This window comes from Bos javanicus, chromosome 16 (genome assembly GCF_032452875.1).
Source record: "Bos javanicus breed banteng chromosome 16, ARS-OSU_banteng_1.0, whole genome shotgun sequence".
Classification (NCBI taxonomy): Eukaryota; Metazoa; Chordata; class Mammalia; order Artiodactyla; family Bovidae; genus Bos; species Bos javanicus.
The window spans coordinates 43,464,360-43,921,648 of NC_083883.1; the positions used below are offsets into that span (position 1 = coordinate 43,464,360).

The following is a 457,289-nucleotide window of genomic DNA, read 5'->3' on the forward strand; positions in this document are numbered from 1 at the left end:
CATCTACCTAATGAGAACACCAAAGGGGTCTTTCAGGCCCCTGAGCTGGGCATTTGAAGCCTGGACATCCTCATGTATAGTATAAAACCTTGACCTTTTATCTGCTGTCAGGACATCTGTGCATCAGAATAGAGACATCTCCCTACTCAGAATGCAGAAAACTATGATTGAAATATGGATACTATTCATGGTAGCTAAAAGGTGGCAACAACCCAAATATCCATCAACGAATGATGGATAAACAAAATGCACTCTATCCACAAAATGGAATACTATATTGCTGTAACATGGGATGAAGCACTGGTAGAAATGGCAACCCACTCCAGTATTGTTACCCGGAAAATTCCATGGACAGAGGACCATACCAGGCTACAGTCCATGGGGTTGCAAAGAGTTGGGCATGACTGAGTACATACAGACTATGCACTACATGCCACAACATTGAATGAACCTTGAAAACATGATGCTAAATAAAAGAAGGCAGATACAGGAAGCTAGATGGTGTGTGGTTCCATTTATATGCAGAACCTGGAAGAGACAAATTCATAGACACAAAAGTAGATCAGTGGTTACCAGGGGCTGGGAGGAGGGGAAACAGGAGCTGGTGTCTAATGGATACAAAAAAGGCAAGTCCATAGAGACAGAAGGGCTTCCCAGGTGGCTCGGTGGTAAAGAATCCGCCTGCCAAGCAGGAGACAAAGATTCAACCCCTGAGCCAAGAAGATTCCCTGGAGAAGGCAATGGTAACCCACTCCAGTATTCTTGCCTGGGAAAGCCCATGGGCAGGGGAGCCTGGTGGGCTACAGTCCATGGGGTCACAAAAGAGTTGGACATGACTTGGCAATTAAACAGCAACGGCAAATAGAGACAGGAGGCAGATTAGTGGTTGCCAGGGGATGGGAAAATGGAGAGTGACTGCTTCACAGGTAGGCAGTTTCTTTTGGGGTGATGAGAAATTTCTGGAACTAGACAGCTGCATAACATTGTGAATGTAGTTGATACCACTGAATTGCACACTTCAAAAGGCTTACGATGTTAAGTTTTGTGTTCTGTGTATTTTATCACAATAAAATTTTTTTTTACTGTCTGTGCACCCTGGGTCCAGTCCCGTGGACTGAGACCCACTCATGCTCCACGCAGGGCACCAGGCAGCGGCTGTCCCACCCAGCACATTAGAAGCCTGGGACTACAGGGAACTGATGAGCAGCCTCGCTCCCCGTGTCATTACCATTAATAATAAACAACAATAGAGTGTATTTTTAAAACTTTCCCTAATGGAGATTCCCAAGCAGCAATCAGAACACTCAGATTACCCACTGGTCCCCTAAAGATACTGACGCACAGAAGCCATGCAGGCTACAGAGAGTGGGGCGCAGAGGATGGTTCCTGGCATCTGGGAGACGCCCTTCACTCATCCTCTTCACCACCAGCCCCGGCCCCTGGCTTTGCCCAGGTGCCAGGGACAAAGGCTAGACAAGGGTCTCCCGCATCCTCCGCGTCCTTGCCAGGACCTTGGCCCTTCGACTCAGTTTCCCCCACAGGCTCCTGTTTCTGCCTGTCTCCTCGGAGGCTGTGCTTAGGGGTGTTGGGAGGGACATTAGGCAGTAGTGAGTGCAGTGCAGGGTCTTAGAAAAGGCTGCAGAGACCATCAGTCCTTTCTGATATATTTCAGGGGGTCCTGAGGCCCTGATTGCACAGGGAACAGACTCAATGGCCTCCCAGGAAAGGAACTGTAGAGCAGGGGCTTTAAGTCCTGGCGGCTGATCCACTCTTAATTTTTCCACTTCATTCTCAGCAAAGGCAGAGCAGTTACTGACTCAGACTCTGGAGGAAGAGAGACCTTCCCCCAGAGACCAACAGGCCAGGCAAGTCCTGGACTTCCCCGGCCTCAGTTTCCTCATCTGTGAAGGAGGCAAAGACAGCACCTCTTCATGACCTGGGAGAATTACTGAGATGACACATGTGATGTCTCAGCACTGCTGAGTAAATGGTGACCATCATTCCAAACACAAGGCCAAACATCAGGCCTGTGTGGCCTCCCCTTCTCCCAGCCTCCCTGGGTCCACCTGGACCCAGGCCACAACCGCCAGAGCCCTCTCCCCACTAAGCTCTGATGTGATGAGACCCATCCTAGAACTGGGTATTCACATGCTTTCAAATAATCTTTCCCGCAGCCCTGGGAGAGAGAGACTGCTGTTCCATTTTACAGATGAAGAGACTGAGGTTCAGAGAGGCAGAGAGCTTGCTGGATGTGGGATTTAAAAGTGGTAACTTCTGATCCAAGAGTCATTGCTTTTATTTATTTATTTTTGGCTGTGCTGGGTCTTTGTTGTTGCACAGGCCTTCTTTCTCTAGTTGCAGTGAGTGGGGGCTACTCACTAGCTGCATGTTTTTCATTGACGTGGCTTCTCTTGTTGTGGAGCTCAGGCTCTAGGAGAGTGAGCTTCAGTAATTGTGGTTCCCAGGCTCTAGAGCACAGGCTCCATAGTTGTGGCACACAGGCTTAGCTGCTCTGAGGCATGTGGGATCTTCCCCGACCAGGGATCGAACCCATGGCTCCTGCATTAGCAGGCAGGTTCTTTACCTGTGAGCCACCAGGGAAGCCCACCATTGCTTTTAAACACTATACTGTGACTGAATGGGGGTTGCTATGGTGTAGAACATCTTAAGGTCCCTACAATCTTGTAATCACTGGGTAAATTTTTCTGCAGGGAGGGCGCATAGCTCATCCCATTCTCAAAGGGATTATAGACCGATTTCTGTTTAGGTCTCAACTCCTCCACTTGCTGACTCTGTGGCCTTGGGCATGCCACTTTCTTCTCGGTACCTCAGTTTCTCCATTTTTCAAATGAGGGGTTTGACTGGGAAAATCCCTAAGGCTCCTCCAGGCACGGGCATTTGCTTATTCCTGGAGCCGCCCGGTAGATCCTCTCTTCCCTCCACCACCCACCTCCTTCCTCACCCTAGTCTTGGCCTCCCTGGTGCAGCCTTGCCAAGAGCTAGAGGCCCAGGCCAGCCGCTGGGTCAGGGGCCCGAGGAGAACCCCTCCCCGCCTTGGGGAGGTCAGGGAGACAGCAGCTGACACCCAAGAGCCTGGGGCTGGGCCTCCTCTGCCTCCTTCTCCAGCATTCCTGAATCCCAGTCCCCCTCTGTGGTCAACAAGGGCCCCAGCTATACCCTGTCCAGAGGCCCCAGATCCCCTTGATGACCCCTGAGCCAGCCACAGCCCACCCATCCGGTGAGATTTAATTGGCTTCAACTGACAACCATAACAAGAAAGCTCTTTTAGGAAACTTCGGAAATGGAAGGGAGGCCATTAGGAAATTTACATTTGTGAATATGATGTTTAATTAGCAATACCAATAAATTAATAGGAGAATCTTGCTGCGGTTCTGGGTTCATAAAACACCAGCCTCAGTCAGCAGGAGAAGGCAGCAGCCAGGGGCTGCCTGAGGGGAGAGGAGGGGGCCCTTGACTTGTGGGGGGTATCCAGTGCCAGCCATGCTGGCACCCCCTCAGCCCCCAACACATCCCTTAGTGAGAAGGGTAGGGAAGGAGGAAGCCCACATGGACCAGGGAAGCGGAAGGCTCTGAGTTCATATCCTGGCTTAGCCACTTATTCCTGGGAGAAGTCACTCAGCTTCTGAGCCTCCATGTCCTTATCTGTCAAATGGGGATAATGCTACTAATATCCACCTCCGTGGGTTGTTGTGAAGATTAAAGGAATTAATACGGGTAAAAGCACATTGAACAGAAAGGAGCTGGCACAAAATAAGTATTACTTATTACTGCTGCTGCTGCTCCTACGATTGTTATTATTAATGGGGTAACAAATGGAAGCACCTGGCATGGAGGAAGGACTTGATAAATACTAGGTGTTACTAGCTTTTAATTTTTCTTTCCTAAGCTTAACCCCCTCTTCTGGGCTCCTGGGTATCTACATGGTTACCCCGGTGACACTTTTACCACCAGAGTCAGCGGTCTGCCTGGGTGGAGGACATATCTTGCTTGTCACCGCATCCCTGGCCCTGAGCAGGCATTTGGACACATCTGTAGATAAGCATGGATACTCAGCTCTGACCAGGGCCCGCCCAGCCTCAGACCGCCCAGGGCTCCTCATCACATCCAGGATCTTGCCCGGGCTCCTTGGTGCCATCCCTGCAGGCCTCTGTGATCCAGCCTCCTGTCTCCCACTGCCTAGGACTTTTTCTTCTTCTTTTTTTTAAATTTGTTTTTGGCTGCATTGGATCTTTGTTGCTGTGCACAGGCTTTCTCTAGTTGCAGCGAGCAGGAGCAACTCTCTAGTTGTGGTGCGTGGGCTTCTCACTGCAGTGGCTTCCCTTGTTACGGACTGGCTCTAGAGCACGTGGGCTCAGTAGTTGCCGCACAGAGGCTTAGTTACTCCATGGCATGTGGAAACTTCCCAGGCCAGGAATTGAACCCATGTGCCCTGCACTGGCAGGCAAATTCTTAACCACTGGACCACCAGGGAAGTCCAAGGCTCCACCTTCTGCCATGAAGCCAGGCTTCCCTCTAAGCATGCCAGCTCCCTCCCACCCGTAGTTCTGTGCATGTGCGGGGTTCACTTGGAGTTTTCTTCTCTGGCTGATAAACTTCTGTTTCTTCACCAAGACCCCAACCTTATCCAGTTCCCTTTGATTCCAAGTCCTGGGGCAGCGGGCTGGGAACCAGGAGATCTTAGTCACCAGATCCCTTCTCCCCCTCTCTCTCCAAGTCACTACTGTGCCCAGCACTTGTAACAGCTACTTGCCAGTCCATCCTGTCAGAAGAGCTGTGCATGGTCCTTGAGCCTATCCCCTGGAGGCTCAGATTACTCACCTTCTATGGGTCCTAGAAGACTTGTTCCAGGTCTCCTCCCAAGCAAAAACCTTCGTGGCTGTCTCTTCGGCTTCAGTGCTCCCACTGTTTCTACCTTCACCACCGTGTTGCCTGGTATGTTGCAATACTTTGGCCACCAGTTGTCTCTCCCCGTGGGTCTTGGCTCAGAATGGGGCCTTCTATCTCTTGTTCTATCCAGGAATACAGCCTGCTCTGCTTGAATGGATGAATAAACAAGTGAGTAAAACAGGGAATGTGTTTAAATGTTGCCTCCTCCAAGAAGTCCTCCCTGGCCGTCCTGGCTCAATTTGTATTCTCTGCATGTATTTATTGTCTGTCTACCCCTCCAGATTGTCAGCTCTTAAAAGGCAGGGACCTTCTCGTTTTATTTATCGTGACCTTCCTGGCACCTCTCCTGGAGCCTGTCATGTGGCTTAGCTAATGCATATTTACCAGATAAATGAATGAATGAATGAATAAATGAATACCTGAATGAATGTGGGGTCGAGTGAATGAATCAATGACAAACTGGCTGGAGAATGAATGAACAAACGCGTGAAAGAATGAATGGATGTGACCATGAATGACAGGTGGAAAGTGCTTCCCAGGGCCGGGGACAGAGCCCAGCTTTCCCGAGCCCTGGACCCCAAGAAGATTTTGTTTCCCCAACTGTTCATTAAATTGTGTTAAGCGCATAGAAAACACGACAATAATTAAAGCAGACACAACAACAGGTAATTAATTGTATTTCCAAAATTTGATCCATGCATATGAATGAGTGGGAGGTCACAGATTCAGTCACAGAGGAACCCCCATGCTTCCCCAGCTCTCCAGGGAACAGAGGTGGCGCGTCTCTGTGGGGTGGAGTTTGCAGAGGTAGAGAGGACGTCCCTCCGAAGACTGTCTCCTCTGCCTCTCCCCCTTTCCTTGGCAATGCAGATCCAGGGTGGGGGGGATGATTAAGGAGAGATGACAAAGGGAGCTATGTGGGAGGGATGTTCCCAGGAGCTCATGGTGGCCACAGGAAGTCTGTGGTGGGCCAGGGGAGGTAACCATGAGCTCAGTGCAGAGCAGGAGATGGGTCCCCAACCCAAGTCCGCTAGTAGCATCGGGAGGCCCCGGGGTACTTGCTTGAAAATGCAGAAGTATTCTAGCCTGAATACTCTGAGTCGGGAGGTCTGAATGAAACCTGTATCCAAATTTGCAGCAAGCTCTCCAGTCATTCAGGAAGCTTTGGGAACTTCCTGGTGGCTAACCTCAGACAGTCCCTCAGGTCCTAAGCCCGGAACTGCTCTTTCTCATCACTGACTGCTGCCTAGACCCTCCACCCCCACCCAGCAGCACCAGGGGTGGGACAAAGTCAGATTGGAGGACAGCTGTCCTGGTGTCCAGGATGATGAAGCGGCAGAGTTACCAGCCCCTCCCAGCAATTCAATATTAGCTACCACAGCCGGAAGGAACTTTGGACAGTGAGGGTGAGGTCCCTCTAGGCCCCAGGACAGAGAAGAGAGTCTCTGGCTCAAAGTTCTGCTAGAAAGTGTCCCCTCCTCCAGGAAGCCTTCTCAGCCCCAGAAGTTGAATACTCTGCCTCTGGGCTCCGAGAAAGGCCAGAAGACTCTCTCAACATTCATTCTCTGGAAAACTGGGCTTTCTCCCACCCCCTTGACAAGCTTGCAGCTGAATCTGGCTGGTCTCTGACTCCAGAGCCTGGTGTGGCCCAGAGTGGGCACCGATATTGGCAGGAGCAGCTGTTGAAGAGGAGGGAAGAGGGGTGGGCACTGGCCCATTCTTTGTCCTTCCACCTGCCCCCAAAGGCACCTGCAGCTTCTACAGAGGGCTACCATCACTCTGACTTCAGCACCCCAAGGACATCTCTCTGGTCTTTAGGTGCAAGCTCCACCTCCTGTGACTCTCATTCAACCAATCAACCAATGACAGATGGGAGTTGGTGGATAAATTGCACCCTGCCCCGCCCCCACCCCCACCAACACACACACCTTGGGACAGTCCTGAACTGTGCTCTAGTCTCTGCAGGACTCATGAGCCCTGTGGCAATTGCTCAGTGACACATCTTCCTCCTCCTGCCTCCCCACCCCCTCACTGTTCTCCTGTGGGATCCCTCTCAAATGGCACACACCCAGATCCCTGGTCTGCTTTTGGGGAAACCCAAACTAAAAGAGCCACCAATGAGGACCCCAACTTACTAACAAGAATTATCTTGGCAGGACCCTGGGTTGCCCTACAAAATCCTGCACATCCCTCCACTCGCCTGGTCCATGTAACCCCCTGTGATATGGGTACTGTTTTTATCCCCAGTTTACAGATGAAGAAACAGAGGCTCAGAGAGGTCAGACTTGTTGGGTGAGGCAACAGAGCAAAGCAAAGTCAGACAGGGTCTGGAACCTGGGCCTCACTTGAAGGAGCAAGATTCCAGGGTGAAGGTTGCTAATAGGTTGTCAATCATTGCCCTGAACTGTTGTTTTCGTAAGACCCAAAGCTATTTGGGAAACTAATGGGGGACCATAGATTTCCCATGTGTGGTGATGCCTACCAGTCCCCAGGACACTTAAGTTTGCAACCCATTTGTAGTCATCTAGACCAAGTGTTGCCCCAAGATTCCACCAGGAGCACTGTGATCCAGCTTGGGATTCAAGTCTGACCTCTTAGCGGAGTGTGGGGTCCAGGCCACAAGAGGACAATCTGGGCAGAGGGCTAGAGTTCCTCCTCCCTGCCCCAGGCCTTTCGCCTCAGGCTCTGCAGAGTGTACGTCTGAGTTCAAATCTGAACTGGGTGGTCTTGGGCCCATGACTGTACCTCTCTGAGCCTCAGTTTCTTCATCGGTAGTGTGGGGCTCACAGTCTGCCTTCCCAGGGCATTGTTGGGCCTAGAGACCCTAACATGTGCCAGTCTTTCAGCAGATGCCCGAGAGATAGGAGCCCCTTCTGAGAGGTTGGAGTTTCCAGCCTCTGGAAGGGTCGCCCCTCCTTAAGGCTGGACAGTAGATCAGGCTACAGGAGGAATGACTGGGAGCCTGGGGAGTGTCAATAGAGTCTATTCTCAATGAGGAGAGCCCCTGCTCCCCAGGGCCTGCATGACCGGGAGGAAAGCAGCTGCTTGCTCAAGGGAGATCTCTGGCTCCCTTTTCATCACCTGCCTGTTAGGATGCGGTGGGCCTGGGGAACAAGCAATCCTGGCAGTGGAACCCGAGATCACAGCCACTGGGGATCACTCCAGGCCTTGGGGGGATCAGATTATCAACCTTGACCTGTGCCCTCTGCCACCTGGCATTTCCTGGTTGAAGGCAGCCAAGAAGGTCCATTCCTCCCAGAAAGGAGGCTCCCAGGAAGACATTTTATTCTAAAATGACAGATGATCACACATATATAGTGGGCTTTCCCATATTTTAAATTAAAAAAAAAAAGGGCATCTCAATGTTCTAAATGTTCTACAGAAACTTGGAAACACTTGTGATACTGTTGGCACTAATTTTTTGATAACATTAACTTAATCAGATAATTATATATTTAGATATTTACCATGAGCTATAGAGACCAAAATGTCACCAAATAATTTGTACTAATTTTTATAAGCGGATTAAGCCGTGTTCTCTGCTCTCCCCCACCTTCCAGCAGGTCCTTTTTGGAGGCCACACACTGCCCTCTCAGCTCAAATCCTGGTACAGAAGCCGTGGGGTGAGAGGGAGGTGGGCTTCCTCATCCCACTCCCCACTCCTGGGATCAGAATCCCTAGAGGCTTGTCCCAGCTTTGTGCAGCCGCCCCCACCGCCCCAAACGACCTTAAAGCAATGCTCCCCACACAGAAGGAGGGAGGGTAGCCCGGAAACGGCAAGGGCTTGACGGCTGGATCTAGGAGGGATGACAGGGGCGGGAAGTTTCCTCCTTGGACCTGGGCGGGGCAGTGAGACCGGGCCTGTCCACCTGGTCCCTGCGAGGTCCGGGGCGCGGCGGGGCCGTGTCCCCGCGGAGCCCGCGACCGCCGGTAGGGGGCGCCTTGGTCATGCATTATTCATCGCCGAGCAGCCAGCCCGCCGCCTCCCTTGCTTTCCCCGCGCGGGCTGCGGGCTGCGCGGAGGAGCGGGAGCGCGGAGCCTTCACAATATTGTGGCAGCTCCGCGAGTGACGGCTCAGGAGAGGCGGGGGTGCGCAGCCTTGGCGGCAGGCGGCGGGTGGCAGCGGGAGCTGGGGCGGGGAGGGGTCGGGGGGTGGGGGCGATGCTGGGTCACGCGGCTCAAAGGGGGCTCAGACTAGGAGAGGGTGGTGCACGTAAGGGCAGAGCCTTTAGCATCCATCCATCCATTTATTCATCCTTCCATCAAGTCAACTAACGCCTAGAAGCGTCTGCTGTGTGCCTGGTGTAGGGGATATAAAGGTGAATGCATTAGACAAGGTCCCTGACCTTAAAAACTTAATCTCCAAGTGAGGGGAAGAGAGATAAAAAGCATGTACACGCAAATTAAGATAATCCCAGTTACTGACAAGTGCTCTACTTAAAACAAAACACGCAGGCGTGATGGGGAGTATGTGTCAGTGTCTGTCTAGGTGGCCAGGGAGGGCTTCTGTGAGAAGGTGACATTTGTGCAGAGATCTGAAGAATGGCAAAGATGCACCTGACCTTGGCCAGTCCCAGGGCCTCTGGGGCCTCCCCTTGTCCTGCCCCTGGCCTTCTGGGGGTGCTGTAAGGCCCCACCCCATGCACTCCCAAGAAGCAAGGAGGAAGGTAGGCTCCTATTCGGGCTTAAGACTAAGCCAGGGGAGCATTCCTGCTCAGTCTGCATCTGGGCTGCAGGTACCAGCCAACGGGGAGGCAGGAGGCCAGGCAGCCAGCCCTGGAGCCGTAGCTGCTGAAAGGAGCAGCCTTCCACTTGGAATCACAGGGCCTCAGCATCTCAGCCTTCTACAGGGTCTCACCACCGCACACCCCTTCCCCCAGGCCTCCCAGGTCTCCGCTCCAGGCGGGCAGGGGGCTTGGAGGGCGTGTGCTTGGGGTCATCACCAGCATCGGATTTCCTTTCACTTGTGCAAAGACTCGTTGACGCCTGAGCACATCAATATCCTTAATGACAGTGAGAGGAACTGGGACTCCAGACGGCCTGCGCCCCCCTTCCCCTCTTGCCCCTCCCCTCCCCACTCACTCTCCCCCCTCCTTTCTGCCCTCCCTTGACTCCCCTCCCCTCCTTCCTTTTTCACTCATGCCTGTGTCCCCTCTTGCTCCCCCTTCTCACCCTCCCCTCCTTTCTCCTTCTCTCCTCTCCTTTCTCTCTCCCCTCCCAGGACCCCACAGCTCTTGTGCATTCACAAACTTTCACCCCACAGCTCCGGGGGGGGGGCCCAGCTGGGCCAGCCCCTCTGTCTGTCTGTCCATCCCCAGCTGGGCCCCGATGCCTTCCGGAGCCTGGAGGCAGGGCCCACGCAGTGGGGCCCAGGGAGAGGCGGCTCAGTCCTGCAACAACTGCCCCAGAGGCACACACTCAAGCTTTTGCCATGTGCCCAGAGGCACACGGGCTTCCATGGCCCACGCCACACTGAGAAATTACAAAGTCAAGTTTGGGTGTGGGATGCCACGGGAGAGGGGCGAGTTTTGGGGAGGATTTTCTGTTTTGTATTTTTTATGACCATATATAATTTCGCATTTCTCCCCTCAGCCCCTGCCTCCTTGGCTCCCAGATGTGTCCCACATTGAAGAATTATCTCTCCTCCCTAGAGTGAAATAAATGCAATCAATATGAGTATTGCTCTCAGGGCCTTGAAATATTACATTAATGTTCCATGTGGTGACATTTTAGCTGGAATTTTCAAATACATTATGATGGTTCAAATTAATATTTATCAGATCAGCTTTTATATTTTGCAAAAGAGAGAGAGAGAGGGAGAGAGGGAGAGAGAGAAAAGGAAAGACAGAGAGAGAGCATTATTAAAATACAAAATGCAGATCAAGTCTAAAATCGATGGTCCATTTTCCCAGCACTTTCCAGGGGCTGTCTTTAGCTTTCTGGGTTTGTTTTTAAATTTATTGGTGTTTCAGGCAAATCTATTGGGCTCCCTTGGCCCCCTGGTCGGCCTCCCCTCCTCACTGCCTCTCGCAGGCTACGGGCCCTTCCTTTGCTGTCTTTCTCTCTTTATTATCCTGAAATGTAAATTACGACATTAGCTCGGTCCTTATTTTTTTTTAAACTCTCCGATGATTAAATCTGCTACACGACATCCTTGTCCTTTCTATAAATTAAATCATCTTGGCTTTGCACCTCCAGCTCAGGGTGGCCGTTGCCCCGGCATCACAGCACTGGGAAGCTGCGGCTAAGGGCTGGGGTCTTCGTCCCCCTCTGGAGCGGACACTGGGCCTTTGTGGGGGACAGGGAGGCCTCCTTCCTGGCTCCCTGATTTTTCGAAAATAAGAAACACGGACTAAAGGGAGGAGGTGGTGGCAGTCGTGGCTTCCACTTTATTTCAGTCACTTCCAAACTGATTACTCTGTGAAGTGGAAAAATCTGGGCAGATTAATGGTTTAATTCCCTTTCTCTTTGGCTTTTTTTCCCCTCCGCCTCCAGTTTTGTTTTGTTTAGTTTTGTTTCTCCCTTTTTCTATTTGCATCTTTCTCCCCTCGGAGGAGTTGTATTCTTAAAAAGACTCAGATGCTTTGGTGAGGTGCAAGCGTGAAAAGCCAGTTGGGAGACCTTCCCAGTCTTCCCAGCCCAGATTCTGCCTGGGAGCTGCACGGGTTAACGATGCCCACTCCTGCCCTCAAATTTTTCTCTTTGATGATTTTCTGTTTCCACCCTCCTCAAGTTCTGGGTGAGAGTTTGAACACAAAGGTACACACACACACTTATACACTCACACCACCCCCCACTCAATCGCAGATTGCTCGTGTGGACGAGCGAGCACACGCACACAGAGACCCAGCGATAGAGACCTCTGAGAGGATCTACATAAGAGAACTCCCCTCCTGGTTTCTCTCCGCTGCTGATCTGGCCAAAAAGAACGACAGGAAACTTAAAAAAGAAAAGGAGGAGGGATCGATTATTCGACCTGTACTTGAACCCGACTGAAAGAGATAAAGCGGAATTTTCAATAGGTCCCCTGCCCTTTTCACCAGGAGGGAAAGAGGAGAAGAAAAACAGGAGATATTTATATGACAGCAGCTGCTGAAAATAGCATTTCAGAGCCATAAAAAAAGGCAAAAAGAAATTCAATGGTAGAAAAGGCAAGAAACTCCTGTCTGCTCCCCAAAAGGCCAGGCAGGCAGCGAGTGTCTGCGGCTGGAAATGCACGCATGCCTTCTATAGATCTGTTTGAAATTATACTTGTCATTGAGGGGGAATTTATGCTTCTATTGATCTGCAAAAGGAAAATATTAAATGGTTTGGTTTTGATCTTTCGGTGACCCCAAGGTCAAGGGTAGTAGCGGATTAGTATTCATAGAATTCATCACGGAATTGCAGCCTGCATCCACTTTATGCAAACATGCTCCAAACACGCCTGGTGAAGCAGGCAGCAAATGGCCAATGACAAGAAAAGAGTCAACGGTGCCCCCTCCCACCCCCTAGGGCTCGTCTCCTTCCCATCCCTCGGGGAGAAAAAGGAAGCACTGGGATTGGAGATGCTTTCCGGATGGAAGAATGAAGGCACCCCAAGACTTAGGGGTTTGTGCAAGAGACGGGGTTCCCCTTTGGAAATTCAGATGATCACCCGCAGTTAGGGGTTATGGTGTGGGTCTGAGAGACATAGGAACACGGTGGGTGGGGGGGCCCAGGTGGATAGGAGAGGGCACCCATACCTGGAGTGGGACACCACCCAGAAGGTGATGACCGGACATGACACGCATGCGCACACACACAGCCCGTGGAAGCCCCGGTCTTTCCTGAAGGGAGGAACACAGCATGCTGGCCAGTGAGCCGAGAGCTCCACTCCTCTCCAAGGGTGACATTGCTTCTCGTTCCACGCCGAGGAGCGTCCTTAGTGAGAGGCACCCACGTGCCCAGCTGGGAAGGAGAGAAAGTTCAGGCGTGCATGCTGCCTGGCTCCACCCAGGCCTTCTGCTTTTTGCCAACGGCTGCAGAAACTGTGTCCAAATGTGTTTGCAACGGGGACACACGTGGAGCCCCCGGGGACGGGCCGCAAACACCCCTCCCCACCCTGGGCTCAGCACACAAGTGCCCTCTTAGCAGAGTTTGTCCCCAGTGGTGGGAACATTTGGTCAGTAACAGTCACTTGCCAACAAACTAAAAATAGCCCACCCAGCGTATCCTGCAATGGCAGGAATTCTGGCTGGCCCTTGTTCTGCCGGCTGATTGGGTGGCCAGAGGGGGCTACAGATACCGACTCCCATGGGGGCCCAAGGAGCAGACCTCTGGGGGCCACCTACCTGTGCTCCGTCTTTATGGGGGTGCTGGCTACTTCTGTGCATTACCTGCGGTATCATCTCATTGGTCACTCACAACAACCCTACAAGGCAAGGGGTTGTTACTATCCCATTGTATAGATGAGGAAACTGAGGCTCAGAGAGGCTAAGCCATCTCCTCAAGGGCTTGGCTCTGTCCTCATGCCAAAGTCCATGCTCTCAACTGCTCTGCTCTCATGGCCTGGCATCGTTTGGGCAAATTCTAAGGTTGGTCCACATTTGAGGTTCAGGGAGAGGGGAGTTTGAAATGAGGACAGACAGGGGTGTGGAGGCTTTGGGGGTTCTGGGGAGCTGTGGGGAGGGAGAGGGAGAGTCGCCCCAGCCCTGCCTCCCCCCATCCCTGAGAAGGAAGACAGCGTTTTGCCTATTAATCATGTTTCATTTATATTAGCTTGACTCGATCTACTGTATATTTGAAATGGATTTAATTTTAGATCACGCACTATGGAAGGGGGCCAGTTTGGTGTAAGGAGCATTATGAATATTTTCCATAAGCTGGATATACATTATCCAGGGACAGATATACGAGCAGAGGCCCAGGGCTCCTGGCTGGGGGAAGGGCCCGCTCTTGCCTGCTTCTCCACCGCTCCCCTGCAGCCCAGGGTCACAGGGCTTCAGAGGGAGTCCTCTCTGCCTGCTGTCCCCGCGGTGCGAGGTGGGGGTATCTCAGCCCCATCTTCCCCTTGCCCATGAGCTCATCCCCACTGACCTTGAAGCCTCTGCTTCTTCTTGGCTCTCGGCTGAGTTGCCAGCCTGGGAGGTGTGTGGAAGAGGGGGGGGATGCCAGAGCCGTGGGGCGTGCAGGGCCCAGCTCAGGGTACAGGAGAGGAGTGAGAGTAGAAGGGAGGGGCCTCGGACTCTCACCTTCAACCCCAAGCTCCAATGGAGACAGAGAAAGCCCGGGTCCTGGCTGCACAGCTGGTGTGAGGGCCAGTCCGAGCTGACCTTCAGCAAAGCCCCCCTGAGCCTGGGCTGAGATCCCCTTTTCCTGGGAGCGGGTCCTGGGCTTTGCCCTTTTCCAAGAGCACCAGAGCCAGGGGGTCCCCCTTGAGGATGAGAACTCGAGCTAGTCCGGGGACAAGCCCAGGGACACACAGCAGGGGAGCAACAGAACGGGGTGACAGCCTCCTACCCTGCAGTGCTGGGTGCTGTCTCTCCACCCAACCCTGAGTCCCCTCCATTAGCCCCACCTGGACAAGTGGAGTCACAACTCACACCTTCTAGGTCATTTCTGCATTCCTCATGCCCTCACCCCCACCCCAGGCTCCCACCCCTGCAAGCTCTGACCTTCTCACGTGGGATCCAGGCATTGCACTGAGCTTTAGAGTTGGAGGAAACTGTGGCTCAGGGGGGTTGTGATATCCATACCCAAACCTAAATCTTTTCTCTCCCTCCACCTTCCAACTGCCCCTCCACCTCACTCCCACCTAGGCTCCCCAAGCTGCACACACTCCCCATATAACATGCTCATCCCCACCATGACCACTGTGATCCATCCCATTACAAGTACCACTCAGGGTGGTCCCCTTCTCTCCCTCGCCCCTGTCCCTCTAGTCCAAGTGGCCACTGTGTTGCTCCAGGAGCACTGCGTGGGGCCTCCTGGAGGGTCCCCAGAGCCGCCGCCAACTCCAGTTTTTCTCTGCACGGTGGCCACAGAGACCTTGTTTAACGCAGCACGGTTATACTGTACACACCTCCCGCAGCCCTGCCATCAAATCCCAAGTTGTATGCTGGCCAACACGGCGTGTCAGGGAGTGGACCCTGCTGACTTCCCCAGGGTCACCCGCTTGTCTACAGCTCCATTTCCGGTCTCCACCATCTTTCTAGCTCTTTACCTGCCTTGTGCAGTGGTTTCTCCCACACAGGACCTTGGCACAAACCAGTCCCAATGCCTAGATCATGCCCTCCCCACTTCACCTGGATAACTTCTCTCTCTCTCTTTTTTGGGCTGCACTGCTTGGCATATGGGATCTTAGTTCCGCAACTAGGAATCAAACCCATACACGTGGAAGCTTGAAGTCTTAACCACTGGATGGCCAAAGGGTCCCACGCTAACTTCACTTTAATGTTCAGGCTCTACTTCAAGTTCCCTAGGAAGACTGATCACACATCCCTGCCTCCCCATCACAATCTGGATCAAGCCCTACTTTTGCCTTTTGCAAATCCTATAGTCATAGGGGATATTTGGGGATCTGACCATTCACACCCAGCCCGTGAGACTCTGGGCAGCCCCAGGCCTTGTTATGGAGGGCACCAGCCAAGTTCCTGCCTCGCTACCATTCCCACATCTGTCAGCTCCTCCATCCTCTTGGTGTATAACACACCCGTCACCCACCCCAGCCTGGCTGGCAGCCTTTCAGAAGTGGCATGCGACGCTTCCCTTATTCAATTCTTAATTTAAGGTTTTGTGAGTTGTAATAACCCCCCTTTCCCCCAAATCACTGGGGATGGGGCCTCCACGTCAGCCCAGGACCAGGAGAGCTGAAGGGTAATTGCATTGCACGTATGCTAATGGTTGTCTGGAGAAGACAATGGCAACTGGAAGCTGGGGTGGGGCCTTACTCCACCCAGAGTGCCTGCAGAGTAGGGGGGCCCTGATGATTTGAGGGGCTGGAGTCAGGAGCCTGCTAGGAGCATTCTGTGGGGCCCACAGTCCATGGTAGAGGAGAAGAAAGGGACTAGAGTCCCAGTCTAGAGGGCCTGATGGGGAACAGATAGGCTGGGAAGGGAAGCGGAGCCCTCTTCTTCCCCCAGTTTCTCCTGCCCCACCTGTTCCCTCTTTTCTGGGGCCAAAATGGCTCCCAAGCAGGAGGAGAATCTAGGAGCGTGGACATGGGGGAGGTAGAGGTCACACAAATCTTGCTCCTGTTTTCCCACAAGCTGTGTGACATCAAAGAAGCCACGTAACCTCTCCGAGCCTCAGTTTTCTCATCTTTAAGAGTCTCCTCCACTCTGATTTTTTCTATTTATTTTATTTTTTAATTGTAGTATAATTGCTTTGCAATGTCGTGTTAGTTTCTGCTGTACAACAATGTGAATCAGCTATATGTATACATCTATCTCAAAAGTCTTTTATGAGTATCTCCCTAGAGCTTGTTCTGTGCATTAAAAGAGATCATGAAAATGAAAGTGTTAATCGATCAGTCATGTCCAACTCTTTACGACCCCATGGACTGTAGCCCACCAGGCTCCTCTGTCCATGGAATTCTCCAGGCAAGAATACTGGAGTGGGTTAGCCTTCTCCAGGGGATCTTCCCCACCCAGGGATCAAACCTGAGTCTCCCGCATTACGGGCAGATTCTTTACCATCTGAGCCACCAGGGAAGCCCAAAAGAGATCATACAGAGGAAAATTGCAGAGTGCTTGGCATTCATAGGCCCTTAACAAGTTAACTTACAGCTGAAGCTTTTACAACTATTAATCCACTATGGGTCTGCCCACTCTTAGTAATGAGGTAGAGTATGAAATCCTGGCTTCCTACCTGGAGAGGAGGTTACCTCCAGGATGGAAGGAGCGTCTTGAGGTTCAAAGCCCACCTCCTCAGAGAGGCCTCTGCCCCCTCCCTCTGCGGAGCCTTCCTTTTCATGTCCACAGTGGCATGATCTTGCCTCCTTTGCTGAGCTTATTCCAGATGTAACTACATACTTGCTTTTCTGTTAATTGTCTGTCCCTCTCTCTAGACTGTGGGCCTATCAGGGTACCTGGAACAGTGCCTGACACACAGTAGGTGCTCAGTGAATATTTGCCAAATGAACATGTAATCAAATGAATCCCAGGCAGAAAAGTGGGAGGCAAAGGGTGTGTGGGTGTGGGAGGGTTCAGGCATGGTGGGGTGGTCTCCTGGGCCCACCTTACCTCTATCTTTGGCCTCAGGAGCAAGCCCTGCCCTGCCAAGATCCCTTCCTGTTATGTTACTGAAATAGACCTTGCCTACTTCCCTGCGGATTCAGGAGCTGGTGAGAAGGGCAGGAGGGAAGCTAGGATGCTCTCTAGGCATGAAGCAGGGTGGAGGGCCTTTCTAAGGCTGGACGCCTCTAGTGTTCCTCCTCAGGCTCTTCTGCCTGCCTTAGACCAGCAAGTTGTCTGGGGCCCCTCACGTCCCTGACTCCTGAGGCTGAGGCATGCTCAGGGCAGCTCAGTTGTCCCTCCTCAGGGGGCTTCCCTGGTGGCTCCGATGGTAAAGAATCTTCCTGCACTGTGGGAGACCCAGGTTCAATTCTTGAGTCTGGAAGATCCCCTGTAGAAAGGAATGGCAAACCATTCCAGTATTCTGGCCTGGAGAACCCCATGGACAGAGGAGCCTGGTGGGCTATAGTCCATGGGGTCACAAAGAGTTGGGCACGACTGAGCGAAACACACACAAGGTCTTAACAGAGGTCTGACATCCATCCCTTCCCTGGGGAGGCAGCAGCCCTTAAATGGAGAGGCAGGATCCAGGATCTTGAACAGTTTTCACAGGGTTCTGGGCACGCCTGGGGGACTCATTATAGTAGCCAAGGATGGTGGTGAATAAACTTTGGCAGTGCCCCCTCCCACAAGCCCAGCCCCACTGCCATGGCCCACTGGTTGACAAGATATCCAGATCTCACATCCAAGACCTCCCCAACTCTACCAAAGAGAGGTGCGAGGCCAGCAGCCCACTCCTAGCCTGAGCCAAGAGATGTCTGAGCCAGGCCAGTCTCTGCCCCTGCCCCCTGCCCTGGGGTGAGGGGCCTGTGGGTTGTCCGTGGGCCACGAGGACACCAGTGACCCCAGAAGGGCCCATGCCAAGGCCCGGCTGAAGTGCAGCTCCTCTCAGAAATTCTGAGTAGTGGGACTTGCCTGGCAGTCCAGTGGTTAAGGCTCTGTGGTTCTGCTGCAGGGGGCATGAGTTCGATCCCTGGTTGGGGAACTAAGATCTCGCATGCTGCATGGTGTGGCCAGAAAAAAAAAAAAAAACACACACAGAAATTTTGAGTAGTGAGGCTGAGGGAGAAAATAGATCTGACGATGATGACTTTGGAGGGTGTGCTGTAAGGGTGGGGATTCTGTGCCAGAGAGAGAGCCGGAGAGAGTGGGGAGAGATAGGAGGGGAGAGAGGGCAAGAGAGAGACACAGAGGCAGATTTATCTAGAACAGGAGAGGGAGGGAGAGAGCAAAGAGAGAACCAGGAGAACAGAGACAGACTCAGAGATGGTAGAGAGGAAGGAGAGAGATGAGAGGTCACTCAGAGACAGAGAGACACACACCTGGGGAAACTGAGGCAAAGAGCTGGAAGGAGAGGCTGGTGGGGAGCCCTGTGTGTGCAAGGCAGGCTGAGAGGTGGAGCGAGTGTGGGGCCTAGTGTGTCTGGGGCTGGGCATGTTGGGTCTAGGACTGAGCACCCTGCCAGGCACAGAGTCATTTGTCTGACCCTTGCTGAATTTGATGGAAAATAGAGAGGTAAGGGAGGCAGGTGTTTTTGCATCCAAGAGAACACATGTCCTCCTCCTGTGACCGTTCCTGAGTGTCTGTGATCACACATGTGATGTGTGCACGCATGTAAGTGGGTGATGGTACGCAGGAGGGCAGGGTGTCACCCCCTCAGCTACCCTTATGCCCCCTTGCTGAGGAATCTGTGTATTGACCGCCCCATCTGGTGGGCTGCAGGGTCAGGATGGGTGGGCAGCCTGATACACACCCTCACAGGGGGTGGGGTGGGGGTGGGGGAGGCCAGGTCGCTGTCAGCAGCCAAGAACCGGGCAGGCAGCGAAAGTGAGCCATAAAAGGGCCACTTCTCCCGGCCGCTGTTCACTTGACACTCTCTAACCCAGAAGCCACCTGTTCAGCCATCAGTCACGCAAAGAAAACACAGCTTTCCTGAAACTGGGAATTGGACAAGACAGTCCTGGGAGGGGTGAGCATGGGAGAAATATCCGCCCCCTGCCACTTCCAGGGGGCTCCCAGCCTCACCCCGAGGTAGGGCGGGGGCAGGCTGGAAGGCTGCAGCCAGCCTCAGAGAGCCAAAAATAAAAAACACCCCACCACTCTCAATTTGGCACCACAAGACACATTTGAGGGGCACAGGGAAGGTGGGGGCCCAGAAGTGCTCACGGTGGGCTGATGAGGATATGGCCTTTGCTAGGGTGGCTTAGCAAAGGGCTGCACCCCAGAGTTGCTGCCACATGGGCTGTGGGACGGGGCAACGGTGGGTGTGGGGTGGGGGTGGCATGGAGGGAGGCCAGACCTTGGGGGGCGGGCAGGGCTGCTGGAGCAGAGGAGGGACCTGGCTTGTAGGCAGGCCTGGGGCTCTGGCCAGCAGCGGTGCCCGGCCAGCGGAGGCCCCATCGTGCCCCGCCATGCCCCGCCTCGGGTAGCTTGTTAATTTCATCGTTTAGCCCGTTTATGGTGTTCCCAGTTGCTGTTGCTTTTATAAACAAGCATTTTGGTGACCTTCCCCTCCGGACATCAGCTCTGCAAGAATCCCGGGCCCTGAACATTTATAAATAAGCCTTCTCTCAAGTTCCACAACAGGTGTGACCTCCCCCCGCCCCCCTCCTCTGTCCTGTCCGAAAACTGAACAGTTTCAACAAGCAAAGGGAGGCCGCCGGGGCTGTCTTAAAGGGGTCGAGTGGAGGCCACGGTGTGCGTGGCTGCAAGGGGGGCTGCCCTGCCTCCTCCTCCTCCGCCTCCTCCAGGCTGAGGGTCCTCAAGGAGAGGGACAGGCTGGTGGCCAATTGAACCCCTGACCCCACTTCTCCAGACACCCAACTGGAGACTATGGTCTGAGAAGGCTTCTCAGCTGATGGAGTATATCTGAGTCAGGTCTCCCCCTACCCAGCAAGTTTTACCAAACCCCCCTAAACTCTCCTCCCCAGTCTGATCCCCCTTTTACTCCCTTCCTTGGAGGAGCATAGTACATCTCCCCCTCTTCTTTCCTGCCAAAAGCTCTCTGATTCATGATTTGCAACATTTCATACATTTATTTAACAAGCATTCATCTATTCAACAAATATTTCCTGAGCACCCACTCTGAGCCAGGCTCAGCGCCAGGAATATAAAGCTGCAGAAGACATGGCCCTGCCCCCAAGGAGTGCACCATCAAGGGGCAAACAGAAGAGCCGTGAGACCAGGGGATCAGGGCTTGCCAAGGCTCCTGATCTTAGGGAGCAGAGAAGGGGATCCTAACCCAAACTTGAGGGTGAAATGCTTCCTGGAGAGGGGGTTGATTCTTAAGTCATTACCATGGAGGCGTCAAGGGGAAAAGCATTCCATGCAAAGAAAACTGGCAGAGCAGGGGCACAGAGGTGAACAAGCCTGGAGTGAGGATGGCAATGGTGGTAATCATGGTGGTCAAAGGTGGTGGTCCTGTGGATGGTTGTCATGGTGATGTCGGAATAAAACCACAAGGAGTATTTCCCTCCGTGTGGACCAAGTCAGGAAGGTGGGAGATCCAAATCATACCTGTGAGGGGCCATCAAGGTCACAGTTATTTCTGTGTGTCAAGAGTGATGATCAAGGTAGGGGTGGAAACATAGCAAGAAGCAAAATTCCTGGAACCAAGAGGACCGAGTGCTGGACTAGGCTGGAACTAGAGGGCACTAGGGCCCAGATACAAGTATGTCAACGAGGGGCTTGGTGGGCATTGTCTTTTGCCTAGCACCTGGCATGGTCCAGGGTGGGCCTGGTGACCTAGGAACTCCTGCAGGGCCTGGACTCTAGGGGTGAATAATATCAAGAACCATGGCGATGTGGGTCCTGGGTGTACCCAAGGACACAGGCCTGGGGAGGTTCTCATGGGGAAACCTGGGGACCTCAGACCCCTGTCTATATAGGTGACTAAGGAATAATTCCTTCAATGTGTCCTGTGAGTCCCAGTTTAAAAGACGTTTCCCCTTCCTTCTTGTAAAACACGACATGCTTTGAGATGCATGTTGTTACCATTTTATAGACCAGGGTCTCCTCTCCCTGGAAGCTTCTTTCTCTTCCTCTTACCCTGAGTTACTCCACTTGTTCTTTTGGCCAGCACAGTGGGCACGTCCTCCGGGAGCTTCCCTGACCAGCCTTAACTGATTGGCCATGTCCTCTGCGATGACCACACCACGTTGCAGTGGTCTGGTCTTCTGTCTCCCTTCACAATTAGACTGATTATTGGCTCATTGAGGGCAGCGACTTGCCTTTTACCTCCAACCTTGGGCACCCAGCATAGGGCCTGTCTCAGAGCGTGCTTAGGGAAGGCAAGATTGATCGACCTTGGTCCCCAGCTGACTCAAGGCCCCTCTGCTGCCCCCGGGGCTCCCCAGAGTTGGCATCCCCACTCAACTCTCACACAGGCACCTGCTGGGCCTCAGGAGGGAGTAGAGAACGTGGGTGGGCCTGGTTCAGCTGCCAGTTCAGGGCCTGGGGACTGAGGATTTGGGGCTGGAAATGCAACAGCCGGGTGGCTCCTGTGGGCTGAGCCTCTTTTTAATGCTCTGTCTGTCCTGAGGGGCTGGCTAATGGCTAATTGGGCACCATGAATTCAACTGTGTCAGACTCAAACCAGCCATGACTGCACTTGACTTGTCCCTGCCCCCAGAGACTGGGGGCCCCACCAGGGCCTGCCTTAGAAGAATCAGTCAAGCCCTGAGGTGCTTGGGCTGGATTTTGGCCAGTAGACCAGAGGAGAAAGGGCTCCTTGGGCCCTGTGGGTGGCTGGGTGGGTCTAGTGGGGCCATGGCCGTGAACCTTAGGACAGACGAATGGCCTCACCTCTCCAGGTCCTGGAAGATCAAAGAGGCTCCACCCTGCTTTCCTCTCTCTCGGAGTTGCTTGTCAATGTGGATGGATTTTTTAAATATGGATTTACTTTTATTGATTTATTGGCTGTGCCAAGTCTTCATTGCGGCATGTAGGATCTTAGTTCCTCAACCAAGGATTGGGCGCACACAGTCTTAACCACTGGATCACCAGAGAAATTCCCACGGTGGATACATTTAAATCATCCTATTCATGGGCTTCCCAGGTGGCACTAGTGGTAAAGAATCTGCCTGCCAATGCAAGAGACACATGAGACACATGTTCAATCCCTGGGTTGGGAAGATCCCCTGAAAAGGGAAATGGCAACCTGCTTCAGTATTTTTGCTGGAAGAACCCCAAGGACAGAGGAGCCTGGTGGGCTACAGTCCATGGGGTCTCAAAGAGTTGGACACAGAGTCGTTGTCACATTTGCACCTTAGCAAGACCCTGAGAGTAGATGGGGAAACAATGATAGTAATAGTAACCCCTCCCCTGGCTGCAGCACTGGCAGAAGGCTTTATCCTGACACTTGGGGTCTTCTGAGGCTCAGACACTCTCCTCTTGCAGGTCTCCTGCTCAGTGGCTCTGAAGAGGTCATCCCCACTATCTCCCAGCCTCAGCTAACTGGAGCTGGTTGCTCTGTCCTGCATTCAGGCCACCAGAACAAAACCCATTGTTCTGATGTGGAAACTGAGGCTGGGAAACAAGTCTGGGGTTCACGCCCTGCTCTGCCTTAAACTCTTTGGCAAGTTCCTCACCTCTGTGGTCCTCAGTCCCCCACCCCCCGCCCCCACATCTGTTCAATGAAGGGAAGGTGGGGCACTTGACTGAATGATCATTGAGGGTTCTTTGACTTCATCCAGTTTACAGTGTCTTCTGAGCACCCAGAGTCTGCCGGGCACTGTCCTAGGTGCTGGAGACCCAGTGATGGATGAGACCCACATGAGTGCTGCCTTCATTGAAGTTACAGTCTGGAGGGAAGACATGAGGCAATGAGGAAAAGGAAACCAGATAGTCATGCCCTGGTAGTCATGGCCCTGAAAGACCAACAGGACAAGGGTCAGTGACAGTAACTGGGGCTTCCGTGGGGGTGTGGCCAGGGCTTTCTGAGAGGTGACATTAGCCTGAATGACAAGAACAAAAGAGTCCTGCCTATAGGCAGCTTCAGCCACCTGAGAACCATCTGAGATCATGTGGCCAGGAAGTGACAATGGTAAGACTTGAACCTGTGTATTGGGACTCCCATTGCTTTCAGGGAGCCATTGGGCCAAAGCTGGCTGGGCCCTGGGGGAAGCGGATCAGCATGCTGGTTAAGACTGAGGTTTGGTTTTGAATCCTGGCTCCCCTGCTTATGAGTTTTTTCCTTCCTTGTGCTGCAGCCTGGAAACTCTCCAGGCAGTCAGCTGGGGCAGTTGTAGGGCCCAGCTTATTTGTCTTCTCTTTGGGATCACTGTCCAGTCAAAGGGTGTGACCTATTCAGGGTTTCAAGGGAGGCAGTGATACAGTCAGAACTGGAACTTGGGGCTCTAGATTCCTGGCATGGTGCTCCTTCCTCTGCCCATGTCCCTGTGGCAAATAGGAGTGATGGGGTCCCTTTGCTCTGGGCTCAGCTGTAGGAAGTCCAAGGCCTCTTGGGGCAGAGGTGATAGACATGGGATGGGAAGGCCAGGTCCCTGGCTTCACAGAGCCAACCCAGGAGCTACTCCATGGCAGAGCTTCTGTCTCTTTCCAATAAAATGACAGCCTGTAACTCAGCATCAGGACAAGTCAGGCACACTCCATGTGCCATCTCATCAATCCTACACCTTCTGATGAAATGCCTCCCACTTCACAGATGAGGAATCTAAGACTCAGAGGTGAAGGAGCTTTCCCCAGGTTCCACTGTGGGAAGGTGGGTGAGCTGGAATTCAAACCCAGTTCTGCTCATCTCTCTCTCTCTCTCTCTCACACACACACATACACACAAACGTATTTGACTAAGCACAGCTCAGCACCAGGCAGGGACACAGTCTTGGCTCTCAAGGAGTTCAGTCTGGTCAGGTGGCAGATGCTAGACTGATAGCAAATAAAGCTCTCTTGCTTACTGTAAACACCAGGCAGCTCATTCTCACACTTTCTTTAGATTTTGACACAAAAGTCACCTTCTCAGTGAGACTCACCTGGACAGACATCTTATCTAAGCCTTCATCTGCCTCCCCCTTTCGTCTTTGTTGTTGTTTTTCTCCTTGGCACTTATCTAAAATACCATATTCTTAACTTGTCTTGATTGCTTTCCATCTCTTGCACTGGATCAGAGGTTGGCAAACTATGGCCCATCAAATCTGGTCCACCACCTTTTTATGATTGGCTGGTGAACTAAGAATGATTTTTACATGCTTAAATGATTTAAAAAAATTTTTATGTATTTCATGATATGTGAGGGCTTCCCATCCAAGGAGCAGCGGCTGCACGGGCACAGGAGAGCTGAGAGGAGCTACTCCACATTCAAGGTCAGGAGGAGCGACCTCGTCCAAGGTAAGGAGCAGTGGCTGCACTTTGCTGGAGCAGCCGTGAAGAGATACCCCACATCCAAGGTAAGAGAAACCCAAGTGAGACAGTAGGTGTTGCGAGAGGGCATCAGAGGGCAGACACACTGAAACCACAATCACAGAAAACTAGCCAATCTGATCACATGGACCACAGCCTTATCTAACTCAATGAAACTAAGCCATACCGTGTGGGGCCACCCAAGATGGACAGGTCATGGTGGAGAGGTCTGACAGATTGTGGTCCACTGGAGAAGGGAATGGCAAACCACTTCAGTATTCTTGCCTTGAGAACACCATGAACAGTATGAAAAGGTAAAATGATAGGATACTGAAAGAGGAACTCCCCAGGTCAGTAGGTGCCCAATATGCTACAGGAGATCAGTGGAGAAATAACTCCAGAAAGAATGAAGGGATGGAGCCAAAGCAAAAACAATACCCAGTTGTGGATGTGACTAGTGGTAGAAGCAAGGTCCAATTCTGTAAAGAGCAATATTGTATAGGAACCTGGAATGTTAGGTCCACAAATCAAGGCAAATTGGAAGTGGTCAAACAGCAGATGGCAAGAGTAAATTCGACATTCTAGGAATCAGCGAACTAAAATGGACTGGAATGGGTGAATTTAACTCAGATGACCATTATATCTACTACTGTGGGCAGGAATCCCTTAGAAGAAATGGAGTAGCCATCATGGTCAACAAAAGAGTCTGAAATGCAGTACTTGAATGCAATCTCAAAAACGACAGAATGATCTCTGTTTCCAAAGCAAACCATTCAATATCATGGTAATCTAAATCTATGCCCCAACCAGTAACACTGAAGAAGCTGAAGTTGAACAGTTCTATGAAGACCTACAAGACCTTTTAGAACTAACACCCAAAAAAGATGTCCTTTCATTATAGGGGACTGGAATGCAAAAGTAAGAAGTCAAGAAACACCTGGAGTAACAGGCAAATTTGGCCTTGGAGTATGGAATGAAGCAAGGCAAAGGCGAATAGAATTTTGCCAAGAGAATGCACTGGTCATAGCAAACACCCTCTTCCAACAACATAAGAGAAGACTCTACACATGGACATCACCAGATGGTCAACACCGAAATCAGATTGATTACATTCTTTGCAGCCAAAGATGGAGAAGCTCTATACAGTCAACAAAAACAAGACCGGGCTGACTGTGGCTCAGATCATGAACTCCTTATTACCAAACTCAGACTTAAATTGAAGAAAATAGGGAAAACCACTAAACCATTCAGGTATGACCTAAATCAAATTCCTTATGATTATATAGTGGAAGTGAGAAATAGATTTAAGGGACTAGATCTGATAGATAGAGTGCCTGATGAACTATGGACGGAGGTTCGTGACATTGTACAGGAGACAGGGATCAAGACCATCCCCATGAAAAGAAATGCAAAAAAGCAAAATGGCTATCTGAGGAGGGTTTACAAATAGCTGTGAAAAGAAGAGAAGTGAAAAGCAAAGGAGAAAAGGAAAGATATAAGCATCTGAATGTAGAGTTCCCAAGAATAGCAAGGAGAGATAAGAAAGCCTTCCTCAATGATCAATGCAAAGAAATAGAGGAAAACAACAGGATGGGAAAGACTAGAGATCTCTTCAAGAAAATTAGAGATACCAAGGGAACATTTCATGCAAAGACGAGCTCGATAAAGGACAGAAATGGTATGGACCTAACAGAAGCAGAAGATATTAAGAGGTGGCAAGAATACACAGAAGAACTGTACAAAAAAGATCTTCATGACCCAGATAATCACGATGGTGTGATCACTGACCTAGAGCCAGACATCCTGGAATATGAAGTCAAGTGGGTCTTAGAAAGCATCACTACAAACAAAGCTAGTGGAGGTGATGGAATTCCAGTTGAGCTATTCCAAATCCTGAAAGATGATGCTGTGAAAGTGCTGCACTCAATATGCCAGCAAATTTGGAAAACTCAGCAGTGGCCACAGGACTGGAAAAGGTCAGTTTTCATTCCAATCCCAAAGAAAGGCAATGCCAAAGAATGCTTAAACTACCGCACAAGTGCACTCATCTCACACACTAGTAAAGTAATGCTCAAAATTCTCCAAGCCAGGCTTCAGCAATACATGAACCATGAACTTCCTGATGTTCAAGCTGGTTTTAGGAAAGGCAGAGGAGCCAGGGATCAAATTGCCAACATGAACTGGATCATGGAAAAAGCAAGAGAGTTCCAGAAAAACATCTATTTCTGCTTTATTGACTATGCCAAAGCCTTTGACTGTGTGGATCACGATAAACTGTGGAAAATTCTGAAAGAGATGGGAATACCAGACCACCTGACCTGCCTATTGAGAAACCTATATGCAGGTCAGGAAGCAACAGTTAAAACTGGACATGGAACAACAGACTGGCTCCAAATAGGAAAAGGAGTTTGTCAAGGCTGTATATTGTCACCCTGCTTATTTAACTTATATGCAGAGTACATCATGAGAAATGCGGGGCTGGAAGAAGCACAAGCTGGAATCAAGATTGCCAGGAGAAATATCAATAACCTCAAATATGGAGATGACACCACCCTTATGGAAGAAAGTGAAGAGGAACTAAAAAGCCTCTTGATGAAAGTGAAAGAAAAGAGTGAAAAAGTTGGCTTAAAGTTCAACATTCAGAAAACTTAGATCATGGCACCTGGTCCCATCACTTCATGGGAAATAGATGGGGAAACAGTGGAAACAGTGTCAGACTTTATTTTGGGGGGCTCCAAAATCACTGCAGATGGTGACTGCAGCCATGAAATTAAAAGACGCTTACTCCTTGGAAGGAAAGTTATGACCAACCTAGATAGCCTATTAAAAAGCAGAGACATTACTTTGCCAACAAAGGTCCGTCTAGTCAAGGCTATGTTTTTCCAGTGGTCATGTATGGATGTGAGAGTTGGACTTTGAAGAAAGCTGAGTGCCAAAGAATTGATGCTTTTGAACTGTGGTGTTGGGGAAGACTCTTGAGAGTCCCTTGGACTGCAAGGAGATCCAACCAGTCCATTCTGAAAGAGATCAGCCCTGGGTGTTCTTTGGAAGGAATGTTGCTAAAGCTGAAACTCCAGTACTTTGGCCACCTCATGCGAAGAGTTGACTCATTGGAAAAGACTCTGATGCTGGGAGGGATTAGGGGCAGGAGGAGAAGGGGACGACAGAGGATGAGATGGCTGGATGGCATCACCAACTCGATGGATGTGAGTTTGAGTGAAGTCCAGGAGATGGTGATGGACAGGGAGGCCTGGCGTGCTGCAATTCATGGAGTCACAAAGAGTTGGACACTACTGAGCGACTGAACTGAACTGAGATAGCACATTAAAAAGCAGAGATATTACTTTGCCAAGAAAGGTCCATCTAGTCAAGGCTATGGTTTTTCCAGTAGTCATGTATGGATGTGAGAGTTGGACTGTGAAGAAAGCTGAGCGCCAAAGAATTGATGCTTTTGAACTGTGGTGCTGGAGAAGACTCTTTAGAGTCTCTTGGACTGCAAGGAGATCCAATCAGTCCATCCTAAAGGAGATCAGTCCTGGGTGTTCATTGGAAGGACTGATGCTGAGGCTGAAACTCCAATACTTTGGCCACCTCATGCGAAGAGTTGACTCATTGGAAAAGACCCTGATGCTGGGAGGGACTGCGGACAGGAAGAGAAGGGGATGATAGAGGATGAGATGGCTGGATGGCATCACCGACTCGATGGACGTGAATTTGAGTGAACTCTGGGAGTTGGTGATGGACAGGGAGGCCTGGCGTGCTGCGATTCATAGGGTCACAAAGAGTCGGACATGACTGAGCGACTGAACTGAACTGAACTGAGGTCTTCCCTAGTGGCTCAGATGGTAAAGAATCTGCCTGCAATGTGGGAGACCAAGGTTCAGCCCCTGAGTTGAGAAGATATCCTGGAGAAGGGAATGGCAACCCACTCCAGTGTTCTTACCTGGAGAATTCCATGGACAGAGGAGCCTGACAGGCCACAGTTCATGGGGTCACAAAGAGTTGCACATAACTGAGTGACTAAGACACACACACCAGACCCAGGACGTGAGAATGATATGAAATCCAAATTTCAATGTCTAAATAAAGTTTTATTGGAATGCAGCCATGCTTGTTCACTTACATGTGTCCATGCTGCTTTCACACTGTAAGGGCAGAGTTGAGCAGTGGACACAGAGACTGTATGCTGTTATTGCAGCCCACTCCTTCTGCCCACTTTACTGCAGTGGTGGTGATGTGGTTACAACTTGACTTTGCCTCTTGGTCCACAAAGCCTAAATATTTACTACCTAGCCTTTGACAGACATTTACTGACCTGTGCATTAAAATGCAAGCTTCAAGGATAGGGGCTTTTGGTCTACTTACTCCCTACAGTGTCCCTGGCATCGATTTTTTAAAATGTTTGTTTATTTATTTGGCTGCACTGGTCTTAGTTGTAACACATGGAATCTTTAGTTGCGACATGTGAAGCCTTAGCTGAAGCTTGTGGGATCCAGTTTCCTGATCTGGGATGGAACCCAGGCCTGCTATATTGGGAGCGTGGAGTTTGAGCCACTGGACCACCAGGGAAATCCCGCCCCCTGCATCTAGAACAGTGCTTGGACTTCTGTTCCTAGACATGATGGAGCAACAAGACCAGTCCTCACTGTAAAGGGCTAGAAAACTGAAAAAAGGCTGTGAAACGATGGTTTTCTATGTTGGGTGACAGGACAGCAATCTCTAAGAGAAAAAAAGCACAAGGTGAGTCCTATGATTGTCCCAGCTTGTCATTTAGAGAGAGAAGTACCAGGCCAGAGCATAGGGAAGGCAAAGAGGAGCATACGGAAGGCAAATGGAGGCTAGTGGTCTCACTGAATTGAGGAGAAACAGTCGAAGTTCAGGGAGGCCAAGGGACCAGAATCTGTGGGAGCAAAATACTGAATAGGAAGTTATTGCACAGAGAGTACATGCAGAGATGTGAGAAGGGGGCCCCTCTCACAGCAGACAGAGCTGAAAAGACTTCCTTCCCATTAGGTAGAGGCCTTGGAAAGGCATTGCCTTAGCAGAAGGACCAAGTGAGCCCCAGATTAAGGCTGCACTTAACTAAGGCTGAAAGTAAAAGTCACTCAGTTGTGTACAACTCTTTGTGACCCCATGGACTATACTGTCCACGGAATTCTCCAGGCCAGAATACTGGAGTGGGTAGCCTATCCCTTCTCCAGTGGATCTTCCCGACCCAGGAATTGAACCAAGGTCTCCTGCATTGCAGGCAGATTCTTTACCAACTGAGCTATCAGGAAAGCCGTTAACTAAGGCTAACAAAGTTAAAAACCAAGCATTCCTCCATGATATCAAGCCAACCCCATGTAACATAGTAACATTAAGCTAGTAATATTTAAAGGAATACAACCAAATCCAGTCTGCAACAGTGTACAGTTTTAAATATTGGTTGAACAAATAAATGCATGGATGGTAGATGGTGGGAGCCACTTTTCTTGTGATTGGAGAAGGAGGTTATAGATAAGCAAGGATGGGAAGTTAGAATGAACTCTGTGGGTTAGAGTTGGAGACATCCCTATCAAGTAATGTAGATACAGATGGATAGATGCGGAACCAATTACAGACATGCGTGTATGCATGGTTATGTCTGCTGTGAGGACCTAGAAATAATGGTATGTTAGTAGCAACAACCATACCCAGTCAGATCTTGGTTTTTAATACCATTATCAATATGATAAGGAAAGTGAAAGTGAAAGTTTCTCACTGGTGTCCAACTCTTTGTGACCCCATGGACTGTATTGTCCATGGAATTCTCCAGGCCAGAATACTGGAGTGGGTAGCCTTTCCCTTCTCCAGGGGATCTTCCCAACCCAGGAATCGAACCAGGATCTGTTGCATTGCAGGCAGATTCTTTACCAACTGAGCTAACATGGAAGCCCATGGTAAGGAAGACAATAATTAAATTCAATGTGATACTCTGGATCAGATCCTGGAAGAGAAAGAGGACATTAATGAAAAAACTGGTGAACCTGAAATGCAGTCTGAAATTTAGTTAATAGTAATATGCCAATATCAGTTTCTTAGGTTTTGTAAATATACCATGGTAATGAAAGATGTTGACAATGGTAGACACTGAGTATGGGGTGTATGAGAACTCTGTACCACCTTTGAACCTTTTTTGATAAATCTAAAATTATTCCAGAATTTAAAGTTTATTTTTAAAATGTCCATCTCATAAAAATTAACAGGCAACAAAGAAGGAGAAAATTATGACTCATAACCAGGAGAAAAATCAGTCAATAGACATAGACCCAGATGATACAACTGGTTGAAAAGGGCTTTAGACCAATGAATATTAATATACTCCTTATGTTTAAGAAGGTAGAGGAAAACATATACCCAATGAGAGAAAAAAAAAATAAGAAGTGATCAAATTTCTATTGATAAAAAATACAACATCTGAAGTAGAAAATATACTGGATGAGATTAACAGCAGTTTAGACGTGGCTGAAGAAAATATCAGTGACCTTAAAATCATAGCAGTAGAAATAATCCAAAATGAAATATAGAGGGAAAAAAAGAACAGGTGGAGGAAACCTAACAGAACCTCAGTGACCTGCAGGACAACATCAAGAGGTCTATGTAAAATTGAGTTCTAGGAGATGTGAGGATGGAAAAGATATTTAAAGAAATAGTGTCTACATTTTCCCAAAATTTGATGAAAACCATAAACCCACAAATCCAGAAACTTCATGAACCTAGAAGAAACTTGAAGAAAACCACTCCTAGGAACATCACACTCAACTTTGCGAGAACCAGTGAGGAAAGAAGAGCAGAACAGAGTAGAAGAGAAGAGAATAGAGGGGAATACACAAATATTCCATAGATACTTGTCATTATTGAAATGAATGAAAATAACAAATACAAAGAATGTCAAATAAAGGCTATGAAGCATAATTGTTGCTGCTGTTCAGTCGCTCAGTTGTGTCTGACTCTTTGTGACCCCATGAACTGCAGCACACCAGGCTTCTCTGTCCTTCACCATTTCCTGGACTTTGCTCAAACCCATGTCCATTGAGTTGGTGATGCCATCCAACCATCTCATCCTCTGCTTCCCTGTTCTCCTCTTGCCCTCCATCTTTCCCAGTAAAAACCCAAAGGGAAATGATGGTGATTCAGACTGGGAAGCACTATGCAGATGGTGAGAAGTGGTCAGAGTCTGGATCCCTTTTGCAGGTAGAGACATCAGGATTTGCCAAGGGGTTGGATGTGGGATAGAGAGAAAGGGAAGTAAAAGAAGACCATAAAGTGTTTGACCTGGGTGACTTAGAGGAATTGTGTTGCCATTTATAAGGGAAGACTTGGTGATGAGCAGGTTTGGAGTAGGATGAGGATCAGGGACAGCATATAGACAACCCTCTCTACCTGTCACAGTGGCAAACATCACTGATGGATCACCTCACTCTTTTTCACAGATCTTCTCAGCACCGTGCATGAAGTAGGCCCTTAGTAGGTCGCTTAGGAGGTATCAGGTGTAGTCATTAAGAGTTTAAGCTTGGGGGCCTGATTCAAAGCCTGGATCCACCACTGAATAGCTGATGACTTTGGGCAAGTTGCTTCACTACTCTGAGCCTTGGTTTCCTTATTTGTTAGATATTTCTGAATTTCCTAGTGTGAGTATAATTAAGTGGGTAATATTTGGCACTGATCTCATTCAATTTTTGTGATGGTTCATTGAGAGAATGCATAAAAATCCCTACACACAGTGCCTGGAACAGAGTAAGGGCCCCCTAAGAGGTGGCTGGCCTAGACCAGTATGGTTATCTGCTCATTCATTTGTACTTTGCCTGAGCAGGGGCCCCAGGAAAGGGTGAGACCAAGACTCAGGACCAGTTCTGGAGAACTCCATGTGGGCCCAGATGAAAACTCTCCCAATTTTGGACAGAGTGGGCTGTCGTTGAAATATGAGAAGTCCCTGTTGAAAAATGTCCCTGCTGTGAGCACTGCTGGGTGGATTAGCTGGCATTCCTTCTCCTCCATTGAGCAGAGTCGCAAGCTAATAAATATTTCAGAATTGGCTGTATTCAATCCAGCCCTCGTCCCGTTTGACGTCTGTTCTCTCAGCTTTCAGAAGGAGACAGGTGCAGAAGGATGAAAAGGGATTTAATTACTAAACATCCCCAACTCCCTATGTGCAAACACATGCTGTCCTGTGCACACGCCTCCTGCACACGGTCACGCAGACCCCTTGTGCTTTCACATGTGTGTGGGCACAGCCCTGGGCACACATGTCCCCTGGGGACCCTCAGCACACCCATGTCTAGGGGTCTGCCAGTGTGGTGCTGAGTTCACACATCGTGCCTGCACACGCAGGAGCCACATATAAGCACACGGGCAAACAGGACATATGGACAAGCATGGGTCAGACACGGATGCAGGAGCTGGGGGTGCTAACAGCAGCGGGTTTACAGTCGATGTGCATGGATGTTCATGGACACATGCATGTATAACGTGTTCACACCTATCTAATAATATAGTCACACACATATAAGTATCTACAGGCGTCCCATGTGACGCTAGTGGTAAACAATCCACCTGCCAATTCAGGAGACAGAAGAGACACGGGTTCGATCCCTGGGTCAGGAAGATCCCCTGGAGGAGGGCATGGCAACCCACTCCAGTACTCCTGCCTGGAGAATCTCACGGACAGAAGAACTTGGCAGGCCATGGTCCCTAGGGTTTCAGAGTCCACTGAAGCTATTTAGCATGCACGTACACATGTGTCCACACATACATGTGTGTGAAGGGTTTCTGCTGAAAGGAGAATTCGAAGGCTGTATCATTGTCAAGCCATCCTGTTCACTGAGGGGAAGTGAGGTACTTTCAATGAAAAGACAAAGGGAAGGGGGCATACGGACCTTTCACACTGAAAACTTCTATTTTCTTGACACATCATTGAGCACATGCACACAACACACAAACACACACCTGTGCACACGGACCTACAAGCCCACGTCCATTTTGGAGACTATATTATGCACACTCACAGTGGTGAACGGCACACACACGCACACACACACACACACACACTCTCCTTGGCTGGGTATCTCAATTCTTCTCTTGTCTCTGAGAACTCTTGTCCGCCTCTTGCTCCCTGCCCTTTGAGCTGCTGGGAGACCTGGGGAAACAGGAGCACTGCCAGAAACGCTTGACCAGGCATTTGGACCTGTTGTGGATAGAGGGGGTCATGCCTCTGGATCCCATTTTAGTTGTGGGGGGCAGAGGGGTGGTGCGGGGGTGAGGCAAAGCTGGAGATAGGATTCTGACTAGCAGCTTTTAGATAACCTGACATCCATCCTCAGGGCTGCCCGCCATGGCCCAGGGGACCAGGCCCCACCTCAGGAGTTCTGGGGACCCCATGGCTAAGAACTCACTTGAAGATTTGAGAAACCCAGGTAGCTAGCACCTGCTTTACCCCCATCTACAACTTTGCTATTTCATTGATGCAACAGCCCATAAGCACCTGCACGAAGTGAGAAGTGAGACTTGAAGAATGTTATTTGCTCTGTGCTAGTGAGCAACGCTTAAGGGCCAGGATCTCAGTGGGCACCCAGTCCCACCCAGGCCAGGCCTGTGGGGAGCTTAGCTTCCACCTGGGTCAAGCCGAGCCAGGTGAGGCTATTGCAAGCTGACAGGGGTTGGGGGCGCTTTCAAATAACCAATCAGTGGGTCCTATGGAAATGTATGCAAATGAAAGATGCAAATCACCTCAGAGTCTTTTTGCATCTGCAACCAGCTCCACCTGCCCTAGGTGAGCACTTCCTTCCCTTTGACAGGAAGGATGGGCGCTCTAGTCGCAGCAGGAAGCAGGCCTCCGGCTGGAGGTCTGAGGTCCTGGCCTGCTGGCCTGGGGGCCATCCTTCTCCCCCCACCTCCTCACCACTGCCAGGCCCAGCTGGCTCCCCAGCTTGGGAGTGGGGGTCCCCCCCTTCTCCTGCCCCAGCTTCTGGTGATCCTGTCCACACTCAGTCATACCCTCTCACACTACACTTGTTTTTAGTCCAACACAAACTTAGACATGCACAAATACTCATTTGTGTATCTATATCTGTACACACCTAGACACTCATGTATGTGACCACTTGTGTTACCGACTCACATATATGCTCACAGACTTACCATACACACCTTTGCACATTCTCACTCACACTGTCATATAGGCACACACGCATTTGTATCTTTGTGTTCGTACGTTCTTATGCACTTAGACCTCAGCACACTGCTCACACATGTGCACATCACTTACATGTGTTAACATACACCCTTGCATATGCCTGCACACACCTGTCCTTGACCTTCATGAGAGACTGTGGACCTGGGTCCCATCCAAGTCAAGAGTCCAGAATCCGGGGATAGGCAGTGGGTAGGGCCATGGGGCAGGCAGAGTGTTCCCACTGGAGGGCCCACTTCCTGAAGGCAAGGTCAGGCCCAGCCTGGCCCCTTGGAGGCTCCCCTGAATGGATGGGGACCCCTACCATAAACACCCCAGAGTCCCTGGGACAGGCAGGAGAGCAGGCTTTCCCGGGATAATGCCTCCCTTGGGAAGCGGTAATTGCGGGGTAGAGAATTAGATAATCAGCACCGCCAGGAAGTGGGGCTGCGCCGCTCTGCCTTTGTTCCTAGAATGAGTGAGTGGGGGATGGGAGGGAAGGAACCCAGCCAAGGTCGTGGGTGGCTGGAAGGGGGAGCAGGGCGCTCTTATCCCTCATCGGCTGCCTGGTAGGCACCTCTATGAGGAGTAAGGCAGCACTGGTAGGCCCCGAACACAGCGGGGGTGTCAGGAGAGCCGTCTGGGCCCTGAAGGGGCCTGGGAACCAACTCACTGCACCTAAGCTAAGTCACCCATTCCTGACTCCCCTGGGCCTTCCCCTCCACCACTGTGCATCAGAGACAGCTCAGAAACAAGGTGGAACTGAGTTCAAATCCTGACTATAACTTATTAGCTCTGTAATTTTTTAAACAGTTTTTATTTTATTTTTAAAAACATTTAATCTGGCTACATTGGGACTTAGTTGTGGCACTCAGGCTTAGTTGCCCCATGACATTTGGAATCCTAGGCCCCCAATCAGGGATCAAACCTGCGCCCCGCTACGTTGGAAGGCAGATTCTTAACCACTGGACCACAGGGAAGTCCCTGAGCTGTGTGGCCTGGGTGAGTTCCTATACTCTTCAAGCCTTGGCTGCTTCCACTGCCTTGCTCTAAGGGCCAGCACCGCAGGTACGGTGCTCCTTTCCAGCTCACTAGGAAGCCCACACCCAGCACTGACCCTGTGCTCAGACTGTGAGGGGGGCCTTGCATGCAGTTTCACTGAATCCTCCTCTAAACCCCACGAAGCTAGCACCCATTCTACAGATGAGGAAACCGAGGCATGGGGAGGTCCTGTGAATGTCGGGGGTTGTACACTTGTTAAGTGGCAGAGCCTAGGCTTGAGCCCAGGCACCTGTAACTCCAGGGCCCACAAGTTCCTCCTCCAGCAGGCTGTCACCTCCTCCTTTTTAAAATTTTTATTTATTTATTTGTTGGTCACATTACATGGCACATGCGATCTTAATTCCCTGACCAAGGATCGAAGCCACACCCCATGCAGTAGAAGTGGAAAGTTTTAAGTGCTGGACTGTCAGGGAAGTCCCAGGCTGTCACCCTCGTCTGCCTGCAGCTCCCCTCTTGGTCCCGGGAAGGGCCCCACAGGCTTCTTGACACCAGTCCAGGGAGACTTTGCTTGAAGAGCATCATCCAAGGAAACTAGGCAATCACAGTGGAATTTAAGAGTGGGCGGGCCACCTTTTCAGCCTCTCCTTCATCCCCATCTGCATCCCTGCCAGGTGCACTGCCGTTTGCCTCCACGCCTGCTGCACGTGCCCTCAGACACTTGCCAGTGTTGCCTTGCTCTAAGGGCCCTTCTGTGTGTGCCAGCGTCCATAGCAGGTCCCTTTGGGAGAGTCTTCCCACTTGATCTCTCAGGCTGCCCCTTCCTGGCCTAGGATGGAGGGAACACCTCCCACCCCTTGGGCAACTGGCCTTTTATATCCATTATAGCCCCAGCCCCATTGTACAGATGCAATCACTGAGGTTGGGGATGCATAAAGGCTTTTCCAAAGGCAGTCTCTGGGCCTTGCTTTCTGCTTCTGTAACATGAGGGGTTTGGACTTCTCAGAGCCTCCTGTCTTCACCCACATGGGCATCAGGTGACTCAAAGCCAAATTCAAAGTGACAAGGAAGGTTTCCCAAAGCACAGGGATGTTAAACCCACCTCCACCCACACTCTGTGAAGATGGGTTGAGCATGTACTTAGTGTGGGGCATTTGCTCCTTCTCTGACTTCACCATCTTATCCTCCACCTGTTTGGTGTCAAACAGGCAGAGCACTGGGGCAGAAGTCCCAGCCTGATGGTGTCCTGACTGTACCATGTGTCACCTCTGACTTGGGACAGGAGAGCTTAGCATCCAGCACACAAGACGTGACTTATTTCCTGCCCCTTCTCACGCCTCAGTGTTCTCATGGGTAAAATGGGGATAATGATGCTACCTTTCAGGAGCTCACAGGCTACAGGGTAGATAAACCAGCACAGAAACTTGCTGAGGGCCATTGTCAGCACTGCTCTTGGTGCATCCTTTGTGAGTCCAGACCATGGGCCTATCCCTGTTCTGAGTCTTCCACCTGCCCCTCCTTCAGCCCCATAAAAATTCTTCAGGGCAGGTACTCTTAACATCCACCTGCTGTTCCCTCTGCTTGGAATGCTTTTCCCTGACTTCTGTCTAGCCAATAACCTCTTTTGGAGATTTTAAAAAATATTTATTTATTTATTTGGCTGCATCAAGTCTCAGCACGCAGGTTCAGTAATGGTGGCATGGCACGTGGGCTAGGTTGCCCTACCACATGTGGGATGTTAGTTCCTTAACCAAGGATCAAACCAGAGTCCCCTGAATTGCAAGGCAGATTCATAACCACTGGACCACCAGGGAAACTCCCCTCTTCTGGTGATTGACCTCTCATCTCGTGTTGTAACCCCCTTGCCCACTTCCTCTACTTCCCTCCTTATCTGTCTAAGTATTTAATTCTCTTGCCTTTTAAAAAAGAGAGTTGAGAGTCCCTTAAATAGCAAGGAGATCAAACCAGTCAATTCTAAAGGAAGTGAAAGTAAAAGTCACTCAGTAATGGCCGACTCTTTGCAACCCCATGGACTATACAGTTCATGAAATTCTCCAGGCCAGAATACTGGAGTGGGTAGCCTTTCCCTTTTCCAGGGGATCTTCCCAACCCAGGGATCAAACCCGGGTCTCCTGCATTGCAGGTGAATTCTTTACCAGCTGAACCACAAAGGAAGCCCGTCCTAAAGGAAATCAACTCTGAATATTCATTGGTAGGACTGATGCTGAAGCTGAAGCTCCAATATTTCGGCCATCTAATGCCAAGAGTTGATTCATTGGAAAAGACTCTGATGCTGGGAAAGATTGAGGGCAGGAAGAGAAGGGGACGGCAGAGGATGAGATGGTTGGATGGCATCACCGACTCAATGGATGTGAGTTTGAAATTCTGGGAGACAGTGAAGGACAGAGAAGCCTGGCATTCTGCAGTTCATGGGGTCGCAAAGAGTCGGACACAACTTAGCAACTGAACAACAGCAATAATTTATTTATTATTATTATTTTTAATTACTTTGCTGTGGTGGGTCTTCATTGCTGTCCACAGGCTCTCTCTAGTTATGGCAAGTGGGGGCTATTCTTCATTGCACTGCAAGGGCTTCTCATTGCAGTGGATTCTCTTCTTACAGAGCACGGGTTCTAGGCACCAGGGCTTCAGTAGTTACAGCTTGTGTGTTCAGTAGTTATGGCACATGGGCTTAGCTGCTCCTTGGCATGTGGCATCTTCCCCGGACCAGGGATCAAACAGGTGTCCCTTACATTGCATGGCGGATTCTTAACCACTGGACCACCAGGGAAGCCTTAATTCTCTTGATTGTTGTCTGGCTCTTACACTAAGATGTGAACTCTATGGTGCAGGGGTTTGCATCTCTTTTGTTCACTCCTGCTTTTCTGGCACCCAGAGCAGTGCTCAGCACATAGCAATGGCTCAGTAAATATTTAGCAATTAGACACCCATTTTACAGATGAGGAAACTGAGGCCCAGAGAGGTTCTATGAGCTGCTCCAATAGGTAGTAAGACTTGAGTGCAGTCTTCTCAGGGTTCCCCAGCCCCATGAGACACCCACCGCCCCAGTCCTGGCCTGGTAACTGTTTCCTCTCCATGCTTCTCTAGGTCGCAGTGGTGGTGGGCAGACAGTCTCCTCCGTCCTCCACCCTGTCCCTCCCACCTTCCTTCAGGGAACAGAGGCTGGGAGGGGTCATGAGGGGTTGAGAAGGCGCCTGATCCCTCCCCTTCCCCATCCAGGGCTGTCTGCACCCGCCACCCCAGGCTAGAAATCTGACACCCGAGGCACATCTGCTGCCCTGCTGTCCTCCCGCCCCTGGAGGCCGCTGGGCTGGCGGCTGTGAAGCAGTGATTGTTTGGGGCTGAATGGGCAGGCCTGGTGCCCACGCCAGGTGCGCCATTGTGAAGGCTCTGACACCTGCCTGGCGGGGCGCAGGCCCTGCCCCATGGACCCTCACCCAGCTGAGACGAGCCACCCACCCGCCTCCCAGGATGGGGCTAGTGGCCAGGCTCCTGCTGCTCCCCCAGGGGTAGAGAACCCATGACACGCTGAGTCCTTACTCTGCTCGTGTCCGTTTCCAAACTCCTCCACCTCTCTACTGCTCTCTTGGCCTCTTAGCCACTTGGGAGCACGTCCTGGGGGTCAGTGATGCTACCGCTTACTGTCTGTAATGGGCAAGAGACACAAGTTCTCTGAGCCTCAGTTTCTCTCATCTGTAGAATGGGGATAATCAGAACCCATCACATAGAAGCATTAGGAAGATCATAGACTGTAGTCCATGGGCCGTGCTGAACTCATTGAGGGTGACAGAGAAAGGCGATTATTGTTACTAAGATCTAGCAGTGTGCAGATGGGGACCCAGAGGAGCTGGTCTCAGCCCCCAGCAGGCCCAACCCAGGGAGCCCCCAGCCCGCCGCCCCCCTACCCCCGCCTGCCTCCCCTTGCCTGGCCTCCCGCCCGCTCTATGAAAATTTAATGCTGGGTAATGACAGTCTGGGCTAATGAAAGAGCCTTCTCTTCTGGCAAAAAGAGAAAAACAAACAAAAATCAACAACCTGCAAGGGGGCATTAACTTTTCATGAGATGCTCTCCCCACTGACACCCCACCCCCCTGCCCTGGATCACCCGGGCAGCGCCAAGTCCCCTCCTTCTGTCCTTCCCTCTAAGCTGGGCAGCCTGGGGTGGGGGTGGGGCCTGGCTCTTTGGTAGGGGGGACATCTTCCCCAGAGCTCCTCTACAAGGCATCTGCCAGCTCCGGGGATGGGAGGGGAGCCCCTGAGGGTCTTTGGGAGCCCACGGAGGGCTCTGGGATCGGGGCTCCAGTCCAAAGAACCGTCTCTGGGCAGTGGAGGTTGGGGAGAGATGACACTCAGATGGGTGGGAGAGAAGAGGAAGGGCTCAGGGCACCCCCCCACCCCATCTGCCAACAGCCTCCTGTTCAGCGAGAGGCTTCCCCAGCTCGCTGCGTCTGCTGCCAGCCAGGCTGGAAGTGGTTAGACGAAAGGGCATGCCGCGTCTCTTGCTCTCTTTCCCCCTCTTTGTGGTATCCTGGTGAGGCATTGGCTGTTGCCTGTGATATCCTGAGAGATGCGACAATTAATTTTCTTTTAATCAAGGTCGGATGAAGTAAATTGGTGTGGTTCTGCAGCCCTTCATTTTCTGTTTTTGCAGTGATGCAAAACAAATATGATCAAATTATGCTCCTTCTCACCTTATTGAATTAGGAAGCATGACTGATCAGAGGGAGTGGAAATGTTCTATACCGTGTAGCCCCCACCTTGCTCCCTCCCCGCCCTAGCCTCAGTCTCCCTGGCTTCACCTTCCCCAGGGACCCCAGGGCTTTGGAGGACAGAAGCCAGCATAGTGTGTGCTCAGCGAATGAGGGATTAAATGAATGAATGAATGAATGAACAAGTGAGCCATGGATAGATATCATTAGATACAGCCAGATTAAGCAAAGAGAAGGACTCACGTTGGTGAAGCCCAGCGACACAGCTTCTCATGCTCTCTCTAGAATATTACCTTGCTGGCTTCTTCCAACGATTGTCACCATCTGAAATTATCTTGTTCACATGTCTGTCAACACATATATTGTTTCTCTCCCCCTCTCGGATGTGTCCTCCATAAGCTCAGGACCTCATCTGTCTCACATACTGTGAGTCCTGGCACACAGTGAAGTGAAAGCGTTAGTCACTAGGTCATGTCCAGCTCTTTGTGACCCCATGGATCATAACCCACCTGGCTCCTCTGTCCATGGAATTCTCTAGGGAAGAATCGTGGAGTGGGTAGCCATTCCCTTCTCCAGGGGAATCTTCCTGAAGGAAGATTCAGAATTGAACCCAGGTCTCCTACATTGCTGGCAAATTCTTCACCATTTGAGTGCACATAGTAGGTATTCATCAAGTATCAGTTGACTTGGTCAATGATTCTAATACATCCCAACTGAGTGGCTGAACTTCCGATTCAGCAAGCATGACAGGTATTGACAGTTTCAATGGCCATGATGTTGGTGTCACACAGAGATCCGAATGCAGGGCCACCTGAACTAACTCCCTGTGGGTCATCGAGGGGGTGACATTAAAGCTGGGTCTGAAAAGGTACATGGGCTTGGACCCAAAGACAAAGAGAGGGAGAACTTTGGGGCAGGAGAATTTTGTATGTAGAGGCTGGTGGTCTGCAATGGCGGGGCTGGTTAGCTTGCCTCGCAGGAGAGATCGCCATTAATGGGCCATTTGGAAGGAATGATGCTAAAGCTGAAACTCCAGTACTTTGGCCACCTCATGCGAAGAGTTGACTCATTGGAAAAGACTCTGATGCTGGGAGGGATTGGGGGAAGGAGGAGAAGGGGAAGACAGAGGATGAGATGGCTGGATGGCATCACTGACTCGATGGACGTGAGTCTGGGTGAACTCCGGGAGTTGGTGATGGACAGGGAGGCTTGGCGTGCTGTGATTCATGGGGTCTCAAAGAGTCGGACACAACTGAGCGACTGAACTGAACTGAACTGAACTGCAGCTCCCTGGTTAGGGCTGTGCCCTGGGGCACCAGTTAACCTGGACTCAAGTCCCTCCTTCTTTCTGGGAAATTTCAGATTTTCCCCATTGTCCTCTTTACCCTGAGGATGACCTTTGACATGCCATCTCAGAGTCATCCGAGGAATGAATGAAGTGATAATTATATCAGGTGTCCTCAGGCAGTAGGTGCAGGAAAATGGCAATCACCATCATCACCACTGGTTTTGTTTCTTTGTGTTTGTTTTTTAACCATAGCTTTTATTTCTATTATGAAAGGCAGGTCAGAGCTAGATTGAGAAAGGCCTTGAATGCCATGCCAAAGAGGAGGACAGCACAGATAGGTATGTGGGCTTCTCACACTGCCGGTGGACCCAGCCTACTATGCTCACATCAGTGCAGGCAAGTTGGATCTCTATGTGCTTAGTTGTTCAGTGGTGTCTGACTCTTTGCAACCCCATGGACTGAAGTCCGCCAAGCTCCTCTGTCCATGGGGATTCTCCAGGCAAGAATACTGGAGTGGGTTGCCATACCCTCCTCCAGGGGTGGATCTTTATGGGCAAATTTATTTTTTAGGACCAGGAAAGCTGGATGTTTGAGGGATCCTGCTGAACATCTTTTCTTAAGCAAAGACTTTCTGTAAAGTAAATGATCCCTTGGGCATCAGATTAGTTAGAGTCCAGGGGCTAAGACCCCACGTACCCAATGTAGGGCCTGGGTTCGATCCTTGGTCAGGGAACTAGATCTCACATGCCGCAGCTAAGAGTTCACATGCTGCAACCAAACAACCAAAGACTATATGTATGCCTCAACCAAGATTCAGTGCAGCTAAATAAGTAAATAAGCAAAAATAAATATTAACAAAAGTTACTTTTGTTTACAGCGAGACTTGAGCTGGACTGGAAGCCTCTGACCCTCCACTGTGGAAAGTAGTGGGGAGGTGGGGATAGAGGGCTGTGGTGATGTAGTTACCACCTTGAGGAGCTTGGCGCCTTGCTGAGGGACAAGACATGCACACATGTGATAAATGTCATGAAGTAACAAACGAAGGGATACACACACATACACACACTCTGAAGAGAAAGACAAAGCACACTGGAGAAGTTAACCAGCTGCCCAGAGTCAGGCATGCTGATTCCAGGGCACTGGGGTGGAGGGCCAGATGGCATAGGGGGCAGGAGTATGCTGGAGGAGGCTGGAAAGCTTTAAGTAGGGGTGCAGGCAAAGTATTCCCAGTGGAAGGAGAGGTGTTTGGGGAGGCTCAGGAATGAGTCCCTGCAGGTAAGTGAACAAGTGGGATTGTCCATCTCTCACTCCTGGGGGCGAGGCCTACTGTGAAAATCTCCCACAAATCTGGTCCTTGGGAGCCTTGGGGAAGCCCCCCTGAGCACCCAGGCCCTCAGAACCCCTCCTTGTGAGTATTCCAGAGTTTGGAGCTTTAGGAAAAGCCTTGAGCCTCACAGCTGCACCATCTCCAGCCAGACTCAACTGTCATGGGCCAGCTTTAGACTTTCATCTCTATCATGTCTGAGCTGTGCAACCTTGTGCAAGTGACCTAACCTCTCTGTGTTTGGATGAGATGAACCGCACAAGACTTGAAATGAACCAGACTTTCTGTGTGTGTGGCTCAAGCAAATTCCTTGATCTCGTTGGGTCTGCCCTGCCTCGGAGGAGTCAGTTAGCTGGTTCTGAGTCCTCAGCCTGGGCTGAGTTGTAAAGAGGCCAGGGGGTGCCTGAGCCATTGAGCTGATGAGTGACTGAGCATTGCTCCACGGGACTTCCCAGCGTGTATTTGCTGTGCCCGTGGGCCTGGGCTGCAGCCTGTGGGACCAGTCTCTGGGTGGGGATGTCTCACCAGTTGAATCATCACTCCCGGGGTGCAGCTGGTGACCCAGATGGGGCAAGATCATGACATATCTTTATCTCTGCTATCTCCCCTTCCCCTTTCTCTTCCTGTTCCCACCCCCTTGTCTAGTCATTGGGTGGTCAGACTGAGTCTGTGACTTAGCCCCAAATCTTTCCGACACTGGACAAGATCTGTGGTCCTCCTAGGCCTACTGTCTCTTATCTAAGTTCAAGGACAATAGTAATAGATGAGTACGTAGCAATTATATAGCGTTTTGGATGCATTAAATCTAATCCCTCTATTTGGTGAACTTATTACTATTATCCCCATTTTACAGATGATGAAAAGGAGGCTTAGAGAAGTTGAGTGGCTGGCTTACGGCCACAGAGCTAGAAATGGCCAGGCTGGGGTTTTAAGTGGGTGCTGTGATGTCAGAGTTCATGATCCTTCTATGATGCTTTGTGCAATTTGTCTTTATTGCATCTCTTCTAACTCTCTAGTGGTCCTCCCTCCTCTCAGAGTCCTAGGAGCTCTCAACTGATTCCCTTGAAATCAGCTTGTCCCAATCCAAGCCCACCAGGGCTCTGTATTCCCAGCAGCTGATCCAGTCACTCCATCTAGCCACTTTCATGGGTCACCTCCCCCAGGAACTTGCTAACTCTATCAGAGGAGACCTCTGGAGATGTTGCCTGAGTCCAAAGCCATGAGGCCAGTGCAGGGGCATCTCCAGCAGGCCCCTCAATCTGCTCCAGCAGTGGCTGGGGTGGAGGGCACCTGGGGCCTTGTCCCCAGATGGGAATGCAGGCCTAGGATGCAGGTTGGAGGTGATGAGAGGGAAGGGGCGGTGCCAGCATTGCGGTGGGGGGGGCACCCAGGTGGTGAGCGGTGATCCTTCTTATCCAGGCATCAGCGCATCGCTGCTTTTCCAGGCTGAAGTTTCAGATCTCATTTTCACTTTGGCCTTTGATCATACCCAGAGTGGGTGGCAAGTGGGCCAGGGAGGGGTGGGGGTAGGGGCCTTGAACGGTGAGGGGGAGAATGGTGTCCAAGGCAACACCTCCTCCCTGGGCATGTACCAGTATCTGCCATCAGAAGTGATGCTCTGAGGATAAATGACAAGGGTGACCTGAAGCGCTCCAACAGTGAGGTCCCAATCTGGGCATCGCCTCTGGCCCACTCTTGGGAACTGCTCATTTTGTTTTCCAAATGATAATAGCTTTGCTAGTTCCCCCTCCTCTGATAATTAAAGTCACTTATGTTTGCTCTAGGAGGCTCAGACAATATGGAAGAGAAGACCCCAAATGGTCCCTCCCCATCACAGACATTGAGGGAAAAATTCAGCTTTCAATGCATGTGTCCACACAAAGGTCTTTCTCCACTAGGAAAAGCAGGATGCTGTGCATCAAACTGTTTTGGAAACTGCCTTTTCCACTTCCGACGTCTTTTGAACATTTCTCCATGTCAGAATATATCGAAAGCTATGATCACTGATTCCATAAGGTTCCTACTCTGTGCTCTATTTAACCAATTCCTTCACGCTGGATGTTGAAATTGTTTCTGATGTTAGGCCCTCCCTGGGCCGACCCAGGCAATGGGTACGGTTTGATGTACCGAAAGGAACATGAGTGTGAATTCAAGGGACCTGAGTTCAAACATCACTCTGGTTTATCTGAACCACGAGGACAGGAATAAGCTCCTTATTTCTATGAACCTCAATCTTCCAATCCAAAAAATGGAGGAAGTAATAAACTCACATGGCAGAGTTGATGAGAGGAATGCCTGAGCTTATGAGTGTGGCGTGCTCATTCCTGGGCTGGGGCACGTGCTGGGGGCTCAGCAGAGAAGAGGGGGTTTGTGCAGTGGTGCAGAGGTGGCCTGAGCCAAGGTGTGGAGGGACCCTGAGGCCCTTACTCCTTCACCCTCTTACCCACCAGTTGCCTCATTTTTAGCCTTCACTTTTAAGAAATCACACACACTTGCTCATTGTGGAGAAATCAGACAACACATAAAGATTCTAAGAAGCAAATGTAAATCCTTTGCCATTTGAGCCCTGTGAATTAACTCCTGAGAACATTTTCTGGTTATGGATTTGAAAGGCAGAGCCCTTCTGTTCCCCATGGGTCTTCCACTACAGAACCAGGAAGCTGGACTTGGTTCACGGCAGATGGAATTTAGGGCCGATTCGGGAGGCACTGTCCCAGCTGAGGGGGTCAGCATCCCTGAGCCAGGTGATGGAGAACAGACAGGGACTGGCTGCTGCGGGGCCAGATGCTGCGGGAGTCCCTGCCTGGGGTCCTTGGAAGTGGCATCCTTGGGGGTGCTGAAACTTGAGAGTGGAAGAAGGGCCAGTAGCATTTTGGAGGACAGACTCTTACAGAGGGGAGGATGGGGGAGGAGAAAAGGAAGGGGGCAGGGAGGGACCGTTTGCAGCCAGAAACCTGTGTCTGTGAGGGGGGCTGGTGGAATGAAAGATGGTGGTGGGCTCTGAAAATGTGTGTGTCAGCAGTGGGCAGACCCCGCCAACACTTAGAGCTGCCAGGCAGGGAGGCACTTTCAGGGCGAGTGGAGAAAGGGCCAAATAGCCGGGTCGAGCGATAAATCTCATCAGAACCTACTCACACACCGAGAACCCCATCTCCTCCAGCCATCCCAGAGGGCTGGGGATCTGGGGTCCCTTCGGTCATCCTTCACCATCCCCCTGCCATGGCTGTCTCCCCAGGAACGTCCTTCATCCGGCCCGCAGGGTTCATGTCACCCCATGGAGCGCGGGCTCCGTGCCACTGTACACTTCGGAGAATCATTAGCAGAAATCATTAGCTAGAATACAGCCTCCCCCATAAATCTCCCCTGCACCTGGATCGTTTGTCCGTGCCTAATTTCCATCTCCCGAACTTTATGATTTGTCCCTCGTTTGATGAGCGCTTCTCCCATCAATTGTGCCGTAAGTGCTTGCAGAGAAAGACCCCCTGCACTGACCCCATCTCAGATGGACGGGCTTGGGCTTCTCGTCCTGCATGTTGGGTAGAGATACACCCCCCGCCCCCTCCTCAGTTCGTCCCTCAAAGGGCAGCTTAAAGACGATGCTGTGCCCGCACCCTCCCACAGTGATGCGAGGCAGAGCTGGTCCCAGGGTGTGGCTGGGACAATGTGAGGAGGAGGGAAGTAGGAAGGGCCTGTGGCTGGCTGGGATCTGGCGGGGAAGAGTCCTGGGATGGGGGTCAAGGGGCTTGTGTTTTCATCTCTGCCCTCAGCTCACTGGGTGACCTCAAGCCTGTTGTGTTCCCTCTCTGAGCCTCACTTTCTTCATATGACACTCAAGGAAAGTGCTGTCCATCTTTTACAGTTATAGGGAGGGTGGAGATCATTCATTCACTCACTTGTGCTTTCACACATTCGAACATCCCTGGGAACCGTTCATCTACTTTGGAAGCACTCATGGGACACCTGCTCTAAGCGCAGACTGAATCAGCAGGAGCCTCGCAAGCTGGCGCAGCTGGAAGGAACCTTTTTGGTTAAAAGCCAGGGCCTTTGTGTCCAGGAGATGTGGGTTTTGAATCCTGGCTCTAACGCTGATGAGCTCTGTGACCTTGGGCAGGTCCCTGGACCTGTCTTAGTCTCAATTCCTTCATCTATAAAAAGAGGGGGAGATGAGTAATTGTACGGAGAGCACCTAACACACAGCACATGCTTGACACACAACGTCCACTGCCGTGGCTGTTTTGTCATTGTGAGGACACAGAGGGAGGCAGTGGCTTTCCTAAGGTGCATAAGGAGTCGGGAAATGTGAGTAAGAGGATTTGGAGAAATGTGAAGAGGGGAACAGAAGCACAGGGCCAAAGGCTTCAGCCTGGGAGGGACTATTTTTCCAGCCTGGCCTCACTGGCCAGCTGACACATTTAGAAATATCAGATGAACCCCAGGAAAGGGGCAGAGAGGAGGTTACGTGGAACTCAAAAAAATTTTTTCAAGATATTTTATTTTTTGGTCACCCCGTGGCGTGCAGGCTCTTAGAACCAGGGATCGGACTTGTGCCCCTTGCAGTCTTAGCCACTGGGCCGCCAGGGAAGTCCCTGGAACTTAAATTTTTGGACCTTACAAAGGAAGGGTGATCTCAGGGACTGTTCTCAGGAGGCCTTGGGGTCCCAAGGAAGTGCCTGTTCCCCAGGCTGGGGCGAAGACGTGGAGTTTAGGAAATTGGGAAACCCAGCTGGCAGGTCCTTCCCCAGGCAGAATTACAGATCTGAAAGGCTTCCCGGCTGTGACGTGTGTACCTGTGAGCTTTGGGACACTGAGTTCAACCCTGTCCAACCCACGGCAGGGGCAGGCCCCTTGGAGACCAAGCTGGGGAAGGGGAACACCTAGTTTAATGCTCAGGACTGACCCCCACCTGGAAGAAAATGGAGGGTTCAGCCAGCACAGTGATCGCTGTGCCTGGCATTCACAGGATGTCCTTAGCTCCCACTGTGGGAGGCCAGGGAGCCTGGTGGTTGGTCATGTAAGTCATGGGGCCTCTGGCGAGTTACTTAACCTCTCTGAGTCTCAGTTTCCTCTTTAAAAAAGGCAGGGTTTGGGAGGGTCTAAGGCTTCATAAGATGGTTAGAAGGTTATAAACCTCTTAATCTGGCCTCTGGCACATAGTAGGTGCTCAGTATGATGGTTGTTGTCATCATCCCATGCTATGACACACCCTTTCACTTTATTGTTTGTTGTTGTTGTTTAATTCCTAAGACGTATCTGTCTCTTTGAAACCCCAGGAACTGTAGTCTGCCAGGCTCCTCTGTCCATGGGATTTCCCAGGCAAGAATACTAGAGTGGGTTGCCATTTCCTTCTCCAGGGGATCTTCCCAATCCAGGGATCGAACCTGGGTCTCCTACATTGGCAAGCAGATTCTTGACTGCTGAGCCATCAGGGAAGCCCTTTATTACTATTACCTTCTTGCAATATGACAAAGGGCAAGATTTTTCGCTTCCATTTTAAAGGTAGAGAAACTGAGGCCTAAAGCAGCTCAGAACTTACACGGTTTCAAGCAGCTGGTCAGTGGTGACGCTGGAACTAGAACCCAGGCTTCTAGGGCACAGGGTGTCTGCCCCAGTGTGTGAATTCCCAGGAGCTGAAAACAAAGAGCCGGGATTCAGACTCATCAACACACTCCCACGGGGGTGACTCACCTGGGAGAGGAGAGCCAGGATCTGCCCTGGCACATTTCCGCCCCCTGGCCTGGCAGCAGCAACCCTGCTGACCCAAGGGCCGGGGCAAAGGGGGTGCAGAGGAGGAGGGGGAGGAAGAGGCCCTCACTATCACCACCCACTCTGGCAGACCCTGGGGGCTTGGGGCTGGCCACCTCTCTCAGCCCGAGGGTCCCCAGTGGTTTGACAGCCTGAGCCCCGTGGGACCGCCAGGGTAGCAGACTGGGCCCGAGGGCAGGAGAGTGGAGGTGGGAGTGGGGCGTGGGGCCCAGGCGCCACTGGTTGGGAAGCAGCTTGCAGATTTTACAGGTCACATTATCTTTTATGGGCATCCTAAAAAGAATGTCAGGCACTAGAGGGGTTTTTTCCCCCCTCCTCTCTCTCTTTCTCTCTCTCTCCTTCTTTCTCTTTGACTCTGACCACTGCAGTCACCACTGCGGGATTTTATTGCGGGCCTGGCCCCCCGAGATGCTGGGCAGCCCACCGGGATCAGCTGAGCTCTGGGTCCAGGGGAAAGTTGGTTATTTCTTCCTGAAGTAGGTAGAGTGGCGTGGCTGGTGGTAGCAGCATGCCCCCTCCCGCTTCAGACTAGAAAGGGCCCATGCCTCCCCCATCTAGCTAGGGTATCAACTAGACTTCCAAGTAGTCTTTCCCCTGCTTCTCACCACGTGTTTCTGCCCACGAGAGGATTCAGTCCACAGTGGGGATGAAGTCACTTTCAGCATCAACTCTATGACTCTGCTTGTCTGGGATTTGGGGGTTGGGGGTTTCCCCAGCCAGACCCTGACTGTCCTCACCCTTTCCCAGATGGCTCAGTTTCCCCTTGGTCCCATCATTCATTGATCTTGATCCCTGAAAGAGGCCCAGCCCTTGAGGTCTCCAGATACCAGCTTTGGGGCCCAGAAGTCCTGCCTGGGCAGCCCCACTTCCCTCGTCTTTAAAATGAGTTCAATCTTTCCCACTTCACTACCCCCAAGGGCATTGTGTTTGGGGCTTTGGCTCCTTAACCTTGAGGAAAAAAATGCTATTCTGGAACTGACAGAGAAAGTTCTAGAAGACAAAGGTGTGTTGCGGGTGGGGGGGTGTGGGGGCAGGGGGGAGGTGGTAGGTGTGCGTTTAGCCAGGAGAAGCTTTAATATTTTGGCCACCTGATGCAAAGAGTTGACTCATTGGAAAAGACCCTGATGCTGGGCAAGATTGAAGGCAAAAGGAGAAGGGGGCGGCAGAGGATGAGATGGTTAGATTGCATCACTGACTCAATGGACATGAATTTAAGCAAACTCCAAGAGACAGAAAAGGAGAGGGAAGTCTGGCATGCTGCAGCGGGGTCACAAAGAGTCGGACATGACTTAGCAACTGAACAACAAATAACAAAGGGCATTCATAGGCTCTTTGAGTTCATATGGAAAAGTGTTTAGAGACATTGATTTTGGGGTCCCGGTTTCACCACCTGCTATCTCTGAGCCACGATTCCTCTATCTTAAAATGGGAGTGATAATAGTCCACACCTCAAGAAGGTTGCAGGGGGAAGTTACTGAGTTCACAGGGCCTGGAACTTAGTAAGTTCTCAGTAAATGCTAATGGTCATAATTAGCGCTTATTAATGAAGTCTGAGCTGCCACTCTCTGTGCCTGGGGACTCCAGAAAAAGGGGACGTGGGCCGACACGGCAGAAAGAGGCATCGAGGTGACACAGCAGGAAGAACTGCAGGCCACGATACCAGCAGTGAGGGGGACGGGGCGTGACGGCTCTTTCCTCCAAAATGGTTAAGAAAGAGGAAAGACTTGCCAAGACAGCAAGTGCCGCCCAGGAAAATTAGGCAGCAGGCCTAATGAAAACCAGGCAGCGGGCCAAGCAAGAAATGTGACCTTCCTCCTGCCTCTCCTTTTTCTTCCCTCTGAGTCTGGGTGTGGGGTGGGGCAGGGTCTTTGCCTTCAGCTGGGTCTCGGGCAGAAGGTACCACTTGGGCGCATACTGAGAGTAGGGGTGGGTAGTGGGGAGAGGCAAGACCATGGGAAGATGGGACGGGATCAGAGGAAGCAGGTTGACAACATCTGGCCTTAGGGTCCGACAGGTTTTTCGGGCCTGCTGGGACCCTAGAGAGGCTCTAGAACAAGCCCATCATTTTACCAACAAGGAAACGACGACCCAGATTGGTGAGGAGGTGGGCAGAGCCAACAGGATGAAAGCCTGCCTCGAACTTGGGCTCTTGGCTTCTATCTCCTTCTGGCCTCCCTGGCTCTGAACTTGGCCAGAGGAGATTAGCCCCAGTCCTTTGGACACCTGGCTTTCTCAGGTTGGGTCAGCCCCATTGTCAGGGCACAAAGTCTCAAACCTTCTCCCCCAAAGTGCCACTAAGGGCAGCTCCTTACCAGAATGGCCTGGTGCTATCCTATAATGCGGGTGTCTCCAGCCTCTGGGGTCTAATGCCTGATGATTTGAGGTGGAGCTGATGCAATAATAATAGAAATAAAGCGCACACTAAATGTAAATGCACTCGAATCATCCCCAAACCACTACCCCCCTCCCTCACTGGTCCAGGGAAAAACTGTCTTTCATGAAACCAGTCCCTGGTGCCAAAAAGGCTGGGGACTACTGCTATCATGGATCCGTGTTGCTTAGATAACGTTCCTCCCAGCCCCTCCCCCCAAATTTAAGTAAGACATTGACATACTGAGACGATGTGCTAGGTTTATCTCCTGGCTTCATCTCCCCCCACCTCCAACACAGGGCGATGTCTCCCCCAGCTAGAGGAGCTCAGGGTTCACTGATCTACCAGCCCCTCGAGGACAGATGATTTTGTCACTTCTTTTCACTGCTGTGTCGTCAGCACCCAGAACAGTGTTTGGCACCTAGTAGCTGCTCAATAAATATGTGTCGACAGAATGAATAAGCAAGATTGTCTGGGGAGGCCTGCCGGAGGAAGTGACACTCCAGCTGAAATCTGAGGGGTGAGGAGGTGGAAAGAGAAGAGACAAGCCCCTGGGTCAGAGGGCACAGCAGGTGTGAAGGTCTGCAGCAGAGAGCCCAGAGTGTTTGAAGAGCAGAGATGATACACCTGGAGCTGGAGTGTGCTGCGTGGGGCGGCCTGAGGTGGGGGCTGTTCAGCCCAGTCCCTCTCCTTTCTGGCTGTGACCTTGCACAAGCTATTGAGTCTCAGTTCCCTGGTCTGTCAAATAGGATTTAAAAAAAAGAGCTACCTCATCGGGACTTGGGAGGACGAGGGGGTCAATGCACAGAGCCAGCCTATGGCCACGGCTGAATATTCAGTGGCTCTAATAATATTAGCTTAAAATTAAATTGGGCTTCCTAGGTGGCTCAGTGGTAAAGAATCCACCTGCCAATGCAGGTGACACAGGAGACTCGGATTCAATCCCTGGGTCGGGAAGATCCCCTGGAGAAGGAAACGGCAACCCACTCCTGTGTTCTTGCCTGGGAAATCCCATGACCAGAGGAGCACGGAGGGCTACAGTCCACGGGGTCACAAAGAGTCGGACACAACAGCATGCACACATGCATGTACAATTAAATTAATAATTAAGGGACTTCCCTGGTTGTCCAGCTTTGTGCTTCCACTGTAGGGGACCCAGCTTCAATCCCTGGTCAGGCAACTAAGATCCCACATGCCACTCGAGACAGCCAAAAAAAATTTTCCTTTGATGATAAAGAATAAAAGAAACAAGATGAATAAAAACTAGAAACAGAAAAATAAAAATGACTTAAAAATAAATTAATGATTAATAACAACTACTAAATAATAATTCCAATTACCATCTAGAAGCTCTATTTTTCATTTTGCACCATGCTCCATGCCCCATCTCAAACTCAAGCCAAGCTACAGCCTGGAGGTGCCCCCTTCCCTCTTGTGCCCCGCCTGAAGGTCAGGCCTTCCCAAGGTTATCTCTTGTTTTTCTCTGGATTCTGTGAAGTCGCACAGGTCACACTCTGGGGCTGAAAAGTGTTGCTTTTTATAGCCTTCCCTGATGGCAAGGAATGCCTGTGGGGCCCATCGTGGGGAGTCCTGGCCCTGGGCAGAGATACCTAGGGGGCTGGGGGCCCCGCAGCCACACTAACCTGACACCCCAGCCCTCTGAAACCCTTCTAGGCCAAGCTGCCACCCCTGCTAGGTATCACAGGACTGAGGATGCTGGCCAAGAAGGTGGAAGTGCCCTGAACAGAAAGCCAGGACTCCCTGATTCCAAATCCAGTCTTGGGCAGGCCACTATCCCGCTCTAGACTTTACTTTCCCATCTGTAAAATGGGACTACAGGCCTTGTGTGCCTCCCATGGAGGTGAAGGGCCTGGAAGCTTTGGGGAGAACTGGGCAGAGGGTCAGCAGGTCCCAGGGCCAGGTCCCTGTGATGGCAGGAGGGAGAGGGACCAGGTATAAGGCAGGCACAACAGTGACGGTTTCAAAGAACCTGGCAGAGGGAGGGAAGAGTGATTCAGTGTGGCAGGCCCTCCGCCTCCTTCACCTCTTGGAATCCTGAACCTTGGAGGAGGCAGAGCGATCAGCATCACTGACCGGAAAAGCAAGGCTGGAGAGCTGAAGTCATTGCCCAGGGTCACCTGCCTTGTAAGTGGCGGAGCTGGACTCGCACTCAGATGTGTCCCTCATTTTGGTCACTTCAGCAGGCAGCCCCTGGTGACAGCTGACTGCCAAGAAGACCAGCTGGGGGACCGTGTCCCCTTGCAGGAGCCCTCAACTCACAGAGTTCCCACCCCTCGCTCCACCAGGCAGGTGCCTGCAGCTCCTCTCCCTTCTCTGCATCCCCGCCTCTCCCAGGCCCCTCACCCCCATCCCCAGGAAGAGGCCTGGCTTGTGGGGTCCTGGCCAGACTCTAGCCAGGGCCTCAAGAGCAGCTGAGGGCTTGCTCAGCATGACGGCGCTGCCCTTTGCTTCTCCCCCACCCCTTTACCCCCACCTGTGCCTCCCCCTCCCTCCTTTTAATCTGGTTCTTATCAAGGATGATAACATTCAGCAATAATAAAACCCGGGTCCACTTTCTAACAGCTGATTGCCCCCACGCCCTGATGCAGCGATAGGGAACCTGGGTCTCGTGCTGACCTGAGGAAGGCTCCGTGCAGCCCCCACCCCATGGGGTGTCTCCAGGGGCCCTGGATCACTCCCACCCCTGGCTGACTCCCTGGGGAACCTCTGGAGAGAGGTTACAACCTCTCTTCTCCCCAAGAATCTCAAAGCTGCTTCCTTTTTGCCAGGAACTGCAGGAAGGGCCCACGACCAACCTGTGCTATCCAACTGTCCATCCTTCTCTCCACAGCACAACACGCAACAGTTATCCCTTTGGGCACCGACTTTGTGCCATTAATAGGTTCTTTGGTAGTGTTTTCAGGCATTTTCTTAAGGAATCATGAATAATACATGTTGCCCGTAACCCCGTTTTACTCAGCTATGAGCAAACTGAAGCTCAGAGAGGTCAAATCACTTGCCCAAGCTCACATAGTGGGTAGGGGCTGAGTTAAGATTCAAATTTAAGGGACTGCCCCGGTGGTCCAGTGGTTAAGATCCTGCACTTCCACTGTAGCGGCTTGAGTTCAATCCCTGGTTGGGGAACTAAGTTCTCACATGCTACTCGGTATGGCCAAAAAAATTAAATTAAAAAAAAACAAACAATATGCCTTTGTTGTTATTGTTTAGTCACTAAGTCATGTCCAACTCTTTTGAGACCCCATGGACTGTAGCCCACCAGGCTCCTCTGTCCATGGGATTTCCCAGGCAAGAATACTAGAGTGGGCTGCTATTTCCTTCTCCAGGGGATCTTCTCCACCCAGAGATCAAATTGGCATCACTTACATCTCCTGCAGTGGCAGGCTGATTCTTTAGCACTGAGCCACCAGGGAAGCCCAACATGATTTTAAGGAATACCTATATAATGAAATGATATTAAAATGTTTTTGAATTTAAGACTGCTAGGCTCCAGAATCCATGCTACTGAGTGTCTTGTCTCCCACCTCCTGCCTGTGCCCTGCCAAGTGGGAAGCACCTGCTGTTGCTGCATCCTGTCCTCACATAATGGGGGGTCCTGCCCCAAGGAAGGGAGACCTGGGACCCTGCTTCTTCCATCTCTTCCCTGAGGTCTGAGCTGGCAGGGCTGAGAGTTGGGGTTCCTGCAGCAGCCCAAGCCTGGGCTGGCTGCCAGGGCTGAGCTGGGGTGCCTGCACCCCATGAGGACCTTTGTCCCTTTAATAGGCCCTCCTTGGTACAGGATGTCCCAGGGCGGAGGGTGCAGTCTGAATGCCAGGCCTGGGCAAGCCCTGCCCAGGGCACTCCCCATGTTCTGGGGCTGGGGGCAGGGCACCCATGTCTTTGACAAACAGGCATTGGTTGCCCTGTGCACAAGAACTGGGGCTCCCAGTCACCCCCAGCCAGAGCAAGACTTAGGGGGTCCCTAAGATGGGCAGATGGGCAGTCTGGATCTTTCCCAAATGAAATTCACAGACAGGACCATCTGTGTTTATGCAGATGCCCCATCTGCCCCCACCTTGCTTTCAACTTCACAGCCCTGTTCCTCCCATCTCTATCCTAGCCCCTACCATGCCTGGAAAATATCTACCCTCCTCCCTGCCAACTTTTGAGCCTCTACGGTCCTCAAGGCCCTGCTCCTGACACCTCCTCCAGGAAGTCCTCTCTGACTGCTGCCGCTCACAGTAATCTCCCTTCCCCACCTGGAACTCACAAAACCCTAATGTAGAACACAAAGCACCCAACAGGGCTCCTCAGCCTGCTCTGATGGAGCCTCTATGGTATGCCAAGCACTGTGCTGAACTTGACGGAGTGGAGGAAGAGAAAAAATTATTAACACACGGTCCTGGCCCTGGGAGTGCCCTCAAGCCTGTGGGGGTATAGATCACATCACACATTCCTGTAGCACTTTTCTAAATAATATGACCCCCCCGCCCCCACCTGTGCCCCCCAGGACCCCAGATCTCTAGTCCCCAGGGGTGCAGGCACCTCAGGCTCAGCCCTGAGGCTAGCCCTCTCTGGGTAGTGGCCCATAGAGATGCCCAATAAATACTGGTTGGATGAAGAATGAATTGAATGAATGAATGACTTGTGGGTTTCCCTCATTTCCTCCCCTGGAGGCTGAGCTGCGTGAGGGCAGGGACCAGGTGATCTTACGCTCAGGAGAAACAAGGGTTTCTGGGAGCTTGGAGGAGGGTCACGTCCAAGACTAGGGCAGGTGGCCGGGAGACCTGACAACAAAGCAGTAGGGGCAGGGACCGATCAAGAAAGCCTGGTCCTGTGAAAACGCCGTGCTACGGGCAAAGGCCAGGGCCCAGACCACAGGGTGCTTTGGCGGGAAAGCAGAAAGCCATGTGTCCAGGCAGGGGGAGCCAAAGAGGAGGGAGGAGAGGGTGGCAGGGTCACACCAAGCGGGACCTTGGGAGTCACAGGAAGGAATCGGGACCTTTGATGGCCTCAAATCCACTGCTGCGTGACAGCAGGTGGGCAGGGCCAGCCTGGGGCCCCTGTCCTTTCAGGAGGCAGTTGCAGAATTTCAGGACAGCCTGAGCGTGTCTGGATTTACTGTTCCTCCTTCCTCATCTAGGAGAGTCTGGGGTCCCAGATCTTAGCCTCTGGGGACCTTTGGGGCTCATTCAGTCTTGCTTTCAGATGCAAGATGGGAGCAGTAAGGCCCAGAGCTGGGAAGAATCTTACCTGATTTTAAGAGCAAGTTGGGGGTGAGAATCCAGGGCCGAGGAGGTCTCAGCCAGGGAGGCCCCTCCCCATCATGGAGCAGGCAAAGGTGGAGCACCTTGGTGGGCAGGGGTCCATAGGGAGCCACTCGTTTGGGTCACAGGCAGACAGTCTTGAGTGGCCCTGGCAAGACCAGGGCATTTAGAATGGCCCAGTACTGGGGGTTGAGGCTGAAAGAGTCTGTCTGAGCAACAGGGGTTGGGAGCAGTTGGAGGACCAGGCTTAAGTTTGATACAGGGTCCTGAACCCACAGAGCCCCCAGTCCTGGGGGCACCCCTGCCAGCCTTGCTGCTTTCAAACAGGCTGCCTGAGTCACAAAGTAATATGATTATTACTCTAACTACAGGCAGTGATAGCAATGGTCACCCTCTATCAAGCACCTCCTAGGTGCCCAGCATTACTTCACTGGGCCCTCATGATAACCCAGAAGGAGGTTGTGTTATTGCCCCATCTTACAGATGAAGAAACAGAGGCACAGACCAGTGATGTCATTTATATGGCAGCTGTGAGTGAGAGAGTAAAGATTTGAGTCTGAGAGGCCTGACCCCAGAACCATCTCTTAACATCAGAGGGCCAACCCTGGTTATGCCAAGTTGAGAGTCGGGACAGGGTTCAAGTCTGCTTTTAAGTAACCATGAGCCAGTGAATTTCTGAGCCTCAATTTCCTTCCTTCTCTTCCTAGAATCTGAGAATGTGGACGAGTAGACTTCAAGGAGTTGCTGTGAGAACACAGGAAGTGGTGCATTTAAACTGCCTGGAACACAGAAGGGGCTTGAGGAGCACCGGCTCTGGCCCTGCCAGGCCTCTGATGGCTTTCGACACCTCTCCCGGGGCACATTCAGTCTCCACCCCACGCCCATCTGCATGCCAAGCTGCCAGCCTTGGCAGGTGAGCCAGGCCTGCCTCCTGCCCTCCCCTTCCTGTGCATGATCGGGCCCCCCCTCTGGTGGGGCTACCCTGGTTGGGGCTGGGCACAGGGTCCTCTCCAGGCTGGGCTCTTCCTGGGCGGGATTGGGGGAAAGTTGGTACTCGTACAAGGGCGGCCAGACTCTCTGAGGGCTCAAGAGTTCTGGAGAAAGGGGCAAAGCCCCCCGCCCTCATTTCTCCAGCTCACTTCCTCCATCCTTGATAAAGGTGTTTAATGAGCAAACACACGTTTGAAGAGAAGGCCCATTTCTGGGAAGAATCTGGCTCGCCTGAGGTGCCAAATCAAAATTTCCTCTCTCACCTCCTCTGATTGACTTTGGTTTTGATGTTGGTTTGGGTGAGTGCTCTGAGCCTCAACTTCCTCATCTGCAAAATGGGGATGAGACTTTTCTGGAGAGCTGGAGGGGGGGGCTTCAATAAAACACTTAAGGTGATACTATTTTAGCCTAACCAAATATTCTCCTGCCTCATTCAATTCCCAGTGCAAAGTTGCCTCTCTTGGGCACCTGGAGAAACTGAGGAATTATACCCCAAGTCCCAGGGGTAGAAGTGGGAACAGAAGCCCGGTGTCCAGTGTCCCAGCTCTGGGTTCTGCCTGGCCTCGAGGTGGCGGTGCCGAGATACCGTCTCCAATCCCAAGGGCCCAGAGGAATTTGGACGCCAAAGAAAAACAACAAGTCCCAGCCCAATGTTTTTCATTTTTGTCCTGAACAATGCCGTTTCTGGGCTGATTGTTAAGCAAATATTGCAGGAGGTGGGCCCCAGAGCTGACGCAGGTTGGAATATCATCAAAGCTACAGCCCCAGGGCCCTGCCACCCACAGATTCTGTCTCAGACTCCAGGGGCCACTTGTGGCCCTTCCTGAGTCTGGCCACCTTGGAGGAGGGAGCTTCAGGTTCTGGGGTCCCAGGGAGTCCTGACTAGAGAGAAGGCATTGTGGAGAACACTTCTGTCCAGCACTGCTGGGTCTCCCCTCCCCCTCCATCCTCTTTAGGGCACAGGGGGTTTGGCTGACTATCCCTGTTTGCTCTGCACTGTAGGGTTTCTTGTGACAGGGAACTTTCAGTGCTAAAATTGGGATAGTCTTGATGAACTGGCTTCCGCAGTGGCTCAGATGGTAAAGAACCCGGATGCAATGATGGAGACCCGAGTTTGATCCCTGGGTTGGGAAGATCCCCTGGAGGAGGGCATGGCAACCCACTCCAGTATTCTTGCCTGGAGAATGCCCATGGACAGAGGAGCCTGGCGGGCTACAGTCCATGGTGTTGCAAAGAGTCAGACATGACTGAACAACTTAGCACACACACATAGCATGGCACACTTGAGTCAACCAGGATGGTTGTCACCCTATAGGGTCAGAGAATTGAGAGTCAAGTGCAACAATTCCTTAGATGATTATAATGATAACATCTACAATTATGACTCCCACCATTTATTGAGTGATTACTATGTGCCTGGCACCCCACATAAGGGGCTTGACATGTATCACCTCACATATCCCCATGAACAGACCCGTGAGTCCCATTATACAGCTAAGAAAACTGAGGCTCAGAAACTGACTTGCATTGAGGTCATGCACGTGGCTAGGAAATGGGAGAAAAGAGAGTCAAACCCAGCCTGATTCCAAAGACCTAGATTCCAGTTACCCTCTGCCCTGTGAGGGAGATTGACCTTGGCCAGCAATAGATGGTAAGACCAAGGTCAAGACAGTGGGAAGAGCTCAACTCCAAGCTGGTGCTCCCTCAGTGAAGCTGGCTTTAGGACACCCCTGCCCATCAGTATTGGGAGGCCCCATTGCCCCTTGGTCTAGCCTCTGAGAAACACATCCCCGTTGACTGGGGGTAATAAGATGCTTCTGTCTGGTCTTAAGGTGTTGCAGGAAGGGGGACCCTTCCAGGGCCTGAAAGGGGGCTCTTGTCTAACACTCAGAAATTAATTGTCCAAAGAGACATGCGTGTGACAAAGCAAGAGACTTTATTGGGAGGCTCCCAACCGGGAAACCAGGAGGACTGCTCTGCCACGTGGCTCAAAACCTTGGGTTTTATGGTGATGGATAATTTTCTTGGTTTTTTTTTTGGCCAATCATTCTGACTCAGGACTCTTTCTGGTGGCACATGCATTGCTCAGCCAAGATGGATGCCAGCGAGGAGGATTTTGGGAGGTGGTTGGACACGTGGCATCTCCTTTTGATCTTTCACAAACTCTCGCAGTTGGTGGTGGCTTATTAGTTCTGTGTTCCTTACTAAGACCTCCTGTCATAAAATAACTCAGGCAAATAGTTACTATGGTGCCCGGCCAGGGAGGGCAGTTTCAGTCAGTGTGTTGCCCCCAAGAAGGGCTCCAGAAACTGTCCAGAAACTATGGGAGGTCAGTGGAGCCTCTGGAATCCAGCCTTGTCTTGAGAGCCTGTGGCCTCATTGGACAAACCCAGGCTGAACAGTCTCTTCCAGAGCCCTGGGCAAGGCAGGGTCCCAGGACTCCAGCCCCCACTGGTTTCTGAGTCCTGGAAGGCAGTGGTCAGAGCTGGTCTGGACTCTGTTCTCACCAGAGGCTGGGCCTGGGGCTTCCCAGGCAGCCCCCTCCTCTCTGCTCCCCTGCTTTGCTTGGCTGCTGGTGCTTTGGCCTCAGGCCTCTGTGACGGTGAGGGCACTGACGCTCTGGGGGTCTGTTTGAGGTTTCCTCCAGCGGCTGGTGGCGGCGGGTACAGCTCACTAATTAATTAGCGCTTAAGTACTTAGCATCCTCCTGCATCGTGTCAAACGAGGATTTGAGTCTTAATTCCCTGTGTAGGTAACGGTGGGAATGTGCCGGGGAGGGCGGTCAGGACTTAGAGAAAATGCTTCCCCCCTACTTGGATGCTGCTAGAAACACTGCTGGTGCAGAGGCGGAAGGACACCCACGGGGGCAGAGCTCCTGGACGCCCCTCATGCCCTCCTCCCCACCCCCATCACCATTTGCTTATCCTCCGTGGCACAGAGGGATAATACCCATAGGTCCCGCAGCCCCACTGCCTGCGTTCATTTCCTAGCTGCCCCCACCTGCTCTGTGTGTGCCCATGAGGGACTGACTTAATCTCCTTGAATCTTGGTTTGCATGTATATAGGTGATGAAGATGGTATCTACCCATAGGATTGCTGCAGAGAGTAAACAGCTACTGAAATTTTAGAGAACATGGCTGGCACGTGGTACCTCCCCTTCCTCCTCACACTGATTAATAGGAGCTGCTTTCTTTCATTTATTCACTCTCTTGGTCATGTTTCTATTTCTCTCACAAGCATTTATCAAGCGTCTACTATGTACCTGCTGGGCACAAGCCCAGGTGCTGGGAGCACACAGCTAAGGATTTCCACCTCTTTAAGTCTTAGTCTGACCATCCATGACATGGGAATGATGACAGCCTCTGTCTATGAGGTTCAATGAGATACTGAAAGTCAAAGGCTGAGCCCCATTGACCTCTGGCTATTAGTGGGGGGAGGAGGAGCAGCAGTTCCAGCAGAACTGAACTAGGGGCTGCAGGGCAGACAGGATGGCCCTCTCTCCCTGGCTCATGGCCCAGTATCCCTCAGAGGACCCACCTGGAAAGATGGTTCCATCCCTTGGTTTCCCGGGTTGTACCTGAATGAGAAGCTGCCTATTCAGTTCCCGGACTCAGGGACAATGAGTGAAGGTCTGAATGGGTCATTGAAGGGAGAGCCACAGGGTGGGTACCTGCTAAGTTGCTTCAGTCATGTCTGACTCTTTGTGACCCCATGGACTGTAGCCCACCAGGCTCCTCTGTCCACGGCATTCTCCAGGTGAGAATACTGGAGTGGGTTGCCGTGCCCTCCTCCAGGGGATCGTCCCAACCCAGAGATCGAACCCATTTCTCTTTTATCTCCTGCTTTGGCAGGCGGGTTCTTAAAGACCAAATCTGATCCTTCTTTTTCTAACACATTTGACCTGTTCACACTCCATCAGCATCACCTGGAAAAGCTTGGTCACAGAAATGGGTGGTTTCCACTGTTGCTGTCACAGAAGTGGCACCTGTGGGGTCTCTAGTGTAAGCCTCTTCTGACAGTGAAACTGCATGGGGTGTCTCAGCCCCATAGAGTGCCAGGTGACCAGTCAAGGGTGCTGGAGAAGGCTACATCTGTTGTAAGTAAAAGTTATCATCAAGAGGTGGGGAGAAAGGAGTGGAGGGGGGTGAGACAGAGGAGGGGAATGGTAGAGGAAAGTGCTGGAAATTGAGTCTGAGGTTCTTGGATTAGCCACATGCCTCTGCTCTGTGACCTAAAGAAAGCCACACAACCTCTCTGAGTTTTAATTTTCTCACGTGAAATGAGGATATCAATCCTGCAAGAGACAGCGTCTCCAGCTGAGTACTCTGTGAATTGACAACGTGTCATAAAACTTCAGGGATTGCGTTATTTAGGTACCAAAATGGACTAACGATTCTACAGAAGACTTTTTCCACTACAGGAAGTTTTACAGAGACTCAAATTCAGCTGCACATTCTAGGGTTCTAACACTGAGTTCTGCCTGCAATAAAAATAGACACCATTTCTGCAGGGCCTACTAAGTGCCAGGAACCATGCTAAGTGCAGGGCATTCCTTAAGTCTTATCAACTCCTCACAACAGGCCCATGAACTGAGCACTCTTAGCCCCTCTTACAGATGAGGTATCTGAGGATCAACTGGGTTAAGGCATTTTTCTAAGTTCTCCCAGCTAGTCAGGATTCCAACCCAGGTTAGCTGCACTTGACAGTCAGCAAACACTTGCTGAGTGAGTATGCGAACAAATGCATGCATGATTACAGGAAAATAGTTGCTTAGGGGACAGTGAGTAGGGTCTTCCTTTTTAGGGAAGCTAGAAAAGCAGGGGCAGCAAGGAAAGAGTACTCCAAGGCTTTTGTCTGTCTTGAGCTACCTACAATCGCATAGAGCCCCAGAAGTTTAAAAGAGACGGAAAATATAATCCTAGTCCAGAAGGAAGAATGGACAATTCAGGTACTCACTGGTCTCTGTGGTGTGGCAGCCACATGCCAGATACTTGGATAGGATCCACAATGTAGCCCTGGATGGACTAGACATCATCCTGCCCTCGTGATGCTTACGACAACTGGCAATGGAGCCAGACTTGAAGCACAATGGCCATGTAGAAGGTAACACTTTGGGGATGGCAGACGAGAGGCTTGGGACCAACCAGCTCTCAGTCTGTTTCTATGCCTATGCTCTTACACAAAAGGAAGAGCTTGAGAACTAGGGTGTTGTCTAATCACATCGCCTCTCTTACATATTCAGACCCAGAGCCTGAAAGAAATTAGATGGAGACAATAAGGGGCAGGAGGTTGGAAGAATGAAAGTCATACTAAAGCCTACAATCTGCTCCTTGACCAAAATGAGAGCTCACGTCCAATGAGCACCCACTATGAGCTGGAAACTGTGCTAAGACCTTCACCTATGTTATCTCACTCGATCCTTACAATAACACGTGATAATTGAAATGCTGAGGCTTAGAGAGGTCACCTTGCCCAAGGTCAAACTTGCTAGCGAGTGGCAGAGTTGGGATTCAGACTTCAGGATGTATGACTGCAGACAGTGAACTGTCAGTGTGAGCTTTGCTCCCTGGATGAGCCTATTCTTTGGGTGGCAAAAGCTCCCTGCAGTCTGACTTCATAGAGCATGATGGGCTGGGATGAGTAGGGAGAGGGCAGGGGAAATTCCAAGACTGGTAGCTGGTCTCCAACAAGCAAAGCTGCTTTAGCACATGTGGCCCCAACCTCAAGGCAACTGGGGGGAAGAAGAGGGGCTGAAATAGAAGAGCTTGTGAAATTCACTGTGCTCTGAGTTAACGACAGCTTGGAAAACCTCTCTGAAGGTTCCTGGCAATGTCCCTGTGGGAGCCAGCTCATGTATTTTAAGAAAAAAAAAATCATTAAGGAACTTAGGACTATGGAGAGGCTGTAAATGTAAAATATTGGTGGTTCGACAGTATATCCTTAGCAGCTTCAAGCAGAGTTCATCTTGACGAGCCAGAACCGTGTCCAAGAAATAAATCACTCTGTTTTCTCCCAGATGGCTCCCACCTCAATCCATCTAGGATGTCTGCTCACCTAGTTTGGGACCGACCAAGACTATGACCGCACCTCACCAGAAAAGGATGGAGTATTGGCAGGATTACAGAGGGAACTGAGCCCCACTCGGTAGGTGGAATGAGAGAGAGCCCAAGCAATGAAGCCCTACATCTGCCCTTACTTTGGCTGTCAGTAGTTATAACTATATACCAAAAGCACTTCATTTACTTACAGACATTCTGGTCGTAAGGCTGTTACTGTGGCACCTGCTAGTACTGGTGGCTCAGTTGGTAAAGAATCCACCTGCATTGCAGGAGACCTGGGTTTGATTCCTGGGTTGGGAAGATGCCCTGGAGAAGGGAATGGCTACCCACTCCAGTATTCTGGCCTGGAGAATTCCATGGTCAGAGGAGCCTGGCAGGCTACAGTGCATGGGGTTGCAAAGAGTTGGACACAACTTTCAGTTTCAGACATTCAATACTGCTTGTTGGTGCCGGGAAGAAGTCAATGGTTTGGGTCACAGCCATAGCACCTGCTTGTCCCTTGTCTCGTGGGTGTTTTGTTCCCTTCCCTCTGCCCTGTTTCCCCACAGGAAAGAAGGTGCCATCACCCAGTCAATCTTTTATTCCACTTCCTCTTTCCTTTAGTGAGCTAAAGAGAAGGTTGGGAATGAGTGGATTTAAAAGTGTTGGGGACCACCCCTGCCCCCAGCCCCATCAGCCCGGGCCTGGATCCGGCCCAGACAGAGGATCTGAGGCTGGAAGGAAGATTACCAAGGTCCCACTGTAGCCTTCGGCCCCCATATCCAGGGTGACTTCTAACAAACCACCTGACCCCTCCCCACCTCCCCCTTCCCAGCTGGGAGACAGGGAGGGTGACATTGAGCGCCGGCTCTGGGGCGTCCTAAGGGTTAACTAATTAATGGTCGGAAAGTGCTTTGAAAAAATAAAGTGCTGGATAATGGGAAGGGCAATTATGTTGGGAGAAACTCCTAATTTGGCTGGAATTGATGTTAATGATAAAGTATCTGAAACATGTAGCAAGCAAGCGTGATTGTATTTTATATGACAGAGAGAGACACTCACACGCAGGGGACATGGAGAGTAGTTAATTTGGTTAAATAAAGTGAAAGATAAAAGGAACGCAGACGCCACGGACCTCGCTGTTTATCTGGACTTGGAGTAACACTTTGGAATTGGAGTGGGCCCTCTGACTCCTATTTATTTGTTTGTGATTGAAATAAATGGGGAAGTGCCAGGCTTACGTTTCAAAAAGAGCCCATGGAAAGCAGACTCTGATAGAAGGCCCCAGGTAGCTACAGCCAGCATTCCGGGAAAGAGCCAAGGTCTTTGAGAGAGTCAAGGTGGGTGAGGATTGTCCCCATGGTACCCTGTCCTGCACACAGAAGCCTCGCCCATCAAACCTGGAGGGAGCTTAGAGGACAGCTAGTGTACCTCTCTCATCTTCCAGAGGAAGAAACTGAAGCATGGAAGAAGAAAGAGTACTAATCAGTATTGTTGTTCAGTCGCTAAGTCATGTCTGACTCTTTGAGACCCCATGGACTCCAGCACTCCAGGCTTCCCTGTCCTTCACCATCTCCCAGAGTTTGATATATTAATTGGTATAGGAGCGAACATTTATGGAGCACTTCTGTTTGCCAGGCCTGGTGATAAGATATTATGGTGGTAGTGGCTGGTGGTTTAGTGGCTAAGTCATGTCTGATTCTTGCAACTCCATGGACTGTAGCCCACCAGGCTCCTCTGCCCTTGGAATTTCCCAGGAAAGAATAACTGGAGTGGGTTGCCATTTCCTCCTCCAGGGGATATTACTGACTCAGGGATTGAACTCGGTTTCCTGAATTGCAGGTAGACTCTTTACCACCTGAGCCATTATGATCCCATTTAATCCCCAAAGAGACCCTATGAGGTGGGTACCATTTTCATCCCCATTTTACAGAGGAAAAAACAGAAGCTCAGAGAAGCAAAGCTACGTGTTCAAGGTCACAGAGCCAAGAAACAGCAGAGTAGGAAGGCGCAGGCAGCCCCATCCTGGGAGTTAAGCTCTGTGATCATGACTTTTGGATTAATCAAGTGCACTCCATATTCACAGGCCTCCCAGGTGGCTCAGTGGTAAAGAATCCGCCTGCCAATGCAGGAGACATGGGTTCGATCGCTGGGTGGGGAATATCCCCTGGAGGAGGGCATGGCAACCCATTCCAGTATTCTTGCCTGAAGAATCCCATGGACAGAGGAGCCTGATGGACTACAGTCCATGGGGCTGCAAAGAGTCGGACACTCCTGAGCAACTGAACATACACGCAGTCCATATTCACAGCTTTGTTCTCCTTGACTTGATCTACTGAAGTAGGGAACAGGACAAGGAAGTGGGGAAACTTCTATCTCTGTCCAGTGAGCACTCAGTGATGGGGTCTTCTGGCCGAGGACCCTCTCAGGAGGGTTTGAGCCATAGTTTTGGGCCTGATGAGAGAGTGTGAGGTTGCCCCAGGGAAGAGCAGGCGCCTTGGTTTCTGGAAGGTCTGTGAGGTCCCTGCAGGTCCAGATTAGTATTCAGTATTTATAATATTTCCATAATGGTAAAACAAAAGAAAACAAGCAGAGAGAATGCATTTTTAATCACCAATCATTTCTCTTTGTTTGTTGTGAATGAACAGCGAGGTGAAATAGTATTTCATAATCACCCCATTCGAATTTTCCTCCCCACAAAGCACTGAGAAATCTCTAAATAAAATAAATAAACAAGCTAAGACCTTAAAATAAATTCCAGAGGGCAGAGTGCTACGTGTGGGTTATCACAGCTGTGGGAGACAGGAGCTCAGAGGTGGGGAAGGGAGGACAAAGGGACAGGGGCCTTGTCAGTTACCTGGAATCAGAGATCCAGGTCTAGGTGACCCACAGTAGGTTAAGAAAAGCAGATCAATGCTTTGAAGATCTACACAGTGGAGTGGAGCTGGGGCGGACTCCCCATCCTTCATCTCCTCATTCTTATTCTTCCAGCATCTTCTGTCCTCATCCTGTCAGTGTAAACCAAGGGAGCTCCTGTCCCCTGGCCCCTTGGAGCTTTACAACTTCCCAGCATTTAGGAAATCTTACCTACATGGTGTCCACCAGCCCTCTGAGCTAGTCTGACTCTCTCAATTGTTAAACAAAGAAACCATAGCAAGGAGAGAAGGGACATATCCAAGACCTTGCAGCAAGCTAGTGACAGGGCTAGACCTGGAACTCTAGGGGCTTGACTCCCTGTTTGGTCACCTCATCTACCTGCACTTATCTCTAAGTGTCTTTGAGAAGTCTCCTTTGCCATGAAAATTTTCTTCATAGGCTGTTCCCAATATTTTGTTTTATTCATCTCAGCATCTCCAGACCCTCAGGTTCTAGCAAGGTGCCTGGTGCATGGGGGCACTCATTCAGAGGTTTGTTGGATGTATGGATGGATGAGTGGATGGTTGGGTAGGTGGATGGATGAGTGGACATATGGATGGATAAAGAGATGGATGGATGGAAGGATGGATGAGTGAATGAATGGATGGATCAACAGATGGATGGATGGATCAATGGATGGATAGATGGATGGATGAGTTGATGGATGGATAGATGGATGGATGGATGGATGGATGGAAAGTTGGATGGGTGGATGGAAGTTTGGATAGATTGACAGAAGTTTGGAGGGATGAATGATTGGATGGATGAATGGATTGATAGATGAAAAAATAAGAGGCTAGAGCTGATTTGGTCCCTTCACTGGTCATTAGCTCTCAGTAGACAGATAATGCTCATCATACTGGGTTAGTCACTAAGTCGAGTCCGATCCTTTTGCAACCTTTTGCAATGGACTGTAAACTGTCAAGCTCCTCTGTCCATGGAATTCTCCAATCAAGAATACTTGGAGTAGGTTGCCATGCCCTTCTCCATACAGTCTAGTTAATATACAGGGTCCTGATGCCTTGAAATTATGTCTCCAAGCATCCTCTGAAAGACCCTGGGGGAAAAAATCATCTTCTAGCAAGTCAGAGCCCTTTAAGGTAGAAATTTGAAGCAAAGCTCTAGGGCCAGGCAGACCCCCATTTTCAAGTGAGACATGTGGTGGTAAAGAGCATTTTCCTGGGGTTAAGGGACCTGGGCTCTGCTCCCACTCTACCATTAACTTGCTGTGTGGTCATAGGTGAGTAAGTGACTTCCTCTCTCTGGGCCTCAGTTTCCCACTCTGAAGTGTCCTCTGTTAAATGTTCTGGGCTCTGAATCCAGTCCCTCCTGTGTGGACAACTCAGCCAGAATGTGGAAGAACTACCTCTGGAGCACCTGTTTTATAGGCTGGGCAGCCCTCTCCCTCAATCTCTAAGCCCTTCCATGTTTAGGAGCACTGCTCAGCCCTCTCCAGCCTTTTCCCTGGTGGGGCAGTTGGAATGGGATAGCTCAAAGCAACGGGGTATTCTCAAAGCCCGGCTGAATGTTCTAGCCATGGCCAAGGCCCACACTCCCTCTGAATCCTATTGAAAAAATAATAAAAAGGTAATTACTTTGTCATTACCGAACACTGATTTGTCTTTTTTTTTTCTTTCTTAAGGCATGACCATAAATAACCAGCCCATTACCCTTCCGAGTGGACACACACATCTACAGACCCCGCCTCCCTGTACAGGCTGGTTCTCCCCTCATACCACCACCCTGGTATATACCACACATCCACACACACATGCCCATCACACACAGAGATGCTGCTCCTTCACCTGACATTTTCTAAGCATTCTGCCAGATGCTGGGAATAATCATAACAATGGCCATTATGCGTGAATCCAGGCTAAGTGCTTTGTGTAAATGATCTCAGTTAATTTTTCCCTGTGAGGTAGATATGTATTTGTTGCCATTTTAGAGAGGGAGACACTGAGGCTGAGGAAGGTCAGGAACTTGCCCAAGGTCGTACTGCTAGTGAGTACCAGAGCTGGGACTTGAACCCATGTGACCCAATTAGAAATCCAGACTCCAACAGACCAGTTGATTAAACATGGATTTAACACACACTCCCCTCCACACACACAGTCTACCAAGATAATTATAACCCAGTGTGATTAGTGCTGCAACAGAGGAGTCAAGAGGGCTGTGGGAGCCCACATGGAGGCATCTAACCCGGTTTGGAGCAGAAGGACTTCAGGGAAGGCTCCCCAGAGGAGGTGACACTTGCTTAGGCTTCCCAGGTGACTCAGTGGGAAAGAATTTGCCTGCCAATGCAGGAGACACAAGTTTGACCCCTGGGTCAGGAAGACTCCCCCAGAGAAGGAAATGGCAACCCACTCCAGTATTCTTGCCTAGAGAATCCCATGGACAGAGGAGCCTGGCAGGCTACAGTCCATGGGGTTGCAAAAGAATTGGACACGACTGAGTGGCTAAACAACAACACAGAAATAAAGAAGGGGAGGTGAGGCCTTCTGGGAACAGCCTGGATGAAGGCCTGGAGGGGAGACCCAAGCAGGTATGTTTGGAGCCCTGAGCAGCTCTGTGTGGCTGGGGCAGAGGGTGTGCAAAGGTGTGACAGAGTGTTGAGAGGTAAGGCTGGAGAGGCAGGCAGGGCTCACATCCGGGCCAGGCTGGCACAGCGGGGAGCCCTCCTCCACCCACAGTCAGCTACCTGGCACTCCTGTCCATGTGACACGAGGGCACCTCATCAGCAAAACAGCTCTTTCCTGCCTCCCCAGCCAGCCCCGCCCTCCGTGAGACACAGTGCCATGGGCAGCAGCCAGCACCTGTACAGGTGCCAGTCGGGAGCCAGCATGGCCACTTCCGGAGATTGATGGCGGCTTCCTCTTGCCCGTGGTGTGGCCACACCAACCTCAGGCAGGTTGCCTCCTGGGACAGAGCAGCACAGCCATGACTAGTCCGTTTGGCTCCTGCCCTCAGAGATATGTGCTGATTTCAGATCTGAGAGAGGGGGAGGAAGAAGCAAGGGCCTGGGGCTGAGAGATGGGTCCATGTGGTACATGGCAGGAACCACCAGACCCCGGGAGTGTGGCTGGTGCTTTAAGGACAGGTGGCCCCTTCAACTTCTCCATCACTTGGTTTCCCTTGGTCAGTAGGGTTCTGGTGGCAGGCGTGCCCTTCCCTGGCAGGCATGGGAGGGGGTAGGTGTCACCCATGGATTTATTTTTTAAGAGATGATGTCACAAGTCAGCCCTGCCCCTCACCTGGCTGTACTTTTCTGTATTCAGGTGTCTGCTGACAGCATGAACACAATCTTTCAGTGTGCAAATAGAGCGAGGTCTACCTGCATAGACCCAAGCCCTCCTTTAAAGGGATACGTGTCCCACAAATGTATGTGCATGTGCGCACGTGCACACACACACCCACTCGCCCATACAGATAAAATCAGACACATACCTCATTGCTTGGCATGAAAGACACTCCTATCCACACACACATCCCAAAAGTCTGCCGAGGTGGGCTCAAAAAGATATAACTGGTGGATTTCACTTAAATTCATTCTTTTAATTTTTAAAGTCCAGTTCACACCCCAATACAGGGCTCTCAGACTGTGGGTGTTTTGAAATTTTCTGCATTCTGTTTATATTTGTATTTTTCTGAACTGTTAGTATTGAATGTGAGTTAATCTTTTTACCCCAGAAATTTAAAGCTATTAAAAAAAAAAAAAAGAGGATATCAAAGCTGAAAAGGATCAGAGAGATCAGACTGGGATTAGGGTACATTTCCTAAAAGGAAAAAATTAGTCACCTTCAATTCTTCTTGTTTCCAGGTAGGGGTAAACATAAATACCAAAAAAGTAAATTAGTTAGAACCAACTAGAAAAAGAAAAAGTTGAATCAGAGAGCAAAACAGTCTGTCCGTTGACTAGGGCTGAGTGATAGCTCAGGCGGGGAAATGAAAGCAGGTACAAAGTGTGGATGCTGAGCTTGAAAAACAGGTAGTATTTATGGCATAGAAATCCCTAAGGCTTCTCTGTCGAGAGAGGTGTCTGCAAGGTGTGGGCGGAGAGGTAGGAGGAAGCAGGAGCTCATTTCTGTTGAGACTGACAGACCCCACCCCTCTGCCCCCAAGAGTTGAGCACATGCCCAAGAAGCCTGGGCTCAGGTAGACAGTCTAGAAGCTCCCCCAGAACCTGTAAGAGATCTCTGCTCTCCCCTCCAACTACCCACTACTAAGCATTTGTTTTTCTCATCTCTGCCCGAAGCTGTGGGTCTGAACAAGGCCGCTCAAACCTTGAAACAGCCCCTGCTTGTGGCCAGCACGGTTCTAATAAGGATTCATTACTAGAATCACAGACTCTTTCACCCATTAAATTAACAGGGGTTTAAAAAAAAAAAAAAAAAAAGAGTGAGAATACCAAAAGCTGGAGAGCATTTGGAGAGATGGGACTTGCTCACAGGCTGCTGGCTGGAGGGCAAGTTCATACAGCCTAATGGGGAGGGGGCACTGGCAACTGGGAATCAAAGCTCTGAAATGCGTGCACACTCTTTGACTCAACAATTCCACTTGAAGGAATGTGCACTATCATTTATGGACAAGGATATTCATTAGCATTATTTGTAGTAATGAAATGAATTGGGAACGAATTTGATGTCCAAAGTTTCCAATAGTGGGGCACTGGTTAAGTAAATCATGATCAAGCTCTGCTATGGGTCTACACAACATCGTGTTGTGGAATAGCATTTAATGATGGGAGAAAATGTTCATGTCACATACACATGTGTTGGTATGTGCTCAGTCATGTCTGACTCTTTGTGACCCCATGTACTGGAGCTCTACAGGCTCCTCTGTCCATGAAGTTACCCTAGCAAGAATACTGGAGCAGGTTGCCATTTTCTTCTCCAGGGGATCTTCCTGACCCAGGAATCGAACCAGAGTTTCTTGCATCTCCTGCGTTGGCAGGCGAGTTCTTTACCACTGAGCCACCTGGGAAACCCTACATACACATAGCAGACTTAAAAAAAACCTGGAATGTTCAGTGTGCTGATTGTATAAAACAAAACAAAGCAAAAACAAAAAACAAACAAAAACCCTAGACTGGCGGGAAATACACTGAAACATCAGCAGTGAATTATTCATGGGTGGTGGGATTACAGACAATTAACTTTTTCTTCCTGTTTATCTGTACTTTCTGAATTTTCTACAATAAATACATTATATATATATATATATATATATATATATAGTCAGAAACAAATAACACGTGCTTTACAAAAAGGAATGAGGGAATTTGGGGGTGGAAAGGCTTGGCAAGTTGGTCAACTTGGATGAGATTTGAGAACCAAGCTTAGCATTTGGGAAGAAGCCCCTCTCTCCCCTCCTCCCACTCATGGACTCCCAAGAGAGACATTCGTAAAAAAAAAAAAATGCACTCAGCTTTTTTTATTTTTAATTACAACTTGCCCAGTAATCACCATAATCACTTATCTCGGGCATTTGTTTAATTATTCAGTCACTAAGTGTCTATTGAGCACCCACTGTGATGCCAGAACCAAACGAGACCCAGTGAACCCAAAAGACACAGACCTCACCCAAGGGGAACCTCAAACTTAAGGCAGCTTAGGAAAAAGGGAAACAAGCATGTAGTCTGTAATTTTTACATTTAAAAATAGCGATTCTTTGCCAATACTTACTGAGTGCTTCACGTGTATAAAATCTGGTGTTTGGTCCTCTGATTTCTTTGATTCTTTTTGTCTTTTACTGGACTGAAATAAGATTTTATGGTTAAAAGAACAGATTTGTTCAACTTCTCTTCCTCCTCTTCTCTCAATGCACTCACATTCCAATTTCATCTTTCTATGAAGAGTAAAGATGTAAACGCTTGTTGCACTGGGGTAAGTCATGGAGTGAGCCTTTGGTCACCTCCCCATTCCTGCAGCTGGTCTTGGCGGTAAAAGGCATCAGCTCTGGAGTCAGGTAGCACAGCCTCAGCCTTGGGAAAGTCATTCACTGTGCCTCAGTTTCCTCATCCGTATAATGGGCATATTCCTAACAGTAACTGCTTGGTACAGCTGTTGTGAGGACAACACATACAAGTGCTTAGTGTGCTGCTGGCACATTATAACCGCTCGGTAAATAACAGCTATTGACGCACAATTAGGTCTTGCTTTCCATCACCACAGAGGACCAGAAACCAAAAAACTGTGACCAGGAAGCTGAGCTGTGATTACTTTCAAGGCTGTGCCAATTACACAAACAGAGACAGACTTAAATTTACTTGTTCAACAATCAGTCATTGAGAGCCTCCTGGGCGGCACCATACTTGGCTCCTCAGCTTCTGTGACAAAAGCACAGACCCTACCACGGGGAAACTCACAGTCTAGTGGGGAGGGTCTTCCCAGGAGATTTAAAAATGGGAGAGGCTCTTGATCATGGGCAGCCTGCCCAGAAGCAGGGGGCTAGAAGGATGGCTTCCATAGGGTCCTTAGTTGACCCCACTTCCCCTCCTGCCTATGCAGCCTCTTCTGTTGAGGCTTGGGTCACCAGAGCCATCTGCTTCCCCACTATTGACCCCTGGCCAAAAGCCAGAGACTGGAAAACTTGGCAAAGGCACAGATCCAACTTGGCAACTCCTGGCAACCCTCAGGTTGTACCAGTTCCTCCTCCCTCCCCCAAACTTTGTCCTGGGCACTTTCTAGTCGTTCTTCTGCAGATATGTCCCTCAAGGGCAGGGGACCATACAGGCTTATCTCCATTCACCCCAAAGAGTAAGGACCTACTAGGTACCAGGCTGAGGTGTTGAACACATAAGGGGGCACACCTCCAAGGAGGTGCCTCCCTGCCTCCAAGGAGCTCCCACTGTAGCAGGGGCAGCTGGACAGGAAATACAGAAACAAATGAATAAGCAAAATCTCTGAAGACACTCAAACAGAGTAAAATGAGAGAGAAAGGCTGGGAGCTGCTTTAGGGAGAAAGCCTCCCTGAGGAGGTGACATGTGAGCAGAATGATGCAAGGAAGCAGCCAAAAGAAGGGCATTTTGGGCAGAGGGGACAAGTGCAAAGGCCCTGAGGTAGCGACAAGCTTGGTGATTTCCAGGGCAGCAAGAGGCTAGTGTGTTGGGACAATGTGACCAAGGATAGGGTGGAAGGAGGTGAGGTCCAAGGGCAGGCAGTGGCCAGATCTTGCCAACCATGGGAAAGAGTTTGTATTTTATTTTAGGGAAAGCTCAGGAAATGCTAAGATGAAGCAAATGAGGAAAAGAGCATCTGATTTCAGTCCCTGTGAAAGGAACAGGGGTGGTGGGGGGAGAAGGTACTAGAGGCTTTCAAGATGAGGGTTACTTTTTGGGTGGAGTGCTTTTTCCTGATCCCTCAGTTTGTTTGTTTGTTTGTTTGTTTTTTCAGTTGGGTTGGTGGGAAAGGAAGAGGGAGCTCTCCCTTTTCACCTCATCCCAATGTCCACCTCCCTCCTCCCAGGCTTGCCACTGTTTCCAGCTTCCACCACCCCAGATGAGGTTCCTTCAGAGGAGATAGAAAGACATCTTGGGGGATGGGAGAGTTGTGAAGCATCCGAGGAAAAAAATGGAGGGAAGAATATATGTTTTAATAAAGGTTTGGTGGTGACTGTGGCTGTTGGGGAGTATGTGGAGGGGGGCAGTTGAGCCTTATAGTGGGAAAAGAGGGAGGGGAGAGACAAGCAAACTCCTCAATCAGTTCCTCAGAGGCAAAGCCTCTTAGTTCATTTTTATCTCCCTGGCCTTGGGAAGGATGCACTCTTCACTGGGGCTCGGCAAATGCCTGCTGAACAAATGACTGAGCGCAGGACTCTTGTGGGAGAAGAAAGGACAGAGGAGGAGAAGGGAGGGAGAGAGGACAGGAAGAAATAAGAAGAGAGGGAACACTGGATGTCCAGGGAGCAATGACAATTACTGGCATTGATCGATCACTGCCTTGGCCGAGTCACTTTTCCTGCATTAACTCATTTTAGCCTCTCAACCCGCCCTGGCAATAGTACTATTATTATCCCCATTTTACTGTTGAGGAAACTGAGGCACAGAGGGGTCAAATATCTTACTCAAAGTCGCCCAGCTGGTGAGAGACTGAGGTCTGACCCCAAAGTCCAAGCTGCCTACCACGTATTTACACTGTCCTAGGAGTGGAATGAGCCCAAATCAAAAGTTGGAATACCTACCTCCCACTTCTCAGGTCATCACTGCTCCCTAGTCCCGAGAGGCTTTGCTGAGACCTTGCAGATGATGCCCCGAAGTCTACCAAGCCACAAAGGTGTTGACCAGCTGGTAGCACTTCCTCCTTCGAGACTAGCCTGGTGTGGCCACCTCAAACCACCTAGGAGGTGGGCAAGTTGGGCAAAGGGACAAAAGGGGGGTTGATCTCCAATGGAGTATGAAGGTTTCCCCTCAAAGAGGCCTTCTTTATTGCCTGGGCAGGGGAAATTAGCTCTCCCAAGATACTGTTTACCTTACTACCTTGTTTTATTTTCCTCAAGATCCTTTCACTCTCTGAAATAATATTATTCATTTGTTTTAATGTACATTATCTGCAACTCTCTCCCGCCCTTCGCCCGGGCCCCAGGTTCATTTTTCACGACCTATCTTGTTCACTTAGGGATTTATTTCTTGCACAATGGACTGAATGAAAAACTCCCTGGCAAAGAATAAGTGCAAAGCAGGTATCAAACAGTGAGAACATCACATCCTTTTGGGTTCAGCAATTCTAACATCCTAACTTGCAGACATGAGCTAGTTCTTCAGTGGAAAAGTGGGAAGCAGACTGGCTCACAAGGTTCAGAACAGGTGGAAAGTAACCCACTCCTGTCCCTCCTCTCTTGTCCCCCGGCCTCTACTCCACTCAGTCTGGGGTGGAGAAGGCTTCTCCACCCGCAAAAGGGAGTCTTGAGCTCACATGCTGCTCTGCAGGCCGGGTCTAACCGCGCGTGCCAGCAGAGCTCAGCCGGGGCGATGGGTGGGAAGAAACCGGGAGGGGAAGGTCTGGGGGTGTGAGGGTGGAGCAGAGCCCGGCCCCGCGATCCGGCCCGGGTTTTGCATGCCACCCACTCGCCCGCTCTGCCGCGGAGAATTCCATAATCACAGCGGGCGAGAGCGGAGACTGGGAGCGAAAAATCCGGGATCCGGCAACTTTGGGCAGCGCATGCGCGCCCGCGGCGCTCCATCCCAAACACACACACATTTTTCCCCCGGACTTGGAAAGTCACCCAAAGCCGCCCCAAGTGCAGGTAAGAGACTCGGCGCTCCCTCCGCCGCGCCCCCCTCGACCCCCTCAGTTCCGCAGCCCTCCCGGGGTGCTTCCTCGCCTCGCCCCCTGTCAGGGTGCAGTCCCCCACTCCCGGGGCTGCCGCTTGCAGCCGGGAGCGGGCGAGCGAGCGAGCGATCGAGAGAGCCAGCCAGCCAGCCAGCCAGCCTGCGCGCGGCGGCTGCCACCCAACTCCGGCCGTGCGGGAGGCAGGGGACACGGAGGGCTGGCACCCGGGCGCAGGGCGGCGCGTCGCCCGCCGCGGCCAGGGAATGCCCAGCGCGCGATTCCGGGGAAGGAGAGGGCTGCTGCTCCTGGGGTCACTTACTCCAACTGAGGGGGCGGCGGGGTAGCGGAGAAGAGGGGGAGGCGCCAGGCGCGAGTGCAGGACTTTGCAAATAGGGTGGGGGCGCCCCCCGCGGTGGGGGCTCGGGCGGGGGGCAGGTGCTCGCGAATACCCTGTAATCACTCCTTCCCCCTACGCTCCCCCCAGCCCCCCGAGCTGCAGGGGTTCGTGCGCTCTCCAGGGCAGAGAAGGAGGCAGGGGTGAGGGGCGCCTGGGGTGACTTTGCAAGACTTTGTTCAAGGGAGGGGGTGGGTGGGGAGCCCCTCCAACCGACTCTTGTGCCCCAATACTGGGGTGTAAATGCTACCGGCAGAGGTAGGCAGTGTTCACTGTGGGGTGCCAAGGGGTGCCTCCTGGTTGGAAAACGAAGGCGAGAGGTTGCTTGGCTGGGGGGAACGGCGCCCCCGTTTTCATTTGTGCCTGGGAAGTTTGTCTCAAGTGCGCTGCTCCGGGCGAGGCAAGTGGCGCTCCTCACTGCCCCCCACCCCCACCCCAGCCTCCCCGGGCGCAGGGCTGGCATGGCTGGGCACAGGGAGCTGGGGCGCCGGCTCAGGGCCGTGTAACTGTCGGCCGGAGCCCGCCTGGGTCCCGGGAAAAGTTCGGGGGAGTTGCCGCGGTTGTCGTGTGCGCTGGAAGAGAAGTTGCGTCCGGAGACTTGGGACGCCGGGCTGGCGGGCCGGTGGGCGGGTGGAGCCGTGAACTCCTAGGAGGCTCGGCCGAGGTGGGCGAGGGTCTGGTGGGGTCTGTACCCTCCAAAGTGGGCTGATAGTGACCTCGGGGCTCAACAGTTGGGGAAGGGGAGCCCTGAATCCAGGGACGCACGGTTGAAATAGGCACCAGGAGGAGGACCGAGAATGGTAGCTTGTGGGAATACAGGGGGGCACCCAAGGGGAGAGGCCCGGGCCGCCTGGCCACTTGGGGTCGAGTTTCAGGGCAAAGGAGCGCGCGGTGGCAGGCGGAGGAGTGTCGGGGAGCGGGGCTCCAGGGGGCGCATCGGAATGGGGGATCCGGCCGGACCGACAGTCCCGGGGCAGGGGGCTGAGTCGTGCGCTCAGGGTGAGCCGGCCGGGCGGAGCGGCGGCCGGTTTATTTTTACTCGGTGGCATTTGCAGAATGTGCAGCTGATGGCCGTCGGCCGCCAGGAAGTTTTGCTTTCTGTTCTTTCTCTCTTTCCTAAGCCAGCGCGGCCGGGAGCGGGCGGGCTGGGGAGCCGGGCCTGGGAGGGGAGGGGGCGGCCGCTGGGGTGGCAAGGTACGAGGCAGGGGTGCACTGGGGCGGCGGGCGGGGGCTGGCCGGGCGAGGGTGGCGGGCGGGTTCTGGGCCGCTGCAGAGCTTTGGGGTGAATGTCTGTCCCCAGCGTTGGAAGCTCCTCGGCGAGGGGAACAGGTGTATGCGCCGTCAATCACGGCGGGAGGGATACTTTGGGGGCGTAGATTAAGATAATAATAATAGATTTTTCTCCAGGGGGTGGGCGCAGATTCTTCTTCCAAGCCATCCCCGACCCGGGTCCGGAGTTGGGGGAGGAAAGGAGTGCCGAGGGAGTCAGGGGGCCGCTTCACCCTTCCACACAAGTTCCTCCTGACCAGCCTCAGCTTGGGAAGTGGGCCCTGGGTGCGGCCAGGACCTCCTTCCAGTCACGCTGGGGAGGGTGCGGGCGCATGTACGGTGTGTATGACTTGTCCACCAGCGAAGCAGCAACAACACCCCTCCAACGAGCCTGGAGCTCCCCCAGACCCGGCTGGACCAAGGGGTGACTCCGGGTTATGCGTCGCTGCCCCGGCGGAGTCTGAGGCCACGACCCTTAGAGTGTGTGGTTGTCCCGCCAACATCCCGTACACTCAGACATAGGGACGGCGAGGGGGGAAAGGCCAGGGTAGTCGTAGGGTAAAGTTGGTAAATTTAGGGCGCTTCTAAGCTGGTACAGACGCGCGATGAGAGCGCGCGAGGGGACTGGAAAACGGATCGCTGGGCAAATTGGTGCGCCACCCCCCCGCCCACCCCACGGCGCGCGCGCGCGCGCACACACACACACACACACACACACACACACACACACGTCGCCGTCCTAAAGGGAGCTGTCCGGGCTGAGCAGGAGCAGCTGCGCCGGGCGTGGTGAGGGGGGTAGTTGGTCCCCGGGGGCTGCGCCCGGGCTGCGCTCCACGTGCCCAGAGGGGGCGCTGGGCCATTCGGCGCCCGAGCGCAAAGCTCTGGGTTTGCGCCCTGGTGGCGGCGAGGCTGTGCGTCCCGGGCGGGCGTCGCGTCCCGCGCCATCTCCGGCGATTCGCACTGCCTCCGCTGACGCCCAGCCTCTTTCCCACTTCCCAAACTTCGGCATTCTGGCTTTCACCTCACTGGAGCTCTGAGACTCTCTCCAGGGCAAGGTGGGAAACTTTTCCCTTCCGGGCAGCGGCCACCGTCTCTCTCCCCGGAATCCGGCGAATTGGAGAGATTGACACCACCACCCCCATCTTGTTAGCCACCTTAGAGGCGGTTAACGAGAGTTTATGGGGAATATTGTTGAACTTCAGTAATCAGGTTTCCAGCGATCTTATGCCTCCTGTTTAATTTATTAGACTAGTTATTTATTCTGTTGATGATAATCTGTTGCTGGTTTCTATGGAGATGTTAAACTGATCTCTTTCAGAAATCAAACTCCATATGCACTAAAACGTTTAAAGGGGCAGTGCCTCCCTCCTTTTTCCGCCCCCCCTGCCTTTTTTTGTTTTGTTTTTTAGACTTTGCACCTTGCAGACACTTCGCGTCTTTCTCTGAGTCTCGGTGCGTTTTATTTCCTTCTTACGAAGGAGAGGAGCCCGGAGACTCACGCTTTGTGGCAAGTACTGCTTATTATGGCTAGAAGAAAGCCAAGGCTTTGATCCCTAAGTTGCATCATCATTTAAAACAGATCATTTCACCACCACCCTCTTCTCCCCATAATATAAGAGCAAAATTCTTTCAAGATCAAAGAATCCAATCTTAAAAAAAAAAAAAAACACTATTGTTAAAAAAAAATAGGAAGTCAGTCAAATGTGAACCTCTCCTATATATCTGCTCTCCTTGTGTTTAAAGAATTTTTTAATAAGAAAAACAAAACTTGTAGCTCAGCTAATTTTTTATACTTATTAATAGTTTATCTTGCCCCCCCCCACACACTTTTTTTTAATTTAAAAAGAAGTTCAAAGTTAGATTTCTCTGCCTGTGGGGGTTGAGGTATATTTGCTTCTCATTTAGATCCTGACCATCTGTTTTTGGAAAACTAGCCTCTGGGAAGAGGGGGAAAGGAGTTTTTAGTCAAACTTAATGGAGTACTTAAAAAAAAAAATACTCACCCAAATATTTTAAAGTCTTCATTTTTCCACTTTTTAGGAGAATATCAGTAACCTCTGTCTGGTGTGTGAAAGCATATCAACTTTCCCCCCCTTTTCCTTTTCTCTTCTCCTCAGGTATTTTTCTGTAGACTTCTGACTTTGAAGGGAGTGGGTGCAGTGAATTAAGAAAGTAAGGCAGAAAAAAATTATCTTGGTTTGTGACACTCTGAAGAATTGCAAACCCACTCTGAACTCAGATATTTATCATGCTGACAGATATGATACAAAGCGATTGCATTTCCTAATGATCCTCTGGGACTAAGTTGTAGGTAAAACCATTTAATGCATTTTTAATATTAAAGTAAGGCCTGGGTTCCATCTTCTTGAAGGTGAGGGGAGTGGATGTCCTTCTCTGGAGCTGATGCTTTCAGAGTATACTGTTTTGCTTTTTCAACTCGAGCCCCCCACCTCCACTCCTTGATATCTCCACTTACTTTGGGGAGAGTTGAGCCTCACACAGGGCATTTGGCTTTATAAATAAATTTATATCTGGCCAGAAAGTCCAATGCTAAATAAGAGCACACTTTTGAAAAAAAGAAGAAAAAACAAACCTCAGACTCCACCCCTGCTATAGGAAATAAAACAGAGGCAATACTTTTTTTTTTCTCCTTCTACCATCCTGGTTCTCTTTTATATTATTTTATTTTGGAAGAGGGTGGAGTGGTTGTTACTTCTTAGCTCAGAGGAGAGAGGAGTCATTCCTGTTATTTCCCTCTTTGCTATATTTTAAAAATTTGTTTGATTTGGATTGCAAACAGAACAGGCTTACGGGTAGAAAAGAGCACTGTGGCTTTAAACTCACGAGTTTGCATATTCTCCTTGTATCTTTCCCCTTTGCTAATTATTGTGTTGTTTTCAGAGCAAATATGTCATATCCATGGCGACCGGGCAGGTTTATTGTCTTTCTGAAGCAATAGCTCACATAAGTAATTAATGACTTTCTTTTTTTTCCTCTGGCTTAGGTTAAACAGATCATTCAAGGAAAGTCATATCTCTCTTCTCTCTCTCTCTTTCTCCCGCTCTCTTTTTTAGCCCAGTGACATAAGAACATGAGTTAGAACAAGAAGATACTTTAACCAAGAAGTCAACAGCTTATTTTCCTCCATTTCTTTTAAAAGCTAAAGTGTCAGCTTTCAGACATATGAGGCTGTCATTCTTGCAGCCGAGAGCAGTGCAGTCCATGCCTGGGTTGGAAATTCATCTGAAGGTTGTACAGCAGGGGAAGTCTTGGCATGGGGGGAGTAACCTGAAGGAATTTGCTTTTGAGCTGGGGGGAGGCACTCCAAAATGAGTATTTCTCCTGTATTTAGCAGAATTTAATTACATTGTTTACAGGAAAGAATTAATGAGTTGGTAGTAATGTGCAGGCCCCCCTCACCCCCGCCCCCTTTTCCCAGTCTGGTTAATTGGAAAGACAAAGTTTTTCTTTTTGATTCACCTTGAACTTCAGCTTTCTCCAGTCTTTGTCTCAACTGCTTTTTCCTGGAAAAGTACCTTTTGGAATCCCCTTTAGTTAGTATTTCCAGAATAATAGCGGGGGGTTATTTTTGTTTTTTATCCCTTAGACCTACATGCAACTCGAAGCTGGTTTCTGCGTCTCAGGAATCGACAGCTATGGTGATTGACTATGACTTGGATTTTTAAACTTTTTTTTCCTTTTTTGAGGGGGCAGCTTTTGAGGATGTAAAATGATAGAGACAGCACATCCCCTTTCCGTAGCTAGTAGCTAGTAATAGTATCGGGGAGGGTAGAGGCAATGTTTTCCTTTTTTTTTTTAAAAAAAAAAAAAGGAAATCACCATTTATGTTCCACCTTTTTCAAATGGACCTTTTGCTAATAAGAAGCTTTATGATGTCACCCCGTAACTTTAGAAATATACTAAGTGTCCAACTGATATTCTCCAGCAGCCCCCGCAATAGATAGACACTAATTAGGCACATTTATATGCTGCTGCCCCTCTTTTTGAAATTTCACATATAGCCAAGGGTTTGTGTGTGTCCTTAAGAAAAGGGAATGAGATAAAGAGAAAAGCATTTATGTTATACTTCTACTTGGACACAATTAAAAAGGATAGTTCCCGCATCTGAAGTAAGTTAAAAAAGGCTGTGACTCAACTGAATGAATCTTGAGGCTTTTGGCATTCACAATAAAAATAAAAAGAAAAAAGAAAGATTTATTTGGGATCTGGTTTCTGAAGAGGAGAAGAGAAGGCCAGGCAAGTCTGATGCTAAGACTCCAGCGGAGTTGTAATTGAGCCCGTAACCTCTTGATGTCTATATCAGAAAAACAGACACGAGCAGAGGGAACGGAGGAGAGGCAAACAAGCCTTGTAGAGGAGGGAGTGCAGGGGGAGATTCACAGAGAGAGAGATTTAATTTATAGACATTTTAAAAACCGTAATTTCATTAGGATCTGTTCTTCCCCTTCTCTGAAGGGCAGCCCGGCAGACCGATAAGGCCGGTCCCTCTGCCGGGATGCATGGTGTGGCTGGGTGGGCAGGAACGTGGGCATCCTTGTCAGTTTTGAGGGAGCATTGTTTCCCCTCTGCCCACTTTCTGCTGGCCTCCTTATTTTGGAATTTAAAAGTCCCACATGGCCAAAAGTTAGCTGTGGCTGGCTTCTGGCTGTCTGGTTATCTCCCCTGTGGGTGCCACGCCACTCTGTGAGTGGGTCTGTCTCCTGCTTGGCCTTTGGCATCAACGATGCGTCTTCCTTCTGTCGCCAGGCAGCCCGTGGTTCCAGCCATGCGAGACCACTGGAAAGGGGGGCACCCCTGTCTCTGCCCCCCTCAAGTTCACCAAGTTAAGTTGCTGTTGTTCGGAGGCCATGGTGTCGGGGTGGGGGGGGGGTGGGCAGGATGCTAAAGCCCGTCGTAAATTCTGCAAAAATTAATCAACCGTTTAAGAGCTGCACGTTAAGAAGGGTGTGTGGGCAAGCTGGGCCCTTCTCCTGCTCCCCCTGTTCAAAGTCCAGCAGAGCGAGGGGTGGCCTGGACGGTGGGAAGGGAAGGGGGAATTGTGTGTGTGTGTTTTTAATCTGAATAATTGAGAACAACTAGAGAGAGGGAAGAAGAGAGAGGGATTTGTTGAATATAAATCCTCAAGTGCCCTTGTTCCATATTGTTGGAATTTTTTTTTTTTTCCCTTTTGGTCTGGATTTGTCCTGTGTGTCTTTGGTGGAAAAGACACGTAGAGAAAGAGAGCAGAGGGGGATAGGGGTGGGGAGAGAGAGAGAGAGAGAGGGAAGGATGGAGAAGAGAGAGAGAGAGGGAGACGTGTGGCTCCTTCGAAACTCATTATCATTCTTAATAAGTCTTAAGGAATAAAGGAGAGCATTGAGTGTAAATGCTGGGTAATCCTAACACTTCTCAAGGTGAGAGGAGTCTTGAGGACACAGAGAAAAGAGAGAGCAGAGGAGGGGGTGGGAGGGGCCCGAGCAGCTCTGGGGGAGTGGCAGGCCCAGAGTCTGGGGGACTCTGCAGGGGGCCTGGAGGCTGGGGTGGGGGATACCTGGAGGAACCCAGAGGAGACAGTTGTCCAAGACGACCCTGGGGATCTGCAGGAGACGGTGACTGCCTGGGACAAGGAGCAGGGGTGTTGGGAACATCTTCCCGGGGTCAGCCCTGCTGTTGGCTTAGGGCCTTTGCACCTTCCTGGGCACTATCTCCCCAGGCAGCTCGGCCCCCGCTACCCCCCCCCCCCCCCCCCCCCGCTTCAGGTTCCTGGAGAAGGCCCTGGGCTCCTGCTCTGGCTCCGGTGCATTGTCCGCTCTGGGAGGCGGGAGAGAGAGCCACTGCCAGAGCTCAGCTCTGGACACTAGGTGGCTTAGAGCATCTGTGAGGTTTTCCAAGACCAGCCGCCGCTGGCTTCCTCTCTTCTCCTGGATGGTGGGCTCCCCTGTGCCTGTCCTCTGCTGGGTCTGCGGGCAGCCCTGGCTGACAGGCAGGAGGGGCAGTGGGCACAGGCCCAGGGGGCATGGCACGGCTCCCAGGGCCAGCGATCCCAGTGAGCAGCTTCCAGGCGAGGCGAGGAGGAGGCCAGGGGCAGCTCCCATGGGAGGAAGGCCGCAGGTCAGGTCACTTACAGGAGGGCCAGTTGGAGCCCAGCCCTGTGTTCTCTGCCACTTGGGCCTGAGGCACTGCTGAGTCCCTGATGGGGGTGGGGTTGGTGGGGGGGCGTGTCTTGGCTTCTTCCTCTTTTGAGTTCATGTGCGCCCCTTTGAGAATGTTCTTAATAAAAAAATCTCATCAGCACAAATACTGCTTATACTTTGAAGGATTTCACAGATCTTGTAAAGCCAACTAAGGACCCTCTAGGGTCCCTAGCTCTGGTGGGCTTCTTTCTCATGCTCCAGGACTGTAGGGAGGAAGTGGGCAGTGAGGAGGGCAGTTCTCACAGCCACTCCCACCCCTGCTGGCCTCAGTACCTGGAGAGCAGAGCCATGTCAAGCTGTGACACCAGGCCCCCGCAGGTGGATGGGTGCCAGTACTCAGGCTCCCATCTGAAGAGCCACACCTGCTTAGGTAGTTTTCCTCCTCCAGGCCAAAGGCTGGCTCCCCCTCATCCGACTGGCATTGTCCAGGATTCCTAGGGTGTTTGAGAAAGGGTCTTAGCCAAGGTGACATCAGAACCATGGATTGTTTTCTCTGGGGACAGAGGTGGGCAGGAAGACACAATTCAGGTTTGACTTACTGTAGTCAGGTTTTGTGTGTGTGTGTGTGTGTTTAAAACTCTGTTTCTTTTGGAAAGCAACTTCTGGGGAGCATGCAAAAGGGGGTGCGTGGGAGTTAGAGATGAAGGCTGATGACTGAGCTGGTGTGAAGCCCGGAGGGGGAGCAGGACGGGTTAATGGCGGGTGGATTCTGCTTTTCTGTGGTTTAAAAGCAGTAATGACCAAATTGCATGCCCTGCGTGTGCCTTGCTGACGAGATTTACCGAAAGGAAGCTGCACTGCCTCTCTGCTGCTGGTCTCGGGGTGGGTAAGCGTGTGTGTATGTGTGTGTATGTGTGTGTGTAAATGAGAAGACGGGGTGGGGGAATTAGCTCTGCCAGGCTGGCACCCTTCCCCAGCACTAATTGCTGGCAGAGTACCCACGGGGGCTGTGCCAGCGTCTCCAGCTCCACCCGCCCCCCTCGCCCCCGGGGAGCTCAGCTGTGCAGCTCGCTATGTGAGGGCCATTTCCGGGCCCACTAGTCCCGGAGGCTCCTTTGGGAATTTCAGGGAAATCTGATCCTTGGTTAGGGGTGGGGGGGGGGGTAGGGCGGGGCTGGACCATGGGCCAAGCCCCAGCACCCCTGATCTGGGATGAGGGGACAAGGTAAGTCTTGGGTGGTCCAGAGCTCTGCTGAGGTCTAGTTGCAGGCATCAGGAGACCCCCATTCCAGTTTTGATTCTGTAGTAAATCACTGTGTGGCCTTGGGCAAGTCATTTGACCTCTCTGAGCCTCAGTTTCCTCTCTTATCAAATGGCCTCTGACACTCTTGCCCTTACAGGGTTCCCCTGATTGTCGGCTGCACTTGTAGCTGTGAAAGTCCTTTGAAATAATTAAGCGTAATGAAGAATTTATCATGGTTGTGTTGTCAAGTGCAGGGTGCCCACAATGTCAGGGGAGCCGGTTTTATATAACATGGTATTAGTCTCAAAGGGGACCCCTGTGAATTCCATTCCAGAAAGCCTCGAGCCTGGATATTGTGTGGTGCTGGGCTTTCATTTCTGTATCAGGTTGTGATGTGGTTCTTTTTTTGAGGGGGAGGGTAGATAAGTTGTGTAATTCAGTTTTTAGAAAATGAACAACTAATAAAAAAAAGAAAGAAACTAAACAGTTAAACGTATCAATCTGAATGAATCTCAAAAACAATATTAAGACCAAAAAAACAAGTTATCAAAATCACTGTGAGCTTGGGGCTGAGTTGGAGGGTGGTGTTGCTTTTCAGGCAGTATAGGGGAGCCCATTCTGGATGTGTGGTGTGCTTAACTGTGTGGATATGTGGATTCATTGAGGAGCTGTGTATACTGTAGAGGATGCATTCTGGAGCACGCTAGCTGGGGGCCAAAATCGTGCCCTTACATTGCTTACTTAATTAGCCTGTGCCTCAGTTTTCTCATTTGTAAAATGGGGGTAACAATCCCTACCTTGTGGGGTTGATGTGAGGATTAGATAAGCTAAAATGCATGAAGTGTTTAGAACAGGCCTGCGTATTCTAGACTCACGTCAGGGTGAGTGTGCACGCATTTGCTGCACACCAGGGAGTAGATGTGAGGGTTGGGGGAGGTAGCCCTCTATGTATCTGGGGGCGGGGGCCCTGCTAGGAGTGGGTTACTATGGGATCAGTTGGAAATTCTGAATTTTGTGTTTTATCTATGGACTGCCTTGGAGTCCTCCTGATATTTTTTTTGGTGATGAATCAGAAGGGGATGAGAAGTAAGACTGTGCCCACATTCAGAGTTAGATGCCCCTAGTCGGGGAGGGGTCATTGGTCTCTCTTTTCTGTTGTTGTCAGACTGACTGTTCCTGGAGCTGAGGGGGTGGGATGGGGGGAGGTCCATCACAGAAGCCGTTGGACATGGGAGGCAAGGGGGTTGGATGGGGAGCAGATCCTGGGAACTCACTCCGGGTGTCAGTGGCCTCTGTCTGTGTTTTCGCGGCCCAGGAGCCAAATGCTGAGTGCCGAGGGGTGGAGGGGCTGGGGGGTCTGCGCGTGCGCAGAGGCTCTGCTGTGGTGGAGACGTGTGGCTGGCAGAGGGTCAAAAGCTGCTGTTGGAGTTGGGCTGAGCCCCGTGTGAACTGTGTTTCTGTCAGCTGGGCGGATGAATTCCTCTAATTCTTTGTTTCCACGTCTGTAAAATGGGAATTCCTACCTTGTGAGAATTAGGTGAGAGGAGAGTGATCGTAGCTACTGCGCGCTAAGGATTGACGTCCAGTACCCTTTCACGGACCGGGCTTTGCCCAGCTAGCAGCATACAGTAGGGACCGTGGGCTCAGGATCAGGTGATTGACAGGCCAGCCCCTGGCCAAGCCTAAGGTGGGCCCCTGGATGACCCGAAGCTGGCTGGGGTGCAAGAGGGCCTAGCCAGGGGAGCTAGGGCAGGGGCATGATGTGGGTGGAGCCAAGGTTTCCCCCTCTCCCCTTCCATGATCCTGCCTGGAGCCGGGATTGGGGGGAGCACTCCCCACGCCTGGGCCAAGGTGAGGAAGGAAGGGCCCAGAGCAGAAATAGAGGAGGCCCCGCAGCATGACCTAAGGAGGCAAGGGCATGGGGGCTGTGAAGTGGGGAGCACTGGAGGGTCGAGGGGCACTTATGGAAGATGAAGTGTATGAAACTCCATCGGCCTCTCCCATTTCACTGTGCTATGCCAAAACACCCCGGTTCTTGTTTCACTATCTGAGATCTGGGAGCAGGTTAATTTCCATGACGAACTCCAGGCCACGTGCTCTGAGGATTTATCTAATTAAATTGATGCTTTTTTCTAAGAAAGAAAGAAAGGAGGGGAGGGAGGGAGAAAAAGATAGGGACAGAGGGAGGGAAGGAAGGAGGGAGGAAAAAGAAATAGAGGAACTGAAAGAAGGAAGGAATGAGAGGGAGGGGAGAAAGGCAAGAAGGAAGAAAAGAAAGATAAAAAAAAAGAAGGAAGGAAAAGAGGAAGGGAGACAGATAAGCTGGAAGCAGACCAGTGATTTCTGAAAGGCTGTGACAGAGTGGAGGAGATGCCTGGTGGTTGGGGCCAGGACGGGCTTGGGGGTGGGGTGGGGGTGGGGGGCTTACTAATGGGCCATGTTTCTGTCTTTGGTTACTTTTTGTATATTTCTAACATAGCTCTTGGGTTCAGAGGGAAAGGGGTAGCTGGAGGGATTCTATTCAACACAGTAGCCACCAGCCCATGTGGCAACTTAGATTAAGTTCATCAATGAACTTGCCACATTTTTAAGTACTCTGTAGCAGGCAGTGGCTACTTTGTTAGGCAGCACAGAGAAAGAACACTTGGATTATATAAAATTCTGTTGGACTTTGCTGCTGCTGCTGCTAAGTCGCTTCAGTCGTGTCTGACTCTGTGCGACCCCACAGACGGCAGCCCACCAGGCTCCCCGTCCCTGGGATTCTCCAGGCAAGACCACTGGAGTGGGTTGCCATTTCCTTCTCCAATGCATGAAAGCGAAAAGTGAAAGTGAAGTCGCTCAGTCGTGTCCGACTCCCGACCCCATGAACTGCAGCCTACCAGGCTCCTCCATCCATGGGATTTTCCAGGCAAGAGTACTGGAGTCGGTTGCCATTTCCTTCTCCATGTTGGACTTTAGGAGGGTACTTAAAGTACCCTTACATACCCTTACATGTAAGTACTTACATCTGAGGAAGAGGGATACTCCCCTCAGAGCCTGGGCTAAAGGGATGAACCTTCAAGGGACAGTGATGGAGATAGGGGATAGGTGGCAGGGATGTTCCCACAAGTCAAAGGGGCCTCCCTGTCTGGAGCCAAGGCCTCCATGGTGCTGGGGCTGTCCTCTCTATAGATCCCACGCGTGTTTCCTCTCTCTCTGTCCGGGCAGGTGGGGCTAGCATTCAGCAGAGCAGGGTTAAACTCCTCCTCCCATGTACTGTCTTTGTGACCTGGGCAGGGGTCTCAACTCTCTGAGTCTGTGGAATTGGGCTGACAGTGGACAATGCCTGCCTGCCTGGGTCTTTGTGATAGTTAACTGAGCTGATGAGTACCCATACTTAACGTCTGGTGCTGGGCAGATAGCGAGCAAGCACTTGAGAAATGGGGACCACTGTTATTATAATCACTATAATTATAAATGTTGATATTATTTTCACAATGATTATTGAAGAGCTTTTGTGCTGCTAAGTTGTTAGGGACACTCCCTGACTAAATGCTGATTTCTTTTTAATCAACACTTTAACAGAATCCTCCCAGACTTCTTTCTTCTGGGACCCTAATATGAATTCCTTCTTTCCCTCTCTCCTCATCCCTCCTTTTTTCAGGCAAAAGGAAGAACTGGAACTGCCCCAGAATTAATTCTTGCAGGCCTTTGTAATTTTGAGTTAGTCACCACCCCCCACCACATCCAACACACATATAAATATGCTTATATATGTACACACACACACACACACACACACACACACACATTCTTCTCCATGGGTCAAACTACATTTTAAAAAAAGTTTTGGGGGCAAAGCTGGAGGAGTAGATGTGGCCCTGGCAGGGCTGGCTGGGTTGTTTGGGGGTGGAGGTGGGGTCGGCGGCCTCTGGGAGGGACGTGTGTGTTTATTCCTGGACATTGCCCAGTGCCCTGTGTGCTAATGTGGAGCTGAAAAGTCCCCTGCATTGTGCAGGCTCCTTTCCCCGTGAAAAGGCAATTGAGTCAGTGAGTTCCGAATGGATTGGAGCTGACAGTAAATGAGAATTTGGCAGTGGGTAGAAAACAAGCTCCCTCACCCCTACCCCCCACCTAACACACACTCACTCTCAGCCCTCCCTCAACTCCCAGTGCATGTCTGGTTTTGAGAGGGGGTTTGAAAAGAATTGTGGTTCCTTTCCCTGTGTACCAACATTATCAGTAGGGGTTCTGCCCCAGCCTCCTGCCCCATCCCCAGGAACAGACTAACCGCCTCCTCCAGGTTGGTGTAACCCCACCCCTCACCCCACTCCCCGTCGCCTCCGTGGCTCCGCCAGTGATCCCGAACGAGTTAAGGGCTGAATCAACTCTAGACCCAGCTGTACATTTGACTCTGGGTTCCTGAATGAAGCGATGTGCTGTGCTCAGCACGATTGGAGACTGTCTGCCCCGGGTGGCCCACCCGGCCCCCACCCTGCGGGGCTCCACCGCCTTCCATGGGACCTGCGTACTGGCGGCTGGAGAGCTGGTAGCCCATGCTTCAGGGACCTAGTTTGGTGCCTTCCCCAAGGCCAGCCTCCCATCAGGGACGTGTTGTGCTGCCACCATTTGGAGCTGGCACCATCCCCGCTTTTACAAGGGAGGCATGCGATTTTGAGGGTCTGTATGTGCCGCAGGCCCCCTGTCCCATGTTTTCCCTCTCCACCTTGTCCACACCAGTAAATCAGCCAGTGGATATTTACTTGAACCTGGCTCTTGCCCATGGTCCCAGGTCCCTGGAGAGGCAGGGAAGGAAATACCACCATCTTGCAGACTCTCCTGCAGTCACCCCATGTTTGTAAAATGGCTTCCTGACTGTCCTCTCTCGGTGGAGCTGTGGTGTCTCTCCTCTTCCTGAGGGGGCAAGAAGGCACTCATTCTGGCAGAATTCCAGCCAGCTCTTTGGAGGTATGTGTCTCCCGGTGGCTGGGGAAGCCTCCCAGGGGCCCCTTTCTGGAAGAGGCCTGGTGGAGTGTGGCTGCTTGAGCAGCTGAGGTGGGAGAGTGGCCCCCATGCAGAGATACAGGTTCAGATCTCTACTCCCTCGTGTATCAGTACTGTTACTTTAGGCTCTTCCCTAACCCTGTGAGCCTCAGTTTCCCCATTTGTAAAATGGGAATAGTGCCACCGCCTATAGTACGGGGCTGCTGTGATGCGGTGACAAAAGGGAGCTATTATTGCTCCTCTTACTCTTACGATCCATCCTTCCCATGTATCATCAGGAAGGCAGGAAGGCAGAGGGCTCAGGCCTGTCCCTGTGTCCGGGCTCCAGGACACCCAAGGTCAGGCTGGAGCCCCGGCTCAGAGGCCATGGCCACTGGAGTTTTGCTGAAGCATACGCGCCAAACCAGCAGAGCAAACACGTTGGCCCAGTATGGAGCCCTGGAGGTAGCAGGGAGGAGACTTGCCATGGCCAGGGCTGGACTCTTGGACACCCCTGAGGTAGCAGGCCCTGGGCTGGGCTGGCCTGGCCTGCCTGGCCTGGGGAGGAGCCGCCTCCCAGATGCTGTCGCCATCTTGCTTCTCTCTTGGCCTCTCCTCTGGGTTGGGAGCGTGGCCCTTGCCCTCCCCCAGGAGCAGGTGGCCTTTGCAGCCTGGCACCTGTCCCTGGAGGGTGGCTGCCAGCAAGGTGCAAACCTGGGGATCTCCCTGAGTGTCCTCTGGGTCCTCGCACAAGGCCTGTTTGCTCCTGGAGGGGCTCGCCTGGGCCTATCCTGGTGGAGGGCCTCAGAGAGGGGCTCGTCCTCTCTTCCCAGAGCACCCCCCCCACCCTGCAACTCTCACCCGCCAGGTGAGTCACGGGAGAGTCAGGACTACCATCCTGAGGTTTGTGTGCTGGAGCCTCGCTGGTAGGGGGCGAGGGGAGATGGCTTACAGGATTACTGGAGGAAATCGAGGAAGGGGCAGGTAAAGCATCCTGCTTTTATCTCCCAGGGGCACCAAGCAAGCTGAGTTCGTCTTATTATTTTTTTAATTTTATTTTCTATTTATTTATTTTTTGCCAAGTTGGTCTTACATTTTCATTTCATTACAAGAGGAAGGAAATAGGCATTTACCGAGTGCCAACTATGTGTCAGATGCTGTGACTTTTGTGGGACTGAAGGACACAGACAGGTAGTGGTCTGACTCCCAGGGCGCCAATCAGGAAATAAGGCCCAGAGAAGCTTGGCAATTTACCTGAGTTCACCCGGCTGGTAAAAGGAGAGTCAGAGTTTGAATGCACGTTGATGGGACTCTAACACAGAGGTTCTTCTCCATATGCTGGGAAAATAGAACCATATTTAAAATGCTTTTTGAAAATGCATAAAAGGAGAAAAATCCACCTGTAACTGAACTATCGTTAACACCACCTCGTTTAGTATTTAGTATATTTCCTTGTGTTTTTTTTTCCCCTTTGCTGACTATGTATATATGTAATATACATTTTACATAATTATAATCATAGGAGAATATGGTTTGGGTTGAGACCCAGGACGAGGTGGTAGGGTCTCCTGAGCTGGGGCCGCTGGGTAGTGATTGATTCTCAGCAAAATGGAAACCTGGTTTTGGCCCAGAGCCATCTTTTTGGTAATGAGGTTCCTGAAGTTGTGTTGGTGAAAGCGGACTGGGTGAACAGGGCGGCAAAAAAGACCCTTGCCTTCCCTCCTGGGTTGGTTTTTACTCAGTTAAGTGGTAGAATTTTCCTTTTAACTCACTTCCTTCTTGCTTTTGACAAATGGGAATATTTGTACCATTTTCCCGAATGACCTCCTCTCCTTGGGGTAATGAGAAAATGAAAGTCCTTGCTAAGTGCTTTGAGATATTCAGATATAAAAATGGAGAGCTGAGTGTTGTCATGGGCCTTTTTGCTGCCAGGGCGCTTTATAAAGAGGAAGTGCAGTTTGTAGGGGTGAAGGTCAGCGTGGGGATGAAGGCCATTGCTGGAAGCAGCGTCTCTCCTGGCACCAGGGCAGGGGTGCCTGTGGCCTCGCACAGGATGGGCAAGGTTTCAGTAGAGCCCTCCTCCTCAACTAGGTACACACTCCAAGTCCAAATTCCCGTGGTCAAGGTGATCCGGATCACTCAGGCAAAGCCCCCACCTTGGTTAGAATCAGGTGGGTAAATGATTCAATTCAAGGAGAGGTCTCCCCCAGCGCCCTTCTCCCCTTCTCGCCTGGTAGCATCGGCCCGAGAATAACACGCGGAAGAAATACTGTCACCTAGGCACATAATAATCCTCCAGATGATTTCGAAACATGGAAAAAATGCTTATTATGTGAGTGGAAAAACAAAACAACATGCTGAGGGCCGAGGGTGGCAAACGCCAGGGTAAAAACCATATAAAAATCACAGATGCATATGGACAAAGGTGATCCTCTAAAATGAAGATGAGAGCGTGAGGGTGATGGGATGACGGCGATTTGTTTTTTATTTCACAATATTTTCTTTAAATGCCCCCCTATCATTAAAAACCGACGAAGCCAACGTGTCGGCCCAGTAGGGAGCCCTGGGGAGGGGGTGGGGGCGGGGCAGCGCCAGGCGAGAGGGCGCCTGCACCCACGGCCCCCGCAGGGTGCTGAGCTCATGGCTGTGCCAGCCACAGAAACCTATGAGATCTCCAGAAGCCGAGGCGTATCGGTGACTCAGACCTTCGTGTTATGCTGTTCAACAATAGCTTTTGTCCTTTGCCCAAAACCCTAGGCCAGTGTGTTTAAAAAAATTATAAAATTATGAGATAGTTTGTACTTTCCTTACCAGCCTGTGCCAGCTTCGGGTGCTTTATTTATCCAAGGTGGGGAGGCAAGGAAGGCGGGGTGGGGGTGAGGGGCAGACAGAAAGGAAAAGAAAAACAAGGTAGAACTCGGACAAGGCCCAAGAAACGTTTGAGCCTCAACAACAAACTTTCTTTTGTTTTCCCAGTGGGGAGAAAAAAAATAAGGAGGAAAATATGTGGAGGACCAGTTTGAACCAAATTAAACGACTCACGTTTTGGGGTGTGGGGTTGCCTCTTGCAGGGGTTTTGCCTTTTGTTTGTGGAACGTGAAAGCTACTTCATGACGCTCATCTCTGGGGTGGGAGTGGTGGGATCCAGGCAGAAAGGGCCGGAGCAAGGACAGCCAGGTTGGCCTCTGGTGAACATTTCATTGACGGTTCCGGCCAGTACTGCCAGCAGCCTTTGCCCTCACTTCCGGTTGGGTTTAAAGAAGGTTCCCACTTCCTGATGTCCCAGAAGCGACTGTGTGGTAGTGGGACTCAGAATTTCATGTAAGTCTGGGGTGAAGACAAATTTGCCTGGTACCAGTTTGGACTAGCATGTTCCTCCCAGTGTTTACTGGAAGACATTTTGGGAATAAGATTTAGGAGAGAAAGACCTTGGGAGGGGAGGGTTGGAAACGGTAGGGAAGTGTGTAGTTGTGTGTGTGAGAGTGTGTGAGTGATTGTATATGTGTGAATGATTCTATGTGTATATTGTTGTATGAATGATTGTGTGTGCCTGTATATGAGAGATTGATTGTGTGTGAGAGATACTGAATGGTTGTATAACTGATTATATGTGTGGTTGTGATTATGATTGTGCATAATTGTGACTGTGTATACAAGTGTCCCCTTTAGTCTTAATCACTTTTTCCCCTGGTTCTAATAGCTAGGCCAAGTAAAATATGTGGGGGCTTACAACAATTTTTTTCCCTTATTACCTTTTCCTTCTACCCCAAACCATCTCTCCTAATGAACCTGTTAGATGGCCTGGACCCTGGGCTGATTGGCAATTCCTTCTTCAAAATTAGTTCAGAGGATTTTGTAGGAATAATCTGGGGCCTTTGGTAGCAGTAAGAGAAGGAGGCTTGTGGGTTAAAAAAAAGTTATAGGGTGGTCCAGTGGTTAAGACTTTGCACTTCCACTTTAGGGGCATGGGTTCAATCCCTGGTCAGGGAACTAAGATCCCACCTGCCTTGAAGCACTGCCCCTGCCCCCCCCCTCCCCCACAAAAAAAGAAGTCATGGAGGTCTGAGGTGGCCTGGCCTGAAACTCAAGATACTGAGGTCTGAGACCCTGATGAGCATCCCAGCCCTGTTGGCCTCATTTTGGGACTCCTACCAGCCTTCGCAGAGACCATCTCAGAAACGGATTTGCTGTCAAACTTCTGAGGCTCCATGGGCTTGAATGTGACTTCCTGATCTTTCAGTCACGGGGACCATTCTCAAGAAGGGAGCACAGGGATGGTTGCGCTTGTTCTCCAGATGAAAAAACTGAGGCCCAGGGAGGGGAGGTACCTTGTCTAAGATCACACAGCTAGTCAGTGATAGATTTGGAACCAGGACTTTGTGCCGCTTGGAAACATGGTCATCTCTGTTGATGACTCACAGCAGGGCTGACCAGTCCTCAAGGACAAGGAGTCCTGCTTTTGTCCGCTTACAGGAAACAAAGGGGCCCTCCTGGTGGTTCAGACACTTTGTGGCTGTGTTGGGGTGACTATCTGTTAGGGAAAATGCTGGATGGTAAGACAGGATGAGGGTGTTCTAGGCTCACCTCTGTCACCCACAAGCAGCCACTTCCTAAGCCCTCAGCTCTACTGTCTGTGGATTGAGTAAGAACCTGGACCCTGTGGTTTCCTTGTCCCTTTCTACTTCTGGACGGCTGAGCTTCCTGCCACAATCCAGAGGCCCCAGCTGCGCCATGCAGCAAACCGTCCCCCACAACCTGTCAAACCAGAGATGCCAGTTTTCCCAGGGCTCCCAGGAACTCTCTGCCTGCCCCTTTCTTGTGCCAGGGGCAGTCTTCAGACGCTCATGAAGTGATGCCCCCAACCCCATGCCCCGTGCACCTGCTTATTGATAACTGCATGTCTGAATGTGCCTCGTGTCAGAGCCCTTTGCTTTGAGTGCTCAGAGGCTGAGATGTGAGAAAATTAAGAGCAGGGGTGAGAAGTGGTACCCTGTGACGAGAGGCAGCTGTGGTGAAAGGGGCAGGCGCCGTGCCCGGGGTGAGCGCCATATGGGCAGGAGGCCTGGCTTCCAGCTGTGGGGGCTCCGGAAGGGCAGAGCCTGGGAGGAATGATTTTGAAGCCACTACTATGGAGATTAAGGGGATGAGAATGTAAATCTCAAGTAAAAAGGTAATTGAATGTAATAGCAAACACTGCTCGCTCTATGTTAATTTTAGCTCTTCCCCTGGATACAAGGCGCTGTATTAGTGTTTTATTACCATTTTGTTTGCACTAATAAAATAGTAAAATTTATTTCAAGGAAGTTGAAGGATGGTTTTACAATGCAAATTTGAAGAAATTGGACTTTTCATTTATGCCTCTGCTATTTTAAACCCTGACGGGTGTAAATTAGCCACAGGGACGGAGCAGACCCCACCAACGGGGACTTGGGAAGCAGGAACCGTGGCAGAGGTTCCAAACTAGCTTAGTGCATAGAGCAGAGAAGCTGGGGGGACACAAGGGCCTAATTGGGTGGGACAGGGTAGTGGGTGAGGGTGTGTCAATCACGAATGACTCTGGTTATAGGCAGGCACGTCATACACCAAGCCTGCAGGGAGATACACGTGGCCAATCCTCAGAGCTGTGTCTTTCTTCTCTGCCCTTTGGCCTCCTTCTTGTCTTGACATTGAGCCTCAATTAACCTGCCAAACCCCCAAGGGAAACTGAGCAACTTTTTCCTCTGTTACTCAAAAAAGAGGGGTAGACCAGATGTCCAGTCCACACACCACCCCTTATAAAGGGGCTGCAGGTCTAGGGGGACCATAGGAGCATGGAAGAAAGACCCTGAACCTAAAAAAGAGCAGGGGGGGAAGACTCAGGCCAGCCTGGCAAGAGGCTCCCTGACACAGTCCCCTTCTCCATTTTTCCTTCTGACTCGAGCATATTTGAGAAACTGGACAAAAAATGTTTTCAATAAGCCAGTATTTCTTTGAGTACCAAGTGGTGATGTCCATGAACAAAAAAGGCTAGAAGACTGAATTAAAAAAAAAAAAATCGAGTTGTTTGAATTTTAGGAAACTGGATAAATGGCACAGGAAGGTAGAGAAGGGAAGGAAAGGGGTGATGGGAGAGTTTCATTTTGAGTTTTGGGTAAAGAATTCAGGTTGGTTCTTGTTTTATCCAAACCGGTTTGTTTATCTCTGAAAAATTATCAGCAGCAGTGGCCCGAAGCGCTGCACTGGGGGACCAGCTTCCAAAGTGTAGGGACCCGAACAAGTGTTCTAATGTCTGGCGAGGTCCACAGCTTGTATTGCCCTGGGTTCTCTGGCTGCCTGCCTGCTGTGGGGGAAACGGTGAGCTGCTGACACTGGCTTCCAGCCCCAACCCTAGGTCTTGTGGGGTTTTTCTCTATGCGTTTTCACTCCCTGTTGGGGAGTGGTGCATCTGTCTGTGTGTGTGTGTTTAATGCAACAATTCAAACTGTTGATACAGGCAAGGCCAGAGTTGAAAACCTGGGGCAGAAATGGTGGCGGAAGATGCTTGAGACTTCCCTTGACTGCAGACCTGTGAGCTCTGGGTCTTAGCATTCTGCTCTGGGGCTGCAGAGAACTTGGCACCACGGCAGGCAAGGGTGGGCACAGGCTCCCAGCCTCCCCTGATGGCTCCTCTCGGGCCCACAGAATCATGTTTGGAGTGGAGGGGTCTGGGTTCCATGTGGTTATGGTTGGAGGAGGAAGGTTTTCCATCTGGGGCTTTTGGATCAAGTGGCCTTGGATGGAATTTCTTGGGATCCTGAGGCTTAGACAATGTGCAAAAGGCAGGGGACCCCAAGCCCAGACCCACAGCAGTCCAGGAAACCTCTTTCTTCCCCTTGCTGGGAACACAGGAGATCCTGTGGTTCTGAGGGGGCAGAGAGAGAAGACCAGTGCTGACCAAGGTAGCCAGGGCAGCTTTGAGAGTGTGGCTGGAAGAAGCCAGCTGATGAAAACATTTAAAAGGGGTGCGCCTTTTAGCTTTGGAAATGGTTTCCGATTCTCTGAGAGCAGGGAGAGTGCATCAGGGTTACACTTTGGGTGGATTGCAATCCAAAACTGTAATTACATCTAGGAGCAGACGGAAATGGGAAAAGAGAATTAGTCATGTGGCCTGCTTGGGCCTGGTGGTGGAGGTGGCAGGCCTGACCTCTGTGCTTGGATCGTAGCAAAGGTGGTTCACCCAGGAACACCCCAAGGACCAGCCTGGGCCCCCCTTTTCTTCTAGTCTACTCTTCACTCACCCTGAGCCATCTCTGGAGGGCCGAGTCCCCTCTGAGTCACTCAGGGCTGCCCCCTACCCTCCCAGCTTCTTCTGTCAGCTCTAGCCTAGAGTAGAAGAAAGCTCCATTGTGATTGATTTGACAATCTTTTTGGCACGGGGTATATGGGTGAACTCCGGGAGTTGGTGATGGACAGGGAGGCCTGGCATGCATCGATTCATGGGGTCGCAAAGAGTCGGACACGACTGAGCAACTGAACTGAACTGAACTGAACTGATACGCGTATGTGGGCTTCCGCGGTGGCTCAATAGTAAAGAATCCTTCTGCTAATGCAGGAGATGTGGGTTCAATCTTTGTGTCGGAACGATCCCTTGGAGAAGGAAATAACAATCCACTCCAGTATTCTTGCCTGGAAAATTCCACGGACAGAGGAGCCTGTTGGGCTACAAGTCCATGGGGTTGAAAAAGAGTCAGACACAACTGAGCAGCTCAACAATCCAAGCCAATCTGTGTATGTGTGTTTCTGAGAGGTGACCCTAAAGGATACCAGCAGATTGTGCTCATAGGTGGCCAGTAAGCTCTGGAAGCTAGCCCCACCAGCTTCTTGGTCCTGGTTGGTTTGGAGGAGTGCAAGGCCTGGATTTCTCCTTTAACTGGGAGAAAGGGCAGCCAGGACTCTTAGGTCTTTGGCCCGCAAGCCTCTGACGCTTTCTCTCATCCCACTCAGCTCCCCTGGGGTGTGACGGTGATATCCCTAAGTATTCTGAACCCCCAGCTCACCTTTCTGTTCTCCCTGCCCCCCTTCCTTGCACCTGTCAGCTGTTTCATTGACTGTCTGGCTTGGCTGCCACCCATCCTATCCTTCCAGGCCAGCTCCTCCCTCCCCCCTCCCCCAGGCCTATACTTCCCCCCCTTTCCTGTCTCTGCCCACGTCTGCCTCTACCTGCCCGTCGCCAGCACACCTGAGGATCCGAGGCTGCCTAACGGAGTGTGGGGCTGGTTCAGGGTGTTTACCAGACAGCTGGGATAAGGTATTAAATCCTGTTGCTGTCTTCCCAGGGCCGGGTTCCTCAGATGGTTTTCCAAATTCCTAATCTCGGTGCCCACATCCCTGCCTGGCCCCTGTTTGATGAGTGCCTTCCTTTCCGATTGAAGCTGAACCGAGCAGGATCTGTCGTGAGGTTGGGTCTGGGTTCCCACCGGTGCGTGATGACATGGAGGTCCAGCCCCTTCCTCCCTGGAGGAAGGAGGTTCTTCCTTCCTCTCTTCCTTCCTTTCTTCGGGAATCTCAGGGAGCAGGGGCCAGGATTCTGCCTCCAGGTGTTCCAGAGCCTTCTTGAGTGCCCACCTCCCCCACCAGTGTGGTCATGAGGCAGGGGCAGGTAAATGACAACCTTTCCTAAGCCCAGCATTGCAGTTCTTCCTGTTCAGAATAAAAAATGGCCAGGGTGGAGTTTTGCCCATGGTACTGAATACCCTGGATTGCCCCAGAAGAGCGTTTCTCCACAGTGTCTCTGCACTGTTTTTGGAGCACTGAGTAGGAGGCATGCATCTGTCTGGTGTTCAGGTGGACACCTATGCTTAATAAGCTGGCCTAGCCTCTGGGATGACAGGAGGGCTTAGATGAGTCCCTGTGAACACGGACACGGAGGCCATAGCAGCTTCCAGGGGTCTTCCCTTGGCTGGGACATCTGAGTCTTGTCTGTCCTTCCTGGGATGGCAGGATTGAACAGAGAACTAGGGGGCTCTTTCCCCATCCTCAGCCTTCTGTCCCAGAAACTAGGCTAAAAGGGGCAGATTAGTTGACTTTCCTGTCCCCTATCCCCTGAGCTGTGAACTCTCTTAGTTCCTAGACTGGGGATTAAACCTACATCCTCTGCCTTGGAAGTGTGGTGTCTTAACCACCAGGGAAGTTCAGAGCTGTGAGCTTTCTACAAGGGGAAGACCAGGACTCTACACCCGTGATGGCAGTCTGGATCTACCCTCAGGAGGTGCCTGGGACTCACAGATGTGGGCTTTCTCTGTGCGGCCACACGACCTGGACAGACCTTGCTGGTTTCAACTTCTATTCTCTGGCTCTGTGTTCCCTCTTCCCCTTCCCTCCTGTGCCCTCTCTCTAACTTCCTCCAGGCAACCAGAGGTCTCTTGGGTTTCACAACATTCGGAGCTTCCCATCTCTTCACCTTGTATCTGTTCAGGCTGCAGGTGGCCTGAGACTCCACCCTCTTCCTGTTGCCTTGGCACTCTGTGCTGCACTGGGCTTTCTTCTCTCTCCAGGAGCAGAGGGATATCTCTGGGACTGAGCACAGAGGGGTTTGGCCTCAGTGAAACAGGGCTGGGGACAGAGCAATGGGCACAGTGGCAGCTGCACACTGGGTCTTCAGCCAGAACCCTCACATCAAGGTTTCTTCCATGGTCATATATATAGGGAAGGGCTCCTGTAAGAGTCCTCGGTGCCAGGATGCCTGACTTTTTTTATTTCAGGGGCTTCCCTGGTGGATCAGATGGTAGAGAATCTGCCTATAGTGCAAGAGACCCGGAGTCAATCCCTGAGTCAGAAAGATCCCCTGAAGAAGGGAATGGCAATCCACTCCAGTATTCTTGCCTGGAGAATTCCGTGGATAGAGTAGCCTGGCGGCCGACAGTCCATGGGGTCACAAAGAGTCGGACACGACTGAGTGACTAACACACATCCTTTTTCTAATATGTGTTGGGCAAGAAGTAAAAAGTGGAATAGAAAAAAAAAAGAGGGCAAAAAAAAATCTGGAAGATGACATTGCCATGAGGAGGAGGAGGGAAGAGGTGAAATTGATTCATTAGAAAAACTTGTTGACTGGCTTTACTTAGGCGCCTCCATTTTAAAAGTCTACATTTACAATAAGTTGCTAATTAAAATACAAAATTAAGCAACAGCTATGTTTTTTTTTCCTCTTACACTTTAATTGCATGATTTTTTGTGATGTAATTTCTGGAAACACCCAGTGTACCTCACAGGGCTGATTGTTTGATAAACTAGGAGCACCTGAAACCAACCCCCCAAAATAAATATATAAATCCAAGGGGAACATAAGGTAGATTGGAAATGACAGAGAACTGCAGACAGCACAGAACCAAAAATCCATAATAATAATAATAATAAAAAACTTCTAAGTAAGGACATTTATCCTGCCTACCCTGAAACCTGAACAATCTGTGCATCTCAGTGGATAAAAAAAACACGTTGAATGGAAACCAGATCAAGTGGGGATAATTGCTCCCTGTCTCCCACCCTTCAGGTTGGTGCTATGGAAAAAAAGCAAAAACAACTCAAAATCCAATCCTTCCTGATTCCATTTCTAGCCGGGTTCAGTACTTGCTGGGCCTTTTTCCTTCATCACAGATTTTTCAAAGGGAATTTCTTCATCCCCCTGTTCTGAACCTAATTGCAGTCCCAAGAGTGGGTGAACGAGGCCAATGACAGTCCCCCGCTGGGAGAACAACCCTCTCCATGCCCACAGAGGGCAGATAGCATATCCCAGGCTTGGGCTGCTGGCCCAGAGCTCTTGGCTCTTCTAGAAGGTAGTAACGTGGGGCTTCCCTGGTGGCTCAGTGGTAAAGAATCCGCCTGCCAATGCAGGAGACGCCAGTTCAATCCCTGGGTCAGGAAGATCCCCTGGAGAAGGAAATGGCAACCCCCTTCAGTATTCTTGCCTAGGAAATCCCCTGGACAGAGGAGCCTGCCAGGCTAAGTCCATGGGGTTGCAAAAGAATCAGACACAACTGAGCGACTAAACAACAGCAGTAACAACTAGAAGGTGGTGGGACAGGGGTGGTCTGTGATAAGAACGGCGTGTGCTGCCTTTTGCAGACAGCCCCGTGGCCTGCTGCCTTCTTTAAGACGCAGACCTGGGTGATGATTGCAAAACTGCTGAGAAACCTGTTAGGAACTGACTCCAGGGTGGGGCTGGGAGGAAACTGGATCCTACTGGCAGCCTGGCTGCTGGAGGATCCTCAGCCCACCATCGTCCGTCCTGAGGCCTCCTAAGCACCAGGCATCTGGCAGTAGGAGCAGCAGGGACAGAGGGGACCTGCAGCCACACTGCCTTCTCTTTTCTCCATTCAAAAACTGGAGGCCCAGTTGGCCAGGGGCCCCAGTAATCTCTCCACAAACGTCCCTCCTGGGGAAAAATAATTTGCCTCTTTTTGGTCTTTTTAAAAAAGACATGTTCTTCCTGATTACAAGTCATGTTCATGGCTCATTGGAAAATACAAACAAACAAACAAACAAACAAAAACCTGTGAAGAGAATAGTTTAAAAATACATAGTGTAGTTAAAAGTACAGATCAGGTCAACAGAGAGACCTGGGTCTGAGACCCATCTTTGCCGCCCAGCGCTGTTACTTTGGGTAAGTTACTTCTTATTGCTGAACCTCAATTTCCTCATCTATAAAGTGGGGATAATGCTCATATGTATCTTGGAGGACAGTGACAATTCAGTGTGATGATCTGCTTGAACTATTGACCACGGAGCCTGACACATGGCGTAAACATTAATACTTTCTATTGTTATAGTTAATAATGATTATTCTACTGCCTTGAGATAACAGGTTTTAAATCTTTTATTAAGAATTTTTTTTTACATTTAAGAAAATCTTTCTTTAAACCTGTGCTGTCCAATACAGTAGCCTTTAGGCATGTGTGGTCACTTAAACTAAAATTTAATAAAATTAAAAATTTAGCTCCACAGTCACACTTGCCACGTTTCCAGTGTTCGGTAGCTGCACCTGGCCAGTGGCTGCCATACTGAACAGTACTGAGAGTTCTACTGGACAGCCTTCTAAATGGTAGAATCATATGAATTTTGTCTCTTAACAATGTCCTGCTTTCTGTAAATGTCTGTTGATGACTGTAGTGGTCCATACTATGGCTGGATCACACTTCTTATTGGTTTCGGTCCTTGTTCCTGCGATGTTGGAGCATTCTCTGGGCTCTGATTGGGCCCCCTGGGTCACCCATCCCAGAACTGGTGAAGTGGTGCTCTCTGATTGGTGCCAAGCGGCAAAGAGTTCTGGGAGGAGCCTGGCCTCACCTGTTGTTTGGCTCCCACTAGTGGTGCCAGGGAAAGGGGTGGGACTCTGCTTTTCTTTCAGTGAGTCCTGTCGGAGCAGAAGGGGATGTCCCCCTCAGCCCACCGTGAATCCCCTCAGACTGGCTCATCCACACCCTTCACCTCACAGGGCAGAGACCAAGAAGAGGAGGAATGTGCTCGAGGTGGTAATAATGAGCAATCATTATTTCCCTCCACTGACCAGAGGGTCCTAGGTGTTCCTCAGGAACCGCCCCCACCCCGGGAGTCCCCAAAGAGTGGATGGCCTTTCTTGGTGGGGAGCAAAAGCCACGGTGGGAGCTGGCCTGGCTCCTTGAGGCCTGCCCAGGCCTCCAGGTCCTAGTGAGGGTCTTCTGGCTTCTGGAAGGGCCCTGACTGAAGATGGTTGTAATATTCCAGGGTGTGGGGGGTGGGGGTGGTGGTCGTGCCAGGGTGCTGGCGGGGGTGGGGGGATGGGGGACAGCTTCAGAAAGACTCAGAAAGACACTAGCAATGGTGGGTGACCATCCTGTGACTGGGGTTGGTGGAGTGAGCATCAGGGTGATGCCAGGGTGGTGGCCTGAGTCTCTTTACCAGCTGGGCAGTCCACGCCTTCCTGGGTGGCCAAGGGCAGAGCTCTGGGTGGGGGGCTGTGGGCAGGGCTGGCTGGGTAAGTAATCCCCGGGGCAGTGGGTAAGACAGATAGGGAGCACCGAAACTGGACCTGCTGATGTGGCCCTTTCTGCTCGCAGCAGATCATAAAATATGGCTCAGATTTTCATTACGGGCTCTATCGATTATCTTCTGGGACGGATGAATTATAGAGAACATTAAATTTTTTTAAAAAAGCAAGTGAGAAAGGAAATAATCTGAATGAGTTTGGGTGGTCGATGGCAGAAAGGGCTGAGCCACCAAGCCTGTGTGGCCTCCGTCTCCGAGCAGGGTAAGAACCAGACCGTTCAGGGTGGGCAGCCTCTGACTCCAGCTCTCAGCCTCCCAGGCCTCCTGCGCATCCCTGGGCCTGACCTGGCAACATGGGAGGCCTATGTTCTCCTTTTCTGTGCCCTGTCCCCTCCAGGAATCTGCCTGGGTTCTTAGAAGGCAGACACTTGGGTTCTTCCCAGGATCTTTCCCAGGCGTTGGGCCCTCATGGATGGGAGGTGGACCCACTAACTCTGCTGCCTCCCTTCCAGGGACCTCTTGATTCTGGAGAGCATCTTTTGTCTCCTGGGATCAGGATTGGAACAGGACCTCCTGAGGAATGTGGATACCTGAGCCTGTTGACCATCTCAGCTTTCCTCTACTTATTCCTCCCATCGGTGGTCACTGGTTCAGTGGATTTCCGTTTTCCTTTGTAAGCTTGGAAAAAAACACATCTGGATTGCACTGCTGTGCATCTAAGTCCCGTCTGGAAAGAGAACCTCCTGGAAGCTCATCCATCCCTCTCTTGCTTCCTCCCCACCCGCTTCCCTCTCGTTCTCCTTGCCAAGCAGCGTGTTGTGTAGGTGTCAGACAGGCATGGGTTCAAATCTTTTCCTGGTATGTGACCTTGGGTGGGTCACATCCTTCTCTGAGTCTTCGTTCCTCAGCTATCCAGTTAGGATAATAACCTGCCTCACTGGCTTCTTGTGATGGTTATTTGTATTAATGTATTAAGGTCCTCAGCACATAGTCCTTAATAAACATGAACTATCATTCTTTTCCTCCTCAACTAGGGCAGAAGCTAGAAACCATTCCTCCTTTCTTTTCATTTAGCCCTTTTGACTGATTTAATTTCTCAAGTACTTTTAGCACCTACTGTGTGCCAGCTACTTTTCTTAGCATGTTACACATAATACAGTGTTTAATCCTCATAACCATATGCAGGAAGGGCATTATTATTTTCATTTTATTGATGGAGAGACTGAGACACAGAGAAGTCAAAGGAGTTTGTTTGCCCAGGGTCACACAGCTTGTAAATGGCAGCTCAAACCTGGCAGTCTGACTCCGAAGCTTGTACATGAAATTACTATGGCCTCCTGTCCCAGTGATCTGGTGAGGTGGTGTGTGTGTGCACACAAGCATGTGTGTGTGCACTCGAGTTCCAACAGCCCTGCCCTGGTGGTGGTCTCCGGCTGACCCCACTTCCTGACCCTCCCCAGGAGACGTGCCTCCCTCAGGTCATCAGCGATCCCAGCATTTTCTGGGGCCCTGTTCTGGGTGGAGCCCCCCCCCACCCCCCTCCCCCGGCTTTACCTAGGCTACTGAGAAAAGGTGGCGGTTTCCATGGATATCCGTCTCCCTCTGGCGACACGCCCTATTTTGTATAACTCTGTTCCCTAGAGTTGATTGTTTTTGGCACACAGCTCTGTAAACTCATCCAACAATTAAAAGGGGGGAGGGGTGGAGCAAACAGGAGACAGATAGTAACTGTAGGGTAAGTGACACACAGGAGGGGCCTTTGGGGTGTGCGTTCCCTCTCCGGCCTCTGTCGATGGCGGGACAGCACCGTCAGTGGAGAAAGCCACACAGCCAGCTGGCCTGCAGTTCCGCTGGTTCAGAGTGCTCAGAACTCCACGTTTCTTTCCACTGGAGCTTGTTCTTGCCCCATTTATTCCTCCCTCAGGAATCTAAGGGGGGCCCATGCTTGGAGCCAGTGTAGCCATCTCCAGAGGCCACCTGAAACCATGCGATGTCAGCTCGGACCAACCTGAATCTTTGCTGCCCTTGTTTTGGTTCATTGTATGTATGTTTGCCCTGTTTATGTACCATCAGATACCTCCTGCGTTGGGCGTACCCGTCGTAGGCTGTGTGAGATCACAGATGAAAAATGCAATGAAAAACATTTTCGTGCCACAACACATCGTGTAGGATTTTTGTATTAAGATGTGGATTTTTTTATTGTTTTTTTTTCCCCTTTTCCATACAGCCCTGAAGTTGGGCAATGTGCACGTCTGTGTTTTTGTTTTCACTCCAGGTGGTTTATGAAATCTGCTCATTAGGGCTGTGTCCTCTCCCCACCTGGCCTGATCTTTCACCTCTTTATCCTCTGGGATTTGGATCTTTCCCTGCCACACCTCCCGTGACTTCTCACCACTGGGGAGATGCTAGGTGACCCCTGCCTGAACTGCACATTCACCCGGTGAGGGTCAGGGGGTCTTGTGGCCCTGCTTTTCAGCCCTGCATCTCTGAAGCAGGTGTTCATTGCATCAGGAGGTATTGATGTGGGGAAGGAGGCCGAAATCTCTGTGTACCCACCCACCCACCCTGGGATAAAGCCTCTTGGCTTACTCTGGGTCTGGAGAGAAGACTTAGAGGTTGTCCCATGCCCAGAGGGCCTCCTGACTCAGAGTGGCCCTTTCCTGGGTGGCTGCCTCGTCCTTATCCCATCATGTGACAGCGTCGGGTGGCTCAACCTCTTTCTTCTCCAGGAGGTCATACCCACAGCTGGGACCCTGTTGACCAGGTGGATCCAGGGGTTCCTCCTGCTCGCCAGGTGCATCACCATAGGCCTCACCTCCTTCCAACCTAAGCCTGGACTTTGCCTTCCCTCTGGGCTGTGATCTCTGAATGCTTTCGGGTGACTCTGAGGATTTGATGGAGACCTGTTTGGAGGGCAGGAGAACTGAGATTCAGGAGGGGAAAAAACATTAGGTGTGGGTGGGGACTGAAGTCATGGGTAGGGACGAGGGGAACTTTTAAGTGAGTTGGGCCTAGGAGCCTGTCAGCCTGACTCCAGGCCTTGCTCCAGCACTTGTGAGCTATATGATCTTTGGAAAGTCACTTGGTATGTATCTCTGTGCCTGCCTTCTCCAGTCTACCCATGGGGATCATAATCCTTCCTACTTCATGTTGTAAAGATTCAATGAGGTCATACATACACAAGCACTCGGCACGCTGCTTGGTGAATAGAAGGCGTCTGGAAAATTAATATAATTTCTTCTCACATAGGCCTCTTGGCAGAGGGTGTGCCCTCCACTCCCACCATGTTCCCTGCACATAGTAGGTGCTCAATCACCTCTCACCAGAATCAGCTGGAGGAGGGTCATGTAACCAAGCTGCCTCATTGAACCTGAAAGTTATGAATTCATGGTGTTGATGGAGGAGCTGGGAGAGACCAGGACACAGGTTAGGGCTTAGAGGAACGAAACAGAAGCCAGCATGAAAGTAGGTGATAAAATTTCCTGTCGGAGGAGGGGGATGAAGCTGCGCCAGGCCCATCTGATTCTGACATGAAATCAGGGACTAGTTCAATCTCACAAACACTTGTGCTGCCCACAGCGGGCCAGCTGTTGTGCTAAATGCTGGGGACGCAATGATAATTAAGACCTGGTCTCTGCTCTTGAGTTAAAAATCAACGATGGAGACAGACTCGTGCACAAATGACTTTAGTCCAGTTTAAATGCCACAGGGAAGGTTTCACGAGGAAGGGAGTGGAGGAGCATATGGGCCTGCTTGAGGTAGATTCTGAAAAGTTACCTTGAAGAGACTTGCAAGAAGAGGGTGCTGGGAGTCAAGAGCGTTTCTAGAACGCTCTGAAGGCCTTTCACGTCCTTGCTGGTCCTCCGCGTCTGCTAGGTAGGCGGGAAGAAGGCGTCACCGTCGTTGGCCCAGGAAGTTTCGGGCCCTGGGGAGAGTACGTCACTTGTCCAAGGGCCCACAGTGAGTTAAGTGGCAGAACTGGGACTCAGACCCGTCTTCTGAGTCTCAGCCCAGCGTTATTTCTGTGCCTGCACTTGACTTCTCACCCCTTCACTTGCTGGCCAGAGAGCTTGGTCCTTTGGGCTCTGAACCTACTGACCAAGATTCCTGCTGCTGCCATGGCCCTAGGGCCTGTGCTGTGGGAGGGCCCTGACCATGGCAGGCCCTGGGGCCTGTGCCCTGGTTTGGTAAATGGGTCAGGCCAGTTGGTTGGGGACGGTCCTGGGGCATGGCCGCACCCTGGCAGGGCTGGAGGATGCAGGAATGGGGAGGAGGAGGAGAAGGCCTGGCCACACCCTTTATTCGGTTGTTCTTACTGCCAAAGCTGAGAAGGTCCCTCTGCCCAGCACCGGCCCCTCTCTCAGCTGGAGGAGGCCAAAGTCCCCACCAGGGTCTGGAAGACCCCCTTCCCCTGTAACTGGAAAACCCCTTCTGAACTAGGATGTAAGACCCTGGTTTTATTCATGTTCACCTTTTGTGTGTGGTCAGACTCAGGTTTTTCTAGCTCTTTGCCAGGAGCCAGGGAGGAACCCTACCCTTCGTGTCTCTTGACCTTTTCTCTGGGGAAACGTGTGTGCCTGGAAGCAGGGAAGTATCCTCCAGCTGTGTAAGCAGCTGGCTTTCAGGTGGGGCAGCAGTCCTTCTGATGGGATATCTGAGTACAGCCCCCCCAGAAGAAGCGTGATCTGGGGGTAGGGAGTGGTAGGTGATGGCTGGCACCCCATCTTCCAGCTCAGAGATGCTTGGTCAGTGGGTGAGCTGCCCCAGGCTTTGGGGGGTTCTGAACCAACAGTGAGAGGCGTGTCAGAGCCTAGAGGAGTGTCTCTCAGTGGCCCTGAAGTTCCCATTAAAGTGTTTTTTCCTCTTTTTTAAAGAAAAAAATATTCCCAAACTGGAAAACAAAGGAAATTCACTTCCCCCAAATCACACGAAACTCACATTAGGGGCCTGGCGGGAATCCATGGAAACCAGGAAACCCGCTGTTAACCCTGCCGAAGGGTGGGGTGGGAGCTGGGCTGCTCCAAGCCCAGGACCACTGTTGCAGGGCCATCCCGAAGCTTCTCCGGGGAGCTGGGCTCGGTGGCATTGCCCAGAGCAGAGGTGGGGTGGAACTGGTGCTGGAAACTCTGGCCTTCAGAGTACCGACTACCCCCTTCCATTCATGGCCCAACCTTGGGAAGCAGGAGAGGAGGGGTTCATGCACTCCAGGGAGGCCCCAGGGGATCCAGGGGCTGGGCCAAGTGGGAGAACCTGCTAAGCAGCTGCCCACACCATGCCACACTGTGGAGTCAGGGCCGAGCCCACTCACAGGCTTTAGGAATACACAGGCCAGGCGCCGCGGGTGCTGCAGTGACCCGGCAAGGGGGAAGGGAAGGACCGGCCTTTTAGGCTCCACCCTCCCTGATGCCAGCCCTGTGTGTGCCAGGTGGGTGTGAGACCAGAGAGACAGCCCCCTCGGGGTTCCTGCACCCCACTCTCACATCTGTGAGGCTGGAACTCCAGGCCCGGGAGGCTGTGTGTCGGTGGTGGTGTGTCTGTGTTTGCACGCACATGGGCTAATTTTTCTAAAACGGCTGAAAATATTTACAGGTTTGGAGTTGAAACGCAAACAGGAAAAGCCCTTTAAAAAGTGAGTGTAGTGGATATTCAAAACAGGAATCACCATGGAAACACCACAATATTTGCTTAAATTGACACAAAGGTTGCCGGTAGCAGGGCAAACCTCCCAAGTTTCTTTGGCCACTTTTTTCTGGCCCAACACCTATATCACAAATGATATGCCCCCCTTTTGGGGGGCATGTGTGTGTACCCTCTTTTCTTTTTTTTATGAGATGTAAGGGCACAGAGCCAGCATGGGGAGGGGGAAAGAAAGAGAAGCCAAACTCACCATCGTAGTAGCTGTAGAGACACCTGCTTATTCCATTTTTAGAGACTCCCATAAGGCCACTGTGGGGGTCAGGGGAGCAGGTGGGAGCCGGTCAAGGGGAAGTCTGGAGGGCACAGGAGGCTGGAGAGGCCAAGGGTTGGTTTGGTTGTGTGGGTCTGATCTGGTTTCCAATGTCAGCTTGATTCATTGTCAGCCTGACCTTTCACCCCCGGTGCCGAGTCTAGGGTGTGGTCACTCTGTTGTTACCTGGGGTGGCACCTGATTGGCTTATTTTTGTTTCTACCCATTTGATTCTTTCTTTAGGTGGGACAACCTTGTAGCAGCTGGCTAATAATCGTGCAAAGGGTACATTGGTTATAGGGTCAGGCATGGCATGCACCACGGTGATGCCAGCTGCCGATTGCTAGGTAAGGCCTGAGAATCTCTTACCTTGTTGGCCAGTTGCCGGGCAAGGTGTCTGAACCTTACCCTCTATTGTCTTTCTCTCTGAGTAGCTCTGTAGGTCTCAACAATAGCCAAATAAATCTGTTTTCCTTTCTCCTTTTGGTAGGCAAACAGACCTCACTGAGTGAAGGTGAAGACCATCCATCTTACCTGCCTTTCCTGCTGCCTCGGCCCTTCCTATAGAAGGGGGTCCTGCTGCTCCCGTGGTGTGTGTGGGAATGGACTTCGGACCCCAGGTTCTTGGGATGCAAAGGTAACCACTCCCAAGATTCCCAAGATGTCACTGAGAAATGTGGGTGGGACTGTCGTTGGCCAGCCAGGGTTTCCTTCTTAGGGGAGAGACTGTATTGGCCTTTCTCAGCGGTGGTAGCTTAACTCCCCTAAGCAAAACCGAGAATATGCAGGTTTGAGAAAAGAGCCAGGGCCTAGGAACCTGCATTTTGGCCCTGGCTCTACTTCATCGCACTGCTTTTTCCCCTCTGGACCTCTGTTTCCCCACAAGTGAAATAAAGAGGTGGGACTCACTGACCTTGAAGAATCCTCCCGGCCTCACCACTGTATGACATCGGGTGGTGCTGGCAGCGTGTAGGTACTCCAGGTGAGGCCTGTGGCAAACATGCCTCTTGGAGCCACCTGACGGGTCACTTCTGAACATCATCTCTGGGAACGGTACAACCCATCTATGTATCCAGCAACTCTGGCTCTGCTCTGAGCTCAGGTGTGACTTGTTGGGGCTCTCTTGGTGGCCCTCCAGCCCAGGCAGGACCCACCTTAGAGAAGAGGACACAGGTATTTTTGACCCCGGCTCGGAAGTTAGCCCCATGCTTAAGACAGGTACTTACACCTGGGATGGGTAGCCTATGGGGCTGGTACTGTCAGATATTTGCCTGCAGGTGTCAAATGTGGCAGATCATAAGGTAGATGTATGTGCGTGTGCTCAGTCACGTCCGACTCTTTGCAACCCCATGGACTGCCAGGCTCCTCTGTCCATGGAATTTCCCAGGCAAGAATACTGAAATGGGTTGCCATTTCCTGCTCCAGGGGCTCTTCCTGACCCGGGAATCAAACCCGTGTCTCTTGCGTCTTCTGTATTGGCGGGCGGATTCTTTACCACTACACCACCTGGGATGCCCATGGCGGGAGGGTTGATACAAAGCAGGTAACTTACTACATGCTTATCATTAGCCAGTATTGTCTTACGACCTGAAGGGACCAGCCCAGAGGGCTTGGGTTGATAAAGTTGATGGACAGCATCTTAGGGTGGGGGGCTGAATCTGAGGCCCTGGAGTGTGGCTGGGAAGGCAGGCCTGGGGGCTGCTTCTCCTGTGTGTGCCAGACTGGAGGCGGCAGCCCGGACTCACCCACCTGTGCTCTGGTTGTAGGGTCAGGCATGGCAGGCACCACAGGCGCCAAGGGCAGGCGTGTCCCGCCCCTTCCTCCAGTGGTCAAGTGCTGCAACTCTAGACTTTGAACTTGCAGGGAGGAGGTACTTGCAGACATGGGTGCCTTGGTGCTCCTTGAGGTTTGAGTGGTCCCCAGAGCTGCAGGCCTGGCCATTTTGGGGCATGCCACCTTGGGAACCAGCAGAAGTCATGGATCAGGGCTAGAGATTTGCAGATCAGCTGTAAGCATGGCCTTTGGTTGCTGTGGTGGAGTAACTGTGTGGCTGAGACTTGTCTTCCCAGTGTCTAGGAACTGGTCCATCCACATTGAGGATGTGCAGCTGTTTTTCCCTGATGGCAATGGGTCTGTACAGACTGGTGGCTGTGCAGTCGTCCAGTTGGGTCAGCACCAACTCCTGTACGTCCCTGCTCCTTTCCTGGGCTTTTCTTGTCCAAGTCTGCTTCCTTGATGATCATGGGTCTTGGGATGACAAGCCCAGGCACCCTCAAGCCTCTGGATGGTCTCCCCAGCTGCCTGTGCCCTGAATGTGAACAAGTTGCCAGAGTGTCTGTGGAGCCCCTTTTCCAGGGGGCAGTGTTTGGTGGTTCTGTCCTCAGTGGCAGGCTTTTTGTTTTCTTCTTTCCTTCGGCAAAACATGCCCATTAGTTTTTCCCTTTCTGAAGTTTCCACTCACTGTTGACTCCCAGGGGCCACGCCAGCTGGGATTTGTACCAGGCATAGGGTATGGGCTCTGGGAGTCCTCGGGGACTCCTATATCCCGGCATCGGCCGTCTTGGCCCTGGTAATGAAGCTTGGGAACTCAGAGGGCTCCTAGCGGGAATGTCATGGCCGAGCCCCTCCTTACTCACCTGGCCCTTTGGCCACAGCCTGGGGTCCTCTGTAGTCTGAGTGACCCGAGGTCTCAGAGGTGTCCTGCCTCACCACACAAGAGTGTGGGCTTGGGGAAAGTCTGTGCTCAGGTCTGGTCTGCAGACCTGGTCCTGTCTGACTCAGATTCTCCCCACTTCTGGCTGTGCCACAGAAGATCTGGTTATGTTTATTCAATGCTTATGGAGGGCCTGGTGTCTTCTGATCATTAGGGATAAAGTGACAAGACAGTCCAGCTCTTGTGGAGTTCTGGTTGGGTAAGCAGACAACAGATAAACCCACACCAAAAGAATGACAAGGAAATCTTCAGTGCAGAATGGAAATAGGATGAGGTGGTAGGAAGTGACTGGGCAGTACAGGGGCCTCCTTTGAGGAGATGACAGTTGGCTGAGATGGAGGAATTGAAAGTGGAAACCCATCCTAAGAGGGGTGGAATATTTTCAGCAGGAGAGAAATAGTCTACAGGAACTGAGGCTGAGAGCTCAAGGTGCTTGGTGGACAGAAAGAGTCCCCAGTGCTGGGAGTGGACAGGGCTAGGCCAGGGTTTGTAGGCTTGTGTTGTGCCAGGGGAAGTTGGGGCTTTATTGTTTGGGTGATGGGGGAGTTGCTAGAGGGTTTAAAGCAGGGAGGTGAAGTGATCTGATCTTGTTTTAAAAAGAAGGCTGGGGCTGCCATGATGAACATGGATTGAGGGGGCAAGGGCAGAAACCAGGAGACGAGGCTGCTGCAGCCACTGGAGTGAGAAGCTGATTCAGCCAACCAGGTTACATTCTGGGAGGCGGCTTTTGGTGATTTTAGGAACCAAGTGGAACCTTTCTCTTTCCCCTGGGAACATCCCACAGACAGATTTTATTGTTGTTCTTATTCCTTTCCTCCGTTTGACATCAGTTGCAAGTGACTGAGACAGAAGGGGGAAATGGAGAAAAGAGGGCAGAGGCCCTGTGTGTTTACAGGGAGAGTGAACTGGCCTTGCTGGTGGATTGATCAGGGACAGAAGAGACAAGATCCCAGGTTGACTCTGGCATTCCAGGCCCCTGATATGTAGCCCTACATCTCCTCTCTCTCATGTCCCCCCTGACAGTGCCAAGGGGAGAAGCACCACTCTGGGCACTGGGCTGTTTGCTAAGAAAGCTTGGTGGAGTGCATTAGCACCCCTGGGTCATCTGTGGAGAGAAGGCCTGAGGCCTGCTTATATCCGGTGCCAATTTCAGCAGAGATTTCCCAGCTCATTGTCCTTGTGGCTTTAAGATTTTGCATGGAAGCCTGTTTTGTGCCTTTGCTCCATGGATTCTTTGCTGGGTCTGAGGTTGTGCCTAGAAGCTTGTATAAGTTCTCTCACTGTGGCTTTAAATGTTATTTCTGCACCTGGATACAAAGAACCTCAGTTGATCAGCTTTGAGAGCTGAGAAATGGGTTTGTCTAAGACTCCCTCATTTCCAGAAATGGCCAGTTTAGTCTCCAGACCCAGCTCATGGATAGAGATCCTAGCTGTCTTTCCACACAGAAAGTCTTTCCACAATTCACAGTGTGAATTGCCGTAGATCCGTCCTTAGGCTTGACCTAGACCATTGTGCTTTTCCAGGGTCCTTGACGTGAGGCCCCGCTCTCCTGGGCCTGGAATCATCTGCTTGGGCCAGGACAGAACAGGCAGTCCCAGCAGTGATACTGTAATAGCCAAACCATCTACAAGCCCCCCCAAGTGGTCACTGTGTAGCCCAGAGAGCAGCCAGAGGCCTGGCTGGAGCGAGTGTGAAACTGTCACAGCCAACCGCGGGGGCCCCAGTGAGGACTCGCCCGCCCGTGCTGGCAACATATTCCCAGCCATATGGGCTGGCTCAGCCCTCCAGGAACGCTCTGGAGGCCTGACCTCCAGGGGGAGTGACAGTAGAGAGCAGAAGGGCGGGCTGGCGACGCCGCCTTGCAGCGGGTGATGGGGATGTCCCAGGCGTGCAGCTGGTGCCTCAGGCTCCAAGGGGGTGTCAGCCAGTCTTCCTGGGTGTGTCTGCCGACATCAAAACACCGGGCTGAGCCCTGGGGGCGAGTGCGTCTGGGTGGGCAGCCGTGTGTGTCTGTGCATGTGTGGGAGGCTCTTCTGCTTTCTGCCTCCGTGGCCTGCACTAGATCCATGGCCTTCACTCATAACTGGACTGGACAGTTCTAACTCCGTTCTCCAGGGCTTTGATCTGATGTGGGGCCGGCCGCTCCAGAGCCTGCAGCTGGGGTGGGAGTGTGGAGGGGCGGGATTGGGAGAGGGAGGTGCTGGCTGAGGGGAGTGGGGGCCTATGTCCTCCACCTGTCCCCCCCATCCCCAGGTGGCAGCCTGGATGAGTGGACTCCGTGGTCACAACACCGTGGAGCTGGGCAGAGACGTGATGGGGAGATGGTTTAGGAAGAGTTACTGAGTGTTCTGGCTTCTAATCTGTGCTAGGATTCTGCTCGGTGTTGCCAACACCCCCATCTTGCGCCTCCTTCCCAAGTTCTCCCTCCTAGCAGGGTTGGAAGCCCCTGGGGTCCACCAGGCACTGACCCAAAGGGAAAGGGATCAGGCAGGGCCGGCAAGGCCGGACTGCCAGGACCTACCCAGAGTGATCTGCTCACTCCAAAAGGGACAGAGAGTGGCCCATGGTTTGGGGGGTTGATGTCTTGTGGATGAGAGGAGGACACTTCCACCCTGCCTCTGTCCTGTCACCTTGGAGCCTCCACTGGGAGAACACACTGGCATTGGAGAAGCAACAGTGGGTTTTGCACCCAAGGGGAGTCCCAATGGCTGCAATCACATCGTCTTCTCTTGCAGATCTTCAGGCTCCCCAATTTCATCTTCTCCCAGCTTCTCCCAGCTTCCTGGGACTCTCTGATTCTAGAATGCACCCAGGTATAGTCCTAGTCCTTGTGGAAGTCCTTCAGCCCAGTGGACACCATGCTGAAGCCGTAAGAGGACCCTTGGATGGGCCCACCTGGGCCTCCCCACACCATCAGCTGCTTGCTCTGTTAAATCAGCCCCCAGGATGGTCTCCACTTTCAGCTCACCATCCAGTCTGGTTTGGTTTCTTAGCCCTTCATAAGTATGAGACTTTTCTGATCCTGAGTCTTCAGATGGTAGCCTGGTGTCGGGACCTCTGCGGCACGGGTGGTTGAAGGGAGGGAAGGTGTAATTAATCACTAGTTTCTTCTCCAGAAATGCTAATCGGAAAAAGCAATTAAAAGCAACTTTTTTCCCTTAGTAATCTGTGTTGAGAGCTGGTAATGAAGTTTAGGGCCGCTGTGACTCAATATTTCAGCTTCACCGACTCAAGTCAAAACAGTCCAGGCCCAAGAGTTTGCTGGCATCAGAGCTGGGCCTGGGGAAGCAGCTGGGAGTCCTGGTGTCCCCCACTCTTTGCTGTCATCACCCTGTTCTGTTTCCAGGGCAGAGAGAGTAACAATCCCTTCTGGTAGCGGAGGGTCGGGTGGCAAGGAGATGGGTGCCCCAGGACATCCCTGGGAGACCCTGAACCTAGAAATGCATCCACAGGGAAATGCTAGGACTGTGGTACAAGTAGCACCTAGTGTGATGCAGAGCCGGGAAGGGCGGGCTCCAAAAGAGTGGCGGAGGAGGGACGGGGGACTGGGGAGCCCCCCAGGGTTGGCCAGGACGCAGCCACATAGAACTCAGAGCTAGCAGAGGTGGAGGTCCAGATTCTGACCTTTAACCTCTGGCCATTCATGTTTCTTTTTCATCCATTCCTCAAGCATTACTGATGCTTGATGACGCTACAGACTGGACTGGAAGTGCATCAGTGAACCAACAAGGCAAGAATTCCTGTGCTTGTGGCATTTGCATCTTTGTGGAGGGACGCAAATGATAAATGCAGTAAAGAAATAGAGTAGATATTGGATGGCGATGTGTGTCTGGGAGAAAAGTGAAGCAGGTTTGGAGGACAGAATAGGGAGTGTGTGTGGCAGGAGGAGGTGGGCAGATGGTTTGTCATTTTAGGTGTGGCGTCTGGGGAAGGCATCAGTGGGATAATTGACTTTTGGGTAAGAACAGAAAGGAGCTTCCCTAGTGGCTCAGTGGTAAAGAATCTGCCTGCAGTGTGGGTAGACCTGGGTTCAATTCCTGGGTCGGGATCCCCTGGAGGAGGAAATGGCAACCCCCTCCAGTATTTTTGCCTGGGAAATCCCATGGACAGAGGAGCCTGGCAGGCTACAGTCCATGGGGTCTCAAAAGAGTCAGGCACGACTCAGTGTCTAAACAACAACAAGGACAGAAGGAAATGAGTGAGCGAGCTTCCCAGAGGCAAGAGCTCCCCTGGAATGTTGGAGGACAGCAGGGAGGCATGGTGTGGCTGGAGTTGGGGAGATGCCCTGTGTGGTCAAGGGAGTTGAACGGGGGTCCCCCAGCTCCTGCAGGCCTTGAAGCCATTGTGAGAACTGAGGCTCTTGCCCCGAGTGGAATAAGAAGCTTTTTGAAGAGTTCTGAGTGACATGATCTGCTTAGGCACAAGCTCTTTAAAAGCAAGACCCACTCTGGCTGGCTTCTCCTCTCATGGGCTGTCTGCGCCTGGATACAGGTGCATCCACACACACCTGCTCCAAGATGCTCTCCTGAGTGGACAGAGGAGTGAGGTGGGGCGGAGGGTCTGTCAGCAATCACCCTGCCCTGGCCCTGCCTGCCAGCCCAACCCCACCTCGGGGAGCAGTTCAGAAACGGAGTCTTGTCACTTTAAGCCGCCCCCCGCCTGGCTTCCCTGGCCTGCTTTATCTGAAGTCCAAGCGCATGTCGTTCCAGGACCAATCCGCTTTAGCTAATTAATAATCTGACAGGAGCCACCCAGGGGATTAGCCGCTGAACTGAGCTCCACCAGGCCCCAGCAAATGAGCCCTGTACTCCTTGGGGACATGGAGGTGACTTTGGGGGGTGCGGGGAGAGGGGACCCCCTACAAGTGAGCCATGGCGTTGGGCAGTGCAGTAGTAACCAGTGAGGGGAAAGGGTGGGCAGGGGACAGTTACAACCAGAGCTCCTTGAAAGGAGACGGCTGTCCTGAGACAGCAGGGGTCTCCTGTCCCTTGACGCCCCCTTCCTCCAGTCCCCCCTTCCACCAGAGACCCTCCCCACTGGCCAGGTGTTACCTGCTGAGGGGTGAGGTGCAGGCACATATGCACGCTCAGTCCGACTGTTTGCAACCGTATGATAGCCTTGCCCAGTTTAGCCAGCAAAAATACAGGATGAAAAAAAAAAATACAGGATGCCCAGTGAAATTGGAATTTCAGATAAATAGCAAATAATTTTCAGTGTGTGTATGTTCTATGCAATATTTGGGACATACACTGAAACAGTATTCGCTGTTTATCTGAAATTCAAATCTTGCTGATTGTCCTGCATTTCCCCAGGCAACCCTGAGCATGGGGGGCCAGAGCTTTCAGAGCTCCCTCCCTGAAACAGCCTGGAGCTCCCTCGGGAAGAGGCAGCACCCTTGGGGGGCTGCTTGGGAGCTTGGCAAGCAGAGTGGAGCTGTGGCACAATGACCTCCACTGCCTTGGTACCGGGACAGGAGGATGGAGCTAAGGGCAGCCACCAGCCGGAGTCTCCAGCCGCTCTTTGGGCCCAGGTGGCCCTTGATGAGTGGAGTCCACGTTTCTTCCAAAGGCACCAGGGTCCCTGGGCTGGGGAACAAGTCCCAGGGCCGCTTCTTCCAGATGAGGCTGCCTCTGGGAGCAGTCTGTGGCCTCACCTGAGAGCGAGACCCGGAGTTCTAGGGTTTGCTGGGTGAGGCAGTCATCTGCTAAGGGCGTCTGCTCTGAGCCCAGAAAGAGGCCAGAGGGATGGCCCCTGTGTGGGAAGGAGGCCAGCCCAGGTCAGGCCCGAGATCAGGAACAACAGCCTGCCCTGCAGGGCCACCTCTGAGTTGCACGGCCTCTGGGCACTGACCAGAAATATCCATCCATCTACCCATCTCTCTGAGCTTACCTGGAGGTGGCCAAGTAGCCCCTGGCCAGCTTCTTAGGGAGGGGGTACCATCCAGGGGGGCTGGGCTACCTGGAATGTCAGTCCAGGAGTGGGGAGGGGTGGTCTTTATTGGCAAACGTGATGGAGTCCTAATGCTCCCTCTCATGACCCCTCTCACCGGGGCTCCCTTCCCTGGGGTCAGAGAACTCAGGGCAGCGAGAGGGGCCTGCTGCCAGCTGGTGGTAGTCCAGCCTCCCGCAGCCAAGGGGCCTGATGCCAGGGCACTGCCCCCGAGGTGGGAGCCCTCACTCTGCCTTGTCCTCCAGGAGTTAACAGCATCCTGAGCCTCCCCCGGCCCTGGACAGCCCTCCTCCCAGCCTTTCCCGGCACAGCCAGCTGGGGAGTCTTGCGGTGGGAGCAGAAGGGGGCTGGGGGTGCCGAGCTGAGGGGAACCTCTTCCGCTTCCCGAGCGCTCAGCCTCTTCCCCAGCGTGCCCAGCGGTTTGGCCCTGTTTCGCGAGCTGTCTGCTGCCCGTGCTGCCTCTGACCGACATCGTTAGCGTGGGTATTTATATTTCATTAACGACATTAAGCCCAAATGGCATTAAAAGCAAAGCTGGTGATAAATAGCTTATTAATAAACAGGGAGTGCTCCATGTTGCCTGGCCTCTCCCAGCCCCGCGTTAACTCTTGCAGCCCCAGGTAAAGATTTTTCACCCCAAAGACCATCCCCTACTAAGATGGGCCCGGAGGAGCCTGTCACGTGTCTATGTTCTCCCAGTAGCTGTGGGGTCAGTGCCTCTTAGATCCCGGGCGGGCCAGCCCTGGGTTACTCAGGCTCAAGGAAACCAAACCAAACCCCTCCTAGCTTCCGATCAAATCAGTATTACACTTAGTTTTCATTCTGGGCATAAAAAATTCAGGAAATGTGGCTTTCCTGGGCTGTAAGCTCAGATCTTCCCCATGACTTTGTAACTCTGTCTGAAAGGAGGTTCCTAGAATATTTGGAATCAAAGAGTGATGCTTATGAAAATGAGAAAAGTCATGATCCCAGCGAACGTGTCCTGAACGCAACTGTGAGCAGGCCTTCGGCCCTGTCACGCCACATGCACCAGCTCCTGGCCACCCGAGGGATCATCCAGCTCAGGCTCATTTTTTAAGTGGGAAAACTGATGTCCAGAAAAGTGAAGCAGGGTCACCAGCTAGAGACCATGTCACATAGCTGTTGGCACCAGGGCTCGGGCTGCCGAGTGATGCTGGGCTCTGGTCATCGCGCAGTCTCCCCCAGAGCAGGACCTGTTGCAGAGGGCCGTCCATCCCGGCTCCTAGGCCTTGGATCTTCTAGGGCTTCTTAGCTGTGGCTCCTTACCTTTGGGACCACACAGCTCTGTTATTCAGCACAACTGTGTGGGCCAGTATCCCTGTACAGGCTGGCCGCCTAGAACGCACAGCTGTGCCCTTTGCAAGCCACACCCCTCCAAGGATCTGGAGGTGCCAACAGACAGCCAACGGGATGTCCGTGGTACTGAAGAGGCCCTAACAGGCTTCTGCTTCTGCTTGTGTTGTAGTTGTTCAGTTGCTCAGTCATGTCCAACCCTTTGCAACCCCACGGACTGCAGCATGCCTGGCTTTTCTGTCCTTCACCATCTCCCAGAGTTTGCTTAAATTCATGTCCACTGAGTCCATGATGCTATCCAACCATCTCATCCTCCGTCTGTAGCTTCTACGTGGTACCCTCCTGCGGGAGGAGGGGGTACCAGCCAGGCCTTGTTTGTTTGGGGTTTTAGTATTTTTTTTAACTTTTATTTTGCATTGCGTGCTAAGTTGCTCCAGTTGTGTCTGACTCTTTGCGACCCCATACACTCTAGTCTTCTAGGCTCCTCTGTCCATGGGATTCCCCAGGACAGAGATATTGGGGTATAGCCAATTAACAACGTCGTGATAGTTTCACGTGAACAGCGAAGGGACTCAGCCATACATATACTTGTATCCATTCTCCTGTTTGGGGTTATAAGTTGGAGTTTCTTGGATGTAGGACCATCTCTTAAATCTTCCAAGGAATAAGGGCAGACTCAGCCCTGGGTCCACCTCCCACCTCCACCACGCCCACCCCAGCTCCCTGACTGAACTGTCTGGAGGCAGGAAGAGAAACTGCAACCTGCCTGAACTTTGGCCCCACCTAGAACTCAGACCTGCAAACCTAAACCAGGGTTGTCATTGTCCTCCCTGCCCTTTTGGGGCTGTCTAGGCCCAGGCCTGGCAGAGATGGAGAAGGAGGGACTCTCTTGGGGTTTACAAGGGAAAGATGCAGGGGGGGTGGCGGGGAGAGGGGCATGAGGGGAAGATGCCGTGTGCTTCCAAGGGGAGGGTGGCAGGAGAGGGCGCATCGCGGGGACCATCTGGTTGTGTCTGGTGAGCACTTGAGGAGGATGGAAGGCTAATTAATTAGCAGGACTCCTGCTGCCTCTGCCAGGGGCCTGGGCTGCTGCTCTCAACCCATTCCCAAGCTGGGGAGGAAGTTGTGGAGCAGTAACCCTGGCCCTCCTCATCCAAGAGGAATTCCACTTCTCATCCTTATGGATAGAAGCCTGACCACCCCCACCCCACCCCACCCCACCCTCATGGAGGAAAGAAAGCAGGAGGGAGCCAGCAGGGAAGCCTCTTCTAACTGCCATGGTGATCTGGGGACTACCTCGGATTCACACCTGCTTCTCCTCCTGGGAAGACCTTCCAGCTTGCTCTGGCCGTGCAGGCCTCGGCCATCGCAACAGGGCATGGTGGGTGGCTGGGAATGGGGTCATGTTTGTTACCTTCATCACACTTTGCAGGCATTAAACCGGCGACCTGTACAGGAGATAAGAGGCAGGAAGAGGTCAGCCAGGCCTCTCCTGCTTAGATGTTGTGCTCAGATGGGAGAACTAGCTGGGAGAAAGGTATGATGGACAGAAACAGACTTTGGAACCAGGCCGAACTGAGCTGCAGTCCTGCTCACCGTCCTGTACATTTGCAGCCATCACTTCGCCACACTTAGCCTCAGCCTCCTCCTCTGTAAAATGGGCACAGTAGTACCTTCTTTGCAAGAACGCTATGTCTCAAGTGCCTATGACAGGGCCTGGGACCGTCAGATGCTGAATGATGGGTTGTTGTTTAATCTCTCAGTCGTGTTCCACTCTTTTGAGACCCCATAAACTGTAGCCTGCCAGGCTCCTCTGTCCATGGGATTTCTCATGCAAGAATACTGGACTGGGTTGCCATTTCCTTCTTCAGGGGATCTTCCCAACCCTGTGTCTCCTATATCACATGCAGATTCTTTAACTACTGAACCACCAGGGTAGCCCACTGTGTGAGGGGTATCTGCCCCCTTATGGCTAGTAGACCTACTCTTCATCTGTGGTTGCTAAAGTGCTATCCCAGAAACAGGAAAGGAAACAGGTAAAGAATATGGTGTAGGCAGCAGGGCATGGCCTGCCACTCTGGCTGGGAGGCCAGTCCACTTGAGCGAGGGGGCCAGAGGGGCTGGAGCACGTCCTCCTGCCCTCGGCTTAGCAAGAGCAGGAGCAGAGGAGAGTCAGTTCTGGAAGGGGAGTCGAGTGGGACAGCTCTGGTTCTGGGCAGCTATGGGGAGCAGGATGGGGGTCTTAAGAGTGGTTGCCCCTGCTGTCACTGATGCCAGCTGTGGTCAGGCATGATTTCCCTCTCCCCTGCTGGGACGTGCCCACTTGTAGTGCGCTGGGCTTTGTTTATGAGTCCACCTCACCATCCTGCCACCATGAGAAGGCACTCTGTGAGAAAGGACCAGTACAGCAGCTCCCACTCCATCCTTTGCATGGGCTGGGCCATGTTCCACCCCTGAGCCCTTCCCCCTGCTGTGGGGGCAATGCCCGCCTTATGTCGTTAGGACCTGATCATTGTTTTAACATCGCTGGAGGCCACTGCCTCCATCATGTCTGGCATGTGCTTCTCGGCACCTGGCAAGTTCCCCTCACCTGTGGCATTTGATTGGCCCACTGGGTTGTCCCGTTGGTATGAGAGTATGGACATCTACCGTCTGCAGGCCCCCACCTTACCAAGCACAGCTTATCCTTTTATTCCCAGCATCACCCTTTGTCCCAGGTCGCCTGTGTTTTCCCAAGGCCAGAGGTTGGACAGGGGCTGGGGAGAGGATCATGGAGCAGCCTTCAGATCCCTGAAGGGCCTGTGTGAGCTTTCCTTGTCTTGGCAAGATGGAACAGTGGCTGGGGGTTTTCCGTCACGTGACACTTGTCACCCAGAGGATTTCTGAGTGTGTCCTAGTGAGGGGGTGTCCCTGAGGGGAAAAACCTGCTTTGCAGGATCTCAGAGCCACCCAATTCCACATGGGCCCAGGAGAGGGGTTGGAGACAGCTCCAGGTATGGGGACATGCTAAGCAGAAATATTGGTCAGTGGCCAAAGAGATGGGCCTTGTGGCCAGATGGGCAGACCTTTGAGTGGGTCAGAGGCCACTCCAGACCTAAAGCTTTCTCCTTTCCGGGCTCCCTCAATTTCTGGGCTGGTAGAAACAGCTCACCTTCCGCTTGACCCATGGCGCTCCAACCCCAGGCCAGCCTCCGCTGGCTGTGGTGTAGGGAAGTCCTGGGAGAAGGACCCAGGACCAGGGCTGCCCTCGCCCAGGCTGTGCACTGCTGCCTTGGCTCCGTGCCTGTCCCCGCAGTGGGCAGCGCCTGCCTGTTCAGGAGGTGCTCTGATGCCTGCCATAGGCAAGAGTAGCCTTCATGCGAAGCCACTGGACTTGGGATCGGGGGACCACATGCCTGTTCCTCAGGGAGCCTTCGCCTACTTTCATTTTCTTTTCGCCACTATTTTTTCCTGGGGTCTAATTAAAGACTTGGAGCCATTTACAGCCTGTGGTTGGCTTTTTATTTGGGTCCTTGGCAATTACCTCCTGCCCTAAAATAAGTTTCGATGGAACAAGGGTAGGATTTTTCCTTTTAGCCAAGTTCTCAGCTTTAATTTTGCCGTCTGTATGTGTATATGTGTGTGCGCATGCATGCATGTGTGTGTGTGTGTGATGTAGTGTAAAAAGGTCTTTCCTTCCTCTTTCCCAAATCCTGCCGTCTACTCTTCCTTCTTACTGTCCGCATCTCAAGTGTCCCGTGACCAAGGCCACTGGACAGTGGGAACAGTATGTCCTCTGCGTGTCTCTGCCCAAGGCAGCTTTGTGACAACAGGCAGATCAGCTGTCCCAGTTTCTTCACCTGTGAATGGGGCCAGCCAGGTCAGGCCTGCCAGAGGCCTCCCTGCCACACTGCTCTGGAAGGAGACCTCTTACCACATGGAGTAGGTCATTCTTGGGTGGGGAAAGCCACCACCAACGCAAACAGGCCTCACTTCCCCCGCTGGTCAGCACACCATGCATTTGAATAGGAACCTGTAATTGTGTTCCCAAAGCTCTCTCCCCACTTTACTTCTCCTGGTCCTCCCGGCCACCCCAAGAGTGGTGTGATCACCCCACTTTATAGATGAGGCTCCCTGCAGCCAGAGATAATTAGTGGCTTTTCTGATGTCACTCAACTTATGGGGAATAGAGCCTTGGGCTTGAATCCCAGGTCCTCTGATCTTCTAAAGCCCACACCCAAGACCAGCTTCATAATTAGGGAGGGGGAAACCTTGTTCAAAATGAAAATACAGGACCCCTCATTCTAAATTTATTAAGAGGACTTCCCTGGTGGTGCAGTGGGTAGGAATCCACCTGCCAACATGGGGGACATGGGTTTGATCCCTAGTTTGGGAAAATCCCACATGCCACGGAGCAACTAAGCCTGTGCGCCAAAACTGCTGAGCCTGTGCTCTAGAGCCCGCAAGCCGCAATTACCGAGCCTGCACGCTGCGACTACCAAAGCCCATGCATCTAGAGCTTGTGCTCCACAAGAGAAGCCTCCACAATGAGAAGCCCAAGCACTGCAAGGAGGAGTAGTCCCGACTCAATGCAATTAAAGAAAGCCCACGCACAGCAACAAAGACCCAGCACAGCCAAAATAATAATAATAATAAAATTATTAAGGATTGTATAATGGCGACTGCAGGCAGGACATTGAACCCCCATGCGCTTCTGAGCATGGGGCCCTGTGTGACCGCACCCCCTTGAATCTCCTCCCTCTGTTTGCCTCTTTTCCCACCCGTGTGGGAAGTTAGATAGGAGGCACCTGTGCTGTGTCCCTGGCCACTGGAGTTTTTCCCTGTGAACAGAGGCTCGGGTCCTCCCCAGTCTTGGCCTGTCCAGCCCACCCCTCATCTTATGAGAAAGCACTCACAGTGCCTTAGCATGCCATGAGCTTTCTGGGGTTCCCTAAGCCTCTTAGGGGGCTTCCCTGGTGGCTCAGCAGTAAAGAATCCATCTGCCAATGCAGAAGACGTGGGTTTGATCCCTGGGTCAGACAGGTCCCCCTGGAGGAGGAAATGGCAACCCACTCCAGTATTCTTGCCTGGGAAATCCCATGGACAGGAGTCTGTCTGGCTATAGTCCATGAAGTCGCAAAGAGGCAGATACGATGTAGCAACTAAAAGACAACAGTACCAAACTTCTTAGGGTCCAGGCCTATTGAAGACTACCTGAGGTTTTAGGTCAATCAAAGGTGAAGAAATTTTTTTTTTAGTGGACAAAGAGGATTTGACAAGCACTCTCTTTCTTTGGGTGGAGTGTGCAGCTTTGGGGAGATCAGTCCCATACAGTGTCATTCATGAGCTCTACAAGGTCAAGGTGAACTGAGTGGTGACCTGCTGAAGTATGCAGGTCTTGCAGGACTCTGATGGTTGCACTTGGGGTGGCAGGTCAGGCAGCCATCCGTGGTCTAATCTGGGAACTTCTAGCTGGCTGCTGGGGACTTAGAGTAGCCTCAGAATCTTGTGGGGTTCACAGAGGTTTCCCAGGAATGGGTGGGTTGATGGAGCACATGGCTGGGCATGTGTCCACGTGTACACAGGTGTGTGTCTGCATCCTGGTGAGGTTTCAGCTCTGTGTGTTGGGCGGCTATTTAAAAAGAGCTGTCAGGCTCTCACTGGCTCCCCTGCAAGGAGCAGCCTTTGCCTGCCTGTCTTGGGACCACGGACCTTGTCAGTACATGCCTGCCCGGCGCCCTTTGTCTCTCCCGCTGAGAAGGAGAAGCCTGGGTACCCAAGTCCTGGAGCTCACACCCCACCCTCGGCGCCTCCTGCTAAGAGTGGAAACCTACTTCTTAGGGAACCTTCTGGATTCTGGACCTCGGGTGAACTTCAGGATGAGATGTGTCCTAAAAGCCACAGCAGCTGTGTTGATGGGGGGGATCGGCTTTCTGTAAGATGGGGGGACAGGCTGGGGGTGAGAATCCCAGAGGCGGAAGTTGTGCGGCGGTCTGATCACAGGAGGGAGCGAGGGCCCGAGTTTCCAAGGACTGATTAGATGGCATGCCAAGTGTATTAAATTTTGCAGACATTTTAACAGCAATATGCTAGATAGTTGGGTGTCCCCTGAGGCGGCTGGATTTTTTATATCCTTCACAGAAGGTCGGAACCCTCTTCTGCCTGCCCCCCCCCCACTCCCTCCACCCCAGGCTCCGTGATTCTCTCTCTTTCACCCTCCCTTTCTTCAACAATTTTCCTTGCTTCTTGCTCTCTGCTCATAGAGAAACTGAATGACACCTCTAGTCCCTGCCCGACAGAAGGCATTCTCTCCCTCCTGCCCTCTTGTCCAAAGATCAAAGATCTCCAGGACCAGGTGGGGGGTATGAATTGGGGGGAGGGCTTCTGATTTCTATTTTTTTTCCCCTCTGCCCCTGCTTCCCATCATTTTGGAGATTGTCATAAGACCTACTCCCTCCCTCCCTCCTTATTTTTATAGGAAAAAAAAAGGCAGGAAAAGAATCCATCTGGCATATGAATAATTGAAATGGCTCAACTCTGTTCCTGTTGCCGCTGTTTGTTCTCAGCTCCCCCAGCCCCCAGCCCATCCCCCTGAGTGCGGGTCTCTGAGCAGAGGATGTGTGGGCATTCTTAGGAGCTTCTCGGCAGAGGCCCAGGGCCCTCCTTCATCTCTAGCCCTGGCTTCCTGTGAATCTGTAGGTCTGAGTCGGGGGCGTTTGGAGATGTGGTGGGTTTTCCTTCTGCCGCGGGCAGCCACCCCCTGGCTAAAGTCTCCCCAGGTATCAGTCTAACTAGAGTCCTTCAACCCTCAGACCTCACTGGACAGCTTCCCTGGATCCAGATTCCCACCCCCCAAAGTGTTTCCCTTGGATTCTCTGGTTCCAAACTCCTCTCCCCCAGCCCCCAGCCCTGTGTCCTCGGCTTCAGCGGCCTGGGGGCTCCTGTTTGGGGAACACTGACCTTTGCTGTGCTCACTGCATGCCCCTGTTAGCACTCCTCTAGGGGGCTGCTGCCAGCCCCAACCCACAGCCCGCACCCAAACATCTTGCTCAGAGATCTTCAAGTCCTCGCACACCCGCTCCTCTTCTCCTGCCCTTCATCCTGCCTAGCCAAGGGCTTTGGAGTTCTTCACTCTGTATAACAGCCTTTGGGTCAGAGGCCCTGAAAGCCAGAGACTTTTAAACTTCTTTTCATGGAGAGTAATTGGGAGAAAACACAGTGGCAGCAGTTTAGGGCCGGGGCAGGAATGGGATGATAATGCACTCTGCTTGGCTAGAATTGGCCACCCATTCCCTTCCCGGAAGCTGGACCAGCTGTACACTGAGCCCCCCATGTCCGGGCCGAGAATCCACCATCTCTTTAAAACCATTTAGAGGAAAAACAGAACTTTAGTGCATTAATTCTAGATGAAGATGGGTCTCCAGATGACAGGCTGATCCACATTATTCCCCATAAGACAACTTCCCCTCCGTCCTCTTCCCCCTCCCCCCTTCCTGCCCCTCTGCCCAGCACTCTGTTGTCATCCACAGCTTGTGGATGGAAGGCTGACACACGAGATGTGTGCTTTACGTTCGAAAAGTCAATACTTCTGTTTGTCTGCTTGGGACCTCATGTTTGTGTCATGTGTGAGGTATTGACTTGCAGCCGTGGGTCCTGTGGTTGTAAAGTGCTGTGAGCAAGTGAGTGTGCACTGCCGAAGTGCCCAGTGGCCATGGGGGGCAGAAGGAAGGACGTGTGGGTCACGGCAAAGTGGTGCGGGGGTCTCTTTCCCGGAGCTTTCTAGGTCAGGCATGTCAGGGCTCATAAAATGCCCCCTTCACAGAGAAAGTGTGAGCAGCACTGAAAACATTCTAGCTTTTCTGGATTTGTTAAAAAAAAAAAAAACTACCCACTAAGCAAAAAATAATCCCGATGAAATTCAAATCAGGTTTGTTAATATATAACTATATACGTGTGTGTGTATATATGTGTGTATATGTCATTTATAAAGACTCCTACACATGTTATAAAAGCTGCAAAATGTCTGGCATTCCAGGGCCTGCTACGAATAATTAGATATTTATATCCAATAAAACTGGTTTGATGGGGAAATCGCTTGCCTCTGTGTGGATTCTCAGTTGAGGACGAGTTTCGGTGGTTGGGTTTGTTTTCTCCCCCGACAATAAAACCAGGAGTTTGGCACCAACAAATGTTATTTGCCGTAAATATCTAAATCTCTTTTTTCCACCGTGGCTCTGCTCAACGGGCCCCATCATGCCAGCCCAGCACCGCTCCCCTCTCCTGCCTTTGCATTTTCGCTGGAGAAACATGTACACAAAGCCCCCTCCATCACCCCAAGCCCTCCTGTCTGCCCTGTTCACCCTCCTCCCACTCCCAGCCTCGGGACCCACGCCAGCCAGTCTTCTCTCTCTTCTTGTCTTTGCTTTTTCCTTTGAGCACTCCGCTGGAATGGGGCTTCTGCTCTCAGTCCTCAAAACCCAGTCTAAGTACTTTTCTGATTTCGTTAAGCACCTCCTATCCCCAGTTTTCAATTTCTCTCCCCACCTTCCTGAGCTCTGCCTGACCTCCTGGCCACTGCCCGCAGGGCCTCTAACACAGTGTGGGGCAGCCCTGGGGAGCCAGTCTGCCTCCCTGCCCGGCTGGGGGACACCCCCACCCCACCCTTGTTTCTCTTCCATCTGTTACACAGTCGGGAACAGATGGAGCCAGAAGGAACCATAGATGGCTGTGCCCGCCCTCTCCCATTCTACGGATGGGGAGCTGAAGCCCCCAGTGGGGCATCGGGGTTCCTCACGCGCTGGGGGTGTGTGAACTGGGGTGGGAGGCACAGCCTCCAAACTTCCAGCTGGTTCTGGGAGCAAGAATGGCACACCGGCTTCACTCTGCCTCTCGCCAACAGTTTCTGTGAGACCTGGATCAGGTGGCCTCACCTCTCTGAGCCTTGCTTCTCCCTATTTGTAATCTGGAATGGGTCATTCTTGTCTATGCGGTCGCTGAAAAGAGTGACTGAGCCAACACGTGACCAGCTTTGGCCCTTCCCCGGGATTTGGCGGTAGGCGTTGTTTCCCTTGACTGTAAAAGGGCTACTCACTGGGACCCGGGGCCAAGCCTGGCCCACGAAGGTGGCACCCACTTGACCTTTGCTCCTTTCTCTCAGTGAGAGGCTGTCACCTTTCGGGAGGAACCCGGCTGGGCTCAGAGAATGTTGCAGTTTCCCGGAGGTCAGGCCCTGAGCCAGGAAGGAGAGGAACAGCGAAATTGTTGGCAAAACTCACGTGCTGGAGTACTGATTTCTCATCAGGAACTGGAACCCCAGAAACAGGGCCTGAAGAAGGGAAGGGTGGACTGTAACGAGGTTTGGGGGTTGATGCCCTTGTTCTGACAGAGGCCCTTCGGATCCCAGATCTGAAATCTCCTGAAGGATGCTTGGATGGACAGAGTGGCCCAGAAGGCTGGAAAAAGGTGGAATGGGTCCAGTGGGAGTGAGGGGCGCTCTGGGAAATGTCTGGTAGCCCAAGTGGAAGCAGTAAGTTTAATTACAGAGCAGCGAATGGAGTGAAAATAGACAGCCCTCCGTGTGCAGCTGGGGCTACTGAGCTGGGCCACGCCAGCCACGCCCCCTCCCTTCCCCTGCCCCTGCCCCTCCCCATGCTCCCCTCCCCTCCCCCCTCCCCCCTCCCTTCCCTCTCCCCCCTCCCCCCATGCCCTCCTGTCCTCCTGCATCCTCACCAAAGGCACTGCCCTCCCAAGTGGTCCAGGCCCCTGGGATGATGTTCCCGCCAGTAGCACACACAGAATGGCACTGCAAGTTTTATCTGACCAGCTCCAGAGAGCAGAAGTGACCACAAACACCCCCAACCAGATTGCGGGCCCACACAGCTCCCGCAGCTATGGGTTTAACACACTTTACACAGAGGAGGATTGGTGCCCGGCCTGAAAACAGACGCACCCTTCAAAAGACTCTTGGGTGTCTTGTTGTTTTTTTTTCTTTTTCTGTCCTTCTTTCCTACACCCCTTCCAAATTAAAACAGAAAAGAAAAAGAAAAACTCAGGAGAAGCAGAGCCCAGGCTTCCTATGACTGTCTCTCAGAGAAGCCAGTCAAATCTCCCCTTGTTGAGAACATTTTGACAGCATAAAATTGCTGCCGGAATGTGACTTTAGCGAAAAGTAAAAAAAAAAAAAAAAAAATCCTTCCTTCATGCATATGGAGTTTTTTGGAAAAAAAAATGGTATTTTAATGCTTTCTATTAAATTGGGACTAAAAGTGGTGTCTTAATTTGCATGCATTAGCATATTTGCATATAGATCACTGAAATGGTGGAAGAGAGAAGAGCCTTTAAATGAAAATTCTTTTAAAGGCACAGGCCTGCCTCCCTCTTCATCTCCCTCTGGGATTTGTGCCTGATCTTTTCCCCTCACCTCGCACCCCACCTTTTGTGTCCTCACTGGGAATGGACAGGGACCAGAGAGTCAAGGCTCTTGTCTCTGGAGCTGGCTCAGGTGGAGTCAAGGGGCTGAAGACAGCCTGACCCTTGGTCACCCCACAACCCTGCAGCTCCCATGCAGGCAGGACCCATGCAGGCCTGGCCGGCCTCCCTTCTGTCCTGGTGGTGGCTCTGGATGAGGGCCTGTATTCACAGCCAGCAGGCAGGTGGCCTCGAGCCCTTGGTCCTCTGCCAGCCATTGTCCTTCCTCCCCTCCTACCCCTCCCCGGCCCATGCTGATGCTCTACCAGCCTGCCAGCCGCTGGCCTAAGCCTTTGGCCACCTGGCACCAAAGGAAGGGGTCTGTGGGTGCTCCTTCTGGCATCTGCCCCTGTGTCAACCAACTCCCGGGCCTGAGACCTTTCCCACCCGCCTTCCTACCTTCCTTAACCAGAAGGCCCAGTTGCCGTGTTCCCTTTAATCATTCACTGTATCTCTGGTTCAAATGTCACCTCCTCAGAGGTAGCTGCAGTCGCCCTACCTGTCCCCTCTGTCACTCTCTATTAAGTCCCTTGTTTTATCCTCCTCTAAACTCGTTAATTGTTTACTGAATTATTTGTCGGCCCCCACCTCCCACCCCCATCTCACCCCCACCCCCACCAAGGCTAAACCTCATGAAGGCAGGGATTTGGGTCTGTCTCATTCACAGCTGTAACCCTGGGACAATGTCTGGCACACTGTGGAGTTTGGGAACTGTTTGTGGAATGAGTGAGTGGGGGAAGAGTTGGTAGCAGGACCCTTCAGGGCTGAGACTGCCCCTGGGGTCAGTGGCTGGCTGGACACAGTGCCCCCAGGTGCTGAGCCCCAGCCTGCTGGAGGAGCAGGGGCCAGGAATTGGCTGGCACCTTCCAGTCTGATCTGAGGCCCTAAAAGAGAGCGCAGCAGCCCACTTTTATTCTTTTGGATGGTAAGTTGGAGCCAGGCTCAGGATGGCTCGGGAGGACAGGAGGCCAGGGTGGCCCGTGTGTAACTTCCAGCCCAGAGGAACAAGGGTCCCCTTGTGGTAGCCTCAGGAACCCAACTCTATAGCCAATGGAACTCCTTCTCAGACTTCCCCGAGATGTAAGGCATTGGAGGCGCCCCAGAAGTTTCAGGATGAGCAAAAGAGAGCCTCAGCTTTCTATCACCACGTCACCTTCGCTGGAGTCCTCAGGAAACCCCACCACCCTCTGTGCTGCACAACGGGGCCAGCCCGTGAAGTGAAGTCTGGCCGCGGGGGCCCTGCACCTCCCTGCTCTCCCGCTCCGGTGGGTTGGGCTCTCTGAAAGGCCCCTCCAGGCTGACGGCTGCCTTGGGCTCCACGCCCAGCCCAAGGAGGGAGGGCAGAGGAGGGTGAGGGGGACGCCCAGGCTTGCAGCGGGGCTGTGCCTCCACCGCTAATGAAAATCGGAAACCAATTGAGCAGGACAAGGTGCCCAGCCAGCAGGTTGTGGGAACAAGGGGCCTAATGGATGTGGCTGGGGGGTGGAGGGGGAGGAGGGGAGCGGATGCCTCATTGATCGCCCCATGGCTATATTTATCCACCTTGGGTCCGTGGCCCCAGCAGCTGGGTGGTGCAGGGATAAATAAATGGCCACTAAAATATTCATGAGTTGTACATGCACATCCGTGGTCAGGGGGACCGCCAAGGGCCTTCTCTTCCTTCCTTTGCCCCATCTCTCTGCAGAAGCCTTTCAGGAAATTCCTCCCACCTGGGCCAGGTGAAGTGTGGCTCAGCCCTACTGGGCATGCAGCCGGCTTGGGGACCCTGAGGGAGCGCCTCCTCCCCTGGGCTGGCTGACGGGGTACATTCGCCCCTGCCTTCCCTTTGTCCTCACCTTGGCTCCCATGCCCACATCCCTGTCCCTTAGTGATGGATTGGACATGTTTGGCCTTGCTTTTTGCTTGCCCCTCTGTGTCCCCACTAGGCTGTGTACTCCTTGGGAACAAGTTTATGGTTCACTGGTCCCTATTTCCCATGTGGCCTGGCAGGGTGCCTGACACAGCCTTGAGGGGGGCATTGCATGGGATGGGGAACACCTCAGAGGTAGCTTTGAATCTCAGCTCTGGTCTGTTTTCAAAAGTGATTTAACCTCACTGGGACTCAATTTCTTCATCTGCACAATGGGGCTAATAACGGTGTTGCTGGTGCTTCCTAATTGGGGGACTTACGGGGACTGCCAGCCTCAGATTCCCTTGTGGAGCAGGTTGTTGTTTAGTCACTCAATTGTGTCTGACTCTGCGACCCCATGGACTGCAGCATGCCAGGCTTCCCTGTCCTTCACCATCTCCCAGAGTTTGCTCAAATTCATGTCCATTGAGTCGGTGATGCCATCCAACCATCTCATCCTCTGTCACCCCCTCCTCCTTTTGGTTTCAATCTTTCCCAGCATCAGGGTCTTTTGCTCTTTGCATCAGGTGGCTAAAGCATTGGAGTTTCAGCTTCAGCATCAGTCTTTCCAATGAGTGGTAGTGGAGCAGGTTAAGAATCCAGAATCAGAACCTCTGAAGCAGGGGCCTGAGGACCTAACGGGTTTAATGAGCTTCTCCGGTGATTCACTGCTCATGAAAGTTTGTAACTCCTGGTGTATTGCCTCATGATACCTGTGTCCAGGTAGCAAATGGAGTTCTCCTCTGTGTTCTCCAGAACCCAAGAAACAAGGCCAGGCACAGGAGGAGAGAAGCATGCTTCTTGAGCGTCTGTGGACCCAGTATTGTGGGAAAGCTGCCTGGTCTGACCAAGCAGAACTTGGTCCAGCAGTGCCTGATGTCAGGGCCTAGAAGTGCTGCCCATCAGCGACAGGTGGGTGGGACCCAGGCGTGGGCATTTGGGCTCCTTCCACTTTCCATAGGGCTTCCCAGATAAAAAGCCCGCCTGCCAGTGCTAGAGGTGTAAGAGATGCAGTTTCGATCCCTGGGTCAGGAAGATCCTTGGGTGGCAACCCACTCCAGTATTCTAGGCCTGGAGAATCCCACGGACAGAGGAGCCTGGTGTGCCACAGTCTATAGGGTTGCTTGCACAGAGCCGGACACGACTGAAACAATTTAGCATTCACATACCACTTTCCAGCCCCAGCCTCTTTGGTGTTCCCACAACTTGGGCAGGATGGTGCCAGTCAGGGTACCAGGGGACCCAGACACGGTGCTCTGTGGGGTCTCCTCTGCCTTTGACTCTCAGCCATTCTTCCCCGTCCAAGGAAGGCAGGGTCAAGCTGCCTCACCCTGGGGTATGAGCAAGTGGCGTGGGGTTGGGAGCATAGTTGCCTAATCAGAGCTGGCCAGCCGGTAAAGCACTTTCTGCAGCCAGATGTACCTGCCGCCGCCCGAGACCACAGGCTGCTGCCCCTGGCTGCCCCAGGCACCTGCAAAGCACACTGCCCAGCTGGTGCAGCCCTGACCATGCGCATTTGCGTGTCGGGTGGCACCAGGCCTGTCCCCTGGTAGGCAGATGCTGGTGGCTCAGAAACCGTTTGACCCTGTTTAACTGAAGAGAGCGGGGTTAAGCCGCCATCTGTGGTGAATTCTCTGAGGGCTCGGGGCACAGAAACTGGGAGCCAGTGGGGTCGGGTGAAGGTACAACCTCTGTCCCTGGCACTCAGCTGAGAGGCACCAGCCAGCCCTGCTTCTTGCCTGGCCTCCCCCGCCCCCATCCGAAGTTTGATCCAAACAGAAGCAAACTTTGGGGACAGCCCTGGCGCTTCGAGGAGCCAGCTGAGCCTGCGAGTGGCAGGGAGAGCAGAGGGAGGCAGCCCCCAGCAGCCCTGGCGCCTGACTCCACCGGTCCCCCGTCCCCTCCAAGAGCTCCCCATACGCGCCCGCGCTTGCAGGCGCCTCGCTCGTCAGCTCAGAATGCAGCTTGGGACCCGTGGCGGCTCAACCTTTCCCTCTCCCAGAGCCCCGGTCTAATCAACCCCTATAATTTATGCAGAAAATATGATTTATATTTAATTTCACCACACTTGCATTGTTAATTTGAGATGTAATTAACCCGTCGCCATGACAACTAATTTTGTGATGCCGTAAATTACCGCCGTCTTTTCATCAAAATTCAGTTACTTTGGCTCCTGTGTGCAATGTACTGATGCAATTAGGTTGCTAAGGGCAACTCAAAAGTGTTCAATTTCTTTTGTGCAACTGCAATGGGGTAGAAGCTCCCTTGTGTCCTCCCAGGGTCCCGTTGGCCGTGGGGCGGGGAGTTGGGGGTATGTGGCCCGCCCTGGAGGAATGCCGTTGGAAAGCCGGACTGGGTGGGCGCCTGCTGCCCCGTCTTCTCCCTCTCCCACCCTCTTCTCTCCAGTAATTATTTTTCAAGAGTGACCCCTGGACACATGCTCCCCGTGCCCCCCACGGGACCCCAGGGCAGGCAAAGGGACTCCCCTCCAAGCCCCCGACCCTCTCTCTTACACTTTCCTGTCCCAAGCATGCTGGTGCTCCAGTTAGAAAGGAGAGAGAACCACCTCGCCTTTCTTGTCTCCTGGTGTCTAACTTGTTTATATAGATCTTCCCCTCTCCCTCTCTCTCTCTCTCTCCTTTTTTCTTTATTTAAAACAAAAACCCTCTGTGTTGCTTTTGTCACGTTAATTCCCATTTTGCCAACACCAGGGGCCCAGGCAGACGAGTTACCAAGGAACACAAAATTTTAATTAGTGTATTTTAATCATTCAGGCTTTCCGAGCTAATCCACATGCCCTAGAGAATTCCCGAGATGCAGCTCTGCCCTGCTTTACCATTTATTGTTGAGTCTATTATAATTACTGTTAGCAGGTGGGGACTGGGAGATGTTTATTATGAGTTTTTCATCTTTAGTATAATTACCGAAAAAAACAAAATAAAAAGATGTCGTTGTATTTTGTTTCCTAGAATTTTTTTTTTTCCAGGGGAGGGCATGGCCGTGGGATTTTTTTTTTTTTTTTCCTGCTTCTTCCCAGGCAGGTGACTTGGAGTTTCTGGGCTGGAAGATAGTCCTGAAGATCAGCAGAGTTGTGCTCAGTACCCCTCAGGCTCAGGAGAGGTGGGCAGTGCCATCTCTGCCTATCACCCGCTGGACCAGGCTCCAGGGGTGTCCCTCCTCCGCTTCCTTGTATATATGGAAAGGGTCAGAGGTTGAGGCTGAGAGGGTCAGGGGTCTATCAGTTCTGCTCTGGGCTGGCAGCTCCCCCTGGTATGGGCTGGTCTGGGGCTCTAACCAGGGTGGGCCCGTCAGGAGTGAGAACAGAGCTTTGCATGGTTATAAATACAACAGTTAACTCAACCCTGAATATTCACTGGAAGGACTGATGCTGAAGCTGAAGCTCCAATACTTTGACCACCTGAGGAGGAGAGCCGACTCTTTGGAAAAGACTCTGATGGTGGGAAAGATGGAGGGCAGGAGGAGAAGGGGGTGACGGAGGATGAGATGGTTGGGTGGCATCACTGACTCAATGAATATGAATTTGAGCAAACTCTGGGAGATAGTGAAGGACAGGGAAGCCTGGTGTGCTGCAGTTCATAGGGTTGCAAAGAGCTGGACATGACTTAGCAACTGCACAACAACTTGTATTGAGTTCTTAGTACATGCTAGGCCCTGTGTCATACTCTTTTACCTGCATTATTTTACTTAATCCCTCAGCAACCCTATGAGGCAGGTACTAATAACATCTCTGATTTATAGAGGAGGGGGCCATCACTTGGGATCACAGAGTTAAGAAGTAGGATTCAAACCCAGGTGTGTCCTCTGTAGCCCAGGCTCCTACTACCTACACTGTACTGTCTCTTCTTCTGGGTCCTCCAGATGCCACCTCCTCCCAAAAGCCTTCCCAGATTACTCAAGACTAAGTTAGGGTTTTCTTTCTGTTTTCCCTCCTCTTCACAGTCTGTGTGCCTGTCCCACTAAGTTGTAGTTGTCCTGTTACTTCTCTAAGAACAGAGACCTGTGAGGGTGGAGGGCTTTCTGCCATTGCCCCTGAGGACCCCTAGCATGTAGTGCGGTGCCTGTACAAAGCCAGCTCTTGGTGCAATCTGTAGGGTGGGTTGGCCTGCAAGTGTGTCTGTTAGGGTACTTCCCCCTGAGCCTCCACTTAGGGTGTCAGATGGTAAGGACTCAAGGTAGACATTCAGCAGGTTGAATGTCCAGAGATGCCCTCTTAGGTGCCACACTCAGCAGAAGCCATAGGGCCTGGGGATCCCTGAGCTTCAAGTCTCAAGAGGAGGGGATGACCTGGGGCCCAGGTCAAGTTTGAGTACTGTTCTGAGGACTCTGTGTGTGAGATGAAAACACACAGCTACAGCTTTCGCTTCCCTAGCCCCGGGGTCCTAGGCAAAAGCCTGGTGTGCCCTTTCATTTCTTTCTCCTCTTCAAGGTAGTTTTCAAATGCCTTCTCCTCTCAGTGATGATTTTGAAGTTTTCCTGGAAAATTCCACATCTCTGCACCAGAGCCAAGCTCAGGGCTGAGGACCACTGGTTTTCCCAGGCAGAGCAGAGTGAAGTGAGCTGGAGCTGACTTTTGCTCATTTCCAGCCTGGTTGCCCACGGGACCAGTGGGGGAAGATAATTAACACGTCCCTGGGAAGGGGCCCAGAGCATTCTGTGAATTGCACACAGGTGGCAAGAATCCCTGCTCCGCTCTAAATTCTTGGGCACCCCCTCCAACAATTCCTCTTTACATTCTGATGGGGCAGTGGGGCTCAGGCCCTACATTATTAGAGGCCACCTTGCCCACATCCCTCGACTATCGCCCCACCGGGCTAGACCCTGCTCAAGCCCAGGGCAAAAGTGGCCGCCTCCTTTCACTCTCCCTTTTCCCCTCCAGGACCTGAGTTGTTTTTTCAATACCTGCTGGTACCATCTTCTTCAGTCACCAGGCTGCCCAATGCTGTATCTTTCGCCCTCGGATGGGATGTGGAATTCTCAAATGCCCTGGCAGTGCTGAGCATGCAGCCCTCACCCAGTTCAAGGCCAGCTGCGGGGGCAGAGGCTGATCCCAGCTGAGCCCCACTCCACAGAGCCCAACAACATCATATTCTTTGCTCCTTTTTCTCTCTGTCCCACTGTCCCAAGCCAGTGGTTCTCAAACTGCTGGTCAAGCACCTATTTACACTCGTAAAAAGTATTGAGGATCCCAAAGAGCTTTGGCTGATGTGAGTTACAGCGATCAATAGTCTCCATATTATAAATTAAAACACAGAAATTTTTAAAAACATATTTATGAATTCATTCAAGATAGCCATGAAACACCAAGGACCTACTACTGTATAGCATGGGGAATTATATTCAGTGTCTTGGAATAACCTATAATGGGAAAGAATCTGAACAAGCTGAATCACTTTGCTGTACACCTGAAGCTAACACAGCATTGTAAATTAACTATACTTGAATTTTTTTAATGGGGGGAAAGAGAACAATGATAAACCCATTATATGCTAACATTAAGAGCATATTTTTATGAGAATATCTGTATTTTCCAAAACAAAATTTTAGTGAGAAGAGTAGCATTGCTTTTTATTTTTGCAAGTTTCTTTAATATCCAACTTAGCAAGAGTAGCCGGATTCTCAGATGCACTTCTGCATCCAGTCCTTGCTGATGTGTTGTTTAGTGAAGTGAAACTGTTAGTTGCTCTGTTGTGTCCGACTCTTTGGGACCCCACGGACTTGTGGCCTGCCAGGCTTCTCTGTCCATGGGATTCTCCAGGCAAGAATACTGGCGTGGACTGCCATTCCCTTCTCCAGGGATCTTTGCAACCCAGGGATCGAACCTGGGTCTCCCGCATTGCAGGCAGATTCTACTACGTTAGTCTATGAAGAAAACCAGTTTCCCACAGATGTGTAGTTAGAGAAGAGAGGACAGTTTTAATAACCTTTGCAGATAATGGTGGCTATTCTCCTTTGATACTACACTAAAACTTGCCGAGTGGTGGTTTCTCAAAGGTAGGCTGCAGTGTGGACTCTGAAACTACATCGGTGAACCTTATGAACTCTTCTTACATGAAAACCCTTTGGTCTGTCTTGCACTGTGAATGAATCATCCCCCTGAGTATGACTTTGGTCACGTAGGGGTCATTTGGGGAATACGGGTCGCACTGAGGAACAGAGATCTGCTGTGTGTGACACATTGCACTACACGACGTGTGAAAGAAAATGACTCTCGTTAGTATCATCACCTGTCTCATCAGAAAAGCTGTTAAGTTTTAGGACACTGTCAGAGTCACGGTGGCAGATATTTTCCCCAAAGTCTGGTTCCCAGACTAGGAAACTCTTCAAAGCTCAGATTTTACCATTGGCAACAAATATTGCCAGTTTTTCTTCCCCCGCAAAGTGACAGTCTGACTTTGTTCACTTTTGAGAAAATGTCTGCCAAATCCTCAGATCTGAAAAACCAGAGTGTATCTGTCAGTCAGTCGCTCCTTCAAGTTCAGAGAGGGCTCTGTGAAAACAGCAGCTGGCTCAGCGTCAGCGCAGTCACCTGGGCACTTTCCCGGGGTGAACTTCAGACCGTGGGGTGCAGCACAGTGCTTCACGAGTACTTCCCCCTCCATCCTTCAGAATATTAAAAACACATGTACTCAGGGCTCAAGAGTTCGTAAAAATTAACACTTTTTATAGCTTTGTCAAGCACATTCTTAAGTGAATATGGCTCTTTCTTTTAACTGAAGTGCATGGCACTGAAGAACACAGTAGTTGCCAGTCCCACACTGTGGTCTGTGCCAAGGCATCAGCCCTTTTACCCACCATTGCTTTTGTACCATCAATGCCAATGTCACCACAGCAGGGGAAAAAAAAAGGCAAATTGCATTTTAGTACTATCATGAAAGGGTCTCAGGAATCCCAGAGGCCTGCAGACCACACTTTGAGAACCGCCACCCCTGTCTCTGTCTCTCTTTCTCTATCAGAGCCCACAAAAAGTATTTCACTCTGGCACTTGCTTTCTGTCCTCAGAAAGGGCTAAGTTCTTGGGCTGATCCAGCACCACTTCCTGGCTCTTCTGGCCTCTGTCTGGAGCTGCCGTGTGGCGATGTGACTGTGGGGTCCTCGTGGGCAGCCTGGGAGAAGGGCAGGAACTGCCTTGCAGCCTGTGTTTGTGGATGCCAACATCCTCTGGGCCCGCGGCCCAAGTCTCCCCTGCAGAACCTTGTCCTCCCCCAGCAGACCCTCCCGCAGCCTCTGACTCCGTCAGGGCTCAGGCCTGTCCTGAGCTGGGGCTCCAGCTGCCCCGCCGCACACGGCCCAGTTTCCCATCGGCCACCTGCCTTCACGCTGAGGGCCATGGGGGGGGCCGGAGCCAGAGGCGGGCCTCCGCCTCCCTCTGCTTCCCCTCTCCGCTTCCCCCAGCTGTCCCCCAGCCGCCTCCCCCTGCACGGCAGCCTGTCCGAGACACTGGGTTTTGTCCCCTCGATCCCGGCACCCTGAGAGTGAGAGAAAATAGCTGTCCGGTGAGCGGTGGGGGAAAGCCTCTTGTTTTCACCTCTCAGCGGCTGGTTTCCCAACTTTCCCATCCCAGCTCCTGAGGAACAAAGGGCCTCTGGCCCCCGTGTGCTGGGCCGGGCCCAGCGAGGGGACTCACCAGCAACTCTTTATTGAGTCTTCAAGCGCCGGCCAGGCACTCCATTAAAAAGCCATTCCCCTTTGTGCTGCCCGGCCCCCAGCTGTCCCCCCTCTCATGTGACGGTCGGTCACAGTTGTAAAACAACAACACACAGAGTTGGCAACTAACGAGGCTTTTTTTCAAGCCAGGGTCTCCATGGCAACCCCCGTCAATCACCCCTCAGGAGTGCTTTAACCTGACTGAGAGGGGGAAATAAAAAATAAAATAATAATAATAATAATAATAAAAAGCCAAGAAAGACTTGGAAAGAGAGCGAGAGGCCAGTAGACAACTGGGGAGGGAAACAATTCAGAAAGTTTCTGGAGTTTGCTCCGTCAGTTGGAACACAAATGAAACTTAAGTCTGTTGGATGGGAGTGTCCCACTGACCTGAGGGGAAGGATGTTCATTGTAATTTTTACATATAGTTTGCAGGTTGCAACTCATTTTGTGAAGGCTTCCGGCATTTTCCCGTGGTCCATGAAATGATGGAACATGGTTGTCTGTGGGCAGCCTGGGAAGGAGGGCAGTCCTATGGGCTGTTAGAGAGAAGATATGGTGCCATGGGCCCAAACCCAGAGATGCCCAGTTTATGGCCTCAAGCCAGCAGGGAGAGCCATTCGGAGCCTGGCTGGAGTCCAGCAGAGTGTCTGAGTCCTTCCATGCGAGGCCCGGTGCCAGTGGGGATGGCCCACGGTATGTGGTGGGCGTGGCGCCAAGGGGACATTGGAGGGCCCCACGCGCCATGCCACACGGGGCTAGAGTGGACCTACCCCCGTGACGTGTCAGGGGGAGCCAAGGGTGACAGGCGATGCTGGGACCCCTCATTCCTCCTACGATGCCGTGCCAGCAGATGCCCACTCCCTGGGCACGTGGCATCCCGCCAGGGGTGAGTTCAACCTTCCACGTGTTGGCGTGGTGCCGGGGGCATGGTAAGCCTGAGTCCACCCCCCCAACCCCACCCCGGCACTCATACATGCTGTCTGGCTGCTAGCCAGGGGCTCCACAGGTTCCGAGGTCTGCACGGTCTGGGCACGGGCACGGTCTGGGCATGGCAGCGGGCAGCCTGGCAGCCACTGCCAGGCCCTCCTGAGAGCTCAGATCAGGAAGGAAGAGAAGGCCAGTGTCTTGGCCCAACCCTCATTTCTCAGCTGCGGACACCTGAAATTGAGAGCTCAGGCTCCTTTTCTCCATGAAAGTGTTGAAAGGCCAAGAGTTCCTCGCGGGTTCTCTGCACCTTGGGGGAGGTTTTACTCATTTGTGGAGTCTAGGAATCTGACTGGAGGCCTGAGGGGAGTAAGGAAGGGAGCCCTGGGGCAGAACCTTTCAGAGAACAGGCACAGGGTTCCCGCCATCCCGGGCGCTATGGGGCTGTGCGGTGTCCCCAGGTCCTGGGGATAAAGAGGCTGAAATTCTTGAATCTGTGGGTTTCTGGGAGGCTGGATTTTTTTTTTTTTTTCCCTGGACTTCCAAGGCCTCGTATGAACCTGGCACCCAGAATAGCAAACCCAGAACAGGCAGATTGTTGTAAATGGATAGATAGACAGATGACTGAGGCAGAGCAGGCGTTCCTTGGGCCACTTCCTGTTCTGAGGGCTGCAAGCCGGGCTGGAGAGACACGGGGTCACCGGCTTGCTCCCGCCGCTCTACCTTACACCCAGGTAGCCCGGCTTTGGCTGGCTTGACGCTGCTGCTCGACGCTGCTCCAGCCCTTCCTCCCTGACCATCTCTCTGCCCGTGCTCCTTCCACTCTGGCTCTGCCCTCCCTCACAGGCTGCAGGCCTGACATTGGCTCCCCAGGTGCCCCCTCTGCCCTCACTCAGTCCTCAGTCCTTCTTGCACACATGCTCAGGGGCTCTGTTCACTTCCAGAGCGAAGTCGGTGAAAACCTTTCCGGTGGCGCTGCAGTACCCCCCCAGCAGTTGGCCCTCCTTTGTCCCAGCTTCGACAGCGGGAAGCTGGCCCCAGGCCCCATACAGCACTGTTTACATGACATCTCAGTGGGTCAGGCAGGGACTGACTCAGCCTGGGAACACTTTTCCCCCAAGACAAGAAGGTCAAGGACAGCCCCTGCTTTCAGGCAGCCCTGTCCAGTGGCTCTCTGGCCTCTGGATCCCTCTGCTGGAGAGAGGACCCTCTAGGGACTGGGACAGCCTTGGCCAGGGCCCCATCTCTGCTTCTCCTTTCCTGGGTGCCCTGGGAAGCTCCTGCAGGAAAGGAATGCTAACACTCTACTGGTGTAGTAAGCTGGCACTGTACCCAGGCAGGGGCCGCTGAGTGCCAGAGCCTAGTAAAGACGTTGGCGAGGCCTCCACTCCCCACGCCCAGAGTTTCCTCTGTCCGGATTGGCTTGCAGCCTTCAGCCGAGCCCCAGGCAGCACGGGGAGGGGGTGGCCTGCTCTGCAGGCCCCGGCCCAGCCAGCCCAGAAGACCAGAACTCCTCCCCACTTCCCTTCACCTGTAGCCAGAAGGACCAGGGACAATTATGGCAATACATATTTTGTTGTTGCTCAGTCGCTAAGTCATGTCCGACAATTTGCAACTCCATGGACTGCAGCACGCCAACCTTCCCTGTCCTTTACAATCTCCGAGAGTTTGCTCAGACTCATGTCCATTGAGTCGGTGATGTCATCCAACCATCTCATCCTCTGTCACCCGCTTCTCCTCCTGCCTTCCAACTTTCCCAGCATCAGGGTCTTTTCCAATAAGTAGGCTCTTCTCCTCAGGTGGGGCCAAAGTTTTGGAGCTTCAACTTCAGCATCAGTCCTTCTAATGAATATTCGGGATTGATTTCCTTTAGGATTGACTGGTTTGATCTCCTTGCAGTCCAAGGGACTCTCAAGAGTCTCCAGCACCACAGTTCAAAAGCATCAATTCTTTGGCACTCAGCCTTCTTTACAGTCCAACTCTCAGGTCCATACATGACTACTGGAAAGTATTTTGTAGCATTTTTGTGAAAGGAGAAGCAAGGTGTGGGGTGAGCCAGGGCAGACGGGATCCTAGTAGCAGCCAAATTGTGAGACCTGACTTCACCTCTCTAAGCCTCAGTTCCTCCTCGGTAAAGTGAAGCTATGAATAGTATTCCATTACCACTTAATGTCTGGGTTGGGGAAAGCCCTCCATAAATGTTAACAATGAATGTGATTAGCGGTAGTGGTCATGATGATAGTGGCTCCCCCATAGTTTGGAGGTGTCAGTGAGATGATGTGTGTAAAGCATGTCAGTGTAAAGCATTGCTATGCAGTGAGTGCTCAGCAAACGTTAGCTGTCATCATTATTATTGTTATTGTTACTATTTTCTGGTGCGCTGAGGTAGAGCCTCACGCATGCCCTGAGCCTTGCTCTTGCTCCTGGGAGGCCTGGGGTTGCTGCCTGCTGATGAGTCCAGCAGGTCCTTTTAGAATGCTCCACAGCTCCATCTTCCCCCTCCCATTTACTCTGAAGCACCCGCCCTGCTGTCTTACAGGCCCCTTACTGTCCTCTCCCTGTCCCAATGTCACTGTCACTCTCCCATCCAGGATTCCCCAGGCGCCACCCCTTTGGGGGTTTCCTGGGAGAATGGGGTCCCCAGAACCCTGTTTCTGCCTCTTACCCCAGCCTGGCCTCCCCCAGGCCTGGAATCTGACTGGGTATTGTAACATAGTAGCTGAATGAACTCCAGTTTCAAAGGTTAATATCAAAATCTGGAGTGGATTACCTAAAAATTACTTACAACACCATTAAAATTCTGAACTCTTTTTGTTGTGGCTGTAAATTAATTTAAAATGTCAGGTTTTTTGAGAAATCCAATAAGAAATTGAGCCAACAGAGCAATCTGCAAACTGTCTGGCAAAGAGGAAAGTGTGTCTCTTCAATCGACAAGGAAAAATATGGAGCTTAACTGGAACCATATGGCTTAGTACTTGAGAGAAATCTGCTGAAGAGGGAGGGCGGCTAGGGGGGAGAAGGGAGGTAGGAGCTCAGCTGACAGCCACACACATGCAGTGCGAGGCCAGAGGGGAGCAGGGCCAGCGCGGCAGCCTTGGCGCGGCCGAGGGGCCTGGCAGGCGCCTGGCACATGGCCTACTTGGCTGCCCCCTGTCCGCGGTCACCAGGAGGCCCCAGGCGGCAACTTGGTCCGTCCACCGTCTTAACACATTCTCGCTGTGTCCATCCAGCACTTCCCGGCCAGTTTGGGAATCCTCCCGGCTCCCCTGGGGGAGCCCAAGCCCCCCCCCCCAAATCTGCCTCCTTCCAGGGGAGCATGGGCATGAGTGTCCCAGCCTGGGACGGCCACCTGCCTGTCTTGTGAAGGCCACCTCCTCCCCTCAGCCCTCTTTGAGCTTCCTCCAGCCAACATGTGGTCCCCATTACTCCTGAATTCCCCCAGATTTACAACACATTAAGTAATTTGTAGGTTATTTCAACTTCAATCTGCTAAAGTTGAGAAAATCAAAATTAAATTCAAACCACAAGGGAACTTCAAAGAAAGAGGAGGAAGAGGACGAGAAGAACCCTCGAGTGCGTTCTCCTCTTCAGTCGCATGTGTCCCCTGATGTCATCCTCAGTGGCGGGCGGCCCGCTCTGCCTGCCTTCCTCTGTGCCTCCCCTCTCCCTCCTGCAGACCCCCACCTCTGGACAGGACAGTGTCCCGGGTGTCCCCTCTGAGTGAGGATGCAGAAGCCCAGGGGCACCCTGGGGTCTTGTGCGGGCCCCGTGGTCTGGGTTGCGGGTGAAGGCCCTCTAACTTGTAACACTCTCCCCACTCCCGCTGCCCAAGCCCTCACTCTGCCCCAGCTGGTTAGGGTATTCTGGAGCTCCAAGGCCTGTCTGTTTCATTTTTCCGACCCATTTTGAGGGGAATCTCCATCAATGGCTGTTCTAGCTCCCCACGCGCCTGGGACAGCTGACAGCTGGTAGGTACCACCTGGCCCCCTCAGTTTAATAGCTCAGGTTACCTTATTTTGCTTTCTACCCTTTAAAGCAGCCTTGTAAATAAGCAAACACTCGGTGCCAAGCACCTTCGGCACCTCGCCAGGCTGGTAAATATTTTAGTAGTGACTTGGTAACAGTTGTGTTCACTTTGATTTCCTCAGAAAGGTTCTTGGTGCTGGGGAGGGGGCTGGCTCTGGGAAGCGATTTGCTGGTTATTTATAGTCCAGCTCTGGCCACATGGCCTTTGCTCTAACCCTGCAGATTGTATGCTGGGGTATTTTAAAGCTGGTGTGGCCTGACTTACACCCCTTTCTACAAAGATGTGGGGGGCATTCTTCTATCTCTCTGAAAGTGCCCCATGAAGAAAGAGCTCCAAGGTCCTGGATTTGGGAAACAGAGTCTAGATTTGTCCCCACCCAGAACTAGAATGAACTGAGAGACTCGGGCAGATCCTATGTTGGGTGTGAGTTAGGGACTAACCCCTGCTGATGTGGTTTGAACTTAGGGAGAAGCCCAGGATCTGGGGAAGGGATGTCCTTGGGCTTGGGGTGTGTGACACTGAAGCAGCGCCACCTGAGATGGCCAGAATCAAGCTGACCATGAGAGCAGCCAGGTTTCAGGAGGGAAGTAGGTGGAAATGCATCCATGGGATGTGTTGTCTTGGCATCTGGTTCTTAGAGGAGTAGTACCACAGGGAAGGAGAGCCAAGGTAGACGAAGCAGGGTAGGGAGCCTGGAATATGATACCCCGGGGTCCAGGTATTCCCTCTAAGCCAAGGGTCCCCAACCTTTTGGGCACCAGGGACCAGTTTTGTGGAAGACAATTTTTCCACGGACCCTTCAGAGTGGTTTTGGGATGATTCGGGTGGATTACATGTATTGTGCACTTTCTTTTTTCCTTTTTTAAACAATTTTATCTCTTTATTTTTGGCTGTGCTAGGTCTTCTTGCTGCTCAGACTTTTTCTCTAGTTGCAGCGAGTGGGGAACCACTCTCTAGTTGTGGTGTGCTGGCCCCTCATTGTGGTGGCTACTCTTGTTGCGGAGCACGGGCTTTAGGGCATGAGGGCTTTGGTAGTTGCAGCTGCCGGGCTCTAGAGCACAGGCTCAGTAGTTGTGGTCCCTGAGCTTAGTTGCTCCTCGGGTGTGATCTTCCTGGATCAGGGATCCAACCCCTGCCTGCTGCATTAGCAGGTGGATTCTTTACTACTGAGCCACCAGGGAAGCCCTGTGCACTTAGTCTAATGCTGCCGGTGATCTGCCAGGAGGCACTGGTCTGTGGCCAGGAGGTTGGGGACCCCTCCTCTTAGCCATGAAGGGGCCCCGACAAGTGCAGGGCCTCTCTGCCCAGTGCTAGGAAGCTGGTCTCACCCAACCAGACCTTGCTTATCCCGCCTTCCATAGCCTGGGTCACCATGTGCTGCTCCCAGGCTAAGTGAGAGGCCATGGGGTAGGGGGTGGGCATCTTTAATAAATAGACTGCTCACAGTCTCTTTTGTTTTATTAGAGGTTTCTGTGCAGATGGGTTGGTTTTAAAGGGGTTCAGACTCAGCACAGTGAGGCCATATCAATGGCCTAGTGCCCCAGGATGTGCTTGTGAGTGTCCGCAAATGGACCCAAGCTAAGCAGGAGCAAGGCTTGTCTGCTCTCATTGGCTAGTGGTGGTGGGGAAGGCTGGGGAACATGGGTGCTTCTGGGCCACCTAAGACAGGATCAGTGTTCCCTGAGGACCCTTCTTTGGGTCCCTGCCTGGGGGTGGGGCCTTCACACCTGGCGCTTACAGCTGAGCTCTGTTCAGCTGACCAGCCAACCTGCTGCCACTCCCCAGCCGCCCGCCCTTCCCCCCTGGGCCCCTGGCGCCATGATGCTTGCCTCCCGTCTGCACCCACGCACATCCCATTGGTGCTCAGCTGTCGTGGGCGCGAGTCAGGTGAGCGGCAGACCAAGTGGCAGACCGGCTCACCTCCTTTCCTGCGGGACTGGTGCCAGGGCTGTGCTCTTCCCGGAAGGCTTCCAGGCTCCCCTGCATGGCATCCTGTTGAGCCTGTTCCCGGGGTGTGGGGGCAGGCCTTTTGGGGGGAGAGCGTCTGCGCCGTGCTGCCCTGGCGCCAGCTCTCCCTGGAGGCCCTGGTGGAGTTGCCAGAGGGAAGCGGCTGGGCCAGGGCAGGAGATGGGGACAGCTGAGATGGGGGTCATTGGGAGGCGGCCACCTTCTTGCCACCACCGTGGCCCTGTTGGGAGTGACCTCTGACCCCTGTGCTGGTGTGCATTGGTGTTCACTAGATCACTGTTGCTTCACTGACCTCCACTGACTTTTCCTGAAAGATACAGAGCCCTCACTGTACCCTCAGCTGGGCCCAGCACCCGCAGAAGGTCTCTGGGAGGACCCCCATGGCTCCTTGGCCTTGTCACACTTGTTCCCCAGTCCCCAGGTTTCAGTGTCCTCAGAATCTCTGGGGAGTCCCACAGGGAAGACGGGAAGGTACAGAGGCCTTCTTTGAGTGCCCAGAATGTTTATGCTTGAGGGCTCAGCGATCAGCCTTCTAAGCTATTGGAGCTCAGAGTCTTGCCTTCTAGTCTTCACTTGTCCGCTGGCCCCTATGTGGGAAAGAAGCTGCTTTAGCGAATCTTCTTCTGCCCCTTGGCCTCGAGTGTGGACTCTCTGGCACCCAGAACCCTGTTGTCCTTTACCCGATAACTTAAGCAAAACGTGTCTTTTCCAGTCCCCCTCTGTGGCCTTTGGAAACAAGGATATCCATCAACAGTCATTCCCCTCCCTGGTCTCCCTAAAGGAGGCCTCATAGTCCTACTGAGGGGTCAGAGCTGCTCAGGGGAGATGAGGCTGTGACAGCTGACCCTTCAGTGCAGTCAGGGGAGAAGGGGTGACATGATACCCAGTTGCAGTGGGTCCCTTGTTGTTCAGTCATGTCTGACTCTTTGCGACCCCATGGGCTGCAGCACGCCAGACTTCCCTGTCTTCCATCACTATCTCCCGGCGTTTGCTCAACCGTGTCCATGTGGCATATTAAGAAGAAGATGCCACACCATGTGTCAGTTTCCCCAGGTGATTTCTCTCCACAAGTGCTGTGAGGACCTCAAGGTGAAAGAGCATTAGAAGCAAGAGAAGAGGCAGTGAAGGGCGGTAACCAACAGGACCCTAATAGGCTTTCTCTCCTTGGAACACTGGCCGGCCTCCACCTCACCTTCAAGAGGGTAGGAGCAGATGGCAAAAAAGCAGTTGACCTGGAGCAGGGCAGGAAGGTATATGGGCTGAGGCCTCCCCCTGCCTATCAGATCCAGTGGAGATCAGGCCTCTTCTCTTCCAGTCTGAACATCAGCATCTAAGTGGCAAAGTGCACTGCAGGAAGGAAGATGAACCAGCAAGTTCTGTAGAAGGTCGGGACTGCCCTCATGGGGCCAGAACTAATTGGAGCCTCCACCCTCGTTGGCCCCAGACACAGTTCTGGTGGGAGGGGCCTCGCCCACAGGTAGCCGGTTGCCCTGTTTCTCCTTGATGCCTCATGGATGAGTCCTGGTTTCAAGCTCCCTGAGAGCTGGGAATGGAGGAGATCCTATGAAAATGATGATATGTGACAATCAGTCACAGCAATTAGTGTTTTGGTTAACAGGCCTTTTTTGTTTTCTCTCACCCAGACAGAATGTCACAAATAAATCCTCTCCTGCATTTGCATATTAATTGGATCGGAGACGTCAAGCATCTTTCATTAAAGAAAATGATCTGCATATTTGGAGACATAAAATAGTTATTTTGATGGGTTTTTTTCCTAAGATCAGGGGGTGGGGGAGGTAGGTGATGGGAGCAGTAGAAATTGAGGTAGAGTGAAGGCAAAGCCAGCCAGCCCCTCCTCTGGAGTTAACCCTGTGCAGCCTGGAAGTTGATGGGCCCCGCTTGGACAGAAGATCATTTATATGTGAATAAACTCAAGATTCAGGGGCCCTCCCAGGCCTTGAGTGGTTGTCCAGGGGCCCAGCTTGACCCCTGAATAGAAGGGGTCTCCACTGGCGTTTTGGCGAGGAGACAGGCTGCAGGCCCCACTGCCATCCTGCTGGGAGGGGTCTGGCGCCCACCTGTGTCTTGGCGCTCTGGCTGGCTTTGCCCAGCTCTCTGTCCTTCCCCTCTCACCTTGACCCCTCCACTCTTCCAGCCTCCTGCTCTTCCTCTCCCCTTGGGTTGCCCGTCTGTGCCCACTTTCTGCATCCTCTCTGACCTTCGGCTTCTCTGTGCCCTTCTCATTCTCTGCCAGCTGTCATCCCTCTCCCCAGATGGAAAAGTTGTCTGGGGGCAGCAGACACAAAGCCTGGAGTCATTATCACACACACTCGAAATAACCCAGAAAGCTGCTGGACCCATATTAGGGCATGAGTCCCCATGGAAAGCTGTGTGAATGTAGGGTTTTGATAGGCAAGTGTGACCACCACGGGTCATCCTGTTTCTCCTCCTGCCTTAAACCCTAGGTCCTCGTTGGCTGCAGTAGCCGAGGGTGATGGGCAAGACCTCTCCTAGACATGTCTGAGCCCCCCGGGCTCTCTGCCATCTCAGCTCCAAAGGCACAAACCCAAGTGCTGTACTCTGAATAGAGAGGTGTTTAGGTGATGACGACGATGATGACAATTGCCATCACTTTTTGCACATATAAAATGTGTAGAGGCTTTGTAAGAGCTTTGTGCTCATCGTATCCCAGAATCCCCACCACAGCCCTCTGAGAGCAGCACTGTGAGTGAGTGAGTGGTGCTCAGTCATGTCTGACTCTTTGCGACCCCATGGACTGTACCCCACCACTCTCCTCTCTCCATGGAATTTCCCAGGCAAGAGTATTAGAGTAGGTTGCCATTTCTTACTCCAGAGGATCTTCCCGACCCAGCAATTGAACCCGAGTCTCTTGCATCTCATGCATTGGCAGGAAGATTCTCTCTGAGAAGGGCACACATTTCATGAATCAGGAAACTCAACCTCAGAGAAGCCAGATAACATGCCCTTCAATACCCACTGGGGTTCAGAACTCGTGGCCAGAGCCAAGCTCTTCACACTGGGCTTGGAGAGGGGGGCCTCTGGGCCATGGGCACCAGTGGGAGTCTGTTTCCTGGATTGGTGGCAGCCAGCTGTAATTCCTGGGCATGAAGTCAGAGGACTGGTGTGGAGACTCTGTCTCTGCACTGCTGCCTCCTGTCACCCCACCAGGAAGCCCTGCCCATGTTCCCAAGATTCGCCTTCCTTTGAGGGGTACAGAGGGCTTCCCTGGTGGCCCTTGGTAAAGAATCTGCCTGCAATGCAGGAGACGCAGGTTTGATCCCTGATCAGGAAGATCTCCTGGAGGAGGAAATGGCAACCCACTCCAGTATTCTGGCCTGGAAAATCCCATGAACAAAGGAACCTGGTGGGGTACAAGTCCATGGGGTCGCAAAAGAGTCAGACATAGCTTAGCGACTAAACAACAGTGAGAGGCAGAAAGCTGACTCCAGTGTGTTCTGTGGGCCTTGGGACCCTGGAGGTGCCTGTTCCAGGCCTGCTAGAATCACTCATGCTTTTTGTGCGTCAAGTTGGGCCAAGAAATTTGGCTCTAATGCTGGGTCTTGCCTTGTAGTGCGCAGGCTCCTGGATGCACAGGGGTTGGGCTATGCCCCAGTGCATAGCCTAGCTCCCTGGCTGAGTGGTACATCTGCTCACCTGTGTACCATCCCCTACCTGTGCCCTTCAGGTGGGCCAGCCCCTCTTCATGCCCTGGTGTGGGCTTGGGCACCTAGTGGGAACCAATTGGTTTCATGCTGCTGCTGCCCCACAGGGCCATCACCTTGAACTTCAGGTCCTCTCTCTCTTCTGCCATCTTCTTCCACTGGCCATGGCACTTGGGCAAGAGCACTGCTCCCAGATTAAGGAGAAGGCAGAGTTCTTGTCGAGTGAGGGTTTTTCATCTAAAAGAAGGAATCAGTTTGGATTCTGGCCTGGCTGTATTCATGAGCTATGCACCCCGGGAAGATCACCTCTCTTCTGTGAATATCAGTTTCTTCCCTTGCAAAAAGTGGGCCATCATTCCTCCTGTGGGCAGGGGCTGAGGAGCAGTCTGGTTCCTCTCTGTTGAGTGCCCCAATGCAGGCCTGAGACATAATTATATTCAAAAATTCAAATAGCAGTGCTCAGTCACGTCCAACTCTTTGCAACCCCTTAGACTGTCAGCAGGCACCTCTGTCCATGGGATTTCCCAGCCAAGAATAATGGAGAGGGTTGCCATTTCCTTCTCCAGGAGATCTTTCTGATCCAGGGATTGAACCCACATCTCTTGCATCTCCTGCATTGGCAGGATTCTTACCACTAGTGATAATAGCCCCCGCAAATGCCAGCTGAGGGGTTTGTGACTCCCCAGTGGGTCAAGACTCTGGAAGGGTCTCCGGGCTGAGGGATGGAGGTGACTATTTCCCAAAGCACCTGGCAGCTCAGCCCCAGCATGTTCCTTTTCCATTCTCTGGCCCTCAGCATCTTTGCGTGTGCTTCTAGCCGGGCACGGGGGAGGCCTGGTGGTCTTCAAATTCGGGGTCCTTGGAGAAGGGCCCCTGGGTGCCCTCCTTGGGGAGCACACGGACAGCCTGGGCATTTTATAGAATGTGGGGGAGTCCGGCGGCAGCTGTATCTGTTCAATGCCAAGAAGCCAAGTTGGTTTAATATGATTGTAGCTGCTGCTTTGATAAATCAAAATAATTAAAAATAATAAATTTGATTCCTCAACCAACAGGCTGTGTGTGGGCGCAGGGCCTGGGCTGACAAGCTAGGGCCAGGGAGGTGGAAGGGGGGCACTGGGACACAGGAAGGCCTGTCTTGGTGGGATCGTAAATGGGGAGGTGGGCGTGAACTCTGCAAATCGATTAAGTGAAGAGTCTTTCGTTCCGCAGAGCTGTTGGCCAGCCTCAGCTAGAGCTGCAGCTGGGCTTGCCGCTGACTCTGAGGCCTCAGGCCAGCCTCGATTTCCTCATCTATCAAATGGGGTGATAGTTCTGCCAGCTTCCCTGGTGGCTCAGATAGTAAAGAATCTGCCTGTAATGCAGGAGACCTGGGTTCTATCCCTGGGTCAGGAAGATTCCCTGGAGAAGGGAATGGCAACCCACTCCAGTATTCTTGCCAAGGAGAACTCCATGGACAGAGGAGTGTGGCGGGCTACAGCGCGTGGTGTCACAAAGAGTCGGGCACAACTGAGCGAGTAATACCCAAATGGGGTGATAGTTCCACCACCTTGCAGGGCTGTGTAAGGAATCAGGGCTTTGCTGAACCCGTGGTCAAGCCTGACAGGAACATGGTCAGCCCTGTGTTTCATGTGTATCGTTGACCCCTCTTGGCCCCGTCCTTGTACTCTGCTTGGGTACCGTAGTGGCTCAGGCCACCTGATGTGTGCGCAGTGGCCGAGCAGCCTGGTGGGCCCGGCAGTTTACTGGGGGTTCTTCTAGCAGCTGCTGGGTATTGTCCTAGCACAGGACTACACTGTCATGAAGTCACCCCCCTCTCACCACCCCCACCCACCCGTTGCAGGGCGTGTCTATTGATTGCTCCCTCTGGCTCCAGAGCTGGGACAGGAAGCACAAGCCACTCCCTGTGGACCTGAGTCCCTGGTCAGGGTGCTGGCCGCTCTGACACAGGTGGGTGGGAGTTGGAGCGGGCAGCCCTCCCGCCCCTTGGTTTCCCCCACCCCCCACATCCTCCCGGAGGAGCCGTATTTGGTGTCTGATCCACAAGAGCCTGAGCTGCTGGAAATCTGAACTGAGTGGAGGGGGCAGGGGCTGGTGGGAAGGGAGGGACAGGGTGTCTGTCTCTTTAAATGCACTTTGTGTCAGTGTGATAAGGAATTTGATGGCTTTATCAGAAATACCAAAGCTTTATTTAGCAGGGTGAGGCTCACACCACTCAGCTCCACACAATCTGCTGATAAATTGCAAAAAAGAAAAAAAAACCCCACCGTCTCACCAACACCCAGCACAGCAAGAAAGGGAGGACGCGGCAGAAGGAAAGGCTGAAAAGCAAAGTTGGGAGTTTTGGGGGGCTGTGATGTTGTCAGGGGTGGGGGCCGTGGGACTGCAGAGACTTCCTTGAAAGAGCTGATGGATGGGCCTTCTTCCACTGTCCTTCATTTGGATAGATTTTTCTGTTATTAAGTAAAAAATACAGTAATTATTTTTGCTCTTCCAGAGAAAGGGCTGGCTATAGAGATGTGTTACCTAATTCTTGCTTCTGTTACTCCATCAGCCTGGCTCACCCCGGGCTCTCAGGGAATCCGCCAGGTTACGCACTGGTTGTGCTGGTGAGGGCAGGACCAGCCTCGGGATGGGGATGTTGGACAGGATGCAGGACAGACTGCCAGAGAGTGAGGAGCCACCCCTAGTCTAGCCATCCCCACTCCGTAGAGTGTGGCTGTGGCCGAGGAAGCCGGGCAGGGGAGGGTGTGAGACAGCCTGCATGGGACGGGACTCCACGCCAGGGTGAGGTCTCCACCCAGGTCACAGGGGAAGCCGAGGAGCCTGGAGTGACCCTGCCTGCCTGCCACATCCCAGCACTTTCCGTGCTCCCCGTGGGTTGGGTGGCTCTGGGGGAGTACCCCCGGCCATTCTAGATCTCTTATGCCTCCAGAGGGTCAAAGAGCAGAGCGACATTTCCATGCCTGTTTTCCACTGTGAGCCTTCTCCTTGTGCCCCGTGTGTGTCTTCCTGTCCCTGCTTTGTCCAGGAGAGCCCTGTGCCCGGATCCTCGAGTTAGCACACAGATCGAGTGCAGCCGCCCGTGCTCTTCCCCTTGACTGTCCACAATGCTCCTGGTGCCCTCTGTTCCCCAGAAGTCTTCTGATGTGAGCAGACTAGATTCAATCTCATGGTCCCTACCGATGCCTCTCCATAAGGCTTTGTCTCCTCTGACCAGCCTGTGTGTGTGATTTTCCCTGGAAATCGAGGCAGGTATCAGAGCTCTGTGTCCACACCAGAGCTGTGAAAAAGGGAAGTTGGGTACTGGGCATGGTGGGTGACAGAGAAGGAGACATCTCTGCGTCCCTGGCGTCTTGGGGGGCTGTCCTCTGTCTGGCTGCACAAGGGGGCTTCTTCCGGCCCAGCTCCCCCGCTCCTCACCCCTTTCTGATGGCGCTGGGGGCTCTCACTGCATGCCCTGCCCATCCCAGTTTCACTTTCCACCACCCAGCGTTCCTCTTGGTGGCTTACAGACTTCGCTGTGGGGAGGTCTCTCCCTACAGAGGGGCCCCCAAGCATGGCTAAAGGGCCAAAGCTTTCCAGAGCCCACAGGCTGCCCCCTCAGACAGGATGGAGGCTTTGTTGTTGTTCAGCCGTTGTGTCCGACTTTTTGTGATTCCATGGACTACAGCATACCTGTCCTTCACTGTCTGCCAGAGTTTGCTCAAATTCATGTCCATTGAATCGGTGGATAGAGGCTGGGCAAGGTCAAAGGATGCCTCAGGGGCAGTAAAGTCAGACTGACCGCAGGCAAGGTTCAGCGGAGTTTGAGAATAACTTTGCACTGAGGACCCTCTCCCGAGCCAAGGAGGGCCGAGCCTATGCCCTCCCTAGAGGCGGTGAACCAGAGGGACCCCAGGCAAGGTGAGGCCAGCAGGCCTAGAAAGCCCTGAGCGACAGGTCAGTCTCAGAGGAATTCCTCGCTTTAGATAGTGGAGCAACAGGATTAGCCCAGCTGCTCAGAGAGGGGAAGTGCAGGGCGGAGAAACAGGGGAGCTTGGAGGAGAGGGCGGGGGCTGATCTGGCCAGGGAAGGGCAGAGGGTGGAGGAAGCTGCAGAAAGGCCGCGGCTGGGAGACAGACAGGAGGAGTAAATGGAAGTGACAGGGTCAGACCAGACCTTTGTCCTGAAGCCTGATTAGAGAGTCTGCCCTGGATTTCTGAAACTTTGGGATGTTGTCGGACAAACTGGAGCTTAATTCTGTCAGAGCACTGGGGAGATTAGAATTGACATCCTGGGAGCACATTCCTGGCTGGGCAGAAATCCAGCCCCTGCTGGGAAAAACCTGTGAAAGCATGGCCAGCCCAGTGGTGGTGGCAGGGGGTGCCCAGCGGCCTGAGTAGCCACTCCAGGCTTGTGGGTTGGAGCCAGGACGTTTTGGAAGGCCAGGCCGTGTCATTAGACAGCTATGGACTAGGGGAAAGAATGGAGGCCCAGCAGGGTCACTTCTGAGTCCAAATCCTGGTTCTGGGCCTAGCTGTGTTGCCTTGGGAAGAGAGCTTTGGTTTGTTGAACCTCAATTTTCTTGTCTATAAAATGGGCCCACTAAGTCTGCCTTCTGGGCCCACTAACTTTTCTTTCCTTTGAAGTGGGAGGCATAACCTTGGGAAGCTGAGAGGAATGGATCAGACTTCTTTGTTTTAAATTTTTTTCCTCTTTTTGACCATGCTGCACAGCTTGTGGAATCCTAGTTGCCTGACTGGGGATTGAATGTGGGCCCACAGCAATGAAAACACTGAGTCCCAACCACTGGCCCACAGGGGATTCCCAAGTCAGACTTTTCTGCACTCTCAGCTGCAGCAGAGCCAGGGCTTGCTGGTGCACAAGGACGGTTTCCCTCATTGAGCACCCTGACGTTCAGCATTTGTTCACTGGTCAGGCGAACCTTGGCAGTGTCACCCCGACAGAGTGCTCCAGCCTCTTGCCTCTGCACCAAGGGGGTCCTTTCCAGTAGCCAGGCTCCTCAGCCACAAGCAGCCCACAGGAACCCCTGGAGATGGCCGCCTCACTCTCTAAGAGCTCCAGGGAATCCCCTGCTCAAACTGAGTGAGCTGAGCAAGCCAGACCCCCACTCCAGGAGATGGGCGTGGAGGACCAGAGTGAGGACCCAGCCCTGCAGCTGCAGAGCAGGCTGTTTCTAGAAGAACAGAGCGGTCCCTCCCCACTTCTCTCCTGATCCTAATGACTTTCAAATATTGGTAAATATTTTGGCTAATGCAGGCTCTCATGGCAGAGAGCAAAGCTGTGTGCAGTTCAGGACCTACAAATTATTTATTAAAGATCGGAGATGCGGTGCAATTATGTGGAAAGAACCCCAAAAATTAAATAAATAAGTAACAAAATAAATAAATAACAGCCACACTGGCCTCTTGAAGGCTTGGGGAGCTGCATACATGATTGCCGTCTTGATGAAATCCCCTCGGATGTAATGAGCTGATTTTCTGCTGTTAATATTGCATCTGCTGATGAAGGATTCGTTAGGATAATGGAACGAAGCTAAAATATAAATGACTCCCTGTCAAGAAGCAGCTTTTGTTTGTTGATCTCCTGACAGTTCCCGGGCCAAGACAGGGGTTTCTGTGTGCACACGCATTCGGGAGCAGCCAGGAGGGTGGGCTGAGGGCTGGTGGGGGCGAGAGAGACTGTCCCGAGGGCCCGGCTCCCTGGTTATCCTTGGCTTTTCCTGCAAGGTGGAACTCCTGGTCCTCGGGGAGCCTTGGAGTCCTGAGCAGTGGGGAAGCCGTTGACTCAGACCCTTTTTCCCCCATGTGGAGGGCAGCGTATTGCGCTAAGATGCTGGGCAGCAGCAAGTGTTATCTGGGGAGCCTGGCAGAGAGATGGGTGGAGTGGGCTGTGTGCGCTGAGATCCGCATGTGAGAGGAGCCGGACCACGTGTGTGCAAACGGTTGGCAGTGCTAGAGAGACTGGACCGTAGGCTCTTGAGTGACATGTTCTCCAATCTCTGGAGCCACCCTAACCTTCTCATGTTATTTATTCCATCAGCGCACATGTGAGGCCTAGGAACACCTGGGGCAGGAGTGCACGATGTCCTTGAGGACAAGAGGGAGAGGGGACCTATCTGAAAGAAGGCTAATTCACCTTCCGCCCCCTCGCTTGGCTTGTCTAATATCCATGCCGAGCCACCACGCGGGAATAGCCTTCTTCTCCTAGATGGAGCTCCCTCTTTTCTTTTTTTAAAAAATGTATTTAGTTTTTCTTTGAGCCACACCACACGGCGTAGGGAACGTTAGTTCCCTAACCAAGGATAGAACCTGTGCCCCCTGCAGTGGAAGTGCAGGGTCCTAACCATTGGACCGCCAGGGAAGTCCCTCCTTCGTCTCTTCCTCCTCCTCCTTCCTCAGCTATAGCATTTCTCTGTGTTGTGGTAAAATGCACATAGTGTAAAATTTACTGTTGTAACCCTTTTAAACTGTACAATTCAGTGGCATTCCATCATCTACAGTGTTGTGGAACCATGACCAATATCTGGTTCCAGAAGGTTTTCATCACCCCAAACAGAAACTCTACACTCGTTAGAAGTCCCTCCCTGTTTCCCTCTTCCCTCTGCCCCTGACAACCACTAATCTGTTTTCTGTCTCTATGGATTTGCCTATTCTGAATATTTCATGTAAAAGGAACCATATAGTGTGCGGTGTTCTGTGTCTGCCTTCTTTCACTTAGCATAATGTTTTCAAGGTTCATTCTTTGTAATGGCCTGTATGAGAACTGCATTCCTTTTCATGGCTGAATAATATTCCATTGTGTGGGTCACTCCATGTTGCTTATCCACTCATCTGCTGATGGACATCTGTGTTGTGTTCACCTTTTGGCTATTGTGAATGGATCCTCTATGACCATTGGCGTACCAGTTTTTGTTTGAGTCCCTGTTTTCCATTCTTTCAAGTACATACCTAGGAGTGAAATTCCTAGACCTTTCCCCTGCTTCTTAAAGGCAGGACTTCTGAAAGCTAATAACAGGTAATATTTGTTGAGCATGTACTATGTGCCAGACCATGGTGCAGTGTGTTATTTCACAGAAAGAACCATAGAACGGGAGCTCTATGAGGACTGTCTTTGGTTACCAGTGTTCTCCAGGTCTAGGGGAGTACTCAACATATGGTAGGTGCTCAAGAAATATTACTGAATGAACTGTGTTTGAGGTGGGGGTTCATACCCTCTGCCTCTTTGGTTGAAGAAGCTGAGGCCATGAGAGCTTAAGCAGTCTGCCTGCCCCAGCAGACACCACGGAGGGTAACAGAATCAGGACTCAGAATCGGGTCTTACCTACTCTGCTGTTGCTCACGGAAGCAGTGTATTTTACCTTCCTGAGGCCTAGCACAGTGTCATGAGCACAGGACATACTCAGTGAATATCTGATCATCATTGTGAAGTAGGGACGGGAAGAGATCTAAGTCAATGCCCTAGAGGAGGGCTGGGCAGGGCCCAGAGCAGGTGTTGTCCGTCTGTGCATCTGTCTGGTAGAATGCACCGTCTGTCCAAGAAGGCACCGCCTCGCCCACAGCGAGCCCTGAGCTACATAGACCACATTGGACACTGCTGAGCGCCCCTCCCAGCGCCTGGCTTCTTGCTGACAGCTTTGCCAGATCCATTCTTCACCTTGACCTTCGAGGCCCTCAGACAGGGCAAAAGCCCAGCCACTCACCTGGGCCGCTCTTCTTGGGGAGAGCATGGATGCCAGGAAGATCTGAGCCACCTCTGCCTGGAGTGATCAGGCGGGGCCTCTGAGGGCTCGGGAGGAGCAGGGAGGCTGGCCCTTTTCCTGCAGCCCTAGGGAGAAGCCTGTGGCGGGGCCTGTCTTGGCTTCTGAGACAGGAAGAGGGAGGGTGAGCCTGCTGGGAGGACCACAGAGGGCAGCATCAAGCCAAGGAGCCAGGGGCCTGGGCAGGGAAGGCGTGCGACCCAGAAGGCAGGGGAGGGGTGCTGAAGCTGCAGAGGCATCAGCCCCTGCAGGACGGGTGGGTCAGCTGGGTACCTACTGAGCCAGGATTTTCTCGAGAACAAGGTGGGAAAATCCCTTCCCAGCTCCAGACTCCTAGACCCTTCCTCTTGACTCAGTGCAGAGTTTTCAGGATTCTGGCCAAATCCCAGCCCAGGCTGTTTGCAAACCCCACTCTCCTCCAGAGCCAATCCAGAGGCCTGGCGCTGACCCCCACCTGCCTCGGGCCAGCCTTGGAGTGCAGGGCCCCAGCCACCGCCTCATCTGGGTCCGGCACCTGCTGGACTGTGCGGGCCCTTGGCCCCCCCAGTGTCCTGCTAACCACTGTGTAAAAGCTTGGGGCTTCCTTTGACCTTTCCGCTCTGCCTGGTTATGTGGCGGCCATCCCGCTGACATGCCTGCCCAGGCGTCATGGCCGGGCAACTGCTCAGGCCCTGCCCATGGCCTGCGCCCAGCAGCTTTGCCATCCGCTTTCTCTCCTTCCCCCTGGTTCCTCGCTCTCCCTCTTGTTCTTTCTCCTTCTCCCTCTCTCTCTTTTTCACTCTTTTAACATGGTTTTCCTAAAAAGTTTTTTAATCAATCAAATTTGAGGCAGAAAATAGGTTTTGTCACGCCTGGTCCCGGGGTGGTGTGGCTCTCACTCAGGCTCCTGACAGCTCCTCAATGCAGGAAGGAGGCCAAACAGAATATTTCTTGGGGAAAGTGCCCGTTTCCATGACACTGCCCCTTGTTGTCTGCGCTGCCCCCCTCCTCAAGCTGCCGCTGACACGGCCTCAGCCCTGTGAAAGGGCCTGGCCGGGGAGGGGGCTGTGTGCGGGTGGGGGAGGGGGCAGGAGGCAGCATGGGGATTTGGGGGGGCGGGTAGATGGGGGGGCGGGTAGATGGGCCGACAGCTGCCCCGGGCCGCCCCTTGTGGCCTGAGAGGGCTGGGGAGCAGGTAGGGGCGGCAGGGCCGGGAGCCTGGCCCTGTGCTGCGTAATCAGCTGAGCCTCATAAATATGAAGCCAGGGAACTGGGGGTGAGATGCTCCGAAGCCAAGTCCCAGAGGGTCGGCGGCTCCAGCCAGAGGGGACTGACTGCAGGCGAATGAGGCCTCTTCGGGTCCTGGTACGCTGGTCACTGCAGCTTCTTCACCCTTCCCTCCCTGCCCCCCTGCTCTCCAGCCTTCCCTTCCACCCCTGGCCTGTGGCAGCCCCCTCCCCACCATCTCTGACTCCCTGCCTGCCCTCCCTCTGCTCCAGCGCAGCCTGGGCCTCTGGTCCCTTCTGTCTCCCAGGCCGGCAGTCCCGCGGCGAGCTCCTGCAGGCACTCTGCGCCTTGTCTGTCCACCCCGCTTGCCCTCGCCTCCTTCCCACCTCACTCTTTTACCCTCTCCCCTCTCTTCTACTCTTCTTGCTCTCTTTTATAATTAATGATTAGTTTTAATTGGTTTGCTTAGGCAGCCTGACAGCAAATTAACAGAAGCCAGCTCAGGGCTGCCAGGCTTGGGCGAGAGACCACTGCACTTCCCAACTGGTCAGGGGAGGGCAAGGGCGAGGCTGACCTCCAGACTCTGCCTGGGCCTGCGGGCTGGCCAGGCGGGCTCTCAGCGGATGAGAGAGGCCACACCTGGTCTGGCGCGGGGGCCAATGGGAAGAAGGCAAGAGGATCCTCGCATACAATCCAGGCTCACTTTTGTCATCTTTCTCTGTGAGCTTTTGTTCTCTTTCTCCTCCTCATGTCCCCTTCCATATTCTCATTCATGTTAGGCATCGTCCACATCTTCTGAGATTAAGGTCAGGTAAAAGGAGGGCAGGGGCCCTGTCTTTAGACAGGGACAGGGCTTCATTCTGATCCTTCCCTGTAGCTTTATGGGGTTAGAAGCTTGATGGGTCTGGGCCAAGATCTTGCTCTTTCACATGGACAGGAGGGAGCAGGTAACAAGGCTTGTTGTCATTGTTAGCTCAGCTGCTGGTCTACAGTCAGCTACCGCAGCCCAGAAACCAAACAGATCCGGTTCTGTTTCTGATTTGCCCTGTACCTACCTCTGCACAGAGCTCAACCTCTTGATCCTCAGTTTTCTGGTCAGAATACTTAAACATTAAATGAATGCATGGATGGGTGGATGGGTGGATGGATAGGTGGATGGGTGAATGAATAGCGGGCAGAGAAAGTGGCCAGCATCCCTGAGCATGGTACTTCTCTTGCTTAGCTTAGAAGGGTTGCACTTATTCAACCTTCCTAAGTGTGGGGGCTCCTCTTCCACTGTGTTTTCCTACTCTGTACCTCCCCCCGGCCTTGCAGAATCCTGCCTTAACTATAGCAGCTTTCTGATTCTCCACCAAGCCCAGGGTGTGCCCAGTCACTCACTCACACAAGCCAGAACCAAACTTCAGCAGCAGTGAGAGGCAGAGAGAGACAGGAGAAGATGCCCAGGCAGGACAGAGAGATAAAGTTGAACTTCTCAGGTCCCCTCCTCCGGGGTTCCAGGATCCACCGAGTGTCCCAGATCCCACCCAGAGACAGCCTCCATGCTCCAGTCAGCCAGGCCCTTGCCCCAGGGGCAGGGGAGGGACAGGACCCCAGTTCTCGTCGTAGTCCCCGCATGGTAAGTGTCTCGGCCCCTCCCCATCTCTCCGCCACCCCCAACCAACTCCTGGAAAGTTTCCTCCCCGATTGTTCTGTGTGATCAGATCTGTGAGTTGCTCTCTAAGCTTCTTGTCACATTTTGACTTAATGAAGTGCAACTGCTGAGGGATTTGGGTTCAGCGCTCCGGTCTCCCGCGCTCCCTTGTTGTCAGAAAACAGGGGTGGTTGGGGACGGCAACACTGCGCTGCAAGTCGTTATCATTCCGGTCAGTCTGTTTAACACAAAATTAAACAAAGAACTAATTAGTGCCTCATGAATTAATAAATGCACAGTTGCCGGGGAGGATGGGAGGGGAGAAAAAGGTGGTAGAAGGGAGATACTGGAGTTGTGGAGTTGGGGGGCTTTGGGGGTTCAAGGGAGGCTGGCCGGGGTGCCTTGAGAGATCTCAAGCAGTCGGGTGTGGGATGGACTGGACAACGACGACGCCCCGCCAGGTCCCTGGCTGGCTGGCTGGGATGTGAGCTCTGACAGCCAAGCCCGCCCGTTGCTTCTCAGCAGAGGCTCAAGGTCTCCATCCTTTGCCCTGCGGCCCAGTCCCGCTTGGCCTCCACTTCATCCAGCTCTCCTCTCCGACTGCTTCTTTTTTCCACTCTGCCGACCTCTGCCCTGTCTTCCATCTCAGCAGGGCTCCCCTTTCCTCTCTGCTGCCCCCTATCTCCGTCAGCCCAGCTCTATGCAAAATCCTAGCTTCTCACCATCTTGGTCAGAAGGGCTTCCGCAGTCTGTGAGCAACACCCCCCACCGCCGCCCCAACTGCTCACAGCCCACCAGAAAGCCCTGTGTCCAGCAGGGTAGGCTCCGCCCCAGTGGACATCCTCCGCCCAGGCAGCCCAGCAAAGGCAGCGAAAGCTGGCTGAGGACCCAGCCCTCCTTAGGAGGACGAGTCAAGTACAATTAGCATTATCTATCTAAATATGTCCTGGGAACTCGAGGGCGGGCGGCGGGACTGGGTGGCATTCCGAGAGCCGGGTACAAGGTCACCTCACCTCTCGCAATCCCCCCAATCTGATTTGGGGATTACACAGCCTAAGGAAATTGGTGTTATTCCTCTTACATCATTGATAAGCCACAAGTAAGGGAGTGGGGAGAAAAAAAACAACAACTAGTAAACAGAAAAACAGTGTGGGTGGAGTCCTGAAGGCCATGGGGATGGGAGTGGGGGCTGGGAGTGGGGGTGGGGATGCAGGGCCTGGCTCAGGCAAGGGCAGGTGGGCAGGTGGGCACAGGTCAGTGGGCAAAAAGCTCCTTGGGTTTTCTGTCCACACGAGGAGTCGGTCCCATTTGAACCTGGCTCCCCAAATTCACACTCTGGGCAGGAGGGACTGGGCCTGGCAAACTGGGCTGAGTTGTGTGTTGGCTAAAGACCACCTATCCTGTTGGACCATCTTCCCTCTCCCTGCGTGGGCCCCTAGCATGGGTTGGGACTTATCAGTGGGACCGCAGGGTGGAAGGTGCTGTTTGCAGCCTATCTCTGGGAGCTGAGGCTCCTTGGTCCCCTGGCCCCTGGTCCGCCCTGGCCCCTCTGTCACCCACCTGCTGTAGTGAGCAGCTTGGCATCTGTCGTTTTTATTTTCCGGGGCCAGGGGAAGAGAGTGAAGGAATGAGTACTGCTGAGTCCTGTTACTCTCCCCAGGCCCACTTGCTCAGCCGCTGGAGCTCCAGGGGAGCACCCAACCCTTACGCACGCATCTCTGCTTCCACAGACATGCGTCCAGTGCAGCTTGACTTCTCTATCTTTGGTTAGGGAAGCCCCGAGGACCATATTTTCCACTGTGATCAGCTTCTGCTGCTTTCTGAATTTTTTCAAATTTTGGTTTGGCATGTACTTCAGTGGTCCAAAATCAGTGCCCACTCCAGGTATCTGAATTTTTGACACCCTTGACCAACCTGGAGCATCAGTCCCTTGGCCCTGGGGGTGGTGGTGACACACTCTGGGGAATTGTATGGGTCCTGCCTTGAAAGGCTAAGAGGCTCTTTCTTCTCTGTCCTTCCTCAGGATGAAGTGACAACCCCACCGCAAGAGAGGAGCCTCTAGGACCCACGACAAGGTAAGGCCTGAGCCCTTCTGGATCCTTGCGTCCTTCCCCCTGCTGGAGACCATGCACCTGGTATATGGTCTGAGCTGGGCCCAGTCCTGCTGAGCACCCAGGGTGGGTCTGGAAGATGGAGATAAGGAATCGGAGGCACACTCTCCATTTGAACCTGGCAGGAAAAGATAACCCTGGTAGAAGTGTCTCAGATTGATAGGCTGGAAATGGGCTGGGGACCTGTGGATCACTGACTGTGGGCATGAAATCTGTTCAAGGCAACATCAGGCTAAGGTGTCAGGTGCCTGGCAGGACCATGCACAGCTCTCCATAGTGCTGCCACCCCCTCTGGCTGCTGCCTCTCTCCCTGGAGGCTCTGCTTGCAGCTTGTGCTTGGGAACCACACGGACTTGAAAGCCCTAGAAGTCCAGTCCTGCCTCTCCTGGGAGCTGCCGCTCCACCCCCTGGCCTCCTCCTCCCTCCATGGGACGCTGGCAGGGAAGAGGCCCCAGACTCTGAGCCCAGAGCAGGCTGCTGTCCTTCCTTCCCCTGGCCTGGCTGGGCCTTCACAGACTGTCCCAGTCCTCCAGTGGCTGGAGGAACCTCGGGGGCCACTGGGCCTCGGCCCCAGGCAGTGCCGTGTCAGAGGTGACCGGTGGAACGCCAGTGTTATGTAAATAGCGGGGCCTGCCCGGCGGGCGAGCTAGCTGGCTGCAGCCATCCATCATCCATGCGCGGCGGGGCGGGGGACAGACACAGCACCGTGCGCCTGGCTCCAAACCTGTTTGTTTTCCCTTTGTCTCACGCGTTTTGGGGGCCCGGCTGTGACCGGCTCCGGGTTTTGTCCTGCTGGCCCCCTCCCCCGGGAGGATGGGGGGAGGGAAGAGATTCGCGCGGCTCCCACCGCGGCATCCCTTTCGGACTTCAAAGGCTCCCCCAGCATTGTCTGTGCCGGCGGGCAGTGGCCCTGAAAACGTGATCAGAGGCGGCCGGTGTAGGGCAGGCCCGGCCCGCGCCCTGCGCTCTCGCTGGGGCCCGTGGATTCCTCCCTTTGCCGCCAGCACCACCCTGGTTACAGCTCTGCTCCCTGGGCCTCTCTCCTCGTCTTTCTCTCCCCTGGCATCCCTTCTGGCCAGCCCAACCTTGCGGCTGCCCACTCCCATCCTCTCTTAGCCATAGCCCAACACCTCTCTCTTGGCATCAGGTCTCCTGGAATGTTGAGAGCTGCAACTCTCTGCCCCTTCATGCCATCTGAAGCACAGTGGAGGGCTTTTGGGATGCTAGGAGCTGGGAAGGACTGGTTTCTGAATATCTGTTTCCCATGCCAGCCCTAGTTTTCTTCTTTTCCTCCACCCTCTTCGGGTAAGGAGACCCTGACTTGCCCTCCGCCCAACCTTTCTTTGTACTTCTTGGCAAGGTTCAGATTGGCTATTTCTGTCCTGAAAGTCAGCCCCAGGTGCTTCCATTCTCTGGAGCATGGCTTGGCAAAATATGGCCAGAGGGTTAACTTTGGCCCCCTGCCTGTTTTTGTAAATAAAGTTTTATTGGAACATAGCCACACCCACTTATTTGCGTATCAGTTATGGCTGCTTTCACTCTAAGATGGCAGAGCTGAGTAGCTACAGCAAAGCATGTTTGGCCTGAAAATTTTACAGTATTTACTCTCTGGCCCTTTACAGGAAAAGTTTATTATCTCTCACTCTGGAGTTTCTGGCTCCAGTCTGCTGCTCTCTCTCTTTTTTCAATTAGTCAAATAGACATACCATGAAGTTTACCATTGTAACCATTTTTAAGTGTGCTGTTCCCTAGCATTAAGTACATTCACAGGGTTGTGCAACTGCTATCCTGCTCTGTGCTCATGTCTTGCTCTGAGGCGCCTGGGCAGTTGTCAGGGAGCCCCATCCCTGAGCTTATGGGACTGCTTGCAGTCCTGGTCCCTTTGGGGCCCCCCTTTCTCTCTCTCGTCTTTGTAGGACCTCATCTCCTCTTGAGTCCCACCTCCCGAGAAGTCCCGATTGTCTTCTCCTTGACAGTTTCCTCAGAGTTCTTGCTCTCAGCATCCCAGGAGCCTTGTATCTCCATCCTGTAGCCTCTAGAAGTTCTCAGGTCCAGTTTCCTCTTCTGCAAGGTAAGCAGAATATCTCATTTGCAGTGTTATTCGGACAGGTAGTTGTTGCGGTTCAGTTGCTTGGTCATGTCCAACTCTTTGAGACCCCAAGGACTATAGGCCACCAGGCTCCCCTGTCCTTCACTGTCTCCTGGAGTTTGCTCAGATTCATGTCCATTGAGTCAGTATGCTTTCTAACCATCTCAAGCATGTGAGTGGATGGGACTGAAGGTGTCTGACAGGTAAGCAACACCTACCTCCTTTGTTCCCTCCCTCCTTTGTTCCTTTATACCTGCCAGAGTGGGGGTCTTCCCCTGGGCATTTAGGAGGCAGCAGTCAGCCCTCAGCAGGTTCCATGCAGAGCCCCTCTCCTGCCCCAGGACCTCTGAGTCCCTCATCTTGGAGAAGCTGAGGCTCCTCACTTGAGCGAGTGCTGTGCAAGATGTCCCTCTCCAGGGGGTGGACTGGGCATCCCTGAGTTCTCAGGTCAGTCCCACGTCCTGCCTGTCTGCTGCAGGGCCCTGGGAAATTGCATCACCTCTAGAGCACCAGTTTTTTCATCTGTGAAAGGGATTGCCATGCTCTCTGGTCTTCAGGCTTGTTGCAAACAAGAGCTAGGATACAGGGGGAAAGCTGTGATCCTGGGGGCTGCTGAGGGCAAAGGAGGCTGAGTTGGGCTTCATTCTGGGAAAGGTGGGAACCAGGCTGCAGTTCTAGGGAGCAGGCCCTGGATGTTATGTGGGCACTTGCTCTGTCCAGGGGCAGGGACCAAGGCTGCACATCACTACTGAGCTAATCTGGGATCCGGGCTCCAAGCTCCAGAGGAAAGGTTGGCAGGGAGAGGGAGAGGGGAGGAAATTGAAGCTGTGCAGCTGTCAGAGGTCTGAGCTGGAACTGGGTCCCCGCACAGATCACTAACTGCCCTTTCCTGCTGCTCTTGCTGCCCTCTCTCTTTCCGTCCTGTCGTTGAGGGCTCCCGGCCTTTTGTAGGCTTGTGTTCCCCTCCAAGCCTTCTCTCTATATCCCATTAGTTTCTCTTCCTCCTCACCTCCCCACCACCCGTGCTGCCACCCCCAACTCCATGGCGCTCTCTCTTTCTCCCTCTCTCTCCTTTTCATCTACTCCGAAGGCTTTACTTTACTTCCTTGTCACCCTAATTGATTGCATTAACCTTTCAGCGTATTGGATTTCCTCGGCAGCGTGCAGAGAGCCCTGCGCAATATGCTTATAATCTGAGCCATAATGGACAGTTTGTAGTCAACAAGCCCCTTCTCCCATCTCTGCCATCGCTCCCGTTGACATCTCTCTTGCCCAGGCCACCATGGCCACTTCCCCTGCCAGCAAGGGTGGGGCAGCAGAAGGGGGCTAGGAAGCAGCAGGCAGAGCTGGGACCCACTGATAGATTTCCCTGCCTCTCCTCTTGTGGCTCTGCCCTTGCCCCACCTCTGCTCTTCCAAGCCCCCCAGTCCAGGTCTTTTTCTGGTGAGTCCTCGCTGCTTCTAGACTCTCTGCCTAATGAATGACTGATGGAGCCAGCTTGGATTTGGCAAATAAGAGAGTTCCTGGGCTTCCCTGGTGGCTTGGTGTTAAAGAATCTGCCTGCCAGTGCAAGAGACATGGGTTTGATTCCTGGGTCAGGAAGATCCCCTGGAGGAGGAAATGGCACCCCACTCCAATATTCTTGCCTGGACAATCCATGGACAGAGGAGACTGAAGGGCTATAGTTAATGGGGTTGCAAAGAGCCAGGCATGACTACATGACTGAGTGTGCGTGCATATGATGATTCCACCAAATGGTCCTCAGAGGAAACCTCGATTGCCTGGGAGGTTTGGGGGAAGGTGACGGTGACCACTCCAGGAGATCAAGGGGAGCTAAGAGGAAGAGTCTGAGGTTTCTGGGCTTGCCTGGCCCCTGAGCTAAGCAGAGGCCTCTTTGGAACTTCTGGAAGCCAGGCCCACTCCTGGAAAGGTATGGTAGCACAGGGGAGACACAAAGAAGGGGATCTGCTAAAGGCAAGGGAGGAGAGACAGACAGTGCTGGGGCTGGCCTGGGTGCCCCAGGTAGCAGTGGCCTCTCCCAGTGGGTGAAGAAGTGGACTTGTGGACACAGTGGGGCCCTGTCTTCTCCATGGTCCCAGGATTGTATGATCTGGATCCTTGGTGGGTGATGTCTCAGTCTCTGTTTCCCATCTGATGTTTGTCAGCAGCTTTGAGCAGAACTGCTTGCCAGGTGGCACTAGGGGTAAAGAACCTGCCTGCCAATGCAGGACATGTAAGAGACGCAGGTTTGATCCCTGGGTCTAGAAGATCCCCTGGAGGAGGGCATGGCAACCGGCTCCAGTATTCTTGCCTGGAAAATCCCATGGACAGAGGAGCCTGGTGGGGTACAGTCCACAAAGAGTCGGACATGACTGAGCAACTCAGCACGCACCCATGCACCTGCCTTCATCAAAGGAACACAGACGTGAAAGAGGCAACAGGGCTCCAAACCAGGGAGAAGCCTTTGCAGGGCCGGGGGGCTTGGCCGGGCAGGAGACTGGCACTGGGAGAGGCCGGAGAAATGAGAGCTGGCTTCTCAGGTTGGTAAGAATGGGCTCCCTCTGGTGGGTTCTCAGATGGGCACCTGCTCATCCAGCATCAGGCAGAGGACAGCCCGTGCCAGCCACCTGGTTCTGGGATCTCAGTGAGTTCTGGCCCCATTGGTCCTGGCCAGGGCTGCCAGCCCTCAGACCCGAAGCCCGGTCAGCTGGGTCTTCATTCATAACAGGATGGACATGAGGTTGAATACATTAGTGTCAGGCCTGAGGAGTAGGATGCAAACTCCCCTTAGCCCTGGTGGTACTGCTCTCTCCCTCCGCCCTCTGTCCATCATCTTCCCCTTCTCACCATCCCCGCCCCCAACCTCCCATCGCTCCATCACTCCAAAGGGCAGGCTTTGCTAGAGGAGGCTGGACTAGGTTCTTCCCATCCTCTCCCAGGGATTTGGGGGGTGGGCAGAGGGCACGGCAGGGAGAAGCCAAGCAGCGAATTAAAGTTTGGTGATTGTCAGTGTCAGGAGAGGCTAAATAACCCTGTAACTAGTATGAAGGTGAATTCACGGTCTGCTGCACATGGAAAATATGAGTGCTCTGTGAGACGGGGAGAGTGAGCGCAGAGTCTGCCCGCTGCGGTGGGTAGCCTCCTCTCCAGGGACCCGGGCGGGGAGGCAGGAGGAGGGCCGCACACTCTCCCATGCCTGCCAGGGAGCAGACGCCCAGGAACCCCAACCAAGTATTGAGCAGGGGTGGGTGGGGGGGCAGCTCAGAGGCTTGACAACCTGCTGGCGGGGCCCCCGGGCCCCAGGTAGACATTTGCAAGCCCCAGCAGTACGCGCTTATGGAGACCAGCCCAGGCCCAGGACGCCAACTCATCCTCCCCCGATCCACACGAATTGACTAATCACCGGTCCTTATTGAGCACGTCCTCTGTGCCAGGCTGTGTGCTGGATATGCCCTTATGACAACTCAATGCCGTAAGTGCTATTAGCATTCCCCCTTTTTGTCCCCACTTTTTATAATCACTTTATTGAGGTGTAATTCACATGCCAAGTGCACAGTTCAGTGGTTTTAGTATATCCACAAGGTTGTGCCACCATCACCAGGATCTAATTTTAGACTATTTCCATCACCCCAGAAAAAAAAAAAGCCGGTGCTCATTAGCAGTCACTCTCCATTCTCCCCGACCCTCAGCCCTAGGCAATCACTAATTATTATTCACTTTGATGCTGAGAAAATGGAGGCTCAGAGAGGGTCAGTGATTTGAGTGAGGTTACACAGCTGGTGAGAGATGGAACTGGGATTTGAACCCAAGTAGTGGAACTCTGGTGCCTGTATTCCATGAGGGACTGCCTGATGTCCTGGCCGCCCCAGCACATGCAGGTGCCCTACCAGATGTTTCTAACAGCATGGGCTCAGGCGTGTATGAGCACCATCCAAACACGTAAGCCCAGGCGGCAACACGCATTTCTCTCCCCAGGTACACTTGCAATTCCACGTAGAAAAATTCACACCCCCTAGAAGGACAGCCAACCTCCGCCCCCTTCTCCCTCAGCCAAGCTCCTGGAGGGGAGGGGTTGGCACAGGGACTGACAGCAACAAGGGAGCCAAAGTGGCCAGTGAGACCTGGGTGGTTTGGAGCTTTAAAATGAAGAATACCCATTATCTCCTGTAGCTGATAATTGTAACTGAAATAAAATGCCAACACTACATTCCAGAACAGGTCCCTGCCCAGGTTGGGGCCACAGGCTGGGCCGTGCCCCCGGGGGCGAGGTAGCAAACTCAGCTCTCTGCATCGTACTTTCTCTGTCTTTTCTTCTCTCCTTCTGTCTCTTTCTCATTCTCTTTTACTTCTCCCTGGTTTCTCTTTCCCTTTTTCCCCTCCCACCTGCCTCTTTCTTCTCCACACACCCACTTTCCCACCCTAAAACAAAACAAAACAACCTTCTGTGACCATACTTTTGCACTTGAGAAATTAGGAAATTAATGTGAAACTGTTACTGTTCTGATAAGAGATACATACAAGGATGAGAGACAAAGGGGAAGGGAGAGAATGAGTCTGTTGAATTTGGTTTAGGGTTTTTTTTCTTTCTTCTTCCCTCTCCCTCCAAAGCGGAAGATCCGGCCGGGCCAGTTTGGATATTTATTAAGAAAAAGCCAAAGATAATTAACTTTTTTGTTTTTGTTTTGTTTGCGGGTGCCTCCCCTGCTGGCACTCCTGACTGCCTGGCAAATTAAACCTGCTCCCTGCTCCCGGGAGCTGGGCTGCCAGCAACTCGGCTACTGCCCGCCCCTGAAACTGCCGGGCCCAGCAGCTGCCCACCCAGCCACCCACCTTGGGTTGGAGATCTATGATCACTTTATGCTACCACCGGTGCCACCTCCCCAGGCTCTTCTGACTCCAGGAGCAGCCTTAGAGAGTGGGGTAAGTGGCCTGGGATGGCGGGGGGTGAGAGAGGAGGGCCTACTATTGGGGTTACGGCCAGCACTTCCCTAAAAGGAAATGGGGGTGAAAGAGTGAGCTTTCCCGTGGGGCAAGGGTAGTCCTTCTGTCCAGTTAAGCCGGTTGGCTTCCCAGAAGAGGGGAAGAACAGGGAATGAGCTGGAAGTGCAGGGAGAGGCCAGATTTGGGCCACGTCCATCCCCGGCTCTTCTCCCAGAAGGCTGGTACACTGCCAGGGCCATGGCTCCTGGGAATGCTCTGGAGAAGGCTGGGGGCCACAGGACCATCCCATGATGTCTGGCCACCCTGGGCATCAGGCCCCGTCCTCCTCTCACCTCTGACCCAGCCCAGGCCATTTGGGGACCCGGCCTGGTGCCTGGAGAGCCGGCACCTGGGTCAGAAGCTGGCTGCCTCTGGTCTGCTGCCCCAGAACCATGCAGAGCCCTGAGGCCAAGCTGTGACCTGGGCCCAAGCCATGTCCGTGGGCCAAGGAGGTGGCACTTATAGACCTCGTTCTCGGTAGGGGACAAAGTTGAGGGCATCTGAGAAGCCAGGACAGCGAGTGAGGAGGCGGGTCCTCTCCAGGGCCTGCCCCGGCCCTGATGCTCGGGGGTGGAGGTGTGCTTTGCCCCTTTGCTGAATCAGTGTGCCTCAGCCCCTTCCCTGACAGGGCCCTCTCCCTTGCCGCCCTAGCTTCGTCCCCAACCGGGCAAGCAGGCATCAGTGCGTGCGGTCCCTCCAGGTAGGGAACCTGCTCTGGAGCTGGGCACAGAGAGGAGGGCATCTTCCAGGGATTTTGCTGGCCCCCTTTTTTTTTTCTCTGAAATATAAGGATGTGCAATTTTTTTGGTTTCAATTTAGCATTGGAGAATTTTATAATTTAGTAATTAAAATCTCTGATAGGCTTTAGAAATTGCAGCTAATTGAATTTAATGGGAAGATGATTTTCAATTTTATTTGATTACCGGGACCCCTGGCATCGGTATTTATGGGAAAAAAATGGGAAATGTGCTGTGTGGGCTAAGATGGCATAATTGAATTAGGGATAATCGGATTTCTCCGTCATGAATTTCACTATAATTTTCCTATAATTTTCCATTAGATATCTAGTTTACAAATATTCACAAAGAAATGAAGCTCTTTCGGAATGGAGATTGCTGGCTAACAGGATTACGGGGCCGAGCGTGCGGCGGCTCTGCCAGCCCCTAAACCGCCATAATGCGTTCCTTGTATCTGCCTTACATTTAGCTTGAGCCCGGCCTCAGCCCCTGGCTCTGCTAGGCCTCCCTGCCCTTTGTTTCCTCTTCATCCCGTCTTCCCTCAACCCGGACACCAAAACCATCCAGGGCCCAGGACCTCTCTCACCCAGCCTCAGGCTAGCCCCGTCCCCTGTGCCAGGCGACGGGGCTCTTCCCTCCGTCCCCACCATCCGTCCCGTCCACACTTTGCTGACTTAGGGCTTTCTGACACTCTTCCGCTGTCCGCCCGGGGAGGGCACTCACACGCGGGCACACGGGCTCCCTCGCAGGTGCGAACATGCTGGCTCACAGGCACACACAGTTGTCTGGCCAAGGCTCCAGTGCCCTGGCCCAGTCGCCTCAGAGGGAACCAGTTTATTGGGATCCTGGGGTGGGGTGCAGGAACAAAAGGAGCTTTGTTCAAGTTTATGTGAAAGTTACGAATTCAAAGTGAGAGCAGATAAAGCATGAGATACCTGGTGTGTAAACAGGTTGCTGAGTGAGAAGGCCCTGGGCCCGGGAGGGAGAGAAAACGAGTGGGCAAACCGGGGATGCGAGGGCACTGGGAGCCGTCGAGGGAACCTGCCCGGGAAGAGCTGACAGGTTTCCCGAGACCCCTGCGAGGGGCCTGATGGGTGGCATGGCTGTGTAGGGCTCCTCATTTTCCCTCAGGGGTGGGGAACATGAGGAGGAGCTGGTGGCTCCCGGCCCAGGGCCTTGAGACCAGGAGGAGCTGTGGCTTTGGGCTTTCCATCCCCGGGGCCCTGGGCACAGAAACTGTGGCCTGGCCTCAGGGTTACAGGAGTGTTACCACATCAGGGTTCTCAAGGCAAAATGGGCCACAGGCTCAGAGGTGCCAGAGTCTTGGGCCTCTCGCCTTCACATAAAGGGAAAGAGATTGGGGGACCCCGCCGTGACATGGCCTGTGACTCACATCCATGACCTCAAAGCCTCAGCCTTCTCAGGTCTCAGATCATAACATGCCAGGATGGCCTCATTTTCTGTGTGTCTCAGGAAGGAAGGCCCCTCACTCTTGGGCAGCGCTTCTTATGCCAGCAGTGGCTGATGGTGGCCATCATCTTGGCAGAGCTGAGGGTCTCTGGGCCATTCCTGCCTCCCTCTACTACTGGCTGTGCTTGAGGGGGCCCCTCTAGCCCACCTTGCCTGCTCCCCCTTCCTTCCAGCTCTCTCAGTTCTACCCTTCAGCCATTCCTTTCCAGCCTTGGTCCACCAGAGGTACCAAGTTATTGTGCAGCCAATCCTGTGGGCCCTGTGGTGGGTAGCTGGGAGGCAGGCCTTCCAGGCCCTGATCACCATCCTCAGAAGCCCAGAAGGACATTCATAGGCAGCCCATAGGCCATGTGGGTATATATGCAGGGAGCTCCCCATAGGTGCATATTTCAAATGCACCCAGAAATTCCCCTTTCACCCCTATGTCTTCAGGCTTCTGTCTACATCCCAGTTGCCCACATCGGGAAGCAGACACTCAGATTGGGATTTGGGTTGTACTGCCTGCTGTTACAACCCAAAGCTGTAAGCCTTGCTTTGGGGAGTCAGGGGTGAGAGTACCCAGAAGCATGTGTGTACCCCAGAGCAGTTCTGGAAGCCTCAGTGCCCTCTCTGAGATCCTGTGTGGGGAGCAGAAGCTCGTGGCCTCACTGCTTGATTGCCCTGTGCCAGCAACATCTAGGAAACACTGGGCTTGGTTTGTTTAAGGAGCTCGGATCACTTATTCAAGATTTTAGGGCTGGGGTACACTTAGAGTTCTTGGGCCTCTCCAGCTATTCATCCTCCGTAATGATGGGGCAGACCTGAAGGGTAAAGGTGAGGCCTTTTGGCCACTTGAGGACTGTGAGGCCACTAAAGCGCAATTAAAAAAAAAAAAAAAAAAGAGGAACAAAAATAAGGGAAAAGTGGGAGAAACAGTAGATTGTTAAACTCCCTGACTTCTTTGCCCCAAGGCCTCCCTGGGCCTCTCCCTTTGCAAAATAGAAATATTGCAAAAATAATCCAGCGCCATTTTGCTGAACTTTGCCCAAAGAACAGAGAGCAGAAAGCCTGGGTTCTGAGCCCCTCATTGAAGTGTGGCCTCCCCTGAAACAGGATTGGGAAAGAAGGCAGCAGGCTGGGTGCAGGAGGGCCCGAGGGAGAGCTGGGGACAGTGAAGTCCAGGTGTTTCACCTGCAAAACCGACAGCTTCCTGCTCACCTGCCTGCTTCCTTCCTCGGCAACCGCGCCCCCCCCCCCCCCCCAACCCCCACCCCCGTGGGTAATCTAGGTGACTAAATTTGAAGGAATCTCAACATATCTGGCTACAGCGGGGACTTCTGGGAACAGAAGGACCCACCAAAGTACTTTCTCAGAGGGTGAAAAGAGGGAAAGGAGAGAACAAGTTGCCTGGTCCAGCGATGAACTGGCAGTTAGGAAATGTGGCGATGTCCGAGGGGGCAGGCGGCAGGACTCGGCGGAGGGTTGTCTGGGCCCTGTCTGCCGGGCCCTGATGGGGTGTGGCGGAGGCAAGAGGGCGGGTTGGAAATCCAAGTGACAGCGCGGATCCGTGGTGGGGGCGCTCCTAGGACTCATAGCCAAGGTGGGGTGAGAGAAGAGATGCTACCCCGGCTGCGGGGCTGGGGGCTGAACTTCCGGGCGGCAAGAGGAGTAGGAAGGTCCCGAAAGTAGAGACGCGGAGGGGACCTGGGTAGACCAGGGATCGGGGTGGGGTGGGGTGCCAGGGTGCATTTAAAGGCAAGGCCAAACCGAAGTGGCGGAACCCCGGGGGTCCCTGCACTCGTGAAGCCTGCGGGGGGCCACGGTGTGCGAAACACCGCGAGCCGCCGCGCGTGTTCCGCGGGACACCCATGCCCACCGCCCCCGAGTCTTTTCTCCTCACAACTAAAAAACACCACCAACAACAGGGATGGGGGAGGAAAGAAAGCCCCTGGTACCCCCGCACCCGAAACCCGAGGGGCGCGCGAGGGGGGAGCCGTGGAGTAAGGCTCAGTAGGCGCGACCCCGCGGCGCTCACACCTGCGCCCACCCGCGCCCAAAAGTTTGCTCGGCCGCGCGCGCCACGAGCCCTTGGCCGGCTGGCGCCGGGGAGTGAGTCCGCGCGCGGCCGCCGTCGAGTCGCGCTCGCGGGGCCGGAGCGCAGAGGGGAGCTTGCGAGCGCGCGCCCGCCGGAGTCCGGCCAGAGTTGGCGCGGGGGCGCGAGAGCGGGCCGCCGGCTCCTCTCGGACCGCCGAGCCCCCGCCCGCCTCCCTGCTCCCGCCCGTCCCCGGCCGCCGAGTCCCCGCCTCCCTCCTCCCTCCGAAGTCTAAGGTTTGGGCAATCGCTGAGCCAATAAGGCTGGCCGCCCGGGCCGGTGCGATGAAGTCGCGCGCGCTCGCGCTCGCGAGCGGGCGCCGGGCGGGGGCGCGCGTGTGAGCAGAGCGCGCGGGGAGCGGGAGAGGGGACCAGACGGAGGCGCGCGTGAGGGAGCGGGCGCGGGGCGGGCGAGCGCGAGCCCATTCACTCCAGCATCCCGGCGGGCGGGCGCGCGCGGGCGCGCGGGCGCGGGCGCGCCGAGCTCTGCTCTTTCACCTGCCGGGGCGGCGCGGGCCCGGTCTGGAGGAGGCGGTGCCGCGGCCGCCCTGCCAATCACCTCGGCGCCTGGCAGCGCCCCCGGCCGCTCCCGCCCGCCCGCTCCCTCCTGCCAAACTGTTACCCTGAGTGTTACCGTCAGGAGCAATGACATCAGGGCTTTAAAACAACTTGTTATTCGGGGAGTAATCAGTTGCAATTAGGCATTAATTAAGTATTATGAAAGTTGATTATTTAAGTGAATTCGGCTTTCGACTCTCCGACTATGGTGAGTACGCGAGTGGGGCGGGGGAGGGCAGGGGGCGCCGCCGCGGGGCTCCGACCCGGGCGCTGGGCTGGGGGCGCGGCGCGGCGCGGCGCGGCTGGGCGGGGCGGGGGCGGCGGGTGCCTAGCCGGGCCGGGCGCGGGCGGGGGCGCCCCTCGGTTTCGCAGGCCGGCCGGGACCCCGGACCCGAGCCGTGTCTATAAATAGTTTCTCTTTTAGTTTAATAAAGTCGAGAGCGGCGAGGAGCTGCTTTGAGTGTGCAATGCCGGAGCGCGAGAGCCAGCGGGGCGGGAGGGAGAAACTTTCGCTCTGCCTCCGGGTCCCCGTTCTCATCGCTCCCCTCGTCCCGGGGACTTGACCGCCCCTCGATGGGGGGAGGGTGCGGGGAGCCGAGGGGGGAGGCTGGGGTGGGAAGTGGGGGGCACTGCGAGAGACTAAACAGATTTCTTTTCTTTCCTCTTCTTTTTTTGGCGATCCTCGCAGAGTTTGGGACCAAAGAGAGGAGAATGGATCTTGGTACAGGTACCGGCCGGTGGGAACCAGGGGGTGGCTCTTTCACTTTTCTTTCGGTTCTTTTACGGAAGTTATTATTTTTAGCCCAATGAGGTAGCAGCTGAGCAGGGGGTGGGGGCTGGCCTGGAGAGGGTCTGGTGCCGGCTGCGCTTCTCGCCCTGGTTTCTGGATTGCGAGGCTTCTGATGATATTATTGTTATTATTTGTTACTTGCTTAGTGACTGTGACTAATTTGATGCTCGTCATTATGAAAGAACAGAGAGGAGCGGGAGCTGGGGGGCACCCAGAAAGAGGATTTAGGGGTTTTTTGTGGGGTTTTTGTTTTTTTCTTTTTTCTTTTTTGTTCTCCGTGTTTTTTGAATGGCTGCGTGTTTTTTCTGTACCTTGTTTTCCCCAGGAAAGATCTCTATGCGTCTGGCTGTGGGGTGTGTGTTTTTATTTTTTTAGTGGGGGGGGGGGGTGTTGGTTTAGTTTTTGAAAGCAGCGTCCTGTTGGGAAAGGTGGTTAGTCTGGTTTCGGGGCGACTGTCTCAAGGTAAAGGAATTTAATTTATTTGGGACAAGGCCTTGTCGGATGAACAAGCTGCTTATTATGGCTAATGAGTGTTTTTCACCTGAGAACCCGTGGGATGAGGCGGCTGTTATCAGTTCAAAGTGAGGGGCCCAGGACTTGCTCCCATCCCCCTTAGCCCCCACCCTGGGAGAGGGTAGACCAGACCAACTACTCAATTTGGACGTCTGGGTTTTGGGGTGCCTAGCATGGCACCTAGTTTAGGGTTCAGATAGCATAGTGCTGGCCTGGAGTAGAGTTTATCCTGAGATTTTGGTGTTTTGTTGGTTTTAATTTAATTGTATCAACACTTCTTTTCCCATCTGAGTCTAGAATGATGGTTTACTTTAAATTCCTCAAGACTTCGCATTAGCCCTCTGTATTGAAATGGAATTTTGACCAGGACCCTCATCCTAGACACTGTCTTCTTCCTAAATGTTTTTAAATCTGTGCTAAACAGGTTGATAATTCCTGGAGATTGATCTCTGAACCCTTCTGTTTCATTTATGGAAGGTGGTTTGGGTCTGAGTTGTTGTTTATAATGGCCCAAGTCCATGGCATTGCCCCTTGGGACAACATTTGACCTTTTGAAGTCAAAAGGGAGTGGGCAGAGAGGGCAGGAGGCCGGACTGGGGGGCCCAGTGACAGGACCTGGTGGCCAGCGTTGGGAAGGAGGGAGATGTGTTTGTGGGGGAGGGAGTATTAAGACTGTGTTCCGCCAGGTGTGATCTTGGTGAATCCCATGTGGAGGTCCACACGACCTCCGTGCCCAGGAAGGGTGCGACACCCCCTGCTGGGCAAAGTGGTTAAGGTGTCTGAGGCCAGGGCTGCCACCCTGCCCCTCCCTGCCCTTCCCTCCCAGGGAGAAGCAGCCCGCCCCCACCTCTAATCAAGTGTCTCATCAACTCCCTCTCAGGCCCCACCTCTTTTCTTTAGAAACAGGGGGCCCCCACCCATCCCAGCTGAGAAGCAGACCTTATAGATGGACCAGTGGTGATAATGCACTGCCCGCTACTCGGGGCAAATGATCCTGTGCTTGTGGGTGGGCACAGGGGACTCAGGCATTACTTAGCTGAAAGTTGGGCCCTCTTCATCTTCCTCCTTCCAACCCCGATGGCAGCTGGAGCTGGCGTCCATCCTCCCGCACTACATCAGCCTGCTCTTGGGGCATGCTCCAAAGCCCTTCCATAGGGTATCCCCAGCTGGAGAGAGGGCCTGCTGGGCTTGTGGGTGGCAGAATCTCTTGTCGCACTTACTTGTCCCTGCACTCTAGGGACAGACTCTGGGAACTTTTCCTGGAAGTTAGAAGGGCCCCTGAGGTCAGCTGGTTCCTCCCATAGCTGGAGCAGGGCACTCTCAGCAGGACCCAGGCCTGGGCTCTGGCCACTCAGTGAGGGGAGGTCCAGGGTGTCAAAGTTCTGACTGTTTCCTGGAGGAGTCATCTGGTGATACCATCTCAGCCTTTTCTTTGAACTTGGAAGTTTCACTTAATCTCAGGACTTCAGAAGAAAAGCACTTTTTCCCCTCTTCACAAAAAAAGGGAAGCAGGTGGGAACTCTGAGATCCCCTCTGAGCCTGTCTCTGGGCTCACACCATCTCATCTTTTGTCGACTTCTTGAATGTACTTCTGCTCACAGCCAAGGCCAGGTGCCTCGTTTCTGGTGTAGTGAGGGGCTCTCTTCTTTGAGGCCATCACGGGCAGCTAGCACTGTACAAGGCTGGAAACACAGGCCCCAAAGGGTTGCTGGCACCAGGGATCCAGTAAACATCGGATTGTGGGTTAACATCATCTCCAGCCTCAGACAGGTCTAGGGAAGCACTCCAGCCATAAGTAACTCAGTGGTGGGAGAACCATGACTTCACCCGGGGGCTACCTCAAGCAGGACTTCAAGGCCCTCGGGGACCATGTGGACCCCTTTTCTTCCACCATAGTTCAGCCAAGGGCTGGATCAATCTGGACGTCTTTAGCAATAAAAAATGCCGATGTCGTCCTAATTCACCAGGCCCCGAGATGACAGCAAATTTACATTTTTTAATTAAACTAGCAGCCAGTTTTTATGAGAGGGGGTTGGGTTATGCAAATCAAATGGTTGTGTACGGAAGATTAGGAGAGTTTGGGAATAAATTCCACAAATGCTAATAAAAAAAAAAAAGGAAAGAAAAAGAAAGGGAGGGAGGGAGGAGAGAGAGGAAGAGAGGAGGACATAGTTCCATTAGGCCCTTTTAGAGTGATTTCCCTGGGGGAGGGAGCCAGGAGGGGGAGGGGAGGAAGAAGGAAGCTTTCAGACACAGGTGAATCCAGGCTGCACTTGGGAGGCTCCCCAGGATTAGGCCCCACTAGGCTGATTCCCAGGCCCTGAGAAAACCTGGAGGCCAGGGTGAAAATGATTTTGAAACAGCGGTTAAGCTTTAAGAAGGAACTTATGCCCTTGATTCTTGAGGATCTAGTTGTAAGTGCCCCCCAGCTCCCTAGGGAGATCCTGAGAAGATGGGGAGGGGCTCTCCAGGACTGGAGCTGTCCATCAGAGGACCCAAGGTGGACTCTGCCAGGTAAAGGGCAAAATGGGCAAGAGAGCAAGTTCAAAGAGATGACCAGGGACCCCAGCGGGAACCACGAGGGCCAGCACTGCACACTGAGCCCTGTGGCTGCCGCTGTGTCGTCAAGGTGAGTCAGGGGAGGGATCAGTGGTGCTCACTGAACCAGGCCTGCTTCTTTTTCCCTGGGATCAGCTCAGCTGGGACTCTAGACCCAGACCCCCTTTCATGGCATACAACCCCCCCGCGTTGTATCCTGGCCATGGGCTCAGTTGTGGATGAGGCCAGGAGTGATGGGGTCAAGGGAGGCTAAGACAGATTGGCTTAGTAGCCTAGTTCTTGGAGTGGAATAGCGTAGTGGTCATGTGCTTCGAGGATTCACAGTCTCAAGGAAGGAGAGGAAAGGCTGCAGACTTCTAACCCCAGAGAACAAAGACTTCAGCTTCCCCAGCCCAGCCCCTGCTGGGTCTGAGTGTCAGACCACCCCTAGACTCTCAGGACTGTTGTAAGCCACTGGTTGAAGGCCAGGGCCTTGCCAGGAGTAGAGGCTTCTAGGAACCTTGCTGGCTGTGGTTACACTTTCACCCCAGTGTACACTGGGGACTGGGAAGGTTTTTGTGGTGTTTCTGAAGGAAGAGATTCCATGCTGGGCTTGGGGCAGAGCAGGTTGTCCTCTGTTTTCCTTCCTCGAGCCTTTACTTGGCCAGATACACCCACTCGACCAGTCTAAGTTGGGGCCGGTCCCTACCAACTGTCAGGTTGAGCACCGGTTTTGCCAGTCTGCTGCAAGGGGTAGGTGCTTCGGTGCCATCTTGGCAGGAAGGAGCAGTCAGAGCCAAGCACAGACTGGGCCGCCTCGGAAGTTGAGGGTTTCCTGGTACCATTCAAGCAGAGGCTGGCTGTGACATTTGGAGGGACGCAAGCATCAGATGACCTTTAAGGTCTCTGGTTCTCTGACTCCCAAACTAATTTTCCCGAGAGGGTTCAGTGGGACACCCTGGGGAGGGGTTGAGTGGACCTGCTCTTCGTAAGAAAGCATTTGAGAGAGGCAGCTGTGGGTTGCGAAGTGGCCCCTTGAACCAACCCCAGCACTAGTTATGTGATATCAGAGCATTACTCTGGATCAAAAGCCTGGCGTAGCCATTCTCCTCCAACAGGAGACAGAGGCAGTGAGGGCAGGTCTGAAAGAGCCCTTGGGGGACCCCATCCCAGGCCCTTTTTCCCTTTGGGATCAACCCAGACGAACCCATAAGTCTCCCCTCTAAGGAGGGCACTGGGGCTAGTTAGTCAGTCCTCTCTGGGCCGGTCTTCCCCCATCCCCCATGGCCGGGGAATCTGGCCGAGTTGCAGCTTGGGTTTTTTTATGATGGAAAAATAAAATAAATGGAGGCACCTTTGGAGGGCTGAGTCACGCAGCAGCATCTCCTCATTAAAGCTGCTGCCCCTGGCTCGAGTCCCTGGGCAGGGGATGGGGTGGGGCTCCAGAGGCTCTGAGCCTGGACTCCTCTTCCTAGACCTGGCAGGTTAGTGATGCACCCACCCCGGCTCGGGCAGCCTCCTCTCCCTGGCCCAGCATTCTTAGAATATAGTCCGGCCACTTTTTTACACACACACACACACACACACACACACCTGCTCCCCACCCCCAACGCCAGCCCCCAAGGCGTGTCCTTTACACTGCCCTCCCCGCACTGGTTTTCAAACCTTGACCACCTGGTGCTGCCACACCTCCTCCTGCTCCTCCTTGTCCTTCTCCTCCTCCTCATCTTCGGGGGGAAGGAAGTTGCTCTGTAGTAATTACAGCCTGTGGGTCCCCACGGCAGGCAGCAGCTGTTCCGGGGTAGCTGGGCCAGGGTTCGGGGGAGGAGATGGCAGTGGAGGAGGGCTGGTGGCCCCAGGGAGTGGAGGGGGAAGGGGCCGCTTCTTGGGGATGAGTTGGGACAGGGGGCAGCTTGGTGGTCCAGCGCTCACCCCTCTGGCTGTCTGACCACAGTGTAGCATCCTCATAACCCCGACTCACGAGGACATACTGGTGACCCCCAGAAGGGGAGGAAACCCCAGGCAGGTTGTGGGGCCTGCAGTTCTTGGTAAGCACTGGGGAGCACCCACTGTAGGAGCTGCAGCAATGAAGGCCACCTGGTCCTTCCCAGCTTTCTGGGGTCTGCCTGGTGGAGGGAGACGGATGTGTTTACCTGTCCCACCAGGCAGAGGAGCGCCCGAGAGGAGAGCCCAGGGAGTTTTGTGAAGGAGTGGCCTTTGAACTTGATAAAGGATGGGAGGTATTTGGACAGATGGAGATGGGCAGACGATGTTTCCTGCGTCACCCACGCCTTCCAGACTTCCGCCAGTCCCTTGCCTCTCTTGCCTCGTGCTCTTCACTCTCCTCTACCTCTCCCCTCCCCCAACCTGAAGAGCAGAACTCTTGCTTCCCATTATGCAACCATAGTTTTCTGCCCTTTTTGGCCCAGGCGACCCAGCTCCCTAAAGCCAGGCCCTCCTGCCTACCTTCTTGCCCCTCCCCCTTTGCAGCCTCACACCCAGTTGGCCCTGGAAGGAGATAAGAGATCAGAGCTTGGCCAGGGGCCTGCTGCTCTGAGGATCTGGTTATACCCATGACATTGGTGTGTCAGGGCAGCACTCAGACTACTGTACCCTCCCCCAGGAGGCCAAGGCCAGGAGCCCTGCCTTCTGCTGCTGCTGCTGCTCATAATGGTGACCATTAGAGTTAGCCCGGCATCCACGTCTCCTCCAGCGCGTGGTCCAGGGCCGGCCCCGTGCCTTCCCACCGTTAGTGCTGGTGGAATGGGTTGATTAATGTGCCTCTCCAGGTTCTGAGCGGGGGCAGCAGGAGGCAGGCAGGAAACACTTGGCTGATTGCCTTGGGACCTGAGCTTTGGCTCCTCCAGAGCTTTCTAGGCCTGGTTTACAGGAAGGAGTGGGGCTGGGATGAGGGATGACATGAGGGGGAAAGTGGGCATGAGGATGAAGACAGGCAGCAAGTGGTTGTCAGGGGCCCCATTAGCTGCTAGCCATGACCGTGGTTTGGGGTGGGGAGGTCACACACCCACAGTCTGCTGCCCTGGAGGGGCCCAGGGGCAGTAGCCAGTGGAGGGTCCGGAACTCTCCTCTGCCTCCTCCTTTGCCTGTCTCTGTCTCCCCCAGCAGAAACCTCACTGTGGCATGTCCGTCTTCTCTAGGTCCTGCCCCCCAGGCCCAGGACCCCTCCAGCTGGGTGTACGCAGTGCCTGGAGCAAGGCCAGAGAGCAGGGGTGGCGTATACCAAGCCCCTCTGCCCCTGGCGTGGTGGTTTCGGCTGCTCCTGCTCTGGCTCTGGGATCTGTTCTTAGCTTCCCACGGAGTCCCTCCTGGGGGCTTTTCTGGCCAGTGCTGAGGGGTTAAGGAGTCCTCCTTATTGTCAAGAAGGCCCTTTCGTGTTGCCTTCCACCCTGAGGTTTTGTGGGAGCAGGTTGGCCCAGGGGAGGCACAGACACATGGCGTGACTCCAAAGACCAGGGGTTCTTAGAGGAGACCTTCCCAAGTGGAACTTTGGCCTATGTTGGCTTTTTCTTCTAGAGCTTTCTCCAGGAACTCAGGGACCCCAGGGAGGGTGGGGGACGATGCGGCATGAGAGCTGGAGGTGCACTAGATGGGAAACTCCAGCCCAGTGAGAAAGTCAGAGGCATCCAGGAAGTCAGCGGGGAGAGAATTCTAGAGCTTTGTGTCATCAGGCAGTGCATCGCCTCCTTGGTGATGATCTTCATCGCCTCTAGGCCCATGCCTTCCTCCTTGCCACCCCTTCAGCCCAAGAGCGCAGGGCCCAAGGCCAGCCAGGAGGGCTGCCTGGGAGATAGGGGAGCCTGAGGAAAGGACAGGCCAGGTGCCACACCGTCCAGCAGGGGGCGCCCCCCTGTATCTGCCCCAGTTCAGGGACAGGGACGTTAATCCCCAGTCTGGTCCAAGACTTTCAGCCGTGGGTGGGGGAGGAGAAGCCTACCCTCCCCACCCCCCAGAGGTTCCTTGGCTGAGTTTGTTTTGCCAGGGTGACCTGTTTAATCATCTCATTTTCTGGTGGCCGTTTATTCCTCGTTTCCACGGTTACGGCCCCATTAAGGGGAGAAGCAATAAGGCAGCGAGTCAAACAGGTAATAAAAACATTAAAGCCCATGTGCACTGAGGGCGGGCGGGCGGGTGGGCAGGAGCTCAGCGAGGTGAGACGGCCCAGGGAGAAGCAGAGGTGAGAGGCCGTCTGGCCTCGTCCCCCAGAGGCCCCCAAGAGAGCTCCTGGCGGGGTAAACAGAGGGCTGCTGCCCACACCCCTGCCTCCAGGCCGTGCTCTTTCGGGGCCAAGACCCGGTGCTCCTGTAGAACCATCCCCAGCCCTTGGTCCCCTGGCAACAGGCTCTATGTTGGGAAGTAAAACAGGAAGGAGAAAAGTGAGAGAGCGCAACAGAAGCCTCCCCCAGGAGCTGGTTGTGTGACCTGCTCGCAGGCCCCACCTCACCCTCCCTGTGTGGGGGTAGGGGATGATTTCTGACATTGTTTCCAGCTCTAGAACTTTTTTTTCTGCCAACTTTATCAGAAAGCATATTTGTGGTGAGTGCTGCTAACAGGGCCAGTCTGGTGAGTAAATATTCCTGGTGTGGACAGCCCTGCGACCTTGAGAGGGACGAGCCCGGCAGGGGGGCCAAGGGCAGGTAGGGCGAGGAGGCCAAGTGGCCCCGCTGCTGGGTTGGGGGGTGCCTTCCGAGGACGGGTGAGGGGGCCCCCCGGGGTCCAGTTTGTCCCCAGCAGCTCGGGCAGTGGCTGAGCCAGGTGACCCTCCCGTCGGGGCTGGGCCTGGAGCCCTTGTGTTTCTCCCTGGAGGCCTGGCTGGCAGGTTCTCCGGTGGCTCCACGGAGAGGCTGCCCTCTCCCCCTCCCTCCCTCTCGGAAATGGCAGCTGAAAGGAAAGTCAGCCACTGAGCCCAGGGCCACGTGCCTCCCTCCCGGGGCCTCCGCCCTGGGAGGCTCCTGAGCGTCCCGCCCCACTTGAGGTTGACCAGTGAGCAGACTGGGTCAGTGGGACTGACCGGAGGGGAGAGGGAGAGGCTGGCCAGGAAGGGGGAGGGGGGAGCAGCGGTGCCTGTGGGTGCTGAGCCACCTGCTCTGCCTGGTCTGGCTCTGAGGTCTGCTCGGGGCACGCTGGCTAGTGAGGACCTTATTTCTTTCTCTCTCTCGTGCGCTGATCCTTTGCAAACTCACAGAGGTCTGTGCTTCCAGTTATTACTTTCAAAGTAGATTTCCAACTGGAGAGGGAGAGAGAAAAAGGTCTGGGGAATGGGGGAAACCCTCTGGCTGGGAAGTGTGTCTTGGGAACGGGCGGAGATGAGTTAATATTCCGATCAAACAATTAAAAATAGAAAATGCTCCCGCGGCACCAGCTGCTGAGGCTTTTCAACAACTGTCACCAGTGGGTTCATGGGGCAGGTGGTGCTGGAGAGGAGCGTTTCCACACATAGCAAATATCAGACACGGTGGTGTACCCCCCACTTCCCTCCCAGGACCCAGGCCAGTTGTTTGGGGGCTCCCAGTCCTCCTTGAACTCCCCTCCAGGGCCGGGAGCCAGGAGTCTGTGCAGCTTCAGGGCCGCGCTTCTCCCCTCCAGGGCCCGGCCGCAGCGGTGAAGTCATTGCCAGATGCCTGGGTAATTGCTTTAAGAATCGAACTTAAAATAAGATGAAAACTTATATTCCTGGGTAAGGAGTAATTTTCCATTGAATAGTAAATTAATGAAAGGATTATACCAGGGGGTCTGGCTGGGAGGCCGTGCTCATCTGATAAATCCAAGTGGCTTGGACAAAACAGCTCTGGACCCTGGGGCTCCCCTGAACCTCAGGCCAGACCTGCTCCTGACTCATCTGGGGCTCCACCCTGACCTATTGAGTTGGTGGGGGACACATTCCATGTGTGTTCAGAGTCCACCTCAACGATGGGAACCAGCTTTTCAAATCCCTGAAGTGGAAGGGGCTCAAGTCCTACCTCCCACAGGCAGTGTACCCAGGAGGTGGGGTGCTTGCCTTGACACCCAAGAAGGCGGGGCTTTGGAGAGGTTCCTAGCTGTCACTCCACATAGTCAGCCATGTGGTGACCACCCGCCCTGGTTGGCCCAGGACTGGAAAAACCCATGTCCTGTGAAGCCCCTGGGGCCTGGAGGCAGGAAGATGGGCTGAGTGACATGGCCCCTCCCTCAGGGTCCTGGGGAGCCCAAGCACCTGTGGAATAGTCTCCGTCCAGGCCGGGTTACTTACAACTGTGTGTGCGGGTGTGCTCAGTCATGTCTGACTCTTTTCGACCCCATGGACTGGAGCCCATCAGGCTCCTCTGTCCATGGGATTTCCCAGACAAGAATACTGGAGTAGGTTGCCATTTCCTCCTCCAGGAGATCTTTCAGACCCAGGGATTGAACCGTGTCTCCTGTGTCTCCTATTTACAACTGGCTCCACCTAAACTTGCCCTGCTCCGGGTCCATGGGCTGTGTTCAGCCACGTGCCTGTGGACTCGAGTGGGTGTGCACACACACCTCCCCTGGCACAAGAGGGCACCACCTGAAAACCTCTCCTGGGCATGGGAAGGGTCTTGCAGCTGAGCCCCTAACCCGCCCTCCCCTTTTAACAGTGAGCCCCCTCCTCCCTGGAGAGGACGGGGTGCAACATGCAGAATCACGGCAGTGGAAACCCGCTCAGCCTCCTCAATGCCTCCTTCCGACAAACTCTAACACCACACCGACTATCCACTTCTTCTCAGCTCCCTTGGAGAGAGACACAGGGAGTTGTCCCATTTCACCAGTGGGGCAACAGGAGGCCCAGAGACACTTAGGGATTTGTTTCCAAGTGCAAAGAGATGGGGTCTTCCCTGGTGGCTCAGATGGTAAAGAATTTTCCTACAGTGCAGGAGACCTGGATTCGATCCCTGGGTTGGGAAGATCCCCTGGAGAAGGGAATGGCTACCCACAACAGTATTCTTACCTGGAGTATTCCATGGGCAGAGGAGCCTGGCAGCCTCAGTCCATGGGGTCGCAAAGAGTTGGACACAACTGAGCGACTAACACTTTCAAAGGGAGACAGACCCAGAGTAGGGCTGCCCTTGAAGAAGGGGGCTTCCCTAGGGACAGTTCCAATGGCAGCATGGAGTACAGTCCTCTTTCAGCCCTCCAGGGCCAGGATGGTAACTCTGCTGCCTGGCCTACATCCCCAACACCTCCGGGCCCCACCTACATCCTCACCGTAACCCATGGACACATCCCTGGGCCTGCCATTTTGCAAGATAAAATGCAATTGTTGATGCAAATGCATTTTGAACTTTTTGGAGGAAGCCTCCTCTAAAAGCTTTCATTACTGCCAATCTCCTGAGAAAGGGGTGCTGCCACCTATTTGCTGGGAAGGATTGAAGGGGAGTTGAAAATATTCTGACTTGTTTCTGTTGGAAATGAACGGATGGGTCGAAGAGCTCTTCAGAAAGAAAATCTAAATGAACGGGCGTTCTCCTGGGAGGCAGTTGTGTGGCTGCACGTTTGTCAGATATGTTTCTGTGTAAGTGTGGATTTTGCTGGAAGAATGGGAAACCCTTGCCGCTCAGCTCATCACTGGCCCTCATCTCTTCTGGAAGTAACGGGGCCACCTTGGGAACTGTACAAGATTGACTTGCTGCTCTGCAGACAGTTGCCCCTGCGTGGGGGCTCTCATCTGGGGACTGGGTTGTTTGTGTAGGTGTTGTCTGAGAGAGGACCCAGCCCCTTGCCTGGTGTTAACCACACCATGCTTTCAGGGGTAGAGAGCAGCCAGGTGTTCTTAGGAAGACTTGTGTTGCTTGAGTGGCCGACTCTGCCCTCCCACCCCCAGGGGAAGGAATTACAGGGCAGTAGGACTGAGAATTCCTAGTCTAAACAACCCAGCAAAGCATGCTCAGAGAGAGCCAAGCCAGAGCCACAGATGGTGTGATCCGGGATTGTAACTGGAAGGATGGTGGCTTTGAATGTTAGATGTTATGTGGCAGTTGCTGTTCAAGCAGACAGATTGGTGAATTCCAGGCTGCAGGGATCTGAGTGGGCCCTCTTTTATTTCTCTTCTCTTCCACCCGGGGTCAGGAGGTAGGGACAGGAGTCGGTCAGACAGAATGGACAGGCAGCCCTCGAGAGCAGGAGAAAGGAGTCAGCCTGGGAGCACCCTGGCTCCAGCCACTCAGAACACCTAGTCCATGGCCAGAGGTCCTGGCCCCTTGCTCAGACCACATGGGTCCCTTTCCCTGGCCCGCCTGTTCGGAAGGGTCACTTTGGGGCTCCTGGGGAGGCCTTCAGCTGGATAGCTGATGGAGCTCCTCCCTCGAGGCCCTGGGGGCAGGGCCAAGAAGGAGATGGGGATGTTTTCTGTTTCCGGGTCCCTTGGGGGCCCAGGGGCAGATTGAGACAGGCTCCTTGCAGGGAAGGTGTTAACAAACAGCAGGTGATTAAACATGACAAGCGGTGACATTTCTGTGCAGGGTTCTCAGTCCCGGCAATGCCAAGAATGAAGCTATAAACCCTGACATTTTGTGTTATGCACTGAGAGGTTTTTAATAGACCTCTCTCCCTCTTCCCCAGTCAACTTCTCGTTTCCTCCTTCGCCACCTCCCCCCAAACCCCCGCCACTGTACCCTCTGCCCCCACGTAAACCTCCTGCCTCCCCATTCAGCCTGGTGTCCCAGGGCCTTCCTGGGCCCTCTGGTTCTAGGTGTCTCTGCGGGTCTCTGCCCTTTCCCTCCGCTCATCCTCAGGGCCCTTTCCTGTGACTGCTGAGCTGGGCATTCAGTGTTCTCCAGAGTCAGTTTTCTTTGATCTTTCCTGTTGCCCCGTGTCCCACCGCCCCCCCCCCCAATCCTTCCCTCCCTCACCTCCTTTTTTTGGGTCCTGATCTCACAGCCTCACCCTTTGCTGCGGCTGTCCCAGTTGTCTACAATGGCAGGTGGCTGTCCCCGTGCCCTCTGCGTGTTAATAACATTTTCAGACAGACTGGATAGCTGGGGCTAGGGAGGTCGTAGGGCTTGGGATGGGATCTTTCCCCATTTTTTTTTTTTTTTTCAATTTCCCTTTCTCCTTTTTGGGACAGAGACAGGAGTAGTGGGAGAGAATCGCGAATCGCACTATCCTGCAAACAGTTGCTGGATTTATTCAGCCAGGGCCTGGCCGGCAGCAGTTGCTCCTCTCCCAGAGCAATGTGGGAACAACTGGGGCCTCTTTTGTTCTCCAGGCAGAGCCCTGGGAAGGGCATTTGGAGGTGATCCTGAGGCTCCAGAGGGCCAGAGACCAAGGAGAAGGGGTTTCAGCCTCAGTCCCACCTAGTCCCAGCCTCACAGATAGGAAAGACCCTGGAGCTCCACAGGGGCTTGGGACAGAAGTCAGGCCACACACACCCCAATCCCAGCTCTTCCCATGATGAACTTGAGAAGCACTTAGTTTTCTGTATCCGTTCAGTAAATATTTATTGGGTCAGGCGCTGTGCTAAAACAGTGGTCCCGTCCTGCAGATCTTGCAGTCTAGCAAGACAGAGGGGTCATTAACCGAGTTATTACAGAAGTGCTAGCTAACAGCAGCATGCAAAGAGAGGGCAGAGGAGGGGGGGCCCTGCAGTTTGGAGGGCTTCCCGGAAGAAGTAAAATTTCAGCCAAGACCCCCTAAGGAGTGTGTAGGAGGAGGGGTGAAAGTGTTGGTCGCTCAGTTGTGTCTGACTTTTGTGACCCCATGGACTGTAGCCCGCCAGTCTCCTCTGTCCATGGAGTTCTCCAGGCAAGAATACTGGAATGGGTTGCCATCCCCTTCTCCAGGGGATCTTCCTGACCCATCTTCCCAACCCAGGGATTAAACCTGGGTCTCCTGCATTGCAGACAGATTCTTTACCAGCTAAACCACCAGGGAAGCCCAGGAGGAGGGGTAGCCAGCCTGAGATACAGGAGTGTTTCCTCAGTTGAAGGAGTGAGTGGGGTGAGAGCCAGGTGCTCCTGCTCCACAAGCTTCTGGAGTTGAGGTTGGGGGCTGTGAGGAGGCACGCAGAGGGGAGGAGAAGGGTGCTGGCTGGCGGGACGGGTGGGGACCTCACCGCCCCACTGGGGCTGAGCCCCTTCAAACTCTGGGCATCTGGCCCAGAACTTGCTCTTCCAACCACCCTTCTACCAACTGTGCCAGGTCTGGTGCCTCAGGAGCAGAGCCAGAATGCTGCTCTGTTAGCTGCACCTCAGCTCTGCCCCCAAGGGGAGGGAGAGTGATCAGGAAGTCCAGAGATGCCCCTGAGGCCGGGGCTCCTCGTGCCCTTCGCGGCTCCCTCACCCACCCTGCTGACAGCTCGCAGAGGAGGGGACCAGGAGACAGGATGCTGACCTGTGTGGAGGGCAGAGCGTCTGGAGGGGCAGGAGCCCCGTGGGGCCACGCCCTGGTCCCCCACCTTCTGCACCTGCTGGCCTCCCAGGCACGATCTGGGCCTGGACACCTTCCTGGAACTCACAGCTGGCCTCCCCTCTGTGCTTTCCATGGTGTGGGGAATGCTTTGGTGCTAGTGGGTCTTCCCCATGAGAATCTGAGCTCCCTGATACCTGAAACCATTCTCCCTAGATCCCTAGGGCCAACGGGGGACCGTGCCCATAGGTACTTAGGAATGTATTTGAGAAGCTCAGCTGACCCAGGAAGGGGAGGACTTGGGTTAACCCTTAACACAAGATCCAAGAGGAGCCTGCAGACTGACCGTGGGTCCCTGGTGTCTGGGCAGGCTGGCTGCCAAGATCCAGGTTCCACTACCTTGCCCAACCCCAGAGTTCTTCAGCCAGAGCAATAGGGTAGCCGTGAAGCCTGCTCCCGGAAGAGCCTCACTAAGAGCTTCCAGAAGTCAGACCCAGGACACCCCACCTTCCTGTGGGTTCTCTGAGGGGGAGAACCAGATTGGCTTCCTGTCCCTGTGGAGGGTCCAGGGCAGGTTTCAGCCATCAGTCCCCTCCCCAGCCCCTCCCAGTCCTGCCTTCCCACCAGACTTGGCCTGAGTCCCACATGCTACCCATGACAGTCATCGACAGTCCAACCAGGACCCCATGGAGGACCCAGAGGCCCAGGCTTTCTTGGCCCTTGGCAGCTAAGAGGGAGGGGGTATGTCGAAAGGGGAGGTGAGGGGAGTCCAAGGGCCAAAACTTGGCCCTCGGCCCCTGTAGATCCGGAGCCAGGTTTTATTGTAATCCTTACATCCTGTTGCAGATCCTTAATCAGCTGGAGCCCAGGTTGGGCTGGACCCTGTGGTGACACTCAGGGCTGTAGCCTGGAAAACCTGAAGTGGAGCTTCTGGAGTTGAGGTTGGGGGCTGTGAGGAGGAGGCAGGAGGAGGGGAGGAGAAGGGAGCTGGTGCAAGCACAGGACGTGGATGGAGCCCAGACCTGCCACCCACCTGCCCCAGGCCGGGGGTGGAGGAGCCCAAGCAGCTGTCACAGGCTGGAAACCAGGGATATGGGAGGGTGAGCAGGGGCCTTCATGGGGCCCCCTGGAGAACATGGGAGCTGCTATAGTGCCTGTTAGCACCATGGAGACAGCTAGCCCTGGGGTTGCTCTGATAGTGAGCAAGGACTCCAGCCAGGAGTCAGCGAGAGGTGACCCCGGGTAACATGGGTTCTGGTGGTTTTTACTGACTAGGGGCCAAGTCCAAGGCTGGAAGTGGTCCTGCCTGGCTGGGAGGTCTGCTTCATGAAGATGGATGAGGCAGAGGGCCCTGGGTCTTCCCATGGGTTTGGGAGCAGCGGGTGCCCCTTATCAGGGACCCCAGGATTGGCCCTCCTTTTGCCAGGGGCAGCTGACGCTGGCAGTCCAGCCCAGCTCTACGGTCCCCACACGAGACAGGGGAAGAGTGGGGGCCAGTGGGGAAGGTACCCCATCTGGGACCTCACCTTTCAGCCCAAGGAGCAAGGACAGAAGATAATGAGGGGAAATACACGGACTAGAGATAGCCATGGAGCGGAAGCCAGGAGTGGGCTGGCTGGCAGCGGGCGGGCAGACGGGCGTCTGTCCTGCCGGGTGCCCAGGCTGGCTATGCAGACAGCCTCTTTTCTATATGGAAATGAAGAATTTAGGCTAATGGAGCTCAACCATCTCTAATTTTGCGATGGCAGGAGGATTTTGATTGAAAGTAATTAAGCAAGCTAGCTGTAAAATTAATTAAAGCAAAAGGGGGGGATTTTTTATTGGATTGGATAGCGATATAGCGTCTGTCAGGCGGGGGACGGATGGGGGTGACCTGAATCCTCTGCCCTCCCCCCTCCCACTCGGGACGTTTATGTCACTTTAATCTCCTTACAGCGGCTGCTGTGCATTTGTTTGAAATAATCAAGGAAATATGGTCAGAAATTGTCAGCTTTCAGATCTAATTTACCTGACGGCCCCTGCGCGAGCCGGCATGGCCCAGGGAGTGAGCGTGCGTGAGCGGGTGGGGGAGCTCGAGTGGGCGCAGAGGACACTGGGCTCTCCAGCCCCCTCCCCCGGCCCCAGGCCCCCTCCGAGGGCAGAGAAGGTGCTTCCTAGCCTGTGGGCATCTCCCTGGGACAGGCCCCAGCCCCCACCCACCTGCTGCCTCCCCCCTTGAGCTGTAACCAGCTTTGGGTTTAGGGACTATAGGATCAGGAAGGTGACAATAATTCCTTACTCCAGATGGCTGACAACTGCTAAACCCCTCCACCAGGGCCACAGTTTTAAAAATACTCCTAAATTAGTCCCCTCATGTCGTCGTCATTGGCCTCAGCCGGGGGATTGTGGAGATGGGCTATAGGGAGGGTGGGGGCAGCACATCATCCGCAGCACCCCTCTGCCACCTGCTACCATCCCCACCTTCTTCCCTGGGGCTCCCGGAGGCTGTGCTTACCTGCCCCGGACCTGTCTCTGCCAGGTCTCTCCTCTCCTCCCAGAATGGTGCTTGCCCTGATTCCCTTTCATAGCACAGCTCACAAGTTCTGGCGGGTGGCGGGGGTGGGGGGGTCGTCCCAATTCTTGAAAGAGGAAGTCCCTTCCTGCAACACGTTGTCACCCATCCAGGTGTCCTGCCCATTTCCTGTGGTAAGCCAGGTCACAGAGCCAGACACCATTTGTGCTTCCCTGAGTGAGTTGAGGAGCCTGACTTGCGGCCCTGTACCCTAGGCGGGCTGCTTTAGAGCCATCTAGGGTCCTTGCCCAGGGGAGTGAGTGAGGGGCTTAAAGCCTCTCCAGCAGGGAACCCTCGTGTAGTTCAGGGCTGATGGGCCCTGGGGGGGGTGGGGGGACTTGTCTCCAAGGCTGCAGGAAATTCAACTTTTAAACACAAATGAGCAGTGTGATCATTTGTCATGAGAGGGCCTAGGTGAGAAATTGGGTTTCTGGATTTGTTTGGTCCCGACAAGTGAGTGACCTGGGCTTTCGACAAGTCTCTCAGCCATCTTGGGCCTCAAAGTCCTTCTGGTTCTAAAGTTCTGTACACATTTAGGACAGCCTCTGCCCCGAGAGCTGCCACACTTGGGAGTGCCTTGTCCAGCCAGGGGTCCTTGCTGGGCTGTGGCGGGCAGGGGAGAAGCTGGGGATTCTAGAAACAGTGGATTAGAATGAGCAACCTGCCCCCAGTTTGCCCGCCTTAGAGCACAGCGGTTAGAAGTTCTCTGTCCCCACCTGCCGTCCTTGGGGCCCTGCCTTCTGCCAGTCCTCCTCCTAACCCCCAGCACGCCCTCCCTGCCCCTGACGCTGGGTAACTCAGTCGGCCTCCTCTGGCCAGGGCGTTGGAGCCCCTGTCATTCTTTGCAGCCTGGCTCCTGAGCAGAGCAGCTGCGCACTTGGGAAGTGTCACTCTCCCCTCACCAAGAGTCCTTCATCTTGGGGCAAGGGGTGGAGCCCCAAAGAACTGTGCCTGGGAAAGAGGGAGAGGGAAAGCTGCTGGCTCTTCTCCATGTCTTTGGGGCACAGTTTGTGCCCAGATCCCGGGCAGCACTGAGAGCCTTGGGGCCCTATCCTCCCTGGCCAGCTGGGTCTGCAGGGGCCTTGCAGGGAGGCAGCAGCATGGCCAGGCACCATGAAGGCCCAGCCTGGGCGAGTTCCTGCCCTCTATGCACGCCAGCAGCCTGGGAACCTGGTCCCAGGAGACATGAGGCTGGAGAGAACCTCTCAACTCAGCCCAGTGTCTCGCCTCCATGCACGGCTTGCAGCCGCTCCTGTCAGCCCCTGCAGCTATGATGTGGAGGAACCAGCAGGGGAGCTGGTGCCAGGACCTGGTGGGGCTGCTTGCCTGGGGCCAGAGGCTGCATTCCGGGCTTGACGTTCGTGCAGGCTGTCCATGGTGGGCACCGGGGTGGAGGGAGGCTATGGCAGAACTGGTGTCCCCAGGCAGGTGGGAGGGCAGGTTGGCTCACGGAGACCCAAGGGAGATGGAGAAGGCCAAGAGAAGGGTGGAGACCGCTGTCATGGTCCTCATGGTGGCCCCACACTGGACTGTTTGCTCTGCTCTCGTGGGGAGAACCTGAGTTGGGGATGTCATACTGAAAAACACTTTGGAGAACTAACGTTCTATGGTGAGAACAGTGATTGCAGAGAGTCTCTCCTTGGACAGGAAGGGCTGGCGAGGGCAGCAAGACTGGCTGTGAGCTCTGGGTTAAAAGAGGACAGCCTGCGAGAGCACCCGGCAACACAGCCTGTGACGGCCAGGGCCTGGGGAGTCGGGAAGAAGTGAGAGGGCAGCCTGGGGGCCGGTGTGTCCAGGGCCCGCCCAGTAGTACTTTGGTACCCATCGCCTGGTCAGCGTGGAATAACACGTGTGCACTGTGGCCACTCACCATTCCTACAGTCCCTCCTTCCCCAGCTCCCAAGTCATTGAGAAAACAGTACCGAGCTCACTGGCCTCGTCCAGGTGGAGGCCCTCCTCTCTGGTTCTCTGCTGTCCCCTTCCCCCATCCCTCAGGATCTCTGTCTGCCCCCAGCCCAGGTGTCTAAGTATCTAGGTAGAATTTGTGGAGGTAGACCAGGAGAGGTGAAAGATGAGTGGTCTGGCCTTAGGCCAGCCCCCCAGGGCTGACTCCCTGAGGACCTTTGCAAATCAAGGGCCTACCAGTGGGGCCCACTTTGGCCTAGCCAGCCAGGTGCTTCCTCCCTTCAGGCAGGACCCAGTGATGGTGGGCCAGCTGGTCTCCACCTCCCAGAGGGTGGAGAGGAAGACTCCCCCTGAGTCTTTACTCATGCTTAGTAGAGGCCAGGGGCTTTGGGACAGTTCTCAGCACTACAGTGCCCCAAGCACAGGAACAGGGAAAAATCCCTGCCTGACTGGGAGAGAAGCCAGAGTGGTCAGGGTCCAGCCCCAGGAATGAATAGCTGCAGGGTCTGGTGATGCCCACAGGACCAGGGTACCCGATAACCCCCCTCCCCAGGTCAGGTCCATGCTGGCGTTGGCTGGATGTGACCAGGGCACTGGACTCCCAGCAAGGCCCAGGGCCAAACTGGGCCCTGGCATCACAGAGCCTCTGCAGCCTAGCTCGGTGGACTTACTGTGGCTATCAGACTGCTGCTCCTGCTCCCCCCACGCCCAGCCTGCCACCCAGGATCCTGGCGGGGCTGGTGGCCCAACGGATTCCAGAAGGGCTTCCCAGCAGCCCTCTCATCCCCTCCCTCCCGTCCAGCCTCAGTTTCTCATCCTCCAGGCCCGGAGTCTCCCCGGCCCAACCCTGGCCCAGCCCTCTGTCCCCCCTGGCTTCACAGTCGCATTTTGCTGCCAGCGCAGGGCACTGAAAAACTGCTGGCACTGCCAAAAACCCTGTGTGCGCTATGACTCCCCAAACATCCCTTTATTTTTATTGTTCTGTTAATTACTGTTTAAACTTTAATAAGTCACTTCGTCAGGAGGGGGGACCTGCCGTGAGCTTTTCTGTGCAAACATGGGCCCGGGAGTGACTCGGGTGTAATATAACCCTTTATGTGATGTGGGAATGTTTAGATTGTAACAGAAACTTGTTATTTTAATGACAGTTGGGGGGTAGAGGGTGGGCTGAGCACCAGTGAGGAGGAGGGTGGGCGCAGCCCTGCTCCACTCGCATCCCGAGAGGGCTGGGGTAGCCTGACCACAGGCTACCCCAGGGGTGCTTCCCATGTGGCTGCCGCTGAAGGTCGAGGATACCGTGGGGCCCTTCCTGGGCTGCCCATGGTCAGGCTCACCAGGGAATGGGATGCATCAGGAGAGATGCTCGGGGGCTCCAGGGTGGAAGTGTCCCAGGAGAAAGTTGAGCTTGAGGTGCAGGGGGAGGCAGGAAGAGGCCTCCCAGATCTCTGGGCAAAGGCTGGGCCGTGCAGGGCTGGACTCTGCGCTGACCGCAACAGCCCTTCCTGCTCCCAAGGCGGGGACCCTGTCCACAGTCACCATCCAGTACAGTGGCAGGCACCCTGCTGCACAGCACTGCACCAGACATGTCACCCTACATCCTCTTTTTTCAACAATCCGGCATCTCAGGTGAGGACACGGATGTCCAGGGCAGAGATGTAACTTGCTTCAAGTGACACTTTTTTAAGAGGCGGTCCAAGTTTCTAGGACTTCCCAGGTGGTGCTAATGGGAAAGAACCCGCCTGCCAATTCAGGAGACATAAGAGACACAGGTTTGATCCCTGGGTCTAGAAGATCCCTTGGAGGAGGGCATAGCAACCCACTCCAATATTCTTGCCTGGAGAATCCCATGGACGGAGAAACTGGCAGGGCACAGTCCACGAGGTCGCAAAGAGTCAGACACGACTGTAGTGATATAGCATACACACCAAGTTTCTAATGTCAGTTTATCTTATTTGGAAGCTTCTAAAGGCCAGGAAGAAAAGTTATGACCAACCTAGATAGAATATTGAAAAGCAGAGACATTACTTTGCCAACAAAGGTCTGTCTAGTCAAGGCTATGGTTTTTCCAGTAGTCATGTATGGATGTGAGAGTTGGACTGTGAAGAAAGCTGAGCACCAAAGAATTGATGCTTTTGAACTGTAGTGTTGGAGAAGACTCTTGAGAGTCCGTTGGACTGCAAGGAGATCAATCCAACCAGTCCATTCTAAAGGAGATCAGCCCTGGGTGTTCTTTGGAAGGAATGATGCTAAAGATGTCACCCACTTCTGCAGGAGGTGACAAAGTACTCCAGTACTTTGGCCACCTCATGCGAAGAGTTGACTCATTGGAAAAGGCTCTGATGCTGGGAGGGATTGGGGGCAGGAGGAAAAGGGGACAACAGAGGATGAGATGGCTGGATGGCATCACTGACTCAATGAACGTGAGTTTGAGTGAACTCCGGGAGTTGGTGATGGACAGGGAGGCCTGGCGTGCTGCGATTCATGGGGTTGCAAAGATTCAGACACAAGTGAGTGACTGAACTGAAACTGAACTGAAAGTCCAGCTGCCCAGGTGTGGCTCAGCAGGGTGAACGCAGTCCCAATCCTCCCTGGGAACCAGGGTCATCCCTCTCAGTCTTGGGACTGGGCACCCTTCAGGCCCTCCACCTGCCCCAGCCCTCAGGATGAGGGTCTGGAAGGCAATGGGGACATGGAAATAAGGATCGTCCTTAAGTCTTAAGCCACTTGCCCTCTTCCTCACAAGGTTTGGCTCCATCTCAGGGAATTAGGGGTTCAAGTGTAGGGTCAGGGTGGTAGTGGCCAGGACACCCCTTCTTCCTCTGGTAGCCCTGATCCTTTACACGCAGAAGCATTCCTGCCCCAGACCCACTTCTGCAGGAGGTGACACCTGGAGACGGAGCCTTTCCCAGGCACCGTGAGTCTCCAGCGTGGACCCCTGTGATCTGGACAATTTCCTGCTTCATTTTCATTTGGTCCCTCTGTCTGTTCATCCACAGAGCTGAGTGTCCACTCTGGGACAGCCCTGGAGTCCTGTGCTTGCCCTCACGGGCTCATGCCTGACTGAGGTTAGCGAAGGGGTGTGGGGGGAGCATGACCACGGGGCCCAGCCCCTCCCCAAGCTGGGTGTTCCCAGGGCTCTGTCTGGTCCCTCCTCTCCCTCTGTGGCTGTGACCCTCTGGGGCCCCTCCCCGCCTCCTGCCGGGCAGGGCCCGAGGTTCAGGGCTCTGGCGCCCTCTCACTGGGGGCTGGAGGTGGCAGCAGCCCCCCAGATGGCAACGGCAGTGTGGGCCACGAATCGCTGAGGTTTTCCTTTTCCGAGCAGCGCGTTTCCCTAAATTGTCTTTGACTGCGTGCATGGGTAATGAAAGTTTATGCCCTTGTTAGAAGGACAGGCGGCCAGTTCCAGTTAGAACTGGGGCTCTCTCCCGGCCAGCCCCCCGCCCCCTCCCCCAGCAGGAGCAAGAGCGTGAGCGCGAGTGGCGAGTGTGCCTGTGCGCACACCCCCCCATCCCCGGTGGATAAGAAGGCTGTTAGGGGAAGGGAGAGGGGACGGGGAAAAAAAGAAAAAAAAAAATTTCCATATTTGTGTAAGTTGCTTTAAAAGCATTTTATCATGTCATAAAAAAGGGAAAGTACTCTCAGAAATTGATCCTCTCCGCCAGCCCATTGGACAGAAGGACGTTGGGATGTTAATGGCCATCCTGCTCCAGGGTGGCTTATTAAAAAATTTATACATAAATGCTTAAAATTGCATAAATTATTTAAAAAAAACCAACAAAGTAAGCAATTTGAATTCCCTCCTCTCCTCCCCTTGGCTCAGTCCCACTTCTGCATCCCCCCTTTTCCAAGCCCTCATCATGATCCTCCCGGTGGTCCCGGGGCCCGTCCTCTCCTCTGGGCGTCCCCCCTTTTTTCCACTTCCCACCGCACCCCCAGCACCATCCACCCTGCCCTCCTCCGGGGTTTCCCTGCCTCACCCACAAATTAACGCAACAGCACACTCACATGCACACGCACTAATAAAAACACCACTAATAATGCCCCAAATCGCAGAATTAAATATTAAGGCCAGAGGAGGCGGACGTGGAGAGGAGCAGCCGCCACCGTAGCCGAACTTGGAGCTGATGAGTGTGTGTCTCGCAGGCGTGGAATGTCACCCACACATCCTGGAGACTGGAGTGGGGAGTTTTATGATGGTTTTTCATTGATTTGTTTCCCCAGCGCAGCTGCCGACCTCTATTGAGGGACAAACATAATCAGCACTGACGCAAATTAGATGGTTATTCGTTTTGAAAATTGACAGAAAAACAATAAAAAAGATGAAATGCTCCCAAATCAATAGATATAATGAAATTCAAATAATCCGAGAGATGAGGTCTCCATGGCAACTGATAATGTGGAAAAGAAAACAATTTAATAAAGGACAGACACACTTTGAAAACAGATTGGGCCCCGGGAGGGGGGCGGGCTGGCGGGCGGAGGGCTGGAGCGCGGGCTGGCGAGTGAAGGATCACTGTCCGTCCCAAGGACACCCGCCATAATTAAGCGAGGCTTTCGGCCCCAGAAAGTGCAGATTCAGGTTTTAATACACAAAATTATTTCAGGAGCAGTGAATCGGAAAGTCGTTTGTAATGACCTTCCTGAGAGGCCCGGGCGCAGGGCATGTTGGAGGCTGGGCGGCCGGGCCGGCTGAGTTATGGCATATTTGTGTTTTTATAGTGCGGAGGGGAGGGGGTGGGGGGGAGGGGGGGAGAAGGTTAAACAGTATTTACAGCTCAGTTGTTTTCAGAGAGGAAAGAGAAATAGAGTTCATGGGGAGATGCAGCGGGCAGGCGGGCGGGTGAGCCGGGGAGGCCTCTGGGCGAGGTGGGAGAGGCGGTGGGCCTGGGTGGGTCTTCCGCCCTCCGACTGCCCGGCCTGGCCTTGGGGACCCTCAGAGAATGCCAGGAGCAGCCTCCCCACCCCCGTTCCTGGTGGGGGCCTTCTAGGTCTGGGGCCTCTTCTCTGGGGACAGGGAGGGAGCCTGTGTCCAAGCTCTGTGCATCCAGCCACATCTCAAGTGAGGTGAGGCATTCCTGAGGCTGCTGCAGAAAGCTCGCCTTGCCGGGCATCGTCCTGGGCTCTGCATCGAAGCTGGTCGATCGTCCGGATGGTGCTGCCCTCCTTGAGTCACGTGCTGCATCTGGGGTGTGCCCAGCCTTGGGTACAGGGGACGAGGGCCTGTCAGTGGCCTGGGGCTGACAACCTCCCTGCCCCGTCCTTGGGCACCACCTCCCTGCCTCCCGCACACAAAAGGGAAAAGCTTGGCCCCTTGGGGTTTGGCAGAGGCAGAGGCCACAGAAGGGGAAAGCACCCAGCTGAACCCCCTCCTGGTCCCACCGCCCTCCAGAGCCGCCTGCCTGGGCAGGGCGGCGCAGGCACTGAGAGCGCAGCCCTGGGGGCTCACCCCTTCCTCAGGTGTGTCTCCCTCGGGCTGCAGTAGCCACGTTCGTGCATCCATGTCGTGACGCACGCGGCACAGCCAGTCTCCGGGCCGCTGTGTGTGTACACATGTGACTATAATGTGATTGTACAAATACTGAGACGCCCGAATGTGTGTGCGCGCGCACAGTCTGCGTGTGCGCTGTGTGTGTGTGTTTTAAATCTCCCCTGGGTGGTAACTCTTTTTTTTTTTTTTTCTCCCCTTCCTGTTTGGCTGTGACCTGGGGGAGATTGATGGCCAGCCTGTGCGGTGGATGCTAACAGTTTCCCTGATTTATAGAGTTACTTACGCTAAGTGAGGCCACTTAGACGCGTCTGGATAGTAAACCTTTTAACTGGACTAAAAAATCATAATAAATAAATAAACCAAGGGGCACACGTAGGGCCCAGCAGTTGGGCCCCCCCAGTTGCCCACCTGGAGCTGTTGGGGACCAGGGGGCCCAGCTGAGGGCCTCGAGGAGCAGTGGCTGCTCCTCTCTGCCAAGTGAGGCACAGGATTGGGCCCAAGAGGGAAGGAAGGACACCCCTGTTCTCCTAGGGCACAGGTCGTGTCTGGGGAGACGGGGCTGGAACTGTTAAGATAGAGTTGGGCTGCGTGGTAGGGGGAAGAGGGAGGCAGGGGGATGGTGGGGCCCCAAGGGAGCTCGTGGGGGAGCAGAGCCAGGACAGGTGTCTCTGGGAACCCTTCCTTGCTTCCTAGACTCACCACTCCTGTGGGACCGAGACTTTTCACCACAGTGATCACACTTGTAATGACTTGAGCAAGCATCTGCCCCCTGGTCTAAATTGAACCGTCCATCCTGGCAGGAACCAGGGCAGTCCGCTTGCTCTTGTCGTGTCCTCGGAATTCAGCCCCCGGCACCCCAGCCCTGGGGCTGGTGGCCCATCAAGTGCAGGTCCTTACGGGTGGCAGGGAGGCTCCGAAATTGCTGCCACCCTGGTTGGGAGGCTGTGGGAGGTACACCTAGGGTCTCAGATGGTGAGACGTCTGAGTCCAGCTCTCACACGGATGCTGGATGACTACGACAGTTGACAGCCTCACTGGGCTCTGCTTTTTCATCTGGAAATGGTCAGGATGATGGCTGCTCTGGGATGGGGGTGGGTGTGTCACTGAGGCTCTGAGTGGTTACCCAGTGCTGTCCCCAGCGCAGGGGAGGTGCTCAGGGTGCCAGCTACCATATTGCTCTATGCTGTGCGGGCCAGGGCGGCCACCAGAGTGGCCTAGTGGTGCCCGTGGCCCCCGAGCCACCTGGCAGCAGACAGGCCGGCCCCCTGGACCACCCCCACCAGAGGGGACGGGCACCTGGCCCCTGCCTCGCCACTTCGTGATATACAGCGGGCATTAGGCCGCCCAAAGGGGACACTGCATCCTTAGGAAGAAATATGTCCTCATTTTTCTTAAACACCGTTTCCACTGAGTGAAATGTTTAGAAGGGACGCGCAGGGAGAACTTTATTTCCTACCAGGGAGTTCAGAGCCACCAGGCAGAGCCCATAAAGCACCCGGAGCCTGGTAGCTGACAGTCCGCCCGGCCCCAAAACACATTACTCACCGGTGGGGAGGGGCTGCCAGCCCTGCCAGCCCCTGGGGACTAGCCCCCACCCCACCGCCCCAGGCTGACTCTGAGACCCAGTCGTGGGCATCAGGCCCTGGAGTCTCCGGTCCCCTTGAGCCCAGGCTACCCAGGGCTAGGAAGGACCTGGCCCTGAGCAGGAGAGGAGGTGGAACCAATCCAGCCACCCGCTTAGTCCCCAGGGATCAGGGATGAGGGGCCCAGGTGCAGCTAGAGGAGCCCCCTCCCTCCCCCAGAGCTGGCAGTAGCCCTGGCCTTCCCCAGCCTGTGGAGGGAGTGATGCGGTTCCTGCCATAACGGGCCCTTCTCCCGAGGCCCTCCCTTCATTCGATTTCTGAAGCTGGCTGATTTGCATATTTATAAATATCAGTAAATTATTTATTGTAGCAATCTGCTGCACCATTTTACCCATCACAGTTAACACTTTAGGGGGCTCCGTGTTATGGGAACCGGGAGTGGGGGTGAGGAGGAGATGGGCAGGAGTGGAGAGGAGCCCTCTCGGGGTGGCCTGGGACTTCCTGGAGTCTCCGGAGCCGCCACGGGGACATGGTAGCAGCCCCGCACCTTGCTGCACCCTGGCCTTCAGGCGCTCGGGCTCTGGAGTGTCTGCACGGCTCCAGGGTCAGCTTCCTCCTCTGTCAAATGGGACGACGGCAGTACCTGCCTCACGGGGTCATGGTGAGACACCATGAACTAGCGCCTACAGGTGTGAGGACAGGCCAGTTCTTGCCCCTCCCTTTCTCCACCCTGAGCAAGACCCCCCAGCTTGGAGACAGAGCTGCCTGCAGGGGGCTTGTTGAGTTTGGAGCCCCTGGAGGGGAGGCTTAGAGACTTTCTGGGAGCCAGGGAGAGGTCATTTGTTGCCCACAGCCTGGGCCTCCAGCCTCTCCTGTGCCCCCACCAGCAACCTCTTCTGGCCCAGGTGTGGTTTCCTGGTCTAGCTAGGGATCTCGTGCCCAGAGGTGGCACCACACTTGCCTGTTTGTCCCCTCCCAGAGCTCAGCTGCCTTTTCCCAGATGCTTGACTGTCAGGACCTGTGCTTGGCACAGACAGGCACCCTGTCACCTTAGTCCTGCAATCCTTTCATGGTGGGGAAAGCTCGCTCAGAACCCAGAGCTTAGCGAGGGGCAGAGCCAGGCCCTGAACTCACAACTGTCTGCCCCAGAGGCCAGGGCACACCATGGTGCAGTGCTGCCTCCCAGGGCTCACCCTGGCCCATCCAGCGTCCCTGGGGCCAGAGGTTGCAGGCTGGGAGATGCCCTGGGCTGGCGGCCCACAGGCAGAGACCGGCCTGCTCCTTTCCCCGGGGCCCAGCTGGGCCCACTGCAGCCGCCCTGCCCCTCGCCTCCTCTCTGGAGCCGGGTCTCAGGTTAGCGGTACGGGAGTCCCCGTGCCTTCCCACCCTCCAGCTCAAGCCGGCCTCCTGGGCAGTATTGTTCCCAGAGGAAGTTTCCAGTGTAAATAGAGCAGCGGGCAGGCTGGTGGCGGGAAGGAGATGAAAGGGGCAGTGACAGGGCCGGGGACGGATGGCTTCCTCCCATTGAGGCCCGGCCACGGCGTTTATATTTTAGGGAAGAAAGTCAGGGGAATGTTTACATGGACAGGAGCCTGGGGTCAGACCACGAGGGGGGTAGTCTGCAGGTCCCAGGGTCCTGAAGGAGGGGTAGAGGAGAAGGCCCCACGGGGTGGGCCGGAAGGCGGGCGGGCAGGCAACTTGAACCTCAGCTCTTACACACACACACACACCCCTCTACTCACAGCCCCAGACTCTCACGCGTGTGCACTTACAAGGAAGGCCTGCTTTTGCCTCCTGCCCTGCACCCCAGGCTGACATGCCTACCCCACCTCCACCCCTGGGAGCAGCGGGAGGCAGAGGGAGGGCAGCATCTGGAAGGCAGGTGGGCGGGGCAGAGCAGCAGCTGGAGGGCAGGTGTCGGGGGCATGGGCGGAGCCACGGGGCCTGCAGGCTGGGGGGGCCCCCCGGCACACAGCTGCAGCACATCTGGTAGGGGCCCGCAAGGGACTGAGCCAGGCACACGGCCGGCATCAGGAAAGGGTGGGCAGGGCTGGGTGGGCCCAAGTGCCAGGAGGCTCCAGGATGGGTGGGGGCCCAGGGACGGGGTGTCACCAGCAGCAAGTGCAGCCCTGGGAGCTTCTGCTTCCCTCTTCCTTGGGATAAATATTTATAGATTCATTTGCCGTCTGCCATACACACTTGGCTGCTTACCTCCTGGTAAAAATAGAGCAGGCTCCCCCACTCCCACCCTCCTTCTCTACCAGGGCCGGGGGCAGAGGGGCCCAGGTGCGGCCTGCCCCCCATAGATCTGCCTGAGGAAGCCTGGTGTCACAGAGCCTGGTGGCTGGCCTGGAGGTCAGGTGGGATGGCGTGATGAAGGGCCCTGTCAATGAGCCTTGAGAAAGAGCCCATGATGGTGCTTGGAGACTTGGGTGTGGGCAGTGCAGACTTCGAGATGTGGACAAACATGGGTAGAGTGGGCATCCGGCTAGGGTGAGGGTGGGGCCCGGAAGAGCCAGGGCCACAGGACTGGGAGAACTGGGCAGCTGGCTTCAAGACAAGGACCTGGGGCTGCCGGGCATTGTCTGTATCGGGGGCCACCATCTGTGTGCACAAGCCAAGTCTGCCTACAGATGAGGTCCTGGCCCAAGTGTGCCCATCTCTGTCCGAGTCAGCCTCTCAGTGGGTTCCCAGCATGTGTGTTTAGGCTCTTGATCCATTATAGTGAAGCCCCTTCTGACTGTGGGCCTGGGAGCAGAGTTCCTCCCTTGGCTTAACCTTTTGAGCTGTGTGGAGATGAGGCCATGCCCACCCCCTGGGAGCCCTGCCATCTAGAGGCTTCGATGGGGCCCCCTGTGCAGAAAGGGAGTGTGAGCCACGACTGTGTCTGCCGTGGCCACCGCCCCACCCCTGGCGCTGCCATGTAGGAGCTCGCTGAATGGATGGGTGGACAGACAGATGGACCGATATACAAATAAACCGGTGTAGGTGTGTCAGCTTTGGTTGGCATTTGTGGCAGGTTCCAGCTGTATGGGGGTGGTCTTGCCATTCCCCTCCCAAGACCCTGGGCACCCTGCTCAGTGGCCGAGAGGGAGGTGGCCAGTGCCCGGGCAGCCTACTTACAGTTCCAGGCCGTTTGCATCGCACTGTCATGCTCAGGGATGAGGCACTAGAATGGCAGCCTCTGGGCATTCCACTGGGGATCTGAGGAATCCCAATCTATTCCCGCTTCTCAGATCTGGAAAGTGGGCTTCCTGGGGCTAGCCTAGCCCCCCAGGGCTGCAGGAGTTGGTGGAGGCAGAGTGACATCCTGAGGCACAGCTGGCCTGGCTCCCAGGGCCAGACACGGGGAGGAAGTGTTTCCAGAAGCCAGGGCTGAGAAGAAGACTGTTCCTGTGCGTGAAGTCATTCGTCCATTCGTTCGTTCATTTACAAGATATTTCTGAACCACGGAGTCCATGCCAGGCTCTGAGAATAGAACCCACAGTCTAGTGAGGGGACAGACATGCCTGGTGTCAGGGCAGTGGGGTGGAATGTGACTGGGGAGACCTCTGGCTTGGGGGATGTGGGGCTGTTGAGGTGGGTGGCGGTGCCTCTGACCCCTCTCTTCCATCCCCACAGCTGAAGGCACCCGGTGCACCGACCCGCCCGCAGGAAAGCCCGCGATGGCGGCCAAGCGCAAAGGCGGCCTGAAGCTCAACGCCATCTGCGCCAAGCTGAGCCGCCAGGTGGAGGTGGAGAAGGGTGGGGAGGCCGGTGCCCACACTGAGGGCAGCCCGCTGCAGCCCCGGGACAAAGAGCGCAGTGGCCCCGAGTCTGGGGTGGCCCGGGCCCCCCGCAGCGAAGAAGACAAGAGGCGGGCGGTGATTGAGAAGTGGGTCAACGGGGAGTACAGCGAGGAGCCGGCACCTGCGCCTGTGCTGGGGCGGATCGCCCGGGAGGGCCTGGAGCTGCCGCCCGAGGGCGTCTACATGGTCCAGCCCCAGGGCTGCAGCGACGAGGAGGACCACGGCGAAGAGCCCCCCAAGGACAGCAGCGTCCTGGAGGAGAAGAACTCAGACGGGGCAGGCTCCAAGGATGACGGTGGCCCCAGTGCCAAGCAGGCTTCAGGTGGGTATCTAAGCCCTGGATGGGACAGAACCCCACGAGGAGGAGGGGTGGTGTGTCTACAGAGCACGCCCTCTTCCCTTACTCTTGCTCCAAGTAGTGACCCCTCTTTAGGGCCCATGGAGGACTCCTGAGGGGGTGGGGGCTGGGGCCGAGGTCACGGCTGGCATGGGGGAGAGGAGTCGGTCAGGGGTTGGGGCGGGGGGTGGTGTGGCAGGGGTGAGAAGGGAAGGGCCTGAGAAAGCAGCTTTCCACATGTGTGAGCAGGGTTGCGATGAGCTGCTGAACACACAGTGGGTCTTCAGGAAGACAAATGAATGGGTGGACAGGCAGATGGATGGATGGATGGATGGATAGTGTGTGGGTAGATGGCTCACCACAAGTACCTGCTTGGGAAGGAGCCTGTTGGGGGGCGTAGTACCTGGATATGTGGAGAGGGACAGCCAGCCAGCAGATCCCATTGCACCCACCTGCCCTGGACACGGTCCCCTGGCTGACCTCTCTCCCACGAGATGGCTAAGGCCTTGCTCTTCTGGGGTCCACGTGTCCTTAGATGCAGAGCAGCCCTGAGCTCCTTCTGCTCTGCGGAGGAAGGACCTCAGTTCTGGGTGGGAGGGGGCACGGCCAGGGCTGGAGCTTGGGGCCCGGGCTCTCCTCAGCTCCCCAGCCTCCTTGCAGCGGGCGCCTAGCATCCCGAGCCTCCCCTTCCCCTGCAGCAAGGGGCGCATCTCCTCCCTGCGCGGGGAGCCCTGCGCAGCCACATAATTATGCATATAAGATATAAACAGAGCTGTTTAATTATCCTTCGCCACATCAGTGACAGAGTAATTAACAAACATTGCAAGATCAATGAGGAAAAGTGTGACCTTCAGTTTCCTCTGATAGGAAAAGCCCTTGCCGTTCCCAGACACAAGGTGACTGTGCTGGGCCTGAGGAGTGGGGAGGGACAGGGACCAGGGCCACTGTCCCTTCAGCGCCCCAGTTCCTCCCGGGGGAGTGGCGAGCCAGCACATCAGGAGGCAGGGCTGGAAACTGCCGGTGGCCTCATGGCTCCAGGCCTCACCCCCTCGGGTTTGGGATAGCAGCGGGATGGCAGCATGATGCCAGGCAGGCTCCTCAGCCTGGGCCCTGGAGCTGGGCAGCCAGAGCCCAAGCTGCCCACAGTGGCCTTGGGACTGCAGGCCTCTGGGCTGCCCCCGGGACCCCTGCCTGGCCCCCTCCCTGCTCTAAGCCGTCTGCCCTTCAAAGCCTTCTGATTCTCTGCCATATATAGCGAGGGCTCAGCTGCCTCCAGCTATTTTTAGCCCCTTTCCCTGGTCCCTGAGCCACTGAATCTAGCATCCAGAGCCCACCCCTCCCAGGCTGGGTCCCCCACCCCAAGTGGCTTGAGGTCAGGACGGCAGCCCACCAGCCAGCCAGCCCAGGGGGACAGCCATCTGTTGGTTCCCTGAGTCACTCTCCCCACCTTGGGGGCCGGGTGCTGTCCATGACTGTTCTGTCCTCACCCGGAGGGCCCCAGACCCCACAGAACTGCCCTCCTCCCCTCCTCCCAGGAGCGCGGAGGCTCTGTCTACATGCTGCTAGGTTTTCTCTTGTGCTGGAGCCCAGACCGGCTCTCAGACCACCTCCGGGTGGGGTTGGGGGTGGGAGAAGAGCCCGCTGCTGGGGGCTGGCCACACCTTTCCCTGGCTGGGCTGTTAGGACCTCCCAGCCTGGAGCTCGGTGCCCGAGTGTGCAGGCTCAGACAGGAGTAGAGAGAACACATGTCCTCTGGGGCCCGACGAGTCTCACCCACCTGCGTGTCCCCACCCCTGACTCGGGGTGGCGTATAGCTGGTGGTCGGTGTTAGTGAGTGCGCAGGAAGACACGTCCTGGGGGTGGGGGCGTCCCACAGGCTTGCAGTGGTGGCACATTGTGTGTGGAAGGGGGTTCGTCTCCAGGGAACAGCCCCAGGCCAAATGGGACAGTCTTGGGAAGCTGGATGTGGAGTTTGAGGTGGTCTGGATACACTTGTATGTGTGTCTCGGACAATCACTAGGACATGAGCTTGTGAGAGTGTGTGTGCATGCACGGCCCCACATGCACTCCCCCACGGGGAGGTGGCTGCGGGGGACTCCCCGTGTGCCCTGCCATGGACACTGGAGTGAGAGATGCGGACCGTCAGCTGCTGTGTCTCCGGCCCTGACTCTCCTCGGGGTGGCCCACCCTTGTGCGTGAACACGAGTGACCAGAGGGTGGCAGGGAGGTTTGTAGGCCTCCCCATGTCATAAGTCTTGGCTCGGGTGGGGCCTTGAGGGAGTCTGAGCCTCACATCAGCAGGCTCTCTGCCCCCTTGGCCTTGTTGTCTGGGGCCGTTAGCAACTTGGGGGTCTGGGAGGGGCCAAGAGGACAGGTTCTGAGGAGGCTTCGGGCAAGCCCCTCGTCCTCCTCCCGAGGATCAGGGGTCTGTGTGTCCATTTCTGGGGGGAGTGAAGGTCTGCCAGGCCAACTCTGCCAGGCCCACCCCGACCGGTCCCCAAGGGTCCTCCTGACTGCCCAGCCACTGGCTCACAACCCTACCTGTCCCCAGCCCCCATTCCCACCCCCACCCCAGAGGCAGGTTGAGATCTGGCCTTACTTCCAGTAAAATGACTTCTCTTTCATATTAGGCCAAGGCGAGAGAGCGGAGACATTTATGAAACTTTGTTTAATGTACTGAAAAGCCATCGGCCAGAACATTTAGGAAATTGATTTTCCTGGCATTGATGAACTCGTTTTATTTTACCCCAGTATTAATTACTTTTTTTTTAAACAAATTAATTTAAGAGTCGTAAAACCTAACAAGTGAGCCAAATGTCCATAGATCATGTCCTGCTCCGCCCCTCCCCAGGCCGGCCCTCTCCCTCTCTGGGGGTGGCCTGTCCCTTGGCTACCCTGCTCCCTCCCAGAGGTGACAGCCCCTCTCCTCTCCCATAGGAGAGGCCTCTTCATTGCGGGACTACGCGGCCTCCACAATGACTGAGTTCCTTGGCATGTTTGGTTACGACGACCAGAACACGAGGGACGAGCTGGCCAGGAAGATCAGCTTTGAGAAGCTGCATGCGGGCTCCACCCCCGAGGCGGCCACCTCCTCCGCGCTGCCCGCCTCCGAGGACGCCCTCAGCAAGCGGGCGCGGTTCTCCAAGTACGAGGAGTACATCCGCAAGCTCAAGGCTGGCGAGCAGCTGTCCTGGCCGGCCCACGGCACCACGGCTGAGGGGCGGGCAGGCAAGGAGGCGCTGGGCCCCCTGCCCGGCCTGCGGCTTCCCAGTAGCACCACGCACCTGGAGACCAAGGCCACCATCCTGCCCCTGCCCTCGCACAGCAGCGTCCCCATGCAGGGCCTGGTGGCCCGCGCCTCCAAGTACGACTTTTTCATCCAGAAACTGAAGACGGGCGAGAACCTGCGGCCCCAAAACGGGAGCGCCTACAAGAAGCCGTCCAAGTACGACCTGGAGAACGTCAAGTACCTGCACCTCTTCAAACCCGGGGAGGGCAGCCCCGACATGGGTGGGGCCATCGCCTTCAAGACGGGCAAGGTGGGGCGCCCCTCCAAGTACGACGTCCGGGCCATCCAGAAGCCTGGCCCCGCCAAGGTTCCGCCCACCCCCAGCCTGGCTCCCGCACCCCTCGCCAGCGTGCCCACCGCTCCCAGTGCCCCTGGGCCAGGCCCTGAGCCATCTGCCTCCCTGCCTTTCAACACTCCCGAGTACCTGAAGTCAACCTTCTCCAAAACAGACTCCATCACCACGGGGACCGTCTCCACTGTCAAGTAAGGCGCGCGCCACCCTCACTGCCAGCCCTGAGTCCAGCACTGGGTGACCCAGAGACCCACTTTCTGCCTCTGAAGCTCACACTTGTGGACACATGTACCCGCATCTTACGCACATCCACTGTGCACCCAGATTCTCACACGTACTTACACACACAGCCTACATAATCACTCACACCCAGTTCACAGACACACACACTATACATCTTGCTGTGTGCACACACCCTCACACACCACATACAGGCAAACCTTGTTTGCGCTTCGAAGATGTCGCGTGTTCTTGTGCACTGAAGGTTTGTGGCAACCCTGCGTTGTCAGCTGATGGTTAGCGTGTTTTAGCAGTAAAGCCTTTTTTAATTAAGACATGTGCATGGTTTTTCCAGACATGATACTATTGCACAATTAATGGACTACAGTATGGCATAAGCATACCTTTTCTGTACTCTGGGAAACCAAAAAAGTTCACGTGACTCGCTTCATTGTGACCGTCACTTGATCATGGTGGTCTGGAAGCGAGCCTACATCATCTCCAAGGCCTGCCTGTGCTTCTGTGCACTTGCTCCCCTGCTGACACACCTGCCACAGAGTACTGTAACCCCATCTGCCCACAGCAGGCTTTCTCTGCCTGCCACCACGAGGGTCAGCTGCGGGCTTACGGTTGGCTGGGAAAACCCTACGCTGGGTTGGGGGTTCTGGGCTCCAAGCTGGTGGCCTTGGCTCCTGGATTCAGAGCCTGGGCTGTGTAACTGGCAGCAGGAGGTGGTAGGAGGCTGGGGCGGGCGGACCCCACGTGAAGCCCTCGGCAGTGGCAAAATGACGGATGGATCCATGTGTGGGGCTGAGAACACCTTTCCCCACAGCCATCCCTCTTGGGGGAGGGCCAGAAACCTGAGAGCTGGTCTAGAGAGCCGCCCTCGGCACGGGGGGTGTCGGGGGGCTTTTCCGACCCCTCAGCCACACTTGCTTGGTGCTACTCTTGCCCTTTCCCCCGGGGTCTTCCCCAGTGGTCCCTGGTACCCCTCTTCAGCCAGCAGTGTCCTGACCCCGCTGTGTGCAAGAGGGGCTTGGCCCCAGCTTCCCAGGCCTCCTGAGGGTTGGACTCTAGGTCAGACCCATGTTCAGGGTGGAGCCCTCCAGCCCTGCTAGCTTGAGACAGCCTAGTCCTTGCCGAAGGTGGGCCAACTGAACCCAGCTGTGCTAGTTTTCTGCCAAAGGACTTTTCCCATCCCACCTCAAGTGCCCAGGATGCTACAGAGCAAGGGAGATGAGGGTCAGGACCCCACGGCAGGGAGCTGCCCCCAGACATGCCTGGGGCAGGAGGCCGCCTCGTCCACTCATCAGCTGTGCCCTGTGTGTCTCTCACCAGGAACGGATTGCCCACAGATAAACCAGCTGTCACTGAAGATGTAAACATTTACCAGAAATATATTGCCAGGTAGGCCCCTCGGGAGGAGACTGCCCTGGAGAGGTGGGCGGGGTAGGAATGCTGGGGACCGTGGGACCGCATGCCCATCTGACTGCTAGTATCAGCTGCCTGCTGCCTCCTCACCCCCACACACTCCTGCTTCCAGATTCCCTCCAGGGACTGCCCTCTGCCCCATCTCAGAGCCCCCGCCCCCTTCATGGGGTCCAGACCACAGACCCTTAAGTAGCTTGTACCCCAGGCAGGACTCGGGTACCTGAAAGGGCCCGCTAGCAGGGCCCGGCCACAGCTGAGCACAGGGCCCCCCTCCACAGCTAATCCAGAGCCTTGGTGGGGGTGGGCTGCCGGGAGGGCAATGCAAGCCACTGTGGAACAGTAAGGGGATAAGAAGGGGTGTGGTCAGGTGGCCTCAGTGTGCAACGACCCCCCCCCAACCCCAGGCTAGACCTTGACCCTCACCACCTGACTGCAGGCCTGCCCCTTTACCTCCTTAAGGCAGCGGGCTTGGCAGGTGAAGAAACTTCACCTCATCAGATTCCCCAGCTCAGGCCCCCGGCGGGCAGTACCTGGCGGAGCAGCACCTGGCTGGGGCAGCACCTGGCCGGGCCAGGCCCCGGCAGCCGTCTTTCTGCTAATCTCCGTCCCTCTCTGTGTCTCCCTCCTGTCCCTCCTTGTCTTTTCAGCTTTGCTGTGCTCTCTTTATTATTATTATTATCATTATTATTAGTGCCTCAGCAGATGGCTCTTTTGGCAGCTTCAGCTTAAATCTTTATTCGCAAGTGGTTCTCCCCGTTACATAGGCTTCCCCTCACTCGCTCCATGGTGGGGCAGGCAGGCTGAGCCCACCACCGTGTCCACAGTTGTCATGGTGTGTTCTCCCCAGGTGGTCATCATTCAGGCTGCAGGATCCCCCACTCTGGCAGTCTTGGACCCTAGAGATGGCCCAGGGCGCTCTGGACCACAGGCGGTGGTGGCCAGGCAGCTAGTAGGGGCTCCGAGCTGGGGAGTTGGCCGGAGAACATGCTCCCTACCACGGGAAGCCAAACAGATGCTGGGCTTTAAAAATTCATCACTCTGGACTGTTTCAAGTGTCGAGAAAACCCAGGACAGAGAGAGCCCTTTAACACTTCTCAGTCACAGGGCCGTGAGCTGGCCCGACTGGGGTCCCCAGCACCTGACCCGGCGCTGGGTGGGGAGTGGGAGGGCAGCACCTGCAGAAACAGCGGCTGGGCTGCCTTGGGGCTCATGCCTTCCCCACCTCATCCCATCCCATCCTAGGCTTCTTCCCCTGACCCTGCTCTGGCCTCTGCCTTGGCCCCGCCTCCTCCATGCAACATTGGCACCAGGCCTCTGTGCCCCCCAACCCGGCCCGGCATTCCCTCTTGGGGCAGATAAGGCTCATTCTGCAGCTCAGTGGGTCTGGGATTCCCAGCGGCCCCCTCACTCTCCTTGGCCTTCTCAGCCTCTGCTTCACGGACACAGGGGCTACCTCTGCCCCTCCAGATCTCTACCCAAGGCCCCCACACCCCAGAAGCAGTCCTCTGGAGCACAGACACAGACTCTTCTCAGCCACAGAGGCTGAGGACCCTGGAGCTGGCATCCAGAGAGGCCTGAGCCCACCCCCTCTTCCCTGCAGGTTCTCAGGCAGTCAGCACTGTGGCCACATCCACTGCGCCTACCAGTACCGCGAGCACTACCACTGCCTCGACCCCGAGTGCAACTACCAGGTATGTCCCGTGGGCACTGGCCGTGCTCCTGCAGGCTGGCACAGCAGCGGAGGAGCCTCCTGGAAGTAGGACAGGACTGCTGGGTTCTGCTTGGGCCACCTGAACTTGACTTGGGCAGGAAGAGAGGCCAGAAAAACTCCCAGCCTGTCCACATTCCCAGATTGCTGCCCACAGGTGTCTGATGGGGTCTGGAGCCCTCTGCCTCCCCAGTAATAATTATTCTTGCTCCAATGCACTGAGTCCACCACGCACCAAGAACTTCTCAGACAGCCTGCATACCTTGTCTAGTCAGCTCTTTCCAGTGTCCTCATGAGGCTGGTACTACTGCCCCATTTTACAGATGATTATGTTGAAGTTCAGGTAGACTGTCCCTTATGTTCAAAGCTCATCCTCTGGTGAGTGCAGAGCAAGCAAATGAGAGGGGAATGCAGGTGGTCTGTCTCACCAGGGAGCCCAGCCTGGCAGGGCCCATTGGTGATACTAGACAAAATGAGTTGTCACCTGTCAGAAGCCTTGGCTGAAAGGCCTGGCTCGGATTCATCTTCTCTGCTTCCGGGCCTGATGATGGAGAGACATGGAGAAGGTCAGGGAAGGATCTGTGGTTCTGGGACCTTCTAAATTATTCCCTCCCAAGTCCAGGGTGCTGGCCTTGGGGCGGTCTGGGCTGCTTCGACCCAAATAGAGTTCTTTGTAAGGAGAACAGGAGGGCCCTGGGGCCAGGCGCGGCCTCCCACCCACCAGGCCCTCTCCCGGCAGAGGTTCACGAGCAAGCAGGACGTGATCCGGCACTACAACATGCACAAGAAGCGGGACAACTCCCTGCAGCACGGCTTCATGCGCTTCAGCCCGCTGGACGACTGCAGCGTCTACTACCACGGCTGCCACCTCAACGGGAAGAGCACCCACTACCACTGCATGCAGGTGCCCCGCCCCCACCCTCGCCCCCACCCTGCCCCGGAGGCTGGCCTGCCCAGGGCGGGGCGCCTCCCCTTCTCCTTTCTGTCAGAGAGGGTCTCTGGGGCTCAGGCTCGGGCAGTGCCCGGTGGGCCCGGGTGGGGCCTTCCCCATGGCCATACTTGGTGTGGGTGCAATTCAGCGAGCTGTTTATACAGACCGACATTTTTCAGGCTTTAACACCAAGAGCAGCATTGCAAATGGTTCCTGAGGAGGTTTTTGTTTAATTCTTTGTTTTAATGCCACGCAGAGTCTGGGCTTTTTCAAGGTGTCAGGTCCAGGGGGAGCGACTTTGGGTTGCAAATAGCAGCCGCCGCACCTCCCCCGATATTTGTCAGGGGGTTGTTATGGCCTCTGTGAAACAACCTGGGCCAGGAGGAGAGGGGGGCTTGCTCTCCGGGCTCTGAGATGGTGCAGACACTGGCACGGCCCAGCCCTCAAGAGTGTTCGGATTCCACTGGTTTTTACTCAATATGGCAACGCTGCCTGCCTTGGCCCAGCTCGGGTGGGGTAGGGAGGGCCCGGTGCCAGGAACTGTCCGCCAAGCAAGTCCCTGGGCTAAAGGTGACTGCCAGGCCCCTGGGTCCAGCCCTGCTCACTCAGGGGGCTTCAGAGGTAGAGCCACAGATTGGGGACCCAAAAGCTACCTCCTGCAGCACAGGACTCCCACGCCTGTGTGGGGAGGTGTCCCAGGCTCTCTGAAGACAGACTGTACTCAGCACAGACCAGGCCCTGGGGGGCCTGATGGGTCATCCTTCATTAACTGCAATCCCACCAGTTGGATGTTGATGCGTGCTGAAGCTCCCCCACTGGGGTCAACTGCACCTGGAGGAACAGCCTCCCTGAGCTCACCGGGTGCCTGGCCCCCCTGACTGCCGATCTGGCCCCTGCAGGTGGGCTGTAACAAGGTGTACACGAGCACGTCAGACGTGATGACCCATGAGAACTTCCATAAGAAGAACACCCAGCTCATCAACGACGGCTTCCAGCGCTTCCGTGCCACCGAGGACTGCGGCACGGCCGACTGCCAGTTCTACGGGCAGAAGACCACGCACTTCCACTGCAGGTGAGCGGAGGCGGCTGGGGAGGCTCCTGGCCTGGGGAGGGCCGGAAGGCAGGGCCCCAGGTCCCTGGGTGGCTCGGAGCCCCGCCTCCTCAGGGCAGTAGGAACAGGAGCCAAGGGCTGCTCAGAGGCCCCGCCTGAGCGTCCAGCCTGGTCTTCCACCCCGAGGCCCATCCCTCCCGGGGCCACCGTGGGAGCAGGGCAGGGAGTCCTCCTGACCTCGCGAGGCCCCATGACAGCCTCCCTATGTGCCCCCCCTTACCCCCAGGCGCCCCGGCTGCACGTTCACCTTCAAGAACAAGTGTGACATCGAGAAGCACAAAAGCTACCACATCAAGGACGACGCCTACGCCAAGGACGGCTTCAAGAAGTTCTACAAGTACGAGGAGTGCAAGTACGAGGGCTGCGTGTACAGCAAGGCCACCAACCACTTCCACTGCATCCGCACCGGCTGCGGCTTCACCTTCACCTCCACCAGCCAGATGACCTCGCACAAGCGCAAGCACGAGCGCAGGCACATACGCGCCTCCGGCTCCGGCGTGCTGGGGCTGCCACCCTCGCTGCTGGGCGCCAAGGACACGGAGCACGAGGAGTCCAGCAACGACGACCTGGTCGACTTCTCGGCCCTGAGCAGCAAGAACTCCAGCCTGAGCGCCTCCCCCACTAGCCAGCAGTCCTCCGCCTCCCTGGCCACGGCCACTGCCGCCTCCGAGGCCGTGCCCAGCGCCACCAAGCCTCCCAACAGCAAGATCTCGGGGCTGCTGGCCCAGGGCCTGCCCAGCTCCATCCCCCTGGCGCTGGCCCTCTCCAACTCTGGCCTGGCCAGCGCCGCACCCTACTTCCCCATCCTTCCTGGCCGGGGCAGTGCCTCCCTGCCGGTGGGTGCCCCCGGCCTCATGGGTGCCATGTCGTCCGGGACAGCAGGCTCAGCAACCCCTGACACGCCCGCCCTGGCAGCCTCGGGAGCTGGTGACTCGGCGGTGGCGGGGGCTGCCTCAGTCCCCGTGCCCCCTGCCTCCATCATGGAGAGGATCTCAGCCAGCAAAGGCCTCATCTCGCCCATGATGGCCAGGCTGGCCGCGGCCGCCCTCAAGCCCTCTGCCCCCTTTGACCCAGGTGAGCAGGCTGGGCCCTGCCTGGGAAGCCCACTCCTCTCCAACCCCAGGAGCTCACTGACCCCCGCGCAGAGCAGAGTAGGGGTGTTTGGCAAGGGGGCCTTTCTATCCCTGGCCCCAAGTCCCCTGCGCCCCTCTTTCCTGGTCTCTGCCTCCATCCTCTTTATTTCCTGTTTGGGGCCCCTTTCTCTGACCTGCCCATCCCAGGCAACTCCTGTTTCTGTCTTTTCATCTGTGAAGTAGGGGCAGTAATCCCGGCCTCACAGGGTACCTGTGCATCCCCAGGGCCTCTGCAAGCTCCCCCTACCCTGCCATGTCACAAGTCCAGCCCCAGTGGGAGCCGTCCCTGAGCCCCAGGCTTCCCTGGGACCTCCTCCAGATGATGGGAAGGGACACGACTTCAGCCCAGGGCTAGGGTGGCCGTACTGCAGGGATGCTCAGGGGATTCAGGCCTGGACAGCCCCTTGAGACCAAGGATGCCTTGCCCAGGCTCTCGCTCTCCATCAGCACTGTAACAGTCGCACGTTCTGTGATAGTGGAGGTGTTCCATTCTGCACTGTTCAATATGGTAGCCCCTTGTCACGTGGCTGTTGAGTGCTTGAAATTGGCTAGTGGGACCAAGACCTGGATTGGGGTTTCTTTCAGTTGAGCCACATCTGGTCAGTGGCTGCTGTGTTGGAGTTGCCAGGATTATGTCTCTGTCTTTCATCTGGCCCATCATGGAAAGTGATTCCCCTTTCTCTCAAATTTTCTGCTCCTTAAAAAATTGTTCTACTTTTTTTCCCTCTGAATTTTTTTTTTTTTTTTGGCTTTTTTGTTTCCCTTGCTCCTCTTTATCTGTTTCCCCCCATCCAGGTAATTAGCATTAGTAAGATCTTTAAGAAGAGTTCTGCTTTTGTCTGGGACCGGGCTCACTTCATTCATCCATTCATCAACCACTTTTGCTCACTGAGGGCAGCTTGTTGCAGAGCCAGGAGCCAGGCTGGGGGCTGGGGACATGGCGGGGAAGACAACAAAGTCCTTGCCTTGTAGAGCTGATGGAATAGTGGGGGGATATACTGATCCCAAATACACCCCCTGGGAGGTGACCAAGTTGGCCCTCAGTAGTCTGGCTCCTGAGAATGTCTGGAGACTCACCAAGACTGAGAGTCCCTGTGGTCCCCCCGAGCTTGAGCTGGCTGGAGGGTCAGAGCCCTGTTTCCCTGGGGACCCTGCGCTAGTGGCTTTGGGCAGCTCCTGGAATGTGGACTCTGAGTTCTGAAAACTAGAGCGTCTTCCCACTGGGATACTCCTGTCAGCCGACACCCACCTTCTACTCCACGTGTCGGGAGGGTCAGGCCAGATTGCCCAGGGCCGTGCACCTCTGGTCAGGTGCCTGCAGGCTGGGGCCACACAGGGCTTGGTGGCCAGGCTGTCAAGTACTTTCTTTTCTTAAGAAAAAGCTCCTTCCCCGAAAAGAAAGGTCAAGTGAAGGGGAGGGGGCCATTTTCCTTTATTTTTTAATAAAATGACACTTGCTGTCTGTGAAGCAGCTCTCTGTCAGCTGCAGCGCCTTGGGGCAGATTAATATTTCAGTCACTGGGGATTGTGGGGAAAGGCTCCGTGGACATGTTCCTGTCAGCAACTTCTTTGGCCCTGTTCTGCTTGGCCTCCTGAGTCTTCTGCCCACCCAGCTCCAGCCTTTGCACCCATGCCCACACCCCGCCCGCTCCCCCCACCCACCCCATCCAGCCCTGCCTGGCAAGGGTGGGCCTCATATCCCTGCCCTGGACAGCTTGACGGGCGAGGTCACATAGTTTGAACCGCTCTGATTGGCTGTCAGCTTCCATAGCCCTGACACAGCAGATGCCCCTCCTGGGCATGCTCAGTGGAAGGCAGGGCCGTCGCCCCGGCAACAGTGGGGACGGGACCCGCGGAGGGGGCGCAGCTCCCAGTCTAGATCTGCCACTTTCCCTCAGCATTAACAGAGTCTTTAATAAAAGCCTAAGCGGCAGCCCCACAAATTGACTGTGACAGTCGGTGGAGAAAATGAAGGGCCCCCACCCCCGTCCCAGCCCCCTCCCCAGCCTACCGCCCTTCTCCTCCAGGAGGCCCTGAGCCAGGACAACTTTGACATAATTTTGCAATAATTATCACTTGAAGAATTGCCACACAGGGGGAAGCGTCACAAGCGATCTTGTCAGTGGGGAGAACCACTGACCAGCAGTCAAGGCTCCCCGAGGGCCTCAGCCCACCCGGCCCGCCGTCTTCCCCTTGGGGGGTTCCGGTTGGTGCCCCTATGAAGCCCTCGGTCCCTCTAACACCGTCTTCCCTCCCCTCCCCTGTAGGAAACGGGCAGCAGGCCACCCCTGCCAGGTTCCCCCCAGCCCCGGTGAAGCAGGAGCCCGGTGAGAGTGCTGGCGCCCCAGGTCCCCACGAGGCCTCCCAGGACCGCAGTTTAGACCTGACTCTGAAGGAGCCCAGGTGAGGGGAGGCTCAGGCCTCCCAGCTCTGCCCCCTGCAGGAGGCTCTGGGGACAGCACCCTCAGAGCCAGACCCCTTGGGGCCAGGGGCCCACCTCTCCTGACCAGGGGTCACCCACCTGCCCCGGGAAATGTAGCTGGGCGGGGCCAGTGCCCCATGGGCCGACTGGGAGGGGTGACTCTCCGGGCTCGGTCCCACGAACGTCTGAGCTAAAGCCCCTTGGTTTGTGTGTTCCAGTAATGAATCAAATGGCCACGCAGTCCCGGCAAATTCATCTCTTTTATCCTCGCTTATGAATAAGGTAAGAACCATCCATCACACGCCTCCCATTCCCCCACCCAGAGAAATTAAAGCTATGCTGGGGGGTGGGGGGGATGTGTTTGTTTTTTAATGTTTTGCCTCTAATAAGATGAGTTTGTACCATTTAAATTTTGAGGCCATTTTTCATCGGATATAATTTCAGAGCCACTGCTTACAAATTAATTTAATGAACTGGCTGAAGAAATATATTCCAGCCTCTGACACCCTTTTTTTCCCCCTTCAGATGGAGGGTTCCTAAAGCTTTTCCAGAGCCCTCTAACTTCTTTTGCTCTTAGTTATTAATTTTATTTATTTTATATATTTTTTGTTTGTTTAAAAAGGTGGGGGGGGGATTAAAGTGGGAGCAAAGCATCAATTTCCACTTTTCGGGTTGAATAATGGTCTTGGACGCCTTCTGCAGAGGTCGCTCCAGAATATTTATTTTAAATAATGCAGGGTCTTTGTAAATTATACATCATCTCAAATATATTTTCCCCCCTTCACATGATAAATTTGACTACGGCAAGATTAATTTGGTTACTGTACACAAGTGACTGCCGAGGAGGGAGCTAGGTCTGGCCCGGACCTCACTGGGTGGGAGTCCCACTGGGCCCTTGGGCTCCTGTTGGCCTTGGCTCCAGGGCGCCCAAGCCTTCCACCTTTCCCCCTCCCCTGGTTGCTCTCTTGCCCCCTTTTTCCATCCTGGGGTCACTGCTCCCTGCACCCCCTTGTTCCTTCCTGTCGGAGCCCTGCACCCCGCCTGTGTGGGTCGAGCTTTTCCACGGGCTCCCCGCCCCCCTCCGCTCCCAGCGGCAGTCTGCCTGTCTTGCTCTCACCCCGTGAGCCTCCCTCCCTCCTTCTCGGCTCCTCCTTTGTGTGCCTTCTCTTGTTCTCAAGGAATTCGTGGGGGTTCCCCCGCATCCCTCCTCCTCCTGCACTTCTTTTGAAAACCTGGCAGGAAAATAACCAGGGAGCCGCGAAGTCTGGGGAAAGCTGGGCTGGAGTGTGTGCCCTGAGTCTCGGCCACAGATTGAGTGATGGCTCCTAGCAGCACGGGGTTTGTGTGGCGGAGCCCTGGCAGCTCTGTGGGGCTGAGGAGGCGCAGCAGGCTGCCTGCGGCGGCATCCATTCATTGTGGGCTCCTGTGCAGCCAAAGCTGCGTGGGGTCGGGCCTCCTCTCCTCCCAGCTGCCAGTACCGTGATGCTCTGGTCAGTTTGGAGAGATCCAAGCAGGCTAGAGCTGCTGCTGGTCCCAGGGCAGTCGGGCCAAGTGTCCTGAGGTCCCCAGCCTGAAGCTTGGGCCTGTCCTCCTGGCAGATGTCTCAGGGCAGCCCCAACCTCGGCAGCCTGTTGAACGTCAAGACGGACACAGAGGGAGGCCCCGCTGGGGAGTCCCCCCCATTCCTGGGCAAGGCTGTGAAGGCGATGGTTCAGGAGAAGCTGTCAGAGCCCTGGAAGGTGTACCTTCGCAGGTGAGGGGCTCTGGGTGAGCAAGGGAGAGGGGAGGGCCAAGCCCACCGGTCCCGGGGGCCAGGGGCCAGGGGCCAGCCCCACCACCCACCCTGGCCTGCCCAGAGCCCCAGGGTCTCCTCTAAGCAGCCGGCTCCTCTGCCAGGTTTGGCACCAAGGACTTCTGCAACGCCCAGTGTGACTTCCTCCACAAGGCCCACTTCCACTGCGTGGTGGAGGAGTGCGGCGCGCTTTTCAGCACCCTGGACGGGGCCATCAAGCACGCCAAGTGAGTGGGGGTCGGGGACCCGTGTAAACCAAGCCCTGTTCATCCCAGCCTGGCTCAGGGCTCGGGGCTGCACAGGCCTCTAACCGCCTTCCAAGCAGGACCCCTGAGACCTCAGAAGCTGAGCTGGCTTCTCAGGCGGTGCTGCCTGGCCAAAGGCAGACTTTCCCATCTTCCCACTAGCTCAGCCCCCAATGAGACCCCCTCAGCCCACCCAGGCCCCACCTGGAGCAGGAGCCCCTTCCGCCCCCAGACCCACCCCCATGTAGCCCTCAGCCCTCCTGCAGACCCAACTCTGACCGCAGCAGGGACGCCAGGTGAAGGCCTTTCCAAGCCACAATACTGCATTTGTAGATTCTCTTTGACCTAAAAATAAAAGAAATTAATTTGTAAAGTTCATTGAGCTGAAAAGCAGCAAGCCCAACCGTCTGCTGTAATTGAACCCAGAACTTGTAAACATTTAAAACAGATCTTCACTGCTCTTTAAGCCGCAGGTCAGGCTCTTCTCAGTGCTTAGGCAGCTCCAGCTCTTGGCCTGAGACCCATCTTTAAATCTCAGAGCAGGTTCTTGAAGGGTGGGTTTCCTGAGCCGGGACTTGCTGTGTCCCTAGTAGGGAGGAGCTAGGGACAGCGCATCTAGAAGGTCACCAGGAGGTGTCATTAGGACAGAACCAGGAGCCCAAGAGCCGTTTGCTTTCAGTCCTTCCCTCCTGGCGGCACCTGGCACTGAAGACAAGGTGGGGCACCGGCCCCCTAGGCTTGAGATGGGATTGCCCTCAGGCAGGCAGGCAGGTGCATGGGGAAGGGCGCTCTCCACCCCCACCTGAGACACCCTCTTCTGCCTCTCACAGCTTCCACTTCCGGACGGAGGGAGGAGCAGTGAAAGGAAACCCAGAGGCTGCCTTCCCGGCCTCGGCTGCTGAGACCAAACCCTCCTTGGCCCCCGCGTCCCCTCCAGCGCCACCCGTCACCACAGCCACGGCTTCCTCTCTCGAGGGGCCCACTCCCAGCCTGGCCGCCGTGCCCTCCACCCCCACCCTGCTTGCCTGGAAGCAGCTGGCTTCCACCATACCCCAGATGCCTCAGATTCCAGCATCAGTGCCTCACCTGCCCACTTCGCCCTTGGCAACGACTTCTCTAGAGAACGCCAAGCCCCAGGTCAAACCCGGATTCCTCCAGTTCCAGGAGAAGTGAGTCCCTCGATGAACCGGGAGTCCTGTGTCCCCTGGGTGTCTTGGGAGTAGGTGCTAGCCAGGGCCACTGAGGAGGCACTGCTCCTTGTCTTGCAGGAGCCCCGGCTGTCCCCAGCCTCTCTGGGACCCGGTCACCGGGTCATGTCCTTCTAGCCAAAGCTGCTGCTGCTGCTGCTCAGACCTCACTGCCTGTTCCTGGAGCAAGCGGCCGGGGTGGGGGGTGATGGTGGAGGTAGTGGCCACGGTTCTGGAGAGACCGGTGGCAATGCTGTGAGGACCAGCCAGGGTGGGCTGGGAGGGGTGGGCCTCACCCAGCAACGAGGGCTACGTCTCCCTCTGGGCCTCCCTGTTGGTCTCTGTGGTTCCCGCCCACAACTGAATCTCTGCAGGGCAAGCCAAGTCACAGGGGGCAGGGGCAAAGGGGCTAGACCCTCCTCTGGGCTCCCGCCCGCCTGCACAATAGCCTGAGCTCTCAGGGGGTGGAAGGGACCTTCCTCAATGGATGGGGTGGCTCCTTGCGGCGAGAACGGTGACTCTGTATCATGATGCGTGTGGCTTCCTGTTCTCAATAAAAGTAATAAATTGGATGTGAACACACACCGCCTGAGTGGCAGCTGTCCTCCCTGTCTGAGCATCTGGGGCTGGGCCCACGGCACGGAAGGGCACCTGCCCTCCGCTCTGACCCTTCCCCACCTTCCCTTCCTCTGGTCACCTCCCCAGCCCTCTTAGCATCCTGGCCTTGGTCAGAGTTTCCACCCAGGCCCGATGTGAATGTAGAGGGCAGCCGTGTTGTCAGCCAGGCCAGGAAGGGTAGAAGCCAGAGCACAGTACCCTCCACTACTGCCAGAAGCCTGGGAAGCAGGGGTCTGGGGCGGGGGGCTGCCGCTCAGGACAGGCAGGGCAGGGCTCACGGGGCACCCCGCCCCACCACTGAGCTGGCTTGCGTTCTCTGCGTGGGTGGGCAGCCCCGAGCTCCAAGCTGACCCTGGAACCAGGACCTGACACCAGGCACAGGTTCCCACTGGCTGAGGCCCCGCGGTAGCAAAGCATCCTGGTAGGGCTGCCCACCCATCTGCATGCTGTCAGTCAGCCACAGCCAGGGCAGCGCCCGCGCCACGTCAGCCAGGCTTGCGCTGGCATCCCGCCAGGCTGGCAGCACCATCTCTCATTTTCATATCCAAGAAATGATTGCAGCCATCCTTATCTATAAGCCTGAGGTGTGGCAGTGGAAACTACGTGTCCCAGCATGCAGTGCTCTGGGCAGCCTGCATACCGCAATCCCTCATGCTCCAGCAGAGCTCTAAAAAGAGGGCAAGGTTGCATGCTGGGATTTGTAGTCTCCTCTGGCCAAATGGCCCTGTTGAGCAGGAGGGCAGTCCTGGGGCCATTCCTCTTGAGGGCACCACGGGAGACTGGGGAGAAGAACCCCAGCGTGAGCCAGTGTCAGGACATCGGCGGGGAGGGCACTGGGAATGCCAATGACCTGGGCCGTGGTTTCATTCCAGCGATCCTTGCCTCGCAACGGACTGCAAGTATGCCAACAAGTTCCACTTCCACTGTCTCTTTGGGAACTGCAAGTACGTCTGCAAAACCTCTGGCAAGGCCGAGTCCCACTGCCTGGACCACATCAACCCCAACAACAACCTGGTGAACGTGCGAGACCAGTTTGCTTACTACTCCCTGCAGTGCCTCTGTCCCAACCAGGTCAGCAAGGTGGACGGGCAGGGTGGGGCCTGGGGCGGGAGCAGGGAGGCACAGGGCCATGGATCAGCTCCTCCTGGCAGAGACTCTGTTTCTCACACCCTTTTTAATTGGCTTCCTCCAGACTCTGGAAAGGACACTGTCTGCCCCAGGTCCCTGGAGACCCCTGGGCAGCAGTTCAGCTTGGTGCTCATTTGGTGAGGTCTGTCATTTTATCCTAACCCTCAGTGATGACTCTATGATGAACAGCCACTGGGCACTTGGCATCATTCTGCCCATCCTGGAATGGCTACGCTCCTTTTCTCTAGAGGCCTGGAATTTTAAAACATTGGACAGATATTGAACTGTCTGCGCTCCAGACAGGAAGGGCAGATCAGATTCATTATAAAGGCCTACCTCCAAGATTTGTAGGGGCCACCTGACAGTGCCTTGAGGAGGAGTCTGAACCTAGATCCGGACAAAGAGGTGTACCAGGGTAGATGAGTGATGTCTGCCTGGGTCTGGGCACACAGAGAAGAGTGCTGGGATAGATTAATGATGTCTGCCCAGGTCTGGGCACACAGAGAAGAGTGCTGGGATAGATTAGTGATGTCTGCTCTGGGTGTGGGTTTAGAGAGATTGGTATGACACCAGATAGGATGCCTTAGTCAAATGACAGAAGGGACTTATGGCTTTTTAAAACGTGAATGATCTTTACACAGTTGTGTTTGCTGATTCTAAATGCGGAAGGACACACAAATGCAAAGGGCCAGCCATAGCCCAGAGGCCTGGGGCAGGTGGGGCTTATGGCCATTGCCTGCCTGGTCCTGACTTTCCTGTCCCTCCCTGCAGCACTGCGAGTTCCGGATGCGTGGGCACTACCACTGTCTCCGAACCGGCTGCTACTTTGTGACCAACATCACCACCAAGCTGCCGTGGCACATAAAGAAGCATGAGAAAGCCGAGCGGCGGGCAGCCAATGGGTTCAAGTACTTCACCAAGCGCGAGGAGTGCGGCAGGCTAGGTACCGCAGGCCAGGGCTGGGGGCAGGAAACTGCCGCGGTGGGCAGGGCTGTGGCTCTGGCCCCAGAGGCCCGGGTGCCACTTCTTGTTGCCACACATCAGGCTCCATGGGTTTTTTTTTAAAATGTCACAGACCAGGCATTGTCAAACTGGGAAAACAGTCAAAACCCCAAAAGCCTGGAAAGAGGGGTGAGGGTGACCCAGAACACTCCAGTCACCCCCAGGGCAATGGCCTGGAGCCTCATCTCTGGTCTCCAGACTTGGTTTCTTTTCTTTTTCAAGAGGGCCTTGCAGGTAAGTTTTAAAAATTCCTGACATTCTCTGCCCTGGGATGTCTTTCCATGGTTTTAACTATTAGGTTTTTATCCATAATGGGCTGTATGATGTTCATTTGTTCATTCACTCACTCAGCAGACATTTTATTTTTTTTATTATTATTTTTTTTTATTTGACTGTGCTGGGTCTTCTTGCTGTGCGAGGTCTTTCTCTAGTTGCAGCGAGCAAGGGACCACCCTCATTATGGCACATGGGCTTGGCAATGCGCTTGTTTTGTTGCAGAACACAGGCTCTAGGTGTTCAGCCTCAGTAGTTGCGGCTCTCAGGCTTATTTGCTCTGTGGCACGTGGGATCTTAGTCTCCTGACCAGAGGTTGAAACCCATTCCCTGCATTGGCAGGTGGATTCATAACCACTGGACCATCAGGGAAGTCTCTCAACAGAGGTTTATTGAAGAGCAGCCATGGGCCAGGCTCTTTGCTGTTGCAAGAGGTGCGGGGGGTGGGGGTAGACGTGGCAGCTGAGGTCTTTTTTGTCTACCGTGACTGGCACCAGGCTTGGTGCTGGGGATCTGGTGGGACAAGCAGGTACTTGGTCAGTTCAGGCCAGTGCATTTGTAACCTGGGGTGACCTGGAAGGAGGTGGCCACGGGGCAAGAAGTGACCTTGAGCTCAGGGACAGGTGCTTCAGAGTTAACTTCACTGCTGAGAGCTGGGCTGTTGGCCAGGAAGCTGCCCCCAACCCCAGAACAAGGCCTCCCTGAGGAGCTCGCTGGCCCCAGCCCCAGGATGCTGTGGGGAGCGGGCTCCATGCAGAGTCCACACTCTTGCCTCAGGATAGAGCCACGTGTCACGTGCAGACATGAGGCAGTAATCTGCCCAGGAGGAGACCGGACACTGGAAAGCAGGTGGGAGCCAGGCAGGCTGGGTGCGGACACCTGTGCCCAGGTGACTCAGGTGGCCATGGCCACAGGGTCCAGTGGGTACAGATGGGGGCTACTGCCTGCAGCCAGCGGGCCATTACCTAGGGGAAGGCTGAGAGATTCAAAGTCAACTGCCAGAAATGAAAGGAAACAAACCTTTCCTTCAGGTATTCATTCAAAAATAATTCAGAGCCTGAGAGAGGGCTGGTTATCACAGCAACAGATATCAACACTTGGTGACCCATGCTGGTCCTGGGTTCGGCTTACAGGTGTCGGGGATTCTGTAGTTGCCGTTATTGACTCAGTTGGGGTGTTTTGGGTGGTAGCTGGAGCCAAAACAAAGCTGGGGGATGATATAAGACACCTGGCCAGCTCAGGTGCCATGGCAACGGGCAGGCCTTCACCTGCCCTCTGCTGATACCATTTCAGTCTGGCCGCTGTGTTTGTCAGCCCAGAACAAAACCGAGGTGGGTGGGGGCAGGGCAGAGGGCCAGCCGGCCTGCAGCCATCTCTACAAGGTCAGGGGGTGGGGGGCAGCACCTGGGGTCCCCAAAGGAGAGCTGGGGACAGATGGCATGCTGGGAGGCAGCTGATCAAGTGGACAGGTCACTAGGGTCCCCTGCCCTGGAGCCCATGGACCTCTCAATGTGCGGCACAGGGGAGGGGGCCAGCCTGCCATCGTCCCGCAAGTCCATGCTAGACTGGCGGGGAGACCCAGGCTCTGGACATCCAGGTGGCCGAGGACTTTCTGGGAGTGGGGGGTGGGAGGTTCCTTAGGGGAGCGCCATCACGGGCAAGTGCCCTTTCCCCATACGCCATCTTCCTAGCATGTGTGCCCGTGCCCAGAACAGTGCCCGCCATGCAGCGGGTACCATGAGTGCCAGCTGGCCCGCAGGGAAAGCTCACAGCCGAGTGGGGCTGTGTCCACAGGCTGCAAGTACAACCAGGTGAACAGCCACTTCCACTGCATCCGGGAGGGCTGCCAGTTCTCCTTCCTCCTCAAGCACCAGATGACCTCCCATGCCCGGAAGCACATGCGGAGGATGCTGGGGAAGAACTTCGATCGCGCACCCTCCTCCCAGGTGAGCCGCCCCTCCCCCGCCTGGGGGCCAGAGGGCATCATCCGTATCCCACTCTGGCAGCCGCCGGAAATGACCACATGCTCCTTGTGGGCAGCACCGCCTCCAGCCCAGCTTGCTCAGGGGCCCCCTGCTTCTTTTCAGGGCCCCCCAAGCCTGATGGACACCGAGACAGACGAGTACATGGATTATACTGGTTGCAGCCCAGGCGCCATGTCCTCCGAGTCCTCCACCATGGACCGAAGCTGCTCCAGCACCCCTGTGGGCAACGAGAGCACCGCGGCAGGTGAGCAGGCGGCCAGGACAGGGCCGCGAGGGTCTGGGAGGCGCCCGGCCTGGGGCGGGCCCTCCTCCTGCCAGGTCTGGCTCAGGACTGGAGCATCATGGCCAAGTGGCCTCAAAGGAGGACAGGCCAGTGTGTGACCGGGCCGGCTGGTCTGTGGGACATGGGTCCCCACCTTCTGCCGTCCTGCCCACCTCCCCCGTACTCTGCCCTCGGCTTCCATTTCCAGGAGAGGACCCGGGTTTGAGCTGAGAGCTATAGCCAGAGGGGCAGGTGGGCCCCACCCAGCCCTGGCCCCTCTTCTGGCCTCTCTGCCATGGTCCCAAGCACAGTTCCTGGGCCCCAGAGTGGGGTCCTCCCCATGGGCCCTCCCCAGCCCACCATGACACCCCCCTGCACTGCCACGCCCTCCTAGTCTCTCTCCTCTGCCACCCCCTCCCCTCTCTTCTTCGTGGCATCTGTCTGCTCATCTGTCCACGTATTTTCATATCATACTTGCTTCTGCCATTGGGTTTCTCATTTTGGTTCTTTTGTTTGTTTGTTCTTTGTTTTGGTTTTCTTTTTTTTTTTTTTCTGCTTTTCTCCACCCTCTCCAGGCTGCCCGGCTCCTCCTCCTCCTCCTCTTCCTCTTCCTGCTGCTGCCGGTGACGAGGCTGCCCGCGGGGCTCCGCAGCCCCCACTGACCCCATCCTTCTCTCCGGCCGTGCTCCGGGCGCCCCTCCCCTCCCTCCCATGCCTCTTTTCTCCACCCTGTCTCTCATACTCTCTGCTCAGTGCCACTCTCGGAGCCACCCGGGGCCTGGCCCACCCCATCAGCAGCCCGCCCAGCTTCCCGCCTGTCACTGCCACTCCATCTCCAGTAAAAAGTGACGCCCCCCTAGTTCAGGATGCCGCAGGTAACTCACACACACCTTCTCCACCACTGTCTTATCACCCTGGCCGAGCCCCAAGGCCATGGTCCAGGATCTGGCCCTTGTCTGTGGCCTGCCAGGCCAAGGACAGGGCCATCCTGCTCTCCTCACAGCCTAGCCCCACCTCTCCCCAACCCCGCCCGAGACCAGACAGCCCGGCCCCTGTCCCGAGGACACCTTCTCTTGGTTCCTGCTCGGCAGGCCAGAACATCACCACCAGGGCTCCCTGGGGCTCACCCCATCTCAGCTACTAGCCAGAACCCTGAGATGGCTGTGCCCACCCCACTCCCCCCCAACCCTGCAGCAAAGCAGAGCCTGTCTCCCGCGCTCTGGGGCATTCACCCAGGACCCAGGACGAGGGAGGGACAGAGATGTTCTTGGAAAGCTCCTGATGTCTGGGACCCACCCAGGTTTGGAGGGTCCTGACACCAGGCTGAACCCCCATCCCTGGAGCCACACAGGATGAGGCCTGAGCCCCGGGCAGTGCTTCATAGCAGAGGTGACTCCCAGCCTCACCCTGTACCTACTGCCCGGCAGGCACGGGACCTGCCCGCCCCTGCCCTTTGCTGCACCACCCCAGCTCTGCCTCTTCCATTTGTTCTTCCCCAGGGGGTTGACAAAGAGCACGGCAGAGGGTTCCCCCTCATGGAGTTAAGCCCCTGTTCTGTTGCTGGCATAACCAGTGATTTCAAATCCAAAGCAGCTACTCCTCACCCACCTGGATCCCCAGGCCCCAGACCCTCCCTTGCCTCATGCTGGGTACCCCAGTCCATCACAGTCCTTGTTTCTCTCCACCTGCTGAGGGGCTGGGATGGGGGAGGATTGGGTCTATTCCCAAGATGGGTGGTACTGAAGCCTGGTGCCTGGGGTGGGTGTTCTAGACAGGTTCAGAGAGGGCTGGGTGGGTCAACGCGTTGGGGGAGCTTGGACGGTGCCTACCCTGCCCACTCTGGGGGGGCCAGGCCTGGGGTGTGGAGCAGGGAGTGACTGGGACAGCCACCCTTTCCCCAGCTGCCTGTGCAGAAAGTGGTCTCGGATGCATGACCGAACAGTGCAGTTGTGGGTGGCAACGGGGCATCCTGAGCCCAGCGAGGCAGTTGGGACCAGGTGGGAGAGCACAAGTGTGGCCCATCTGCCGGCCAAGCCTGTGCTCCAGTCCTGGCTGCTCAGCATACCTGCCCTCTCCCAGCCCAAGACATTAAAAACCTTCTGGTACCAAGGAGAAGGTTGCACACGAGGCAGGGAGTTACTGCTGCAAACAGTTCCAAGGCACTCGGCATCCCTGTGGCAAACAGGCTGGTCCCAGGCGCAGACAGGCGGGCAGCCCAGGAAACTGGTTAGCAGGAGGGAGAAGGAGCCGGCCTGTCCCTCATTAGAGGCAGGCACATGATGGCGTCTGGCCCCGGTCCAACTTGGGTAATTACACTGCCGACCTAGATTCCCCCTTCAGCTTCAATTAGCGCCAGGACGTGTCCTCACTTCCCACCCAAACGGGCCAGGAAGCAGCCACCACATCCCCCAGAGCTGCATGCTCTGCCACCCACGAGGGTGGACGCCTGTGCGATCAGCCTGCAGACAGGGATGACTAAGGGGGAAGCCTGGGGCTCCCCCGGCTATCCTGGGGGGCGGGTCACGGGAGAGGCCCGGGAGCCACGGGGAACCGAGGGGTTGTCATCGAGTGCAGCCCCCTGGCCAGCGAGCCAGGATCAGGGGCCACGAGTGAGTGTGATCCTGGGAATGGTGCCCGCGCTGATCAAGCCCCCCTCCCCAGGGAACACCATCTCCATGCCGACAGCCTCGGGGGCCAAAAAGCGCTTCTGGATCATTGAGGACATGTCTCCATTTGGCAAGCGGCGCAAGACTGCTTCCTCACGCAAGATGCTGGACGAGGGCATGATGCTCGAGGGCTTCAGGCGCTTCGACCTCTACGAGGACTGCAAGGACGCGGCCTGCCAGTTCTCGCTCAAGGTCACCCACTACCACTGCACGCGCGAGAACTGCGGCTACAAGTTCTGCGGGCGCACGCACATGTACAAGCACGCGCAGCACCACGACCGCGTGGACAACCTGGTGCTGGACGACTTCAAGCGCTTCAAGGCCTCACTCAGCTGCCATTTCGCCGACTGCCCCTTCTCAGGGAGCAGCACGCACTTCCACTGCCTGCGCTGCCGCTTTCGCTGCACCGACAGCACCAAGGTCACGGCGCACCGCAAGCACCATGGCAAGCAGGACGTGATCAGCGCGGCGGGCTTCTGCCAGTTCAGCTCGAGCGCCGACTGCGCCGTGCCCGACTGCAAGTACAAGCTCAAGTGCTCGCACTTCCACTGCACCTACCCCGGCTGCCGCCACACGGTCGTGGGCATGTCGCAGATGGACTCGCACAAGCGCAAGCACGAGAAGCAGGAGCGCGGCGAGCCGCCCGCCGCCTCCCCCGGCCCCGAGGGCCTCGCGCCCGGCCCCGCCGCCGCCGCCGTCGCCGGCCTGGACGGCGCGCCCCCGCCCGGCGCCGAGCCCGCCGCCGCCACCCTGCTCTTCTTGCCCGGCCCGGCGCTGGGGCCGAGCGACGACCCCGGCCCGCCCGACGCCCCGGGGCCCCGCGTCGGTCCCGCCGCGCCCGGCCCAGCGGCCGGCGAGTCGTCGCAGGAGGACGACGAGGAGGAGCTGGAGCTGAACGAGGAGGCGGACGATGACGACGACGAGGAGGAGGAGGACGACGACGAGGACGACGACGAGGACGACGACGAGGACGACGAGGACCTGCGCACCGACTCGGAGGAGTCGCTGCCCGAGGCGCCGGCTGTGGCGGCGGGGCCGGGGTCGCGGAGCCCGGAGCTGGCGGCCCTCGGCGCCCCCGCGCCCCCCGGGCCCGCGCCCGCCGCCGCCTCCCCGTAGCCGCCCGGCGGGTAGCGCGTCGGGGGGGCCGGGCGCGCACGGCGCCCTCGGGATCTTGCCGCTTTATTCTATTGTTATTATTATTATTAATTTTGTAAGAAACGGTATTTATCTGTAAAGCTTCCCTTGTCCAGAGCTAGGTGTCGGCCGCGTCCCGGCGTCGGGAGGCGCTCCGGCCCGGGTGGGCCCGTGCGCCCCGCCGGTGCTTCCGGACCCCGAGTCCGTCTCAGGACAGAGGCGGGGGTGGGGGGGCCTTCCTCTGGTGCTTCGGGGCCGTCCCCGCGCCCGCCCGCCCTCGCGGCAGCTCGGCGGCCGGCAGGACAGAAGCTGCCCGGGCGGGACCCTCCTCCGCCGCGGTCCGGGGATCTTCTTCAGGGAAACAGAAGGTGCTCTTGTCCGGGGTGGGACAGGGGCCCCGCGGGGTGGGACAGGGGCCCCGCAGGGTGAGGCGGGCGCTGACCCTGCCGCCCCCCACCCCCAACCCCACGCCGCGCCGCTGGGATTCCTCATTGCTCAGGGCTGGGACGGGCGCCAGGGGTCACCGTGACCCCCGCCCCATACCCCCGGAGGCGGGCGGGCACCTGTAGCATCTGCAGGGCCTCCCATTCGTGCAGCTAAGACCCTCCCTCCTGGCCCCGGGGGAGGGCGGGGCAGGAGGCGGCCGGCGGGTGACACTACAGGGACCGCGGAGGGAACCTCCTGGAACTGGCCAAGCTGAGGGCTCTGGGGCACTCGGCCCCCAGCGCGGGGCCTGGCCGGGTGTCAGCCCCGAGGGCTGGGGCCTGGGAAGGGGGCACCTCGGCCTACCCGCTGCCTGCCAGCCGGTGCTGGGATGCTGGGCCCTCAGGGGGTCTCCGCCACCCAGGTGGTAAAAACAGGAAGGATGCGACTGTTTGGGGCTTTAATAGTCAACATGGAAAAAAATTCGAGGAAGTTGTACAGTATTTTTCCTGTAAAGGTTTATTATTCTACACAGAACAAAATAAAAAAAGCAGGCGGGCGCCCAGAGCACAGACCGCCTCCGGACCAGCCCTGAGGTTGGAGACCCGAGTGCAATTGCTCGCGTGGGGTTTTGTTTAGCGTTTAGTTAGAGGCCTTAACCAGGTTGAGGCTGTCTGTCTTTACACTAGCACTGATGGGAGCTGCGTGATTCCAACTTTTAACTTGAATTTTGTAGAGACAAGAAAAAAGGACTATTACTGTTGATACAAGTTTGTAGTTAATTTAACATTTGAGTTTTTCTCTATTGGTTATGCGTGTGGCTTTATAGGGCTTTTTTTTTTTTTTTCCAGTTTGTTTTATTATTTTGTTTGGGATACTTCTTTGCTGGTTCAACCCACCCAGATTTGGTTCCCTTTGCAAAATACACCCCTGTCCCCCATCACCGCCCCCTTCAACGATGAGGTCACCTACCCCAGAGCTGGCCCCCACCTGCCAGGCACACACCCAGCCGATGGCTCTGATGGCGACAGGGACTGAGGGCACGCTGCCCAAGGCCTCTCCTGTTCACCTTCTCTCCAGGTCAGGCCGCGTGCCCCATCTTAGTTGGATCCTGTGACATGGCCACAGGGAGAGCTCTAGGTCCAGCCTTGGGGAGGGGCTGTCACCATAGCCTCCTACCCCTGGGTCTCCAGGGGAAGCCTGACCCAGCTGTTGGAGGCGGACAGGGCAGTCGTTTGCTTTTTTTTTTTTTTCCTTTTCTTCCCAATTTTTTTTTTTTGTCCTCCTGGCTGCCCACAGCCAGAAAGCCAGGACCATCTGAACTGGAGAGAACGCGGGAGGGACTGGTGAGACGGATGTACCTGATTCAACAGGAAACAAGTGGTTTTCTAGAACAGCCCCTACCAGAGCCTCCTGAATTCTGTGGGCACCATGTGCTGCTGCTGAGCATTCGCCCAGACTTTGTGCCCGACCACAGAACCGTGGAGTCTGTGGAAGGAGTTTTGTAAAGGAAAATAAAATTTTTTTCAATGTAGCAAAATCAAAAAAAAAAAAGAAAAAGAAGATGCCGACAGTGCGAAGTCTAGCCTTTTGTAACCTTCATATTGCACACTAGGACTATAAGCCATTGCTAGCTCATTTTGAATTTTAATGTGTAATTTTTGTTTTATTTTCTTTCTGTGGGGAAAACAATGCTTGATCCACCAATGCTCTTTTTAATGTTTTATAACTATGTATGTGTATATATATAAATATAAAATAATATGTATGCACATATGTGTGTGTATATATCTATATGTATATACATATATAGATATATAGAGATATATAGAGAGGTTTTGAGACGAAAATGCAGAACGTGAAAACCGAACTGAACAGCGTGTGCTCTGATTACTTGAATCTGGTCTCCTCGGCACCTGGTTATTAAGAACTGAATATTTTTCCACTTGAATTTAGTGCTATTAGAAATTTAATATATGTGTTTTATTTATTTGATTTTTTTTTTGCATGACTGATGCAAGGTTTGACATTTTCACTCAATAAAAACTGGAAAAAAAAATCTATCAAGTTATCTTTTATTTTTGAAATCAGCCCCAAGCGGCTGGCAGTGACCCAGCTATGCAGCACGGCACAGCCTCCATGGAGGCCTGGGCTCCCTGTGCCAAGGGAGGGGAGGAGGGTGTCTGTCACCCTTCAACTCTGGGAGGGAAGAGGGCAGCCTAGTTTCACCTCTGGGATGGGGCCAAGTGCTCCCAGGTGGCTGGGAACAGACAGTGGGGGACTTGGGCCCAGCCCTGCCCGAAGGCCCCATGGAGGCTCAGAAGCTACCTGGCCTAGACGCCTCAGGCCTCCAGCATGGCTCCAGGGGCTCCCAGGCCCCCACCCTGGCCAGCCCTCTCCCCAAGCAGCCAGGGCTACTGGGCAGGCGCTTGGCAGGGTCCTCCCTCTGCCTCCTCCCTCGGCTCCTTCCTCCTTCCTGCAGGGACCTGCCCGGGCTGGGAACAGCGCGTACCCGGATCTGATCCGGATGCTGGCTCGGCTCCTGCCAGGAGCACAGGGGGGCAGAGCCGGAGGGGGCTGATGCCTGAGTCTGTAGCCACCAGCCCCAGGCCCGAGTTGCCAGCTCCGGTGGCACCATGGCTGGGGCTCCCTCAGAAGCATGGGTGGCACGAGCACTCCAGTCAGGCCCCGCCCAGAGCAGGCCTCCTCCTTAGCCCTGACACTTGTAGGTGGTGGCCTGCGTCTCAGTAAACCTCCTCCTCTGTACCATCTTGCCAGCCCTGCCCTGAGTTCACCTTCTTCCAGGTGGCCAGGCGTTCAGGGCCTGGGGGAGGAGACGTGACGTGTGCTGGGCCTCCGGGCTCCTCAGCCTTCAAAGGTGGAGCCTCTCCCTTGATGTCACATCCTTGCAAGGAGGTCGCCCCTTTCCTGGGGAGCCTCAGCCAGGTGTCACCTCCCCACCCAGGACTGCAGGGGCTGCGGGCAAGGGGGACCGCAGGGGGCACAGGCGAGGGGGCTGCACCACTCCCAGGGTCCCCCTTAACATGGTCACTTTTTCACTGTGAAAGCCTCTTCTCTAACCCAGCCCCAGCACAGAGGGCCCTTCCCTTTCTTCTCTCCTCCTGGAACCCAGCCCACAGGCTATTTACATAAATATGTTTGTAATAGACACGAAAATATATACTTTTTTCTGTCTTATTAAAATGTTCAAGTTGGAACTCGCCTATTGTTTGTGGATATCTCAATTCTGTTAAATAAAACAGTGACTAATTTATGGGCTAAAACACAAGTTCAACAAATTAAAACCATTACTGGAGCTTCACAGGCCCTGGTGGGCCGAGCAGCCCTCCCGTGGGGCCTGAGGGGAGGCAGGGAGCCAGGTTCCGACCTCAGCCCTCAGCTGGGTGGGTGGGTGCTGCGACCACAGGGCTCCATTTGGGCACTGCTGGGGGGGCAGGGCCCACAGAGGCTCCAACTCTGAGGGTGGGGGGAAGGTTAGGACTCGGGATAGACTCCCAAAACTGCCCCCTCTGCAGCTGCCCCCAGATCTCCTGGGGCCGGATGGACCTTGGGAGACCCAAACACGGGTAAGAGGAGGCTCAGCCTAGCTGAAGGCAAGACTAGCTTTTAAGCTCCACTCAGGACAAGACAGGGCCCAGGGAAGGGTGGGCTGGGCCTCAGGGCACCCCTCAGAAGAGTCTCAGGGAGACAGGGACCTGGGACACAGGAGGAACCTGCACCCAGGTCAGCCCACAGCCCTGAGCCCCAGGCACCGCCCCTTCAGACCAGGTGACCCGCCCCCAGGAGGGAGGGGCCTGCAGTGGGGAGGCGTGGTTGGGGGGGCGGGGAGCCGTCGCCCCGCCCTAGGGTGCAGGGTGGGCCTGGGTCCCGCAGTACTCCCTATGGCTTGTTGGACTCAGTAGGAATTGCAGTAAAACATGTTTTCATTCTGGGGTTTAATTAGCTGTGGTGGTGTGATGCTCCTACACCCAAACGGGCAAATTCAAGAGTTTTGTAACCTCTTGGAAAGGGCCAGAACCAGCTGCACAGGCTCATGCTGAGCTCAGTGGCCTGCCCACCTCCCACAGACCTGGCCCTGGTTGGGTGCTACCAACGGCTGAGTCACCCATGGTGTCAGGCCTCGGCATTCACGGGCAACTGGGCCTCAGACCATCTGGACCCTGGGCCAAGACAGCCTGTTATCCCGTTCACCTTCATGAGAGGTGGCTTTGGCCCCTTGGGGAGCCTTGGTCCCGGCTAGGACACAGGGGTAATGAAGTGCTGTTGCCCCCAAGAAGGCCTCCAGGAAGCAGGTCCTCTCGGACCAGCTGGCTTCCTGGGGAATGAACAGTGGCTGGGCCTGTGCCACCCTAGCAGGAGGAGCCGCCCCACCTTAGGGGGTGGACAGGACGTGCCTCCCAGGGGTGCACTTCCCAGGGGCACACAGCCAGCACAGGCCCAGACCCAGTGGCTTCTCCTGTGAGCCCCTCACCCATGCCACTTGGGAGAAACACCAGGGCCTTAGAAAGTCCAAGGCTTTTTCCCCCTCAGAAGACCCCCGGCCCCTCAGCCCTGCCCAGAGAGCCTCCCTGACGCCTGGCTGCTGCACACTGTGTCTACAGGGCACCCTGGAACTAATGACCTGGAAACAGCCTCCCGGACCTACTGGGCTAGGATGGGAGCACTGGGCACCTGAGTTTCCAAGATGAGTTTTAAACATGGCCTCATCATTATGAAGAAGGTCCTCCCAGACGTGTCAGGCCAGGGAAGGCTTCAGGCAGCCTCCTTATGAAATGATAAAATCTCACCTCCTCTGCTAGGACAGCAAGAGCTTTAAAATGCTTGACGAAAGTAAACTGGTCAGGTTTGTTCACCACTCAGGGAAAAAGCACCACATGGCTAGAGATTTAAACTCCACTTCTGGATTAGAGCGGAACCAGAGGGAGGGCGTGGCTTGGGGAGGGGCTGGGCCAGCTCTCGGGGAAGAAGGTGGTGGTCACACACCATCACCTCAAGCACCCTGGAGATGTCTGACCTTAGCAGGGGGTAACCGATCCTGAGATGGGACACACCTGTGCAGGATGAATAAGCAGGGACCAGAGAGGTGTCTGGGGCAGGGAGGGGTCAGTCAGGACTGGGTCTACGCCCAGGTGAGCGCTTCACCTGAGGCTGGAGCCACCACCACCTTCAGGGTCTCCCTGGTGCCTTCCTGCCTGCTATCTGGAGATGCTGACCCTCTTCTTTGGGTGCCTTGGCAAAAACAATTGTAAACAGACAGGTGAAGAAACACTAAGGGTTAAGTACACTCCTGAGGATCAGGTGTCAGGCCAGTCTGCTGCCCTGGGTCTTGGTCTGCGGCAGGGGTGGGGTGGGGCAGGGCTGGGTCTGAGGCAGGGCTCACCAGAGGAGAGGCAGGTTCTAGGCCAAAGCCCGAGAAGCAGCACCTAAGTCCTGGCTGGGTCCTCAGGGAGACGCCTTCCAGAGAAGCCCTCCCCTCCCAACTGATGTGTGCCCCATGGGCACACACGCTTTACTTTCAGGGAGACAAGCAAGCTACACAACACTGAAGAGCAACTTCCCGTTTTTATTAAAAAAGACAGACAAAGAGAGATGGACTACAACCACACACCTGTGAAACCGAGTGGAGAGACCAAGAGGGATTTTGTCCCCTCCAGTCCTTCAATACGGGCTGGACTGTTTGAACAGCTGACATGAACCTCCACAGTACGAAAAAGAGAACATTTTACAAGCTCGGCATCCCTCTCCCCTCGCTCAGAACGCTTCCCTTCCCCACCAGGGTGTCCCAGGACACCGACGGCTCAGCCCTCGCAGGAGGAAGCCGACTGGCCAGGGCAGACAGGGCAGAAGCGGCTGCCTCGCCTGTTCTGGGGGCATCGCAAGGAGCAGGGGAGCAGGGGCTGCCCAAGGAAGGACCCTGCCCAAGGCAGAGCCCACAAACACCTGGGGCAGCTGTCGAGACCTCGGGGGCCAGAGGGCCGTCCTGCAGCCTCTGAGCACCAGGGTGAGTTCTCTCTTAAAAGACACTTTACAAAAATACTTTGTAATTGAGTTTAATAATCTTCTCCCTTCCAGAAAGGGCCTGACAGGCGCTGCCTGCTGCTCACTTCTGCCCCATTCCAAATATTTTTACCTTATTTGGATGAAATGCATTATTTTTCTAATGAAAGGCTTTTTTTTTCAAAGGGCTGTTTTCCCTCCGTCCAGCAGCTGCCTTTATTAGGCAGCACTCACGCCGTTTTGGGGAGGGGTTTTTTTTCTCCCTGAAATCACGCCAGATTCTCTGTCCTCAAAAGCTGAAATCGTTGCTCGAGACCCACAGGGCAAAGGTCCCCCAGGCCCAGGTTTCCGTACCTCTCTCCCACAGTGAGTTTGGGGACCTGAGAGACCCCTGACCCCCCAGGTTGGGGAAGATGTGCTCCGTGATGCCCTGCGGCCCCCACGCCAGCAGCTCTGGCTGTGTCTCTGTCCCAGGCTGTCTGCCCTCTGACCCCCTGCCTGGTCCCACTGCAGGAGAGACCTCTGCGAAGTGATAGGCCATTAGAAATGTCACCAAGCAGAGGGGGAGCCCTCGAGATGGCTCACGCAGGACCCAGGCTTCCATTCTCCGAGGAGGTCATGGGGGAACACTGTCTCTAGCCCCCGAGGCCGAGGGGTGCTTCCGACCCAGCGGGCAGCTCCTTCTGTGCTTGCCATCTCAGGTCTGCCTGCATGACTCCCAAAAACTGGGTCCTGTATCCAGATGAGGCAGGGAGCCCTGGGGATGGAGAACCCTGGCTTCTGTGGGGGTGGCAAGAGACAGAGGTAACTCAGAAGAGGGTCCCTGGGGAACATAAGCTGGAACACCATGTGAGGTGATAAGCATCAAAAACCAAACCTGGGAAACCAGGGAGTGGGCTGGATACTCAAGAGGGGCAGGGTGAGGGCCCCCCTGGAGAGTTAGGAAGGAGCTCGCTGCAGGAGCCGAAAAAGGGGCCTGGGTGAGAGTGGAAATGTTTTCTGAGACAAAACACCCGCCTGCCAAGTGTCTCACCCTCAGCCTGTGGCTTCCTCCCTCCCCAGAGCTGGGTGGGTGGGAGGTCGGCAGTGGGTCAGGAGGCCTCGGCCCCCTCCACTCCCCAGAGGGTACATACCCGCTGCAGCTCCACCTCCATGGTCCCTGCACTCTGTCTCCAAAGCCTGTGTCTACACGAGGCCCAGGGTGGGACCAGGCCTTCTGACCCCTGCACCAACGGCCACAGCCCCGGGCACTCCCCGGAAGGAGCATCTAGTGCTGTTTTCCTGGGTTTAGCTAAAGGCTGTGTGAAGGTTAAAGGGAGACAGGGAGGGTGAGAGGGAGTGGAGACGGGGGAGGAAGAGGGAACGAGACACTCTCTCCTGGGAGCACACGCATCCATTTAAGGAAGGCGAGCTCATCACACTCCACACCAGGTCTATATACAGTAACGTGAGGTCCCTTCTCCTCCTGGGGCGGAATGTCGCCCTGCAGCAGCCACTCCGGACCCAGGACGACACCCTCCAACTGTGGGTGAGCAGTGGCGACACCTGCCTGGTGGGGGAGACTCGATGAGGGAGGCAGGCCCACCACAGGGCTACCTGGGCCTGACCCCACGTCCCCTCCCTGGGACCCACCTGGTGCGGCCTTGACCGAGATCCACCCCCAGGCCTGGGGTGCCGTGAGCAGACAGGGAGCCACAGGCAGGAATTAAATAGTGGCAGCTCGTATTTATTACAATTATATACAGTCGGATCTTATATTCTGATACCAATACCTGATCACACAAAAGAACACGTTTGGGGGCGGGGCGGGGGACAGACAGGAGGGCCCCGGGCCTGGCTCCTGGTGGGGTAGGACACCTCCCCAGAGCGGTAGCGGAGCCACCATGCGGCAAGCCAGCGGTCAGGAGCAGTGCGCTGTCACGTGTGGCGGGCGACCGGGCTGGGGCTGCGACAAGTACACATGGGCAGCATTGTCCGGGCAGGGCCTGGATGGGGGACCGAGGGACCCTCGCTCGGAGGGGAGAGCAGGGCCATCGCTTTTGGAATCACGACAGTGTGGCCCCCGTGGCCACTGGTGAGAAGCAGTGAGGGGGCCGGGGCAGAGGGAGGGGCCGGCAGACGCCGGGTCCCCAGGCTCCCCCTCTGTGAGGGTCAGGAGTCAGGTAATAAAACTACCTCTTGTCATGCACGGTGTTAGGTTGGCTAAGACACTCAGCTGACGCCCCTGGACCGGACCTCTGTCTGGGAGGGGGCTGAGGGGCTTGAGCCCAGAGAGTTCGGAGCCCTCGATGTGAATGAGATCAAGGTCAGAGGCCTGTCTGTCCGGGGCGGGGTGGGTGGCCAGGCTCCGCCCTCAGTCGCCCGGGCCCCGCCCGCCTCAAGGCCCCACCCCACCCGCTGTGCCCCGCCCCACTCCGGGCCCCGCCCCCCAGGCCACCTAGTCCCGCTCGCTCTCGTTGCTGGCACCCTCCGGCCGCCGCAGCTTCTCCACCTGCTCGTTGATCTGCCCGTCCCCACCCCGGCGGTCCTCCCTCTGCACCCCCAGGCAGTCCTCCTCGTCCACGCGGCTCACATCCTCGTCCTCCTCATCTTCCTCGTCCTCCCTCTTCTCCTCCTCGCCCTGCACCTCCATCCTCACCTGGCCCTTGACGTCTACCACCCCCTCGCCCTCCTCCTGGGGGCCCAGCAGGTGGTACGTGGCTGTGGAGCCCTCGGGGCTGTGGCCTTCCTTCACGGGCGAGGACGATGTGGACTCGTTGCTGACGGGCGAGATGTCGCTGCTGCTATGGTGGTTCACCGCCGCGGGGCTGGAGGGCGAGGGCGACTTGACCGGGATCTGCCAGGAGGGGATCTTCGGGGCCGACGGGGAGGGTGGGAACTGCCTCCTGGTAGAGGAGGGAGAAGACGGCCGGGTTTGCCCTCAGCAGAGCCGCCCCTCCAGAACCCCAACGCTAGCGGATGGTGAGCAGGGCCAGGGCCAGCCCACAGAGGATAGGATGGGGCTCCGCCACACAGGCCTGGTGCCCTCCCTTCCCTTCCTCTGGAAACAGGCCTCTTGGTCCCTTGGAGGTTAGAGAAGCTGAGACAGAACCCAGAGGCACCAGGGCTGCCTGGAGAGTACCATTCCCACTCAGGGTGCCATCTGCGGTCCCTCTGCCCGGGGCCAGGCCCACCCTCCCTGGCAGCTGCAGGACAGTCAGCCCTGGGGAGCTTGCCACACCCCAGAGCCCATTCCCTCCGGTCCTCGCAGCAGTGTCCAGTGACCTCCACTCTCATTTGGTCTGAGCAAAGATGGGTGGAGCAGAGCCTGGCCTGGGCCACGGGGTCAGAGACATCAGACCTGGACTTTTCTAGAAAACTTCCAAGCTCAACACTTGACAGAAGAGCCAGCTCTCCCCTCCCACTCCCGTATCCCTGCCCTGAGCCATGGGCTGGCAGCCAACCTAGCCCAGACCTGGGAAGTCAGGTCCGCTTGGCAATGGCGAAATCAAGCTCAAGGACAGCTGGGACCAGACCACCCCGGCCTGAGCCCAGAGGACAAAGGCCTGCTGCCTCCTGGGCTGCATACCAGCTCTGGTCCCAGACAGTCCTTCCCCTCAGACCCTGCCACATGAAGCCCACCACCAGGGCCTCAGTGTTCACCACATCCCCGAGGGGCAGCCCACTAGCACCCCAAGCTCAGCCACACCTCTCCTAAGGCCATAATTTTGTCCCCACAGAGAGCCTGAATGTGGGTGACTTGGAGAACTGGGTCCTCTGGTTGTGATCACAAGACCCTACAGGCCCCCTATCCTGGACCTGGAGTGAAGTGCAGCCTTGTTCAGCCACCCACTAAGCCCTGGGACACTCTGCAGGTGGGGCGGCCAACTGTCCCGGGGGCCCAAGACACAGGACTTTCAACTTTAAAACCAGGCGGGCCTGGGCAAGCCTGGACAAGTTGGTCACCCTCCTCTTGGGGCTGCACTGGTACTGTCCCTGCAGAGGGACACAGCGAGACCACAGGAGCTGGGGGTGGGGGATGGGCACTGCGCAGCCCTCTGCCTTGAAATCAATCACTTCTGCCCTTCAAACTGAGCGGGAACAGAGAACCCTGGCCTGGCCCTCGGGGGATCCTTCCCTGGGACCCAGCTGTCACTGAGAGCTCCAGCCAGGCCTCAGGACAGAGAGAGTGGCCCTGCTCGGAAGGTGGGCATTCTCTCCTTTGCTCAAGGTCCTGCTCTGGCTCCAGCTGTCCCTAACCAGGTATGGACAGGGCTGAGAACTGTTTGTATCTCAAAACTCTTGTGGGCCCTTCAGGCGGTCACTCCTAAAGTAGGGAGGGAGGGACTTGCCAGGGAGGGTAGGTAGAATCGCCAGAGATTCCCAAACTCCATGATGCAGTTCAATCCAGGGTGGGAAACACGGGGCGCCCCTGCCCCAGGAGATGCCCCACTACCACCCACGACGGCAATAGCTGGATGGGCCCCAAGAGCTCCCTCCCCCAGTCCCAGGTGGACAGTGGAACAGAAGCCCACGCCTTTGCAGCTCCTACCGATTCAAAAGAAGCCCCTTCAAGGAGTTAATTTCCGACTTGAGTTCATTGATGTTCTGGGACTCCAGGATCCAGTTGGTGGACGTGGTGGCCTGAAAGTCACAGCAAAGGGGATTGAGGATCAGTGTGGCACCTCCCTCCCACCCCTCCAAACTCAGACGCTGAGATGGCAGGAGGACCCAACCCCCTCGGGAAGGTTTGCTGCGTCCCATTCTGGGGTCTGCTTGCCTGGATCTCTGCTGAAATGACAACTCCCTTAAAACAAACATCCTTGCAACTCTATTTGGATAGCTGACGATCTTAGGGAAACATGACATGTATTCAGGTGTAACTGGTATCCTGGTTATGAAAAAATAAAACAACAAGAGAGCCCTCATCTTTTACAGATACAAACTGAAGTGTCTGCAGTGTGAAATGATATGCTGTCTGGAATGTGCTTCAGAATAACCTCGGGCAGGACAGGCCCGAGGCAGCGGCTGCACCGTATGGCCAGAGCATGTGGGTTCACTGAGTGGCCCGCTACTCCATGAGTGTCTAAAACGTTCCATTAAAACCAAACTAAGAAGATAAATTCCATCTCTACACCAACTACTCCTTCCACCTAAGTCCTCCCTACAGAGATCACACCTCCCACCCCGCCCACGCCCTCCACACCCACAGGAGCCGTGGGGTTGAGACAGGCAGCCACTTCCAACCACAGGCCTGGAACCTGGAGCTGCTGTGGAGCGTCAAGGGGACACCTGAGCACCTGCCTGGCCCATCCCCCGGCCCCCCACTCTTAATCAACCCTGAAGGCAGGCTTCACCTGCCTGCCCCGCCCCACACGCTGTGACATCAGGCCCCACCGCCTGCAAAGCCAGGAACCCCGAGTCGGGCGGCTCACTGACATGCGTTCTTTGGGATGACCCCGAGACTCTGCAGAGAGAAAGACAGTGATCTGGAGGAGGGCCCACAGGGGAAATAGCCACAATGACCCTGGACAGATGCCAGCCTCCTCTGCACAACTTCTCCTTTGAATTTTGACACCACTTTCCATGTAAACTTCAGAGAACCACCATACCTTTCTTCAGCAAATTTTGTTGGGATAAATGGAGGAGAGGGAAGCCAAAACAGTGATCCCCCAAATGGGAGCTGCCTGTGGCCCAGCTGCCTGTGAGGTACTTACGGGCCAATTCCAGGTATGTGGGACTCCGGCCTCCAGGTCAGAGGCCACTTCCAGGTGCAAGACTCCTGCCCCTTGACACCACTGTTCCCACCTGACACAAACCCCCCAGGGCCATAAGTTCAGGAGAAAGTAGGGAACCCCAGGCTGGCAGAACAGAGGGGTTCCACACATTCCTGTCAGCCTGCGGGGGCTCTGAGGTAGAGTGGGGGCTGCTGTGGGCACCACCCAGGCAAGCAGCCTAATGGTGGTTTAGTTGCCAAGTCATGTTCAACTCTTGAGACCCCACGGACTATAGCCTGCCAGGCTCCTCTGTCCATGGGATTCTCCAGGCAAGAATACTGGAGTGGGTTGCCATTTCCTTTTCAAGGGAATCTTCCCAATCCAGGGATCGAACCCGGGGCTCCTGCATTGCAGGTGGATTCTTTACCAACTGAGCCAACAGGGAAGCCCCAGCAAGCTGTCTGGCTGGGCACACTGGCAGGAAGAAGCCCCTGCAAGGGGGCAGCCTGGAGCGAGCACACACAGACGCCTGCCGCCCTCACACACATCCCCTCGGGGCCGTGCTCCAGACCACCAGACAGCACAGATCCAGAAGCCACTGTGCTGGCTTCTCAGAGGCCCTGAAAGCTATCACAGCCCATTAACAAGGGAGCAATTTCCACTCACCGGCCGACAAAGGACTCAAATTTCCAAACGCATCTGGTGCCAGATGCCAGGATTTAGAAATAAAATCTGACATCTGGGGCTTTTTAGCCAGTCTCTTTAAAAAAAAAACAGTTGTAGAAAACTCCCAGCCTTCAGTTTTATGTAGGATTTTTAATTACTTAACGCTCTTCTTTTTAATTTTTTACAGTGCTGCAGTAGGAGTTTGGAAGCCAGATATAAAAACTTACATTACAGCTGAGAAAACACAGGTCTGAGTCTCTGGTTTATGGGGTAACCGAAGTCACACACATATGGGTTTAGACCAGTGAGCCTGGCTTCAGTGGAGAGAATGAGAGGGGCTGGGGTGGGGGGGACATCAAGGAAACAAGCCCAAGAAACTCCCAGGGGCAGCTCTCAACCACCAACGCCATCCTGGGGCCCCCTCCCCTCTAAAAAGCAACATGTGGTCTTAATCTTAAAGCTTAGCATCTGAAAACAGTTTTCCAATTTCCGGAATGGCTTCTGGCCACTGGCAGGCCGCCGCTCCCAAAGATAATGGAGGGGAGCAGGGCACGGGCTGGCAGCCCCTCCCGGGCTGCTTTATGGACTGCTGCCCATGGGGAGGGTGCGTGGTGGCTGGCAGTGGCCACTGGTAACCATGCCCATGTGCAGACGCAGCACCTCCGTGGGTGAGGCACCCCACGAGGGGATTCCCAGGCACCCTCTTCGCAAGAGCACAGGGACCTCGAGCGGTATGCTCAGGTGGGGCTCTCCTGGAGGAAGCCACTTCTCTCTCCTTGGGGTGAGAATTGCATGGAAGCAGCCAGAAAGCTACATGGGAGGTGGAGATGGAGGAAGGGAGGGCAGCTGACGCCGTGGACCACTGTCTCCTGGACCAGGCTGAGTCAGGAAGACCGTGACACACACACACAGAGCCCAGACCAAAAGCTGCGATCCTGGGAGCTGACAGGAGCCAGGCACTGTTCCCAGCAGGTGTACACGATGAGGGAGGTAGGGTTACAGATCCATTCTACAGACAAGGGAACTCAGAATCAGAGATGGCAAGTGACTTGTCTGTGGTCACACAGCCAGCACATGGCACAGAGCTTTAACCTGGGCAGTGTGATCCCAGGATCTGATATTGCCATGGGGGTTCCAGATATGGGAAGTTGAGGCAATGAACCTGCCTCGGTCATCCTAGGTGGGTCTGCATCTTTCAGGAGTTACTGGACCCCAAGACCAGGGTTTAGAGAACTTGGCAACAGCCACATTTTAGCCCAGGGCCTGGGCACCCTCTCCCACCCTGTTCCCTGAACTGTTCTTGGCAACGCTGGGGCCTGTGACCTAACTTGTAGGTGGAGACCATCCCGTGTCTACACCAGCTACCACCAGAACTGTAGTGTGTGCTGCCACGGTCAGGGGGGTGGGCCTCAGAGACAGAAAGGACAGCCCTCGTCACTGAATGCCGCATCGCCTGCCTGGTGACCGCCTCCTTTCTCCACAAGAGCAGTGTAACCAGAATCAGAAAAGAGCATCAGACGCGCAATGAACTGGCACAACGATGAGCAAGAAGAGCCTGGAGGGGCCGGAGGGTCAGGGACAAGTACCTTGGCTGTAGCCAGCTCATGGGCCAGCTCCTGGACTTTCTGCTGCTGCTGAATCAGCAGCTCCTGGACTGAGGCGAGGGTCATCTGTAACTGAGTCACTGGGAGGAGAGAGCAGGCGCATCTCTGTTAATGATACATGAAGATTCCCCCTTCTGTCCACACACCTATGAGCCACTGCCTCTAATTTATCTGCAGACATCCCCCCGCCCTCCAGCAATCCATATAATTCATCTGCACTCTGGGTAATCTACCTGCACTGTATCTAACCTCTAGTATTTCTACTTTATCTTTCTATTGTGCAGTTGTCCATGGTCAACAGTATATCCGTCCAAAACCTCTCCCCTCTAATTATATCTGCTTATGATTTGCTTGGCTCTTCCAACCTCAGGACTGCCTGCCTGCCTCATCTCCTGGGCCTCACTGTGTCCTTGTAAAACTCAAAGCAGAGTCTCCAATCCTGGGAGGCACAAAGCTCAGGTCCACAGCATCCAGAAGTGGTGAAAAACTGCCAATCTTGTTTCCATATGGCTCCTTCCTGCCCTCCCCACCCAACCTCAAGGCTGCTGGAGCTCCCTGTCCACTGTCAGCCTCGAGGAGACTTGCCAGCAGGGTCTAGGCCCAGGAAGGTTTCCGGGGGCTACACAGACACACCCCTTAGGGGCAGACTCTGGTCTGGGACAGGCAGCTCTCTCTGTGCCCAAGTTTTTAGATTCTGAGCCTCCATCTAGTAAACAAGCTTATATGGGAGGAAAAACCACTCCTGGAGCGACAGGTCCCAGCTAATCTGGGCCACCAGTGGGGCACTGGGTAATGAACGTGGGCCCCGTGGAGTCGATGACAGAGGAGGTGGCCGGGGTCCCCGGAGCCACAGTAATTACAGCCTCTCTTGACCCTGTGTGGGATTCTTAGAGAGAAGGGGGAAAATTGCTGAAAACCCCCCTGAAAACCTCATGGAAGCAGAAATTAAAAATGAACTTTACAGCCCTTAGAAAGGCTGTCATTTTATTCCCCTTATTAATATTCTGAGGTTGGGAGCCTTTCCGTAAAAACATAATTAATTGAGGCCGCGCCGACAGTAAACAAGCAATTTCAAATTAAACCGAAATGACGGCGGCTTCATTTGCAAATGTGAACAGATTCTCAGAGCAGATAAATGAAGTCACCACATAAAGTGGAGACGGAGGGGAGAGGGGAGGGGGCAGAGAAGGGGCTGCTCGGGGAAGGCTTTGAGGGGTGACTTGATGGAGTCATTAATCTTTACCTGTCTGGGCCACGCTGCCACTCAGCTCCGACAGACTTGCCTCCATCCGCTCCAGCTGCTTCCGGTCCTCCCGGCCGCCCATGATGAGGGGGAGCAGGTACTTCTGCAGGGAGTGGGGGTGCGTGAGGGATGGGTACATACCTGGGGTGACTCCCCAACCAGCTCTCCAATTCTACCCGCCAACTTCCTCTCCCTCACCCCTGGGCCTTGGAAACCCTAGGCCGACGCCATAAGTGAACAAGACATCCGAAAGTTAGAAAGGCTGCGAGTAGAACCAAGTGAAAACTCCTGAGTCAGGACCAAAAGGAGGGAATGGGGACACAAAAAAATCAATCTGACCGACTGCGATGGGGCACTTTTGCGTTCTTTCAGTTTTTTAAATGGTGCTATATATAGAGTTTCTGTGGCCAAGAATACTCAGAATTCTACTTTAGAAGTTGTATGATAAAACTGTAGAAGGTTATACAGGAAAGTGGTACCACTGGTGGCTTCCAGGGAGGAGCAGGAGGGAAGTTTGCGGTACATTTTTCTGAACCTTTCACATCCTGCACCAAGGGAACAAATTATCCATTCAGAAAGAAGGGAGTAAAACTTAGAAATTATTGAAGAAACAAGATCAAAACCCACAGTAGATCTGCAGGGTGGTCACATCCAGTCTTTTCTAAAAGTCTTGTATCCTGTGAACAGGTTTCCTTCAGGTAAGAGTTAAATGGAGCTGGATTCTCCCAAAATGGAGACCCTGGGCAGAGGGGGAGGAAGGGGCAGAAGTGGGAGAAACTGACTACGAGGGGAAAAGGAAGGGGGTGCTGCGGAGCAAACCAAACAAGGGGCCCAGGACGCAGGGGGCCCAGACGAGGTGAGGATGAGAGTCCTGGAACATTCAGGAAGAAGGCAGGTGGGGTGCAGCCGCTGACCGGTGGCCAGTTCGGACGTGTGCAGGGTGGAGGTGGACGGCAAGCTGCCCACTGGGATTGCTGGATGAAAGAATCCAGGCTCCAAACTCCGCAATCTCAGGACTCAGTGCCTGCCCATCTCAGAGGCCTGAGACCAGTCGCCAGGCTTACTGGGTGGTACCAGGGGTGCCCGGTGTGGGTCTGGCAGAGGTGGTAACTGGCAAGTATGACCAAAGGAGACTGGTTCTCATTCCATTTGAGGCGCAGACAGGAAAAGACAGCAACTGCTCCATTAAGGCTTCTGTATGGGGGAGGGATAGGGGGTCTCTCACAGGGGTTTGTGGGAGAGCTCATTTCAAGAGCAACTCCTGAGTGAAGACCACCATTTAGGACACGTAGGGAAGCACTTCCTATTTTGCAAAGTGTTTTCCGACCACTGTGTTAGTTTATTACCCACAACTTAGCTGAAACTCATCAAATGTAGCCTTATGTTCCAGGTTGGAAATTTCCTAAGTATAACGTCAAGAAATTCTATACATGTAACGGACTAAAACTCCATTTCGAAGATCAAAAATTCCAAGGAAAGGAACACATTCCCAGCCTGAATCTTCAGGTATTTATAAAATGAGAGCTTACATTTCTTTTTTGCTTTTTAATTTAGCAGGTATTTTTAAAATTCTCTTGTCATGATCGTGACTGATCTTTTCTGTCTCTTCTTTCTTAGAGCAGAGACTAAAGATCAGAGCTTGGTGGAAACAACTGATGCTATCTCTGCTCAGCTCCAAGGGGAGCTACGCCTTCTCTTTCCACCAGATCACAGGCTGCCCGAGGGCAGCCACGTGACTAAGCGGGTCCTGCTCAGCAGAGCCAGGACAGGAATGGAGAGTTCTGTCTCAGCTGTTTCTCCTTCCTAGTGACTGTACGCACTTAGGGACTGAGTTGACAGGCTTTGAGCACACAGGGAGAGTAGATGCACCATGTCAGAGCAAGCAGTCCTGGGACCCACCACATCCTGCTTCCCGATTTCTAAGGTGGAAACTTCCAACTTCAAGAATAACTGTTACACTGAAAAGATCAACTTCACTTCAGTCAAAAATTAAGAGTCCCAGGAAGCAATGCGAAAACATGTTCCATGTGCTAAAAGTTACAACCTGAGGGAATCCCCTGGGGGTCCACTGATTAGGACTTTAAGCTTCCATAGAGGGGGCACAGGTTTGATCCCTGGGATACTAAGACCTCACAAGATGCGTGGAACAGCGAAACAAACAAAGGCATGGCATGAGTCTGGATATTCATTCAGAGTCTTTTTCTTTTTTTTTTTCAGACTTTTTATTTTATATTGGGAGTATAGCCAATAGTTCAGATTCTTTTCTTTTTAAATCTCCAAACGAGGGATGGAGTTGCAGGTGGCCTCAGAAAGAAAGAAATCTCTCTCTGCAGGACCGGCAGAGGTTAAGTCCTCCAGCCACCAGTTTACCTTCTGTCTCTATTTTACCTACCCCGGCTCTGCATCTTCTAAAAAACACTCGCTAGCTTCAAATCAAAGTCAGTACGTGGTCACTAGTGTCTGATCAGGATCTGGTGTCAAAGAAGTAAATGTTACTTCACGCCTGCAGCTCTGCTGGAAGCAGTGAACTCTGGAGTCCTGGGGGCTGACTATGAAGACCGTGAAAAACCCTAGATTTACATGGAAGCCAACAAAATATACAGGAGGAAAAAGTAGTAAATATGATCACACTGAGTTTCTCAAAGCTGGTGTTAAATACTCAGGTGAAATGAGAGGGTACAGAGCACCTGTGATGTGCTGGGAACACAGTCCTTTCCAGAGGAGCCCAGCTGCTGTGAGCATCACCACACCCTCTTGAGGCAGATCCTACTGTCCCGTTTTACAGGTGAGCCCGCCAAGCCTGCGGTCACACAGCTGCTGAGTGGCAGGGCCCAGATGTGACACTGGCAGCCAGGCTCCAGCCTCCGTGGTCTTAACTGCACATTGTTCTGTCTCTTGCGAGGGTCCAGCCTGCTCAGAGCATGCTGGGAAACGTCCTCAGTACTTGACACGGCTCCGCATCATGGGCCCCGTCACCCTGTGCAGCAGGCAGGGACTTGGAGGAGAGATTCTGTAGGTGAGGCTGGTCTGAAGGCCCCGAGCGCACCCACCTGGGTGGGGGCAGGACCAGGACTTGACCCGGACGCCCCTCCAGAAAGCACGTTCATCTGGGCACTCAGCCTCCATGTGCAGGCCCACTGCTGTCCCCATGCTCAGGGCAGCACCAAAGGGGCGCGGGGAGGGCGGCTTACCTTGTAGAGCTGGTGAAAGCCGAACGTGATCCCTGCCATGATGATGGCCAAGGCGCTGTAGTCTCTCCACCGGGAGCCCGCAGGGCCTGGGGTCAGGAGAAAAGCTGAGGTCAGGAGGAAAGGCCCTGGCGTCCCCTAGGGGCAGAGAGCACGTGGACTCAGCCTCCTTGTCTCAGTCAGGGTGTGTCTTGTGCTCACATGGGGGGTGAGCATCAGAACGGGGCTCGGCTGTCTCCCTCCTCCTCCTGGGCCTCTAGACTGTACTGTGCCTGCCGTGGGGTGCTGTCTCAAGGGACTGAGGTGGGGGTAGGGGGAGAACAGCAGAGGCAATCTAAAGACCTGGGTACAGGCTCCACGCTCGAGGAATAAAGGATCCAGTGAGGGTGCTGTAGCACCCGGGTTGTTCGCACGCACACGCCTCCTACATGAGCTGGGAGCCACCTGAGAGTCGGGGCCAGAGGCTGTGTCCCTGCCTGTTCAGCTTTATGAAGTTCCGACAGTGCACACGACGTGTGCTGAGGGCACGGTGGGCAGTGGTGGCAAGACCGCTGTCCTGTTCTGTTCTGGTCTCACTCAAGTGAGGCTGGGGAGAGGAGCAGCCCACACATGGCTGAATGAGCTGATGCCAGAGAGGGATCGAGAACACAGACAGGACAAGGTGAGGGGGTGGCGGGGCCTCGGTGGAGGACAATGCTGAGACCTGTGGGGTCTTGGGGCACAGTGCTCCAGGCGGGGGACAAGGAAGTGCAAAGGCTGGGGTTGACCTGTGCTCAAGCAGATGGGGGAGCCCCTGGGCCTTCCCAAGGAGGGGGCACTGCTGGCCAAGAGAGACCAGAGAGGAGATGGGAGGAGTAGTGAGGGGAAAGGTGGGAAAGGCCGGGCCCAGCAGAGAACGCATCCAAGGAACCCGGCCATCGCTTCATAAGCAGCGGGGTCGCTGATGGCTCTGAATCAGGGAGTAACGTGGTTGGCTCCGTGCTTTGGGAGAAAGACATGGGGAGCACCATGGACAGCTATGGGGGGTGGGGGCTGTGGAGGTGAGAAAGCAGGAAGAGACCACCACCAGGGCCACCAAAGGCAAGCGGGACAGGCCCAAGATGGAAGGTCTTGGGGATCCGGACATGGGCAGCTGGTCTACACACAGGAGTGGTCCCTTCAGCACAAAGCCCCTCCAACCCCTGAGTATATCCTAGCTCCAAAGTGGGGAGGAGAGTTTTCTACTCCACAACCTCCCCATGAACTGCTCATGATGTGTTTTCAGGTCCATAATCTGATCTGACACCTGGGGACTCTGGGAGGCGCACAGGAAAGCATGAGCTCCATCTGGAGTGTCCATTGGAGCAGGCATGTCCAGGCTGCCCAGCAGCCGTCTCTCAAGGGACCAGTCATGGGGTGTTGGGGGGTGGCCAAGGGCCACTGTCTCCAGAACCGCTGGTGGTGCAGGACACCCCCAGTCTGTGGACTCAACCTCAGCACCAGGGAACGTGACTCAGGTATGCACCCAAGGCACATGTGCATGACAAGGACCTGGGACTGGGAGGGGAGCCTGGGGGAGACAGGGGAGGAAGAGCCACCGCACTCCCGGGAACCCACATGTGGCCAGGCCCAGCTGAAGGCTTTGTCTGCTCCAGCCATCCCCTGCCTCCCTGGACCTGCAGGTACTGGCCATGTTCTGGCCCTTCACAACTGAAGGAGAGCAGGAGGCAGTGGTTCTGAAAGGCCCTGCTGGATGTGGACACGTGGGGAGGAGGGGCTGCTGGCACCCGGTCTGACTGGGGAACCCAGAAGCAAAGACCTCCATGGGGATGAGGGAGAAGCTCCCCGCTCCCTGAGCTGCTGAGAGGGGCTCCCAGGAGATGGAGACAGAGACAACAGTGATGGAGGAGGCTGGAAGAGGCTCTTCTTGCTCTACCCCCACCCCCCACCCGCCTGTGGATTCCACTTGAGTAGAATCAATGTGGCCCAACCCCAAAGTCTCCTGCACAGACTGTAATCAACTCCCCTCTCTGGTTTACAGTTTCTGAATAGGAAACACACGCACATGGTCTGGGCTTCCCAGGTGGCTCAGTGGTAAACAATCCGCCTGCCAATGCCGGAGAAGCAAGAGACTCAGGTTCGATCCCTGGCTCAGGAAGAACCCCTTTTGGAGGAAATGGCAACCCATTCCAGTATTCTTGCTGGAGAATTCCATGGACAGAAAAGCTTGGTGAACTATAGTCCATGGGGTCGCAAAGAGTCGGATACGACTAAGCACTCACGCACGTACACACGCACGTGGTCTAACATCATGCAGCACACGTCAGTCTACTGCAAACAGGCTTCCTCCACCACCACAAACCTCTGTGCTCATAGTGTCATCTTTATCCAGCCAAGAATTCTTATACAAACATGAGGCAACACATACAGGCATTATTTTCTTTCCCTTTCCCCGTCTCTCATTCTTCTTTTTGGCTAAAGCTGCATAATATTCCATTAAACAAACTCCCTACAGATGGACATTTAGATGATTTCTAGTCTCTTACTGTTTCACTCAAAGCTGCCATCAGTAAGCGTGTACACACAGCCTCTCACATCCATGTAAAAGGCCATCTGTAAATGTGAACTCCTGGCAGGCTGGGTCAGAGGTACATGTACCAGCAGTTGTGAGACAGCCTGCCAAACTGTGCTCGCTGGGGTTTGAACCAGTTCATTCACAGCCACCCCAACGTTATGGGTTAATCACACACATAGATTTCTGCTAATACTAGAGCAAAAAAAAAAAACACTACTTCACTCTAGCTTTAATTTGCATTTATCTTATTACAAGTGAGGAGTGAGCATCTTTTCATCTGCATCTCCATTTTGGTAACTGTATGCTCCCTACTTTTCTACTCCATTTCTTTATTAATTTCCTTCATCAATTCATGGAACCTTCTTATACAACAAGGAAATGAGCCCTTTGTCTGTGACAGAAGTTGTCAAAATTTTTCCTAGTATATTTTTCTTTTGACTCTGCTTCTGGTCTGCTTTTGTGGCATGCAGTGTTTTCCTGTTTACATACACTACCCATCTACTCTTTTATGGACTGAGGGGTTTGGGTCACGGCGAGCCAGGACTCCCCCCTCCCCTCCAGGGTTGAGTAGTGACACTCAGGATCATGTCTACACACTGTCTCCAGAAGGGCGCCCTCCTGCTCTGACCAGCACAGAACATCCTCCTCTGATGTGGAGCGACTCAGATAAGCCACAACTGCTCGTGAAATGGAAAACTCTTGAGATCATCGAGGCAGACCTTTCACCGTGACCTTGAGAAGCTCCGAGTTCCATGCAGGCACCTATCTCTTCCCAGCCTGCTCTGTTCTGAGTGTCTTGGTTCCAAAATCCAGTGCAAGCTCGTTTTTAGGAGGAAATAGTGAAGATAAAGTAACTACGCCACTTTTCAAAAGAGTCACTGTTCCATGGGGCTTCAATCCACCCCCAGAACACCTATCAGTGCTGCCCAAACCCCAGAGAATGTATTCCAAGTGGGCACATGTCCAGAACGTTCTATCCCAAGTGATTTCTCAAATGCCCACTAACATCTTATAAGAACACAGCTGCACTGGGCTGAGCACTGGACCAGAACCCCAAGTCTGCAGCACCCTTCTTCTTTCCTGCAAACACTCAGGGCATGCCTCTCATTCTGGGTACTAGAGCCCAGGCTGAGCAGACGCTGGCGGGTCAGGGGTCTGAAATGAGGACCCCTCTGACAGCTGCTCCCCATTCTGGAGAGTGCGACCTCCTGGAGCACAGGAGACACCTGTGGCTCCCTGTCGGCCGCACCTTCACCCCCGCGCTGCTCCTTGTTTCTGCCGTGCTCGCGTTAAGAACATTTTATTGCCCCCTGGTTTTCATTATTAATGAAAAGGGACCAGAATGATCTTTCCTAAAGTTCAGAGAGTCTATAAAGACAAGAAGCTGAAATGCCATTTTACTCGTTTTGGAGATGTGTGATACAATCCTGTCTTGTGGCAAAATGAAAAAAGAGGAAAACTAAGAAGGAGATAACTCTTCTTCCGCTGCCCATCTTTCAAAGGGTACAGACCAGGATAGGGAGAAGGCACGTAACGTGATGCCACAGTGGCCCGCACCCCAAGCCACGACCACCGGCAGCCCTCGCGCTGCCTACCCTGGGGCCAATCGTTCCCAAGCCCAGTGTGAACCCCAGTGAGGGAGCCCAGGGCACCTGGGAGCTACATACAGCTTCTTGTCACTATGTTCCCAAATGTCCAGAAAATACATTCAAGGGCAGAACACAGGGCCAGTTGCTTGTCTGCTCCAGCTCAGAAGTAAGGGAAGTGGAATGAACAAGCTCTTCCAACAGCTTTAGTGCCTCCAGGCTGACACGATGTCCAACTACACACAAGGCAGACCCCGGCCAAGCAGGCAAGAAGCTTCCACACCATCCACGAGATGGGTCTCCCAAAGGACAGCTTTCTCTTCTTTCCAAGTGCCGGCCATTTGACTGAAGGTGGAGAGCTTTGCCGCATTTAAAGAACCCAGGGACAATGGTATTTTTACTAGCATTCAGATTCTAACTGTATCCAGCATTCGCCCAATAGGCGAGACCTGCCAGCTTGCCCAGGAGGCCCAGGGCTTTACCAGCACCTCACAGGCTGGCCTCTGCCAGGGATGAAGACAGTCGATGGTGGCAGCATTTTTCATCCTGCACAACTGAGCATTTCCGGGACCACCTTCATGTCTGAGGCTGCAACAAGGTCAGAGGTTGAGCTCTTTGAAACTCAATGCCTTCCGAATCTCTCGAGGACTCCATCAACTGGCCTGAACTCAGACAGTGTCCCTGGGGCCCACCTGCCCAGAGGCTCGGGTTGTGGGTGAATCCATAGCGTATGGCAGCTGGGTCAGGGGCAGGAGGGCTGCACCCTAAGGCTCCCTAACCCTTCACTGAATACCACCTAAGCCAACATTACTCAGCTCCTTTGGCTGTATCTCAATCTACCAAGAGATTGTCACCTGCAGGCGAGAACAGACATCAATCATCAAATAAGAACACGTGTAGGGCAGGAATCACGCGCACAACACAGCAATGTTGAACTTGAAACCACTGAGCCAGAGACCCACGGACACCACAGAAATCCCACGATCCAGTAAAGAGGCATCAACAAAAGAGAGCCGAAAACTGTCATGAAACTATCTTGCTGAGACGATCTGTATCCAGGGTTGTGCTGGCTGACAACATAGAGATGCTATCTATCAAGTCCCTGGGGAGACTGGTGGCCTGAGCACAGGGCTGGGCAGTGGCAGGCACTGGGCAAGTCTAGCTGAGGTCCCCACCCTCAACCCGTGGCTCACCAAGGCTGGAGCCAGGACTACACAGTGGTGGATCTAGCTTCTTAAATCATCCCATCAGTTCTGCTCGCAAGGCACCCTGAAAATTAAATGATGAGACAGGCTCATCCACAGCGAGGTCCTGGAATAAAGCCAGTCCACCAAATCAGTGCTTGTTACAGCAAAGGACTGGCAGGCTAAAGGCACAGGGAGACTGATGACCAGCTGAACGGCACCACAGAGTGAGCTGAGGATGGCTGGCAGTGGCCAGAAAGACAAACTGACCCAGAGCACAGCGACTAGAAACAGAGCAGCTCGGCTCCGACAGAAGCACCTGGACAGCCTGAAAGGCTGAGGGCGCTACAGCAGCTCAAGAGCAGTCACACCTGGACATCCAAGGCCTGTCTTTGCATGAATGTCCTGTGAAAGACGATCTTTCCCACTTCTCATGGGCTGCAACGCTATCAGCAGTGTCATCTTCAGGCAGGAAGGACACTGAGAGGCACATCCGCGACCTCACCCACAGATTTAAAAATACGAGCTCTAATTAAATGGTAAGAATTTAGTAGAGTCCAGAAACAGACCCACACTTGAACGGTAAACTGATTTTTGACAAAGAAGCCAAGGTAGTTCTATGGGAAAAGAATAATCTTCACAACAATTGTGCTGGGACAACTGGATATCCATAGGAGGGGTAAAAATGAACATCGACCCTTTCCTTACACCATACATAAAAGTTGACTCAAAACAGATCATGTACCTAAACCCAAAAGCAAAAACTATAGTGCTTCAGTAAGAAAACAGAAAAAAACAGAAGAAAATCTTCGCAACCTTGGGGTAGACAAACATATCTTAAATATAAAAAGCATGAACCATAAAGAAAAAGAAAAAGATAAAATGGATATCATAAAAATGATATTCCAAAAACTTTTGGGGACTTCCTTGGCATCAAGTGGTTCATACTCTGCATTTCTGCTGCAGGGGGCAGGGGTTCGATCCCTGGTCTGAGAACTAAGATCCAATATGCCACAAGGTGTGGCCAAAAATTTAAAAAAAAAAAAAAGGAAAAGAAAAATTAACTTTTGCTTTTCAAAAGGCCCTGTCAAGAATATATCTCTGTAGTCTGGAAGAAAACATCTGCAAAACATATATCTGATCAAGGACCTGTAACTAAAATATACAAAGAGCTTTTACAACTCAATAATAAAAAAGACAAGGTGATTTTTTTTAAAAAAAGACTGGGCAGTAGACTGGAATAGACACTTCACAAAAGAGACATGAATGGCCATTAAGCACATGACAATATGCCTGACATCATCAGTCATTACAGAAACACAAAATTATAATGAGATTCTATTACCTAAATGTTAGAAAGGCTAAACTTAAAAAACTGAGAATACCAAGTGTTGACAAGGATGTGGAACTACTGAAATTCTCACACCTTGCTGATGGGAATGGAGAATGGCACAACCACTTTGGAAAATAGTTTTAACAATATCATACAAAGTTAAGCATACACCCAGCATGTGACTAAGGCATTCCACCCCTAGGTATTTACTTAAAAGAAAGGAAATATCTGTGTACACACAGACTTCTTGCATGTGAATGTCATGGACGCATTATTCATATAGCCCTAAACAGGCAACAATCCAAACAGGCATCAACAGTCAATGGATAAACAAGTTGTGAAACAACCACACAGTGAAGTCAGGAGTCGGCAAACCCTGGCACGCTCGCCAAGTCCCACATCATCGTGCTTTTGTTCAGCTGTGAGTTCAGAACAGTTTTCATATTTTTAAAGGATGAGGGGGGAATGGTATATGTGACAGAAAGGTATAGCTCACAAAGCCTAAAATATTCATTACCTGGATCAAGCTCAAAAGTGTTATGTTACGACACAAAAGACTGTGCTGTACGAGCCCATTTACATGAAATTTTAGTGTTTAGTTACAGTTTCGCATGAAACTTAGTGTCAGTTACATGAGTTAATTGAGTTACGGTATGTACAACTCATCAAACTGTACACTTGAAAGGGATTAATTATATTGTGTATAATTATACTTCAAAGAAGCTGATTGGAAAAAAAAATTAAGAATCCAGAAACATAAGACTGCCGTATGACCAAGCAATCATACTCCTAGATGGTCACCCAGGGGGAATGAGAATGGACGTCCACACACATCCTCAGCATCATGAGTCCTGTAGCCGAAACTGCAAACAGCCTAAAGGCCCACCAACTGGTGAGCTGATGGACAAAATGTGGTCCAGCTGTACAATGGAATACTGTTTATAAATGGGAAGGATGGAACCAGTGCTACACACTATCACATGAAGAATCTCAAAAACACGCCAGCTGAAAGAAGGCACATACAAGGGATCACGCTCTGTTTGACTCTGTTTACCTGGCATGTTCGGCAAAGGTAAACTGACGGCGGTGCAAAGCAGGTGAGCGGTCACCTGGGGCTGAAGTGACAGTAACAGTAAACGGGCACAAAGGAGCTTATCTGGGGGGTGAAAGTGCTCTGAAACTGATATATATCGCTTCGTAAAGTTCCTAAAAATCACTGAATTGGACACTTGAGATGGGAGTTTAGTAATATCTAACATATACCTCAACAGCTTAGAAAATTTTAAGTAAGGCTATAAACGGACCAATGAATACATAAACAACTGCATTTTGATAAAGGGACACATAACTCAACAGGGACAGGACAATGTTTTTAACCTCTGGTGGTGACACAACAGGATAACCATCAGGAAAACATGAACCTTGACCTTCACATTACACACACACAAAAATTAACTGAGAGTGAATCACAATCTCAACAGAAAAGCGAAAACAATGAAACTTCAAGAAGAATACACAGGAGAAAATCTTTCTAACCTTGGGGTAAGCAAAGGCTTCATAGCTAGGACACAAAAACCATGAATTGTTGGGGGGAACAAAGATGTATGTCATCACATTTTAAATTTCTTGTTTTTCAAAAGGCAATGTAAAGCAAAAGCAAAAGAAAAAGCTAGCCACAGACTGGGAGGAAATACTAACCATGCATATATCTGACAAAGAACTTGAATGCAGAATATACAGGAACTCTTCCAACCCAATAATAAGATAATTTAAAATGGATAAAGATTGGAACAGTCACTTGACAAAAAAAGATATGTAAATGGACAAGCATATAAAAAGATGCTCAACGCTGTTCGTCTTCACAGAAGTGTAAACTCAAACCACTATGAGTTTCCACTATACACACACGAGAGTTGCTAAAATTAAAAAGAGGGAAAATATCAGCTGTTAGTGAGGATATGCAATAACTACAGGCTCTTGTACACTGCAGATGGGAATGAAAAACAGTATAACCACTTTGAAACAGTTTGGCAATTTCTTATAAAGTGAAACTTACACTTAACCTGTGACCTAGTAATTCCACTCTCAGACATTTACACAAGAGAAACAAAAACATATGAAGACTTGTACACAAATGTTTAAAAGAGCTTTACTCCTAACAGCTCAACACTGAAAACAGTCCAAAGCCTGAAATCCATCAACGGTAAATGGACACACAAACCACAGAGCGTCCTTAACGCGGGACATGGCTCTGTGATAAAGGAGGGAATTTCTGATCTGTTCAACAATCTAGATGGATCTCAAATACATGATGCTGAGCGAAAGAAAGCAGACATGAGAGAGGACATAAGATATGATTTTCTTCATACAAAACTAGGAAAGAGGAGTCTAATGGGCAGCAACAGAGAGCAGACAAGGGGTTCCCCCGGAGTCAGGACAGGATGGGCTGCCTGGGAACAGGTCACGGGAAATCGCCTGGGGTACCAGAAATGCTCCACAAAGTGGTCATGACAGCCACAGAAAAGTGAACACTTGTCAAAACTCAAACTGTACAACGAAAATGGGTGCATTATTTTACATAAAACATACCTCACTATGTGTGCTAAGTTGCTTCAGTTGTTACTGCACGGACCATAGCATGTTAGGCTCCTCTGTCCATGGGATTCTCCCGGTAAAAATACTGGAGTTGCCATGCCCTCCTCTAGGGGATCTTTCTGACCCAGGGGTCAAACCCATCTCTTACGTCCTCTGCATTACTAGCACCACCTGGGAAGCCCCATATCTCAATTAAGTTGTCTTTTAAAGTCTCTTAAGAAATTTAAAAAAAAAAGAGCTGTTGTTCAGTCACTCAGTTGTGTCCAACTCTTTGCAACCCCACGGAATGCAGCATGCCAGACTTCCCTGTCCTTCACCATCTCCCAGAGCTTGCTCAAACTCATGTCCATTGAGTCAGTGATACCATCTGACCATCTAGTCCTCTATTGTCCCCTTCTCCTCCTGCCGTCAATCGTTCCCAGCATCATGGTCTTTTCCAATGAGTCAGTCCTTCGCATCAGGTGGACAAAGTATTGGAGCTTCAGCATCAGTCCTTCCAATGAATATTCACGGTTGATTTCCTTACGGATTGATCTCCTTGTAGACCAAGGGACTCTCAAGAGTCTCCTCCAACACCACAGCTCAAAAGCAACGATTCTTCGGTGATCAGCCTTCTTTATGGTCCAACTCTCACACTAATATAAGACTACTGGAAAAACCACAGCTTTGACTCTACAGACCTTTTTCGGCAAAGTAATGTCTCTGCTTTTTAATATATTGTCTAGGTTTGTCTTTGCTTTTCTTCCAAGGAGCAAGCATCTTCTAATTTCATGGCTGCATTTATTATCTGCAGTGATTTTGGAGCCCCCAAAAATAAAGACTCTCACTGCTTCCATTGTTTCCTCAACTATTTGCCAGGCAGTGACAGGACTGGATGACATGACCTCAGTTCTTTGAATGCTGAGTTTTAAGCCAGTTTTTTCACTCTCCTCTTTCACCTTTATCAAGAGGTTCTTTAGTTCCTCTTTGCCTTCTGCCATGAGGATGGTGTTATTTGCCTATCTGAAGTTACTGATATTTCTCCCAGCAATCTTGATTCCAGTTTGTGCTTCATCCAGCCCAGCATTTTGTATTATGTACTCTGCATATAAGTTAAATAAGCAGGATGACAATATACAGCCTTGACATACTCCTTTCCCAATTTGGAACCAGTCCATTATTCCATGTTTGGTTCTAACTGTTGCTTCTTGACCTGCATACACGTTTCTCAAGAGGCAGGTAAGGTGGTCTGGTATTCCCAATTATTTAAGAATCTTTCACAGTTTGTTGTGATCCACACAGCCAAAGGCTTTAGTGTAGTCAATAAAGCAGAAGTAGATGTTTTTCTGGAATTCTCTCGCTTTTTCTATGATCCAGTGGATGTTGGCAATTTGATCTCTGGTTCCTCTGTCTTTTCCAAATTCAGCTTGTACATCTGGAAGTTCTCAGTTCATGTACTGTTGAAGCCAAGTTTGGGGGATTTTGAGCATTACTCTGGTAGCATGTGAGATGAGTGCAATTGTGCAGTAGTTTGAACATTCTTTGGCATTGCCCTTCTTTGGGACTGGAATGAAAACTGACCTTTTCCAGACCTATGGCCACTGCTGAGTTTTCCAAATTTGCTGGCATATCGAGTGCAGCACTTTAACAGCATCATCTTTTAGGATTTGAAATAGCTCAGCTGGAATTTCATCACCTCCACTAGCTTTGTTTGTAGTAAAGCTTCCTAAGGCCCATGTGTTTTCACACTCCAGGATGTCTGACTCTAGGTGGGTAGCCACACCATCGTGGTTATACAAGTCAATAAGATTTTTTTTGTATAGTTCTGTGTATTCTTGCTAACTCTTCTTAATACCTTCTGCTTTTGTTAGGTCCACACCGCTTCAGTCCTTTATTGTGCCCATCTTTGCATGAAATGTTCCCTTGGTATCTCTAATTTTCTTGAAAAGATCTCTAGTCTTTCTCATTCGATTGTTTTCCTCTATTTCTTTGCATTGACCACTTAGGAAGGCTTTCTTATCTCTCCTTGCTATTCTTTGGAACTCTGCATTCAGATGGATATATCTTTCCTTTCCTCCCTTGTCTTTAACTTCTCTTCTTTTCTCCGCTATTTGTAAGGCCTCCTCAGAGAACCATTTTGCCTTTCTTTTTCTTGGGGATGGTTTTGATCACTGCCTTCTGTACAATATTACAAACCTCTGTCCATAGTTTTTCAGGCACTCTATCAGATCTAATCCCTTGAATCTGTTTGTCACTTCCACTGTATAACGTAAGGGATTTGATTTAGGTCACACCTGAATGGCCTAATGGTTTTCCCTGCTGCTGCTAAGTTACTTCAGTCGTGTCCGACTCTGTGCGACCCCATAGACGGCAGCCCACCAGGCTCCCCTGTCCCTGGGATTCTCCAGGCAAGAACACTGGAGTGGGTTGCCATTTCCTTCTCCAATGCATGAAAGTGAATAGTGAAAGTGAAGTCACTTAGTCGTGTCTGACTCTTCGCAGCCCCATGGACTGCAGCCTACCAGGCTCCTCCGTCCATGGGATTTTCCAGGCAAGAGTACTGGAGTGGGTTGCCATTGCCTTCTCTGAGTGGTTTTCCCTACTTTCTTCAATTTAAGTCTGAATTTTGCAATAAGGAGTTCATGATCTGAGCCACAGTCAGCTCCTGGTCTCTTTTTTCCTGATTGTATACAGTTTCTCCATCTTCAGCTGCAAAGAATATAATCAACCTGATTTCATATTGACTATCTGGTGATGTCCATGAGTAGAGTTGTCTCATGCTGTTGGAAGAGGGTGTTTGCTTTTTAAAAGAGAGAGCTAAAGGAAGTCAGCAGTGACTGAAACAATATCCAGCAGGGTGGGCTCTAAGTTCTCTCTCTGCTCAGTGAAGCAACTGACATCAAAGGAAGAAGCAAGAGGTGAGAGTTCTAAATCAACTTTTTAAATGTACCCTGTATTATTTGACACATATAAAAGAATAATACAACATTTAGATAAGTTATGAAACATGATACTAAGATTAACAATCCTAAACCCACCTACTTAACCAGTTAAAACTTTCCAAACACCACAGAAACTAGCCACGTCTTCCTCTCCACTCAGAAGTAACCATTATCCTGAACTTAGTATTGATTCCAACTCAACCTTTCTATGGGATATGAACACTGAGAACATGCCCATCAGGACAAGGACTGCATTTCTCAGCCTTCATGAAGAAAGGCATGGCTGCAAGGTTGACTTCCAGCCAATGGGGACCAGAGGGAAGGTGTGTGGGTGACTTCCAGGAAGTGTCCTTAGAAGGTGACTTGCCTTCTTCCTTCCGTCTCCCCATTCTTGCTTGTTGGAGAGCAGAGGGGACAGCTGGCGCTGCAGCAGTCACAATGGAGTACAAGCTACATGACCGCCAGGTGTGAGCAGTGCTGGGGTCCCTGAGGACCACAGAGCCAGTGCAGCAGCCTCGACTGCCTATGTTTAATTAGAGAAAGAGGCTTTTGTTTTGTTTAAACCACTCTTATTCGTTGCAGAATCTTATACAACTAACACAGCCTGCACTGTTAGCACAGCCATGATCCTAGCTACTTCCAGCACCAAACACTCTGTCAGTGGTCTAAGAAATCTAAGGAGAGGACTTCTCCACTCCATAGTTTAAGGTAATGCTTATGGTTTTCAATAACCACACATGGTGTTTACTCAGCACCCACAAGGCACCACACCAAGCATAACACAAAGCAAAGAAAACAGACAGGTGCTGGCCCTTGAAGAGCTGCTATTCTCAACCAGTCACAGGGACAAAGGAAGAAAAACAGTTTCCTCAAAATTAGAGAAATGCTTCCTCTATCAGCAAATCAGTAACTTTTATGTAGTATAGAAGATGAAATCTGTGTGCTAAACTTGACAGAGAAATGGAAGAGAGAGAAACAGATTCCTCCCCTTTTATTTCTTGGTGGGAACAAGGAGGCTGTCCATAGCGCTTCCATTTACAGTCTGTTCTAAATCCACTTCCACCGCCTCCCATCCCCACTTCTAGGTGCCTCCCAGGACCTGTCTCCTCCATAAGGACTGGCCTGAGACCAGCACCTGGGGGTTTCCTTTGTTCTTAAATCCCAAAAGCTCTTACCACTCACACCATACAAGATGGCGTGGGTTAGCAATGCCTGTCCTCTACTTCTGCAGCTGTTGGGCCCGGAGGACGCAGGAGGCCTCAATGACTGGCTACCTGGGCAGCACACCTGATTCCCCCACTTTAAGTTGAGGGTATCACCCGGCACTTTTCAATTCTCAAGCACATGTCCACCACCATTTATTCACTTAACAAGTGTTTCTAGAACACTTGCTAAATCAGAGCCTCGGGCCATAGATTAAAAACAAAAACAAAACCCTCTGAATGCAAGGAACTCACAGCTTAATCTGCAGTGAGGAAACGTTTCAGGGCCGTGTGGTGGCAAGCAGGAGACTGACGGAGGCCAGGGATGCCCCAGGCCCCGTCAGGATGGAGGCATTTGAAAGGGAGTTACACCTGCCCCATTCAGCACAACCCCAGGGTGTCTTCTCTAATTCCCCATGCAGCACCTGCTTGGATGGTACAAATAATTTTAATATCAGTCTAAGAATTACACGGTCAAAAGGTTAATATGGCCTCATGAATAATTAGACGATGGATTTCCAAGTACGAAGTCCATGTGATTTTGACTGTCCTCCGTCAGGGTGATGACCTGGCTGTCACCTTCTTCTCAAGTCGTCTCTTCTGATACTCCCATCCCATGGTGCAGCCACTCTGACCATCACACAGGTTCACGTCCATGTGGCTTCACTTTAGCTTGGACGCTCGGGTCCGTCCTGTCTAGTCAGGGCAGCCATCCATGCCCCAGGTCCAGTTAGGCCCCTCCCACTCTCTGAGTGCCCTTCACCTTGTCCGTCCCACCAGCCTCACCTGGGCCGACCTCACAGTACTGCTGTGTTCCCCTAACTGCCTTTCCTACTGGACACGAGGGCTGCAGGGAGTGACCAGCCAGGCCTCAATCATTCCATCCCTGGGGTCCCACACAACACCTGGCACACAGCAGGCATTTGGCAGTAAATGCTCGCTCAGGGACCCAGGACAATCAAGGCTAAGTTTCTGTTACTAAACAGGCCAGAGGGAAAACAGCCTGAGGAAGAACACACTTTCTCTCTCAGGAGTCCTAATGAAATGTCAAAGCCTTTCACCAACCTCAGACATTTACATCCTATTTTAAGAAGAGACAATTGAAGCTGTAGGGCAGTCTTTAAAAAAGCCTAAACTGTTTATCAAAGAGAGTAGGCGGGGGGTGGGGGGGGGGAGGATATTTAAGCCTAAGAAAAATTATTATCGTATAAAATTTACACTGATCCTGCCTGTATCTCAAAGCTATCTTGATTCTTGTCTCTTTGGGAGGAAAGAAGAAAAGTCTGCTTAGAATGAATGAATTAATCAAGCGTTATCAGGACTTAACCTTTGGGACTCTGTTAGGCTCTGCACAGACACATACACTGACTCCTGCTTTGAAGTTGAACAAAAAGAAACCAAACCAAGAAGAGAGAATGTCAGAGTTCCCCTCGCATCCTGATCTGACTTCTGAGCTTATCCCGACTTCCTTTCAAGCCCTGACAACACAGGTTTATTCTCACACCAGGTGACACCAAGCTTCCCCTTAGTGTCAACCTCCCACCACTTCCACAAAGCCTTCTCCGACTTCTCGAGCCCACATTAATTTTTCTCTTTTCTGCATTCCTGTGGAGTTTCTTGTCTGTATAATTAATTTTGGCATTAAATCACAATGTCTTATATTATTATCTTTTTCTCAAGAGTTTATCTTATCTCTCTCAGAGAGCTTGTAAGAATCTTAAAGATCATGTTTTAAATCTCTCGTGACACTGTACTGAGCTTACAGTTGTTGCTGCTGTTTAGTCCCTCAGTCATGTCCGACTCTCTGCGACCCCAGATGCCTCTGTCCATGGGATTTCCCAGGCAAGAATACTGGAGTGAATTGCCATTTCCTTCTCCAGGGGATCTTCCCCACCTGGGATCCAACCTGTGTCTTCTGCACTGCAGGCAGATTCTTTACCGTTGAGCCAATGGCGAAGCGCTTCTTGTCTGTGATCTACTGTAAATCTTTCTACTTGTGCTCAGAACCAACTCCATATTCTTTTCCAACTTTCCCAGGAAACATATATTATTATTTCATTTTCCTTGTATATTCAAATTACCTCCCTCTCAAATAGTCTCCCAATGCCTTTTAAATACGCTCAAGAGTCTCACCATAGGTGCTTCATAAACACTGGCGACCTGAACTGGTCCCAGTCTGGTGGGTCTCCATGCTCTTTGCTGACACTGGCATTTGCTATCACCTCAAAGTCAACCACAGATATCAAAAGAGGAACCGAGTGGGACACCTGCCACCAAGCGGGAGGGCGGGCAAGAGGTGATGATCTGTGAGCACTGGTCTCCCAGGGGTGGTCTTGGAAAAACCACCCTCCCCCAGACGTGAGTGTTTTGGGGCTGAGCCCAGAAAATCCCATTTTCTAGGCTTGGGCTCAGAGATGGAATGTCCTTAAAAAGCCAAGAAATGGGAAGGAAAGGCTGCCCAAGTTCTAGATGTAAAATCGGCAGGAACACATGTGAATGGAGGCCGTAAATCCCTCCCAGGACTCAGACAATGCCTTGGTGATAAGCATGCAGATTGCACACCTAGTTCAGCAACTCCCCTGAGTTTGCTTGTAATTAAGGGGGTTAGAAAGGTAAAAAAAATATATAAACCCAATTAATCATTTAAATATTTAAAGTCAGATTTTTTTCCTCACTCCAGGATTAGTATATTTCATAACGCCAACAGCAGACAGCCCGGGTTTTTACTGGGGTTCATTTTAGAGCATGTTTAAACTAGTCAGATTGAGTGATGCTTCCAGCAACTAATCGCATGTCAAATAAAAGATATTTTATGTAATAAATTACCGCTACAAGTAATTCAAATGTCATTTATCAGTTTTATTATCAGTCAGGCAAAGTCTTGTTTCTCTATATTAATCAAAATCAAGCTTTTTTTTTTTTTTTTTGGAGTAGTTTTGACACCTCTTGGCAAAAGTACAGAAGTGGAGAGGGAGAGTCACCCCCCGAGCTGAGAGGAGCAGGGTAACGGTACAAGAAGAGTGAAGCTCGACACTGACAACTAAAAACTCCAGGTATTTAAAATTACCATTACCATTGTTTTTATACTAGTGTCAAAGCAGGAAGGAGTCTGTCTCTAAGAAGATGTATTTTATTTTTAGGGCTGGGAGACTCTTAAAAATATTCCTACCTAAATACCTAAACGGAGCAATGCTTTTTCTCAGAGAGATCTGGGCAGGAGAGTGATTGAAATGACTGAATGCCCTCCCCACCCCCATTCTTCTGCCCCTCTCAGAGAGGCGAGCGTTTTAACCCTTTGTGCCCATTGAAAGTAGGCAAATGTATGATGTTTTAGGCCAATGCTGTGACTCACAGAATAATCTGTTCTGAGCAAGAAGTTGCCAAGTAGCCAGGAGACCCGCTTGGCATTAAGTCACGAAGGGAACAGCTGGAACAGGACAGATGTGCATCTTAGAGAATTCTGCACCCCAGCTGCCACTACCCGTCCTCAACGAATCCCACCAAACCCTGGGCCCAGGGACACAACTGGAGAAAAAGTGCAGAGATTCAGCCTTTGATTTAAAAGAAACACGGAGTGTGTGTAGTGACCCAAGGCAAAACAATGGATCGACAAGAACGTTAGCCAGGAAGAATGGAGTCCCAGGCTGGCGAATGCACCCCACTGGCTCGGAGGCCCCGGGACAAGGCTCGGCACCTGCAATGGCTCTCTGGTCTGAGCAGGACCAGGCGACCAAGGATGAGACCAACTGGAGTTCCTGGCACCTCCTCACTGCCCAGCCTTATCCAGGGGTCAAAGGAAAGGCAACGTCTAAATGAGACTTGTAACACACAAAGTGGATTCTAACCCACTGCCTGGCCCCTGTGCTGTCTATACGGATGACTGCACCTCCCTGTCTATGGGTAAGACGGCAAAGTGGGGGCCAGAAGGTGGTTCCAGGTCATGTGGTGAGGGTCAAAATGAGTCTGGCATTTGAAATTGTGCATTTTAAAATTGGATATCTAACACTTTAAAAGCATGTGTTGAAAAAATTAAAACTTCTGAGATAGACAATTATTGAAGAGGCATTTTGAAAGACAGCAAATCCAAGGCTGAGGTCTTCACACAAAACTGAGCAATTTTCCATTGATTTGGAATCAATTTTAACCTTTTTAGATTTTTCATAAGTGACTTAAAGATGGGGTTCTGCCTCTATTTTGGAAGCGTACATTTATTACTCGCTTAAAGAATCTTTATTCCTAAAAACATTTTTCATTTAACAACAACAAAAACCTCTTATGGGTCATGTTCTCATGTAACAATTAAAAGTTGCATTCAAAAAGGATGTTCACATTTAATTTGAAATTCTCTCACAGACTGCCATTATATAAATACATGTGGTATAGCCAGGACAAGGAAGGAAGGAAGGAAGAAGAGGGGTGGGGTAGGGAGGGCTAGCTTAAACCTATTAATATTAACTTTAAAAGATAAAACTAGGAGACAAATTATTTCAGTGACCAAACAAGAATGTATCCATAAATTAGATGTTTATGTTCTTATTAGCAAAACAGTAACATGGGCTTCCCTAGTGGCTGAGATGGTAAAGAATCTGCCTGCAATGCAGGACACCTGGGTTCGATCCCTGTGTCCAGAAGACTCCCTGGAGAAGGGAATGGCAACCAATTCCAGTGTTTTTGCCTGGAAAAATCCCATAGACAGAGGAGCCTGGTGAGCTATAGCCCATGGGGTCAAAAATGAGTCAGACACTATTGAGCAACTAACACTTCAACAAGCAAAATGCACTAATATAAGAAAATGAAAACAGAACCAATAAATACTTTTACAGATTCTTGCTCAAAACCAAAATACTTGAAACAAAAAAAGAAACTCATTTATTCTTGTCTCTCATGTCTTAAACCTTTGTCACATACTTAAAAGTTTGTCTAGAAGAGGACTTTAGAAAAACCCAAGAGCCATCTCCTACGCCCAGTCTCCCCTGGTTTGCTGAGTCTGAGAGAAGTGAAGCACTACCCTTTGGCCAGAGTCCTGAATCCCATTCAAGGTTAAAGCAGGAGCTTGAGCAGGTGACTTACTGTATGGCTGCGAAATGAGGTGAGGGGGCTGGACAGGAACCACCTGTGTGGCTGGGCCCAAGGACATAGGCTCATCGGCAGCCGTGCCTGACTGCTGGAAAGCCAAATCGATCTCTTCATCTGTCAGCCCTGGGGGAGAAGAGGACATAATTGCAGGTGAGTGCCTTTTGCCACTGTCCATGGCTGCAACAAAATCTTCATTTGAGAAAAGACCTTGGAGTCACAGGACGCCTAGCATCCTGTTAAGTTGCTTCCCCGATTTCGGATTCTCCGGAACCTCTCTCGGCTGCAATTTAACCTTAAGCGACAGAATATTAGCCTCAACACTGCTTCCAAATGTGGCTCATTCAATTTCCTTAATTTATCCTTGAGTTTATTGCTGCTTTTGAAGTCGCTCTGTACTGCAATTCTCCATTCTTCCCCCGAAAACAGATACCATCAACTGCAAATGTGGCTCATTTTAATCTGTAATGGTGTTAAAAAAAGAGGGGAAAAAACTAACAATAATGCATGAAAACAGACAGGGAAACAAAAAACTAATTATTGGGTGAGACGACTAATTAGTCTAGATCGTTTCTGAAGACGGGAATAATTTGCTTTATTTTATGACAAATGCAGAAATAAAAAGAAAAATCAGGACTGACTGTGATTAGTATGAATGGGATATAGAATGTAAAGAAGAAAATAAAACAAGAAAACAGATCAAAACAAGGCCAGGCCCAAACTTTCAGATGATTATTACTCTAGCCTATCGCAGGCTGCCTATATCGCCTTTGGCTAGTTTTTCTTTTTCCTTAAAAAAAAAAAAAATCCTCTCACACTCTAAACCACAGTGCACTTGGGACATGAGGAAATAGCAGGGCGCCATCTGCAGTGGCTATGACACGTGGAGAGGATTTGCCCATGGAAGGATAAAAGGCAACTGAAAAACCCATGAAGACCACCCGTCCAGTGGGCGCACAGCTGGGATATTTCAACAGGTCAGAGGCAGACGGGGGATGCTGGCTCTCAGGGAAGAGACGAAGGCCGCAACCAATTGATTGAGAGCTTCAGGATGGTCAAGAGTGGCACACAGGTGTGAGATTGTTCCACAGGGCAGTCAGGGAAGCGATCCTGCACAGAGAAGTACTCCAGGCGCTAACAGTGGGAGAAGCAGGTGGGAGGCCTCTGCTAGTCTGCAAAGCACTCTGGCTGTTCTGGGAATGCCGGCATCCAGCCCAGCCGCCACACAGAGCTTTTAAACTCGAGCTGAGAGTGTGGCCACATCTGCTCAGCAGCTCCCCATTAGAGGCCCTCAGCATGGTCTATCTGCCCCTGGGGGTAGATGAAGTACAAGGAGGTTCTAAGGATCAGCATCTTCCAAAGTGTGAGGCCCTGCACTCTGTGCCAAGGGGCTAATAGCCGGAGCATATTAATGCTCAAGCGCTGCCCAAGCTCAGCGCTGCCCTGCACCATGCTGGCAAGCGAGCTGGCTGCAGCTGCCCCTCAAACTCTTCACGCCCCCCACAAGTGGTCAAAGGAGAATACCTGGACGACTCTAAATGGCCCTGGGCCATCTCTCCTCTCTGCACTGAGCACTTGAGGTTCCTCCCCATTTAACACTGTGCCTCCTGTCCTCTTCACCCTGGCACACCAGCCAGTATGGGCAAGGCCACTCCTCCATGGCGTCTCAGTTCTGCTGGGTCCCCCAAGTAAGTGCAGCATCCTCTCAATAGGCTGACGTCAGGGGCAGAAGAGAGGCTGGCAGGGGGCAAAGGAACCATTCACTGGTGCTTACTGTTGTTCAGTCACTCAGTTGTGTCTGACTCTTCGAAACCTCATGGACTGTATGTAGCCTGCCAGGCTCCACAGGCTCCTCTGCCCATGGAATTTTCCAGGCAAGAATGCTGGAGTGGGTTGCCATTACCTTCTCCAAGGGCTCTTACAGACCTAGGGATCAAACCCGGGTCTCCTGTATTAAGGACAGATTCTTTACTGTTTGAGCCACCAGGGAAGGCCATGGCACCCTCAAATACAAGAGTTGAATTTGAGTACGTGGGGCCAGGCAGGGGATGTTCCTCCTCCCTAAGGCCCCAGCTTGTTGCAAAAGGTCTGTTTTTCTGTGCAGTGGCCTCCCAAGGACAGGGGCAGGAGAGACAGACAAGCTGGGCAAACATAAAGAACACGCTTCCCCAAACGAGCGCCTCCCGGGCTCCAGCCCGGGTGCTGACTGCCTGTCTGTCCTTCCAGCTAGGAGGGGAGCCCTATTCCAGGTTCCAGTAGGAAGGACATGGTTTCACCCCCATCATCAATGGTTTCACCCCCATTATCAGCCACGAGAGAGACAGGGCGCCTGCGGCATCAGCACAAGCGGCTGGTCACTGGCTCACGACGGGACTTTATAAACCTGGTGGTTCGCGAGCCCTGTCAGTCGCTGGCTGCAAATGAGGGTAATTCTCCCAAAAGGAGCATTTGGTTGCATTCTCATTTTCCCTTTCGGCTCTTTCAAATATAAACAAGTACGATAATGTTTAGCACTGGGGAAATATACGGCAAGTTACAGGCTGTGCTGTGGTGCTGGGAGCTGGGGCCGGTTAAAGGGACAGGACTCCCTGCCCGTGGTCCTGCCCTCAGGCCTGGAGCTCTGACGAAGCCTATTTTCCTAATAAAACGTGTTCCCTGCATTATTGCAGCCAAGCCCACAAGAGCGGCCACGGCTTAAAGGGCATCGGCACTTCCTTCCAAGCTCTGGTTTCACAGAGACCTTAACATGTGATGCGTCACATTTACATTGGCTGGAGTTCTGATATCCCCAGTTCTCCGGAGAAGCAGGATTTTGATTTAGTTACAGAAAACGAATTATTTTTATTCTTTTTTTTTTTAAAAAGAGAAGCATTTTGACAGTCTCAATGAACAATATAATTTCAGAGCTGGGCCATCACCCGAACCATCGACCTTATTTGACAGACTCAAAAAACAAAAACAAAAGAACTGAGGCTGAAGGAGGGTGAAAACTATGCCTCAAATCCTAGTAGTAAAAGCCTGGTGATGGCAGATGAAACCCCAGGCTCTCCGTCTCCAGCCTGGTGACTTCCCATGACGGCACAGAGTTATAGCACATCAAAAGGCAGACTCCAAAATGATGCCTGAAGCCTTCAGTTTTGTTAAAATATGAGGACTGATCTATCTTCCCCCACTCCCCTCACCAGTACTCCGTCTATGTTGTTCAGTCACTAAGTTGTGCCCAACTCTTTGAGACCCCAGGGACTGCAGCATGCCAGGTTCCTCTGTCCTCCACTATCTCCCAGAGTTCACTCAAATTCATGTCCATTGAGTCGGTCATGCCATTCAACCATCTCATCCTCTGCCGCCCGCTTCTCCTCCTATTCTCAATCTTTCCCAGCATCAGGGTCAGGTAATAGCCAATGAATGCCGCTATACCAAAATGACACGGGAACTTAACGCCTGGATCTAACTTGCAAATGTCACCTGGACAATTTTTTGAACACCACCAAGTGACAAGGGTAGAGCGACCTCATCTCCCATACTCTAATCAAATAAATCCAAGGTCTCTCACAGGCTGGTGCCTACGCTTCCCTTAGTGCCTTTCCTCTGGAGTGTCTCCCAGCTTAGGGAAGACTGACTCCACAGAACTCAAGTGATTCATCAGGGACTCACAGAGCTGGAGGTGAGGTGGAGTGTTACTCCTCTCCGAACACAGCACTTACCTACCCTGTCACCAGCTCCTGGTGCTGAAAGGACCCTGCCCTTACAAATGGATGGGGCATTGCCCAGGGGCCACACAGAAGACATCCAGGTTTCCACCCACCCTCACTGAGACAAACAGTGGAGAGATTCGATAGAGACCTTGCAGAATCCAAAAGGTTAAAAGGAATAATAAAGGAAACTGCCAATTGTAAATGAATTATATTTGGCTCTGAAAGCTGAGACACAGGCTATATTATAAAAGGCATCTCTTTGCGTTGTTTACCATCACCCTGACTAATGCAGACCTTTTTTTTTTTTGTTTTAAATAATCTCATGCAAATTAGACACACACACTTCCTTCCAGTTGATTGCTATCTGCAAGGAGTAATCTAACTGCAGAGGGACTGAGCAAGGGCTGAGCAGAGCAGACAGGAGAAAAGGGTGTCGTCGTCCTGTGGCAGGCAGACCTCCTCCCCCGCCACCCCACCTCAAGTCATCCTTTAGCTGCTGCCTTTGGAAGAATTCACCAATTTTAGGAAAGCCTAACATTTCCTTTCAGCTGGGGTGTCAATGACATGACCTAATATCGTTAGCACTTTGCATTTTGATGCTCTCTCAGGGTCTTCACCTCTGCTACCTAGCGATTTGAGGAGCTACCAGCTCCTCCCCCAGTCTGTGACATGACAATTAAGCTCTGTTATTGACGGAGAGCAAAACTAAGAAAGTCCTGCTCAGTTATCCCATCCCCTTGCTAGCTTTACTTAAGAGGAGGAGAAAGGAACATGAGGGGACTTGTCCAAGGTGAGCAGGCAGAGCGGGATGCCCGCCTCTTGTCATTTCACCTTTAAGACCCCAGCTGTCTGATCTGCAAAACTGCACTGAATTCAGAGGGAGCCTCTCCCCAGCTGCCTGATTTGCAAAACTGCACTGAATTCAGAGGGAGCCTCTCCCCAGCTTCTGATCTGCAAAACTGCGCTGAATTCAGAGGGAGCCTCTCTCAGATGTAGAGGAGGAGTGAGGAGGACTTCTAGTCCTCTCGGGTTCGGTTCTCTGGAATCTACCTCCCCGAACGGTTTCCTTTCCCTGGAGAAGCCCCGTGTAGACACTGCGCAGGGACTTCTCTTCCAACACTTTCTGCAGGGTGGGATTCTTTTAAAAGGACAGAACAAGCAAGCTACATTCTGCTGATTAATAAAGCTGCAGCAACTGAAGTCAATGGCCTCAGGGCTGCCACACCTGCTTATTTTTATCCCTTAGAGGATAAACAAAATTGTTTAAAGGTTTCTATTAAAATGCAAACAAAACCAAACCAGACTTTGTCAGAATAAGGATCTGCTGGGCACTGCCTGGCTCCATACAGGGGAAGCAGAGAGACAAGAGGACAGCAGGCAGCACTGTTCTCTGTATCCTCAGGTCAAACAACCACCGGGACAGCAGGGGTAGGGAATAGCTGGGAAATAAGCAAGGTGATGAATGCCCGACAGCACTGTTCGGCCCAGCTCGAGTTTTATAATAAAAATGTGGAGTCTGACGGGGATCAGGGAACAGGGCCAGGGGTCCAATGGCCACAGGCAGCAGTTATGGGCTGGCCACTCGGCTGTCTTCTGCCCTCATCTCAGTCTATTTACAGGACTTGGGAGATTCATCTGGGATGCGGGGAAACTGAACAGGGTCACCTCTCTCAGAACACAACTAGTTATCTACCCAGGCACACTCTGGGAGGAGATGAGGCAGAGAAGACAGCTGGCTAAAAATACTCCCCAAATTAAAAGAAAAATCAACTCTCTCAGAAAAGGTTAGGGGAGGAGACAGGGGGGAAAAGTATTTTTTTTTTTTAATTTTATTAACATTTTGTTGGAATGGTGGAGTACAATAAGGACTCTCAGAGCCTCTAAAAGTCGTTGGATGACCTGTAGACCCCTATTTCCCAGTGCCTTGTATAAAATTGAATTTTTTAAACATAAATTACACGTAATGACGACACTGTAAAAACTAACAGTAATGGAAAGCTGTGCTGTATTTCATTAGCCTGTATTATTCCGTGCCACCTGATCCAGCCGGGCCTTGTTTATGAGTTAGTGTGTTAGCAGATGCCGATGGAAGCATTTGCTTCGACCTTGCTCTTCTCATTGGGGCATGAAATTACGACGGCAGCACCTTGATATTACAGCCATAAATACAGTAAACTGCAAATTTAAGCCAACGGCTCCTATTGTCTCTGAACATAAAGCTGATCGGTATTTATTTAAAAGGAGAACAAAAAAAATATTATATATCACCTTGTTTATGGGGCGTCCCCCACCCACTTTCTTATTCCCTCCCCCCAGCCCCCCAACCTGTCTAATTCACTTGGTTAAAATATTAAGCAAATAAGCCAAATGCTTTCTCCTCCGCTGATTAAGTCTTTCCAAGCAGCAAAAAAACAGTTTTTAAGAAAACTAGTTTCAAACAGCATTACTCTGAATGGAAAGAGTTTTTATAAAAATTGATCTGATGGTGGGGCCAGTCTCCACTCTTTTCGTATTGATATGTAAATTCAAGAACAAGACACAACAGTGTCACCTCTCCTTAAATAAGCAAAGTTTCAACAACAGGAGGAAAAGTTGCTGAGGATGCCTTGAAATTCAATGTCCTCAGTATCCTTCTAAAAATCGTTAGGCAGAAATGCTATTTCCAAAAGCAGCAAAACAGTGCCTCCTGCCACCTATGGAAAGAAAGATATCTAACCAAGAATATAATTCTCATCTCAACACAGAGAGCCAGGGACCTCTCATTAAAACTTGCACCAATCCCCTCCTTTATCCCAGTGAACCATAAAGACAATATATCCTTTAAATACATTAAATGTGCAAGAAAAATAAACACAAAGACAAAAGGACACTGGATATCACCCAGCCACGTCTCCAAGTATAAATCACTGAGTAAAAAGCCAGTGCAAAAGCTACTGCGCCACTAGATCAGACTGAGGAGCCCGCCAGGCTTGGTCCACCATCAGTCTAAGCAGAGAAGGCAGCTCTGCTTTCTTAATGTCCCTGAGAGAGGCTCTTTGTGCCGCTCAGAGAGGCAAAAGGGAAACATAAAAACTCAGCCAAGTTCAGAGGCTTCAAAGGACTAGTGGTGGAAACGGCAGAACCCCAGAAGGCAAGCTCCACAACCACTGCGAGTGAATCAGGCAGAGGGTCATTTTAGCAGTGGAACTAAATGCAAGTTCTGGGGAGCAGTTTTATTCCAGATCAGACAGGCTGGGGTCATAGGAGCCAGAGCCCAGCACCACTGATGACATGGCCAAATCAACCAAGATCAAAAGTTTCTGCACATTTACTTTTGTTACATTACTCTACAAGGTGGACGGATTCCCTTGGAGCCCTAAATTATTTCAGCCACACCAGTCGCTGAGCTTAAGCTCCTTCCGCATGAGGAGGAAACTTCCCTGTAAAATTTATTGAGCTTCTCTGGGGAGTAGTATAACTGGTGAACAAGACAGACGTGAGCTGCCCCTCTGTGTAACACAAATTGAGATCTCTCGTATGAAAGACTGGGAGGGTTTCCAATCAGCATCTATGACGTCTATTTTTAGATCCAGCCTCTAAAGGCTTTGCCTTTTTTTCCTCTTAATCCCTCTCTGCTAAATTAAAAACAAAAACAGGGGTTGCTTCTCATATATGATCATCAATTCCAAAGCCCGACAAACATTGCTGCTGGCTGTGCTGGACAGCAGCAGCTAACCCTGCAGGTTCCTGGCAACAGGCTGGGAAGCCAGCCCTTCCCACTGGGCAGTGAACAAGTCCTGGGGAGGAAGTACGTCTTAAGGACTGAGGAGTAGGAATATCAGGGATCACTGTTACTTGAACACCGAAGGCCAAGGAAGCTAGATGTATGTTTGTGCATAGATAGGAAGGCCAAGTTAATAAACACCTTTAACCATCCTTGACTCTTCCACTCCTTTTAAAAGAGGAAGTGAAGTTTGTTTAAAGAAAAAGAAAACTTCACCTTTGACGACCAAAGTAATTTAGATCTGGAAGAAAAGTTGAAGTTCATCTAACCTGTTCTTTTTCTTTTCCTTTCCTTCTGTTTTACAGGTGGAGAGAATAGAGCAGGGAGAGGGGGCACTGATTGCCAGCGATGGTGAGACCCAGGGCAGAACCAGAAGCCCAACACAGCACTCTTCTTACCGCCCTGGAGGGATGGAGCAAGTGCAGCCTGACCTGCCTGCTCCCCACTCTGCTACCTGACACAGTGCATTTTAAACAAGCAAACTCTTAGAACCAACCGTCTCAAAGACGAGGAAAAACAAAAAGGATAAATGGAACATGGGGAAAACTAGATGAAGGGTGAATGGAACCTCTATGTTTTTTAAAAAAAAAGAATAGAAGTATGCACACACACAAACACATCTGTTTAGTCATGTGTATAAGCATAAAATAAAGACTGATGAGAAACAGGTAACGTTGGTCCCCGGTGGAGAGGAGACTAGCTGGGCACATAGACTGAAGGCGGCCTTTTCACTGTGTATTGTTGTTCCATGTGAACATATTTCTGACTCAAAAGAATAAATTAATTTTTAAGAACAAAGAAAATATTTGGAGGGAAAAAGGAAACTTAATTGTGAACAAAATCACTTGGAATGATTATCCCCATTTTCTGGAAGAGAAAAGCCAAGGAAGAAGAAGGTGCAGAGATGTGCCGAGAAGATGAGATTAGAATGACATTTACAGCATCTAATTTCTTGCATAACCCATTGTGGCTGTAACATCAGCAGTCAAGTACAAGGTGGCTTTCTTTTTTTTTTTTTTAATTGTATTTTTTGAAAGGCAGGCATCTGTTCTATTTTGACACATCCTGGCTGCCCAAATGTTTCTTTCAGCTCTAAATATTTGCTTCACCAATGGAAATGTTTCCATTGCTGCAACAAAACAAACATTTGCTTTGGGATGGGAGGGATAGCCATACGCTGTTTCATATGTTACTCGAAACAGCCTGATTTGGGAAACAATTGTACTGTGGGGCGCAAACCAAGATGGAGATTTTTGTTCCTTAAAGAAAACCCTGTCACAAGAGTTCCATGCACCGAGGGTACACTCTGTCACTCAGCTGAACGCTACAAAAGTTCAATGTTCACCTGGGGTTTTCTTTTACATCTTGAATCATAAACATATGATCAGAAAGGTTTATTATTTGCCATTCAACTTGTTTCCTAGAGTTTTAAATTACCATGCAGCTATCAGATTTTTTTAAGTCCTCATATTAATCTGATATGAACACAAAACATGTTATGTTCTAATGGGTCAATACATTACTTTGTCACCACCTATGTGTAGCTCAAATGAATCTGGTATTGGTTACTACTGTTAACGTTATTCGTGTAGTTCTACACTACATTATTAGTGTAGTTCATTATTAGAGAAAAATATTAAGTATTCAACCATAAGCACCTTAGCACACACACACACTCAACCATATCCATAAATATTTGAGTGCTTACTTTGCTAGGCAATGTGTGAGAGTGGTGACCTCACCTATCCTACCTGTGAAATGGCAGCTTTCCTCTTCCCCCCAATTTCTTATATTGGATGAGTATTTTGGCTGTCTCCTATCTATAATATACTACCTGTAATATTATAATATATAGACAGACGACATTTAATATACAGTTACATCTACCTATTGATAAAGATAACAGTTCAACTACAGAAAACATGGAAAATAAAGAAAAGCGTATCAGTCAATGTACCGCTAAAATTATTAAGACTGAGTTTTTTCAAATTAAAAATGACCTTTTTGCATGAGAATACCCAAAGCTGGCAAGGGTGCTATGGAAGAGCAAACCGAGCAGTTCTTGGAAGACGACTCAGCATTCTATCTCAAGAGTATTTAAAAATATTCACAACCCCGGTGTACGAGACAGCAAAAGAGACACTGATGTATAGAACAGTCTTATGGACTCTGTGGGAGAGGGAGAGGGTGGGAAGATGTGGGAGAATGGCAATGAAACATGTAAAATATCATGTAGGAAACGAGTTGCCAGTCCAGGTTCGATGCATGATGCTGGATGCTTGGGGCTGGTGCACTGGGACGGCCCAGAGGGATGGTATGGGGAGGGAGGAGGGAGGAGGGTTCGGGATGGGGAACACATGTATACCTGTGGCGGATTCATTTTGATATTTGGCAAAACTAATACAATTATGTAAAGTTTAAAAATAAAATAAAATTGGAAGAATAAAAAAAAAATAAATAAATAAAAATAAAAAATAAAAAAAAGGAATTAGTTGTAGCTAACGCGAAAAAAAAAAAAAAATATTCACAACCTTTGACAACTATTTTACTCCTAAGAAATAATAAAATAATGTAGTATTAGACTAATATACAAAGGTGGCTTGTTGCCATTTTTGAATAATAACCAAAAATTTAAACAACATAAATGCCCAAAGAGGAATGATTAGGCAAATTATCACACATTTGAGTAATGTAATACTATTCAAACGTTCACAGTCATATGAACAATTTGTGATGGCATGAGAAAATGCTTTCAATACATTAAGACATAAAAAAGCAGATGTTATATTCACAGCATCAGATGATTACATTTTTTAAAAGTATGAAAGGAAGCAGTGTTGCATCACTTTTAACTTAATCTGAATTCGACTTATCCTTGTTCTGAAGGAAGGAGGGAAGGAAAAATTACATTATCAATAGTATAGAGAGGCCCATCCTTTCTTTCAACGAGCGTTGAGTCGTCAAGTGAACACAAGACAGGAGGTCTGAATTTACTACCCATTCATCAGTTCATCCCATACCCGGGCGGCCTGAGCACCGTGCTGCAAGGTGTTCTCCCCATAAAACTGGGGGCCCCTATGCGAAGCCAATCATATCATCTGCCGTTAAACCCAAGATCTGTTTCACTGTGAAGAAAAATGAGGCTGTACTGGACCTATTGAAAGGTAAGACACTGGTCTCCTGCATCACATCTTTCTAAGGGATTTTGAACAATTATTTTGAAAATTAATATTTAATAGATATATTCTCATGTGTCTGTATGTATGTCTTCAGTTGCTCAGTCCTATCCGACTCTGCAACTCTATGCCCTGTAGCCTAGCAGGCTCCTCTGTCCATGAGATTTCCCAGGCAACAATACTGGAGTGGGTTGCTATTTCCTTCTCCAGGGGATCATCCTGATCCAGGGATCAAACCCATGTCCCCTTGTCTCCTGACACTGGCAGGCGGATTCTTTACCACTGCACCACCTGGGAAGCCCCAGCTATATCCCCATAGTCCAATTCTGTATTCTAAAGATGCAAAAGGCTATATGGGAAGTTAAGTCTCCTTCCCACTCCTGCCACCAGGCCAACTAGTTATCTCTCCCAGAGGCCACCACTACTGCTAGTTTCCTATACACCTTTTATAGGTAGTCCATGAATATGAAATTGCTTTCATATATTCATATATTTTATATATAGGGAAATTCCCTGGTGGCTCAGATGGTAAAGAATCCGACGCAGGAGACGTGGGTTCAATCCCTGAATCGGGAAGATCCCCTGGAGAAGGGAATAGCAACCCACTCTAGTATTCTTGCCTAGAGAATTTCATGAACAGAGGAGCCTCGCAGGCTGCAGTCCATGGGGCTGCAAAGAGTTGTGGACATGACTGAGCGACTATCACTTTTCACTTTTTCTTATATTTCATATATTACACATGTATATGTTCTTGTTGTTCAGTCACTCAGTTGTGTCCAACTCTTTGCAACCTCATGGACTACAGCACATCAGGCTTCCCTGTCCTTCACCATCTCCTGGAGCTTGCTCAAACTCGTGTCCATTGAGTTGGTGATGCCATCCAACCATCTCTTCCTCTGTTGTCCCCTTCTCCTTCTGCCCTCAATCTTTCCCAGCATCAGGGTCTTTTCTAATGAGCCAGTTTTTCACATCAGGTGGCCAAAATATTGGAGTTTCAGCTTCAGCATCAGTCCTTCCAATGAATATTCAAGACTGATTTCCTTTAGGATTGACAGGTTTGATCTCCTTGTTGTCCAAGGGACTCTCAAGAGTCTTCTCCAACACCACAGTTCAAAAGCATCAATCTAAAGGGCTCAGCCTTCTTCTTCTTTTTTTTTTTTAGGGCTCAGCCTTCTTTATGGTCCAACTCTCACATCCATACATGACTACATGCATATGTATATATTAATATTTATATTCACACATAATTATTTCTAATACAAATAATAGAATGTTACAAATACTGCTTTATACCTTGCTATATTTCAGAGCACATTCCATACTGTCAGTATTTGTAGAGCCCTCCCACTCTATTTTAACAGCTATGAGGTATTCTGTCACACGGATGTACCATAACTTAACTTGGCCCTTAGTGAACTTTTACTGTTATGAAGTCCCAATATAAGGCCTTGTACATTTGCAAGTATGTCCCTGGAAGTAGCCATTCCGTTCTCCAGGGGATCTTCAGATACGTGCAGTTTTAATTTTGATAAACACTGACAAACTGCCCTTCGCAGAGGTTATTTCCACTTACATTCCCAGCAGTGTGCACGTGTCTGTTTCCCACAATTTTGCCTATATGATCTTACCAAGGCCTTTTATCTTTGTCATTCTGAAAGGAAAAAAGATGGTCTCACTGTAGCTTTAAGTAAACATTTCTTTGGGTTCTATAAACATACAGAAAAGCATGCAAATGTTAAGTGTACAGCTTAATGAATTTTCACCCAGTGAGACGTCCAGGTAACTACCACTCAGATCAGAGCCAGAACAGCTTCAGGGGTGTCCCCCCTGCTCCCCCGACAGCTGCCGCTTAACTTCTAATACCACTGGTCAAGATCACTTAGTTTGGAACTTTATATAAATGGAGTAACACAGAAAGCATCCTTTTACAAAGGATTTCTTCCACTCAATATTATGCTTGAGAGATTCATCCTCGCCATTGCCCTCAGCCCTGGTTCATTCTAACTGCTATGTACTATTCTTATATAGGGTAAGAATGAACCACAATTTATCTGTTTCCAGTTTTGAACAACAACAATCTAATTAGTACTGCTATTAAGATCCTTATGCATATATTTCAGAGGGGAACGGCTGGACCATATGGGGTATGCATATTATCAGCTTTAACAGATGCTGTCAACAGTTTCCTAAGTGACTTGCAACTGACACTTAGGCCAAAAGTACATCCCACACTGAAGTTCTTAGTTTTTATCTCATTCTGATTTTAATTTCCATTTCTCTATTGACAACCTCAATGAGGTTGAACATCTTTCTGTATATTTACTGTCTTTATTGGGAACAGTCTTTATATCTATGTATGTATAATTTTTATATAAAACTATATAAATATGGTATATTTATTTTTTTATTTATTAATTGGTTTGGGCTGCGCTGGGTCTTCATTGCTACGCATGGGCTTTCTCTAGCTGCTACCACTCGTTGTGGTATGCGGGCATCTCATTGTAGTGGCTTCTCTTGTGGAGCAGTGGCTCTAGAGCACAGAACCATTTAGTTGTGGTACACAGGTTTAGTTGTTCCGCAGCATGTGGGATCTTCCTGGACCAGAGATTAGACCTGAGTCCCCTGTACTGGCAGGCATATTCCTATCCACTGTACCACAGGGAAGTCTGTAAATATGGTATATTTACATATATGCAATATGAAAATTCTGTTCATTGTGTTGCTACAATCCTGACTGTTTTGTCTGTTTGTTCCATCAAGTATTGAGGGTAATCTTTTAAAACTTTCCACTATGATAAGATTTGTCTAGTTCTCCTTTTAATCTGTCCATTTTTGCTTTGTGCATATTGAGACTATGTTATTAGGGACAGATATACTTAGAATTGTTAAATCTTCCTGGTGGTGGACCATTCTGAAATTTCTTTCTCACATGACTTTTAAGTCTATCGTGTCTGATATTTTCTGAATGTTAAGCCTTAAGCCAACTTTTTTACTCTCCTCTTTCACTTTCATCAGGAGGCTCTTTAGTTCTTCTTCACTTTCTGCCATGAGGGTGGTGTCATCTGCATATCTGAGGTTATTGCTATTTCTCCTGGCAATCTTGATTCCAGCTTGTGCTTCTTCCAGCCCAGCATTTCTCATGATGTACTCTGCACATAAGTTAAATAAGCAGGGTGACAATATACAGCCTTGACGTACTCCTTTCCCAATTTGGAACCAGTCTGTTGTTCCATGTCCAATTCTAACTGTTGCTTCCTGACCTGCATACAGGTTTCTCAAGAGGCAGGTCAGGTGGTCTGGTATTCCCATCTCTTTCAGAATTTTCCACAGTTTATTGTGATCCACACAAAGGCTTTGGCATATTCAATAAAGCAGAAATAAATGTTATCCTGAAACTCTCTTGCTTTTTTGATGATCCAGCGGATGTTGGCAATGTGATCTCTGGTTCCTCTGCCTTTTCTAAAACAAGCTTAAACATCTGGAAGTTCATGGTTCACGTATTGCTGAAGCCTGGCTTGGAGAATTTTGAGCATTACTTTACCAGAGTATGAGATGAGTACAACTGTGCGGTAGTTTAAGCATTCTTTGGCATTGCTTTTCTTTGGGATTGGAATGAAAACTGACCTTTTCCAGTCCTGTGGCCACTGCTGAGTTTTCCAAATCTGCTGACATATTGAGTGCAGTGCTTTCACAGCATCATCTTTTAGGATTTGAAATATTCAACTGGAATTCATCACCTCCACTAGCTTTGTTCGTAGTGATGCTTTCTAAGGCCCACGTGACTTCACATTCCAGGATATTTGGCTCTAGGTGAGTGTGAGTGATCACACCATCGTGATTATCTGGGTCGTGAAGATCTTTTTTGTACAGTTCTTCTGTGTATTCTTGCCACCTCTTCTTAATATCTTCTGCTTCTGTTAGGTCCATACCATTTCTGTCCTTTATTGAGCCCATCTTTGCATGAAATGTTCCCTTGGTATCTCTAATTTTCTTCAAGAAATCTCTAATCTTTCCCATTCTATTGTTTTCCTCTATTTCTTTGTACTGATCGCTGAGGAAGGCTTTCTTATCTTTCCTTGCTATTTTTTGGAACTCTGTATTCAAAGGGGTATATCTTTCCTTTTCTCCTTTGCTTTTCACTTCTCTTCTTTTCTCAGCTATTTGTAAGGCCTCCTCAGACAGACATTTTACTTTTTTGCATTTTTTTCTTGGGGATGGTCTTCATTCCTGTCTCCTGTACAATGTCACAAACCTCTGTCCATAGTTCATCAGGCACTCTATCAGATCTAGTACCTTAAATCTATTTTTCACTTCCACTGTACAGTCATAAGGGATTTGATTTAGGTCATACCTGAATGGTCTAGTGGTTTTCCCCACTTTCTTTAATTTTAGTCTGAATTTGGCAAGGAGTTCAGTCAGCCACTGTCAGCTCCCGGTCTTGTTTTTGCTGACTGTATAGAGCTTCTCCATCTTTGACTGCAAAGAATATAATCAATCTGATTTCAATGTTGACCATCTGGTGATGTCCATGTATAGAGTCTTCTCTTGTGTTGTTGGAATAGAGTGTTTGCTATGACCAGTGCATTCTCTTGGCAGAACTCTATTAGCCTTTGCCCTGCTTCATTCTGTACTCCAAGGCCAAATTTGCCTATTACACCAGGTGTTTCTTAACTTCCTACTTTTGCATTCCAGGCTCAACATTCAGAAAACTAAGATAATGGCATCCGGTCCCATCACCTCATGGCAAATAGATGGAGAAACAGTTGCTAAGTCGCTTCAGTCGTGTCTGACTCTGTGTGACCCCACAGATGGCAGAAACAGTGGCTGACTTTATTTTCTTGGGTTCCAAAATCACTGCAGATGGTGATTGCAGCCATGAAATTAAAAGACGCTTACTCCTTGGAAGGAAAGTTATGACCAACCTAGATGGCATATTCAAAAGCAGAGACATTACTTTGTCCACAAAGGTCTGTCTAGTCAAGGCTATGGTATTTCCAATGGTCATGTATGGATGTGAGAGTGCCGAAGAATCGATGCTTTTGAACTGTGGTGTTGGAGAAGACTCTTGAGAGTCCTTTGGACTGCAAGGAGATCCAACCAGTCCATCCTAAAGGAGATCAGTCCTGGGTGTTCATTGGAAGGACTGATGTTGAAGCTGAAACTCCTTATTTTGGCCAACTGATGCGAAGAGCTGACTCATTTGAAAAGAACCTGATGCTGGGAAAGAGTGAGAGCAGGAGAAGGGAATGACAGAGGATGAGATAGTTGGGTGGACATGGGTTTGGGTAGACTCCAGCAGTTGGTGATAGACAGGGAGGCCTGGTGTGCTGTGGTTCATGGGGTCGCAAAGAGTTGGACATGACTGAGCGACTGAACTGAACTGTATAATATTTTAATATCAAGTTTCCTGTGGCTAACATTTGAATGGTATCCTTCTCCATCATTTTAATTCTTTCTTTTCATTAAAGGGGTGTTTGTTGGATGTAGCACCTAAGGGGGCTTAGCTTTTTTAAAATTCAATCTTGATCAACTTTGCTTTTAAGGCAGTATTAGTCTAATTACATTTAATGTAAGTACTGAAATTTTACGGTTTATATCTTTCATCTTACAATTTACTTCCCTTTTGACCCATTTAACAACCTCTTTTCTCTCTTCAAGCCAACTTTTAAAAATTTTGTTTTTCCCTCTATTAACTTTAGTTGAAGTAGGTTTTGATGGATTTCTCTAAAGTTACGCTCTTCCTTTTGTAGTTATTAAATAGCTTGGAAGTGGTGGGGCGGGGAGGGGGGTGCGCAGGAGATAACTTGGCTACTTTGCTTCAAACATTCACTCTCTAATTTTAGCACATATCGGTGGATGATGTTGTCTACAGTGATAATTACTGTGGTGTTTGGTGGAGGACCCTCAGGTTTTAAGATGTTTGAGAACTAGTGCCCTAGACATCATGATACAACCTTGACTTGATAAAATTTTATGTAAATGAGAAATTACCACTTCACCAAGAATCCTAACACTCAGAACATTTTTACTCCACCCTTTAACTTTTTGTGTTACTGTCATACACTTCAATTATACATGTATTTTATTTTTTATTTTTAACTATTTATTTTATTTATTTGGCTGCTCCAGAGGAAAAATGGCATGCAGGATCTATAGTTGCAGCTTGTGGGATCTAGTTCCCTGACTGGGGGATTGACCCCAGGCCCCCTGCATTGGGAGTGCAGAGTCTTAGCCACTGCACCACCAGAGAAGTCCCTATACATGTATTTTAAACATTATTTCACACAGCCAATACTGATCTCTGTTTGCCCTTTTCTTTGCTCTTCCTTTCTTCCTGTGTCTGTGTCTTCGTGCAGGATCATTTTCTTTCTGCCTGAAAACTCCAGGAGTGTCTTTCAGTGCAGGTGTGCTGGCAATGAATTCTCTCAGTTTTGTTTATCTAGAAATGTATCCTTTGCTTTTAAAAAGTGTTCTATTGTCAAATAATTTCAGACTTAGAGAAAAGGTACAAGAATAGTAGTAGAAAGAACCCTCATATCTTTCACCCAGATTCTCCAAATGTTAAATTTATAACTCTGTGCTCTTATTCTCTATCTATCAACTTGTCTATATAATTATTTTCCCTGAACTGTTTGGGAGACTAAATTACACACATGATACCCTCCTTCCCCTAAATATTTCAGTATTCATTTCCTGGTTTGGGTAGGGACGAACTCATGCTTGTGCATAATTGTAGTATAACTATCAAAATCAAGAAGTTAGCACTGTCAAATTTATACCTGTAGCTCAGACCTCTCCTCATACTAATCCATGTGTCCACATGAATGTCTAAGAGCAATTTCAAGGTACGGATGTCTAACCCTGAGCTCCAAATCTTGCTTCACCAAACTGCTCCATTCCCAGTTAATGGTAACTCCATCCTTCTAGTCACAAGGCCAAAAACCTTGGTTGTTGTTGCTCAGTCACTAAGTCAGGTCCAACTCTTTGTGACCCCATGGACTGACTGCAGACGCTAGGCTTCTCTGTCCTTCATAATTTCCTGGAGTTTACTCAAATTCATGTCCATTGAGTGGATAATGCTATCCAATCATCTCATCCTCTGCTGCCCCATTCTCCTGCCCGCAATGTTTCCCAGCTTCAGGGTCTTTTCCAATGATTCAGCTCTTCGCTTTAGGTGGCCAAAGTATTGGAGCTTCAGCATCAGTCCTTCTAAGGAATATTCAGAGTTGATTTCCTTTAGGATTGACTGGTTTGATCTCCTTGCTGTCCAATGGGCTCTGAAGAGTCTTCTCTAGAACTACAATCGAAAGCATCAGCTCCTCAGCGATCAGTCTTCTTTACGGTCCAACTTTCACATCCATAAAAGCCTTGGAGTTAACATTAATTTCTATTTCTCTTTCAGATTCCAGAGCTAACAAATCAGGATATTCTGTTGATTTACTTCCAAAAAACATCTAGAGATCTAAGGAATTCTCCTGGCTCAACCCAGGCTCTCCAACCCTCCATTCTTAACATGGGCAGCCAGGGCAATCCTGTTACAGCTTATGTCAGATTATATCACTCTTCTGCTTAAAATCCTCTGATGATTTTCCATTTTACTAAAAGTAGAACTGAAGTTCTCACATAGGTCAAGACTTCACTGTACAACCTCGCTTCCTGTTAGCACTGTGAGCTTACCTCTCACCATGACCCACTCACCTTGCCTACCCACTGGCCTCCTTTCCATTCCTAGAATTTCCCAGACATGCTCCTTCTTCAGGCTTCTACACAAGAGGTTCCCTTTTCCCAGAACTCTTTCTCCCCAGAACTCTGTATGGCTTGCTTCCTCATTTTCTTCAAGGTCACTCACATGTCATTTTAGTAGGGCCTTCCCAAGGCATTCCATTTAAAACTGCAACCTTCCACTTGTTGCTCTTACTCTACTCACATTTGATTTACCTTTTATTCTACTCACTGCTGTCTCCCTTCTTCCCCAACATTAGAACATAAGCTCAATGCAAATAAGAGATATGGGGTGATTTTATGAACTGCTATATTCCCAGTACCTAGAACAGTGCTCAGGGTCTACTGGTACCTGGCAGATGCAGAAAGGATAAACAAACAGAAGATATGCAACACACATGAAAGTAATGCTGTTCAGGTTTGGGGAGGGCCAGTTCAAACATGGAAAGAAAACAGAACCCCACCTTCTTGATCTCCTCTTTGCCCCTGAAGAATCTCTTTAGAACTTCCAAGGAGCCCCTTGACATGAATACACCCTGCACTAAGGCACACTATTTTTGTTTTTCAGCCCACCAGTTCCTGCACTCCCCAGTCTTCTGCCCCTGGGGCTCCAGCGATCGCAGTAGCTTTCTCCCAGGGCTTCTCAGATCTGGTCAGCTGTTCTGGATTCTGTCTTCCACTGCCAGAGCTTTCTCTGATCACCCTGGCCAGAAGCACTTTTCTATACCGATTCACAGGGAGGCCTGGCATGCTGCGATTCATGGGGTTGCAAAGAGTCGGACATGACTGAGCGACTGAACTGAACTGAACTGATACTCGCTCAGTCGTGTCTGACTTATTGTGACCCCATGGACTGCGGCACTTCAGGCTTCCCTGTCCATCACCCAACTCCCAGAGGTTGCTCAAACTCATGTCCATCTAGTCAGTGATGCCATCCAACCATCTCATCCTCTGTCATCTCCTTCTTCTCCTGGCTTCAACCTTGCCCAGAATCAGGGTCTTTTCCAATGAGTTAGTTCTTGGCATCAGTTGGCCAAAGTATTGGAGTTTCAGCTTCAGCATCAGTCCTTCCAATGAATATTCAGAGCTGATTTCCTTTAGGATTGACTGGTTTGATCTTCTTGTAGTCCAAGGGACTCTCAAGAGTCTTCTCCAACACCACAGTTCAAAAGCATCGATTCTTCAGCACTCACTTTCTTTATAGTCCAACTCTAACATCCATATGTGACTACTGAAAAAACCATAGCTTTGACCAGATGGATCTTTGTTGGCAAAGTAATGTCTCTGCTTTTTAATATGTTGTCTAAGTCTGTCATAGTTTTTCTTCCAAGGAGCAAGTGTCTTTTAATTTCATGGCTGCAGTCATCATATGCAGTGATTTTGGAGCCCCCCAAAATAAAGTCTCTCACTGTTTCCATTGTTTCCTCATCCATTTGCCATGAAGTGATGGGACCAGATGCCATGATCTCAGCTTTCTAAATGTTGAGCTTTAAGCCAACTTTTCCACTCTCCTCTTTCACTTTCATCAGGAGGCTCTTTAGTTCTTCTTCACTTTCTGCTGTAAGGGTGATGTCATCTGCATATCTGAGGTTATTGCTATTTCTCACAGCAATCTTGATTCCAGCTTGTGCTTCTTCCAGCCCAGCGTTTCTCATGATGTACTCTGCACATAAGTTAAATAAGCAGGGTGACAATATATAGCCTTGACGTACTCCTTTCCCAATTTGGAACCAGTCAGTTGTTCCATGTCCAGTTCTAATTGGTGCTTCTTAACCTGCATACAGATTTATCAGGAGGCAGGTAAGATGGTCTGGTATTCCCATCTCTTGAAGAATTTTGCACAATTTTTTGTGATCCACACAGTCAAAGGCTTTGGCATAGTCAATAAAGCAGAAGCAGATGTTTTTCTGTAACTCTCTTGATTTTTCAATGATCCAGCGGATGTTGGCAACTTGATCTCTGGTTCCTCTGCCTTTTCTAAATCCAGCTTGAACATCTGGAAGTTCATGGTTCACGTACAGTTGAAGCCTAGCTTGGAGAATTTTAAGCATTACTTTGCTAGTGTGTGAGATGAGTGCAATTGTGCAGTAGTTTGAACATTCTTTGGCATTGCTCTTTTTTGGGACTGGAATGCAAACTGACCTTTTCCAGTCCTGTGGCCACTGCTGAGTTTTCCAAATTTGCTGGCATACTGAGTGCAGCACTTTCACAGCATCATCTTTTAGGATATCAAATAGCTCAACTCGAAATCCATCACCTCCACTAGCATTGTTTGTAGTGATGGTTCCTAAGGGCCATTTGATTTCGCATTCCAGGATGTCTGGCTCTAGGTGAGTGATCGTATCATCACGGTTATCTGGGTCATGAAGATCTTTTTTGTACAGTTCTCCTGTGTATTCTTGCCACCTCTTCTTAATATCTTCTGCTTCTGTTAGATCCATACCATTTCTGTCCTTTATTGAGCTCATCTTTGCATGAAATGTTCCCCTGGCATCTCTAATTTTCTTCAAGAGATCTCTAGTCTTTCCCATTCTATTGTTTTCCTCTATTTCTTTGCACTGATCACTGAGGAAGGTTTTCTTATCTCTCCTTGCTATTCTTTGGAACTCTGCATTCAGATGCTTATATCTTTCCTTTTCTCCTTTGCTTTTCGCTTCTCTTCTTTTCTCAGCTATTTTGTAAGGCCTCCTCAGACAGCCATTTTGCCTTTTTGCACTTCTTTTTTTGGGGGATGGTCTTGATCACTGCCTCCTGTACAGTATCGCGAACCTTCAGCCACAGTTCTTCAGGCATTCTATCAGATCTAATCCCTTGAATCTATTTGTCATTTCCACTGTATAGTCGTAAGGGATTTGATTTAGGTCATACCTGAATGGTCTAGTGGTTTTCCCTACTTTCTTCAACTTAAGCCTGAATTTTGCAATAAGGAGTTCATGATCTGAGCCACAGTCAGCTCCTGGTCTTGTTTTTGCCGACTGTATAGAGCTTCTCCATCTTTGACTACAAAGAATATAATCAATCTGATTTCGGTGTTGACCATCTGGTGATGTCCATGTGTAGAGTCTTCTCTTGTATTGCTGGAAGAAAGTGTTTGCTATGACCAGTGCATTCTCTTGGCAGAACTCTATTAGCCTTTGCCCTGCTTCATTCTGTACTCCAAGGCCAAATTCGGCTGTTACTCCAGGTATCTCTTGACTTCCTACTTTGCATTACAATCTCTATGATGAAAAGGACACCTTTTTGGGGTGTTAGTTCTAGAAGGTTTTCATAGAACTGTTCAGCTTCAGCTTCTTCAGCATTACTGGTTGGGGCATAGATTTGGATTACTGTGATACTGAATGGTTTGCCTTGGAAATGAACAGAGATCATTCTGTCATTTTTGAGATTGCATCCAAGTACTGCATTTCAGACCATTTTGTTGACTATGAGGGATACTACATTTCTTCTAAGGGATTCTTGCCCACAGTAGTAGAAATAATGGTCATCTGAGTTAAATTCACCCCTTCCTATCCATTTTAGTTCACTGATTCCTAAAACGTCAATGTTCACTCTTGCCATCTTCTGTCTGACTATTTCCAATTTACCTTGAATCATGGTCCTAACATTCCAGGTTCCTATGCAATATTGTTCTTTACAGCATTGGACTTTACTTCCTTCACCAGTCACATCCACAACTGGGTGTTGTTTTTGCTTTAGCCCCATCTCTTCATTCTTTCTGGAGTTATTTCTCCACTCTTCTCCAGTAGGATATTGGGCACCTGCCAACCTGGGGAGTTCATATTTCAGTGTTCTATCTTTGCCTTTTCATATTGTTCATGGGGTTCTCAAGGCAAGAATACTTAGATTTATTAGTAATATTTAGATTACTAAATATTATATAGATAGTAATTTTTATCCATATAATATCTATTTTATCTATAATAGTGATTACCATCTATATATTTTTCTGGTTGTCAAAACATAGATAGCTTTGTCTTGTATGGCTTTCTAATGTTGTTGAACTTTATTGTCTCTGTCTTATTCATTGACGTTTCCCCAGAAACCTAAAACACTGATTGACTTGAAATGGGCATCACTGAATATCTGTTCTGTGTGTGAGTAAATGTGAATAAAGCTTATTAGTGTTTAACTGACTGCAGATTTTTAATAACTTTAAAGAGGTACTAGTAACAACTGGTGACAATCCATCTTTTCCTTTCTTTTAAAAGAGTTATTTATCATAAAACTCATTACCACTTTTACCATTAACATTTAACATTATTTTTGAAGTTCTATCCCATGCAATAAGGCAGGACATTAAAATGTCTAAGAACTAGAAAGAAGGTCACAAAATAATCAATTGTAGACAACATGATTATATATCTAGAAAAATCAATTTAACCATAAGAAAGTTTAATGGGATGGCTATGTATATATATTTTTTTTATTCAGTAGCACTTCTATGCAGTAGTAATATATAATTAAAAAGTAAAATGAAAAGAAATTGCTTCACAGTAGCAACAAGAAACATAAAATTACTATGAATAAATAATCTTAAGGCGAGTTAGATGTATATAAAAACCTTGCAAAGGGAAATAAAAGGGTATCAAAATAAATCAGAAAAGTTTGACACAATTCTAATAAAAATCCCAATTATTTTAAATTTTCTCAAAAGCTTTAAAAGCTTATTTTGTTTAAGCACAAAAGAATGCACAAATAATAATAAGGAATGTTTGGTAGTTCATTCTGTCTCCTCTAATAGATATTTAGACATATTTCTTTGTATTTTTTTAAACTGGTTCTTCTGGGAATTATAAGATGCATCTTTAACTCATCAGAGTACTCTGAATTAATACTACACCTGTTTACATATTAAGACCCTTGCATGCATGCACAGTCACTCAGTTGTGTCCAATTCTTTGCAAACCCATGGAATGTAGCCCACCAGGCTCTTCTGTCTATGGGATTTTCCAGGCAAGAATACTGGATTGGGTTGCCATTTCCTCCTCCAGGATTAAGAACCTTAACATTATGTGCCAAATTGTATGCATTAATACATTTTATTAAGAAACAACAATTTCATTCACATCCTTTTCTGTCTCAGTGCTATGGTTATGTGTGTGTATATAAGTCCAGCAATATCTTAGTTTTACATAATTTAAGAATAAAAATTAAAATAGCATTTTATATCTACCACAGTGCTTCATATTCCTCAAGCTGTTTATTCTTCAGGATTTAAATTTCTATCTCACATTATTTTCTCTTCAGTGTGAAGATCTTCTACTGATATTTATTACAATGCATGTCTGTTGGCAACAACTGTTCTCAACTTTAATCTAAAAACATATTTCTTCATGCTTGATTGATACTTTCACTGTGTATAGAATTCTAGGTTGCTGAAATTCTTCAGCATTTTGAAGACGGCATTCCATTGTTTACTGGATACATGGCTTTGGACTGTAAGTCAGTCATCATTCTAATCACTATTCCCTTTTTCTTTTTTAGTATCTAGCAGATTCACTATGATATACCTTAAATGTAATTTTCTTTGTATTTATTCTCCTTGGGGTTGGCCATACTTTCCAGGTTGCTCTGAGTGTGGATATGCTTTAATGAAAATTGGAAAATTTTCAGTCAACATCCAATTTTTTTCCCTACCTCATTCTTTGCAACTTATGGGGCTGCAATTATCCATATGTTAAGCAAGTGGATGCTCTTTCACAGGTCACTGAGAAATGTCTTGTTTTCCAACCTTTTGTCCTCTATCTACTTTAGTTTGGATGATTTTCACCAGCCTGTCCTCAAGATCACTGATCCTTTCTTCTCCTGTGCCCAATCTGCTGTTAACCTCATTCAGTGACAGTTCAGTGACCGGCTTGATGTTCTTCAAGTCTAAGATTTCTGCTTCATTATATTTACAACTTCCATATTTCTACAGAAACTGCCCACCTTTTCATTTGTTCATCCATTTTTTTCATGTATGTTCTTTTAACATAATTTTTCATTGTTAAAAAGTTTTGTTTTTTTAAATTTTGGTCTGTGAGTCTACTTCTGCTGACTTTTTGCTCTGAAATAGTCACAGTTCCTGTTTCTTCATTGTTACATGTCTAGTAAGTTTTTATTTTACCCTGGACCTTGTGGATGACAGGCTGGAGAGGCTCTGAATTCTGTTTTCTCTTAAAGCACTGAGGTTTTTAGTTGGTAGTTAAATTAATAGCAGATCACCTTGATCTGCAGCAACTTCAGTTTTGTGCCTTCTTTTTTTTGTGTGCTTAGCCTTAGGGGAAATGCCATAGTCCTACAGGGCAGTGTATGCTTCTAAGAGGTGGTCCTTTTGGGATTTCAAAGGAAAGCCCAATGTGTTTACCAATACCCCACTAACTTGCTGAGACTCAAATTCTAAGCTGCTGGTGGTTTCCTGTGCCTTCAAACAATGTTTTAAAATATTCTGCCCAGAATTGACATTTGTTATTGGTGAGAATATTAGTCTGATACAAGCTATTCAATCAATACTAAAAATCTAAATCAGACTAATTTTGACAGAGAATGGTAAAATGAGCCTTGTTCTTGTACATATTAAAACTGATGATAAAGATACAGCAATTAAAACAATATGGCAGGGCTTCCCTGGTGGCTTGGTGGTAAAGGATCCACCTGCCAGTGCAGGAGACACAGGTTCCATCTCTGATCCAATAAGATCCCACATGCTGCAGAGCAACTAAGCCTGTGGACCACAACTATAGAGCCTGCGTTCTAGAGCCCAAAAGCCGCATGCCCTAGAGCCTGTGCTCTGCAACAAGAGAAGCCTGCACACAGCAACTACAGAGTAGCCCCTGCACTACAGAAATAGCCCACACAGCAATGAAGACCCAGTATAGCCAAAAAGAAAATAAATAAAAATTTAAAAACAACATCATGACATATAATGTAAGAACATATAGGTCAAAAAAAAAAAAAAAGAAACACAGATATCTCCAAAAGAGACCTTGTTATATACTGTTAAATAAAAGAAGTGTAACAAAGAAAGGGGGAAAGGATTTATTTATTTTAGGAATAGTTTCAGTGAAAGTGATATTTGAAACAAGTTTCACTACATATCACTTTTTTAACTTCAAGATTAAAGAGTTAAATATAAAAACATAAATCATAAAAACTAAAATAAAATGTGGGTGAATATTTAACTTATTGCTGGTTTTGTTTCTGTGAGTAAAGTATTAAATACCTCTGGAAAGAGAACCTAGTTTCTTTCTCAAATGCATGAAGATAATAAAAAATACCTACCTCATAAGGTTCTGTGATTAAATAAGGCCACTTAGCTCATTGCTTGACACATAATCAGCCCCCAACAAATGTTAGCTGTTGCTGTTGTTGTTATTGTAATTATTATTATTTCATAATTATAGGGAAGGAATCTCTTTCATAAAAATAATAGAGGAAATATCAGAAGATTGATAGATTTGATTATATGAAAATAATCACTTTTATATATTAAAAAACATAAAAGGCAAGGAACAATGGGGGAAATGTTTACAAACATGACAAGGAATTAATATTCTTAATATATAAAGGGCATTTAAAAATCAATAAGTAGAGCACTAATCGCCCAGTAGAAAATAAAGGATTGGATAAACATTTCTAAGGAGAAATATACTTATTTTAAAGGCTCAATTGTGTTATTAATCAAATAAATGCAAATTAAAACAATCTGAGAAAGTGGTCTTGTTGCTATTTTGTTGCTTTTTAGAGACTAAACACATTTTGTATGTTGAGACATGTACTCGCAGACCCTGATAAAGGAATTAGTACAACTATTTGGAAAACTTTGCTATGTACTCACAGTCTTAAAAAAAAGATCATACTCTCTGATTTAATACTTCATTTTAGGAATCTATTTTGAGGGAATATCAGACAGTACTATTTGCCATTTCTCCCTAATTCCTATATAAATAAAAAGGAAGAAAGAAAATAAATTAAGTACTCATCTCAAGAAGCTAGAAGAAGGTCATCAGGAAAATTGAAACAGAGTAAAGGAAAGGAATTCTGTAGTAGAGTGTTTTAAATTTTCCAAGTGGACAAATTTTTCTTGCAGGGCTTATCACTGTAAATTTTTGTTTTATTGCCCTATGATCACAGAAAGGGAGTTACATGATTTCTGCCTTTTGGACCTCAATGAAATTCTTCTTTGTGGCCGATTTACATAACTTTTTATAAGTGGATCATGAGTACTGAAAAACTGAATATTCAATTTTATTTACGATTTTATGTATTTATACATCAAATGTTTATTAATGGTGTCATCTAATTATTTCATATTCTTATTTTTTGCCTCCTGTTCAATTCTGAAATGTGCTACTATTTTCAATTACATGGTTTTAAATCTTATCTTTCTAATAGCTTTTGCTTTTACTTAAAATATTTTAAGTGCATACAGTTTCAAGATTATGTCTTCTAGGTGGAATGAACTTTGTAATGGTATAAATTAACCTTCATTCTTAATATTTTCTAACCTGGAATTTCTAATCTGTCTAATATGAATACTGCCAATTCTGATTCCTTTGGGGATGCCTTTGGGTCTATTATCTAGTAATGGAATTGCTAGGGCCCAGAACAAGCATATATTTAACTTTAATGGAAAATGTTTACATCTGCCCATATCTTGTTTTCAACTTTCCTATGTTGTTTTGGTTTAGGTAAATCTCTTGTAAACAGTGTAAAACTGGACTTTGTTTTTTCCTCCAGTTTTACTAAGTCTGGGATCTGTCTCTTAATAAGGGATTTAAAAAAAATCCTCTAAGTATTTATTGTGCTCACCACCTCTAGTTTTATAGTATTTTTTCCCCCTTTCTGACCTTTGCTGATCTGATCATTTTTACTTCCCTCTGAATGTGGCTTAGAAGTTCTAAATCCTATTTTTCCTCTAGTCAAATACTGATGAGCCCTAAACTAAGAGATAATATAGTTAACTTTAAAAAGCAGAGACATTACTTTGCCAACAAAGGTCTGTCTAGTCAAAGCTATGGTTTCTTCAGTAGTCATGTATGGATGTGAGAGTTGGACCATAAAGAAGGCTGAGCATTGAAGAATTGAGGCTTTTGAACTGTGGTGTTGGAGAAGACTCTTTAGAGCCCCTTGGACAACACAGAGAACAAACCAGTCAATTCTAAAGGAAATCAATCCTGAATATTCATTGGAAGGACTGATGCTGATGCTGAAGCTCCAATACTTTGTCCACCTGATGCGAAGAGCCGACTCATTAGAAAAGACCCTGATGCTGGGAAAGATCGAAGGCAGGAGGAGAAGGGGACGACAGAGGATGAGATAGCTGGATGGCATCACTGACTCGACAGACATGAGTTTGAGCAAGCTCCGGGAGATGGTGAAGGACAGGGAAATCTGGCATGCTGCAGTCAATGGGGATGCAAAGAGTTAGACACAAATGAGCAACTGAACAATAAATAGTTAACTTTAAGTGGACAGGTTGAAGCATTTGTACATATGAATACACTGTGTAACCACCACTCAGACTGAGATCCAGAACATTTCCCAGCACCCTGCAGAGCAGCCCTTTCCATCTATGCCTTCAACCATTATGACTTTATCATCAATATTAATTTGACCTGTTCTTGAACATCATATAAATATATGGATTCTTTTATACCTGGCTTCCTTAACAGAATTCTTTAAGATTCATCCAGGTAACTGTATTGAATGGTAATTCATCTTTTTCTTTCTATGTAATAGTCCACTGAGTGTCTATACCATGAATTATCTATTCTGCTGATGGACATTTCTGCCCTGGTTTTGGTTATTTTCAATGAAACTGTAATATACAGTCTTACATGTGTTTTTTTCATGGATATATGTAGTCATTGCCTTTGGGTCTATATCTAGTAATGGAATTGCGGACATGACTGAGCGACTTCACTTTCACTTTTCACTTTCATGCATTGGAGAAGGAAATGGCAACCCCAGTCTTCTTGCCTGGAGAATCCCAGGGACAGGGGAGCCTGGTGAGGTGCTGTCTATGGGGTCGCACAGAGTCGGACACGACTGAAGCGACTTACCAGCAGCAGCAGCAGCAGCAGCAGAACAAGCATATATTCAACTTTAATGGAAAGGTCCAAACTGGTTTTTCAAAGTGGCTGCACTCCCACCAGCAAAGTATGAGGGTCACTCTTGCTCCATATGCAACATGCCAACACTTGGTATTCTCAGTCTCTTTAATTTCAGCCATGTTGGTGGGTACATAATGGTGACTTGCAGTGGTTTTAAATTACATTACTCTGATGAGTAATGAGGTTGCTGCTGCTGCTAAGTCGCTTCAGTCGTGTCCAACTCTGTGTGACCCCATAGACAGCAGCCCATCAGGCACCACCATCCCTGGGATTCTCCAGGCAAGAACACTGGAGTGGGTTGCCGTTTCCTTCTCCAATGCATGAAAGTGAAAAGTGAAAATGAAGTCGCTCAGTCGTGTCCGACTCTTAGCGACCTCATGGACTGCAGCCTATCAGGCTCCTCCGTCCATGGGATTTTCCAGGCAAGAGTACTGGAGTGGGGTGCCATTGCCTTCTCTGGAGTAATGAGGTTAGGCACCTTTTGGTATACTCATTAACCATTTAGAAATGTTGTTTATTAAAATACCACTTCAAGTCTTCTGTACGCTTAAAAAAATTATATCACTTAGCTTTTTCTTCCTGATTTGATTCTTTATATATTTTAGATATAAGACTTTCAGATACATATATTATGAATAGCTTCTTCCAGTATAAGGCTTGTTCTTTCACATTCTGTTACCTTTTCACGAACAGAAGATTTTAATTTTGATGTAGCCTGTTTTTCTTCCTTTTATGGTAGGGAGATTTATCATCTAGTTAAGAGAGCTTCACGTACTTCACGGTCATGAAGCTACTCTGCTGTGTTTTTACACAGAAGATTTATAGATTTACCTTTCTTGTTCATATATGTTGTGAGGTAAGGGTCAAAGGCGATTTTTTTTCCCCCTTAAGTATCTGATTATTCCAGTAACATTTTTCAGACTATGTCACATTCTGTTTATTTATTTATTCATCAACATATACTTATAGAGAGCCTACTAAGTCAGACTTGTGTTGGAGTATTAGTGAACAAGAAAGTATCATTCTTGTCCTCATGGAATTTATTGAGCAATTTAACAAGCTCAGTCTGTCAACTCTTAATTTCAGAAAATTTCTGATCTAAGGAAATAGCTGAGTAAAATCTCTTTATCTTATGTCCAGTATCGAGCCACCTGACTACACTAAATTAACTGAAAACACCATGTTCTGTTTCAACTTCTTCAAAGATTAATGGTGGTTTAGAGAAGGAGTACAGATAAAACTCACTCCCTTTGATATTTTTCTGATCATGAAGGAAATATTCAGAAATTGAAAGCAACTGTTTAACAGAGAAAAGCTGAAATCAGATGAGAAAAATTACATACGTTCTCACCATCCAGAAGCAATTATCTTGAACATAAAATGGAATCACACCTTAGCTGGAGACTCTAAATTTATACATACAGTGCAATTTTTTATAGTCAAAATAGCTCTGGAAATTTCCTTTTAAGGAGACTTCCAGTTGGACACAGCAGCTTGAACACAGTTCTGCTCCTGATTTTCACTCATCCTATATTAACATGCTAAAAAGGATTCATGCCCAGACACCTTCCAATCAGTTCTTAGCCTCTCTCTTAAGTAACAGACCAGCAAAGGAACACCTGGCATTTGAGGCAAACCTTGAAGTGACAGAGCTCCAAGAACATAATAAAAAAGAACTCAGAGGAAACAGAAATTCCTTAGGAAATAGAAAAAAAAAATTCTCAGAGGGAAAAAAATGTCACATCCAAAAAACAAGAACAGAATACTAGGGGAAAAAAAGGAGCAATGTGAGAAAAAAAAAAAAAAAACACAAAAAAAATCCCTATTTACTGTAAACTAATGATCTGAGCAGAAAACAACTTTCAAGAAAACTACTGGAAGATAAAAATTTTTAGAGGACCCACTATTGGAAAGGACTGTCCATGAAGTAGAGCAAAAAGAGACAAAACAATGAAAAACAGGAAAGACAAAGGTTTTTAAAAAATGTTTGCAGGTCAACCCAGGACAGCAACATCCAACTACCAAGAGTTTTACAAAAACAGAACACAACACAAAAGAGAGGAAATTCTTTTTAAAAAGTAATACAAAGCTGAAGGATATGAATTTTCTATTGAAAAGGCCCACCAAGTGCCCAACATTAAACAGAAAAAAAAAAAAAAAAAAATTCCCTGACACACATCACTGTAAAATTTCACAATATGTAGAATAAAGATGAGAAGTTAAATTTTCAGAGGGAAATAAGAGTTCACATAGAAAGGCTCAGAAATCTGAATGGCATCTGATTTCTGAGCAGCAGCACTGAAAGATTAGAAGACAATAGGATGTACCCTCAAGATTCTGAAGAAACATTATTTCCAATCTAGAATTCTAAATCCAGCCACCTTAAAAATAAAACATATAGGCAAATTAATGACATTTTCAGAGATGCTAGATCTAAAAAAAGTTTACCCCACAATCACACCTTCTTAGGAAGCTTCTGAAGGATTTGTTCTACCAAACCAAAGGAGCAATCCAAGAAAGAACAACAAAAAGAAGCCAGGCAACAGGAAATCATTCACCCAGGGAAGAAAAAGGGACTACCCAGGACAGTGGTGGAAGGATGACAGCTACAAGGCACAGCTAGAAGCAAAGAGTTCAGACTGGAGCAGAAGGGCAAATGGCAGAAAGAAAAAAAAAAAAAAAGCTTTTTTGACATCTTTGATTGTGCTGAGGGGAATCTCACAGCTCTAGCAGAAAGTTTGAGGATTAATTAGCACATGATAAGGACATAGAACACTAAGCAATTGCCCCACCCGTCAAACAGTAAAAAAAAAAAACAAAAAAAAAACACAACTCTTAATATTTCTTTAAGAAGACTGGGAAGAGGGGAATGGAAAGGAAGGAAGAGAAGGGGTGGGAGAGAAAGAAAGCGAGACAGAGAGGAACGGAATACCTGTATATGTGTGGGCTAACATCACCCTCCAAAGCTGACATCATGTTTAAATTAACAGGGAGACATAAAAGCATTTCATTGAGAGCCAGGAACAGGAGAAGGATGTTCACAAAAGCGTTACATTTATCACTTTTCTGGAGGTATATTAGCTGATGCCATTGGACAAGAAAAGAAGAGATAGAAATATTGGCAAAGAAGAGGTAACAATATTATTTCCAAATAGGACCTGGAAAACTAATATGAATTAACTGAAAAAAGAAAATAAAAAACCTATTATAGCAATATAAGTATTCTTTTAAGTGTCTACCTTTAAATTAATACATAAAAATCACCTTCAAATTTAAAAACTTGATGAAAGACATAATGAAAGAAGAGACATTATCAAAGTAGCAACAAAAGACAAAATATCAAGACATAGATTTCAAAATAAATGGGCAAGATCTGTATGAAGATACCGAGGGATACTAAAGAAAACCTGAATAATTGGAAAAGATTATCTTATTCTTACGTAGGAGGTATCAGTAATATAAAGATGTCATCTATCCTGAATTGATCTATAAACTTAATGTGATTCTAATTTTTAAAACACCAACATTCTTTTTCTTTTTTAACTGGGTAAGCTAATTTTGAAAATTATATAGAAAGTAATGAACAAGAATAGCCAGGAAAATTCTGAATATCTGAAAAGATGAGGAAAGATTAACAGATAATAAAACATAAGATAGCTCGACACTGGTACTCAAAGAGACAAACCAAACATCAACCTGGAGAGAGCAGAAAAAGAGGATTAATAACTAGAATACAGTTTAGTAAACAGAAAGAAGAAAGATGAACAATACAGATATATGGAACATGGATTAATACTCTAATGCAATTAAAACTGGAGTCCAAGAAAGAGAAGGGAAAAAGAACCAGACAGAAACAATATTTAAAGGCATAATGGTCAATAACTTTACAAAACAAACGGAAATCAAGCCACATATTCAAAGGCTCTATGAAACTCAAGCAAGATAACTGCAAAGAAAACCAACTAGGGGAAAATCATAGTTAAACTGCTTAAAAAAAATTAGAGAGGAAAAAATTTTAAAGCAGCCGAAGAAGAAAAAAGACATATTAACTTCAAAGGAACAACAGTAAGATGGATAAATGACAACATAAGTCTGAAAATAATGAAATAATATCTTTAAAGTGCTGGAAGAAAATAACTGCCAATCTAGAATTCTATGCCAGCAAGAATATATTTCAAAAGTGAAAAAATTAGAAAATCACCATTCAGCAAGCTTCATCATAATTGATACAAGGCAAGTGATATGAGGATTCAGCAACCTTCATAATAATTAAGAATCATTAATGGATCCTAAAAATAGTGAAAGTTGATGAAAAACAGGATATTTACATAGTTTCAAAGTATCTCTTCAAAAGACATTTATTAATTACAAAGGGAAGAATATAACTTTACAGTGCAGAAACCAAGATACCACCTCAACCCACAGATCAAAGTGAAGGCACCAACGGAGCAACAAACCAATGCCATGTGCCTCCTGATACTATTCACTGAGAAAGATAACATCATTTCTACATGATTCCTACAAAAAATGCATGAACTAAACCTAGTCAAGAGGAAACAGCAGACAAATCTAAATTGAGGTAAGTGTACAAAACTAGCCTATAGCCTACAAAAATGTCAAGGTCATAAAAGACAAAGAAAGCTGGTGGAGCACTGCTCCGAGTTAAAAGACTCTAAAAAGAAATGAAATTCACAATGATGGGCTAGATTGTGGACTAGGGAAAAAAAAATTTTTTTTTTTTTTGCTATAAAGGACATTATGAGGACAATTGACTAAATCTGAATAAGGTCTATAGATTACATAATAGACTTTGATTAACTTATTTTCCTGACTTTGATGCAAGCACACGTGTGAAGACCATATATGGAGGGAGGAAGGGGGAAAGGGGGTGAGAGAAAGGAGGGAGGGAAAAGTGGGGAGAGAGAGTAAATGATGAAGCAAATGGTAACATTTTAGGAATATGGGGGAAAGGTATACGGGAGTTTTTTGTACTACTCTTACAAATTATTTTAAAATACTATTAAATATTAAAGGGATCATTTCAAAATATAAAAGCCCTAAAAGTGAAATGAAGTCATTTTCAAATAAACAAAATCAGAGAATTCATCAATAGCAGACCTGGACTAAAGGAAATGCTAAAGGAGTTTTTCAGACAGAAGGAAAATGCTCCTTGCTGGAAGTGTAGAAAATGCAGTTAGGCACAAGGAGCAAAGGAAAAAACAAATATAGAGAATATAAAACAATAATAATGTCTATACCATTTGAAATCTATTTGGTACTAAACTGTGTAAAATCCCACAGTTAACACAAAAGACAGGAAGAAGGTATAGGGAACTGAAAGATAGGAGGATGTTAGCATTGTTGGAAAGTGGTAAAGATCTTCACTTACATAAGACTTAGTTAAGTCCAAAAATGCATCTTGTATGTTCAGCAGCGCTAACTGTAAAAGAAATGCAAATCAAGTACCACCTCACACTAGTCAGAATGGTCATCATTAAAAAGTCTACAGATAAATGCTGGAGAGGGTGCAGAGAAAAGGGAACCCTCCTAACACTGCTGGTGGGAATGTAAATGGGTGCACCCACGATGGAAAACAGTACGGAGGTTCCTCAAAAAACTAAAAACAGAGTTGCCATATGATCCAACAATCCCACTCCTGGGCATACATCTGAAGAAAACCATAATTCAAAAAGATACATGCACCCAAATGTCCACAGCAGCACTATTTACAGTAGCCAAGACATGGAAGCAACCTAAATGTCCACTGACAGATGAATGGACAAAGAAGATGTGGTATATATGCACGATGGAATATTACTCTGCCATTAAAAAGAATGAAATAATGCCATTTGCAGCAGCATAGATGGACCTAGGGACTGTCATACTGAATGAAATAAGTCAGAGAGAGGAGACATATTGTATAACATCCCTTATAAGTGGAATCTAAAGAGAAATGATACAAATGAACTTATTTACAAAACAGAAACAGACTCAAAGACTAGAGAACCAACTTATGGTTGCCAGGGAGAAAGATGGGGGAAGGGATACTTTGGGAGTTTGGGACCGACATAAACACACTGGTATACTTAAAATGGATAACCAACAAGGTCCTACTGTACTGCACATGGAACAGTGCTCCATGTTATGTGGCAGCCTGGATGGGAGGGGAGTTTGGGAGAGACTGGATACATGGATATGTATGGCTGAGCCCCGTCACTGTTCACCTGAAAATATCACACTGTTAATCGGTTATACCCCAATACAAAATAAACATTTTTTTTTTAATCGTACAGGTGCTTATCCAGGTGCACAGGTCTATTGCTGTACTTATGGACGCAGCAGAAGTACTTTATTCTGTCACACAAAATATTACAAGATTCGTACTCAAGTGGCAAAATTTAACACAATTAACTCTTACATCAAAGGCAATCAAGTAAAACGGGCTTTTTGAAAACTGCAACTGCACAGCAACAGAAAACACAGTGAGAGGCCAGTCCTTCTCCCTCCCACTGCTTCTGCACTATCACTGCAAATGGCAACACAGTGAAAAAGGCAAATGATGTCTCGTTGCTGCTGTGAAAACTGCCTGATCTCACAGTCCGCTGAGACGGATTCGAGGAGCCACGAGGGCACCACAGACCACACTCTGAGAACTGCTAATCCAACCGAAGGACACAAATCGCTGCAAAGAAATCTTAAACTTCACTTAGTTACAGAACAATGTTGATCAGATCAGATCAGATCAGTCGCTCAGTCGTATCCGACTCTTTGTGACCCCATGAATCGCAGCACGCCAGGCCTCCCTGTCCATCACCAACTCCTGGAGTTCACTCAGACTCACATCCATCGAGTCAGTGATGCCATCCAGCTATCTCATCCTCTGTCGTCCCCTTCTCCTCTTGCCCCCAATCCCTCCCAGCATCAGAGTCTTTTCCAATGAGTCAACTCTTTGCATGAGGTGACCAAAGACAGCTTTAGCATCATTCCCTCCAAAGAAATCCCAGGGCTGATCTCTTTCAGAATGGACTGGTTGGATCTCCTTGCAGTCCAAGGGACTCTCAAGAGTCTTCTCCAACACCACAGTTCAAAAGCATCAATTCTTCGGCACTCAGCTTTCTTCACAGTCCAACTCTCACATCCATACATGACCACAGGAAAAACCATAGCCTTGACTAGATGAATCTTTGTTGGCAAAGTAATGCCTCTGCTTTTGAATATGCTATCTAGGTTGGTCATAACTTTCCTTCCAAGGAGTAAGCGTCTTTTCATTTCATGGCTGCAGTCACCATCTGCAGTGATTTTGGAGCCCAGAAAAATAAAGTCTGACACTGTTTCCACTGTTTCCCCATCTATTTCCCATGAAGTGATGGGACCAGATGCCATGATCTTCGTTTTCTGAATGTTGAGCTTTAAGCCAACTTTTTCACTCTCCACTTTCAGTTTCATCAAGAGGCTTTTTAGTTCCTCTTCACTTTCTGCCATAAGGGTGGTGTCATCTGTATATCTGAGGTTATTGATATTTCTCCCAGCAATCTTGATTCCAGTTTGTGTTTCTTCCAGTCCAGCGTTTCTCATGATGTACTCTGCATATAAGTTAAATAAACAGGGTGACAATATACAGCCTTGATGAACTCCTTTTCCTATTTGGAACCAGTCTGTTGTTCCATGTCCAGTTCTAACTGTCGCTTCCTGACCTGCATACAAATTTCTCAACAGGCAGATCATCTCTTTCAGAATTTTCCACAGTTTATTGTGATCCACACAGTCAAAGGCTTTGGCATAGTCAATAAAGCAGAAATAGATGTTTTTCTGGAACTCTCTTGTTTTTTCTATGATCCAGCAGATGTTGGCAATTTGATCTCTGGTTCCTCTGCCTTTTCTAAAACCAGCTTGAACATCAGAAAGTTCACGGTTCACGTATTGCTGAAGCCTGGCTTGGAGAATTTTGAGCATTACTTTACTAGCGTGTGAGATGAGTGCAACTGTGCGGTAGTTTGAGCATTCTTTGGCATTGCCTTTCTTTGGGATTGGAATGAAAACTGACCTTTTCCAGTCCTGTGGCCACTGCTGAGTTTTCCAAATTTGCTGGCATATTGAGTGCAGCACTTTCACAGCATCATCTTGTAGGATTTGGAATAGCTCAACTGGAATTCCATCACCTCCACTAGCTTTGTTCATAGTGATGCTTTCTAAGGCCTACTTGACTTCACATTCCAGGATGTCTGGCTCTAGGTCAGTGATCACACCATCGTGATTATCTGGGTCGTGAAGATCTTTTTTGTACAGTTCTTCTGTGTATTCTTGCCATCTCTTCTTAATATCTTCTGCTTCTGTTAGGTCCATACCATTTCTGTCATTTATCGAGCTCATCTTTGCATGAAATGTTCCTCTGGTATCTCTGATTTTCTTGAAGAGATCCCTAGTCTTTCCCATTCTGTTGTTTTCCTCTTATTTCTTTGCAGTGATCGCTGAAGAAGGCTTTCTTATCTCTTCTTGCTATTCTTTGGAACTCTGCATTCAGATGTTTATATCTTTCCTTTTCTCCTTTGCTTTTCACTTCTCTTCTTTTCACAGCTATTTGTAAGGCCTCCCCAGACAGCCTTTTTGCTTTTTTGCATTTCTTTTCTATGGGAATGGTCTTGATCCCTGTCTCCTGTACAATGTCATGAACCTCATTCCATAGTTCATCAGGCACTCTATCTATCAGATCTAGGCCCTTAAATCTATTTCTCACTTCCACTGTATAATCACAAGGGATTTGATTTAGGTCATACCTGAATGGTCTAGTGGTTTTCCCTACTTTCTTCAATTTAAGTCTGAATTTGGCAATAAGGAGTTCATGGTCTGAGCCACAGTCAGCTCCTGGTCTTGTTTTTGCTGACTGTATAGAGCTTCTCCATCTTTGGCTGCAAAGATAGTCATATTCATTTGTCATTTTAAAACCATTTTATTCATATTATGTGACAAAAACGATAGGCACATCAAACTTATTAAGAACCCAGTGTCTCACTATAAGAAAAAAAAAATGGAAACATAAAATAAGGAATCTAAGTAAAATCCTGTAATGTTAAGTTTGAAGATCCCCTGGACGAGGAAATAGCAACCCACTCCAGTATTCTTGCCTGGAAAATTCCATGGACGAGGAAGAGCCTGGCATGCTACAATCCATGGGGTCACAAAAGAGTTGCACACGACTAAACACACACACATACATTGTGAATAAACAAAACCACATGTGTGTGCGTGCACATGTGTGTAGAGTTCTGTGCATGCTCTGAAGAAGACAAAGCAGCAGCAACTGCTCAGGAACAGGGGTAACTAGGGTCCAGATCTAGGCTTCTAAGTATCATTCCCACTAAAAGAAACCTTTGGGAAATGTCTGATTCTGGGCTTGGGGCACAGACAAAATAAGGTACACCTGATACCTTTGTGTCAAAAACCAAGAGTCCCAAGAGCCACTGCATATTGGTGCCCACTGACCAAACTTGTAACAATGTAAGCATTAAAAAAAAGTATGGGGCTTCCCTGGTGGCTCAGTGAATAAGAATCCACCTGCCAAGGCAGGAGACATGGGTCTGATCCCTGATCCAGGAAGACTCCACATGCCACAGAGCAACTAAGCCCGTGTGCCGCAACTACTGAGCCCATGTGCCACAACCACTGAAGCCTGCGCACCCTAGAGCCCGTGCTCCACAGCAAGGGAAGCCACCACAATGAGCAGCCCATGCACTGCAACTAGAGAGTAGTCCCCACTCCCTGCAACCAGAGAAAAGCCTGCACAGCAATGAAGACCCAGCACAGCCAAAATAAAAAATAATGTTTTTTAAAGTATGACACTGAGGGTCTTTTCATGTGCCTACTGGCCATCTGCACTTCCTCAGGGAGATATAAATCAAAATCGCAATGAAATATCACCTCACACCTCTCAGAATGACCATCATCAAAAAGAACAACAAATGGTGGCGGGGATGTGCGGAAAACTCTCATGCACTCTTGGTAGGAATGTTCACTGGTGCAGCCACTATGGAAAACAGCATGGAAGTTTCTCAAAAACTAAAAATAGAACTACCACATGATCCAGCAATTCCACTTTTGGGTGTATATCTGAAAAAAACAAAAATACGAATTTGAAAAGAAACATGGACTCCAAAGTTCCAAGCAGCAATTTCCAACACATGAAGCAACCTGTGTGTCCATCAATGATGACTGGATAAAGATGATGTGGTGTGTATATACATGTAATACTACACAGTCATAAAAAAGGAGGATATTTTGTAATGATGTGGATGAACTTGGAGGGCATTATGCTAAGTGAAATAAGTCAGACAGAGAAAGTCAAATGTGTAATATCACTTATATGTAGAATCTAGAAAAAAAAAGTACAACAAACCAGTGAGTGTAACACTGGAGCAGACTTACAGATAACAAACCTGGGGAAGGAACCAGTGGTTACTGGGTTGTGGGGAGGGGCAAGGAATGATAAAGGGGTCGGGGAGTGGGAGGTACAAACTGCTGGGTGGTAAGACAGGCTACAAGGATATACTGTACCACAGGGGAATACAGCCAATAGTTTGTAATAGCTGTAAATGGACTGTAACCCTTAAAAAACAGATGTATGATAATAACAGATTATAATCCCCTGAAATAACGAGTATATAGTGACACTCAAAAGTAAGGAAGAGCAAGGCAGAAGAGAGAAGGTGAGAAAGCTCTCCTTTAAAGATACTAGATAATAAATGCCTAAGCAATCATAAAAATAGAAAAATCACAATTTTAAAAAAATACCAGAGAAGTAGCTAATTCAAGCAAGGCTCACCAGCAGATGTTAAAACCACTGAACAAAAGGGTGCTGAGTAACAAGACAACAGGATCTCAAAGAAGCACTTCTCAGACTCCTTACTCATTCCAAAGGTGCAGAGTGCACCTCACCTTTACAGTGGAGAGACCTGGTAGTCACCTCAGCAACAATTAAGAAGAACCTGACTTTTCTAACCTTCTCATGTGATGCAATAGTACAGACATTACTTATCAAGTTTTCTCATCAAAAAAGTTTACTCTTCATCTTATCAGTGAAACAATTCCAATACAGCATTCTACAAAAAACAACTGATCTGAACTCTGCAAAAAAGTCAGTGATAGTAAGACAAGAAGAATTAAGAGGACAGTTCTAGATAAAGAGACATAGCAATGAGATGCTCTGCAGGGGCCCAGATTGTCCCCTGATGACAGAGTACTACAAAAATTTGGGGACTGGGGAAATTTAAATATAGAATATATTTATCAGACAACTTATGGACCTAGTGTTAATTTTCTCAGGTGGGATAGTGTGGTGTGATTACATGGGAGAACATCCTATCTAAGAGACATGCTGAAGTAACTACAGTTGAAGTGTCATGATTATCTGCAACAGTCCAAAAAAGTGTGTGTTTGTCTGTGTGTGTGTGTGTAAGATAGGAAGAGACAGAGAAAGCCAACGTGGCAAAATGTTAACAACTGAGAAACTGGGTAACAGGTATCTGGCTGCTTGTTGCACCATTCAATTTTTGGGGTGAATTTTAAACTTAAAGATAAAAAGATAAAGATAAAAATTTTAAATTTAAAGATAAAAAGATGGAGGGGAAAAAAAAACCAGGATGGTAGACTATAAACAGAACAGACTTTATCCTTTAAGAAAGAAAGGAAGAACTAACCAAAGTTCCCATGCAGGGAAGAGATGGGCTAAACGGAGGGCTCGGGCTTCTGACCTGGTGGCAACGCACAGAGGGGACCAGACAGGTGAAACTGGGAACACCCGAGCCCTGCCCGCAGCACACCACTGCTCCGTTATCATAGAACCTGTGTGCTGAGGTCACAGAGCCGGGCGTCAGTACACTCGTCCTTGAGATGCAGAGGTCTCCACTTCTGTAGAATAGTTTCTTTGATGTCCTAGAGTGTTCAGGTTTTATGTGCACTTTCAGGCAAAACTGAGCCCTTTTCTACCCACACTTCACACTGTTTGTAGGAAGGGCTGCAACAGTGCAAGCAATTACAGCAGCTCCAGTGATAAACCAGCGCCTACCCCCGACCCCACCCCCAACCACGGGGCTTTGTTTCACTAGAGAAGCAATGACTCCCATGATCTACTCATTAAGCTAAACTGGCCAGGTGACTTTGGAAGCCAAGCCCACTGTCTTTCAGATTTTCTCCCTGAAAAACAATAAATAATGTTGAGTTTCTCCTCTGATACCAAGCCTCTATGAGCATGTCAAACAATTTTGAGCAAAGAATAAACTAAGGCCAAAACAGGTGAAAAAAAATGAAGTCCCTTGGAGAATATGAGCTTTGAAAAATCTAGGGACCATTATGATTATTTCTCTTATACTCCTATGCCCTTCATTTCTAAATTAATGCTCTGAAGAAAAGGAGGTAATGAGATCATATCCATTTTACTTCTTGAACACTCATAATCAATTAAAACTGTTCTGGAAGGCCCAGCCAAAATAAAGTCATGTAACACTGGAAATGAGAAATATTACTATTTTCACATGATCCACTACTAAGAAGACTTAAGAGATCTGATAAGAACAAGTAAGGCTATTAAAAAGAACACAGTAAAATGATTTTTAAAAACACAGATACCAATAGTTCTCCCAAATATTAGCAAAGATCTGTTAGAAAATATAAGGATAAAGGTCCTATATCAACAATAATAAAAATACTCAGAATTAAAGGAAATGCACAGGAACCGTGCAACAACTTCGTAAAATGTCATTTGTGAAAAACATGCTTTAAAGATACATCACGTGAACGTGGAGGGAAAGACTAACACATTGCAAAGATGCCAGTTTCTTTCCAAAGTCACTGCTGAATTATAATCAAAACTGCAAAAGGATTTTATTTTTAATTGGCCATCGGTACAGGCAGGGTGGGATCAAGAAGAGGAGGAGATGTGATAAAGTGATTCTAAAATGAGTTTAAAAGTATACCAGGGCCAGAAGAGCCAAGAATATTCTAAAAAAGAACAACAAAGAAACAGTACAACTTATACCAACAGATAAAATGTGTCACAAATCTCTAGTAACAAAGACACTGCAGTATTAGCAAAACAAACAGAAAGTGTATCAAAGAAGGAGAACAGGATGTCCTTGATCACACATCAGTGTATTTAAGAATTTAATACATAACAAAGGTGACAGGTGTGATGGGTGTGGGAAGAAATCAACTGTTCAACAAACGCTGCAACAATCAGATTGGTCACTAGGGAAAAAATACCACAAAAGAAAACTAAAACTATAAAAGGAAAAAATTGGTGAGTATTTCTATGCTCTTGAGGTCAGGGAGTTTCACTGCTTAACTGAAAGAAGAAATCCTAAAAGCCAGCTGGCTGGACACCATGGAGCTGAAACTTGTGCTCAGAGCACTGACTGCAGATGCTGAGGCTGAAGCTGAGGTAGCCTCTTTAGAGGGCAGTCAGCAAAGCAAGGGAAAATGAAGACAAGCCCATTTTCTGAACCCACGGTTCCAACTCAAAGGGTTTTACCCTAAAGAAGTAATCCCTGAAAGCAGGAAAATACCCACCTCTCAAGGATATTAGAGAAGAGCTGCTATAATGGTGAAAATGAAAATAACTCAGGCATCCATCAAGGGGACATATATGATTATGCTCAGTTGTGTCTGACTCTTTGTGACCCCATGGACTATAGCCCGCCAGGCTCCTCTGTCCATGGGATTCTCTGGGCAAGAATACTGGGTTGCCATGCCCTTTTCCAAGGGATCTTCCCAACCCAGGGATCAAACCCACGTCTCTTATGTCTCCTGCATTGGCAAACAGGTTCTTTACCACTAGCGCCACCTGGGAAGCACTATCCATCAAGGGGATGGGTATAAATCATGGTATATGATCTAAGCAGAACACGGGACAGTGGTCAAAACCGATGACAGAGATCTATATTTATGGACATGAAGTTATGTCTAACACACAGCAGCAAGTAGAAAAAACAAAACCCAGGGTGTTTTCCTAAATGACTTAACAGTTCCAAGAGAAGCCAAAAGGCAGGGAGCTCAAAACATCAGCTTCCAAAGCCTTCCCTCTGGCTCAGGTCACAGCCTCCCTTGAGGTGCCTCAGTCTCTCAGTCTATAAAATGGGGATAAAAAAACACCAGGGCTACTATCATCCCCTCTACTGTCCCCAGGGTACTCTGGGGAGTAATTAGCTGGTATTCGTGATGTGTGTTGCTGCACTTGAGTTATTACAGAAAATTTTCCATCAGGCTCACCCAAGTTCTTAAGCGAAACTAAAGAAGATTTGATGAAATGCCCCAAAGACAAGTAAGCCTGGTAATAATAAGGCAGGAGAAACTGCCCATTGGGAAGTGAGGCAGAGTCAGGGTTTCATCAGCGCTCCCCGGGGATGAGGTCAGCACACACCGATGCCTCTGGGCCTCCAAGGGAATGATTATCACACTGTAACCAGCGTCCCTGGGGCTCCTTATTAGTATAATAGAAACCCTGCCTGCTCTCATAGAGACCACAGAGACTGGGAGCCTAAAAAGACCACATGAGTCTCAGCACACCACCCCTCACCCCAGTCACCAAAGAGCACATGGCCTAATGAGGGGTGCGGGGACAGATGGGCAGGGACCCCTCTGCCGCGCATCAGCCTGTCCTGTGGAATTCCGATTGCAGCTGCCGAGCTATGGGAATATCTACGGAGAGACGGAGCAGCCTGCAGAGGGGCAGGGCATGCATAATGCCCCAAACTCTGCCAGGGCACAGAAAGACAGAGGTTATGCCACTCTGGGGGGGCAGACAGGACACACTGTCCCTCTCTGTCATTCTGAATCCTAACACTGCCTCCTGGCACAGAAAGGACCCCGCCAATGGCAGTGAACACTGGCAGGGGAGCCCTGTCTGGAGAAGGCTGCCCCTGGCCATTGCTTGTGCCCAGCGTTCTGTGGAACGTCCACCCTTCGTGAGCACCAGACGGAGGAGCTGGAATGCTTTGTCCTGCAGAGTCTGTGCTGTACGCATTCTTCAAAATTCCCCTTTCTTCCTTCCCCTAATTCCTGTCTCTCTCTTTCTCCATCTGTCTCATCCTGTCTCTCAGATCTATTCCGGTGAGTCCCAGAGGGCCAGAGTGAAGCAAGTTCTAAAGTTCTGATGCAACGCCCGGCCACAGGTGAGGCCCCGGCTCTTCTGAAAACGTAATGAACGGGCAACAGCAGCTTGTGTGCTTCTTGACAGCACACAGGTGCTGATAAATATCGACCTCCAGGGCATTCCTGGTAAACACGGCCCGAGCATCGCACCAGCATGGGCACCAGTGAGCACATGCATGCACATGCGCGCAGACACACACACACACACAAACACTTGTGCACACACACACTCACACCTTCTCAGCTCTGCTCTCACACATCAAAAACAAATTATTTAACTATTCTCTTCCCTGAGGATTAGAGCTCTAATTTCAAACACACAGCTCCCTGGCTTGTCTCACACATGCAGCATTCTGATAGGTTAAATGCTGCCATTTAATTACCATAATGAGAGGTGCTTTTTTTGGGTTTCCTTAAAGGTTGATTTTTTCCCTCTCTTGTTTTACCCTGAAAATCATTTTTAACATGTTTTCATCCATAATTTTCCACATCCTTCTCCCCACTATGTACACAGGGAAGAAGGAAGGAGAAAGACTCTTTAGGTCCATGGCTTAAAGAGTTTCTCAGAGGTGAATGGATAACAATACCAAAGGTTCAAACCATTTATTTAAATTTTTTTTAATTTAACATTTATTTAAAGTTTTTAATGACAAAAAGAAAAGGCAGAAGGAAGAGGTAAAAGCCAGCAAAGTGAACTAATAAAGTGAGAGTCTCAGACAGAAATGGTCAGTGAGAGCTGAGGTGTGGCTGGTGTAAGTTACTGGGGGAGGGAGGGTCAGTCCTGCAGGTGGTTTTAGTGGGAGGCAGGAGGGGTGAGATCCAGAGATGTCCGGATATGCTTCAAGGCAGCCTCAAATCAAGCCCTATGCTGGGAAGATCCCCTGGAGAAGGGAATGGCTACCCACTCCAGTCCTCTTGCCTGGAGAATCCCAGTGGACAGAGGAGCCTGGCGGGCTACAGTCCATGGGGTCACAAGAGTCAGAAGTGACTGAGCACACACGCAGATCAAGCAAGGAGGCTGTTTTCCATGGAAAGGCTAGACAAGTGAACAAGATGCCTACAGAAAAGAAATCTGCTTTCAGATATACTGAAAAGTTTACAACTATATGATCTTCCAAACTGCAGATCAGAATTCAGGCCAACACGAGTTGACTTCACAGCCCGACACACAGGACTGGATGGAGCTGCGTGGCTGGTGCCTGAGGAAGGCAGACACCCTGGGAAGGCAGACACCTCCAGCCACAGTGGCTGAGAGTCCTTCGGAGGAGAGGGGCCAGCACCAGGGGAGGGGCCAGAGGAAGGGAAACACTCTCTCCAGCCCTCTTACAAGTGACCGGAAACTAGCATATCTCCCAGGAAGACAACTGGGCTAACCGGTTACCACGTGCTACCTGGGTCTTTTTCACCCTCACTCCTGTTGGAACCTCTGACCGTTAGGCTCTCTGCCTTAGCCCCACACCTTTTACCACTCTGACTCATTGATTTGCAGGAGTTGCAGGAGTCAAGGTACCGAGAAGGTCATCTGCTACCAGAGAACCAAGGTACCTGCAGGGTCAGGTCATTGTAACCGCCATGTCTTATAGTGTGTGGGGAGGCCCTGAGGCCACATTAACCAAAGCCACCTATCACAAACAAAAAGATCAGTGGGAATACACACAAACATGACCTAAACGGACAAACTCAGAGAGGAACAGTTAAGGAGCAGGTGCTGGGGGGAGAGAGGAGCTTTCTGGAGAATGAGTTTTCAGTGACAGGTGGGAGCGCAGCCCGCAATGACCATGGTCCGATTCAGTGGGACCCGGTTCTTGGCAGGAGAGGCAGGTTTTACCAGGAACACGGACAGGCCTCTCACTGAGAAGCCATTTCCAGATAAAACAACACTTGCTTCACAAATGCCAACTTCTTTTTCTTTAGAGAGCCTCAGATTTCAGCAACACCACTTCACAATGTCTATGTGGAGAAAGTTGAGGCTATCAGTCACCCAGTGGAAGCAACTTCAAAAGCCAGGGGCTTAACACTGGACAGCCTGACGAGGGCAGTGACACAGCCTGACTGGGGTCTTCAACTGCAAAACCCCTGGCCACATCACAGGGGTCTGTCGGTTTCCTTCCTCTTTCCTTCCCACTATCTCCAACTCTGGGTCCGGAACTCTTCTCACTCCATCTGCTCTTCGCCAGGCCAGTTCACAGGCCAAAAACTCTGGACAGTGATGCCTCCCTCTCCTTCACTCCTTGAATCCTGCCCACTCTACTTCCTTACCCTCCCTAATCCAGCACCTTCTCTACTCTTGTGACTGCCCTTCTCCCCTGAATTCTTGCAGTGAGCTCCTAAGTGCCCACCGAACCCGAAGAGCGAGCTTCGGAAACACAAATAGGATCCATTACTATGCCACATAAAAGTCTTCAACAGCTTCCCCACCGTCTACAGACTAAAATCCAAACCCTTGTGTTCACACACAGAAGTTCTGACCCTGGCTACCTCCCTAACTTACCAGCCTACTTCCTGATTCTCTGAATCATTTCTTACTTTGGAGACTGTGTTCCCATCCCATCCTGGCATGTATTAAAGTCACCACCACTCCCCAAATCCTAAAGACAACTAATCCTCTAGAAGGACTCCTGTAAGGGTAACCTCCTCATTTTTTAACCCATCCGCACTAGTCCTCCTCGCCCACCACGGAACCAATGACTCCCTCTTCTGGGCCTCTATACGTATACCTATTACAGCACCTGTAACACTTTATCATCCATCCTGCACTTGTTCGCATACTGTGGAATCACACTAGGCTAACGTTAAACCTTATTTTTCTAATTTCAGTGCTTAGCACAAAAGAAAGACACAAAGAAAATGTACATTTAATAAATGGTCAGTGGATGCATGATTTTTCCACTGTGTCATATTGCCTTTGTATGTAACACTGTCTGGGAACCAACAATTTTTTGTTTACCTATGTAGATATACATATAATATATATAATAATAATAATATATATAATAGATATATGAAAAGAAGAGATAAAACTTGAAGCAAACGATTCTAAAAAGCAGATTAAAAACTGTTTCATTTAAAAATGCATTATAACTTCCTGATTGTGCTTCTGTTAGACTAACAATGAAACTGTTTCACATCCCCAATCCCACACTGGTTGGAGAGGGAGTACAGCTACAGGGAATTAAAGGAAAACTGGTTTAAACTTTCATGATAAATATTTACAAGTAAACAGCTGAGAACTAACTGTACCTGTGTACTCTTGGTTCACTATGAGATCCTTTTAAACAAATATCTACCATTCCCTCAAAACAGAATAATTACGATAAGGCCGTGTAAGCGCTCAGCCTACAAGATATATATTAACTGTCCTGGTACAAGCTGTAATAATCTCAAGGCCAAACCTGTGCAAGGCTTCCTATGGTGCCAGACTCCAGCGTTCTGCACACTGACATTAGAGCTGAGGGAGGCACATGCTGCTCCGCAAAGGTTCGACTCCTCAGAGTGGATCTTAAAGGTGAGGCAGGCGGCTCAGGAGAAAGCCGATTTAATTTGTTTAACATCGTAAAAAGGGACATTTCCACATGGGCAGCAAGGACATGAATATCATGTGTGTATGGCAGAATTATAAACGCATTTTTGGTGAAATTCAATAAAGCTGATTCTACTGCATAAGGTCAGCAATTTACTATAAAAAATGATATGATTGCAATTTTTAATATAACCCATGTATTTGCAGCAAGATGCTCTGGAAGATTGTGCAATGTAACCATTCGACCTCTCCGCCGGTGCAGAGACAGCCCTGTTTACCCTTTCTTGTCCTGATAAAAGCCTCAGTACAGAACAACAAAGTCAACGGCACTCACTAGCAGAGCCGTCCTCCCCAGGTCTGAGCCTTCCTTTTCTCGAACACTACCACAGACTCTCTGGGTTGAACCCTTGTGGAAGACAGCAAGACAATCTCCAGAACTAAAGAGGACGAAAACTAAATTCATCTTCTATTCCTGATAATAGGAATGTATATGAAATGGCATGGATAAAATAAATAATCTCATTTCTAATGATACGATTCTTCAGGGAGAGCTCCCTGGTCCACGTGAGCGGACGATGCACTGAAACTCAATGATTCAGTGAAGACAGAGGCACGTTTCTCAAATGTGGTGGACTCCTGTTAGTCTCCATGCTCACATGCACATTTTTTGGAAGAAATAACCCAGGTTACCATGAAGATGAAATGAGCAAATGCATGTGAGAATGCTCTTAAATTATAAAGTAGAACACACAGGCTGGGGGTGATTGCATGGTCTGTATCTGTCGTCTCAGGCTTGCTCATAAATCACAGTTTCTGCGTTTCTAGGCAGTTGCCGCAGTCTCATCACCAAGTTCTCTGAGGGCATGGACCACTTGTGCCCCAAATGCACTTAGCATGGCGCTCAGCAGACACGAGACTAGGAATGCGTGGTGAGCAGAGCTGAGCTTGGTGACTGGTGATATGAAAGATTCCAGATTAGGGGATATGGAACTCCAAAAGAACCTTCCCCCACCCCAACAGCATCTCCAGATGGAAGCTGGAAAGAGCTCACTCTTCTCACTCACAGCTACAGTCTGACCATAGTTTCCAGGTCAAGTCAATCTCCTTTCCTACCTCGGAGTCTCTGAGCTGGCTGTCCTTCTGCTCTCGCTCTTAACATTCTAGTTCCAGTGATCCTCCCAAAGCAAGCCTTCCCCTACCCTGTCAAAACTCTTTTACTCTTAGTCACAGCACCTTGCTTACTTCTAAGAGTTTTTGCACATTTCAGATTTCTGGAGAAGTCTGTCTCTATCCCAGATTGCTGTTTTATTTACCAGTATATATTCAGTCCCCAGGACCAGCACAGTAAGAGAAATATGCACTCAATAAATACTTGGATGGATGAACAAATGAATGATAAAAATCTTTCAAAGTCAGGTATTAAGGGCTTCCAGAGAATAATTTTCTGTTATTTCTATTTTGGTACTTAGTCTCCTCTTTGTAGGACTGCATAAAGGACAGCCTTTTGATTGAAAAAAAAAAAAGTAAGTAAATACCAGAAATGGACTCAAAAGAGAGGTCATCATGAAGCTCCGTATTTATTCTCTTCCAATTACATTCTGTACAAATTAGCTCCGTTTGTAAAGTTAAACTGATTTTTTAAACTGCCTCTTCTTCAAACTCAACCTGTGTTCTTTTGGCCAAGACCTCAAATTTTGCAATTAGAATAATTTAATTGACAATTCTGTTTGTGACTCAGAAAGCAGGAGAGGGTATGGCTTTGTTCTTCAGCTTCACAGGTTCACCACTGTCGGTGGTAAAATATTTTTCTTGTTGGTTAACAGTATAGATCTAGCTTGAAGCCAAAAATGGAGTGGAAGAGAGCCCCATTCCTATGCACTGTAGGTTTCATTGAAAAGATGACATTTCTGTGGTTGTGATATTTAATTTATCACAGAGGGGCATGATTTTTTTCCCCTGAAATGCCATGATAAGGTAAACTTCAACTTTATGAATGAAAGCTTTTGCAATCATGTAACAAACTGAAAATCTACACAAGACTTAAAGACCACCCTATCACTAAAGACAATCTACTCAACAATCTAATTACAGAAAGATTACTTTAAAGGGCTGTAAAACTAAAAAGAATAATTAACAGTAAGAGACTAGTGCATTCCCAAGTCGTCTTCTGTCTGATGAAAGGGGTGAGATCTGGGAAGAATAGCTCCTATCAGAATGTTTTAGAAACCAAACATAGGTCTGTTTAAAGTGGAAGGGAAAAATCAGTACAGTCATTCAGTTCTTAGCACAAGTTAAATATAAGCTGGCGTGTGTGTATGTGTGTGAGTGTGTGCATATGCACGTATGTGAGAGAGTACACCCCATCATTCTGTTCATTGAGGACCTTTAGTGAGTTCCTCTACCCCAAAGATGGAGAAAACATAAAGCTGCTGACTAACCAACTCAGCAAACCTACAATGAAAAGTACATTTAAAACCATGCTAACTTATGTTCCACAAACTAGACACACACACACACACACACACACACACAAACACACACATATACACACAGAGCAGCAGCAGATAAATTTATTTTTAGAAGGCAGAGACTCAAAAATGTTAATTTAACAATGGATTAGTTAATGAATGAATACTATCCAAAGTTAATTAAGAATCTTCCTAATTATAGTCTAATCAACATAAAATATTTTTCAGGAGACAGCCTTAAGTTCTACCTTATGTTAAATTTCAGAAGTCTCCACTTCCAACATTTCCCAACAGACCCACAGATTCCACAGATCCTCTGGTGAAAATTCCCTCACCTACCCTTAGTAGACAAACCTCCTTTAAAATCATCTCAGAAAAGCTAGCAATGTGATACAGAACACATCAGCATTTATCTCTGGGACAAACTGGAGGTATATCACTACTGCTTTTCTTAACAACTAAAGGCCCAGGTTTTCTCAAAAACAGTTAACTAAAAACGTATCCTGCCCTCAAACATACACCCAGTCTGCTCTGTGTTGAATGAAATACTTTAGATTTACAAATAAACCACTGCCACCTGCTTCCAGACTGGAAAGGCAAACTCTCTTTTGCCTGACTCTTTTTTATTAGCATGGTTTGAAACAAACTGAATGTTTCCCTCATTTTGTAGGCTGTTATGGAAACGGCTTGAAAAATAGTTATTAAACCAAGTTATTAAACGAAGTTATTAAACCTTCAGTAAGAAAGAGGCAAACCACTTTCTTACCCGAGAAGGGAATGGCAAACCACTTCAGCATTCTTGCCTTGAGAACCCCATGAACTGTATGAAAAAGCAAAAAGATATGGTCACAAAGAGTTGGACATGACTGAGTGACTGAATAACAAAAAAGAGAGAGGCTTGTGACGTCAGTGTGTTTGTACCCTGATTGGGGGCAACTATGTTGCTGCATTTGTGAATCTCCTTTCTTCTATAGATTCCTCGAATAGCACTCAGCATCCAGCCCTTCTTTCTAGTGGGCCTTCTGGTGTCAGAGAGGCTGGCACACCCACAGCAACACTTACCTCAGCGGCTAGAGCTGTGGCTGGGGATTAGGTGCACTCACAGGTGATTCAGAAAGCGGAAATGAGGCCAAAGACCTGTATCTGCTACTTCTGAGTGCTGCAAAAATCAGCAGATCATCAAGTGAACACTGGAAACACCATAGTTTCCTACTACAGTCCAATCTCTAGCCTCCAGCTTCATTTGTGAGGGTCAAGTTCCTATTCCAATGTCCTGTTTTTGTGGATGTAGGGACACCCTGCGGTGGCGGCAGCCCCGACGTCCTGATCTCTGAACACAGCTAAAAGGGTGTGCGCCTTTAAAAAAAAAAAAAAAGTATCTATTTGGCTGCATCGAGTCTTAGTTTTGGCATGTGGGATCTTTCGTTGCATTGCTCAGGCTTCTTCAGTTTCGGCTTGCAGGCTTAGTGTCTCAGCGGCATATGGGATCTTAGTTCCCTAACCAGGGATCAAACTCCCCTGCACTGGAAGGTGGATTCTTAACCACTGGAACAGCAGGTATGACTCAAAAGTCCCAGTGGTAGCCTCCTGGGCCCTTACTTGCCTGGTTGAGCAGAGGGAGCAGCCTTCCCAGAGAGTCCTTCAATGTCCTGGAAGTCATTCCTAGAGGCCTGGCTTTGTGTCCACTCCTTTGGCCCTTTCAACAAATGAGGAAATGCCCAACTTTTTACATTCAATCACTCTCTGACCAGAATTCCGAAAGGTTCCTGTTGCCTGAATTTTTCTGATACCAACAAGTTTATCTTCTTAACATAGAAAGTGAAAGTTGCTCAGTCATGTCAGACTCTTGGCGACCCCATGGACTATTCAGTCCGTGGAATTCTCTAGGCCAGAATACTGGAGCGGGTAGCCTTTCCCTTCTCCAAGGGATCTTCCCAACTCAGAGATCGAACCCAGGTCTCCCACATGCCAGTGTAGCCCTTTATTTATTCATAAAATGTTATGTTTTTAATATAACAGTACAGCAAAATGATTATAGCCTATTAAGAATATACCTTCTAAGAGGACGTGTACTGCTGATCGCTGTCATCATTAATTAAGCCATGATTTTAGTGCCAGGCACTCTGCTAAGCACTTCTCACACTATTTTCATCTCATTCCTACAAGAACCTTTTGCAGTAAACGCTATCATTAACCCCATTTTACAGATAAGGAAACCACAGCAGAGCGAGGTTAAGAATTTTACCCAGGGCTACACAGTCAGAAAGTGGTGAAGCTGGGATTGGAACCCAAGCAGTCTAGGCCCTATTGACTCCCCAGCTGAAGTATCTCAAACCTGACAGATTATTTAGTCACTCCAAAAGAATGCTTCCAAAGTCATGTGGTATTGCTACTGGAGACAAGCTACAAATAAAACACCTGCAGGTTCCTTCCCTCCAGGCTCAAAACCCTAATACACTCACCCACCACTGGTGACAACAGAAGATGGTAGAAGCACTTTTGAAAACAGTTTGGAAGTTTCCTAGAGAGTTAAACGTGTAACCATCATATGATACATACAGTCTATCCCTCAGTTCTGCCTGAGAGAAAAGGAATTACACGTCTCTACAAAGATTTATACAGAAATGTTAAGAGCAGCTTTAATAGCTAAAAACTGGAAACAATTCCAACGTCCATCAACAGATGAATGGATAAACAAACTGGTATAACCAAAGCAAGGGAATACTATTCAGCAAGAAAAAGGGATGAATCACTCATACATGTAACAACATGGGTGAATCTCTATCATGCTGAGTAAAAACAGCCAGGCCCAAAACGGGATGCATACTACATGACTCCATTTATATAAAATTGTAGAAAATGCGGACTTCCCTGGTCGTACAGTGGATAAGAATTCTCCTGTCAGCGCAGGGGACACGAGTGCAACCCCTGGTCCAGGAAGATACCACCTGCTGCGGAGCAACTAAGCCCGTGTGCCACAACTACTAAGCCAGGGTGCCTAGAGCCCGTGCTCTGCAACAAGAGAAGCCACTGCAATGAAAAGCCCTCACATCGCAATGAAGGGTAGCCCCCGCTTGTTGCAACTAGAGAAAGCCCTCACATAACAATGAAGACCCAGTGCAGTGCAGCCAAAAATTTTCGTAAAATTCCAGAAAATGCACTAATCTGTAGAGAAAGAAAGCAGATCAGTGCTTACTGGGGAATCAGCACATGCTGGGGCAGGGAGGAAGGAATTATAAAGGAGGACGAGGAAATATCTGGGGGGTGATCGGTATGTTATCTTTTTTTGGCTGCATGGGGTCTTAGTTGTGGCACACAGGATCTCTGATCTTTGCTGCAGCACATGGGTCCTTGTAGTTGCAGCATGTGGGATCTAGTTCCCTAACCAGGGATTCAACCTGGGCCCAGAGTCTTAGCCAATGGACTGCCAGGGCAGTCCCAATGTGTTCATTATTTGATTGCAGCAATGGTTTCACAGGTATACACACATAGGCCAAATTTTATAGTTGTACAAATTAAGTATGTATATCATTTCCTGTATGTCAGTCATATCTCAGTAAAGCTGCTTAACATAATACAGCAACCCTGAGGGTCAACTTTGGTCCTGTCTCCTTCACCTCACACATCTCATCTACTACTGAGCCTGGCTTACTCCCTTTTTCTACATTGTCTGTAGTTCTGTCCTTCCTTTCCAGAAAATAGATGGTATGGTTCAAAGAACTCTAGGCATAAGACTTGGTTCTGGTTCTATTTCTGCCATTAATCTGCACTACTTAATCTTTCTGAGCCTCAGTTTCCTCTCCTGTGAAATGGGAGATTAATTGCATTCATTCATTCAACAAATATCTATTAACCTGCTTATAACCACATGTAAGATTATAGTGAAGAAGAAAAGAACCCATCTATGTGCTTTGTAAACCACAAAGTTCTGCACATAAATATGTCATTTCTTTTTCCATTTCTACTGCTATTCCTTCCAAGTCCAGATTCTCTGCACCTAACAAAGGACTTGGCAGGACCTTCTCCACAGCTGGTCTATCGACAGGCCAATTCAGTCTACACACCGAGCCTAGAATAATATCCTCAAGTACAGTCTCATAGAGTATTTCAGCTGGTTCAAAAGTGCTCTCAACTGTTAAATTTATCACATTGAGCCCTAACACTGGCTCCTCACTCACTGTCCACCTCACCAACCTCATTTCTCTTCTTTTTGAGGACCCAATGGGCCAATCCAGCTAACTGCACATGGGTCTCCGTATGAGCCTCCCTCACCAACAATGCCCTTCCCTGTTCTCTGACCATCTACACCCACTGCCTCCCTCAGTGCCTAGGTCAAAACTTAGTTCTGCTGACCTAAGTAACTTTGAAAAGAATGCTTTCGCTGGATTCTGTAAGACTTAAAGACAAAAAGAACTGCATATAAATACTTTTTATATGAACACTAGAGTATTGGTAAAACATTTAGGAGAAGGTGATGGCACCCCACTCCAGTACTCTTGCCTGGAAAATCCCATGGATGGAGGAGCCTGGTAGGCTACAATCCATGGGGCCGCTAAGAGTTGGACACGACTGAGCGACTTCACTTTAACTTTTCACTTTCATGCAGTGGAGAAGGCAATGGCAACCCACTCCAGTGTTCTTGCCTGGAGAATCTCAGGGACAGAGGAGCCTGGTGAACTTCTCTCTATGGGGTCGCACAGAGTCGGACATGACTGAAGCGACTTAGCAGCAGCAGCAGCAGCAATTCTGAAGCCATTTTCCAGGTATGCTGCTGCTCCTAAGTCACTTCAGTTGTGTCCAACTCTGTGCGACCCCACGGACGGCAGCCCACCAGGCTCCCCCATCCCTGGGATGAACCCCCAGGCAAGAACACTGGAATGGGTTGCCATTTCCTTCTCCAATTTCCACGTACGCAGGGCTGAACAAATAAATAAACTGAGGACTTATGAAGAACAGACCTCCTTTTGAAACTTTCCCAGGTAAATGTCTTCTAACTATCACCCAATCACTTAACCTATTGTTCACTGGCCTGTGACCGAGGCTACTATGTAGCTGCTGAGAATGTCAGGAGGAGAAGACTCGGTCACCATCCTTGAGGTGCTTACGGCCCTACTGAGCCTTCTACTCCATGTCTCCCTCGTCAGGGTCTGCTCACTTCTGCGGTACTGCTATGTTTCACGGATAGACGTTGGTACAGTTGATAAGCACTCGGCAGCCATTCCCACCTCCTAATGAGCTTCTCGTCCATAAAACAAGTATTTCATTTTTCTTTCATGAAACCCTAATGTAATAATACTCTGCATACACCAGGCCCTGAATACAGGCTGATTACCTAAGCTACAGCCCAGGACCCACATCACATCCCACAATAACAACAAAAAAAAGCTAAGCCATACAGTGGACTCTTGAACAACACAGGTCTGAAGTGTGCAAGTCTACTTACATGTTTATTTTTCTCAATAAATACTACAGTACTACATGACCCGAGGTGGGCTGGATCCATGGATGCCGAACCCTGATACAGAGGGTAGACTATGGGACTTGAGCCTCCATGGATGTTGTTAGTCCCTGTTGTTGACTGGGCCCTGGAACCAATCCCTGCTTGGATACTGAGGGATGACAGGCAGCCCCCCATATCCACACTTTCCACATCCACAGGTTCAACCAACCACGGATCAAAAGCATTTGAGGAAAAAAACTCCAGAAAACTCCAAAGTGCCAAACTTGAATTTGCCGAACACAGGCAACTATTTACACATCATTTACATTGTACTGGGTATTATAAGTAAATTGAGAGATGATTTAAATGGGAGGATACGTAGGATATATGCAAATATGATATCCTTTGGTGGAGGTTCTGGAATCAATCCCCGGGAAATACTGACAGACTGTACTTCATTTGAAAATAGATACTCACTTTCAAGTTTCTGAAGCTTTCCATTTATTTGAATGTTTATTTTGAATCAAAAATTCAATTTATGAGCCCACATCCCTTCAAAAAATGAGATTAAAAAAAAGATTCTTTTAGAAAGAAAAGTATTTTTCATGTAACCATTGACCAGAATGTCCCCTCAGAATACAAATCTGTGCCCAGTGTTCATAATAATTTGTTTGTGTTTTCTCTCTTATTAATTTCTTTCTACCTATGGTCTGCTGCTGCTGCTGCTGCTAAGTCGCTTCAGTCATGTCCGACTCTGTACGACCCCATAGACGGCAGCCTACCAGGCCCCACCGTCCCTGGGATTCTCCAGGCAAGAACACTGGAGTGGGTTGCCATTTCCTCCTCCAATGCATGAAAGTGAAAAGTGAAAGTGAAGTCGCTCAGTCATGTCCGACTCTTAGCCACCCCATGGACTGCAGCCTACCAGGCTCCTCCGTCCATGGGATTTTCCAGGCAAGAGTACTGGAGTGGGGTGCCATTGCCTTCTCCCTACCTATGGTCATGTTTATATTAAAAAACAGTTCTCTTTTCTTTAGGGGTGGGGTGACATGGTCTCCTGAAATCTTAAGAAAAATATACCATAGCCTAGGTACCATACAGAAAATGTTTAGCAGTGTCCAACAATACACAGGCAGGAATATTCCCTGATGCATTGTTTGAAACAAGAGACAGGAATCAGCCTAAATGTCCCCTAATTTGGGACTGACTCAAAAAAATGATGATAAGAGGAATACAATGGAGTACTATGCAGCCACTGACAAGAATGAGGCAAACCTGTGTGTTAAAGTGGAATGCAAGCCAAGATACAATGGCAAGCATAAGGTAAAGTGTGAAACATGCTACCACTGTATTTAAAAGGTGTTTATGTTATTAAATATTCATGTGCTTTTGTATGGATAGAACTTTGGAATGATACAGGAAGTTCCCTACATACAAACCTTTGTGAACTTTCAAAGACACGAACCTGTGTGCCAGCCCCTGGATGCCAGCTGCTGCTCTGTAAGACTGTACTTTTCAGTGTGCTGCACTGTAAAGATTAAAAATGCTTGCTTTTTCTTGTGCTTGTTTTTTATGTACATATTATTTGTGTGAAAAGTATTATAAACCTATTAAAGTATGATACAATACAGCTGATTGTGTTAGTTGGGCATCTAGGCTAACTTTGTTGGACTTAAGAACAACCTGGACTCAGGAAAGTACCCTCGGAACGGAACTCACTCACATGTAGGGGACCGACAGCACACAGAAACCGTGAATAGCAGCACTCGGAAAGAGGATGGGTGCGGGGTCAGGAGCAAGAGATGGCAGGACGACCTATTCTTCGCTAGCTATCCTTCACTGTTTGAATTCTTAAAACCATGCACATATCTTGCTTTAAAAATTTTTCTTTTATCTTTAAAACAGTACTGTATGTACATGGCGGTGTCACATTGTTTCTCCTCACAGTGTTGCTGCAGGCACACAAGTCAAGAAAGAAGGAGTCATTCTTCATTTTCAGAGAATTCTTAAAACCACTCACTAAATCTAAAAGAGCTGTCTCCCCTCCCCTTCAAGCTCCCCTGTGCAGCCGTCCTCTGACTGCAGGGAGAGGAGTAGAAACACACTTGACTCAGCTGTCCGGGGAGAGCAAGTGCTACTGGCTCCCCCTCTGAACGGGGAGGCCACAGTGACCAGCCAGCCGAGCTGCTGCAGCTCTCATCCTGAATGCTGAAAAAAATCTGCAGAGTTCCAGACAAGTGTGGATAACAAGGGCAGCAGGAAAATGGATGGGGGGAACACCAGTCAGGATGATGGATAAGCTGGTCCCGAACAGCGGGTGATGGGCATGCAGATGCAGGACTGGCAGGGAAGGAAGACTTCCGCTCACAACAGATGGATGGCGATGCTCAATCATCCCCGGGACGCAGGCGGCCGCCACACGCAGCCCGGCCTACTCTGGCTCTGGCAGTACCTCGCTCGCCCGCAGGGCAGCACGGGCTCCCCCAGAGGCTCTCTGTACTGAACCCCCATCGGGGCAGGGTAGGGCAGGGCCGGGCCGGGGCAATGAGAGCAGGCAGTGCTTGAATAAGATGCCGCTCGAGGGCAAGCTGAACCAACTCGCGGGGACTGACTGCTAATGGACTTCTTCCCTTGGCTTCCCCAAAACACCCTTTTTGGTCTCTCTCAGTAGCCCTCACTCCAGAGTAAGGCTTGCTCAGCAAGGGTGACCTGTTTGCCCAGGCTTTGAGGGGCAGGCTAGGATGTGGGATTCCAGTGTTAAAACTGGGACAGTCCTGGGCAAACCAGAACCCGTGGTCATCCTACTTACGGGCCACTGTCCTCCCTTTTTTCTCTCCCCCTTCACTGTCAGTAAGAATCTAGATGGACCCAAGCTCTAAGCTCCCAACTGAGCAGAACCCCATGCAGAGGTCCCTGTGTCCTCCAGTCACCCATGACTAGCAGAGAGCTAGGACTCAGTAAGAAAACTCATCCAACCCCAGTCTTCTCTCAGAACGGGACCATCTGTGATAGGCAAGGTTCAATTATTCCAGCAAATGCAGAAATGAGTCTACATCTTGATGCTGCAATCCGTCTGTTTAGCAAAGAATCAGAAGGGCTGGACAGCCCCTCACAGAGCTGATACTGTTCTTTCCAGCTCAGCCGCAGGAGTTTCTGAGGACGAGGAGATAGGCCCTGATCAAGCATGGGGTGGAAGCTGGCAAGCTCTTCATCCCTACCCCCTCCACGCTATCCGCTGGACCCAAGCTCTAGAAAAAAAAAAACTGTGTTATAAAAATACTCTGGCTTTACTAAGACACATTAAAGAATTAATTATAAAGTAAAGCCGAAGGAGAAAATTAATTTTAGAAACACATGAGGTTACAATTTTTTTTTTCCTGGAGATGGGGGAGGAAACAGTTATTTTCGTTTTCATCCTGGGGGCACAAGCTGGGAGCTGTCCAGTCGATAACCTGGCCATCAGAACAAGGTTTGTAATTAAAAGGTCAGTGACCTGGAAAGCCAGGGCCCCACTCCCAGAGCTACTCAGTAATGACGGAGCTATTAAATTAAGACTGTTATGAAATCAATGCTAAAAAAGCTTTCATGGTAACGAGATTCCATTCAAGGACATGCAAACTACCTCATGAAATGGACGTAAATGATAAAAAAGAAAAGTCATAAAACAGAGTTAAATTGAAATCTGTGTAAGAATTCACTCCCCCTTAAAATATTCCAGTGAGAGAAGCCCTTCACCTCTACTCCACTACCAAGGTTGAGACCAGCAGGGTTCTTCCTCAAGTTCATTTCCAGCAAGGAGGCAGTTTTGCTACTGGGGGTTCCGCTTCCAGGAACAGAAGAGAGATAAGATCTTGTTTCACCTTTTAGAATGAGGAAGCACGGTAGTAGTGTGTTTTATTTGATTCGTTCTCCTTCACCCTCCCCCCAGCCCTCTTACTAGATGAAGGAGAATATAGTCCTTGATTTATACACTTGAGAAGGACAACGGTAAGCCAAAGGGTCAGTCAGCACCACCCAGGTCCCACCAAGCAAAATCACATTGGAAAGCAGACGACGCTCATCTCTTTTCTAGAACTCTGTCTTGCAACAGATATATGAGAGAAAGCTAACAGAGAAGTCTACCTCCCCCTATCTCATCTACCCCTTTACCCGCCACGAACAGGCTCCTCTCTCTTACCCAACTTATACTCAGCCTGCCAAACGTGTTTGGAAGCAGACCCTCCTACATTTTGTAGTTGGACAGGGTGTCAGATCAACATAAGCTTATTGACGACAGCATCCAAGCCCCTAACTTTCCGGACTGATCCAACTGCTGTTTTTAAGTTACTCTAACCTCCTGGACTGTAGCCTGCTTCAAGCCCCAGATACGATGCCTGCCTGGCAAGAACTGCTTCTATATATAGACCCGTTCCTTCTATGAGGGCTTAAACTCCACACACAGTCCAATTATCTTCATGTGTGGCTGACTCCGCAATTGATGTCATCTGCAGAATCAAGTGGTTGGACGGAAAACAAAAACATTTATTCTAATACTCTGAAGGTGAACAGCTGCTTTTCTCTTGCATCCAAAGAAATTCCCGATAAAAGAAAGAAATGTTGTAAATTACACAAACTGGCAGCACAAGCTTCAAAGAAAATGATAAATGATTCTAATAACTTCATGTTTCTCATTAATGACTCCATGTTCAGACTCTGAAGCATCCAAAAGAGATCTCAAAGAAACAAAAAACAAACAAACAAAACCACAAAAGACCCTTGCAAACCCTATGCCATCAGCTCCCCCGGCCTCCCCAGCCCTGAAATCAGAGGGCACAGGTTAACCTGTCAGTTACAGAGGTGGGACCAGGGCCCTACTCAGGGCTGCAGCTTCACAATAAAACAAACTCAGCTGATGTTTTTAGAGTAACCCTCATTTTCCACTGAAGTGACATGCACTACAGGGACCTCGATTTCTATATTAAATATTAAATAATATTAAAAGAAAAACAAAATTGGATTTGCCTTTTCGGGAAAGAGATGTTTATTAAAAAAAGAGAAAGTCAAGATTATAATTCAAGACAGGGCTCCACTGCAATTCCCTGAAGTGACATTTGCTAGGAAAGCCAAGACTACAGTAGCTGTGAGCTCCCCAAACCCAGCGCTCCAACCCTGCACTGCAGCGAGTCCTGTGGGAGACAGGACTGGAGGAAGCCAGGACCTTGGTCCCTCCCCTCCAGACGCACTCCCGGCCCCCAAAGACCAGAGAGCCAACCCCCTTTCCTTCTCAACTACTGTTAGGGACAGGGCACACGCTCACTCCTTTATAAGATCCCCTCCTCCCTCAACCCATCAGAGATGGTACCAAGCTCTGTGAACGTGATCTGTGTACACCTGACCCTGAGAACGGGAAATGTGAAAAGTGAAGTTTAAATCCACAGAGGGCTCTTCTTCCCCAGATGCCCATCAAACCTTGGAATTCTCTGTCCAGAAAAGGTCCTGCCAGAACTTACTCTATTGGGATTCAACTTGGAAATAGATAATTACTGACTGAAGCAGCATTTTAGACGATAATGGAGGTGGGTGATTAAGTCCTTGGACTCCAGTTTAAGTGCGGGGTAAACTCTCTTTGGAAGAAAGGTAGGATGCCTCTCTGGTTTCCTGCGGCCTAACATTCTAAAAACTCTAAACCACAGTCAGGATCGAGAAGGAATTCCGCCCACAACAAATACTCATCTCCTCCAGGTCTTCGCTCACATGTCAACCTCCCTGAGGGACACCTGCTAATCACCCCAGTGAGAAGCACAATCCATTCCCACACGGCACCAGCTCCTTCCAGCCCACCACCCAGGCACTCCTCTCCATGGAACTTGCCATCTGATAAACCACGTTTTGTCTCTTCTTTTGCTGTCTGCCTTCCCCTGGTAGAACTCAAGCTCTGAGAGGGCAGGGGTTTTGTCTGTTCTATTCTCAGCACAGGGCAAACACTCTGAGCTAAATTAATTAAATGATGGTCGTTGGTTTTTAAAGGAGCAACAAATGATAGTTGTATAGGACAGTTTTCTACAGTAATTATTAGCCGACCAAGTCAAAAGAAGTATTATTTGGCCCAGACTTTCTCTCTCTCTCTCTTTTCTCTCCCTCTCCCAGTCAGGGATTTATTAAAATTAAACAGATTAGATGGAGCTCCTGATACTCAAACTGCTCAGCAAAGCCTGCAGTGGGGAAGTGCCGAGCAAACACCAGAGACATTTGTCTCTAAATTGCTCTAAATACCTGCTGCAAATGAAATTCTAGCCCAGCTGCGTTTGAGAGAAAATGAGGAATAACTGGTCATTGTCAGTGGAGGAGAAGATCAGGCAGTTATAATATTGCACAATATACTGGGCAAAGGATCTCTTGGCAACTATGGATTTTGTCTCAGGTTACCCCGGGTAATAAGCACAGCTTTTAGGCTCAGCTTTCCCCAGCTTCAATGCTTTGATGAGAGAGCTGAAACCCCTGAGCTTTTATGATTAATTACTCCCCATAGGTACACATATTTCAAGGAAAAACTCTTTTACAGCATGATGGCTGTGGAGTGGAAGGGCCAACCAGTGCACTCCAAATTTTAATAATCTCCTACTGTTGGGGGTGGGGGGAACCAGGATGCCACCAGGAAGTGCCCCTCATCAGCTCAATCACAGACAGGGATCGGCCCTGAGGCTGCCTCTAAACAGCTGCCTGTGAATGAAACACTTGGGCTGATCACGCCCTAACCCTGCGAGCACAGCCCTGGGACCCGGTTTTACATGGTCCGAAGCATCACTTCAGTGGGATACCACGGAGCAGACCTAGGAAGCACCACCAAGCCATGCCCTCTTCCGTTTCAGCCACTAATGATTTAAGCTAAAAACCCAGAATTTTGAGACCAACATTCCAGTTCCTTAGAGAGTCTTGTTTGGGCTGAGAAGGGGCAGGGAGAGCAGAGATAACTCACTTCCCCTTATACACAGTGTTTAAGGGCCTTTAAACAACTTCCTAGCTTTCCAGAAAATTAGACATGCAAAGAATGAAAAGAATGCAAAGTATCTAATTTCTTTGATAGGGTTTTTTTAAAATATATATTTCACAAAAAAAGAAACATATCTTAAATTTCAATAAAACCAAAAGAGATTCTGTCTGCTTCAGACAATATTGAATTTGTCAAGATCCATTTAATCCCTGCTTACAGAAATACCATAAAACTAGTAATTTACCACTTCAATCTGTAAATCAGACTGACCCCAGGCTTGACCTTAACCTGACCTTGTTTAGTCATCTCATTTCCTTCGTCCTTCATTCATCTCTTTCTTCCTCATTCTTTACTGACTGACTTCATAACCTAAGGCCAGTCTTTCTGCAGCCACGGCCATGATCAGAAGAACAGAACACAGGGCAGGAGTCCTCCCCAGTCTTCTCCCTGGGCCTCTTCTGCTGCTGAACACAGCTGATGCCAGGCTGCCCTGGGCCAACTTGTTGGCCTTACATCTAGAGCTCAATTACCTGAATCTTCACATCTCTGCTCTACTGTAAGAAAAGAAGCATGCATTCCCACTGGGGGCCTCCCTCACCCCCACTCCCACACCAGTGGGGCAGTTGCAGGAGATCTTCATCAGTACAGCAGCTGCTGTCCGCCCGTCCCAGCCCCTCTCTGTAGGCCACTGGGCACGGCCACGGGGAACCTGTACCTTTCTTCTTAAGGAACGCTCTCCTGGTTGCAAGTGGGCTCTGGCGGACCCGAGAATTCTGTAGAAACTTCACTGCTGTGGCAATCTGGTAGGGGAGATAAAACAAAGAAGAGGAGGAAACGTCAACAGTCTACATTTCAAAATTAAGAATCCTACACGTTTACCCCAGGCCCATAGAAATAAGCGCAATACTGGGGTCAAACTAACCGGTTATTTCTCACATGTAAAATCTGCTTAAATAAAAGACTCGGTTGGTTCCCTACCATGACTGGGTTCCTATATCTGGTTCTATCAAATCTAATCCCCTCAGCCCAGCTTTTAAGACCCCCAATAATCATTTCCTGTTCTCCCTGTTCAAGCTGATTCTTCACACTCCTCAGCAGGGAGCCCTCTCTGGCCACACTTACCCATGTCGCTCCATTTGTGTCCATGCTACGCCCTTTTTTCTAGAAGGCCTTCCCTTCCAGCCTCTACCAGTGTAAACACTGCACACGCAGCAGCAGCCCAGGCTTGCTATAGGCTGTTCTAACTCTTCGAAGTCTTCCCTGAATAAGCAAGCCATCTCTGATCTCCTCATTCTCTTCAAATCTTTGGTGCAGCTGGTGAGTGTCATATAGCTGAAGACACGAGTCTACTGTCTTCTAATGTTCAGGCTGCCTCCCCAGCCACACTGTTAGCATCTGAAGGGAAGAGACCAGGCTGCCTCTACAGAACCAGGCAAAGCAGTGAGCATCCACTGGCTGGGAAGACTTAGGTAAGTCACAGCCACTCACACTTGTCTCTCTTATGCAATGGAGCCAAATTCTAAAGAGCCTTCAAAGCACAAAGTTTAGGGTTTCATGGCTAAAAGCTGACAGACTAAAACATTATCTACCTACCTCTGGAAATAATATTATTTAAAGAAATCTACGCATCTACAAATGAGCCAAGCAGGGGGTGGAAGGAAAACTATGGATGGTATTAACCTTCAAATTACTTAGTGCACACAAAGCGTGTGCCTGCACACCACCTGTCTGCTCTCCACCCCTGACACTAGTCTGATGGGTGGGAAATGCCAACCTGCCCCCATAGGAAAGGGGCCACTGTAAATGACTGGCATTATTGATCTCATCAGAACCAAAAGAATCACTTAGTTTCCAGGTACAGGTAAAGTCAACAGACCCTGAAGTTTGCTCATAAGTTGTTGAAAGAAAAAATTTCTAAGGGGCCAAATGTAAGGAAGTTTTCTAAGATTTTTCAAACTAAGGCAGCAACTGAACAGAGATTCAAACAGAAAGTACTGTGACTACAAATGGAATACAAGCTACAAATATCTTCTTCATATCTTATATGAACTTCATCATGGGACCAGATACACCTCTTTGGTAACAAAAGATATGAGGATAAATCAGAAAGGAAAAAAAAAAATTCAGGGCAAACCCCTGATGTATTTCCCCTGTGATCCCTCCACAGGAGGCTTGCATCAGACACTCTCCCCCAAGGATGAAGTCAGGTATCCCCAACTCCCAAATTTGGACCTGTCAGCGATAAGACACAGGAGCATTCCTTAAGGATAATTAGAATCTGTCCAACACTGTGAACACTTTAACTACCATCATGAACTGCAGTGATAACCAATCGGTCCTGGATGAAAGAGAAATCGATGCTTAGGATTCTAGAACCCCAAAACTACATACTCCCTCCCAAGCCCCTCAGGTTGCATCCAAATAGAGAAAAATCTGACAAACATCATTAAAATGGCTGCATTCTTATGAAGAGATGGGACAGGGGAAGAAAGAAGAGAGAAAAGGGAAACAGAATGGAGTGAAGGAGAGAGACGAGGAGGAGGAGGGGGTGATGGATGAGCAGAGGAGATGGAACAGAAAAGAAGGCAAAAAGAAAAGGAAAGCAGCTAAGAGCCAGGAGGAAGTGGAGAAGGAGAAAAACAGGAAGAGAGGCTGGCCTTGGACTAGGTGGACAGTTGCACCATCCCAGGCCCCATGGGCTCAAGGCCCATCTGCCCAGATCAGGTGTCTTAGGGTTAATTGTTCTTCACCTGGAGAAAAAAAACACACCTTCAACATACAAGTCAAGAACACTATTTGTATATGTTGTAGGCTCCACACACCCTGGGATGGATCCCAGGTATCAGAGGAACTGTGGGCAGGCAGGTCTTAAGCCAGAGATGCCAATGGCACAGCTCCTGACGTTCACCGGTAGAAGCATAAACCTTTCCTTCATCCTTCCAAAATTTTCCATGACAGAGAAAGATAACAGAATCCCACCACTAAAACGCACAGGTTTCACCTTGCTTTTTTAATACAGTCCTTGGTATATGCATTTCTGGTCAGAGAGCAAAGTTCTGATGGGTTTAATGGTGCACTCAATGCAGTGCTTGGCGCATTCCATCAATTTTTTTTTAAAAAATTGCATCTCTTATTTCTTTAAATACATTAATCAGCCTGGTGTAGGCAAAACGGATCCATCGGACAATGCAATAAACATGAATTATCATCTATCCAACACGCATAATGGCTTAAAAATACATAATAGCAGGTGTAGTTTAAATGATTAGTTATTACACCTGTGGTGGGTCTGATTCAATTGGGGAAAATCATCTTTAATAGGTTAAAAGGTTTAGATCACCATGCTTTCCTTAAAGTGGCTGCAGAGAGGGAATGATGGAGTGCTCTGTCATTAGTAATTCATTTAAGAAAAACGTGGGGGATACAGCAAAGAACAGCATAAACGGGAGAATCCAATTTAAACATCAGGTAAAGTAGAAAACACCTTTTAAAAAAGCAAGATAAATGAATTTGGAAGGGAGGTGAAATTGACATATTTATTTTAACGGGAATTTGACAAAGTCCCGGCACACTTCAAACTTGCAAAAAATATGAACAATTTCTTTTAAAGTTCCCATTCACTAATTTCGAGCCATATAAAATAATACTGCCAAACACCTACATAAAGTATATCTGGGGCTTGTTTATGTCCCTCTTGATCTTTGTAGGAAAATGCAGGCGACAGGCAAATCGCATATTTAACAGCACCGGTATCACTACACCAGATGCAAAATATAAAGCATCCGAACTAACAGCTTCAACATAATGGGCTTTAGAAGAAAGATACCCAGATAAGCAGCTCCATCCATGTAAGCTGGACATACAGGAATGCCTCTCCTTTCACTAGCTATTTCTCCAGCTACTCTTCACTCTTCTCCTCTCTCCTCATAAGGACCTGGCACTTCAACAAGGTGGGGAAGAGCCCGTCCAACACAGAATTTTACAAGCCCTATGATTCACACATAGATGGTAGAAGATTTCTCCAAACCTTCCCCCATAATGCAAAGGTTTGAACACGCCTAGATAACGGACGCTGTCCTCAGTTTGCATCTTTCATTCGACTATTGGTGGACACTTTTCATTAACTTCACAGAGCAGTTCAAGGGCTCTTCCCTTGGCGGAGGTCGGACAGACACAACACCCTTTTGTCGGATGAAATGACGGGGTGCCTGCAGCCTGTTCTGTATTATCGTCTGATTTTCTAATTAGGAGATGAATGTGACTATTCATGGGTTATATTTGTGCCCAACTAAATTACATAAATTCAGGCCAAACCTTCCGCCTCAATGTCACAGATGTAAAACGGAGGCAGGAACGTTACTGCGCCCGGTGCAGGAGTGCAGCAAGCCAGGGAGAATCCCGGTGAAAAGCTCCGATGGCGTCATGGAAATCACTTGCTGCTGAGTCCCTCAGAGACACGGAACTGGCCCTCCTTTCCCCTTCTCTTGCACCCCGAGCGTTCTTAATGAGCGCAAGGCAAATTACCAGTAGCTGGTCTCATAAAAATAAAGATGACAAACTCAGAAGGAAACAGAAGCAAAGTTTCTCATCACCCCATTCCTGTGACCCGATGCTCTGTGTCCCACCCTCCCTCTCTCAAAAAGCAAAACAAAACCATCCTGTCACCATCGACTCTGCAATTTTAGGAAAGTTTGATGATTTTACTCTGTTCATCACATAAAGCTAGAGATAAAACCCGGGTGCAAAGAGGAGGAGCAAATTCTTGCCTTGGCAGTGGGTCCACTGGAGTGACTGCCAGCAGCCCAGGGAAAAAGAGGGAACTTCAGATTGAAAAACACCTTTGGATCCAAGATGATTGGCCAATTGAGAGAGATTTGTGTGTGAGAGACCAGGATTTGTAACTGTATAAATCAATGGAATACAGTATACTCAGGGGCTATCTACAATGAACTATGTGCTGTTAAATGCGCTGTGTAGGGTAAGTAATCCCTGGTGAGAAGCAGCGAGGTTCCTGACAGTCCTCACTGAAGCGATGCTTCCTAGATGCTTTCCACTCTCCTACAAAAGATCTGCACACTATCATCTTCAGAACGCACGCAGTATTTTCTGCACATGGAGGAAGGGAGAACAGAGTTTGCCTAACAATGAACCTGGGGTTGGAGGGAGCCTGAGCACTCTGCACCTGACATGTGAACCTGATGTGCTGTCTCCAGTGACACTTACTTGGAATGTCACCAACTTCTGCACTCCTGTGTGCAACACGCACATCTATCTCCTAAAAATGTGAGCATTCATTAGCCATTTTAAAATATTAAAAATAGTCTAAAATTAATGACACTAACAACCAAAGCCAAGTCCTTTTTCACCCAGAGAGATCACAACTAGAGGGCAAGAGAAAATGATCGACAGGCGGACTTAAAACCCCATTCCAACACTGCAGCGCTACACATGCACGGCTCAGAAGATTAAATTGCCTGCGAAAGGTTCCTATGCGCATACTCTAAAGTAGATAGATACCCCGAATCCTGTTAACAAGCGTTAGACCAAAGCCAACTCAAGGTTTTACAAGAAGTGACTGGGAAAGCCGGGCAGTGCCTAGAATGAGAGAACCCTCTTCAAATGGAAACACTGCATTTTAGTAAGAAATCAGTACTCTGTCAGGAGTTCCTTGACAAATATGGTCATCGGTGGCACAAGGAAATAGTTGCAAAGCAGCTGTTAATCAGAGGAACACATCGTAGAACGCTGATGCTAGCACTCGTGAAAAAATGCAACGGGCTAATTATGAAGCCATATATCTCACTAAAGAGGCCATGTTCCTTGAGATTCCAGGCAGAGCGCTCTCAGATCCAGGGTCCTAGGACAACATAATTCTGGTTTTCTGCATCCAGAAGCCTCTCTGACCTACAGCTAAGGGTCCTGAGCAGGCTCACTGCTCTCACTTCTCCCCACTCTCTTTTCCAGCAGGGAACAGGCTGGGGAGTTGGGGAGGCAACCAGCCCGGAAACAGGGGTATCCCCCAACCACATTCCAAGATGCTGCACAAATACAGCTCCTAAACCAGAGTAAGAGAAAAATCTAGGAGCATGCAAAAAAGACACGTTGGAATCACCCTTCTAATGTGGCAGGAGAGCACGTGTGTGAGAGCAGCAGTCAAAAAGAGCCGCCCCCAGCCTCCAAAACTAAAAGAGGAAAAAGGAGCAACAGCAGCAATAAAACGGAATATAAAGACTGCCGCGTTTGAAATCGCCAAGGGAGAGAGGGAGCCTGGCGAAGAGCTGCTCTTAGGGTGTGAAATGCAACTCAGGGAGGCCGAGGGTCTAGCGGGCAGGTAAGAGAGGAAAGTTAATATGCAGAGGAAGGCTCGGTCAGCCAAAATTCAATACGATCCTATGATCCTCCGCAAGGACAAGGAGGCACGAGGCTCCCCGAAACCAGAAGAGTGTGAGTGGGGGGAGGGGCACCACGACCGCGCGGAGCGGAGCCGCTGGAATGGCAAGAGGGGAATAACCTTGAGCTGGTCGTGGCCGAGGCCACCGCAGCGCGGAGCCAAAGTGCCCCCTAGCCGGGGCCGGCGGGCGCGCAGGCCGAAGGAGGCGGCCGCCCCGCTGCCTCGTGCGAGCCCCGACCAAGTGTTTTCACTCCGGGAAAATGAAATGTTTTGCAAGATGAAACAGAATGAAAATTGAGGTTTTAGGTAATTACTAGTTGGCATTTACATATCACAGGCTGGTTCAACACCTATTCATTTTCCTCTTTTATTTTCAATTTTTTAAAATTGCTCATTAAAAAATGAACAGATGACAGTGACAGGGAAATTCCCCCCCCCCCCTTTCTCCTTCTCTGAGGGTTACAAAATCGAGAGGTACTTTTCCCCCGTTTATCTACAATTAACACACACATGCAAAGGTACCTTTCGTTTACATGGGGGGTGGGGGGGAGAGGAGAGGGGAAAGTCAACAAAAAGCCAGGAAGTTCAAAAATAAAGACCGAGCTGTACTTGAGCCAGCCTCCAGCACCTGGGTGAGCAGTGCGCCTGCAAGCGCCCCGGCTCTCAAGGAGTTAAAGGAAAGAGCCTCTCTTTCAACTTGGAATTTCCTGCTTTTTGTCATTGTGTCCTTCCCATTGTTGACTTGGGTTACAACCCTATACTAATTAAGTCGTGGGCCCTAATTTCCTTTGTTTTACTTTACTCTGTTCTTTTGTTTTTCACATTAAAGAAATAAAAGATCTCTGGTAGGAGTGCACGTGAGTTGACATGATAGAACACAAAATGTGTGGAGGCCTATTGTGTAAATCTGCATTTAGGGAATTCCACAGCACGCATTACTGACCTTAGTCTGACTTTAAAAACACTGATATATGCAGTCTTTATGAAAGGTGGCAACGTCATATGCACAATAACTACCCTTCGAATGAAATATCTGTGTTTAAATTTTTTTTCTTGGCCCTAGTTAAAAATATTGCATGAACTGCTTGTCAGAATGTTGGTGGTTTTGTTATTTTATTAAATTAGTTCTTTCACAAATGTATATGGAAGGCAACAGGCACTATTTAGTATCAGGTGGAATTGCTGCTGGACAGGGAGGCCTGGCGTGCTGCAATTCATGGGGTCACAAAGAGTCGGACACGACTGAGCAACTGAACTGAATTGAACTGAGAGTGATTTTAGGCAAGGGTGACTTGGAAAGTACTCTGGGTGCCAACTTGCAGCGCAAAGGGAGCTGGGGCTCCAGCAGCAGAGCCGACACACAGAGCTGCCAGTGTGGAGGGCGACTGGAACCACGCCACAGAAAGCGAGGTAGTACACACGCTCGCTGTGAGGAAAAAAAAAACCCCTGTTTTCTGGGATGACGAGATCAAAGTTCCTTCTTAGGAAAGGCTGAGAAGGAAAAGGGTTCTCTCCTTGGGGAGAAAGAAAAGCAAATTTAAATGCCTGTCCCCACGCATCCCCACCTGAATTTAGAGAGCAGCCCCTCTAATTTTTGATGCAACCAACAAAGCAGTTACCCAAAGAGGAGAGAAAAAAAGGATGACATTTGCCTTTTCCTTGGCTTTGAAATCCAACTGGCAGCAAATTGTTTGAAGTCTTGTTTAGAGAGGAAACCGTAATAGTCTCCATACTGAAAAGAGGAGGAAAATGCCATTATACACGGATCACGGTAGCAGTGACCTCAGCAGAGAAGGCAAAACGAGCTGGCTCCGAGTAGGAGCGTTGGCCGGCGTGCCAGAACAGTGAAAAAGGCTTGTGTGTGCCAGCGACGGGTGGCAAGCTTTGGGTGCTCAGTCCCAGGAGATACCGAGAAAAGGCAAAGAGTTCAATTTCCTCACATGTTGTCTTTCAGCAGCTCTTGACTGCTCCTTCTTCCGGTTTCCCTTGCTGTTTTTTCCATATTCTTCTAATTCCCCTGTACTGTTAAAGAGGAAGCAGAGAGCACCCAGGCTTCATGTTGTAAAATTAATGAAGGTGTCAAGCTGTTGAGTTGAATCACTCCAAAGGAATGTAATGACTCAGTGTCCAAGATGCTCCTGAAGAGGACTGTGAGCTCACTCTGTGGCAGTGGCTGGTGACTCCAACACTAAAAATATGTGGCTCCCGGTGCTTTGGCACCTTCCTAACGACACTGCTGCCTCTATTTTCTAGTACCTTTCTCCCCACCACAAGTTGTATCTGATGCTTTCCAAAGGTTACTTCTAAACGCCAGCACCTTCGTGTGCTCAGCAGATAGAACCTCAGTTCCCACTTCTTTTGAAGTCGGGCCAGATGGACCCTGGTGTGAAGCTCTCTCTAGTCATGCGCTACTGAGAAGTGGGATGATCAGGAAGGGGGCAAAGAGAGGTTGCATCATGGACAGTGACACCTTTGGGCATCGAGCCATCACTGGGGGTGAGACACTGACTAGGTGACCACCAGGTGGTGCAGGGCAAGGTCCCTGCATGATCGCTAAGCACCTTCTGCTCTGAGAGCAACAAGATGGGCCCCTGGATTCCAAGAAAGATGAGCTCTGGATCAGGAAATGCTGTCGCGCATCACCCTCCACACAGCACAAAACTGAAACTTTGAGGAGTCGCTAAATGGCACTCCTACCAGACATCCTACAAGGAAACTGAAGAAAGACAATTTTTCATTTTTTAACATGTTAAAAATGTTAAACATGTTTAAATGTTAAAAAATAGATTTGAGGACTTCCCTGGTGGTCCAGTGGTTAAGAATTCTGCCTGCTGATGCAGGGGATATAGGTTTGATCTCTGGTCCAGGAAGATCCCACATGCCAAAGGACAACTAAGCCCATGAGCCACAAGTACTGACACCAAATGCCACAACTCCTGAAGCCTGCAGGCTCTGGAGCCTGTGCGCCACAACAAGAGACGCTACCACAATGAGAAGCCCACACACCTCAACGAGGACTCAGCTCAACCAAAAACAAATAAAGATCTGAAAATCAAAAAAGAAGCAATCACAGCTTAGAAGCAGTTCGAATCCGAAAAGACAGCAAGAACTGGAAATGACACGTGGGTAGCCTTAAAATTGTCTTTAGATACCCTGATAAGCAGAAAAAAGTGAACAATTAAGGCTCAGTGGTAAAGAATCAGCTCACCAATGCAAGAGACAGGGGTTTAATCCCTAGGTCGGGAAGAACCTCTGAAGAAGGAAATGGCCACCCACTCCAGTATTCTTGCCTGGAGAATTCCAAGAACAGAGGAGCCTGGTGGGCTACAGTCCATGAGATTGCAAAGAGTTGGATATGACTAAGTGACTGAACAACAACAATCCCAAACTCCCAGTCCATCCTTCCCCACATCTTGGCAATCACAAGTCTGTAAGAACAGTTTTACACTTCTAAATGGCTAAGAAAAACAAAAATCAAAAGAAGTCACGTGCAAATCACATGAACTTCGAATTTCAGTGTCGATGAATAAAATGGTACTGGAACACAGCCATGCTCATTCAGGGGCTTCTCAGGTGGTGCATTGATAACAAATCCACCTGCCAATGCAGGAGACGTGGGTTTGAAGCCTGGGTCAAGAAGATCCTCTGAAGAAAGAAATGGCAACATACTCCAGTACTTTGCCTGGGAAATCCTATGGATAGAGAAGATTGTGGAGGGCTACAGTCCATGGAGTCAGACATGACTGAGCATGCACACACACTAAGACCACCAAATCTTGATTCTTCCTGCTATTATTTTAGATTCTTTTGTGATCTAAGAGAAAAACTAGAAGAGTTCCAAAAGTATGATGCATAAGAGAGAAAGCTGGCACTCAAAAATCTTCAAATTTACAGTAAGATGACAAAAACGGTCAAGTGGAATCAGCTCCTCTCAGGGGAAAGCTGCCCTCTTCACAAGCACAGCGGCCCCTGGAGGGCCCAGGGACAGCCACCCTCCAAGATGGTACAGTCTGGGAACCAGCTCCGGCAGCAAGGGGGGGTGACGGGAGACGTGCCTCACAGCCGTGTGAAATAAGTTGACGGCCAGTTCAACTGTCTAAGAAGGGGTATCTAACATAGGCCACGTGGCTCCAGATGACTTCAGGAGTAACTTGTCCACACAATGAGGGTAGCACAGAGAGCAAGACAAGCCACGCCCCTGACGTGGATGAGTGAGTCACTGTATTTCACACAGCTTTCAGAGGCACTGAGATAAAGATCACAGGACTGATTCTTGTACCCATGGTCAGATTTGTACCCTCAGACTGTCTTGAGCACCAAGATGCAAATCTGGAAGAGAATCTGAATCAAGAGACTTCCCTGGTTGCCCAGTGATTAAGACTCCACCTTCCAATGCAGGGGTTAGGGATTCCATCCCTGGTTAGGGAACTAAGATCCCATGTACTGAATGGTGTGGTCAAAAATGGAAAGTAAATAAATACTTTTTAAAAAGAGAGAGAGAGACAGAGAGGTACCAGTCTAGTTGCCTCCTCTGACAAAACCAATTTAGAAATTTTTAGCTCAGCAAAGAAATCCGTAGCACACAGAAGGAATTAAATGGTAATCACTGTGGCTCTGAACTGTTCAGTAACCTTTCACTAAACACCATAAACAACCACAGCTTGCAACAAACAAACACACCTTCAAAAAAATAAACGATTCTGCAGAGGCCTATTATTAATAGACAGACACCAGAGCCATCTCGGCCATGAGGGTCTCCTACCTCTAATGGGAAGATAAAAAGGAAAGTCTTCCTGTCCTACCTCTGATGCTCTTAGCAATCTCAGTCATCTAAAATGCCATGTATTTTACTTACAATTAATGCAAGATTTAACCAGTTCTCACCATCAAGAGATCAGTTCTATTGAGCACCCTCCTTCTCCTCTAGATTAATGGCAACTCATTTCTAAGTCCTTCCCACTCTGTCTGGGGAACAGAGAGGAAGGATTAAGAATCACCATCTTGCTGTGCAATCTTCTTGATTCTCCGCACCTAACTCGTGCTAGGGTGAGAGACTAAAATCACAAAAATCCCTACATCTCCTCAATTTGGCCAGAGTCCTGAGACGTCGCTCATCGTTTTCTGTTCACTGTCCTTTCTCTCTCTTCTTGCCTGTTTAAACACATGGACACAGAGTTATTAACTTTTACAGGAAAACCAAATAAAATAATGTCGAAGCAAAAACGCGGTGATGTCAGGCTGCAGCTAGCACCATTCATTTGTGGGAATCTGATTAGCGCTCGAGTGGCAGCGCTACCTGGAAAAGTGCTCACAATCAAATAAAAAAATGATACCAAAACATTAACCTGATGGCTAAAAACTCCACATTTAAACAGTTAAAGTAATAAAGGAGCTTTTATTGAGTATTTTTTATATTTCATTATGCCCCAAATTGACGAGGACTCCCGGATACATTTTCTAGAGTTTTGGTTCCTTAAATCAAATGCTCTCTTGGACTTTTTTTTTTTTTAAACTGAAAGGAAACAGCATTTCTTGTAAATCTGAATGAAAGGATTAAAGCTTCTCCTACAGTATCAATATCAGCGGTGAGTGCAAACACAGCCAAACACTGCAACAAACAGAAGCCTTTTTTGATTTATGTACTTTAATTCTCAACCTGCCCACAGCCAGCAAAGTATTTTCCTATACAAACCCTCTATTTCCCCATTCATACCCATTCTGCTCAAAGATGGCTGGGAACAGAAGGTGGCAGAGAGGCAGGCCAGAAAGTGGGCCGGAAACCTGCGCCCGGAGTCCAGTCCTGATGTGCACGCGTCCTCGAACCAGGCCCCTCACACCCTGCTCTGTGCCTCGGATTCCTTCATTTCTATAAAAGGGCTTGAATAGATGGCCTTCTGGACCCTCTAAGCCACATCATTTTATAATTTCCAAGTTGATCCCATCAGGCAGCCTACCTAGGCCAGGGACATGGGTGAGGGTCAGGGACCAGACCCAGAGCTATTCTGGAGCTATTCCGGAGCTCAGCTCTCCAATCTCATCCAGCCAGAAATAGGAGAAAGCCAACAAAGATGGGAAAGGGAGAAGACATTGTTGCTGCCAAAAAAAGAAATAAATTCCATATACATTACACATAGCAAAGCTCTATTCACACTACTTACTATCTATTTCATACAGAAGCTTAGTTACCTGGTGTCCAAATCACAGAAGATTAAACACTGCAAATGAGAAAGGAGAATCAAGCCAGACAGCCAAGAAATACTCGCAGAACAAAGACAAGATAGTGAAAAAAGCCTAGCAACAAATGTCAGGAGAGACTTGTCTATAAAAAGCAAACAGAAAACTCAAAAAGTTATCAGTCCGGGGTCATTTGGCATAGGTGGAGTCATTCAGAGGAGGAGCGAATACACAACAGATCTGTATTTCAACAGGTTTGGAAAATAGCTACACTTAAAATACAATATAAACATTTACATCTAAAATGATGATACTGAGTCATCAGGATTAAATTATAGTCTTAGATACTCTACCTTATAAAGCGAGAGAAAGCGTATAACCCATTTTAATTCCAGTTAAAAGTTTTACATGTTTTGTTTTCATATGGCTCTCAATGGGCATCTAAACAGTGTGGCTGCCCAGAATGACTTATTCCAAGAGGGTGGCAGAGAGGGTAGTTTTCCTGAACTGAACAAAAACAGTTTTTATTCAAGTAAGAGTAAGAAATAGGAAGCCAAAGATTAAATAAGCTGAGGCTCCAACACTCTGGCAACCTGATGCAAAGATCCGACTCATTGGAAAAGACCCCGATGCTGGGAAAGATAGAGGCAGGAGGAGAAGGGGACGACAGAGGATGAGATGACTGGATGGCACCATCGACTCAATGGACATGAGCTCGAGCAAGCTCTAGGAGATGGTGAAGGACAGGGCAGCCTGGAGCGCTGCAGTCCGTGGGGTTGCAAAGAGTCAGACACAACTCAGCAACTGAACAAGTTACTAACCTTCACTGAGTCTACACAGAACAAGAGGCACTTAAAAAACCAAGAACAACAAGCAAAGATGTTGTTTTTGCAGTTACAATCTTGGACAAGGACAGCCATCTGGTCCCATACATGACCTAGGACTTCCGTCTTCAACAACCTTGACACATGACTAGCAAGCCTCCATTAGAATGCTTATAACGAACAGAGAACTCACTCTCTTAAAAGACTGTCAATTCCTTTTCAGGAGTCCTTCTTGAAACGGAGCTGAAATCTACTTTCCTGAACCTTCTATCCACTGACCCTAGTTTTCTGCTGGAGAATAATACTAACTGATCTACTTTTTGAGACAATGCTGGATGAGGAAGGAGGAGAGGCCTATGTCTCTTGGCTATCTTTTATATAAAAGCATTTCCCTTACTCTGCTTATTAACTAAATGTGAACACCCGTTTCACTACATAACAGGTTCACGAATTCTGCTCTTAAGCCCGGTAAGAGCAGCCTTGCCCTTTCTGGGAGAGCCAAGGCTACACCTGTAATGTCAGAATGCATTAACAGTAATAAAGGCCACAGTAATGCAAGAGACGACTTCATACAGACGTCATTCCAGGATGGCTAAATTCAATCAAATATGGCAGTGCTTCCTACAATGCTATGCTCGCCAGGGCCAGTGTGTATGACGTGGGCCCACTTACTGGAAGCTGCTGGAAACAGAAAGTGAGCACTCTGCTTCGAGACTGTAATGGACAGAGTTTTTTACTAGCCCGTAAGTGGTTTGGCATCCTTCTTTCCCAGGAATTACCTAGGAATTCATTTAACATCTACAGACTTGAAATGAAACTTCAGAAGGCTAAACGTACATGAAGCAAAGGGGGCAAGGGCACCGTGTTCTCTCACCCTCATCTTAAAGATACACGATCCTCATGGGGGACGGAAACTCCGAGGAGGTGGGAATCAAGAAGTAAAGCCAAAGGCGACCTGGCCTTACTTCTAACTTGGTCACGAACTTCTTCAGTAACTTTCAGCGAGTTACTTACCTTTCCTGTTTCTCCTTCCTCATCTGTAAAATGGAACTGTAACTGCTTAGGGACTCACCAAAAGTGTTAGAAGGAATAATTAGTTAGCATTTATGTAAGACTTTTGATCTTCAAAGTAAGATTATTAGACTATAAAGTGGAGTAGATGTGGTTTGAAAAAAATCTTTTAAAAACATAAAGTATGCAAGCAAATTCAGAGAGGCAAAACAGGCTAACATCATCTCCCAAAGGCCAGATGCCTCCACCTCCATAGGCAGCCGCTTTCTGCCTTAATCTGTATTTGCATGTAGAGACAAAGGTATAAGAACCTTTTACTGGCAAAACTGGAGAAGGTAGAATGAAGAGAGAAAGGAAAAAAGAGAAGGTCAGAGGACAGGCAGTGAGGAAAATGTAAAAGGAAGGAGAGATAAGAAGAGAGAAAAATAAGGGGCAAGAAGGGAACAGAAAGCAGCAAGAAATAAAGAAAGGCAAATCCTTAAAAAGGAGCAAAAACAGGAAGAGAGGAAGAAACAGAGAGTGAAACAGAAAAGAAAACCTCATTAGCGAACAAATAAAAAGTGTTTCCTGTTTTCAAAGAAAAAAACGTTAAATTTTTTTGACTAAAAAAAAAAATCAGAGGACAAAGAGCAGAGGATAGAAAAACAGAACATAAAGCTTTAAGGAGTATGTCTGGAAACCAGAAAGCTGGAAGGGAAATCATTAGCAAGTCCACAGTGCGTCTACAGTGATACTGCGTGGATCAATTCATTTAACGCTGCCCTGTACATTTACAGAAAAGTACCTCTGATATAATAAAGGCTCATAAACACACAGAAATTGGGTTATACCCGTTTCGAATTCCTGCCAAACAATGGTTCAGAAAAATGAAGCTCTATTTTAATTAGCTGGACTCACGAGTGATTTGATAACAGCAGATGCTGTCTGCATGCTTTCAGCTTGATGGGCTCCACATACATGAACTTAAGAGTGGTTCTGATGCAATTAGGTATTTCTTTCTGTTCCAATGTGCCAGGCCCTAGGACGCAAGCCTATGTGTAGCCCCTCCATGTTGCTATATTTATCTACACATTAATATTACAAATCATGAAGACTACATACGACAAGCAGAAAAGCAGTTTTCAAAGTCACTGGTAGGTAGACAAGAATATTCTCATGATGAATTTTTTCTTTCCACTGGAGAAAGAAAAGTTGGATAGCTGAGAAAAAGCCACAGAGGGCAGCATCAGTATAGAAATATTTAAAGCCAGAGCTGAAACACAACAGGCTTCGTAGCTCAAATATTGCGATTCCAGTCCAGTGCTACGACAAAGGATTAGCGCACTTAATGCACAGGCTGACCTGGGACTAAGTGGCCTTCAAAATGTTCTTTGTAATCAAGCATCCTATTATAACCCAGCTTGCTGCTCGCTGAGACCGGCAGTGGTGTGCAGAACCGCAACCCTGCAAGCCCAGGTATTTTTACCAGGTGCTTTCAAGCTGGGCACCTGTCTGCCCCTCACTCCCTTTTAAGCACTCTCTCTCCCAAAGAGCATTCTGTTTGCTTTTCCCACAGCACTCACTGCCCTCTCTGCCAGGACTGCTCAGAGAACCACCACCCACAGACACAGGGCTGCTGAAGGACCTGCGTATAAAACAAGAGCTGCTTCCAGCCCCGGACTCGCCTGATAGGAGGACCCAATCTGTTAATTATCTGTCAGTTTGTCACGGCTGGACTGAGAAGGGGAGGACCGTGAGAGGGGGTGTGTGTGTGGGGGGGGGGGGGCGGGGAGGCGCTCTGCTGGGTGGTGCAGTACTCGTCCTGAAATTCTGAATCAGGTGTCCAATATCCCCTGTTGAATGATGGGCAGTACAGAGGGTGAAAAAGACAAGAGGCCAGGGTTTTGAATCACTCAATTCGGACAGAAGAGGGGGCCATGAAGCCCACCACCACCACCCCAAGCGCACGGGGGGAAACACACCCCCTCACTCTCTCTCTGAAAGGACAGAACGGACACAATGACCTTCACACCAGCTCCCGCCCGCTGGCGCTAACAAGCTGCACACTGTAAATCAAGGATGAAATCCCAGTGCCAGGAAAGCGAAGGAGAGACTCTTCTTCTGGGAGGGCCCACGGATGCTGCCTGCCTCTGAATCAGCGTTTCAGGCCGATGTGTGGAAGGCAGGAAGCTCCGTGCCGGCAACTGAAGGGAAAAATATGTATTTATTATATATAGTAGGCCTTCTTCAAAAGTTATTTATTTCACAAAACCACTCTACTAAATAGAGGTTTCAATCTAATTGGAACTGCAATTTGCATATTGTAAATGCACCAAGTGACAGTCTTTGAGACTTCTGTTCTACTCCACAGTTTATGGGTTCACAAGCAGTAGATTTCCCAACATACACACATGCAAGAATGGAAGAAAAGACTATAGAGGAGTATCTTTTAAATATATATATCGTACGAAGTGGTTTTTTTTCAGCCCCTTGCAAACCCCTGAGGAGGGGCAGAGGGCTCAAGCTGTGAAATGGGGAGGATGCTTGCAATACCCTCCAAGGAGACAAAGCCAATAGGGCGAAAGGAGGCTGGTGGCAGCTGCAGGTTTGCTTCCGACCAAGTGTTTGGGCACACAGGTCTATAGCGAGCCCCCACTCACCACGAGTCCCTTCTTTCCTTCTTAGGGGAGGCAAAGAGGGGACCCCCTACTCAGCTTAACTCTCTCCACTCCCACCCGCATCCCAAGTGCATGTCTGTCTGTGTCCTCAGTCACGTCCATCACGACCGACTCTTTGCAACCACCATGGACTGTAGCCCACCAGGCTCCTCTGTCCGTGGGATTCTCCAAGCAAGAATACTGGAGTGGGTTGCCATTTCTTCCTCCAAGGGATCTTCCCGACCCAGGGAGTGAGCCTGCGTCCTGTATTGCACGCAGATTCTTTACAACTGAGTCACCTGGAAAGCTTCGTCCACATCCCAAATGAGCCGTGGTTAATTAACAGAGATGCAAATAGTCACAGACTGAAATAAAGGTTTTCGACAACAAGTAAAAAAAGACCTTATAAATCAAATAGGAAAAGAAAAAAGAAAAGGCAGAGACAGAAAGCACCCAAAGCAAATGATCAAAATACCTACAACTGAGGAAATGAGAAACAGAAGGGACCGGTCAGGACTGCCCATAAAGGTCTACCATTTTCTGTTTGCACCTCTGGGTTCATTATCAAAAGCTGATTTATGACAGGAGGAGATACCATTCTGGGGAAGAGAAATGGGTGCAAAGATTCTGGAGTCCTATACACGCCCAAGACTTATCTCCCTAGACTGCATCCAAATTAACCTTCTGCTCCTTATTCCCCTCACTCACTTCAAGAAGAAATAACTTTTTCAAAGACGGCATCCCTACAGCCCAAAGATATCCCCTGCTTCCTTCAAAACAAAGCACCTTCTAGTTTATGGCAACTCCTTTCTGCCTTCCATGCTCTGATAATACCAGCCTCTCTGTCACAGGGTGTAACCTTCATTAAAAAAAAAAAAAAAAATCAGAGCTCCAGCTTCCCATTAAAAAAAAAAAAAGAAAGATAGGAAGAATAAATACGAATTTGAAGGGGAATTCTGCCAAAACCCGAACCTCCCAAATCTGGTTCAGCCACATTCTTGCCCACAGCCTGTACTTCTCGGTGCCTCCCTACATTTTTCAAAATGCAGCTGCACAGACCTCTTAAAATTCAGATTTCTAGCACCTATAATTACAGGGCGCTCAAGCCAGGCTCCTTTAATTAATGAACCTGACTCCTCTCTCTTCAAAAGGAAATCTGCATCAGGGATATATCACAGGGGTGACCTGACCTCTGATCGGCACTCTCTGCTCTCTCTGCGTGATGGCCACCAGCACCCTGCACCCCAATGGGAGCGTGAAGTTGCCCCCACCAACCCCTGCATCCCGCCTCCCTGGACGATCCCAGTCTGGCACAAGCCTATTCTGCAGTTAAGGCCATAAAACATCTCATTGAATGTAAGGGAAGAGAAGGAAGCTTTCCTGGGTGTGACCAACAAAATCCAAAGAGAATGAGATTTTCCTAGCTAGAGTGCACCCCTGGTTTCACCCTCTTCCCTCTGCTAGGATGAAGAGCCTGGGGTGCAGGCAGCTGCCATTGTTCAAGGCTGGACAAGCAACAGAGGGAACAGCCTGGGCTTGGAAAACTCCAGAAAAGAACACAACACAACAGGCCTGGAACTGACATGCATCCCAAAGCTGAAATAAGACTGGGTAAGAAAAGCCACGCCTCTTTAAAGCTAAACAGGTGGAAAAGGGGTGTGATGTTGAGGATACTGTGCACAAGGTCTGTAGAAGAATCTGAACACATTCCAAGGACAATGTACCGACCTCAAGTTCCCAGGCGGTCCTCACAGACCCTTGACACTACTCCTCTCTAAGTCAATACCTGACGAGTAGTGTTTAAAGAACTGGCTCTCCTTCTGGCTGCTCTGGGCTGCACAGCCCCACACTGTTTGTACCTGCTGCATGTGCCAGGACAGTCTAGAGCCGCTCTCCTGATAGTGGCTAAAAGCTGGCTCATAACCATGTTTGCTGGAAAGCAGGCTGCCCTTGGCGGCAACAAAGACGGGAAATGGTAGCAAACAAAGCCACAGATAGCAGAACAGACCAGGCCTCAGTCAAATCAAGGCAACCCCACGTAAAGCTGCAGCTAGGAGATTTGAGATCCAGATTTGAGAAGATGCCAACGCATTTGGCAATAATAAAAACAGGTTTGGTTCAGTCTCCACCATCTGATAACCGTTTCTCAGGGGTCCCTTGGGCCCCCAACAAACCCAGTGGGGCAACATTTGCTTTACTGACCAAACAAACATCTCTCTCCTAAAAGTGGCGCCAGTGGTGCAGTGGTAAAGATCGGCCTGCCAAGGCAGGAGAAGCAAGAGACTTGGGTTCGATCCCTGGGTCAGGAAAATCCCCTGAAGGAGGAAATGGCAACCTACCCCAGTATTCTTGCATGGAAAATTCCATGGACAGAGAAGCCTGGCAGGCTACAGTCCATGGGGTCACAAAAAGTTGGACACAACTGAGTGTGCACACACTTAACGCAACTCCTACTGGTAGAGTAAAAGTTCTTGGACTACGTACCTGCTGGATCATCGAAAAAGCAAGAGAATTCTAGAAAAACATCTATTTCTGCTTTATTGACTATACCAAAGCCTTTGACTGTGTGGATCACAATAAACTGTGGAAAATTCTGAAAGAGATGGGAATAGCAGACCACCTGACCTGCCTCTTGAGAAACCTGTATACAGGTCAGGAAGCAACAGTTAGAATTGGACATGGAACAACAGACTGGTTCCAAATAGGAAAAGGAGTACGTCAAGGCTGTACATTGTCACCCTGCTTATTTAACTTCTATGCAGAGTACGTCATGAGAAACGCTGGGCTGAAGGAAGCACAAGCTGGAATCAAGATTGCCGGGAGAAATATCAATAACCTCAGATATACAGATGACACCACCCTTATGGCAGAAAGTGAAGAGGAACTAAAGAGCTTCTTGATGAAAGTGAAAGAGGAGAGTGAAAAAGTTGGCTTAAAGCTCAACATTCAGAAAACGAAGATCATGGCATCTGGTCCCATCACTTCATGGGAAATAGATGGGGAAACAGTGGAAACAGTGTCAGACTTTATTTTTTTGGGCTCCAAAATCACTGCAGATGGTGATTGCAGCCATGAAATTAAAAGATGCTTCCTCCTTGGAAGGAAAGTTATGACCAACCTAGATGGCATATTCAAAAGCAGAAACATTACTTTGCCAACAAAGGTCCGTCTAGTCAAGGCTATGGTTCCAGTGGTCATGTGTGGATGTGAGAGTTGGACTGTGAAGAAGGCTGAGCGCCGAAGAATTCATGCTTTTGAATTGTGATGTTGGAGAAGACTCTTGAGAGTCCCTTGGACTGCAAGGAGATCCAATCAGTCCATTCTAAAGGAGATCAGTCCTGGGTGTTCTTTGGAAGGAATGATGCTGAAGCTGAAACTCCAGTACTTTGGCCACCTCATGCAAAGAGTTGACTCATTGGAAAAGACTCTGATGCTGAGAGCGATTGGGGGCAGGAGGAGAAAGGGATGACAGAGGATGAGATGGCTGGATGGCATCACCGACTCGATGGACGTGAGTCTGAGTGAACTCCAGGAGTTGGTGATGGACAGGGAGGCCTGGCGTGCTGCGATTCATGGGGTTGCAAAGAGTTGGACACGACTGAGCGACTGAACTGAACTGAACATAGGGTCTGAGGTTTTCCCAGTTTCTTACACATGATCTGGGCTATAAAATGAAGCTAAGAAACCACTGGAGAACAGCACTGGGGCTGATCAATGAAGCCTAATCACACTGTCCTAGCTGCTTCATTCTTGCCAGAGCACGTTACAGTGTAGGTGTCAAAAATGAAATTCAACCATTTCTGCATTCTGCCAGAAAAGGGGGCTCTAATGTTCCAGTGACTTTCTGCCATTGCAAATACGATTTTGTAAGCAAGGGGGGAAAAACAGTTAACATCAGTCCATCCCATGGTTAAACCCTCAGATTAAAGCGAGGCATGACCCCTGCCCAAGGAGTCTGACTGCATGGCACCTGTCTTGCTTCCTGGCATGGCAACCTGCCACCGTGATGCCCGGCACCCACAGGCTAACACACTCCATCATCTCTGCTTTCCCACTAGGTCTGTCTCCAATCACTTCGCAGCCTGGATCCAGGGCCCTCAGTGCTGGAGAGGAGCTCCAGGCTGAGAGCATGTCTGGCTGTGAGGAGCCAACCACTTCCGTGTATCCGAATCACAAGCAGCCAGAGCCTGCTGGTGAAGGATTTTTTTAATTTAGTTTGGTTTTCCAACCAAGACCTTCTCAAAGTTCACTATTCTTTGAAGTGGAAGCATTTAATTTTCTAATAAACAATTAGAAGTACAGGACTAGAGAGAACGCCGAATCGAGGACGAAGGTCAGAATATACAAGAATAAGGGGCTGGCAGGTAGCAGAGTTCAGGAATGTCCAGGGATTCTTGGCACGGGGGCTCACACCAGGCAGCCAGGCACTCTCTTTCCAGGGTGTCTCAAGGGGAAATCACCCATCGATCCTAGGACACACTCGCTCCAGGACCAATCCCTTACCTCAGAACAGCCTCTGCCTCAAATTCCTGCTTGCGCTTTAATGTTTAAATTATTAAATGCATTAATGTATTTACATTATTCAAGTCTTATGTGCATTTTTCTAAGATAATTTATGTATAAGAGTTTGAATGTCCATGACTGTTAATGTCTACAACCCTTCCTGTTCATTATTGATTCTGGAAGAAAAAAAAAAGTCAGAGTTTTAATGCCTTATTTTTAATGTATTAAGAGTCTGAATAAGTGCATTCTCTTTTTTCTTTTGTAATTTCATAATTTAAGTAGTGCATTTATTAAACTGACACAGTATGAATTGTGGTGAAGCCTGGCACAGCTCCACGCTACGGGAGCAGCCGGCTGGAAGACGCGCCTGCGCCTCACCACCGCCTCACTCACCATCATCTTCCCACCTCCAACCCAGCCAGCACGGGCAGCCGGGAAGCTGCAGGTGCAGGGCACATTTAGGATGGGCAAGGAGACTTGCCGTCCTCCTTCTTGCCCAGGGCCTCACTCCTCGTTAAGTGGGTTTCCAGAATGCTGTGGAGCTGCCTCTTAGTTTCTTTTAAACGTGGAACTTTTCTGCTCATGGAAGTCCTCCTCTGGGGTACTCCAGGTGGTATTCAAACACAGCACACAATTTTCAAAAACAAAATCAAAATGCCCAGCTTACCATGGTGGAAACAGCCAACAAAACAGCTACTTTTAAAGAGGCAAGAGAGGGGAGGCGTGGGTCTCAAAATGCAAAACATCTCAAACAAACAAACAACCCTCCACTTGGGCAGAAAAACAACTTTCTTTTGAAATCCAGTCTCCCCAGCGTAACAGCCCTCTTTCGACAACAGACAATAGAGCGACAGTGACACCCAATGGCCTATGAGTTCAATCCCAACTGAGTGCTCCCCAGGGTATGGGTCTCGAGCCTGGAGCTCCTGAGCCGACAAAGAAGCTCAAGGAAACATCAGCTACTCATCAGGAAGCTGAGGCGCTAACGGAGAAATTTCTTGCTGCTGCACGGAACACATGTAGATGGTACGAGCACACGTCAGTACAGTCTCTTTCTGGTGGGTGACATGAGCAGGTGTGCACACGTGTATGGACACACAGATGCACAATACGTGGATGCAGCAACACTGTACAAATCAACCTGGAATGGGAGAAAGGACGGCAGACGTACCTCACTGCTGTCTTAGAATCTGACTCTGCCATTTCGAATGTCATACGAACACAAACACACACATACACGCATACAACAAAAATTACATGTACACATTATACAGGTTTTTACTGTATTTTCTTTTTTCTTTTTTCTGTTTCTTTTCTTTTTTCTTCTTCTTCTCTTTTTTGGCTACTCATTACCATTCTTTAACTGTTACAATTTATATCAGCATATAATGTTAAATAATTACAGGGAGCGAAGCTCACTCTAGTGAGGATATAAACGCGCTGTGGGAATCTACAGATTTAAACAAATAACATTCACAGCAGGGGGTGAGCAGATGAATTAGCATTAATATCCTGCCTGGGAGATCCCAGTGCACTGGTACTGCTTAAATACAGATCTTTTCTGTAACAGTCAATATGACAGCTCCCGGCAATACGGCCCCTTTCCTTTTCCCAGTCAATATAGCAGCCAGTGAAAATAGAAACGTCCCTATAGCAATCAATATAGCAGCCAGCTAAAATAAACCCTTCCCTTTTAAGGGCTATATAATAGTCAGCTAAATGGAAGAATTGGCACCCCTGCTGGATAGCTCAGCAGAGAAGCCAAGGAATGAGCAGGCCACGAGCACTAAATGATCCTTCTGCTCCTCTCAAAAGGGCTCTGCCCGGGAAGGGAGAAGACATCCATAGGTAGGGAATCCAGAGGGAGCCTGCAAGAGACACTTGGCAGGCTGCTCCCGGTCCAAGGAGTAAATGCCCAGGTCATAAGCGGGCCACAGGGCACCCCTCACTGAGGTTTAATTCAAGTGGCCAGGAACTCTAGAATCCTTGTCCAAACTGTCAGCTGGAAGGAGGGCATGTGTCTCTCCAGTGGGGAGTAACTTGATTTGAACCCCCTTGTGCCCCCGCCCTAGCCCCAGAAGGGAAGAGTATTGAGTTAACAGCCTGTGGTTTTCTGTTTTCCAGCAGCATGAAAAGCGGTTGTGTCAGAAACAGACACTGAGCCAAGTAGGTTAAAACACAGCATTCTATGTTGAGTGCTGCCCAGCAGACAGACAGAACTCATGCTTGAAGCTCACAGCCATCAATCCATTAAATACTGTAACAATACCGTATCTTCCCCCATTCACAGCATGGAAAATACTCTCCTTCCTTGGAGATATGTAGGAAAGGAGTTTTCTCACAACAGAATTCAGAGGATGGCTCACTTTGAAGGCCAAAACAGACCAAAGGCATTAAAAAAAAAGAAGAAGAAAAAAGAAAAACAAGGAACATTTAAGAGAGATTCCTATGCATTTGAAGTTGTTGTTCTTTTTCATTATAATTAGCTACTTTTAAAATTGGGCTTCCCTGATAGCTCAGTTGGTAAAGAATCCACTCACAATGAGAATTAAACTTTTAAAATTAGTTCGGCAGGACTTATGAGTTTGATAAATGTGGAATATAACCACTGACACCAGTGCAGGATCCCCACAAACATTCCTGAAGTAAATGCTGGGATTCAGTTATGCTCCAAAGCAGATGAACATCAGGGACCCATCCCTCTTCATTAAAATTCCACAATCTGTCTGCCCTCCTTTGGGTAGATCCATGGAGGGTCCCTGTTTCCCTGGCCAGGTGTTGAACACCCAGTGATGCTCCTGCCATCCATCAGGTGACTCAATTGAGTGCCACAATGTCAGAAACTGCCAGGAGAAAGAGCCAACAAGTCCTGGTTGGAGAGCGCAAGTCCTTAAAAATTTAAATCCTGACACCCCACCTCAGCTGTGAGAATGAGCAGGTGCTCTCTACTTCAGGAATTCCAGGTAAATACCATATCCGGAGAGAAACGGTTAATAAGATCAAGGCCCCTCTCCCTGCAATCAACATCCTGATGTAGGAACCCTATCGGCTGTCCTAGGAAAGCCTGGAGATCTCAGTCACACTGTGAGCCTGGTACCCATTCAAGGGAGGAAATGGCTCTGTGGGGGAGACCCACAAGTTTGCAAAAGGCAGTATCACAAAAAGTGAGCTACTGTTATGATCTGACGTGGCACTTAGCTTCTAGAGCTGAAGCCAGTGAGTGCTTTATAAACTTCAATGTATGTTTCCATTTCTAAACCACACACATAAACTGGGGGGGTGGAGACTCTAAATCCAACAGCAGTAAACCTGAAGAGAAGTCATGATGTTAACAGAGACCACTTCAACTACAAAGGCGGTGGAGCCGGGGGCGGGGGGATGGTTCCGGAGAGAAAGAGGGAGAGAGAGAGAGAAATGAAAGGGAAAATAATCATGAAAGGGAAGCAGAAAAGAGAGACATGAAAGAAAAGATCAGAGATAACAGGAGAAGTAACAAAATAGAAAAGGAAGACAAAAACCTGACTTTGGCATTTAAAGGTTTCAGGGCATTTTATGAAATGACAGTTGCAATAAAACAAATAGAATGGTGAGTCATCTGGTTTCCAACTTCTGAGTCAAAAGGAGCTGTTTCTAGACAAACTACAAAGCAGCCCTGCTGCCTGCACACTTAACGATGCCTATCACTGCTTCAGAGCAGGATGTGGGGAGTGCACACGGGGAGGTGGGCGGTGGGAGTGAGCACTGTCTCTGCTGGTCCCGGTGTCACTGCGAATAAAGACTGTCAAGATTTAAACCATAATAATGGAAAGGCTATAAAGGTCTCAGCTATAATGTTTCCTCTGACGATCCCTTTCATAAAATGCCCGCTTTATGTCGCCTGCGTGGTGGTGGTACACTAAACATCTGTGTATGTGCACTGGTGGCCACGATGCACGCCTCGAGTCCCGGTAGGCAGCAACAGTGCACCCCAGCCCCATGGCTCATCACCACCACCTACGTAAGTGAGGACACACCCACACACACTCCACAAACGTGTGTACAGTGCCTACTTCTGCTGGGAGCTGAGGGGTACGGATATATGCCCACCCCAGATAGGCAGGGTTCAGCAAGGGGGCTAGGTGCCAAACCTCCAGGAAACAAACAAACAAAAACTGTCTTCTGCTTGGAAATACAGCCATGCATCACAGGAGCTCCTCTGCTACTTCAGCACCAAGCAGCCTGACACAAGAGCTTGGCAGCCTAACAGTAAGACGCAACTTTCCCTGTCCTGTCCCAGAGCCAAGTGGATAAGCTGGAATACAAACCAGATAAATGCTCAAAGAGGGCTAAACTGGGTACCCACAAAGACGTGCCTTCACTTGGACTCAGCAGACGAAACTGTACAGAAAACCACTGGTTTCGAGATAATCTTTTATCTGCAGCTTACCACCTAACCATCCTAGACATCAGGGAAACACACAGAAAACAGAAATGGAGTCTCTCCACAGTGATACTTTATAGATGTGACAAAGGGGCAGGAACTAAGAAAGAACAACATGGACGTGAAAACCACACACAGGGATGAGATGAGGTTGAAACGTGTAAACTGGGGAGACTGTGCGATGAAATTAGGGAAGCCAAGGTAAGAAATCAGGAGAGGACCCATCCAAGTCGAGCCTGACTTGGGACAGATGCAGAACGAGAACTCAAGAGTGCTAGGTGGGCAGCCAGTGCCAACCACAAACCATCCCTGGGCTGCTCTCCCTGTTGATCTATAATTGGTGAGTCTGTGATGGAGCTACCAATTATCGTTAGGCCCCCTGTATTTAGTTCACAGACAAAGGGAAGCAGGAGAGACCAGTTAGTAATGAGTAAGTAATGGCCACTAAAATACATTGTATTTTACTGAGCTGCTTCGGCAGGAAAAGCCATTCAGAAAATAAAAAGTGAAAGAATAAAATAAGCTGGAGAAACTCAATTTTCTTCTCCCTTCCTCCCAAAGCCACACTTAGGATAAAATGAGGTTTGTGCAGGTTAATCCTTATGAGGTAAGAAAAAAATGATTAAATACATTAAAAAAATCAATTGTACATTAAACCAAATCCAGGAACTGCGAAAACAAACACTGCAGCGTGCCTCCAGCCGGTATTAGCTCTGCCAGTCTGGCCAGCCGGGGATACCCCACCTGCCTGAGCCCGCCGAGTAATGGAAGCTGAGCGGAAAGGCAGAGGAGAAATACAGCTGGGAGGGGCCGGGCGGGGGGGACCACAGACCTGGATTTCACTGGAATAGAGTTATTTCTAGACACGAGAAAGGAAAAAAATAAAGTGTCTTATAGATGAGGCTCTGGAAACCAGGCTGAATTCCTCAAAAATCCAACAGAAATAACAATAATGACAATAACAATCATTTGATAAACAGAAATTATAAACCACTCCACTGTTGAATGATCTGCCACTATTGCTAGTTACTTCTGCTCATTAGCAGATTCTATTAACTGCCATTTTTCAGAGAGACAACAGAGAGTGAGCTGGAGAGGTGAGGTTAGGAGGCCCGCTGTGTCTCTGAGGAAAGGCACTCATAGCCGGCAAGGAAGCTCCCATCGGTCCCCAGCGTGCCAGGGTCCTCAGATTCCTCGGATGAAAGTCTGCAAGAAGGAAGAGCCCGGAAGCGGGGGTCACGGGCTCCTCCCACAGCGGAGTCAGGACTGAGATTCTTAGCTAATCCTAAATAAACCTCACAGGGCTGAACCGGCGCAGCCAATTTGCTTTTCCGTGTGTACTGCAACCATCCGGTTCTGCCTGCAACCTAACCTTCCCCTTCCATCACTTGCTTCAGCCACACAACTGGAAGAAGATCTGAGAGCTGGGGCTTCTGCATGGGGGAGTCAGTCTCTTATTTCAACAAGGCACAAGTTGGCCATATGGATGGTGGGCCCCAAAGTCTAAAAGGATTGACAAATCCGAAGTTTCCTCTTTAATGTGTTTATGCAATGAGTCATTGAGAATGGAAGAGAAACCTCTGTCAGCCCGGCTTGGGGTGGGGGTGGGGGGGGTTGGGGGAAGTGAAGAGACGTGCTGACAGGCAGAACAGATAATCAGCCACATGAGAGCAGTGTTCCCAACAGAATAAAGACCCGTGTTCACGGGGGAAACTTTCAAAACACCCAAACAGTACTGGAATGGGTTATCAATGGCAACAAGTAAGACGTGACAAAAAGATTTCACTCTCTTGAAGACATCTCTAATCTCTTATCTTTGCTGCCTTAACTGACAGTGAAGGACTTGTCGCTGTTGATGGAGACCCAGATAAAGGATTTACCTGAGGGGCAGGGAAAGCCAGAGAGGAAGATCCCGAAGTCTGTAGTGTCCTGACTTCTGTGGCAGGGAAAGCAAAGCACTCAGTTGTGGACCCTCCCCTCTGCCAGCAGGAGAGGGAACAACAAGCAGCTGCTGCCCCCTAGGAGCTACCAGGGACACAGCACCTTGCTCGACAGACAGAAGATGAAAAGATCCTATTATCTCGCCTCCATCCCGTAACCCGTCATTAGTGAGGTACATGGGTGCAGACGCCTCCTCCAAGCACAAGGAGGCCCACATCACCTGTGATAAATTAATAGCTGCCTTTTCAACAGCTAAGATGTGCACAAAAGACTCCAACCAGCGACAGTGCATGAAGGCAGCAGCTTCAGAGAAGCAGACTCACCAGGCAGCACCTGAACAAGCCAAAGCCTAAAAAAAAAATAAAGTCTAAAAAAGCCTAAAGCCAAAGTCTCCCACACCTCTGGGCTCCGTGAGGTGGGCACGCCGCCCGCCTGCTCCCTAGCCTGCTCAAGATCTTGGGGTTTATACCCCAGTCCTGTTGCTGACTAGCTATGGGAACCTGGGCTTGTTTTCCTCGCTGTACCCCGAGGAAGAGGGATCTTCACCAGCTTGTTAGGATGAAACAAGATAATGAAAACAAAGAAACCAGCAACAGAGGCCAGCACATCACAGAGCAGAAGTCCTTCCGGCCTCGGTGATCAGAGCTAGTAATAGGTTAGTTAATCAAAAAATCGGTTAAAGCAGGGAATCATTAAAAATGGAGTCTATCTACATACCTTCAACATTTCACATGAACTTAAAACCTATAAACAAACGTACAGTCATTTGCTAATCTTTTGATGTGAAGCCAAGAGCTTTTCTTTGAGTGTGGGCCCACAGACTGAAGTTCCCAGACGTCTTTCTTGCATAAACTTCACCCGTAACACACCCTTCACAATTTCTAAAGCAAAGCAAGCCTTTAAAAGACATTAGCAAAGCAAACTTAAGTACAGAATGCTTCGAGATTTTTAGTATCTTCCCCACTCACACCTAAAAGGACAACAACCTTTTTAGCAATTTTCATTTAACAAAACATTTGGCTTAGTTTTCACAGAATCCTCTTTTTACATCTATATTTACAAAACACACCATATTTGTTGATCCCTCTGTTCACATTATACTTCACCTGTTTACAGGATATTTAATAAAATGGCCTAATTTGCTAACAAATCAACAGGCATACAGATTGAAGACAAGCTGACTCTCTCCTGGTCTGCAGAAGGGGTGTGGGTGTGGGTGTGACCAGGCAGCGACGGGCCAGAGGGCCCAGGCCTGGTGCGTAGCTTCCCAGCGCCGTGACCGTTAGCGGGTGTCTAATGCAAGCTTGACACTTTTCTTAACATATGTATTTACTGGTGCCACCACTTCATTTCACTCATTGAAATGAGTCAAAGGTACACACAAAAGGATACAGCAAAGAGAAAGTATGAGGAAAGGGGGGAAAAGACGTCTAGTAAACCCATTTTCAGCAAACTGGAAAAGCTAAACCGTGTCTATGTATGACCAGGGCTTCCAGGTGGCCCAGTGGTAAAGAATCCATCTACAAGTGCGGGAAAGGCGGGTTCGACCCCTGGGCCGGGAAGATCCTATGGAGGAGGAAATGGCAACCCACTACAGTATTCTTGTCTAGAAAATCCCATGGACAGGAAGCCCAGAGGGCTACAGTCCACGGGGTCACAAAGAGTCGGACATGACTTAGTGACTGGGCACTCACACGTGTACAGTCATTAACCTGTGTGCTGGATTCTATCAGCAGCTCCTCCCCGCCAAGCTGGAAAAGGCAGCCCTGCCCCTGGAGATGCTCTGCTGTGGCCTGACTGGACCAGAGCAGACATAGAGAAAGGCCTCTTGGTGCCACCCCACAGACTCTGTGAACACAAGCAGGAGAGCGGTGCCACCAAGGTCACCAAGGCAAGAGGTCACAAAGGTGGCAGCACGTCTTCTTCCTGTCCACAGGGGCCAGGAGTCGGCTCTTGGCTGACTCGGCGTCAAGGAGCGCCCCTCGCAGATTTACCTCGAGCATCACTCAGTGTCAGCCCATCTCTAGACTGTGCAGACAAACTCATAATGGCAGGGAGAAGATTTGTGGACCAACAGGCATAAATCTTGGTTATAACTACAAACCATAAAAGAAAGGAGAGCTGGGAGGGAAGGAGGGAGGGCCGCGAGCACGTCCTTCTCCCGAGCACCGCTTTATCTTCCCGCGGCTTCTCAGCGCAGAGTGGGGTTGGTTAACTACAAGAGTGGATTCTTCAAACCCAAATTGGTCTGTATGGTTTGACAAGGGGCTAGAGTATTTTAAATTGAAATTATCCTGGAGACAGCAGGGCACACGGCTACCCGAAGCATGACATCTGGTGCTTCACAAACTGGAGGTTTGTTGGGGATTTGCTGAATTTGTCATACAGGATAACCCTCTTTAGGTCACACTGTACAAGCAGCTTTTGCCTGAAGATTCTTTCACATAAGATAATGACTGATTTTAAGGGACTTCCCTGGTGGTCCAGTGGTTAAGAATCTGCCTGCCAATACAGTGGACACGGGTTCTATACCTGGTTTGGGAAATAAGATCTCACATGCCGGCCACAGGGCAACTAAGCCCATGAGCCAGAGTTACTGAGTCCAAGCCCTACAGCCCTTAAGCCACAACTAGAGAAGCCCGTGCATCACAGCAAAGAGTAGCCACCGCTCGCTGCAACTAGAGAAAGCCTGTGGGCAGCAATGAAGACCCGGTGCAGCCAAAAATAATTAAATAAGATACTGACTTATTTTAAACAAAAAAACATTTTCAGAAGGTCACTCTGCCCAAATAAGAGCTCTAGACACCCCATGCCCAGTGACGCCTGGGTAGGAACTTCTGAGACCATGTTTCCAAGAGGAAAGGGAGGTTTCCCTGGTGGCTCAGATGGTGAAGAATCCGCCTGCCATGCAGGAGACCTGGGTTCGATACCTGGGTTGGGAAGATCCCCTGGAGAAGGGAAGAGCTACACAATCCAGTATTCTGGCCTGGAGAATTCCATGGACAGAAGAGCCTGACGGGCTACAGTACATGGGGTCACAAAGAATCGGACAAGACCGAGCGGCTTTCCCTTTTTCAAAGAATGAGGCCGGTGACAAGATTAAAAACCCAATTCCCCGATCACTATGGCTCTGAAAAAAGGCACTTGTGCACTCAGCTTGCCAGTTCCCACATCTCCGGAAGGAGGACACTGCTCAGTTATCCAAAAGTTGGGCCTCTGATTACCGGAACTACAGCAAATATAAAGTATTACCACGAAAGCAGGAACCCAAAATATAAACAAAGCTGAACACCAATTTCAAATTCCATTTCTCTAATTATTACTCCTAAGAGTTTCGATTCATCTAATAATTATTTGCAAAAGGATACCTTAAAACAGGAAAAAAAAAAAAACCACACCTCTTCATTTACCTGGAGGAGGGAAAAACTTAAAGGGCACCGCCTGGTCTATTCAATAAACCTCCTCCGTCTGTAATAGGAAGGACGGAGCAGGAAGAGGCAGTAATTTCAAAATCAGTAAGTAGCCTAGAGATTAGAGAGAAGCCACCAGAGACAGAATGAGGCTTTTCTCAGGTTCAACCATTTCAGCATTTAGTTCTCATCAGTTTCCTCCCCCTATCCACAGAACAGGCAGGAATCTCAGGCTCCCTCCTGACAAGGGGTGTCAGTGTTAAAGAGCAACGTTTTGGGGGATTGGGGAAGGACGAAAGCCAACATCTCCTCCAATCTGCAGTGCCCAGACCTCTGGCCCCACATCTGGAGTCAGGACACACGACACGCTGGGGGTGTACCACAAGCCCCACCCTCTGGGTGTTTACATTTAATTTAGGTTCCAGGTTTCCTTCAGCAGCTGTGAGGGGCACCTTGTGCCTTTGGTACAGTAAGCACCAAAACCAGCAGATGGCTCACTTTTTACAAATAAATAAATAGAGCAGATTTAGGGTTATCCCTACAACATCATCAGAGAAGGCAATGGCAACCTACTCCAGTACTCTTGCCTGGAGAATCCCAGGGACGGGGGAGCCTGGTGGGCTGCCATCTATGGGGTTGCACAGAGTCGGACACGAATGAAATGACTTAGCAGCAACAGCAGCAGCTACATCACCATCCCCAGTCACCTGCCTCCAAGTAGACCCTGAGTGGGAAAGAGATGGAAATCACAGCTCAGTTGAGCAAACCTAACTCTGCTACACTCACAGAAATGAACCATTACAGACTCTTTAAATAATAATGCTTGATACTTTAGATTTGCCATATTTATTTATTTTTCCTGGAAAAATGACAATTTCCTAAAATCTAAGTAGCTAGTGTCACTACTCCATGCTTATAAAATACTTTCATGAATACAATGTTAAAATCAATTTTATTCTGCCAAGTGCTTCGAGCTTTATAAAATAAATATATGTGTACCATATGTTCTATACATACACACACACATACACACATTACTTCACATGAGTATACACAAAGAAATGCACTGGGCATGTGAATATCATCTTTCAGAAATGTTTTGGTGGGGGAAAAACATGAGAATCACCTACCCACCGTGAGCCCACTAACAAGTTTACCTAAGTATTTGAACCACAAAAGATACAAATGCGGGGGAGACTGTGCCAGAGGTACGTGTGAGAGGTTTCCAGGAGACAGGCGACCGGCCACAGCTCTTCTCCTAAAGAGGAGCTCCCTGAATTCATCAAGATTTTTTAGATTTTACTTTTTGGCCACATCACACGGCATGTGGGACCTTAGTTCCCCAACAAGGGATCAAATCCTTTCCCCCTTCACCCCCACCCCCCGTAGTAGAAGCACAGAGTCTTAACTACTGTACCACCAGGGAAGTCCCTTAAAAGCCTTTTGATTGCCAGCCTCTGGTTAACTGACTTAAAAACCAAAGAGAAAATCTTAGGTGTCTAGGTATGAGGTAAAAGAGCTCCCCAAGAAGGGTGGAGATCAAACAAATGAACCACCCACCCAACCCCTTCACCCCAGGCAAGGCTCTTTCTTAGCCTCCAGGAGAAATTTGCGGAGACACGATACTTAATGTACTTCAGATATGCGGAGCTTAAAAAATTAAAATTAAAAAACAGAACTCAGAGGAAGGTGAGGGGAATGGGTGAAAACAATCAACAGGAGCAAAATTCCAGTTATAGAATAATTAAGTCATGGGGATGTAAGGTTAAAAAAAAGGGGGGGGGGGGAATTCAGCATACCAAAAAGCATTAATCCTAGGGAAGAAGTCAATGGCACCCCACTCCAGTACTCTTGCCTGGAAAATCCCATGGACGGAGGAGCCTGGTAGGCTGCCGTCTATGGTGTCGAACAGAGTCGGACACGACTGAAGCGACTTAGCAGCAGCAACAGGGAAGGTAATAAAGTAGAATTACCATCATCATTTATAAAGGAACATTAGCTGTTGTGTGAGGTTATTTTGGTAGAGGGATGCAGAAAAAGGACAGAAACAAAAACAAAACCTATACCTACAGGTCAGAGGAAGAAAAGATGGCAGAAGACTCACCCATTAGAAATAAGTTGGTTTCAAAGAGCAAAATGCTGAAATTCTAGTTTAGCCCAGATCCATAAGCATTATATAAAGTACATAAGCAACTGTACTGAACACTGAGGAACTTGTACTGAAAAGAGTGAGCAGACCGTAAATGAAACCATATTGACAGCTGCTTCAAATACCCTCAACTTGTATGACTGGAAGGACTCTAAGGAGACTACTTAACCCCTGTTTCTGTATCAAAGCAAGGGAGGAACTCTATGCAGACAATCGTCCGGCCATTCTTAAAGGTTTATCAACCAGGCAGGAGCACTTGATCCTCGCAGAGCAGTGTGGGGACCAGCCCAGAGCCTCTGCGACGGCTTGAGCATGTGCCCACATAGGTGATGAGAAAACCCAGGTCTGCAGGAAATTTACAGGTTTTGAGCAGGTCTGGGAGAAGCTACAGGTCAGTACTCTGGAGCTTGTCCTGGAAGGCAAAGCTCAGTGAACAAAGTATAAAGAAAAAGTAATCAGCCATTTTAACTCTGGCAAAGAGTTCTGTCATTAACAATCAGAGAATTTCAACGGGGAGTTCACAGAATTTATCAAGGGGAGTCTGTTTACCAATCACCACCCCAAGAACATCATGACATTATAGAGCAATTACCCCACTAATATGGCCAGAGTTGCTGGGTTGGTTCTTCAGTGAGGGAGGAGGTCTGCAGGCGCAAGAGAAGGTAACGTGCAGTGTCACTAGGCGGCCAGAGAGGGGATCGCTATACACACGTGTGTGCCAATTAGAGACCACAAGACCCCTATCAGGCCTTCCCAGGAGGTGCAGTGTAAAGAATCCGCTTGCCAATGCAGGAAACGCAGGCGACTCGGGTTCAATCCCTGGGTCAGGAAGATCCCACGAAGGAGGAAATGTCAACCCACTCCAGGATTCTTGCCTAGGAAATCCCATGCACAGAGGAGCCTGGCGGGCTACAGTCCATAGGATCTCAAAAGAGTCAGACACGAATGAGCCTACTTATTAACTCAAAATCACAAGCCAGCTCTTAGGGTCCAGAGAGGACAGAAATGAAAACCAGGTCCTCCTTTCCTAGAAACAGAGCAAAGCAATAGCGCAGACACCTGAACACGCCCACCTAACAACGTCACCGGTACTATGCTGACTCCTCAGTACAGCCTCTCTTTTAATAAAGGGGAAAATTACCCAAAGTGCTCATCTAGTTCTGAAGACAAAAAACAAGATTATTTGCCTTCAGCATCCCAAGCTTAGCCTTATTAGTATAGAGAACAGGCAGCTTCCATTTAGGAATTTTGTGGAAAATACGCACTCCACTTGGTTAAAAACAAAACCAAAAATAACTGAGCACGGTGTTCCCTTCAACACTGGACTATCCTATTCCTCCAGCCCTGGCCTCGAGTTTCACAAAAACCACCCCTAAGGACCCCACCCCCACCCCACCCCACCAGAGAACTCTTCCTTCTCTGAATAATGAAGGCTCTCTTATACTCCCAGCCAGGCAATTCTGCACCAAATTATATACAATTTTGTACTGTTTGCTAAAATTATATACAACCTTGTGCCATTTGCTAATTGTCTTGCATGTAACAAATAAATGCATTTTCTTCCCCAAATAAGATATATAAATTACTTAGGAAGAAGGCTTAGCTTTATTCTTCAATTGTCTGTTCCTCCTGAGCACCGAGGAGACAGCTAACACATATAGCCTGAGGAACCTCCCTGGGGGGTAGGGGTGAGGGTGTAGATAGGCCCTTGGGCTGAGTGCTAGGGGGCTTTCTGTGTGTGGGTGCCCCATCACCTCTCTGGCACCCTGTGACTCTCTCTAGCCTGCTGCCAGTTCGCAGCAGCTCATCCTGTCCCCCTGACCAGCCACACAAGCCGCTGCTGGCCCTCGGCAGCTTCTCTGCCTGGCACCCTCCTGCCGCCTCTCCCAAGAGGCAAAAGTAGCTCACATAAGAGCATACAACTCGGCTGGTGCCCTCATTTAATCAGGCTGCTGCAAATGGTTGGCCAAAAGCAATAAGGGCATGACTGAGAGACTGTGGGAGTTTAATATAAAAAAATTAATAAAAAAAGAGGGGAAGGAGGAAGGGTCTACCTTTTAATAGGGCCCTAATTACCCAACTCATAGGATCAACCCAAATGAGATGGGAGTTTATTTCGGGGTTTTTTTTTTAATTATTGTTTTTTTATATATATATAAATTGCTGCTATGTGTTTTCTTTCCTCTGAGCAATTATGCAGCAAGTATGTAAAGAGGGGAAAAAATATTAATTAAATATAAGGTAATTGTGGAGTTGGCCTGGAGAGAATGAGTCTGAACTCTGGACGATCGCTGGCTACTAGGGTTTGAAGACTGCTCAGGGCCTCCCAGAAAAGAAAGAAATAAAAACACAAGCAACCAACATGCAGATGCCGAATGCAGCAGGAAAAGAACAGTGGACAGAAACATTAGCAGAGCGAAGGGGCCACGGGGATCCAAGCACCCAGTAGTCAGCGATGCCACCAACTGCTCAGGGCTCCGTGCTAGAAAGAACGCCCAAAAGATGGTCCAGCTGCTCTTCTGGTGATCAGTAGTTAAATGAGTAGATAAAAATGTGAAAAGAGACTGAAGAATAAAGGACTGAAGAGGACTAGAGTGTTCAATTTGAACTTTAGTCCAAAGTCAACCACAACTTCAGTCTGAGGGGCACTGAGGCAGGCCCCATGGGAAACAAGCTCCCAACATAAGGGATTGGCCAAGCAAAGCCTCCTCTGGCTTTCACACCACCAAGACCACAAGGAAGAGCCCACGCAATACCAAAAGAGAGAAATGAAGCCACTAAGGGAGTGGTGGGAAGTAACCCATACTTGGGAAGAGCAGGTGAGATGCAGGGCAACAGTGACTCTCTCCACCAGTCCCCGCAGGGCTGGCATCACCCGAGCCTTCCTCCAGCTCAGCCAGATCCAACTCACCTCCTGCCTTGGAAAGTCTTAGCACAGGCCGGAATTCAGACTTGTTCATACCAGCTAAGGGCCTCACGTCACCTCCTCCCACTACCTCCAGAAGGAGAGGGAAGGAAAACGGGTAAAACCACAGGCCCTGCTGAAACAAAAGGTTGGTGGTATATCCCTAAGCTTGCTATCACTATTCAATGAAAGAAAAAGCTCTGCAAAGTTAAACGTAAAGCTGGCCCCTCTGTAAAACTCATCTGGAGAACAAGTCTTTTTTTTTTTTTTTTGGCTGTGACACACAGCCTGTGGAATCTTAGTTCCCCAATCAGGGACTGAACCCAGGCTCCAGCAATGAGAGTGCAGAGTCTTAACCACTGGACTGCCAGGGAATTTCCAGTACAGAACAGGGCTTAATATTCAGCCAAGAGGATTTGCAGTAGGCCTTGAAATGCAAAACAGAAAATGGGGCAGGCACTCGGGCTAAGACCACCAAGGCAAATGCACTGTGTAAAGAAAATTAGCTTCAGCACTTAGTAGGCCTCTTCCCTATCAATTGTGTAAGCAGAGAATGTTGGTAGTGAGCATCACAAACCTAATTACAGGCCAGGGAGAAACAGAACTCTCTCTCTTATCTGTTCTCCAAAGGCCACTTGAAGTGCCCTCACTCTGAGGAACAGAATGGCTATTTCAGACAATCAAGCAGCTCAGCTCCTTGGTCAGGTCCAGCAACCTTGCTTCAGCTCAGCCACCATAGGTTTCTGGCATCCCACTGATTAACAATAAATAAAACGGTGCATCACCAGACCAAGGATGGGTGCTCCTCATTCCAGAAAAGACCAGGCTTTACTAAGAGGGAATCTCGCTAACCTCTGCATGCCTGAAAAGCAGTCAGAAGTGAGATGTCGCTGATGGGCTCGGTCTCTACAGAACACCTCCACTCCTATATTCAGGGGCACTACTGACACATGACTATAGGATCATCAGGCTTCTTTAAACTCAGTGTTTTAATTAATAGAGAATCATACTACGTATTTTAATTAACAGAGACTCATACTATATATCGTGGCTTCTTACCAGCGGCTCTCGAGGCACCACATTTTCACTTCCTGGAGCAGAGCTTGGCTGCAAAGAAAAATAAAAACAAAAGTAAGATTGCAGTGCCACCCAATGGACATCAAAAAACCAAAGGCGTGCCATTCCGGAGCGACACACACAAACAACTACTTCTGGCACTTCTCACCCGTTTTCCATACTGCAGAGAGGTCTGTGGTAGGTTCCTCATAAGTATCAGCCCAAGAAGCCCAAATTTGCTAGAGAACATGGAGAGAGGGCTTCCGGGTTCAGGTTCACAGTCACAACACCTCAAGAAGGGTGAATTTGGCTTCAGAGGGCCCAAGCAGCTGAGTAGCAGCGGCTGGGGACCATCATGAAACCCACAGCAATAGCAAAGTCCACAAAAGGTGTTGAGTGAGAGCTAAACTTTCCTTTTGCCATCTCTGCCCACCGCCCCCCTCCACACTGACCAGCAAGCCAAGCAAAAGTGAATAACCAGATCCAGCCACAAGGGGGCCCCAGTTGCCTACACTCAGCATCTATCTGTAGCCAAGGAAGCAGTAAACTGTGAACACTGGTTCCTATTACCACCTGTCGTTCAGGATACCAATCCCCAGCAGAAAAGAAAGTTGGGTTTTTGAAAATAAGCTCGTGACAAGCTGACAGATAAACAGACCAACCCGCAAGCAGCATGTGGCCCACTCGCCTGGCCCTAGTCTGTGTCTTTCTCTGGATCTCTCCCCTCACCCTCAAATTTACCTTCAACCCTTAGCTGACACGGCCACAGTTCAGAGAAAGGGAGAGACAAGAGACAGTGACAGACACCCTAGGAGGAAATCTACAAATCTCCAAAGGAAGAAAACAAGCAGCTTCAGAGAGTCATGATTAGTTTATTGTTACTGATGCTCAAACCAATTCCCAATTATCCACAGATAATATCCAGACAAATGAGCTAATCTGTGGAGCCAGCCTCCAAACTCCTCCCAGCTGGTTCAGATGGCAAGTGCGAAGCCTTCTGGGAAAAAGAATGGAAGTGGAGAGAGGAAAGAGTCCAGTCCACAGAGGGTCCCCAAAGATTCCTCATGCCCAGCTGCTCCCACACAGGGAGGCAAGAACTCTGCTGGAAGGACCCTATCACTTCATCCGAAGTCCTTCTCAAGAGCCCCTTCTTCTTTAGGACAAGAAGGTCAGCCAGCATAAAATTAGAAAGTATGGAAAGTAACTAGAAAACTGAACGTGCCTTCCCTCCCTCCTAAAGCTCCAGGCATCCATAAGCTGATGCATTTAGGGCTCCAGCCCACACCTCTCTTGAGTTCTACAACTTCCTGCCTTCTCCTGGACTTAACAAATCCCATAGCAGATTCATAATCCTCTCCTTCCACCATATATGACCTCTTCTGCTTTCCCTGTCTGAGTGAAAGTCAACCTTCCACCAAAATACACAAACTAGAATCCAAAAGACCACCCTGGGCAGCGCCTCCCCTCACCTGCCAGAGCAAACACCATATCAAGTCTTCCCATATGCCTTCCTAAACATCCATGGAATCAGGCCATCCACTTTGCTCCATTTCTTCTAACGTCACTTAGGTCTAAGCTTCCAAAAACCCCTGCCTGGACCACTGCCATAGCCTTCTCATCAGCTCACTCACATCCATGCTGGCTCTCTCTTCTAATTCAGTTTCCACCCTGCAAGCAGACAATCTCTTCAAAACAATAATCTGATCTCATCCACCCACCCGCCCCAGTAAACAACAATGACTCTAATACAGGAAAACCTTCTCAGTTTGGCCATGCGTCTCCTCTAACATACCAGGTCTGGCACCACATTCCCCAGCTCTGCCGACAACGCACACACTCGCCTTTTCTTCCTCAGTCAAGGGGCCTTTGCACCAGCTGTTCCTTCCCTTCTCTCTGATGGCTTGACTTATCCTTCAGATGCCAGCTAAGTCACTCTTGGGAAAGTGTGACTTCTCTGACAGGAGAATATCTGTATATTCAAATCTCCTTAATATACACTCACACCGTGTACCTCTCCTTCAAGGACTAAGCCGAACTGCAATTTTAAGTGCATGATATCCAACTGATGTCTGTGTCCTCACCGGATTATATACTCCAAGTGGGCAGAAACTGTGTCTGCTTATCACTGTATCCCTGGGTCAGTATCAGGCACAGGTTATGTGCTTGTTTGCTTAGTCGTGTCCAACTCTCTTTTGTGACCCTTTCGACTATAGCCCACCAGGCTCCTCTGCCCATCGAATTCTCCAGGCAAGAATATTGGAGTGGGTTGCCATTTCCTCCTCCAGGGGATCTTCCCAACCCGGGGATCAAACTCGCTTCTCCTGTGTCTCCTATATTGCAGGTAAATTCTTCACCTGCTGAGCCACAGACCTTCCACAGATATTTGCTGAATGAATGAGCGGGCAACAAAGAGCAGAATGGATTGGGTTTGAACAGATTATATAAAGTTCATTGCCTTCTTGAGGGCTTCCTTCAGTCCATCTGGTAAGTATTAAGTGCAAACATTTACTTAGCTCCTTCTTCATTTCATTCTCACAATAAATGTATGGAAGTATTGCTGATGAGGAAACTGAGGCAAGGGAGGTTAAATAACCTGCCTATGATGACTCAGCTAAAAGGACGGGTACCAAAAGGACTGGAGCTCTTCTACTTAATCAAAATAATCGAGTTTTGCTTAGACCACATTTTATTAAGCAACAACCTTAATGCTATCCCATAAATAATAATGTAAGTTATTTGACTAGATGGAACTAACACAAATAGCTCTATTATTCAGGAAGCCTCATTTTGATTTAAACTAAAACTTTCTTCCTGAGATACAACTAATCACTGTCAATCATAACCTCCAAGGAACTTCCCTTTAAATTAGTTCATCTCCTGAACAGCTAATATTTGCTAGAGGAAAAACTTTAAACAATACACAGCACCAAAGAAGTCTGTTTCATCATATATCCTTTTGTACCTTTTTATGTGAGCCATGTAAATATACTCTGCTTTAAAAAATTTAAAAAGGAAGCTCCCTTCTCATCCCAACAGCCTCTTCTTCCTTGGGGACCCACCACTGATGCTGGCTCCTTACAGAGTCTTTCTGGGATATTCAAAGTGTGTAAGAATCACAGCCCCACCAAGGAGCTTAAATAGCAACACTCTGTGAATTCCTCAAATTTTGGCTTCACAGAGCCTTCTAGGGTCTCAGCACACCAAAGCCCGACCTCCAAGACCATTCTCGGGGGCTGCTGAGAAAGGAGCAAGCATTTCCCCACATCATATTCCAATTCACTGCTCTGTGTGAGGTCAGTCAGACCTTACAGTGACCTCACAGATGACTTCTTACCAATCTGAGAACTGCCTAATATGATTATTTTCCAGGTGATTCTCTATGCTGAAATACCTGTGTTCTTTAGAAAACTATTTCTTGATAACCAGGACAGGCATCATTCATCCTTATTACTCTGCATGTTGACGTCCTTATGATACCATCTGAAATTCTTCATTATATAACTTGTTTATTAATGTCTGTCCCTGCTAGTTTTCAGTTCCTTGAAGGCACGCACTTTACCACCTTGGTGAAGGCTGATCTTCACCACTTAGAATGTAACTGGTATCAATACTCAATTCATATGTACTTAATTAATTTTTTAGTTAAAAGAGTAAAACAAAGGAACCACTTATACATAAGCCAAAATGAAGCAGGCAAAGGACAATGGCAGTGTCTTTCCCTGGAGCATTTCACCACCAAAATACAAACCTGGCCAGTCTCAAAGCAATGTCATGACCCAATGATCTCAACTCTGGGGTGGAATCACCCCCAGACAGGCATTTAGAAGTGTGTGGAGGTGTTTCTGGCTGTCACAGTGACCAGAGAGCCCCACAGGCATTTAGAAGGCAGGGGTCTGGGGACTGAATGTCCTACGGTGGACACAATGAAGGACTGTTCCACTCCAAACACCAGTCGGAGCCCTGGAAGAATCCTAACAAGTCACTTCCTTATGACGAGGAGGAGGACAGACTCCCATCTTTAACACGCAGCTCAGACGTGGTTTTGAAAGAGGGGTAAGGTCTGAGCAGCCAAACTGCCTGTCAGAAGTTGAACCAAGTCCACAAGATCCATGAGTCTCACCAGTCCAGCTTTATTCAAGAATTTAGCTCAATTAAAAAATACAAATATCAAACCATGTTGTACACCTGAAATTAATACAATGTTGTATGTCAAGTAAAAAACCTCAATAAATTTTAAAAAGAGAACTTTCCTGGGGGTTCAGTGGCTAAGACACTGTGCTCCCAGTTCAGAGGGCTCAGGTTCGATCCCTGGTCAGAGAGCCAGATCCCACATCCCACAACTGAGAGTTTGCACACCACAACTAAAGATCCCACGTGCAACCACCAAGACCCAACACAGCCAAATAAATTAAATAAAAGATTTTCTTTTAAAAAATAATTTAAACATGATCACAGTAAGGACAGAAATGTGAGGTATAAGAAGAGAGTAGGACTTCTAGAGATGAATAAACATATTTGAAATAGAAATTTCACTGAATGGTAATGACAGCAGATTAGCTACTACAGGGAAAAAAAAGTAAGTGCGCTTGAAAACACTGCAGCAGAAATTGATGAAAACGAAGGATGGTGGGGGACCCCAAAGAGAAAAATATTTGAATAATGACTGAAAAATTTCTAAGTTTGATGAAAACTAGAAACTCACAGATCCAGAAGTTCAGCAAACCCCAAGCAGAAAAAACACATAAGTATACTAAAGTATACCATAACCAAATTCTAAAAATATATGAAAAGGGAAAAATATTATAAGCAGCCAGAAAAAAAAGAGAAACATTACCTACACATATTAATCAAGATTAAAAATGACTTCAGACTTCTGATCAATAACTGTGCAGGACAAAAAAAAACCACAATGGGATAGTATCTTTGGCTTTTCCTCAGCACTGCCCACTTTACAGAGGTGACAGCCATCAGGGCCACATTCAGACCCCTCGTGAAGCTCATCAAAAAGAGGACCAAGAAGTTGAACCCACACCAGTCAGACTGCTAAGTCAAAATTAAGTGGAACGATGGAAACCCAGAGGCACTGACAACAGGGTGCTCAAGAAACTCATGGGCCAGATACGAGTGCCCAACGCTGATTACGCGAGCAACAAGAGCACGGTCGTACTGCCCAGTGGCTTCCGGAAGTTCCTGGTCCACAACTTCAGGGAGCCTGAAGTGTGCTGACGTGCAACAGCCTTCCTGTGCTTAGGTTACTCACGTTTCCTCCAAGAACTCAAAGCCAGTGTGGAAAGAGCAATCCTGCCGGCCCTCAGAGTCACCAATCCTATGCCAGGCTGCCCGGCAGAGAAATGAACAGACAGCTTGTGTGCACACTGCGTTTGTGTTAATAAAACCACAAAAACTTGGCCATCTGGCATTTCAAAAAAAATAATATCTTTAAAATGCCCACAGAGGACAGGACACGACCACCACTGTCAACCTGGAATTCCATATCCAATTAAATTCTTTCAAAAATGAATACAAATTAAAGACTTTTTCAAAAGGAAAAAGAGGCAGTGGTCGTCAACAGTATATTTGTACCACAAGAAACATTAAAAGAAATTCTTTAAGCAGAAGAAAAACAATACTGGATGGAAACTTAATCTACATGAAAGAGGAACGTTAGAAATGGTCAACATGTTAGCAAATTTTTATTTTTAAAAGATAATTTAAATGTACTGTGAGGTTTGTGTCATATGTAGTAGTAAAATCTATGACACATAGTATAATGGATAAAAGGGAAAACTGAAGCATATTTCTGTTAGGTTCTTACACTATATGTGAATTATTTATAATATGTCATTTGAAAATAGGCTGTGGTAACTTAAAGTAACGTAAACCTTAGAGCAATCACTAACTAGTAAAAAAAAAAAAAAAAAAAAACTTGGTAGGGTACAGCTAAATCAACAGTAGAGATAAAATGAAATCCAAAAAATAATTCAATCCAAGAGAAGACAAAAAAAGAGAAAACAAAAAACAGATGAAAAAAAAAATTGCAAGATGGTAGACTTAAACCCGAAGGCTTCCCTTGTGGCTCAGAAGGTAAAGCATCTGCCTACAGTGCTGGAGACCTGGGTTCAAACCCTGTGTCGGGAAGATGCCCTGGAGAAGGAAATGGCAACCCACTCCAGTATTCTTGCCTGGAAAATCCCATGGACAGAGGAGCCCAGTAGGCTACAGTCCATGGGGTCGCAAAAGTCGGACATGACTGAGCGACCTCACTTCAGACTTAAACCCACCCACATTCATATTTACCTTGAGTACAAATGAAACACTCCTATTAAAAGGCAGAGACTGTCAGGCTGAGTGGTGAGAAAACCCAAGACTGAGCTATAGACTGCCCATAAGAAACCCATTTTAAACAAAATGACACACATAGCTCAAAAGCCAAAGGATGGAAAATGATAGACCATGCAAACACTAATCATAACAAAGCTGTACTGGCAATATTAATCTCAGACAGCTTCAAACTAACAGATATTACCAATGATAAACAAGGACACTTTCAAAATAAGGGAGTTAATCAAGAAGACAAAATAATTACAGAAAAATATGCTGAACTGACAGCATATTAAAAAGCAGAGACATAACTTTGCCGACAAGAGTCTATATAGTCAAAGCTATGGTTTTTCCAGTAATCGTGTATGGATGTGAGAGTTGAACCATAAAGAAAGCTGAGCACTGAAGAACTGATGCTTTTGAACTGTGGTGTTGGAGATGACTCTTGAGAGACCCTTGGACTGCAAGGAGATCCAACCAGTCAATCCTAAAGGAAATCAGTTCTGAATATTCATTGGAAGGACTGCAAGCTGAAGCTCTAATACTGTGACCACCTGATGTGAAGAACTGACCCACTGGCAAAGACCCTGATAATGGGAAAGATTGAAGGCAGGAGGAGAAGGGGACGACAGAGGATGAGATGGTTGGATGGCGTCACCAACATGATGTACATGAGTCTGAGCGAGCTCCGGGAGTTGGTGATTGAGAGGGAAGCCTGGCGTGCTGCAGTCGAAGGGGTCACAAAGAGTCGGATACGACTGAGTGACTGAACTGAACTGAATGAAAATGAAAACACATTTAAATTTGTGGAATGCAACTAAAGCTGTGCTTAGAAGGAAGTTTACAGTTTCAGTTAGTGACTTTAGAAAAGAAGCTAGAGAAAGAACAAGTGAAACCCAAAGTAAACAGAAAGAAAATTTAAAACTTAAAAACAACAGAGGAAAATAAATAAAATAAAAACCGATTTTCTGAGGAATACTAAGACTGATAAATCTGTAGCCAGATTGATCAATTTAAAAAAAAGACACTATTTTCCAATAGTAGGAATGAAAAGGGGAAAATCTCTGCATATTTTATAGACATCTAAAAGATACAGGAGGGCCACAACTACTGATCTTGTGTGACTACAGCCCGTGCTCCAGAAGAGAAGCCACCACCACAAGCAGCCCCAAAACCACAACAAAGAATAGCCCCCACTCGCCGCAACCAGAGAAAGCCCGCACAGGGCAACGAAGACCCAGAGCAGCCAAAAATAAAATAAATAATTGACTTCTTTTTAAATAAAAGATAATGGAGGGACTTCCCTGGCAGTCCAGTGGTTAAGATCTCACCTTCCAATGCAAGGAATACAGGTTGGATTCCTGGTCAGGGAGCTAAGATCTCGTGGCCAAAAAACCAAACATAACACCGAAATAACACTATAACAAATTCAATAAAGACTACAGAAATGGTCCACAATGGGGAAAAAGAAGAAGCCTTGAGGGGAAAAAAAAAAAGGAATATTATGAAGCACCTTAAACTTATTTGACAACTGAAATGATAGCAAATTCCTTGAGAAACATTATGTCAAAGCTGACCCTAGGGGAAAAACAGAAAGCACAAGTCTTAACCACTGGACTGCCATGCAAGTGCCCAGTAATAGCAGTCTTACACAAACTACTTCAGAAAGTAGAAAAGAAAGGTGAGGGAGTTCCCTGGTTGCCTAGTGGTTAGGATTCTGGGCTTCAACTGCTGTGGCCCAGGTTCAATCCCTTGTCTAGAAACTGAGGTCCTGCAAGGTGCATGGCACAGCCAAAAAAAAAAAAAAAAGATAAAAATTCCCAACTCATTCTGATAGGCCAGTATTACCTTGACAGTTAGATACAGATTTCTCTCTCTCTCTCTTACTCACACACACACAAACTATAAATCAGTATCAGTTAGCCCTCCATATTTATGGATTCAACCAACCATAAACTCTAGTATATTATGTACTGTACTGTGTATTTATTGAAAAAGAAATCCAAGTGGACCAATGCAGTTCAAACTCATGAGTCATCTATACTTCATTTGCATTAGGAGAAACTTCATTTGCATATAGGTAATGGATAAATGGAACAGAAGACAGTTTAGAAATTGATCTATTATATACTATTTTTCAATTTATTTTACAAAGATGGTAAGATCAACAAATGATGCTGGAACAACTGATATTCACATGGGGAAAAACATTAACCTCAGCCTTTACCAGTATGCACATGAAAAGAGATGCTTAATGTTATTCGTCATCACAGAAATGCAAAGAAAAACCACAATGAAATACCACTACACAGTCATGCAAGCTACACACTCAAACGGCTAAAATTAAAACAGACAGACAATACCAAGTGGTGGTATGGGTGTGGGGCCATCAGAACGTTCACACATTGTTGGTGGAATGAAGAACAGTACAACTTTGCCGAAGCTCCAATCCTTTGGCCACCTGATGTGAAGAGCCAACTCACTGGAAAAGACCCTGATGCTGGGAAAGACTGAAGGCAGGAGAAGGGAAGCAGCAGAGAATGAGATGGTTAGATAGTGTCACCAACTCAATGGGCATGAATCTCAGCAAACTGGGCAATCCCGGAAGTCAGAGAAGACCGGTATCAGGCAGTCTATGGGGTCACAAAGAGTCACACCTGACTTAGTGACTAAACAACAACAAGGACAACTTTACAAAACAAGAACGCAATCTATTACAGAGCTCAACATACACTTATCATGTGACCCTGCAATTACACTTGGGAAGTATTTACCAAGAAAAATGAAAACATGTTTCCACAAACACACATGAGTATTTATAGTAGCCCAAAACTAGAACCAACCATGTGGGGAAGAGTCTCTGAGGTGACTCCCACGATCCCCATCTCCTGGCATTCATGCCCTTGTGTTGTCCCTTTGAAAGTGGGCAGGAACTGCGACAGGTTTCTGGCCAATATAGTATGGTAATTGTAATTGTACAGAACACATGTAATTACACATATGTGGTTACATTACGTAAGACTGTAATATCCATTCACCTCTGAAGAAACAAGTGGCCGCCTGGGGAAGACCCATGTGGCAGAAGCTGAGGGCAGCCTCTAGCTGACAGCTGCTGACAAAACGGGGTTCTCACACTGCAGTCCACAAGGAGCCAAATGCTGCCAACAACCACATGAGCTCGGAAGCAAATCCTTCCCCAGTCAAGACTCAGATGCGATCACAGCCCTGACAGACAGCTTGACTGCTGCCTTGGGAGACACAGCTAAATGGTGTCCTGACTCCTGACCCATAGACACTGTGAGACAATACATGTGTGCTGCATGAAGCTGCTAAATTTGTAATAACATTGTTAGACGACAGGCAATTAATATACACCAAATGTTCAAGTGGTACACAGATCAACTGTGCTGTTGATTTACCTATACAATGGAATACTACACACTAGCAAAAAGTAATGAATTACTGATACATGGTGGTGGTGGTGGTTCAGCTGTTCAGTCACGTACAACTCTTACAACCCCATGGACTATAAAGCCCACCAAGATCCTCTGTCCATGGGATTTCCCAGGGAAGAATACCAGAGTGGGTTGCCACTTCCTTCTCCAAGGGATCTTCTTCCTGACCCAGGGATCAAAACCACATCTCCTGAGGGAGGAGGGTTCAGGATGGGGAACACAGGTATACCTGTGGCGGATTCATTTTGATATTTGGCAAAACTAATACAATATTGTAAAGTTTAAAAATAAAAAAAATAAAAAAACACACATCTCCTGCATTGTAGGCAGACTCTTTACTGCTAAGCCATATGTACAACAATATAAAATTTCACAAACGCTATTCTGAGCAAAAGAAGTGAGACACAAAAGATTATATACATTATGAATACATTCACGTGTAATTCTAGGAGAGACAAATATAATCTATTAGTGGTAAAAAAGCAGCTCAGATTCCCAGAGGCCAAAGGCTAGGATTTTCTGGGGAAGCAGAGTAAGGGAATGTTTGGGAATACTGGAATTGTTTTGATCTTGACTGTGGTGGTGGTTAAACAGGTATATATATATTTGTCAAAACTGACCACAACACATTTATTTGAATTCCACGGTAAAGCTTTTGGCCACAAAGACTCAGTCACTCAAAAAGCTATTAACATATGGACATTAAGTCAGGATAGGGGCAATGTTTTGGGGAGTGGACAGTAACAGGAGGGATGCTGAAGAGGTTTCTGAGGTCCCGGTTATGTTTGATTGCTTGATCTGAGTACTGGTTACACAGGATTGTGTTCACTCTGTGAACATTCACCAAGCTGTACACATAACTGGTGGACTTCCTGGGTGTATATTAAACACCAATAAAAAGTGTTTTTTTTTTTTAATTTTAAAGGCTAGGGAATCATGCTAAATTATACTAAAGAGGCAAATCAATGCACTCCCTATTTCTTGACTGGATCCTGAATTTGTTTTTTATTGGAAACATTTGAATGCGGTCTGTATTAATAAATAATATTTTATCAATATCAAACTTCCTTTGTGATAGTGGTATTATGGTTATGTAGAAGAATAACCTTACTCTTATGAGAGACAAGGTGAAGTATTCTTGAATGAAATACCATGTCTGTAACTATCAAATTCTTACCAAAGAAAAGAAAAATATAAAGAGACTGAAATAGAGCAAATTCAGCAAAAGGTAAACAATGCATCTCGTTCACTTTTATGAGAGATTCAGAGGAATTCTCTGTATTATTCTTTCAACTTTTCTATAGGTTGAAAACTTCTCAAAATAAGAGTGAGGGACAAAATATCTTGTTTGAACTTGCTATTCAAAAGTTCAATAATCTTCCAGAACTGTATGCAGAGACCTGGAGAAGGAAATTAACATTCACAACATGAGCACTCAAAATGTACCACATACTCTTAAAATCTGTAACTTTAGTCAACCCTCAAAGCAACCTTCTAGGTTAATTATTATCACTCCTATTTTACAGAGAAGAAAACTGAGGCACAGACAGGTCGAGTGGTTAAGTCCAAGAGTGAGTGAGTGAGTGCTGGAGTTCAAACCAAAATCAATCAGGAAAACAAGCCTTTCTCTCCATAACATCTTTGCTGTACTCTTCTCCCTTCCCTGCTTCTGTGTTTTTTCAGTCCATAATCAACTATATCCAGTGAACATGAACAGACTGGAAACCTATATTCCGTAATATTCTCAGTTCTCAACAATCATTAGACCATTGGATTGAACCATGCCTCTGCTCTTCACTAGAGACAGAAAAGCTGGTGGGAAAGTACAGAAATAGGGATAACATTTCCTGTTCCAATGGCCCATAACATGTACAGACTAAAAGGGACTTTGATAAGAGATTAGCCTTGCAAAACAGAGTAATGTGGAGTAAACACGACTAGAGTATGAAGCAATAAATGCAATTCCAACAGACTGTTTTGAAGATAGAATAAAATGATTATACCCTTATGAAAAAGCAAATATACCAGTGAAATCTAAGTTACAAAGGACAGCAAGGATAATCACCAGTTAGGGTATTCCTTTAAATTTTAAGGCAATTACTTAAGGGCAAATAAAACTTTAGTGAACTTCTGGTCAACATATGAAAACTCACACTCCCAAAAATATTACAACAGGGACTGAGGAAAGGCTTAGATGACTTGTGCGTGAAACTCCAGAGTTTACTACATGGAATACTAACAGATAACACACTATGTTAGGCACTGTTCTAAAACAAGTTAATTCATTTAATCCTCAGACCAGTGCTATGAGATAGGCACTAGTATTATTCCTATTTTACAGATGGGGAAACTAAGGCCAAAGAAGCAACTTATCCAAGACCAACACAGTTGGTAAGTAGTGGGGCTAGGATTCTAGACCAGTGGGGATGGCTTCAGAGTCCATACTTTTAACCACTGCTCTATACTGCCTTTCAAAGAAAGTGCTGGTTATCTACCCTCAATCTTTCAAAACAAGAGACTGATGCCACAAAGCTAACAAACTATCTACAAGAGACAGAATACTGGCTCAGTCCCACAGGTGTGATGTGTTCTTCTCACACCCAAACCAGGTTTGGGGGAATATACAAACAGTTCTTTCAGTTCCACTGTGTTTTACTGGAGAAATGGGGAAACCACTGATCAGGACTAGAAAATGAAATGCGAAGCAACTGTTCACTTAAAATGCATGCATTTGCAGCTTATTGTCAGACAGTGACAGAATCTGGTGTGAAACATTTAAGTTTTGCCCCAGTCTGCCAGCATGTTCTGATGCAATCCCATCTCTACCAGCTTTGGAAAGGAGGGCAAAGGAGAAGCAGAGTTGAAAACCAAACAGAGGCCAGCCAAAATCCCCTTCAGGACCTTCGATCCCGTCCACGTGCACAGAGAAGACAATTTCTAGAACCAAAGGACTCCCTGGGTGCTAAAAAGCCTCCCAGTGGCAAAAATTCTAGAAACCTTCACAGTTACAGGAAAATTACACGTTCTGGCATCCTTTAATCCCAGCCTATAGGCATTCCTAATATATAAGAGTTCAGAGAAGCCCAGATTCCGAGGAACCTCGGTATGTTAGCAAGCTAAGTGGGTTAAGGCAAGAATGAAGAGTCCCACACCCTCCAACTCAGGACACTCCCCACACTCCAGAATTTTCGACAGTGAGAAGACCAAAGCAGCCCTCTTTATTTCTCATGTTTTACAATGCAGACATCTCTCTGAATCATTCGCTTCGCTATCGGAAGCTGGTCTGGGGAACACGCTACTTCTCTAAGTGCAATTCCTGTAATGGACTTATCATAAAGAATGAAAGAGTAATAAGAAACACTAAGTGGTATTCTTCTGCCAAGGAAGGAAGTGAAATACCAGTAGGCGGCTGAAAAGTCCACAGGTGTTTCAAGGAGGTGAGAAATGAAGATGAGTCCAGGTTGACACCATTTTCTTCCTCCTCTGTCCAATCCTAACTAAACTTACACGTGCAGGACTAACTAGTGGAGTCACACACAAATCCAGGCTTAATCAGGCTCGTTACAGACCCTGCAAAATGGCGCTTAATAGCCTGTACTTCATAAGGGTTGTAATGAGCATTAAACGAGATAATAAGCGTAATTTGTCCTCGGCATGATGGCACACACTCAGTAATTGTAAAGTACCGCTTACCCCCAGTCCACCCCACCTTTGGACTACAAACGCCTTCAGAAGCCTTATCATCCACTGCTTCCTAACAGGAGTGAGCACTTTCAAGGTCCCCGAACTGGAGTGGGATTTGGCTGCACCTATGACTGAAAGGCTGGAGTCTGGCTGAGAAAACCAAACTGGGCAGCAAGGACAGATTACCAGCCATTAGCTCGGTGGCGTCTGTTGTTTACAATGAGTCCCCTTCCTACCAACGCACTGAGAGTCCAAGTATATTTCCCACCCTCCAACTTAGCAGGGGAAGCGCAAAGGTGACTGAAAACGAAGAGGCTGGCAGCAGGGTAGCCCGGGAGGCTGAGGCTGCGGGGAAGTGGGAACCCTGAGGGAGTCAGGCCCCTCCCGGGACGGAACGGCCGGGAACGATCCAGCCTCTCACCCCTCTCAAGCAGGAGCCCTCGCAGCTCAAGGCTGGGGGATTTCTTAAGGGTCCCGCCACCGCTCCAGCCAAGCACAAGTGGGACCCCAGGGGCCGGCAGGCGAGAAGGGGGGGGACCGCGGGCGCCTCCGAGCCCCGGCTCGGGAATGTGGTCAAAGAGGGGTCACCGGGGGAGGGGCCGGGCGGCGAGGACCTGGAGAGGGGCGGGACCCCGGAGGTGGCTAGAGGTCGCGGGCGCCTGTTTCCGAGGCTCAGGATCCCCACCGGGCTCCCAGCCACCCGCCAAGCCACCCCCCCACAACTCCAGCGGGGGTCCCCGCCACCACTACTGGGCAACCCCACTCCCCTTACCTGGCTCGGCTGCTCAGCCTGCTCCGAGGACGCCATCTTTTTGAGGCCTGACTAATCTATCGCCGTAGGGCGAGGCTTCTCCCAAGCGCCCTCGCTCTCGCTCTCTGCCCAGACTAAAGTAGCCGGAACTGAGCTGTCGATGGGGGTTGGGGCAGGTCACTGTGGGAGAAGAGGGGAACTCCCACCACAAGGTCAACATGCGCTATTTCCCTTTGGTCTCTCCTTTTACAGCAAAACCGAAGTCTATCCTTTGCTTTCTTATATGTGTATTATACTTACTGAATTAAATCTCTGCCCATGGGCACATATGCTGCTGCTAAGTCGCTTCAGTCGTGTCCGACTCTGCGACTCCATAGACAGCAGCCCATGTAGGGACACGCTAAGTAGTTAATTAATCAATGTGAAGAGACTTGGAAATTAATTAATCAATTGATGATTTGGTTCAGTACCATTTGTTGAGTGCTTACTATTGGCTGCTTGGTAGGTGTGAGAAATAAGATAAAAGACAACTCCTGCTCTCAAGTCCAGGCCAAATACACACACACACACTCACACACACAAACACACACACACTCACATAATTAAAACATCTTGGAGACAGGAGTCCGATAACTGTCTGCAGGTCTTTTAGAAGAACTCAGAAGGCGAGTGCTTTTGGGAGAGGTAAGGCTTCTACGAACCTTTATTACTTTATAGTGGTTGAGTTGTTAGATTTTAAGCCAATTGTGACATTACATGCACGAAAGAGCTGTATACATTAGAAATATCAGTCAGTTCATATCGCAGTTGTGTTTGATCAGTGATGGCATATTCAAAAGCATTGCCTCAGTTAACAATTCTTCCTACCAAACACTGTTTTAAATGTATTTTTCTTATGAGATAATATCTGATTTCCTTTAATAAAATATTAAAGGGATTGACCCTGAATTAATACAGGCTGATAATTATTCCTTCAGTTCAGTTCAATCGCTGGGTCGTGTCCGATTCTTTGCGACCCCATGGACTGCAGCAGGCCAGGAATAACAGGAATAACAAATTATTCCTTGTTTATATAAAATGCCCCCCTTTTAAGCCAGGAAACTTTTTGATATTTTTTGTATTATTTCAGTCTTAAGTGTTGGTTTTTCAGGAGTGAAAAACACAGACTTTTCCCTAAGTAGCAGTATTAGAACAAGGACAAATATGTTGTCAAGCAGCATCTGGACAATCTCAACAGTGATGAGATTTCCCCTTTTCTCTCTGATTTGAGATTATAATGTTTAACCTAACATTTAAGCATTTCATTCCGAGGTTCCAACCCAATCTACAGATCTGAAGCAGAGAATCGAATGCGTGGAAATGTGGGAGTATTTTGTGCTTCTCTGTTATGTCTTCAGCAAGACTGAAAACTACAGTCATCAATTTTTAAAACTGATTTCCTTCGAATCAGCGTGAAGTTTGGGACATTTTGTAGATCTTTTCAGGTTGGAAAGGAAAAACAAACAGTACAAAGTAAAATGACACTGCTTTAAGTATTAATATCATGCATCTATATATGCAAAAGAGGCTTCCCAGTCGGCTTAGTTCAGTTCATTCGCTCAGTCCTGTCCTACTCTTTGAGACCCCGGTGGCTCAGCGGTAAAGAATCTGCAATGCAGGAGACCCCAGTTCGATCTCTGGGTGGGGAAGATCCCCTGGGAAAGGAAATGGCAACCCACTCCAGTATTCGTGCCTGGGAAATCCCATGGACAGAGAAGCCTGGCGGGCTACAGTCCAGGGGTTCCCAAAAGAGTGGGACACGACTTAGCAACTAAACATACATGGAAGAAAGAGTTCAAGGAAATAATTCAAGGAAATATACACGCGTGTCCATCATACTGCAAAATTACCCCCTACTGACCTCATTTTGAACGGGCAAATGCAACTCCTTAATATAAGGTAGGAAAACAAAAACACCTCCTGGACTGAATTGCGCGACCTAAGTTGGCTTTGAACCCACAGACTACAGCTCCCGGCATGCCCCCGTGAGCCGCAGGTGATTAGGAGCAGCTAGAACTCCATCTCCCGGCGTGCCTTGGTCCGACGCGTGATTTGCTACGAAGAGAACTACATTTCCCGGCATGCCGTGGGGGATGGAATTGGGGAGGACTCCGGCGTCCCCGCCTCCGTGACTTCTAGTCGGTCTGGTCCCACCCTGAAGAGGATGGAGGTCCCCGGCGGCCCTGCAGCTCCGGAACCCGGCGAGATCCGGGCTCTAAAGCAGTGTTTGCTGCGCCGCAACAAAAGCCGGGAACAGCACGGCGTGGCGGCCTCTTGCCTCAAGGAGCTGAGGAACAAAGGTAGGCACGGGACCGGGGCGAGGGCTTGGAGGGCTGGAGCCCGGGCTGAAGGGAGCCAAGGGCAGGGTGAGGATGGCCAGCGGGGCTAACCGAGATCAAGAAAGACGACTTGGGGCTTCTTGTAACTCAAGTGGAGGAGCCTTGGGACAGATATGACTCACGTGGGTATAGCGACTTATCAGTTTCACAGCGTTTGTGCCAAGCGTTTTAACTTAATTTACTTTATGTGAGATTCATATGGTGGAAAGGCAGACGGGAAGCAGTATGCAAATGAATTAAAACAGACTCTACTTCGGTGTCTTGCCTCCGGTGACTCAGATTGTGGATCGAACCCAGCCTGGTGTAGTCCTGCCACTCGGGCTCCCTAAGGTGGTACTGGGGCCCCCAAGTGAGCTTACAGCGAGATGGGGGCGGGTTTCCACCGTCAGCTCTAGCAGGTACCTGTGCGGTAAAGAGGGAGCCGCTACCCACCTTCCCAGAGGTTCAGACAAGGAACAGCTGCTGTGAGTGACCTAGCTTTCAAAAGTTCTGAGCCTCAAACTGTTGTTACTAGTTGCCTGACCTTGCAGGTAACCATCTGTTGATCCCCAATTTTCTCATCGGCAAAGTGGCTGTATTTCCAGCCCTGCTTCACTGAATTGTTGGGACTCTCCAAGGAGATGATATATTCAAATGACTTACAAGTTATTAGCCTGTAGCAATAAACTGTTTACCGAAAAAACTTCTTGAGGTTAAACGTGTGAGTCATCCCTAGGCAGGTAGTGAAGGTGTATGTATGTCTGCCTGTTCAGAGCTTCTCCCAGAGTCACTCAGCCTAGCCGGTATCCGATAGAAGTCTTTCAGAGACACAGAAACAACCAAAGCACTCTAAATGCTTCAGTGACATAGCTTTTGCCATATAAGTGTTTACATAATTTTTCTTGGAGTGAGGGTTCTTAAGTTTTAGTGCCCCTTTAGTGCAGTGGCTGGATGCACTTGGCACAGAGGCCCATATAAGTGCTTGTGTTTCTGGAGCTCGGCCTCTGCAGGGTTTGGAGCTCGGCCTGTGAAAGGTTTGCTGGGTGCAAGACGATATTGCCTGATGATATTTGTAGTCTCTCGGCTACTTTTCTGCGTGCTCTAGTCCCGTTAGCATTTTAGGCATTGCCATCATTAGGCAAGTACAGACCTGCCCTGGACAAAACCTCTTGCCCATTGATCACACAGATGAAAAGTTCCTGTTACAATCTTCTGTCTTCTGCCTCCTTTATTCTTTCCTATAGGTTAGTAAGACTGTGAAATACTGCAAGAACATAAAGTATTTTTTTCTTTCTTTTTTAAAATTTTCTTTTTCTCTGGACACATGGGAGAATTTGAGTCATTTAGACCACTGAGAAAATGAACGAAAGGCGCTTATTCTCAAAGAATCAAATCAGACTTTTGTTGGTTGTTCATCCAAGGAAAGAGTCGAGTGCCTCCTAATGAGGATATTGAGTAGCTGGAGAAAAAACGTTTTCAAGAGCCAGACTATATGGGTTTAAATGCCAGTTACTTACTGTGTGACCTTGAGCAAGTTACTTAACCTCTCTGAGTGTTGGGTTTGACATCTGTAAAAATGGGAGTAACAATAGTATCTACCACAGGATTGTTATGAAATTAAGTACTGTATATGAAAAGCACTTAGTATAGTACCAGGCACATGGTAAATGTTATATTAGTATTAGTGGTCATCATTATAGTTATTATTAGCTACCAGGGATTTTTCTAGGCTCTGGGGGCATACATATTGAGTACAGAACAGATATAATTTCCCTATGGATATTTGTCAATTGCCAAACATTTTATTCCTCTCAGCTTGTGACATTCTGGCCATTGATAAGTCCCTGGCACCAGTAACCCTGGTCCTGGCAGAGGATGGCACCATAGTGGATGATGATGATTACTTCCTATGTCTTCCTGCCAATACTAAGTTTGTGGTATTGGCTGGGAATGAGAAGTGGACACACAATTCAGGTAAGAAATGCTGGCCGTATATACAGTATACCCTCCATCGTGATGTACTTTACTACACGCGGCACCTGGTTGCTGTTTGGCTGGCTGTTTCAGCATTTATGCAGCAAGCATTACTGAGCACCTTCTGTATGCCAGAGTGACGCTGAGTCGGGGGATGAAGATGAATGAGATGGAGTCAGGTCTCAAGTAACTCACGGACCCACAGCAACTAAAACACAGCAGGGCAGAGAGATCTGGGCCACAGATAGGGTCAAACTACCTGGTCTGAATCCCAGCTCTGCCGTTTAATAGTCACATGACCCTGAGCAAATTATCTAACTTCTCAGCCCCTTATTGAGACAGTAGTTATAGTACCTGTCTCCTCGGATTGTTGTAAGGATGCGAGAACATAGTACATATCAAGCCAGGGCTTCTCAACAATGCTGTTGACATGTTGGGCCAGGAAATTCTTTGTTGTGGGGGTGCTGTCCTGTGCATTGTAGGATACTTAGCAGCATTGCTGGCCTTTACCCACTAGGTACCAGTAGCGTCTCCTCACCTTAATTGTGACAACCCAAAATGCCTCTAGATATTGTCACATGTCTACAGGTGTGTGGTGATCACAGGAATCACTCCCAGGAAAGAGCCACTGATAGAAAGCATTTACATCTTATCTGGCATGCTGCTGCTAAGTCGCTTCAGTCATGTCCGACTCTGTGTGACCCCATAGACGGCAGCCCGCCAGGCTCTCCCATCCCTGGGATTCTCCAGGCAAGAACACTGGAGTGGGTTGCCATTTCCTTCTCCAATGCATAAAAGTGGAAAGTGAAAGTGAAGTTGCTCGGTCATGTCCGACTCCTAGCAACCCCATGGACTGCAGCCCACCAGGCTCCTCCGTCCATGGGATTTTCCAGGCAAGAGTACTGGAGTGGGGCTTATCTGGCATACAGTCAGATAAATCAATACTCCCTGTCACTATCATTACCGTCATCCTCACCGGCAATACAGAGGGAACTAATACGGATGAGCAAGGATCAGAGAGCTAAAGAAGTGTCTTGAGGAGAGTGCCCAGGCCACCAAAGTGTGGAAATCACCCTTCAGCAATGACTTTCCCAACCACCTTTTTACTCGGGCCCTAGAGACAGCAAATAGTGGCTGCAGCTCCTCCAGTCAAGAATGAGACCTGAACTTTCCTGGTGATCCAGTGACTAAGACTCCAAGCTTCTAATGCAGGGGGCCTGGATTAGATCCCTGGTCAGAAAACTAGATCCCCAATGCTGCAACTAAGACCCTGTGCTGCCAAACAATTTAATTAAAAAAAAAAAAAAAGAATGAGACTCATCCCGACAGTTAGGGAGTTTGGGATGAACATGTTCACACTGCTGTATTTAAAATGGATAGCCAACAAGGACCTACTGTACAGCACAGGGAACTCTGCTGAGTGTTATGTGGCAGCCTGGATCGGGAGTTGGGGGAGGACAAATACATGTACGGCTGAGTCCTTTTGCTGTCCACCTGAAACTATCACAACATTGTTAATCAGCTATACTCCAATGCAAAATAAAAAGTTTAAAAAGAGAGAGACAGACCCATCCCCAAGCACAGAGAGATGCTGATGAGGAAAAACATTTTTGGATACGGAAATAGACAAAAAACTAACTTAAAGGGAAGCACGGTGGCACCCTGGGTATGCATGACCGTACACTGGATTTAAGTGGCTTTCCATAAAAGAATACAGAGCAGTTTCACACAGAAATAAATGGAAGATAGAACAAGTGGGAAAGTTAAGGCCCTAGATAGGGATTGGTTTTCCCATGAATCCCTGAGAAAAGGTGCTTCCTTCAGCATCGAAATTATTCTAAATGGTCGGTCGGAAGGACGTGCTGACATCCTGGAGGTCTGAGTTGGGGGAGGAAGTGAAAAGAGCACTGCAGGTTAATCTGACTCTTAACTGGCATTTTCTTCCTGTATCAGATGGAGGTACCGCTTGGATTACCCAAGAGTCCTTCGACAGAGATGAAACAGACAGCGGGGCAGGGTTGAAGTGGAAAAACGTGGCCAGGCAGCTGAAGGAAGACCTATCCAGCATCATCCTGCTGTCCGAGGAGGAGCTCCAGGTGAGCCTCCTCTGCAGCCACACTCATCTGGCCTCTGCTGCCCTCCGCGGCCTACTTTCCTCGCATCTTGCCACCATAATTTCATTATTCCCTCATTTTTAAGTAGTTCTCAGATGACAGCCAAGGTTCTTCATTTTTCTAATTCTCTTGCTGGAGTAGAAATTTTTTACTCCTCACTCTGCATCAGAATCACCAGTGGAGCTTTTTTTAAAAAATACAGATGCCACAGCCCCACGTAGACTATTTAGGCCCAAGGGGTGGGACAAGGAGGTACTGCTAAAGAATGTGAATTAAATCTCAGCTCCATCACAAAGACTGTAGCCAGTCACTTACCCTCTCTGCTATGTTTCCTCTCCAGTAAAATTGGGGTAAAAATAGTATGTGGTAATTCAGAAAAATACTTATTGAGCCCCTCCCCTGTGTGTGGCATAGTTCTTTGCACAGGGTTACAGGGCTTCCCCGGTTGTGGCAGTGGAAAAGAACCCGCCTACCAATGCAGGAGACCTGGATTCAATCCCCGGGTCAGGAAGACGCCCTGGAAGAGGGCATGGCAAGCCACTCCAGGATTCTTGCCTGGAGAATCCGCATGGACAGAGGAGCCTGGTGGGCTACAGTCCATGGGATCTCAAAGAGTCAGACACAACTGAAGCAGCTTACCACCCACAGTGGTGAACAAGCCAGACACAGTCCCTGCTCTGATGAAACTCAAATTCTGGTGGAAGGAGGTGGACGAAACCAGCAGTGTGCCCAGATGGTGGGGGCTACTCTAGATTGGGAGATCAAGGAAGTCTCCTTGAAGGAGATGACCTTTTGGTTATTTTTTAATCTTCGTATATTTATTTTGAATAAATAATACTAATACATTCACATGGTTCAAAATCCAAGAGACATAGCCAAGAATAAAACAAACCAAATGTCTATCAGCTGATGAATAAATAAAATGTTGTCTATCCAAATAATGAATATTTTATTCAGCCATAGGAAGGAATGAAGTATTAATACATTAGGCTTCCTTGGTGCCTCAGACAGTAAAGAATCTGCCTGCAGTACAGGAGACTCATATTTGATCCCTGGGTCAGGAGGATCCCCTGGAGGAGGGAATGGCAATTCTCTTACCTGGAGAATCCCATGGACAGAGGAGCCTGGCGAGCTACCGTCCATGGGGTTGCAAAGTGTTGGACAGGACTTAGCACCTAACAATGACAATAACGTGGAGAAACTTTGAAAACATTGGGCTAAATGAAAGAAGCCAGACATGAAAGGCCACAGATGTCATGATAGCATTTTTATGAAATAGCCAAACTATGCAAGTCTGTAGAGGTAGACGGTAGATTAGTGGTTGCCTGGGGGTTGGGTTTCTGGAGACTGTGAGTAGGAAGGAGAGTAACTACTGATGGGTACAGTTTTTTCTGGGCTGGTGACTGTGTTCTAAGACTGTGGCTGTGACTGCACAATCACAAAAAAAGCACACTCATTTTACTAAACTCCACTTACTTATATGCTTCAATCAGTGAATTGTGTGCTGTGTGAACTATATCTCAATAAAGCTGTTTGGAAAAAACAGATATACAGAAAAAGTCTGACTTCTGTCCCCAGCCACCCAGCTTTCCTTCCTGGAGACAGCCAGTCTGCCAGTTTCCCATTCCAGAGATAGTTTATATATGCTCTCGCTCAGTCGTGACCAACTCTTTGCAACCCCAGGCTCCTCTGTCCATGGAATTTATCAGGCAAGAATACTAGAGTGGGTTGCCATTTCCTACCCCAGGGGATCTTCCCAACCCAGAGATTGAACCCAAGTTTCCTACATTGGCAAGTGGATTCTTTACCACTGAGCCACCTGGGAAGCCCATTTTATATACAATTACATATACATGTCCTCCTCTTCCACTTTCATCACACTTTGCACTTTCTGTTTCAAAGAAGTTTGGAAAGTTTTCCAGATCACTTTACAAAAGATACCTTGTTCTTTTTCATCGCTGCATAGTATTCCATTTCATGCCTACATTTTTCTATTTATTTATTTTGCTGAGCCAGGTCTTAATAGTGACATGCAGGATCTTTAGTCGAGGCATGTGAACTCTTGGTTACAACATTTGGGGCCTAGTTTCCTGACCAGGGATTGAACCCAAGCCCCCTGTGTTGGGAAAGCAGACTCTTAACCACTGGACCATCTGGGAAGTCCCACCATAACTCATTTAATGAGTCTCCCCAGTGGGGGACATGCATGTTGTTATCAGTCTCGCTATTCAGTCTGTGCTGCAAAAAAACTTAGACCAGTGTCATTTTGCACACGTGCTTGTCCATAGAATAAATTCATAGAAGTTTAGTTGAGAAACATTGGCAGGTCCCAAGAGGGGACACAGAAAGAAACTGAAGAACAAGAGGTACCTGCCATGGAAAGGTTGGGGCCAGGCAAAGGAAAGGCAGGAATTTTTTTCTTCTTTGGTTTTTTCTTCTTTAAGAAACAGAAAGGGGTCATGAGATCCCTTCCCATCCCAACAGACTAGCAAATTATGATACCCTTAGGATAAAGGGCATAACAGTCCTCACCAGAACAGGGATGCTGGAATACAAGTGAACCCAGCCCTGGCAGCTAGACTCTGCACGGGGAAGCTTAGGACAGGAGCTTGCAGAGGCTAGCCACATGGCAGGTAGGAGAAAAATGGCAGGTAAAGGAACCATGGGGAGCGAGAATGGAAGGGAGAGAAGGGAAGAGCACGGGATCCTAAGGATTAGCACTGACACTGATCCTTGCAAAGTTATTAACTGCTCTTGCCTCGTTTTCCTCATCTATGAAATGGTGGTAATACTAGTACTTCACTCACAAAGTTTGTGCCTCTTAAATGTTGGACCTTATGAATGTGTATTAATATTACTTGTTCAAAAATGGATGCAATATCAAAGTTAAGGGTAACTTATAAAGTGGCTCCTCAAAGAAGCCTTTCACAAACTCCTGCAGCCCTCCTTGTCACTTTCTGTCCTAAGCGTTTTACGTCTGTTTTCTCGGTGGTGCATAGTGAGTGCAGCAGGTGGGATCTTAGTGCCCCAACCAGGGATCGAATCTGAGCCCCCTGCAGTAGGAGTGCAGAGTCTTAACCTCTAGACTACCAGGGACATCCTGTTTTGTTTTTAATAAGGTACTAAAGGCAACATTTTCCTAATTCTTTCACCAGAGGGAAACTGAAAAAGTTACGTGCCTCTCTCCTGACTCTCGGGCTTCCCAAGGTGGCACTAGTGGTAAAGAACTTGCCTGCCAGTGCAGGAGACTTAAGAGACGCAAGTTCAGTCCCTCAGTCAGGAAGATCCCCTGCAAGAGGATTCTTGCCTGGAGAATTCCATGGACAGAGGAGCCTGGAGGACTACAGTCCATGAGGTCGCCAAGAGCCAGACATGACTGAAGAGACTTAGTGCAGCACAGCACATCACTCCTAACTCTCAGGCAGCCATATTGGGTAACTTTGGGAACTAGATGAAATGAGTCTTTGAAATTGATGCATTTGAGAGACATAACATCATGTTCGGAAAGTACTTTCAGATGTCTTAAAGCCCGTATTTGTTTGTCAGATGCTCATTGATGTCCCGTGTTCGGAGCTGGCTCAGGAACTCAGCCAAAGTCATGTGGCAGTCCAGGGGCTCCAGAACACCCTCCAGCAGGTGCTTGACCAGAGAGAGGAAGCCCGTCAGTCCAGGCAGCTCCTGGAACTTTACCTTCGGGCTTTGGAGAAGGAAGGTGGCATCTTGTCGAAGCAGCAAGGTAGGCATTGTGCTGAGATCTCGGTAGGAGCCTTTCCTTGAGAGCGAGCCAGATGCTTCCCGTGTGCTCAAGAAGAGTGATGGCACAGCTGTGGGTATTCTAAGATGGCAGGCTGCTATCTGCCCGCCTGATTGCTCTGGCTGGTTGTTGGGGTGGCTGTGTGTGCGCGTGGCATGCTGATGTGTCCTCTATCTCACATCTGCTTTGCAGAGTCCAGAGCTGACCTTGGGGACGAGAGCGATGCTGTTGACACAGGCATTAGAGAGAGCTCCTCCGAAATTACGCCTGCAAGCCAGATCCTCTTGGCGCTGAAGGAGAAACCTGCCCCAGAGCTGAGTTTGTCTAGTCAGGATCTGGAGGTGGGCGAGCACCAGGGACCCTGACCTTTGCAGGGAGACACTTGTATCAGGGTTTTTTCACCTCTGCAGACCCTGAATCATAGCTTCCAGTTTGCCTAATATTACATGCAAAGCTTCCCTTGTAGCTCAGTTGGTAAAGAATCCGCCTACAATGCAGGAGACCTGGGTTTGATTCCTGGGTTGGGAAGAACCCCTGGAGAAGGAAATGGCAACCCACTCCAGTATTCTTGCCTGGAGAACCACATGGACTATAGCCTGTCAGGCTTCCCTATCCATGGGGTCTCAAGAGTTGGACACGGCATTAGCAACTAAACCACCACACGCAAAGCGTTTGCAAATGTCTCACATAATCTAAATCTTAAACAAAATGGATGCACTCTCTTAGATCATCCAATCTTATTCTCTAGTCCAGAGTAGGTAATGAAATGTCTGATTCTGACAGGGAGGAGTTACAGGACTCAGGCTTCTGAGATGCATCTGCCAGTGGTTGAAAAAGATCCACAGGCCCAGAGGTACATGAAATATTCCTGCGAAGGACCTGTGCAACGGGGTCATCTTGTACTGACTTTCAGACCAGGGAACTAGAAGGGAACCCATCAGAGTGGGTGCTCCTCCTTGTCCCTGTCCCCAGCACTACCTCAGTGTAGCTAGAAGGGAAAGAGGCTGTACTGAATTGAACTTGGCTAAATTTCCTGTGAGCGGAGGACTTTATGCTCCAAGTAAACTGCTCTCTAGAGGTCCTTTCCTGTTGTTGTTGTACGGTGAGCAGACGCCTGTGACGGCTTAATAGGAAGGAAACCTGGCATCTCAGCATAAAGCTAGAGACTGACACTGCCGACTCTCACCTCCCCTAAAGAAAATCGCGAGAGCAGCAGAGGGGCTGGTTTTCAATGATTCTTCTTCTTACCACAGTTGGTTGCCAAGGAGGACCCTAAAGCACTGGCTGTTGCTTTGAACTGGGACCTAAAGAAGACGGAAGCCGTTCAACAGGCCTGTAATCAGGAACTTAGCCTACGCCTCCAGCAGGTGCAGAGCTTGCGTTCTCTGAGGAGCATTTCAGCAAGGACGAGTTCACTGCCTGGAGACATGGAGAACCCCAAACGAACCAGACGAGACCCCATGTAGCTGGTGGCCAGCAACATGCCAAAGAAAACCTTGGGTTTTGTGTCAGTGTCAGTAAATGCCTTTAGCCTAATCATTATAGCTACTTACATACTCCTCTGCCCCCTGCCTTTCAGAATGTTCTGGAACAGACTAGAAGATGGGCTTTGGGTCTTCTTCAGAAAAGCCATTCCAGCTTTCTTTACATATTGAACCATAAGGTTCCACCAGCTCCTCTAATTGCAAGTTCATATGTTCTCTGTGTAATAGTAGTTGTGAAGGGCATGGAAAAGAAACTGTCATGTTTCAGACCAACTATCCTTTTTTTTTTCTTTTCCTTCTACATCAGACAAATGGTATATCTCTTTCATGATATAATCTATGCAACCATCATAGTAATGAACCTACTATTCTTTTCCTTTTTTTTTTTTTGACGTGGACCATTTTGAAAGTCTTTATTGAATTTGTTCCAACACTGCTCGTGTTTTATGTTTTGGTGTTTTGGCCCCGAAGCATGTTGGATCTTAGCTCCCTGACCAGTGATCAAACCCGAACCCCAGGCATTGGAAGGTGGATTCTTAACCACTGGACCGTCACGGAAGCCCAGATGCACAATTCTTATTCTAAAGATAGAACTGCAGAATTTTAAACACAAGTAATGGTAGAGAAGGTGATGCATCAATGTTGATTATGGCCACAAACTTGTTTCTCAAGTTAATGAAATTTTTTTGTATGTTTAAAGGCACATATTAAATTTGCAGACCATAGGGACATATAGAGAGTCTAATTCACCATTTCTAATATCTAATTCAGTATTGTGAAATTATATCCATTACCACTGTGAAACTTTTCAGTTTTCTAATATGTTTTATCAGCAGGGGGTATAAAAAGGTCATTAAATCGATCTCTGTGAGATACGACTCCAGGTCTCTCTGGGTGCAGAACAGAGACTTCTGGTTTATATTCCTCTTGTTTCTGTACTAACTTGTTATTCAAGTTTTGTAATCTACAATGCAATTTCTCTTGCAGGGAAAAAGATAATTAGTTATTGACTTATTTGACTTACTTTTTAAGCATACTTAGAGGAAAATAGAATAGTATTAAGAATACATTGGCTAATTATTAAATAAAGAAAAGTAACAATAAGTCCTAAGGTGAGGCAGAGATGCAAAAAACAAAACAAAAAGCTATTTGCTTCTCCTATGACCCTCCTCAAGGAGGGATCAGGTCTACTCAGCATACTCCTACTAATGCCTTATGCCATTGGTTCTCACTTGCCCCAATATTTTCTTTTTTAATAGTATATTTTATAATGCTTTTTTAATTATCCTTAAATGAAAGCCAGAGCTGATAACCTACCTACATGTATACCTTCATCAACACAATACCTCCAAATGGAAACAAAGGAAAATAATTTTCAATAAGATGGTCTGTATCCATCTCAGTATGCCCTTTTCTGTAGATGACCATCAAAAGGCACAAGGAAGCTCTCAGGTGCTTATCCTTACAATTGAATTACCTTGAGTTTGTTAGAAGCAGCCATGCATGGTACATGGTGATTGGTGACTCAAATTCCACAAGCAGCATCGCCCTTCGTAATGGGAGTTCCCAAAACAGTGACGTTCTGGGCAGTATACCACATCTGTCCTTGATTTATAAGGTGGCTGCATTCTTCACAAAGCCAGGGAATGTTAAAACTGGAAAAAATAGTCTGTATACAAAACAGAATTAGGTTTGGGGCTGATTTGGAATGGGTTTTCATTCCTGTGAACAGCCAGCATGACATAAAAGTCATGTGGTGGGGGTGGGAGGGAAGACACGTGGGATGTGGGATGATAATTCACTATGTTGAACTGTCCTGTGCTTTGCAGGAAGACTAGCAGCCTACCTCCCACCCCACCATTCAGTGTCAGTAGCAGCCTCCAGGTACTGAGACAGTTGACAAGAGCCCCCAGGTTCTCAAAATGCTCCTGGAGGGGCAGTAATGCCAGTTGAAGATTTTTATGACAGTTTGCAGTCAGCTCTGTGCCAGCACCTACTACACTGGAGCCTCAAAACTGAGTGAGCTAAAGAGGGTGTGGCGTGCCAGCTCTCGTTTTGTACATGAGCAAAGTTGTGCTCAAGAAGGATCAGTGACTTGCCTCATGTCATAAGGCTAATTGGAGGGCCAGGGTTCAAAGGCAGGTCTTTTGGCTTTATTTTGGTTTGAGGTTTTGGTTTTTTGGCTATACCACCCAGCTTGTGGGATCTTAGTTCCCCAGCCAGGGATTGAATCTGGGCCCTTGGCAGTGAAAGCACAGAGTCCTAACTACTGAACCACCAGGAATTCCTAGGTCTTCTGGTTGCAATCCTGGTGTTCTTTCCACTTACTTGTATTTTCTCTTAAGTCTACATACTCTTCTACTCTACATCCAGATCACTGGTTTTGTTAATTTGTAGTTCAGTCACTCAGTCGTGTCTGACTCTTTGTGACCCCATGGCTTCCCTGTCCTTCCCTATTATTTTGTTTTGTTAATACCAGAATAATAAGTTGAATTCAGCTCCAAATGAAAAAAGACCTAATATGTTTGCAACATGATTGCTAAAAGATTTCTAAATGTAGTCCTTGTGTTGGTAGTGTAAAAGAAATAAATTAGCCTGGTGAACATTATAGTTAGCACAGTAGCAAAGGAAGCCTGGGTTCCAGAAATAATAGAACAGCATCTCTATTTAACTATTGTGTCAGCAATTATCTCTGTTCACCAATTATATCAGTGTCTCCATCTTTGCCCTACTGAATGAAAAATGTTTTCTCCAATTATTTTCACCAGATACACAGTAGAGCTTTAGTTGATGGGCCGGGTGTTGGTATTGGTCTTCTGTATTAGAAACAAACCTACTGAGCATCTCAGCTGCATAGGAGAATAGAAAAAGTACTTTGGCCTTTGGAACGAGACAGACCCACGTGGAGTCTAACCTTATGGGACAGTAGTTTCCAAAAATGAAAGGTTAGCCTAAGGCCCAAGGTGGAATGGGTTAAATTAAATGAAGGAAGTTGGAGGATATCACCGACTCAATGGACATGAGTTTGAGCAAGCTCTGGGAGATGGTGAAGGACAGGGAAGCCTGGCGTGCTGCAGTCCATGGGGTCGCAAAGAGTCAGACACGACTGAGCGACTGAGCAACAAGTAGGAGGAAGAGCACAGTACCAGCACAGCGATATAGAGGGAATGGTTCCCTTTCATCTCCCCAGGGCCAGAGAGAGGCGGGTGCGAACAGAGACCTTTGCAAACCCTAGACCAAATGTAGAGTCAAAAGTTATTTTGCCCTAAGTACCCCTTACCTCCCCTGCACCACTGTGCCTCCAGGCCTTCTAGAATAGAACGGAGCAGCAGAGCAATAGTCTAAAAATAGGAGAGAGAGAGGGAGCAGGGCACAGCCGATGTTAGGAAGAAAGACTGTCAAAGAAAGCAGCTGGGACTAACGAACTCTACATTAGCCATATTCCATTCTTTCGACTCAAGTCAAATGTCGGTCCCCATTAGGCAATTGGCTTTGACAAGAGCCGTGCTAATTACCACTTACCAACCTTTAATTTCTGGGTAAAAGCAAAAGGAAAAAAAACTAATGGATTTTTCATTTTCCATAAAGAAAAGAATAAAATAATAGTAGTCTGTTAAAAAATACATTAATTACAAGAATTATTAATGTGCCTTTACTCACCAGATTTTTAAATTTCCTAATTAACTTTTATTATCTTTTTTTTTTTTTTGCCTTCAGCATTTCTTTTCCTATTTTGTTGTATTTTGCCTTAAGTTATTTTGGCTGCGTCTTATATTACTTGAGGTTTTTAAGGACCTTGGAAATTATCTACTCCAAATACTCACTGCCTGAATCTGCTACACAGCTGACAGGTGAGGTCCTCTGCCCTGTCAGGAAGCCCCCAGTAAAGGGAACAGGTCCCCTCCTCCCCAGGAAATGCACTGAATTTTCAGATTGCACATCCTTAATGTTGGCTGTTTGGTCAAACTAAGTCAGACAGCACTTCCACAATTATCAATACAAGGAAGTAACCAACAGGTTACTGCAGAGCTATGAGATTTTCTTCAGTATTCTCTAACACCATGTTACAGGAACTATCAGCATGAAAATTCTAGCTTTTCTCCAGCTTAAGTTATTTTTTAAAATAGTTTATTATTTATTTATCTGGCTGTGCCAGGTCTTAGTTGTGGCACACAGGATCTTTTAGCCATGGCACGCAAACTCTTAGCTGCAGCATGAGGGATCTAGTTCCCTGACCAGGGATCAAACCCAGGCCCCCTGCATTGAAAGCGTGGAGTCTTAGCCAGTTGACCAGCAGGGAAGTCCCAACTTATAATTATTTTAATAAGAACAGAACATATATCTTTTATCACTTAACTATTTAATTATAGACAAAAAGGATAAATTAGTGTTAATTTTTATTAAAGTTATGAGAAGCTAGAAAAAGCGTCGCCCAGTGTCTTTGCCTCATTCATTCTAGTCTAGAAATAGAAACTTCCTTCTTTTTAACAGCTGAATGACATATCCTCTTCTGATTTCTTCAAGATCAAATCCCTGTCTCTATTGAAGAAGCTGCTGTTATTAAGATGTGGGTAATCCCTTCAGCAGGCACTGTCAGGTCAAGGAGTATGTATCCCCCATGAGCTCACAGGCCTGAGTTTCCACTGAAATGGTTTGCTGTCAGCCCTGACATTCGAATACTATGAAAGGACTTCGGTTGAATGCTTATGTCACATCAGTTCCTCCTTAGCAGTTAAGGATCTACTCTGGTGACAAATACTGGAAACAAATGTCCTAGATCTGCACATTTGACCATACTGAACTACACAAATGCAAATGAATGAAAGTCGCTCAGTCGTGTCCGACTCTGCGATGCCATGGACTATACGGTCCATGGAATTCTCCAGGCCAGAATACTGAAGTGGGTAACCTTTCCCTTCTGCAGGGGATCTTCCCAACCCAGGGATCGAACCCAGGGCTCCCGTATTGCAGGCAGATTTCTTTACCAGCTGAGCCACAAGGGAAGCCCAAAAATACTGGAGTGGGTAGGCTATCCCTTCTCCAGCGGATCTTTCCAACCCAGGAATTAAACCAGGTAGGACTACAGTCGACCAAAAACCTGATGGTAGGAAATTACCCTAGTTTACTAATGATGAGCATGTTAATCTAGTCTAACATGCAGTTGATGCCAGTTTACATTTTTCTAAGGCCCCTGAACTAAGGTGGGCTTAAACTTGATGGATTTCCTGGAGGTGCCATTAATGTAGCCTCAATTCCTTCAGATATTACTTAGTTAAAAGTTAAAATCTCTGGACTTTGCCAGTGCTCCAGTGGTTAAGAATCCTCCTGCCAGTACAGGGGACACAGGTTCGACCCCTGGTCTGGGAAGACCCCACATGCCATGGGGCAACTAAGCCCATGCACCACAACTCCTGTGCCCACCCACCCTAGAGCCTGGGCACCAGTGCTGTCTTGGTGACACCATTGCAGTGAGAAGCCTGACACCACAATGAAGAGTAGGTCTCACTCGCCACAACTAAAGTAAGCTCACACACAGCAACAAGGACCCAGTGCAGCCAAAGAAAACGTTTATTTTTTCAAAAAGTTAAAATCCCCAATCCTAAGGAATGTATACGTATGGCTCTAAGCAAAACTGAAAGACAGTAAGCATTCTTTTCTTCTAGAAGAACCTTAAATCCTGAAGGTCAGCTGGCCTTTCAGGCAGGCATCTTCCACCAGTGCGCTGACCCACTTACAGGTCCCTGCTGTGTTTGAAAATGAGGATGCTATTAAGACTCTTCCATCACATTATACTTCACTCAGCTAGTAATTACGAATATGAGCTCAGCTCTGTGGAAGACAGAAAGGAACGGTCAGCAGTCATACTTTGTGAGTCTGTTCCCCTGGTGTCCAGAGAAGAAAACATCCTTGCAATGCCTTCCAGCCAGCCTTTGCCAGTTTTCCTGATACTAATCCTGACCATCAGAAACTTTCCTTAACTCCTGGTAGGAATCTCTAAGCTTTAGAGTTTAACATCCAAAAAAACCACGTGCTGGAAGTTTTCTTTAGCATCTAGGATTCAAGAGCCGTAAACAAGGTGTGTAACCAAGGAAAGATTCCGGGGCTAATGGGAAGGATTAAAATTTGACTAGGGTTTGAACCTGAGCATGTGTTTACTCCTACCTCCATCTGAGCAGACCCAGATCCTGGTCCATGTGAGGCTCGACAGTTGCTCTGTGTTATATCACAGAAAGAGAAATGAGAAAGGAATCTCCCCCTCCTTTCACCATCATCCACTTACTTCTGTGGGAAATTATTGAGGAATGGGAAAATAAAACATTTATATACATAATAGATTTCAATACATATGCCTCTGTCTCAGACCAAGTCCAGATCCTGCAACTCTGTAGGTCCCAGAGTTTGTTTGTTTTTCTGTTTTCTTTGACCTTGAGGCCTGGCTTGTAGGATCTTGCTTCCCCGACCAAGGATTGAACCCAGACCCTCGGCAGTGAAAGGGCAGAGTCCTAACCATTGGACCACCAGGGAATTTCCTGGAGGTCGTTGTATTAGAAGTTAAGGCAATCAAGCTACAGGCTGGGAAGTAGCACCGCTCACTCTATTTGGTTTGAAATAAACCTGAAGCTCTCATCCATAAGAATTGTAACAGCAATATTAACCTACTGATTATAATTAGTATGGGTATTTTACAACAGCAGGTTCAAATGGAACTTTTATAGGCATGTCATCATGATGTTGTCTGTTTAATTATAGCATGATATTTGTTTTTAAATTAATTTTAGCCAAAATAGGAGGAATAATCATTTTGCTCTTTGAGAACAGTGTTTAAAAATTGCTTTTAATATGAGGGAAATATTTTTTACATTAGACAGTTTATATCAAAGTAAACTGAAATGTTCTTCTGAACACTTAAATATGTAGCTTTTACCTATTATAAATCAAAGCAAGGAAGACGAGGACAGAACAACTTCTAAGCACAATGAATGTGGAAGGAAAGCCCCACAGCTGCATTGACAATAATGGCAAAAACCACAAAAATCTTTATCAAAAACTCTCTTCTTTGATCAGACCTGAGGTTGCCAAGGGGATGGGGGAGGGAGGGAGATGGACTGGGAGTTCAGGGTTGGTAGATGCAAACCATTACATTTAGAATAAATAAACAAGGTTCTCCTCCATAGTACAGGGAATTATATCTAGTTTCCTGGGATAAGTCATAATGGAAAAGAATATTTTTAAAATGTATATACGTATATATACGTATGTATATATACATGAGTCACTTTGCTATACAGCAGAGATTGGCACAACATTGTAAGTCAACTCTACTTCAGTAAAAAAATAAAAATAAAATACTCTCTTTGGGTTCCAAATTACTAAAGACATCTAGTAGTTGGCATTTTTAAAGTTTACATAAAAACTACTTTTCAAATTACATGAGAAAGAGAAGACAACCGCACAAAGAAGAAATATCACAGCTGCTTATTAATACATTTTATTCAGATCCATGGTTACACTTCTTTGCACGAGTAGTTATGGGTGGAGTTTTACTTGCAGGAGGAGAAGGTCTTCCAGAAGAAATTCTTGCAGGGCGTTTTATCTTGGCGCGTGGACTGATGGAGGGGTGTGCCTTCCTGCCGTTTGGACACCTCCCTGGCTTCCCCTCCTACAAAGGGCACTGCCCTGGCCTGGGAGGCCCACTCGTACCACCACGCAAGGAAAGTCAACAGGCTGTTTGTCTTTATTTCTGCCACTTCCTGCATGTGCTTTTAAAAAGAAGCAGAGGACAAAGGAAAGACAAATAAATCATCTGATTCAGCCAGCATTAAGATATATAATTCTTTCCTTTAAAAAAAAATGATGCTCCAGAACAACAAGCCATATTTCCATTTAAAGGATGAGAAAGTTAAGGGACATGACTGAAATGACTTAGCATGCATGCAGAGTTAAGAGAACACCTCAAGAGAATTGCTCTAATCAGAGAAAAGAAAAACTCGAATATATTCAAGGAAAAAAATCTATTTGTTTTGCCCCTAATCTTTTTAATTATAAGAGGTTGGGAGATGTCTCCTTTTCCCTGACAAGTGACTGGCAGATAAGAAGCCCCCCAAGTTAGATGAGGCTTCTTTCGCTTGATTTCCCATGTCTCCATCTCTGGTCTTACTCCTGGCTGTCCACAAATTGCTTTTTAAGACAGATCAGATTGAGACATTATATTCTGGCCTTTCAGACTCCTTAGAAAGCTTTAAGGAGTAATCTGATGATGAATGGCTTTTCTGGAACTCAGCTGCTAATTTCAGAGAAAAATCCATTTTTAATGGTCAACTTTATGTACTCTTTCTTGGAAGTTTTTCAAAATGAAAAAAAAAGAGAAGTAAATCACCTCATAAAGTTACAACTTCTCACAATGGAAAATGTAATGATGTCAATTAATCTAAGCCAGTGAGAACCTGCTCTGTATGTATAAATTAAGATTCTACAAGTAAGTGTGACTAACAACACCGCAGTGGCAGCAGCAGTAGACCAACTGCACTGCAATAGACCAGTGTGATGGCTTTGTGTTTCAAAGACTGGCAGATGGAGATCGCTAGCCTGAAGAAGCTCCCTTTAGTGTCAGCATTTTCTAACAAGTTTCCTAATGACTGAAGATGGTGAGTCAATGGTCCATGTGGACATCACAGCACAGGGCAGCTGAGGGGCACACGGCAAAGCCCAGCCCTGCAGTCTGTCCTGTACACACACTCAGCCACAGAGAAGAGGGGGATCCACGGGGTGGCCAGATTTGCCAAGGGAAGGGACAGCTCACAAGAGGGTGAGCACGCAGCCGAGTCAGACTACTCACCCCACTCTCGTGGCCGGCGAGGCCGCCCTCTGGGGAGAGGGCAGTGGTGGCCCCAGAGGGCAGCAGCAGCAGCGGCAGCAGCAAGCAGAGGGGCAGCATCTTGCAGGCTGGCTGGTACTTCTCTCCAGCTCTGGAGCTGCTCATCCTGCTTGGCAGCCCCTGAAACCAGTGCTTTGTGGACTTGAGTCTCTTCTCTGCAGACTGAGGGGGATATTTTCAGCTCAACCTGCAGCTGTGTGTGTGTTTTTTTTTTTTTTGTATATATGCCTATCTAAAGCCTGTACCCCCTCTCCCCTCACATTCAAGTGGTGACGCACAAGCCTGAGCAATCAGTGCCCACAAAAGTGCTTCAGGACTGGATTTAACCCCTTCATTAAAACCTCGGCGCTCTCCTGTGTCAAGAGTGGATTTGCTCCTACTTGGGGATGCGTGTGCACTTGGCTAGAAATTCCACCTCCTCGCAATTATGCCAAAGCAATCAGGAAGTCTTGAGAACAAAACCAAGTGATTTAACATAATACAAAATTAGCCTTGAATAAGGAGCTTATGGTGATGAAAACAATCAATCCTAAAGGAAATCAACCTGAATATTCATTGGAGGACTAAAGCTGAAGCTCCAAAACTGGCCACCTGATGAGAAGAGCCAACTCACTGGAAAAGACCTTGATGCTGGGAAAGTTTGTGGGCAGGAGAAGGGGGTGACGGGATGAGACAGTTGGATGGCATCACTGACTCAATGGACATGGGTTTGAGTAAACTCCAGGAGATAGTGGAAGACGGGGAAGCCTGGTGTGCTGCAGTCCATGGGGTCGCACAGAGTCAGACATGACTGAGCAACTGAACAACAAGGAACACCACCTGCTTCCCAAGTGGTGCTAGTGGTGAAGAATCAGCCTGCTACAGCAAGAAGCTCGGGTTCGATCCCTGGGTCAGCAAGATCCCCTGGAGAAGGGAATGGCAACCCACTCCAGTCTTCTTACCTGGAGAATTCCATTGACAGAGGAGCCTGGCGGGCTATAGTCCATGAGGTCGCAAGAGACAAACGCGACTGAGCGACTAACACTTTCAACAGCAAAGGAACTTAAAATCTGCAATTTTGCCCACACGAAAGAATGACTGAATCAGCTCAACAAGGAGACGGTGAGGACTCCGGGAGCCACTCAGAGCATCCACTGGTCTCAGCAGACCACCTCAGGCCACCAAGTGCTCGTTCCGCAGCACCACCTCCCCGCCAGCAGGCCACGGTCCTCTGGCCCAGGCTTTCCCAAACTGTGATGTGGACCCAAATCACCTTTTGTTGTCGTTCAGTTGCTAAGTCGTGTCCAAGTCTTTGCCACCCCATGGACTGAGCACTTCAGGCTTCCCTGTCCTTCACTATCTCCTGGAGTTTGCTCAAATTCATGTCCAGTGAGTCGGTGATGCCATCCAACCATCTCATCCTCTGTTGCCCTCTTCTCCTGCCCTCAATCCTTCCCAGCATTGGGGTCTTTTCCAATGATTCAGCTCTTTGCATCAGTCACCTTATTAAGGTGGAAATGCAGATAGATTCTTCTCTTCTTGGCCACACCTCGAGGCATGTGGAACTTCCCCGACCCATGCCCGCTCCCCCCGCTCCCTCACCTTGCCCCGCCCTGCCTGCAGTGGAAGCATGGAATCTCAGCCGCTAGACCCCCAGGGGAGCCCAGTGAATGCCCTACACTTGACCAGCTCCCAGGGTCTCCTCTCCTGATTACAGCTCCACTGCTGAGAATCCACAACATCAAGCTGTCTCTGCCACCCCTGGTTCCTCCTTGCAGGTCCCAGGTTCAGAATCACACAGACAAATGTACAGACCTTCTCCACCTGAGACAGCTAGGAAAATCAGAAACATCCATCGCAAACCTAAGATGACATCAGAGGCCAGGTTCTAAAGGGAAGTAAAGCGACCAAAGAACTGACGGCACGTTCCAGAAGTGAACGTTGACGCTTTCAGTTTTCTAAAGTGCTGGTTCACACCCCTCCACAAGGGAAATCGCAACTTTAAGTTTCATTGCATTGCACATTTGTTAAGATGCTAGGTAAAATCGGCACAGCCAAATGACCCACTATGGGCCATAAAGTGCATCTTGCTTTAGTCCTTTTTTGGTACCAAAAAAATTTTTTTTTTTTTTTTTGCCTAATTCCCACAAATGATATTTTAAAACGTTTAGATATTCTTAGGGCTTCCCTGATGGCTCAGTTGGTAAAGAATCCACCTGCAATGCAGGAGACCCCAGTTCGATTCCTGGGTTGGGAAGGTGCCCTGGAGAAGGGAAGGGCTACCCACTTCAGTATTCTTGCCTGGAGAATGGGGTCCATGGGGTCGCAAAGAGTCAGAAAGGACTGAGCGACTTTCACTTCCACTTCAGTTTCATGTCTTTTAAATTTGAAACCAGTTCAACATTTCAAAAATTTAGGAAATAATGGAGGCAGAACCAGCTTGTCATCTACCATCTTGACTGAGCCACGAAACGTGAAGGAGGTGCATATAGTCCTTTCCTACTTTTTTCCTCTGAGTGTATTTTTATATATTTTGTATATACTGTATATTCCATGGGGTCGCAAAAGTCAGACAAGACTGAGCGACTTTCACTCCAGATATTCTTACAGATGAGATAATCATGGTAGCTCACCCAACTTCAAGATTTTGTTCCATGAACTCATTGAACACTGAACACCTAGCGTGTACTACATAGAAGGACAAAGACCATCCACCCCGAAAGGGCTGTTCCAGCCTCACTAAGGGGCAGGAGACATGCTCTGCAAATGAGAGAAAAGTAAAATTTCAGTGTGACATGTGCCAAGGAAGGTTATAAGCTGCAGGCCGGGGAAGGCTTTGTGTGATCTTGTTACTGGCTGCTTTCAAGGAGGTGGCAATATATCTTAGTACCTCAAGGTGAGGGCTCTAGACTAAAATCCTGGTTTTGCCATTTAATTAACCTCTCCAGGGTCTCAGGTTCCTCATCTATAAAACAGGGATAAAAACAGTACCTACTGCCTACATCCTAGAATTGTGAGAATCAAATAAGATCATGATAAGCACCTAACACAAGTGGAAAACACAACAGGGCTCACGTTAGGAACTGTCACTAAGACGATACCCTGGGACTCTGCTGGTGGTCCATTGGCTGGTCCAGGAAGATCCCAGATGCCACAGAGCAATGAAGCCCAGGCACCCAAGAGCCCATGCTCTGCAACAAGAGGTCACTGCAATGAGAAGCCCACACACCACAAGAGAAGGCCTGCACACAGCAGCAAAGCAGCAGCACGGCCAAAAATAATTTTTTTTTTTAAAGAAGATACTCCAAGTCCTTAGTCCTTATTCCCCACAGTATAAAGAAAAGCTCCCCACCACAACACAATGGAGATCCCTGGTGAGAGCCATGAAACCCAAGCAAGGGCTCCTCCTCCTGTGTGCCCCCGCCGCTCATCTCAGGCTCCAGGGACCCAGTATTCAATGGAGCACCTGTTGTGTGTGTGTGGCCCTACACAAGGCACCAAGTGATCACCATTTCAAAGCCCACCCATAGGGAGTTGACAATCTAATGTTTTATGCAAAAAAGTGTTTCTGAAAAGATGTACTATGGGAACTTGGATTAAAAGGGACTCAGTACTGGATTATTTTGAAAAAGGGAGATTGTTTCTTCTAAAAGGCAGAACTAGGACCTAGATACAAGGTGAAAGACTGTTCGCTACACACAGAAGAAACTTGCAACAGTTAGTGTCCACTAACAGAAAGGGCCCTGTGCACCTGAGGAGTTCAGGAGAGCCTAGGGGACCTTAGTCATCAGTGCTATAGAAGGGCTTCCTACTTGGTGAGAAGACTGGACTCCATGACCTCTAAGGGTTCTTTACAGATTCCACAATTCAGTAAAGGCAGTAAGCGGGCCCTGATTACACTTTCCCAGACGACTAGGTGTCGAGGTACCAGCTGTACATGACAAGTGTCGACCAGCATATTCCAGCTGTTGCTGTGTACAGAAGGGGATGCTGTGGAACATCCCTGGTTTGTTAATTTAGTAATAAAAAAGTAACGCAGAATCTTTTATTTCACCTTTTTTTGAGAAGTTGGTGTAACAAGGAAGACAAACATTATAAATGTAAATTGCCCCGACTATGTTACCAGGCCACATGTATTTCAAAGACATGTGCTGCTTCATATGGCCAGTCAGCTGGTTATACAGTTAATTAGTCTAAAGTTCAGACGAGCTCCCAGGACTCTAAGGAAGCAAGCCTGTGAGAAAGAGCCCTACAACTCCTTTCTGCTAACGGTCAGCAAAGATGGAATGGGAGAGGATGACTGACATCGCATGGACATGCCAGAGTAAACTAAACCCTGAGCAGAACAGGCAGTGGGCAAGGGGCAGTTCCTGAGGACTCGGGGTTACACCCTGCTGCTCCTTACGAAGTCTGACCACCCCTGTGTTATAATCCCTGAAGAATGTGTGGTGGGACCACTTGTCTAAAATACAAACAAGTCAGAGACTTCCCTGTGGTCCAGTGGCTTAAGAGTCCACATTCCTAATGCAGGCGGTTTGGGTTCGATCCCTGGTCAGGGAACTAGATCCCAATCAACTAAGAGTTCGCATGCCGCAACTAAACTTTCTTTGTGCCACAACTAAGACTGGTGCAGCCAAATAAGTAAATCAGTATTTTAAAATAAAAATACTGTGAAAATGTGTGAAGAAATACTACACGGAGCACCTAGAATAGGAGCTGGCACACAGAACGGGCTCTGTAAATGCCAGTCCCTTTTCTTTGCCACTATTGTCCCACTGGGTTAAAAGACACGCTCGCCCTGGGCCTCTGAGAAACCCCAAGGAGAAGACAGAAGACGTGGGATTCCTGGAACCATCATCTCTCACAACCTGAAACAGAAGACGCACGCTGCACTGTTTTGGAGGAGTAGTCAGACTTTCTTCTCAAGCAAAAGTTCCATCCAGTGTGGCCAATCAACTTACAACATAGCCACAGAAAAGTCACATGAACTGTGACTGAAAAACAACACTGGAGGACTTCCCTGTTGGCTCAGGGGTTAGGATTCAGCGCTTTCCCTGCCGAGAACCCAGGTTCAATCCCTGGTTGGGGAACTGAGATCCCAGAAGCTTCATGGTGCAGCCAAAAAGGGACTAAATGCATATAGTTTTAGTCATCTTTCAGTGATTGTCAGCCTGAAAAATGATATAAAAGAATGAACATATGATTTTTTTGCTTGAAAAAGTCAACCATATGTATTTGCTAACATTATTTTATTAATACAATAGATACAATTTCCAACATATACCATTCAAACACATGCCCTTTTCATGCACTTCAGTAAGACATGGAACTATTTTGCTTAAGAGTTTCCACTTCTCTTTTAAACCAGCTTTTGTAGTCAATGACTTGGAGAGTACAATACAAAAAGCACCCAAGCCTTTTGTCTTTTAATCTCCACTGATCGTTTCAGAACCCTCTATTGGCAATATGTGCTTTTAGCCACTCTGCCTGCTGAAGGCCACTTTCTCCAAACAGCAACAAGGTTTAATTCTCACTTTCTTCTACACCAGCCTCTGCTGACTCCACTGAATTTCTGTTTTCATCCTCCAACTTCTTCTTCTTCTTTGCTTTTTTTTCCAGGTTAAGCTGAGCGATGTCTTCATTTTTCTCTGTGATGTATTTTAGCTACAAAAAAAAATTTTTTAATTACATTTTTACCTGATTGTAAAGCCATTAATAAGTCTAGTCGGGGAGAAAAAAAATCTATCTATGCCATTTCCCAACCACTCTCACCCAGGGTTAAATTCCTCAGAGTTAAACACAGCTTCCAATTTTTTTTTCCTGGAAGGAATCAATGACAAAAGTCAGCTCACTGGTTACTCACATAGGAGTTCCTTGAATAATCAGAAGAATTAAAACTTGTAGTTTACGAAAGGCATGCCAATCACAAACATACTCTACAAAGCACAGATAAAGTCAAAAGCCCTAAATTTTACCCAATTAAAATTACTGAGCAATTCCTGTGTACCAGATCCTAGAGATCTGGTAATTACAAGGGTAATAAGACAAGGTCCTTGCCCTCAGGGAAGATTCAGTCAAATGCACAAGTTTAGCTGCAACTCTTCAGTAACAGGCTTCTGTCAGATGACCAAAATTTAACAGTCCAAAATTAAAACAATATTCTGAGGTAAATACATACGCAATAAGCAGGAAACTTCCCAATTAACAGTCTAAGATGATTTGCATCGACAATTCCTTGCAAAAGATAGAAACTGCTTACTGAAGCTGACCAAGTTACAGTTCTGAGAGAGAATGTCAGAGGAGAGAAAAATGTCTTTTCCACTGATACGCAGCACCACCAGGCACCGGAGCTATTAGGAATCGTATCATCCTTAACCTTGACTTAAACTTTAGAGAAACAATATTAGAAGAGCAGAGACAGAAAAAAGTCCAGTGGAAACAGTACTGGATCCAGGGTTTGAAGGTTAAGGGTCAGCTGTCAACCAGAAAACTTCATATTTAACTTTGGGAAATTACTTAACTCTAGTAGTCTGGCCTATAAAATGGGGCTAATTAGTCATTTTATGAAAAACCCTCATAGGGTGGTTGTGAGCTTTAAATGATGTGTGTAAAATATGACCTACAGAAGTCCTGTGTGAAATGTCAAGTGCTACACAAGTTCATTCATTCAACTACTACTCATGAGCCCCTACTGTGGGTCAGGCCCTTTTTTAGGCATGGCAGATGGAGTCGAGAAGAAAGACATAAAAATCTCTGCCCTTGTGGAGCTCACATCCTGGAGAGGAACGTAAAAGTATTTTGACTGCTAAGATCAGACTAAGTCAGGAAACCTCACAGGCGTCCTGGATCTGCCATCAGCCACAGCCACTAGCCTGGGACGATCACAGCATCACCTGTAAGGTGAGGGCACGGCTGGGATGACGTCTAGACGTCTCTGAAAAGACAGAAAATGTGCTCAACTGCCTGCACACCCCAGATGTACTGATACTCCTTCCACACCTGGCTCGCCAAAACTGTGGGCTCCATAAAAGCACCCCCTAGATACTCTAGCCTGTGACCTGTCTCTGACACCATGGTGTAGCTGAAACATGGGACCAAAGTTTTGAGATATTACAGAAAAGGCAAATTATGAAATCCAGAGAGCACTGATTAGAAAATTTCAAATTGGCTTAGCAAGATCCATCATCGTGAAAGAAAGACTGTAAATTACAGGCAGGTCTGAGTGGTTGAAGCGTGTCTCATTTTTAACGCAAGGTGCCCTGAGGGAATCACTTCGTGGATGCCGGTGATTAATTGGGAATAATGTATTCTGATGGGAAAGGGGAGTGAGGAAAGAAATCCATCTCTCACCAGTGAATGACTCCTCCTGGCTAAGAGCTTCACGTCTTCAGTGTTAATTGTGCTTCTTTTCGCATGTCTGTAGAAAGCGCAGAAACAATTCGCCAGAATGTTTCATATTATTTAAAGTTTTGATGAAACACAAAAGTTCATGGCCAGACTTCACACCAGCAGGATCTCTAAGTAGCCCATCTTTTCAGGTGAGGGCCATTAAGTGACAGTGACACAGAAATGAGTGAAGTGATGAGCCAAGATACCAATTAAATGAAGAGACAGAGCAAGCAGAAGCCAGTCTGTCCACCTCCACTGGAGGGCCGAGGGTATCTGGAGAATGTGAGCATGGAGAGAAGTAAAAGGCATTCAAGCCTTCCCAAATGCTCACAGTGGGCACAGCGACCAGCATGCAAAAAGAAGCGGGTCTGTGAGGCACCTTCAGTGAAAAGAGAAAATAGCACAGAGCTCACAATACAAAGATCATTGCTGCTTAAATGAACGCTAAATAGAAGAAATAGAATTTCCACAAAACACAGCTTCGCTTATACCAAGGTCCTAATGCTCTTCCCCAAAGGCTACATTACAGGGAAAAGCTTGTGCACGTGTCCCTCCCCAACTAGGAGACAATGTGTCCCCAGCAACAGCCCAGCTAGGACAAAGAACACCCTTTCAACTAGACTCTGTTTCTTGCTCACAACACGGACGCAAGTGCTTGTTCCAGTTCTCTTATCTCTGCTTTAAAAGGTAATCTGAGACAATGAGCTCTATTCAATAATTTATCACTCTAATAACACCCTTTCTTGCCATTTCTAACTTCCTCCAAAAATAAGTAGGAACTCTGTAAGTCGGAATAAGGGGGAATCTTTGTGTTCTTAACTATCAGAGTGACCAGCACATGGCAAGTCCTCACTAAATATCTGTTGATTTACAGATAAAACTCACAGAAATTATATTCTGTAATTTGGCCAGATTAGTCCTTCACATCCTGCCAAATGTGAAAAGATCACATGCCATCTCATCATGACGGACAGTATCTGACTATCCTGGGATAATATCCACGTCAGAAGATAACTTCTCATTAGCCACCTGGAAGGACTAGCACAGAGGAAAAGTGGGCGGGGCCGGCGGGGGGGTGGAGTCAGACAGAAAGTGACAGACAAGAGACCACAAAGCCGGTCCAGAGGTGCCCTGCGTGGAGGATGTCAGGAGCCACAGACACACTAGCCCTCGTCTGTATCGCACGACAAGCTGCCCTGTTGGTGTTACCCCTTCCTAAAGGGCCGGACAAAGAGTAAGGAGGAAGCAGCACTGAACTGTTCAGTGTAAGATCAGCATATATGATCACAAGAAACATTCAGGAAACAGCAGAGCCAACCCTCTCCACCACTTGACTGGTCATCTGGTTTCTCTGCACCATGTCTTAATGATACCACTGTCCCAGATGGAGGGGCAGGTACATCCTATGCCAGCAACTGCACACCACAGACTCTCCTAAATCAAACCTCTGGCTCCAGAAAATTACTCTAGAGAACATAACAAAGCAATTTTTCATACAACACTTTTAGCAAGACAGGTTTTAAAGACTATTCCCAAAATGCCCCTAAATATTCATTGGAAGGACTGATGCTGAAGCTCCAATACTCTGGCCACCTGATGTGAAGAACCGACTCATTGGAAAACACTCTGATGCTGGGAACTGAGGGCAAGAGGAGAAGGGGGCAGCAGAGGATGACATGGTTGGATGGCATCACCAACTCAATGGACAAGAGTTTGAGCAAACTCCGGGAGATGGTGAAGGATAGGGAAGCCTGGCGTGCTGCAGTCCATGGGGTGGCAGAGGCTGACACGACTTAGCGACTGAATAACAACAAAAATGCCCCTAGAATTCATTTACCGTAGAATACCTATCTTCCTCAAAATGTTTCATCTTTACCATGTTAACATTAGGTGACTTAGACATTAAATGAAGGAAATTCACAACTTAAGTGGAGAGATTATTTTCCAAAGTTTATAGGTGAACTGAGTTTATAGTATTTACAATTTAAGTGTATTTTTTTCATAGAAACATTGTTACAAATACTAGTTAGGTTCTCAGCCTCCAAAGACTATCTAATAGGTAGCCAACCTGAAATAGCAGTATATATTTCAGATTTCTCAAACTGGGGTAATATAGGAGCAGGAATTATGTAACAGGGAAAACTCAAAACCACAGGATAAAGCTGACCCTCTGGGACTATCAACTTTATTCAGTAGTGGTGGTTTAGTCACTAAGTTGTGTCCAACTCTTGCAAACCCACAGACTGTAGCCCACCAGGCTCCTCTGTCCATGGAATTCTCCAGGCAAGAATACTGGAGTGGGTTGCCATTTTCTTCTCCAGGGGGATCTTCAAGACCCAGGGATCAAACCCAGGTCTCCTGCACTGCAGGCAGATTCTTTACTGACTGAGCTACCAGGGAAGCTTTTTAAATTTTATTCAGTGATACACATTTTTCCCCCCACACCATGGCATGCAGATCCCCAACCAGGGATTGAACCTGGGGCCCCCTGCATTGGAAGTTTAGAGTCTAAACCACTGGACCGCCAGGGAGTCTTATTCAGTGATAAACTTTAAAACAGGATTTTTTTTTTTTTAATGGAATATTTTGACAATGTAAAATTAAGACAACAGATAAGTCTTCAAAGAAAATCTGCACTTGAATTAGCTCAGAGTTCTTTGGAGGAAGTTTAAGGAGTGCTGGTATACACCCCTGAGCACTGCAGAAGAGGAAACATCTCTGAGTAAAGCCTCTGACAGTCTTGCTCAGAGAGCATCAGCTGACGGCCTCTCCCCAGACTCCTTTACCCAAAAGATGAGTCCTTCCTTGTGCAGCTGACAGTCCACGTGGTGCCCACACATCTCGGCCCCGTGTGTGCGTGCTAAGTCACTTCAGTCATGTGCTACCCTTTGTGACCCCATGGACTATAGCCTGCCAGGTTCCTCTGTCCATGGGATTCTCTAGGCAAGAATACTGGTGTGGGTTGCCATGCCGTCCTTGAAGGGATTTTCCCTACTTAGGTATCGAACTTGGGTCTCTTACATCTCCTGCATTGGCAGGAGGGTTCTTTACCACTGTGCCACCTGGGATGCCTACCTCTCTGCCCCAGGGCCCAGCAAAAAGAAGTAGGCTTCTCAACTATAAAAAACACACAATACCTGAAAACTTAACGTGTGACAATGCTAAATAGCTCTAATTTCATTTTTATTTCTAGTATTTAAAATTGTCATTGTCTTTTCCTACAACTAACACAGAAATGAGGAGGAAGCGCACAGCTGGGGACTCGCTCCTGGCGTCTAGTGGGTAGAGGCGAGGGACATCACTAAGTACCTTACAATGCACTGGACAGAATTCGGAGATCATCCAGTCCAAAATGTCAACAGTGCTGAGGTGGAAAACTCTGATCTATACTGACAAACTCTATGTTCAAATCAAGTAACCATTTGTCTACTAATTTACATTTTTGTGTCTTCCTTTGTAATATAAAAGACTCACATTTTTTAAAAAAAAGAAGAGGGATTTCCTTGGTCCATTGGTTAAGACACCATGCTTCCAATGCAGGGGATGTGGGTTTAATCCTTGGTCAGGGAACTAAGATCCCACAAGCCCCACAGCATGGTTAAAAAAAGAAGAAGAAGAAAAGAAATGGCAAGGGGTTTCCTTGGTGGTCTAGTGATTAAGAATCTGCCTGCTAATTCAGGGAACATGGGTTTGATCCCTGGTCCAGGAAGATCCCACATGCCCTGGAGCAACTAAGCCTGTCCATCACAACTATAGAGCCTGTGTGCCTAGGGCCTGTGCTTTGCAACAAGAGAAGCCACCTCAACAAGACCTTGTATGGAAACTTGAGAAAGCCCAGGCGCAGCAGTGAAGACCAAGTGCAGCCAAAAATAAAATAAAATAATAAATCTTAAAAAAAAAAAAAAGATGGCAAGTAAAGGCAGTAAATGTATTTCACAGGAGACCTGGGGTGGGGGTGGGCGCAGGGCACAAGTAAGGGGCAACCACCTGAATTAACGATGATAAGACGCAGGAGCCGTCAGTATCCCATATATTATCCTGATCCCTTTTGGCCAAGTTGAAGATGCTAAGCGGTTTTTAGGGACTCATATACGCAGGAATAGGCAAGATTTAGAGCCTGCCCTCTGAGAACCTACTGCTTTAATTCATTCAGAATATTCATCGAAGAAACAAAGAGCTATAGGAGAAAGGTGAAAAGCATGGGGTGTGGGAGAGGCTGGCACCAAATCAGAAGTGGGAGCAAATTAGAAAGCTTTAGCCCTTTCAGGCCTTCGTCATTCAAATTGCTTCATAAAAGCAATTCGCTGCAATTGTTTTCAATTACCTGTGGAACTAATTGAAGAGAGGAGCATAAATCACCTGTAAAAGCTAACGCTTTACCAGCTGAAAGCCAGTCACACACACTTTTCAAGGAGCATGTGTCTCACTTGTCTCCAGCAGGCAAATGCAGGGCTGATGGGGCCATGGGCTGTATTATCCCGACACCCGTGCGCTACCCCACAAAGCACGAAGCAGCCCAGCCCGGCGCCCAGCCTCACCCCCCAGCACATCACCTGTAGAAACAGTCTTAAAAGCAAGTGCACCATGCACAGAATCCTGGAGACATGACTCAAACCTTTTTAACCTGGAACTGAATAACTTCACTTCCCTTAACGACAAATACGAGGAAAACTTCAAAAAATGCCCAATCAAGTCTGAATGGATATGATTAAAGCAGATGTTCCATTCTTACAGAATCATGATTAGAGACTGAGTCTCCACAAAACATGGGGCGGGGAGGGGTTCAAGCTTCCCTGAAATTCACCACCAGATGGGGAGCATCAAAGCATGGAAACAAGCCCAGCATCCGACAATCAAGCTCTCTACCCACCTTGCAAACATTTCAAGGTCTTTGGCAAAATTTTCTGAAAGAGAAAAAGAGATGTGCTTTAATTAGCCTATCTCAACCTTAATTCAGAAGCAGAAAAGTGAAATCTCAATGTCTACAGTAAGTGTAGTGACTACTACAAATCCTTTTGAAAGTGAGAGGAGGCCCTTCGGGTGGCTCCATTGCTGGATTCATTACGACCTCTGTGTCCTCCCTGCCACCTCCACCCTTCGTTACAAACCTCTGGTAATTGTGGCTACACCTCTCCTCCCTAGAAACTATCCCTTAATCTTAAATTGTGCTAGGAGTTAGGGCTTGTGAAGACATTCATCTCCCCTGACGTCAAGCAAATACCAGCTGTCAAACTGTGGGTGGAAAAAAAAAAAAACTGTGGGTGATATAAAAAAGTTATAAAGCAATGAAACAAAAAAATTAATGTCCAAGGACTTCCCCTGGTGGTCCAGTGGTTAAGAATCGGCCTTCCAGTGCAGGGGACACCGTTCCTATACCTGGTCAGGGACCTAAGATCCCACATGAAAGAAAGTGAAAGTGTTAGTTGCTCAGTCGTGTCCTACTCTTTGTGACCCCATGGACTGTAGCCCACCAGGCTCCTCTGTCCATGGAGAATTCCAGGCAAGAATACTGCAGTGGGTGGCCATTTCCTTCTCCAGGGGATCTTCTCAACCCAGGGATTGAACCTGCATCTCCTGCATTGCAGGCAGATTCTTTACCATCTGAGCCACCAGGAAAGCCTCCAAGATTCCACATGCCGCCAGGCAACTAAGCCAGAACGCCACAACGAAGACCCAGAACAGTCAAAATTAAATAAATAAATAGGGCAGCCTGTCCTAGCCCTTGTTTAAAAAAAAAGTAATATTCTGGGTGGTTTCAAGCAATAAAATAAAGGTGCTGATGCCCTCCTATTAGTGTAACAGAAAGAAAAAAAATACAAATCTTGTAATAGAAAAAAATATAGCTCTTCCCATAAACTGAATCTTACAGCCAATAGAAGAAACGTTTCACGGATGGTGTCCAGTGATAATGTTCTTTGTCTGTTGGTGAGATACGCCACGGCACCCACCTGCATTTCTCCCAAGCAAAATCAACCTCCAGGCTTTCCACACCCCCACAGGAAGACCAGGGCTGCGTACCACACTGTCCAAAGGTCACCTCTGAGATCGCTGCAATGGTTTGCTTGCTGAACTGCATGTCTTTGTCCGACGCAACTTCCTCGCAAAGACAACCAACCGTGTAGTGAACCGCTGCCTTTAGCCTCTGAAGTAAAATCAAAACACTTCATGGGTAAGACTGCAAATAAGAGCTCTTCACATCTTAAAAAATGAAGACCAAGAAGAGGGTCTGCTCAGCCTAAATTCCTTCGGCACCTTCCATAATGGCTGAGTGACTTTTCCAGTGTCCTAATAAATCAATGGGGCCTCTGGAATGTGACTTGTGGAAACATCACTTCCTAGTTAATGGTGATGATTTAGGTGAAGTAAAGATAAGGAACAACGATGGCAGGTCAGCGGGGAGAGAAGGCAGACTGGTATCTGGGAGGCGCCTGTGTAACTTTACTCAGTTATTCCACATTTATGCGCCAAGTGCCTACTGGGTGAAGGCATGTGCTAACACGTTAGTATTAATGTGTGCTACCTGAATGTTACTGACCCGAGATATTTCAATATTCACTTACATAACAAATTCCTGGCCACAGGTGTTAGTTTCTGCAAAAAAATCCCCCGGTCAATAATGTGCCAGGTATCTGGGGAACACAGTGGAAAAAAAGAGATTTTTGCCCCTAGATGGAAGTTAACCAAGCAAATACAAACGGACTGGTCCCTGTGCTTCAAGTCCTTGCCAGTCCCAGTCCTGCACAAGACAAAGGATGAATATCAGGACGACACTGGGGAAGGCTCCCGAGGGCACACTAGATCAGCCTCTGATTTGCTGCTTTGCTAGCCCACCTCAACAGGACCCTCACTGCTCCTTAGCAACACCTTCCAGTGCTGGAAAACACTTCTTCCCCATGGAGGAGTAAAGAAACAAAACAAGCCACGCCAAGGTCTCATGTCAACAAGCTTGCTGAGCCCTGTGTGTGCCCCTGCTGGGGACGGAGCTGAACTGCATGTGGTGACAGCTGAACCCCAGACAGCGTGGGCTCTACCAGCAAGTGCTCATGGCAGAGGCAAGACAAGGAGGGACTGCAAGAACATGAGTCCAGGGCCCCGAGGGGAGGCCAGACAGATAAGAAAGGGACATGCCTTCCTTAGTTTCAGATGTCACAAGAGCAGGTAAGTGGAAAGCGTCAGTGGAAGGAGACAAAGAGACCACCACCCTGGGAGGGATAAAGACCCTCCAAAATCATCTTTTTTTTTTTAGGTATGTGTAGACGTGTGGTTGAGGAAGGCTTTCTTATCTCTCCTTGCTATTCTTTGGAAGTCTGCATTCAGATGCTTATATCTTTCCTTTTCTCCTTTGCTTTTCGCTTCTCTTCTTTTCACAGCTATTTGTAAGGCCTCCTCAGACAGCCATTTTGCTTTTTTGCATTCGTTTTCCATGGGGATGGTCTTGATCCCTGTGTCCTATACAATATCATGAACCTCCATCCATAGTTCATCAGGCACTCTGTCTATCAGATCTAGTCCCTTAAATCTATTTCTCACTTCTGCTGTATAATCATAAGGGATTTGATTTAGGTCATACCTGAATGGTCTAGTGGTTTTCCCTACTTTCTTCAATTTAAGTCTGAATTTGGCATAAGGAGTTCATGATCTGAGCCACGGTCAGCTCCCGGTCTTATTTTTGCTGACTGTATAGAGCTTCTCCATCTTTGGCTGCAAAGAATACAATCAATCTGATTTCGGTGTTGACCATCTGGTGATGTCCATGTGTAGAGTCTTCTCTTGTGTTGTTGGAAGAGGGTGTTTGCTGTGACCAGTGCGTTCTCTTGGCAAAACTCTATTAGCCCTTGCCCTGCTTCATTCTGTACTCCAAGGCCAAATTTGCCTGTTACTCCAGGTGTTTCCTGACTTCCTACTTTTGCATTCCAGTCCCCTATAATGAAAAGGACATCTTTTTTGGGTGTTAGTTCTAAAAGGTCTTGTAAAAAATAAATAAATAAATAAATAAAAAAGGTCTTGTAGGTCTTCATGGAATCGTTCAGCTTTTCAGCGTTACTGGTTGGGGCATAGGCTTGGATTACCGTGATACTGAATGGTTTGCCTTGGAAACGAACAGAGATCATTCTGTTGTTTTTGAGATTGCATCCAAGTACTGCATTTCAGACTCTTTTGTTGACCATGATGGCTACTCCATTTCTTCTAAGGGATTCCTGCCCACAGTAGTAGATATAATGGTCATCTGAGTTAAATTCACCCATTCCAGGCAATTTTAGTTCTCTGGTGCCTAGAATGTCGACGTTCACTCTTGCCATCTCCTGTTTGACCACTTCCAATTTGCCTTGATTCATGGACCTGACATTCCAGGTTCCTATGCAATATTGCTCTTTACAGCATCGGACCTTGCTTCTATCACCAGTCACATCCACAAATGGGTATTGGTTTTGCTTTGGCTCCATCCCTTCATTCTTTCTGGAGTTATTTCTCCACTGATCTCCAGTAGCATATTGGGCACCTACTGACCTGGGGACTTCCTCTTTTAGTATCCTATCATTTTGCCTTTTCATACTGTTCATGGGGTTCTCAAGGCAAGAATACTGAAGTGGTTTGCCATTCCCTTCTCCAGTGGACCACATTCTGTCAGACCTCTCCACCATGACCTGTCCGTCTTGGGTGGCCCCACACGGCATGGCTTAGTTTTATTTAGTTAGACAAGGCTATGGTCCATGTGATCAGATTGGCTAGTTTTCTGTGATTATGGTTTCAATGTGGCTGCCCTCTAATGCCCTCTCGCAACACCTACCGTCTTACTTGGATTTCTCTTACCTTGGACGTGGGTTAGGCTTCCTCAGCAATCAATGCAAAGAAATAGAGGAAAACAACAGAATGGGAAAGACTAGAGATCTCTTCAAGAAAATTACAGATACCAACGGAACATTTCATGCAAAGACGAGCTTAATAAAGGAGAGAAATGGTATGGACCTGACAGAAGCAGAAGATATTAAGAAGAGGTGGCAAGAATACACAGAAAAACTGTGGCAAGAATACACAGAAGAACTATACAAAAAAGATCTTCACGACCCAGATAATCATGATGGTGTGATCACTCACCTAGAGCCAGACATCCTGGAATGTGAAGTCAAGTGGGCCTTAGAAAGCATCACTACGAACAAAGCTAGTGGAGGTGATGGAATTCCAGCTGAGCTATTTCAAATCCTGAAAGATGATGCTGTGAAAGTGCTGCACTCAATATGCCAGCCAATTTGGAAAACTCAGCAGTGGCCACAGGACTGGAAAAGGTCAGTTTTCATTCCAATCCCAAAGAAAAGCAATGTCAAAGAATGCTCAAACTACCGCACAACTGCACTCATCTCACACGCTAGTAAAGTAATGCTCAAAATTCTCCAAGCCAGGCTTCAACAATACCGTGAACTTCCAGATGTTCAAGCTGGTTTTTGAAAAGGCAGAGGAACCAGAGATCAAATTGCCAACATCCGCTGGATTATCGAAAAAGCAAGAGAGTTCCAGAAAAACATCTATTTCTGCTTTATTAACTATGCCAAAGCCTTTGACTGTGTGGATCACAATAAACTGTGGAAAATTCTGAAAGAGATGGGAATACTGACCACCTGACCTGCCTCTTGAGAAACCTGTATGCACGTCAGGAAGCAACAGTTAGAGCTGGATATGGAACAGACTGGTTCCAAATAGGAAAAGGAGTACATCAAGGCTGTATATTGTCACCCTGCTTATTTAACGTATATGCAGAGTATATCATGAGAAACACTGGGCTGGAAGAAGCACAAGCTGGAATCAAGATTGCCGGGAGAAATATCAATAACCTCAGATATGCAGATGACACCACTCTTATGGCAGAAAGTGAAGAGGAACTAAAAAAAGCCTCTTGATGAAAGTGAAAGAGAAGAGTGAAAAAGTTGGCTTAAAGCTCAACATTCAGATCATGGCATCTGGTCCCATCACTTCATGGCAAATGGATGGGGAAACAGTGGAAACAGTGTCAGGCTTTATTTTTCTGGGCTCCAAAACCACTGCAGATGGTGACTGCAGCCATGAAATTAAAAGACGCTTACTCCTTGGAAGGAAAGTTATGACCAACCTAGATAGCATATTCAAAAGCAGAGACATTACTTTGCCAACAAAGTTCCGTCTAGTCAGGGCTATGGTTTTTCCAGTGGTCATGTATGGATGTGAGAGTTGGACTGTGAAGAAAGCTGAGTGCCGAAGAATTGATGCTTTTGAACTGTGGTGTTGGAGAAGACTCTTGAGAGTCCCTTGGACTGCAAGGAGATCCAATCAGTCCATTCTAAAGGAGATCAGTCCTGGGTGTTCATTGGAAGGACTGATGCTGAAGCTGAAACTCCAATACTTTGGCCACCTCATGCGAAGAGTTGACTCACTGGAAAAGACCCTGATGCTGGGAGGGATTGGGGGCAGGAGGAGAAGGGGACGACAGAGGATGAGATGGCCGGATGGCATCACCGACTCGATGCACATGAGTTTGAGTGAACTCTGGGAGTTGGTGACAGACAAGGAGGCCTGGCGTGCTGCAATTCATAGGGTCGAAAAGAGTCGGACACAACTGAGCGACTTAACTGACTTGAACTGAGAGGTGTGGTTAGGGATAGGGGTACAGGACAGGGATCCTTATCATTGCTCCAGAAAGTTCCTCTATCCCTCCATCCTTCCCCCTCCTCCACTTCCTGGAACAGGTTAAGGGCCTTCTTCAATAGAGGCTAAGTCATGCCTGTGTGTGCTCAGTTGCCAAGTCATGTCCGACTCTGCAATCATGGACTTTAGCCCACCAGGCTCTTCTATCCACAGGATTCTCCAGGCAAGAATACTGGAGTGGGATGCCATTTCCTCCTCCAGGGGATCTTCCCCACCCAGGGATGGAACCCAGGACTCCTGCAGGTCTCTTGCCTTGCAGGTGGATGTTTTACCAATGAGCCACCGGCTTGGGTCAGAGGGTAAGTCACTAGACTCTAATTTCCTCAAGGGCAGGGCCCTTCAGTACTGTTCATGGCTGTCCACCTAGAACTAAGAACCAAGAACACCTGGCTGAGTGAACAGTGGGATCCTCCATCAGGTCACCACTGCACAGAGGATGAGGTTCAAATTTCTCAGTCCATCTTTGCTGCCTGACTCACTTTTTCAGTAAGCATTTATTGTCTGTTGAGAGCTAGGCTCTGTACTAGGGGCTGAGAACACAAAACTGAAAAAGAACAGTCCCTGCTCTCAAAGAGTTTATCTCCCACATCTTTGCCATGAATGGACTCTTTGAAACCATCAATGTCATGAAACCCAAAGGAGGTGAAGAACCGTTCCTAGAGAGACCAAAGCCAGGACTAGACACAATGCATGATCCCGGACTGGACCCTGGGTGAAGGAAAAAAGACCATGAAAGAATATCTTTGGGACAATTGAATATGGATTCATATTAGATAATAGGATTTTATCAATTATCAAGCTTCCTGAATGTGATCAGAGATTATGACCTTGTTCTTGGAAGAAGCATGTTAAAGCATTAAAATTTAAAGGTGAAGCATCAAGTGTATTTAATTCTCAAATAATTTCGAGAAAAGAAGGCAGCAAATACAGCAAAATGTTAACTGGTTAATCGAGGTGAGGGGCACATGTGTGATGAATGCGCTAATTTTGCAACCTTTTCTGAAGGCTCGAACTTCAAAACAAAGGGAGGCGGTGGGTAAACAGCTTCTGAAATTTAGGAAGCGCCCCTTTCCTGAGCTCATTCTCAATTCTCCTCGGTTAATGCTCTGAGATTCTTGGTTTTTCTCACGACTCTCCCACACGGTATTTATTCGCGGTGCTGACTGAAGGACTGAATACCAGCAACTACGCCGAGAGCTGGTTATTATCACCCTGATTTTTCCATCTAGGAAAATGAGTTCGGGGAGAGTCAACACAACACTCTGTGCGGAGTCGAGATTCGAACCCATATCCGATGGGTTCCGGAGCCGGACGGCCGCGTTTACACCAGGTTCCGAGGCCGTCTCCTCCCCCGCAGGATGGACGCACCGATTAGAGGAGCCAACGTTTTTAGAGCTCTTGACGCGTGCCTCAGAACAACCCTGTCCGAGGAGACTGAGCCTGTCACAAAACCAGAGGGGCCTCCGCCGCCGGACTCCCGGTGCACGGCAGGTATTTTCCCCGAATCTTCCCTCTCACTCAGCCACCCCAAGCTCCGACCAGCCAAACCAAGGAAACCGTCTCCCAGCACCCCCCGCGGCAGCTGGGTCAGCTCATGCGCAGGCGCCAGAGGCCGGAGGTGGCCGAGCTCGACCTCCGACCCGGGGCCTCGGTACGAAGACGAGGCTGGGCTGAGGCGGCGCCTTTTTCCCTGCAGAATCTCGACGCCGTCCTTCCCCAGCCCCACCAGGACCCCATTCTCCTGTACCTGTAGGTAAGAGAAGCGTTGCTGCTCCTCGGACCACTCCTCCTCCTCCATCATCACCACGGGCGGATCCTGGCAGGCGCGCCAGGACGGAAAGACGCGGCCGCCTGGGCGACCTGGTCGGATTTTCCCGCCGCGGCGCCGGGCAACGGGCCGCGCTGGGGGCCAAAGCGCGAAGCTGCCGGCTGCCTCGCGCGCCCCCTGGCGGCGATTCTGGGAAGGGGGCCTCACAGCGCGCCTGCGCCCGCCCGGCCCCAGCCAAGCTCCCCGGGGACCTCAGGCCCAACTCTGCGCCCTGCACAGTGGTCAACACCAGGTCTCAGGAACAATGTGTGTGTAGGGACAAGGGTTCGCAACTCGGTTGTAAATTCCATGCGGCTGCAACCTCGATATGCCTTGCAAAATTTAGTGTGAGTTTTTTTTATAATTCTATAGTGTCCCAAAGTCAGATCACTGATAAATGTTTGATTTCTATCCCCTTCAGCGAAAAAGTTTCTCAGCCCATTGCCGTTGCCAAAGGAATATAGGTTTGACCCAAGTGTTAGCTGATTTTCCTTTATGTTAAGAATTAAGGGGCTTACCAGAATTCCCTGGCCGTCCAATGGCTAAGATTCCTCACTTCCACTGCAGGGCGTGGGGATTTAATCCCTGGTGTGGGATCTAAGAACCCACATGCCAGACGGCCATGAATTTAAGAAAAAAAAAAGGGAAATAAGGGACTTCTCTGGTGGTCCATCCAGTGGAGTTCAATCCCGGGTGAGGGAGCTAAGATCCCACATACCTTGTGGCAAAAAAAAAAGAGAAAACAGAAGCACTGTTGTTTACCAACTGAGCTATCAGGGAAGCCCTGTAACAAATTCAGTGAAGACTTAAAAAAAAAAAAAAAAGAAGTGAAAAATAGTGAAACCTAACAGTTAGATCTGCACTGTTTCCAAACTTTCTTCAGTTATTTTCCTCCTTCCCAGCTTCACTCTTTGGAGCTTCACTCATTTTTGGATGACGTGAGGAAGGAACTTCTCTACTGAACTGAATAATAGTGTCAAGTACTGGAAGAATATTTCCTTAACTTATGCTATTCATGCTACAAAGTGTACAGACACCATGCACATTCAAGTTCAATCTGCATTATTAACATCCACCTCCCCCCACTTCCATAAGCAGTCAACAAGGAATTAAACCCTGATTTGCAGGTTTCCTTGATGTAAATACTCCCACTATTGCCAGATTTCAAGCAACCAATATGAAGAAGCTGAACTCAGCATTTGTTACGAACTAGACTTGTTTGACTCATTGGAAAAGACCCTGGTGCTGGGAAAGATTGAAGGCAGGAGGAGAAGGGGACAACAGAGGATGAGTTGATAGGATGGTGTCACCAACTCGATGGACGTGAGTTTGAGCAAGCTCCGGGAGTTGGTGATGGTCAGGGAAGCCTTGTGTGCTGCAGTCCACGGTGTCACAAAGAGTCAGACACAACTGAGTGACTGAGTTGAACTGAGACCTGTTTGGGAGTTGGGCCATAAAGAAGGCTGAGCACCGAAGAATTGATGCTTTTGAACTGTGGTGCTGCAGAATACTCTTGAGTCCCTTGGACTGCAAGGAGATCAAACCAGTCAATCTTAAAGGAAATCAATCCTGAATATTCATTGAAGGATGGATGCTGAAGCTGAAGCCCCAATACTTTGGCCACCTGATGAGAAGAACCGACTCATTGGAAAAGACCCTGATGCTGGGAAAGATCAAAGGCAGTAGAAGAAGGGGACGACAAAGAATGAAATGGTTGGGTGGCATCACCAACTCAATGAACATGAGTTTGAGTAGGCTCTGGGAGATGGTGAAGGACAGGAAAGCCTGGCATGCTGCAGTGCAGTCCATGAGGTCATGAAGAGTCAGACATGACTGAGTGATTAAACAACAGGCTTGTTTGCCCCACAAGCAGCAGGCCTGACACTGAAGTTTGCAGCCGAGAAAGAGTTTGCTGATGAGGTCATCACGAAAGGAGAGCAAATCACAGATCCAACTCCGAGGGCCAAAGGCTTGAGATAGTTATGGGATAAAGAAGCAGGGGGGATGTCCCTAGTGCTCCAGTGGTTAAAATAGTTCAGACTCTGCCTTCCAATGCAGGGGGATGCAGGTTCGATTCCTGGCAGGGGAACTAAAGGCCCATGTGCCTCAAATTAAAAGCAGCAAAGTGGTCTTGCTGCTGCTGCTCTTAAGTTGCTTCAGTCGTGTCCGACTCTGTGAGACCCCAGAGACGGCAGCCCACCAGGCTCCCCGTCCCTGGGACTCTCTAGGCAAGAACACTGGAGTGGGTTGCCATTTCCTTCTCCAATGTATGAAAGTGAAAAGTGAAAGTGAAGGCACTCAGTCGTGTCCGACTCTTCGAGATCCCATGGACTGCAGCCTACCAGGCTCCTCTGTCCATGGGATTTTCCAGGCAAGAGTACTGGAGTGGGTTGCCATTGCCTTCTCTGAAAGTGGTCTTAGGCACGAGGAAAGATGATTGGAGACAGAGGAAAGGTGAGGCAGTCTGTGTCCTGCATCAGCCCACCTTTAGACTCAGTGGTCTGAACTGGGCAGGAGCCAACTCCAAAGTTTTGGAAAACAATGTAAAAGCTCCGTTACTATAGTGACCCATACATCAGAAGCATTATCTGTAGGGCTGGTTTCAAAGTCTAGTGATACATTACCTTGCCTAAGTGAAGCTCAGAGGGTATGCACCTAGAGAATGGGCTTACTCAGTAAAGAAGCTGCAAGCAGGAAGGTTTCTGACACGCTGTTCCCTCATCTGCTGTTCTGGAGGACACACGCTGAGCTTCTGTTAACCCTTTGGACGTGATTTCACACAGGGAAGAGATGCTGCACACCCGCCATTCAGACACAGTAGATGGAGATAACCAAGAACAGATGATAGAAAAATGTGCAACACAGTAGCATAATTAAGGACTGATGACTTTTAAGTTTTTACTACCTTTGTTTTTAATACAATTTTTTAAGTCTGAATTTGTGTAACTTAATTTTTTTTTAATGTCTATAAAAATCTGTTTGTTGGACTTCCCCGGTGATCCAGTGGTAAAGAATCTGCCTGCCAACGCAGACCTGGCTTCAAGACCTGATCTGGGAAGAGTCCACACACCATGGGGCAGCTGAGCCCGTGCATGAGTACTGAGCCCATGAGCCACAACTACTAAGCCTGCATGCCCCAGAGCCCGGCCACAAGAGACGCCAGCTGCAACCATAAGAAAGCCCTTGTGCAGCAACAAAGACCCAGCTCAGCCAAAAACAAACTTTTAAAAATCTGCTTATTTGTTTTATCTTTTGACCTAACCACATGGCCTGTAGGATCTTAGTTCCCCAACCAGGGATCAACCCCCCACCCTCTACACACACGTCAGAGTCTTAACCACTAGACCTTCAGGAAAGTCGCACTGTAACTTAATTCTTAGTAATGACTGTGTATGTCTCTAGTTTTCTCTTCTCTTGAGAATCAGGCATTCACCTCTCGCTGGAGGAACTGGCTCTAGCGCACTTCTGGCCTAGCACATAGTATGCACTTACTAATCCCAAGTGGAAAGAATGTACTATGTTGAAATCAGTTTTTAAAGACCTGAGTGCCCAGCCTGCTTAACAGGTCCAGTGAGAGCCCAGGGCCCAGCTCGTGGTGGGGGCTCACTGAATGTTTGTTGAGGATCTGACTCACAGCGGCATCTCAGTGAGTCCTGAAAAAGCAGAAGTTCCTTAATAATAGACCAGCTCCCCAGGTCATCAGCAATGCAGGGCCCCCCAATTTTTTTTAAAGACATTTGACCCAGACATACAGGTATCCCCTGCCTTTGAAAGTTTGCAGTAAGCCTCTTCGTTTTTTAAAATATTTATTTATGTATGTATCTATTAATATTTGGCTGCGCTGGAGCTTAATTGCAGCATGCAAGACCTTTAGTTGTGGCAGGCGCACTCTCAGTTGCAGCGTGGGGGATCTGATTCCTGATCAGGGGTCAAACCGCAGCCCCCTGCATTGAGAGCATGGAGTCTTAGTGACCAGACCACCAAGGAAGTCCCTCGGCCACTTTGTTGTTGTTTTTTTTTTATATGAAGTTCTCCATTACTGTGGTTATGGCTTTTTTTCTGGTAAAAGTGAAAATTCTCTTTCGGTTTGCAAAAACAGGTGCTAAGGTATGTGTTCAGTTGCTCAGTCGCGTCCGACTCTGTGACCCCGTGGACTGTAGGCTCCTCTGTCCATGAAATTTTCCAGGCAAGAATACTGTAGTGGGTTGCCGTTTCCTCCTCCACTGGATCTTCCCAACCCGGGGATCAAACCTGCATCTCTTGGCAGGCAGATTCCTTACCACTGCGCCACCAAGTGGCAGAACTTGAACTTTCAGGACGGGGGGCCTAAAGCCTTACTGCAGTCATCAAGGGGAAGTAGTAGTTTCAGACCTTCTCACAGTTCTTTTACAGTTTAGTGCTGTATTTATTTTTAACTCATGTTGAGAGCCCCTAGAGGCCTCATCACATCCCAATCCTTTCCTCTTTTCCAGCACCTTCCCACTGCAGATTAAAATCAACTGGCTTTCTTGACAAATGTAAAACTACTAAGGAGAAGAAGGGTGCAGAGTTTGTTTATTTGTGCTTCATTGGAAGAATATACAAGCAGCCTCCCTCTTACTATCTCTATGGAGGAGTCAGGGATAGAGGAGAAAGAGAGAGACTGTAGATGAAGAATCATACAGGGTTTCCTTTTGACTCCTCAGCCCACAGCTACCCCTCATCTCAACTGAATCCTAAGCAGGGGAGGGGTGCTGAGGAGGCAGAAGTTCAACATACAAAGTCATTAGGGGTTGATTAGGGCTTCCCAGGAGGCTTTAGTGGTAAAGAACTTGCCTGCCAATACAGGAGACATGGGTTCAATCCTTGGGTCAGGAGGATCCCATGGAGAAGGAAATGGCAACCCACTGCAGTATTCTTGCCTGGGAAATCCCATGGACAGAGGAGCCTGGTGAGCAACAGTCCATAGGGTTGCAGAGTCCAACACGACTGAAGAGTCGGATACGACTGAAGCACACAGAATCTGAGGTGCGCTGAATCTGCAGGTGCAGAACCACAGATTTGGAGGGTATAATGAGTATAAGTTATACACAGATTTTCAAGGGGGGGTGGGGGTGGGGAGAACCCCATCCCCCTCTTGTTTAAGGGTCAGCTGTTTGGTAGGAACTGTTTTTACTGGATGAAAAGCTGCCATGTAAACTGGCCATTGTGTGCTCAGTCACTCAGTTGTGTCCAACTCTTTGCGACCCCTTGAACTGTAGCCCTCCAGGCTCCTAGGGGACCTTCCAAGCAGGAATACTGGAGTGGGTTGCCATTTCCTTCTCCAAACTGGCCACTATGTGGCAGCATTGCGCCACACCAGGAAACAAGGCCTACTGGTGATCACCAGGGATTAACACTCACTGAGCACTAACTTTTGGAGAAGGCAATGGCACCCCACTCCAGTACTCTTGCCTGGAAAATCCCGTGGATGGAGGAGCCTGGTGGGCTGCAGTCCATGGGGTTGCGAAGAGTCGGACACGACTGAGTGCCTTCACTTTCACTTTCACTTTTCACTTTCATGCACTGGAGAAGGAAATGGCAACCCACTCCAGTGTTCTTGCCTGGAGAATCCCAGGGATGGCGGAGCCTGGTGGGCTGCCGTCTATGGGGTCGCACAGAGTCAGACACGGCTGAAGTGACTTCGCAGCAGCAGAGCGCTAACTTGCTCATGAATGTGCTCCAGGTGCCCTGCCCTCCGAGGCAGGCACTATTACCCCCCATTTTATATTTGAAGAAGGTCCCACAGGTGAAAGAACTTTGCCTAAGGTTAAAACTGGCAGGAAGTGGTAGAGCCCAGATTTGAAGCAGCCTGGCTTCTGAGCCCACGGACTTATCCTTTGCTCTGGTCCCACTGCCCTCACCATAAACAGGCAAGCACAGTGCAGGCTTCCTGAGCCCTTTCCAGCTGCATTAAATAGGGGACCATAAATGTTGAATCGTTTATTTTTTCGTAAATTTGCACTGTAAAATGTCAATTCAAAACTCTATCTCCATCAGCTGTTACATATATTCTAGGAGCTCCTGGCCTTTTGGCTAAGATCAAGTGTAGTATGGGGGCTTCCCAGGTGGCACAGTGTTAAAGATACCACCTGCCAGTGCAGCACACAGATACACAGTTTTGATCCTGGGTCGGGAAGATCCCCCGGAGGAAGAAATGGCAACCCGCTCCAGTATTTTGCCTGGAGTATTCCATGGACAGAGGAGTCTCTCGGGCTACAGTCCATGAGGTCAGAGAGTCAGACACATCTGAGTGACTGAGCACAAGAACTCATGGGGTCAGGAGTTTCAGATTCTCTCACCACCAAACAAATGGTTACAGCAATGTGTAACTATACCTATTGAGCACACTGAACGGTAGGATAATCTGGTGATTATGTGTGTGGATTCTGGCTCAGACTTCGGTTCTGCAGGAGCTCTGTGACCTTGGACAAGTTACTTCACATCCTCAAGCTTTGTCTGTAAACTGGGAATAGTGATAGTACCTCTTTCAGAGGCTGTTGTATTAAACAAGTAAACTTAAAACAGTGCCTGGCACACCCTCTGTTAGCTATTATTATATTCTCATGTGTGCCATTGATTACTATATGAGACCCTCAGGAAAATCCCCAAATAAGGCCAGAGTTCCCAACCTTCCCATGTCACAAATTGTCCTTTTCAAAGGAAGCATATGTGGCAGATTATATTTGGAAAAAAAAAAAAAGGAAAAATCTCCTGACCCACATGCTCCCCTAGAGCTTTCCACTCCCCACCATCAAGAGGTAAAGCCATACTCCTTCCCTTGAACTTATGACTCGCTTGTAACTGATATGGCTGAAATAATGCTCTGCTACGTCCATTGTTGTGTAGTCACTCAGTCGTGTCTGACTCTGTTCAACCCCATGGACTGCAGCACGCCAGGCTTTCCTGTCCTACACTATTCTCCCAGAGCTTGCTCATCTCGTCCTCCGTCATCCCCTTCTCCTCTTGCCTTCAATCTTTCCCAGCATCAGGGTCTTTTCCAATGAGTCCGTTCTTCACATCAGCTGCCCAAAGTATTGGAGCTTCAGCTTCAGCATCAGTCCCTCCAATGAATATTCAGGACTGATTTCCTTTAGGATTGACTAGATTGATCTCCTTGCAGTCCAAGGGACTCTCAAGAGTCTTCTCTACCACCACAGTTCTTCGGTGCTCAGCTTTCTTTATAGTCCAACTCTCATAACCATACGTGACTACTTATGGCTTTGACTAGATGGACCTTTGTCAGCAAAGCAGTGTCTCTGCTTTTTAATATGATTTCTAGGTTTGTCATAGCTTTTCTTCCAAGGAGCAAACGTCTTTTAATTTCATGGCTGCAGTCACCATCTGCAGTGATTTTCGAGCCCAAGAAAATAAAGTCTGTCACTGTTTCCATTGTTTCCCCATCTATCTGCCAATATGGCTAGGCGTTAAAGGCAAGGTGGTGTTTGTTTTGTTAGCTGCAACACTGAGCCACCGAGTAAGATGTTTGCCTCAGCAAGGCCAACTGAGGCCACATGGTGAGGCCACCATGTAACTTTCCAGCTGATAGCCGGGGCTGAGGTCCCAGCCAACATTGGCCACCTGATGAATGAAGAAGACAGACACCTCCACATGGTCCCAGCCATGGAACCACCCCCAGCTTTCAAGTCTTCCTAGCTGAGGCCCCCAGATATTGTGGAACAGAGATAAGCCATCACCCCGGTAGCCTTCCAAATTTCTGACCCTCAGAATTAGGATAAAAAAAATGGTAGTTATGTTACACCACCGAGTTTGGGGTGGTTTGTTACACACTGGGCAGAAACTGGCACAGCATATCCATTACTAGACAGTGAATGTGTCTATGCCAACATACATACTAAGCATGGCATATACATCCTGACGGTCTCTCTACCCCTCCTGAAAAGATGGCTTCCATCTGCCTCGAAGATGACAGCTGCAAATCCCTTGACTAAAGCCTCTGCTGAGAGACCATGTCTGCTCCCTTGTCGGATCCATGTCTTTTTTTCCTTCAATTGAAGTGTAATTGCTTTACAATATTGTGTTAAGTTTCTGCTATACAACATCGATCAGGTCTACGTGTGTATATATATCCTGACCCTCTTGAGCCTCCCTCCCTCCCCTATATGTCTTCCTAATTAACTCCTTTCTGTCCCAAATAAAGCAGAAAGAAGTTGTGGCTGACATCATAACAGACCTACAGTTTTTGGTGTTTTTTTTTTTGCCAAGGGAGGCCCTTTGCCAGAACGGCCACCAGATTGTCCCTGAAGCAGTTGTGCTGGACAGGACCCACCTGGCTGGGAGCAGAACCCGTCTGTGTCCACCTCCATCCACTTTTAGAATTGTTCAACTACCTCACCTTCACCAGGAGGTAGGTAATAAAGAGTAAATCATAAATAGGATTCACTATGTGGCAAACACTAATCCTCAAAAGAGCTCTGTGAACAGGTGCTATTATCATCTTTTTACAGATGAGGCAGCACAAAGGTACCGAGATTAAGGATCAGAGTAACCATGAATTAGTGGTGATTCTAAGGTATGGGCCCAGGCTCTAACCATTGGGCTGGGCTGCCTTTACTAGAGCTAACGTAGGGAGTTTTTTATCAATGTATTTTTCTAATATGTCATGGTATGCAAAATTCCTAAGGCATGAAATAATATATAGTAAAAAAAAAAAAAAAAAAGACACCCAGGCAAAGGACTCATATTAACAATAAAAATATCTCCCGTTTATCTTGCCCTTCTTGTGCCATAATGGGAACCTGGGAGCTTGTTAGAAATGCAGAATATGTACACAGGTATACCTGTGGCTGATTCATGTTCATGTGATGGCAAAAACTATCACAATATCGTGAAGTAATTATTCTCTAAAAATAATTTTTAAAAAGAAATGCAGAATATGGGTTCCCCGCCCCAGACCTACTGACTCAGAGCCTACTTCCTCCCACCCCCAACCGCTGCCAAGCTCCACCCCCTGGCAGGGTGGTGGCTGTTAGTGATGTATTCAGTGAAGATCTGCTTAAACACCTGAGCACACAGAGGAGCCCTGCCAAGAACTGTTTCAGGGCTGGTTTGTAAAGTGAATTCACCAGTAAGTGCTAGAAGTAACATTTGGTTTCTTCAGAAATACCACTGCCTCCAAGGACAGGCACACCCTCAAGTGGTAATTATTACCATTACCAATAATTACCAATAAGAATAATTACCATTTATGTAGATGCTTATGTGTCAAGTGTTGTTCAGTTTTTACCAGGTGTATCTTCAAAATAGCCTTAAGGAGGCCAGAATTCTCCAGGCGAGAATACTGGAGGGGGTAGCCGTTCCCTTCTCCAGGGGATCGTCCCAACCCAGGGATCGAACGCAGGTCTCCCAAACTGCAGGTGGATTCTTTACCACCTGGGCCACAAGGGAAGCGTCTTAGGGAGCTGGTATGATTATTATCCCCATTTTACAAATGAAAAAGTGAGGCCAGAGATCTTAAATAATTTATTTGTCTTAAGTCATACAGCTAGTAGGTCATAAGCTAGTTCACTCACTTCTTGACTATTTCCTCACCCTTCCCTCCAGAGTTAATCATTACCTAACTTTGGTGTTTCTGGTATTGGTTTTTTGTTTATTTTTTTTAAGAAAATAAAGAAGAAAATATTTAACAAGACTAAATAAAGGAAATAAACTAATTCAAATGTAATGAAATCGGGTGCACATCTTTCTGCCAGTGAGGCTGTAGCTCAGTGTGGATGAGGTAAGACTACTTAAAGAATCTGGAGAAAAAGCATAAATATGATTTTTTGTTTTTCTTTTATTAAGTAAAAGGAAAGGGAGTTCAGGTGTGTGATACAAAGGTTCCAGTTTGATCAAATTCTACAAAACCGTTCCCCACCTTGATGAGAGCCGCTGCCTCCCTCAGCCACAGGACACGCGGGGAACGCTGCCTCGGGGAGCTGGCTCACACTGTCTCGCACACACTCCACTCCTGCTCCGTCCCAAGAGGTGAGGGCAGAGGGCGTGCTGGTTCTCTCCGAACTACTTGACACATAGAGATTCGGGCCAACTCTTCAGAGGAGTCTCTTACGACACATGATATTTTAAAAGATCTGAGCAGAAAGTAGGGCAGAGGGCCATGTAAGCAGTGCTGTGTGGCAAATGGAATGTCCCGGTCTGCGGAGCTGTGGCTTGGAAAAGAAGCCCATCAGGCGTTGTACGACGACGAGGACACACTGCCCCCGTGGCCCGTCCAGTTGGTGTGGATGAACTGGCCCGGCTTGGCCAAGAGTTCGTAGGTATGCGCCCCAAAGTAGTCGCGCTGAGCCTGGGGAATAAGGGACAGGCTGGTTAGGACAGAGGCAGGCACGGGACTCCGGGCACCACCCAGGTGGATGTTCACCACCCACTCTAAAGCTTACCTGGATGAGGTTGGCTGGCAGCATCTCGTGTCTGTACCCATCGTAGAAAGAGAGAGCAGTGGTGAAGCAGGGCATGGGAATGCCTGCCTGGACACCAGTACTGATGGCCCGCCGCCAGGAGTCCTGAGCCAGAAAAGCAAAGCCAGAGACTAGTGACTAGCTCTCAGAAAAGACAACAGACTTTCAGGTGTGCGTGCAAGAGCAGATGCCCCTCAGAGCAAAACCCAGAGACGGAATTCCCGTACCACCCAGCTCTGGGCTACACACCTGGCAGTTTTCCACAGCTGACTTAAAGAAGTCATCCAGCAATAGATTCTGAAGTCCTGGGTTTCGATCAAACGCATCTTTTATCTTTCCCAGGAATACACTGAAATAACCATGAGAGAGAAAGTCGATGAATCTCAGGTAGCAGGCTGATAGCCTGGTAGAAAGGAGGGGAAGTAACAGAAACCCCAGCGAGCTACCAAGGCACCTGTCCTCCCGACCCCACCCCCAAAGCTTGCTGTACGGACCAGGAACACCGAAGCCCAGGTCACGAGAGGCCTGGGCAGAGGGCACGACTGTGCGCACGGAAGCACTTTAGACGGGGCAGTGTGAACACTCAAGTAACTGACACACAGGAAGGTGAGGTGACACTTAAAGCTGCCTGGTGGCCAGCGAGAGGACTCCGTGCGCAGCTCCAGGAAAGCCCTCCTGAGAGCGCCTGAGCCCCTGGTTCCCCCACCAGCACTCACCTCCTGATGATGCAGCCCCCCCTCCACATCAGGGCGATGCCGCCATAGTTGAGGGTCCAGCCAAATTCAGTGGCTGCCTGTCTTAGCAGCATGAAGCCCTGAGCGTAAGAGATGATCTTGGAAGCATAGAGGGCCTGAAGATGGACACCAAGACTCATCAGAACTGCAGTCAGCACACGGATGCCCTATCTTCCCTGCCGCTCCCCATTCCCCCCAGCAGCACAGATCCTACTTCCTCATCCCCACCCCCAGCAGTGCAAGGTCTACAGTTTAGGACAGGCTGCAGATCCGATCAAAGGGCACGGCTGGACTGTCCCCCCTCCATGTGGCCTCAGGATGCTCTCCGGAAGCAGCCCCCTCCCCCACCCACCTCTGACAGGGCCCGCACACCTTTCGAATGTCCTCCAGGAATGATTTCTTGTCTCCTTCAAACGGGACATTCTGAGGCCCCTTCAGCTTTTTGCTGGCTTGGATCCTCTCATCCTTCAGAGATGATAAGCATCTCGCGAAGACGGCTTCTCCTGTGTGGGGGGAGGGGGTAGATAATGTGTCACCAATGTGCACACACAGAACCCGAGGAGGAGCGCTCGAGCCGGAGTGGGTGAGGGGAGCAGGAGGGGAGCACGACTTCAGTTTTACAAAGAGCTGAAAGTCTCAACCTTAGGCCACCAGAGTTAAAACAAACTTTCATAAGAAGCTCGAAACAGTTAATCTGAAAATTAAAAGTCCAAGTCAGTCTTCCACATAAACGCGGGTATTCAACCACAAAGACCACCATGAAATTCAAAGGGGGTGCTTTAAGGGGAAAAATGAAGCAGCAAAATCACTATTATTAAGAATGAACTCGGTGTTGGTCCAACAGTAAAATTTCTGTTTCAGCTGGGAGGACTTTAATTTTTAAATGCTCACCAACAACTCAATTTGTTTTCTTTTAAGCACTAATACCCACAACTTTGAAACAACCAGTACATTCAGAAGTAACACAGACTTCACCCTTCATAAAATTACATTTTCTAATTCTTACAGTTTAATTTTCAGTATATCCATGATCATCGTTGCAGTTTAACAGTTTTATTTCATTTGAGTAAAAAAATTTCAATATAGTACTTTATCTTTTTGGTGAGGCAGGTAGCATAGAGGATCTTTGTTCCCTGACTGGGGATCGAACCCACGGTGCCTGCAGTGGAACTGCAGAGTATTAACCACTGGACCTCCAGGGAAGTCCCTCAGTATAGTATTTTAATATTAAGACCATTTGGTATCTTAAAAATCATCACTTATAAATAGTCACCCAATTGACAATTTGCAAAATTAGAATAATTGACCATTTTTCCCAACAGACAAAATGAAGTAAAACCTTTAGGAACTAACAGGGGACTCAGTCTTGAGGAAAGGATTCTGGCCATAGCCTTGAGAGTGGGTGTCTCCCTGGCCCTGTCCGCCTCTCTGGGCTCCTGCACACACACGATGACTTAGCAGTCCTGGGTAAAGGCTTCGAAAGACAAAGGCACAAGAAGGCAAGCGCGGTGTAACCGCAGGGTTGCTTAAAGATTAGACAGAAGACTCGCTTCCCCATTAGTTCAGCAAGCAAGAATGGCACCTGGCCAGGAGGAAGCCTGCCTGCCGTCCACTAGGAAGGGACAAAGTCTCTGAAACATCCGAGTAGGACTCTCTTGAGGGCTCTAATACTCATATATTTGAGTCAATGTTGCACGAACTGCTCCCAGTTACTGGTCCTGTGGCCCGCCCCCGGATGGTATTCAGATTAGCTAAATAGCAGTCCACTTCCTTCTCTGTAGAGCTGGTCTAACTGCTTCCCTCCTCACCAGGCCTGCAACCACCCTGTTCAATGTGAACAGTGAAGCGTAATTAACCACGAAACCAAAGTGGGAGATTAGGAGGGAAAGGCAACCCGTGTCTGGAAGAGCCAACAGTGCTGGGGAACCACTCTGCCAGGAGCAATGAACAGCCTGTCAGTAAACAGGCCAGAGCCTGCCTTCATTCTTCTTTTCAATCTTGCCAGGTGTATCTATTTTATTCTTTTTTATCTGTTTTTTTGTCACATAGAAAGGCATGAGGGATCTTAGTTCCCCAACCAGGGATTGAACCTGTGCCCCCTGCAGTGGAAGTCCCTATTTTATTCTTAAAGAACCATCATGCTGTTCTGTTAATCCTCTTAGTATTTTTATCTCTGCTGATTATTTCCGTCTCTCTACATCTTTTTGAGTTTGATGTTTAGCTCATTAAGATAAAAAAACAAGGGTGGGAAGGATATAAGACAACTTCAGGACAGCAGTACTCTTCTAAGAACTTAGGAAAGAAATATTAAAGGACTAGAAACACATAAGTAATATTTTACTAGATAACTGAGAAAAAAATTTAGCAAATTAGTGTTGAGTACCTAAGCTTTTATTAATGTGTGAACTGTCGTATGAAAAATTCCATTACAGTTACCTTTCCTATTAAAAAGATCTTAAGTCACTGACTATAATTAAATCACTAATGTTAAAATGATCCAGGGAATTCCCCGGCAGTCCAGTGATTAGGACTCAGTGCTTTCACTGCAGGGCCCCAGCTTCTGTCCCTGGTCAGGGAACTAAGATCCACAAGCTGAGCAGTGTAGCCAAAAAAAAAAACTCCTCAAAGTCAAACTGCAAAAGACAGATAGTGATTCTGGAATTCATCTTAAAGCTCACATGACTGGCAGAAGGATTACAAAGAAGAGATTCAAAGGCAGCTTCAGCCTCTCTCACACTGTAACCTTATGCAAATGCAGAAAGAGCAGACCGCACTTGGAAAGCCAACTAGTGTTGAACAGGCGCTCTGGAAGGCCTGCTCTCAGGGGCAGGGCTACACTAACACTCCAGAAGGATGCCAGGATCAAAACCGAGACAGGGGTTCAGTCAAAAGCTGAGCGTTACCAATGAGGGTGACGGGCACGCCGTACTCCAGGGCGGAGATGGCGGTCCACTTCCCGGTGCCCTTCTGCCCCGCGCTGTCCCGGATCTTTGGCAGCAGGTGTTTGCCATCAGCATCTTGGAACTTAAGAATATTGGCTGTGATTTCAATCAGGAATGAGTCCAGCTCTGTCTTATTCCATTCCTCAAAGGCCTGTGTGCAAGGCATGAAAGAAAGCAATGTAAGAGAAACCAGGGTTATGCAGGAGACACTCCCCTAATGGACTCATCCTTCTCCCCTGTCAATACTGACGGCTGCTCACAACCTGCTCAACACCTGAAGCTAACTGGCTCCTCTCCAGGACACCCCAACACTTCTCCCACCAGCTAAGTTTTATGCTAAGAGTCAGCTGCATCTGATTGCAGCCTGTTGATGCTGGTCTTCTGATCACCAGACTGTGCTTCCCTGAGCCGGGTGTACCCTCACCTCGCATGGGTCTCCCTACAGTCACCTTTCTCCAGCAGTCAATCTGGAGAGCAGCCTCTTACATCCCTTTACTTTTCTTTACAATAATGATCATGAACTAGCTTTTTATAATCAGTCATTATTGTCTGTCCTCTCAAGATCCATGAGGGCAGGACTTTGTTTTTTCCACTAATACATCCCCAACATAGAAGAGTGCCTGGCATATAATCCAGGGACTCATATTATGTAAACCAATTAAATATGAACACACACAAAAAAGTAATGTTTCTATGAAAACTAAGTCATTGTTTTTGAAAGAACAATAAAGAAAAGTCAGTAAAACAAGGTAAATGAGGATGACACATTTAAAAATTAGGAGGAAAAGTAAAAATAAAAATAAAAAAAATAAAATAAAAATTAGGAGGAAAAGTAGAGAATCTGGAAGGACTCTGCACTGTGTACCTTGCAAGTAAGCATCTGTCAATCATGTTCCACTGGAAATAACTGGAAGGACGAGCTCCAGATGAGAAGGCTGACAGATGCCGATCAGCACGGCCACACTTAAAAGGACCGCTCATACAATGACGGGTGGGTGAACTTTTGAACATACCTTCCTGTATTTTCTTTTTGGGGGACTGCACTGAAAGGCGTGTAGGGTCTTAGTTCTCCAACCAGGGATGGAACCCATGGCCTGTGCAGTGGAAGCTCAGAATAGGGGACTTCATTGGCAGGCCAGCAGTTAAGACTTCCACTGGTCAGGGAACTAAGATCCCACCTGTTATACGGCCAAAAAATAAATGTTTGCCTATTTAATGATGCTGAAGTATCTAAAGAGTACTAACATCTGCAGTTTACTTTGAAGTATATATTTCAAATATATATAAAATAAATATATTTATTTATATAACATAAAACTAATAGAGGGATGGACAGATAATAAAGCAAGTACTTAATACAGTAAAATGTCAATGGTACAGTCTAGGTTGTGTGTGTTAAGTGATCACTCAAGTTCTTTCAGTTGTGTTGTATGTTTGAACACTTTCATAATAAAATGTTGGCGGAAATGCTTGTTTCCATCTCTAACTTTTTGATTAACTGTCAGCCAGTCCCACATTGATCAGAAAAACGGGCTTCTGTTGCTCCTCCCATGAGGGACCCTGCAGTTGAGTGACACTGGCCTAAAACACTGTCCCTGGCTGAGTGTCCGCCTGTCACATCTTGTGATCCTGTTACTGAGAGCAGCCCTGGGATGAGGCTGAGTCCAGCCAGGCCACCAGGATGACCAAGGGAAAAAGAGTGAGCAAGACTTACTGCCACCCACCTTGGGGCTTCCCAGGTGGTGCTGGTGGTAAAAAAAACCCACCTGCCAATGCAGGAGACGTGGATTAGACCCCTGGGTTTGGAAGATCCCCTGGAGAAGCCAGTGGCAACCCACTCAAGTATTCTTGCCTGGAGAATCCCCATGGACAGGAGCCTGGTGGGCTTCAGTCCATGGGGTCGCAGAGTCAGACACGACCGAGCACGCAGCACTCCTGCCCCGCCCCTGCCCAGGCTCACCTTGGCCATCTCCGCGTGCCCCATGCACAGGACGTCCCTCATCAGGTGGTAGGCCTCACAGATGAGCTGCATGTCCCCGTACTCTATGCCGTTGTGCACCATCTTCACAAAGTGTCCCGCACCCTCGTCCCCCACCTGTGAGAACCACAAGCCAGGAGGCCTTCAGGGGGCCACAAAGCACACCGGAGGAGCCCATGTCCCATCCTTTGGCCAGGCTCCCTCCCCAGACAAAAAAAAATGAAGAAGTATCTATAGTATTTTCAACCACAAGGGGAAAAGAAGCTGGCCAATTAAACCACTTGTACTTTAAACAATACAGAAATGTTCTGTAGTTGTAATGGCCACTGAGGGGTAAGGAGACCTCAGATACAAGGTCTGGCCCTCAACCATGTAAGCCCAGAAATGTGTTCTCGCCAGGGTGCCAGAGTGGACAAGGTACTGATGTATAATAAAGCCAGCAAGGTTATAAAACCACAATACCAGTCTGTGAATTTATGATGAGAAATTTAACTTTGTGTGGTGACCAGTGTTAGTCCAAGTGACACCCTCCTCTGTCCCTGTGGATAAGCCACAGGGGAAGTCAGAGTATCTGAAAACTGGCTGGAGGGCAGCGAGTCTGGACAGGGAGGGTGACGGGGCATCAGACTGCACGTCAGGTGCTGCCATCTCCAGGACGGGACGTGCCTGCCCGTGGATGGTGCTGGTGGCCCAAGCAGTGTCCCTGCAGCTGCATAGCCGGGAGGAATGCTGTCCCAGGTCACCCTTACACAGAGGCTTCCGCCCACCTTTCCACTGCTGACCTACCCCCTCCTGGTTTTGACACTTTCTTCGGCCGTGAAATTATATGGCTAATAACACCTTGCTTCACCCCTTCCTTCCTGTAACTTCAGTACTGAACTAAGGGGGGCCCGCTTTTAGTGTCTAGACCAGTTTTTTCAATAACCTAAGGGGAAGGCTTGGGGCTATGGAAAAGCAATGAGAGTTGATCAAGATACACAGGCAAGTACTGTTATTTTCTCCATGGTTACGTCCTAAATGTATCTAAAAAAAAGTTACTGCCACTGTGCCTTCATTTTTACTATAGCAATTTATTCAAGGAACAAACTCCCTTCCCAGTCCTCCATACTTGTGAGGAACTTACTCAGTCCTCTGAGTCACAGCACCAGCCCCTCTTGACACAAGGGTTTCTGACTGACCTCAGTGACCACGGGTTAAAGTGTGAGGGCAGCTTGGTCACCAGGCCCTGTCAGGCCCAGGCATGGGGAGGGCCCCTCCTTCCCTGTGTCCTTGAGTCCTTGTTTCATCCCTGCCTTTTATCTCATGTAAAACAAAACATCAATAAAAATGGCACGTAGAATAAAATTCCAGGGGATTAGGAGCTAAAGCAATCTTGGAGGTCACCCAGCCCAACCCCCATATTTGACAAATGAGAACACTGAAGCCCATGGAAGACAGTGACTGAAGCCCAGGGGACAGTGACTGAAGACCATGGAAGACAGTGACTGAAGACCATGGAAGACAGTGACTGAAGCCCAGGGGACACAGTGACTGAAGCCCAGGGGACACAGTGACCATCTAATGTCACAGTTCTAGTTAGTGGGGAGCCAGCATGACAACTCAGGTGTCCCCAGCCCAGTGCTCTGTTCATTGATGGGATGGACTGAGGCTGTAACAAGAGACAATGTATTTTATTCATAACACAAAATATAGGAAGGGGAAGTATTAGCCTTGGCCTCTGTCACATTCAGTGAGGGCAAAAAGCTACAGCTTTTCTGTGCTAATCTAGCACAGAGTACCAATCCCAGGAGCAAACTCCACATTTGATTCTGACATTCTTTTTTTTCCAGCTGTGCAGCTTGTGGGATCTTAGTTCCCTAACCAGGGACTGAACCCAGGCCATGGCAATGAGATTGTGAAGTCCTAACCACTGGACCACCAGGAAACTCCCTTGGCATTCTTTCTTTAGCCATGAAGTAATATGACTAAAAAATCTTAGTTCACCTTTTCTTTCCTGTTACTTTTTTAAGGAATCCATATTTTAGATGAATTGAGAAGGGCTGCTTTTAATATCAACCTCCAGTTATGAATATTAAGATACAAGGAATGTACAAGAGACACGTTTTAGACACCAGCTATGCTAGTGTCTTAAGAGACTGAGGCACTCATGTGACAAAGCAAACCACCGGGCCTGCAGCGATCCTCTGCACCCTGTGCCCGCGGTGCCAACCGGCTCGAGCGGGGCCCAGAACCTACCCAGTCACAGCAGGGTTCTCCTGTCCCCACTTTGGCGGCGATGCCTTGGAAGATGGCCTTGATGTGGGGCCTGTGGGAGGGAAGCGCGTGGTTCAGCTGCCAAGAACAGAAGGGCTGAGGGCTCCTTAAGTTCTCAAGGACGGCCCCTCCCACCTAATTTTTCCTTTCTAATGGAAGGTGGGAGTGCCCTCGAAAAAGTCATGAATAAACTAAGTCCTCAAGGTAAGCCAGTCAGAGGCTGCGGACTATCTGATTTGAGATAGGAGACAAAAAGCCTGGGCAGAAGGGTCAGCAAGGCCCCAGGAGAAACTTCTGTGCATCTCAGAAAACACAGCGATCCCCACCGTTCCCACAGAGCCTTCTACTGTCTGGAATGATGTTATCACTGATGGCAGGATCCTGGACAGACAGAACCGGAAGCACTTCCAAGAGCTGTATTCCTTACCGTTCGGAGAAAAAGCAGCTGCTCTGCATTCCTTGCATGCCTCCTGTACCTCCTGACACCTTTTCCTTCTGTTCTCACTGCTAACCAATACAGGCTACTTCACAAAAGGGATTCGGTGAAGACATGAAACCTGATGGGGCTGCACAGGATGAGGGGCTGAGGCAGCTCCACTTTAACCCTTTAGAGCTTCCCTGAACTTGACTCACTTTTTCAGGTAAAAGTACCATTTCTGCTCCTGACGGGCCAGTCAGGAAAATGTATCCACGGGAACTGGAGCACTCATGAATGTATGTATAGCACTTTCGTGTGTACCGTCTGCAGTTCTAACAGCCTTCACTGGGCAGTACCCAAGGTAACTCTTTTTAAGCTTATGAGAAGCAGGAAGGCCTCTGCCTCTAGATTTTAACACATTCAAGAGAATCATTAGAGAAAGACTGAAGGCAGGAGGAGAAGGGGGTGACAGAGGATGAGATGGTTAGATGGCATCACTGACTCGATGGACGTGAGTGAACAAGCTCTGGGAGTTGGTGATGGACAAGGAAGCCTGGTGTGCTGCAGTCCACGGGGTCCCAAAGAGTGGGACATGACTGAGCGAATGAATTAACTAACTAATCATTAGGGGAGTAATTAAAAGAATAATCTTCCCCAATAAACCCCTCATCTCTGGGGACTGGATTTGATCACTCCTTTTTTAATAAATTCTTCTTTTTTTTAAACTTTTTTTGTCTAAGCCTCAAAGCATGTGGGATCCTAGCTCCCCAATCAGGGACTAAACCCATGCACCCTACAATAGAAGCTCAGAGTCTTAACCGTAAGACTGCCAGGGAAGTCCCTGATCACGCCTTACTTTATTGCCTAATGTAAGTCTACAATATTTGGAAACCAAACTCATTCAAAAAAGTACATTGCCTGTCCATGTCTCCCTCACAGGGATCCTTCCTTTTCTATTTCTTTCTCTTCTGCTCTATCTATTGTCCTCTATCTGGCTTTCTCTTTTCCTGCAGCCTCAGCAGTGGTGTTTCCCTCAGTCTAAGTTACATACAACTAATTACTTGCATCTTTTCATTTTAATCCTCTACCCGGCTTATCACCCCAACCCCTGTGTCTCATACAGCCCACCTGTTACATCATCACCAGAGCACCTCCCTTCCGGCCGACTACCCGTCCTCTTACACACAGCACGGTGGGCAATGTAAAATTTGTTTCTTCTTCAGTTAAGTAAAAATTCTCTACCTGGTTTCCAGGGAACGGAAGAGGCCTCATCTGACTGCCATTATTCACAGTGATTAACTATACATATCTGAGCTGAAGAGGCAAACCTTACTCCTAAGTCCAGACAGTGCATTATCTGAGCTGCCTTCTTAAAGCCTCTGAACCCTTGAAGCCTACTTAGAACTTCCATTATCAGTACTGGAGGAAATAACAGAGAGAAAAAGGAAAAGAGAAACAGGTACACACATTACATCAAAGCAACAAAACATAAAAGACTATGTCCAGCATCTCCCATCGCCATCACTCAGACTGCACAGAGGACAGTGGGTGGCAGGGCTGGCCTCCACCCACCGATCTCTAGGTCCAGGCTCCCTGTGCCCATGCAGGTGGTGCCTGCGGTACTCACCAGGCCTCCTTGTTCCCTCCCGGCATAAGCGACGGGCCATATCGGGCCCCGTCCTCTCCACCGCTAACTCCGCTCCCCACAAACAAGATGCCCTTCTCCTTGAGGTCTCGACACCGTCTCTACAGGAAAGAAAAAGAATTTCATCATGTTTCCTAAAATCAGTTTCTCCCACCATATGAGACAGGTATGGACATTCCACATTTGACTTCAGTGACCCAAGAATCCAAGAATAACCTGGCCATTCAAGATATTTAATTCCCTCAGTTTGGGAACTTAAAAAAAAAAAAAATCCATGGACGTTTAAGATAGCTACCCAAAGGGAGGGCTTCCCTCGTAGCTCAGTTGGTAAAGAATCTGCCTGCAATGCAGGAGACCCAGGTTCGATTCCTGGGTCGGGAAGATCCCCGAAGAAGTAACTGGCAACCAACTCCAGTATTCTTGCCTAGAGAATCCCCATGGACAGAGGAGCCTGGTAGGCTACAGTCCATGGAGTTGCAAGAGTCAGACACAACTTAGCAACTAAACCAAACCAACCCAAAGGGAAATAATAAAGCCAAACATACATTCTCACCTTACAGACCTTGTACAATAAGACTCAACGAAGAGGTGGTTTAATACAAGCATGACTTATGGCCACTCGGCACTTAGATTGTACCGGGACTTTCCCAGCACATGAACCCATTAGAGCAGTGGCCCTCACCCACACTGCCCAAAGATGTATCACGGATTGGTGAAGAGAAAGGGACATGAGCATAAACGCCCAGCTTGCTGAGTCTAAGCAGCAGTCATCCTTCTGAGTTCCATGTGTGACCAGTGAGAACCTCATCCATCAGGCACGTCTTGATGGCCAGTCCCCAAAGAATCAGCACCACAGAAGGATGTCCACTCTTCCGTCACATGCGCAGCACTGCTGCTTTTTTTCTAAAATGTTCCCAGAACCTGGAAGAATGTGGACTGAGAAACACTCACCATGGTATCCCTGTATTCAGAATTTCCTCCATCAATGATGATATCACCAATGTCTAGCAAAGGTACCTGTTAACCAGACACCAGCATTAAGGCAAAGAAATGAAAGACAAAAATGAATATACCTTGACCAGCTAAAACAAACAAGAATTTATCCCAAATAAACCTGAAAGCCTGAAAGTGTGTGTGTCTGTGTGTGTGTCTGTGTGTAAAAAGTTTAATCTTCAACAATCCTCTCTGAGGCTAGAGTTGAAAGTCAAAGTGTCAATCACTCAGTCATGTCTGACTCTTTTTCAAACCCTTGGACTGTAGCCCACCAGGCTCCTCCGTGCATCGAATTCTCCAGGCAAGAATACTGGAGCAGTTTGCCATTTCCTTTTCTGGGGGATCTTCCCAACCTAGAGAGAGAACTTGGGTCTTGCACACTGCTGGCAGATTCTTTGCCGTCTGGCCACTAGGCCAGGGAAACCCTATTTAAGCTTAGGGCTAGCAAGCAAACCCAGTCAGAACTCACCACAACTGAAATAATTCTTTTTAACTAAGATTTTTACAACAAACAAATCCTACTTGGAAAATTTTCTATGTCCAATGGGTACCACGTATCTAGGATTTATATTCCTAGATTGGATTAGTTTTAAAAGATCTATAAAATCTCCGCCTGGAACAGAAAGTGGGTCCAGTAAATATCTAATGGTTTGGTATATGAATAAATTATTTGATCACCACCATTTGAAGATGGCAGGAAAAGACCAGGCATTGAACAAGAATATCTTCCTATGGCTCACCAACTAAGCTGGCTTTATCATTCAATCTCCCCCCACAAGGGAGATTCATTATTCAACCTCCCCGCACAAGGCTCCAGTTTACATTACTTAATACTGTCCTGTGCTGAAGAGTGGACTTCCATGGTGGCTCAGATGGTAAAGAATCTACCTCCAATGCAGGAGACCCATGTTCGATCCCTAGGTCAGGAAGATTCCCTGGAGAAGGGAATTGCTACCCACTTCAGTATTCTTGCCTGGAGAATTCCATGGACAGAGGAGCCTGGTGGGTTACAGTCCAGGGGTTCCCTAAGAGTCAGACTCTCTCATACACACACAGTGAAGAGTACTCTGCAATTTTCCAGTTCATTCCGTCCAAACTAGTCCTGGGCAGCCTGACATCTTACTACACAAAAAATCTGGTGTGTCATTTATCACAACGTTCTTCTTTTCTAGGTGATTTTTCAACAGAGGCATAGTGGAGTCTTAACCACTGGACCTCTAGGGAAGTCCCAGAACTGGAAGCTTTTTTTGAACATCAAAGATAGACTTCACTGAGATTACTGATATTTCTATTCTGGTTGATAATGAATTCTTACTGACATGTCTCTTGGTGGCCTCAGAATTTTATATACAAAGAATTATCACCACCCAAGGATATACTGTTACTTAATTAGTGCCAATCAAGTTAACCACCACTGAGTCATTAAAGCAGCAGTTTTGTCAGGAGTGAGCAGACTGCATCTAGAAACTGAAAAGGGACAAAAGGTCTTAACCAAAAAGCAGTGAAACAGCTAAAGGAAGTCCTGTCAGATGAGTGGCAGCTGGGAGAGAGCTGGCCTCACCAGTTTCTCAATGAAATCATCAACGGCCTGACCGGCCTTCACAAGGAGGATGATCCGCCGTGGCTTCTTCAGCTTGGACGCCATTTCCTCCAAGGAGTGAGCACCAAGCACCTTGGTGCCCTTCGCCTCGTTGGCCAAGAAGTCATCAACTTTGGAGACTGTCCTATTAAAAGCACAGACCTAGAAGGACAAAGGGCCTGATTAGGAGACCTAGGACACAGAAGACCTTCAGACTGAGGATCAAGGAACAACGGGTTTCTATACAGCCCAAGGTTTTGGGAAGGGAGGACCCTGATTCTAACTTTTCTCCACCCAAGTGCTGATGGATCACCGTAAAGTTAATTATAGGATAAAAAAGCAAAGGACTGAATATAAGCAAAGGTCAACTGGCCATAACATATTGGGCCAGAGCCTGTCACTATTTGTTTAGGACTTAAATCTGGGAACTGGCTAGTTCCAGATGTTACCTTTTGTCACTGATAATTCTTGTATGTAAGCCAGTTTAGTACTCACACCCGAACTTTCCTCCAGATCCCATTAGGCAATAAAGTTGAGATCTACACTTTCGGAGGGATTTCTCCGCCTCAGAAGAGGGGCGGGTTTACTCAAGGCCACCTTGCAGAATGGGTGGGTCTGTTCAGCAGGACTCCTTCCTGAGAGGACTGTAAAGTGGGCCTCCCACCCCCACATGTAAAGCGGGGCTTCTCTCTCTTGCAAAAATGTTAAGCAGCAACAGAGCAAACAGAAAGAGAACCACATTCCAGGTTACAAGGGATCTTCCAAATCAGAACAGTCCCCAGCACTCAGGCTAAGGCACCGAGGACCCCTAAGGGAAGAGTGTGCCCCTCCCCACTTACCACAAAGCCATGGTCATTCATGTTCAAAATTAAGTTCTGGCCCATGACAGCCAGTCCAATCAGGGCAATGTCAGCTCTGAAAGAGGGGAAGAGGAACAAAGGAAACTTGTCAGTTGTACTTAATTCATCACAACTCATGAGTTTTCTAGCTTTTGATACAATTAACAACTCAACTTTCCTCTAGCCCACTCCTCCCTTTTGCACTTTAGACCCTGGGGTTGCAGCCTTCAGGCCACCCCCCATCGACCACTTCGCGGGTCTCCAAGTTCTCCTGGACCAACGACACATGCACAAGGAGGGGGTTCCCGGCACAGGCTCTTCTGTGCTACGGCCGAGCTGGTGATGACGCGTCCGAGGCCTTCCGTCTCTGCAGCCGGGCCGTCCAGGGGCCCGAGCTGCCCTCGGCCACGCCTGTCCCCTCCTCTCTCTCCTTTACTAGGAACGGGATCCGCCCGCGTCACCGCGAGGGGCAGAGGGGCTGGGTCCCAGGAAAGGCGAGGCCGCGGGGGTGGCATGGGGTCCGGGGCTTCTCTGGAGGTCCCGGGCTCCGGGCGCCACGAGGCCGGGCTCTGGAGACCCCCGGGGCGAGGCGGCGTCAGGGGCGGCTCCGGTGTCCGCGCCGGCCCCCGGAAAGTTCCCTGGCCACCCGCAGGGTCACTCACTGGGCCATGGCGGCGGCGGCGGCGGCGGCAGAGCGGGCTGGAGCAAGCAGACCCGAAGTGCAGAGAGCGTATGGCGAGGATGATCCGGGCCGAGTCCTGATCCGGCTCGCCCCCGGAGGCTCTGGCCGCGGCTTTCCAGCGCTGGCCAATCGGAAGGGCGGGGCGGAGTCTTGATGACACGCCATTGGTCCGGCCTGGCGCCTGTTAGACCACCTGAGGAAAGTAGGCCCGCCCATTCCTAGGGCTGGTTCAGGAGAGCGCCGAGCACATCGATGACATCTCCTGCTCGCCCGCGGGGGCGTGGCGCGGGCGGTGGGCGCGGGTCACGGGCGAAGGACACGTAGGGCCTGGGTTCTGCTCCGAGCCTCGGTCCGGAAGAGTGGTGGCTCACGTCGGGCCGCGCTTTCCAGTGAAGCGGGCACTTGGACGCCTGTTGTTCAAGTGTCCATCACTCCCTCCCTTCGCCGCGGGTACCCTGGGGATTATGCGTGGAATTGCTCCACCCTGGACAGGGCCCGAGGTGCATTCCTTCCTTTTTAAATTGTTATTTATTTGGCTGCGCCTGGCTCTTAGTTGCTGCTTAAGGGATTTTTAGTTCTAGTTGCATCATGAGAACTCTCAGTTGTGGCATGGGGGATCTTAGTTGCCCCACCAGGCATCAAACCCGGACCCTGCAGTCTTAGCCACTGGAGCACCAGGGAAGTCCCCGGGGGTGTATTCTTGTCTGTAGACACGTGTGATGAGTGCCAAGAAACGTTGCTCCTCACCACGACCCTGTGGGGGGTCCAGCCCCGGCTGATCCAGGGTATTCGAAGCGGGGATGGCGTCGGCGACCCATTTATTTAAATATTTTATCAAAGATATAAAGAGTAATAGGATGAGGATAGCTCAGTGAGGAAATTCAGTGGACAAAAGAGGCTGAATAAACTTCCAAAGCAGGGAATTTACGTCACCTACGAAGGCCGCAGGCGTCCTCCCGTTCTCCCAAAGGAGAGGAGACATTAAGGCCTCCCCGGTCGGATCTTAGAAGCCCAGGCAAAATTAGTAGGCTTGACGAGCTTCCCCGCCTCAGAGGAAAAATTCAGCTAGAAGGTGAAAGAAAGAACGACATGGGGAGACCAAGTGTCGGTGAACAAGGCCCGCACTTTATTTTCCAAAATAGTTTTTTATGCCTTAAGTTGTGCATACAGGATAATGGGGGAAGGGGTGGAATCATGCAGGGACAGCAGTTACTGGTCCTAATCGAAGCCAGGCTTTCAAACTTATCATATGCAAAAGTTCAGGTGAATTACATCATCTTCTGGCCAGGAGGCCTGTTAACATTTTAAGAAACTTATCTTTCTCTAAAGGTGATTATTCCAAAGTCAGGCACCAGCCTCCAGAAAAGCATTGGACAAAGCTGCATTCCTATAGGGCAAAGGTGAGGTGGGCTCAATCAAGAAAAGAATTAACTCAAGGGTCCAAGGTTACAAACATTGAGGCTACTACTTACATTTCTATACACCCATTATATCAATCAATACACTGCCAAGGACACAGTAGGTAAGGGGTATGGAGACTTAGCAGCAAACACTGGCTCAATAAGTGAAAAACCCTTCACCAATACAATTTCTAATCAATCTTTTAACTACTCAAAGGAATCTGTGTTTAGACAGTTTAGAACATCTCCTGCCTCTCACAGTTGGGAGGCTCTGAACAATCACATGTGGCCGGAAAAACCTATTCAGGCAGGCTAGAGGATTTCCAAAGGAGTTTGTAGGTTGAAACACTGTCACACCTTAACTGGAGCTGTGAGCTAACTCTTTTTTCAGAGAGAGGTAGTGGGGGACAGCCCCCCGTAACGTCAGAGGTGTAGGTGAAAGCATAAAGTAGGCAGACTCTGGTTTTGGGGGTAGATGCTCGAGAATTTCCAGGGAGACTCCTGAGGCTTGATCCCGCCTTTGCGTATGCCAAGCCTCCTTCCTCATGACCTTTGCCACGGGTGGAGCTCGCTCCCCGCAGGAGACGTGTTGCCTCTTTTTACAGGTGAAGAAACAGGCTCAGAGAGCAGGTGGGGGTGTACTTGCCGGGCTGTGATGGGGCCTGGCTTGGAGGTCGAGAAGCCACGTAAGGGTGAACGGGCCGTTCAGGGCATTAAATGCCATCTCCCACGTGCGCTGTCCCTGGTGCACGAGGCGTCTTCACTCTCGGCCCTGAACCCTGCCGCCTCCTGTGCAGGTGCCGGTGAACGAAGCTTAGCTCCTCGGGTATCTTTTACAGTTTTGTTCTGTTTTCTGTGGACGCTTGGCATCACCTAACAGTGCTTTGCACACAGTAAGTGCTCAGCAGCTGCTTAACTACTAGAATCACACAGCCAGTAAACCGCTAGATAGTGACCCAGTTGTGACCCATTCAAGGCTATTTCCGGCACCAGTTGCACAGGTTAATTTGTAACATAGGTTTTAACAGATACTGTTACAACTTCCACCTTAGCACAGGTCCCACTATAGCCCTTTTTTGCCTGTTGAAAGTCCTGTGTCAGTTAAATCACAGAAACAATGTTTCTGTTAATGCAATGTTTCTGTTAATTCTGTTAATGCAATAGTGGAATCTTACTCTGAAATTTAAAAATGGTATCACAGCCCACTTTATCTTGTATGTCCCTATCCTATATGAGGGTTCCTCCCCTAGAGACATTCTTCGTATCAGTTTTTTTTCCCTTGAGTTGCTTCCATATTTGCCTGTTTTGCACTGGCCAGGCCTTATTACAGTAATACTTCTTAGTGTACAGTTTTTCTTTTTACTCTCCTGTTGCCTGGCAGGCACAACGTTCATGGACTGTGGTTGACTCACTGCATAGATATCTAGGTGGGGCCAAGCTTAGCACAGAACTTCCTCCTGAGGGCAAGAGCAGTCCCTGCCCATGGGTCCCTTCTTGCTTCTATGGGTGCAGAATATAGCTGTAAGCAAGCCTCATACTTATTTTAAAGCTATAACAAGGTGCCCAGCTGTCCTCAGTGCTACTCTGAATGGGAAGGAAGTGACTAGGGAGATATGAACTGATAAGCCAGGCAAACCAGAGCATGCAAGCTGACTGCCACAGTGAGCCCTGCACTGAGACCTGAGCCTTAATCCCACTTCTACCCAAACGGGGGATTTGGTAGCTTTAGATGAACCAGCTGGTCAGAATCTTGAAGCTCTTTCAGCCCAGTGTCCGCAAACTCCAGTGGTGTTTATTGGTTCATCAAATCTTTGTTGCGGCGTTCAGGCTTCTCTCTAGTTGCAGTGCTGCAGGCTTAGCTGCCCCACGGCGTGTGGCATCTTAATTCCCAACCAGGCATTGAACCTGCATCCCCCGCATTGGAAGGAAGATTCTTAACCACTTGATCACCACAGAAGTCCCACAGGGAGCTTGTTCAAAGTGAATTCTGAGGCCACAGGTCTGGGATAGGCCAGGAAATGTGTATTTTGTCAAGACCCCCTGGAGATTCTGAGTGCTGGAGGAAAGAATTCTCAGAGTGATCAGGACCTCTGGAAGTCCTTGAGACCCTTTCCAGGGAAGTGGGGACAAAGCTATTTCCTGGTATTATTTGCCCTCTTCATTCTCTTTCTCTCACAAGTGTACTGTGGAGTTTCCCTAGGGGCTGCATCATGTGTAACACAGACCAGATTAAATGTAGAAACAGATATGAGAATCCATCTGTCTTAAGCTGTATGAAGCAGGGCGCTCATTAGATTTAAAAAACTGTCAAACAATACCACTCATCTCAGCAGGAGACAGGGGTGTGATCCCTGAGTTGGGAAGATCCCCTGGAGAAGAGAATGGCAACCCACTCCAGTTTTTCTGTCTGGGAAATCCCATGGACAGAGGAGCCTGGTGGGCTACAGTCCATGGGGGTCACAAAAGAGTCAGACACAGCAGAGCACACACACACCGCTCATCTCACTACATTTCCTTTTGTTTTGGAAAATAGTTATTCCAAGGTTTTTTAATGGTAAATATTAATAGACACAACTTACATAAACAAGACTTTGTTGTGTCTTCAAGAATTTTTAAGAGTGTAAAGTTATCCTGACATCAACAAGTGTGAGAACCACTGATCTAGCCCAACTCATATTTTAGGGAAGGAGGAAATTGGGGCTCCGAGAGCCGAGACTTGCTGAGTCACACAGTGAGACATTAGAACTACCTGGTGGGATGGACTGGATGCTCTCCAAGACCTGCTCAGTAAACCTGGAATCAGGAGACAGCCTCAGTGGTTGGGGGCCTGTTGTCCCAGAAGTCAGATCAGATGGCTTCTCGAATGATCCAAAATGTCTTTCTTGGAGGCTGCAAGCTGGAGAAGGAAAAGCAATAGGTTTTGGTGACAGTGACCTTGGCTGGCTCCAGTTCCAGTTCTTTCTGTGCAACTGGGCAAGTTATCAAATCTCAGAGTTTCCTCATGTGTGAAACAGGATTGACAGGATCTCACAGGGAAGCTCTAGGGTTAAATGAAGCCCACTGGACTTGCGTCTGGTACTTAGAACTCATCTTAGTTTCTCCCTTTGTTATGAAAGTCTCAGAAAGGAGAGACATAAACCTCAGTGGAAAATAGGACTGAATTTAAAAAGTGCTCTCAGCTTTCTTGTGAAAGCTTCTGGGGAGGGGTAGAAAAACACTTTCGCAGCTTCTTGCCATGCTCTCATAGATCAAACCCATCTGGTGAGAAAGTGGTCTGTTACTTGAATTGTTTGCTGTAGAAAATATTCCTACTTGACAATGACACGCCCATGCATTTCACAACATCTGTTTTTCCAATCCAAACACATCATCCCAGGCATCTCCTCCTTTTCCCCATGATCATTACCTCAGTTCTGCACCCTTTAGGATGCACCAGCATCCCTCCCCCTTTTAATTTCACTTATTGGGTGCACCGGGTCTCAGTTGCAGCACATGGGATCGTCTGCCTTCACTGCGGCATACAGGATCTTTAGTTGGGGCATGCAAACTCTTAGTTGTGGCATGTGGGATCTATTTCCCTGCCCAGGGATTGAACCTGGGCTCCCTGCATTCGGAGTGCAGAGTCTTAGCCACTGGACCACCAGGGAAGTCCCAGTACATCCTGTTAAAAGTGCTTTTTTCTCCCCAGAGGATCCCAGTTGTCTGGAACATACGCTTAGTCTGAGCTTGGTCCGCAGGGCTGACCAATGTGATCGACTTAGTTGCTTAGTCATGACTGATTCTCTGCAACCCCATGGACTGTAGGCCACCAGCCTCCTCTGCATCAAATTCTCCAGGCAAGAATACTAGAGTGGGTAGCCATGCCCTCCTCCAGAAGACCTTCCTGACCCATGTCTCCTGTACTGCAGGCAGATTCTTTACCATCTGAACCACCAGGGAAGCCCTTCACACTAACCAGGGAGGTGAACACAGCCCTTTCTCTGCTAGATCTCCAGCCCAGGTAATAAATTTTACTTTCAAATTCCAGCAAGGACTGCCATCTTCCCCCCTACCCCTGACCCCCGCCCCGACACACAACAGTGTGAGACAACCACTCACTTCTGTCCTCTTCTCTTAGGCTGTGTTCCAGACACTGAGTTACTTTCTGGTTCCAGAGAAGGGCCTGACTTGCTGCTTGGCCTGCTCTTGTCCTTGCTACCTCCCGCCACCTTGCAGTCTTGGCTCACGGGTTCCTCTCTTTTCCCAGGACGACTTAGACACCCTGTGCCTGTGGGAGCAGTGCTTGCCGCAGCCTGCCTTCATTCCATCTCCATCACTTACAGTTCATCCAAGAGGACAGGGACCATGTCTGTCTCATTCCGAAGTGTGTTTCTATCACCGTCCTGTGCCCTGCACATAACAGACGGTCACTAACGGTTGCCCCTGAATGACAGTTTTATAGAAGGGGCGCCACTCAAGCCAGCCGGGTTGGGACAGTCCTTTTTCACACCTGTTTTCTTACGTAGTTTTCACAGAAATCACTTTCATTTCTCACAATTGTTCTGGCTTGAATGACATATTGGCAACCTACTGTAAAATGATATTATCACTTCTTCATAGTACTGTACTTCAAAAAAAAAGATTTATTGAAGTATAATTTATATGCAAGCCAATTCATCCATTATAAAAATGTACAGTTGGATGATTTTTAGTTAATTTACACTGTTGTGTAACTATCACCACAATCCTTTTGAGAACACTTCCATCACCCCCAGAAGTTCCAACACCCCAAAAATGCCTTTGTAGTCCATCTCTGCTCCCTCCCCAGCCCCAGAAACATGTGATCTACTTAATGTCTGTCTGCTGCTGCTGCTGCTAAGTCACTTCAGTCGTGTCCGACTCTGTGCGACCCCATAGACAGCAGCCCACCAGGCTCCCCGTCCCTGAGATTCTCCAGGCAAGAACACTGGAGTGGGTTGCCATTTTCTTCTCCAATGCATGAAAGTGAAAAGTGAAAGTGAAGTCACTCAGTCGTGTCCGACCCTCAGCGACCCCATGGACTGCAGCCTTCCAGGCTCCCCCGTCCATGGGATTTTCCAGGCAAGAGTACTGGAGTGGGGTGCCATTGCCTTCTCCAGTGTCTGTATGGTTTTGCTTATTCTTAGAAATATGGAATAATATGTAATTTTTGTGATTGGCTTCTCTCACTTAGCATAAGTTTTTGAGGCTTATCCATGTTGTTGTATTTACAGAGTAGTACATCCCTTTTTATTGCTGAGCCATATTCCATTGTGCATAATTTGTTTATCCCTTTATCTGTTGGCTATTTGGATTTTTCTAGTTTGGGCAATAAAGAATAAATAATTCTGTTTGGAACATTCATGCACAAATCATTGCGTGGCCATATGTTTTCACTTTGGTAGATGCTTGGGAGTGAAATTGCTGGGTTATATGCTAAGTGTATGTTTGACTTTTTAAGAAGTGCAAAACTATTTTTGAAGTGGCACTACCATTTCCCACAGAATATGAAGCTTCTAATTTCTCCACATCCTTGCCAACACTTGATATTGTCTTTGTGACTACAGCCATCCTAGTGGGTGTCAAGTAGTATCTCCTTGTGGTTTTAATTTGCATTTCCCTAATGACTAATAAGGTTGAAGACATTTTCAAGTGCTTATTAACTATTCACGTATCTTCTTTAGTGAGTTAAAAAAAAAAAACCCATTCAGACCCTTCCCTTGTTCGATTTGGGGACTTGCCTGGTGGTTCAGTGACTAAGACTTGGTATTCCCAATGCAGGAGGCCCAGGTTCGATTCCTGGTCAGGGAGCTAGAGCCCAAAAGCTGCAACTAAAGATCCTTCTTGCCACAACTAAGATCCCGAGCAGACAAATAAACAAGTATTTTTGAAAAAGAAGTACAATTTTCCCACTAACGCATTTCTCCTGTTCTGCTTTCTCCAGAACATTATGTTGCCATGTCGTCTTCGTTCTCTGGGTTATGACACTTTCTGGTCTTTTCTTGTTTTTTGTTTTTGTGACCTTAACAGTTTTTAATTCTAGGTCATTTGCCATTTCCATATAAATTTTAGTCAGTTTGTTGATTTCTACCTGAAATGCCCCTAGGATTTTACAGAGAGGGTACTGAAGCTATAGATTATTTGGAAGAGTTGCCATCTCCTTGATTTAGATCTTCTTTGCTTCAGCAGTGTTTTGGAGTCTGAGTGTAGAGTCTTTGCTTCCTTCATTAGATGTATTCCAAATACAATTTTTGCTCTTACTGTGGATGAAATTTTTCTAATCTCATTTTCAGATTGTTTATACAAAGAAACACAACTAATATTTGTACATTGATCTTCTTTCTGGAGACTTTGTCATCTGCAAGCATCTCATCTTTTAATAAACACAATTTTACTTCTTTCATATCTGAACACCTTTTCTTTTCTTTGTCTGTTGTAGTGGCTACAGTCTCAAGGACTATGTTGAAGTGGTGAAAGGAAACATACTTGCCTTGTTCCCCATCTTAGAGGGAAAGCAGTTTTTCACTGTTAAGTATGTTAGTTTAGGTTTTTCACAGTTGCCTTTCATAAGGCTGAGGGATTTCTCTAGTCCTAATTTGTTGAGAATTTTGTGACTTTTCAGCTGTCTATTTCTCTTTTCTGTTAAGATTTACCTCATGTATTTTAACTCTAAGTTCTGTAAGATTTTGCTTCTGAAGCTAGATCCATATATATTTATAATGGTTATAACTTCCTGAAGTTTTGACCCCCCTTATCAACATGAAATATTCTTTGTTTCTAATATTTCTTGCCTTAAAGTCAGTTGTTTGTTTTTGGCTGTGCTGGGTCTTCATTGCTGTGAGGGCTGTTCTTTAGCGGTGCTGTATGGGTTTCTCTTTGCAGTGGCTTCTCTTGTTGCCACTCCTGGGCTCTAGAGCACAGGCTCAGTAGATGTGGAGGACAGCTTTAGTTGCTCCATGGCATGTGGTATCTTCCTGGACCAGGTATCGAAACCATGTCTCCTGCATTGGCAGGTGGATTAATGACCACGGAGCCACCACGGAAGTCTTAAAAGTCAGTTTTGTCAGGTGTTAACATAGCCTTTAAAGCTCTGCTGTGATTACTGCTTATGTGGTAAATTTTCCAAGCTATTTGTGTCTTTGAATCTAAAGGGTCTCTTGTAGACAACATATGGTTGGATCTTGATGTACTCTGTATATATAAGTTAAATAAGCAGGGTGACAATACACAGCCTTGATGTACTCCTTTCCCAATTTTGAACCAGTTCATTGTTTCATGTCCAGTTCTTTTTTTTTTTTTCCACGTCCAGTTCTAACTGTTGCTTCATGACCTGCATACAGGTCTCTCAGGAGGCAAGTAAAGTGGTCTGGTATTCCCATCTCTTTAAGAAAGTCAAAGGCTTTAGCTAGTCAATGAAGCAGAAGTAGATATTTTTCTGGCATTCTCTTGCTTTTTCTATGATCCAGTGGATGTTGGCAATTTGATCTCTGGTTTCCTCTGCCTTTTAAAAATCCAGCTTGTACATCTGGAAGCTCTTGGTTCACATACTGTGAAGCCTCGCTTGAAGGAGTTTGAGCATTACCTTGCTAACATATGAAATGAGTGCAATTGTGTGGTAGTTTGAATATTCTTTGGCATTGCCCTTTGGTATTGGAATGAAGACTGATTGGAATGAAAAGTGGTTGTTTAGGGATTACAATATGCATCTTTAATTTATTATAATGTACTTCAACTTAATATTGAAAGTTTCACATAAATGTAGAATGTTTGCTACAACATAGCTACATTTTCTCCCTCTCCTGTTTTCTATTACTGTCATGTATTTTTTATCAATGTATATTGTAAATCCAATAATACATGTTATAATTACTAGTTCAAATAATCTGATATATTTTTCAATTCAGAGAAAAAATATTAAGAGAAAAAATATAAAGAGAAAAAAATTAAAATATAAATATCTTATATTTAGTTTATGTATTTTTTATTCCAGAGATCTCCATCCTCTTCCACAGACTGCATTTGACACCTCACCCTTGTAGCAAATGAGAGAGACCCAGAATCAGAAAATGCAGAGAAGCTTCATAAAAGGCAAACAGAATGGAACCTCCCCAAACTCCTGCCATCATCTAGGAGTTAACAGTCCCTTGACCACAGGGCACCACTTTCCGTGTGTCCTGCTTTCTTCCTCATATCAGAGTAAGATAATGTCTATGAAAGTGCCATCACTTTATGGCAAACAGAAGTGGGAAATGTGGAAGCACTGACAGATTTTATTTTCTTGTCCTCCAAAATCATGGTGGACAGTGACTGTAGCCATGAAATTAAAAGACGCTTGCTCCTTAGAAGGAAAGCTATGACAAACCTAGACAGCATATTAAAAAGCAGAGATATCACTTTGCTGACAAAGATCCATGTAGTCAAAGCTGTGGTTTTTCCAGTAGTCATGGACAAATGTGACAGTTGGACCATAAAGAAGGCTGCGCGCCAAAGAATTGATGCTTTTGAACTGTGGTGTTGGAGAAGACTCTTGAGAGTCCCTTGGACTGTAAGGAGATCAAACCAGTCAATCCTAAGGGAAATCAATCTTGAATGTTCACTGGAAGGATTGATGCTGAAGCTGAAGCTCCAATAATTTGGCCACCTGATGCAAAGAGTCAACTCATTGGAAAAAGACCCTGATAGTGGCAAAGATTGAAGGCAAAGGGAAAAGGGGGCGGCAGAGGATGAGATGGTTAGATAGCATCACTGACTCAATAGACATGAGTTTGAGCAAACTCTAGGAAACAGTGAAGCACATGGGAGTCTGGGGTGCTGCAGTCCATGGGGCTGCAGAGAGTTGGAACCAACTGAGCAACTGAAACACAACATGAAAATTCCTTGAGAATTTCCAATGCTCTATCATTTCAAGATACCACTATTAATACTGTCTAATTTGAAATAAGAAACTCAGCTCAGGGAAGCTGACTTTCTCAGCTAATTTGTAGCAGAACTGAACTTTAACCCAAGTCTGCTAGAGCTGAGCCCAGCACTCTTTCCTAATCAGATAGGCAACCCATACTTAAGCAAATTCACAGAGACATACTGTCACAGAGAACCTGGGTGTATCTGTATGTTAGAGACATGTAGTTGCCTTAAAGTGGAAAGGTAAGTTGAACTTTCAGTCACTATTTTGGGGGAACAAACAGCACTTGTAATAAATTTACAAGGCAGAACTTAACACACTTGTAAGTGCTTTCTTCAAGATGGCCTTCATGCCTCTCAGACCTTTCAACTTTTTTGCAACTATTTCCTTTTTCTGTGAGGCTCTGTTACAAAGAAAACCTACTATCAGATTTTGCTGCAGGAAAAAAATTGATTGCTCTAGTCTGAGATTTAGCAAGGGAGAAATTTTGCTGAGTCAATGTGACTAAACATCTGGACACACCCAAGCTACTGCTGTGAAGCATCATTTTAGGCAAACGTGTTAAACATCGAATTAAACTGCCAATCCGTTTTTCTTCTATTATTAATGGTATATGCTACACAGCCTCTCATGTCTTTGTTAAAGTGCTAACAACCAGTAAAAAAAAAAAAATACTGCTTCCCAATATGGTTGGAAAACTACTGCAGACTGGTTTAAAGAGAGCAGGGCTGGGAGAAAGCCAAGTCTCCCCTAAGATGAAGAGGATAGATCCAGGATGACTGGGTCATGGCTCCAGGCTGACCTTTAGTTTTTAGAAAACCCTCAAGTTCTTGGCTTATAATGCTAAAGTTAACTCACTTTTCATCTTATCAGTTTTTTTTTTTTTTTTTGCCTTGCCCTAACTCCCCAAATCCCAAATCAAAGTCTAAGCAGAAATTCTACAGAAACCACCCTTTCCTGCAAACCTCCCCGGGTCGAATCCTTTGCTTAACTTACTTACATAAGAGGGTGTGTCAGTCACATACTAGTTGGGGTGGATTTGATTATACGGTCTCTCACTTGCTGTATAATCCCCACAGCTGATCTCAAATGGCTTGCTTACACAGTAGGTAGAAAGAAAGTGTGATTTTTGAAAAAACCCAGAGACTGTATTTTCTTGGGCTTGAAAATCACTGCAGACGGTGACTGCAGCCATGAAATTAAAAGACGCTTGCTCCTTGGAAGAAAAGCTATGACAAACCTAGACAGCATATTAAAAAGCAGAGACACACAGCCACTGTGGAGAACACTGTGGAGATTCCTTAAAAAACTGGAAATAGAACTGCCTTATGACCCAGCAATCCCACTGCTGGGCACACACACCGAGGAAACCAGAAGTGAAACAGACACGTGTACCCCAATGTTCATCGCAGCACTGTTTTTAATAGCCAGGACATGGAAGCAACCTAGATGTCCATCAGCAGACGAATGGATAAGAAAGCTGTGGTACATATACACAATGGAGTATTACTCAGCCATTAAAAAGAATACATTTGAATCAGTTCTAATGAGGTGGATGAAACTGGAGCCTATTATACAGAGTGAAGTAAGCCAGAAAGAAAAACACCAATACAGTATTCAGTTAAGTTGCTCAGTCGTGTCCGACTCTTTGTGACTCCATGAATCACAGCATGCCAGGCCTCCCTGTCCATCACCAACTCCCGGAGTTCAGTCAGACTCACGTCCATCAAGTCAGTGATGCCATCCAGCCATCTCATCCTCTGTCATTCCCTCCTCCTCCTGCCCCCAATCCCTCCCAGCATCAGAGTCTTTTCCAATGAGTCAACTCTTTGCATGAGGTGGCCAAAGTACTAGAGTTTCAGCTTTAGCATCATTCCTTCCAAAGAAATCCCAGGGCTGATCTCCTTCAGAATGGACTGGTTGGATCTCTTGCAGTCCAAGGGACTCTGAAGAGTCTTCTCCAACACCACAATTCAAAAGCATCAATTCTTTGGCGCTCAGCTTTCTTCACAGTCCAATTCTCACATCCATACATGACCACTGGAAAAACCATAGCCTTGACTAGACGGACCTCTGTTGGCAAAGTAATGTCTCTGCTTTTGAATATGCTATCTAGGTTGGTCATAACTTTCCTTCCAAGGAGTAAGTGTCTTTTAATTTCATGGCTGCAGTCACCATCTGCAGTGACTTTGGACCCCAAAAAAATAAAGTCTGATACTGTTTCTACTGTCTCACCATCTATTTCCCATGAAGTGATGGGACCAGATGCCATGATCTTAGTTTTCTGAATGTTGAGCTTTAAGCCAACTTTTTCACTCTCCTCTTTCACCTTCATCAAGAGGCTTTTTAGTTCCTCTTCACTTTCTGCCATAAGGGTGGTGTCATCTGCATATCTGAAGTTATTGATATTTCTCCCAGCAATCTTGATTCCAGCTTGTGCTTCTTCCAGCCCAGCGTTTCTCATGATGTACTTTGCATATAAGTTAAATAAGCAGGGTGACAATGTACAGCCTTGACATACTCCTTTTCCTATTTGGAACCAGTCTGTTGTTCCATGTCCAGTTCTAATTGTTGCTTCCTGACCTGCATACAAATTTCTCAAGAGGCAGGTCAGGTGGTGTGGTATTCCCATCTCTTTCAGAATTTTCCAGTTTATTGTGATCCACACAGTCAAAGGCTTTGGCATATTCAATGAAGCAGAAATAGATGTTTTTCT

General features: G+C 49.6%; 6 protein-coding genes and 2 non-coding genes across 15 annotated transcripts; 2 read left to right on the forward strand and 6 right to left on the reverse strand.

The window, feature by feature from the left end:
• The first annotated feature begins 75,547 nt into the window (after window positions 1–75,547).
• CASZ1 (castor zinc finger 1) lies at window positions 75,548–228,877 on the forward strand. Of its 5 annotated transcripts, XM_061382753.1 has the most exons (22): window positions 75,548–75,635; window positions 109,082–109,228; window positions 161,794–161,845; window positions 174,474–174,512; window positions 203,134–203,622; window positions 206,575–207,409; window positions 208,776–208,844; window positions 210,469–210,559; window positions 211,316–211,480; window positions 212,407–212,579; window positions 212,845–213,692; window positions 216,019–216,154; window positions 216,392–216,455; window positions 217,772–217,926; window positions 218,070–218,192; window positions 219,041–219,379; window positions 220,888–221,086; window positions 221,915–222,086; window positions 224,213–224,364; window positions 224,506–224,647; window positions 225,241–225,540; window positions 227,327–228,877. In XM_061382753.1, exons 4-22 carry the CDS (start codon window positions 174,497–174,499, stop codon window positions 228,445–228,447), a joined length of 5,589 nt encoding a protein of 1,862 aa, XP_061238737.1. In that variant the 5' UTR covers window positions 75,548–75,635; window positions 109,082–109,228; window positions 161,794–161,845; window positions 174,474–174,496; the 3' UTR covers window positions 228,448–228,877. The 5 variants fall into 5 exon arrangements, with proteins under 5 accessions (XP_061238737.1, XP_061238739.1, XP_061238738.1 ...); XM_061382755.1 differs by lacking the exon at window positions 174,474–174,512; XM_061382754.1 differs by lacking the exons at window positions 75,548–75,635; window positions 109,082–109,228; window positions 161,794–161,845 and adding an exon at window positions 161,852–168,890.
• Window positions 228,878–230,122: 1,245 nt separating this feature from the next.
• On the reverse strand, window positions 230,123–379,498 carry PEX14 (peroxisomal biogenesis factor 14). 4 transcript variants are annotated; one of them, XM_061382770.1, is made up of 10 exons: window positions 379,390–379,442; window positions 373,842–373,988; window positions 365,161–365,208; window positions 328,453–328,537; window positions 265,749–265,877; window positions 247,307–247,392; window positions 244,116–244,218; window positions 242,855–242,952; window positions 239,438–239,529; window positions 230,123–237,791 (listed from the first exon to the last, which is right to left on the reverse strand). In XM_061382770.1, exons 1-10 carry the CDS (start codon window positions 379,423–379,425, stop codon window positions 237,344–237,346), a joined length of 1,272 nt encoding a protein of 423 aa, XP_061238754.1. In that variant the 5' UTR covers window positions 379,426–379,442; the 3' UTR covers window positions 230,123–237,343. The 4 variants fall into 4 exon arrangements, with proteins under 4 accessions (XP_061238754.1, XP_061238758.1, XP_061238757.1 ...); XM_061382774.1 differs by lacking the exon at window positions 373,842–373,988 and having other exon boundaries at window positions 379,390–379,498; XM_061382773.1 differs by lacking the exon at window positions 265,749–265,877 and having other exon boundaries at window positions 379,390–379,496.
• Window positions 379,499–381,474: 1,976 nt separating this feature from the next.
• On the forward strand, window positions 381,475–395,480 carry DFFA (DNA fragmentation factor subunit alpha). The gene is made up of 6 exons (XM_061382775.1): window positions 381,475–381,707; window positions 383,541–383,699; window positions 385,653–385,795; window positions 389,360–389,549; window positions 389,760–389,908; window positions 390,821–395,480. The coding sequence occupies exons 1-6, from the start codon at window positions 381,572–381,574 to the stop codon at window positions 391,031–391,033; spliced, it is 990 nt and encodes a 329-aa protein (XP_061238759.1). The 5' UTR covers window positions 381,475–381,571; the 3' UTR covers window positions 391,034–395,480.
• On the reverse strand, window positions 391,348–391,408 carry LOC133228295 (small nucleolar RNA SNORD77). Its single transcript, XR_009730158.1, has one exon. It is a non-coding gene; the product is annotated as a small nucleolar RNA SNORD77 (small nucleolar RNA).
• A 3,044-nt stretch (window positions 395,481–398,524) lies between the features above and the next one.
• On the reverse strand, window positions 398,525–400,584 carry CORT (cortistatin). Its single transcript, XM_061382777.1, has 2 exons — window positions 399,888–400,584; window positions 398,525–398,811 (listed from the first exon to the last, which is right to left on the reverse strand). Exons 1-2 carry the CDS (start codon window positions 400,029–400,031, stop codon window positions 398,593–398,595), a joined length of 363 nt encoding a protein of 120 aa, XP_061238761.1. The 5' UTR covers window positions 400,032–400,584; the 3' UTR covers window positions 398,525–398,592.
• A 4,521-nt stretch (window positions 400,585–405,105) lies between these two features.
• Window positions 405,106–419,870, reverse strand: CENPS (centromere protein S). Its single transcript, XM_061382776.1, has 5 exons — window positions 419,716–419,870; window positions 413,313–413,436; window positions 412,165–412,198; window positions 407,256–407,322; window positions 405,106–405,569 (listed from the first exon to the last, which is right to left on the reverse strand). Exons 1-5 carry the CDS (start codon window positions 419,767–419,769, stop codon window positions 405,429–405,431), a joined length of 420 nt encoding a protein of 139 aa, XP_061238760.1. The 5' UTR covers window positions 419,770–419,870; the 3' UTR covers window positions 405,106–405,428.
• Window positions 419,871–429,571: 9,701 nt separating this feature from the next.
• Window positions 429,572–444,709, reverse strand: PGD (phosphogluconate dehydrogenase). Its single transcript, XM_061382769.1, has 13 exons — window positions 444,255–444,709; window positions 443,593–443,668; window positions 442,736–442,915; window positions 441,133–441,198; window positions 440,164–440,282; window positions 438,101–438,170; window positions 435,848–435,982; window positions 433,849–434,038; window positions 431,318–431,448; window positions 430,928–431,061; window positions 430,461–430,560; window positions 430,194–430,316; window positions 429,572–430,099 (listed from the first exon to the last, which is right to left on the reverse strand). Exons 1-13 carry the CDS (start codon window positions 444,488–444,490, stop codon window positions 429,980–429,982), a joined length of 1,680 nt encoding a protein of 559 aa, XP_061238753.1. The 5' UTR covers window positions 444,491–444,709; the 3' UTR covers window positions 429,572–429,979.
• Window positions 444,710–449,248: 4,539 nt separating this feature from the next.
• On the reverse strand, window positions 449,249–449,321 carry TRNAR-CCG (transfer RNA arginine (anticodon CCG)). Its single transcript has one exon. It is a non-coding gene; the product is annotated as a tRNA-Arg (tRNA).
• Between the last annotated feature and the right edge of the window lie 7,968 nt (window positions 449,322–457,289).

Coding starts and splice junctions, on each gene's coding strand:
- CORT (XM_061382777.1), bottom strand. CDS start 400,031: ATGAGCAGCTCCAGAGCTGGAGAGAAGTACCAGCCAGCCTGCAAGATG. Junction 398,812..399,887: donor TCGCCGGCCACGAGAGTGGG/GTGAGTAGTCTG, acceptor TCTTTTTAAAAG/CACATGCAGGAAGTGGCAGA.
- CENPS (XM_061382776.1), bottom strand. CDS start 419,769: ATGATGGAGGAGGAGGAGTGGTCCGAGGAGCAGCAACGCTTCTCTTAC. Junction 413,437..419,715: donor AACGCTTCTCTTACCTACAG/GTACAGGAGAAT, acceptor ATTTTACTTCAG/AGGCTAAAGGCAGCGGTTCA. Junction 407,323..412,164: donor GACCTTGAAATGTTTGCAAG/GTGGGTAGAGAG, acceptor CGCTTTCTACAG/ACATGCGAAAAGAAGCACAA.
- CASZ1 (XM_061382752.1), top strand. CDS start 173,945: ATGAAAGTTGATTATTTAAGTGAATTCGGCTTTCGACTCTCCGACTAT. Junction 208,845..210,468: donor TACCAGAAATATATTGCCAG/GTAGGCCCCTCG, acceptor TCTTCCCTGCAG/GTTCTCAGGCAGTCAGCACT. Junction 224,365..224,505: donor ATCGCGCACCCTCCTCCCAG/GTGAGCCGCCCC, acceptor GCTTCTTTTCAG/GGCCCCCCAAGCCTGATGGA.
- PGD (XM_061382769.1), bottom strand. CDS start 444,490: ATGGGCGGGCCTACTTTCCTCAGGTGGTCTAACAGGCGCCAGGCCGGA. Junction 443,669..444,254: donor GCCGCCGCCGCCATGGCCCA/GTGAGTGACCCT, acceptor CCCCTCTTTCAG/AGCTGACATTGCCCTGATTG. Junction 438,171..440,163: donor GGAGGGAACAAGGAGGCCTG/GTGAGTACCGCA, acceptor TCCCTCCCACAG/GCCCCACATCAAGGCCATCT.
- DFFA (XM_061382775.1), top strand. CDS start 381,572: ATGGAGGTCCCCGGCGGCCCTGCAGCTCCGGAACCCGGCGAGATCCGG. Junction 381,708..383,540: donor CAAGGAGCTGAGGAACAAAG/GTAGGCACGGGA, acceptor TATTCCTCTCAG/CTTGTGACATTCTGGCCATT. Junction 383,700..385,652: donor GAAGTGGACACACAATTCAG/GTAAGAAATGCT, acceptor TTCCTGTATCAG/ATGGAGGTACCGCTTGGATT.
- PEX14 (XM_061382770.1), bottom strand. CDS start 379,425: ATGGCGTCCTCGGAGCAGGCTGAGCAGCCGAGCCAG. Junction 265,878..328,452: donor AGCGTTCCTTAAGAAGAAAG/GTACAGGTTCCC, acceptor CTTCTCCCCCAG/GGCTGACAGATGAAGAGATC. Junction 237,792..239,437: donor AAGGGGCTTCTTTTGAATCG/GTAGGAGCTGCA, acceptor CTCCTCTACCAG/GAGGCAGTTCCCACCCTCCC.